The sequence below is a fragment of the Sus scrofa genome, chromosome 4, assembly GCF_054392235.1.
Source record: "Sus scrofa isolate SSC_HxYL_T2T_F1_AM1 chromosome 4, Sscrofa_HxYL_maternal_Yorkshire_Landrace_v2.0, whole genome shotgun sequence".
NCBI classification, from domain to species: domain Eukaryota; kingdom Metazoa; phylum Chordata; class Mammalia; order Artiodactyla; family Suidae; genus Sus; species Sus scrofa.
Window position 1 is genome coordinate 81,928,949 of NC_139386.1, and position 576,716 is coordinate 82,505,664.

At 44.6% G+C, this 576,716-nt stretch overlaps 4 protein-coding genes and 3 long non-coding RNA genes across 61 annotated transcripts; 6 read left to right on the top strand and 1 right to left on the bottom strand.

Annotated features, from left to right (window-relative positions):
• The first annotated feature begins 7,440 nt into the window (after positions 1 to 7,440).
• RB1CC1 (RB1 inducible coiled-coil 1) lies at positions 7,441 to 62,611 on the top strand. 9 transcript variants are annotated; one of them, XR_014843827.1, is made up of 24 exons: positions 7,441 to 7,765; positions 24,389 to 24,503; positions 25,665 to 25,784; positions 27,198 to 27,324; positions 27,496 to 27,666; positions 29,232 to 29,434; positions 31,393 to 31,819; positions 34,619 to 34,789; positions 37,283 to 37,467; positions 37,628 to 37,814; positions 37,899 to 37,980; positions 38,083 to 38,144; positions 39,817 to 39,920; positions 40,354 to 40,480; positions 40,567 to 42,473; positions 48,613 to 48,778; positions 51,071 to 51,179; positions 51,259 to 51,502; positions 52,283 to 52,337; positions 53,299 to 53,346; positions 54,474 to 55,382; positions 57,572 to 57,708; positions 60,425 to 60,495; positions 61,225 to 62,611. XR_014843827.1 is itself a non-coding variant. In XM_021089370.2 (24 exons), exons 3-24 carry the CDS (start codon positions 25,714 to 25,716, stop codon positions 61,300 to 61,302), a joined length of 4,791 nt encoding a protein of 1,596 aa, XP_020945029.2. In that variant the 5' UTR covers positions 7,441 to 7,765; positions 24,389 to 24,503; positions 25,665 to 25,713; the 3' UTR covers positions 61,303 to 62,611. The 9 variants fall into 9 exon arrangements, 7 of the variants coding, with proteins under 7 accessions (XP_020945029.2, XP_020945031.2, XP_020945030.2 ...); XR_014843828.1 differs by having other exon boundaries at positions 57,572 to 57,699; positions 61,225 to 62,182; XM_021089370.2 differs by having other exon boundaries at positions 55,324 to 55,382.
• Positions 62,612 to 86,259: 23,648 nt separating this feature from the next.
• ALKAL1 (ALK and LTK ligand 1) lies at positions 86,260 to 95,759 on the top strand. Its single transcript, XM_021089376.2, has 5 exons — positions 86,260 to 86,731; positions 88,966 to 89,019; positions 90,667 to 90,747; positions 91,890 to 91,967; positions 94,970 to 95,759. Exons 1-4 carry the CDS (start codon positions 86,566 to 86,568, stop codon positions 91,952 to 91,954), a joined length of 366 nt encoding a protein of 121 aa, XP_020945035.1. The 5' UTR covers positions 86,260 to 86,565; the 3' UTR covers positions 91,955 to 91,967; positions 94,970 to 95,759.
• A 17,758-nt stretch (positions 95,760 to 113,517) lies between these two features.
• Positions 113,518 to 414,476, top strand: ST18 (ST18 C2H2C-type zinc finger transcription factor). Of its 39 annotated transcripts, XM_085022388.1 has the most exons (29): positions 161,911 to 162,001; positions 162,203 to 162,327; positions 190,983 to 191,098; positions 288,813 to 288,893; positions 289,494 to 289,579; positions 302,991 to 303,036; positions 309,175 to 309,263; positions 311,161 to 311,275; positions 312,053 to 312,153; positions 318,856 to 318,910; positions 321,557 to 321,587; positions 344,507 to 344,706; positions 351,469 to 352,272; positions 355,562 to 355,696; positions 357,518 to 357,608; positions 358,575 to 358,679; positions 360,974 to 361,167; positions 363,206 to 363,417; positions 371,706 to 371,951; positions 379,874 to 379,989; positions 386,190 to 386,252; positions 387,108 to 387,176; positions 390,348 to 390,410; positions 390,511 to 390,591; positions 391,558 to 391,779; positions 400,226 to 400,314; positions 407,717 to 407,820; positions 409,769 to 409,912; positions 412,019 to 414,476. In XM_085022388.1, the coding sequence occupies exons 10-29, from the start codon at positions 318,856 to 318,858 to the stop codon at positions 412,157 to 412,159; spliced, it is 3,165 nt and encodes a 1,054-aa protein (XP_084878514.1). In that variant the 5' UTR covers positions 161,911 to 162,001; positions 162,203 to 162,327; positions 190,983 to 191,098; positions 288,813 to 288,893; positions 289,494 to 289,579; positions 302,991 to 303,036; positions 309,175 to 309,263; positions 311,161 to 311,275; positions 312,053 to 312,153; the 3' UTR covers positions 412,160 to 414,476. The 39 variants fall into 39 exon arrangements, 37 of the variants coding, with proteins under 37 accessions (XP_084878517.1, XP_084878519.1, XP_084878518.1 ...); XM_085022393.1 differs by lacking the exons at positions 161,911 to 162,001; positions 289,494 to 289,579 and adding an exon at positions 120,282 to 120,358 and having other exon boundaries at positions 302,994 to 303,036; XM_021089379.2 differs by lacking the exon at positions 289,494 to 289,579 and having other exon boundaries at positions 302,994 to 303,036.
• An 80,338-nt stretch (positions 414,477 to 494,814) lies between these two features.
• On the bottom strand, positions 494,815 to 495,534 carry LOC146403891 (uncharacterized). The gene is made up of 2 exons (XR_014843838.1): positions 495,405 to 495,534; positions 494,815 to 494,989 (listed from the first exon to the last, which is right to left on the bottom strand). It is a non-coding gene; the product is annotated as an uncharacterized LOC146403891 (long non-coding RNA).
• Positions 495,535 to 507,710: 12,176 nt separating this feature from the next.
• LOC146403892 (uncharacterized) lies at positions 507,711 to 509,375 on the top strand. The gene is made up of 2 exons (XR_014843839.1): positions 507,711 to 507,780; positions 508,309 to 509,375. It is a non-coding gene; the product is annotated as an uncharacterized LOC146403892 (long non-coding RNA).
• A 2,030-nt stretch (positions 509,376 to 511,405) lies between these two features.
• On the top strand, positions 511,406 to 575,171 carry PCMTD1 (protein-L-isoaspartate (D-aspartate) O-methyltransferase domain containing 1). 9 transcript variants are annotated; one of them, XM_085022410.1, is made up of 9 exons: positions 511,442 to 511,648; positions 513,330 to 513,464; positions 532,921 to 533,070; positions 535,581 to 535,812; positions 537,017 to 537,447; positions 551,579 to 551,681; positions 566,799 to 566,970; positions 568,347 to 568,470; positions 572,090 to 575,171. In XM_085022410.1, exons 5-9 carry the CDS (start codon positions 537,141 to 537,143, stop codon positions 572,452 to 572,454), a joined length of 1,071 nt encoding a protein of 356 aa, XP_084878536.1. In that variant the 5' UTR covers positions 511,442 to 511,648; positions 513,330 to 513,464; positions 532,921 to 533,070; positions 535,581 to 535,812; positions 537,017 to 537,140; the 3' UTR covers positions 572,455 to 575,171. The 9 variants fall into 9 exon arrangements, with proteins under 9 accessions (XP_084878539.1, XP_084878536.1, XP_084878537.1 ...); XM_085022411.1 differs by lacking the exon at positions 535,581 to 535,812 and adding an exon at positions 536,068 to 536,171; XM_021089411.2 differs by lacking the exons at positions 532,921 to 533,070; positions 535,581 to 535,812.
• Positions 522,542 to 528,956, top strand: LOC146403893 (uncharacterized). The gene is made up of 2 exons (XR_014843836.1): positions 522,542 to 523,407; positions 526,640 to 528,956. It is a non-coding gene; the product is annotated as an uncharacterized LOC146403893 (long non-coding RNA).
• Positions 575,172 to 576,716: the final 1,545 nt, after the last annotated feature.

A 576,716-nucleotide genomic window follows, 5' to 3' on the forward strand; every position in this document is an offset into this window, starting at 1 on the left:
TTATCTGTTGATCAGCTGTTGGGCGTTAGGATAGTTTCCACTTTTTAATTGTTACGAATAATGCAGTGTGAATATTTTTCTACAAGTTTTTGGTGGAGATGTGTGTTTTTGTTTCTCTAGGAGTGGAATTGCTGGGCAATGTGATAACTCTTATCTATTACATTCAAGTCTTTGATCCAGTAGCAGTTAATTTTTGCATATGCTGAAATAGGAGTCCCATTTCTCTTCTGCATGGAGATATTCAGTTGTCCCAGCACCATTTAAGAAGGCTTTTCTTCCTGTGTCAAAATGTCTGGGTACTTTTTCGAAAATCAATTAACTTTAACAGTTCATTCCTGGACTCTCAATTCTTTTCCTTTAATCTGTCTAATCTTAGTACTACACTGTCTTGATTACTGTAGCCTTGTAGTAAGTTTTCAAGTTGGGAAATGTAAATGCTCCATACTTGTTCTTTGTCCATTGTTTTGGCTATTCTGGCCCCTTGTGTTTCTCTATGAATTTTTATGATGAGCTTGCCAGTTTCTGCAAAAAACCTACCTGGGAATTTGGTAGGGCCTATATTAACCTGTGGATAAATTTGGAAAGCATTTCCATCTTAAATAGTCTTCTAAAACATGAACGGGGGGGGTGTCTTTCCCTTCTTTCAGTGTTTTGTAATTTTTGGCTTACAAGTCCTGCATTTCTTTGGTTATATTTATTCCCATTATATTCTTTTTAAATGGATGCTAATAAAATGGAGTTGTTCTCTCCATTTCATTTTTTAGACTTGTTGCTACATGAAAGAAAGTAATAAAAATGTTTTTAAGAAAGCAATATCACTGAGGCAGACTGATGAAATAGTCTGTATAATTATTCTGGGACCACACAAATATATATATATATATATATATATATATATATATATATATATATATATATTTTTTTTTTTTTTTTTTTTGTCTTTTCTGGGCCACACATGCGGCATATGGAGGTTCCCAGAGTCTAATTAGAGCTGTAGCCGCCAGCCTACACCAGAGTCACAGCAACGCCAGATCCAAGCTGCATCTGTGACCTACACCACAGCTCACAAGCAACATTGGATCCTTAACCCACTGAGCAAGGTCAGGGATCGAACCTGTAACCTCATGGTTCCTAGCAGGATTTGTTAACCGCTGAGCCATGATGGGAACTCTGAGGAAAAGAATATGTTTCTTTAATCACTTATTTTTGCTTCTTTTGAAGCTGTACCATCTGCTTAATTGAAGACAGGTATTCCATGTTTTCATTAAAAAGGCTGGGTGAGAAGTTGCCATTGTGGCTCGGACGGCTAAGAACTGGACATAGTGAGGATGTGGGTTTGATCCCTGGCCTTGCTCTGTGGGATAAGGATCCAGCATTGGCTCAGCCACCAGCTGTGGCTCAGGTTGCAGATGTGGCTTGGATCTGGCATTGTTGGGGCTGTGGTGTAGGCTGGCAGTGGCAGCTCTCATTGGAACCTTAGCCAGGGAGCTTCCATATGCTATAGGTGTGGCTGTAAAAAAAGAAAGAGAAAAAAGTTAAAAAAAAAAAAAAAAAAAAAAAAGGCTGGATGAACGTCCTTTTAAGGAAACACACAATTCTCAGCTTATTTCTTGGTGAGGCTGAACATTTTTCAAAAAGATAATCTTGAAACAGGAGTAAAATGTGTTCTTGGGAGCCTTCTGTAGAAAGGAAACAACAAGCATTTCATACAAAGATCTCTCTTTGGTCAGTTTCCAGAAGTTTAGGAGTATAACAGAATAAAGGGAAAAGAGGAAGCAGCAAAAAGCCTGTAACATGAATGTAAGTGACAAGAAAGATGCAGGATTTAGGAATTTTTGAGAATTTTTTTTTTTGTTTTAAGTGTAATTAGATGTGTGCACTGAAGTACATACAAATATTTTATCATGTCAAGAACTGATGGCGTTGCATTTTTCAAAACCTATCAAGTGGCCATTGTATAATTACATTAATTACTCCATTCTTCTATATACTATATACTAAGTAACAGTCATGAAATAATAACCTGTTTATTCAATACAATACAATAATTACATTAAAAAAAAAGACAAAGTCTATAAACATTTTCATTGAAAATTCATGTAATCAACATAGTCAAAACAAGTTAAAAAATAAATACTACAAAGAGGAAGACAATTTTTCTGAAGTTTTTATGTCTAAGTTTTAACTGACTTTTTATTCAGAGATCAACATAATATTTCATGCAAATAACTGCCTGGCACCTAATAAATAAATTTTAATAAAACTGGAAGATCAAAAGATTATCTTAGGTAACTACTAAAGCCTACTGCTGATGCAATGCTTTATTTTCATCTTAGATGTAACAATAAGTAATTAAGGATAAACTCCAGTTTTAACAGACATTCTGTAAAACACTTCACATATGAACGAAGTTTGGCGCATACCAAATGACCCCACAGAATAACTGAGATGATGGCACTGAGCCTAGAGCCCAAGGACCCCTTCAACAGAGAGGATGAAAAGTGACGGGAGGGGAGACGAAAGGGTGCAGGGAGGGGAGTTCCCGTCATGGCTGTGGTTAACGAATCCAACTAGGAACCATGAGGTTTCAGGTTTGATTCCTGCCCTTGCTCAGTGGGTTAATGATCCTGCATTGCTGTGAGCTGTGGTGTAGGTCGCAGACGCAGCTTGGATCCTGCGTTGCTGTGGCTCTGGCGTAGGCCAGTGGCTACAGCTCTGACTTGACCCCAAGCCTGGGAACCTCCACATGCCACGGGAACGGCCCAAGAAATGGCGAAAAGACAAAAAAAAAAAAAAAAAAAAAAAAAAAGGTGCAGGGAGGTTTGCAGACTTTGGGCAGGAGGGCCAGGTTCTTCCTCAGATCTTCTATTTCCTGTGAGGCAGGAGGGGAGAGGAATGGAAGGGTTGGGCATTGGGGACTTACGGGCAGTGCACACCCACGGGGTATGCAGTTGACCAGGGAAACAAAGAGGCAGGACTGGACAGCGGGTTTGCAGACATGCAGCTATGTGCTCCTTGCCATCACCCGCATGGGAAAACAGTTCCTACTGGGAAGGCATCTGCAGCACGGGCCGTGGGAAGGGGCAACTAAACAAATGCACATCTGAGGAAGCAGTGGTTGCTGCTTTAACACATCCCAGCTCTCCTTTTGGACGTTTTAAGCTTTTCGTCAAAATAATGAAAGACAAAAACTTAATGTGAAAAATGACTAAATCTTTTGTTCCACGCTACTGATTTAAATCTGCTGGAAAATGAACCGTGCTGTATTTTTTGCATGTAGGTGTCGAAGCATTAGGAACAAGCTTGCTTACTAGCTCATCACCAGCTTTGAAGCAGTCACTCATAAGCCAACCATCGTCATCATTAATAACCTGTGAGTACCAACAGACCAACTGACTGGGGCAGCGCTAAGGTCTATAAACGCTGTGTGTACTGGACACGTTAAGAATCACATGCCAGAAGCCTCGTAAGGGGTCCACTGCCATATTTTATACACCAAAGTAGCTGTGATCTTAAAAACAATATCTGAGATGTTTTAAAGGGGTTAACCTTTAAAAATGGAAAAACTGTGATTCATTCCTTAGATAGTCATTGTGTCAGCTGCGGTTGCTGGTTGTTTGAACACAACTTTAAAAATGAGGCTGACTGACAGGTAGTTGTTTGAGAAGCATCTAACACATACGGGGAGATCCCCAATCAGGATGCGCTAATAAAATTAAGCTGTGTACTGTGATCTTCCCAATATCCTGATGTATTTCAGATGAAAGACTGTCATACACGTGTCACTGCAATGATTTTTGAAGGTTCCCTGACCCAGCTTTTGAGATATTTCAAGGCAGGCATTTCCCACAGTGACCTAGTCAAACTTCAATGTGAATATTGGCAGAATTTATTACATTCAATATTTTAATTGCTACGTGCCAGGCACATCACAAAGTTCTAGAAACTTAAAAATGAGTAATTCGCAGCTCCTTAACTTCAGGGTTTCATAGATTTAGATGGGCAGGTGACTTACAGTTGTGTGATACAGAGCAGAGGTGGCAGAGGGTGAGTGACTACTACATGGTCTAGAAGCTGACTGATGTCCAAGCTGTTTTAAAGGATGGCGTGGAAAGGTGACAGGAGGAACATTCCCAGATGAGGAAACTTAGGCAAGCTGTGTGTAAATGTGCGAAGTGCCAGGAGACACAGCTAGCCAAAGGGCTTAGTATCTAAGAGATCCCTAGGCTAGGAAGTTTAAATGTATCTAACATGTTACAAAACCAAACCAGTGAAGGCTGCAGGTTCAGACTGGTCTTGGAGTAAATACTGAAAAGGAGCTGGGAGAGTTGAGGTATAAATAAAGTGCAGGGCACTGTCACCCAATGTCTGCATGTTCACCGCTGTCCCCCAGGTACCGGGAAAACAGTTCTCCTAAAGGGCTTACCTTCTAGAAGATTAGACAGACACTAAATGATAGACGGATTGAGGGGAACTACAGGTACGTCAGGGAAGGACAAAGTGACACTGAAATTGAGACCTGAAAGAAAAACAGGGCTTTTTTTTTTGGGGGGGGGTAGTGTTTTTAGGGCCACACCTGCAACACATGGAAGTTCCCAGGCTAGGGGTTGAATCGAAGCTGTAGCTGCTGGCCTACACCACAGTTCACGGCCCATGGAGCAAGGCCAGGGATGGAACCCACTTCCCCATGGATACCAGTCAGGTTCATTATCACTGAGCCACAACACAACTCCAAAAAACAGGTTTTCAAAGGGTAGAACTGATTTGAAGTATTTAGAGCATTTAGCAGCAGACCCTACACACTCCTCCTAACAACTACTTTCTTTTGCCTCATGGGAAATCTATAAAGGACCTAAAATGCTTATTAACTTTTTAAAAAATGTGATGACAATATTAAATCTTTTTCTGTTCCCAAAGCACCTCATATCTGCATCACTGATGTCTGTATTATAATAACTTGGCAGTCTGGAAAAGGAACAAATAAAAGGACAGACTTAAGAGCCAAGAAGGAGACATTACAAAGGGAAGGGGAGAGAATACAGACAGCATTCAACATCCTTGGTCTGAAGGACAACATGACTTGTGGAGATGTACTGTGGACATAGACAGTATGAAGAACCTGTGTTCTCTCCAGATACTTGCACATATATAATAAAACTCATCTTGATACATTCTCACTATCAGTAAGCAAAAACATAAGGCACATAAACTCCCAACATTTACACTCCAGAGAAGGTGTAAACCTTTAAGATATTGAAACTGGGTAGGACCCTGTGGGGTTCCTTTGTGTCCCTCAGAGGATAAGCTTCAGGACCCTCCTGGAGTTGCAAAGGGCAGGTTTAAATAGCTGCTAATCAGGGAAGGGAGGGGATGCAGAGATTAGGGAGGCACAAGCAGCAAATAATGGTGCAGCCTTGGGGCAGGGCCTGGGCTGATACACTTCTTTGAGCTGTTCAGCCTAACTCAAACCCCCAACAAATGAAAAGATGCTAACTATCTGGTGAAGAATTCTTCATTCTTTAAAGAGAAGGACCACCAGAACCAGTCCCAGGGCCACCAAAAACCAGCTTTGAGGAATGCAAGTTTGCACCTACCCTGATCCTTATCCTATTTTCTACTCCCAAACTATAAAACCACCTCCTGTTCTCTCCCAAAGAAGAGCATAGTCTTTATTAGTCTACCCTGCCCCCCCTTTGCCTGATAAAGCAATAAAAGCTATTTTTTTTTTTTCTCCTTCACCCAAAACTGTCTCCTTGTTTCTATTTCAGCAACAGTAAGAGCCAATCACTTCTGGTCATTTCTTTCAGCTTATAACTAAGAGAGAAGATTAAGAGTGAATTAATCCCCCCCAAATAAAGAAGTGACACAAACAACATTTAAAATATTTTATTTAGGAGCTCCGGCTGTGGTACAATGGGATTGGCAGTGTCTTGGTTTAATCCCTGGCCCAGCACAGTGGGTTAGGGATCCGGCATTGCTGCAGCTGTGGCTTAGGTTGAGACTGTGGCTCTGATCTGATCCCTGGCTGGGGAGCTCCATATGCCACGGGGTGGCCCAAAATTTTATTTAATAGAGTGTTACTGGCATATACATGATTTTACATTCTGACATATATTGTACTTGCTATGACAAATGTCACTGACAACTAAGAGGTAGGTCAAGGACCCATATATTTTTTAGAGGCCTAATATCGTGCTTTGCTTATGAATTTTCTGGCTGAATCCCATCTCATGACTTACTTTCTTTGAGCTAATTACTATGCTGTGCTTAGTTCAGTCAGCTCCTTTCTTCCTTCTTTCCAGTTCTCACCTTTCCCAAGGTATAAGAACAATTTTGTCTCTTAATTTCCACTTCCCTGCTGTATCTTGTTGGGGTGCTGGAATAAAACTCCACCTTAAAAACAAACAAAGATAAAATGATTTGCCAAAGACAAGTCTTCTCTGGGCTCGGTAAGAGCATAAAATTAAAAACAAAGTGGTAACACCTGCAAGTCCTTCTCAACCACAACTTTCAGATACGGGTCAGTGCAATGGAAACTTACCAGTACTTCAATGTTTTTTTCAGTTCCCACTCTGACAAGTGAAGGATTGCAGGCCTCGCTTCCCGGTAGTGTTTGTTCTGCTTGGGTGCCCTTGAAAAGGGTGATAATACTCATCTTTATGCAAACACAACTCAAAAGCTCTCTAATGACTCAGCGGTAGCACTTCCGAGCTGTTACTCTTCCCAAATATTCCTGGATATAACAGGAATCTTAAAAGTTCAGATATTTCTCTACTTTAACTTCATCAGATTGTGATACTTAAGTCCTGTGGCTTCAAGCCAACCTGTGACTCATCATCTTCAAAGAATCAGGACCCCCTGAAGCTGCTTCCCCGGCCTTATAGGGCGCGTGCTGACGAGGGAACTCCGCAGCCAGCGGGGGGAAAAAAAAAAGGGTGGTCGCGGCGCTTCTGACGTGCTCCCAATCTACCGAGCCGAAGCTCTCCCCTCTCGCCTGCAGATCCGGGGTTGGGGCGGAGGCCAGCCCCGCCGGGACACAGCGCTCCCCGCGCCCCGTCCCCTCAGTCCCTGGCCCGGTGGCAGAAGCCCAGGGGGACAAAAAGAGGCCCCCGACCTTCGGACGCCCCCCGCCCCGGCCCTCCGGGACAGGCCGAAGGGCCGGGCTCAGGCGCGCTCGTCGCAGAAGCGAAGGTCAAGCTCACCTTGGGGTAGTCGCATCCGGACAGCGGCCAACACAGCCACGGGCCGCCCAGCGGAGTCCCCGGGGTCACAGGAGGACGAACAGACGGTACGCCCAGGCAAAGGCGAGAGGCGGAGCGGCGCCCGCCCTTCCCGGCAGCTCGCCGACTTCCGGCGGACGCAGACTTCCGGATCTGCGCAGAGCGGCGGCGGGCGCCCCTCCCCCGCGCGCTTCCCGGCGTGCTCCGCGGAGGAAGGGCCGGAGTCGACAATAACAAACCGCGGCGACCGAGTCCGCGGCCCTGCCGAGCCCGGTGCTGCCTCGGGCGTCCCTGTCGCCTGGCCCCTCGGCTCTGACCGGCCGCGGTCCGCCCTCCCCGGCCCCCGACGCAGAGCCGGGGGGCCCCGCCAGCGTCCTCGCCGCCCGGAGGTGGCGGCCGCGGCAGCCCCGGCACCGGCGGTTGTGTCGGTTGGCGGCGCCGATGGGCGGTTGGTAGCCGCCGCCGAGAACGAGGCGGCGGCGGAAGATGTTGCCGGGGGCCGCGGGCCCTGCTGCTGAGGCCGGCGGAGGAGGAGGTGCTGCCCGGTGAGTCCCGGTGCGGGCGGCGGAGGCGGGCCCTGCGGCCCCCGACGCCCCTCAAACCCTCGGGTGGAGGCTGTCGGGGCCGAGTACGCGCCGGCGCCGGGCCCGGCCTGGGGGTCCTGACGTGGAGCGGGCGGTGCGGGGATTGCCATGGGCTGGAGCTCCGGGCGAAGTTGCTCCCGGGGATGACTCAGCCCCGGCCCGGCCCGCGGTGGGAGCGGGATGGGCGTGTGTGCGGTTTCACAACTTCGCGGTGGGCCCGGGACGGCGCTTTGGGGCACCGCGCCGAGCGCCTTCTGGCGCGGGAGGACGCGCCCCGCTCGTTGTTTATGGCTCCGCGGCGGAGCCTCGCCCGTCGGGACTCTGAAGCGTGGCCGTGGCGCGAGGTGCCGTGGGCCTGGGTGCCGCGGGGACGATCGTGCTCCCGGGTAATGGGGAGTCACGGAGCCGGACAGCAGTGGCCGCCCGCGTCTCCCGCGATGATGGGACAAGGGAGGTGGGCCCGTTTCGCTCTCTTATTGTGTGGTTTCTAGGTTTTCGTGTGGGTGGTGCTTGTGTGATTTATCCCAAGGGTGGGAAGGTTGGCTTTTCAATTTAAGAAGACTGTTGGATGTAGAATCTCGATATTAGGAAGCAGAGGACCATTGCGGAAGATGGCTGGTTTGATTTGGGGGTTGTGCGTTTATAAATAGTCCCTTACAAGGGGCGTGAGGATCTTTTTCCTTTTTGTTTTTAGTGTCACAGAATGCGGCCTCAATGAACGTATTTTCCCAGCAACAGTTTGGTGTTTGTATTGTGTTTAGAACCTCGATAGAGTTTTATAAAGGGAGGCTGTATGTTGGTGAATGTTTACGTTGGTAAATGCCCGTCGGTGGAAATCGGATAGGGACTCAGCCCACTTTTTTAAATAGTAATTTTATTTAGTCTATTGTGAATCTTTTATGTTAGTCACGGTTAGGCGTAGTTATTGGCCTCATTTTTGTATGATGATACTGGATGACAGGGAAAACAGGGAGTGGGAATCTGAGAACTTCGTTCTGGCTTTTGCTCACAAGCACAAGGTCACAATACATGGCAGATTGACTTTAAAAAAATGAACTTCATTGAGTCACAAAGAACTCAATGGGCACAAGACCTTCGTTTTTGAAAAGCCACACTTTTGAACCTAAATTTGTATTATGTAAGCTTGAGAGGAGCTTTTATTTGGCCTCTCATTTCGAGACTATCTTTAAATTCTTATGCATTCAGCAAATGTTTGAACACCTGCTAAGTGCTTTATTTTGCAACTGTGTGTAACTTATGAGTGTTTTTATAAAAAGTAATGGGTAGTGAAATTTTCTCATTTGTGTAATGCCATTCCCTAACCCCTGTTAAGCTTTTTGTATTCAGAGAATACTGGTTCAAGAAACTTGTGCAAACTAGCAGTCCCTTTCCACACACACTGATTCCATCAATTATTTACTTACCAAAGCAGCCCATTGAACCTTCACTGCAAGGAGTGTAAGAATGTGTCCGATACCGGTTTTGCCTTATGAGAGAAAGAAAGTTGAAGTCCTGTGTATAATTGATTACTGCTTAAGCATTATTGAAAGTCAAGGAAAGCCCCAAGAGGAGTGAGGAAGCAAAGCCTGTGCCTACCTGGGGAAAGAGAGCTAGTAAAGGCAGAAGCTGCAGGATTCTCAGCGTGTGCAGGGGAGAGGAGAGGACAGCTGAGGTGTGCGGGCCTGAGGGAGCGGGAGAGTGATGGGGATGTGGTGGTAGTGCTCGCTACACATGTTCAGGTCTTGGAAAGGAAAGTACTCCAATCCCCCACGTGTCAAGGCACAGAGGTTTCCTCAGACCTAGCAAAGCTGGAAGGCAAGTTGGAGCTGGAGTCATTGGTTCATGGAATGTTAGACCCCAGCAAGACCCAGTTTTAGCTCCAGCAACATGAACAAGTGATCAAGAGGAACTTTACATTTTATATGTAAGCTTTGTATACAAGGTTGTGGGAAATGGTGAAACATTGGAGGTTTTAAGATAAATTGCGAACGCAGTCTGCTCTGAGATGCTGGAATACACAGTGCTGGAGAAATGGATTGTGGCGTGCTGGGCTGAAGATTCTGTACTTGCAGTCTCAATGTAACAGTTAAAAGAATGTATGTTTTCCTTATCACATTACTCTGATTCTTTCATTACCCCAGTAACCCTCATTTGTCTGTAACATGGCCCTCTTGGGCAGCGCCCTGGGACAGCCTTTCTTCCATCCCTCAGTTGCTGTGCTAAGTTGCTCTTCGTAAGTACAGAGCCTTGGTGTCTCCCTCCATGCGCCCCTCTTCCATTGGTTAGTCTCTGCTCTCACGGTTGCTCACTGGATGCCCCGAGGATTATGGAATGACAATCCCCCCATGATTTTGCTCTCTGTTGAATGGTCATATTTTTTGGGCCTGTAATTATGCTAAGAGATGAAAATAATTGAGACCCCCTTTTTTGGTTACTGGTTCAGGACTATCCACATCATTTCTTCCTTCCTAAGCCTCACTTCATTGGTTGGTAACTCTCCAGAGTATCTGTTGAAATATTAGTCAAATCAGTACAATACTGTTAATACTTCTATGACTCTTTTAGCCATCATACTGCAAATTCCAGATGTGCACATCCTTTTTTTTTTTTTTTTTTTTTTGATACTGCTGTTATGTTTACACATAATCTTTTTTTTTTTTTTTTTTTTTTTTTTTAAGGGCTGCTCCGGCAGCATATGGAGGTTCCCAGGCTAGGGGTCCAATCTGAGCTCTAGCCACCAGCCTACACCACAGTCACAGCAACACCAGATCCTGAGCCACATCTGTGACCTACACCATAGCTCACAGTAAAGACGGATCCTTAAGCCACTGAGTGAGGCCAGGGATCAAACCTGCCTCATGGATACTAGTCAGGTTTATTTCTGCTGAGCCAGGATGGGAATTCCTACATAGAATTTTGGTTTAATAGAATGTAGTTAATTCAACATTTGCTGTAAAAGATAGTTTGGGTTTCGTTTTTACTTTCAGTGTCTATTATAAAATGAAGCATAGAACTAGAAAATTTTTGCTATGGATAATCTTGAGACTTCAGAGTTTAAAAAAAAAAACAGAATTCACATTTAAAGTCGTAACTTCATATAGCTAGCCCTTGAAAATTACACCACGCACAGCCCTAGTGCATGGTATCTTGACTGATGACAGTTATACGGGAAAAATGGATATGGCTTCTGTGTTAGAGCTGTTTTGTTGTAGACCAGCTTAAATTCATTGTAACGATTATTCTGATTTTCTGTTAAGCAGAAGCTATCAAAAGACATGAAAAAATTTTAAATGCATTAAAGATAAGGTCTAACTATATTCTCTATTAGGACAGATTTTTTTTTTTTTAGACTTTATTTACTAATATTTCCAGTTCTACTTTCTATGAACTTTAGGACCCCACAATGTGTGGTACATTTATATGTACTGACATGGGGCAATTGCCTTGTAATTATATTATTCAGTTCAAACAAATTGCAACACATGTACTTCCTGTGTATATGGGGAACACCTGAAGGACACATTCCAAAGTGCCAAGAGTATTCATCCCCTTCTTGCTCGGCCTGCTGTTCTCACATCAGGTTTCTTGTCTAGTCGGACAAGGCATTCATTTAGAATGCCCTGGACCTTTCTGGAAAGGTCCTCTTTCAGGGCATGTGAGGAAGATGGCTGACCTACTCTTCTTTCCTTCTTTTTCTTTTCTTCTTGAAGGAGAAAGGGTAGGATCATGGGAATAAATCTGCTCTGGGGATATTGAAGCCCAATGTTGAGTCCCCAGGTGACCCAGACACTCCATTTGTGGTTTTCACTGATGCAACACCCAGTGGCTCCTCCATAAGGTCCAGCTGCTGTGAATTACAGTTTGCAGAATTACAAGTCAAACAAATTTTCATAGTCCTCTTTCTCTATGAAGCTTTTGGTCCACCTTGTCCAGAATCATCCACATTTCATGTTGTGTTAGACTTGGAAACACCTTGAGGGTGTTTGTACTCCAGCTTCTGGCTGGTGTTTGGCCTGTGCTGGGGGTTCAGTAACCGTGGGTAAATAATGACCGGCTGTGTCCAGTTTGGGGGTCAGAAGTTACTGTCTGGGGGTTTCCCCTTTGTTCTCTGCACTGAGGAAGCTGATTCTAAATTTTGAATGGATTAGACCAGTTGACAGTAAGCTGGAATGATTGACCTAATCATTGTGGTAATCTCTCAAAAGAGGAAATTGCAAATTAATCTCCAGTGGTAAATGATAAACACTGCTTTTTGTGAATATAGGAGATGCTTTCTTGTTTTTATGGATACCAAAGTACAGTTGTTAACACCTGTATGTGTGGGAGTAAATGCCGTGGAATCAGGATTTTTAAAAACACATCTCTCCTTTTCCTCTTCATTTATAACTGACTACATCCCAGAAGGATCCAGGAGGAACAGATGTCCTTTCATGGTGTGAGATTATTTTTCCACCACATAAGATAATTCACACCTCTCTAGTTAGGAACTCTGTAAGTTGAGAGGTGGGGAGAAAACGACTGTGCCCCCACCCCCAGGATTAGGGAAGGCTTCCCAGGAGGGCGGATGGACCCAGCAGGCTTATGGACCCTGCTTGGATGAGTAGAATTCAGAGAAGCAGAAATGGGGCAGCTGGTTTGTCTGGGAAGACTATGAAATGAGAGTACAGGTTTCATGGAGGCGCAGCTGGAGGTACTTTTAGAAAGATGAACTGGGCTTAATTATGAAGTCCTAGAATGTGGGAGATGTCTTAAAGTTAAACGTGCCACCACTTTTAAAGCTTGTATTCCATTCCTTGTGCCTGGAGGTCATCTGAAATGCGTTATGCTTCCCTCTCACTCTGCAGAAGTTTGTAAACTGATGTGCAGAGGGAGCTGGGTCTCAGTTCAGATACTGGTAACTCTGCTCCCCGCCTGCCCTTTTAATGCACATCTCACTTTAGGACAGCTTGATGGGTTCACACCCATCCACGGGCAGACAGGTGATGAAGGTGAGTGAGACTGAACTGGGTCCTGTGCCGAGGTCACCGGAATGGTGCCTGTGAGGAAGCAGACAGCAGAGCATGGTGGGCTCTTGGTTTCTGACCCCGCCATGGCAACGGTGAGGCTCCAGGAAGCAAGGAAGCCCCACTGCAGTGGGTCCTGGTGGCGGGCAGGCGAGTGAGCAGGGGTTGGAGCCAGGTGGAGGGAGTGTCCAGCTCTGAGAGAAGGGTTATGCCATTGGAAGGAAAGAGGGATATAGGATTTAGACAGGGATAACTGAAGTCTTAGGTAACAAGAGATAGTTTTGTTCACGAAAGAAGCTAGGGAATCCTTTTCAAGGAAACACACTGAATTGAAATTTCTGTGTGGAGGTTGAGCTACAGTGTGGTTTCTGAATGGAGATGGTTAGCAGCGGCCAAGCGCCAGTCCTGAGGTCTGGGGAGTTCCTAACACTGACGGCGATGGTGCACTGGGCTTCTGGATTCTCCTCTGTGTGGAGAGTCTTCTCTTTAAACCCTCACAGCCCTGCGAGCTGGGATGTCCCCTTCCTTGTGTATCCAAGCGCTTTAGGTTAGCTGAGGTCTGTGGTGGGAGCAGGACTTAAACATAGGTCTTCTTTTCCCAAATCTCACGTTCTTGTCACACTTCTCTTCTCCCATTCATGTGCCTACCAAGACCGTACCTGGAGAAGGAAGTCTGAATGATGGAGCGTGTGCAGATGGCAGGTGGGTCTCCACTGGAACCCTGATTGGGGGTGGCCTGGGGCCGCCAGACAGGGAGGCTGTCTTGTCTCTTAGATGGACCAGCTCTTCCAGGGCAGCGATTTTAGGTCCTTTTTTTCTTTGTAATGCTTAGAATGTTGTCTCTTTTCTTTTTCAAAACAGAAACAAGTTTTTAACCCCAGATTAAATTGTGACTTTTAAAGAGGTTAGTGGAGGAAATAGTTATGAAGAGGAAGAGGTCTTTAAGGTAGAGATGATTATTGTTTTGTTCTTTAATTAAAAGAGTTGTAATAAATTGGTTAATAAACTAGCAGGAATAGCTATTGGTTGTGGTCTTTCTTAGTTACTAGTTGAACTCTGCTTTGTCATTTACTTGCTGCTAGAAGTATCTTACAGAGCTCTGCTTGTGAGGGCCATTTCACTCTTGAGTGCTCTGTGTTATGTCACACAGCTATTGCCTGTCCTGAGGCAGTGCTTTGGAGTATTTACTGTTAAGTTGGCATTGTGCTAAATATGCTGTTTTGCATGGGTTATTTTACTTGCTTTTCACAAGCTGAATGAGGCAGGTATTAACTAACTAATATCGCCACTTTACAGATTAGGATCTGGAAATTTAGATGGATGTGCTGGTAAAGTTGTTTTTCTTTTAACTCTGTGTACTTGACAGTAAAGCCATATGGTTCATAGATTGGCTGGAGAAGAGGTAGGTAATTCAGTAAAATTTATAAATTTTATAATTTTGATTTAGATTACGCAGACTTGGAGTTCCCCTGATGGTGCAGTGGGTTAAGGATCTGGCATTGTCACTATAGCGGCTTAGGTCATTGCTCTGGTGGGTCGTTGCTGTGGTGTGGGTTCAGTCTCAGTCCCGGCACTTCTGCATGCATGGGTGGGGCAAAAAAAATAGATTACACAAAATTGGTCTTTATATATGTCTTATGTCATTTCTTTTAAAAGAACTTTAAATATTTTTAAAAAGAAGGAGTTCCTGTTGTGGCTCGGTAGTAACGAACCCAGCTAGTATCCATGAGAACGTGAGTTTGTTGCCTGGCCTCACTCAGCAGGTTAAGGATCCACTGTTGCTGTGGCTGTGGTGTAGGCCGGCAACTGCAGCTCCGATTCAACCCCTAGCCTGGGAACTTTCATATGTTGCAGGTTTGGCCCTAAAGAGAAAAAAAAAAAAAAAAAGAATTTAAAATATTAGCGTGAGGAGTTCCTGTCGTGGCTCAGTGGTTAACAAATCCGACTGGGAACCATGAGGTGGCGGGTTCGATCCCTGGCCTTGCTCAGTGGGTTAAAGATCTGGCTTTGCTGTGAGCCTGGTGTAGGTCACAGAGGCAGCTTGGATCTGGTGTTGCTGTGGCTCTGGCATAGGCTGGCAGCTTCAGCTCCGATTGGACCCCTAGCCTGGGAACCTCCAATATGCCACGGAAGCGGCCCTAGAAAAGGCAAAAAGACCAAAAAAAAAAAAAAAAGTTATCATGAACAAATATATTTTGTTCACTCTATTACCCTTTTAAAGCATTTAACTTTATAACTCATACTTTTCTGTTAAAATCTGATTAGAGCTTTGACTCACAAATTCATATTTTCATTCCCTTATTGTGTCCAATTTGCAAATTATGAAAGAAGTTTAAATATAGAAATAAAATCTTTCCTATATGAAACTTTCTTTGCCATGAAGCTATAACAAGACCACCTAAGAATTAGTAATGGAAAGTCGAAATAATAGTTCAAGATAGAAATAGGGCTTCTTTTTTTTTTTTTTTTTAATTTTAGCGCCATACCTGCAGCATATGGAGGTTCCCAGGCTAGGGGTCGAATCAGAGCTGTAGCTGCTGGCCCATACCACAGCCACAGCAACGCCGGATCCGAGCCATGTCTGTGACCTATACCACAACCCACTGAGCCACAGTAGGGACTCCAGAAATAGATTTTTTAAGGACTCTTATTAGAGGAGCTAAGGTAAAGAAAAAGAAACTTGATCAGGCAGCTTTGTGAGGAAATTTGGATGCTGGAGAAGTGGAAGCCTCTGCCCCCCTTGGTTTGTCCTGGGACAGAGTGTTCCTCTGAGTCTCCTTCACTGCTCACCTTCCTTCTGGCTCTAAGAGGTGTGCTTTACATTCTGCTATCCCCACAAGATCGTTCAGCCCTTCAGGACAGGGACCAACCTTGTCTGTTTCCATAAACACAAAGTTGTACCTTCAAGGGTCCTGAGTGGATGGTGGGCAGGCACTGAGGGCATCATCCGGGTGGCTGCCTCAGAGGCTCAGGGAACTCAACTCAAAAGTCAAAGTTCATGTTTCACGTCTGGGTGTGTTGTTTGAGAATAAGAAAGCCTTGACTGCCCTTTATACCTTGTACTAATGAGGTGCTGGTGCAGAATGGAAGTTTGGTTTGTATGTTTCGGTATATACCTGCTCACTCATAGGGAGTTATGACTTTGATTTTATGTGCAGTTGTTATGGCTCCTTTAATGTAGTAAATAAAGCATAATGTTTATGCCTTGCTGGAGACACCGTGGTCAGAGTCCCTCTCTACAGCTGTTATTTGTATATTTTGCTTATTTTCGTGGATTGACTGCAAATATAATATGCTGAGAGCTGATGTAACATGCTGGGTCCAGACTTGCTTAAGAATGGGATGAAGAGTGTCTTTGAGAAATAATGGAAAGTTTCTTAGCTCTGTCTCACCGCAGCGACAGATTGCTGCAAAAGTGTTTCAGTCACTTGTCTCTGTCACCATGAGAAAGGATGACCAGTAGGCATGAGGAAAATGAAAATTTTCATGCAGCTCAAGTGGGGTGGGGTGGGGTGGGCCCACGATGTCTCAGCTCTAGGTAGCCCTCGTACAGGCGTGTGTGACCGTCGTTTGTTCCAGTAGGTACTTCATGGCCAGTCTTGCTGGAGTTATGTGTGCATCCCCTCACTCTCTCTTCTCTCTCTACTGTCCTTGTAAATTTTTGAAGAACAGACCTGCACTCCCCCCCACCCCCCAGTACCTCTGCAAGGAAAATGGAAATAGATGTTGCCTCTACTTTAGAGATGAGAGATGTGTGTGTTTATTGAAGTTTTACTTACCTGCCCTAGGAACACCAGTTGCTTTTTGGGAAGGTCATAATTATTTATAATAGATTACCACCTATAATATATGACTACTCAATAGAATTACTAAGATAATTGCAATAATTTTCATAATGTTTTGTTATGGAAACTTGGAGACATAAAAAAAAGTAGAGAGAACATTACAGTGAATCCAATCGATCCATCCTGTGTACTTTAATAATTACCAGTGTCGGGAGTTCCAGCTGTAATGCAGGGGGTAAGGACCCAGTGTTGCCACAGCTGTGGTTTAGGTCGCTGCTGCTGGGATTCAATCCCTGGCCAGGGAACTTCGGTATGTGGCCCTTGCAGCCAAAACAAAAGAAAGCAAAACAACGTAGCAGTGTTTTGCTGATCTTATCTATCCCCCTGTCCGGCTAAACTCCACTTCGCTTCCTTCCTTCTTTCGTTTGTCTTTATTGAACTGTTTTAGAACATCTCAAGTATCATTTTACACGACTTTTTTAGAGCTAATTATTTTTTAGAACTATTATAAGTAAAATGCTGTTATCATCCAAAAAGAGGAATGGTAATTCTTAAGTAATAAAATCTAATACCTAATCCATATTTAGATTTCCACATTTATTTCAAATATTTTTTTTTAACAGTAGTTTCTTTGATTCAGGATCCAAACAGGTCCACACATGACATTTGGCTGTTCTATCTCCTTTAATAGAATTCTTAATCCTCCCTTTTTTCTTTGAGAGCATTTGTTAAAGAAACTAGGTTACTGTCCTGTAGAATGCCCATTTCTGAATTTAGCCGGTTGTTTTCTAGCAATATTGTGTATATTTTTTTCTCTGTAACGCCAAATTCCCTATTGCTGGGAGCTGTAGGTGGGAGCATAGGCTTAATTAAATGTTGGCTGGCCTTGGGGAGGGGGCACGAGTGCTGTAAGGCTGGGTAGTGTGGCTCAGGTGAGACCTTGTGTCCCTGTCAGAGGGACAGGTGATCAGTGTGCACATCTCACCCGCCATTTCTCCATCTGTTGGTGTCTAGGTCTGGTATTTCATTGCAAAGTAGTTGTCCTTTATATTCCGTCTCTAGTACCAGCTGGAGTTTTTCTACACAAGAGACTTTCCTTCCTCCAGCCCTGGTTCTCCTGAAGTTCATGGAGGAAAGAGGCAGGGCTTCTTTCCTTTCCCAGTTTTGGTAGGAGGTTGCTGCCCTCGCTCACCCTTTCCTTTCTTTATTTGGTAACATCATGAACATTTAGTATTTGTATTCATTCCTTTGATGCTCAGACTGTCACATTTCTTTGGCCTCTTAGCCTCTGGCCTCGTCTCCTTGGTCATTGACAGGTCCCAGCTTCTGTGGCATGTTCAGGTGTCCAGGGTTATGCAATTGGTGCTTTTTCTGCTCTGGACCTTAGGAATCAGCTGCTTCTCCGGGGTCCCTTTTATCGATCTAGACTTAGAGTGGTCCCCACAAGTCTGCTCTCACTTGGGGAACCAGCCACAAGTCAGATGGTGACCAGGACTACCCTGACTTCAGGCCAGCTGACTACAAATTCAGGGCTCCCCAAATCACCTTCAGGTTGAGAAATTCACTTGGAAAGTTCATGGAGGTCAGGAAAGTGCTGTACTTAGGATTACAGTTTTGTTATAGTGAAAGGGTATAAATTATGATTAAAAGCAGACAAAGGAAGCTTTGCATAGAGAGGAGTTTGGGAGGGTTCCAGATGCAGAGCTCTGGGTGGCCTGTCCTCTCTGTGGAGTCCGAGAGGGACAGCCTTGTCTCCTCTTGGACAGGGTGCTCAACCGTACAGAGTGCTGTTCCCCAGGAGCTTCCCACCCGAGTCTTTGTCCAGAGGTTTTAACTGGGGCCTCATCACCCAACGTCCCTAAGGCTGGCCTTTGGTCTCTGTCTGTTCCTGGAGGTCAGGCTCCTATTTCCTCTGGAGATCAGAACTGATGTCGTTTTCCCCAAGTATGCATGGGAAAACCATCTGAAAGAAGAAAACAGAAGTGCAAGCATATGTTTTGGAATTGTTTTTACTTAAAAAGAATGCTTTTTTCTTTTCCTACCTGAAAGTAGATATCATGGAGTTTGTGTTTATATGGAAAATTTTTCCTTTTGCCCACTAGGATATAAGCTTCACGAGAGAGGACATTTTTGTCTTTTTTTTTTTTTTTTTTTTTTTTTTTTAAATTCCCCAAACTAAAAATGTCTAGGACATACTAGATTCTTTGTTTCTTTTGTCTTTTCAGGGTTGCACCTGCGGCACATAATCAGAGCTGCAGCTGCAGCTGCTGGCCTATACCACAGCCACAGCAACTCGGGATCCGAGCCCCTTCTGTGACCTACACCACAGCTCATGGCAACACTGGATCCTTAACCCACTGAGCGAAGCCAGGGATCGAACCCACGTCCTCATGGCTACCAGCCGGATTCCTTACCTCTGGGCCACAATGGGACCTCCCATAGGGAGTACTAGATTCTTGGGTGATATTTTTGTTGAATGACTGTTATAAATTGACTCTGGGTTCAAGCCCCTGGAACTTTTATTTATTGAGTTTCTGTCTTTGGGCAAGTTGAGTAACCTCTGAATCTTTTTCCTCATCTGCAAAGGGAGGTAGTAGTCTTACAGGTTGTGAAAAATAAGTGAAGTAATGCATATAAAACTACTGAGCATAATGACTTACATTCAAATGAATCACTCCATAAACTCTGGCCACCACTAGTTCATGTATCTCACTGGAACAGGTAGCATGCGGGTCTCAGAGAAAGCCTGAGTCTTCTTGTAGTGCTCTACTCCCCCTTCGCAAGACGGGCTTCCTCTCACCTCTGCGGCCCCATTTAAATGCACCCATATAGAGAGGCCTGCCTCAGTCCCCCAGTCCAAGTTAGGTCCTTCTTTTTCCCCATTCTTCGTTGGATTCATCACAACTTGCATGGCATTGGCGTTGGATTTCTTCCTTTTTTTTTTTTTTTTGATTTCTTCCTAATAACACATCTTGGGGATGTTCCTCCTTGGGTTTATTTGATATGGTATTCGTTGGGTTTCCTGGGTTTGAATAAGTGATTCCTTTCTCATGTTAGAGAGGTAGGGAGGTTTTCCCGCTGTTATCTCTAAATATTTTCTCTGGCCCTTTGTCTTCTACTGGCACCCCTGTAATGCAAATGTTGGTGCATTTAAGGTTGTCTCAGAGTTCTCTTAGATGCTCCCTAATTCTTTTCATTCTTTTTTCTTTATTCTGTTTCACGTCAGTGATTTCCACCAGTCAGTCTTCCACCTTGCTTATTTGTTCTTCTGCCTCCGGTCATCTGCTATTGGTTCCTTCTAGTGAATTTTTTATTTTGTTAATTATATTTTGAATCTCTGCTTGTTTAATCTTTAAATCTTCTGTTTCGTTGTCCAATCTTCTATTTCTTTGTTCAGATTGATAAACTGATTAATTTATCAGTTTTTTCCCAAGATCTTGGATCATCTTTAACATCATAATTCTGAAGTCTTTTTCATCCAGTTCATTTAGCTTTTTCTGAGGTTGCTTTAGTTCCCTTATCTGGCTTATATTCCTCTGCCTTTTCATTTTGTACAGCTTTTTGGGTGGTCTCCTTTTTGCGGACAATAGGGTTGTAGCCTCTTTTGCTTCTGATGTCTGTCCCCCTCCTTGTGGCTGAACTTGGTAGGGGGCTTGCCTGTAGGCTTCCTGGTAGGTGGAGCTGAGTCTTGTCCCTCTGGTGGGTTGGGCTTTGTCTCTGGGTGACTGGAGGCAGCTGTCTGCCTGGGGGTTCTTTAGGCAGCCGGTTTGCTGATGGGTGGGGTATGTTCCCACCTAGTTTGTTGTTTGGCCTGGGGCTTCTCAGCCCTGATGGGTGGGGTCAGGTTTTCCTGGAAATGGCAGCCTCCACGGATGCCCACAATGCTGTGCCACTTGTTCTGCTGCCATAGCCATGGCAGCCACCCTCCTTTTCCCAGGAGATCCTTCAAGCCCTGCAGGCAGGTCTGACCTAGATTCCTATGGAGTCCCTGCTCTGCCCTGGGACCCAGTGCACAGGGAGACCTGAGTGTGCCCTTCAGAGTGGAGTCCCGTTTCCCCCAGTCCCGTGGAGCTCCTGTGCACAGGCCAGGCTGGCCCTCACTGCCAAATGCTCCAGGGGCTCCTTCCCCCAGGGCCAGACCCCCAGGCATGAGAACCCGACCTGGGCTCCGGGACTCTCATTCCTGTGGGAGAGCTCCTGCCATGTAGTTATTTTCCAGTCTGCGTGTTGCCCACCCGGCAGGTGTGGGATTGCTTATATCATGAAAGCGGCCCTCCTGCTGCCTGCCGATGTGGCCTCTTCTTTGTCTTTGGGTGTAGGATATCTTTTTTGGTAGTTTTCTAGTCTATTTTATTGATGGTTGTTCAGCGGTAGTTGTGATTTTGGTGTTTTTCGTGAGAGAAGGTGAGCTTATTAAGCCCTACTTTGCCATCTTCTGAACAGCTCGCATTTGCCTTCTTGTTTAATGCCTTTTTCTCCCTCAGGACTGGACTCCATCAGGGCAAAGGCCGGATCTGTTGTTTTCACAGAGTTCCCAGTCCTGGCACATATCTGGGTGTTGGCTGGACTGGGATGGATAAATGAAGGAATCGTCCCTGCCGCAGTATCCCATCTATTTCAGTCACATTCTTTAGATGGTTCCCTTTTACCTGTAAGATAAATTCTTTGCCTTCATTGACTTTCGTTAACTAATTCACCACTTTCCCTGTCTAGCCTGCATTGACTACAGTCATGTGAATCCCTGCTTATCTCTAGTTTCCTCTATAACAGCCAGGGTCTGTGCTCTTTCTAGGCTCCGCCCCAGCTGCTCTCCTCTTGTCACTCTAAGTGCCTTTCCTGTTTCCCTATCACTCTGCACACTACTTAGTACTGCAGTTAGGGTGACTCCGCCTGCTTTTCCAGCAGCAGATACTGCCTTTTTTTTTTATCCTTGTGATGTCTTCTGGGCTTGTGAATGTCCAGAGCCTGTGTACCTCGAATACCCTTCCTTATTGAGTGCTTGTCTTAGGCATTGTGTTGGTTGTTTCTATATCTGTCGTCTTGCTGACTTGAGCTCGCTGGATAAGGTGGGGTTTCCCTTTTTTCTGGTAGTTGAGCTTCATGTAGTCCTGGGACTGTCCATCCTGTTTCCTGTCACATCCCTTGTCTGCATAGTAACGTAGTGGACGGTAGGCAGCCTGTGGCATGAATAAAGTTCAGACGCACAAATAGTCAAAGACAGGGTTTAAGTAGAGAATAAATAATGTCAGGCACGAAAGTGAAAGCCTTAAAATATTTAACCCAGCAATTTTACTTCTAGAAATCTACTTTATGGAAATAATCCTAAGCATAGGGAAAAAATGTGGGAATTCCCGATGTGGCTCAGTGGTTTAAGAACCTGACATAGTCTCCATGAGGATGTGGGTTCAGTCCCTGGCCTCACTCAGTAGGTTAAGGGTCCGGCGTTGCTGTGAGCTGTGGTGTAGGTTACAGATGCCGTTCAGATCCCACGTTGCTGTGGCTGTGGCGTAGGCTGGCAGCTGCAGCTCCAATTTGACCCCTAGCCTGGGAACTTCCAGATGCTGCAGGTGTGGCCCTAAAAAAAAGTGGGGGGAGGAAGATAAAAGAAAAGTAGAAAGAAAAAATGTGTACCTGCAAGATTAAAAAACAAAAACCTAGAAATAGTAAATAACGAACTGGCGAATTCACAAATTGGAATGGGTTTTGGCCATCAATATTGATGGTTCTGAAGTATTTGTAATAGTGTGGAAAAGTGATTATTAAGTAAAAGACAAGTAATTATGTAAATCAAGATAAACTGGATAAAGCGCTGGTTTGAAATGCTCAAATTTTTGGTGATTTTTAACATGTTTTTCTCTCACACTATAGGTCTGCAGGGGTGGGCAGGGGGCACTTACTGTCACTCACCCTGGGACGGACCCAGCTCTGTTACTTGTAGGCCCTGGTAGTCAGCTCTTTATTTACCACTGAGGTCTGCCGGCTTCCTAGTCAGTCCCCTTGTTCATGACAAGACCCAGTGCCAACGTGCATCTACACGTGAGCCCTGATGGGCTGGGCCGGGCTGCCTGTTCCACCTTCCCAAGGAGATGGGATAATCCTTTACTGGTGTGGAATTATTCATTCATTTTATTTAGAAAATATTTTAGAGCTAGTTCCCAGGAATGCATGATCCTTGCTTTAAAGGTGAGAACCATGAAGAGAAACCCCACGTGGAAACCCACGGAGAGGACGTAGTGGGCACAGCTAGGGATTCAGTGTGGGAGAGGGAAGGGTGATCCCAGCAGGGAGAGAAAGGTGGGCCTGAGCTGGGGAGCAGCCCAAGGAAGGCTGCAGCCTTGAGGCAGCTTGGGTGGTCCTGGGAGCTGTGGTGGGGGGCGGGGGGGAGCAGCTGGGGAGGAGGAAGCCCAGGGCTACTGCCTCAGTGGGCATGGTGGTTCAAGGCGGGAGAGGCTGGGATTGCACTAGGGGTGTTGGAACCCTCCCTCCCTCCCTCCTTGTCCACCTCTCCCAGGGCTAAGCCCTCCCTCCTTAGTCTCCTTATCAAAGGAGGATGGGATTGGAGCTCCCTTTAAAGGATCGGAAGACTTGATCCCACCTGGTCAGTTCTCTGAAGTGGTGCTGCCATGCCAGTCAGCACGATCACGACTGGCTCTGTGAGCAGAACCGCCTGGTGAGGAGGTGAGGGTCTGTGGGGGTCTGTGAGGGCAGAGGGGAGGGGGAGGTGGGGACCTCCAGCTGGGAGGCCAGGGCTTGGCTTAAAGCAGGAGCCCTGGAGGAGTTGTGCGTGGGCACCGAGCAGGCGTGGGTCGGTACTGGTGTCTGAGGAAGAGGAAGGTCTAGGCTGGCACCAGGCGAGGCAGGAACAGGAAGCACGTGGCTGTAGGTGGCAGAGGCATGGAGCTCAGGGCTCCAGAGTGATTTGGGTGGGGCTGGGCGTGCTGCTTGGGAGGGTGAGCTAGGTGAGACCCCACGCCCTGGAACCCATGACTTCTCACTTGGGGTGCCCCTGTGGTGCGGGTACTGTGCTGTCTGATGCCGGGGAAGAGATGACTGCGGTCTGAATCGTGGAAAACAGCGCAGGTACTAGTCTCCATTTGTGGTGTGGCTGGGCTGGGCTTCAGGCCTCCTTGTCTGGGGCTCAGAAGGAGTGATCTGCTTCCAGCCCCCAGGTTGTCAAGAACCAGCTCCTTGCAGGTTGTTGGACTGAGACCCTCAGCGACGTGCTGCCCGTTGGCCAGAGGCCAGAGGCCAGCTTCAGTTTCTTGCCACGGGGTCTCCATGAGGCAGCTTACTCCGTGGCTCTGCAGGGGAGCCGGCTTTCCATCACCTCTGCGGGGTTTCAGGGCTTCAGAGCCCGTCACAGTCTCTGCCCACTCAACTGGGTCAGGGTTCCACTGGAGTGGAGGTGCCTGGAGGCTGCAGGCAGACAGGCTGGCATAGAGGCTCTGTGCCACTGGTGCCGTTTTATTCCTGTTTTACCGAAGGAGAAACTAAAACAGTTAAGCACCTTGCTGCACATCCTATGTAAGTAGTGGGGTTCTTAGATTTTAAGGGCTGAAAAATGGCTCCAGGCTTTGGCAGTGTTGGGGAGTCTTTGGGGACTTCGGGTTGACTTGTAATGGAGTGACACTGGTCACTGTCCAGTGCTTGATGTTCAGCGAAGGTGCAAGGAGGAAGGGGGACTGAGCAGAGGTGACTCTCAGAAGGTGACCATACAAGGCAGAAAACACTAACCATTTTTGTTGTCACGTTGAATTATTTCTCTCCGTGATAATCCAGAAATCTTTCTTTTCCAGTTCACTGAGTTTAACCAGTAATGCCGTTTGGTTGCCAATATCAAGCAAAGCAAACAAAAGCCAGTTTTCATCTGCTTTTTAAGAAAAGTGGTAGTCCTTTTCGCAGTGCCTGACCGTAAGTCACAGTTGCTCCCTTTGTAACAGTCTTTGATCTAGTGATTTAAAATAGTGGTTTGGAAACATTCATTTTAGAACTTTATTTGCCTTTTCCTTCTCTCATAATACCACTCTAAGCTCATATGGAAAGAGGAAAGATAACTACTAGTTTCTGGAGACTTACTTATTGCTAACCTTCATTACTTAAATTAATCTTGGGGATTTTTACTTCCAGTTGTTAAAAATAAAATGCTAGCTCTTGAAATCTGTCCCTTTATTTATAGATGAGGAAGCTTTATTTGATATATGGGATTTTGACTTGGACAGCTAGTTACTGGCAGAGTTGTTTTAAATGTCCTGGATTTCAGGCCTGGGCACTTTCCCCTGGGCCACCAGGTGGTGACCTGTGAGGGCCGTGGGCGACTGTGACTGAGTGAGGAGGTGAAGCTCAGGTTAAGAGGCGTCTGGGGACGCTCTTTTCCTCCTCTTGCCAAGTAGCAGCTCTTGTTTGTGCTAAGTAAGCTTAGCCTGAAGACAAAAAGGAACATGTGGGGAGGAACTTTTGGAGTTAGATGTTTGACCAAATTTTTTATTTTAATTATTCTTAATGTAGGGTGGTACATGAGAACAGTGTGAAATATACACCTAACTGTTCTGACTGCTGGGCTCTTTTTTTCTCAAAACATTTTATTTTTTAAAAGATAGAAGTTATACTTTTCACTAATCTCATTACTGTTTATTATTATTATTATTATTAGTTTTTGCTTCTTAGGGCCGCACCCGTGGCATATGGAAGTTCCTGGGCTAGGGGCTGAATTGGAGCTACAGCTGCTGGCTTACACCACAGCCACAGCAATGCTGGATCCGAGCCACGTCTACGACCAGTAGCACGGCTCATGGCAATGCCAGATCCTTAACCCACTGAGCAGGGCCAGGGATCAAACCTGTGTCCTCATGGAGACTAGTTGGGTTCATTACTGCTGAGCCACAGCTGTAACTCCTTCTTTATTATTATTTTTTAAGCAGCCAGTTTATTGACTTGTCCAGTTAACCATCTTAGACATCCACACTTATTTTGTTTTTTTGTGTTTATTGGTATACCTCTGCTCTGTCTTATGTGAGCATACTTTTATTTGTACTTGGGTTGTAATTGACCACCTCTCTTACCTGTTTCTTTCAGTGACCATATCCGAGTGTGAGGCGCAGGCTCACAGAATCAGGGAATCATCATGAAGTTGTATGTGTTTCTGGTTAACACTGGGACCACCCTGACATTTGACACTGAACTTACAGTGCAAACGTGAGCACATTTCATTGTTCCTCGTCAGTTTTGCATTTTGTACATACAAAAAGTTAGAGAATGATTTGATTTTGAGAAAACTATTCCTTTGTTAAATAGGGATAGCAACATGGCAAGTCTTAAATCTCTTATCCCTAGCATATTATGTATTCAGTTGTCATCTCCTCTGAAATGTTAACTTTAAATTCGTTAAAGTTGTGCTTTGTTCTGTTTGTGTGAATGTATTATTCACTGTAAACAAACTGATTTCAAACCAAGGCAGTTGAATAGAAGTAAGTTTCCATAGTTGATTGCTATTCTAAGTGTCACAGAACACTGCTGAGGGTATTGTTGCTAGCTGTATAAACCAGTATGTACCAGTCCTGTGTCTTTTCATCATTGTTTTTATTTTTTGTATGAATAAAGTCAATATTGTTTGTTTTGTTTGTTAATGATAAAATAAAACTTGGAAATAACCTTATTTTTTTAAATGGAATTATGATATTATTTTTTTTAAAGTTGTAGTTTTTATAGAACGTGATTTGATCTATAAAGGAAATGATCTTTTGAAAGATTAGGAAAAGGAAGCAATTTTCATCTGGTGTAGACTTAATGTGTTTTGTGTCATGTGATGTGGAGAGTTTAACACATCCCATGTTCTGAGGATACTAATTTGAACATACTCCTTTGCTACATTACGTCAAGATCACAGAAATAAAAGTCTCTACTGCCTGCATTTCATAGACTCACTTTCAGCTATTTTTTTTCTCTTTTGGGTGCCCCATGGAAAATGGAGTTCCTAGGCCAGGGACAAGATCCCAGCCGCAGTTGTGACCTATGCTGGATTCTTAACCAACTATGCTGGGCTGGGGATCAAACCGATGATCCCATCATGCTAGCGGGAACTCCTAGACTAACTTTTATTTATTTATTTATTTTTGGTCTTTTTGCTATTTCTTTGGGCCACTCCCGCGGCATATGGATGTTCCCAGGCTAGGGGTTGAATCGGAGCTGTAGCCACCGGCCTACGCCAGAGCCACAGCAACGTGGGATCCGAGCCGCATCTGCAGCCTACACCACAGCCCACGGCAACGCCGGATCGTTAACCCACTGAGCAAGGGCAGGGACTGAACCTGCAACCTCATGGTTCCTAGTCGTATTCGTTAACCACTGCGCCACAACGGGAACTCCTAGACTAACTTTTAGATGGAGGCACATGGGTGATTTACTGACCTTTCAGTCATTTAAGATTGGCTGGTTACTTACGGAATCCAGCTGCAGACATGGGAAGCTTGTATTTTTCCTAGTTTTGGGGGAAGTTTTTAGAGTGAAATCGATTTATCTGTCAGGTATTTTTACATAGTGCCACTTTGCAAATGTTTGTCACTGGGCAGAAGTGACTAGCTGACTTTCTGCCCCCCTCTTTCCTCTAAGTGTGGCGGACCTCAAGCATGCCATCCATAGCAAGTACAAGATTGCGGCCCAGCACCAGGTGCTCGTGGTCAACGGAGGGGAGTGCATGGCTGCCGATCGGAGGGTGTGCACCTACAGCGCTGGGACGGTAGGTGGCGGCTGCTCCCTCCCGCACCTGTCCCAGTGGCACGGCCCCAGGATTGGGAGCTGCGGGTCACGAGGAAGGTGTATGACCTATATATTGAGGGCAAGGGGCATGCTCAGTATTTATAACATTTTACTTCTTTTTTTTTTTTTTTTTGGATTTTTACTTCTATAGGATACAAATCCAATTTTTCTTTTTAACAAAGAAATGATCTTATCTGAACGTCTACCTGCTATTCCTAAAACTACCTTTTCAACAGAAAATGACATGGAAATAAAAGTTGAAGAGTCCCTTATGATGCCTGCAGTTTTTCACACTGTCGCTTCAAGGACACAACTTGCAGTGGTAATTGTAGTATTTATACCTGGTACAGCTGAAAATTTAAAATTGGTATATTTAACAGAATAATGTCTCTCATTCAAATACTTGGTAGTATTTTTGTGGACTTTTAGCTTACTAGGCATCAGTGAATGATCCAAAAAAATGGGTTGCTTTTAAAAGCATTCAAAATAGTCTAAATTATAGAAGAAGCACACCAAAAATATGAAAAATAACAAACTTTTTGAAAAAATACTTTGTGATTACTATGTCTGGTTTTTAAATTTCAGGTGCATTTTTATAAACAATGACAAGACCTTAGAGGGAACAGCTATCTTAACATGATTTGTTTATCCTCTTTCTGAGATGGTGGCGTGCAGACAGTAAGGTGGCTGTGTTAGGGCAGACAGACGAGGAAGAGAGAGCCCAAACTTAAATTGTGATTCTCTCTCTCAGGTCCACATTTAGGTCTGGGAGGAGAACCCAGTTTCTTCCTAATACATAAACCTCTTGTATTACTGCCTTTGTTTGTTGACCTCAGTGAACAGCAGCTGCTATGGGATCTCAGTTCCCAGACCAAGGATTGAACTGGCCCTCATTGGTGAAAGCAGCCAAGTCTTAACCACCGGACCATCAGGGAACTCCCTTTTTAGTTCGTTTTGTTTTTTGTTTGATTTACTGTAATATTGGCTGTAAGCCACCAGTAGTAGGACCCATTGTGCTTTCAGACATGAGAAAATGTTATCTTAGAATCAACTAAATAAAAGTATTCATCTTTCATACAAATACATGAATTAATAAAATAATAAAATGTTGATAAAGTATTAGTATTTGCTCTTTTATGGAAATCTCTTAGCAGTTCGTTTTAATATAGTAATGCGTTTGTGAAACTATCCCATTTTTTGTGTAGGATACAACATAAAAAGAGAATGACTTCATCTTCCTGGGATGTAGTTAATAAACATTAAAGAGTCCAGAAATGTTTTTTAGAAGGCAAAATTATTTTTAAAATGATAAATTCTGTAAACCGAATTTATATAATAGAGTCCTTTTAGATTTATTTTCTGATAATTGGCATACAAATAAACTAATAAAACTAATAAAGATGTCTTACACAGTTGCATGCAATTTAAAAATAATAGTTTTGATTTAATTGAAAAATATAGATATAACATGCTAATTGAAAATGTAATATTAAATATAACAATCACAAGATAACCAGATAGGATATATAATTGTCAAGTGGTTAGAGTAAGAAAAGAATGGCGAGTTCCTATTGTGGCTCAGTGGGTTATAAACCTAACTAGTATCCATGAGGATACAGATTCGATCCTTGGCCCCACTCAGTGGGTTAAGGATGTGGTATTGCCATGAGCTTTGGTGTGTAGGTCGCAGGCATGGCTCCAATCTGGTATTGCTGTGGCTGTGGCGTAGGCCAGTAACTGCAGGTCCTATCTGACCACTAGCCTGGGAACTTCCGTATGGCCCTAAAAAGAAAAAAAAAAAAAAAAAAAAGGAAGAAAGAATAAATAAAACTTAATCAAAAGATTTAAAGATCAAGTGGATGAAATGTTTCTTCTTTCCCAATATAGGAAATGTATGAAGTTGCCAAGAAACTTTGCTCTTTCTGTGAAGGTCTGGTCCATGATGAACATCTTCAACATCAAGGCTGGGCTGCAATCATGGCCAATCTGGAGGATTGCTCAAATTCATACCAAAAGCTGCTTTTCAAATTTGAAAGTATTTATTCAAATTATCTGCAGTCTGTAGAAGACATCAAGTTGAAACTTACTCAGTATGTTTGCCATTAAAATGGATAAGAAGTTTGTTTAAAAATAACCTTTGCAGTTTTTCATTAGTTTTAGTAATGGTAATTTTGTTTCTATTAGGAACTGTATTTATAGTAATTGAGGTTCTTGTTCTTAAGACATTTGTGATGACTTTTATGAACTGTAAAATTTAAAAATCAGGGCCCTTTTTTATCCTCCACATACTTTATGGATCTACCACATTTTTTTTTCTTGTGTTTTCTTTATGTAAAAGGCTCAAAATACTTTTGAAATCATTTCGAAACTCAGGAATCTTTGTCTCTTTCTTGTCTTTCTTTTACAATAAAGTAAAGCAAAGTGCAGAAATAATGATTTCATGGAAAAGTTTTCAAACATGAGGCAGCTAAGGAAAACTTTACTTTTCATTTTAAATATTGCCACATGATGTAGGCTTGTGCTCTAGTTCTCAATGAGATGTTTTTCTGGCTCTTTGCATGTAAGCACATCTGATACCTATTGGTTCTTTTCTAAAAGGGCTATCTATAGTGAATGTAATTCTGCATGAGTATATATGTATGCTTTCAATGTTTTGTGTTCATTTTTTGGGTTCTTTTTAAGTTTATTTAACCTGGATTGCATGTTCTTTTTTTCTTTTTTATTTTTTTTAAAGTTTCTCTATTTTGTGGTATGAATACTGAGAACATTTTGGCCATAGGCTGACAATGGGACACCTCTTTGGAAGGAAGGGAATGCTTTATTAAGACTGGAGAGAGCTTTTGAAAGTTTTTTTTTTTTTTTTTTGTCTTTTTGCTATTTCTTGGGCCGCTCCTGCGGCATATGGAGATTCCCAGGCTAGGGGTATAATCGGAGCTGTAGCCTCCGTCCTATGCCAGAGCCACAGCAACGCTGGATCCGAGCCGCATCTGCAATTTACACCACAGCTCACGGCAACGCCGGATCGTTAACCCACTGAGCAAGCACAGGGACCGAACCCGAAACCTCATGGTTCCTAGTCAGATTCGTTAACCCCTGCGCCACGACGGGAACTCCTGAACCTTTTCGAGTTACTATTTTTGAGGGAGAGTTCTTCCAGATTTATTTATTTATTTTGGGGGGTGGGCTGCACTCAACAGCACATGGAAGTTCCCTGGCCTGGGATTGAACCTTCACCATAGCAGTGGCTCGAGCCACAGCTGTGACAATGCTGGATTCTTAGCCCACTAGGCCACCAGGGAATTCCTCAGATGTTAATTTAAGGTAGGGGCCTGAATCATTTTACATATGTTTTTCACAGACGTGAAGTCAAGATTTCATCTTTTCCCCATGTTTTTTGATAGCGTCTGTCTTATTTTCAGGGTGTGATGAATGCAAGAGTTATCTCTTTAATTTTTAATAAAAACATTAGTTTTGGAGTTCCCACTGTGGTGCAGTGGGATTGATGGTGCCTCTGGAGCGCTGGGACAAAGGTTCGATCCGTGGCCCTGCAGAGTGGGTTAAGGATCTGGTGTTGCCACAGCTGTGGAGTGGGTCATGATTGTGGCTCAGATCTGGTCCCTGTCCCGAGGACTCCCTCTGCTGAGGGGCAGCACAAAAGGGGCAGCGGGGCGGGGAGGGGGAATGTTATTTTTATCCTCTGCTTTCGGCACATCAAAAATACTTGATTAGCTTAAAGATAAATGTTAAACTTTAAGGGACTGCCATGGTAAATCTTTTTTACAAATTCCAATTTTTTATATCATTAGGGTTTATTAAAAACCATGTGCCTACTTGTTTAGGATAAACCTGCTACCTTTACTTTTGAGGGTGCTATGGTGTGTGAACGATATCCTTTTCTCTGTCTCCTAAGTCTTTTTTAAAGAATACCTCGTAGACCTCTTTAGATGCATGTACTATAGCAGAGGCATGAGGTTCATGTTTATGCTAATAAAATCTTTCTTTCAGAATGTCAGTCTCTTTTGTACTGACAGATCTTTTGTATTTTAAGTTTAGGAACTGCAGTTTCAGTGATGGCCAAGATTCCGCTGTTGGAGTGCCTGACCAGACACAGCTATAGGGAGTGTTTGGGAAGATTGGATTCCCTGCCTGAACACGAAGGCTCAGAAGAGGCGGAGACGAAGACTTCCGCTGACCTGGTGCTGTCTCCTGAGATGCCTGCAACACCGATCAAACCCTTGTCAACCTCGTGTCTGAAGGCAGCGGAACATGTAGCCCCAGAAGCCACGGATGCTGAAAGTGGAAAAGAAATTAGGGAGTCTGGTCAAAATACTGCCCAGCTGGACGAAACTTCAGTAGATGCTAAAGACGGCGATCTGCCTTTTTTCAATGTTTCTCTGTTAGACTGGATCAATGTTCAGGACAGGCCTAATGATGTGGAATCCTTGGTCAGGAAATGCTTTGATTCCATGAGCAGGGTAAGGAACAGTAATGGGATTTTTCTTGTCATTTTAACCACTTGAAATTATATTACCTGTACTTGGTATTTTCATAGAGTAAGGGGAGAAAGGACATGTCATAGTAGAAGTAATGAGCCTTGGGGTTCCTGCTGTGGCTCGGCAGGTTAAGAACCCAACTAGTATCCATGAGGACGCAGGTTCTGTTCCATGGCCTCACTCAGTGGGTTAAGGATCTGGCATTACTGCAAGCTGCCATAGACTGCAGATGCAGCTCGGATCTGGTGTGGTTGTGGCTGTGGTGTAGGCTGGCAGTTGCAGCTCTGATTCTCCCCCTGGCCTGGGAACCTCCATATGCTGCAGACACGGCCCTAAAAAGACCAAAAGAAAGAATGAGCCTTGGTGTTAAACTTTATAACCATGTGTGTGACCTTGGACAAATCAAATTATTTAACTTGTAACCTTGTTTATGAAGTGACAGCAAATTTGGGAAGATTATTGGAGGTAATATAGGTAAAATTGCTATCCAGTGCCAAGCCTGAAGTGTCTGCTCCAATGGGGGTGGTTTTGTTGGCAGTGGTACTTTGAATTTTTTCCCCTGACCTTGTGGTATTCCTTGAACTTTTTAATATCTCCTATCCTTTAATTTGTTCCTGTAGTTAGACTCTATCCTCTGTTAGGCAAAACTCAAACAGTCTTGCTGGTTTTCGTTTTTGTGCCTTGGGTACTGAGTATTCTCTAAATTAAAGGAAATAGGTGAAAAGTATTTGACTAACTCTGACCTGCCCTATTACTTACATTAACTTGTTAATGCTTCATATGATCATATTTACAGATGCTATAGAACTTTCAAGCTTTTTGGGAAAAAATATTAATGATACTACTTCGTTTTTTAACAGTTAAATTTTTACACTGAGAAAAGTGTGTATTTGGTGAAATACACAAGTCTTGAGTGGTTAATTCACAGAGTAACCAACTTGCAACGAAAGATACATTGGACTTTCTATCTCCCAGGAAACCCTCATTCGCGTTTTTCTAATGGGCACCCCTCAGAGGGAACTGCTTTCTGGTGTTTAAAAGAAAAATTTTAGATACTGCATCCACCTGAGATTTTTTTTTTCTTTTTTTTTTTTTTTTTGCTTTTTGGGGCTGCACTTGGGGCATATTTAAGTTCCCAGGCTAGGGATGGAATCAGAGCTACAGCTGCCAGATGTACACCACAGCCACAGCAATGCAGGATCCCAGCCGTGTCTGCACCCTACCCACAGCTCATGGCAACACCGGATCCTTAACTCACCAAACAAGGCCAGGGATTGAACCTGCATCCTCATGGATATTGGTCTGGTTCATTACTGCTGAGCCACTATGGGAACTCCCTAAACTATTGACATTTTAGTAGGCTAAAAAGTCCATCTATGATTGTGGGCAATCAGCCACCTGACGGTGTCCTTTTTTATAATTCCCGTGAGTCAGAGAAACAGAGCTTCTAGACCATGAGAACCTCCTTTTGAAAGCTTGCAGTTGGCTTTGTGTTTGCATGGTTCCTAAATGAAATCTAGCAAAGCACTAAGTTTTATTTACTTTATATGACAAGAGAAAGAAAACCATGGTCCTCTTCTGGCTTAATAATGAAAAGTTACGGTAATTTATATCCACAGAATTGAGTGACTCTCACAGTGTTCTGACTTGCTTGTCTGGGTAGCTCTAGTCTACTTTCGGTGGATTAGAACATACAGAAACATTATGATCAGAAGCCATGCTTGGGGTTGGTTTTTTCCTGCCTTAAGTCAGTGCCGTGCTTTATATGTAGTTGTAATTTTGCCCAGGTTGAAAATTTGACTCTATTTTAGTTGTCTTTTTTAGCCTTTCATCACCCTGATAATTTTCAACTAGTAAGTACTTTGGAAATATGTGCCCATTGTACTTACCACAAAAATGAGAAAATGTTCACATATGCACTTGTCTTAGTTATCGTGCGAAGCAAGTACTGCCTGTGTTAAGTAATGTCTGAGTTAACTTTTTTTATGATGTTAGCAATGCAGTTTCTTTTCTTACATATATATATATTTCTTGAGTTCTGTAATTCTTTTTAAAAAATTTTTATTATAGTTGATTTATAATGTTGTACCAATTTCTCCTGTACAGCCAAGTGACCCAGTCATACATGTACATGCATTCTTTTTCTCATATTATCTTCTATCATGTTCTATCCCAAGAGATTGGATATAGTTCCCTGTGCTATAGAGCAGGACCTCATTGCTTATCCATTCTAAATGTAATAGTTTGCATCTACTAATCCCAAATTCTCTGTCCATCCCATTCCCTCCTCTCTCCTCCTTGGCAACCACAAGTCTGTTCTCCATGTCTGTGAGTCTGTTTCTGTTTCATAGATAGGTTCATCTATGCCATATTTTGGATTCCAGATATAAGTGATAATATGGTATTTTTCTCTTTTTGACTTAATTCACGTAGTATGAGAATCTCTAGTTGCATCCATGTTGTTGCAAATGGCCTTTTGTTTTTTTATCGCTGAGTAGTATTCCATTGTGTATATGTACCACCTCTTCTTAATCCGTTCATCCTAAATGGGTGGACATTTAGGTTGTTTCCATGTCTTGGCTATTGTGCCTGGTGCTACAGTGAACATACAGTTGCATTTATCTTTTTCAATGAAAGTTTTGTCCAGATACATGTCCAGGAGTGGGTTTGTTCTATATTTTCAACTATTACTGCTTTTCTTTGAAGCTGTGTATCAAAATACGGTGAAGTATATTTTTAAACTGTTTGCTGGAAATTTTGTTCATATCCGTTTCCTTTCAGCTTGATCCACGGATTATTCGACCCTTTATAGCAGAATGTCGTCAAACTATCGCCAATCTCGATAATCAGAACATGAAAGCCATCAAAGGGCTGGAAGACCGGCTGTACGCCCTGGACCAGATGATCGCCAGCTGTGGGCGACTCGTCAACGAACAGAAAGAGCTCGCTCAGGTGCTTATTGCCAACTCCCTGGGCAGAGGAATTTGCAGTTCTTCTAGACAAGCTTACATGCAGTATCAGCTTTCTGTGCACTTGTGTTTTCACTTCCTTCATGAGTATTCTTAGTGCAGAGCCCCAGATTCCAGGTAACAAAGAAGCAGGCCTGTGGTTCAGGTTCAGGTTTGAGAAAATAAAGGGAGCTGAGGTTGCTGTGGATGACAGCTGGAAGGTGGACTGAGAGCTGTGACAGCAGGGGAGGGCATGTGTAGGCCGACAGCCAGGTTGGGGAGGGCCTGAGTCCCTCCTGTGCCGCCTCGGGGAAGAAAATAAATAGATCTTAAAGAATTTACTAGTACTCGGGTTCTTAGGTCTGATTTAAATGCTGTGCTCCAAGAACTCTGTCATCAAAGTAGATGTCTAACCAGAAGGTTATCAGTGGTGTGGAGAGCTGGTCTCCCCTTGTGGTGACTGCAGTTCAGCCTCCTTCACTGTCTGGTACTCTGAGAACAGCCTGTAAGTCAAAGAGAGGACTTTGACAATCTTGGCACTAACACACGCTTTTCTGGCTTAATTTTCCCTGCCAGTATTTTTTCCTCTATTTGTGTTCTTTCATTAGAACATCTGAATAATCATCTTGGTAGGCACAGATGTCTTAGGTCCCTTGCGTGGCTGAGGAGATGCAGTATGCTGTCGGGAGGGCAGTGTGTGTCACCTCGCCATGTGCTTTCTAAACGTTTAAAATGTGTGTAGCGCTTTTATAGATAACTAATTGAATTCGTCTTGTAATTACCAGATTCTCTTTTTCTCTCTCTTGGTTTTGGAACCAGCCACCTTATGGTGAACTGTATTTCTCTCTCTTGTATTTGTGCTGAATGGAGCCCCAGAGCCGTGAGAGTGGGGGTCCTTGTTTAATTCCTGGTCTGTAGCAAATGGTCAACATTTCATCATTATAATTTTGTAATAGTTTTTTTCTTCTTATTGGTTTAATAGAAACCCATTATCAGATTAAGAAAGTTACATTCTGTTTCTAATCCTGGACCATCCTTATTCTTGGAATAAGTTCAACATGGTCATAATAGAATGTATTAAGTGTATTTCTTTAAAGTAATATGTGTCCTTGGTGTATTGAAGTCTAGTCTACATTAAAATATCCTTTAGTATTTCCTTTTAATGACAAATTCAGTTTTTGTTGCTTAAAAAAATCTCTTTAAGTCACCAGTGTTTCTGAAGGATATTTTCTCTTGATAGCGAATTCTAGGCTGTTAGTGATTTATTTGTAGCACTTTGCCTTCAGTTGGACTGTCTGGCAAAGTGTGGCTTTCTTTGTATTTCTCCTGCATTTGGCTTGAACTACATGAATTGTGGATTGATTCTCTATTTTTCTTGAACTCAGTAAAAAGTATTGAAAACTTATTAAGACTTTATCAAAGGAGATTAAAGCAGTAAGTTTTCTTTTTAAGAGAGTAAATTATAGAAAAAGCATAGCCATGGTTAAGCATGCAGCACATTGGAAGAAAATTAAGATATGAAATTACTTTTTAAATTTCAGATATTGAACCATTTTAGTACATATTTTCGTGACATTTAGAAAACCAGGAAACAGGAAGGGGGGAAGAGAACTACCAGAAAGTGAGAAGACACACGTGCTGTTCTTTGCCAGTCCCGAGGTTGAGTACCCACAGCAATCGTTATCCACAGTAGCAAGTGTGACAGTGAGATGGATGTGCGACCCTGAAACTCGTGTAACATTTAATTGTGTAGTAAGTCGAGGAGGGAGACCTGTAAATACAATATCATACTTAGCAAGATGTCTCATCATGATGTCTTTTTGTGTGATTGCTGTTGGGTTTGGCATGTCTGTCTGAATTAATCTATAGCCTAAACACAATCCCTACCCAACACAAAGATGCACAGTTCACCTATGAAAATAAATAAGGATAGCTAAGAACCAAGTCTTCATTATTTTTCCTATGAAATAATCACATGTACTCTGAGTCATCGTTCTGAGGAGATGAGCACAGACCAGTGGGGCAGAGTACAGTAGCCCAGAAACACTGGCGAGAGGAAGGGCTTTTTGATGAATCGTGCAAGGCCAGGTGATGTATTGAGTACCACTGGTTAGATGAAACCTATTGTTACTGTTCCTGGCCTTGGCCAGGACCCCCTGTGTGTTCAGTCATGCTCTGCCTGACGGGTTTAGGAGCTGAGAGAGGAGAAGCACCTGCTGCTTCTGATTTGCCTGCTGTGTCCTTAGATACATTTGCTTTAACTTGCTGGGTCTCTTTTTTTTCTCCTTCCTCTGAAAGTGAAACGGAATTAGATGAGCATAAGTGTCTTAAAAACTCTCTTTTGCTGTGCACACATCTACTACATTGAGGAAAGTAGGAGATTTTAAAATCTTATTTGAAAGTAGAACAGTTCATGTCTAACATAAAGATTTTCCTCTTAGATGAGCGTGTGTTTTTTCATGAAAGTTAATATCCATTAAAATATTTTCTCTCAAAGGGATTTTTAGCTAACCAGATGAGAGCTGAAAACTTGAAGGATGCATCTGTATTACCTGATTTGTGCCTGAGTCATGCAAATCAGTTGATGATTATGTTGCAAAATCATAGAAAACTGTTGGATATTAAACAGAAGTGTACCACTGCCAAACAAGAACTAGCAAATAACCTTCATGTCAGACTGAAGTAAGTGATTCGTGTGTCCAGTTTGGGGCCTTGAGAGCTGATGTGTTTACTTCTTCCCAAGTGATGGAGTAATGTTATCACTGCTGAAAGATGTCATTGATTGGGTAACATGGGGTTGCATGGTTTGGATGGAGTTTGTGCTCTTGGTTTCGTTCTGTAGGTGGTGTTGCTTTGTGATGCTTCACGCTGATCAGGACGGGGAGAAGTTGCAGGCTTTGCTCCGCCTGGTTATGGAGCTCTTGGAAAGAGTCAGGATTGTTGAGGCTCTGAGTACAGTCCCTCAGATGTACTGCCTCGCTGTTGTGGAGGTGGTCAGGAGGAAAATGTTCATTCAACACTACAGGGAGGTGAGCAGCTTGTGGGCTGTTGGAATTGTGTCTGAGCCTCCTCGGCCTGGTGTGTGATATTAACGTAAGCTCTCCTCTCCTTAGTGGGCTGGTGCTTTAGTCAGAGACGGGAAGCGATTATATGAGGCCGAAAAGTCAAAAAGGGAATCCTTTGGGAAATTATTTAGTAAGTATTCTTTGTTTAAGAAAGATGCTATTTTTATTTCATAGATATGAATGTAGCACGTATGGATTGTAAAATAACTGTATTGTTAATTTCTTTACACAGGGAAGTCTTTTTTGAGAAATCGTCTCTTTAGGGGCTTGGACTCCTGGCCCCCGTCCTTTTGTGTATGTATTTATTTCCTAACCTGACTAAATCCTGTATGTGCTCAAACCTTTATTTTACAAGTAGAGACATTTATCAGAAACAGGTTTTTTTTTTTTTTTGGTCAACATAAAAATGTATTTGGCTATAAAAGCCTTCACTTGATTTTTAATTGGAGTTTTGGCTCAGGAGTCTTTAACTACATGGGGTCGGGAGGTTAGTTCCCACTGTTGAGATGGGTGGGAATCGCCCACCGCCCCCACTAGAGTGTAGACAGGTGAGAGCAGCTGACACCAACCACGGTGGTCTGGGGACCACTGGGTTTTTTGCATAAGAAAAATGATTCTGTGGGCAGAGAAATGCTGGAAATGCTTTGTCTTCTCCTCAGGCACACTGCTAAACTGTTGAATGTGTTTGTGTACTGTATGGTTCCTTAGGGCTTTAAATGTATGTATTTTTGTGTGTCTGCAAATGAGTGTTATAATCAGCAGGAGTCCCCACATTCCTTCATCTCGGAACCCTGCTGAATGATGAGGGTCTCAGCAGCACTAAATCTGCATCAGTTATGATTGAGAAAGTTGGACATATCTGTAGAGGTGCATTTCTTGGCAACATTATAGAGAAACAGAAGATGCTTTTTTTTAAGAAGCTAAAATTGACCATGACCCCCCCCCCCCGCCTTTTTTGGGTCTTTTTAAGGCTGCGCCCGTGGCACATAGAAATTCGCAGGCTAGGGGGCGAATCGGAGCTGTAGCCTCCAGCCTATACCACAGCTACAGCAACGCCAGATCTGAGCCACGTCTGAGACCTATACCACAGCTGATGGCACTGCCGGATCCTTAAGAGAGGCCAGGGATTGAACCTGTGTTCTCATGGATGCTAGTCAGATTCATTTCCACTGAGCCACGATGGGAACTCCTCATGACTAAGACTTTGTATTTTGGAAAATGTAATGAAAAGAAGAAGTGAAGGGCACAGAAGGAAGTTTTGTATAAGAAAAAGTGATTTTTTGGAGTTCCCTTCGTGGCACAGTGGTTAACGAATCCGACTAGGAACCATGAGGTTGCGGGTTCGATCCCTGGCCTTGCTCAGTGGGTTAAGAATCCGGCGTTGCTGTGAGCTGTGGTGTAGGTTGCAGACGGGGCTCTGATCCCGCATTGCTGTGGCTCTGGCATAGGCCGGTGGCTATAGCTCCAATTAGACCCCTAGCCTGGGAACCTTCATATGCCATGGGAGCAGCCCTAGAAAAGGCAAAAAGACAAAAGAAAAAGTGATTTTACTACATGAAAACAACACAGCACTCTAGCAGGTGATGGGGACAGATACAAGACTAGGGTAGTCTTACCACCATATGCTGCCATGAGTGGAAATTTGGAAAAAGCCTGCGTAATAGTGAGACATATGGGTTCCTTCAGCGATGGTGGGAAGGGCAGAATTCCCATCTGAAGATGCTAGGAGCAGAGAAGCAGTTGATCACCAGCAGTATAGACGTCCAGGTTATTTCAGACTGACGGAAGTGGTGTGTGTGTCCTGGGGTCCTCACCAAGTAGCCCTTCATTTTTATTTTATTTTATTCTGTTTCTTAAGTGTGAGTAGATCATTTGAAGCATTTTGTTTGTTATATTAAATTCGGTTATAATTATCCATTTATAAACTTGTTCTGTATATTTTTTGATAAATTTTTTTTTCATATAGACACAGAAGCCTAGAAAGTTTGACTGTGAACTTCCAGATATTTCATTAAAAGATTTACAGTTTCTGCAATCATTTTGTCCTTCTGAAGTTCAGCCGTTTCTCAGGTAGGTGTCAGTGGTATTTTTAACTGGAGTTACTGCCTTGTGATGAGTTCCTTGTTCTGGAGCTGTGGGGAGTCTCACAGTCCTTGTGGGGTAGGAGATGCCACAGTAGGGAAGTGTTTTATGGTAGACTGGCCCTTCTGGGGCTGCTTTTGGAATTTTCTGGGGGGTACAGAAATGATCATAAAATGAAGATAAGGAAATTAATGCCTGACATGAAATTCATTTTTTCTAGTGGTGATCTGACGTTGCATATGCTGTGGGAGACTTCTGGTTTGTCTCTGTAGTGATATAACTTAGTCTTAAGCTATTCCTGCTCTCAGTTGAAGGGAGATGATAATGCCGTAGTTACTTTTGAGATGGATGAAAATATTTGGTGGTAGTTCTCCATTTTTCATTGAGAAGTCAGCAGTCTAATTGGATTGCACTGTTTCAGGGTGCCCTTACTTTGTGACTTTGAACCTCTGCACCAGCACGCACTTGCTCTGCATAACTTGGTGAAGGCAGCACAAAGTTTGGATGAGATGTCGCAGACCATTACAGATCTACTGAGTGAACAAAAGGCAAATCGAGTTCTTAGAGGTGGGTCGCCCTTAGTGTAAACGCCCATGTCCCTGCAGGTTGGTAAGCCTGTCCCTTTCTTTTCCAGGCGTCCGTGAGTCAGACGACCCCCCAGTCGGCCTCCTCGCCCCGGGTAGAAAGTGCGACAGGAATGACAACTACTACCTCACCCAGAACTCCTCCGCCACTCGATGTTCAGGACCCCTTATGTCCTGCAGTCTGTCCCTTAGAAGAGCTGTCCCCAGATAGCATCGATGCACATACATTTGATTTTGAAACCATCCCCCACCCAAACATAGAGCAAACTCTTCACCAAGCTTCATTAGACTTGGATTCCTTAGCAGAGAGTCCCGAATCGGATTTTATGTCTGCTGTGAATGAGTTTGTAATAGAAGAAAATCTATCATCTCCCAATCCTATCAGTGATCCTCAAAGTCCAGAAATGATGGTGGAGTCTCTTTACTCATCAGTCATCAATGCGATAGACAGCAGGCGGATGCAGGATACAAATACGTGTGGTCAGGAGGACGCGGGCGGCCGGGCGTCTCTCAGCGTCCAGCTGGAGAAGTGCCGAGTCACTGCCCACGACTCGCACCTCAGTATACAAACCATCAAGGAGGACCTTTGCCACTTCCGCACATTTGTACAGAAAGAACAGGGTGATTTCTCAAATTCGTTAAAGTGTACAGCAGTTGAAATAAGAAACATTATTGAAAAGGTAAAACATTCTTTGGAAATAACACTAAATGAAAACCATCAAAGAGAGCTACAGTCTTTAAAAAGTGACTATGAAGGCAGACTTGCTGCCCTGGTAAAGGAGAGTGAAGAAAGTGAAAACAGAATCACACAGCTGAAAGGAGACTTAGCATGCCTTGAGGAGGTTTTACAAAATAAAGATAACGAATTCGCTTTGGTTAAACACGAGAAAGAAGTGGTGGTCGGCCTGCAGAATGAGAAGGATCAGAAGCTGCTGGCGATGGAAGGGCTCCTGCGCACGCAGCATGGTGAGATCGAGAGGCTGAAGCAGTCCCGGGAGATGGCGCTGGAGGACTTAGAGAGGCTGCGCGAGGAGCATGAGGCCAGGATGCAGCTGCTGAGGGCGGAGCTCCAGCGCTCGGAGCAGAGCCACCTGAAGGAGCTGGAGGACACGCTGCAGGCCAGGCACACTCAGGAGCTGGAGAGGTCCCTGGCCGACCACAGGGTGTGCCTTGAGAAGCTGGAGAAGGAGAACCAGCAGAGACTGGAGCAGGTGCAAAACTCTCATGCTGCAGTCATCCAGGAGAGAGAACAGCAGCTTCAGGAGTTAAAACTCAAGGTTTCTGATTTGTCGGACATGAGGTGTAAGTTAGAGGTTGAGCTTGCCTTGAAGGAAGCAGAAACTGACGAAATAAAACTATTGCTGGAGGAAAGCAGAGCCCAACAGAAGGAGACCCTGAAATCTCTCCTTGAACAAGAGACAGAATACTTGAGATCAGAGATAAGTAAACTAAACCAGAAGATTCAAGATCATAATGAACATTATCAGGTGGGCTTGGCAGAGCTGAGAACTTTGATGACAATTGAAAAGGATGAGTGCATTTCAGAGTTAATCACTAGGCACGAAGGGGAATCTACTATGCTGAGAGCAGAATTGAGCAAAGTGACGTCATTGCATCACCATGCATTGGAAATAGAAAAAAGCCTGAGAGAAGAGTTATCTGAACTGCAGAGGAAGTTGGACTCAGAACTGAGTGCTCTTGAAAAACAAAAAGATGAGAAAATCATCCAACAAGAGGAGAAGTACGAAGCTATCATCCAGAAGCTTGAGAAAGACAAAGAGGAGTTTGTCATTCGACAGGAACAGGATAGAGAACTGCTAATTCAGAAGCTTAATTGCGAAAAGGCAAAAGCAGCAGACATTGAGGCTGCCCTGAAAGAATTTAACTTGGAAAGAGAAGCTGTTGAGAAAGAGTTATTAGAAAGAGTTAAACATCTTGAGAGTCAAATAGCAGAAAGGTAAGAATTAACTTCAGTTTGTAATCATAAAAGTAAAATCTTGGTGATTCTGATTTTCATTGTGCGCATAATCATAGTACTTTCATTTACTCATTTACCGCAGGTAAATATAACGAGAGTTTATGAAATAAAAACTCTTTAAAATAGAGTTTCTTACAAACATTAAAAAAAAAAATAGGCTGTGTAACTCTATTAGGATGACTTTTTAAAATGGATTAGTATCTTGGATCTCCAAAGAAATAATTTTTGCAAATTTCACATGTTTTCAGGATCTTCTTTCTCCTTTTAGTTTATTTGTAATTTTCCCCCCTAAATTCTTCGTTTGAAAATTACTTATTTTCATCTTTGAAAATCATGTGTGTATGTATAAAAGAACGCTTTCCCCCGAGCAGCAGTTAGTAAAGGCTCAATTCTAGAATGGAGCTAGCTAGCTCCTTCCTGGATGTTGTTTTCTTGATACTACAATTCCAGTTATTTGCTCTGTGATTCAAAAGATAATGTTAAAGTTCCAGGTTTTATGCAGTGCTGAGGTTTTTGCGTTTCTGTTATTGTTACTATCTGATGTTACTGCCTTGATCAGAGAAAACGGTCTTCAGTATTTCTACTCATTAAAATTTATTGAGAGGTTTTGTGGCCTAATAAACAACTTCTAGAACATTATCTATTGGTTCCATCATTAATTCTTACAAGGGACTGTGCTCATAGGGATACGCATTATGAGTTTAACCTAAGCGGGTTCCTGTCCCTTTAACAGTCTCCTGGGACTGTGTGTAGTGCTCATAGACGGAGGCACACTTGAACCTTGCTCTGTTTCCTGGAGGGATTGGAGGCTCTTAGAGGAGTTAAGCCCCAGGCCAGGTTCACGGAACGTGGGGGATCCCTGCTTCGGTCAAGGGAGGCCCTGCTGAAGACCAGGAGAGCACTGAGTGCCGCGGCCACACCCTCCAGAGCTGATGGCTTGGTGGCGCCTGGGAGGCCCGCAGCGCAGCACCGGGGTTCTGGTCTCCACAGGAAGCTGCCTGAGTCGGCCTCTGGGAAACCTGGCTGCTCTCCTGCTTCCCAGACCTCAGGTACATGCTCTCCACTGGCAGAGCCGAAGGTATAAAGGGGCTTCTGGGAACAAGTACCCATGGGAGTCCTGCAGAGGCTGAGCAGGGGCAAGACAGTGGCCCACCGGACACACCCCCTTCCAGAACATCCTGCTCGCGTCCCCCTTACCTGGGAGATGCTCCCCCTCCGTCACTGTTCAGACGCCCCAAGAACTTCCTGATGCCCGGCACCTCCTGCACAGACTCAGCCTCCTGAGGCACTGTCACTTAGATGCTGACAGCGGAGGTTAACTACCTTTATCCAAGCGTGTTACATGCTAGGGCCCTGGGAGAGGGGTGACCACCTTGGTCGCTTTCTGTACCCAGCCTCTTGGCTCTGTCGGTCTTCACAGCTCCCTTCTCTTACCCGCTCCACGTTTTACCTTGGGAAATAGATTAGCTGACTTTTGCTTCTTAACCTGAAGAAACTGCCCTTCTTGGTCCTTCCTCTAGTAGATTTTGTGGCTAGACACATGGTTCCAGGAGATACCTCTGGGAACGTTCCTGTGCCTTCTCTGTGTGGGCACACCTGTCCCCCGAGTCTGACCTCTAGGAACGCTCCTGTGCCCTCTCTGTGTAGGCACACCTGTCCCCCGAGTCCGTATGAGCAGCAGCCCCCCCCCAATGGGGGGGGGGGTCAGTGGCAGGAGGGACCCTAGTAGCACGTGGTAGTTAAGGCCTCCACTTCGGTGTCCAGTCATCATGGCCTCAGTGACGTCCATGCCCTGGGACTGGCTGAGTGGCATGGATGTGCCTCATGACCTGCATTGGCTCCTCCCTCCGCTGTGCTGTCCTGCAGGCACCACTGCAGAGCCTTGGGGTGGAGTAGTCCCAGCACCCACCCCCGGCAGTGCAGAGGGACCCAGTAAATCCTTCAGTGTGCGAGGCTTTAGCTGCTTCTTAATCAGCAGTAACAAATTCTGTCACCTGTTCAGACAGAATGCTCATCATTTTTGAGAAAATGTCTGAGTGAGTCTGATGGTCATTTTCAAGGAGAAATAGTTCATCATGAAAGAAGTAGTTCCTTCTGCTCCCGTGGCCGCAGCCCCTGGGCAGGTGCTTTTCCACGGGGCAGACAGAATCTGTGGTGGCAGAAGTGGCACTTCTTATATTCTCACACAGAGGATTAAAAGATCCTGCTCAGTGGTCAAGGCTCAATAATACTAATGATTTCATTGCATCAGGGATGTTTCAGAATAAGCCTGCCTTCACTTTGAGGGCCTTGAGGTAAAGGATACCATGATCGCTGCTGTCTTTAGTTAAGATGTCAGCAGCTTTATCATCTGTGTGGATGTCAACAAGATGTAAAAGAGGACCCTTTCTGATCCTTCAGGTTTGGGGGTGCGGGGGGACTGCAGGTCACACTGTAGAGGTTGGCTGGCAGAGTTTCTATAAAGGGCCTCGTTGTGAATATCCCAGTCTTTGTGGGTAAATGTCTGTCCAGGCTGTTCAGCTGTACTGTTGAATCAAGAGAGATACGATAGAAATGAACGGGTGTGGCTGTGTTCCAGTGAAACTTCGCAGGTTCCAGGCCACTGTCTACCTGTGATCTAGGGTGTCTGGACACCTAATTTATGTGTAATGTTGGCATTACATCCAGGCTTTAGGCAGTCACCCTAGAAAACTGCTAAGAGCTGGTATTGAACCTAGAATCTCGGGTCCTTACAGCTGCACAGATAATTTTGGCCAGATTGTTCCTGTTGTAACTCTTATTGGATCCATCGCTAAACATATTTCCTGTGATTCTGCCAAAATAAATGAATTACAAATTTTCTTTGGTTAGATTTTTTAGCCCCTCTGGGATCTGGGGATTTGCGAGTAGCACTGGGTTTGGAAGGATGAACTGCTGGGAGAGGTGTTGAAATCATGTTGAGAAGGGAACCTCAGGCACAGTGATGCTCATTTCTTCAAGTCAGGGGTGGGGGCGTCACGCAGCTGACGTGTCCAGGCTCTCACTGCCCTGGCACTGAGGTGGTCACGGCCGCCCGCCAGGTTGGAGAGGATCAGAGAGTCAGATCCAGATTTGTCTTTATGGTATATTCCCCTGTATCTGTCTGGATTGACCTTAGAAAACAACCTCTTTTAATATTCCAAGATGAAGGAGTTTAAACTAGATTTAGAGCTTGACGAAGTTTGGGAGGGCTGCTACTGAAGGTCTGGGATTGGTAGGGTCACAGCCACCTTAGGTACAGAGCTGGTGGCTGTCATGAGACTTTGTGACACTTGTCTACAAGACCCTGATGTAGGAGTTTGCTTGGAAACCCCTGGTGAACCTTATGTTGCGCTCGGGTCTGGCCATGCTGCCTCTGGCAATGAAGGATCTGCAGCGGTCTTTCATGCAGCCAACTTGCGTGGGCAGACTTGCAGCCAGAGCTTATTGGGAAGGGGGTTCTGAATCGTGTAGTTCTGGCTTCAGAGGGAACACTGGAAAGGAGCAAGGAGGAGACCTGAAAGGAAACGATGCTGACATGGCGACAGCTCATCTCCCAGCTGCCCCACATGGCTGCCTGACCACGTGGCAGGAGCAGCATTGAGAGGCCGCCTGGCCGGGATGTGAAGAAGAGTGTGAGTTCTGCCTTTCATGTCACAGCGCCCCCGGAGTAGCCAGGAGAGGCCAGCGGTGCCCAGCAGAACCGGCAGAGGCTGGGAACAGATCACAGAAGAGACAGCAGCCAGTGCCTGAAAAGCCATCAGTCTTTCTGGGGTTAAGAAAATGCAGGATTAAAATTGCATACCTTTCTTTGCCCCATGTCACTGGGAAAATTAGGGTGGTAGTAATATTTTGAGGGTTTAAGAAAGGAGCTTTCTCATACGCATGTTCAAGGGACATGAAAGCCAGGCACCAGTGTGTGGTTTTCACGTGTCTGGAGCTCCACCACCTACACTGTTCACGATCGTGTGTCCAGGAGGAGTTGACGTGGGTCTCTGTCAGGACGGGAGCATTTGGGTTTTGTTGTTTTATTTTTTCTTCTTTGGCCGCCTTGCGGCATATAGAGTTCCCAGGCCAGGAATCAGATCTGAGATGCAGTTGCGACCTAAGCCACGGCTGTGGCAATGTCAGATCCTTGACCCATTCTGCTGGGCCGGCGGCCGAACCTGTGTCCCAACCCTCCAGAGACATTGCCGATTCTGTTGTACCACAGTGGGAACGCCTCAGTTTCATGATTGTAAATCTCTTATTCTGTAAGCTCAGAAGAGTCTTAAAACCCACCATAAACTAATTGTTTACGAGGCCTAAATCTAATGTAGTCATTGATCAGGGAGAGGCTGAGCATCAGGACAGTCTCGTTTGTATTCAGCACTGGTTTCCTAGTTGCTAGGAATGTTGATTATAATAGGTTTTCTAGCACACAATAATTTATTAACACGGGGACCAGAGATGCTTTACTTCAAGGTCTGTGCTATGGTATGATGTCCCCAACTGACAAGTCTCTCTCGCTTCCTTGAGTTTTCATTTCAAGACCTTTTTAAGGTTTTTAATTAATCTCTGCAAAGATAGGGTTTTGTAAGTTTCTTTTTGGGATGAGGGCAGCCTTGATTGATAATTTTCTTAGATTTCCATGCCAGCATTGCTAGATCAAAAACATTTTTAACTAAACTGTGATACTGTAACCTTGTTTTATTCCTTCCACCCATCTCACACACACACACACCCTCCCTACCTCCCTGTTCCCCAGAGAAAGCTGGCCAGTGATGCTGTTTTAAAACAATGCCGGTGTCAATGTTCTTTCCCCTGAATGTGAAATAAAGCCAAACCAAAACACGTGGTTGATGGTTATCTGGAACGTTTTTTAACGGGAGCCTCAGACAGTATGGCATGGTACCACTTTGGATCAGACTAATGATACAGTGCCTTGATAGCACAGGGATAGGTTCCTGAGCCTCCCCCAAGTACCAGAGTCACTTATCTAAGTGCTGTGGTGTTTGCGTATAACCTGCCTTCCATACACTTTAAATCATCTCCAGATCCCTTGTGATGGCTGCCCTGAAACTGCAGGGGTGGGATGGCCCCTGGAGGCCTGTCACCTATGTGCAGCCGGCAGGCATGAGCTGGACAGCACAGAAGAGAAACTCAGTGAAAGCCTCGTGCTGGGCTGCCTTCATCCGCAACATCTTGTTGGCCTGTGAGTCCCTGTCTCCCTGCTGGCTCCTCGGTGACCTGGGACAGCGCATCTGTCCTTTCTGCCCTGCGTGTCCCCTTCTCTGGGCCTGAAGGAGAAACTTTGGGAGATGTTGAGGTGTCATTTTAAAATTGATTAATTGTACATCGAAGGCCATCAGGTGACATAGTTGCTAAACTAGTTTAGGAATATTTGCACTACAGCCTTTTATCTGTGGCTTAGAACATGCATTTTAGATTAACACCTTTGATGAGATTATCTACTTCTTGCACAACAGGCTCTTAGATGTAAAGGATTATTTGGTTGAAATAGGTAAGATTAGAGTTAAAATAATTGTCAAACTGTGCTTGTGCTTTCTCCTTTCCCTCATCTGCTCCTCTGGTCTCTTGTCAGCAGTCCCTGAGAAACTGGCCAGTTCCGAGAGAAGTGAATAGAAATTCAGGAATATGAATATTTAAGTTCCGCTTTAGTTATGTGTTATTTATTCATTAGCTAAAAGTGAAGTCCATTTTAACACTTGTTTTCTGCAGGCCTGTTTATTTACCTTTTAGTCCTGTCCATTGTAGTTAAAGAAAAAGCAGAACTAAAATTTGAAGCTGAGTTCTTGAGAAATATATTGCTTTTTATATTGAAAACATTACCTTTTGCTGGTAGAAGCTGATTATCCTGAATTTATCCTATAGAATCACTCAGCCGTCCTGGTGTCAGGGAGTATATAATCTGTAAGAAGCTTTTCCCCTTTTCTTATTTCTCTCTTGTTGGTAGATAAAAAAGAGAGTTCACATAGAAACATCTTTAAAACTATTAGCTACTATTAGATTTAGGGAAGAAATTTAGCCCATCTGATGTCATCGAATTATGACAGTTGGTATACTTGTGATTACATCTGTAATTTTCAAAAAAAATTTATAATGTATTTAATTTTTAAAGTCATGCCATTGAATCTGCCAGAGAAGATTCTTCAAGCCTAGTTGCTGAACTTCAAGAAAAGCTCCAGGAAGAAAAAGCTAAGTTTCTAGAACAGCTAGAAGAGCAAGAGAAGAGGAAGAATGAAGAAATGCAGAATGTTCGAACATCTTTGATTGCTGAGCAACAGGTACATGGAACCCCTGCCCTTATTTCGTTTGTTTTAGGTAGGAAGAAGATGGACATACATTAGCAAATAACACTTCTTTGTGTAGCTGAGGTTTCTGCTATCGTAAATGTGATTTTTCTACATTGATCCTGATGATTTTCATTAAATGTCTTCATAATAAAAGCTTTTTTTGGTTTGCTTTTTAGGGCCACACCCGAGGCATATGGAGGTTCCCAGGCTCGAGGTCTAATTGGAGGTACAGCCGCCAGCCCACACTAGAGCCACAGCAACACTGGATCCTCAACCCACTGAACAAAGCTAGGGATCAAACCTACAACTTCATGGTTCCTAGTCGGTTTTCGTTTCATCTGTGCCACAATGGGAACTCCAGCATTTTCTTTTTAATAGTCATTCTGCTTCAACATGAAGTCATACTAGATTTAGAAATCAGGAAATGTGAGTTCTGTTTCTGGTCTCCTAGCTACTATGTGATCTCATAAACATCATTTACCTCTTCTCGACTCAGATTAGTTTCTTGCAAATGAAAAAGTGTTTATGCTACTATATAGGTGATACTTGAATTTTTTCTCTAAGCTCTAAAATGTTATCCTAAACTGCATGCTAGTAAATCTCATCCATGTGATGAATGTTATTGAACTTCAGTGCAGAAGCAAAGTGGTTAGCAGGTGCCAGAGCACTGAGGACAGGACCCCGTTAGGGAGCATTACGTCAGCTCAGGTACTTGGTGACAGGGAAGAGGAAATAAAGAGCTCCCCCGGACTGCTGCATAATCAAGGGCATCCACAGGGGAGGAGCATGGGGGCAGCAGGGCCGGGCAGGGTTGACACTGACGTCCTTCTTTATCCTGAGGAATACGTTTCTGAGATTGGTGGACTTCTTACAATTGACCTTGTGTGATTGGATTTTCCCTGCTTTCAAATGTCTTTTTAGCATTAAAATGTCAACCAAAGAACAGTAAGAAAATACAGATGTGTAGTTCAAAACCCTTACTTAGGAGTTTAAATTTTAAGGCCCAAAGAAAGAAAAGCCTGAAAAGGGGGAATGAGAAAGAATAACCAGAAAAAGGAAGAGTATGCCTCCTGGAAACCAGGGAAATTGACTGCTCAGGGGTGAGGAGGAGCCACCGGTTTAAGGCAGGAGGTAGGGGAAGAGGCCGCTCTCAGCGTCTCAGTCTCTGCGGTCTGACTTGGTGGCCATTCTTTCTGTGATTCACTGCACAAGATGGGCTTTCTCGCCCTTCGTGGCCGCCTTTCTCCCTGGGAGCCTCTGAGCCCATGTACAGCTTTCAAAATGAAGTCGGGGGTGAAGTCGCTGACGGAAACCAGACTGTGGAGCTGGCAGCCGACTCATTCAGATTCAGTGCTTTGCATGTGTGTGGATAAGAGGAGAGGTGACTCCTGAGGGACCTTCCAGATTAAGGAGCGTATGGATGTGACAGGCTAGTTACTTGGGTTGATTTGTAACTAACTGGTTTTATAAGGGTGCCTTGGGCCTCATTGGCTCTCACCCCAACTAGCCTTGTTTCTAACGTGTGTTATAAGTTGTGTTAACTTCCCTGAAAATCCACTTCATGTTGCAGAAACAGCACAGATTATGAAAACAAGGTAACTAATACACTACTTTAAATATTTGTTAATTTTCTACACATAGGTACTATAGAGAAATGGCTTGATTGAAGGACATATTATAAATGTTCTGTTTGGGGGATCTTCCTGTCTGCTTTCTGGCTATAATGAACTCACTAATTTTGGTCTAAGAATGCCACATTCTTGTTAAATCTCCCCATTTCCAGCATTATTGGCATTATTCATTGATGGGAGATCTTTGACTCTTGATTTTGGGAACTGGCTCATGGGGTCTCTGCAGGCAGTTGGGTGTATGGGCTTCACAGTGAGAAAGAGTCCCCAAGGATGAGCAGTAGAGGAGTGCCCAGTGGGATAAGCCCGCAGGTGTCCTGATGTGAAGCAGGCCGGGCCAGCCGCGTATAGCGTGTCCTGTGGAAGTCGAGCTGCTCAGGACAGAAGGGAGGCCACAGCACTGGTTAAGCTGTTAGCAATTTGAGTTCTTGCCGCCAAATTTAAAAATCATTTGCTCATGCTTTTCCTCTGACAATATGTGGACAGTAAAGTGAAAATAGCATTTTTATTTAAAAAACAAACAGCACTTGTGAATTACACCTTTTCTTCTGCGCATGCATGTACCCCCTGCAAAAATAGATGCAGTCCATTTTCTGTAGCTCTGGCTGCCCTGTGCATGCAGGTAACTTAAGTAGGTATCATTCTGTTGTTCCAGACCAACTTTAACACTGTTTTAACGAGAGAGAAAATGAGAAAAGAAAACATAATCAATGATCTCAGCGATAAGCTGAAAAGCACGATGCAGCAGCAAGAGCGGGACAAAGGTTAGTGCCTTGCCTTGAGACAGGTTGGGTTCGGCCTCCTGCGGCGTGTTCGTAACGCTCACCCCACTCGCGGCTTCAGATCTGATCGAGTCGCTGTCGGCGGACCGGGCGCGGTTGCTGGAGGAGAAGAAGCGGCTGGAGGAGGAGGTCGGCCGGCTACGGGGCGCTGGCCCGGTGCCCTCCCCGAGCGCGGTAGCCCCGGAGCTTTATGGAGCCTGCGCCGCCGCGGAGCCCCCGGGAGAGGCGGAGAGGCCGCTGCTGCCTGAGGCCCCCGACGAGGGGAGGGCAGACCCAGCCTTGGAGACCAGCACCATGTCCGTGCAGTGAGTACCGCGCGCCGCCCGCCCTCAGGTTCAGGCCAAAGCAGCAGGCGTGACTGCAGGGGTGGCAGCTGGAGGGCGGGTGTGTCCCCCGAGAGGGCGTGAGCCTGGAGGAAATGGCTGTGTTCATCATTTGATGAAGGGGCCCCTTCACGGAGCTTATGGGTATCAGCACCCTGACAGTTTTCTTTGTCATTTAGAGCTCACTTTTTAAAAATGACACCAAAGCCAGCACACTATTTCTTTTTTCCTTTTGAACGTTTTAATGTGATGGGCAAATTCATACATAATGGTGGCCAGCACATTGTAGCCACTTAGCCATACTTCTGTAGTCTTACATTGAGATTTGGTTGATTTTTTTTTTTTTTTAAATGAGCTCTTTTTTTGAGTTTGGTCGTGCACTCAAGGACATGTGGCATTTTGTTTTGTTTTTAATTTTAATGATGAAGCCACTCCAGAGTGACCATTTTGTCTGTAATGTGGATAAGAAGAAGAATGGTTCTTAAGCCCTGGAAGAAAGGTTGAAATTTCAAAGACATTATCCCTAGAAAAATGTGTGCACCAAGTTTTGCTTATAATTTCAAAAGGTTTATCAGTGTAGGTTCAGGATCTTGCACAAAGAAAAAACACCATTAGAACATGTCCTGATTTAAATGAGCTGCTTTGAAAATATAGTACAAACCCTTACATTTGTAAAGTGCTGTGTATTTACAAAATCTTAGGGAAAAACACGAAGTCCAGAATTTTAAGAATTAAACTGAAATCAGCCATATTCTCTCTTAGAGAAAACGTCCATATGCTCTCTGAAGAAAAACAAAGGATAATGCTGCTGGAACGAGTAAGTCATTTTTTCTGTTGAAACGTAGGGTTTAAATGTGTTCACTCTGGGATGCAGTGAAGTAAACCTTAAGCTAAAAGCAGACTTAATTTGTGTTTATAAATCAGATGTTTTTTAATGGTTACTTTTGTTGTTAATGTTTTGAGAAGTCCTGTCATCTTTGATCCAGGTGGTCAGCACTCAGCAGTACAGTGTAAATGTAAGTGTAAGTATTTTCTAGAATAGAGAAGAAATAGAATATGTGAATCATGAAGAAAAGGTATTTTTAAAATAGCAGTTAATTGAAGTGAACAGAAAAAAATTGGCAGTAAGGGGTTTCTTCTTAGTTTGCAGATTTAGTATATCTTTGTTCATAAACTGCTTTTCAAAGATACACTAAGTCTGCAAACTGAGAAGAAACCTCTTACTGCCAATTTTTTTCTGTTCAAAACATGTACTTTTGGGTCCTTCTCAGACAGTTATCGTGCAAAGAGCAAAAGAAACTTCTATGACTTTTAACAGTTTCTTTTGCTCTTTCCACGATAACTGTCTGAGAAGAACCCAAAGTTGGAATTGCAGACGCGTCTGCTCTTGTTGCTGAGGGTCTGTGCGCATTTGCTGAGGTGTGTTTGAGCTGCAGAGCCTCCTCTCAGGCCTGAGCTCCAGGCACAGACTCGGGGGTAGATCACAGATTCCTGTCTCCTGTGTGCAGTTTCCACCAGTGATTCTCACGCACATCCAGCTTTGGGAACCCCGGCCTGAGTGAAATAGAGCTCAGAGTGTTCCAATTCTCTGTTAAAAGAGAATTAGCCAGTAAGCCAGTAAATAAAATGGATGGAGAAGAGCCCTAGAAAAGAACGTCCCCAGAAACCTGTGCTGGACGGCACAGGAGCATGAGGACGGGGACACGTGGGCAATCGTCACGCTTAGATTGGAGCATTTTCGAGCATAAACCGTGGGCCTCTCTTTCCCACCCCTGCAGACACTACAGTTGAAAGAAGAAGAAAACAAGCGGTTGAATCAGAGACTGGTAAGGTTTTCTCGACATTTAAATGTTTGCATTGTATTTCAGTGATGAAGATCAGACGGTTGTGTGGTTTGATTCATTTTCTCCTGGTCATTTTCGTCGAGCTCTGTTGGTCATTGATGAATTTTAAAAGCAGTCAGCAAAATCCAGGTAGTTTTTCTGGTTACTAATAGGCCATAATCCGTTAGGATTCCATAACTACATGTGTTGTGATACCCAGTTAGGACTCAGTAAACAAGTTGAAGCTGCTCTTGAAGGGGCCCCTGAAGGCAGCAAACAGGTCCTGGAGGCTGGAGGACAGCGTCCCCGTGTGTGTGTGTGTGTGTGTGTGTGTGTGTGTGTGTGTGTGTGTGTGTGTGTGTGTGTGTGTGTAGAGTCGACATCTTCTGTCCTTGAACCTGACACCCTGCTTAGGACCCTAGTGGGCCTCTGTGTTACTTTGGCTTTACTCTCGTCTGTGAACTTAACCAAGTTCCCAAGTAGTTTCACAGTCAACCTTATGCTTTAATAAAGAAGTTGCTTCATTTTTCAAATTCTAATGATTATAATTTATGAGGAAATAGGAACAGTTCAAGGCCTGTGTTCAATACTTTTGAAAAGGTTTAAGGTACTTATTAGAATGGAGTTTTTTTAAAATAAAGTTTAAGCGAAGCACACACTTTCAGAGAGGCTCGGAGGAGCCGCCCACCTGCCCAGCCCGCCCCATATGTTTTCTGAGCAGTGCCCCCAAGAGAGCAGGAGCTCTGTCATCCAGGGTGTTGGTCCTGTTCCTGATGCTTCCAGCTCCCGGGTAGTAAGTGACGGTGGAGATGCAGAGTTTTGCCCTTGAGATCCAGGGTGGCTTCTCTGTGTGACTCACTTTCGTGTCAGCTCCGCTCTGCAGCTAGTGCTTCCTCACATCTGAGCCCTTGTTTGTAGCAAATACATGCAACACTGGAGCTTGTGAAAAACCTAAATAAAGTTGAATGTAGTCTGAAAAATGGATTGTTAAACTTGTTTTCACTGGCATCATAGAGACTATGATTTTTGAAAATCAGTTGGTGTACACTTTAGGTCTTTCTGTTCATTTTTTGTTGTCTTCTTTCTCTATTGTTTTTAATTTGATTTAATTTTTTTTTTTTGCTTTTTAGGGCCAAATTCATGGCAGATGTAGGTTCCCAGTCTAGGGGTCGAATTGGAGCTACAGCTGCCGACCTCCACCACAGCCACAGCAACCCAGGATCTGAGCTGTGTGTGCCACCTACACCACAGCTTTTGGCAACACAAGATCCTTAACCCACTGAGTGATGCCAGGGATCAAACCTGCATCCTCATGGATCCTCATTGGATTCCTTTGCACTGTGGCACAACAAGAACTCCCTCTCTTGTTTTTAAATACCCATTGAGACCCTCCTAGTGTTGAGAGGGAAATGAAAAAACTTCTTTGCACCGGAGTTGAACATAACAAAGAGGAATCTTAGCAGAGGAGTTTCTCTGTCCCTGATTTGTGAGATTATAATTGGGCCCACCCTGCTTGGGGGATCAGCATTGTTGCCATCCTTTCTGGCCCCAGGACCATGGGACATGTGCCCTGTGTGTCATGTGATAGTGTGAAAACGGACTGCAGCCTGACTGAGGAGCGGGCACCCGGTTAGCCCATCCGCCCGCCATGGCCATCGGGGACAAGGGGACGCGGCCACCTTCTTATTCTAGTACTATGTGAAAAACCTCAGTCTTTTCCTTATAGTATTTTTTAGGATTAAGTATGTAATTAGAAATAAAATGATTTTATATTCAGCTTTTAATTCAGCCAAATTTGATTAAGAAATAACATAAGTAAAAGCATGGGTTAAATTTGTTGAAGGAAAGGAATTGCATTAATGAACCATGAAAGCTGGGCCACAGGCGTAAATGTTGTCACACTGAGGGGTGTTTGCGGCCTGGGCCTCCAGTGAGCAGGCCGCTGCGCTGTCTCGGCCTCACCAGCCCTTCTCTTCCCAGATGTCCCAGAGCCTGTCCTCCGTCTCCCCGCGGCACTCTGAGAAGATCGCCATCAGAGAGTAAGTGTCTTTGCACTTTGCGCTTTTCTGTGAAGAAAATGTGCCAAACCGAGTAGTATTAAATTGTTAATGAAAATGTGTTTCAATGGCTGTCATCTTCAGCTTCAGATTCAGTCAACTGTGTATTTTGTACTCATTTGTAGTTAACATTGTTTTATTCAAAAGCAGGGTTTTTCTCAATTATTTTGGGAACACGATTGCATTCAAAGTTCTTCCTGTTACAGCTTTATCATTTACACATACATTCCTGAAGCCTTTTGGACTCTACTTCCCTTTTCAGCTGGTGCCCTCTCTTTTATTTTTTTTTTTAAACTTCCTTTTGCTTTTTTTTTTTTTTTTTAAAGCTGCGCCTGGGCATATGGAAGTTCCCAGGCTAGGGGTCACTTTAGAGCTTGAGCTGCCGGCCTACACCACAGCCACAACAATACCAGATCCGAGCTGTGTCTGCGACCTACACCACAGCTCAAGGCAGGACCAGGGATTGAACCAGCATCCTCATGGATACAAGTCGGGTTCATTACTGCTAAACCACAGTGATAACTCCTGGTGCCTCCTCTCTTAAATCCCATTTATCACCTTAGTCTTTTTCAGTTTATATTGGAGAGTCTTGATTTTTGAAGTTGGAATGTTTCTTCATTTTCATTTCTCAGACTTCATTTTACTGATATGCTGCAACTCCATAGTACACTGTTAGTGTTGTCAGTTGCCCGGTTGAATGGACAGTCTTCCTGGACCAGGTGACCGCATAGTAATGTATTGGTCTGTGGAGTGGGCTGTTGGAAAGCAGGGTGTCCGGAGTCATAGAAATAAGACCCTCTATTCTGTCTGTAACAGATCCGTCACCCGATGTTTGGTGATCAGACATGCCCATGATGACCTTTGACTTTTCCTTAGAGCTTTGTTTTCTCTCAGTGATTTGAAAGGGTTGGGTGTGTCTGTCTTTACCTACCAGCTCTATGTCAAGTCTGTTCAGTTTATGATCATTCAAAGATTAGAGAGAGATGAGCTTTAAAAACAAACAAAAAACCCAAAACAACAACAATAACACAAGAAAAAAACTACCACACTGCCTCAGAGAAGCCCCATCTTCTTTTTTACGGTGTTGTCTTCTGGTGCTTATCCAGAACAGTGCCTTCACATCTCCTTTCGTCAGATAGGTAATTAGGATAAGCAGTTAATGAAGGAAAGGCTTTGCAGGTGATTTAAATGATTTACCAGGTATCCTAGATCCAGATGAACTTTGAACTGGAATTCGGAACAACAGTTCTGAAAGACCCTGAAGAGACAGACACCCCCTGAAACTCTGGGTGTTTCGCACCCACTCTTACCTTCCTGCCCCTCCTTTCAGGCTTCACCCCCAGTCAGTAATGGCCCTTTGCACCTAAGTACATGCATCTGGCTGTCTGTGGGACTCTCTGAAAAGGAGGGGCACACATGCCTGGAGACTGGAGCCTTGGCCTGGGTTAGTCCTTTGTGCCCTGTGTCGGTTTGCTCCCCAGTTATGTTTATTGTTGTAAAATGAAAGATTGGGATGAGCATATCTGCCTATAACTAGATAAACTAGAATGGGTATTTGTTTCCCCCTCATCCGGGTAGGTTTGTTTTGTTTTTTTTTTTGTTTTTTTTTGTTTTTTTGGTTTTTTGTGGTTTTTTTTGGGGGGGGGGTGGTTCTTTTAAACAGTAGATTGTATTGAAAATTTTATTTTTAAAAACTTTGGGAGTTCCCTTCCTGGCACAGAGGAAATGAATCCGACTAGTATCCATGAGGATACAGGTTCAATCCTTGGCCTCTCTCAGTGGGTTGGGGATCCGGCATCGCGTGAGTTGTGGTTGTAGGTCGAAGATGAGGCTCGGATCCTGCGTTGCTGTGGCTGTGGTGTAGGCCGGTGGCTACAGCTCCGATTTGACCCCTAGCCTGGGAACGTCGGTATGCCACAGGTGCGGCCCTAAAAGAAAGCAAAACAAAATAAAACTTTGGTCTTTGATGGTTCCTGGCGTTATCCTTTGAACACCTCTGTCTATCCAGTGTTCCCGTTAGGAGCAGAGTAGAGGGAAAAAATGATGTGCATGTGAAGTTCCGTGTTGCATCCATAATTAAATGTGTAGTTGAATGCTGCGGAATCTGTAGGTAGAGTCTTGAGAAGAGGGTGACAGTACCGTCAGGGCGGTGACGTTACTCCTCTGTTTAGTTTTCAGGTGGGCGACCTGGTCCTTATCATCCTGGACGAGCGCCACGACAACTACGTGCTCTTTACCGTGAGCCCCACCTTGTACTTCCTGCATTCGGAGTCTCTGCCTGCCCTGGACCTCAAACCAGGTGAGGGGGGTAAGTGTCCGCTCGCCGAAGACGCCCCAAGCGCAGAGGATGCATGAAAGCCTGTCCTCCCCTCCTTTCTTACTGTGTCAGAATGAGATGTGTAAACGGAACTCTGCTTCATCCGCCTTTTGTTTGTTTTTATAAAATCTGCATCACCAGATTATGTTCCTGGATGCAGTTGACAGGTCAGAATTGGAGGGTAGCTGATGCAGGCGGTTGGAGCAGGACGTGGTTGAAATTCTCATATCTGCTCAAGCTTAACATTAACATGCTCCTTTGTTTGGGGCTTTTCTTGTTTTGGCAAAAATATTTTTAAAAATCATAAAATGTCTTTTCTATCCGAGTTGTCGTCCTGTGTTTCTACCTTGTTTTTCATTAAACTTGTCAATCTTTTTTTTTTTTTAAGAAAAAAGCAGTAAGATTTGTTAAAGTATACTAAATTAAAATTCGTATGTTACTATTATCTATTATATTAATCTTTAAAGAATTAAAAAAAAACAGACTAGATATCCTGTGATACCTCATCTAAATAGAATTATTTAAAAACAAGAATAGTTGTCCATTTAGTGTAATGTTCACATTTGCAGTGACTTGGGAATCATGGTCAGATGGCAGTTCTGGGAACTGGGCTGCCGCCACAGGACACCACCTCCCCCCTACACACACACACTGTTGTTGTGGTGGGTTCTGTAGAGCAGCCATGGATATGTGTCATGTGACCAGAAAAAGTGGGAAGTTGAACTTGGAATTGAGTTTACTAGTTTTCTATCTTAAATAAAACAATGAACTTGGATTTTTAAAAAATTTTTGTGGGTTTTTTTTTGTTGTTTTTCATTTACTTAGACCTATTTGAAAAGGATTTTTTTCCTTGCTTTTTTTTTTTTTTTTTTTATTGCTTTTTAAGGCACACCTGTGGTGTATGGAAGTTCCCAGGCTAGGGGTGGAATCGGAGCTATAACTACTGGTCTGCACCACAGCCACAGCAACAAAAGATCTGAGCTACGTCTTTGACCTACACCACAGCCTAGGGCAATGCTGGATCCTTAAACCACCGATCAAGGCCAGAGATCGAACCTTCATCCTCATGGATACTGGTCAGATTCGTTTGCATTGTGCCACACCAGGAACTCCTGAAAAGGATTTTTAAATTTACCAAAAGGTCAGTGTTCCTGTTGTGGCTCAGCTAGTTAAGAACCTGACATAGTATCTGTGAAGATGTGGGTTCAATGCCTGGCCTTGCTCAGTGGGTTAAGGATCCAGCTTTGCCATGAGCTGTGGTGTAGGTTGCAGGTGCGGCTCAGATCTGGCGTTGCTGTGACTGTGGTGTAGTCTGGCAGCTGTAGCTCCTCTTCAGCCCAGCCCTGGAATGTCCATATGCTGTAGGTGTAGCCCTAAAAATAAAAATAAAATAAATTTACCAAAAGATTGTATAACTAAGTACAGTATAAAAAGGCTCATATCCCTTTGCCCAGGTTCCCTGCCCCAGCATCACCTGCCCCATTGGCATCATCTCTGTGTGCGCGTCTGATGTACACATATGTAGCTGTGTACAACCATGTGCACATTTTTGTTTCCAGAACCATATGAAGCTAAATGATGTCTCGCCCCAATATCCATACCTCACTGCGCATTTCCATTTCCTAAGAACAGGAAGAGGTCCGATGTTCAGTGGACACTCCCTGTAAAGGCTCACAGGTCCCATAGAAAAGAATTTATTTAACCATCTTACCTCACCACAAAACTCTGCTCCCTCTCCTCCCCCCCCCTCTTCTTTGCTGACCCCTGAAGGAGGGTGGAAGTTGGGGCAAAGCTCCTGGCCTCCCCTGCCTCCTGGCCCTGGGGACAAGGGCATTGTCATTCGTGACTTGGGACTCCTTGCTCCTTGGACGTTAGCGTCAGATAGTTCTTTTCAGAAATTGTGAATTCTCTGTGGAGTGCGCTCAGCATCCCCTGCAGTCTGCGGCTTTTATCTTATCTTCACTCCTGGTGGTTCATTCAGGATGTCTGTTATTTCTATCTTGCCAAATTATGTTTATGGAATAAAAATCAGTTTTAGATTTTCTTGGGAACCTCAGAAGCTTTACCCTAAACAGATAATTTATTGGTCGCGTGCTTTTGTACTCTCCTTTTTTATGACAACTTCTCTGGTGAATTTAAAACGAGAATGAGCGTTTACCTCGCAGCTCATCCTCTGGCCTTTTCATCCTGCCTCCTTCCTTCTGCTTTCTTCCTCTCCCTTCACCCTTCATACACGCACTGCCCTGGAGACTTTTGTTCATTCTTAACCCTTATTGTGCTACTTATTGTGCAGGGACTGTGTTTGCATTTCAGTGCTGAAAAAAAAAGGTAGTATTTCACTTTGAACCTAGAAAATAAAAACTCTCTGCTTTCAGCTGCAGCAGTGGGCACCTGTCAGCACTTTCAGTAGGTGGCGCTGCTGAGCTAACTCAGGATTCCTAGGTTATATATATTCATGATTTGTACTCAGATTGTGTGTTTCTTGAACTTTGTTAGTTCTGTGGTTTTACTTAACAGTGTGTACATGAGTCCAAAACTAGTGGTTGAAAAGTGACATGAGTTCAGTTTTGATTTATAAATTATTATTCATTTCTGTGATTTCACTCTTGAAAACGTCATTAGTCTGTTTTGATTCTAGTGGTTATATTTTCATGAGTAGTGATTATAACTGTACTTTCGAAAAGAAATTAACAGTTTGATTCCATAGCTTCAGGTGCGTCTAGAAGACCGTGGGTCCTTGGAAAAGTGATGGAGAAGGAGTACTGTCAGGCCAAAAAGGTAAGGCCACCAGGGGGGCGGGGCCCAGGTGGAGAGCAGGGTTTGCGCGCTGCTGCCTGCAAGCTGTGGACAGTGCCCTTCTTGGTCTTCTTATGCACTCATGTCAGGCCTTGAACTTAATGCCATTTTCTAAATATTTGTGCTGTTTATCTTCTAATAGTAGAGGTAGATTACCAGCAAGCTATCGACCTATCAGGAAACTCCTATAAGTTTCTGTTCCATGAGTATTAAGTTACTAGTATCTTCATGTGCACAAAAAGAACATAGCATAACTGGTGATCAGTCTGTTTGCAAGTAGAGTTGGTATTTTCTTATTTTCATAATACTACCCCCACTGAAGAAAGATGGTGTGACATGTTTGGTGGCCCAGAGCACCTGCCTGCTGTCGGCAGTGTCAGTGCTGTAGAATGTGAGTTCTCCTGAGCACTCTTTCTGGCTCTCTCATTTGTGGCCCCCTGTGTACCAGAACACTAACAGAACTTGAACTGTGTGGTGTTGGGGTTTCTTTGATGCTTAAAATAATGACATATGGCTCAGTTTATCCTACATTCTTTATCAATGATAACCAACTCTGCCATCAGTGTTAGTGGCTTAGTGTACTCGCATCTGGTGCAGGGTGGGTCTGTGTCCTTTGATAAAGTCACCCGCCCCCCAATAATCTAGCATTGAGAGCGTGATTGGATGGTACCTATGCAATGCGGTTTAATCACCCTTTTCTTTCTGTCTTAGGCACAAAACAGATTTAAAGTTCCTTTGGGGACAAAGTTTTACAGAGTGAAAGCTGTGTCGTGGAATAAGAAAGTATAATTTATGGAAGAAATTGAGACAGTCTGTGACATTTTTCTCTGATTTGTCCAACAGTGCTCATTCATCACTCCAAAAACAAGGCCATCTTTTTATATAAAAGTTATCATGACAATAATACTTCATTGGTGTATATCATTTACTTTTTACCTGGCTACATTTTAGGAACAATAAATTCATCAAAACCCTTGGCCGAATTAAAATGGTTTTGTTCTTGTTTTTCTACCCAAGTAACTCTAGAAATGCGGACCAAACTAGTTCATTTTCTCAAAGGGCACACCCTGTGCATCGTGGCTTATGATGAGCCATGTTAATTGCCTGTTACATAGACAGTAGCTTGAACTTAGATATTCAGTGTTAGTTCTTATTACCAGCATTTGTCCTTTTGTGAAATCAATATCGGAAAACTTGCACTCTTTAACACATTCTTTATAAAATGTATAAATTCTTCAAAACTGTCTAAAGAGGAGTGTTATTGCATGCAGATAATCATAATTTTGGGTTTGCCTCTGTAGATTACTAAAGCAAATTGTTTCATTTATTTTTTTAAATGCCCTTTGATGTTTCAAAACAAAAAGGAACTCTAATTTGATTGACTGACTTTAAGATCAGCCATAATCAATCTTCAAAAGCACTTTGAACAGATGGTCCCTGGGCTCTGCAGGGGGGACTGTGCTGGTGAGGGTTTCCAGGGCAGCTCACGAGCCTTCCCAGTGCTTCGTGACTGTTTAGAATGGTTATAGTGATGGGGTCGTAGGTCATGATTCAGTCTCAGAAAAACATATTCACTGTACATTAACCATTAGAGGTCATCTGAATAACAAACTGTTGTATTGTAAAAGACATGTAGAATTTTAAAACAATAAAGATTTGAACCTGTAAATGTGTGTGCCTTTTAAAGAAGACATTTTTAATATATTTGATTGTTGGGAAGTGTGAAAAACTTGTTCTGTATCATATCAGAAGAGAAACATGTTTATTACAAAATGTTCTTTAACTATATACTGTATAACAGGGTAAAACAGTGTTATGTAGACTAGAGTTGTGTAAATGCCATCTTTAGGTAAATTGCTATGGAGCAAAGGTATTTAAATGGGGCAGTTGAGTTGGATGAGACTTGTTTCAGGTTTGTTGCTAGAGAACAATAATAAAATGATTTTTTTTCCAGAAAATATTTAATTTCTTCATAAAAATAAGTTAAATATTTTTTTAAATGTGTATATCTAATAGTACAGAAAATGGAATAAGCACCATAGTGTATAGAAAACTGAATTTGACAACATATTAATGAATAAATGAACAAATGATTTCACATGTTTCTATTCGGTCCTTCCACTCCATCTTCACACAGAGAATATCCATCAGAGTGACAGAGTCCTTTGTCTCCACAGTGGTTTTGTGAAGCAGGTCTGGGGGGTCTGCATGGGTCTGTCGGCTGGGCCCCCGGACTCGATGTGCATTCATTTGTGCTGTGGGTTGTGGGAGGGCCGTGACGTCTCATCACTGTTGTTCCTAATGTTGGATTTTGTTGCTCATAGTTTTTCTTATGTCCTATTTTACGTCCATGTTGTCAGAGGTCACAGGCCTTTATAAAGCAAAGAGAAAGTGCAGCCTTCTCAGTTATGGAGAAGAAAGTGAAGCCTGATTGAGTGCCTACTGTTGGCAGGGTGAGCTTTGGCCTCGGGACGCCTGAGCTCCAGTCCCACATCTGACTTGAATTTGGGATAAGTTGCATAAACTCTCAACCTCCCTTTTCTCAGTGTATAAATGGTGTAATAATAGGACCGACCTCAAAGGGCTGTTTTGAAGATGAAGTGATGGGAAAATTATTTTAAGTGTAAAAGGCTTTGAACAGTTTCACATAAACAGCCTAAGTCCTGAATGAATGTTAACTATTCCAAAGACTTCTCTGTATAATCAGAACCTATGCATTTATTATTCAAACTCTAATAGAAATGTAGCTTTCTTTATTACATAGATGAAAGTTTAAACCCATTTAACTGCAAGTAAGCTTTAAGCATACATGAATTATGTGGATAGTTTTATTTATTTTTGCAAAGGTACCTGGTTATACTAAGAACAGAATGAAAAAATATGTAAAATTTGATTTTTATTTATTGTAAAAAATCATCATGGTATAAAACATGTACATGCTTTCAAAAAATTAATATACCCTTAAGCCCCTGTCCTATTTTTCAGTTTTGTCACATAGAGGTAATTTTATTCGTTTAGCCATTTTTATTTCATGTGCCAAATTATATGACTATACTGGTATTTCTTAGTAAATCAATTTATACTATCAATTTGCTTTCTCACAAGAAAATTTAGTTATTTCACAAGAACTTTTTCTGTCTCTGTCCTTCCTATGTAATAGTATATTACTTTCTGGTTGGTTCATTAGCATTTATATTATCATGACTTTTTAGAGAAATAGCCATCATAAGTGGGGGTTTTATGTGCTTGTGGGGCTTTGTATATCTTTGTTGGAGAAATACTGGTGCAAGCACTTTGTCCATTTTCAGTTGTCTTTGTTGTTGAGTTGTGAGAGTTCTTTATATAGTCTGGATACGAAGTTCATATGACTTAGAAATGTTTTCGCCCATTTTATAGGCACCTTGTTAGTTTCTTGATTATCTTTTTTGATGGACAGAAGTTTATCTTGAGGAAGTCCTATTTATTTTTGGCCTGTGCTTTTGATGTCATATCTAAGAGTTTTGTGGTGTTAACTCTTATGTTTTAGATTGTTGATCCACTTTAAATTGATGTGTGTATTATGGTGTGAGGTGGGGGCTCCAGCTTCGTTCTTTTATATGTGGATATCTGTTAATCCCAGTACCACTTGAAGACGCTTTTTTTCTCCGTTGGAATCATTTGATAGCCTTTATTGGAAATCATTTGGCCATTGATGTGTGAGCCTATTTCTAGACTCTGAATTTTGATCCATTTGTGTGTGTGTGTGTGTGTGGGGGGGGGGTGTCCCTAATTCAGTACCACAGTTTTTATTGAGTTTTATAATAAGCTTTGTAATAACTTTTGAAATCTGGAATTATGAGTCCTCCAATTTTGGTCTTCTTTTAACCCTTTGGCTGTTAGGGTACATTGACTTTCCATATGAATTGTAGAATTGACTTCCATTCTGGAAAAATAGCTTTTGGAATTTCGTTAAGAATTGCATCAATCTGTAAGTCACTTTATTGCAGTATTGCCATTCTTAATATTGTCTTTCAGTTTATAAACACATGACGTCTTTTTGTTTATTTTCTTTATTTTAGAAACGTTTTCTAGTCTTCAGTGTATGGTCTTTCACCTCCTTGGTTAAATTTATTCTTAGGTATTTTATTCTTTTGGGGTTTGTAACTGGAATTGCTTTCTTAATTGTTAGATTATCTATAAATAGAAATTGTTCTACTACTTCCTTTCCATTTTGGAGGCTTTAATTTTTTCTTGCCTGATCTGGCTAGAATTTCAATACAGCGTTGCTTCGAAGCAGTGAAAATGAGCCTCTTTGGGTGCCTGATCTTGCAGAGACAGCTTTCAGTCTTTGCACCACTGGATATGTTACTTCCTGTGTGGTTTTCATGTATAGATAGCTTTTACAGTAAGGAAGTTCTAGTTTGTTAAATGTTTTTAATCACAGAAGTGTGTTGAATTTTGTCAGATGCTTTTCTGTATTGAGATGATCATGTGTATATTTCCTTCATTCTGTTAATGTGATGTATTAATAATGTTGAGCCATTCTTGCACTGTGGAGTAGACACACACATCATTTCACATAATAATCCTTTAAACCTGCTGCTGAATTCAGCTTTCTAGAATTATGTTGAGTATTTTTGCATCACTGCGTTCATGGACACATTATCTGGATACTAATGCACCATTTTTGGTGACATCATTACTGGGTTGATCCTTTGAAGACATGAAAACAGGTTCAGAGTGATTAGTGACTTGGCCAATGACCAGAATTAGGAGCTGAAAGGGAATCACAGGAGTCACTCGCAACTTAGCCTAATGTTCTTCCAGGCAGGGGACCCAAAACCCTGAGTTTGGCTTAATTTACTCCTGCAATTGGAATTGTTTACATGAATTGCATTTCTTTCAGACATGGGCCTAAGAGAACAAAAACAGACTGAAAGACAGTGATTTGCTGGGAGTGAAACCGCCTGTGTCGGTAGTGCCCTAAAGCGGGCTCGTGCGGCACTTGTCTGTCCTCCTGCTTGCTCCAAGTTGGGGGCCGAGAGGTGGGTTTATTTTTAAAATGTCTCTGTGTGTATGTGTTTGGCAAAGTACAACTCCCTTTAAAACACTCTGGGTTTCCTGTAAAACCTTCTAGAGTTCTCTGAATGTCCTTTAAAGGCTAAATGGTAATTGACACGGGCCTCTCTCTAATGGCAGCATACTTTCTGGGAAGACTCTTTTTGCTGAGAATTTTCTACGTGCTGACCTCCCCTGCAGCCTTAAAGGGCTCTAGCAGTCGCAGTCTTGATCTGGTCAGTTTTTCCTCTGGGAATCTTCAGCTTGCTGCAGAGGACCCACCCTTACAAGTCCCAAGTCTCCTCTGTTTTTGCTGAACTCTTCTTGGAAACTGAAGAGTTTCTTCTCTGTGTCTTGTCTCTTCCCATGCCTCATACTCAGCTAAATCAGCCAACACTTTGAACATTTCTTGGAAACTTTTTTAGCCAAAAGTACATGTTACAGTTTCGCTACTAAAAGACCTAAGGCACCACCTTTGCAGCTTCCACTAGCAGTTGACTTTCCCAGCCCTCACGGACAGCTAGTTCCCTGTTCCCAGCTTTCCAAGCAGTGCAAAATATCCTGGGGTTTTGTTAGGTCAGCACCTCATTCTGGGTACCAGTTTCTGTGTCAAGTATGCTGTAACTGCTCATACCAAAAGCAGTGGCTTAGAATAACATTTATTTACTTGGTGCGTCTGCAGTCACCTGTTGACTCTCCTCAGGCTGGATGCTCCCTGACATGGCTCAGGTGGCTGGCGCTGCATCAGGGTCATCAGGGATGCCGCAGCTCCTCCTGTGTCCTGTCTGAGCCCCCTGGGTTTTCACACAGGTAGCAGTATTCCTAGGAGGGGGCAGCAAAGTCAGAAGCCAGGAGGTCAGAGTGGGCTACTTGTGCTGCAGGCTTCTGGTCACTGAGCCAACTCAGATTCAAAGTGTAGGAGCAGCTGCAAGTATACATACATATGTACATACGTACATGTGTGTATCTTTTTTAAACCACCACACCTATTTTTGAGGTTAGGGCTGAAATAGCTATTTGCTGTTTGGCCTTTAATATTAAGGTATAAATGTCCTTAAGGATTAAAAAAAAAGAAGTGTGTGATTTAGTGATGCCTCGAGCCACAAAACAATATTGTTTAAAATCTCATTTTCATAAATTTATCCTTTTACCCACACTTACTAGTAATAACTGGGAAGCGGTTTTAAGTGTTATTAATTTCCATTCATTGATAGCTTTTATATTAGTCATACTCTTAGACTATAAACAAGCCATCTTTGGCCAATTTACAAAAATACTTTGTATCATTTATCATCTTTATGAGTAAGATGAGAAGTCAGACAATTCCTAACATAGTGGTAATGAGACTGTATTGTCAGCTCTAAGCTATTTGCTTTACATTCTTCTTCAGTGTCTCAGACGCCATTTAGGTTGAGCTCCACCTATTTCTTCCTCACCTTAAAACAGATAGATAAGGCTTGGTAGTGACGTCACTTCCAGTGTTAGCGGAAACAAGCCTCAGTGTAAAAACACACAGTTCACCCTTATCCCCTCTACTAGTGAAAGCACCACCACCAGCATGTGTGTGTGTCCTGCCTCATTCCAGTCGGGTCATTAAACCACTTTCCCCTCCGAGCAGGGACCCTCCATCCTCACTAAACTATGGCTAGAGTGTAGTGGCAGTTCAGGGAATTCCAATACCCTCAGTGACTTTGACAAACGTGTGTTGCTTCAGAAGGATCCCTCCAGTTTGCGGACCTAATGGCACAGGTGCTTCTGACAGTCCAGTTCCAAACTGAGGCTGTAATACTTCTCTCAGGCTGATTCAGACGTGCCACCAATGAATTCTTCCACTGGCCACGGTAGTAATATTACTCAGTGAAGAGTTAATGTAGGTGTCACTTGAAATCTCTTTGGAATTCGTTCAGCCAGTGAGGTCTGCTTAACCAGCTCAGGCTTCTAACATGAACTTAGTTTCTTCAAGAATGAGTTCTTAAACTTAACTCCTGCCGGAGTGCAGAGCCTGATTTTACAAGTGTAGATGGTGCTTGAATTCTAGGCAATTTCTGTCATAATCTTGTACTCGAAGCTTAGCTCTTCATCCACCCTGCTTGAGGAGTAGGATTTTTGGAGGTGTCACGGTGTACACAGGTACTACCTTTAAGTGGGGTCTACATGGTAAAATAAAAACATACATACTTTCCCCTCTGTTTCCATGCCACCATATACTTAACTAGATCCTTTTAAAAAGTACCGTATTTTCATGAATATTTCTCAGATTTAGCCTGTAGCATTGAAGAATACAATGGAGCATGAACAAGCAACTTGTTCAGCTGTGACAGTGGCCATTTACCCTCTGGAAATCTTACCAGAGGGCTCTTCTCAGTACCAATTAGCACCAGCAGCAATTGTGCATAATTTTAAATATTTCAAGATGCCTTACAAATAATAGTATCATTACATAATAAGTAAGCATGTTCAGAAATTCCACTCTATGCAAGAATTTCTCATCACTCTGATCTGGGAACTTCCACGGGGGTCTGGAGTGCCAGGCAGAAGCCACTTTCCAGCTTCTGTGCCCGACACTTCACAAAGCATTTCTACATCAGCCAGTGGTAACATGAACAAGTGTTCACTCCTCACACCACAGGAGAAGCTTTTCAAACCATGAAGGTTTGATTTCTTGAAAAACTAACTGGCCATTTACAGATATCAATAACCATGGCATTCTCAGCTGGGATCGTTGAAGCCTCACACCATGAACTAACAGATAGTTCTTAGTTGAAAACATTGAGAGATGGATAGAGGCTGGTGGATATAACTGGAATGTCAAAACATTTCTCCACTTTCAAAGCATAAATGCCATCTTACTACTTGAATTACTTATCACTCTCCTTTTACAAGTTTGCCCGTGCTGCTCTATCTTCTAAACTGTTTCCAGCCTTCTAAATGCACAAACTGTTTACTTTAAAAAAAAAAAAAAAAAAAGTGAGTTCCCATCGTGACTCGGTGGAAACAAGCCTGACTAGCATCCATGAGGATGAGGGTTTGATCCTGGCCCCACTCAGTGGGTTAAGGATCCAGCTTTGCCGTGAGCTCTGGTATAGGTCGCAGAGGCGGCCTGGATCTGGCGTTGCTGTGGCTGTGGCGTAGACCAGCAGCTGTAGTTCTGACTCGACCCCTACCCTGGGAACCTCCATATGCCATGGTTGTGGCCCTAAAAAGCAAAAAAAAAAAAAAAAAAAAAGTCCTCGTGTTAGACGATTCTGCCCAACTATAGGCTAACATTAGGGAGTGTTCTGAGCACTTCAAGGTGGGCCTGAATTCTAGGCCCTTTCCATCATAATCTTGTGCTAAGGCTGTGCTAAGATGTCCAGTAGCTTAGGTGTATTAAATGCCTTTTCAACTTAAATTTTTGTCACCTCAAGAATGGGTTTATCAGGATGTAAACCCAGTGTATGCGGAGGAAGATCTGTACTAATAAGTGAAGTCTTATTAGTCTTGTTGGAAGGCACAGCTGTGGGGGAAACATTGCCTGACGGATGGAAACTGGAGGGAGGTTAGTTGTTGGATGGCCATTCGGGTCTTAAGCTCCCCGGCTGCTCACACTGCCGCCTCCCCCAGCTCCCTTGCCCAGCACCTCCTCATCCCCTGGGTGCTGCCTTCCTCCATTGCTGAGGTGTGTGCTTTGTGAGATGTGTGATTGTGTTCTGGTCACGACTCCTAGAGACTGTAGCCGATTCCCCGTTGCCTTGCTTTGACTACTCATTGTTTCAAATACCAGCCACACATCCACAGCCTCTAGGACTATTTTTCCAGATGACTAAGGAGTGATTTCTTTAAACTTTTCTAATCTTACTCAAATTCTAGGGGTGCCTGATTCCTTCCCTTCACATGTTCTCTGCAGTGTCTATTAGAAGAAATCAATCTAGAATTGGAAATGCATGTATTATTTACAAAAATGTTGACAATTCCAACACTTCTGACATACCAAAATACCCTCTGAATGCTCACTGCCATATTATTTCTTTTTTTTTTTTAAATTACGGACCTTGTCACTAGAAGTTTATGGTTAGAATGAAGTTCAGAAAGTATCCATTAAATAAAGCCTGACAGCAAGATGATTCTGTATATCAAAATTCAAAGTTTAATTTTGGTCCAAAGGACCAAAGCCAAATGCCGTCTGCTGCACCAGCAGTGTTACTTAAGAGGCTGCAGTTATGAAATGAAGGGTGACTAATATTTAGACTATGAATTCATTAAAATTACATTGTTCAACATTTTCTCATATTTTTTTTTAGTGTTTGGGGAGCCAGTATATTCAAGGTCCTATCATAAATAAAGTCGAATGTTACCAAAAGTGATGAGTGGTGGCTGTGACCCTTTCTGGGAGGAAATTCTGTATGTTAACATAAGAGAATATAGATAATTCTCTTCAGATTCTTTTCCATTGCGGGTTATTAAAGATGTTGAGTATAGTTCCCTGTGCTGTACAGCAGGTCCTTGTTGTTTATCTACATTATGTACAATGGTGGTTGTATCTGTTAATCCCAAATCCTAAATATATACAATGTTGTTACTTTCACTAAATTTTTTCTCTAAAATGAAGTATGATTTTTATGAAAAACATGACATATATGAAAAATAGTTGTTTCATCACAGGGATTAGGACAGAGTATTTACACAGTAAAAGGATTCAAGTATAGGAGTTCCCATTGTGGCTCAGCAAGTTAAGAACCGACTAGTGTCCATGAGGATATGGGCTCGATCCCTGGCCCTGCTCGATGGGTTGTGAATCAGGCGTTGCCGTGATTCATTGTAGGTCTCAGACACGGCTCAGATCCAGTGTCGCTGTGGCTGTTGTGTAGGCTGGCAGCTGTAGCTCCCATCCAGCCTCTAGGCCAGGAACCTCCATGTGCTGCAGGTGTAGCCCTAAAAACAATAAAATAAACTACAGCTAAAGTATATACAGATATTTCTTCTTGTGGCTAATGTTGCCATTCACAAGGAAGAGCTAAAAATGCATTTTTCTAATTAAAAGATATTTTAAAGTATGCATTGCAAATATAGTAACAGCATGAATAATCTATAATTATTATAGTAAATGCCAAAATTAAAGATAAACTGATGTAATTTTTTTACTCAAAAAATTGAAAAAGGAAAAGTTAAAATCCCAGCTTATAGCACCAGCTATTATTTCTCTGTTATCTCAGAACATTTTTGTAGACTATTTCTAGTAGATACCCATGTATACAATCAGGAATATAGAAAATGAATTATGGGTAATGCAAAATAAAGGCGCCTTAGGCATTCACGTCATTTCACTTTGCTTTCTAGATGTTGGGTTAAAGGACATATTAAATTTTATACTGTTAATTTTTTCCTATTAGGAAAAGTAGACAATAGAATTTATAATAAAAAAAATGTCTGAGTCACCACTGCCAGGACATGTCCTGGAGCTCACTGCCATCTTTGCCCTTATAAAGAGATGGAAAGTTAAGTCCAGGGAAAGACTCAAAAGAACTCGACCAGAGCAGAAGCACTCATGTCTCCACCTAAAAATAGCATCCTGGGAGATTACTGTCTCTGGCCTCACAATCCAGCCCAGGTTTCTGCTCACAGGGTAAAATGGAAAAGAAACAGAGTCCAGAAATAGACTCACATATATACAGTCACCTGATTTACTACAAAAGCACCCCTGCAATTCAGCGAGGAAAGGATGGTCTTCTGAATAAAGGATACCAGATGGAAAATAAATGAACCTTGGCCCTGACTGCACATTATGCAGAAAATGTATTTGAAACACAAAAGAAGTATTTGAAATCATAAGATTTAATGTAAAAGCTAAAACAGTAAAGCTTTTAGAAAAAAAACAAACAAACATGGAAAAATATCTTTTTTTCCCCTCTGAGGATCAGGACCGCGAAAAGCAATTAAAAGCAAAGATTGAAACACTGGATTTCATCAAAACTAAGAACCACCGTTTATCCAAAGACCCCCTTAATTAGAAAAAGGCAAGTCACAGAGCGGGAGAAGATATTTGCAATACATGCATCCAACAAGACTAGTGTGTAGAATCTATAAAAGACAGATCACAAAAAAGACAAATTGATTAAAAGTAAGCAAAAGACTGGGTTATTCACACAAAAGGATAGCCAAATGGCCAATAAGCTGTTAATCATCAGGAAAATGCAAGTCAAAACCACAGCGAGGTGCCACTACACACCCACTAGACTGGCTTAAATTCAAAAGACTGACAACACCAAATATTGACAAAGAAATGAGACAACTGGAATGCTCATGCACTGCAGGGGGGATGTCATTTGAAAAGGCAACACTATCCACACTCCTGCACTGACAGGGCAAACCCACTCTTTGGTATTTACCCACAAAGGAGTTCATGTGTTTACTGAAAGATGCATACAGAGATGTATATAGGTAAAAACCGGAAACGGAGTTTCCATCGGGGCTCAGTGGAAATGAATCTGACTAGCCTCTGTGAGGACATGGGTTCCATCCCTGGCCTTGCTCAGTGGGTTAAGGATCTGGCGTTGCCGTGAACTGTGGTGTGGGTCACAGACAAGGCTCAGATCTCGAGATGCTGTGGCTCTGGCGTAGGCCGGCACCTGTAGCTCGGATTCGACCCCTAGCATATGCTGCAGGTGTGGCCCTAAAGAGCAAAATAAAGAATGAACTATTGGTACACACAACAACATAAAGGAATATCACAGACATAACAGTGAATTTAAAATGACAGACACAGAGACGGGATTGAGATGGTGGAATAGAAGGACTGGAGCTCAACCTCTCTCATAAAAACAAAATTACAACCAAATGCTGAACAACCTTCAACTAAATGGACTGGAAACTTTCAAAAAGATACCCTACTCCAGAAGACAAAGAGGAGGCCACACCAAGAGCTGGTTTACAGTGTTAAAAAAATAAAATATAATGACAGGTATGGAGGTTAAATACGGAATGATTCATGCTGAACAAAGTTCAAGAATGGGCAAATGAACCATGCTGACACAAGGGAATTTTCTAGAAGGGCCTGAAGGGGACTTCTTGGGTGCTACAAATACATAGTTTCATCTGGGTGGGATTAAGTGGATGGGGCTATTCATAGACTTTACTAAATGTGTTTTCCTCATTAACTTTTTAAAATAACTCCAATCGATTTACATGTTTGTCTCGCTATTTTGCCCCAGGTTTTACGTATTTTTAGACTAGATTGTTGAAGACAGGTGGACCTATCTTCATAATTGTTAATCTCTTGATCTATTTTCTCTTTAACATTTATACAACATTCTTTGTTTTGTACGGTGCTTTTAGCTTTAAAAAATATATTTTGCCTTATGTCTAATTGCTGCCCTTGCTTTCTTTCAGTCCATATTTGCCTGATACCTTTTTTCGATCTCTTCGTTTTTGACATTTCTTGCATTTTGCTTGATATAAGTCTCTCTCAGAGAAAATATATTGATGGACTTTAAAAAAACATTTACTTTAAATACTGGTGGTTTTGTTTAGTATTTAATTCTCTTGCCTGACATTGGCAGTATTTTGCCCTGCTTCCTTTTTATTTCTACTTATATAAAAGTTACACACTTAAAAAAATCTTTCTGGTGGTTCTCTCTCACTTATGAAGACCCACCTATATGCTTCATTTTCCTGTAAGTGCCTATAGCTTTATTTATTTACATTTATATCTACCCTTGCTTTTCCCTAAATAAAACCTTCCCGTGTAAAGTCTTAGCAAGCTCATTAGTCCCTTTTGTTTCTCTTGACATTACACTGTGTTAGTATTGTTTAGTGGTTTTGTTCCCAATTTTTTGACAACCTCTTTCTTTTCTAGAATTTCAATGATTGAGCTGAGTCAGGAAAACCAAGTTCAACATCTTTTCCAACCTCGAAATAACTCTCTCTCTCTCTCTCTCTTTTTTTTTACTTCTGATGCTTACAGAGTTTACTGGAGTAGCTCAGGCTCAGGACCGCGAGTTCTATCCATCACTCACCAACTCAGTTGTCACAGATTAGAGGAAATCCTCTTGTCTCAAATTAACTCCTATTCCTAGCTTCCCCTTTTCTACCAGAGGCAGCCTCACACTTTCTCTAACATCCCCTGGGAGAGCTGTGCTTATTTCATACCCTCACTCATTACTTATTATATGCAACTCACTGTGAGGGGGGAGGGGTGTGTGACGGACAGGAGTGGTCCTAGGGAGGGGAGAGGTGTGCAATGAAGAGAATGTGTCCCAAGTGGCCACCACTTTCCCTTTGGTCCCCAAATCCAAATATGTGAGCATCGTGTTGGACCACTGCTCTGATGAGATATTCGGTACATGTGGAAGATGTCTTAAGACCTTAGCTGCATTGTCTGTCCTTGTCTGTCTTTGTCTTGCATCTGGGGTCCTGTCTTCCCACCTGTCAAGTCTAGGCTGGCAGGTCCAGAGAGTCAAAGGCAAGAACGGTGCCCAGCAGAGGCGCTCCAAGCACGTTTAGTCCCTTTTCCTCAGCTTGGGGAAGTCCTTTATGTGGGGCTAAACCCAGCCTGATGCAGTGGTAGACAACAGAACACTAGTTCCATGTCTGCTCACAGGATAGACGTGGTCGAAGAGCAGTGTTCAAGGAAAGAAAATGAGGGGAGGCTGTGCTTTTCTTACCCCCGGCATTTTAAGGGGTGTGCCGTGCTCATGGCTCACAACAGACCCGGGGCTCAGGACAGATGACCTGACTGCTTTTGAAATTCAAGTTCAGGCAAATTAAATGATGTAGCGTGTCGTCTAGGAGGTGTGAGCGTGAGAAGAGAAGGGCAGTTCCCTCTCTCTGATGATGGAGAGAGGTCCATAAGAGGGGGGTGATTTATCCTGCGTTTTTAAAGCAACCCCCTCCACACTGGGGGGCCTCCCTGGTCAGCGTTGGGTGCCTAGTAGCATCAGGTGGAACCCCACAAAGTGCCCCTCACCGACATCTCACGCCTCCATCCCCTGACAAGACAGCTGGCAGCTCTCTGCCCTTGGCTGATGCCGTCACCAAGCCCACAGCGCACAGCTAGGGAAGAGTTGAATCTTTATAAGCAGCAGGGAAACAGGGCAGAGTGGTGCAGTGACAATGCCAAATCCCTAACCCACTGTGCCCAAGTAGAACTCCAAGAAGCCAGTTTAGCCAGTTTAGCCAAACCAACACGCTTCATAAACGTGGGCAGAGGAGACATCTGCCCTGCAAGAAAAAAAAAAAAATCACCCTAGTGTTTCACCCAGAATAACATCCAAGTGAACTGAAGATTGAAACTGTAGACACGCAGTGATGGAGTTAAAGACTTGTCACCACCCTAGAAGGACAAAGATTTTCTAATCTCACAAGGAAAGGAAAAAAAGCAAACTTGTCCATGCTCATGAAAAATATCTTCTGTGAATGGAATAACCGAACTAAAATAGCCAACAGCTCACAAAGAAGCATTATTTTCCAAGGATAAAAGCTATTTTATACAACAAAAATACAAATTAATAAGAAAGTTACTAAAATCAATATAAGAATGGATCCAATTACTACAAAAGATACTGAGGAATTTTTCTAAACAAATTGGAAGCTGTTTTATTTTTTAACTTTTGAAGAGTTTATCAAAAGGGAAGGTTGAAACTAAAAATGTTGGTTCTCTGAGTTCCCGTCATGGCTCAGGGGTAACGAATCTGACTAGCATCCATGTGGTCACAGGTTCCATCTCTGGCCTTGCTCGGTGGGTTAAGGATCCCGGGTGGCCGTGAGCTATGGTGTAGGCTGGCAGCTGTAGCTCGGATTCAACCCCAGCCTGGGAACCTTCCTGTGCTGCAGGTGCAAAAAGTTGATTCTCCGTGGCCTACATTACAGACTGTTTACTCGACCTGTTGCCTTAACAGGTGATCTCACATACTCCTTGGTGGATTTTAATTTCTCTTCTGGGAGAAATTTAACTTTTCAGAAACATCAACATTGTTTTTTTCAAAATGTTTAGTTTTGTTTCTGTTTATGACTTAAAAACTTTAATAGTCATTATTTGTTATATACAGATTCAAGCCTGCCCGTCACCAACCATTTTCTTTCTTTCTTTCTTTCCTCCTTCTGTTTTTTGGGATTTTTTTTTAGCATTTTGGGTTCTTTTTGATGCCCTATGGCATATGGAGTTCCCAGGCCAGGGATCAGATCTAAACCACAGTTGCAGTCTACACCACAGCTGCGGCAATGCCAGATCTTTACTCCACTGTGCAGGCCATTGTGCAGGGCACTGTCCTGGCGTCACAGAAATGCCACAGATCCTATTGCAGTGGGAACTCCAAGAACAGCCTTTAAATCACTATGTATTTAAGACTGAAATTATTATTAAATTTTTTTTTTTTTTTGTCTTTTCAGGGTCACACCCACAGCAATACCAGATCTGAGCCATATCTGCCACCTATACCACAGCTCACAGCAAGGCCAGATCCTTAACCCACTGTGCAAGGCCAGGGATCGAACCCGTATCCTCATGGATGCTAGTTGGGTTCTCTAACCACTGAGCCACAACTAGAACTCCCCAAGACTTAAATTCTTAAAAATTGCCTTAAATTAGGAAATCATGCCATAAATAAATGTTACCTCATAAGCATCTTCAGAGAAGGGACAAGTATAATGGTGCTGCTTACATAAGGCTTTAGCGGGCCAGTGCCCCGGGGAGGGCTCTGAGCGACTGGTGCAGCTGCCTCATCCACGTGATGGGGGGTGCACACCGCTGCCTGGACGGCCGCTGTCCGTTAACCGTGTTGGCCCTTTTGTGGCTGTTGCGTCCTCACAGATATTTCTGCTCAAGGAGAAATAGGAGTTGTTTATTATCTCAGCAGTTATGGAAAAATGCTTGTCGTCAAGCTAAGGAACTAATTTTGCAAATGTACTGTCTGTAGAAGAGGGAAGTCAAATTAATAGCAAGCTCTCCAGCACCACCCTAAAACAGATCCTAAAACGGATCAGAAAAAAAGCCTCCTAACAGGCTACTTTGGTGATGCCGGTTTTGGCTCGGACGATTCTGTTCAGTGAAAAGATGAATGTGGGAGGGAGAAACAGGTGGTGCCGAGAGCTCGAGGTCTGGGCAGACTATCCAGTTCAAGGCCTGAGCTCTGACCTTGGACCAGGGCCTAGGGGTCAGTCTCTCCATCTTTGTGAAAACGGGGGTGGTAGTCATAGTATGAACAGCTGGAAGACGGTTGTGAGGATTGAAGGTGTTTAGAATGAAGCTGGCACAGTCTACACAGTTGATGTGAGTTATTGTCACTCTGTAGCCTCCATCCTTCTCCACGGGGGCATAGCATGATTTTATCTTCCCTATAATGAGCACGTTACCCCCCAAATTCAAGTATAGAGAGAATATGATACAGTTCAGTAAAATGACTTACTCCTCTTAGGGGTTTATTAGTAATTTTTTCTAGTAAGTGTGGATTATTTCAAGAGTGTGATCCATTAGACACTGCGACTCAGATCCAGTGGAAAATAACCTTTAGCTACTCAGTTTTGTTCCATCAAAATTAATAATGACCACACTTTGTATTAAACATGATCTAAACAATGATATCCTTTGTGATTCTGTAGATCATAAAACTTAAAGGTGATAACGTCCACCAAATTACTTTACCAGTGATAATGACTAAACATCTAGTTTACAGGGGTAAATCACAGTTGAAAGATATTTTCTTTTTTTTTTTTTTTTTTTTAATCTTTTTGCCTTTTCTAGGGCCGCTCCCGCATATGGAGGTTCCCAGGCCAGGGCTCTAATCGGAGCTGCAGCTGCCGGCCACAGCCACAGCCACAGCAATGCCAGATCCAAGCTTTGTCTGCAACCTACACCACAGCTCACGGCAACACCGGATCCTTAACCCACTGAGCAAGGCCAGGGATCGAACCCGAAACCTCATGGTTCCCAGATGGATTCGTTAACCACTGAGCCACGACGGGAACTCTGAAAGATATTTTCATACAAGAATATTATGTGTAGTGCTTCCAAGACTTTTTTTAAAAAATTTAATTTCTTCTAAAAGCCTGAGTGTCACTTTATGAAAAGGCCTTAAATATCCATTGCGAATATGTTAACCTGGAGGTATAACAGAGGCCTCAACATCAATTGCCGTCAGTGTCAGAAAAAAACAACGCACCTGTTAGCAACTGAAACTGGCCTGTGGCTGAGGGATGCTCTCAGGGAGCACGCAACCATCCCACGTGGTCTCAACGCCTCTGATGGTACAAGACGTGGCTACGCGGAAGGACACTTAGACTCTGAGTGCTGCTCCCAGGACATACGTGCTGTTACCGACCATCCGATCCTCTGAAATATGCCTGGGCATGTCTCCCAGAGGCAGGAGGCGAGACGAGGCCAAACCTCACAGGTGTCCAGGATGCTCCCACCGAAAACCACGGCCGTAATCTTGCAGAAGGGAGTGTGGTGTTTCGATGACTGGGGATCAAGATTATGATCGATCCTCTGTTTCCTCTCTTCTATTTGATGTCTTTGAGTGCTGGATGTGAATGGGCCGATGGCTTGAACAATTAGCGCAGTGAAAGCATGTGTGAAATTAACCTCGTGTCTTGAAAATCGGTTGGTATTTTCACGCAGAATGCAGCAAGCCTCTTCGTCATTCATCTCGCTCAGCTCTCTTGGGGCTGGGGAATAATGGATGAAAAAGGTCTAATAGGAACATGTCGTTTTTTCCACTCTCCAGATTTTATTCCTGCAGTAGATATTTAAAGGAGTCCTCCTGCAATTAATGACTTAAAAATCTATTCTCCTACTTAGTGGGCAACTTCGTAGGAATATCAAAGCTGAACAGATGATTTCTTTGAGTGGCATGTAATCATTTCTGTCATGATCTGGATACAAAGCATGAATTGAAACTCTTGCTTTGGCTCCAGTCTTCTAAAGTTGAACCCTATAGTCAATCATCAGTAGGGTTGTGCAAAATCATAACCTCTCAGAGGCCATAAAGGTCATCAGCACTAAAAACCTAAACACTGCTTCTGGTCTGTAGAATATTTGAACTTCCTGGGGACAGCCAACCGATCTTTGGATTGCTCCAGAGATGAAAGAAGCTACCACCACTTAGGACAGTGCATTTCATCTCTGCATCATCTCTGAGTCTCAAATGTTCTGTCTGTCACTCCAGCTTGTTGGGGTGGGGGTGCTGATGGCATCTCCCGTTAGTAGCCCCTGTAGTTTCTCTCCAGTCTGTACACATCTTTGTTCATGGTCCATTTATTAAACTCTCTTGGAGTGACCCTTGCTGGCTGGGGACCGAGCCTCCAGGTGCTCCTGCTGGCCCCATGCTGATTCCCAGGATTTTCACACCAGCCGTGGCTGGCTGCCCCCTGCCCCCCAAGCTGGGCTTGTCAGAGATGAGCTCGCTGGCCCCAGCCCAAAGCTTCTGACACCACATGTCCCCAGGGAGCTGATGAGGTGGGGGTCCATTTCTACCAAGTTCTCCATGAGGCTTGAGAACCACAGCCCTAGCCTCCCCTGCTTCTGGGAAAGGATGGGCCTGGTGCCTTTTTCAAGGAAGGCGTGTGATACAAGGGCCCAGATCTGAGCTGAATGAAAAACAGAAATGACCACCCCCTGAGTTCCCGTGTGGCTCAGGGGGTTAAGAACCCACTACTATCTATGAGGACACAGGGTCCATCCCTGGCCTCGCTCAGTGGGTTAAGGGTCTGGCATTGCTGTGAGCTGTAGTGTAGGCTGGAGGCTGTAGCTCTCATTGGACCCCTGGCCTGGGAACCTCCATATGCTGTGGGTGCAATTATATAAAGCAGAAAGAAAGAGAAAGGAAGAAAGAAAAAGAAAGAAGGAAGGAAGGAAGGAAGGAAGGAAGGAAGGAAAGAAAGAAAGAAAGAAAGAAAGAAAGAAAGAAAGAAAGAAAGAAAGAAAGAAAGAAAGAAAGAAAGAAAGGGAGGAGTTGTCATGGCTCAGTGGTTAATGAATCCAACTAGGAACCATGAGGTTGTGGGTTTAATCCCTGGCCTTGCTCAGTGGGTTAAGGATCCGGTGTTGCCGTGAGCTGTGGTGTAGGTCGCAGACATGGCTCAGATCTGATGTTGCCGTGGCTGTGGTGTAGGCCAGTGGCTGCAGCTCCGATTCAACCCCTAGCCTGGTAACCTCCATATGTTGCAGGTGCAGCTCTAAAAAAAGACAAAAAAAAAAGAGAGGGAGGGAGGGAGGAAGGAAGAAAGAAAAAAAAGAAGGAAAAAAAAAAAAAAAAAGAAAGGAAGGAAGGTGGGGAGGGAAGGAAGAAATAGCCGCCCCGTCAGTTTGGAAAAGGGGAAGGTCAGAGTTGAAGACATGCACATCTTTCCTGCAAAGGTGCCACCTGAGAGGGCAGAGGGATGAACGTCTCAAACCAGAATGCTGGGTCCACAGCACTGAGATGGTGGGCGGCTCTGGGAGGTGCAGCCGCACCTGAGACAGAAAAGGGCAGGGCTACTCGCGGTAACACGGCTAAAGGGACAGAACATTATTGTCATCACTGCCTCCATGTTTGATGTCCTCAGAGAGAATGGGAGGTGAGAGGGGGAGCACAGAAGGTCTCATCAGGTGAGCGGTCTGCATGACCTTGGGATTGAACCGGGCGTGAGGTGAGGCCAAGGAGAAGGGTGCACCTGTCCGGGCAGACGGCTCAGGTCAGGCCACTGGCTGGGAGTGCAGGGCCAGCCCGCAGACACCCCAGAACGACACTGAGCAGCTGGGAAGAAAAAGACTGGCTGTAAAATAGAAAGTAACTAATTCCCTCATAAAACTGTCAAAAATCCCCTTTGGACAGTTGGGTTTAAGTAACCATATTAATCACTCTCAAGAGATTTACAAGGAGATTAGCAGATAAATAAGGTAACTTTTTTCCTTAAAGGGCTCGAATCGGTTTTATATTGAAGACTGTTTAAGAAGATAGAGGATGGAAATTTAAACAGACTTTACAGTAAGCTTAAGGAGCACAGCCACTCTGGAGGGCTGGAAAATTTCCCTCTCGCTGTATTTTCAGCTCAACCATCGACCTCACTCAGAAAACATTCATTAATTTAACTTGTGGCGCTGAGTCCATTCATAAGAAATAAACCATCGTGTGAATGGTTTATTTAAAACAATAAATAATATTTCTATCTCTAGATCTCAAATTATATTTTTCGTTTTTAAATAAATGAACATCCTTTCAGCTCCTCAATAGATAAAATAAAACGAAAAGCAAGTTAATTGATAGTCCTTTGAGGCATAAAAAGCCATTTCCCCTGCTATTCTCATCATTTTAACAATCTAAGTAGAAGGTGATCCTTTCTTCAGAGGATTCAAGTGACAAGAGTGAATTCCTTCATTACTAAGGATGGCAAGCAATTCATTTGTTCCTGGCTCGTAATAACAGTGGATTTATGTGAGTTATTTTAGCAGAAGTGAAAGTTTCTCCCCTGCATCCTGTCTCATGGCACCTTTTCTGTTCTTTGGGAAGCTGGCACTGCAGACAAGAGCGCGACCCTGTCCTGCCGATGAGGAAGCCAGGACTCAGCTTGTGTGTGTGAGATATATATACATACATATTTATCATATATATCAGTATCATATGTGATATATATCAATGTAATGGGCTGTTATTCAGCCACAAGAAAGAAGGAAATTCTGCCGTTTGTGACAACATGGATAGAATTTGAGGGCATTTTGCGAAGTGAAATTAGTGAGACAGACAAATATCGAAAGACGAATACTGTACGATCTCTCTTATTGTGGAATCTAAAAAAGCTGAACGCATAGAAAGAGACTGGTAGCCGGTGGCCTGGACTGCAGAGGAAATGCAGATGTGTTGGGTACAAACATCCAGTTATTAGATGAATAATTTGTAGGATGTCCCATATAGCATATGGTGACTGAAGCTGACAGTACTGTGTTATACATTTGAAGGTCGCTTAGAGAATGGATAGTACATGTTCTCAACACACACAGGCGCATGAGGTGACAGAGGCCGCCCTAAGCCCGCCGTGCTCACCATTCTGCAGTGTGTGTGTCACGTGAACGCACACTACACACCCTGCCTCCCCCACCCCGGGAGTTCACAGTATTTTGACAGCATGTCTCTCATCTGATCCTGAAAACAACCTAGGGGGTAGGAGGGTCGGGAAGGCTGAAAGGAACCACGTGCCCTGGGGACAAGGGACAGAGGATCAGTGCAGCTGAGCCAGCGCAGGGAGTCTGTGGGTGTGGAAGGGTATGGAGGGGACACCCGTGCTTGGAAGAACAATTGAGAAGACTAGTTTAGCCAGATAATAAAATGAGAACAAAAATTACAGGAGTTCCCTGGTGGCCTAGCAGCTAAGGATTGGATGTTGTCACTGCTGGGGCACAGTTTGGATCCCTGGTCTAGGTACTTCCACATATGCTGTGGGCGTGGCCAAAAATAGTAACCATTACAAAAGCTGCAGGCAATGACCCTTTGAGAACCAGGATGGTTTGGGCTCGTCACTGTAAGCCCCAGGGGAACCCCTCTGTGCTTGGGAGAGGGACTGACACGGTCAGACTGGCTTTTATGATTTAGTAGGAATCCCGCAGGGGTTGGAGACTCTGTTCTGACGCAGGAACTTAGGGCAGTGCAGACAGAGGTGAGAGATGTGGGGGCTTTGGGGCTGCTAGGAAACACAATGCAGGGGTGGAAAAGAAAATCAGGCACTTCTGGCAATTCACTGTCATAGTCTCTCCAGAACTGAAGTCACTACTGCCACCTATTGGTGAATAAGAGGCCCATCCTTAGGTTGAGCAGCGCAGAAAGAGTTATGTTTTACCAGATGCTGGCAAGAAGCTTGCTGATTTCTGTCAGCCCACCCCCAAATATTTATTGATCTCTATTCAAAAGTATTGAGAGGAGTGAAAAAAAAAAACACTCTGTCTTCGGCTGAAAAGGTTTAGGATATGGTTTAAGAAATAATATAAGCCAAACAGTTCCCTGCTAATCTAAATGCAATGTGAGGTCCCAGCAGGAGAATTTGATAGGACTCATTAAGTTGCACTGGCTGAAAGGGTGGTGGTAGGCGGTCCATTCAAAGAGGACACACACAGAAGGAGGCTTTAGATGTGGTCAGAAAAGGAGCAGTGGGCCCAGGTCCAGTGGGCCCAGGAGAGCTCTCAACAAACAGCCTGAGATTGACCTGTCCCAAGCTTTCAGCCAGCTGTCCTTTCCGGGGTGTGTGAGATGCTCTGAGGGCACACGAACATCTTCCTCTTTAAAACTGATGCCATCTGCAGGCTAAAGCCTAACCCTAACCCTAACCCTGCTCCAAAAGGAGCAGGTCCAGATCCATCCAAAGAAAGGACAGTATTTTTCACATCACTAGCACAGGACAGAAAATTGCTGATGCTGAACTGGAGAATCAAATGGCAGCTGGTCTCTGTCTGTCCTGGGATTTATACCTTTGTATTTATTTTAAAGGAGACTAAAATTAAGTCTAACCTAAACCTGGCAGTCACTTAAAGTGGGTAGGTGGGTGAGTAGTATTCGTGCTTTGCAGAGGGGAGACCGAGGCTTGGGGGAAAGTTAGAGTCCCCAAGGTCACACGGCGGTGATGTGGGACAGCTGGGATTTGAAGCCAGGTGGAGGATTTCTGACCCCATTTTCTGGAAATGCCACTTTGCACTGTTTCCTGTACTCTGTCTTCACCTGCGTGAACAGCAGCTACTTGAAACGGCGTATTTACATGTAACTTGCTGATACCAAGACCCATGGCTGATTTTTGTTATTTTAAGCGACAGTCCAACCTATACTATCTTGTTTCTCCTTGGAGATCCGAATGGTGTCTCATAATTCCCTTCCCTCCGTAAGACATTGAACATGTAAGAGTTTCTTAAATACTTCCAGATTCCCATCTTTTCCTTGTTTTGAATGATTCCTCATCACTTGGATGGTTTATGTGCACTCAGCTCAGGACATAAATGTTTAAAAAGTTTGGAATGATTCAAACATTTGCCTAAGAACATCACCACTTGTTGCTTTATCTTTGTATCTGAGTATCTCAGCTCAGAACTATGACCAGAACGCACTATGAGGCACTTGCCAGAGAATTCTAAAGAATGTCTCTTTCCTCTCACTCCCTCTAAGTACATCACTTAGCTGATTCAGAATCATAAAAGCCACATAAAGGGGGTTCAGACTAAACATGTAGGAGAGGAAGCCCACCAAGTAAGCTTTTTATAATTCAGACATAATTTACTGATATCTCTAAGACTGCCATGAGCGTGGGGTAGCTACTGTGACAGCTGTCACGGGTGTTTGCACGCGAGGTCCACTTTGTTGCTTCCTTCAGCAGAGGCCATTGCTGTAGGATCAGTAACATGGTTCTCCAAGGAGCAACGAGGTACTGCAATACTGTGGTATATTCTCTTCTGGCCTAGTCTCGCTTAAATGGATGTATGGGCAAGGAGTCCCGTACAGAGAAAAGCAATTTTCCAACCTCCCTAGACTGAAACATCTTCCTTTTATTTAGGTGCTGCCCTACCCTGTAAATTTTCTTCTTCCTGTGATGATAAGAAATATGGAATACCTTGCACTCAGCACACGGAACAAAAGTTCTTCTGTGCACTGTTGGCTCAGTCTAACTCTGTGAGTGAGACCAGCTGTCACTACACAATAGGTTATGGATTCTTTGTGTTATTTTCCTGACATTTAGTATAGAGTTGAGGATTTTGTGTCATCCATTGTTTTATTATAGAGTCTTTCGCTGTCGTAATGTAACTCACTAACTCCAAAGCTTATTAGCGAAATTCTGCAATGGTTTGTGGAAATTGCATGTTATCAGAAAACCGGTTTGTTGTAGGAAATGTTAGTCATCAATATGGCTATTATTTATTCATTTGTTATAAATAACCTTTCGAGTTTTGTCTCTTATTCCCCCCACCTTATTTCCTTGTATAATTGTGTGAATCACAGAGGGCCAGGTAGATTAAAAAAAAAAAAAAAAAAGCCAGGAGATCCCATTGTGGCTCAGTGGTTTAAGAATCCAACCAGTATCTCCAAGGATGCAGGTTCCATCCCTGGCCTTGCTCAGTGGGTTAAGGATCTGGTGTTGCCGTGAGCTGCAGTGTAGGTTGCAAATGCAGCTTGGATCTGGCATGGCCAAGGCTGTGTTGTAGGCCGGCAGCTGCAGCTCCAATTTGACACCTAGCCCGGGAAACTCCATATGCCACAGGTGGAGCCCTAAAAGAAAAAAACCCAAAATTCAACACATATTTGAAAAATAATTTTTTTTTTTTTTGTCTTTTTGCCATTTCTTGGGCCGCTCCTGTGGCATATGGAGGTTCCCAGGCTAGGGGTCTAATCAGAGCTGCAGCCACTGGCCCACGCCAGAGCCACAGCAATGCAGGATCCGAGCCGCATCTGCAACCTACATCACAGCTCACGGCAACGCCGGATCGTCAACCCACTGAGCAAAGGCAGGGACTGAACCCGCAATCTCATGGTTCCTAGTCGGATTCGTTAACCACTGCGCCACGATGGGAACTCCTGAAAAATAATTTTAAGCAAAGTTAGAGTTAGAATGGAAACAACCACATGAAAACTCCTGACCGTTGAAACTTAGGTCTTTGATACCCAGCTAAGGTGGGTAATAGCAAGAAAGAAAGGAATCAGGGAACTCCATATGTGTTGGAGCATCATTGCTGCTGCTGGAAAGCAACAATGCTTGATGCCTATAACAAATGTTCTTGGAGTGTCAGCTTACAGATTTCCAGCTGACCAAGTTGTGCTGTTTGAGAATCAAAATAATGCATACTTTTTGTGAAAATTATCATGAATTCTTAATGTTACTCAGAGGCCTAAAACATGATTCTTCCATCATATTTACAGCAGTAACAGGAGCCAAAGCAGTGATAACACCAGATCCTTAACCCACAAGGCCGCCAGGGAACTCCCTGTGGAGACTCTTTTCACTGTTTTCCTATAACCCTTAACCGTGTGTGTGGTGGGGGAGGGCGGAAGTCATTCTCATATTTTGCTGCGTTTGCGGTGGAAACACCAGATTCTTGTGTTTCTTTAATAGAAAGGTGAGAGGAAGCTGCAGTCTTTGCCTGTTTAACACCTTCCTCAGAAGAGTTTCACTCGAAGACATGATTTCACAGGGCTCCTGTAAAGCGTGCTTTGTTTGCGCAATTTCCTGGACGTGTTGGAAACACCAAAGCCTAGAAAGACTATTTGAACAGCTGGGATTACTTTTTGGGGTTTGTGATGACGAGACCTCTTTGTGGGGTGGTTTAACGCCCAATACAATTATTTCTTCCCTCTTATATTCACCTGTTCAGCTCGTTGCATCTGACAAGATAATTAGCAATCAGTTGATCAGCGAGCAATTTCAACATTTCTTAATGCATTTAATACAAAGCAGTACAGAGGGCTAATAAAATGACTGAAATCCCAATAATTTACAAGTTGAGAGATGCGCACTTTATTTTAACAAGTAGCCTTAATCTCATTTTCTATTTTGGGCATCGACGAAAACGCTGGAAAGCAGTTCTTTAAGGAAGAAACCCCTGTGGACTGCGGTCTTGGTCTCTACTCAGGGCTAGATGGGGGGTGGGGTGGGATGGCGTGGGGAGCTCATGGGAGGCGGGGCTGGGGTCTGGCGGGGCGGGGCGGAGCCACTGGTCCCCCAACCCCAATCCGGGAGGGGGCGGGGTTAGGGGCGGGGCTCGGGCTCTGGGGACCCACACCTTCCCGCTCCCGAGCCGCGTCTCTGCAGCCCGGCGCCGCTCACACTCTACTCGCCTCTGTCGCGACCGGGAAGTTGCGGGTTCTCTCGACCCCCGTGGGCTAGGGGGTGCCCGAACAGCCGCAGAGCCGAGGATCGGCGCCGTCGAGGGTCCTGAGAGCATCCGCGAGCCAGGACTCCTTCACGTCCCCAGGCAGCCCCGCGTCCCCGCCCGTGTCCTGGACCCTCCCCGAGGCGCGCAGGTGTCGCCCGCCCTCCGCCTCGAGCCGCGGACGCTTACCTCCGCCCGGGACCCGCCAGATCTACGGCCGCTCCCGCGCGCCCATGCGACCCGCGAGGTCAGGCGCCCCGCTGCCCGCGCTGCTCGTGCTGGCGCTGGTTCTGTCCCCGCACGGGACCCAGGGTAGGCCCGGGGGCCGCAGGGACGCGCGTGTTGTGGGCGAGGAGCCGAAGCCCTGGCCGTCCCTCCCCGCCGCCTCCAGGAGCGCAGGTAAGCAGCCCCGTGTCCCCGCCCTTTGCCCGCGCCTGGCTCGGGAGGACTCGTGCAGCGCCGACGGGACCTTGCTCGGGGCAGCCTGACTCATGCACCGCGGACGACTGGCGGTCGCTTGACGCACCCCTTCCCGGTGGGGGAGGCCCTGTAAGTGGGCTGGCACAGAGCCACAGGACCTGGGTTTCAGCCCCAGCGGTCGAAGCGCCGCGGACAGGTTGGCACCTGGCGGCACTCTCCGGGTCCCCCGGGGTTTGCGGGATTAAGTCGGATCTCTGGCGTCAAGTGCTGGACGCTCCTTGGTGCGCTTCCCGCCCCCGCCCCAGGAGCTGGAGCAGAGGATGGATGGGATACTGCGGGGGTGCTTAGCCCACGCGCTGCCCTCGGCTTCCTAATCAGTTCTGGGCGCTCAGGTTCCAGGCCACTTAGCTGCGGGAGGAGCGGGGCAGGGGCAGGGGGTGGAAGAGGAACCAGAAAAGGTAGTGGCCACCATGGAGGGCGGGGGGGGGGGGCGTCCTAAGACACATTTACTTTCTTCAGAGAATCTGATCTGTGTTGCTGCTTTTCTTTTTTCCTTCCTTCCTTCCTTTTTTTTTTTTCTTCTTTTTTTTTTTTTTTTAATTTAAAACCTTGCTGGCTTGAGGCTTAAGGTGCAAATGTGAAGGCCATTTGGGGGAGGTTATTACAAACAATTACAGATGAATATTCTTAGTAGCTTAGTAATGCGGCTGTTATAGCCTGAGGTGTATGTATTTGAACTGTTCATTTTCTTTTAAGTGGGAGTTTACCATAACCTATAGGACGTTTCAGTCCCTTTGTTCTGGCTGCAGCCGGGTGAGCAGGTTAAAGGAAGGAGACAGGCGGGATGCTGCTGCCCAGGAACAGTCACACCAGCCTGGTGGCTCAGTCTTGTGTAACGAGACAACACGAGTGTGTGGGTCTCGGGTGGATTTTGAGGTGGAATATCCAAAACTACGTAGTGGGGGGAGAAAGAGGAGGTCAAGCACACCTTGTGGATATTTGGTCGAAGTAAAGAGTGGTGCCAGCTGTTGAGACCGGGGTTGTGGGGGAGGAATGGATCTGGGGTTGGGGGAGTCAAGTGCTCAGTTCTGCCCATGCTCCTTTCAGCTACCTACAGGGTCCTGCAGTGGCAAGAAGGGACCAGGTACCTCTGCTGGCGGTCTGGAGCCCAGGGGCTGGGTCAGAGAGACTAGGGATCAGCAGCATAAACAGCTACCAGGTCATGTGTTCAGTGCTCATCATTAGAGTCGGCTTGTAAGGACATTACAACTTTTAAGAGAACACTGCATAGGTTTCAGGTGTACAGAATAATGATAAGATGTTTGTAGACATTGCAAAAAGGTCACCACAGGAAGTCTGGTTGTCCTCTGTCACCATAGTTTTAGAATCGACTCTCTTGGCAACTTTCAGACATGCTCTACAGTGTTACTAGCTCTAGCCCCAGCTCTCCATCGCATGCCCAGGACTTACTTATTTTATAAGTGGAAGTTGGAGTTCCCGTCGTGGCTCAGTGGTTAACGAATCCGACTAGGAACCATGAGGTTGCGGGTTTGATCCCTGGCCTCACTCAGTGGGTTAAGGATCCAGCATTGCTGTGAGCCTTGGTGTAGGTTGCAGACACGGCTTGGATCCTGTGTTGCCGTGGCTCTGGCACAGGCTGGAGGCTACAGCTCCGATTTGACGCCTAGCCTGGGAACCTCCATATGCCGTGGGAGCGGCCCAAGCAATGGCAAAAAAAAAAAGACCCCCCCAAAAAAAGTGAAAGTTGGTACCTCGTGACCTTCACCATTTCACCTGCTCCCAGCCCCCCACCCCTCTGGCAACCACCATTCTGTTCTCTGTGTCTGTGAGCTTAGTTTTGTTTGGTTTGTCTTATTTTTAGATTCCACATATAAGTGAAATCATATCGTGTTTATCTTTGTCTGATTTATTTAACTTAACAGAATTCCCTCTAGGTCCATCCTTGTCCCAAGTGGCAAGATTTTATTATTTATTTATTTATTTATTTTCATGGCTGAGTCCTATTTCCTTGTGTATACATACCACATCCATTTATCCATCAATGAACAATGAACGCTTAGGTTGTTTTGGAAATAATGCTGTGATGAACATTGGGGTGCAGCTATCCTTTGGAATTAGTGTTTTGTAAGGATGTTTTTAATGAAGGATGTACATTCGAGAAATTCTAAGGTTTTTTTTTTGTTTCTTTTCAGAAATATTCCCCAGAGATTTGAACTTAAAAGACAAATTCATAAAGCATTTCACAGGTAAGCATAAACGTTATCAGTGATTCAATTAAATACAAAGGTTGCTGGAAAGTAATCTATTAGGGATTGGAGATATGAAGCTACATGTCTGCAAGGGGCTCACAGGCCAGGCAGGGGGCTAAACAGATACCGTTACCTTGTATTAACCATGATGTAAGCCAGGTCTTGGTGAGTAATAGCAGCATAGGCAGAGTTTCAGGAATACAAAGGAAGCGGTCAGTTTTGCCAAGAACCACCAGGAGAGGCTGAGGACACAGTGTGTAAGTTGGGTTCCAAGGCTTTCTCAGGTGAGAGAGGCATCCTGGCCAGAAGGAACCCTCTGTGAACATGGTGTGGTCTGCGCAGAGTGGTCAGTGCGGCTGCACCAGCAGGCAGTTCATTTTATTTATTTTATTCCCTTTTTTTTAAAGGCCATACCCGTGGCATATAGAGGTTCTTAGGCTAAGGGTCTAATCAGAGGCACTGCTGCCAGCTTATACCACAGCCGCAGCAACACTGAATCTGAGCCACGTCTGCAACCTACACCCCAGCTCACGGCAACGCCAGATCCTTAACCCACTGAGCAATGCAGGGATTGAACCTGTGTCCCCGTGGATAATAGTCACTTTCATTACCACTGAAACCACAACAGGAACTCCCACCAGTAGGCAGTTTAGGCGAGGGTGTGTGTGGCCCTGGGCAGAGTGGCTGTGTTGAGACGGTCTTCAGCCCCCAGTGTGTGCTAAGGGATTTGGCTGTGCTCCCAGCCAGGAGTATGAGGGAAGGGTCTGGAATGGGGCAGAGCAGACTTCCAGACCCCCTTGTCTGTCCTTGACACTCCAGGTCCTTCAACCTTGTGAGTCACTGCAGTCATCCCACGGCCACCTTCTGGCCAATCAGGCATTATTTTGGGGCGCACAACCACCTCTGTGCCATTCCCAGTACCCCCACCTTTCACTGTTTTCCACCTTAGTGGAAGGAGGAGGATGTGGTTTCCCACGTGCCCAAAGCCCAGGGCCACCTTGAAATGATGGTGGAATGAGAGGGTAAAGCCTGTGTGAAGCGTGAGGAATCTCCCGAAGCTTCCAGAACCCTTTGAGCTCTCCTGCCTCTGCCACTTTGGCGCAGAGCAGACTCCAGGTATAGGGCGAATGCTGAGGGAGACTGGCCTGGGCTCGTGGGAAAGATAATTGACTTCTCGAGGCCCCGTCCCCTTTACAGTGGACGCTGATCAGACACAAACTGCTCCAAGTCGAAACGAAGTGTCTCTGCCTATGAACGTTCATTGCTATGAACTAAAAACCTGAAGACCAAAGTGGAAAACAAGGATATTTATATTTCTCTTGCTCACGTCCACGCGAGTCACCCTCTGTAGATGTCCCCCTCTGTCTGGAGCTTTTCCCTCTTAATTATTCTGAAGCGTTCTCCCCACATGGAAGGTTCCCTTACGTGAGATGTTGAGCGCGTGGTCTGAGTATTGAGGATTTTTCACAGATCACACCTCGCTGCCCGCCCCAGAGTCTCGGGGCAGAGAAGTGCCTGCAGGCAAGGTCCTTTAAGGGCGTGGAAAGGTGTGCCCAGCTGCATGGTCTCCATCCATAAAGCGCCAGCAGATTCGCTTGGAAATACACCTATGTGCATCGTAAGCGCTCTTTTCCTGTCCGACAGGGCCGGTCACGTTTTCAGCTGAATGTCGCAAACATTTCCACAGGCTCTACCACAACACCAGGGACTGCTCCACGCCAGCCTGTAAGTAGCTCGGGTCCTTTCTGCTCTTTTCAAACAATCTTTATCGAGCAGGAAATGCGTGTAATTCTAAATTGCCGCTGTCTGCGAGTGGAAGTAACAGACTAAACACCGTAAGCTGTTTATGATCCTGATGGTACTTTAAGGTGTGTGTGTGTGTGTGTGTGATGTTGGCACCGGAAGGAATGAAACCACCTTCCCGTTGGGACTGTTTCAGACAAATCTGAAAATAGCCAGATTTCCTTAAGGACCAAAATGTTTGTCAGGATTTAAACCTTTTATCGTTTTTCAAATTCCTTGGCATAAATAAGACACTCGCTTATATAAATGAAAAAAAAAAAAAAAAAAGATGACCATGACGTATAAGTCAAAATTTCCTTGTAAATTTTAAAAAATAGTTTCATATCACATCATTGATATGATGAGTGATAGACTTTGCTGGATAATGGTTGGGGGTATTTTAAAGGTTGTCTGATGAATTCTTTTGGATACTTAAGTTACTGAACTGAGTAGCAATTCCACAACATAATATTTAAATGCAGTCCTTTAAACTCTGCCCAAATCATGATTTAGTTTGGTAACTCAGTTGGCTGTTTGAAAATTCCTTTCTAAATCTAAACTTTCTTTTTAAAGAAAATGAACTCAAAACATTTTGTATCTTTTTAGCTAAACAGGTCATCTTGAGGCTTGTTTAATGTGACTCGGGATGTTGAATCAGAGTTGCGAGTTTTTCCAAAGCTACTGGAGTTAGTTGACCAGGGAAAATGGATTCTGTTGGAATCTAGGCAGAATGATTTAGCTCCAGGACAGCATGGAGGCGACACTTGGGGCTTTGGAATGAAACTGCTTACTGGCCAAGAGATTCTTAACATTTCGATGCTATTTTATCTCTAATATGAAGATAACAATAGCATGTATCTACTTGCGTCATCAGGAGAATTAATGAGAAAATCCCGGTTAAGCGTTTGCTTTATTAGATTATTAAATATTAATCTAATGCTTATTAAATTATAGCTATTAAATATTAATCTAGTGCTTATTAAATTATAGCTATCATTATGACGAATGAGTGACAGTGATTAGCGTGATTTCCTCCCCATTTGTAGTAACTATATATATTTTTTCATTTAAATATTTTTTTCTAGATTACAAAAGATGTGCTAGACTGCTAAAAAGATTAGCAGCGAGTCCTCTGTGCTCACAGACCTAGAAAATCTACATGAGTATGTATTTATTAATTGTTCTTATTCTGTTTAAGAGCCTGACTTTCTTACAACGTTTGGAACAAAATTTTTAAAAAGCCAGGAAGCTGATTTTAGCTACACCTTATGAACTTCATCTATGGATTTTCTGCTTTGTGTTAAAGCTTGGTTTAAGTGCCCACACTGGTTTACTGAATTAATAAAAAATGTCCTTGATAGCGACTGCATTAGGATAAACAGCTTTTTGGCAGCCTGGCCAGTCCTGAGTGATTTTTAAAAAATATTTCAACATTTGATATGATTTCATCATTGTGCAGAAGCATACGCAGACACACGTTAGGTGAATAAAACTATTTATTTTATTTTTTTTTGCTTTTTAGGGCCACACCCATGGCATATAGAGGTTCCCAGGCTAGGGGTTGAATCGGAGCTGTAGCTGCTGGCCACAGCCACAGCCATGCCAGATCCAAGCCACATCTGTGACCTACACCACAGCTCACGGCAACGCCGGATCCTTAACCCACTGAGCGAGGCCAAGGACTGAACCCACAACCTCATGGTTCTTAGTCAGATTCGTTTCTGCTGCACCACGATGGGAACTCCTACTGTTTAAAGGTTTACTTTTTAAAAACTGGCCTAAAAGTTATAATAAAAGTACATATAATAAAAATAGGGTTCTAAAATGTTGGTTCATGCAATATCGGTAATGAGAAGAGAGAAAATACTGGAAGAACAGAAGAGAAAGCAAACCATCAAACATATGATGAACATGTAACTGTTGTCTGCCCTAGTATACAATTTGCCAGAGTGAAATGATTGGTGAGAATTTTCATTCTGGTTAAATTACCCTAGGATCAATCCCTAGGGCAATAAGGTCTTTGCATGACCTACAAAAGTAGGGTCTGTGCAAAAGAGTGCAAGGTATTCATTTCTTTGCAACAATCTTTTTTATTATAGTTGATTCATAATGCAACAATTTTTATATTAGTAATTCTTTCCAGCATAGTACGAAGTTAGCATTTTTTTGGGGGGGTTGTGACAGCGTTTCAGTGACAGAAACAAGTCTTTTTAAAGAAACTTAACTTTTGGAGTTCCCACTGTGGCACATGGGTGAAGGGCCTGGCATTGCCACACCTGTGGTGGAGGTTGCAGCTGGCAGCTCAGATTCAATCCCTGGCCCCAGGGAACTTCCATATGCCGTGGGTGCAGCTGCAAAAGAAAAACAGACAAATAAAACCTCAGCTTTTGTGGCGTAGGCCAGCAGCTATAGCTCCAATTGGACCCCTAGCCTGAGAACCTCCATATGCTGCAGGTGTGGCCCTAAAAACCAAAAAAAAAAAAAAAAAATCCCACAAACAAACAAATAACCCCCCCCCCAAAAAAAAAACCCTCCGCTTTTGAGGGTGGAAATCAAAGTCTTAGAGAACCTGGAGTCTGGAAGCATCTATGAATATCTTATTCTGGCCAGTGTAACCTAATCTATCCTATACAACTGCGTGGGAATTTACTAAACCTACCTGACAGGTGTGTTGTCATAGTTACTGAGGCAGTTCTGAGCAATATGTGTTGTTGCTATTCTTATTTAAAAAGCAATTATAAATTAGTAATAATAATTGTCACTCTATAATAATTCTATATATTTAAAGCTGTGAAACTAAAAAATTTCCTCTTTTTTAGATTAAGACCATGAACTAGATCATTTTAATCATCACTGAACTTGATCATTTTTGTGTTCAGGGGCAAGATTCTCAAATCAGTTACTCTCAACCTGTTGAGAACCTTTTGAATAAGGAAAAACATGAATAAATGAAGAAAATTCAGTGGGCTCTTGAAATGACCTAAATCAAGTCATGTTTATCTCATTTATTTTAATTTATTTTATGAGAATGAGTAAACTTACATAAGTTTTAAAAAATAGCATAATAACTGGAAAAGTTCTCATATAATTGGTACTGCATGTAATTTTTATGTATTTATTTATTTATTAATTTCTTGGTACTGCATATAATTTTTATGTATTTATTTATTTATTAATTGCTTTATAAGGCCACACCTGCAACACATGGAGGTTCCCAGGCTAGGGGTCAAATCGGAGCTGTAGCCACCGGCCTACACCACAGCCACAGCCACGCCAGATCCGAGTCACATCTGTGACCTACACCACAGCTCACAGCAATGCCAGATCCTTAACCCACCGAGCGAGGCCAAGGTTGGAACCTGCATCCTCATGGATACTAGTCAGATTTGTTTCTGCTGCACCGTGACGGGAGTTCCCATATGATTTAAAATATTGTATGCAAGTTATATTCTCCTGAGACAAGATTCATGGAGGACAGAGCTGATGAACAGGTCCCTGCAAACCTGCAGAGTCTGGACATTTCTTGAGGTCTTCTGCAGTCTCATCGCTCATAGGATCTCAGTTACTTAACACAGAATTGAATATTACAGATTAATACATATTAGGAATATTTTGAATTATTTAGGTGAAGTCAAATTCATTTTTTGGTTTATGCAGATATCTTCTTCTTCTTCTTTTTTTTTTTTTGTCTTTTTAGGGCCGCACCTGTGGCATATGGAGGTTCCCAGGCTAGGAGTACAATTGGGGCCACAGCTGCCAGCCTATACCACAGCCACAGCAACGTGGAATCCGAGCCGCAACGGCGACCTACACCACAGCTCAGGGCAATGCTAGATCCTTAACCCACTGAAGAAATCCAGGGATTGAACCCATGTCCTCTGGATACTAGTAGCATTCATTACTCCTGAGCTGCAACAGGAACTCCTAAGCAGATACCTTAAAACTGTAATGGGGAAGCCATCATTTAAACTTTAAACCTTTAGTTCTGATGAGCCCCTCTCCCCCTCCACACACATTAATCTACATTCTCAGACTTAGACTAGTAAGACTCCACAGATTCTTGAAACAAAACAAAATAAATTATAACTATACTAAAGCTATGCATATTTTTGAGTATGTTAAAAGCCGCATCATAAATGGCATTTTTTCTTCTCTCCTCCTACAGGCATTTCTTAAGAATGTAAATCTAATTTGAAGGGGAAAAAAGGACCTGGAATCATACCAACTGTAAAAAGAGACGAACCTCCTAATTTTTTTTTTTTTTTTTTGGTCTTTTTGTCTTTTTAGGACTGTACCAGCAGCATATGGAGGTTCCCAGGCTGGGGGTCCAATCAGAGCTGTAGCTGCCCTGCCTACACCAGAGCCACAGCAATGTGGGATCCAAGCCGTGGCTGCAACCTACACGGCAACTCTGGATCCTTAACCCACTGAGTGAGGCCAGGGATTGAACCTGCGTTCTCATGGATGCTAGTCGGGTTTGCTAACTGCTGAGCCACGACGGGAACTCCCTGAAACTTCTAAGTTTATGTTGCATTAAGATGAGTGAAATAAGAGATTTCTCAGAAATGACTGGTGAGCTGTGTCCTAGCAGAAAATGGGATTGTCTTTGGCTTTTCTTATGTAAATTTCTTAAAACAATGTTTAATTCACATATTGCAAATGGAATAGTAAACATTTTTCTATTCTGCTTTACTTTTATTATATATATTATTTTCTTATATGGTAAACACTATATATGTGTGAACTGTATATTTAATTGTATAAATTATGTCTGAGAGTGCTGAAGAGAAATGATATTTTATATACAATTTTTCATAACATGTTTGTTGAATAATCAGGTACGGAGCCCCCTGTTGTAATTCTAATTTAATAATATTTAAGACCTTTTCAGAATTTGTTGCTTTTATTTGCCTTCATTTGAAATGAACATTTTAGTAAAACTGAAATAGGAAAAATCTGTGTTTTTTTTCTTTGAATTAAAGACGTTTGTAGCAGAGGTTATGTTACTGAAAGTGAGGACCTGCCGCTCGCTTCTCTAAAGCCAGTAGAGAGCAAGTTTGGTGGAAAGGAAAGTTTGCTTTATTTCGGCCAGCGAGGTGGGTGGTGCCTCGGTGATTTGGGGGTGAGGGTGTAGGGTGGTGACCTCGGGATGGATGGGGTGAGGGGTCAGCCCAGGTCAGCCAGCTTCGGGAGAGGCTCAGGCACCTGTCAGAGGTGAGGGCAGAAGAGGTCCAGGGAGATCTTTGTACAATATGAGATGTTTGGGGTGTTTATTTGTATTTATTTATTTAATGAGTGTAATATTATTTTATTAACAATTAAATTTCTCAGACAATGCTGGCCGTGCCACATGTTCAGTTTCTTGAAATAAAGGCATCTAAGGATGCCAGGTTAATACAGCATAAAATACTAATGGCATCTAAGTGGTGTTCTAACTCTACCTGTGTGCACAAGCAGAGGGAGAAGCCCTGCGCTTGGAGGAAACACTCGGGACTGAACCAAGGTCCTTGGCCACTGACAGAATCCCCCCTTGACTTCAAACTGGAGACAAACCAGAGAGTCTGTCAGTTTACAAAAACCACTGATTTCAGGACAAATTAATGGATAGATTGGCAGGAGCCAGTTCAGATTGTGGGGCCCAGTCTGACGCGAGCAAGGTTAGCTGGATGGGGCTGTTGCAAGTCCAGGATCCGTCAGTCAGAGCAGCAGTCTCCAGGCAGCGTGGTTAGCGCGTTCTTCAGAAATCGCTGGTTTCATAAGGTGCTTTTCCCAAGCGGAGGATGCTGGTTAAGCATCAGTGAGAGAAGCACAACCGAGTAGCTCCGGCTTCTGAGGAGGTGGGGAGGGATGGATTCTGCAGCAGAAGAGGAAAAATTGAAGCTCATAGGAAGCATTTGAATAAATCGAAAAGTGAACCCATTTGCCATGTGCATTTTTGGGGATAACTTTTGAATACGTGGGTTGTTAGTGGCTGCGTGACCCTGGGAAGTTGCCAGTCTCTGTGCCTGCACCTTCTGGTCTGTGTGGGTGGAGTGGGACCTCTCCTCACAGAGACACAGACTGGCTGGTGGTCAAGTGCCCGGAAGCACCTTCAGCACACGGAGCATCACGTTTTGTTAAGACCCAGACTGGGCAGAGGGCAGATTCCCGCCTGTCCTTTCCCTGCTGTCCCTCAGACATTGCTGTGACCTTCTGCCCTGCTGTGACCTTCTGGGGAGGGGTGGTGGGAAGTGGGTGGTGCGGTGCCAGGCTCGCCTTTCCGGGTCCACTGCTAACACAGCCGTTTCCACCCACTGGGAGGCGCCAGAGAGGTAGGAACAACCCTGGACATAACAGTAGTGGGCTTACTTTTGAGTTCCTGAATTATCTGCCCCCAGACCAACCTCAAACCAGCCTCTCTCCTGACTTCTAACACTGCGGATTAGCTTTGTTCTCTCTGAACTTTATCGATTTTAAATTTTTAAAAAAATTTTAGTTTGATTGAATTCTTTGGCTGCACCCACAGCATGTGGAAGTTCCCAGGCTGGATATCAACCCAGCCCCTCAGCCGTGACAATGCCAGATCTGCGGAGCCGCCAGGGAACTCCTCTTTTTGAACTCCACATTCACAGACTTTTATAGAACATCCTGTGTTGTCTCTGCCTTCATTTGCTCCCCACTAAATTTATGAGGTTTGTCCCTAGTACCGCACGCTGCTGTCATCATCGTTTACAAAGTACTAATTTAGACAGATGCAAAGTTGGCTGGTTTGGATGGAATATTCCCCACTTGCTTGTTGATTGTATTTCATCATCTGTCAGTTTTCTCTCTCCTTTGCTGTTATGGATTTTAGGTGCCAACACAGCAGGTATTTTTCAGGGAAAAGATAAGTACCTAAATATTTGCAAGAAATGATAAGAAAGCCACCCGGAGCAGTAGTTTAGGAAGCCTGGCTCACAAGGAGGTTGGGTCTGTGTTCTGCTTTGGCAGCAGGTAACCCCGAGAAGCCTCTCTAGCCCTCTGGGTTTCCATTCTGTAGGTGGAATAATAAGCCTTGCTTGACTCAGCGTCTCAAAGCCCTCGCTTCGTCCACTGTCAGGCACACAGGAGCACACACAGATGGGGACTCTGATTACACAGCCTCAGACTCTATTTCAATTCATGTCTCTTCTAAAAAATGCAGTGATGAATACTCTGTTTCACCAAAATGGAACTTGCTGTCCATGTACAATGAAGCATAAACTTAGGTGTGATTTGCTTTTCATGGTTGGAGAAAAATTCAGCTGAAAACTCTTCTGCCCCCTAGTGGACTTTCATGCCCAAACAGGAAAAAAACAAAACAAAACCCAGAAAACAATTTCTAATTTTTGCAGCAAAATATTTTGAACCCTTAAATGTTTAGTTTCTTTCATTTTTTCAAATATATTTGTGTATGCATTCAAAATTACCTCATTTCCAAATAACAGAAACAACCGGTCTTGGATTAAGCCCAAAGAGACCCCCTATGGAAAGATACGAGGGTAACTTATGGGTTCAAGCTTTACCTTTCGGATGGATGGGCACCTGGGTTCCCAGGACTGTGACAGTGAGGATCCATGGAACTTCCCTCGGGAACACTGCCATGGCAGAGAGTTAGCTTGTAAAACGCTCAATTTCCATGGTTTTTCTTCCATTTAAAAGTTCCTGTTCTTGCCAGGGAGGAGCTGATGAGCCCAGATGGGATCCTGTGTTGGCATCAAAGAGTGGGCTTTTTGGGGAAAATCAAATTGCTATTCCCAGGCTATTTTGCCTCCTCACGGGTCCACCTTTCCAACAGTCTGGCAAAAGCGTCTCGCTTCTGTGAAATATTGAACATCTCTTTAACCCATTTGCTTAACTTAAAAGCCAAGAAGAGGAGCTACTGCAGGGGCAAGGAGGAAGAAGCCGAGTTCTGTTTATGTTACTAATTCCGCCACCTCGCTGATTTATCGCCGGCTCAGAAGGGCCTTGGTGATTCATGGGGAGCCCTGGCTTTGCTGCAAAGACCTAGCATCTACCTCCATCATCGCTTGGGCTTATGTCATTATTGTTAAAATAGCAGCTTCCCAAACTGGAATTTTAGCTCATCAGCTTCAAAGCATTAGTGGAATGACTTCAAATATGAAAATATCCATAAATTAAGGATGTTCTGACCCGTGTTCTAATGGAAACTATTTCATGTGTATGAGAGTGGAACACAGACAGCAACAATTTATTTTGGAATGTGTGCCGTGTGCAAAAGCTCAGGCCGAGCAGTTTCTCGTGTTATCTTACTTAATTCCTGGGACGTTTAATTATGAGGTAGAGGTGGTTGGCGTTCAGCCTTATTTTCGAGGTGGGGGCCTCGGGCCGAGAGGTTTTTTATGATTGACTTCCCCAAGGGCGTGCAGGGAACACAGAGCAGAGTGAAGACTTGGTCCCAGGTTTTCCGACCCTACATCTGATGGACTCAGAATCATCTGAGTGGTCCTGTTGGGTCACGTGAGCCCACGGGGGTGTCGTCATCCTCGGAAGGGAGCTTGGGTCCTGGTGTCTGCAGGCAGACCTGACAGGGAGGGGACTCTGAACAGCTTGGCCAGAGACGGTGAGTTACATCTAAAGCCAAAGTCATGGCCAGAAAAGGCAAAAGCATGCAGCGAACCTTAGAGGAGCCTGGGCTACAGCAGAGACAGAAGCGTGGTGTCTGGCAGGCGGAGGTTTGTGGAGGCCTCAGTGGAGACATTTAAGAGACAGTCATGCCCAAGGCGTGTGGGGATATGGGGGGTGCAGGACAGCGCTGAGTGGGGTCAGTGGAGCTCAGAGGAGCTCCAGGGAGCTGGCTGCATGTCCTCCTAGTCCCTATAAGCTGCCACACTCTGCAGGACCATGGTTCTCTTTGGTGGGAGCCCACACTTGTGTCTGGAAGCCTCAACGAATGCAATCCCAGATTTCCGCCTCTGGCCTCAGCTGGTTCTGGACACTCTTGTCAGTGGTGTTTGGCCACTAGGATCTCTTATTCCAAGGTTTTGGCTGGTGTTTCTCAATACTGGAGTGGGTGCTGGCATCAGGGACCCACCAAGAAAATGTGGTTCTAAGCGTGTTGACCTAAGTGAGAGGTGGTGAAATGGGCCTGATGTGGAGGAATTGGGAAGGTATAAGCTGTTGGCTGATGGGTGTGCAGTTTCAGACACACTGGGTGTCCCCAAGGATCGATGCGGCTTCCTGAGGACTGAGCCCGGCCATTTCCCACTTAAGTCCATGTTACACGCAGACTCCTTCGTGGACAGGTGGTTCTTCCCACGCGGCCTCTACCATTCCAGAATCTTATTATTCCCACTAGATCGGGTACATTGATTGCATGGTAGCCTCCCCCACCATTACTTCTGCCTTCAGAGCAGGAGAAGAGCTTCACGTCGTTGGTGAATGGCGTTCCTCCATGGCTCTCATAAGGGATGCCTCATAGGTTGGCCCCGACGGAGCCATATGACATTTCCATCTATCAGAATGATCAGGGTTCTCATCAGCCTCCTCCTGATGGCCTGGCATTCTGACCTCTCTAACAGCAGGTCACTGCTAAGTTCAAGCTTCAGTCAACCAATGGAACAGACTTCCCACCACTCCCAGATGTTCCAACCAAGCCAGTGACTCCCACACCCCGTCAGGCTGATCCAAGTCCATGAACTCAGATGGGCTGAGGTTTATTCCATGCTCAGACCTTTAGATCCTCACCCACTGATGCCACACAGTCTCTGAGCCCTTTGGGGGTACCTGCTGTCTCTCTAGAGAGGATCTGACTCTTACTGGTCTGGGATACTTGGGGGTGGGGCTCAGTATGGCCTGAGGCAGTGGGGGTTTGGGGTGTGTCCTAAGAAAAACTGGTGGTCGTTTGGAAAATGATGCTGAGGGTGTGTCACTGAAAGACTGGTCTGCAGAGAATGGGGTGAAGAGAGGGAAGGGAAGGTCACTGACTGTGTTGATGAGAATCTGGAAGATCTTGGTCCATCTCTGGCTTCGTGTCCGCAGGTGCGTTGGTGTAACGACCTGGAGGGTCTGGCATCAGCTTGGGCCTTTGGCTCTGCTCCCTCTGCGCCGGCTCCGGTTTCGTTCCCCCTTGGTTATCTCTGCCCTGTGACTCGGGGCTCAGGGGCCACTCAAAGCCATGTGGAGGGCTTTCTTCTTCTTTGTCAGCCTTCCTAGCTGTGTTCGCATGCTCGCCTTCATGTTTTATTTCCACTTTTTGTTTTCCCTGGTGTGCATCCTACAGCCCTGGGGAGAAGCCACACGGCCCGTGGCTTTATTGTCTCCGTGTCCACACCACCTGCCACAGACACCTGCTGTCCTAGTAGCTTGTCTTCACCACATACCTTGTTACGCTTCCTGCAGCAACATTTGAGATACCCTGGGATGGCCACGCGTGGCTAGGCTGCGGGACCCAGTTATTCAATCCAATATTAATCTGGGAGTTCCTTGGTGGCTCGGGGGTTAAGGATCTGGCAGTTTCACTGCAGTGGCTTTGGTCACTGCTATGGCAGGGGTTCAAGTCCTGCCCAGGGAGCTTTTACATGCTGTGGGAGCGGCCAAAAAAAAAAAAAAATCAGTCCAATGCTCTAAGTTTTGCTGTGAAGTTATTTTATAACCATCTCAAGGATCCTGAGATGGGGAGCTTATTCTGGGTTAAATGTAATTGGAAAGTCCTTATAATAGGGAGGCAGAAGGGTTAGAGGAGGCAGTGGAAGAAGCGACACAGGGGTAAGAGGCTGGACTGATGCAAGGAAGAGGCTGCTTGCCAAGGAAAGCAGTGGCCTCTAGAAGCTAAAAAGTTCACATCTCCCTTTCATAGAGTCAACTCAGTTCCTGCCTTCTGGGCTGCTGATCTCTAACCAGCCAGCTGATTGGTCAATTAGATTAAAAAAAACCCACAAGACTCAAACACCTACTTTTCTTAGAGTCATTGTAGTGTGTTTTTAACTCCTCACCACTAATCATTCTGATATTGTGCAAAAGTTACCAAAATGTTAAACACAAAGTAAAAAATGACAGAAAAAAAAACAGGTGCAGAGAGTTTTATTTACGAGACATCCTCACATTAACTTATAGCAGCAATTGGTTCTAAGAACATGAAGTCTTTCTCTTTATAAGAGGATATGAAACAAAACAAAATACAAACAGCAAACGAAACCTGTAACTAAATACCAGAAGTCCTAGGAGCACACGGGGACAGGGTTTTTGTCAGGGCCCATGGCGGACAGTTCAGAACCAGTGCAGAGCCTGTGTTCGCATCTAGACGTGCATGTGTGTTCTTCCTGCTGCCTAGAACAGGAGGTGCTTTCTGCAGAAATAAAAGTTCTTAGGAATAAAACTGCACATTAAGTAGGGCAGCAAAGATCCAGCAGGGCTGCAGGGCTTACTGCCTGAGGGGAGGACAGAGGTGAGTGGAAGCCTTAGGGAACTCACCGCTGCCGCTGGAATCTAAAAATAACATGGGATGTTTTGTGCACTTTGTGTGTGTTAAAAACAATAGGCCCCCAACGGAGTCACTTAGACAAACGTCATCATAGTCTCTGCTCTCCCAGAAATGGAATCTTTTTTTCCTTTTTTAAATTGACTTCTAGTTGATCTATAAGTTACAGGTGTACAATATACCGATTGACAAATTTTTAAAGGTTATACTCCACCTATAGTTATTATAAAAGATGGGCTATATTCCCTGTGCTGTGCACTATATCTTTGTAACTTGTTTATTTTAAACATAAATAATTTATCCCTCTTAAGTCCCTCTCCCATCCCGCTGCTCCCCCTCCCTGTCCCCACTGATAATCACTAGTTTGTTCTGTGTATCTGTGGCTCTGCTTCTCTTTTGTTATGCCCACTGGTCAGTTGTATGTTTTGGATGCCACTTATAAGTGAGATCATAGAGTATTTGTCATTCTCTGACTCACTTCACTGAGCACAGTGCCCCCCATGTTGCTGCAAATTGTAAAATTTTATTTTATTTTTTAAATCAGAAAAGGGAGTTCCCGTCATGGCGCAGTGGTTAACGAATCCGACTAGGAACCATGAGGTTGCGGGTTCAGTCCCTGGCCTCGCTCCGTGGGTTAAGGATCCAGCGTTGCCGTGAGTTGTGGCGTAGGTTGCAGATGCGGCTCGGATCCCGAGTTGCTGTGGCTGTGGTGTAGGCCGGCAGCTATAGCTCCGATTAGACCACTAGCCTGGGAATCTCAATATGCTGTGGGAGCGGCCCTAGAAAAGGCAAAAAAAAAAAGAAAAGAAATCAGAAAAGAATCTTAAACCTGTCTATCAGGAGTGCCTGGTCAGCACGGATGAGGTCAGCCCGGCCCTTGAAGGAGGTGATCCTCCCATCAGCAGCCCTCTTCTTGCTGGTCCCGCTCCCTCTGCCTGTCAAGTCCCATTCGTGCAGGCTCGGAGCCCTTTCCATGTGCTCTAGAGTGAAGCCAATAGGGCCTCAAAGTGTGCTTGGCTGAATTTTGCTGTTTAACCTATGTTTTCATTTTATTTTCCCGAATTTATTGCCTTTTACAAAAGCATTTTTAGTTGGTGACAGATTGGTGGAAGAATAAAGCAAAAACCCACAGAAAACGGCACACCTCTTCGTGCTACTTTCATGCAGTGCCAAAATTCGTCCACAAGATGTCGCCTTGGTGCCAGAGTTGCTCCTAAAGGCGGGTGGGTTCTGGGCCTGAGCTCTGAGCTGGGCTTACCTGCCACTGTCCCAGGTAAGGGGTCAGAGCAGAAGCCAGGCCATCACGGCTTCTGCTTCTTAATATAATTCTCTATCCTCAGCAGGAAACAAAGGCATAATTCCAATGACAAGTGAATACACTTTCAGAGTGTCCCCAGGTCGCTGCTCTAACAGTGGAGTGGTCACGAGAACTGAGCACTCTGGGCTGCGTGGTGATGGCGGTTGGGGGGTCATCAGCCTCAGAGTGGCCCTGCTCCTTGACCTTCCACCTGCATCAGAGGTACCTGGACAGAATGGGGACCTGCTGTCTAGACAGAGAACTCTACCCAGTATTCGGTGATAACCTCGATGGGAAAGGACCTGAAAGAGAACGGAGGTGTTGTATGTGTGTAGCTGAATCACTTTGCTGCATGGCAGAAATTATCACGACGTTGTAAATCAACTCTACCTCAATGAAACGTTAAAAAATGAAAAAAAAAAAAAAAGGAGAAAGAATCAACTGGAGGGATCTCAAGCTCCACGAGGCTCTGATTCTGCGGGTCTGTCCAACACCTCCCCAGTGATCAGGATGTGGCTGGTCTGGGGACCACAATCCAAGAGCCCCTGTTCGTGACACCGCGCCCCGGCCTTGGAATTAGACCCCAGTTCAAACCCAAGCCTGCCTCTCAGAGGGTCCAGCAACTGGCCAAGTGACCTGGGGCTGTTGCATGTCTCTGCTCCTTTATGTTTAAGTGGAGATGCTGGTGGCAGTTAGGATGGGCGGCAACAGTCCATGTGCAGTTTAGTCAAGAGCCTGGTCTCCAGGGAGAATCTGGATTTCATGGAGCCCGAAACTTAAATGATTTTGAGAAAGAATACACAACTGTACACAGAAGTGACTGCCGACTTCATAAATACATCCCACTAATCCCCAAATAAATGTATTTTATTCAATTTCCACTTACCTGTACCCCTCAAACTGTAGTCATAACAAATTGCAGTTATGCATGATTTTTCGGTGGGGCCCACGTGGCATGTGGAAGTTCCTGGGCCAGGAATCAAACCCACGCCCCAGCAGTGACATTGAGCCACAGCAGTGACCCTTGCTAGATCCTTAACTGCTAGGCTACCAGGGAACTTCTGAATGTCCTCATTTATACAGACTAGAGTTCATATTTAATGATCTTGGAGGTCTTTTCTAGCTCTCATATCCTAACAATGAAGCATTGTAAGGCAGTTATTCTAATACATTTCTTACGATTTCAATAAACTTATTAAAATGCTTTTGCTTTTACTTAAGCAATACTGTTTTTTTTTTTTTTACTTTTTAATTTATTTTTTATTAGGGTATACTTCATGTATAGTGTTGTGCCAATTTCTGTAAGCAACCGTATTAAACATACGGTCAGGCAGGAGAAGTCAGTGCACTGGCCCTGGAGTCAGCCTGACCTTGACCCCTGATTCTACCTTTACCGCTGGAGGTCCTGGGGCAAAGGTTGAGATCATGCCCTTGTTATAGAGTTGCTGTATAAACAACAGCAGCAATAATAATAAAAATGATAGTTGATAGGTTTCCAGCCCTTCCTCTAGGACAGGAAGGAGCCACAGGTGTAGGCTGAAGATGTACACAGTTGGGCCTCTGTACCCACACGTCCTGCCGGCATCCAGGATTGAAAATATTCAGAAAAAGAATTCCAGAAAGTTCTAAAAAGCAAAACATAAATTTGCCTTATTAGCAACTACTTCCACAGCCCTTACATTGTGTTAAGTGATGCAGAGATGATTTGACAAGCCCGGGAGAGTGGACACAGGTTATATTTAAATAAAGGGATTAGCGTGCATGGATTTAGGTATGTGCTGGGGAAGGGGTCCCGGAACCGGTCCGCGGAGGATCTTAAGGTGCGACAGTACTGTATGTCACGTTTGTTGCAGAGAGTAGATCTGCGGGTGTGCCATACGCTTACCCAGTGAGCAGGGACCAGCACGACACCGTGTTGCAGACGGGGTCACCGAGGCACTGAGAGTCTCAGCGACACCCGAGGTTGCACAGCGGGGATAGTCTAGGGGTTTCTAACCCCGGCAGGTTAAACCGAGGCTCTGCGGGGCCAGGAATGTCCCCTGGGGACCTGGGAAGGTGACAGCGGGGCCAGCAGCAGGGGCTGCCCCCGCCCCAGGCCAAGAGCCGGCAGCGAAGGGTCTGGCAGACCATAAAGCAGACAGACATCCAGACCCCAGTGAGGTAAGGAAGGAATAACCGAGTGCAGGCGGGCAGGAAGGAGAGGAAGCTGGGCTGGAGAGGGGTCTTCGGAGGCGCTGGGGAGAGCGGGCAGCGCAGGAGGGCGGGCATGCGATGCCTCGGATGCTTCGGGATGCGCGGCTTCCAGGGGGCGCCGGGGCGCGAGGGCGGTGCAAGCCGGGTTGCTGAGCCCCCGCCTGGCACAAAAGATCTGGATTCTCTCCTGCAGGTGAGGAGGGTTCAGCGCCGCCTGCGCAGCATCTTGTCTGCCTTCTGGGTCCTCCTGCCTTTGGCTGAACCGGACCCTCCGCAGCTCCTGGCCTGGGATCTGAGTGGAAATGAACGCGGGTGTGCAGACAGCGGCCAGGACGCGCGGGCGACCCGGGGCGGGACTGAGCTTCGACGCATCGCCTCCCGCCGCCCGCCCCGCCCCGCTCCGCTCCAATCCCAGCGCCACTCGGTCTCGTTGGCCACCTGCTGAGCCATCTGAACGTCAGGAACTGCTGTCTCCTCAACATCCCCTCACTTCGCACAGGCCACTTGGCCTCGCAGAGTCATTTGCAAAATGTAGATGATGCCTTACAACTCCTGTTCCATCTGCTCCTCACTCTCAGAGCCCTGGCTCCTTCGCAGGACCTGGGAGTCAGGAGCCGCCAGGAGAGGCGAGGGCGCAGCTGCGCGTCCCTCCCCGGCCTGGACCACCTCTCCATCCATCCTTCGCGCAGCCTTTCCTTCCAGGGAGGGCAAGCTGTTAGCTAATCCTCACATACAGAAAAAGAATAACAGGGACCATCTTCCATGAATGTCAGGGGGCCAGCACGACAGTCCTAATAGACACACAGGGACACACACACACACACACACACACACACACACACACACACACACACACTGCAGTTCAAAATAAATCTTCCACAGGTATAGTTTGCCAACAATCTGTATGTGAGAGCTTATTTGTGTACATTTTATTTTTCTTAATAAACGCCAAGTTAAAATTCATGATAAAAATAATTCTCACATAAGAGATGCAGAGAGTCAGTCCATTCACCACATGAGCATCATGGGTGGGCATTTGGGTGAAAAGGACATGGGGCCACAGGCAAGGTTTGGGATTCCATAGAAGCATCATCAGGTATACATTTGATCAGAGCTTAAGAACTATTAGCAAAGAGAAATGGAGTGGTTTTTTGGTTTGTTTGTTTGTTTGTCTTTTTTTAGGGCCTTGCTCATGGCACATGGAAGTTCCCAGGCTAGGAGTCTAATTGGAGCTGGAGTCACCAGACTACGCCACAGCCACAGCGACACAGCAGCCGAGCCACATCTGCAAATGGAGAGTTTTTTGAAATAGAAATATTTAACTGAAGTTTTAAGAAAATCACGGCTTTATATCCTGCTTTTTAAAATATTATACGTTTGATGATTGTTGTCATGTTTAAATGCTGTAGATACATATTTTTTGCCTTGGATGGTAATACAAGTTTTATGAAAGTTATTCCCAGTTACCACCCTTCCCTCTTTTTTAATATATTCTTTTTTTTTTTTTTTTTTTCATCTTTGGCTGCCCCAAGGTATGTGGAGCTTCCAGGCCAGGGATCAGATCCTAGCTGCTGTTGCAACCTAAGCGGCAGCTGCGGCAACACAGGAGCCCCAACCCAGTGTGCCAGGTGGGGATTGAACCCAAGTCCCACTGCTCCCAAGCTGCCATCTAACCTGTTGTGCCACAGTGGGAGCTCCAGATTTAATACATTCTTTTTTTTTTTTGTCTTTTTGCCATTTCTTGGGCCGTTCCCGCAGGATATGAGGTTCCCAGGCTAGGGGTTGAGTCGGAGCTGTAGCCACCGACCTATGCCAGAGTCACAGCAATGCAGGATCCGAGATGTGTCTGCAACCTACATCACAGCTCACGGCAATGCTGGATCCCTAACCCACTGAGCAAGGCCAGGGATTGAACCCGAAATCTTATGGTTCCTAGTCGGATTCGCTAACCACTGAGCCACAACGGGAACTCCTAATATATCCTCTTAAAAAACATTGTCATATTTGCTTCAGATACCTATGGAGTATGTGATGTTTGTTGCCAATCAAAGTAGAAAAATTTAAGGCAAATGTCAAAGGTCTCAACTAGCAAGAGCTGTCTTTTATTTTATAGCTGTAGCAAGAACTCCTCCTAGTGGACTTTCTTAGAATTATTTACTACATTTGCAGAAAAAGACAGGGAAGGAAAGTAATGGCATGAAATCAATAAATTCTAACAGCTAATGTTTTCCACTAGTAGTGTGGAAAGATTTCTTTCTGTCTTTATGGAATAAATTGAAAGAACTTACAAAGGACATAAAGCAAATTTGGTAATCAAAAAACCTAGATTCAATTTCTGGTTATACCTTATACCATGCCATTGAGTTGGGAAACATAATCCTAATTACAGAATTATTCACATGTATAGATGAATATGTTTGCATTTTCTTTTTTTTTTCTGTCTTTTTAGGGCCACACCTGCAGCATATGGAGATTCTCAGTCTAGGGATTGAATCAGAGCTGTAGCTGCTGGCCTACACCGTAGCCACAGCAATGCCAGCTCCTTAACCCAATGAGCAGGGCCAGGGATTGAAACTGCATCCTCATGGATGTTAGTTGGATGCATTAACCACGGAGCTATGATAGGAACTCCTGTTTGCATTTTCTGGGTGTACTCCAGATATTTGTGAATAGCTTGAAAATGTGTTTTTAACAGTGTTAGAACAAGACATATATCAAATGCCTGATTTGGATATACGTGGTGACCTCTAGTTTTCACTTAGTCAAAAATGTGTATTCTGAACTCTTCTTGACTGATAGGCAATTGACAGCAAAAACTCTGAAAAAATAACTCTTGTCAAATTATACAATTTTAACACTTGAGCAATAAACTAAAGTTGATGATTACAAGAGGTGTCGTATATGGGGTCACTTCTAGTATGTTGACTCTGAAAGTAACAGAAGAGTCTAGCAGAAGACAATGGGATGGCAGTCACACAATCATAGACACAAGACCCTTTTAAACTATATTGGTCGGATCTGTTGAGCATCTTCCTAGCATTCTGGTGGGTATGTTCTCCAAAATCCTATTTACTAAATATACTTGTGAGATGAAATCCCAAACAGGCTTGTAGGTCCTTGATGACACGATTTGCTGTGACCATATTTACTCCGGCCCTGCTGCATGAACTTCTTTCTTTTCGTGTCTGCAAAATGAGTCCTGACCAGGGAAACCCTTCGCCTTTCACAATATTACGATGTGAACAACCACAGAGCTTATCAAAGAGTTTATGTTACAAATAATAAAAGGAGACATTAAAAAGAAGCCAGATACCTCCAGATAACTAAAATGAAACAGACCTTTTCCTGGGCTCCCTTGTTATGGCTCTTACACACAGATTAATTATAGTGCCTGACGTGACCCTGAACTTCGTGGTCCAGAAGCTTTAAGCCACATCTCTGACTCGGGGATTTCTTATTGGTAGTTCTTATAGGTGCCAATGGCTTTCTGAAATAAAGTGTTTTATGATTAATACACCTCTATTCTGCAGTTCAATGGATTCATTTTCATATTTATTTTTACTAACGACAACGCCTCTTTAATCAGGGGACACATTCTGTATGGGAAACATATTGGACGCACATATAGTTTATTAAGCATTCCTGCTTTGAAACCTGTTGGCTTATTTCCACTTTCAAGGAACACACTCTTTTTTTCAGTATCTGAACCAATTTATGATTTAATTGGTGCAGATGGAATGCTAAAGGTAAACAAAACAGACACAGTAAAATATAACGCCGTCTTATGGTGGTCTTCCTCTTTTTTTTGGAAGTTCCTGGGAATGGAATCTGAGCCACAGCTATGGCAATGCCAGGTCCTTACCCACCGTGCCACAGCGGGAACTCATGCTGGTCTTTATAGACCGACATGGACTGAGATAGCCATGTTTCAAGGAAGAAATCACTAGGGGGGTGCTGTTCCATCCAGCCTGGCTTTTCACTGAGCAGGAGATGTGAGGACAGGGGTGGCCGGTGGTCAGAGGGGAATAGGGCCATGCGAGTGTGAGGAGCCGGCCTGGCAGAGATGTGTGGGTTTGGTTTGTTGGTGACACATCTTACTTTTTGTCCTTTAGCCTCTGACCCCAGGGACATCATGTGGTCTGCTTCCCGGGTCAGGTGTCCTGAGTGCCCCTGGCCCCTGGCTGCTCTCCCTTTTGAGGTGGGGGCCCTTGTCAAAGCCGGGGGTGCTGGGCCCACCCCAGAGGTCCGGGTGAGGCCTAGGAAGATGCATTTCTAGCAAATTCCCAGGAAATACAGTTCTGCAGGATGGCGCTCGGAGGGCCGCAAATCCCCAGCAGCTGAAAACACCACAGGAGCAACGGGGCAAAAGACATGTGTCTCCAAGCCCTCGGTGGTGACTCTAAGGCCAGTGTATTCCTGCTTCAGGCCACTTGTTCTGTCCCAAAGGAAAGCGTGGACCTTTAATGAGCGGTGTGCCTCAATCTGGTCAGTGTTAGAACCACAGTCAGGCCCCTGGGCTTGCTGATCCTCTGCCATGACAGTTGTAGATTTTTCATGTGTAGGGTGATCAAGAGAACATTGTTTTCTTTTTTCTTTTTTGTCTTTTTAGGGATGCCCCTGAGGCATATGGGGGTTCCCAGGCTTGGGGTCGAAATCAGAGCTGCAGCCCCTGGCCTACACCACAGCCACAGCAACGCTGGATCTGAGCTGCATCTGCAATCTACACCACAGCTCATGGCAACTCCAGTTCCTTAACCCACTGAGCGAGGCCAGGGATGGAACCTGCATCCTTGTGGTTCCTAGTCAGATTCGTTTCCACGGAGCCACGACGGGAACTCCAAGAGAACATTGTTTAACACGTATTTACTGCACGTGCCAGGCGGTGTTTCAGGCTCTGTGGCTACAGCAGTTTCATGGGACACCCGTGTTCAGGTAACTTCCCGTGAGCAGAACTTTCATCTGCAGGACCGTTTGCGTGATGCTTTGTGAATGGCTAGAAATCCTCAAAGAGTTTTGTATAGTTTAAACCCTTATCTACAACCAGTTTGAACACAAAAGTTAAATTAGGGTCTCATACTATTTTAATATTATTTACTGGATAACTAGGAACCATTAGAGGGCTTAATCCTATTTATTGCGGGCTCACCTGTGCGGAGCAAATCCCAGCTCCTTTATTTCGGGATGGCAGGTCTGGGAGGGGCGGGGGGCTGCAGGGAGTGCAGTGTGGGGTGGCAGGAGCGTGGGGGACAGGTTGGCCTGAGGGCAGGTGGCTCCACACTGAGCATTAGCCTCCTCCGGAGCTGCCTGTCCTTTGACCTGCAGACACAATAGCAGGATGTAGTTGACCTTTATCCTGCCTTAGGAAGTGCTTCTTGACTTTCCACGCCATTTATTTACGTAGCATCTTCATCTTGCACATTTTCTTTGACTGTTTGACACATCAAACTTGGCTCCATGAAGAGGGGCTGTCTGGGGGCTCAGTATGAGCCACTGTGTAGGTCTAAGATGTACAACATAATTTGACAGATGTGTATAGTTTGAAATGATCACCACAATAAGTTTGGCTAACATCTATCACCTTATGGAATTAATTTTTTTTTTCTGGTGACAACTTTTAAGGTCTTAAAAACTTTCAAATACACAGTAAAGTATTGATGGAGTTCCCTGGTGGCACAGTAGATTAAGGATATGGCACTGTCACTGCTGTGGCTCGGGTCACTGCTATGGTGCTGGTTGGATCCCCAGCCTGGGAACTTCAGCATGCCGTGGATGTGGCCGAAAGAAGTATTTTTAACCATAGTCACACTCTAGGTCCCATCCCAGTTATTTGTCTTATAACTGGAAGTTTGTACCTTTTGATCCCCTCCTCCCATCTGCCATTCCCCTCTCCCCCCTCCAGCTGCCAGCCCTGACTCTGGTGACCACTGGTCTGTTCGTTGTGTCTACAAATTCAGGTTTTTAGATTCTTCACAGAAGCGACAGCACACAACACTATTTGTCTTCCTCTGCTGACTTAGGAGGATAATGCCTCTGAGATCCATCCATCTTGTCACACGTGGTGGGATCTCCTTTTTTATGGCTGAGTAATACTCCACTGTACATATACACACCACGTCTTTACCTTTTTTATCCCAGAGGAGGGAGCAGTGCCAAGAGGAATGCTGTCTGGCGCCCTCCCTGTCCAGGGGCAGCCAGGTGGCCACAGCAGACCAGGCCAGGTTCCCAGTTCAGGTCACTGAGGTGGGGTGACAATCACTGATCACAGCATTGCCAGCTGGGAGCTTTCTGCAGGCATGGTTCTCCTGTCATACGTATTAGAGCATTAAAAGCACTGAGAAGTCCTGAAGTAAATACATTTGCTTAACTTCACTTAAGCCAGTGTTTGGGAAACATATTTGACCATCAGTCCCCACAGATTTGAGGAACACGTCTCTACCGATGATGTCGAGGTCCCCCATCTTTCTGGTGTCCCACAGCTTCATCAGGTACCAACTCTCTGGAGTTGCCCCTCTATTGAAACTGTGGATTCCTCCTCCATCTGTCGGCCAGTTATTGCCAAGGGCAGATCCAGCCCAAGCGCTGTTCTAGGTGCTCAAATGCCCTCGGAGCTTCCGCGGCATTGATGAGGCAGAGAGTGAGTGCGCAGATGTCTGGCTGCAGGTGGAGAGAGACCCGGAGTCACGCACCAGGTGTGGGTGAGGACACTCTGGGACAAGTGACAGGTGAGGAGAGGAGGAGGGAGCCTTGAGGCTCTGGGGAAGAGCCTTCTAGGTAGACGGGAAGCGACCGCAGTGCCCGCCTCACCTGCCCCAGGTTGGGAGAGGTCAGTGGCCTGACCGCAGGAAGGAGCGCAGTGGTCAGAGAAGCCTGGGGCCAGGCAACCAGACCCCCAGGCCACTGGGACGGACCCCAGGGGTTGTGGATCCACGGGAGGGCCCTGAGCGTCTTTGAAGGGATCCCAGGGCAGGTGCGTGTGGGGTGAGGGGCAGAGCATGGGGAGAACGCAGAGACAGGGGCGCGCAGTGCGGGGGCGTGCAGGGCGTGACTCGGAGGCTTCTGCTCTCATCCTGGCAAGAGGCCGGTCAGGATCCCGGCTGGTGGCAGAGGCCACAGTGAGGAGGGCATGAAAGCTGTCGTCGCTTTTCAGGTTGAGCTGAGGGTTGATGATGCATTAGGTGTGGAGTCCTACTAGGATCCGGTGTGACTGCCCAGGGGAGGTGGATGTGCAAACAGGTGGCACACACTAGCTGCTTTCCCAGGACTCCTCTGGGTCCCGCGAGCTCTTCCAAGCAGCTGTGCGGCTGCAGCTGCTCCTCCAATAGCTGCTCCCTCAGGGTGAGACCAGACAAGGCCAGTCCAGTGCCTGTGACACAGGGCTCAGCTCCCATGGTTTTCATCACCTATAGCAGACATATTTAGAAGTGGAAAGGCTGCTCCTTAAATTATTAACCACAATTAAAAACATGTATCTTGAGTTCCCTGGTGGCCTAGTGGATAGGATCTGTCATTGCACTGCTCAGGCATTGCTGTGGCTCAGGTCACTGCTGTGACATGGGCTCCATCCTAGGCCTGGGAACTTCCCAAGTTCCATGGGTGCGACCAAAAAAGTGTATTAACTAAACACCTATATTTAAAGAAATGGCCCCTGGGGAAGGGAAAAAGTTTGATTTCTCAATAGAACGTTATTCTCGACCATGAACCTGGGCATCAGGGAGCTCGGGGACAGCATCCGGGGAACTTGAGTTTCTGAGCAAACGGTGGCACCAGGTGTGCATAATTAAGCTTTGTTCCAGAGCCTGAATGCACAGGAGTCAGCTCTTTAGAAATCGTCTTCCCACGTCCGGTGAAGCCGAGTGGCCAGGTGCCCTTGGTCTGAAGTAATTAAACACCCCTCATTCCGGCAGCAGAAACCCCTCCTTGAAAAACAATGCCAAGCTCTTAGCAAAGAAGTGCTTGGCGAGGAGGAGATAAAAGAAAGGACCTCTGAGAGGTAGGTTTTCTTGAATAAGGGGGGATGCGCCTGGTTCTGTGACCTCTTCCTGGGGTTAGATGCTTGTGGTCAGTTCTCCCCGTGAGGGGCCCGAGAGCAGGTGTGTTTGGGCGCCTTGGGGGACCCCCCCTGCCCCGGGGTGACCCTTCTTGCTGCAGACTTTGCAGCCCTCCATGCTGGCAATCTTCTGTGGACAATGCGTGGTTACGAGCCTGGCACGCTCTTCAGATGTGGACTTTACCTAAGTAAACACAGCCATCTGTCTGGTCCAAAGTTTTCTTTTGTTTTGTATTGAAGTGGCTTCTTAGGAAAATGGCTAAGTATTCAGCTGTTCAGGAGAAACAAGAAATCCTGCTTTCCCCCCTTTTTATCTTTAAGGAAAATAACCCTTTTAAAACGAAAGAGTGAAGAAAACTCTGCAGAATTCAAGTTAGCAGAGTGTACCTTTAAAGAAAATCTTAGGGTAGTTTGGGGATCTTTTAAAAAAAATGGGTCAAGTTTTTAAAGTGGTACAGCCTTAGGTAACTAAAGAAAACTATGTTTAATCACATATTTAAAGAAAGCCATGTTATATGTAATTTATTTATCTATAACTTTACAAAGCAATGTAACTACAGTTAAACACAAAATGTTAATTTGCTGTCCTTGACATATTGCAAGTTAAAATCTCTCTCTCTCTGGGGATTTCCCTGGTGGCTCAGCACGTTAAGGATCCCTCACTGTCATTGCAGTGGCTGGGGTCGCTGTTGTAGCGTGGGTTTGACCCTTGGCCCAGGAACTTCCACATGCCATGGGCACAGCCAAAAAAGAACCCCAAACCAAAAAAAAAAAAAAACAAAAGCAATCAAAGCCAAAACAAAAATTTCTCTTTCGGGAAGAATGCATTTTAAAATCCCTCAAGGCATGTTACGAAGTGGCTGGGAGATTGTTCTCACACTTCTTTTAGAATCACTGTCACCCTCACTGAGGGTACGAGTCATCACTGATCTAGTGGGACAGCAAATCAAATAAGGAAGCTGTGCTAAGCTGCTCATATGAAAAGCGAGACAGTTTTTCAAATTGCAATTAGCTTACACGAATTTTGATTCAAAATCAAAAGGGACAATTTTTGTTTTAACTCAAGAAAATTCCAGCTTCAAAGTTGTGACTAAAACTGAATTCCTTTTGGAAATTAGCTTATCCTGATAATAGAAAGCTCAAAATAAAATGGCAAAAAAATATTAACGAAAGTACTTTGGAACAAATCCAAACTCACTTGGATTAAGATTTTAGTTATCTAACTTCTTTGTCAGATAGAAGTGACAGACAATGCAGTAACTCACCTAAAATTATTTAAATTTGGTCAGCTTCCAAAGAGAGAGAATATTTAATTAAAAAGGAAAAAACTATTGTGTGAAGTATTTTCTGGTGAGGTCTTTCACATCCACCTAGAAATCTTCATTCTGCAGTTTGTTCATAATTTTATGTGCTGGATTTGACACGTAGCTGTTCATTCAGAATGCTGTCTGGTTTATTGATGTATGTGATTTATGAGCTTTTATAAGTTATGCTGTGCATATCTCTTGAGTCCATTGCTCTATGGAGTGATGGGAAAGCTGAAAGAAGAAAATATCACAATGAGATGGATAAATTGGCTTCATGTCTGAGGACACTCACATCACCTTGACTGGCATATGGTCACCAAAGGGCAAGAACAACTGGTAGGAGGTGTTACAGCATCATGGCTTTGAGTGACATCTGCAAGGGGAACCACAGTTGCAAACAGAAAAGTGAAGCCTTACAAGGATGTTCTGGAATCCATCTATTGTAATTTTTTAAGGTAAATCATTCTCATTTGTTGCCACTCTTAGTAACATTATTTGATGCTACTTGGATTTGTATATTACAATGGATTGCGATGGATTGTGTGTCTGGATTTCATGAGTGAGAACCACTGTCTTAGACAAGCCACCCAATCTTTTCTTGCCTCAGCTTTCCTCTCTGTGTGGTGAATCTCTCTGGAGGTTTTTCAAGTGTGAAGCAGTTGATTTCACTACTGAACATTGGACAACTCACTATTTATTGTTTTAGGTGTGTCTGTCTGTATGTATGTATTCATTTATTTTTGCCTTTTTTTTTTTTTTTTTTTTTTTTACAGCCGCACCCACTGCATATGGAGGTTCCCAGGCTAGGGGTCGAATCTGAGCTGTAGCTGCAGGCCTACACCACAGCCACAGCAATGCAGGATCTGAGCCACATCTGTGAACTTCAACACAGCTCATGACAAAGGTGGTTCCTTAATCCACTGAGTGAGGCCGGGGATCGAACCCACATCCTCATGGATACTTGGTCAGATTCGTTTCCACTGAGCCACAATGGGAACTTGCTATTTTTAAAATTTATTTTATTGAGGTATAGTTGATTTACAATGTTATGTTAATTTTTATTGTACAACAGTGATACACATATATACATCTCTACATACATATATTCTTTTTCATATTCTTTTCCCTTGTTGTTTAACACAGGATATAGTTCCCTGTGTGGTAAGATAGGACCTTGCTGTTTATCCGTTCTACATACAATAGTTTGTATTCACTAACCCCAAACTTCCAGCCCATTTCTCTCCCACCTCCCCCACCCTTGGCAACCACAGGTCTGTTCTCCATCAGAGGACTCGCTATTGAATGTTGATTAATGTACATTCTTCCTTTTGACCATCTGAATTTTGGATGCAAGTTAAACCCAATTTTTCCTTGCTGTTTGCTCTGAAAACGTCCGTATAGGAGAGAGAAAGAGTGGACTTTATGGGCCAAAATAACTGAACGATTCTCAGAGATCATCTGTCTGATCTATTCCTCTCTCTCCGATCTATGATCTGTAAACTATTCAGAAACGGCCTGCGTTGTGTTTAGTGCTTTAGTCACTTCGTTTGCTTCAATACTCCAAAGCAGAAACCAATGTCTTGTACAGGTATTCAGCAAACGTCTCTCTTTGGCAAGGCCTTTCCACGTTTGAGTATATTTTGTGCCCTCAAAGAGCACCCAGGCTGGCCGGTGGAAAGTTCTGGGTCAGCTTATAGATAGCAGTGCCTCGTGCTCTCAGCCAGCAGGTGACACGAGCAAAGATGAGTCTAGGAGGATGAGCTGGGTTGGGTTGTGGAATGGACCTAGCACAACTTTTAAAGAGGCGGAGCTTGTTCTCCAGGTGGGTGACACGTCCAACAGGTTATGAACTCGTCATGGGAAGGGTGAAAGGTGAAGAGGTCCCAGGTCAATCAGCAGGTTCTTGCAAAGTCTGGCAAGAGATTATGAGGCCTTCTCATGAAGGCTGCTGAGATGAGCAGGATGGGAGGAAATGACTTTGAGAGAAATTAATTTCTTTGATAAAATTTGTGAGATTGTACAGCAAATTCCATGTCGAGTCAAAAGGAAAAAGAAAGTTGGCAGCCTCTGGGAAGTTTGTCATGCACACGTGATGCTGTCATCAAGGCCAGTGGGAGTTCGTGTGGGGTAACTTGGGAGGCTGGAGTGCAGGTGGCATATTGGTGTGAAAGCTACCAAAAGAGTGGCTGTACAGTCGTCCCGCAGGTGGGAGTTGTACGCAGAACACACCTGGAGCCGCGGGCTGGCCAGCCCCGGCCAACTTGCCCTCGGCACCGACACCCCTGCTTTCTCCTCAGCATGTCACGTCTTCATCTCATTGAGAAATTCGAGCATCTTGGAAATGTGACTACCTCCTGGACAGAGAGTAGTCAGGTCCTGCAAGAGTAATTAACCTGAGCAGAAGCTGTTCCTGACAAAATGCACAAGATGGAGTAGACTGTGTTACAACTGCCTTTCAGTATTTATGCCACTTGAATCATGCTAAGCTTATCTTTCTGGAAGCTGTGTCTGGGTTTAATAGACAGGAGGCCTCGGGTAAGGAAATCACATAGTCTGTGTTGCCTTGTGACAGAATCACTCATTTCACAAGCTCATTTCAAGCATCTCCTGCAGTGGGAGGGAGTTTGCTCTGCCTCCAAGATGGGGCAATAATTATTATGTCCAACATTTCAACAATTGGAGGAGAGCATAGTGTAGTTACATAGGTTATTGTTTGCTCTCTATTCAAGTTAGTGGCAATTTTAGCAAATGTTAAAACATCTTCTGGAGTATGCTAAAAGATCAGATACTTCATTTCACATATAGTTTGTTTACACGTATTTAGGTATCATTATATTACTTTCCACACTTCCTTAAAGGTTGATCATTTTAAAATGTCTCTATTAAAGTAGCCATTGTCTAGCATTCTCTTGAGCTGAAGAAAAAAAATGAAGGCTCGTTTTGACTATTGGATGTAATATTTGTTTTCCTGCTTATGATGGAATTCTTGTTCCTACCCATGCAGCTGAAAGGATAACTTTGTGCATGTGCACCAATGCAAAGTTGCTCATGCAAATTCTTTTGAAATTGCTAGAGTATTACTCTGGCTGATTTGACTGCTGTGTTGGATTTTTTTTCCCTGTTCTGTTTTATTGATGCACTTGGGTTCCAAGTACATTTCCAAAAGTCAAATGCATTTAAGGTTTAACACATCTCAAAGTAGTCTTCTTTGATTCTAAAATAACATATTATGCACTAAAATTTCAATTCTGATCGATGTTTCAAAGGTATTTCAAGCAGCATTCAGAATTTTAAGTCATATTTCAGAATTTATGAAGTCTGTGAGCTGATTTGAATCTTTGCCAATAAGTGCTATAAAAGTTGACCTTTAAAAGTTTTATAAACGTTTAGTTACTTTTCTGCTCTTTCTGATTGTTGCTTAAAGCAGAAGTAGGGCATTTTCAAGTAAGAGTCTAACTATGTTTTAAAAGAGAGCCCTATCTTTTATTCCTGCTTATGTTATTTCTATAGCAACTAGTGTGCCCAGGTATTTGCTTTTCAAATATATTTGGTTACAGGTCTTAATACTCCCGAGAGCTGGTACCAAACTGTTTAATCCCAAAGCTAACCGTGAACACCTGTCCTAGACTTTAATGATAATAAGGTCACATTGCTATTTTCCAGACTTCATAAGCAGGACAATAAGAAATTGTGACTGAATAGAGGAAAAAATGAGTTGCTGTATTTTTGGTAAACAAATCTCGCTTCTGATGAAAGTTGCATCACCACCGGGCTGAGACTGGTAGTGGATAATTTTTTATTGCCACTTTCCCAAAAGTACGGATGTTCAGGTTTGTTCAATATCGATGGCTATTTTTTAATACCGTGGAACCTAATTAGAGACCCCAGACTGAATTCTTTGGTTCGGCTTTTAAGGATCTTCCAGTTTATTTGTTTGTTATTGCCGTATTTAAATCAGAGTCTCTAAAAACCGTTTTTGAAAAGTAAATTTAAAACAGTTTCATAATCTCTCTGCAAAAGTGGTTTTAGATTAAAAAAAAAAGTCAGTATGTTTCTTAAAGACGTCAGTTAATAAATATTTGACACTTGACTCCCTCATGTACACTCACAACAGGCTGGATTTTTAAAAAATATGCTTTAAAAAGGGACAGCTAAGGGAAGTATCATGGCTAACTCCCCCCCAACCAAGGAACTCCTTGCATATTTTGATCAACCTGAATTGTGACTTATCATCGTTTTTAAAAAGTCAAATTGATCTGCTGACACCGCCTGAATCTCTTACACAGCAAACGGAATCTTTTAAGATTTTAATTTTCACTCTTGATTATACATTTAACTCTGCTATCACTGTACTGATCTTTTTTTGAAGATGAGAAAGGGATCTCTATATTGATCCCAGTAGGACGTGGTTAAAGCTAGTTTGAAAAATATTGAGCCCAGTGATGATAATAATTGGGCATGCACTTCATATGTTTGTTGTTGCTTTGTTTTTGGCTTTTCTGAATACTAATTTCTAAATGAAACATCCTCCCTAGCTCATATGGGTCCCAGGTATTAAAAGCCTGTAATATATGTATGAAATTGCTTCTTTAATAGTAAATAACTAATGGTAATGCAAAAACTAATGCTCTGTCAGGTGCTTCACCGAATAGTGCTTTATAAATAAGCCTTTCCATATTCCATATGTTTTTTTTCCTAATGGGCTCTGCTGCCTGCCCCCCCACCACACACACACCAGACTTTACTCTGAAGCTGGGGAGAGGGGTGCCAGGGGTTCTCACTGACCCTCCCCTCTGGGGATTTCATTTACTGTTTGTACTATTGACCAATAATACCCTTTGATGAATTAGGGGACACTAATGGCAAAGAAATATAAAGAGCAATTAAAATAGTCCCCTGTTCTATAAAATGACAGTAGATTAGATTCTGTACCGTAATTAAGAGTCACAGAAAAGACGTTCAGCTTTTCATCAAACCATATGACAATTTCTGATTGTCTTCCATGGAGAAGAATGCGATGCAAACCACCTGCCTGTGATAAATAAATCTGTGTACATTAGCACGAAAGTTTTGAATATGAACAAACCAGGGAAAAGGAGAAGTGGCAGCAGGACTGAAGTTGGAGTCACGTGGTTTCAAAGTTTGTGGAAAGTTTTTTTTCCCCTTTTTCATGTTCTGCGTGTGTGTCAAGGTTTCAGAGGTGAGTCCTTCAAGGCTGGCAGCTCGGTGTCTCTGCAGCTGGTTTGGAGCTGAATTTCCAACTGCCCTCGAAAGTAAGATTTTTCAACATTTTTAAAGAAATGATATTCCGGCTTTTTTATTCACAATTTAGATGCAAGCGCTGCTGTGGTTTCCTTGCTAAGAATTCTCCTTTTCCTGCCTTGCGTTTTCTTTCTGACCCAGGTTTATTGGGACATTTTAAAATTTCACTGCCTGTGTAAAAAGGGTCTTTCTCTTTACTGTCAGATTAATGATGTTTGGGTTGGGATGCTTTTTGTTTTGTTCTGTGTTACTGTTGACTAGGTTGTGCTGACTTAAAAGGGACTTAACAGTCACTGCCTCGTATTGTTTATACTCGGTAAGTGAAGCTTGAAAGGAATCTCTAGATGTGTCCGCATGCGTTCGTGCTGAAGTGCTGAATGAATCCCTCCAGGCTGGGGACATGTAACGGGGGGGCGTATTCAAAGTTCAGCTGCTTATTAACTTATGAAATAGAGATTTTTTTCCAAATCCCGGTGAGTCATTCCCCTCTCATGGGACCGTGCTGTGTCACTCACCAGCACATCGGCCACAAGGCTTCCGAAATCCCAGGACACGTCCAGAGGTCTCGCCAGGCTGGTCCCTGGTGCCCGACTGCGCCTGGAACTTATGCTAGAAGCTTAGAGCCCATCACGACCTCATGGCTGTGTCTCTCCTCATGTGTCCTTGGGCACTTCACGGATCTGTGTGTGGGCCACGTTCACCTAAACTGAAGAAACTCCCAGAACAAGTGTTGTCTCTGTCTTCTTTCAAAGTGTTTTTCCATCCTAGCTATCCTGAGACGCTGCCGTGTGGCCGGAACAGCAGACATTCAAAGTGTTATTGACAAAGGGATGAAACTAAATGTCTTTCTATTTGTAGACAATAGAAATGTCAATTTTTTTGATATCCTACAATTCTCTTATGTTATGAGTTCTGTTTATTATTTCTTTGACGCCGATGGTGAAATGTCTGTCCCATAATCCATGCAGAGTTTGTGACAGAAACATCTTCTGTCTTCTGCAGAAGAAAAATTGGGAGGGGACCACCTTTTCCTTAAAACAACAACTCACAAGCTAGTTGGTAACGATGCTGCGATGTGTGTCATCACTTGCCCCCGTTACCAGGAAGCCTCCACCCCACTCTTTTCTTCTCCTCTTGTTCTCTGGTCTGGTTCTTCTTTCTGGAGATGTTAGGTTAACAGGTCGCTCAGGGCAGGTGATGAAATCAGTTTAGAGCTGTGGGATTTCAGGGAGTCACCAGAGAGTGGCGTGCTAGGAGCAGCTCACGTCTTTCCTGATTGGCGGGGGTTCTAGAATGTCTTCTGCTGAAGTATTTCCTTACTTTTTCAAAATGAGCCTCTACCTAATTATTTTTAGTGCTTCCAAGAGGTGCTTGAGGAGTTCCTGTTGTAGCTCAGTGGGTTAAGGACCCAGTGCTGTCTCCGTGAGGATGTGGGTTCGATCCCCGGCCTTGCTCAGTGGGTCGGGGGTCTGGCATTGCCGTGAGCTGTGGTGCGGGTTGCAGATGAGGCTCGGATCCCGTGTTGCTGTGGCTGTGGTGTAGGCCGGCAGCTACAGCTCCGATTAGACCCCTAGTCTGGGAACTTCCATATGCCACAGGTATGGCCCTAAAAAGAAACAAAAGTGGCGCCTGAAATTATTTTTATGGCTATAAAACATAAAATATAATATAAAAGATAGAAAACTAATTAAACAGAGAGATACCAGTGATAAATTAGATCATGATCTAATGTGCGAAAGACAAAAACTATTGCAGGAGCAAATCTGAGTTAAGAAAACAACTATCTTGTTAAAAAAAGAGCTATGATCATGACAATGAGACACATACTCGGATATGAAAACGTGGGGAAAGATACCGAGGCAGGAAAGACATCTATGGTTCCGGGGTGCTTATCTGAGTACTAATGATGGGGTCACTTCTTGGGTGTATGACAAACTTGGCTCTGAGCTTCCTGTTGGCAAATAGAATAGTCCCACTGTCCATACAGAATAAACCGGGCACTCAAGACTAAGTCATGCTTTTCCTGAAAATGAAAGGAGAGAGATGGCCATGTGGGGTTCTCAGAGTGGGACACAGAATGACACTAGACTGTGGTATCCCTGACATCCTTAGAATGTCTACACTAAGGACTCTCCTACACGGTCCTTGTAACACCCTCCTGCACAAGTTCCAGCACAAGGCCAGCTCTAGGGAGAGACCTCAGGGTCTTTTGTCTGCTGTTTTGACAGAAATGACTTTAGGGTATGAGAGTCTGGTTTGATCCAAGGATATATGCATTTTTCAGTGAATGGATGTTTTTCCCCTCTGGCAGCAGCAGGGAAAAAGCCCCACTTCCGTTCTGAGGTGGCATCGAAATGCCCACAGCTCATCTGCTGCTGTGAAGTGACCTCTCTGCAGGAGGTCATGTGAGCCGGGCCAGAAATTTCTTTAGAAAACTATTCTGGCGCAATACGAGGCTCTGAGGCTTTTGTGACCTACGATGTGGCCACACTCATGTCATCTCACTTCTGCCACTGAGCCCTTCAAACTGTTGGCCACACGTACATGCGTGTATCCGTGTGTATAGACACGGGTCTCCACACATGGGCGTGTGCTTCATAAAAACACCTCATGTTTTCATTTTGGAAAATGGCAAGCATGTCACAAAGTCGAGTGAACTTTATAGCAAAAGTCTACTTACCCACAACCGAGGTTCAACATTCACTCTGTATTATGCTTGTTTTATTGTGTCTGTCCCTCTGTCCATCACAGTAAATGACAGACATCAGTATGCTTCTCTCTAAATACTTGAGGCCATTAAACTTCAATACTTATAAACAAATATTATATTTTATGTAATATCATTATATATCAAATATATATTAGATAATGTAGGATGTCTAACATATATTACAACATACATTATGTATTATTATACAATAATGATTTTTGTTGAATGTGAAATTTACATAATAATAAATTATACAAATCTTAAGTGTGCATTGACTTTTAAACTTGTATATATCTGTGAGCTCCCAAAAGCACCGTCTTTACCCTAGAAACTTCCTCAAACACCTTCCCAGTGAGTCCCCACCCCAACATCCAGAGGCAAACACTGCTGTGATGTTTCCTGCCACAGACTGTTTGCCTGTTCTAGAAATTCATATAAATGGAATTATGCAAATTGCATTCTTTTGTTCCAGCTTTTTCCACTCAGCACTATGTCCTGGGCTTAGCCAAATTGCATGTATCTTCTTTTTAAAAATGCTGAGTATTGGCGTTCCCATTGTGCCTCCGCAGGTTAAGAACCCAATATAGTGTCTGTGAGGATGCAGGTTCGATCCCTGGCCTTGCTCAGTGGGTTAAGGATCCGGTGTTGCTGTGAGCTGTGGTGTAGGTTGCAGACATAGCTCGGATCCCGTGTTGCTGTGCCTGTGGTGTAGGCCAGCAGCTGCAGTTCCGATTCAGCTCCTAGCCTGGGAACTTCCATATGCCATGGGTGTGGCTGTAAACAAAATGCTGAATATTGCTCCGTCATGTGAATATACTGCTGTTCCTGGTCATCTAGGCTGTTTCCGGATTTGGGCTATTATGAGCAGAAGTGCTTTTAACATGCTGGCTTGCATTTCTTTTGGGTGAATACCTGAGCCTGTGATTGTTGGGTCAGAGAGCAGGTATAAGTTTAGTTTTATCAGTAACTGACAGTCTGTGTTGCAAAGCATTTAATACTCCCTCCAATAATGTTTAAGTTCCACTTGTTCCTTACCTTCACCAGCATTTGTGTGACTGATCTTTTTAATTTTAGGCGTTCTGGTTTTAATTTGTGTTTCCCTGATGATGAGTGATGTGGGTGCTTTTTCACATAGGATCAGTCACTTTTACATCTTTTCTGAAGTATCTGTTCAAACTTGTCCATTTAAAACACTGAGTTGTCTCATTCTTGGGTAGGAGAGAGTCTTTATGGCTCCTGGATGCTAGATTTTGTGTTTTTGTTTTTTTGGCTTTTGATTTTTTCTTCCAGTGCGAGACTATCATTCACTTTTTTAATGGTGTCTTTTCATGAACATAAAGTTTTCATATTGATGAAGTCTAATTTATTAATTTTTCCTTTCATGATTATTACTTTCTATAAACGGAGGACCCTTTGCCTACCCTCAAATATGGAGCTGTTCTGTGTTTTCCTCTAAAGTCTTTATGGTCTTAGGTTTTGCATTTGGAACTGTGGTCTATTTAGAATTAATTCTTATATATGGTGTGAGGTATGGATTGAGTTTCTTTTTTTTCTATAAATATATTCAATTCTAATTCCACTCATTCAAAAGGCTGTATTCTTTCTTCAATGGATTACTCTGGCAACATTTAAAAACATCGCTTATTGTTTAATTTGGTGTGTTTGTGTGTGTGCATCCATTGCCAGGCTCTCTATTCTTTTCCATTGGTCTAATTGTGGATCCTTCTTTAAATGCTATGCTGTCCTGATTATTGGAATGTTATGGTAATTCTTGGAGTTAGACAGTTGTTAAGTCCTCCAACTTGGTTATTCTTTTACAAGATTGCTTTAGACATTTTAGGCCCTCCGTCATTTCTATAAGAACTTTATAATCAGTTTATCAAAATTTACACACACACACACACACACACACACACACACACAGGCCTCTGGGATTATAACATGAGTCTTTTGACTCAATAGATCAATTTGGAGGCGAACTGACATTATAGCCATATTGAGTTCTATAATCCTCGAACATGACATATCTCTTCATTTCTTTAATTTTTCTTAAAAATATTCTGAAGTTTTCAATTTAGAGGTCTTGTCAATTTTTTCTTCAATTTATCCCTAATTATTTCATATTTTTGGTGGCATTATAATTGTATTTAAATTTTAAAACTTTTCACTGTTTTCTCTTAGTATATAAAATGTACTTTTTTTTTTTTTTTTTTTTTTTAGGGCCGCACCTGTGGCACATGGAAGTTCCCAGGCTAGGAGCTGCAGCTGCTGGCCTACACCACAGTCACAGCAATGTGGGATCTGAGCCATGTCAGTGACCTACACCACAGCTCATGGCAACACGGGATCCCCCACCCACTGAGGGAGGCCAGGTGTCAAACACACATCCTCATGGATACTAGTTGTATTCGTTTCTGTTGCGCCACAAGGGAACTCCAAAATGCATTTGATTTTTACATGTTGACCTTGTCTTCTGCAGCCTTGTTCATATCACTTAATTAGTTCAGTGACTGCTGGTTTTGTTTTTTTTTTTCTTTTTTTTTTCTTTTTAGGGCTGCAACCACAGCATATGGAGGTTCCAAGGCTAGGGGTCCAATCAGAACTATAGCTGCTGGCCTATACCACAGCCACAGCAACATCAGATCCGAGTTTCATCTGCAACCTACACCACAACTCATGGCAATGCAGGATTCCTAACCCACTGATTGAGGCCAGGGATCGAACCCACAACCTCATGGTTCCTAGTCACATTTATTTCTGCTGAGCCAGGGCAGAGATTCCTGGGTTTTCTGTGTAAACATTGTGTTCTGTGCAAATAAAGACCATTTTCTTTTCTTTTTGATCTTTATGCCTTTTATTTCTTTTTCTTGCCTCTGCAATGGTTAGCGCCTCTGAAAGAGGGGGCATTCTTGCTTTGTTCCTCATTTAGGAAGGAAGTGCTAAGTGTCTCACCGCTAAATACGATTTTGGCTGTCGGCTCCTTTCAGATGCCCTTTGTTAGACTGAGGAAGTTCCTTTTATCCTGATTTGCTGGATATTTTTTAAAAATAAAAAATGGATTTTTTTTTGGTCCAGTGCTTTTTCTATGTCTGTTAAAATGACCATATGGTTTTCAATTTTATTCTATTTATGTAATGGATTACATTGATTCTCATGTGTTCAATCGATCTTGCATTCCTGGGATTAACTCTACTGGGTGACTAATGCTGGGTTCAGTTTGCTAATTTTCTATAGTATTTTTGCATCAGTTTTCATGAACGATATTAGTCTGCAATTTCTTTTTTCTTTTGTAGTATCTCTGTCAGATCTGAAGGCAAGGGTTACACACCGATCATATATGATGAATTGCAAAATATCTCCTCTTCACTGCTTTTTTAAAGAGTTTATATCAGATTGTATTGGAATTTACCAGTGAAATGATCAGATTTTCTGTTTCATTTTTGTGTCAATTTTTGTAGAATATATTTTTCAAAGAAATTTTCTATTTCATCTGTTTTCATATTTAGTGGCATAAAGTTGTACATTATCTTTTAATGTTTGTAGGATCTGTATCAATAGTCTCTTTTTCATTGCTGATTTGATAATTTCTGTTCTTCCTCTCTTTTTTTTTTCTTGTTCAATCTACAATATCAACTTGGTTGGTCTTTCGAAAGAACCATCTTTTTTGACTTTGTCCATTTTCTCTATTTTTTCTGTCTTTAGAAAAAATCTGTTGATTTCTGTTCTTCATTGATTCCTTCTTCCTACTTACCCTGGGCTTACTTTTACTTTTTAAATTAATACAGTAGAAACTTAGTCATTGATGGTAAAACTTTTTTCTTTTCATATGGGCATTTAAAAATTACTTTCAAAACCCTTTAGCTGCATCTCACCAATTTTTCTGTTGTATATTTTATTCTGATTTAATAAGAAATGCATTCTAATTTCCCCTGTGATTTCTTCCTTGATCAGTGGATCATTTGGAAATGTGCTGTTTAATTTTTAAATATATCAGTATTTCCTAATGATCTTACTGATTTCCAATTATATTCCATTGTGGTCATACAACATTTCCTTGGGGACTTTCAACCTTTTATATCTGTTAGACTTGTTTTATTGCCTTGCATATGGCCTATTTTTTCGTGTACTGTGTGCCTGTGAAAAGATGTACACCCTGTAATTGTGCTCTAAATGTCAATTGTGGGCATAGGTTTGATAATTTTCAGATCATCCACATGTACTTACATTTTGTCTAACTGTTTTTATGAATTTTCAAGAGAAGGGGGTTAAAAGTTTTGAGTATAGTTATAGAATCGTCTATTTCTCCTTTCACTTTTGTCTATTTTTGATTCATGCACTTTGACACTTTGTACTAGGCACACATGCATTTCAGATTGTGATATCTTCCTGATGAATGGACTCTCCCATCATTATGAAATGTCCCTCTTTGTCTCTATTAATATTTTCATCTTGAAGTCTGTTAACCTGATGGTGTTGCAAATGGTACAATTTCATCCTTTTTTGTTGCTGAGTAATATTCCATTGTGCATATGTACCACATATTCTTTATCCATTTCTCAGTTGATGGATGTTGGAGTACTTTTTCTTTATCACACATTAAGGGAGCCTACAGGGGTATGATCTGGGGGAGAAAAGCAGTTGTGATGTGCCTTCTGTTAGTTCTCTGTTCAGCAGCCTTTGAGTTGGGTTGTGTGTGAGTACTCGTGTGTGTGTGTGTGTGTGTGTGTGTGTGTGTTTGCTTTCAGTTTGCTTTCAGCAACCTAAATTTTAAAGTGGAAAAGTAGGTCTTCTAAGTTTCTGGCACTGGGTTCTGGAAATAGCCTAAATTTTTGTATTCTTTTTTTAAAAAAAATAGTTGTTTTATGGGAAGTTGAAAGAAACTGTGACAGGCACATCTTGAACAGATGCTGTTGAAGTTAAGTCTTTTTTTTCTGAGGTTAGTCCATGTTCTGAGTCAAATAGTGAACCTGCACTTACAGGGTTGAGAAGGGCCCAGCAGGCCAGCGAGAAGCAGAGCCCAGTGCTCAGTGTCCAGACCTGGAACAGTAGTGGCAGCAGGCAATTTTCATGGGTGCTTTGTTTGGCGCTGCACCAGGGCATCTTCCTGGGACCTTTTAATTGTCATTGCATTTAGGTTTAATTGTTGTTGCATTTAGGTTTAAATGTCATTGCATTTAGATTTTAAAATCATCCCCCCCGCCCCGTTGGAGTTCCCATTGTGGCGCAGCAGAAACAAATCCAACTAGGAACCATGAGGTTTTGGGTTCGATCCCTGGCCTCACTCAGTGGGTTAAGAAACCAGCATTGCGGTGAGCTGTGGTGTAGGTCACAGATTCAGTTCAGATCTCATGTTGCTGTGGCTGTGGTGTAGGCCAGCAGCTGCATCTCCAAATCGACCCCTATCCTGGGAACCTCCATATGCCGTGGGTGCAGCCCTAAAAAGCAAGCAAGCAAGCAAACAAACAAACAAAATCCCCCCAAATAAGCCTCCGTGATGGAAGGTGAGTTTCTGGATTCTTAGCCACCAAAAAGCCTATCATTAACCATAGTTTGAAAACAATACATTCATTAAAAGGGTGTTCAGGGACAAGGAACCGAGTCATTGTGTTATGCTCTCTGTCCCAGGCATGGCAGACACTCCTCTGGGAAGAAGCCCAGGAGGGCTTCTGGGCAATGACCTAAGTATGTTTCGATGTTCTCCCTTATTATGTTAATGTATGTCAAATGCAACTGCTATGAAAAGAAAGTGTGTCTTGATCTTTCCCACCGTTTTCCATATCTGATGTTATAGCATCTATGTTTTGCATCACTAGAACTTGAGTCCCTTGGGAAAAATCATCTTTATCTATGTCTGTGTTCAGGGCTTGGTCTGTGGCCTGCTCATTCCATCCTAATAAATATTTGCTAATGACTCACAACCTGCCAGTCCCTCCTGTAGACTCTGGGGTAGAAGGGTACCAAGGCCATCAGAGGGCAGTTACATTCAGCCCCTGTCTACTAGGAACAGACTGGGAAGACTTCTTGGAGGAAGCGGCATGGTGGTGAAATCTGACGTTTGTGGGTGCGAGTCAGTCAAGGGGTGGGGGCTCATCTGAAGGGAAGGCAGGGGAGGGGGTGGGCAGGGCCGGAGAAATGGGGGTGGTCCAGCGTGCTGGGAAGAGGGGAAGGTGGTGCGGGCGCAGGGGTGGCAGCAGAGTCCTCGGCAGCGGCAGGAGGCCTTATGTAGGAGCAAGACCCTCAAAGGCTGTAATGGGATCCATCTATCGTTTTAGGGAAGAGCACCCTGGCTGAGGGTGGACAGTGGGGTGGTGGAGCTGGAGAGCAGGCGTGGGCTATCCACTTGCTGCCATGGTGGCCAAACTCCAGTCACAGCCAGAGACAAGGAGAAAAGCAGATGGACCCGTAGATATTTAGAGACTTTCTGGTTGGAAATAGCAAAGATATTCATGGCCTTCACATTCATAAAAGCAAGAAAAAGGTTGTAAACACAGAGGAAAATCTCATTTTTCATAACCGTAAGTCAGAAGTAATGAAAAGTTCTGCCAACGTGTGGGCGGAATGAAAGGAGACACAGTGAAAGCAGATTTCTGAAAGTTCACATTAGGTCACGTTTCCAGCTCGAAGGTGGCCCAGATCGGACGGGCGGACCCCTGATCTTTGGTGGCCGGCGTGGTCTGCGGCCGCTGGTGTCTGCGGGGATCCTGACCTCGGTGCACTGCCCAGAGTGGAGGGTGCGGGGCCGGCAGACCCCAGACCCGTCCTCACAGTGAGCAGGCTCCGTTGGGTGTCACAGCGCGGGCAGGTGTACCGCAGTCGGAGCATCCCGGCCCCCACCCCCTTCCCTTGCAAGTGGGGGTTAGGGGGGCGCTGCCATCACATCCTTCCTTTCCTCTCAAAAGCTTGGCTCAGAGTAATGGACCCATAAACTATGACCAAAAAACTGGACAAAAACCTAATAACCTGGCTACCAAAAGAAAAAAAAAAAGAAATTTATAAAACAAAAAAACATTTTGAGAACCCATGTGAAAGAAAACTGCTCAAGGGTAAATACTTGCTATTTCTCCAGAACATGGAAAAACTAGACTGCGTGTCCTTATTTAACAAGATGAGATGACAAAACTGGGAGAAAATGTGAAATGAGCTGGCAGAGTTCTGAAGAGAATTGGAACTTGCAAATGTTAGACATGAGAGTCATGCATATACATCAGGAGAATGCCATACTTTTTGACCATATGCAGTTGTGGTCACGGAGGACAGGTAAACCAAATGGCATGACAAGCACTAATTTAAAAAAAATTGGACACAAATGGAATGATGGAAAGCAGAAGAGAATTCTGAAGATATTCCTGAAGATAAGATTAGTTTTTAATCAACATTCAAATACGCAAGACCACCCTCAATAAAAAAAACTCCAAGGCATCGTAAATCCACGATACTTCAAAACGACTTTAAAAAATGAAAGGAAAAAAAAAAAAAAAGTCCAGGGCTCCTCCATATTGAAGCAAAATAATGTCTCCTATGCCCAGAAAGGGGACCTACTACCCACAGAGCTGGGGCAAGTTCCTGGTTTCTCTGCCTCTCATTTTCTTCTCCCTTAAAATGGGAGTAACCGTAGAACCCGCCATGCAAGGTTCAGAGGGACAAACTTGTTAATTTCAGTAAAGTGCTGAGATGAGTGTCTGGCAAAGAGCCTGAACTCTTCTTTCTCCTTCTCCTTCTCTGCTTCCTCTTCCTTTTTTTCTTTCCCAGCCTCCTTCTCTCTATTACTGTTACTGTTTAACAAGTTCCCAGAAGTTTGGGCCAAGAAAAGAAATAAGCTATAAAAAGATTGGAAGGAAGTGAAAAAACTGTCATTATTTGCTATTCACTGGATCTACTTAGAAAAATTGAGAAAATCAGCCAGCTTTCTGGACATAAGTGAACACGCAGAAATCAGTCATGATCATATATACCACTCTCAATTATCTAGAAAAGTAATGGATATGTTTGCCGCTAAAATAACAATAAGACTACAGAATTTATAGAAAATGGCCAGGCAAAGAATGATTCATATCTTGGGGGGAAATTTAAAACTACTTAAAAACATTTTGGGAAGAACTAAAAAAGGTTTAGGAGTTCCCGTCGTGGCGCAGTGGTTAACGAATCCGACTAGGAACCATGAGGTTGCGGGTTCGGTCCCTGCCCTTGCTCAGTGGGTTAAGGATCCGGCGTTGCCGTGAGCTGTGGTGAAGGTTGCAGACGCGGCTCGGATCCCATGTTGCTGTGGCTCTGGCGTAGGCCGGTGGCTACAGCTCCGATTCGACCCCTAGCCTGGGAACCTCCATATGCCGCGGGAGCGGCCCAAGAAATAGCAACAACAACAACAACAACAAAAAAGACAAAAAGACCAAAAAAAATAAATAAATAAATAAATAAAAAAGGTTTATAGTATACCCATGAGGAGGATAATTAATCATGATAAAAATGTTAATTTTTCCAAATTAGTTTATAAATTCAATTCAGTTTCAAGTGAAATCCTAGCAGATATTTGAAGACACTTGGAAAACGGATTCTAGAGGGTTGTTTCTCTTTTTACGGCCGCACCCTCGGCATATGGAGGTTCCCAGGCTAGGGGTCGAATCACAGCTACAGCTGCCGTCCTACACCGCAGCCACAGCAATGCAGGATCCAAGTCCCATCTGCAACATACACCAGAGCTCACGGGCCACACCAGATCCTTAACCCACTGAACGAGGCCAGGGATCAAACCTGTGTCCTCATGGATACTAGTCAGGTTCCTTACCGCTGAGTCATGAGGGGAACTCCAGAAAACTGATTTTAAATATATGTGAACCAATAAGGGCCACAAGAACGGTGAGCCAGGGTCAGTCTTTAAAGCTCTGCTTTAAAGGTAAACAGCAGAGTTAAGCATACAACTATTTAAAAGAAATAAGAACATAAAATAATGGTTTATTTAATCAAAATTAGGAAGAGTAGAAGAACTGTAATATGCAAATGTAATGATCTTTCACATTAGATGGGGACAACCAAAGGCTGAAAAGGGCCTGGATTTCTGCAATTTCCCTAGTGACCACTGGAGGCACTAGGCTCAGGCTGTGGGAACCAGGCCTCCCCAGCAGGTGTGCAAGAGGTGACAGCGGGTGTGCTGCCCACTCTGGGGCCTGTACCTGGAGATGACAGGAATTTGACCCTGCTCCTAATCCCTGAGGGAGTGGAGGTTGTCTCCTGAGGTGAAACATAACACCTCTCAACTTGGGGCTTCTTGGTGCCCAGCAGAAAGGACAGCTACCAGGCCCTGACCTGCCTCTAAAGCCTTGAAGCCTAATAACATCAGGAGGATGTGTTTGAGGAGCAGTGATGTTTTCATCTGGGACAACAGGAGCAAGTAGCTTGAAGGTCTGTAAGAGATGACGGGACAAATAAAAAGCTCCTCTGGTGCCTTAGATTGGAGTACATATTCTAATTCCTTTGAGTCCTTCTTAGGTGGCTTTTCAGGTAGCTAGGAATGCAGACTGGGGCCTTTGTGACAGTACATTCAGGGGATTAAACCCGATGTGAGCTTCTGGTTCAGTTCCTGGGGGACCAAGTGTACCAGGTTAAATGCAGGATGTCTGGTTCAATATGAATTTGAGATAAGCAAAACATCTTTTTTTTTTTTTTTTTTTTTTTTTTTTTAGTTTAAGTATGTTCCAAGAGGTATTTGAGAGGTACTGATAATTATGTATTGATGAGCTGAATTCTAAGTTAACTGATGTCCTGTATTATTATTTGCTGAGTATGGCAACTTTATTTGGGATACATGAGAAGCTGCCAAAGGAGACAAAAAAAAAGAAAGGAATTCTCTGTAAGAAAGATGGGCATTATTTTCTGAAGCTGATTCAAATTATCAGGTGCTTTGGGACTATACTTTCCTGGAAACATGGGGTTTGGGCTATGTGGCCACAGCGTGGTTCTGCTGGGTCTTGGGCATCTTCTGGTACCTCCTGCCTCCTCTCTGGATGAAGGTACTTACACGGTGATGGGGTGGCTGTCTTTCACAATCGCCAAGTTGACTCTTTTCTCCGCAGCATGAGTCCAGCGGCACTTTCAAGAGTCTGCTCTCGGGCCCATCGACTGTCTTCTTTAATCAACAGAACGAGTGGATCTGGCCCTATTCTCTTTTTTCTCCACATTTTCTTACGTCCGTCGGGCCCACATCAGTAAGGGGAGGGGCTGCTGCATTGATGAGGAGACATGGATCCGGATGCTAGACCAGGCTTCAGTGGAAGCCCAGGGTTTTGTGGAGGGAGGAAGTGCCCGGGATATAGCTCAGCAGTTCTCCTTCGTCTCCTTGGGGCTTTGCCCTGGCGCCTGGCCCAGCTGTGGTTCTTGAGATTCATGAAGTACAATTTGTCTTGCTATCTTTCAGAGAATTAACATCTTTGGGGAAATCTATTCAGTGGAAAATTGCTGCCCCTTCTTCCCGTTGTCACTGAAAATATAAGAATGGCTCAACTGTCTTCTTGACAATGTTATTTTGAGAACGATGGGAAATAATATCTCTTAAATTGCTTTGTGAGCAGACAGATGTAAGCTGAAGGCTCTTCTGTGAGCTGAGTAAGGACGTTATTAGGTTTTGTTAAAGTTTCAGTGACGACAAATTATTTCAATCGTGAAACATAACACTTCTACGCATAGCGTGTTGTCACATTTTTATAGCCCTAAAATAAATAATGAGTAAGTGCTTTAATACTTTTGAATGATCAGCAATTCTTAAGACCACCATGAGTCTCAGTGAAACGGTACTATCTTGCTTGGTGCAGAGGGCCAGCGGTCTGGGGTTAAATATTCAGGTTTTTATTTTGATTTCAAGGCCAAAATTTATCCTTTGCTTGCTTTTTTATGAAACAGAGGCAACATTTCCTGAAGTCGGTCTAAATTATCAGATGTTTGGGGGAATATATTTTTCGGGGGACAAGTTAAGTTTTGATCTACATGGACATGAAGTCATCCTGTTTGAGCTTGGACACCTTCTGACACTCAAGCACTTTCTCTCTAGAGGAAAAGGAAGGAAGACAAGTTTCTATAGGTGGATTCCGCCCTCTATCCATACACATCTATCCCTGAATAGCTCGATGTAAATCGATTCTGGGAGTAAAACTGGGCGTTTATTTGGAAGTGCTCTTCATCCTGACGGATGCCGCTCACTAGGAGTAGAGTTGACACCCAGCCAGTGGGGATGTGAGGGCCGGAGGGGCCTCAGAGCTGATAAAAGAAGCACCTCTGGACTCAGGGGTTTATCAGCCCCTTTGTTGTTCTGGTGGCTTCCTGGTGTTTGGCAGGGAGGCTGACAAAGAAGGAACTTGTGGGGGAGGAAGGGACTCGTGAAGTGCCTCCCTCCGATTTCATCTGAATGGATTTACGTCAGGTAAGAACTTCCAAGGGTTGGCCTGTGAGCATTTGCCATCCAGAGGCCAGATTCCAACTTTCCTTCTATGCTGTCATCAGGACTTTGTTCCAAAATGCCGTCGAAGTCCCACTGCTCCAACCCCCCCCTCCCCCCGACAGCACACCCTTAGGTAGGACATGAGCGTGTCCAGGCACAGACCCTGCCATCCTTGGACTGGTGCTCCGGGCGGACCTGAACTAGCCCTGATGCTCACGCTGGTTTTGTTTCCCGGCAGCTACACGGAAACTCATAAATGACCCCCTGCTGAGCAGTTGGGGTGGTCAATCCTCAGTCCTTCATCTTTCCATCAGATAAACAGTTTTGTGGTCGCTCTCTCTTTCATTGACCATAAATCTTTTGGGGATCTTATCTCACGTTAAAACACCACCTGTCTATCCTTGGCTCCTAAATTTATGTTTACAACCTGGATCCTTCCCCTAGACTCTAGGTTCATTTCTCCAACATCCCATGAGACATTTCTATTTGGGTGACAGCGACGAGACCCTCTTAGAGTAACACGTCCAGAACTGAGCTTCTGACGTCTACCCTTCCCTCCAAAACTTGGTCCTTGTTTGGTCTTCCCGCACCAGCAAGTGGTCCTTTCACCCTCCTGTGTCTCCGGGTCAGCGTCTGGATGTCAGTCTTCACACCCTCTTCTCTCTTGTCCCTGTATCTGGCTCATCCTCACAGCCTTTGAGTCAGTGTGGCCCTCAAAGGCCCCAGGATTCATCGCTTCTCCCAGCCCCACTGGCACCACGTGGTCTGACACCTGTCACTGTGCCCTGGGTAGCTCACTGGCCTCCAGCTGCCCTCCTCCCCTTTGACCCCAGAGCTGGGCAGTGGGGGGAGGGTGTGCATCAAGGGTGGGAATGGGATGATTTTTTTTTTTTTGGTCTTTTTGCCTTTTCTAGGGTCGCCTCCTGTGACATATGGAGGTTCCCAGGCTAGGGGTCGAATCGGAGCTGTAGCTACTGGCCTATGCCAGAGCCACAGCAACACCAGATCTGAGCTGACTCTGCAGCCTACACCACAGCTCACGGCAACGCCGGGTCCCCAACCCACTGAGCAAGGCCAGGGACCGAACCCACAACCTCATGGTTCCTAGTTGGATTCATTAACCGCTGCACCACGACGGGAACTCCGGGAATGGGATGATAAAGTTAAAGATGCCTACAATATTCAAGTAGAGATAGTCAGGAAGTAAAGGCAGACATGCTTTAAAACGTGATCTGAAATGCCTTTCACTGTCTGATATTTCTGTGCAGTTAACCGCAGCGTTTGTACCTTGTATTCATTGCCTGGGAAATTGTCTTCGCAATGACTCACAGTCTGTGTGTATCCGGTGAGTCTTTATGAGCCCCACGGCCGCAGAGCAGCCCAAGGCCGGGCTGTTCTCAGGGAGCTGATGGGGCGAGAGGACTCTGGCCCCCATGCACTGGGCACCAGCAGGAACCCACACAGGGCTTTTATCCCAAAGAGATGAGGTGGGCTTAGGAGGCTCCCCAGAAGGAGGTGGACAGCTCAGGGAAGTGGGGTCGTCTACAAGGTTTGAGTCCTGTCATTTTGGGGGGGCAGGGCTTGGTTTCAGTTTTGATTTAAGCTTCCTCATTCTATGAATAGTTCCTCGGTTTTATGCATCACACATGGAGGAAGAGAACCTCAGGGTCAGAGCCTGTAATTTCTACTCTTGGATCCGTTATGCGGGAGGTGGCGACAAGGGGAGACAGGCTGGAAGTAATGGGAACACGCACATCTTTTTTAAGTGGGGTCCTGTGACACCAACTCACACCTGCCCTCTTTCTCTGAATCAGAAGGGACATCAGCTTCTCTTTGCTGGACACCTGAAACTAACACCACCTTGTAAGTCCATAAAGTTTAAACATCCCCCCAAAAGGAAGAGAACAGTACAAAAACAGTAAAATACTTTTATATTGATCACACGTCGAAATGTTAATATTCTGGATGTATTGAGTTAAACAAAATATATGACAATTTCCAAGAAAAAGAGAGAGAGTCAGGATCTGAGAGCTTCTCAGGGTCCAGTGAACAAGAGTAACCAGGATTAGGGGACGGTTGCCGACCCCCTGACACCCCCACCCCCCTCCTCTGAAAGATCCTGAAACAAGTTTTGGCATAAACCAGAGCATAATCTTTATTTTCAAGAAAAATTTAAAAAAAATTACCTTCTGCACAGATTTATTTTCCCCTCAACTACTTCTTTTCTCTTTTAGGAAGATGAATGGTCAAGATGACTGATTAAGCTATTAATAAAGTGATAAATAAAATACATTTTCAATGGACTTTCAACTAATAACTTGAATCACGAGATTTACTGAGTCAGTGGCTGGGGATGGATTCAGTAGCTCAAGGGCTGTGTCTACTTTGTTTAAGCGTGAGGACGAGAAGCAGGGCTAGGGCTGGGCTCTGCCAACCCTGGCTCTTGTTGGCTTTCCCCTCGAAGCCAAAGTGACACAATATTTTTTGCACCTGGGATTCATTTTTATTTGAGACCTAGTTCTGAAATAAACAAGAGGGGCCGTTTGCTTCCACTTTGGAAAATTTGGTGAAGGTTAAGTTATCAGTGATTCAAACCAAACCATGTTAGACATGGTTATTCAATTGGTAGAAATGGTCTCCATTAATTTTTTTCCGTGGGCTGCTAATTGCTGTTTTTCAGCCTACAATTTCTTGCAGATGCTTTGTTTGAAACCATGATTGTGGCTTCTGCTAAATCCTTTGAAATTCAGGCCTTTAATCCTATGCTTTACAAATTGTTTTAAAAGTACTGATCTAATTAAGCAAATTGATGCAAATATCACTTGCCAAGACCAAATTTTTCTTGTCTAATGGACTCTATTTGTTCACATCGTAACTTTAATTAAACTCGGGATCCTGACATGCATAGTCAAGTGCGTCTCAATATGCCGTAGCATCAGTGTCTGTGAAACTGGGGGGTACTAGGGGTCCTGGCGCAGTGGTGGCTGGGACAGTCCAGCCTGAAAGTATCATTGACAGTGTGCTTTTTTTGATCTGTGGAGTCACCGGAGAGCTTGTGTTCAGGAACACAGGGGGTCCACTGACTTATACTCAATGGTCAGAACGATACACTGAGGAGTCATCACTGGGATGCTCCCTGTATCCACCCGGCTAGTTTCATTTCAGATGTGCTCTTTTCTTCTTCAGAAGGTCCATGTGGGTCTTGTCTGTGTCTTCCTTTTCTCACTACATTATGTTCACGTTTCCCCTCTAGATTCTTGGATATGAGAGCTTGTAGTTGTTATTTCAGTGGTCTCTCTGCTGATCCCGTCATCTCTGGCATTTCTGAATCCATTCTTCTTAATTAAGGCCTCCCTTAGTAAGTGACAATCTTTCCCTGTTCCTTTCCTGCCTGGTAAATTTTCTCCTAGCCTTATTGAAGAAGTGTGATTGTGTATGTTTATCGTGCACAACGTGACGTTGGGACATACGTCCACATCGTGGAGTGATCACCACCATCAAGCTATGTAACGTAGTCACCAGGTCACCTCTCACCTCGTCACCTTCTTCTCTCCCTTTGTTTTCACCAGGCTGTACACCAGGTCTCCAGAATATCTATTTAGATCCTTTGCCTGCTTTAAAATCAGGTTTTTTATTTATTTTTGCTATCGAGTTCCTTACACATCTTGGATATTCACCTCTTATCACGTAAATGATTTGTAAATATTTCCTCCCATTTTGTTGATTGTCTCTTCACTCTGTGGGTGATTTTCTTTGCTGTGCAGAAAGTTTTTAATTCTGTGTAGTCCCAATTGTTTATTTTTGCTTTTGCTGCCTGTACTTTTGGTGTTAAATTCCGCCCCCCCCCCCAATCACTGACAAGACAAATTTCAAGGAGATTCACCCTGTGATTTTTTTTCTAGGGGTTTTGCAGTTTCAGGTCTTAAGTTTAAATCATTGATTTTGAGATGATTTTCATGTATGGTGTAAGATAAGGGTCCAGTTTCTTTCTTTTGCATGTGAATAGCCAATTTTCCCAATGTCCTTTATTAGAGACTATCCTTTCTTCATTGTGTGTTCCTGACACCTTTGTCAAAGATTAGTTGGTTATATATGTCAACTAATAAAATATGTAATATATACATGAGATGTCTATTCTTTTTTTTTTTTTTTGCCTGTATCCACAGCATGTGAAATTTCCCAGGCCAGGGATTAAAACTGCAACACAATAGCAACCTGAGCCACAACAGTGACAAAGTCAAATCCTTAACTTACTGTGGGCTCACTATTCTGTTCCACTGTTTTATATGTCCTTTTTAATCTAAATACCATACTGTTTTGATTACCATAGCCTTGGAATATATTTTTAAATCAGGAAGTTTGATACCTGTAAATTTGTTCTTCCCGCTTGAGATTGCTTTAGGTATTTAGCATCTTATGGGGTTCCATACCAACTTTAGGATTCTTTTCTATTTCTGTGGAAAATGCCAATTTGAATTTGATAGGGATTGCATTGAATTTGTACTTCATTTTGGGAAGTATGGCCATCTTAATAATATTAATTCTTCCAGTCTATAAGCATGAATATCTTTCTATTTATGCATGTTTTCTTCAATTTCTTTCACCAGTGCTTTATCATTTTTAGTATATAAATCTTTCACTTCCTTGGTTGAATTTATTACTAAGTATTTTATTCCTTTTGATACTTTTATAAATTGGATTGTTTTCTTAATTTCTCTTCTGGACAGTTCCTTCCTTGTTTTTAGAAATGGGACTGGTTTTTATATGTTGAATTTGTATCCTGCAGTTTTATTTAATTTATTAGTTCTAACAGGTTTGTGGTGTGTGTGTGAGTGTGTGTGTGTAATCTTTAGGATTTTCTATATACAAAACCATGTCATCAGCAAAAAAGAGACAATTTTACTTCTTTCTTTCTTATTTGGATGCCTTCTATTTCTTTTTCTTGCCTAATTGCTCTGGCTAGGACTTCCAGTACCATGTTGGATAGGAATGGTGAGAGTGGGCATCCTTGTCTTATTCCTGATCTTTGAGGAAAAGCTTTCAGCTTTTCACTGTTGTGTATGCATTAGCTGTGGGTTTGCCTTGTAAATTGTGATTGGATGTTGGCCATTATTGATTACTATGAATGAGGTTGGCTGCCAGATTTTGTTGTATTGTGTTGGAATTTCTTCCGGAATGCCATTACTTGTAACAAGTTGGATGCTTTCAAGGCTTGCTTTTATGCTTTGGTAGGCAGAGTCTAGAACAGCCATTTGTCTAGCGCTCGTTCAGTCCCATTTCTAAGGCAATATTCTGAGTTTTCCTCTCAGGCACGCACAGGCCAGGACTCAGTGAGGAGTTGAGTGCAGTTTATTAGGTCTGCAGATGCAAGGAGCTCTCTTTTCTGCGGTGCTGCCTTGTGAATTCCCCCTGCCTTGTGCTCCGGGACCCAGATCTTCTCTGCTAAGCAAAGCCATCATGTCATGCTGTAGCTGGGAAAGTGCCTCCTGTTTGCGCCTCCTTTGGCATTCAATCCTGAGTCCCCGGGGGTCCTCTGATGTTGTGATAGCAAGTGTTTGTGCAATTTTCTAGCCGTTTAAGGTAGAAGAGCAAATCTGATCCCTGCTACTCATTCATGGCCAGAGAGGAAGTTACATGCTTTGTGTCTGGTCATCTGCTTCACCTGTTGAGGTGATGCACTAGGAAATAATTAAACAAATGTGGTGTGAGTACAGGCTGAGTGCAGGTGTCCAGGGTGAGCACCCTGAGCATTTACAGAAAAAGCAAAACTACACTTGCTCCTCTAACAAACCACTCAAACTGGAGGCAGAATGTGAGGAACGTCATAAAAGTTACGAGCAGGGATTTAAAGGATGAGGACGCAGGCTGGCACGGAAAAGGAGAGCACACACAGGGCTGTATAAAGGATGAGGAGGATGGGCACAGACTGTGGCCCATGTTGGGGGGCGGTGGTGGCAGGGAGGTTGGGAGGTGCCAAGGCAGGTGAGGACAGGCGGGGAGGGGAGAGCCTTGACGGGGCTGTCCTTGGCACCTGTCTCTTTTGTATTGTAACACTTCACAGTCAAGGAGAAGCACCCAGTTTACTTTTAGCGCCTTCTATCCACAGTCCCAGTGAGAACATACATGCTCTAAAAAAGTTCTGTTTTGGACTTTGCGGTGGACTGAAGGATGCCTTCCCAACATGCCTGCACCCCGGTCTCCAGGGCTGGGAATTTGGTGCACGTGGCAAAAGGGACAGTGCAGGTGCGATTAAATGATGGCTTTTGCGATGGGAGATTATCCTGGACCAGCCGGGTGGGTTTGAGGTAATCACTGAAGTCCTCATAGGAGAGGGGCCAAGGGTCAGGCTCACGAAGGACATGTGCTGATGGAAGCAGGGATGGAGGAAGGGGCCACACGCCGATGCCACAGGCAGCCCCTAGAAGCCGGACAAAGGCCCGAGAAGGGAGCTGCCTGGCCAACACATTGGCTTTAGTCCAGCGACACCGAATTTGCAGTTCTGACCTCTGGAACAGTAATCGAATAAGCGTGTGTTGTTTTAAGCCACTAATTTTATAGTTCTTTGTTGCAACAGAAACTGGAAACTAACATGGAATGACATATTCAAACTAACAAATTCACATGTCTGTTGGATAATTTTTTTCTTACTATCTAAATGGAAACAGACCAAATGAAGGGGAGAGCACATATTAAGTGGGTTTTTATCTATTCTGAGGCCCTATATGAAGTCTATTTTGAAGTTTCTGCACAGGATTATCACTCAGCACAAAGCAAGGTAAAGGATTGCTGATCAGTGTCGCCCCCTTTTCTCTCTGTCGACTAGAACACCATTTAAATCAAGACCATTTGCTGGTCCCTTAAGATCGATGAGGCCTATTCGCCGTGAAACACCCAGACAGGCAGGGTGATAGTGATACAGGGGAGCCTGGTCTGCTCTGGGTGCTGGGCAGGATGGTTTCCTTTAGTCATCACAGCACAGTAGGATCACAGATGGGTCCCACTGTTTCCCTCACTTTGTAAACGAAGAGTTAAATCTCTCAGCCAAGGTCACAGGAAGGACAACATCAGCTGCTGTTTGCCTCTGGGTCCCCTGCCTGGACAGCCCCAACAAGGTGTCAATGGGAAAGCCACCTACTGGATCCAGTTTGTCTATAGTCTCTAAGGCCAGCTTTCTGTAGAGATAAACATTCCTGGGTAACCCTGGTGAGCCAGAGGGAGTTTTGTCATGGAAATAGGCAAATCTTTCTTTTATGAATGAGCAGGGGCACTTTCTAAACTTGGACTGTGCAGTACGCCGTTCAGCTCTTTGGACCAAGTTGGTCTATTACCTGGATGGCAAATGTGATGGCAGCTCATCTCATCAGACACACCGTGTAGACACAGGTGGAACGAGGACCCAGCCACACCTGACTCTACCTGTCTTCTTAGACAGTCACATGCTGGGTGCTCTACGTCTGTGGTCCGACAGTCATACAGATGAGCATTATCCGATACCCATGTTCAATACCCACAGATATAAGCTACACATGTAACTGAAGATTTCCTGGTGGCCACATTAAAAAAAGACAAAGGTAAACATTTTAAAGGACTTTAACTCAATACATCTAAAATATTCACACTCCAATATCTAACCCATATAATGTTTACTAGTGAGTTATTTTACCTTCCTTACTCATATCACACCTCTGAAATCCCACATGTGTTTTCTGTTCAGGCACGTGTGACTTTGAGCCAATATCTCAAGCCCTCAGTGGCTGAGTGTGCTGGGCCCACACTGAACTGGGCAGACGTAGCAGTCCCTTGACACTGGTGTCCCTTGACACCACAGAATTACTGGGAGCTGGGAGCTCGCTTGCATTTGCAGATTCCCAAGAGGGGGTCCATGGGAAGTGACACCGAGGCCCCAGCGTGTCCTCAGCAAGATCCAGGGTCCCCCCAGGCGTTACCTTGGCCGTGGGTGGGAAGGGCCCGCTGTGCCTGTCACCCTGGTGACAGTGGCGAGGGCCACCCTCCTGTGGCCTGTGCAGAAGCTGCTTCTCTTGCTGCTCAGATTACAACAATGCGTCGTCACCCAGCTCAGCCTCCAAGAGAAGCGGAGTGGTGTGTTTTGCTGGATTTCAAGTTTATCTTTCTGTGGAGAATGCTGTCGTCGTTGAACCTGGCTCCTCCCACAGCGGAGTGGCAGGGTGTGCTGTGTGCGTGTGTGACCCGAGCGTACCACAGTCTGTGTTTCCAGTGGGGGCCCCTGAGACCCGTGGGAAGCAGCTGGGGATCCAGCAGTTCTCCAGCCTGATGGGGAAGCGACCCGCACTCCCCACTGCTGGCTTTGCCCGGCTGGTGGCTTCCTGTCATTCCTGTCCTAGTTGACTTTCATCCCAGGCAGCCTGTTTATCCCACGTCACGTGGAGAGAACTACGTTCTCCTGTTTGGGAAACAATGTGTCTTTTAATCTGAGGCGTCTGAGAAGAGCTGTTCAGTCTTCTTTTCGGCAGGTCAGCCCTGAGCACCCTTGTGGAGCCACGCGGATGCAGGAAAGAACAATATGCAGGGTTGGCCTTTAGGTTACTCTCTAGAGGTGAGAAAGGAAGGGTCCCAGAGGCAGCCCTTGCTGTAGCTGAAACAGACGAGACCCTGAGTGGTTCCCAGTTAATCCTGATGTAAAGACATCGCCTTGGAGTTCCCGTTGTGGCGCAGTGGTTAACGAATCCGACTAGGAACCATGAGGTTGCGGGTTCGATCCCTGGCCTTGCTCAGTGGGTTAACGATCCGGCGTTGCCGTGAGCTGTGGTGTAGGTTGCAGAGTCGGCTCAGATCTGGTGTTGCTGTGGCTCTGGCATAGGCCGGTGGCTACATCTCTGATTAGACTCCTAGCCTGGGAACCTCCACATGCCACTAGAGCGGCCCAAGAAATGGCAAAAAGACCAAAAAAAAAAAAAAAAAAAAAAAAAGAACATCACCTTTTTTCTTTTTTTTTTTTTTTAAAGTATATTTTATTTAGAAAAGCAGTAAAGAGGAGTGGCCTCCAGTGGTTACTGACTCCAAGCATATACCATTTCTTTAGGTGTTTTTAATTGAGCTATAGTTGATTTACGATGTTATGTTTCAGGTGTACAGCAAGGTGGTTCAGTTATCTATTTCAGTTATGTGTGTGTATATACATGTGTATGTGCATATGGATTCTTTTTCAGATTCCTTTCCATTTTAGGTTATTGCAAGATACTGAGTAGAGTTCCCTGTGCTATGCAGGAGGTCCTGGTTGTTTATCTATTTTAGGTAAAGTGATGCGTATATATTAACCCCAAACTCCTAATTTATCTCTCCCTCTCCCTTAGGTAACCATAAATTTGTTTTCTATGTCTGTGAGGGTTTCTGTTTTGTAAATAAGTTAATTTGTATTATTTTTTAGATTCCACATGTAAGCAATCTCATATACTATTTGTCTCTCTCTGTCTGACTTCCTTCACTTAGTGTGATAATCTCTAGGTCCTTCCGTGTTGCTGCAAATGGCATTATTTAAAAACCATTTCTTTTCTTCTTCTTCTTTTTTTTTTTTTTTTTTTGTTTGTCTTTTTGCCTTTTCTAGGGCTGCAGCCGAGGCATATGGAGGTTCCCAGGTTAGGGGTCAAATCAGAGTTGCAGCCGCCAGCCTAGGATCTGAGCTGCATCTGTGACCTCCACCACAGCTCATGGCAATGCCGGATCCTTAACCCAATGAGACAGGCCAGGAATCGAACCCGAAATCTCATGGTTCCTAGTTGGATTCGTTAACCACTGAGCCACAAAGGGAACTCCCCCATTTTTTTTTAATAGTTATTTCCCCAATACAATTTTTTTTCTACCATACAGCATGGTGACCCAGTTACACATACATGTACACATACTATTTTCGCACATTGTCATGCTCCATCATAAGTGACTAGACAGAGTTCCCAGTGCTACACAGCAGGATCTCATTGCTAATCCATTCCAAAGGTCATAGTTTGCATCCATTAACCCCAAGCTCCCAGTCTATCCCACTCCCTTCCCCTCCCCCTTGGCAGCCAGAAGTCTATTCTCCAAGTCCATGATTTTCTTTTCTGTGGAAAGGTTCATTTGTGCCGTATATTAGATTCCAGATAAAGGTGATATCATATGGTATTTGTAAAGACCATTTCTGACTAAAGCTCCCAAAGACAGACCCTAGGTAAGGGCAAGGTCACAGGGTTACAGGGGAGACCTAGAGTGGCTGAAACCTCGTATAGCTCCTGCACAGGAGATAAACCATTCCCGAGTGAAAGGGAAGCCCCAGGGATAGACGTGGGTTCAAAGAGAGAATCGAGAAGGTGTTAGCTAACAAGGGCATTTGAAAGCCCTGGGGGAGAGAGAGCATTTGTTCCATGACTGTCTAGGTACTTGGAGAAAAAGAAATCTTGATATTTGTCTTGCTTCTTATGTCAAAACAAATCCTTGCTGGACGTGCAGTTTCCATACGACAGGCCAGGAAACAGACAGGGGAGGGTTCTGGTGCCTTCAGAGAATAATACACACGTCAGTTAGGCTGTGCCCTGAGGTCAAGACCAGGAGTCCTGACAACAAGTCCGCCCAGCCGGTTGGAAGGGTCTGTCTGTGGGCTGTCTCGCAGGAGGTGGGGGGGTTGGCCATGGGAGGATGGGGGGCAGTCCTGGTGGACGAGGATGGGGAAGACAAAAGTCTTGCATGGGGTGGGGCCTCCTGGGCATGCTGTGACCTCAGAGTCCCTCGCTTGCTACTCCAGAGGCTTCGTCTCCGTGGTTTGGACACCCACCCATCCCTCCTCCACAGCTCCGGGCTGCTAGCAGTGCTCCCAGAATTGTCTTCAATGGTTCTAATTTAATGCATCTGAAGTCCAGCTCCAGCACTGGTGGCCTTCAAGCTCCCCGTGGCTGCCCCCCTCATGCCTGTCTTGGCCCCAGAAGGAGGTCTTCCTGGTCAGCCCAATCAGGGTTACCTGGGAGCTCCGAAGACCACAGCTTGCTGGGTCCACGGCCAGAGCTTCAACCTCAGTGGGCCTGTGGCTTGAGGAGCTCGCCTTCCTAAGAGGTTTAGAGATGCTGAAGCTGCTGCCCTGGGGCTACATGGAGGGCTTTATAATAAGAAATGCATGTTTGGTCCTTGTCCAGGCCTGGGCACAGAGCACCCCAAAGCCTTGGAATTTCCTGAGCAATAGGAGCGTGGGAGCATCTTTTGTTACAGTGTTTGGTCTCTTGTCCTCAGTTCCTGGAGATGCTCCACAGCCGAGGATGGAAAGCATGTCTCCTTGTTCTCAGGGAGCCTCTTTCCACCCCCCACTGAGTGGATGTTGATGCGGTGACCTTGGAAACCCCTAAGGCCAGGGCTGGTTTTTGGGAGCACCAGCTGAGGGTCACAGCGTGGGAATTCTCAGTGCCACCCCCTCCCTGACCCCGGGGGAGGGAAGTGGCTGCAGGTTGAATCAACCAGCAGCCAGTGGTTTAGTCTCTCAGCCTTGGTACTGAAGCCTCCACAAAACCCCAAAAGGGTGAGTTCAGAGTTTCTGGGCTGGTGACCACATGGAGGTGCTAGGAGAGTGGTCCATGGAAGCTTCATGCTGCCCTCCCCCCCACTCCCTTGGCATCTCTTTGATGGCTGCCCCCCTCTCATTGCCTTTCCTATTAAGCTGGTGACCCTCTGCATTTTGCGCATGCTCTAGCAAACTGATCAGACCTAAGGGGGTGGTGGGAACTGCTGATCTGTGGCCGGTCGGTCAGGTGACAGCCTTGTGACCTTGGTGACTTGTGGTGACAACCTGACACCTTGGGGACAACCTGGCCTGGCATCTGGAGTTGGGGTGGGGGCAGTCTCACAGATGAGGCCCTTGGCCCTTGGGGCTCATATGCTTTCCCAGCCACGTCAGAGCTGAGTTGAGTTGTCAGACACCCGGCCAGTGGGGAAAGTCCTGTCCATACCTGGGCACTGGTGACAAGAACTGTCCACTGGCCTGGGCAGCCATCACCCACCTTGTCCCCCTCCCACCTTTATCTTCCTGTAGTCTGTTCTCCACGAGGCTGCTGTGAACTTGTGAAAAAGTAAACTGGCTCCTGTGATGCCCAGTAGTCCTCACCCGCCCTCATCAAACTCCCCCACGACCCCCATGTGACCGAATACAACCCAGAGCCCCCGCCCGGCTGCAGAAGTCCTCTGTGGCCTGGCCCTGCTCCCCGAGGGCTCCCCTGTCACCTGTCCTTCACTGCTGCTTCCGGGTGTGCTGGGCTTCCTGCTGGTCCAAGATTGAATGTGCCGGCCGCCTCGCTGTCTGCAGAGGTCCTGGTCCTGTGTGCTGGTGCGGTAACCTCCGCCGTCCTCATTAGCAAATCAACTACAATTTAAAAAAATAAGAAATCATTCCTTTCCAAGTTTGTCCTGGGGCTTTGTTAGACAAATAATGTGTGGTACTCAGTGAAAGGCTGGCCAAGCTGTTAGGAGCCAGCTTTCTAGCCACGATCCTAAGAAGAATACAGGCTGCATGTTCCTCTGGCCCAGAAGTAGTGCCAGAGTCCTTAAACTTACTAACGCCTTTGAAGCAGTGCTGTGCTCTGTCTCAGAGGGTGACCATGAGCGCAGGAGGGACGGCTCCAACCCGAGTCCAGCCTCTGCCAGTCAGATCCCGGAGTTTTGTTATGTCAACTATAACTTGAGTAAGCAACCAGGGTCTTTCCTTCCAGAAATCCCGAATTTAAAATATTCTCTATGCTTTAGTGCAATCATCCAGGGTCGAATGCTCCATGTCAGTGTCAAGGAGCAACTCCTGCTTTGGATGATTTTGCCCTTTTTGAAAGACCGTCCTATTTTGAACACACACCCAGGATGCTCAGGTGTGATTACAGAGCCCCCTGCATTTTGCGTGAACGATCCGTCCTAGGTTTCATCTCCACCTCGGCTTGTGGCCTCATTTTTAAAAAAAATTTGTACAAAGCATGAGTTAAGGGAAGTGCTATAAAACAAAAAATAAAAAACATGCTCGATAAACCAAGGCACTTAAAAAACTAATTTGCTCCATTTCAGAGAGGTCCAGCTTATCAAATACGAGGGTGGCAATTAATGCCTATTGTCCGAATGGCCCCCAAATGATTATAGGCTCCCAGGAGGGAGAAATTTGAAGTGGCCACATTTGGTACCAGGTGTTTGAGTGAAGGGTGTTATTTGTCTTGAGATGTAATTGGTGTCAGCTACGCAGTAAAGAGGTTTAAACTTTATGCCTCGGTTATTATGAAGGGGCCACCCAGCCCCTTTCATCAGACTCTGGCTCCATCACTGTCACTAACAGTCCTTTCTTACTGGGGGTTATCAATAAGATGATAGCCATTGTCAGAATCCAAAATTACGGACTCAGCAATGGAAGTTGAACAGCTGCAGGCTTCCTCGTTCAGCAAAGACCCTGTGTGTGTGTGTGTGTGTGTGTGTGAATTGCAGTAATACGTGAATGTATGCCTGTCAAATCATGCACATACACACAAAGATGGTTTTTTATGGGTTTTTAAGCGAATTGTTCAGCTGTATCTGGAGCGAGAAGTCACTTTATCAATGGAAACTATGTGAATTAGCTGCTATCTTCTGTTGAAAAATACCATGTAAAGAAAAGAACTAGGTAGTTTAAAACCTAGAAGTCATAAATAACAGTACACTAAATTTGTGCATTATTTTTCTCTTGAGGAACATCAAACATGTACACATGGTGTAAAAATGGTTAATAACGAGATGTCAAACTTTGAACCATTGTAAAATCTGAGTAAAATTTTGAGGAAAAGAAGCTGTAATTGTATCAGTATTTCCTTAGCTTCTCCCTGGTGACCGTTCACCATTTTCTGGCAGAAGATGGAAATCTTGAATGTATTTGTCATGTGTCTGTGAATGATAATGGGGTTGTAATGATGCAGAGTCCCTTACTCTACGGGTCATTTGAAAACTTTGCTTAAACTCTCATGGTTCACAAACCTCTCTTCTGGAAAACCCTCTTTCCAGCTAAGATTATTTTAATGGCTCTCACTTTAAACTAAGCCGTCACCATCTGCTCTTCCTTTATTCGAGATGCTAAAAGAAATTAATTCAAATGCATCATAAAAGAGCTATTTTATGTTTTTAAATCCCTGCCTGCAGCTTAACTCCCCGTCTAAATGGACACTGGCGATCTCCAAAAACATCTGGAGGAAAACAGCTGTCTTCTGACATCTCCTTTGGAGTGTTTCCCAGGCAAGAAGGGACGTTGTGCTCAGTGGATGGATTATTCCTCTCTTGCCCGGTCTGAAGCACGTGCCTCTATCAAGCTAGTAAAAGAGGGCAGTCGTTAATATAGGGCTATCAGAGTCTGAGAAATAAAATCACTTTTTAAGACACAGGGAAAGTTTTTACTCTCAGCATTTTCTAAAATTAACGCTGAACATTTTGATGGATCGGTCGATTGTATCTTTTTTTTTTTTTAGCCAAACCTTATGAAATGCCACTCCGGAGTGTCAGGAGATCGGTTTTACGGTCCCAGCAGAACGTGTCGATGTTTGACAAAGAACCTGGAAAGGGACTCCGCCCTCACAGTGGAGAACCTGACGGCTTAGGAAGCAGGCAGCATTAGCTCATTGGCAAAGGGTTTCTTTCCAAGGGGGTGAGGACTGGAGCTCAGCCTGGGCTGTAATTGGTGCCTCTTGCCCTTTCTGGTGCCATTTTTTTGTCTCTGCTGTGTCATCACAAACTAAGATGGGCCCTAGACGACATTACATGTAACAGCACTATTCTTGCACAAGTGACAACGTGGCAAATTTGACTTTCTAGGGACAGCTTCTGGGAGGATGCATGTCTGTCTGAGGCTGTGTCTGTTGGTGTTGGCAAGAGGGTAGGGACGGTTCTCTGGGGTGGGAGAGCCCACTGCTCCTTCCTGTACCAGGAGTTCCCCTACCCCGGCGGCCTGGCTATGGGCACCAGTGGCCTCTGCTCTCAGACCCCGGCTTCATTTCCATGGTCGACACTCCCATGATGGCCTTTCCTTGGGGCTGTGGCTTCTGGGCTTTGCACCCCCAGTTGTTTCCTGTAGAATCCCGGGTACCCAGTGACACTCACTCCAGGCAATGGCTGTGAGCAGCGGTGTCACCACCTCTACCCAGACCCTTGTATTTCTCATTGGGATTTCTCGGGAGATACAGTGTCTGGAAAGCAGTGGTTGCAACACCAGGAACAGGAACGTTCCGTGTCAGGCACAAGGGCAGGAGTTCGGAAGAAGAGGCAGGGAGGTGGGGTTGTTTTTATTGAAGATCATTACATTATCAAGGAAAAAAAATCAATTGATGTGACATGCATAAAAGGAAATAAAGCTACCTTTTAAATGTGGCATATTAAATGCCTGACCAATATTACTTCAAAATGAACAGCAATGACATTGTACTCACTGCATCGAACAAATACGAAGATAAATATACTATCTTTCATTAAATACAGAGGGGGGCGGTGAAAAGAGAAAGGTTTGGGAAAAGAGGAAAATTGGTCTAGGGAAAGTAGAAAAATACATAAAAAGCGTGAGAAAGGACGAGAGCGTCCCAGAGGAAGAGAGAGGAAGAGAGCCCCCCCCCCCCCCAGTGAGGGTGACGTCATCTATCGTGAGTTTAAACCAGATGTTCACCTGGGCAGGGGCTTCAGGCTGCTGTCACGTCTTAACTACAGTGCTTTGCCCTTTGTTAAGTTACATTTGTTCATAGACCCTGAATGACTCCCAGCCCTAAAGCTTTTAGAACAGCCATTAGACAGTCAATGTCTTCTGAGCCGGACAGGAGATGTGAATGAATTAAATGCCTCCAAGTAAAAGCCAAAACGAAACAAAATACATCCACCTGCCAGAAACAAAATCCCATTTTCTTTATTTTTACTAAACCGTGATTTAAACATAAACCCGTACATACATGTGCGTGCACACACGCAAACACACACGATGTTTGTTGCTCACTTGGTAAAGAGCTGGAAATCTGACGTGTTCCATCTATAGCTCAGCTCAGGGTTGAGCCTTGTGTTACACATGATCATGTGAGTACGGAATTTGGCCCTGACTTTTTGGGGAGAGAGATTTAGATTAAGTCACATTTGCAGTGAAAAGCAGCTGTTCACAGGGGCAGATACGCAGAGTCTTTGAATATTGATTTTTACTGTTAGGGCGACTGGTCCTGAGAGAATTGAAACATTCTGGCATTTCAATGTCACCGTATTTGCATTTTACTATTTTACTAAAGTTTGGCAGTTTCCACTTCCTACCTTTTTTTTCCTCATAGTTCCAATATTATTTGAGAAAGGAAAAAATTAATCTCTTGGTTCAACAATCTTAGGAATGAATGTGTTAAAGTCACAAAAAGATATGCATTTGTGACAATAGGTAGTAGCTTTACTTTTCTTTTTTTTGTTTTTTGTTTGTTTGTTTGTTTTTTCCCTTAAGAAACAGAAAGTTGGCAGGTCAGCCTAACAGCCTTTTTGGTAAACTGTCTCCCTCTAGTGATACAAATCACTATTCTTTTAAAAATAACAGTAAAAATTGGATCCTCTGAAAGAAGTAGGTTCTGCAATCAGAGAAAAGCATATCGTTGAAAAATGAGGTTAACACAGATACCTGAAATTTACTTGAGTGCTGTAGCAAGAGGTTTGAAGACTTTTTCCTGACGGTTTTGAGGTAGATATTCCTTCATATGATTATGGTCACTTTAGAAAAGTTGTTGTAAAGCACCGTTTCCCTAATGTGTGTGCTTTTATTCAATAAAAGGACTCTGGCCAATGACCTATTAATTGCCACAGTGGACAGAGGGACACCCAGGAGCTCACCAGACCCCAAAGGATGGAAAACCCCACAGCTGACTCACGGCTCATCAGGGTGTGTAATACTTACCCAGGCAAATCCTGTTTCTTCTTCCTCCCTCCCTAGACCCCCACCCCACCCCACCCCACCCCCCAGGCAGCAAGGCACCGCAAGCTGGGGCTGAAGACACTTTGATGAGTAAGTCACACAATGGCCTTCGGCCATCTGGAAGTGCCCAGGCCAGAAATCAAACCCATGCCACAGCAGGCTGCAAAACCCACCCCCACAACCAGACAAACCAGGAGGGAGGTGCAGGCTCTAGATGCTTCTAAAACCCATCAGGTTCAGATAAACCAGGTCTGAAGTGGGAAGATGGTTTCCAGAGGAAAAGGAATGATTTTCTGTGTCTGTGACCTCTGGCCTTGGGGCTGGGAGGCCTAGGGCTGGAGTGATAGCAGTAGGGGGGTGCCCAGGCCTCCAGATCCAACTTGAGGAAGTTGGATGCACCTGCTGGATGTGACCTCCGATGACTTGGGGGAGGGGGAGGGAAAGGTCCTGCTCCTGGAGCCCTGGCCTCCCCTGGTCTCCCAGGTGATGAAGGCAGCATCTGCTGTGAGTGATGCTTCCTGCAGCGTAAGCAACTGGAGTTGGGTGGACGCGGCCCCAGGAAGAGACCACCGTACCTCCCGGACCCTTGGCTCCCCACGCGCCGTGGCCACCCCCAAGTCTGGAGAGGGGTCTGGAGTGTGGGGACTCCTAGAAAGCATTAGAAGTGCAAGAAAGTAACATTTGATTATCTTCATGGGCTGTGGTAGGGTCTCCAGAGAAACAGAGCCAAGAGGAGAGAGAGCTTGATTCTCAAGAGTTGGCTCAAGGGACTGGGGGCTGTCAGGAAGGAGGGCAGGGGGCAGGGGGCCAAGGGGCAGGGGAGCAGGGGGGTGCAGGGGGCAGGAGGGCAGGGGGTGCAGGGGGGTGGGGGGTTGCCGGAGAGCAGGGTGGAGCCCGGGGGAGCAGGTGAAAGGCAGGTGCATGGCTTCTGGCCCCAGTTCATGTCTCTCTTCAAATCTTCCTTTTTTGTAAGGACACCAGTCAGGTTGGATTAGGGCCCACCCCAGGGACCTCATGTAACTTAATCATCCCTTTAAAGACCCTGTTTCCACATACAGTCACCCCTTCTGAGGTGCTGACATTTATGACTCTGACATGGATTTTAGGGGAGAAATTCAGCCCATAAGAGCCATGTGACATATTTTGTTCAGAAGAAAAATGACACATAGAAGTTCCCTGGTGGCTCAGTGGGGTAGGGACCTGGCATCACTGCTGTGGCCTGGGTTTGATTCCTGGCCTGAGAACATCCAGATGCCAAGGGTTGCAGCCAAAAAAGAGGAAAAATGCAAAGACAGATTACAGTGACCTCCTTGTACTGGTTACAGGACAGTGTAATACCTATGCTTGTACTGGGGGAAGGATTTTGCAGTGACTAATACAAGAGTCTATTATCTGTCAGGTACTAAGATTAAGCCCATTTGCAGAAACGCAAATGGAGGCACATGGGGTGGGGGTGGGGGGAACTTTCCCCTGGCTGCCCTGGGGGCTGAGCCCAGGCCATCCCAGCCCAGGCAAGAATTCAGCCAACCAATGGCACCAGGAATCGGTCAGCACCCACCACAGGGATGCTCTCAATTTATGCACCAAAATCCCCTGGGCCTTTGTGGAAATGCACATTCCTGGGCTCAGAACCGGGCTGCTCAGGACCAGGCTCCTGAACCAAAACCTACTGGGAAGTGGGGCTTGGCGAGGAATTTACATTTTTAACAAGAAACTTCCAGGGACTTTTATGGCCAGGAAAAGTGGAGGATTACTAGAATTATTCTGTAAAATTTACCTCAGCTCCCTTCAGCCTCTGATTCCAGTGTTTAATGGGCTTCACAATCTTGTGGGTGGGGCTTTTTGTGGGTAATTAGTTCATTTTTTTAACCAGTCTCCACCAAGGAACGTTGCTAGGTTCTGTGGGTTTATGTGGATAAGTCAGATATGAAACGTCTCCTCAAAGACCCTGCAATATTGTATTGATATGATGAGGTTTTTAAATATTCTTTCAAATGCGAGCTATCTGTACCTTGTCCTAGTATTAAAGGCTCTGTTTTCCATAAGAGGGAATGCTTCTCTTATTTCCTATTCAGGAATGGCTTTATAAATCATGTATTTTGGTTAACTCTCCTAATTTTCTGGAGGGAAGGTGAATAACACGTATTATTATCTGTAAATAATGGAGACTATGTTTTTGAGAGAGAATAGTAAAAAAAAAAATGTATGCCAGCTGCCGCTATTATGCACGGCTTCGTGTGGCTCTCGGGTCTGTGCAAACGCTTTGGAGTGAGCAGGTGCATACGTTCACGATCCAGTAAAAATGCTCAACCTATCATTACAACAGTTCTTTAAAAAGCACACTGTTCTTTCCGTGATGAGTACAAATAATTTCACTAGTTCCTACCATCCTTCCTCCAAAAAGATGTCCGGAGGGCCGTGCCTTCTGCACCTCACAACAGACTCCTTCCTGTTGGGGGCAGAACTGGGATGCAGGGGCACGGGGGGCTGCAGACCCCTCAGACTGGTTGTCTATCCTTTCCCACACATCCTGCGGTTCCAGGTCTGTTCCAGGATCCGGTGGCTCCGTGAAGACCCCTCTTCCTGACTCCCCTCCCTCACCCTCCCTGTGCAGCCCTGGTGAGATAATACCCATTAGCCCCTATCAACATGGCCTGGGGTGGTGTGTGTGTGTGTGGGGGGGGTAAGTGAGGCTTAGGGCCCCATGGCTCTTCGTGTACAAGCTCTCCTTCTTCAGAGTCCGAGGCCTTGGGAGGGGGAGGTTGTAGATGTGAATCTTTCCCTCTTTGCCTGACCCCAGAAGGATGGTGATGAGTGGGGCCGTCCTGCTCCAGCACAGAGTGTGGGTGGCAGACAGTGATGGACACGTGGCCTGGAGCGGTAAGCACTCTCCTGCTGGGTCAAGGCCACTTGTTGGGGCTCATGCATTTGGGGGTCTGTGTTTTAGATTTTCTGCTTCCATCGGGAGTGGGTCTGTTAGTTGCACACATCACTCACTTTGGTTACCTGGCTGGCTGGTGGCACAGGGGCCAGGACCGACCCTCTGAGCCACGGTCAGGCTTTCTCATCACTCCCAAGGCAGGGACAGGCTTTCAGCTGAGCCCTGGGCTAACCTGCCGCATAGGGAACTCTATCCCATCGCCTGGGATAGACCACGAAAGAAAAGAGTCTAAGAAAGAATGGAGCCGTGACATGTTGCTGGGTGGCAGAAACTGGCACAGCCCTGAAATAAGGATATCTTAACAAACATTTTTTAATTAAAAAAACTGTTTTTGTGGAGTTCCTCTCGTGGCTCAGAGGTTAACGAACCTGACTAGCATCCATGAGGAATGGGGTTCGATCCCTGGCCTCGCTCAGTGGGTTGAGGATCTGGTGTTGCCATGAGCTGTGGTGTAGGTTATAGATGCTGTTCAGATCCCATGTGGCTGTGGCTGTGGTGTAGGCCAGCAGCTGTAGCTCCGATTAGACTCCTAGCCTGGGAACCTCCATCTGTTGTGGGTGTGGCCCTAAAAAGACAAAAAAAAAAAAAAAAAAAAAAAACCCAAAACCCAAAAAAACTTATGTTCACAAAGGCAAAGTAAATGATCTGAGCTCTGACAAGTAAGTAAAATAAAGGAAAAACCACAGAATCAAGTCTTTTCAAGCAATGCTCACTCTATGGATGAACTATCATTCAAAACATTAAATGTTTACTTTATGGGTGTTTGTCCTATTTTCAAGATCTTGAATGAAAATCTTCAACACCAGGATGACTGAATTAGTCTTTAAAAAAACTTCATTAACAAGAGATGTGATAAATAAAAAAAATTCCCGCAATTTTGGAAAATTGTAACACTTAAAAAAAAATAAAATAAAAACAGTGTGGTAGACTGAGGACCTTCCCTGGGGGCAAAAGCCAGAGATTCCTGAAATGCAGAAAGGGGAGGAGGGAGCCCCACCCAGGTCTGAACACAGGTTGGAGTTTGTGATCTGTGTTTCTCGTGCAGCACGTCTTCATCATCCCTGGAGCACCCCCTGAGGTCTATTCTACACGTAGGGGAGTATTCACAAGAGCTTGGAACAGACATACCAACGAGGCAAACAGCCTCTGAGGTAGGGGGCCCCTCGTTGCTGGGAGCCCAGCTCAGCTCCTTATCCGGCTGCCGTCTCTGCAGCCGCCCCCGCTGGCCCGGCCATCTGCCTCCTTCCGAGCCCCTCCTGTCAGGACACAGCCCTGACTACTTCAGCAGCTCAGACCACATGCCGGTTCCTCAGGGAAGCTGTCCCACTGCCCTGGGATGTGGCCCCTTTTTGTGCTATCCACTGCACTGGCTGCTTCTCTTTTCCAAATTTGCCTCCTTGTCCTGCTTGCCCCACACCTGCCGAAGCCACTGGACCTGCTGAAACCACTGGACCCACCAAGGTCACTGGGCACCAAAGCCAATGGACGTGCCAAGGTCACTAGACCCGCCAAAGCCACTGGACCCGCTGAAGTCACTGGACCTGCCAAGGTCACTGGACCTGCTGAAGCCACTGGACCCGCCGAAGCCACTAGGGCCGCAAGCTCCCTGAGTGGCAGAATTTGTCCCCCTCACCAGCGAGTAACCAGGCCCCTCCGCATTGCCTGGGCCTGGGATGCGCCGTATGAATGCAGGTTGGTGGGTTGATTGATGGCCCACAAAACCCAGCCCCGAGCAGCCAGGTGGCCACTGACTCAGAGGTCAGCCCAGTGGGTCTGAGAGCTCAGCTTGGGCTAAACCTGAGATTGGTATTTGGCTCTAGGTTGCCCTAGAAGGATCCAGAATTTGCATAGTCTTTGGTTCACAGAACAGAGGTTTTCAAGCTGTGTTTTAGAACCTGAGGGCTCTTGGCGGGGGGAGGGGGGGTGTAAAGCACTTAGGATACCAGGTGGCAGGGGGGAGAGATTGCGCACAGTGGGTCTGAGTCCTCATACCCTGTAACTTCCATGTTCACAGTCTAACACGTGTGTGGGGACTCACTTACTGTGCGAAAGGCAGTTTACCCAAATGAACTCATTTCCCATGACAACGCTAAGTGGAAAGTAGGGTCTTACCACCTGGGGACACTGAGGCTGCTCCAGAGCACACAGAGCAAATGCAGTCTGGTCGAAGGCTCCAGATCACACTCTCATGAGGGGCGCCGAGAGCCCGCACATAGTGGCAGCCTGGCTCTGGCAGGTTCTGGGGGCACAATTCAGCATTTAAGGAAAAATGCTGCCAGAAAGACTTAAAATCTGCTAGTGACAGTGTGCCCGGACGCCAGTCTTCTCAAGCAGTCTCCTTGCAGTGGGTTTTTATTTTCCTGGTCCTGGTTTGCCTGCAGTGTCCGCGTGGTCTGTGCAGGGGAGTTGAGCTGCCCAGGTGGAAGCAGGTCTGGCCTGAAGCAGAAGGAAGCCCGTGGGCCGGACACTGAGAAGTCTAGTTTGGGACACTCCGCAGTCCTCCTGCCCCTTCTCGAAGGTGACCTGTCTTCCCCATCTCCCCACAAGGCAAGTGAGCCGGGTGTAGGGGTCTGGACACCATGAGAGCCAGCGTCCCCTCTGATCTGGCCCCTCTATGGGTCTCCTCCCAAACAGCAAGGGGCAGAAGCAGCCCAGTGGGCACTTCTCTCGGGTGCAGACTGACCTTGAAGAGGATGAGCGTGTGGACAGGGGTAGCCTCTGGAAAGCTGTGACGACACCAGCTCCAAGCCGGCCAGTCCTGCACCCACAGTCCTTCTTCAGACGTGCATGCCGAGCCACTAGCCTGGGTGCCCTAACTTGTCCAAGGTCCATGGCATTTGCTGGGGATCTGCCAGGAAGCAGGAGCATTTTCTGGACACTGAGGCGAGCTCTCTTCCCCACGTAGACCTCGGGGTTCACGTGGAGGCGGGACATTAGGAGGCTTTTTGACAATGTAAGGCATCCAATTGCACAATATAAGATGATGATGAAAAACTAATGCTTTCATAACATTGTAGAGCAGCTCTAATTGTTTTTGGTTTTTGTTTTAAACCTGTTGCATTTAAAAAATATTTGCTGGGAGCATAGCACACCCTGCAAGCCACACGCTGAACGTGATGTGAGGCTGATGGTCAATAGCCAGGCCCGGTGCTTGGTGCTGGCATTGGCACTTCCCTGTCCGCCAGGGGGGACGCGCCTGCAGGGGACGCGCCCGGAGAGGCATGCAGCCCTGAGCTCTGCTCAACTATCTTCTTCCCTCTGCAGCTTCCTACTTCCCATCTGTGCCACCCACTGGCTTCTCAAAGGATAAGAAAGAAAATTGGCACACAGTTCAAGGAAAAAGAATCAGAAGATGTAGGCTTCCCAGTCCCGGTCCGTGGTGTTGGAGCCACACGGCCACGGCCAGGCCACCCTCACCTCCTCGAAGCTATGACCTGGCCTGACCCACCTGGGCTGTGCCGTTTTGCCACCCGTGGATACCCGAGTGCTGGTCGTACTTTGCACCTTGCCAGGAAAGCATTTTCTTTTTCCTTTCATCTTTGCCAGTGCTGCCTGCGGGCTCCAAAAGGCATCTTCAGAAAGCGGATCATTAGAGTGATGGAGTCTGGGCAGGAGTAATCACTCTCTATTTTGCTTGGGTGCAGCCCTTCAGAGAAAATGACGCCCTTGCCAATAATTATTAGGTTATCACCTTGTCATATTACTCCTCCTGGAGCCTCAATTTGAGGGCAAACGTTAGGCCAACCTTTGCTGTTTAGTTCTCTGAGTCAAATAAATGTAGTATTCCAGGAAAAAAAAAAAAAAACCACACACACAACACATCAAAACCAGAAACCCTAAGCAACAGTTATTTCTGAATAGAACACAACTATGTGATGGTTTTAAGGATGGCTTAACAAAATGAACACTTAGGACTTCCCTGTGGCCCAGCAGGTTAAGGACTCAGCATTGTCATGACTGGCGCGGGTTTGATCCCTGGCCCCTGAACGATCTACCTGCCGCTGGCGAGGCCAGACAAAAGGATGCTTAGTGCAATGGCAGTTGTATCCATTAACAAACACTTGGAAGCAGCCAGGAGTCAGCCTTCTCAGATCACGTTTGTGGAAGGCCGTCCAGATGCTGCCATCTCACAGGAAGGCCCCCTGAGAGTTGTCTGGAGATGACCTACTGCGTGTTCATCTTCCCTGAAGTGCACAGCCCTAAACTACAAGTACGGGTGACCTACTGCTTTGTCCACGTGCTTTGAATGTGGGGAGAGAATGGATGGACTTTGACGGGATTTGCCCCTGGACCAAGAGACTTGTCTCTTTATTTTGGCCTTGGCCTTGTGATGAGAGAGCCAGGCCAGGGCTTGGGACATGCAGGCTCACGGGGCTGCCTTCAGGGAGAAGGCCCCCATGGGTGCTCTTCCCAAGGACTGTCCCTGGGCGTGACCCAGCCCGCTCTCCTCAGCTTCCTCAGTGACGTCTCCCTGGTCCTGGGCCCTGGAGGCTCCCGAGTGCAAAGAGCTAGGAAGGCGGATGCTGTGAAAGGGGGTTCCTTGGGGTTGGATGGAAGGTGCCCGGGACCAGCAAAAGGAAGGGTTAGGGCTCCTTGGCCCCAAAGGAGGAGCGTGTCTTTGACACCCCTCGCTTCCTAGGCACGCATGCTCAGTCTCCACGTGAGGACGGGTCTTTGCCTCAGCTCTTCCCAGAACTTCATGAGCAGCAGCTGTTTGAGGTCTCAACCCATATTTCATAAGGTCAGATCCCATCTTCCCGAACATGTGCCTAGATTACTCATCTTCACTTAGCAAGGGAAAAAAACGAGTTCAGAATCATATGTAGGGAGAAGCTTCCCATCTGAGATTTTGCAGCAGTGGAAGTTGGACTTTGCGAGTTTGTTTTGGGTAAAAGCATATTTCCCGGGGCTGGTTCAGCAACAACATTCTGAGATGCTGGGTCCCATCTTCTAGTGAGGGATCAGCGGCATATTGTGGATTCCAAAACTGAGTCTGCATCTGCTGTACCCAGACCTGCTCCGTTTGGGAAGCTCGCAAGTAGGCTGGCCTTTTTTTTTTTTTTTTTTTTTTCCTTCCCCCGAGTTTCTCTTTTGGCCAAAGAGAAATTGCTTCTGTGCCACTCAAAATACTTGAACTGATCTGCAAGCCAGAGGAGACAGCAGCAGTGAAGGCCCTGCTCAGGAATTCACTGATGTGGGGGTGACACGAAGGTAGACAGACAGGGTAGTCCCAGAGAGTTCTGGTGTGTCCCCCACTCCCGGAAACGAGAACTGGTATTTGGGTCTATAAGAAGGAGCTCACAAGAGAACATGCTGGTAGGTTTTCTGATGTGCTTTGGGCTCTCAGATGAGCTGGTCTTTCATCGGTTGTTTGATTACGCACAGTCAAACCTTTTGCATAAAACTCAGCTTGCACCTTCTGTACGTGGATTCGTGTTGTAGGCATTAAGGTTGTTTGAAAGCCACGAGGCAGACAGAGGTGGCATCTGGGGAAAGTACAGAAAGAAATAAAATAACTTGTTAGTAAGACTGTCTTGGGGTGAGCAAAAGGTTTGTGAGAAAACATATTCATCTAGATTTCTCTAGAAAGACCATGATGAACAGGAAAGCTTAAAGTAAAACAACAAAGGAGTTTCTGTTGTGGCTCAGCGGGTTAAGAACTGAACTAGTATCCATGAGGATGCAAGTTGGATCCCTGGCCTTGCTCAGTGGGTTAAGGGTCCCGCGTTGCTGTGAACTATAAGTGGAGACTGCGGACGCAGCTCAGATCTGGTGGTGTTGTTACCATGTAGGTGGGCTGTGCTGTGGTGTAGGCAGGCAACTGCAGCTCTAATTTGACCCCTAGCCTGGAAATTTCTATATGTCATGGGTGCGGCCCTGAAAACACAAAAAAATAAAAAATTAAAAGAGCCTGCCGAGGACAGGTGGGACAGCTACGGGCCAGGCCCTGCATGAGCTTCAGGGGAAACTTCAAGGAACATAAAATACAGGGTCCCCGATTCCTGGAGTTTCTGGCAGAGGAGTTTATCATGCATGGCCTAAATAATTGATAGTGTTGAAAAAAAATGCTATCCTTGATAGGCCCAAAATACGTGGTACATTTTCCCCATTGTTGTCAACTTTGGTTTTGTGGACCAACATCCTTGACCCCTGGGTAAAAACTGGCAGGTGCCCCCGCCCCCTTCTGCTTGTTCTCAGATGAGACAAAAGTTCCTCTGGACAAGTTACGTCACAGAAACAACCTCATTGCAGCCCTCGAAGTGTCTGGTCCCAGGCATGGGTCACACACCGGCCTTGACTCAGCTTTGCCATGTCCCCTGGGGCCTGTCTACCTGCGGCTGGGCTGTAGAGGTTGTGTGTGTGTGTGGGGGGGCAGGTGGCAGAGGTAAGAGCCCCAGCCCTTTCTTACCTGGCTGGCAGGTATCCTATTCTCTGCCCTGGCACCTCTTGGGAGGATGGACTTTCCAGAGGTTCAGGCAGCAAGGCTCCTTGTCCTTGGCATCTCCTCCATCCGGGTGGATGCCTCTCACCTCCCTCGGTCACTGGATGAGCCTTCCTCAGCACTGGTTACCCCCATGGTCACCCCCATCCTCTTACTGTCCCCTTTGCCCTCTTCCTGTCCCCTCTATCCTCATCTTGTCCCCTCCATCTTCTGCCTGTCCCCTCCATCCTCTTCGTGTCCTCTCCAGCCTCTAGGGAGCCCCTTTGGACAGATTTCCCTGCAGCCCCAGGGACACACTTCTGGGCCTGGGTACCTCATGGGTCCTCCACCCACACCCAGGCAGGTGCAAGCCCACGCCAGCATTCCTGTGCCCTGAGGGGCTCGGCCCCCAAAGCTGTCTGTGGGCTCCTCTGTCATCCCAGACGATCCTGGATGGGCCAGTGCCCAGTGGACTTTCCCAGGCAGCCTCCCACTGACCCCCTTTCCGGTGTGGCCATGCCCCAGCCCCTCCACCCTGACCTGTGATGGGAGGGCAGCAGCCCCAGCCCTGCCACACAGAGCACCACCTCCTCCTCTCTCTAATCTTTTTTTGTATTCTTGGTTGGGGAGGGGTCTCCCAGGGCCCCTTCCTCTTGCACCACGCAGGTGGTGGCGTGGGGATGTGGGGGTCTTGTAAGTGCTGGGGTGTTAGGCTCTGGATTATTTCACCTCGAATCTAACAGAAAGGGTGCAATCACTATGAGCAGAAAACAGAAGAAACTCAGCTCCCCGAGTTTTAAAGACCCTGCCCTGAGGCCGCAGCTCAGCATCAAGGTCGGGCCTCAAACCCAGGCCGGGGCACCAGCTCCTGCCTTTGCAGCCGCGGAGTCAGGAAGAACTGGAGGGGGTGGGGGTGGGGGTCGCTCCTTATAGATTTGGGGCAAACAAGCAAGAAAGTTGGGGTGAGCAGCGCGCCTGCGCCCCGCTCACAACAGGTCCTTGTAGGAGGCGGCGGCCGTGCCACGCGGCGCCGGGGACTGGGCTGCGCTCGGACGGGAGCCCGCTTGTTCGCTGGGCCTCAGTGAAAAGAGTTTTGAAATGAGTTCTGAATAGACAGCATTTTCTTTGTGCGGGTGGTAAATAACCCAGCGCAAAGTTAGCAAGTTGCAGCTCCGGCATCCTGACTCCATGGAACTTTTTTGTGGGGAGAAGGGCAGGATGTTTTTAACAGAATGTGAGCGCCCCGGAGCCCTGGAGGTAAGGGGATGGCCGTGGTGGGTCCCGCCTTGGCAAACAGAGCTTTTCAGGAAGCTGCAAAGAGGAGAGAAGGTTCCTACCCACCACCCACGCCCTGCAGAGCTTCCCGAGGGCCATTCACAGGGCATTTATTTAGATCTGATCAAAAGTCGGTGATTTTGTTATGATTGTTTTCACGCGCACCTTTCTTTCTTACTGTAGAAAGCAATCCCATCTCTGAATGGGGCCGTGTGGAGAAACCCGAAGCGAAACAGCATAAGAGCCTTTTGGAATATATCCCGGAAAAGATAATTTTCTACACATCTGCAGCGTTTCTCCGGGTAAAGGTAAGAAAAAGAAAGTTGTGAAAAGTAGATTCAAACTATTTCACGACATCATAGTGGGTTGGGCTTTGGGATGATACCCAGAGCACTGATGCAGGACGGATGTGGGGGAGCCGGGAGGGGCCCGCTCCCGCCCCTCCCCCTCTCCCCTTGGCCAGGTAGCTCTGAGGCCACCCGGGGCTGTTTCCCACCACAGCGGCAGAGAGCCTTGGGAGCACACGTGCCCCGGGTCAGGGACCCTGGAGGGACTGCAGCATTCCACAGCCAGAGCTCCTACCAGAATGTCAGTGTGTTTCTCACTGCAAATGTTACTTGTACATTATGGAATTCCTTTTAGGTTTATATTTGCACTGGGACTGACTCATTTTCTATTTAGGATTCTTAAAAAATCACTTTTATAGTGCTCAGATGAGAAGTACATCTGTTGCTTACATATAATAAGCATCAAACATGAAGGCATGTTGTGTGCTGGAGCCATTTGTTTGTCACTGTAGGGGACCTGCGCCACCCCCGCCCTGCATGTTTCCTATCTGGAGACGAGGAATCAAACTTTATGGTTCTTCCCTTGAGCAGTAAGATCTTTTTTTTAAATCCCCAGCTCATTGGGTCACTGGAAATGAACATCATTTAGAATTCTGGAGTGTGTACTTTGAATGAAGTTCAGAGGGACAAGATTGCACTGGTGCATGGTCATTAGTGTTTGGGCTTCTGGATAGGTTTCTGAAGCAGTACTTTGGAAACTATGTTACTTGTTGGAAGGTTATATACACATGTCATTAGCACCTTAGCAGGATGATCTTTCCAGCAGGCTTAGAGGTCAAGCCATTGGCTCTTGGGACTGTGTCAGTTTTCTGTCTTGTGATTGTGGGTGAAGCAAACAGTTATAAGTCAAGTAGAAGCCGATATGTTTCAGGGTTCTGATATTCATGCATTTGGTTGGATGTGTTTGCACAGCCTGGAGCCTTGAACTTTCTACTGCACATAAATGGCTCTCGAATTAACTGGAAGGGCCGCTTTAGGTCAACTTAGAACGAGAAAGGCAAAGGCAGGAAGTCTCCTGTAAACCATGGCCTTGTTGAGATAAAAATTATGACATTCCTCAAAAAAAAAATTGTTGTTGATTAAATAAGTTCAAATAACATGTTGTTTCCCATGCGAACATTATAACCAGTTTTTAAAGACAAAATTGTGTCTTTAGTTTGTTATTAGTGGGTTACTTGTGATTGTGTAAGTTTTTTGGGAAAAGTTTTACCTCCAACCTGCAATAAAAATTAAATTTAGAGATCCTGAATTTAAAAAATATTTTACCTTAATTATTTATTTAAACATTTTAAATTAAAATAGGGCTTTGTACGTCAGAAATAGGAGCCCTTATGGAGTTCCCGTGTGGTGCAGTGGAAGCGAATCTGACTAGCATCCATAAGGACACAGGTTTGATCCCTGGCCCCGCTCAATGGGTTAAAGATCCAGCGTTGCCGTGCGCTGTGGTGTAGGTCGCAGATGGGGCTCAGATCCTGCATTGCTTCAGCTGTGGCGTAGGCCTGCGGCTATAGCTCTGATTGGGCCCGTATCCTGGGAAGCTCCGTATTCCACCGGTGCGGGCTGAAAAGAAAAGAAAAGAAATAGGACCCCTTAATGTATTTAGGAACTCAGGTGAGGATGTGGGCAGGAAGAAGCCAGGGCAGTACCTGTGTCCTGAAACCATTTACTGGAGTTCGCCAGCAGAGGGAAGCACAGAGCAACGAACTCAGAAGCCTCTCCGTCTAGATGTCTAAAAATCTAAAAGTGAAAAAGTATGAAAGTGGTACTTTTTGGACAGCACCTCCACTGAACTCACACACCTCTAAAATAAATTGATAAAATGCCCAAACATGTTAATCCCTAAATAATTCCCTCACCATGAAAGTTTGAGGTGCGAGGACAAAATTTGATTTCCTCAATCAGAGGTGTTTGCCCTGTGATTTTACCTTTGATTGATTCTCTTACAAAAGACTCTGTGAATGCAAATACCAGTAATATGCACACATTTTCATAATGAAGCTTTTCAGGATGGTTTTTCTGTTGAAAAATACTGAGAAAAATCATAATTCAGACTCACGGAACACCCTCTATCAAACTCAGCATTTGATGCAAAATGCAGCTTCATAAAGGCTTCTAATTAAATCCACATTTGCTTGATGAGTGCAATAGCACAGTATTCTATTTGTTAAATTTTTTCTCCTCAAAATAACTACGGCAAAGATTTTCTGTTCTCAAAAAAAGAAAGACAAACAAAAAACCAAAAAACAAAAAAACCCCACATGGACTACTCAATATTTGACATACACTTTACACTGGAAATCCAGAAAGATTAAGACAGAATAAATTGAGGAGTTCCCGTCATCGTTGGCTCAGTCGTTAACGAATCCGACTAGGAACTATGAGGTTGCGGGTTCGATCTCTGGCCTTGCTCGGTGGGTTAAGGATCCGGCATTGCCGTGGGCTGTGGTGTAGGTCACAGTCACAGCTCGGATCCCAAATTGCTGTGGCCCTGGTGTAGACCGGCGGCGACAGCTCTGATTTGGACCCCTAGCCTGGGAACCTCCATATGCAGTGAGAGTGGCCCTAGGAAAGGCAAAAGGACAAAAAAAAAAAAAAAAAAAAAAGACAGAGTAAATTGAAACAGAATCCCAAAGAATTCAGAGGGACAATTTTGTGAAAACACATTCTATTTAACTTTGAGGTTATTATAAAAACTGGAGTTTATGGTTCGGGCATTAATGTTGGGGGAATCTCAGTGTTTTTCTACTGAATTTTCTCCTGTAATCTGGAAGTCACCATTTAAGATGATCATCTTATCCGTTAATTAGGGTTGCAAAAGACTTTTCTCTTTTCAAAAGTTCATGAACACACAACAAATTGGAGCTACTTGTATAAGCCCACTGAGCTTTCTGGGATCTACCTCTGACTGACGTTGGCTCTGTTGATCTCAGAGTGTTGACATTTCAGGTATTGTTGTTTTCAGAGGTTTCCCAGGCAACCACATCAATTCATCTGGTCCCAGGCAAAGTGCCCTTGAACTCCCAGTCGCTTCACTTCCCGGCGTGAGTCACGTGTGTAGCAGGAGAGACACAGACTCTGTGTAGGGGGCTAACGTGAGGGGTGGGGTGAAGAGAGGGACCATCTCACACAAAACGTCCACTTGGCTGTTGAGACTCCAGCCCGCTGCTGGCAGGGCAAGCTCTCATTGTAACTCCAGGGGTGGGGCCGTGGGGGGTCCACGGCCAGTGCCCTGTCCTCATCCTCAAGGCTTCTGGGCAGAGTGGAGCCCCAAACACCCCTGCATCACCCCAACAATGCCTTCAGGGGCAGATCGCTGGCCCCCAGGAAGCCAAGGCCACTAGCCTGAGTGACACCTCGGGGTCCCAGATGATGTCTCTCTCACACACACACACACACACACACACACACACACACACACACACACACACACACACATGACCTGTGAGACCCTCTGCCCCAGCTCTGCTTCCTTCTGTTCGTGTGCATCTCCAAATCCTTCCTGAGGAGCAGGGCAGGGAGCAATCGGGGTCACTGGCCCGGGGTTGGAGGTTTGTGAGGGACCCTGTGTTGCCAGTGGGTTACGATCTGTGCATTGTTTAAAGTAAAACTTCACCTCATTTAGGCTGGTAGTGCAGTTAGAATATCCTTTTCCCCTTGTTTTCTTTACCCTGGCTCTTGTCCTCCCCATTGATGACTGGTGACGGGCTTGACTGGTGAATGTGGCCACAGAATATACAATCTGCAAGTCCCACTCAGGAGGCTTCTAACCATCCTAGGGCTGCGCTCCATGGCCCACGGGGCTCCCGGAGTCTAGAGCTCTGAACGGTTCATCCTCCTCATGCAGATCCAACCACAGAAGCAGAGCCCCACCCTCCCCACCCTCCCCACCCCTCCCCCTCCTTTCCCACTTGGCCCCACCCCCGCCCCCACTCCGCCCCCACCATCCGTTCTCCCACCTGCTATATTCTGTTCTGTCTGATCCACTCACTGGGACATGAATATCCTGTTGAAATGTGTCTAAGTAAGCACATTAAAAAAAAAAAAAAAACTAACCTTCCTGGGTCTATAAATAATTTAAATAAGGATGTGCATCTAATAACATATATAATATGGAATATATATATTTAGCTCTCTGAGTAGTTGCTTTAGCTACCAGCCCTTCTACCAGCTGCAATTACCTCTGTGATTATCACTTTGAATAATCCGCGGCTTGTTAAAATTAATGGAGAGAAATGTAATTTTATAGTAGGAAATGTAGTTGTCAGGGTGTGAAATAATAGTAATCAGTTTGAATAAATATTTGCTATTTGTTTTCATAAAAGTTTAAATCCTCAAAAGAGAACTCTGACCAAAATAGGACTAGAGCAGGATCACGGAAACAGGTGGTATGAGTCATACTCTTGGCTTTTAATTAAAGGATGCTCTGGCTGTTGGCATGGACTGCACAGAGGCAGTTTTAGGATTTCTTAAGCTGGACTCCAGCTGGAGAATTCTTAATCAGGGCGGACTTACTCTGATTGTTTATCGTCTATTTGTGCGCTGATGAGAAGTGGTGATACGGTGCTGATACCTCAATCACGGTTTAAAAAATTCAAAGAGCATATGAATCCTCGGACCTGGACAGTTCTTCCTGAGCCAGAGGGGTTTTGTGCAAAGCTACTATGTAGACCAGAGAATCGGTCTTTTGCTGTTTAGTTTTGTCACCCTATGTCAATAGCTGAATGGATATTCTGAATTAATAAGCATAACGTTTGTATAAGCTAAAGACTAGTCTAAGCTCTGCATTCGTTGATGGGAACCTTAATCAAGTGTTTCTTTTCATCAGCTTGTTCAAGAGGCTTAAACATAATTATGGTTCTGAGGCCATGACATACCAACTGGGTAAAATTGTAGCTAGCACTGGGACAGGTGACTTAAAGTTTGGGCTTGCGAGTTGCTTCTAGGACTTGGAAGGTCCTGAAGAACTAGGTTTTGGGGGAATATGTGTATATTTATACTTTGTATCTTACTGAGAAGAATCTAGGTATTAAAATATATCCATAGGATTGCATTTGGTTTTATTTACTTTTGCCTTTTTTTTTTTTTTAAGGCCACACCTGTGGCATACGGAGGTTCCCAGACTAGGGGTCCAACTGGAGCTGTAGCCACTGGCCTACACCACAGCCACAGCAATGCAGGGTCGGAGCTGTGTCTGAAATCTACACCACAGCTCACGGCAACACCAGACCCTTAACCCACTGAGAGAGGCCAGGGATTGAACCCACGTCATCATGGATGCTAGATGGGTCGTTAACCGCTGAGCCACGATGGGAACTCCTGGTTCTATTTCTTCTTTTTTTTCTGCTTAATATTTTTAAAAGTTATTTTATTGAAGTATAGTTGATTCGCAATGTTGTGTTAATTTCTGCTGCACAGCAAAGTGATTTAGTTATACGTACATGTATATATATTATATTCTTTTTCATAGTCTTTGCCATTATGGCTTACCTCAGGATATTGACTGTAGTTCCCTGTACCACACAGTAGGATCTTGTCGTTGAGATTGTTTTGTTTTTAACTAATGTTTTGGTTAAAAAATGATGGGAGTTCCTGTCGTGGCGCAGTGGTTAATGAATCTGACTAGGAGCCATGAGGTTGCGGGTTCGGTCCCTGTCCTTGCTCAGTGGGTTAACGATCTGGCGTTGCTGTGAGCTGTGGTGTAGGTTGCAGAAGCGGCTCGGATCCCGTGTTGCTGTGGCTCTGGCATAGGCTGGTGGCTACAGCTCCGATTCGACCCTAGCCTGGGAACTTCCATATGCCGTGGGAGCGGCCCAAGAAATAGCAAAAAGACAAAAAGACAAAAAAAAAAAAAAAAGAAATATAGGTTGACATTCTTATCTTGATAGCAAATACAGAAAAGTGACGGAAATACAAAGCATGAGCTAGCGTTCAAGTTCTCAACATGCCGAGGGGACAGCCATGGGGCAGTGGGCTTTGGTTGCCGGCTTTTCCCACGGCTCTGCTTGGTACCTGGTGCTCAGTTAGCTCAGGAAAGCGGGATGATGAGCATCAGGACTCACGCCCGGTTTAGCTTCCTTTCCTCCTTCCTCGGCATCCCTCACGTCACCTGCTCTGCATCTGTCAAATGTTAGGGTGCCATGAAACCCGAGAAGCAGTGAGCGGAGTACCTGCTCCAGGAGCTGGAAATGCCTCAGCCCATCCGTTCCTGCAGCGGCTGCTCTTCACTCTCTCAACAAACACCCGAGCCCTCTCTTGTGTCAGGCGTGGGTCTCATGTCGGTGCGTGATCAAGAGCCCTTGAAGGTCGTTGTGATCATCTCCCTTGTACAGAGGACAGAACTGAGACTTGTAGAGAGGTCGGGAGAGATGTGAAGGCCATGAGACTAGTGAGGGCTGAAGTTGAGATTTCAGTCCCATCACAGAACTCTGCTCACTCCCGCCTCCTACACAGACCTGCTCTGAGGAGGCCATGCCTCCGGCAGACATCTCAAAACTATTTGGAAACAATTTCAAACTCAGAAAAAGTCCTAAGTATGCAGAATTCCTGAATACCCTTCACCAAGTTTTCCCAGCTGTGAACCTTTTACCCGATGTGCGCTCTCTGTTTGTATTTAGGCACGTGCACCCCCTGCACACACGCTGACATATTTTTTTTTCATAAAACATTTGTGATAAGATCTAGACATGATCCCCTCCTTTCCCGCCAATTCCCATAATATGTTTCAAAAAACGCATGGATGTTCTCTGACCTTCCCCAATGCAAGGTCAAAATCATGCCTTTAGCAGGGGTCCAATCCGCAGACTTTATCCAGAATTTACCAGTTATTCCAATATAGTCCATTATGGCAGGTTTTTTTTTTTTTTAAATTGTGCAGGGTCCAGCCCAGGAGTATGTGTGGTCATAAACTGTCCTGTATCTTTTGTGTCTTTTTTTTTTGTAGGTGTTTTTTTAAAAACATTTTTAATAAGGTATAGTTGATTTACAATGTCCCTTCAATTTCTGCTGTATGGCAAAGTGACCCAGTCACACACATGTATACATTCTTTTTCTCATGTTATCTTCTGTCGCATTCTGTCACAAGTGATTGACTATAGTTCCCTGTGCTGTACAGTAGGACCTCATTGCTTATCCATTCCAAATGCCATAGTTTGCATCTCCTAACCCCAAACTCACAGTTCATCCCACCCCTTCCCCCTTCCCCTGGCAAACACAGATCTGTTCTCCATGTCCGTGATCTCTTTCTATTTTGTAGATAGGATCATCCGTGCCATATTTTAGATTCCACATTATAAGAGATATCATATGATATTTGTCTTTCTCTTTCTGACTTACCTCACTTAATATGGGAATCTCTGGTTGCACCCATGTTGCTGCAAATGACATGATTTTGTTCTTTTTTATGGCTGAGTAGTATTCCACTCTGTGTGTGTGTGTGTGTGTGTGTGTGTGTGTGTGTATCTATATATATATCACAGCTTTATCAAAACTACAGTGAGGTACTACCTCACACCAGTCAGAATGGCCATCATTAACAAATCAACAAATAACAAATGCTGGAGAGGGCGTGGAGAAAAGGGGACCCCCTTCCACTGTTGGTGGGAATGTCAATTGGTACAACCACTATGGAAAACAGTATGGAGGTTCCTCAGAAAACTAAATCTAGAACTGCCATATGATCCAGCAATCCCACTCCTGGGCATATATCTGGACAAAACTTTTATTCATAAAGATCCATGCACCCCTCTGTTCACTGCAGCACTGTTCACAGCAGCCGAGACATGGAAACAGCCCAGTGTCTTCTGTGTCTTTTAATCAGGAACCACCCTGCAGGCTTCATGTCTCGTGACCCTGACCTATTTGAAGAATAGAGGCCAGTTACCATGGAAACGTACCTCACTTTGGGCTCGTCTGATGTTTCCTCCTGATTTGATTCAGGGTGCGTGCTTTGGGCAGGAACCTGTGAAAGGCACGCTGTGTTCTCTTTGGGGTGTTGTGCCGGGAAGCATGGCTACTGATTCACCTCGTTACTGGCTTGCTCAGTTGGGTAACAGAGGTCTTCATAGCAAGGTTCCCATTTTTCCCTTTTTAAGTATTACTACCTCCTGGGGAGACGTTTTGAGACTATGTAAAGATTCTGTTTCCTCTTTCATTTTTACTGCACTGGTTTTAACATCTATGGATGATTCTTGCCTGTATCTGTTATTACTATGATGGTTGCCAAATGGTAGCACTTAACTTTTTAAGCTCCTTTATTCAGTACGTTGCTATTAGTCTGTAAAGATAGAGTATCGCTAGTCCTCATCTCGAGTCTGGGATCACACGCATGCCTTGGGGTTCTTATCTCCTTAGGGCCTCACATCTCCCACAGTAGATGCATTGCATCCACGTTTAATAGATGAGGGAACTGTGTAGCCGAAAACCAGTTGGCAGCATTTGCAGGAAGAAAATATTAAAAATTGATCTTTAAAATATCATCAGGGATACTCACAGTAAGATAATAGAGTGAAGCATACAAATTACCAAAAAAAGAGTTAGAAAGGAGAGAAACTAGAATCATATATAACATTGTGCTGTATGTTTAAAATTTGTGTGTGGAGGCCACAGAAAGAGATCAGCCCTCCTGACCTGCACATTGAGCAAGGTGTGCAGAGGATGGGACCTGAGATGTCTTATTACCATCACAGACACCAAAGGAGAGACATGGACAATGCCTGAGAACTGAACTTCAGCGTTGTTCTTTTCTCAGTTCAACAGAAAGATGGAAAGGGAAGGCAGAATAATGAGAGGCATCCAAAGCTCACCTTGACCTCAGCACACGGTGGAGATTTAGCAGGGTGGGGACAAAAGAGGAAAGGAGACTTGGCTCTCCAGGTGGCAGGAGCCGGGATGGAGGACAGGAGTCCCTGTGGGAGGCACTCTCTCTCACTGTGGATATAACTTGGCATCTCATGCTGCATCTTCCCATCTTGTTTTCCCACTGAGAACAGTCCTGGGAGGCTGCCTGGAGGGGGCTGAGGTGGTGCCTGGAGTGGATCCTGTATCTTGTGGCTCCACTGAGCTGGGGACCCATCCAGTGCCTCTTAAGATGTAGATTAATCCTTAATATAAGTTCAGGATTTTTAGATACTGAATCCCAGCCCACCAGCCACACACACCCCAAACTAAGGGGACAGCTCTTCTCACCCTCCTCGATGCTGCTGCTAGCAAACCTCAGCTCTCAGGAGATAACCAGCTAGCAAACCACAGCTCTCAGGAGCAGGTGGACAGGTATCAGAGCCGGCAAACCATCTTAGAAAGACAAAAGGTCTTGACAAAACTATAATTCAGAAAGATGCATGCACCCCTACATTCATGACAGCACAGTTCACAATAGCCAAGACATGGAAGCAACATAAGTGCCCATCGAAATAATGTCATTTGCAGCAACGTGGATGCAACCAGAGGTTATCATATTAAGTCAGAAAGAGAATCATATGATATCACTTGTATGTGGAATCTAATATGTGGCACAAATGCATCTCTCTACAGGACAGAACAGACTTACGTAGAGTACAGACTTGTGGTTGCCAAGGGGGAGGGGCAGCGTGGGATGCACCGGAGTTTGGAGTCAGTAGATGCAAACTATTATTAATATTTCCTAAGAGATACACTCATGAAACAAGACATTTGGAGAACAAAAGAACTCTTGGAAATAAAAAAAAAAATCATGATAGCAACATTAAAACACTCACATAAGGGGGATTGAGAGAGAAGTTGGCGTGAATGAGACTGTGGCCTTAATCTGTGATGATTAAACTATCACATTTTGTGAAATGTCACAAAATCGCATTAGCGTGTCTATCAGCAGGACTTGCCCAGGGTGGGAAAGGAGACTTGCTAAGGGAGGAGGCTTGAAGTACAAACTCCATCATCTGTAAACCCACCTCTGATGGTAATTCACCATCATGGACAACATGCTTGTGCACCGTGCCTGCTATGCCCTTCACCTCTATGATCCTGTTTGACCTGCTTGCCTAGACGCGGGAGGCCCCATCACCCACTTTTTTCCTGCTAGGAAAGGGGAGCAAGTGGGGTGGTTGATGTTTAATACAGAGCCTGTGCTCTTAGCGGCTATGCTGGTTTGCTTCTCCAGGAAAACACAAGGTTGGTAAATAGAGAAACCATCCTAGTTGCTGCCTTTCTCAACCGAATGGCCAGCCTCATCAGTGGTCCTAGTCCGACCGTTCGTATGGGGAAAATGATGGTGAAGTTATCTTGGAGGAGGGGTGAGAGGAAGAAGGGGGCTGCATCTTAAATCCCAAGTAGTCAATAGATGAAACCAAAATCGAGTCAAGCAGATTATTTAAAAATATGGAGAGTTCTCTGGTGGATCAGTGGGTTAAGAATCCAACATTGTCACTGGATTGTCATAGTGCAGGTTCAACCCCTGGCTCAGGAACTTCTGCATGCCAAGGGTGCGGCTAAAAAAAAAAGTATGGAGTTGGAAGCAAGAATTAACTAGAAGAAGGCAAAGTGGTAGCATCTGAGGAAGGGCAAGAGAAGATACGAGGATTTAAAAAAAAATGAAACTTCCAGACATTTTAGACTGTGTATATGTGCAATTTTGATGCAAATAAGATAATTTAGATTTTTTGAACAAAATGAGACTTAGGCTGTTATTAGATGAAATGAGATATTAATCAAGTTGATTAACAAATATGCATAATTAATTTGATGGAAATAGAGAGTGGTAAGAAAACAAACAAGATCTAAAAATGCTGTGGCAGACTCAGAAATGCATGAGCATAACCATGAAGCAGAATGGCAGTTTCTTTGAAAATTGAACGGGTGACTGAGCAGATATCTGGAACGATTCCTCCATTGAATGCAGAGGAAATGGGAAATGGAAGCGATTAGCCAAATAAGATGAAAACGGAGGGCAGGCGATGCTGATGCAAAATAGGAACAATGCTACGAAATGTAATAGAGGAAAACTTTCCACAGCCGAGGGAGGACTCAGGACAGAGAGATGGAATCGTGCTGGTCTCAGGCTTCCCAGCACGGTTCGAGGAAAAGGCAGTGAAGGAAATTTTAAAGGGAAGTGCAGGTCAGGAATTTAACACCCAGCCAAGAGGCTGTTCATGTGATTCTCCTATGAATAAACTGTCTTAAAAGTCCATGAACTAAGGATGTTCGTTGTTGGAGAAAGCCTTTGAGGACAGAGGTCAGCCACTGAGACTGGGGCGAAGGGACCTGGGATGGACTGCCCATCCCTCTAAAGGCAGAGCCGAGGCGAGCCTGCTGTAAAGACCGCAGTAAAACAGAGGTGTTTTCAGCTCAGATCCATGCACGGCTATTATTCATAAGGATGGAGAGCTTGGAGGAGGGGAGGAGAGAAGAAGGGAGATAAGGGAGGGATGTCTGCATTGTTCATTCAAGGAGATTGTCGGTCCTGATCAAAACTGATACCTCGATGCGATGGAGCCAATAGCCACAGATGATCACACTTGTGTGCCATTTAAAGATCCTTGGTCACCCCCAAAGAATCAAATCGGAGGCTCTTTTCAGCAGTCACTGAGTGTGGTTTCTGCCAGGAGGGCAGCCTGTTCCCTCCACCCCAGCGCCTCTGTCCTTGGGGATTTACAGTTTGTAATTTATGGGGCATAATTGTTTCCTGTTTGGGTTGTGGATGTGTAGGTGCCTTAAAACCATGTTAAGAGTTAGATTTTGTTCACCGTTTTCTTTCTGTTTGTGCCCATTTTGTGTTATGTGCACCACTGTGGGCCTGCGTGTTCTGTACACTCACACGCTTTTCAGTTTCCATAAACAATGCACCATTTTTGGTACTTTGGTAAAAGTTTGCATAGGTTTAGATAAAGCCTGTCTTGGCCCAGTGGCGGGAGCCCCCGTGAGACACATAGTGGGAGAACACTTCCCGTTTTGCGGAGAGCACTGCCTCTCTCACCACTCCAGCCACACGCACCCAGCCAGGCAGTGTCTGAAGTTGCCACTGCTCTTGGCCCAGTTTCTGTGTCTGGATCCCAGCAGCACCTGTTGGATGGGCTGGTCTCACAGACCCACGGTCAGGGTCAGGCTCTGTCTCCCTTGGAACCTCTGAGCTCATCAAGCATAGTCCTCGTGTGCCCGCGTCGTCTCTTCCTGAGAGATGGTTCCATTGGCTCCACTGGCTGTTCTGTGAACCTCCCAGGTCTCTCGCAAGTCCTTCTTCCAGGTCACCTGCATGCGGGGCTCATCGTCCTCGCTTATCTGATCTGCGTGTACATCTTCGTTCACTGCTCCGGCTCCGGGGAGCTGGCAGGGCAGTCTCACGTGGCACCCACTGTGAGAGGCTTTCGGATGAGACTTCCTGGGGACTCACTTGGTCGGGTCTGACTCTCGGACACGTGTCCCGGGACGTCCCCCTCTGCGATCCCATCCTCTCCCGCTCAGGAACCGTCTCCTCTGCTGGGTTGCTGTAGCCTCTCTTCCCTTGAGTTGATCAGCATGTACATTTTCAAAAGCCAGCAGTTTGCACTGAGCACCGAGGCCCCTGCTTGGGGGAAGGTACAGCTTCCATGCATTGAACGGTGGTAGGTTGAAGAGGGAGCCAAGTGTGTGGGGGGGTGCAGCATGTGGGGCAGAGTCCAGACAGAGGGGCAGGTGCCGGTGCCCCAGTCCTTGTGTAAAACATTCACTCCTGCTCAGTTTCCTGTCCCCCCCTCCCTGCCACATGGAGAAGGTGGGCCTTCGAGAAACCTCCTCGTGTCTTTCCGACATAGGAATTCCTGTGTCTGGATGGACATGAGAATTCAATGTAAAAAAAATTCTGAGAAGTTAAAAAAAAGAGGAGGTTGAAGAGGGGCTTGTACTTTGGTTTGTTTTTTATACATTTTATCGGGGTAGGGTTGAGTTACACTGTCGGATCAGCCTCAGGTGCACAGCGGAGTGAATCAGCTCTAATCCCATGTCCCTTTCCCCGCACAGGTTATTCCAGAGCAGAGCGTGGCCTTCCCTCTGCTGGACACCAGGTCCTTGTTAGTCGTTTGCTTGTGCAGAGTGCTGTGTATGTGCTAATCCCATCTTCCCAGTTTATTGCCCCCCCTGAGTCCCCCCTTTGGTTTTGAAATCTGTGAGGCTGTTTCTGTCTTATAGATAAGAGCCCGCTGGGCTGAGTGTGCAGAGAAGGGGAGGGGAGGCCGGACTCGAGACATGAGATCTGGGGCGGCAGCGGGGGAGGGGGGGGAGGTTATGGCTAAAGAAGCTTTTGATGACATTTTTCTGTATGTTTTGCAGCCACCTCCCTCCCCCTCGACCCCTGGCTTCCCCATCTGCTTTGTGAAGTTTTTCTAAAAGCATTTTTTTTTTTAATGTTAAGAAGATTGGAGTAGGGAAGGCTAATATGGCAAGACCCAAACTCAGATGCCTATGCAGGGAGATCTGGGTAGGTGGAAGCAACGGGAATTGCTGGCGGGATGGCTGTTGGGGGGAGAGAGGACCCCAGGGATGCCGTCCATGTTCTGGCTGGACAGTGATGCTCTCCCATGAGATTGGAGGAGGGCTGGTGGCTTAGGGACACTATGAGGGGACCCCACCAGCCTTGATGGTGAGCAGGAAAACCGTGTGATTGCTGAGGGTTCATTCAGGTTTTTTGGCAGGAGCCTGTGACCTCTGTTCTGAAGTGGGGAGAGGTAGGGACCCAGGGATGCGTGTGTGAGTGTGTGTTAGACAAGGAGTGTTACTAACAGTTCCTGAAAAAGTTTTAATTTCCTTTAAATGTGTAAAATGAGTATCCTGTTGGGTGTGATTTTTTTGCATGTTGAAATAACAGGTTTTTTTCTAGAAGAACACATAGAGATGTTTCACATGGTAAGTCAATGGGCAATAGAATTTACAAACTGAAATGCCTTTTTTTTATTACTCAATGAATTTATTACATTTATAGTTGTACAATGATCATCACAGTCCAATTTTATAGGATTTCCATCCCACACCCCCAGTGCATCCCCCCCACCCCCCCCCAAACTGTCTCCTTTGGGGACCATAAGTCTCGAAATGCCTTTTTTTTTTTTTTTTTTTGACCACAGCATGCAGCAGCTTGGTGTGCGATCTCAGTTCCCAGACCAGGGACTGAACCTGGGCTGCGGAAGTGAAAGTGCCCCATCCTCTAACCACCAGCCCCCCCGGGAACTCCCTGAAGTGCATTTTGTAGGGGGCTGTCAGGCTGCCCTGAGGGACTCCCTGCCCGGGTCGCAGGTCTTGAAAGGCCTCTGTCCCAGCTCTGGGCAGCATTGGCGTGTTTTCCAAAAAGAGCAGAGAAGGGGACATTATCCTTAACAATATCAACATATGTCTGCACAGAAAGCTGGCCCTGAGAGGGGACAGAAAGTGGGGCTTCGGGGCCCACGGGAGGGCCAGCGGCTGCTCAGAACTCTGCCACCCAAAGTCAGTTCCATGTCAGAATATATCTGTCCTACTAAGACCATTAATTCCCCATTAGAATTGTTTCCTCCAATCACAGCAAGATCCTGTCTGTTTTTGTCTTTTTAGGGCCACACCCGTAGCATATGGAGGTTCCCAGGCTAGGAGTTGAATCTGAGCTGCAGCTGCCAGCCTATACCACAGCCACAGCAACACCGATCCTTAACCCACTGAGCGAGGCCAGGGATCGAACCCACATCCTTGTGGACACTGTGTCGGTTTCTTAACCCCCTGAGCCACAGCAGGAACTCCTGTCCATTTTTAAACTCCAAGAAGGCGTCTCACTTGCTAATTACCAGCCACATCTTTCCTTTCCAGGCAGAGTGACCTCTCATCCTTGAAGAACCTTCCCTCACCTGTGCCCCCACCTCCACCTGCACCCCCACCTCCACCCCATCACCACCTGTACCTCCACCTCCATCTGCACCCCCACCACCTGTGCCCTCACCTCCACCCCATTACCACCTGTACCCCCACCTCCATCGGCACCCCCACCACCTGCGCCCCCACCTCCCCCCACCACCACCTGCACCTCCACCTACACCCCACCACCACCTGCGTTTTCTCACACTTTGTCATCTTCTCACACTAAAAATGCCCTTGGCTCACTGTGTCTGTTTGCCTCCCTTGCCTGCGATGGGGCAGTTGGTGGCTAGGTTTTGCAGTTCTTCCAAACTCTCACCTCTTGTTTAGCAGGGTGATTTGCACTCTTGGAGTTAAAGAAACATTTGTGAGTTCAGGGCTGGGAGAGGAGGTGCCGAACAGGGTCCCGGCTAGGGGGAGGGACCCTGGCACCTCCTGGGAGGGAGCCGGCCGCTGGCTGGCTGGGGAAGGCACCAAAGGTGGACCAGCCATGTTCACAGTAGGCGAAAGGCCGGTCTGGGTGCATGCATGTCTTCTATAAATAAAAGGGCCTCATTCACAGGGCAGCAGAGAGAGGCAGAAGCAACAGGTGCTGAAGATGAATAGAGCGCTGGAGCCCGGCCTAGATCCTGCTTCTTCCTGTTCTAGCAACGGCCTCTGCCTGCGTGCAATTTTTACTCTTCAGTACCATCTGCACCTGTGGCCTTTGGACCTGGTGGTTGTGACAGATGGGCCGGGCCAGCCTCATGCCCTTAGCGGGCAGCTCTCCTTCTGTGTCTCTGCTCATGGTGCCTGGGGCCCCGTGGGCATGCGTGTCTGTGGCCACTGCTCAGCGGCTGCCCATGGGGCCAGGGCTCCCGAGTTGAGCCCACTGTGGCCACCAGTTCTCTTTCCCACCAGGTCACGGCCTCTCAGAATCTAGTGCTCACAGCAGGCAAAAGGATGGGGTGGGGGCCTTCCCCTCAAATGTCAGAGCTGGACACCTTTCTACCATTTTTTCAGGCTTTTTCTTGCAGTTGTGATTTTAAGAGATTTCCTGGTTATTTTGTTTTCCTTTTAACGAAGGTCTAAATGCACTGGGTAAGCGGACATGGTGGGGGGGGTGCCTTGGTTTTCTTCAAAGATGGAGCAACATGTGTAGAGGGTGTGTTTGGGACTTTCATAGGGAGTTTCCCCTGCTGGCATCTTTGCTTTGCCTCCTAACACGCTGGGAAGTCGGGTTTTAGCTCGGCACAAAGCAGGTGTTTGCCTGGGGGACGAGGGGACAGTCATGAAGGGAGGGCTCCCACCTTGACGCTGAGGTGCCTAGAAAAAAGGCCAATGTCAGGGTTTAAACGTCACCCGTCCCCATCCTGACATCCTGCACAGCACCAGGCCTGCCCGTTTTAGACCATCATTTGTCTCCTCTACGACGCACACGTTCAGCACCTGTCTGTCGCCCAGAGAGAGCACTCTGTCTGGAAAGACAGGCCAGGGAGGTATGTCTGGTTCTGTGTCACTGCGCCACAGGCAGGCGGGGGACATTTCCATTGTCTTGGCCAGTTCTGCCGAGACCTCCTCGCCCCAGGTGCACACCCAGACAGGAGGCGTTTGTAGGGTGTGAAGTTCGCCTGCACCCTTGATTTCTCCCATCCCAGCCTAGTTGTATCCCGCCACTCACAAGACCTCATCACCACCTGTCCAAGGAAAGATCTGTGCCTGCACACCTGCCGTGCTGGGTCCTCCCCGCACCTGCTGTGCAGGGTTCTCCTCGCACCTGCTGTGCTGGGTCCTCCTGGCCCTGATCCCATTCTCTGTCCTTTGGCTGCACTGTCCACATGGCCCAGAGTGCTCCAAGCGGGAGGGAGTGGCCTTGCTATTCGGTCGCTTGGCCCTGTTGTTGTTGGACATTTCCATTGCCTGCAGATTTTCTGTGATAAAGATGGTGAGTGTTTTTGCATATCTTCATCTACATTTTGGGTTCTTCCTGCACCATCGCATCCCAGGCGTGCATTTCTGGGGCAGAGGGTGTGATGACCCAGGATGCTCTCGAGCCTCAGGGGAGGGGCTGAGCTCTGAGGCCCCTTTCCTAGGATGTAGCTGACAGTGACAGGCTTTCCTATTTGGGTAGGAAAGCTCTCTGCAGCACCCTGGACAGGGCCTTCAGCAGGCATGGGAGCACCTGCAGCTATAGGACTGGGCTTCCTTCAGTGAACCAAGTGCAAATCATGTTTGCAGGTTTGCTTCCTTGCATTAGTTTTGGGGGGAGGGAGATTGTGCTTTAACACACAAGCTGGGAAACGTCCCGATTCCTGCATCGTTTATAGGTGAGCCTCGTGAGAGGGCCAGGGAGCAGGAGAAGCCTGGCAGAGTGGGAGGCCCTGGGGTTCTGGCCTGGAACTTATCTTCATAGCTGTGCTAGCCATGCACAGAGCCGCAGTGGCCAGCTGTGCATTTCTCCGGCATGATGGGGTTTTATGAGAAAACCAGTTCATCTCTGCCAGCTTCTACCTACAGGTTTATTCTGTCTTTCCAGTTTAATCTGGCCAACGAGCAGCCTAGATGTGAATTATTTATAGTTAACCTCACTTTTTAAAATTGAAGTATAATTGATTTTTATAGATTATACTCCATTTAAAGTTATTGCAAACATTGGCTCTGTTCCCTGTGCTGTATGATGTATGTTGTAGCTTATTTATTTTTTTATTTTATATTAGGAGTTTATATCTCTGAATCCCTTAACCATATTTGCCCCTCCTTCTCCCCTCTCCCCACTGACAACCACTAGTTTGTTCTCTGTTTTGTTATATTCATTCATTTTATTTTTTAGATGTAAGTGATAACAGTATTTGTCTTTATCTGACTTATTTCTTTAAGTATAAGATGGACCTGTAGGTCCATCCATGTCATCGCAAATGGCAAAATTCCATTCTTTTTTATGGCTGAATAGTATTCCATTGTATATATGTACCACATCTTCTTCATCCGTTCCTGTGTGAATGGACACTTAGATTGCTTTCACATCTGGGCTATTGTGACTAGTGCTGCTATGAACATTGGGGTGCATGTATCTTTTCAAATTAGTGTTTTTGTTTTTTCCAGATATATGCCTAGGAGTGGGATTGCTGGATCATATGGTTGTTCTATTTTCAGGTTTTTTTAGGAAATTGTATACTGTTTTCCACAGTGGCTACATTAATCCTTTTTTTCCACGTCTTCACCAACACTTGTTATTTGTAGACTTTGATGATGGCCCTTCTGACAGGCGTGAGGTGATTCCTCATCATGGCTTTGATTTGCATTTCTCTGATGATTATTGATGTTGAGTAGCTTTTCATGTGCCTGTTGGCCATCTGTACATATTCTTTGGAAAATGTCTTTTCAGGTCTTCTGCCCTTTTTAAACTGTTTCATTTATTTTTTTCTTTTCAGGGCAGAGCCCATGGCATATGGAGGTTCCCAGGCTAGGGGTCTGATTGGAGCTGCAGCTTCCGGCCTACACCACAGCCACAGAAACACCGGATCTGAGCCACACCTGCAAATACACCACAGCTCACGGCAATGCTGGATCCTTAGCCCACTGAGTGAGGCCAGGGATTGACCCTGCATTGTCATGAATACTAGTCGGGTTCGTTACCACTGAGCCACAACAGGAACTCCGGGTTGTTTGCTTTTTTGAAAGGAATTGTATGACCTATTTATGTGTTTTGTATATTAACCCCTTATCAGTCATATCACTTGCAAATATTTTTTTCCCACTGGATACAGTTAACCTCTCTGAGTCTCACTTTTCTATCGTTAAATGGGTGAAGGGTTATGGGGAAGATTTAATGTAATAACTTATCCAGTGTAAGGTGTAAGCACTAATAACAGGGAGTTTCTCTTCAAATGAACTAGCTGAGTGTAAGTGCAGTTTCTCTCATATTCTCCCGCAGTTCCAAGTGTGTTTCCTGACACGCTGCTCACAGTCCCTTCACAATGCAAAGGGGCTGGTGGCATGATCTGTATTGGTAAGGGCTCTGGTGGTGGAGATATAGACACACACACACACACACACACACACACACACACACACGCACACGTAAAACCAGGGCACATAGGAGAGATGAGAGGTTTTGCAGGAGGAGTGTGAACATGCAAAAGTTTTTTTTAAAAAAAAACCATTAAAATTACATTTGGGGATGGAGTTCCCGTCGACGTGGCACAGTGGTTAACGAATCCGACTAGGAACCATGAGGTTATGGGTTCGGTCCCTGCCCTTGCTCAGTGGGTTAACGATCTGGTGTTGCCTTGAGCTGTGGTGTAGGTCGCACGCAGCGCGGCTCGGATCCCGCGTTGCTGTGGCTCTGGCGTAGGCCGGGGGCTACAGCTCCGATTCGACCCCTAGCCTGGGAACCTCCATATGCCACGGGAGCAGGCCAAAGAAATAGCAAAAAGACAAAAAAAAATTACATTTGGGGAAAGGCAGGTTGGAGAGGCCCCCACTTAGTCACTGAAGAAGCTTAGGCTCTGGACAGATGGTCAGAAGGACAGAGGAGCCGGAGCCTTGCAGACATGGAGATGACGTGGGTTAAGGTGTGTAGGTATGAAAGGGAATGCCTGCCTGGCCAGGGAATATTAAGGGGGCAGGTATGCCATTGTGTGTGTGTGTGTGTGTGTGTGTGTGCGTGCGTGCGTGCACGCACACACACACACACACACACACACACACACATACTGGGCAGATGGGTGCAGTGGGAAGTTGGGGGGCGATGAGGTGGGAAGGGGAATTGCAGCCAGAGATCATGGAGCTCCCTGACTGCCTTGCTCCTGAACATGATCTAGAAATTGTCGGATAAGATACTAGGAATATAACATCCAGGAGGCATGTAGAGTTACTGCTCCTAAAATCAAGACTTTGATTCCTGCAAGAGAGAACGGGGTTGGAACATCAGTTTCCAGGAAATAGAAATGAGTAGTAACGAGTCCCTTGCATGCAGCTTTCAACCTTATGATCCCACTTAATGTTTCTAAAAATTCAGTCCTGATTTGTAAACTTGATGTATCTGAAGGGGAGGTGTGCCCAGCACGTCAAGCATGGGATAAAGGCTCATTTCTGTTGTTGACAGTGGTTAAAGGTTACACATCATCCCGGTGAGAGCAGCCATCGATGTCTTTTTAGATCTTTTTATGTGTTGACATATTTAGCAGAGCATGGGGAGAACTTTTAAAATGTTTCCTTCTGTGTGTTCTTCCTGGAGAAGGAGCCAGGAAAATGCTGGGAGTCACAGGGTCGTTCCTCTGGGTGGCTCACGGCCGCGCATCCTGAGCCGCCCTCTCCTGAGGCCCTGTGACATGGCCACGAGGAGGTGAAGCCCCAGCCTGACCTGCAAGTCTCCCTTTAAGCCACTCCTCCCTTCGAGCTTGAACAAGGGTGAACGTTAAGTGGCCACCTCTGGGTCACTGGTCCGGAAGAGAACACGGACTTTGCAATGGGGGGCTTTGCTGGAACTCGGGTCCTTAGTGTTACCCACGAGCGTGATGATCACTTTGCTCAGGGGCCTCTTGTGGGGGGCTGTGTCCCCAGGGGGGGTCCCTAGGTGTGTCCCCAGGGGTGTCCCCTGCACTCCCCTCTCCCGGTGGCTCTGTGCCAGACCTCGGGATCTGAGCATTTACCAGCTTTTCTTTCCTGCAAACTCTCCTGTTCTCTATCCCTACCAAAATAATGATGATGATGATGACGATAATAATAATAATAATACAGGGTAAGAAGGTTTCCCTGGAGGAGAGTGTCTCCCTCCTGCCCCCCCCCCCCCCCCCCCCCCGAGCAGACAAGACTCACGATTGTTTCCCTGCTGGGGAACCTTCCCCTCTGCCTTTCTCCCTTTCCTTCCCTCCTCTCTCTCTCGCCTCAGTGTCTTGGGACAAGACGTTTTGTGTCTCAGTGATTCCAAGCAAATGAGCTGCTCTGCCACACAAAAAATAAAAATAAAGAGTGAAATGCCTCGACACACTACAAAGGACATTCCTTGCCTTCAAGATTAAGCCGCAAGGTTTCCTTGAGCTCCGTGCTTCATGTCTGACCGTCCCACCACTTAACTCGATGATAACAGGGTGTTTCTATTTTCTGCTTTTTTTGCCAGTAAACCCTATCTGTACTAAACCAGGGCCGCGTTTCCGTGAGGATGAAGCAGGAGGCTGCCCTCTGCCATCCAAACGCGCCTCTAGCCCTATTTATGTCTGAGCCGCTTTGTACTGGGCGCAGACAGCCGGCGTGTTGTGCAGCTTTGTGGCTACATCACACGGTCCTGGTAATCTGATAGAGGCTTAAATGGATGGGCGCCTCTGCCAGTTTTGAGAGCCGGAGGTTCGGGGCTTTGAAAGGAAGAAACGGCAAACAATCCCCAAATCAGAATCTCTAAATGCTATTTAATCGCAACGCCCTAGGAAACATCAAAGTTTCAGCAGAGATGACTGGGGTGAATCCATAACTTTTTTGGTATCTTTAAAAAAATGCAAAGTATAGCTCTCAGAATTTACTTAGTATGTTCATAAGATTGTATTACTTTGAATTTCATGAATTTTTTTTCAGGGAGAAGGCAGGGCTAATGAGCTCTTTAGACCTGACCAATGTGCTTTGCGTGTAACGGGCTTGGAACATAGTATCACCAGCTGGGAAGGCAGTTCAAGAAAGATTTAAGAAAATGCTTACAGGTTGGCCTCAGATGGGAGAATGCTCGTCCTGATTAGCAAGAACACATACTAATAACACCCAGTGCTCAATATTAATTGATTACATTCCAGGATCTGGTACAATCTGCCCAGCAGAGTATGATAATTATTAACGGAATGAGTTATTATGTTGCAGTTATGAGCGGAATCCAAGAATCTTTGCTTTGGGGGGATGGCACAAGACAACACGGCCAGTTTAGAGTATGTGTGGTGTGTACCTATAATAGGCTGCACGAGAGGCTGTTTGATAGACACCAATCCATTTGTACATCTTTTCAGTAGTTGTGAAGTATTTGCTAAGTCCTGGGAGGCAGGTGGTGAAAGTGAAGACCCCTCCTTTCCAGGGGTGTCTGTCTAGTTTGAGAGGCAGAGCTACACAGAACACAGCAGAGAGACACACGAGAGGCAGGCAAACAAGCCCTGTGTTCTGCACCGCATGTGCACCATGCCTGCTGGCGGGAAGAGTCTGGAGCCATCTGATAAGGAGGGGAGGACTCCGTTAGCTGGGACAGGTTCCAGAAGTACGTGAGGTGTGCTCATTTCCTAACCCACAGGTGCATTCGGCTGCCTCCCTCTGTTCTGCCCCATTTACACTCCCCCCCGCCCCCAAACTGCTGGGCAAAGACGATGAGACAGAGGAGACCACATCACTAACGATTAGAGAAATGCAAATCCAAACTACAATGAGGTACCCCCTCACGCCTGTCAGAATAGCCATCATCAAATAGTCTGCAAATGACAAATGCTGGATGGAGAGGGTGTGGAGACAAGGGAGCCCTCCTTCCCTGTTGGTGGGAATGTGAATTGGTGCAAACACTGTGGAGGTTCCCCAGAAAACTAAATAGAGAACTACCATGTGATCCAGCAGTCCCACTCCTGGGCATGCATCCGGACAAAACCACAATTCAAAAAGACACATGCACCTCTATGTTCATTGCAGCACTATTTACTGTAGCCAGGATGTGGAACCACCTAAATGTGCATTGACAGATGAATAGATAAAGAAGATGTGGCACCTATAAAGGATGGAATATTATTCAGCCTTAAAAAATGAAATAAAGCCATTTGAAGCAACATGGATGCAACTAGAGATTATCATACTAAGTGAAGTCAGTCAGAAAGAGAAAGATAGATGCCATTTGAGATCACGTATATGTGGAATCTAAAATATGGCACCAGTGAACTTATTTATATAGTACAGAAACAGACTCACAGATTTTGGAAACAAACTTGTGGTTACCAAAGGGGAAAGGGGTGGGGAGGGATAAATGAGTTTGGGATGAACCTATACACACAGCTCCATATGGAAGAGAGAATCCACAGGGACAGCTGGCAGCACAGGGACTGCGTGCGCTGTTCTGTAATCACCTGTGACGGAGGAGTGGGCTGGGCTTCCCAGGGAGCCTGCAGGTTGTCTGTGCTCCCCAGAGGGCAGGCAAGGTCCGAGGAGACAGATGCTGTGGCTGTGTGGTCAGTCTGTGAGCTGCCCAGGGCCGCTGTGTGAAGTACCGCACCGGGGCTTACGGTGATGGAATTTAATTCTCTCACAGCCCAGGGCTAAGAGGTCTGGGGTCAGGTCTCAGCGGGTTCTTTCCATCGGGGACTCTGAGGGGGAGTCTGTGCCCTGCCTGTCCTGGTTTCAGTGCTTGGTGCTGACCCTCAGCATCTGCTAGCTTGTAGGTACTCTCCCTGCCTCCATTGTCACATGGCCTTCTCTCCATGCCTGCGTCTGTCCCCTTCTAAGGACACCAGTCCTCCTGGACTTATGCGGGACCCTTATTGCAACATGGCCTCATCTGAACAGAGGTTGTACTTCCAGACAAGGCCATGTTCACAGGTTCTGGGTCCATGTGAGGTTGGGGGAGACACTCCCCGACCCAGTACATGGCCTCTGAGGGTCCCTTTGAATGCTGGCATTTTCTCAGTGAGGTAGGAGTGAGGCCACCAGCTGGGACTGAGGCAGGTGAGGGGGTATTTGGAGATGGTGAGGAGAGGTGGGCGCGACGACTGGTTGTTGAATTCAGCGGGAGCCCAGTGAGCAGGGCTGTGTCTAACCGCCCTCAGCCACATGGAGGCAGTGGCAGGAGGTTCAGGATGGGTTTGGATCAGGGGCAGGAAGGTTCAGGGTGGGTCTAGATCAGGGGCCTGAAGGTTTAGGGTGGATGGAATTGGGTGGTTTTGCCAAACAAATCCAACAAAATGAGGGAAAAGCAAGAGAGTGGGCCGTATATCTAAGGGCTTTGTTGGACTAATTGACCCTGGAACTTGATGTAGGGAAGGAGGAGCCTGAAGACATCGGGATGCTGGGGTTCCTGGAGCGGGGAGACGCGGAAGGTGGGTGGGGTGCTGGGGAGGGGACGGCAGCTAGTCAGGCACCGACGAACGTGGCTGTGGGTGCGGGGGAGTCACTGCTCCTGACTTTGCCGGGCTGGGGGTGGTGGCTGCCAGCAAAGGTGGGTGACAGGGTCATGGGAGCAGAGGACTCAAGGAGGAAGCAGGGGTACGTGTGCTGACATCAACAAAAATCAGGCAGGTGTGATGGTCTTAGTGACTGGAAGCCAAGAGCTAAACCTTCTGGAAATGAAGGGAAGTGATTTGGAGCTGGTAGGTATAAGAGTGGAACCAAAGGTGGCCGTGATGCGATTGGATATCATGAACTGGAAGGGGTGGCTTTGGGGAGGGGCAGACTCATGCTGGGAAGCGACAGAGGGGGCCCCCAGTGGGGGGGGGGGCTGCTGTGTGCTGCTCCCCTCCTCCCCACGCGGAGCAGTGCTGCTGCAGGTGGGCAGGGAGAACCCACCTGGCCCGCTCGCTGTGTCCCTGTCCCCAGCCTCTCCAGGGCCCACGACCCCAGGCCCGGCTCTCCCCAGGGAGGAACCAGCCCCACCACCCTTTCCCTGGAGTTCCCTTTTATTCTCTTAATGACTCGTTTTGAAACAATTCCAGTGAACATTGTGCCACAAACACTTATGTGCCTGCCCCCCAGCTGGAGAATTTTAAAGCATATCATGCCACAGCCTTCAGCATGCGTCTCAAGAAAAGGACATTTTCTTGCAGAATTACAGTGGCAGGATCACACCTCAGATCAACACAATGCCTTGACAGCATCTATTGCTTGCTATCTTTCCTCCACATGCATGATTTGTCACACCTGGAGGCTGGATGGCTTCAGTGAATGTTCAGCAATAACCTGATGCCCATGACGGTCAGGGGGATGGGTTTCCCTCAAATAGTATATTTTTATTTGACACTTTGTGGTCATTTTCTATATGCCAGGAGTTATCCTCAGAACTTTTATAGGAATCAGCTTTTTATTTTTATTTTCTTTTCACGGCCGCACTGGCAGCATATGGAAGTTCCCAGGCTAGGGGTCGAATGGGAGCTGCAACTGCTGGCCTACACCACAGCCACAGCAATGTGGGATCCGAGCCACATCTGTGACCTACACCCCAGCTATGGCAACGCCAGATCCTTAACCCACTGAATGAGGCCAGGGATTGAACCTGTGTCCTCATGGACACTATGTCAGGTCCTTAACCTGCTGAGCCACCAAGGGGACTCCTGGATTAGCTTTTTAAATGCTCTCAGTATTATTGTGGGGTTGATGCTATTTTCACCCTCCTTTGGCCTGGGAAGCTGGGAGTTCAGAACCCCATGGCTCGTGGGCAGAGGTGGAGGTGACATGGGTGTGGGTGGGATGTGTGGCCCCTGAGAGTGGAGAGCGTAGGCTTGAGTCCCATCTGAACAGCAAGGTGACGATGGAGCCTGCGATTTCTTTGTGAATGTGCTGAGGTAATACACATATAAAGCGAGGGGGCACAGACGTGTTGGCTCTTTTGCATTAGGATTTTAATCCACTTTTGTGGACTCCAGAGGCTGTGCGTGACCCTAGTATAAAAATATACTGTATTTGGTAAATTAAGACATAGAGATAAGTTCTTTTTTTTTTTTTAGATGTGACTGGATCAATTTACTTAGCTTATCACAGAGGGAAAAAATTCAAGAGGTGATTTATATGGATAGAAAAGTAGGCTGCGTGGCCACGGACAGCCTCTGAGTCCCCCAGGGGAAGGGGTGGGGCTGCTGGTAAGAAGCCCCTGGGACACTCAGCCTGGACCCAGGAGCTTGCTGCTAGGATTGTGATCCTTCAGTAATACCAGAGTTCAGCTTCATCACCTGCAAACTCCTAGCAAAGTTTGTCTAAGAAGTTCTGGAAAAGCTTAAATTTGCACAGATGTCTATGTCACAAGACGAGGAGAGGCCATACCTCTGGGTAAGTCATGGGACGTGGTCGACTGTGGTTGCCCCTCTAAGGGCTCATGTAAGAAAGCAGGTATGGGGCACACACACACTCATGAGTACACACACACACTCACACCCATGCACTCGCTCATCGATACACTCATGTACACACAGTCATGCATGCACACACTCTCATGCACACAACTGAGCACACAGCGCATGCACTCATGCAACACATATGTGCACACACTCATGCACACTTATATGCACACACACACAACCATGCACACACACACACGAGCACACATTCACTCATACACACACACACACACACACATACACCTAGTAAGCATCCTAACCAAAGGCCTTGTGCCTCACCCCCTTGTCCGTTTCTGGGCTCAGGCCACGTGGGCTCCTCATGTGCCCTCCTCCTGGTCAGAGCCAGGCACCCTCCGCTGGCTGCAGGCACCTCCCATCCCTGCCCTGAGCAGCAGCAGCGCTAACCATCTCTCACGGCCCCAATTCCCATCTGAGCCATGCTGCTCCCGTGGCTGCGGCTTCGCTTCCGCTGTGGTTCACATCGAGGGCCGGTCTACCAGCTGACCCGCAGGAGGGGGCCTGTGCTGAGTGGGGTCTGAGGTCTGCACTGGCCTGCGAGGCCGGTGTCATCCTGGCTGGCATGGCCACATTCTACCCCGGAGGCACAGAGGGAGCCTCCAGGACATGTGTAGGTGACTGTGAAAATAGACCAAGGAGCATTTTTCATGAACTTCATGAGAATGAATTTAGCCCTTGCTCAGGATGATGGTTATTTTTAAAAATTATTATCTCACCTTCGATAGCCACACGCTTAATGAATTAATATCCAGTTCAATTCGTGTTGGGTGATTGGAATCAATACATTTCTATTTTCTATCTTTGGCCGAGTTCCTTTTTTTCATTCCCTTTTTACGGCATTTTAAATGTTGAACGGGGGATGAGCAGAATTCCATATTGTTTGCCATATGTATTAGTTATAGGTTTGGCATCTGTAATGGAGATTTACAAAAAACAGTGATTTAAACAAGATAGAAGTGTGCTTCTCTCTCATTTAACGGTCGGCATGAGGGGGCTCGTCTGTCCTCAGAATCCTCTTGCTCCTGGTGCAGTGCTGTGCCCTCATCGGCCTGGCCCCAGAGGCTTTCAGTGTGCCTGGCTTCTGCCGCCCGCCTTAGAGGAAGGGGAGTAGGTGGGAAGGAGGAGAGAGTCTCTGGGAACATCCTGACTTGGAAATGACCCACCGCTGCTCCTGCGTCTGGCCACAACTTAGTAACCAGCTCACAGCTCACTGGGAGGGAGGCTGGAACATGGTTCCCTGGAACCCCTGTGGTTAAAATTCAGGGGTTCTAGGGTGATAATGATAGGGGAGTATTGATTTGGGGGGCGACTGGCAATTTCTGCCCCAGCGGAGAAGCAGAGCTCCTTCTATCTAGTCTCTGATGGGTATTTATTTATTTTATGGTTTTTTTTTTTTTTTTTTGGCTTTGTGTATTTTCTAGGGCTGCACCTGCGGCATATGGAGGTTCCCAGGCTAGGGGTCTAATTGGAGCTACAGCTGCCGGCCTACGCCACAGCCACAGCAACTCAGGATCTGAGCTGTGTCTGAGACCTACACCACAGCTCACGGCAACGCCAGATCCTCCACCCACTGATCGAGGCCAGGGATCGAACCCGAAACCTCATGGTTCCTAGTCAGATTCGTTCATCACTGAGCCATGACGGGAACTCCCGAGGGGTATTTACATTCAGTTATGCATCTCTCTCCCTGGTGTTGGATCATGAGAATGTCTTCCTCTTCTTGGTAACTGGTGGTCACGGAGTCCTGATCGTTCGGCCAAGGACAGCCCTCACTTGTCCTCTTTGCTCTGGGCTGTGGTCTGGGGACCGTTTCTTGGCAGAGGAATAGATGCGAGTGGAAGGGGTGGGTCCGCCAAGGCTGAGGATGCGGAGTGGGCCTGTGCGCCCTGATTCTCGACCCCTCTGGTCATCTGAGCACAGGTGAGGTGAGTGAGGGGCTGCCCCCGGGGGAGCCTGACCCTCGAGTCACCACTGGGTGGTGGGCTGCCCCCTAGCTGAGAACCCCGGCTCGGATTTTTCAGGAGTGGAGCGTAGATGCCCACTAGGTCTCGGCAGGATGTGTTTGGGGTCCCTTAGTGACTGTCGCTCCAGCCCACCCCCTCCCTCTCAAGGTCTCCATTTGCTGCTGTAATCATTGTGCTGTGCAAAGAAGGGATCCACAGGAAACACCAGAATTTTGAATTCTAAGCAGCTGGTGAACATTTTTGGGTTGTAACATTTCTCCAAATTTTGTTGTTATTCACAAATTCTCCATTTGTTTGTGAATTTTGTTCTCTGTCAAAACATTTAAGACTATTTTCCATCTTTTAGAAACTGAACAGCAGTTTTTCTGACACTGGTTTTTCTGACGATAAATAGTTTTTTCCTTCTAATTTGCGTGTTGGGATGAGACACTTAAGGAAAGAATCAACGTGCCCACTGACAGGCAGGGGTTCTCTGTGCCCACTTGCCTCGGCATTTTCCGCAGGAGACGGGCGTCTAACGCATTCTTAGACAGCAAATCTCATGGGGCCAGACCACATTTACCTGCAGGGCAGAATATGTGATCTCAGGCCTTAGAAAATAGAGAGAGAGCCAAGACCTTATCTTAGCATTTAAACTCCCAAGTGCAAGTGATACTGTGATTCTGCAGAAACACTAGCTCAGGTATCTTCTCAATAAGCTTCTCTAGGCTACTAATTTATGCAAGTTCATCAAAGGGTTTCCAAAGTCAAGAAAACATTGCAGTCTTTTGTTTTCCTCCTCCAGAGCTGGGTTCCAGTGGGGTTTAGAATCACAAACCGGGAAACAGGAGGCGCCAGTGGCTGATGGCTCAAGCACCATATCTTAATGGTCATTCCCTTGCTCCAAAGGCTACTAGTTTGGTAAGATTTTTAAAACTTACTCCTTAACTTCAACTACTAGTTGCACTGAAAAAAAACAAAAAAGCTTAGGAGAGGCGGCCAAATACTAATTGGTCTATAGGTCACACAATCATTGCCCCTCCTTTTCCTTGGTTGGATCCTATAATGTTTTTGACGATTCAAATGTGGAATAATGTTCATCACACAAGTTTGGGGGGAAGAAAATTTCAATATATATCAATGACTTTCATGCCCTTTGATCTGGTAGTGATTACAGTTTCTAAATATCTATCCTAAAGATATTGGAAAAAATCAGTTCATTTAATCCACATTTCTTGAGTCTCACATTTTCCTGGTACTTTTTTGGGTCTTAGGGATAGAGGCTAGTGAGTGACACAAAGGTGCTGCTCCCATGGTTCCTTTCCAATAATAAAGTGATGGACAAATCAGGAAATAAAGACAAACAATAAGGAAATATCAGGTAACAACCCTCAATGTCAAAGACAAGAGCGGAGTCAGGAAACCGCCAGTAAAGTGGGGGTCTGGTGCACTGCCTGCATTTACTGAGGGACACTGACGAGGCTTCTTTCAGGAGGGGCTGTAGTCCAGGCGGTTGGAACAGAAATGAGGTTGGGGAGAGAGAAGGGAACCGGATCTCGTCGGCGGGCTTGGCCCAGGTGAGGATGGCAGGTGCCCTCTGAGTGTGATGAGAAGCTGGGGGCCTCTGAGGAGGGGGAGAAGCATGTGTTAGAGAGCCGGCACAGCGTGTCCGCTGTGGAGGGGCACTTGTGCATGGACAGTGCTGGCACTGGGCGGTGAGGACAGCGTGCAGCGGTGAGGCGGAGGAGGGCTGGCCTGGGCAGGTGGGGGAGGTGCTGAGGGACTGGGCTGAGGGACAGATGTGCTCTGGCTATGGTCCTGCGGTGGAGCCCCCGAGTTCAAGTCTTGCCCAGACCTCCTAGAGACAGAAGGATTCTGGACAAGTCCCCCCGCCCCCTGAGTCCCATTTATTTCATCTGGAAAGTGCAAACAGTGATGATTTGTTCAAGGGCATTGCCGCTGACGAGATAATTCATGAAACTCACGTAAAACTGTGCTTGGCACTTAATAAGTATTAAATATTTGCAAACTATTATCTTTATTGCTCTATTACAGTATAGTCATGAAAATAATCTAGGGGTTTTTTAAAAAAGTTTCTGTTTCTGAAAGAATCAAAGAAACTATAAGGAAATTTACTATTGCATACTATGCTTAGAACACTTTTTAGTCTTATAATTTCAGGAGGGACTCTTTTTGCCAGGAACGTCACCATTTTTTTAAACTTTTGTATAGAGTAGGTTCCCAGCTCTTAACTCAATTCCTGGTTTTTACTCTAAGGTGGTACAATCATACCCTCCAGTTTGGGGCTGGTTTGTAGTAACCGAGTGGGAAGAATGAGTCTGTGGAGTCCTGGTTCTGCCTCCACCCTAAGTAAGTTGCTTAGCTTTGCTGAGATTCAAACTAAATTTCTTAACTTTTTTATTTTTATTGAAATGTAGTTGATTTACAATGTTGTGTTAGGTTTAGGTGTACAGCAAAGTGATTCATATGTAAATATATATGAATATTATATATGTGTGTGTATATATATATACAGATATACATACATATTCTTTTTTTACATTCTCTTTCATTGTAGGTTATTCCAAGATACTGAGTATAGTTTCCTGCATTATATAGTAGGTTCTGGTGGGCTATCTATTTTATATAAAGTAGTGTATGTATTTTAAACCCAAACTCCTTGAAATTCAGACTTTACATCTGTAAGATATATAACAATTGGCAGAAGTTGTTGCGGGTGCTCATTATACAGAGAATTTTGTAAATGTTGGGTTTTCTGAGTTTGTGTTCATTCTTCCATCATCACATTTTTCTGCGCATGTGTGAAAAAAATGCCTGAAGGCAGGTTCTACGGGAGTAAATGACACTTGAAGAAATGTAAAGCCGTAGATGCTATAGGTGGAGGATGACAACACTTTGGGACAATTGCATCACCACCACTGCCACAGCCTTGAGAAGAAAAGATCATTAACTCACTTAACAAGCCGTCAAGTGTCTGATGATATCTCTCAACTGAGTGAAAAGTGCCTGTTGGGAGATTTGGTCAGAACGACAACAGAACATTGGAAATGCCTTCCTTTCCTCTTCATGAGTCCATCTGTTACTTCTTTCCGTGTCTGAAGGGCTTCAGCACAAATTGGTGTTTCCAGGTTCTCTTCTGGCACATGAATCAACCATGCACACATGTTTGAACTCAGCAGTCCCGGGAGGGGGGATTTTGAAGGACCTTGGACCCTGGTCCTCAGACTTGGTCGAGCTCACCCAGGAGCAGGGTCCTTCTCCTTTTTTGGTCTTGAGAAATCTTTGATTTCCTCATCCCAGTGTCTTTTTGATCTGGGCCAGGCTACGAGAGCATATGAAGAGAGAGAGGCAAAGGCTAGCAGTTAAAGAAGAAATGGCTGTGTGGAGGGACCATGCAATGACAAGGGTGTATCACCTAATTGTCAATGCGTCTTTGCTTCAGTCCTTGTTTGACAAGCTTAGTGAAGAGTGGAGATTGTCTGCAACTACAGTCGAAAGACCAGGTTCATGTGTTGAATAATAATGTCCACATCGCTGTACAGGTGTGATGAAAGGTGAAGGCTCGACAGAAAGGATGTGATCTCTGAGGCCAACAGCCTGCAGCTTATCAGGATCTTGAAGAAACATGGCAGCCTCTCTCATGTTGTGGCCTTGGCCAATGATCCCTTTAATGCCCCATTTTGCAGAGCAATCTTTGCACGCACATGCTTAAAGCACAGATCAAGACTAGCTCTGCTTTGATTAAACTGGGTCATGGTTGCCATAAAAGTTCTGAAATTACAGAAAAACTACATACACGCACACGAATAATATCCACCATGGTAACTTGTAGAATGAATATTGATATAACCCTAAGGGGAAAAAAGCGCTTGAATTCTTCTGCTTTTCTGGGTTTTAACCAAGCTGAGGGCTGGGAGGGGCCCTTTTTTTGTCTTTCTCATGTAGCTGAGGCTCATCATGTGCTTAGTAAGTGTTGAATGTATGAATGAAAAAGCAATGCTCGCTGAAATGTTAACAAGCAAATTCTGATCTCACCGTAAGAGCAGAGTACCTTGCCAATTTAACCGCAGCACAGTTAAAAATACGGGGCCTGGAGCTGTCCATGGTGGGAGCAATTCAAACCAACCTGATATAATTGTTATTAATGACCAGGCTGAGCATGACACAGAGATAAAAGGAAATAGCTTGGAAGAGAGCCCTAAATAATCCGAAAATGAGCTAATCCACCAGGAAAATGTGGAATCGCTGTCTACACTCTTTAACACACAGCCTCAAAATATACAAAACAAAAGACAGAACATGAACGCAAAGGAGATAGGTCTCACTGTGGGAAAGGAACAGGTGTCTCAGGAACAGACAGGGTCTGGGGTTTCGGGGGAAGAGAAGCTTGGGCTGAGGTGGCGGGTGAGGGTCTTGGTGCCAAAGACAACAAGTGCAAAGATGAGTCTTCATGGTGGTCTGTGTGCTGCTGGCTCCAAGTGCTGGAAGGAACAGCCTGTGCCACCTACCAAATACTTTCAGTCTGAATAACTCAAGTTTAAAGCCGTGCATCAAGGATTGCTTGCATTCCTAGCAAAGCACACAGAAGGGCACTGAAAATTATATTTGCAGAATTCGCAGGGGTGGGGGAATGGGCCACATAGTAACACCCAACAGGAACTGAACTCTTCCTGTGTGTGTGCCAGGCATTGTCCTAAGTATTAACTCACTTAATTCCACAACAATCCTATGTTTATAAGCCAAGATTTCACCAAGGTTGTGGAACTTTATAGATGAGGAAGTGAAGGCAAACAGAAGGTAAGTTTGCCTAATGACACAAACTGATAGGGATGGCATTTGCATGAAGCACCCTGGCCGCAGCAGCTTGGTGTCAGTCAGGTATTTCGTGGTTGACTTGACTTCAGGCAAACCTGCTCGATAACCACGATTTTACCCACTTTTAAGAATATGGTAGCCTGCATTATTTATATTTATGCAATATACCTCCCATACCGACATGGAGATTTAATTCTCAATTGTCTGAGAAATGGCATCACATTATATGGAAAGGACCATTAATGCATCTGCTGATTGGTTTGAACTGACTGGGAAAACATTCCAAATTCATACTCACAACTCAATTGAATAGGCATGAAATAAAATCTGACTTTTATAGTCTTCTTCCTCTTTTGATAAATTAAAAGCTAGGTCTTATTTTCAAAATGCAGAACCAGAATATTGATTCAAAGTGCAAAGAATATAAATAGAATTAACCTAAGACTGAAGCAAAACCTATAGAAAAACCATCTTCAGACCTTTTGGATTTCATCCTAAAAGAAAAGGAAAAAAAAAAAGTGTGAAAGCAACAAATGCTTGGAGTTGCAGAGATGGAAGTAGAGAACTGATCCTTAATCAGTTAAAATGATCACTAATAAGGGAAATCCAGAAATAATATCCCACCTCCCAGCAGGATCCCAAATACCAGCTTTTTTCCATCATGAAAGAATTTATTCTTGAAGATGTTAACTCCTTCATCCTCTTCATCCTCCTAATCCTTTTCTGCGTCGTTTCACTTCTATGCCCAATATTCAGGTTTGAAATTGGGTGAAAAAAGTTTTTAAAAGGCATGGAAATATGCAAAAGAAGTCATCCTGCTTGATGAATTATGGAGAAGTCTCAAAAACATGAACAAAAGGAATTACTTAAATGTCATCCCATTTAAACGGTGGGCTCTCCAGCCTGTGTTTTTCAGTGTGTTGGCAGTGAGTGAACCAAGCGACACGGCCCTGTTTTCCATGTCCTTTCCCTCTCCTCTCCCACTCTCAGCCGCCTTCCAGGACGCCCATATGCCTGGATCAATCTGTTGATTTCGCTAATACTTTCCCATCCCCCTTCAAGACTAGTGAATCATCTTAGACGCTTTGGTATGATCAGACATCAGGACGCTTATTGATTCGATATTGTCTTTTTGTATAACTGCTTCCCCCATCCACTTCTTGCTTCTTCTTTGAAAAGTGAAGGTCAATTAATTTCAGGAGCATACTGGCCAGGAACCATCGATTCTCTATCCAAATAAAGGGAACTGCCTAAGCTTAAAGATATCATGAGAGAGCCTTTTGGGGAAAATATACTGAATGAAATATACCGGGACCAGGACTTGATAAAACACATCACTATCTTATATGCAGTATGTGGTTTTCCATTCAGGAGTATTCAGTGGTTAAAAGAAAACTCGTCATGGAAGGCTTTACAATTTTTCTTTAGAATTCCTCATGCACTTTAAGAAGATTGGAGAAAACACATTTCAGCAGGCTTGGCAGTCACTCAATTTTGTGTGCTCTAAGTTTAGAACCAAACTCAATCTGCCCCCTGTTCAAGTTCTGTTCTGTGCTGGCAAAACACCACTTGCTTTTTTCAGAGGGAGGAGGAAGGCTTTGTAAAAATCGAAAAACTTACCGGACCTTAAACACCTCCTCGACAATTATATTATGCTCAGCTTAGGGAACATTGAATGAAACACATATGGGTGATATTTTCCTTATAACACATGGGTGTAAAATAAATAGAAAAATACATAGCAACACTTATTTGGGGTTTAGCAAAAACTTAATAATGCCTAGAATTTGCCTACCTTTGCTTGCTTTTTCCAAGATGCTCTAGGATTTCCTAGCTCTTATTTCCTTCTTGTCATCACCATCTCCTTTTATATTTTGAGAAAATGTTTGTTTAAATATAGTAATTTTCATGCAGCCTTTGAAATCCAAATATTGCAATATCGTGTTAAGATGCAAAAGCTGAATGTGAAAAGATGTACCATACTCTATATTTAATTACGTAGACCAAATTAAGCAGACACATAAATATTTGAAGCATGCGTGTGCATACACGTGGGCGTGCGCGCGCACGCGCACACCCACACACACACACACTTATAAAAAGTTCAACCTGAAGGAGTTCCCTTGTGGTGCAATGGGTTAAGGATCTGAGATTGTCACTTAAGTGGCACAGGTTCGATCCCTGGCCTGGGAATTTCCACATGCCATGGGCACAACCAAAAAAAATTCAACCTAAGTATTTATATAAATTTCAACTTTAAATTATTTGCATACCAACTCTGAAATCTGTTAAGTAAATTAGGTAGCTATGGGCAAAATAAACTGAAAAGACTGGCAGTTTGAGACAGAGGACTGAGGTATGAACTCTGGCATGAAGTGTCAAGTCACTTAGTTTCTTTGAAACCTTTTCCTTAAGTAAAGAAAGATGGAGTTGGACCTGATAAATTTATTTCTTACATTAATTTTATGTGAGTCAGCAATTCCCACAAGAAGTTGAAAATTACTTGATTTTATGGTTAATAATGCATTTGATTGTCTGTTTGGTGCTCTGTTTTTACCTCAAAGTAGATACAAAGCAAGCTGAATATTCCATGTTAAACAGTTTCAGATGATTTGCTGTGTACTTTTGTCTCTATTAACGCCCATAAGCCATATTTAATGACTGCAATCAAAACGTATGTCAGTGGGATACTTAGAAGTTGCAGCAGTGCTGTCTCCACACCCACACCCTGCTTTATTCTCATAGCGCTGTGTGGTGTCAGAGTTAGGAACATAATCTCTGAAGATTTACTGGTTTAAAATCCTGGCTCTGCCACTTTATAACTACTTGACTTTGGGTAAGTTGTTGTATCTCTCTGGGCCTCTCTCTTTCTATATATTTTTTAATTTGTAAAAAGAAGATAACTTTGTATCATTGGATAGTTCTGAGGATTTCCTGATTTTGTATGAAATCAAAGTGCTCAGAGGAGTGTTTGGTACACAGCAAATGTTCTGCAAATATTCGTCATTTCTTTGCTTTGGTACCCGCCATTGTAGAACGGAGGCCCCGTGAGAGCTGGAGACCAGTCGTCCCTGTGGTCCTGACTGCTTCACCTCCTCCCTTTTGTAAGCTGAAGTGGAGGTCACATGACAAATGTAACATAACAAGTGGTTGATTAGCCTTTTGAAAATGTACGATTCGGTTACATTTAGTTCCTTCACCGTGTTGTGTAACTACCAGCTCTGTCTAGTTGCTTAAATGTCCTTTCTCATGTGGAGGAAGTTTCCTTCTATTCCTAGTTTGTGGTGTGTTTTTATCATCAGAGGATGCTGGATTTTTCCAAATGCTTTTTGTACTTAAGTTGAGATGATCATGGGTGTTGCTTTTCTATTTATTAATGTAATGCATTACATTGATTGATTAACGTATGTTGACTCTTGCATTCTTGGGATAAATCCCACTTTGTCATGGAGTATAATCCTCTTAAAATGCTGCTAGATTTGGTTTTCTAGTGTTTTGTGGATGAATTTTGCATGTATATTCATAAAGGACATTGATGATGAGTCTTCTCCTGATGCCTTTATGTGACTTTGATATGAAAGTAATGCTGGCCTCAAAGAATGAGTTAGAAAGTGTTCCCTCCGCTTCTCTTTCCTGCAGTTTGAGAAGGGTTGATATTCATCCTTCAAGTGTTTGTTGGAATTCTGTAGTCATCCATTGCTGTGTTGTGGGAACTTGCTGTCACATGGGAATGCGTTCATGTTGTATGCCAGTGACACCCCAACTCATAAAAAAAGAGTTGAGAGCTGGGATCTTCTCAGGCCTTCCCTGAACATGCGTCCAGCCCTGAGCCTGTGTGTGGCTTCACGTCCCTACACGAGAAACTTTCAAAGGCCCTATTCCCCTCGTAACCCCTTTCCCAGGCCCTTAGGTCCACCTGATGCCTGTCACTCTCGTTCCTTGCCCTCTGCTGCCTGCTGTGGCCAATACCTGCGCTCTCAGATGCTTTCAGCAGAAGCCACCTGGTCCATCGCCTCAGCCCTGGCACTGCTCTAAGTCAGGTGGAACAAAGACAAGCCCTGTGCCAGACCTTCAGACATTACCGGCCGCTGGCGGTCCATGCAGACAACCACAGTTCCTTGAGGATAAGTCCCCCGGCCCCCAGGGGCCTGCCCCAGGGGCCTAGCTGCAGTCCCCCAGCCTCCACTGACCTGGGGTTGGGGATGGGGGACAGTTTATTTTATTATTATTTTTTTTGTCTCTGCTATTTCTTGGGCCGCTCCCGCGGCATATGGAGGTTCCCAGGCTAGGGGTCGAATCAGAGCTGTAGCCACTGGCCTACGCCAGAGCCACAGCAATGCGGGATCCGAGCCGCGTCTGCAACCTACACCACAGCTCACAGCAACGCCAGATCCTTAACCCACTGAGCAAGGGCAGGGACCGAACCCTCAACCTCGTGGTTCCTAGTTGGATTCGTTAACCACTGCGCCACGACGGGAACTCCAGGGGGGACAGTTTAAATGTCATTTGTTCTCTTTCTGCAAAACAGCAGCTTAAACATTTTTTTTTAATTAAACATGGTTGATTTACCTAGTTCTTCAATTTCTGGGTCACAGCAAAGTGACCCAGTCATACATACACATACATTCTTTTTTTCATACTTTGTTCCATCATGTTCTATCCCAAGAAACTGGCTAGAGCTCCCTGAGCTGCACAGCAGGACCTCATTGCTTATCCTTTCTAAATGCCATCGTTTGCTGCATCTACCAACCCCAGAGTCCCCGTCCATCCCACTCCTTCCCCAGGCCTTCCTCTGATTCTTTTACATTTTTGCCTGGTGTTAAGACTTCTTTAGAAGTGGACTCTGGTGGTTTGCTGAGCTCGTTAGCTGTGTTTGTGGAGCACGGGAGTTCTGGAGTTCCCTGCATGCTGCTTTAAGTTGAGCTTTAGTCTCCTTCTTTTTAAGGTGATGGGTACTGTCGTTGTCACACATGTGGGTGTCTGAGCATCAGTGTCCTGCAAACAGCTCCTTTACCCCCACCCCCCCCCCAGAAAGTGCAGGCCCTCAGGCCTGGAGGTGGGTTTAGGGCCATTAGCTGGGCAATTTCCACAGTACAGAGCCTGGTCTAAAGAGGATGGTCCAGGCTCTGAGTGGGGACATTATTTTGGCCCCGTGGACCCCTTGCTGAGGCGGAGGCAAAGAGCCAAGCACACGAGAAGGTCCTTGCTAAGTGTAAGGGGGGCCAGGATGTCCACGCTGGTGCACACAAAATCCCCCCATGAGGGAGGAGAAGGGGTCATTAACCCTGGGCTGAACATTTCCCCCCCCCCCCCACCATGGAGCCCGGAGGAATCTGCAAAGTCATGATTTGAACATGGCTTTCTGGGCTCTCGTGAAGGTACAGTTCTGGATGTGCGGGGATGGAACCTATTTTAATAAATAGTCTCTGAACTTCATTACAGCTTTCACGTATTTAGACACGTGGGGGACCTGTGTTTGTGCTCTGGCTCCAGGCACCCAGGGCTAGAGGGGGTTGCAGGGCGTCAGACATCAGGGCACCTCATGCTGGGCCCCTCCTCCCTCACTGGACATGTCTCCCTGTCCTGGGTTCATCCCCCGTCCCCCAAACAAGGAACCTGGGGGCTCCGGGCCCAAGCCTTGGTCCCTGTGTCTTTTCTACCTACATCTGCATTGTTGGTTCCCAGCCAGGCTTGTGCTGCCAACTCAGACCCAGTAGAATACCCACTGCCTGCTCGCGAGGGTCCACTGTGTGTCCCCAGACACCTCAACTCCTCCAGGAGACACCTGTTCTGTCTCAGTAAAAGTGGTCCATCCCTCCAGGTCCTCAGGCTTCAAAGATTGTCCCCGACCCCACCCCCCATCGCCCCTGTGTCACTTCCAGTCATTCAGGAAGGTATCAGGGCCCTGCCTCCAAAATGCTGCGTCCTGAGTCTGACCCTTGTCCCAGCCCAAGTGAAGGTCCCCCTGGCCCAGCTGACTGCTGTGCAGCCTCCGACTGGACTTCTGGCCTTGCCCACTGTGGATGAGGCCGCTTCTGAAACTCCCTGGGGGCGTGGGGAGGCCTGGGAGCATGTCAGAGGCCTCAAGCAGCCCATGTGTGGAGGGAAAGCAGAAGCTCTCCTGGTGGTTGATGGGTGAGCATAATGCTGGTTCTGGGGTGAATGGGGACATAAAGCCAGTTCTGGTCAGCGAGCATGGAGCCTGGGACAGTCCTTCAGGCCTGAGGAAGACAGCCCCCTTTGGTGCTGGGCTGGTTCTGGAGAGGTGGCCCGGCCCTGCAGGAAGGCATCCGCCAGGCACAGTGGGCCTGCCCGAGAGGGATGCCAGGCCCGGAGCTGAGAAACAGAGAGGTGTCTTCTGACTGCAGCTTCGTCCTGGCCGGGAAGTGACCTATTGGGCTCCAAGCAGATGACTGGAGCTGTTTCGCTCCCCTGTGATCAGGAGTCCTCACTAAAGTGGGTGAAGGGAAGAGGCAAAAACTGCCATCGCGCTCACACGGCCTTTGGCGGACACGGTGCCGGGGGAGCTCCACTAATTATCTTCTCATAGTCAGTCCTTTCTTCTCATATTTGTTTACAGTTTTAGTCCGTTTCCCCTGCCTATAATTATCTTTCCATTCTTCCCTGGAAAATGCTTTAAAACACCTGATCGGAACTCTTATTTCCATCAGAATACCTTCAATTTGCCTCCCATTAATATTTATGTGAATAGTTTCTCCGTGTTAATTCCTCGCTGCTCCTGCTTGTGTTGTGTGTCTGCTCGTGTTGTGTGTCTGCGAGAGTGTGGTTCTATTTGGACCAGAAACTTCCTGGCAGCAAAGGCTATTTTTTCAATTTCTTCTTCATCTCTTCTCAGCATCTACGACCATTGTTTATTTATCCCAGTGGACTCTTTGTGGTTTAAAAATATTATTTGCCACAGGGCACTGTGTTGTTTATGGTTACTTCAGAATGATTTACTTGCAGTGAGGCACTCAAGAAAGATTATGCCTATTTTATAGGTTTAGAAGCTTAGTTAAAAACATGTGAAGGAGTTCCCGTTGTGGCTCAGTGGTTCATGAAGCCGACTAGCATCCATGAGGAGGTGGGTTCGATCCCTGGCCTTGCGCAGTGGGTTAAGGATCTGGCGTTGCCATGAGCTGGGGTGTAGGTCGAAGATGTGACTCGGGTCCAGCGTTACTGTGGCTGTGGTGTAGGCCAGCAGCTATAGCTCTGATTGGACCCCTAGCCTGGGAACTTCCAACTGCCGAGGGTGCGGCCCTAAAAAGACAAAAAAATATATATATATGTAAAGTGTTTAGAGCAGTACTAGGTGTGTTATTGATGCTCAGTAAATGGTGCTTGGTTATTATTCTTCTCTAGGAACTCCCCCACGTTAGAATGTCCAGTCTACTGGTTGGCTCGTTGTTCTATTTTGTGATAGGGGGCACATCTTGGTCTCTTAAACACCCGACTACCCCTTGGCAGGGCCATTTGTCCTGTGTGTGTTTGTGGGTGACCCTGTGGAAAGAGCAGGTGTCCACAATCGGACTGGACCGCGGTCCGCCACCCCATGACGAGCTGCAGTCGGCCACTGGGAAAACGGTGTGCCCTTCTCCTGGTTCTCAGCGCAGGGCTGGTGCGGGGCCATAAGGTCCCTTAAGTGGGCACAGTGCTGTGACACATGTTTCTCAGCTGCTGGCTCCTCCTCCTCCCAGCCCCCAGCCGTGTCTCCCCAACCAGTGCTTTCACCTCCAGGAGGGCTCCACCCAATGCAGGCTGGAGAGATGTCAGGTTTATTTATTCAGCTCCTGGGGCGTGGGGACTGGGTCTTCTTTACATGCCTGGCAGACGGGGAGATGCTTCCCGAATTCTTGCTGATCCAACCCTTTCTCACATTTATTTCCTCTTTACCTAGAAGATGGTCCTGGGCTTGTCTGGAGGGTTTCTTTCTTTTCTTTCTTTCTCTCTTTCTTCCCCTTCCTCTCTCTCTCTCTTTCTTTCTTTCTTTCTTTCTTTCTTTCTTTCTTTCTTTCTCTTTCTTTCTTTCTTTCTTCCTTCCTTCCTTCCTTCCTTCCTTCCTTCCTTCCTTTCTTTCTTTCTTTCTTTCTTTCTTTCTTTCTTTCTTTCTTTCTTTCTTTCTTTCTTTCCCTCTCTCTTTCTTTCTTTCTTTCTCTCTCTCTTTCTCTCTTCCTTTCTTCCTTTCTTGCCTTCCTACCTTCCTTCCTTCTTTCTTTATTTCAGGCTAGGGATTGAATCAGAACTGCAGCTGCCAGCCTACACCACAGCCATAGCAGCACCGGATCCTTAACCCACTGAGCGGGGCCAGGATTTGAAGCCTCATCCTTATGTATACTAGTCAGGTTCTTAACCTGCTGAGCCACAATGGGAATTCCCAGCTGCTGTTACTGTCACTTAATGTCTTAAAAATATAGAAAGGTGATACCCTGGAGTTCCTGTTGTGGCTCAGTGGTTAATGAATCCGACTAGGAACCATGAGGTTGCAGGTTCAATCCCTGGCCTTGCTCAGTGGGTTTAGGATCTGGCGTTGCCGTGAGCTGTGGTGTAGGTCGTAGATGCGGCTCGGATCCCCGAGTTGCTGTGGCTCTGGCATAGGCTGGTGGCTACAGCTCTGATTAGACCCCTAGCCTGGGAACCTCCATATGCCGTGGGTGTGGCCCTGGAAGTGGCAAAAAGACAAGAAAGGAAGAAAGAAAGAAGGAAGGAAGGAAGAAAGGAAAGAAAGAGAGAAAGAAAGAAAGAAAGAAAGAAAGAAAGAAAGAAAGAAAGAAAGAAAGAAAGAAAGAAAGAAAGAAAGAGAAAGAAAGAAAGAAAGAAAGAAAGAAAGAAAGAAAGAAAGAAAGAAAGAAAGAAAGAAAGAAAGAAAGGAAGAAAGAAAGAAGGAAGGAAAAGAAAGGTGATACCCAGAGAGATTTTTGGAATAATGAACTTTGTGGATAAGACCCTGAATGCTCTCTAGGTTTCATGGCCATGATTATGCTTGTTTAATTTTAAAAAAAATGCGCCCTCGAAGATGTTGATTTACCTTGTGTCCCCTCTTCTGCTCCCGACCAGTGACGCCACCGCCTCCTGCAACATGCAGGTGAGCCTGGAGGAGCGGCCCCCTGGCCTCGCTGAGCCAGGCCATCCAGGCTGACTCTGTCTGCATTGTCTCTCCGTCACTCTCAGGAGTCACACTCCTCGTGGATGTGACGGTCTGTGCCAAGGTGTATGGGTGTATGAAGAGGTGGGGTAGGTGCTCTGTCTGGCATCTGAACCTGCCAAGCCGACTGCACTTTGCATTTCTGGTGCTTCCATCCATCCTGTTTCCAACCCTGTGAGCTGCAGGTTTGGGTTTTCATCAAAGGCTCAGGTACATTGTTTTCTGAACTTTCATTGCAGTGCCTTGCACACATTTTTTGGATCCCTGTAAAATTGATTCCGCTGTGTCACATCTTTAGACCAGTGATTGAATTCCTCTTCTCAGACTCCGTGACTCTATAACATGAAAATTATTTGTCTTCCTACATACCCTTCAGATTCTAGGTTTTGAATGGATTGTTCTTTGTTGTGAACCACACCGAAAGCTGTGCCGTTTTTCCTTGAAATATATCAAATATATCAAATGGAGTTCTGATGGAAGGTTCAAGAAATTGGTCCCAAATCTCCACCCATTTCCTTACCTGTAAATAATATGATAAATATTTGAAGAGCATGTTTGACTTTTTTTTTTTTTTTTGTCTTTTTGTTGTTGTTGTTGTTGCTATTTCTTGGGCCGCTCCTGCGGCATATGGAGGTTCCCAGGCTAGGGGTCGAATCAGAGCTGTGGCCACCGGCCTACGCCAGAGCCACAGCAATGCGGGATCCGAGCCGCATCTGCAACCTACACCACAGCTCACGGCAACGCCGGATCGTTAACCCACTGAGCAAGGGCAGGGACCGAACCCGCGACCTCATGGTTCCTAGTCGGATTCGTTAACCACTGCGCCACGACGGGAACTCCATGTTTGACTTTTTTAATGCCTTTTCCCCTCCTGCTTGAGGTGGCCTAAATAACGTTAGTCCCATTTGACAGGGCAATTCAGTCCATGTTCGCCTCCAGGATTTCAAAGATATGTGAAAAGATGTCAAAGATGGCAGTTAGAACGATGCCCTATACACCAGAATCCTAGAGTATCAGTGCTACTAACTGCTAGGTATTTATGGTGCTTTCATGTTGTGCAAAGCACATGCAATCAGTCTGCTGTCTTCAAGAAATCTCTTAATAATTACGTGGTGCGAGGAATAAGTGGTAGAAAGAAAAAATTACTAAAAGATCTGAAAGGCAAGTCAATGTACTCTATTCAGCAGAGATAGTGCTTTTAACTAATTATGGAAGGCTTCCTGGAGGAAGCGTCACTGGACATGAGAGTTTAGTTTTCTCATCTCATCAGTGTTGACGTACTTGAGCATGATACTGAGTTGCTCTGAAATGATCCACTTTGTACCAAGTTAGTCTTACATCAAATGGTGTCTCAGAAAATGAATACATTTTGATACTCACTTACTTAACAAACATTTATTAAGCACCTACTAGGAAATACCAAGACAGACGTATTTCCTGTTATCGTTATTAAGATGCTAACATTTCTTGGGGGCTGCAGTCAAGAGACAGAGATGGGGTAACGACAGAGGGAGTATTGTGATGGAATTTAAATGGAGGGACTTGGTGGAAGGGTCCCTCATCGCCTCCCCACCCCCGGCTCACTAGCATTGATTGTCTGTGTCAAACGTCTGAAATGAAATTTTTAAGTCATTTAGAAAATGACTATACTGGGTTCATTATTGTCATATTTTCCAAATTGAGGACGATTTCACGTTAAAATGGTGATGGGAACACATGCCCTCTGGTGCTGGGGCCCCAGAAGTGTGTAGGTCTCCACTCGGCATCGATGCTGCGGTTTATATCCAGGATGTCCCCAGACTTGTTCATCTCACGGTCAAACAGAATGAACACAGATGTTCATCCCCCCGGGTTTTCAGAAAACACTCTTTGCGAGTGACCCACGGTATTCCTTTGTCCCTAATGGACAAGGATGGTTGGATGGTTGGGACATCCAATAAAGGCTTTGAGTGGAATAGCTCATTTTTCATAGGTTTACTGATTCATTACGTTAGACACTCGATAGGTACTTTAAACAACAAATGTCTGGCTGCCGCTTCTCACCAGGGAACTGAGTGGAGATGGTCTGTTTGTCCTTTCCCCGGACATCCAGGGGCTCAGTGGCTGCAATGGGGAAGGGGTGAGGTTGGCGTGTGGGACCCCGAGTGTCGGGGACCCCAGTGCCCTGGAAGCTGCTATGGGGTTAGAGCTCTGGGCAGGGGCCCCCGGAACCATCCTCTTCCCCCAGCCTGGGGGCCCTGACTTGCTCACCCCCGTTGAGTCCCCCATCTGCTCTCGCCTCCGAGGACAGTCCCTGGGTAAACCCCTCGAAGCTCCTGGTCTGAGAGTGCATCTCTGTGCCCTCGGGACCTGACAGATGCGCGGGAAAACCAGATTCAGGGGCTGAACTGCTTAATGTGCTGGAGATCAGGACTTTGTTTTACTTTGGTTTTTGCAAGTCAGTTTCTGCTTAATGGTCTTCCTTTCTATTTGCCCCAAGAGAGATAAATGAGAATTTCATTTCAGCTAAAAAAGCATTATCCTACATTACGAGGTCATGACCAATTTTTAGAGGGTTTCTTGGAAGGGGCTCAAACTCTTATACCGCTGAGTAAGTTCCATTAAGAACCGTCGGAGGAAAACATTCACACTTTCGGGAGGTTATAGCAGTGGAGTCAGAGCCATTTAAGTTCAGATTCTCTAACTGCCACATTTTAACATTTTGGGCTTCTCATTTGTAAATGGGAAAAAAAAATAATAAAAACAAATACAGGGAGTTCCCATTGTGGCGCAGCAGAAACGAATCTGACTAGGAACCATGAGGTTGAGGGTTTGATCCCTGGCCTCGCTCAGTGGGTTAAGGATACCGCATTGCCGTGAGCTGTGGCGTAGTTTGCAGATGTGGCTTGGATCTGGTGTTGCTGTGGCTGTGGTGTAGGCTGGTGGCTACAGCTCTGATTAGACCCCTAGCCTGGGAACCTCCATATGCCACAGGAGCGGCCCTAGAAAGGGCAAAAAAAGACACACACACACACAAAAAACAAATACAAACATACCTAAAAAACAAATGACAGAATAAATGTAAAATACTAAACAAGGTTCTTGGCACATGGAAAGCATAAATATTTGCTTTATTATTATTCATTAAATCCTTGTAGTATATATATTTAACTATATATACACTACATGAATATATATTTAATACATGTACATATATTTACATATATACTCTATTCTATAGTATATACTATATATATACTCTACATGAATATATATTTAACTTTAAATACATATACACATATATACTACAAGATATTAATGCTTTCAAGTGCTGTTCTGATGTGGGTTTTTGTTGTTGTTGTTGTTTTTCTTTTTATGGCCACACCTGCAGCATATAGAAATTTCCAGGCTAGGGAAAGAATCAGAGCTGCAGCTGTTGGCCTACACCACAGCCACAGAAACACCGGAGCCTTAACCCATTGAGCAAGGCCAGGGATAGAACCTACATCCTCATGGACACTGTGTTGGGTCTTTAACCTGCTGAACCACAAGGAGAATTCCTGTTCTGATGTATTATTGATTAAAATTCTCTTTCATCAGAAGTGGCAGTTATTATATGGGATTTCAATCAGATTTAAGATATTTCACCAGGAGTTCCCATTGTGGCTCAGTGGAAACTAACCTGACTAGTATCCGTGAGGATGTGGGTTCGATTCCTGGGCTTGCTCAGTGGGTTAAGGATCCAGTGTTGCTGTGAGCTGTGGTGTAGGATGGAGACCAGGCTTGGATCCTGCATTGCTGTGGCTGTGGTGTAGGATGGAGACCAGGCTTGGATCCTGCATTGCTGTGGCTGTGGTGTAGGATGGAGACCAGGCTTGGATCCTGCATTGCTGTGGCTGTGGTGTAGGATGGAGACCAGGCTTGGATCCTGCATTGCTGTGGCTGTGGTGTAGGCTGGCAGCTGTAGTTCCTATTCGACCCCTATCCTGGGAATTTCCATATGCTGAGGGTGGCCTTAAAAAAAAAGAGAAGAAAAAAAAAGATATTTCACCAGAGATGTAAGTCACTCTCCAAGGGGCTTGTTTAAAATTAAATTATTTTAACATTTCTCTACATTAAAAAATGTTAAGCCTCTAATACTTTGTTGAACAAGCTGATTAGCTTTGGGGGGAAAATAAGGTTTCTTTTATGATATCTAACTCTTTAATAATTGGCTCAACTATTTAGAATGCTTTGGGGGCAAATAAAATTGTACATTAAAGGAGTCTTAATAACTTTTTGATAATAACAAAAGTTCAGACTAAATTTAAATTGATTTTGTGCCTCAGTATTAATCGCTGTACAGCTATTACATAGCTATTAATGGTGATACAGCTATTATAATTACAGCTATTGTAATAAATGAAGGAATTATTTTACTGGTTAAACATTACATTATCATCTGCATAAAATGGTAATTTTTTTGCTCCCTGAAAATGCTTTATTAGCATATCCATACCGTGTGTTTACATGAGCTCAGGAGAGATCACCTTCTCAGTAGGATAGATTTCCTTCCACCCTTTCAAGTGAAGAGATAACTGGCTTCTTAAAATACACTTAAAAGTATTTTAGGGACGGTGAAGTCAGGGTTGTAAGAGAAATGTTTGCGAATCTGTAGTCACATATGTAATCTCACTGAACTTGTCAGTTGAGGAGCAGTATCTGACTCCCAGAAATGTTGATTCACAGCCATCCTTTAATCCTTTGCGATGCCTTTAATTCACTTACAAATGACCCTGGGTGAAAGGTCACAGAGCCCTGCCCGCTGCGGTCACCGGTAACCGATGGGGGCCCGCCGTGTGTTGGGATTTGGGTTTCAGCCCAGGCGACTCTGCTCCCGGGACCAGGGGACTTGATAAAGCTGGCTGGGTCTTTCCCCAGGCTCTTGGGGGAGATTTTTATATTCCAGCTTTAATGACAGAAACGTCTAGGTTGGTACATTCAAGGACATCTTTCCCACAGCTCTGTGAGTAAAAGATACGATCACCTCGCATAAAGAGGGAGGGAGCAGGAGGGGAGCCTGAACTGGGCACCTGGGAGCCGTTCTAGGCGCCGCTCTCGGTGAGAGGTGGCAGTAAAGCGGAGCTGGAGCTTTATCGTCAGCCGATGGGGACGCGTTGTGTTCTGCAGGCGGGGCGTCGCTTTCTCCGGCCCCGGCAGCCAGAGCGCCCCATCCCCGGGCGGGGTTTCAGGCCTCCCATCCCGCTGGCGAGTGAAGCACCTGCTGGCTTGGTCGGTGCGGAGCGCGAGTCCTTCTGCTTTGACGAACTAGGGAACGGCTGCCAGGCCGCCGCCCCTCCATATGCCTTTCCCGCCCACAGAAATGAAGATACCTTGTTCTCGAGTTTGACCTCTTTTGATGACCCTGGCCAAGGTCAGCACGGAAACACAGCATTGCCATGTGTAGGGTGGGTGCACGGGCGTGACCGGGAAGGCATGCCATCTCGGGGATTTTGGAAACCGTCTCAGGAGAACAGTCGTGAGAGGAGGTGAATACACCAGGCGGTGAGCTGGACCGAGCGCTTTACTCTGCGAAAATGCGGTCCCTGGGCATCAGCTCCTTACCCCAGAGCCCAGAGGAGTCCAGGACCGCACCCCAGCAGCGTTGGCCTTGCAGCCGCGCCCGCTGCAGCTTTGGGTGCACTGCCAGGGCGGGCTGACTCGTGGAAAGTGGTTCTGGAAATGTCACTTACGAAGAACGATTTTACAGCATCATGTAGTGAAACACATGTTCTCCTCCTCGCCGGGGTCTGGAACACCGGAGGCACTCCATAAACATTTGTTGAATGAATAAACAAAAGGCCTACCTTGCTCTTTGACAAGAGCTGTTGGTCTCCTGGACTGTTTTGTCCTCTCTGGCAAGAGATGAGAGTTATATGGAATCCCACACAAGATCCTCCATCTCTCTCTCAGCTTCATCTTTGTTCTGGATCCTCCCATGAATCCCATGCTCATTGGGCTCTGAGTACACCATATTTCTGAGTGCATGCTCTCTGGGAAGCTGTTTGCTCCAGTAGAAGGAGGATGGACCCTCTTTGCAGCCCCATAGGGGACCATGCCTCACAAAGGTCCCCCTTGGGGCCAGGCAGGGGCGGAGCTGGGGCCAGGGGCTGACCCAGAGCCTGGGCCTGGGTGGACCTGCTGCGATGGGTGGGAGGGGCCAGAATCTCCGGCATCCATGGCCTGAGTCTCAGGGATCACACAGCAGGCCTGTGTTCCTACGTGCAGCTGTATTCTGACCACAGGTTTCAGGGGACGGCCAAAAGATCTGAGCAAACGTCTTGACCCTCCTCTTCCATGTCTAGGGACCCTGTGATATATGAGGCCCGCATGGATGGTCCAGGCTCTACTCCCTGTCTCCCGGTCAGCGGATGAGCAGCCTTAATTCCACCAGCATCCTAACCCTTACTCCGTGTGGGAGGCCACATGTTCACAGGCCTCAGGGACCAGGACATGCATGATGCATGTCCATCCTTGGGTGACCCCTGCTCTGCTCACTGCAGGTAGATGCAGCGAGATCTCAATGTCTTAGCACATTTTAGATATTTTTAGATTATACCCTCTGGTGTCCTAAAACGTCAAACCTTATTGTTTGTATCCTTTTCAAGTCACAAACAGTTCATCCTGGGTATTTGACAGATGAAGAAAAGGCTTTGACTCCTCTCTTTCTGTGTGTTTGGCTTGAGGGGTCTACAAAGTAAAAACAAAAACTTACACTTTGCGGGGAGTAGACTGCAGTTCCTATGTGTGTGAGTCTGAGATGTTCATGTAAGCCATGCCTTGCCCCAAGTGCTGTGAGGTGGAGTGGGGTTGGGGGTCGGGGAGCAGATTTTTTGTTTTATTCAGTGTGAATAAAGGCACCTGCCGGTCTAATGCAGGCTTACGGTTTTACATTTTTGTCCCAGGATGTCAGGGAATCTTAGGCTTTCAGTTGCGCCTGTTTTAAATTCAGGAAAGTGGTCTAGAAAGGCTCTGTCTTTGACTTTTTGTGGCGTGTTTCTCAGAACTTCCTCTTCTGATTGTCTTCTAGATTGCCTCTAGGACACTCTGTGCTTTCTTTTCTCATAGCACAGTTCAGGCGGGTCCAGGTTGTGCCTTGGAACACAAAGGGAGCAGACAGCACCCTCCTCCATGCCATAGAGCTCCTGAGCACATCTTGAGAGAAGCAGGTCACATTTTGCAGCAATTGTGTGGGTCGGGGGGTGTTCCTAATGACAGGAGGCAGAGCTGAGCTGGACCAGTGGTGTTGAGAAACAGCATCAAAGTCCATTTCCTCCGCTGCTGGGGTGGAGATGGCTCCTGTCCAGCTGTCTCCAAAGATCGAAGACGTGATGACAGGCGCGAGTAGACTTTCTGAAATGCGTAGACCTGTCCCCTTCCGAGAGCTGCAGCTGTCTCTGCCCTTCTGGTGAGGGAACCGTGCCCCCAGGTGCCGAGTACCAGCAGGAGGAGTGAGGGTCTCTGTTTACACAGGAGTCAGAAACAGATCCAAGCTTCGGAACATCTCAAAGGACACCAGTAAAATGTGCCAGAATTTGAAGACTTCTTGTTCCAGTGCTGATGCTAAGAGTTCTGGGCTTCATCTTCGTGGGCAGTTTGAGAGAATCTCAACATTGGAAAAATGTTCTAACTCCTTCCTAGAGTTGGTGCTTAGAGTCCAGGGGGGTAGGCACACCCTGGCGATGTGCCAGAGGATGGCATTATTTTTAAAATCAATTTTGAGTTTCAGAGCACATTTGCAGTATTAAATTGCCTCTTCTTAGAGTGAATAGCCATAGGAAGAAATAAGACTTGGGATCTAAGGAGGCCTCCAATCTTACGTGTGAAATAACCTCGCTCCATGCAGTTTGACACTTTACAGCAAAATTCATACAGGGTTAAAGGCAAAGCAGTGCAACTTACAGAAAACAGCAGTGGGAAAACATTATTTGGCAAATTATTTAAAGTGTTCCTAATGCCAATATCAAAGGGTGAGAAAACTTAATAAGTGTGGGAAGAGAAGAGCAATTAAAGGTGTCAGAAGATCCACACAAATGAGTAACATCCAAGCAACCAAAATAGAACCAGGGAAGAGGTGGCAGAGGAGGGAGATGCCAGCCGGGAGCGCAGCCTCACATGGCCTGAGCGAGTTGCTGGTGCCTCGGGGATGGAGGGGGACCTGGTCAGGAGCCTCGGGGATGGAGGGGGAGCCAGGCTGCCCACCTGCTCCCCGGCTTCAGCCCATTCCCCTCCACTGTGATGCACTGGAGCCCAGACAGCTGGTGGGGAGGCAGCAGGTGACTCTGTGGACTTGGGAGTTCCCTGGTAGACCTCAATGCTTCTGGTGAAGACAGGTTCTGAAACTGCCTCTCTGCATGGACCGCATCCCCAGGCCTGCGACCAGGGTGGAGGGCACTCCTGCGACCAGGAGGGTCGATGGCACAGGGGACCCTAAGAAGGGAGTGACCTGTGGATGAATAGGGTCCTACTGCACAGCACAGGGAACTGTATTCAATCTTCTGTGATGGACCAGAATGGAAAAGAGCATTTCTTAAAAAGAATGTCTACGTGTGCATAACTGAATCACTTCGCTGTGCAGCAGAAAAGAATACAGCCTCAGCCTTGCAAATCAACTGTACTTCAATTTAGATGAAAAACCAGAAAGCAGTGACCCTCCATGGGCCGGAGCTGAGAAGGGCCTGCAGGAGCTGACAGCCAGCAAGCGACCAGAAACCACATCCTGCCTCTAGGGGGAAGCCCGGACGAGACCCCAGCCCAGACGCCCCGGGTCCGGCCAGTGCCTGTGTGGAGACCCAGTCACTCTGCCCGAGCTTGTGGCCTGAAGAGCCTTGAGCCCGTCACATGCATGGTCTGGAGCCACTGAGGTCGTTGTAAGCTGGTGATCTCATCTGTGGTCAAGGAGAACGAGTACCCACTCCAGGCTCATGGTATAAAGAAATGTTTCAGGAACAGGCTCCTTTCTTTGCCTGAGTGCTGCTGTGCTACGATTAATTCATAAAATAGTTTTAAGTGCAAGCTGTATATTTTAATTGTGTGTTGGGAATCACCAGAAGATCCACTGTTCAAAAAGAAAATTCCTTGATATTGATGTAGCCGTAATCTCCACATTTTAAAAATGTTCACTTTTGACAAACTATTATGTATAAAATAAGCTACAAGGTTATATGGTACAACACAGGGAAGACAGACAATATTTTTATGATGACTACAAATGGAGTATAACCTTTAGAAATTGTGAATTTCTATTGTACACCTCTAACTTACATAATATTGTACATCAATTAGGGCGTTCCCATCATGGTGCAGTGGTTAATGAATCCGACTAGGAACCATGAGGTTGCGGGTTCGGTCCCTGCCCATGCTCAGTGGGTTAACGATCCAGCGTTGCTGTGAGCTGTGGTGTAGGCTGCAGACGTGGCTCGGATCCCGCGTTGCTGTGGCTCTGGCGTAGGCCGGTGGCTGCAGCTCTGATTCAACCCCTAGCCTGGGAACCTCCATATGCCGCGGGATCGGCCCAAGAAATAGCAAAAAGACAAAAAAAAAAAACCCCGAAAAACAAAAACATAATATTGTACATCGATTATACGTCAATAAAAAAAAAAAAGAGAAAAAAAAGGAATTCCCATTGTGGCTCATTGGGTTAAGAACCTGACTACTATCCCTGAGGAGGCAGGTTCAATCCCCAGCCTTGCTCAGTGGGTTTAAGGATTCGGTGTTGTCACCAGCTGCAGCATAGGTCACAGATGCAGCTCGGATCTGGCATTGCTGTGGCTGTGATGTAGGCCAGCAACTGCAGTTACAGTTCAGCCCCTAGCCTGGGAACCTCCATATGCCATGGGTGCAGCCGTTAAAAGCAAAAAAAAAAAAAAAAAAAAAAAAGTTGGGGGGAGGGCAGGGAGAAGTTCACTTTGAGAATAGTATTTTCCTTTGGGAGAGGCTGTCCAATTCATCCTGACCTTCTTAGATACAGTCAGGGGACAGAGTTTAGTTGCAGGCCCACTTGGCCTTAAAGCTCCAGCAGCAGAAGGAAACTCGAGAGGGGTAGCTGGTTACCATTAATCACATGGCACCTGCTCAAGACCCTAACTCTGGGGGCAGCAGGGTTTGTAACCTACTGTTCCTGAGGCTCGGGGTCCTGTGGTGAGGTGACTGAGGGCCTCCCTGCCAACACAGAAGCTTTGGCATCTCTGAAATGCCTGCCCCACCAGCAATAGAGCAGATGGCTCACCCCAAACAGACTGGTCCCAGGAAGCCCAGGAGTCTCTCTGGTCCAGCCCCGGCCCTCACATTGTTCATGGGGGGCTTTGCTTCCCCGGGCGGTTGACTCAGTTGTGGGGACAACTGGGGAGTGAATGGGGCGAAATGGATCAATAGCCCTTTGGGTCTTCGGAGTCAATCCGAGATCGTTTTCTTCCAAACCCGCATTCAAAGCAGATCTGGCCCATTTCTTCTCTCCATTTGCCCGTGGTGGAGAAACAGAAAGAGTACTTGCAGTTTCCACTAGTAGACAGGCATAATAATAATCAAAGAACATGAAACCGAAGCCAAAACCTTTGCCAGACTAAAGGAAACAAATTGCACCGAGAAATCAGCCCAGACTTCCTGGCTGTTGCAGTGGCAGCTCTTGTTATTGTATTTCTCAGCCCCATCTTTCTGTTTTTCTTATGGCAAATGTCACATTGTTGACTTTCCATCGCGTAATGTCAGAAAGAATGATCATTAAGCCACCTTTTGAAAAACAAACATCTTTTCTTGGTTTTGAAAGGTCTGGAATAAAGGAATTTCTGACAATGACTTCCCCATATTTCAGTGGGTGAGCCCCTGAAAATATCTTATTCTGAAAGCCCTGGTTGACCTGTTCTAAGCTCATCAGACAGCCTTTGTGTCAAACTCCCCTAAAAGGAAAGTATTTTAAAAGCAGGAGCAACATCTTGTGCACGACTGCAGGCTGGGTCAGAGATTCCATAGGGGCAGATTCTTACAGTGAGGCGAGGTGAGTCCCTACAAGAATTCCTGTGAACTCAGAAAGAAGAAACCAAACCCACACCCTCAGCTGTCAGAAAACATCCACTGCTTAAGTGTGTTTTTCCCTGGGAGCTCTCCATGCATCGTATCCTAGAGGATTAAGGAAAAGCTATCAAAGGGTTTTCTTGGCTCTTTTCTTCTCCCATTAGCTCATTTCATCTCACCTTTATGTTCATCTTTCCTCCCGACGACGGAAGGCAGAAAATTCAGACCTGGCTCCACAGAGGGCTCTGCTGTGTCGTCATATTTTCACCTAAATAATTGTGAAAGAGTGTTGTTTGGAAAGCCTGGATAGCAGGGCTGGAGAGAAAGGGAGCACGGCGGAAACAGGGCAAGAGAGACAGCAGGGGCTAAGCAGGCATCACCTGGCCGCCACTGAAGGATTCTTGTTCTATTCAAAGAAGATTGGGGGCTCCTGAAGGATTTTGGTCTGGGGGTGAAAGGATCAGATTTGTGCTGGGATATGCCCTTGCTGGCTGCAGCATGGAGGATGGATTAAAGGAAAGACCTGGGAGCTCGGAATAATCAAGGGAAAGAGATGGAACAGACGTGGCAAGATTGTAGCGCTGTTTAGGAATTCGTTTCAAGACTGATGGCCAACCAACTGAGGCTGCTGGCCAGAAGGGACGCGTCATGGAAGATTCCTGGGTTTGGAAATGGTGATGCTGTTGCCTAGAGGCTAGAACCTTGGGAAAGAACTATTTTTTTCAAACAATTTATGTTTTGTTTTGGATAGAGAGTGCACATTCCATCTAGACATAGTTAGTTTAGGGTTCATTTTAGGCAACCAGGGAGTGTCCGGGAGGCATCATATGGCCGATGTTTATACCCCCAGTGTGGGGGGGAATTAAGGAAATGAGGTAGAATTCTAGAAATAAAGTGTCAGAGTGTTAAGTCAGAAAAAAAATCAGAAATTTGAGATCTCCAGTTCAATTTACAAGTGATTCCTTCCAAATACTGTAATTTCGCTCTTTATCCAATACATTGTGGCAACATTTGAACTTCTCTGCCCTCTGAGAAAAGAAACTGATGGTGGTGTGGGGGGTGGGAGGAAGCCCAGGGGAAGCCCTGCTGGTTGGGATGTGAAGCCGTGTTGGAGGATGGAGGGCTTCTTGGGGTTTTTAGAGGTTGTCCCTGGGAGCAAGGTACAGAGGGCACATGAGCTGGTTTGATCCAGACCCAGGAACTGTAACAACCAACACGGGGACATACAGAGCAAGAGGTGACTTTGAGGAAGCACATTTTTTCATGGATATCTTTGGAAAAGTCCTAGAGTCCCTCATAAGCCTCAATACTTGGGGACATAGTTTAACTGATTTTTGAAATGAGGCAAGATGATTTCCTAGAATAATGTCATATAGACTAGGAAAAAAGAAACCAAATCCAGTATTTGCCTACATATCATTGATGAAATAAATTTATTTATTTAGATTTTTATTTTTTATATTTATTTATTTATTTACTTTTTCCACTGTATAGCATGGGGACCAAGTTACACATACATGTATACATATTTTTTCCTCCCATTGTTGTGTTGCGATGTATCTAGACATAGTTCTCAATGCTACACAGTAGGATCTCATTGTAAATCCATTCCAAGAGCAATAGTTTGCATCTGTTAACCCCAAGCTCCTGATCCCTCCCACTCCCTCCCCCTCCTCCCCCCCTCCCAGGCAGTCACAAGTCCATTCTCCAAGTCAATGATTTTCTTTTCTGTGGAAATGTTCATTTGTGCCCTGTATTAGATTCCAGTTATAAGTGATATCATATGGTATTTGTCTTTCTCATCATGACTTATTTCACTCAGTATGAGAGTCTCTAGTTCCATCCATGTTGCTGCAAATGGCATTATGTCATTCTTTTTTATGGCTGAGTAGTATCCCATTGTGTGTACATACCACATCTTCCTAATCCAATCATCTGTCAATGGACATTTGGGTTGTTTCCATGTCTTGGCTATTGTGAATAGTGCTACTATGAGCATGCAGGCGCATGTGTCTTTTTTAAGGAAAGTTTTGTCTGGATATATGCCCAAGAGTAGGATTGCTGGGTCATATGGTAGTTCTATGTATAGATTTCTAAGGTACCTCCATACTGTTCTCCACAGTGGCTGTGCCAGCTTACATTCCCACCAACAGTGCAGGAGGGTTCCCTTTTCTCCACACCCCTTCCAGCACATGTTATTTGTGGACTTGTTAATGATGGCCATTCTTACTGGTGTGAGGTGGTATCTCATGGTAGTTTTGATTTGCATTTCTCTAATAATCAGTGATGTTGAGCATTTTTCCATGTGCTTGTTGGCCATCTGTATATCTTTCTTGGAGAATGGTCGCTTCAGGTCTTTTGCCCATTTTTCCATTGGGTGGTTGGCTTTTTTGCTGTTGAGTTGTATAAGTTGCTTGTATATCCTAGAGATTAAACACTTGTCCGTTGTATCGTTTGAAACTATTTTCTCCCATGAGTTGCACCCATGGATATAGAAGTTCTCAGGCTAGGGGTTGAATCAGAGCTACAGCTGCCTGCCTACACTACAACCACAGCAACGTGGGATCTGGGCCACATCTTTGACCTACACTATAGCTCAACTCTGGATCCTTAACACATTGAGAGAGGCCAGGGACTGAACCCGCATCCTCATGGATACTAGTCAGGTTTGTTACCATTGAGCCATGATGGGAACTCCCTCAGTGACTAAATTTAAATTCTCTAGTAGTTTAATCACCTGATCCACATTTTTAGGAGGGAGAATGATTTTTCTATGAATATTCTAAGAAATGAGTTATACATTTGGATGTTTTCCTGTTCAGTCAAAGATGCACTTTTAAGAACTTGTAAATCAGGTGACATAATATTTTTCCTTCACACTTTAAATCATATAATCAATTGAAACACAGACAAATTAGAAGATGTTGTCAAATGTGATTGTTTTAGCGAAAATTTGTGTTTATGTATTTATTAAGTCAGAGAAGGAAGGAAGCAGGTAGAGATAAGCTGGTCACTAAAGTGTGGAAGAAGGGTTCAAATTATTTTTACTAAGGCAGGTATTCCATGACATCAAATATTTTGCAGAGACTATAAAATAAAATTTTAAAGGTACAAGAGATGTTTGTCTTCAGGCCACGTACGTTCAGTTTTATTGCCCTCCATGGTGATATCTGAGAGGTTGACAAGGGCTTCTCCTGGGATGAGGTCACCCACACCCCAAAAATAACTCCCTTTTATAGATACGTGGCCCTCGGCTTCTTCTAAGGCCTTGCAGAAACTTGCCTATTTGCTGTGATGAAAATTATAAGGAATGCAATTGTTAATAATCTGTAGATTGTCCTATAGAATAGCTTAGAAGCAAGATATTCTGTTTGGTGTAGCCAAGTTTTAGCAGCCGGGGAGTCTTCCTTTCCTGGGGCCGAAGGATTTACCTTTTGTGCACAACAGTTCTCCGTGAAAGTGACCACAGTTTCAAAGTTTATAAAAAATGTGAAGAAAGAACTAAAAGAGTGTGTCCCTCTGTCTTTCCCGGAAACTGTCTATTCTCCCTCACCCCCTGGACTTTCTCTCTCTGACTTCGATTTGACATTGCCTTTTTCTGTCCTTTGCTCTTTTCAAGAACCCTATTGTTCTCAGCATTCTCTTCTTTCAAATCATCTTCTCCTTGTCTCTTTTCAACCATAACTACAACCTGTTCATACAGCCCAGTGGCACCTAGCTGAGAAGAGTCTGACTAATTGTCTAATACAGATGCCCCCCACTGAGCAGGTCACTTTCTTTAAAGAGTTCTCAGTGGGGTCCTCTCAGCCACTGTCTCTTCTATTTAACTTTTTTTTTTCCTTTTTCTTAATAGAAAATGCGAAGAGAGTCTTGTTCTGGTAGAATGATTAGTCACACAAGAAAATGCAGCAAACTTTCCCTTAAGAGACATTTTAGATACCTTAGGGGGAAGAATTTCCTCTTTAATCCTTCCAAATACGTGCCTCACATTTCTCTTTGCAGCGGTTGAGTGTGGTTGGCTCAGAGCAGAGCTGAGTCTCTCTTCTGGCTAAGCAGGTGGAGGAGGGTCGTGGATGACAATTTGGGCTCTAGCATCCAATTCCCCTCTGTGGTTCACATGGTCTGTGACTGGGGGCAACGTTTGGTCAGAGTCGTCACTGTGCCAGTGTGTTATCATCCATCCACTCACTAAATGTACTACTGTGAAGCTGTGACTCGTACGTGTAGACATACATGTCCCCAAACTTATGCTTCCTCCCTCTTCATGTCTCTCTCCAGAGATAGGCTACCCGTGTACCTGAGTACCTGTGTGTGTACCTGTGTGTGTGCACGTATGCGAAGTGGTCAGGAGGTGACCTCTTAATAAATCCACGCCTATTTACCTGGGCCCTAGAGTGATTTAGGAGATGTGTATTATGTAACATAAATATTACACACAAATATAAGTAAACATAGAAGCATACTGTAGAACCATAACTGAAGACATAAGTTTATGTATAAATATATAGGCTATAAATACGCATAGTTATTTATCTCTATCCTGGAACCTCCAGGGCACCAGGGTGTTATGTGACATGTGAGGGCACTTCCCTCCTCCAGCCACTGTGGGCTCCCCGACGGCTCGGCAAATAGGAGGTTAACGGAGAGGGAGGAACAGAGGAAGAAAATCAAGTCGGCTCATCGTGGGAGCAGTTGCACGGCAACAGCAGCCAGGGAAACAGTTCTCAAGCAGCAGCCAGTGGAGGGGTTGAGTTATACCAGAAGCTCCCACTCCCCCCGCCCCCCAGTTCTGGTTCTTTCTGTGTGTTGTCCCCTCCCCCTCCCCCACTCTCTTCTTCTCTCACTGCCTCTAGGTTGTTCTGTCTTGGTCTCGGCTGAGACATAGCACATGCCAGGGTTGCTAGAAGTATCAGAGGACCCTTGGCCATTCAGTGCCCCCCGCCCCCGGCCAAGTCCTTTGCCCATCACCTGACTCTTGAACCATGAGGTAAAGTCGGGCTGCTCTCTTCCTGCTCAGGTGTCACATGTCAGGTGAGCACAGGGCCTGCCCCAATGTGACATCATGATCCTGGAAGCTGTGTTGAATCCACACAGACTCCAACACAGCCACCAATGTGATTTGTTATAGGAGAGATTGAGATGTACACCATATATACTGTACCTGAAAGTAACTGTACCCATATAGTGAATTCTGTATTAGCTACTCTTTGCAAAAGGGCCATTGATATCAGAGTCCGATTAGGCTTTTAATTTTTGCAGAAGAGGTGTGTTGGCCTACAGCCTAGAAGACTCCTACTATTATTATTATTTTCTTTTGTCTCTCAAAGCTGGACTGGCAGGGGATTTCCCAGTATTAAGTAATTAACTCCAGGCTCTTTTGGCAAAATGCCTTCAAAGAGATGGCTGTCCTGAGTGACCCTCATGTATACTTTCTGCCAGGGATCATTAAAACCACAAAATCATCTCACCTGGTGCCTTAGGACATTAAATGAAGATAACAAGAATAATAAACTTGCACATTAACATAAAGGAAATGTTAATCTACGAGACACATAAAGAAAATGATGTAAAATTCCTTCTGGCTCCTCGGGCAAATGCATACTTTAAGATCGCTTTTAATGTTTGCCATTCATGTTTCAGAACAGGGCTCTGTTACATTCAGGCATTTATAAGACACGCACACACACATGACAACGAGCAGACAGTTGCACCTCAGAGCCCCATACACACACCCACCAGTGGAACTAAGTGCTCTTCCTGGCAGGCAGGGTGTTCACCCTCCAGCTGAGGGGAAGCAGGGGGTTGGGGATGAACCCCATTAAGCCTCTGGGGGAAGCTGTTGTAGGATCAGGGTTCCCATAGAGAGTCAGGAGTTCACAACCAAGCATGTTCCTGGAGAGGGCCCTGCCTGGTCCTTAACGCCGGTGGGAGGTGCCCAGGAGGCCTGCACCTGCACACAACAGGGACAGGTATCACCTTCAGCTCTGAAAGGCCGGTCAGTTGTTACTATTCACCCCACCCCACCCCCACCCCCACCCCCACAGCATCCCTCTAAAGATCCTCTCATTTTTTTCAGTCATTGGGCTGTGTTCTGTGGGAGGAAGAAAGCTAAATTAGTACCAAAGGGGAAACATAGAACTGAAATAAATGACTATTAGGGCATGGAAGGCGGCATTACAGAAGCAGTGAAGTGGGGAAAGTTCTGTCCTATGAAGCAGTCCCCTTGTAACAAGGTGGGCGTGATGCACCCTCCATCCAGCAGGCCTGAAACTCCCGTTTATCCGCCGCAGTCTGCACCCTGCATCCACATGTACCCCACTTGCAGGGCTGTCATTCTTCAGGGTGTGTGAAGTCACATGTGTGCAGCCACTGTGTGGTGCACGTGTGCTGGAGGCCTTAGTGCTGCCCAGAGTGAGCCTCAGGGCCGGCTTCGCCCGACCTGGGTGGCAGAGCTGGGTTGTGGTTCAAACATCCTCTGGCTTTTGCAAATTCTGGGGGCTGAAGACCACGTAGCAACCACGGATATGAGCTGCCACACATGTCAGGTCTCAAAGCAGTCACCACCCACCAGTTATGGATGCTTCCGCCATTGTGATGGGTGCATGGAGTGGCCCTGGACGAGCACCTGCTCCGCCCAAACCTCATGACCAGGTGATGTGACACTTGTCCCATTAATGCCGTTTTGCACAGAGCAGGTCAGGGAGCTGGCAGAGGCCGCCTGCTGCTAAGTTCTCACTCTGTTGCTGTTACTCTGCATTGCGGCGACTGCTTAGCTTGGGAGATGGAGTGAGGCCTCGTGAGTGTAGGGTTTGTGTCTGCACTTTCCCTGTGAGATATGCACGTGTGATCAAAAACCAAGAGTCAGGTGACTCCTCACAAGCCCTTCTGCCCACGGCTGCTCTCTTACTTTCCAAAAAAAATTTATTGATGTATATTTGATTTACAAAGTTGTGTTAGCAAAATAAATCAGTTATACATGTACCCATTCCTTTTCACATTCTTTCCCCACATAGGTTATCGCAGAGGATTAAGTTCCCTGGGCTGTGCAGCAGGTTCTTGTTGCTTATCTATCTCACACACAGTAGTGCCTATCCGCTCTGCCCGACCGCAGCACACCGTCAGAAGGGCCATCATCACAGAAGCTCCCTCTTTGCTGAGACAAGAGGATGCTTGCCTTTTTGCTTCAGCTTTGCTTCTTGAGTTAAGATTATCCTCACCTTCCTGAGAGTAAACCTTGCTGTTTCCATTTTCCAGACGGGATGTGGGTTTACACACCCCTTCAGTAAGAAGCCAGTCACAAAAGCAAGCTCCCCGAACAGGAATTCATGATTCCAGCCGAACCTCCCCTGGAGTTTTCCTCCAGAGGCATTTCGGGGCCTGAGTCGCAGCTGAAATGGAGCCTTTGTGTCTGTGCGGGGACAGGGGGAAGCGGGTGGAAGCGTGTTGGCTCACCTTCCTAACGAGGAACCTGGATGCGGAGGGGGCTGCGCTTTGATTGGATTCTGGAACTTCCCGCTCGCAGCTGGGTGTCGTCCAGAGACTGGGTGGCACTGGCAGGGGGAGGCCTGCTTCTGCGACAATTACTGGTCAATTGCGAGTGATTGTAATGGCACTGTGTCTAAAACAATATGCAGAACAACGCTGCTGGGAAACCCGCATCGCGGAGCTGCACCGCCGAACCAGCGAGATGCCAAGCGGACCCAGTAACCAGAGATTTGGGACCTCTGAGTTGCCACTCACGGAGATTTCGCTTTAAAAACATCGTTGTGGTGTCTTTTCTTCTCCTCAGGCAGGTGGAATCAGGCCCAGTGGTTCTATACACAGTGTCTCTCTCGGTGCGAGGAGATGGCTGGACAGGATTCAGGCCTGGTCAGTCTCGCCAGAGGCATCGGTCCAAGAGGTAGGCGGGAGCCGCAGCTCGTGCCCGCGCCGACCTGCCCTCCCGGGAGGGGCCCCGCGGGGCGGGAAGAAGGCAGACGGAAGAGCCGCTGCTCCGCCCACGGCCCCCAGCGAGGTGGCTGCGGGGGTGCCGGCCAGTGGGGACTGAGCAGCTGCACCGCCCGGGCCCAGGCGGAGACCTTGGGCTCCTTCCGAGAGCATCCTCGTTGCGTGCTGGGCCCGGGGACTCTCCCTGGGCTGTTGGTTGACTGCTACCGGCCCTGGGACGGTTCCCTCAGTCCCGTGAGAGACGAGAGACGGGGACATGTTCATTCTTGGCAGTCACCACCTCAGGCGTTAAATCACGGTCCTCACATTTCCCGAGTTCTGACACGCATAATGGGCTTGGTGGGAGGTTTGCAATCACTTTTTCAGTATTTATGAAATCGTGCAGCTCCCTCTGGCTTCCAGGCCTTCATGCTGCCTTTCAGATGTCCCTCCCGTAAATTTCCCATGATTATCACTTTCCAGCTAGAAAATATACATCTTCATGCTTTGCTATTGGGAAAAGAAGTGCCATTGATTTTGCCTTGTGTTACTGAATTTGTAATATGCCTATAGCCTTACCTGACTAGTGGAGAGCTTGCTAGTGGCCCTTTTAATGAGAATGGGCTTTGTAACTATGCATCTTTCATCCCTGCAAATGTGAACCCTGCAGCTCTGCCCCATCATGTAAACGTCCTACGCTAAACCAAAGGTCATGCCGATGAATGTTTTCTACATGGCGGCACCTAGAGTTGCCAGAAAAGCCTTGCTCTGAGCATTCTGTGCCCCTGTCTGTAGTAAATTCTCCTGTCTCCAGCTCTTACCACCCTTTGGTCTTCTCCCCCTGCTGCTACATGTGGAATCCAGTCCCCACCACCGTGGACCTGGAACTGGTGTAGGGCAGGAACTTGGCAACCAAATTTTAGTCTCTTTTTTGGAATTTATACTGCATGGTCAGAAGAGTAAACTGTTGGAAATGTCTGCTGAATTTGGAGAGGTATAGGGGGTCTCTAAAATTTTGTCTGTGCCATATATACATGTATGTATATGCATGTATGTACACACACACACACACACACACACACACACACACAGGTAAATAAGTATGAGAATCTGAAATAAGGTTAGGATTTTTTTTTTTTTTTTTGCCTTTTCTAGAGCCGCTCCCACGGCATATAGGGGTTCCCAGGCTAGGGGTCTAATTGGAGCTATAGCCGCCGGCCTACGCCACAGCCACGCAACTCGGGATCCGAGCTGCGTCTGCGGCCCACACCATAGCTCATGGCAATGCCGGATCCTTAACCCACTGAGCAAGACCAGGGATCGAACCCACAACCTCATGGTTCCTAGTCGGATTCGTTAACCACTGAGCCATGACGGGAACTCCTGAAATCAGGTTAGGATTTAACCTAAGGTTTGACAAAATGACCAGGTGTTCTTTAAGGCTCTCTCAGTTTAGTGCTGCTATTTGGATATGTTGAAAAGGAATATTTGAGGGAAACACAAGGTTTGTTGAGGATGCCAACAAGCAAGTGTTAAGTTGGCCAGCTGTGAGTTGTGTGTATATGAATTTATTTGGGAAGTTGAGTGGCCCTCGTGGATCTTTCTTTTCAAAACTTCAGTTTCTTTTGAGATCTTTAGTTCTTCCTAAATGAGGGGGAAAGAGCAGAAAAGGAAACCAGAGAGCAGAGTCCTGCCTGGAACGCATCTGGGTAGAGAGTCCTGGCTCGTGGGTCTGGGAGCAGGGAAGTTAAAGAACCAGAGAATTTTGCGATCAAGGTACTGAAGACCAGTCAGGTTTCCCTGAGCTTAAAATACAAGGGCATTATTCTCTGTCCTCTTTTGGCTGTCTCTTTTTGAAAATTACATGATGTTAATTTACTAGTGTGCTGTAATGTCAACTAAAATGACAGAGGACATGTTTGTATTTAAGACTCAGGATGTGGACTTGTGGTACTTACAGGTCTGCATCATTCTTTATATATATATATATATATTTTAAATTTTTTCCATTATAGCTGGTTTACAGTGTTCTGTCAATTTTCTCCTGTATAGCAAGGTGACCCAGGCACACATACATGTATACATTCCTTTTTCTCACATTATCAGGCTCCATCATAAGTGACAAGATATAGTTCCCAGTGCTACACAGCAGGATCTCATTGCTTATCCATTCCAAAGGCAATGGTTTGCATCTATCAACCCCAAACTCCCAGTCCATCCCACTCCCTCCCTCTCCCCCTTGGCAGCCACAAGTCTGTTCTCCAAGTCCATGATTTTCTTTTCTGTGGAAAAGTTCATTTGTGCCATATATTAGATTCCAGATATAAGTGATATCATATGGTATTTGTCTTTCTCTTTCTAGGTCTGCATCATTCTTAGCCATAGTAATACCAGGAATTAGCCACTCTCAGGTCCAGTCCATGCACACATATTCTTCCAGCTCCATCCTAAGCAGTACGAGTCAGGCACTTACAGACTCTCTAGGCTGGGATGCAGGGCTAATTCTTCATCACGTGACCCCGTCAGGATTGCCTGTTTCTCTTAGTGGTGCCATCATTCTCCCAGCCACTTGGGGCTGGAAATAGTTCACCAGGTGTTACAGTGATTTCTTTCCACTGGTCTTTGTCGTGTTTTCCTTTTCTCTTTCTATGCTGTCCCCACCCTGGACCTCTGCTGCAGTCCTCATGTCCGACTCACTTCTCTCTCTCTGCTTCTTGGCCTCACCATTGTTCTGTACTTTGCAGGCTGGTTCATCTTCCTAAAGTTACATGGATCATGCTTTCCACTTTCTGTTGGTTCCCTGTTGCATAAAAATTAAGTCCCCTGTCCTGGCATTCAAAACCTAAAAAAATTATGCTCACCTTTATTTTCCAAACCTTTTTCCTGGTGCCTTCACCAGAGAGGTCTACATTCCTCTTTTGGATCATTGGGGCTTTAAATCTAGTTTTGCTACAGTCAGCTTTATTGCTTAGAACAGGGCATGGCGTCATCTCTGCAGCTGGTGCCATAGAAAAAGATATGGCATAGGTTTTTCTAAGTAATAAAGCAGGTATGTGACAAAGTGGGACTTAGGCACAGATCACATGGTGCATCTGTGGTTGAGGGAAGGGGGGCAGTCGAGACCCCTTGCTTCATAGCCTCTCCTGGCTTCATACGAATATTTTAAAAAATCATTGTTCTAGATGCATTGCTTTGGTGTATAGAACCCAGCTCCTTCCCTCCCATCCGCAGAGTTTCTGCACCACTCTTTTTGTGGAGTAGGATTCTCGGCTAGAGGTTCCTTCAAGGAGTTGCACCTCGGGACCTCTGCCCGGCATCACTGCTCCATACCCCTCCCGCCCAGTGCCTGGCTGGTGGTCAAGACACAGCTGTCAGTCAATTGGCTGGAGATAACTCCCGATTCCTTGGGTGGTACAGAGGAGACAGAGTTTTTTTGAGATATTCAGTAACGCAACAAAGCTATGGCTATGCTTATCAGCACTGTTGTAAAAGAATTCTTGTGAGTGTTTCCTTTGCTGGAGGATATGACTTAATTTGCTGACCGGATGGCTTTTAACTAAAATGAATTAGAGTCAAAGGTGATTCTGTGTTCTTTGATATTAAAACAAAGCGCTTTATTTGATTTACTCAACTGGGAAGAAATGCCTTTAGGTGAAGGAGCAAAGACACAGTCTGAAACACCCTAAACTCTGAATCAGCAGAACAAGTAGCTCATCCTTAGGTAGATACTGGGTTGGATAACATTTTATGGAAGGGTGTCGAGAAGTAATGCCATATATCCTTATCTTAACTTATTCTTTATTGTATACTTAAAGTAATTATTGGATTAAAATTGTTTCTATTTCATTTAAAAACTCTTCATATTTTTATTTTATTAATTTTTTTTGCGTGGAATCTAAAATATGGCACTAATGAACCTATCTACAGAACAGAAACAGCCTCACAGATGTGGAGAGCAGATTTGTGGTTGCCAAGGGGGAGGAGGAGGGAGTGGGATGGTTGGGGAGTTTGGGGTTAGTAGGTGCAAACTACTACATTTAGGATGGATAAGCAATGAGATCCTGTGATACAGCACAGGGGATTATATCTAGTTTCTTGGGATAGACCATGATGGAAGATAATATAAGAAAGAGAATGCAGGAGTCCTGTTGTGGCTCGGTGGGTTACCAAGCCAGCTAGTATCTATGAGGATGTGGGTTTGATCCTTGGTCTCATTCAGTGGGTTAAGGATCTGGGGTTGCTGTGAGCTGTGGTGTGGGTCTCAGACACCTCTCGGATCCTGTGTCGCTGTGGCTATGGTGTAGGCCTGCAGCTGCAGCTTTGATTTGACCCCTAGCCTGGGAACTTCCATATGCCATGGCTGCAGAAAAAAAAATTTTTTTATTGCAATATAGTTAATTTACAGTGTTGTATTAATTTCAGGTATACAGCAAAGTGAATCAGCTGTATGTATACATATATCCATTCTTTTTCAGATTCTTTTCCCATACAGGTTATGATAGACTATTGAGTAAAGTTCCCTGTGCTAGACACCAGGTTCTTGTCGGTGATGGATTTTATATTTAGTGGTGTATGTATGTTAACTTCATACTCCTCCTTTATCCCTGCCTTGCTCACCTTCCATAAGTTTGTTTTCAAAATCTGTTTTGTACATAAGTTCATTTATATCATTTTTGTTAGATTCTACATGTAAGTGGTATCATATGATATTTATCTTTCTCTGTCTGACTTTATAAAGTTGTTTTAATGTGAAGAAACCTGGTCCGATATTCATTTTTATAATTTTACTTTTGTTTATTGCACCTGCAATAAATGAAACCCAGTAAGAATAGTCACTAAGGCAGTTCTTTACAAGTTACATACCCTGTCCCAAGACACACAAATGGCTGGAAAGGGGAGAGGGAATCACTGGGAGAGCATGTGACTGTCTTAGGAGCCAGCAGAGCCATGACGAGGACAGGGCTGCTGCAGAGACCGGCGGTCAGAACTCACCAAGGCTGCCAGGACCTCCCCGCACCCCCATGCTCGCTTCAAGATTCTCTCTCATTACAGAAAATCTTTTCTCAAAAATTTCAGAGAAGAATCTTAATTGGCCCAGCTTTGTTTGTTACCCGCTTCTGATCCCATCGACGGTGCCCGGAGAGCAGCATCACAGTGAACCCAGTGGCATCGAGGGGAAGGCAGGATGTGGGGACGAAGCCCTGGGTCTAGTTTAATAACTTTAAAAAATATGGCTTGACCCTAATTATCTAGGAGCTGATGAAGAAGCTCTGTGAGTTGGGTGAAGCTCCAGCAACAGAGACCCTCTTTGTTCAGTAGAATCGGTAATTCTGACGCTGTATGGGGGCGTCACAGTATCATTGCGGAGATGTACTTTCACTGTACAAAGAATTAAAAAAAAAATACTTCATCGTTTAAAAAGAATTTAAAATTTGCTGACTTAGTTAATTAACTTATTATTATTTGCTACTGTTTCCGAGAGGCGTTGTGAAAGTCACAAGAGATACAGTCGGTGGCTTGTACTGACATCTCTCTGGGATGCTAGAGACACACAAAAGCAGCTCCTGCTCCCCAGGGCACAAGGGGACTGTTCTCCTTTTACAACTGTGTGCAGCCAGTTCTCACCCACCTTGGCCCAAAGCAGCACAACAAACACATTGTCAACAACCTGAGTCAATTGTCCAGATGATTTAAATAGCGATACATTTATAAAATGTTTTTCTAGTTTTCATCGTCAACCTAGTTCATTGCCAGAAAAGTGTTGCTGAAACTGGGGCTGACATTTTATGCCCTCTGCCCAGACAGAAGAAACACGAGCAATTTGCCAAATACTTTGAGATCACAGTTTCTCAAAGAAGTTCGATGGTCCTGCACAGTCCCAGCCTGATCCCGACTCTTTGTCTTCCTCCCTCTGAAGAAATCCTCACCTGGAAGGAGGAGTGTGTCTTTCCCGGCCAGGGTTTTTGTATTTCCCCACACGTGTACACATGTATTAACACATTCACACGATGTGGGGCTGTTTTTGTGTGACTTTGGAAATTTGCTCCATTGGTGGCAAGCTGAAGGAATCCTTCTGCAGCTTGAACATTTTCCGCTCCATGTTACCTGGACTACTCTTAAAGGTGTTGAAAGGTGGTGTCACAGGTGAGTTGGCCCATCACCTTACAGCGATGCTGAATCCCATGATGCCTTGCCGTGGAAGAGCACGGGCTTGTTTCCACGCACACAGGCCTACAGCCCCGTGCCCTGGGGGAGGCCGGCTTGGGTGTGGTCTAGAGTTTCTCCAGGTTTTATCTCAGCTGCTGAATCGATGGGCTGTGGGGTGTGCATCTCTCCTACCTGACCAGCGTTACCAGACTGTTTCAGAGCTGTATGAGCTTCTGTATCCTGAGTCCTCACCAGTACTTGGTGTTGTGATACTTTCTAATGTTTCAATCCGATCGTCTTTCACTGTGGTGTCAGTGCCTCCCTGATCTCTAGTGAAAATGAACATCTTACCTGACCCCCTTGCTGTACAGTGGGAAAATATAAAAAAAAAAAAAAAAAAAAAACAAGAATTCAGGGAAAAAAAAAAAAAAAGAAAATGAACATCCTATTTTTCAGGTATTTGTGTGTCTTCCTGTGTGAATTGACTTAATGTTCTTGGCTTAATCTTTTCAAAACGTGTGTGTGGGTGTGTGTGTATTAATTTGTATGAATTATGCATAAATTCTGAAAAAGAGTTCTTTGTGACCTACATGTTTTGCATATATCTTCTCCCAGCATATAGCTTAAGTTTTTATCTTTAATTCTTTAATTTTTTTTTGTCTGTGTCATGGAATGTGGAAGCTCCTGAGTCAGGGACTGAACTCACACCACAGAAGTGATCCAAGCCACTGCAGTGACAACACTGGGTCCTTAACCTGCTAGGCCACCAGGGAAATCCTAGTTTTTATTTTTTAATTAAATTTCATTTATGTGTTTTAAAAATTTGAGGGTGGAGGTCCCACAGCAGCACAAGGGGTTAAGATTCTGGAGTTGTAACAGCTGTGGTGCAGGTTGCAGCTGCAGCTCAGATTCGATCCCTGGCCTGGGAACTTCCATGTGCCTTGGGTGTGGCCATAAAACAAAATAAAATTAAATTAAATTAAATTAAATAATAAAAATTCCAGGGTACAAAAATCGCACAGCCTCCTTCCCTATAGGAATTTGAGTGACATGTTTCACCAGTGTATACATATATGCACAAAAATGCTTTGAATCAAAGAAAAGGAAATATGAATTTATTTCAGACACATGACACACTGACAAAAATAATTGACAAAAAATTGTCTTGCGTAACTAAAATTTCCCACAAATAAAAAAATTAATTACAGGCCATTTTCACTGACAATTAACATGAATTTAGAAATCTACAATAAAAAAATATGGTCAAAATTTACATATACCTGGGAGCTCCCATTGTGGGTCAGTGGTAATGAATCTGACTAGGATCCATGAGGATGTTGGTTCAATCCCTGGCCTTGCTCAGTGGGTTAAGGATCCAGCGTTGCTGTGGCTGGGGCATAGGTGGGCACCTGTAGCTCTGATTAGACCCTAGCCTGGGAACTTCTGTATGCTGTGGATGCATCCCTAAAAAAGACAAAAAAAAATTTGCATAGACGTACGATTTCTAAATAACTCTCCCCCTGAAGAAAGTCAAATGGAGATGACACACGACCTGGAATTAGAAAACAATTAAAACTGCGTGTTCAACCCTGTTGCCCAACTAGAGCCCAGGACAGGAAATTTCTAGGCTTAAATGAACTTATTAGATAAACAAGTAAGATCAAAAAATAAGTGACTATTTTGGGAACTTTTATTTTAGAAATTAAATAGATAATTCCAAGGAAAGTGGGAGAAAATGACCAAGGAAGGAAGAGTGGATTGAGCGCTGTGTTGGTTTCTAAAGGCTGAGGTTACAAATCACCAAACCGAGGGGCTCAGAACAACAGAAATGTGTCTTTTCACAGCGCCCAAGGCCAGAAGCCCATCCCTTCCCGAGCCTCCGCAGGGCCCCTGTCCTCCCAGGTCTGCTGGCTCCCTGACCTACAGCAGTGTTGTTCCAGTCTTTTCCTTTCTCTTCCAGCACCTTCTTTTCTCCTTATAAGGACACCTATCATTGGTTTTAGGGCCGCCAGATAAGCCAGGTGACCTCACGAGAAGGTCCTTATACTAATATCCTCAGAGACCCCCTTCTCCATGTGGGCTCCCATTCACAGCCTCTGGGGCTGCCGTGTGAGCCTTGCCCTTGGGGGCCACCCCTCCACCCACCAGCCATAAAAGCAAAAGATGGGTTTCTCAAATACTAACAAAATTCACTGAATTAAGAGACTAATTGCAAAATGTAACACTTAGTCATGATAAACATTCTTTGGGAGCTGGGAAGAGAAAAAAAGTCTTTCTTAACTTGGTAAAGGGCCTCTTCCCAAATTCCTGATCAGGTGATACTTTAGGAAAATCCCCATTCAAGTCAAGAAGACTCCTTTTCACCACTGCTTTCCCGATAGCCTCAGACATGCTGGCAAAGACAAAATGAGAAGAGCTTCTTAAACAGGACATGGGCGGTACTGCATACAAGATGCCACCGCTGAAGAGACAGGTGGAGCCAGGTGACAAACTCTGAAAAGAAGACATTAGCCAGGGAGAAATGATTAGCTTTTCTATAGATGGGTGATAGCAACTTAGGAAATGTACTTGGGAAAAAGAGATTCTGTTCAAAATCCTGACCATAAGTAGAACGTGTCTACAATCATACCAAACCAAAATAACCATAGTCTTTATAGAGAAAACTGTAAAAATTAAGAAATCCATAAAATAAAGCTTAAATGAATGTAGAGCTCTGTTATGTTTATGGGCAGCCTCAGAGTTGTAAAACTATCCATTTGACTCAAATTATAACAGGTTTTGTCAACACCATGAAGTTTGTGAAGGTCAAGGGAAGCTGAGGATCTGGGGCAGACCTGCTGTAGGTTGCCGAGGGGAGTCTAAGCCAGCACAGACACCTGGATGGCGTTTTGGCCGTCACTGTGCAAATGTAAAATATATGCATGTCCCATCACCTGCAAATTCTACTACCTGGTATTTACACATGGGAAATATTTGCACATGCATTTATACTTTAAACAGCAAACAAGCTCATAGAAAAAGAGATCAGCGTGTGGTTACCAGAGGCAGCAGGTAGGGGGCAAATTGGATGAAAGTGGTCAAAGGGTACAAACTTCCAGTTTTAAGATAAATCAGTCCTAAGGATGGGATGCAAAACATGACATATAATTAACACTGCTATACTGTACATATGAAAGTTGGAGAGTTTCCATCGGGGCACAGTGGAAACAAATCCGACTAGGAACCATGAGGTTGTGGGTTCGATCCCTGGCCTCACTCAGTGGGTTAAGGATCCGGCGTGGCCATGAGCTGTGGTGTAGGTTGCAGATGAGGCTCAGATCCTGTGTTGCTATGGCTGTGGCGTAGGCCGTCAGCTGCAGCTGATTAGACCCCTAGCCTGGGAATCTCCATATGCCCCAGGTGTGGCCCTAAAAGGACAAAAGACAAAAAAAAAAAAAAAAGAAAAAAAGAAAGAAAGTTGGTAAGAGTAAGCCCTAAAAGCTTTCATTACAAGGAAATTGGCTTTTTCTTTTTCTTTTATTTTCTATCAATAGGAGATGATGGATGCTCAGTCACATCCATGGTCATTTCATGATGTGTGAGTCAGATCATGATGCTACATACCTTAAATTTATGCAGTGCTGGGTTTCAGTATGTCTCAATCAAACTGCGAGAAAATAAATAAAGGAAAAAAGGTGTAGCTTTAAAAAAACACTCACACATTAACAAAGGGAGGCATAGTGAGTGATGCCCAGACAACCTAAACACCCATCATCATGGAAATGACTGAAAACCAAATGTGGGATTGTTCACGTGTTGAGATTCTAATTAGCAATTTAAGGTTTACCTGCTTGATCATCAAGGTATACGCTGCGAGACACTTACCATTGTGCAATATGTGCAGCTTGATGCCTTTCACTAAAAAACACAAAACACCAAGATCATTCTTCTTTTTTTTTTTTTTTTTTTTTTTTTTTTTGTCTTTTTGCTATTTCTTTGGGCCGCTCCCACGGCACATGGAGGTTCCCAGGCTAGGGGTCGAATCGGAGCTGTAGCTGCTGGCCTACACCACAGCCACAGCAACGCAGGATCTGAGCCGCGTCTGCAAACTACACCATAGCTCATGGCAACGCGGGATCGTTAACCCACTGAGCAATGGCAGGGACCGAACCTGCAACCTCATGGTTCCTAGTCAGATTCGTTAACCACTGCACCGACGGGAACTCCACCAAGATCATTCTTAATGGGTCCATCTATGGGTACACAAGTATGCAGAGCAGATTCTGGAGGAGGACACCAGCTTCAGAGGGACATCAAATGTTAGAATTAGCTGTGACCGTTTTTAAAAAGAGGATTTCTTCTTGTGTGACTTGAGTGCTTAAAAAATAATAAAAGAAAGAGTAACTACGGGGGAAGCAGATATGCAAAAGAACATGGGATATTTTTAAGCAAAAAGAGTCAAATTTAAATTTCCTTGACAGGAATAGCTAATTTGCAGTTATTCATACAATGCACTTCCTTCAACAAACATCTCTTAGCCCTACTGTGCTCTGGGCACTGTCAACGGGTGCAGTTGTCATTGGAACGCCCAGGGCGGCCTCCTGGGAGGGGTGGCATTTGAGCCGATATTTGCAGGTGATAGAGCAGTCATGTGACTTCTGAAGGGTTAGTGATATGGCTCATTTCCTGAGCGTGGTGGGTGGATGAGAGGTTGTTATGTGTTTAAAATGAGCTGTCTTTACCGTGAAGCCTCCTAATAAATTACATCTTCTATTTATTTTAAGCAAACATTTATTTTTTTAATTTTTAGGATTTTCATTGAAGTATAGTTGACTTACAGTGTTTGTTCATTTTAGGTGTACAACAAAGTGATTCAATTATACAAACATATATATCTACTTTCTTCAAATTCTTTTTCCTTATTGGATATATCAAAATATTGAGTAGAGTTGCCTGTGCTATATAGCAGGTCCTTGTTGGTTATCTGTTTTATATATAGTCGTCTGTATCTGTTGATCCCAAACATCCTTTCCCCTTTCGTAAACATAAGATTGTTTTCCACGTCTGTGGATCTGTTTCTGTTTTGTATATAAGTTCATTTGTATCATTTTTTAGATTCCACAGGTAAGTGATATCATGCGACATTTGCCTTTCTCTGTCTGGCTTACTTCAAACCATAATTTGAAATGATAGCAGCACTATTTACTTCTTTGCAAGAGAAGGTTCGGAAATGTTGGCCACAGTTACACTTTCAGAAAGGGGGAAGTGACTCTTGTACATCAGTGAAATTCCAGAAGAAGTTCCGGGGATATACTCCTTACTCTTTAGAAGTTCCTAGAAATCCAGCATTTTCCCTCTGGGAAATAGCGAAGTTTATTCTTGTCGTCACCGGCCAGGTCACTCACCAACAATATACTGGGAAATATACTGGATGTGTGGTACCTCTTTCTTGTCTCCCATATTAAACCAGTCATTAAATTAGGTAAATCTGGCTCTTCCATAGCTGTTCTATTTCAGGCCTTCACTTCTTTCTTGGGACACTATACTCCAACAGGTGTCCTGACTCTTTTTTTTCCCCCAAAGTACTTTATTCTTTAAGTCGTTACCATATTAATCCACTTAGAGTACAACTCAGTCCCGTCATACTTTAAAAAGCATCTTAGCATCTTGCGTGGACTTCCCCCCTCTCCCCGCCCCGGTACCCAGGGCTCTCACCTTAGCTTTCATGGATCCGTTCTTTGAACAAGCTCATTGAACATCTCCTTGGTGCCAGCCGCGTCTACACATTGGTCAGCACAGTGAACAAAAAACCCTGCCCTTAAGGAATTTGCGCTCCAGCTGAATGTCAGGGCCACAAGCCTAGAGAGTAAGTGAATTTCTAAGACTAGGATGTGGAGGTTGTAAGGAGGTCCGGTTAGGATGGCCAGAGTGGGCTTCTTGGAAAAGCAGAAAAAGCAGAGACGTGAGGATGTGGGGAAGGGCCTCGTGGGTGCAGGGGGGTCAGCGGTACTGCCCGGGGGCGCGGGGGCATGTGCCCGGCTGGTGGGTGGGCATCAGGCCAGTCGCTCGGAGCCATCGGTGTGGAGGCGGGCGTTCCCACAGAGGGCCTTGGAGGGCTTGAGAAGAGATTTATCTGAGAAACACTTTAGAGGGAACCCTCTGGCTGTGACGTGGAGAAGACACAGCCACGAGGCCATGGTGGAAGTGAGGTCTGGCCAGGAGACCAGCCACGTGTTTTTTGGCGTTTGCTCCAGGTGGTGAGTGGGCGTCATGGCAGGATGACAGATGATAGGACATGGATGGCAGGTCTTGAAGAAAGACATGAAAGATTTCCCGACAGGTTGGATAGAGAAGGGTGGAGGGTGCTTCTAGGACTGTGACCTGAGCAGCTGCATGAATGAGCTGGGGAGACCGAGGCTTGGGCAGGAACGGGGAAAGGGGCACCAACTAGGGACCCCTTACCTCTGAGAAGCACCTCCCCCCCGCCACGCCTTGCAGGAAAGGCACCAAGCCATTCAGCACTCAGGTCTGGAGGGGCAGGGGGAGATTCAAGCTGGAGCCACAACTTTGAGAGCCACTGGCAGAGGGAGATCACACTTACAGCATGGGATCCCGTGGCATCAGTGCAGGAATGAGCGTGAAGAATGGGAGTCCAAGTACGCAGGTTTGATCTCTGGCCTCACTCAGTGGGTTAGGGATCCAGCGTTGCTGTGAGCTGCAGTGTAGGTCTCAGATACCGCTCAGATCTGGCTTTGCTGTGGCTGTGGGGTAGGCCCACAGCTGCAGCTCAGTTATGACCCCTAGCCTGGGAACTTCCATATGCTACTGGTGCAGCCCTAAAAATGATAAAAATCATCCTAAATCTAACAATATGGTTATAACTGTTCATTTAGCTTGTTTATAAGTTTTGACATAAATATCAACTCACACACACACATATAGACACGTATGTCTTTTTGAGTAAAATAATTTCCTTCAGATGAATTTTTAGACTTAGCATTTCTGGATCCAAAAGATTTGAAAAATTCAATTTAACTGCTTAAATTAATATAATTTATAATACATTTTCATTCTCAGATGTTCCACTCTTTTATTTCACATGTATAGGTATGTGTGTATACATGTGTTTGTATATATGTACTCACACACTGATTTTTTTCTCAGATTTACTTGGTATGAAAAAAAAACTGGTTGGCATTTTAATTGGAATTGCTTGAAATTTATAGAATAATTTCCTTTTTAATATACACATTTTCACATCTAGGAACACAGGGTTTCTTTTTTTAAATTTAACTTTATTGGAGAATAGTTGACTTACGATGTGGTATTAGTTTCAGGTGTACAGCGAAATGAATCAGTCATACATATAAATATATCCATTCTTTTTTCCCATACGGGTTATTACAAACTATGGAGTAGATTTTCCTGTGCTCTACAGTAGGTTCTTGTTAATCATCTATTTTATAAGTAGTGTGTATATGTTTTTCCCACCATCCCAATTCTTACCTTCCCTCGGCAGTTTCACCTGTCCTACCCATAAGATTGGTTTGGAAATTTGTGAGTTTGTTTCTTTCTTAAAAAAATTCAGTATGTTTCTTCATTTAACTGAATTTAATATATATTCCTCCGCTATTTCTTTGTCTTTATGTCTTTTTTACATGAAAGTGGATTGTTATTTTTAAATAATTTCAGACATACAGAAAAGCTGCTTGAATAATACAAACAAAAGTTTTGTCCAGAACTCTTTTAGTTACATATGTGATGCCTCATCACCTCAAATACTCCAGCAAGTCCTACAAGTAAGGACATAATCGCAACACAGTGAATGTCCCTCCAAATCAGGGTGTTAATTGGTTAGATTCTACATGCAGTCATAGGCCGTTCAGCTACGCCACTTGTCCCAGTGGTGACTTTGACCAGAAAATGGTCAAATCCAGGATGAAGCACTGTACTTAGTGTCAGGCCTTTCTAGAAAAGATTCAGGTTTTTCCCCATTTCCACGACCTTGACCCCTTCGAGCCCCACAGACGGTTTACAGAGCATCTGTCAGTGTGCGTCCCAGTTTGAGTCACAGTGTGCGTCACACTGAGGTGATGGACCTTTGGCAGGAACGTCACAAGACTGATGCCACGTCCTTCCCACTGTCCCATCACTGAAGCCTGTATTGGTCTCCTGAAAAGGTGCACAGTGAGGCAGCTCGTACCCCTAGGAAGCTCCCCTGAAGTCTTAAGCCCTGGTTCCTCTGCGTGTGACCTCGTTTAGCAATGAGGTCTTAGCAGAGGTCAGCAAGTTGCAATGAGGTCATGCTGGATTAGTGAGGGCCCTCAATACAGGGACCAGTGCCCTTATAAGAGGAGAGAGATTTGAAGACACAGGCTCGGGAGTGAAGCCACGGGATGATGGATGAGGTTGGAGTGATGTGTGCACAAGACAGGGGACATGGAGGATGGCCAGCAACCCCCAGAAGCTGGTAGTGCTGGGAAGGACTCTCTCTCAGAGCCTGCAGAGGGAGCTGGCTCTGCAAGCACCTGGATGTTGGGCTTCTAGGCTCCAGGGTTGGCAGAGGACGTTTGTGTCCTTCTAGGCAGAGGACATTTGTGTCCTTCTAAGTCACCCCGTTTGCTGGTGATCTGTTAACTGCAGCCCCAGAAAACTAATATAAGGTAGTATCTGCCAGAATCCTTTATACAATCACTTTTCCCCTTTATGTATAACAAATAAGCTTTTTTTTTTTTCCCTCGAGGGGAGTCTTTTGAGATTAAGGAAGCAAGTCATTATAAAACTTCTACTCACCAGTGTTTAGGATCCACTGATGCTTCCTGACTTAGTTAATTATTGCTATTAGTGATTGCCAAATAGTGACCTTCTAATGGCATCATTCCTTCTGTGCATGTTTGTTGGACTTCTACCTGGTGGATGAAGGAACAGGAAAGGCATTCATGCTGCAGCTCATCATCTTTCAATTGATTCACTTAGATTTTCCAACTAGATCATGATAACATTGGCAAATAATGATGGCATTTCTACTAACTTTCTAATATTTCGTTGAATCGCATTTCCTGGAAAATGTTGAATAACATGAGGCTAGTATATTTTTTTTTCTCAGTTAATTAGAAATTTTCTAGTGTTTCAACTTCGTGCGAATATTGGCATTCGTTTGAGACAGACTTTCTTACATTAGGAATAAATATCATTTCCTGTCTTAGTTTTTGTCAGGAATGAATATTGAGGAGTTCCCGTTGTGGCTCATTGGTGATGAACCCGACTAGAATCCATGAGGATGCAGGTTCGATCCCTGGCCTCACTCAGTGGGTTAAAGATCCAGTGTTGCTATGAGCTGTGGCGGTGTAGGTCACAGACGCAGCTCAGATCTGATGTGGCTATGGCTGTGGCATAGGCCGGCACTTTTGGCTCCGATTCGACCCTTAGCCTGGGAAATTGCATATGCTGCAGGTGTAGCCCTAAAAAGAAAAATAAATAAAGTGTGGAGATACTTTAATATTAGAATATTTATTAATATGTTTGCTTATATTACAACAGTAATGATACGACAGTATCAAGGTTATACTAATTTTGGAAAACCTCAAAAAAATTTTCCTTTCTAATGTGTGCTTCAGAAGAGTTAGGTGAGATAGAAAGTATTTGATTCGAGGGAGCCGGCTTGTAAAGCACTAGCGCATGTGGCCACTTGGAAGGGACAGAGGTTTGTCTTTAGGACAAGTTTAAACATCCCTCCATTGTCAGCCAGCGACTCAGACATTCTGCCTCATCTGATCGATGTTTTCAAAAAGTGTATTTTTCTGGAAGATAATCTGTTGGACATTTTCACCGGGAACTGTGATCTGCAAAATCTCTTCTGTATTTCTCTTTATGTTCCTTTTTAATGTGTGTGTTGTGTTTGTCCTACTTTCTCTTTCTCTCTCTCTTTGGCAGTTGCACCAGCAGTTTGTTTATTTCAGGGTATAGCACATCTCTCTGTAGAGGGCCAGGGAGTAACTAGATGGGCTGGAGGAGCCACACAGCCTCAATCACAACTGCTCAACTCTGCTCTTGTATGTGAGAGTGGCCAGAGATGTAAATAAATGAGTGTGACTGGGTTCCAATAGAACTTTATTATGGACACTGAAATTTGAATTTCATTTAATTTGCATGTGTCACAAAATATTATTCTTCATTTCCCCCCAACTATTTAAAAAACCGTTTGAACTCGAGTGTCATGCAGAAACAGGTGGCAGGCAGGATTTGGCCTGCAGGCCATAGTTTTCCAACCCCTAGTCTCTTTTACAGATTTGGGCAAAAAAAAATGAAACAAACCAAAAAAACCACTTAAATGTGTTTACCATACCTATATCTAATTCTTTGTTCTTCACCATATTTTAAGAATTTAGTCATTCCTTCCATCTATATTTTTAAAAATATGGCCAATAATTATTTAGCTAAGTATTTTTAAATTTTATTTTATTTTATTAGCATTGACTTACAGTGTTGTGTCAGTTTCTGCTGTACAGCACAGTAACCCAATCATTCACATATATCTAGAGAGTCTGCTGTACAGCACAGTAACCCAATCATTCACATATATCTAGAGAGACAGTCAGAGACATATATGTGTATATATATATATATATATATATATATATATATATATCCTTTTTCTCATGTTTATAATATTTTTTCTATCTTCTTGAGTTTAGTGCTTAGGTTTTCTTTTACCACGTTTCATGAATGTTAAGGATACACCAATCTGTATAATAATGTAACAGCCACCGTATTGCCATTACTGGGCTTAGTGAGTAAGACGCGACAAATAGACAAAAGCACTTGGTGTTTGGCAGCCTGGTGGACCAATGAACCTTCTTCGGACCCTCTCAATGGAAATCATTGTAAAAACAAAAAAAAACTTTGTCTAGATACTCATGTTGCAACAGAACAAAGGGTGGGGGAAAAATGTAATTGTAATGTATACATGTAAGGATAACTTGATCCCCTTGCTGTACAGTGGGGAAAAAAAAAAAAAAAAAAGCTGGGTTGTGTTTTGAAGTGTATCTCCCTCTGGGCCACGTAAACAGAAGGAATCAGCAAAATGTTGAAAGCAGTTTAACATCGGGGCCCCCAGGGCTGATAAGGAGCCTCGGGGCAGCTCTGGCCCTAGTGGGGCCCCTGCCACCTCTATGGGATCCAGAGCTTCTGCTGTGATTCCCCACAGGCCACTGAGGGAAGGCATCGAGCCGTGGTCTCCTGAGCAAGAGCAGGCCTGGGACCTCACCTCGGGAAGGGGTGAATCTGAACCCAAACCATGTGACTGGAGCTGGCTCTGTGGGAGAAAAAGGGACTCCCGCCAGCGTTGGTAACCGAACGTGGCCCTCGCTCCCACCGGTCGCCCGAAGCCATCCCGCAGGTATGAGAAGCTGGAATGGAGACGTTAAACAAAGTGGTCTCCGGTAGGTAAAGCCTGCAGGCGATTGGCAGGAAAGCAAATAAAAAATCTACTCTGGAGCGATGCTACTTCAGGTCGATCTGAAAAAACGTCTATGAGATGCGTGGACTCACATTTTAAAATCTCCAAAGGAAATGACAGAAGTAACAGAGCAAAGCTCAGCCTGGACATGACCGAGAGTGTAACTGTCAGATTGAGAATTTGTTTTAATATAGAAAAGAGGCTTGGAAGTATGAGAATGAAGCACGGTGTTTAAAAATGACATTGAAGATTTGAAAAGAACAAAATGGAACAACTGGAAATGAAAAATATGATCAAAAATGTTCAACATACATAATTGAAGAGCAAATTAGAGAAAACGAAAGAGAGAACTGAATCCTGGAATAGAAGATAGACTCAAACGTCACCCAAAATGTGGCCCAGAGAAAAACGAAGAAATACAGAGGGGTGGTTAGGAGAGAAAATAAGAAGTTATTCAATATATTATATATATTACCTATCTAGTATATGTATGTATAACATATATATACACACACACATTTATATATACATGTATATAAATGTGTGTGTGTGTACGGAGAGTCTCAGAGGGAGAAAATTGTGTGAACGTAAGGCAGTATTCCAAAACACGATGACTAGGAATGTCACTGAATAGTTGAAAGATTCCGAATGCCAAATTCAGGAACCCCAATTCCAAAGCCAGATAAAAGATCTACGCACAGCAATAAAACCTCAGAACACCAAAAAGAATGACCCATCAGAAAAGAGAGATCACTTACAAAGAGACATTAGCCTGATGGTGGAATTTCTGGCAGTGACCATGGAGGCTGCAAGAGAGGACAATGCCTTCAGCACACGGAGAGAAAACCTGGCCAAACAGTATCTCAAGACTGGGTGGAAATCAGACCATCAAGAATGATCCATTTCAGGCAGAACCAATGCCCCACGGGGGAAGTTTGAGATGCAAAAAGGCACATGGATGAAGGTAGCATATATGTGTAGACACAAATTCTGTCTTGTCCTGTGCCTAAAGGCAGGCATCTGGGTCCAGAGGGCATAAGAATGAGGTTATGGAAGAAAACACAATCATCACTAGGGAAAAATAGCTGAAAAAAAATGTTTATTACTATTGTCAGTGACTCTCAGAAGAGAAACCCCAGCCTTCAAGGACCTCTGCATGCAGCTCTCATTAGCTCAGAGAGAGAGCGCTCACTCAGGGCTGTAGTGGTTGTGCCTTTCCTGGCACACATAGCCAGGCGTTTTAGAAGAAGCATCCAGTTAGCTTTCTCCATATGCGACTTTCTATTTCTCATCCTTTGCTGTTTTCCTATTGCCTTTAGAATGTATTTTTTTAAATGTATGTGCTATTTATATATTACAAGTATGTTATAAATATTTCCCACTTTGCCAGTAGCCTTTCTGATTTATCATGCTTTTGATGACCTCTCTTTAACTTTATAAAACGTTGTTGTTGTTTTTTGTAATTCTCTCCACTGATTTCGTCCTTAGATTCTTAGCCTTCTTAGAACGAGCGCTTTTTTAGACAGGTTTAAATGTTTTACTTTGTCTGAAATTCATTTTATGTTTACAGGTGGGAAATAACACTTAACATCAATGTTTTAAAAATAAAAGTAATAAAACAAAAATATAATGGTGCCGTGTATCTGTGCTTTTTGAACAAGTGCTCCCTGCTTCAAGTGCACAGCTTGATTGAATTCTTGCAACAAGACATTGAGAAAACCGTTGTTAGCATCCTGGTTGAGAGATGAAGAATGGGCATTGAGGAGCCTTAAGTGTCTAGCTTATGATGGCAGAGCAGAGAAGTGGGGGAGCTGCCCAGGCCAGTGGACGCCACATCCCCAACCCCACAGCCTGGGGACCTGCGAATGCACTGGCTGGCACTGTTTTCAAGCAGGTGAAATGAGGCAAGGGCAAGTTCTCCATTGTGCACGGATTCTTACAGGGTGTGAGGTCTCTTCCTGGACAGCAGGTCTCTCCTATTATCTCTGACTCATGCAGTGTTATCTCATTATTGCATTTTAGTAGTTCTCATGCACACTCTTTTTTATAAAATAGATAAACTGCAAGGTCCTACTGTACAGCACAGGGAACTGTGCTCAATAGCTTGTAATAACCTGTAATAGAAAAGAGTCTGAAAAAGAATAGCTATATGTACATGTATAACTGAATCACTTTGCTGGCCACCTGAAACTAACACATTAAAAATCAAATGTAATTCAATAAAAAATTTTTTAGTAATTCTCAAAGAAGTCATAGTGAATGTCACTCTACATTTAGCTTTTAACCTTTCCTTAACTTTGTTATTCTTTGAATTTCAATCATGCCTTACTGATATTTTCTTTTGGAATTCATTCTCTGAAAATGTTTCGTAGTCATCTGTTTTACTTATTACTTGTTTGCGCACTTGTCTTAGATCCTGTCCTGGACAGCAGTCTTTTAAGATGTGGGTTACTTCTCTGTAGCACTCACAACTGTGATTTTTGTGCTTATTCAATACACATTGGATTTTATTCTTTATGGGTCATGTGGGTTGAATTTGGTTTATGTAACACAGACTGTAGCAGCACCTACTACATGCTAGGCTTTATGCTAGAGCACAGGACCACTCAGTCAGGCAGGAAGCATCACAGCTGCATTCTGGAGGAGGGGAAGCTGAGGCACGGAGAGGCCACACAGCCTGGCAGGGTCAGAATCCTAGCCGGCTAAGAGCTGGCTGGCCCTGTCCGCCTGTTTGGTTTTGGGGGGTTGTATTTTTTATTAAAGTACAGTTGATAGACAGGTGTCCCGGGGAAGGAGAGGAATGGTCTTGCCTGCCTGTGTGGCTGTCTGTGCTACTCGCCCCAGGACTGGAGTGTTGGTGTTGAAAGTTCCCTTAGAGGCCCCAGGGCTCCACTGGGAGGGATGGTAGAAGGTGGGCAGAGAGGAGCAGTAAAGACGCTGCCTGCATGATGAGCAGTAAAGACACAGAGGGAGCCCATTGGTGGGAGCCGACCAGACTTTAGTGGCAGATTCTGTTGAGAAATCAAATAGCTTTTTGGGGTGGGGATGTTACAAAGAGGTTATTGTTATTTTTCACATAATTGGGGTTTTTTTTGTTGTTGTTTTTTTCTTTTTAGGGCCACACCCACAGCTTATGGAGCTTCCCAGGGTAGCGGTTGAATTAGAGCGGCACCTGCTGGCCTGCAGTACATGGAGGTTCCAGGCGAGGGGTTGAATTGAAGCTACAGCTGCCGGCCTACACCACAGCCATAGCAACTTGGGATCCAAGCTGCGTTTGCAACCTACATCACAGCTCACGGCAATGCCGAATCCTTAACCCACTGAGTGAGGCCAGGGATCGAACCTGCATCCTCGTGGATACTAGTCAGGCTCGTTACCACTGAGCCACAACGGGAACTTCCTCAAATTATTGTTGCAACGGGAACTTACTCAAATAACTGTTGATCCCTAATTTTTATCAAATCAAAGTAATTCAAAATTCTGCTTTCTTGAGCGTGGCACTAATATTTTTCTATACACAGGCAGTAGTTAATACAAACCACGACAAAAGCAGAGGAATTCACACACTAAGGCTGGCTTGCGTTTTCAGGCAGAGATGGTGTCAAGTTGGGGAAATTGCTCTGCCCCTGATTTTTCCCAACGAGACATCAGAGTAGATTATCTGGCTGTCACACTCATCGCTGTGCAGCTGCTCCCCTGTTCTGTTTGTCCTAAGCTCCCTCAAACTCCCGGAAGTCAGATGGCTGTAGGACAGCCTGGGAGGCAGGAGGGCTGGACAATCCTGGGGGGCAGGCTGACATCCGGGGATGAGGCAGGAAGGATGAGGTGCGTGTCCAGCTTCTCCAAACTGTTTCCTCTGTGCTCTGTTAACACATGGTTGGCCTTGTCTCCCTTAATTTGAAAGAGGGAAAAAAAAGCTTTTGCGTCTAAACCTCAAAACGAGCCCCTAGACCACTCTACTTTTCAGCGTTTGACCTTCTTACTAAAAAGGTACCCCAACCATTCCACTTGAAAAAGGGGGGCTCAGAGAGATGTCAGAAGGAGAGAAAATGAAATTTTGCATCCGGGGGAAATTTCCTCACAGATACTTCAGAAGGATTCATACTTCTGTGGCTGTGTACAAGTGATCCATTTTGTTAATCTGAATTTCTAGGGTCATTAAAAATTTTTTTTTCTCCGCCTTGGGGTAGTTTATTACTTTGAGAGAGAGGGGAAAAAAAGCCAGTTTAAAACCAGGTAAGGGAAGAAAGCTGACAAAAACATAAATTAGAGGAAGAACTTAATTTAAAAAGTGTCAAAAAGGATAGATAGTCTTAGTTCAATAATAAAGCCTGGTTCGAGAGCCTTCTATCTTTAAATAAAGCTCTCAAGCACTCTATTACCTGTGTACAACCCATCTTAGATTTCCAATCTAAGTCTATTTTTGCTTCTCGTGATTAGCATACAAATGTGAAAAAAAGAAAAAAGTGGTTACATGCGTGACGATTAGGACATGCCTTTGACTTTAATGTCCGTGGTTTGTCAGCCTGGAGGTGAGGGAATGAATTGCTGTTTGCGGGCTCCTTAGAGGTAAATCTTGTCCGAAAATGACTCCTATCCATCTCCTCTTATTTGCATTCAAAGTCCATCATAGAAAGCGCAAGCCTATAAGCATATATTTGTTTTAAAGGAAATAAAGCACGCGGCAACTTGCTAATTTTTGCGAGAGGGCGGGGAGCTGAGGGTGTAACCGGATGCTCCCCTCTCTCCACGCAGCAGCTCTGCCTCCAGAGGTTGAGTCCAGATGTGGGCTCTGCTCTGTCAGAATCACCTGCAGGACACAGGTGACGAGACAAGGCTCACGTTGGCCGCTGACCCCATGCACAGGAGGAAGCTTCTAGTTTTCCCTCTGAGGATGGCGCTGAAAGGCACCATCTGTCCTTGGCTTCTGTGGGGATGGCTCCCGGTTTAGTCTTGCATGAGCAGGGGGTGAGCCTCTGTAGCTGAGGCCTCACATCCCCTGGTAATACTGCTCAGAAGGGGCCCAGGCCCCACCAGCCTCCTCAAGCCCCTACATCTGCTCTGGGGAGAGGGTCCTTGGTCGGGGCCCTGCTTGCCTGCCGGCGCCTGGATGGGCTTGGGTCCCCGCGGGCGGGCAGCGTGGAGAGGGCGGCTGACTGATGGCCCCATTTACATCAAAGGCAGTTATTATGCATGAAACCGCTCAAGTGTCATTTGTTTCAGGACGTTCAAACAGCCCATTTTTCAGTTCCTTTCTGGTTCAGGGTCAGAAGCAAATGAAGGTTCTGGAGTTGGCCTCGTCGGGGGCCAGTGGTACTTCCACCCTTATTTACAGTGAGTTTGTTTAAAGAGCATCACGGCAAGAACCCGGGAAAAGGGCCTTTTCTTGTACCTGCGTGAGTCCCCGGGAAGCTGTCATGGGGCCAGAGCCCCTGTGGACATGGCACGCAGGTTCACCTGAACAGGTAATCCAGCCACGTGACATCACACACCTGCGGGCCTCGAGGAAGCTGCTCTGTGCAAATGTGCAGGGAAAACAGAGCCCTGGACCCTGTCTAACCCCAAGCCAGCTTTCCGTGTCACTTGGAACTTAAAGGAAACGGTCCTTCTTTACTTTGAGATAAAGCTTCAGAGTCCACTCCAGGGCAGGAAAGGCTTGATGTGGTTTTGGAGTTCTACTCAAAAGGTCACGAACACTTGTGTAGTGACTTACAGTTTAAAAACAAGCCATTATTTGTAAATAATGAGGAAGGTGTTATCCTCACTTATCAGGGCGGGAACTGAGTCTCTTAAGTGGTTGAATCAAATGTCATAGACTAAAGGAAGCAACTACGCAAAGGATAGAAAAAAACCCAATTTTTTTTTTCAGTGGAAAGAAGTCAGCAAAAGCCATATTCTGGATGTAAGGAATGAGAGCCAAAGTGCTATGATGAATGGAGTCTCGGGTCCTGACCCAATGTATGGAAACTTGGGACCAAATACGCTGTCTTTGTCTTTGACTTTGAAGGAGGAGTGAAGGAAGGTATCACCAAGCAGCTATGACAGTGTGCGCGTCCTCCAAGTTATGTCACAACCACCAGTGTCGCGGACATGTAGCCCGCTGCCCTGGCTTTGATCCTTTCCTTCGAGATGATCTACACGGCCAGCCCTGGTTTAAGCAGCTGGGTCGGGGAGCTTCTGTGTCCTACACAGCAGGACCTGCAGAACAGAGTTAAGCCTCCCTTCCGAATCTACCCTTTGTCTCTTCCACTGTCCCGTGTTACCGTTTCAGTATTACCTCTATACATTTTTTAAAAATTATACTTGATTTATAATGTGCCAATTTCTGCTGTACAGTAAAGTGACCCAGATAAAGTGACTCATTCTTTTTTCCCATATATATAAACACACATTCCCATACATCATTCTTTTTCTCATGCTATCTTCCATCATGTTCTGTCACAAGAGACTGGCTAGAGTTCCCTGTGCTATACATCAGGACCTCATTGCTTATCCATTGCAAATGCAACAGTTTGCATCTACGAACCCCAAACTCCCCATCCATCCCACTCCCTCCTCCCGCCTCCTTGGCAACCACAAATCTGTTCTCTACGTCTGTGAGTCTGTTTCTGTTCTGTAGATAGATTCATTGGTGCCATATTTTAGGTTCCACATGTAATTGATATCATACTGTATTTGTCTCTTTCTGACTTACTGCACTTAGTATGAGAATCTCTAGTTGCAACAAAGAAAGGTGAAAGTTAACAGGAGGAACTGAAATGCTCCACGTGCAAAATACTGCAAAACTGAGGCTTCTGATACTTGGACAGGGAGCAGAGCCACATTTTGGGGGGATGTCCACACAGAGAATTCAAAGTCCAGAGGGAACGCACATAATTCTTATAATCTTCCACCTTCTACAGATATTGTTGAGGCCATGACAGGACGATATTTAATTTGACGAGTTCTGTGTGCCTATTTGTTCATAGGAAGGAGGCCAGAACGACTTCATTATACACAGATCCCATATCTGAGATTTTCCTCCTTTATTGGGAGGGAGGAGACAGAGTTGATTGACAACCTAATTTCTAAGCATTAGCGTCTCGGAATTACAAAACCAAGGCTTTGTGTTTATTTGCTGGTGGAATGAGGTTTTGTGGATGAACCCCATCATTTAAAAACACTCAATTGTAAATCTGAATAAAAGTAAAAACAATTAAACTCAATGGACACACACTGGAGTTAAATGCCTTCCTCAGTATTCCCAGTGACGGCTGCGCAGGACGCCGAGCCAAGACTGTCCCCACAGGATGCTCTGTCGCAGTTTATTCATTTTCTGTTAATAACGTGTTGGAGCCGAGAGTGAGGAGATTCTCTTCGATACACACACCTGAGGCTGTTTGAGCCTTGAGGTGGGTATCTTCTGGGACTTCACAGCTCCAAGCAGATATTTCACACACAAGGAAGAGATCTGATCAAATGTATCCGCCATTGAAACACACACGCGCTCCCAGTGTCACTGTTCTGTCTGCCTTCGTGCTCTCATATGATGTCATCTGGCTTCCAAACCCCGCATCCCTCACCGAGGTGCCTTTCTCCCTGTAGGTGAGGTGACATATAATAGGTCGTTCTTAAGCACCGGGCGAAAATAAATGTTTTTTTTTTCAGCATTCATGCATGGAGTACCATCAGCATGTTTCTAAATTTTGCAAGTAAAATGTTTTTCTGAGCGAAGTTAATAGCGTCCATTTTAGTGATTTTCAGTAAATAACAGTCAAATTTCTGTACAAATGGAGCCACTGTATGAATATTATGCAAAATTACGGAGCATATACCTATTAACGAAACTGAAACGTGAGCTATGAAAAGGAGATGCCGTATAACTAGGCTTATTTGTAGACCAAACCATGGAAACATACGAATACGAAAAGGAGCCGTTGTGGACCTTTAACGTGGATGAATTCAGCTGGGGGTATAAGGAATGTTATCGTTTCATCAATCGTATTACATGGTTCCGTGCAAGAGAAGCAACCAGGATCACTTTAGGTTTAGAAACAGAGTCACAAACTTAGAAGACGCTCATGGTCACAAAGGGGAGAGGTGGGAAGTGGGGGAGGGGATAAATTAGGAGTTGGGGATTGACAAATCCTCACTACTGTACACGAAGATAAACAGCAAGGACCTGCTTATAGCACAGGGATCTAGACTCAATATTTTGTAATAACTTATATGGGGAAAGATTCTGAGAACGAATATCTATGTATAACTGAATCACTTTGCTGTACACCTGAAACTGACACAGCATTGTTAAGTCAACTATACTTCAAAAAAATATATCACTTTAGTTTCCAACTTAACAATTTCCAACAGTCTCAGACTTTTTTTTGATAAACAGTTTAGCTACAGGTGGTAGTAGACTAATTCTGCTTTTCCCAAACAAACAAAACCACAACCATTGACAATTCTTTGGGATCTCTCGACAAACGTGCTGAGCTTATAAGAGGGAGCTGGTCTTGCCAGGCACCACGGGCACAGAGCAATGAGATGGCACATGTGACCTGCCTACTGGGGGGAAAGGCATCTTATGGAAACTGGCACTTATTAAGCAGGTGTTTGGTGTCACCTACTGGGCGCTCAACACTGTGGATGGGGCCATGGGCAAGGCTGACGGCATCTCTGGCCTTCTGGAGCTTACGTTGTGGAAGGAAAGGCATCTGGGTAGCAGTGAGTGTCAGACTGTGAATGATGCTATGATGAAAAGTAGTGGGGAGCAGTGATGGGGAGAAGATGGGGCGACCATGGAGACCTTGAAGGCTTCACTGCCCAGATGCTGTCCATGCTGGGGTGGGGCAGGTACCAGCGTCTGTCCGTTATTTCAGTCTTGTGAGCACCCACCCTGAAGGCTTACTAGTCCTTGAGAAAGAAGAAAATACCATTTGACTTAGGTGACCAGAGTGGCAGGTCTGTGGTGACATCCTAGTGAAGTTTGAGCATCGTGGAAAAAAAAGTTTCTGTTCCTGAAGTCTATTTCAGTCATATAATCATTTCTTTTTCTTTCTTTTTTTTTTTTTTTTGTCAATGGAGAAGTTTTATTTTTTATTTTTTATTTTTTTTTAATTTTATATTCCCACTGTACAGCGAGGGGGTCAGGTTCATATAATCATTTCTAAGGCAACAGAAAGACCCAGGCTTAAAGGTGAGCCTTTTTTTTTTTTTTTTTTTTTTTTTTTTAACAGAATTAACCTTGTTTTTGTCATCTGGAGGGATGCAGCTTCCGAGATGCTTCCTGACCAGCAAGGGCTGGGCTTCTCTGGTTCTCAGGGGGACCGTCTCCCTCTCTCCCTACCTTTTCTGGAAAATTCTATTGAGAGTTTGTTGGAGGTATTTATCTGGGTCTACAAATACCTTACAGGACTATGTTTTTTGTTTTTTTGGGTTTTTTTTTGCCGCACCTACGGCCAGCAGAAGTTCCAGGGCCAGGGATCGAATATGAGCCACAGCAGTGATAGTGCCAGATCCTTAACCTGCTGAGACACAAGAGAACTCCCAGGACTAAGCTTTTAAATTGTATTTTTAATTAAAAAAAAAAGTTAAAAAGACTCATAAGCTGCTCTCTTCTCATCCTCCTACCAGTCATCTCTAAGACAAAAAGCATGTATCAAATATAATGAAAATACAAGGAGAAAAAGAAACTACTTAATATTGCAAAGCATTATCCAGATAATTTTACCATAATCTTAGCATGTGAAATAGTCATCAAAAAATGTTCAGCCATCATTGTAAAATGTTTGGTATCTTGATAGAGTGTATGTACAGTGTATGTACATAGAAATTTGGGGCTGACCAACATTTTGAATTTTTTCTAATTTATCAGGACCTTGATATATTTCAATGTTAGACTTTTAAAAAGCCTACTAGAGTGTTAGGTTTTTATTTTGGAGCAATTTTCTTATAAAAAGCAATAACATGTTTCTTTCTGCCTTGGACATTATAAAGTATTTTTCCCACCTTTTCTTTAGACCAATGGTTCTAGACTTTGAGCTCCTCAAGACTTATTAAACCTCAGAGTCCCAGGCCTCACCCTGGCATCGCTGACTCAGTAGTTCTGCAAAGGGGCTCAAGACTTTGCATTTCTGACAAGTTCCCTGATGATGCTGGTCCCCAGGCCAGACTTGGAGAACCACTGAGTGGTGATTAGCTGATGATCAGGTCATGTTGCTCTGCAGCCGTGTGGTTTAGTGGAATGAGCATAAATTTTGGAGTTAGATGTGCCTGGGTTCAAATGTGAGAAAAATCTTGAAAGTCTGGCCCTGCACATTTAGTACTCACGGGCTTACCTGGCTACTGGCCAGCTATCAGGAGTTTTGTAAACTTCCTAGCCTGTTAAATGAAGAGAAATAGCAATGAGGAAGAAATTAGAATAACCACAATACAAAGAATTACTTTTGTGGAGTTTATGGCTTAAAAAATACCATGCCCAGAACGGCAGCACAGCCCAGGAAAATTATGGAATTGACGTCCAACACCCAGATTTGCTGCCTGCTGTTTTTTGCACAAAAATATGTGACGTCGGACAAGACATTTCATCTCTTGAACACTATTATTTCTCAAGAGTAAAATGAAAAAAAAAAATCTTGCCAGCCTCACACCCTGCCCGATATTAAATGCTAAGTGATTTCCTCTTAAAGCTCACCTTTTTCTGTTTTTAAGTGTGTGCATTTGGAAATTGACTTAAACTAAGCTTCACGTGAAGGGGTATTCAGTTAAATATTCTCTACATTGCTTGGGGGGAGGCGGTTAACACAAAACCTCAGGAGCGACATTTTAATTTGTCCATGAACACGTAAAAGGGAAGGCATGCGTCTTGAGGGAAAGAGCCTGTGATGATGGACAGAAAAATGTGACTGAGTTTGGACATTTCCCAAAGACCCGAAGGCAGTGGCAGATTTGCTTGCATCAGCACGTAGCCTGCCATTTGAGTTACTGCCTGCATCATGCAGCAACCCCCCCCCCCCCCTGCCGTGCATCTTCAGAACTAGTCTTGATCTCCTGGCTATCAGGGTGAAGCCTCGGGGTATTTCTTGTCACAGGCAGCCGAGTCCATTGAAAGCTCAGAAACATGTTTTCTTGGCTGTTCAGCCCTAACACCCACCAGCCTGGGTCAGAGCCTGGCATCGGACCCTTTTCTTTTGGATGAGAGACTGGATACAGGTGAGAAATGGCACAGAAGAGACAGGGTGATCCTGTCATGGAAATGTAGACAGCAGCGGGAAGTTCACCAGCTCTCCCATGGACAACCGGGAATTTCTATCCTTGTTGCATTTACAGGGTCCTGTCTCTAGCCTTTATTTCTACCAGTAAAAGGTTGTAAAGGGTGGGAGTTCCCGTCGTGGCTCAGTCGTTAATGAATCTGACTAGGAACAATGAGGTTGCGGGTTCGATCCATGGCCTTGCTCAGTGGGTTAAGGATCCCGTGTTGCTGTGGCTCTGGCGTAGGCTGGTGGCTACAGCTCCGATTTGACCCCTAGCCTAGGAATCTCCATATGCTGCGGGAACAGCCCAAGGAAATGGCAAAAAGACCAAAAAAAAAAAAAAAAAAAAAAAGATTGCAAAGGGTGAAATGAGCAAGGTTGTAGCTTTTGGCTTGGACCTGAATCCAGCGGTACAGTACAGACCAACATGAGGATAAATGCTTGTCTTTCTCGTAGAAACCAAGCCCTGGGCACCTTGGAATTGAAAGGGACCTGAGTTGCTGTCCCATCCAGCTTGCCTCCTGGTGGGAAGTCATCTCAGACACATCTATGTGGACAGCCGCCCAGCCTCCCCACACATTCCCGTGACAGATAGCAAGTGCCATGTGAAATGTGTCTTGTCATTAGGAATGCCCTTCCTAGGACTGGCCAATCTTTTCTTCTTTTTTGCCTGTGTCTGTTGTCTCAATTGTGCCTCCTGATGTGAACATAGGAAGAAAATACCCCACAGGTGCAAGAAGCAAGTTTCCTAAAGACATTTTCAAATGAGAATGGACCAATTTATAATTAAAGCAACATTTGACTTTCTTTTTTTTTTTTTTTTTGTCTTTTCAGGGCTGCACCTGTGGCATATGGAGCTTCCCAGGCTAGAGTCAAATCAGAGATGAAGCCAATGGCCTATGTCACAGCCATAGCAATGCCAAATCTGAGACGAATCTGTGACCTACACCACAGCTCACAGCAACGCCAGATCCCTATTCTACTGAGCAAGGCCAGGGATCGAACCTGTGGCCTCATGGATGCTAGTCAGATGTATTTCTGCTAAGCCACAATGGGAGCTCCACATTTGACTTTTAAGGGGTGACGGGGAGAAGAGTCTGATTTCTCCTTCACTCTAAGTCCCACAAAGCTTTTCTTTTTCTTTTTTTTTTTTTTTTAGGGCCGCACTTGTGGCATATGGAGTTTCCCAGGCTAGGGGTCGAATTGGAGCTGTAGCTGCTGGCCTACACCACAGCCACAGCAACGCAGGATCCCAGTCACGTCTACAACCTATGCCACAGCTCACGGCAATGCTGGATCCTTAACCCACTGAGCAAGGCCAGGGATTGAACCTGCATCCTCATGGATGCTAGTCATATTCACTAGTTATCCCACTGAGCCATGACGGGAACTTCTCACGAGGGTTTTCAAATTCCCTATTCTGTCTCCATCTTCCATCCTACCTCTCAAGGCCTGTGACCAGGTCCTCCAGGACTCGTGGTCCAGCATCAGCAACACGCTCTCTGCCCTGAACTTTAACCTCCTGTTCTATCCCAAGCCTGCAGCTCCTGCAGCTCTAGGGAAGTTGTGGCTCTTCCCCTTGACATCCATCGGATAGTGATAGTGTGCTTGGGGGACAGTTGTCCTCCTTACCCCCTCCCATTGCTGCTTCCAGAACTTTCTCCCCTCCCCCTTGGTCACGCTACCTCCTGTCTTGAAGACATGTACTGAGATCTCTTGCCTGCACTAGCGACTCCTAACTGGTCTCCCTGCCTCCGCTCTTGTTTGTTTGTTTTTGGCTGCATCCACAGCATATGGAAATTCCCTGGGCCAGGGATGGAACCCGAGCCTTAGCAGTGACCTGGTATGCTGCAGTGACAATGCCAGATCTTTAACCCACTGCACCACAAGGGAACTCCCACTCTTGTTTTCTATAAACTCTTCACAGCACAGTAGTCAGAGCACTCATTAAAACATCAAATGCTGGGAGTTCCCATTATGGCTCAGTGGGAAAACCCAACTAGTAACTATGAGGATGCAGGTTTGATCCCTGGCCTTTCTCAGTGGGTCTGGGATCCAGTGTCGACCTGAGCTGTGATGTAGGTCACAGATGCAGCTTGGAACCCGCTTTGCTGCGGCTCTGGCTGTGGCCGGCGGCTACAGTTCCGATTAGACCCCTAGCCTGGGAATCTCCATATGCCGTGGGTGCAGCCCTAAAACGACAAAAAAAAAAAAAAAAAAAAAAAAATCAAATGCTCTGTCACTCTTCTGCTCAACCCTCCACCCCCAGGTCCTTGGGAGCAATGGCCAATTCCTTACACTCCAAGGTCTTGGACAATCCACCCCACACACACCAGGGACACAGCTGTCTCAGGGCCCCAGTGTGCTGCTCACCGGCCCCCATCACAGGTGCAGCGAGAGCCCGAACTTTACTCCCCCAGCCTCCCGAGGGCACCTCTGCCTTTGAGGGTGGTTCTGGTCCAGGCAGAGGGATCTGAGCCTCAAGCCCTGAGTTTCTGTGTCCAAAGGCTGTCCCAGGGCCAGGGGACTGCGCTCAGCCTCCGCAAGCCAGGCCAGAAGTGCGGTTCGAAGCTCCCTCCTGCTGGGTGGGGATTCTCAGGTGTGATCGTCAGCATCCCCTGGGGATTGAAGCTCACACGCCTCCATTAGCGGTAACTCAGTCATCAGCACACACTTTGGTCCCCTATTTTCAGCTCTTATATGATTACAATGTTTAATAGGAATCAACTTTGTATTCCTGAAATTAATTAACCCAATTTGGTCCTGACAGATTATCTTTTGAGTATATGTTTTGATGAGTTTACTAATATTTTGCTTTGGATTTTGTGTGTACGTTCACAAGGAAGATTATCCTGGAATTGTCTTCCTCCCCCTGTCTTTTCTGCCCCCCCTTGATATCATTATTCTACTTAACCTCATAAAACTAATTGGAAAGGATCCCCTCTTTGTCTGTTCTCTGCATGACTTTGCATAGGATTGGAATCATCTGTTTGTTAGTGCTCTGGTAAAATTCATTTGTTAAACCTTCTGGAACTGTTTGTTTGTTTTTCAGGGGAGAATTTTATGTACCATCTCAATTTAGTTAATGCTATGAGACCATTAGAAGTCTAGATAATTCTGGGTTGGGCTAAACATTTATGTTTTCAGAGGCATTTGTTGGTTTAACCAGTCTTCAAATGTATTGGGACAAAACTGCTCATATTATTTACATTCCTATTGCTTCTGTATTTCTCTTTTCTTGTTTCTAATATGTTTATTCGCACTATTTTTCTTGTCCTGATCTTTCTCATCCGAGTTTTCCATTTTTAGGGAAGTCTTTTAAGACAGCTTTGACTCTGTTGAGCTCCTTGATTTTATCCTTATTTTCACTGCATGAGTACCTGCTACTTACTATTTCCTTTCTTATCTTTTCTTTGTGGTTATTCTTTTATTTATTTTTCTAACATCTTATGTCTCAATCTGACTACTTATTCATTACTTTTCAGATTGTCTTCTTTTTATGTAAAGGATACATACATTTAAGGCCTTAGCACATAACACTTTCCATATGCCATACATAGGTTTTAATACCTCATATTTTTGTTACCTTTCTGTAAGAATGTTGTCTAATTGCCCGGTGCCCAATGAATTATTTAAAAGCATCATAAATTTTAATTTTCTAATGTTTGTTTTTAAATTATCTTTGTTTTTGTTTTCTACCTTAATTACCTTATGCATAAAAAACATGATCTCATAGTGTTAATTCTTTGAAATTTATTTTTTAGTATATTGTCATTTTGATATTATTCTATGATTTCTAAAAAAATGGGTTCTACATATGTCTGTTATCTCAGGTTTGTGTACTGTTTAATCATCTACAGACTTACTGATCTATGCCTGTGTTATCAGTCAGTTACTGAGGGAATTAAAATCTGCATCGGGATCAGAGATTTGTTGATTTCTATTTGAGTTCTCTAAATTTTTGCTTTATGTATTTTGAGGCTATGTTATTAGATGCTTATAAGACTAGCATTGTTGTATGTTCCTGATATACTGACATTTTTAGGAGTTCCTGTCGTGGCTCAGTGGTTAACGAATCTGACTAGGAACCATGAGGTTGCAGGTTTGATCCCTGCCCTTGCTCAGTGGGTTAACTATCCGGCGTTGCCGTGAGCTGTGGTGTAGGTCGCAGACGCGGCTCGGATCCTGCGTTGCTGTGGCTCTGGCGTAGGCTGGCAGCTATGGCTCTGATTAGACCCCTAGCCTGGAAATCTCCACATGCCACAGGATCGGCCCAAGAAATGGCAAAAAGACAAAAAAAAAAAAACCGACATTTTTATTATGTAATGGCACATTGTATGCTTTTTCTTTGTTTCTTTAATCCTTTCTTATCTTATTTTGGACTGATAAAATTTCTTCTTCCATCAATACTTCATTCTTTTATCAGTTATCCTAGAAACTTTCATATATGTTTTACCTAATAAGTTTAAAAATTAATCACTACCCTCACCATCCTCTCAAACAGTATGGGCTTCTTTTAATCAAATCCTGCCTCTTCTGACGTCAAAGCATGGCTTAATAATTCTTCCCCAAGTTAGATGTTACTATTGTTGCTTTATGGAGTCAGTGTTTGTTTAGTTTGCTCAATATTTGTTTTGATTTGTTTTTAGGGCCACACACATGGCATATGGAGGTTCCCAGGCTAGGGACCAAATTGGAACCATAGTTGCCGACCTACACCACAGCTCACGGCAACACCAGATCCTTAACCCACTGAGCGAGGCCAGGGATTGAACCTGCATCCTCATGGATACTAATTGGGTTCGTTTCTGCTGAGCCACGACAGGAACTCCTAGTTTGTTTAAAGCTAATTCTTTACAACGCTTTTGCATGTCAGACTTTCGTTTCTTCCTGAGCACATCCTTTAGAAGAGCCCTTATGGATGGGCTGATTTGGAGTAAAGTCTTTGTTCTTGGGGTTGTCTTAAGATGGTTTTCCTTCCCCTTAATTTTGAAAGCAGACTGGACCACTCTGCCTGGCCATGCCTGGCAATGATTCCCTCTTGGTCCCTCAGCCTTTGTAGATCTTAGTCTACAGACCCTGGCTCCCTCTTGTTGGAGAGAAGGCTCTGAGCAGTTTACTGCATTTCATGTTGATTTGCCTTCAATTGTTTTCAAATCTTGTTTCTTAAGAACTCTCTACTTTCACTATCCCGTATGCAGGGATAGGTTTTGTTTTATTTGTTCTGACTTGGAAATGTGAGGACATTTTCATCCAGTGTCTCCTTGAATGTTGCGGTTCCCTGATCCTTTCTAATATTTCCAAGATTGCTGTTAGTTGTATGCTAGGCCTTCTCATTCTCACCACCGTATCCTCTAATCGATTTAGTTTCTTTTTCTCTTAGTGCTATAGTCTGAGTACTTTCTTCAGATCTGTCTCCCAGTTCTACAAATGTATCAAATCTGTTGTTTACCTAAGTTCTTATGTCATTTGTTATATATTTTTTGACACTGAAAAGAGGAATATCACTTTTATTGACTCATATTTTTCACTCTTCTGTGTATTATATGTCCTTTATCAAATCTGCTTGGGCCATTTTTGATAATGTCTTGTTCATTAATGATAGATCAGGTATGTGCATTTATTACTTCTACTTTGCTAAATTTGTTTTATATTCTATCTCCATTATTTCCACAATTTGCAATTGTCTGGCACTGTTGGTCTTGTCTTCTGCTTACTGTCTCTCAACCATTTGTTTTATTACTTTTAAAATTAGGTTCTCATTGGTTTTCTTGCTCTCTTTTGAAAAATGGTGCGTTCATATGCACTGGAGTCTTTCCTGTGGGGGTCTCTGAGGACTGACTGAAGGTCCGCTCCTTTGGGAAACTGCGTGTGTGGTTCCACCACCAGCAGCCCAGACCGCCTTCCAGTCTTTACTTGGATCTGGGGGGACTCAGGTGCCAGACCTTCAGGGCGACCAACTCTTCCTGCAAGTCATCACTGTTATAGTTGGGGGTGGAGGTTCACTGTTATAGTTGGAGGTGGAGGTGCCCCCAGGGGGGTCAGGTGAGTGGTTATTCCCCACCCTCACCCAGATCCAACCCCAATGGTGGGCACATTTCCTCTGCTTACCCTTGACGAGGCACGTTTTTCCTAGTTAGTATTTTCATGTGGGCACTTCTCTCCATGGGGCCAGGCTGTCCTAGAGGGGTAGGGGGTGATATCGTCAAGCCCCCTTCCCAGGTCGTGCAGCCAGAAGCTCTGGGTCCTTCCTCTGTAGACCTAACTGAAATCAAAGCTCCCGTGCCAGGGAATCAGCTGTCTCCCTCACACGCATATATGTTTTTTCTTCCTTTAATAAGTTTGCTTATGTTTGGAAGTAGTCTGTATTTTTATTTATTTTTCACCAGAAGGGTTTTTTTTTTTTATACACCATTGAGTCTAAATATGCCAACAAATGGAAACTCCGTAAAGCCTCTCCACTAAGGAAAACAAACCCTCCTTTCCAGGGCTTATGATGCCAGGGGACAGTCATTGTGCTCACTCCTGCCTGGAGATCTGTTAGGAGGACACTGTCAACATTTAGACCAAATCTGTAGCATCCAGTTCTAGATCCAGAATGCGTGGCTGTCACCATCACTAGCAGATGCAAGAGGTTGTCATCAGCTTGGAAGTTCTGTCTGCACCGGGCATCTTCACAAAATAATATGAGTGTTTTATGAATTCGGTTAATAGTGTGCACAGCACGACACTGCGTCATGTTCACTTCAGCCATGGGATTGCTCTCACGTCTCTGCGGTTGTCCTGGAAACAGAGAGAGTTAAGGGTTACAAGAGAAAAATGGTCTCAAAAGATCACTTTTTCCTCACATGGAAATATATTCATCTCAGCAACCGATCCTACAAAACTTAATAGGAACTTTAAAAGGAATCCTGGGGTTCAAGATTGCCTAAAATGCTTTTGTTCTTTAACATTTTTAAAGCGTTGCTAGTGCTGGGTGAATAACCTGCTAGTTCTGATTCTACTCTGAAAGTTTCAATTTTCTCATATTAACCCTGATGCCGAGTACACTAGTCACCTGCTTGGCATGCTTTAAAGAGCATATTCATTAGTACTTTGAAGTCTTTGGGGGACGAGGCACAGCACAGCATGTGGAATCTAGACTAGGAACATAGACTGAGCCATGTGGAATATCTCTCTTCCGAGGTCTAAGGACACCATGAGATGGGACCTCCTTCCCTTGCTTTGAAATCTCCATGTTGCCGTGGAGGAAAGTACGCTGTTCTGCTGTTCTGGGTAATTTTATTTTAGGGGTAAACAAAGAGGTTGTGATTTCAGGGTCTTGAATCAGAAGAGCGCTTGAGCTGACTCATGACGTCACCCAAAATTAAGGCTCAGGACAGACGGGGACAGAATTTAATGAGGGTCTCAGCCTGTCTCCTTGCAACATTAAGCATCTCTCAGCAGCATTGCTCAGCATCCTCATCGGGCCTCCGACAACCCAAACGCTCTCGAATACAGCTGGAACACAAGGTGTTGATAGATTTGAATGTAATGTGTGCCGTGTTTTTCTACTCCCCAGGATGGGTTCTTTCCCTCCCTGCAGAGGGAGACAGTGTGGAGATGGTCCTGTGAACTGAGACTGAGCTCTTGGCTGGGGTGTGGGGCGGTCATGGGTGCCGATTCTGGGATGGAGCCTGGAGGAGGCGCCCAGGGAAGGAAGCATTCTGATTCCGCACCTGACCAAGGTGCTGGCTTCCTGTCTGGAAATACTGGGTCCGGGAGTGTCAATCAGTTTACCCAAAAGAACTGGGAAGATGACTTTCCTCTGGGCTTCTTGGAGGACATCCTATTCAGATAGGGGTGTGTGTGTGTGTGTGTGTGTGTGTGTGTGTGTATCCCGGAATCATGGCTCCCTGGAGGACTGCATCTCATGTTTGTTTCTTGCTATGTGATGGGCTGACCTTACAGATGTTAGAGACTTCCAGCTTTTTTCTCTCATCTTGGTTCTGTGGACTGGGCTTGAGAAGCACTGTGCTCCAATACTCTGAAAAATCTCGTGTGTATAACTGCATTCGATTTGCTCAGGAACAGGGTCCATAGCTTTTATCACCTTCACAAAATGGTTTGTGATACCCTCTCCCTAAAAACGTATTAAATGATTTATTATAACAGCCTATCTTAGAGATAAGACTTAGTTTCTAGAAATCATGGTACATTTTCTATAATTCTTCCAACTTTTTAGTTAGAAGGATGATAATTTACCAGAGATAAGCATCGACTTGCACTGTACTTGCATTTCAGTAATGAAGAAATTATTATTGTTTGGCCCTTCAGCTGTGATGGATTGGATTTGGCAAAGCTTGATGATATGACACACCAAATGCACTGAGACGAAATTGCTTCCAAGTTGATAAACTGAAACAAATGAATTTAAACTTGAAGTGAACTTTAACAAAAGTCATCCGTCTCAGTTTAGTTATAATTTACTTTTAAAAGGACATAATAGACAACATTATAATCTAGATAGTAGACAGTGTGCAATTTCTATTCACAAGGTGGAAAAGCTTTTATTCACATGTGTAGTTTCCCTGTTTCCAAGTTCAATAGAAAATATTATCCTAAAAGACTTTACCTGTTATAAGAAAGACATAGAAAAAAAGACATGCCGATTTAAATTATTTTTTAGTGTCTAATTTAAATCTTATATCAGTTAATATCTAGGATTTTGAGAGCTCCCGTCCTGGCTTAGCAGTTAACAAACACAACTAGTATCCATGAGGATGTGGGTTTGATCCCTGGCCTCGCTCAGTGGGTTAAGGATCCAGCGTTGCCATGAGCTGTGGTGTAGGCCAGCAGCTGTAGCTTCGATTGGACCCCTGGCCTGGGAACTTCCATATGCTGCAGGTGCAGCCCTCAAAAAAAAAAAAAAATCTAGGATTTTGATTAGCTTTATAGAAATATGAAACCTGCCAATACTGTTAGGTTTATGATCTGGAAGAATAAGTAATATTTTTAGTCAAAAGACAACAGAATTAAAAGGTTTTAAAACTCTGCATATGACTTGGCTTAAGATAAAAAGTTTTCTGTGTATTTTACATATTTAGACAAGTACATATGTAAAATTGAAACAGTTTTATTCTTTCATAAGTAAGTAGATAGCTTTCCTTGATTTCAAAAAGTTGGGAGAAGAGAAAATAACACATGAATTATTAAACTCTGAAATTAACTGGACTGCTTTTTTATAGACCTCCAAATATGACTGTGGATCTGGACACGTTTTAAAAATTGAGTTTTTATTTGTTAATTGGATGTCTTTTTGAAAATTGATTCATTGCACATCAAAACTGTGCAACTGGAGTTCATGACGTGGCTCAGTGGTTAACGAATCTGACTAAGAACCATGAGGTTGCTGGTTTGATCCCTGGCCTTGCTCAATGGGTTGGGGATCCAGCGTTGCCGTGAGCTGTGGTGTAGGTCACAGACGCAGCTCGGATCTAGCATTGCTGTGGCTGTGGTGTAGGCCGGCGGCTACAGCTCCGATTAGACCCCTAGCCTGGGAGCCTCTATATGCTGTGGGAATGGCCCTAGAAAAGATAAAAAAAAAAAAAAAAAGAAAAATAACCTGTGCAATTAGAGTGTAATACAGTGTTGCTGGGGTCACTCTTTCCAGTTAAGTGTTTCAGGAAGTGGCATAAGCAGGGCACACCCTTTGCATCCTCCCCTACTTATTATATAGTATCCTAAATGATGTTTTCTTGGCAGAAAAATAGGTTGGGTCACTGAAATACCATACAGCTCTTCCTTCCTTCTGTTTCTGTTACATTCGTGAGTGGAATTTTGCTTGAGAAATGCTGGTTTCTGAAAACTAAGTTTGGAGGTAAAGAACATCTATATTCCACATCCATATGTTTTGTATACTTAGTGTATACATGTATGTAGCACATTTGTATACACACGTGTATACTGCTATGTATGTTTTACCTACATACGTGTTTTATTTTAACCTTTTTTTGATGTGTTTTTCTCTAAGGAAATCTGTACCACACATAAACATCGATCCTTATATTTTCAGAGTGAATCGTAGATGTGGACTACTGCTTAGGGATTATTGCATTTAATATATTTCCATCTTTCAATTTTAATTTTTTTCTGTTTTTTCTTTTTTTTGCTTTTTAGGGCTGCACTCACGGCATATGGACTTTCCCAGGTGAGGGGTCGAATCGGAGCTGCAGCTGCTGGCCTAGGCCACAGCCACAGCAATGCAGGATCCAAGCCGTGTTTGCAACCTACACCACAGCTCACGGCAACGCTGGATCCTTAACCCACTGAGCGAGGCCAGGGATCGAACCCACAACCTCATGTTTCCTAGTCAGATTTGCTTCCACTGTGCCACGACAGGAACTCCAATTTTAATTATTTTCAGTGTTTCTATTAGGGGTTGATTTATTCTTCTTTAGCTGCTCTAAGAGGAGATGTCAGGTTATCTGGTTTAAGATGAGAAGTATCATTTCTGCAGAGGCTGTCTGTGTAGACAGGATACCCAGATGTGTCATGATTTAAAAGAAATTCACTTAAGAGAGTAGTGTCAATGGGTTATAGAATTGCTGAACTCATCTGAACATAGTGGAATAAAATGTATGAGAAATATAGTATTCATCATTAAGATTTTTAATGAATTGCCTTGTTAATCCATACACCGTATGCATGTTGCACCGTTTCTCGGCTTAATTAGTGTACTTGATGATTGTGTTTATTTTGTGATGTACACACTGATTAAGCATTGTCCACACACTGGCGCTTGAAACAAGATCCGTCTGTAAAGAAGTACCTGGTCGCCTAACTGGGGACTCTGAATGCAAATAGATCAACTTATGTAAAATTAAATTAGTTCTAATAGACCCTGTTTTGCCTGAGCAGCTGGTGTCACATTATAAACAGCGTTCGTTCCCTTGTTGTAAGAAGTAAAGGGCTTCTGTTGACAGGTCCTTATATCATTTGACGCTTGAAAAAACTCAATGCCGAGGGTGTTAGAGTTGAACCGAAACTTAGAGGCCAGGAGTCCGGGAGCCTTTTCGCTTAACACACGTGCTGCTGTGCCCTAGACATGCAGCTCATTGCACCCCTGTGAGCTGCAGGGAGCCAGTGCCAGTTACAATCGCTTTTCACGATGACCTTCTGTTCTTAGCTGCTTACAGCTCGCGTGAATTTTTCTCTCATGTTGAGATTCTCCAGTTAGTCTTAGGTCATATATATTCGAAATAGTCCTGTATTCAAAGATTTATCAGAGCTTCCTCTGCCTTCATGTGCAAATACTTTAGGCACATTCTCTTTTCTCCCTTCCCTTTGATGGCTAAATGTATAAAGTTAAATTTAGCACTGAAGACGTTAAAGACCAGAGTTTGTTTTACAGCGACTTGCAGGAGTTCCTGCCATGGTGCAGCGGGGTCAGAATCTGACTGCTGTCGCTCAGGTCACTGTGGAGGTTTGGGTTTGATCCTTGGCCTGGCGCAGTGGGTTAAAGGATCTGGCATTGCAGCAGCTGTGGGGTAGGTCACAGCTGCCACCTGGATTTGATCCCTGGCCCAGGAACTTCCATATCTATGTGCCATGTGTGGCCATAAAAAAATAATAATAATAAAAAAAAAAACTTGCAACACCGCTGAGAAGGGAATTGTCTTTTTCACTCACATATTCCACAAGCATTTGCTGAGTAGCTCCTGCTGGGTATCATACTCTGTACTGCGTGTTGGATTTGTCTGAGGGACAGTCCCTGTTCTCAGCAGAGGGTGACTTCATGGGGAGGATTTTAGGAAAGAAAAGGAGAGACAGGGTAGGGGCTGACTGGCGTGGGGAGGAGTTAGAAGGACACGAGAGGTGGAGAGCCCAAGAGGAAGAAGCCGCGTTAGGAACGATGGAGAAGGTCACTCTCATGACTTCTGTAAGATTTGCTTCCTGCAAAAACTTCCCGTGTCACCTTCACAACTTTGTAGAACAAAGCGTCGAGATTCTGTGGCCTCCCTTAAAAATGCATTATCTGCTGTTCGGTTTTCAACACGTGATATTCGCTGTAAAAGTTTTAAAAGTTGCTGTCATGTCGACATGTTTCTGTGTGCTATTTCTAGCCATCTTAATTTATTTCATAGATTTGAGACCACACTAGGATTTCAAGGCCATTTTTTTCTCGTCTCTTTGATGCGATCGTTCTCCCTATACTACTTACTGCTTTTATGCACAGTGAGTTCTTTTCACCTGTTCATCTAATATAGCACAGTTTAAAATAATAAAAGAGGAGTTCCTGTTGTGGTGCAGTGGAAACGAATCCAACTGGCATCTATGAGGATGCTGGTTTGATCCCTGGCCTTGCTCAGTGGGTCGGGGATCCAGTGTGGCTGTGGCTGTGGCTGTGGTATAGGCTGGCAGCTATAGCTCCAGTTTGACCGCTAGCCTGGGAACCTCTATATGCCACGGATGCAGCCCTAAAAAGCAAAACATAAAAAAGTAAAAGAAAGCTCCAGTGTTGCTAATCTACAAGCACTGGGGAAAGACATGGAGTGGGATGTGGAGTGTCCATTGAGAAGCTCCTAGTACTGAGCAGCATAGGGACAGCGCCTCAGCTGGAAGGACCCAGGTACCACTGGTTGGAGGAATGACAAGGACCTCTGGCATTAGTGGTGCAGTGTTTGCTGGTGTCACCGTGGTGGAATGCAATCTAGAGGAAGATATCAAATGCTTTAAACACATCAGACACGTTAATGCAGTATTTCTATTTTTGAGAATCTTTTCTGAATAAAAATCCTAAATAGAAAAAAAAGTACACCCTGGGAGTTCCTGTTGTGGCTCAGCAGGTTAAGAACCTGACTAGTATTCATGAGAATGTGGATTCTATCCCTGGCCTCGATCAGTGGGTTAAGATTTGAGTTTTGCCACAAGTTGCAGTGTAATTCTCAGATATGGCTTGGATCTGGTGTTGCAGTGGCTATGGTATAGACAGCAGCTGCAGCTCTGATTCGTCCCCTAGTCCCAGAAACTTCCATATGCCACAGGTGCAGCTGTTAAAAAAAAGAAAAAAAAGAAAGGAAGAAATGCAGATGCAACAGTGTTGAGTGAACTTAGCAAGAGGAGAAATTCTGTACGTTAGGTTCAAACAGTTGTAAACAGGAAATGCACCTCTTCTTCCCCTGGGAAAAACTGTGGAGGAAAATAAAACCAATTATTATAGTTCTCTAACATTTTCATTTTTTCAAATTTTATTTCCCCATCTGTCAGGGAAGGGAACAAACTTGCTAAAAATATAGGTCAACTATAAGAGGTAAAAATATGGTTTTGCCATGATTATCAGAGTTGGTTTTAAAAGGCTTCGTGGAATCCCTGGGCACCATCTCTTCCCTGAACCTGAGAGCGAGGGTGTTGCAGAGAGGGGCCTGGAGGAGGAACCCCAGATTCCAGGTTAGAAGCCAGCCCATAAGCCTGTAAGTTGGCCCAAACCAGCTTCCGTCAGCTTCTTCATCTGTTAAATGAAGGGCTTGTGCTAAGTGACTTTAAGGACCCATTAGCATCTCCCACTTTGATTCCAAGATCCCACCATCAAATGGACAGTGCAGCGCAAAGGGGCACCCTCTTCCCACATGGAAGATGCTGGCATGAAAGCCCAGAGGGAGCACCACTCAGAGAAGGGCCAAGCCGCCCCACCGCGGTCTCCAGTCGCCCAGAGACCTCTCCCAAACGGCGTTTCCAAATGCATCGAGCCACACCTGTTCACCCTGGACTCCGCCAGCCAAGCGGCCCAGGAGCTTAAGGAGGAGTACCTAAGACTGTGGGTGTAAAAGATGGTGACAGGAGATTATTCGAACACAAGCCACCTCCCCCCATTTCCCTTGTCAGGAACCTTCCTACAAGCTGCATCTTAATTCTTAGAGCATCTTTAGAATCAGATCCCTGGATAGTCTGCCTCAATCCTTACAAACTTCTATTTTCTGATTTTCAAAGCCTGTTCTTGAAATGGCTCAATTTCTTGCACTTGGAGTACAAGCTGTGTACTCATTGGACTCCTGTTCCCAAGGGTATAGCTCAGACCACAGGGCAAGAAGGAGGGTCTTGGGAAGGGCAGGAATGGGCTTCAGGAACAAGGGAAACATGAACGTTATTCCTTTCTTTCTTGTGTCTGCATCTCTTTTTTAAAAATAGACATTCTTCGAGTTCCCGTTGTGGCTCAGTGGTTAGCAAATCCGACTGGGAACCATGAGGTTGCGGGTTCAATCCCTGGCCTTGCTCAGCAGGTTAACAATCCGGTGTTTCCGTGAGCTGTGGTGTAGGTTGCAGAAGCGGCTCGGATCCTGTGTTGCTGTGGCTCTGGCATAGGCTGGTGGCTACAGCTCCGATTAGACCCCTAGCCTGGGAACCTCCATATGCCACGGGAACGGCCCAAGAAATGGCAAAAAGACAAAAAAAAAAACATTCTTTTTTATACTCTTTTCCATCAGTTCTCTGTGCTATGTAGTAGGACCTTGTCGTCTATCCATTTGAAATGTAATAGTTTGCATCTACGAATTGCAAACTCCCCATCTATCCACTCCCTGCTCCTCCCCCTTGGCAACCACAAGTATGGTCTCTATATCTGCGAGTCTGTTTCTGTTTTGTAGAGAGGTTCATTTGTGCCTTATTTATTTATTTATTTTATTTTTATGGCCACACCTGCAGCATATGAAAGTTCCTAGGCTAGAGGTCAAATCGGAGCTGTTGCTGTGGTCTATACCACCACCACAGCAACACCGGATCTGAGCAGCATCTGTTGCCTAAGCCACAGCTTGCAGCAATGCTGTGGATCCTTACCCCACTGAGCGAGGGCTGGGATCAAACCCACATCCTCGCAGAGACAACATCAGTTCCTTAACCTGCTGTGCCACAATGGGAACTCCCATGTACCATATTTTAGATTCCACATATAAGTGATGTCATATGGTATTTGTCCTTCTCTTTCTGACTTACTTCACTTAGTGTGAGAATCTCTATTTGCATCCATGCTGCTGGGAATGGCATTATTTCATTCTTTTTTGTGGCTGAGTAGTATTCCATTGTGTATATATACCACATCTTCTTAATCCATTCATCTGTTGATGGACATTTAGGTAGCTTCTATGTCTTGGCTATTGTGAATAATGCTGCAGTGAACATAGGGACGCATGCATCTTTTGAATTATAGTTTTATCCATATATGCCCAGGGATGGGATTGCTGGATCATATGGTAGTTCTATATTTAGTTTTCTGAGGAACCTCCATATTATTTCCCGTAGTAGTTGTACCAAATTTATATTCCCGCCAGCAGTACAGGAGGGTTCCCTTTTCTCCACACCCTCTCCAGCATTTGTTGTTTGTAGACTTACTAATGATGGCCATTCTGGCTGGTTTGAGGTGGTACCTCATTGTAGTTTTGATTTGCATTTCTCTATAATTAGTGATGATGAGCATTTTTTTCATGTGCCTTCTGTCCATCCATATGTCTTCTTTGGAGAAAAGTCTATTTAGCTACTCTGCCCACTTTGCAACTGGGTTATTTTTTGCTATTGTTGAGTTGTATGAGTTTTTGGTCTATTTTGGAGATTAAGCCCTTGTCGATTGCATTGTTTGCAAAGATTTTCTCCCATTCCATATGTCGTCTTTTCTTATGGTTTCCTTTGCTGTGAAAAAGCTTGCAAGTTTCACTAGGTCCCATTTGTTTATTTTTGTTTTTATTTTTATTGTCTTGGGAGGCTGACCTAAGAAAACATTTGTACAGTTTACATCATGGAGAATTTTTTGCCTATGTTCTCTTCTAGGAGTTTTATGTTGTCTTTAAGCCATTTTGAATTTACTTTTGTGCATGGTGTGAGGGTGTGTTCTGCTTTCATTGATTTACATGCAGCTGTCCATTTTTCCCAGCACCACCTGCTGAAAAGACCGTCTTTTCCCCATTTTATATTCTTGCCTCCTTTGTTGAAGATGGACCATATGTGTCTGGCTCTCTATTCTATTCTACTAATCTCTGTGTTTGTTTTTTGTACCAATACCACACTGTTTTGATTACTGTAGTTTGTAATATTGTCTGAAGTCTGGGAGTGTTATGCCTCCTGCTTTGTTTTTTCCCCTGTCAGGATTGCTTTGGCAATTGCGGGTCTTTTATGGTTCCGTATATATTTTTGGATTATTTCTTCTAGTTATGTGAAAAACTGTCATGGATAAGTTCCATATATGTGTATATATATTTGGATTATTTGTTTTAGTTCTGTGAAAAATGTCATGGGTAATTTTATAGGGCTTGCATTATATCTGTAGATTGCTTGGGGGTCGTATGGCCTTTTTAACAATTTAATTATTCTAACCCAGAAATATTGGATATCTTTCTATTTCTTTGAATCTTCTTTAATTTCCTTTATTAATTTTTTCTGTTCTCACCTCACCTCCTTGGTCAGGTTTATTCCTAGGGTTTTTTTTTTTTTTTGGTGTGATTTTAAAAGTATCATCTTTTCAGATTCCTTTTCTGATATTTCATTGTTAGTACACATAAATCAACAATTCCTGAATGCTAATCTTGTATCCTGCTACTTTGCTGAATTCATTTATCAGATCAAATAGTTTTGTGTGGTGTCCTTAGGGTTTTATACATATAGTATCATGTCATCTGCATATATTGACAATTTTGCCTCTTCTTTTCTTTTTTCTTTCTTTCTCTCTCTCTCTTTTTTTTTTTTTTTTGTCTGATTTCTGTGGATAGGACTTCCAATACTATATTGAATAAAAGTGGTGTGGGTAGACATCCTTGTCTTTTTTCAGATTTTAGTGGGAAGGCTTTCAGCTTTTCTCCATTGAGTATTATACTGGCTGTAGGTTTGTCATAAATGGCTTTTATTTTGTTGAGGTATGTTCCCTCTATACCCACTTTAGTAAGGAGTTTTGTTTTTGTTTTGTTTTTTTTTTTTTGTCATGAATGGATGTTGGAATTTTTTTTTTTTTTTTTTTTGTCTTTTTGCCTCTTCTAGGGCCTCTTCTAGGGCCACTCCCACGGCATATGGAGGTTCCCAGGCTAGGGGTCAAATCGGAGCTGTAGCCACCGGCCTACGCCAGAGCCACAGCAACATGGGATCCGAACCGTGTCTGCAACCTACACCACAGCTCATGGCAATGCCGGATCCTTAACCCACTGGGCAAGGCCAGGGATCGAACGCGCAACCTCATGGTTCCTGGTCAGATTCACTAATCACTGAGCCACAATGGGAATTCCCTGGATGTTGGATTTTTTCAAATTTTTTTAAGCCTGTGGTTTTTTACTTTTCCTTTGCTGTGTCTCCTTTTTGATGATCTTCATTCTCTCCTACAGCAGACCACCTCCTCCACATCACTGGAGCCTGGAGACGTGGTGTCTGCATCTTATGTTGAAGTGTCAATAGTTCTTAGGTTTATATCTCAGCCACCCGAGAATGACTGAGGCTTGGTTTCTCAGAGCTCAAGTCCAAAAATCTTAGAGAAATGCTCTAATTGGCCAATACGGTTAATTTTCTAAATCCCAAATATGTAAAACATCATGATTGACAACAGCCTCCACCCTTGGTCCAGCGACAAGGAGAAAGTGCCTCTATGATTTAGGAGAAATCCTCCCATGACCATGGTCATCATGGCATCAGGGCTGAGACATCTGCCTGCCTAGTGGGGGTGCTGTTGCTCCAGCACCCCCGTGTGCCTCAGGGGTGAGAATCCTGAGGGCTGTGTGTTGAGGGCACCTCCAGCCACTGACCCCCTAACAGACATGCTTTCAGTAACTCACATCTTACTCTACTATTCTTCTTAAAGTTCCTTTCATTAATACACTTGTGAAAAGAAGGTGAGAAAATTAGGCTGAATCTAGCTTTTTTTGGTCTCAGAGTATAAAAGTTCCTTTAATAATCCTTGAGAACACCTTGTTTGCTTTGTCCCATCAATGTCTTAACACTTTCAATCTGTTTGCTTCTTCCTTCCTCACTTATAGGATCAAAAACTAGGGCACAGGACATGATCTAATTTCCCACATTAATTTACTGCCACTGCTGAGCCTCTAATTCTTTTTGACTCAATATAATGGTTGTGAGATTAATCTATTTGGCCAAATACTTTCTTAGGGAATCTAAGCCTCAGTTTGTCTTTGTTGTGGAGGTTATAGCACATATTTCTCAGTGTTTTTGTGAGAATCAAGTGACCTTACGAAAATAAAATGATTAGCACAGTGCCTGGGTCACTAAATGTTTAATAGATGTTAGCTATTGTTAGTAGTAATATGGTTATTACTACCAGAAAAAGTTCACAATGCTGCCTTCTGATACAATTTATCAGATTATTATATAGTAACAATAGCTCCACACTATTATTTTGATGATAACCTGGTAGAGCATGAAATGAAAAGTAGCAAATTTGACTAGACAAAAATATTCACATATTTAAGTCTCTGTTGGCTTGATAACATGAACATTAATGTAACTTGGATATTTACTGCACAGTTAAAAAATCGAGAATAGCCAGAATGAAGTGAGAGTGTGGAGCAACAGGAACTCTCATTCATTGTTGGTGCAAAATGGTGCAGCCACTTTAAAGACAGTTGGGTAGTTTCTTATAATCTATACATACTTTTATCATGCAATACCAGCAATTGAATTCCTTGGTATTTACCCAGTGGAGTCGAGAGCCCTTATGTCCATACAAAATCTGCACGTGGATGTTCATAGCAGCTTTATTTATAATTGCCAAAGCCTGAGATCAACCAAGATGTACTTCAGAATGTGAATGGATAAACAAGCTGTAGTACATGCAGACAATGGAATTTTACTCAGTGATTGAAAAAAGGAAAATGCGCTATCAAGCCATGGAAGGACATAGAGGAAACTTAAAGGGTGTCACTGAGTGAAAGAAGCCAATCAGGAAAAGCTGCAGACCTCATGATTCCAGCTATGTGACCTTTTAGAAAAGGTACCACTATGGAGACAGTGAAAAGATCAGTGGTAGCCAGGAGACTGTGGGGAGGAAGGGGTGAATAGGCAGAGCACAGAGAATTTTTAGGGTAGGGGGAGTACTCTGTGTGATATCACAGTGGATGCGTCGTCCAGACCACAGAAGGCTCGACACAAAGCATTCTGATGTAAACCATGGACTCTGGGTGATGATGACGTGTCCACGCAGGTGCATCAGTTGTGACAAATGTCCGGCGGGGGATGCTGATATTGAGGGGGCTCTGCACGTTGGTGGGGAGGGGGGATGCTGGCGGAATCTCTATACTTTCCTCTCAATTCTGTGAACCTCAAACTGCTCTAAAAATAAAGTCTAATAAAATTTTTTCTTTTAAACATAATTTCCCATTGGAAGTTCAAGATTATCATTTCATTTGTTTTGGATTGGTGACTTTTGAAATGCTGAACTTTGAACATTAATCTGCTTGGAACACTCACTTGAATGACTATTTCCTTCTCAACTATGAGGTTATTGTGGAGACACTGTTCACAAGCTCCACTTGGTTATCAATTTTCTTAATATCGTATTTCTTAATATTAAAAAAATAAGACATCCCCCCTCCAAAATACCTGGACATAAATGAAATTGGAAAATGTCTTAATTTTAAAGAGTGCTCAGTAACTAAAGGGAATTCTGATAGATTGCACGTAGAGAAATCCATCTGGTATGGCCAGAAATTCGAAGGATTAAATACACAGAAAAATGTTAACACAGGTTTACTGATGATAATCATTAAATACGAGGAGCAAGATTTGGCACTTGGAGCTGTGCAAAGACAGAGTTGACTCCCTCAGTGCCCCTTGAGTTCATCTTTGTTACAGGTGTTTTGTAAAACCCAAGTCTGGGTAAGTTCTTGCCTTAAAGAAGTGCACAATCTTCTAATGTCAGTGGTTTAGAATCTGTCTTAACATTTTGGGATGATTTAGCCTCTTTTCTCTGCAAAGCTGGGCATATTTTTGAGCCATTCTATGTCCATCTGGCGATGGCTTAGATGGGAGAGAGGCAGCAAGGTCACTTGCTCTGCAGATGTCAGAGAAGAACCCAGTCCCCACACCTGTGGCGTGCGTGTCACCTGTCATCTGTGGATTCCCTCATTGGGAAGTGTGAGGATGATGGAAACCAGCATGGAAATCAGCGAACTAGACCGTTAGTTTGTCACCAAAGTGAGGAGTGACAGCGAAGGCAGGGGAAGCCCGTCACAGCAGCACTGAGATCTCGAATTTGCTCCCCGTATTTGACCTCTTGGGGAAGAACCACAGGCAGTTTAACAGCCTGAGGACAGCAGTGAGGAAAATTCTGGCCAGTCTGAGAGAAGGATTCAGGGAGATGGAATCACTTTTAATGCCTGTTTGTTAATATGGTCATATATTTGACATATAATGTATAAATTTCACATACACGGTATGTTAACTTGATACATTTATATACTGGAATATGATTGCCATTGCCTCTATAAATGACGCGTGGAGATTAAGTAAAGTTATCCCAAGGCAAAAATGAGCATGACACCTTCAGTCAGTGGCGAGGAGCTGACTCTACAGCCTGCATGTTAAGGTATCTGAAGAGACAGGTGGGTAAGACTGAGAAACTGCAAGCAGTACCAAGACAGCAGGACTTTGTCCTACAGATAAATGACTTCTAAGCAGAGGATGTATTTCCTAGGCTACCACCAGCAGACTAAGAAGTCCACTCCAATGTGTACAATAACACAAACACATGAGTTTCATTTTGACCTTGTAAAGAGTCTCAGAATTCCCTCTTTTGTAGGGCAAGGGGGACTTTGGTCTCTGTCGTTTAGGACTCAGACTGACTGAGGCTCTCTGCCATCTTCAGTACATGGCTTTCAAGGTCTTCTCTGTACTCTTGGCAAAAATGAAGGACACTTGGAGATAGCTGGGCAGCTCTGTGGTCTGTGCCGGATGTGAAGCATACATGACTGCTTGGCACACGGCTGCACCTAACTTCAAAGGAGGGCAGGAGGCTTAGCCTGGTTGTTGTCCAGGAAGAAAAGGAAAGCCATGGAATGGACATAACTAGATTCGCCTTATAGAAAAATAATGCTGGCGGCAGGGGAAAGGATGTCCCAGAATGAGGCACGTTCCTGGGACTGTGGGAGAGTTTGGGTACCAGGATATGCGGGGAGCTCAGATGATGGATGATGGGAGCTTGGACATGGCCCTGGGAGTAGAGTCGGAGAAGGACAATTAGAGGAGTTTATGAAGAGCTGGGTGGTTCTGGGGATGGTAGAGGCCTTGGATCCTGGGGGTCCTGTGTGAAATGTGGGCGTGGTGTCGTACCGAGCATGGAGACTGGGCAGTAGGGGGCCAGCCAGTGACTCGGTAGGACCAGAATGTTAAAATCTGAACTTCTGGCTCAGACTGACAAAGTCTGTGTGGGGTTTAAACAACTGTTCCGACATGGAACAGAAGGTGAGAACGATGGGTGCCCTGAATGCTGAGGGCCCGTAGCTGTGCTGTCGACCATGGGTGAGCGCTGGACCCCAGGAGGCCCCCCAAATCGAGACAGCCCTGGGTCACATCACGATAGGGTCCAGAATAGTCTCTGGTCATACTGTCCGTTCAGCAAAGTATAAGAAAAATGTTGTGCCATCTCTGGAAACATGTTCAACTTTTTAAGTATCTGAAAATGAATGATTTAGGTGTGTTTTCTTACCTCTTTAAAAGTCACTGGCAGCAATGGGCACCCAGAGCATCATGCCGGCCTCACCTGCGATCCAGGCATCACCTGCCATCCAGGCGTCACCATCCAGGACATACATAGAGCATGTTAGCCCCCAGGCTTGTTTGCTTGCTTGGGCCATTCTGAAACCATCCTCCCTCTTCCGCTCTGTCTTGTTGTTGTTGTTTCAAATGCCAACTTTGCAATCATGAAGACACTTATGTGAGTCATGGAAACTGTGGAGAATCCTTTGTTTGAGACTTTTTGGTCACTGCATCAAATCACAGCGACAAGGGGACCAGGGAGTCTGGGACATGCAGGATTTTTCCTAAGTGGAATCAGAATGGACCTGATTTTCCTTTCTGTGAAGAGGGAGTGAGCCAGCCAGTGTGGACTGAATGTTTTCTGTCTTCCTTAAATTAGTATATTGAAACCTCAGTGCCCAGTGTGATGGTATTTGGAGGTGGGGCCTTTGGGAGGTGAGGTCTGTGGATGGGGTCCCCTGGGGGCTTCGTGCCCTCATAAGGAGAAGAGACCAGTGCTCCCTCTCCACCATGGGAGGGCACAGTGAGAAACAGTGACCTGCAAGCCCATAGGAGGGTTTCTACCAGGAACTGAACCACCTTGATCTTGGATGTCTAGCCTCCAGAACTGTGGGAAGTGCATGTCTGCTGTTTAAGCTGTCCAATCTGTGGCATTTGGTTAGAGCAGTCTAAGCTGAGACGCTCATTAAGCCCAAATCCATCTAAATAGAATAACTGCTATGTGGATGCGTGTGAGTGCCTGCATGTGTGTGTGTGTGTGTTTAGGGGGCTGGGTGATGCAGAAATATGAGAGTAAGGACCTGCACACCTGGAAGGATTTGCGTGTGCCCAGGGCATGTACCGAGCTGGACTTCCCACTGCAGGAACAGAGTCCAGAACCAGCCAGAGCACGGAGGGATGGCAGGTCACCACGGCGACTCTGTTCAGATCTCCTAAGTCTATGAGCCAAGGCCACCAGGGCACCACATGTGTTGAGTATGTAAAGAAATCTTCACATGGATTTTACACTGCAAGGCAGAGAGAGTGAGTGAGCTGCCCAGCAAGCACCAAATGCAACTCAGCTCCCTGGTGATGATGCAGAACTGTATCTATCCAACATCAATGCCGTATTGCAAACATAGATGCAGATATGATCACAGAAATGAATACAGACTAGGTGTGGGCTGAGATCTCGGGCTTAGATCTAGGTACATATATAGGTACTGCGATTCTTAGCAGAGATCTCACTCCTCACTCTGTTTTCATGTTCATGCGATTTCTGATGAAAAGCATCACACGACAGAAGAAAGAGCTTTAAAATTTCTTATCGATCCCATCAGTTTTTCATGAAAAAGATACTCATTTTCCTGGACGATAAGAGCTTTGTCAAAGTTCAGAAGATGGGCCATTAGAAAAGCTTTTACGCTGGTATTAATTTCTAATAAAAATGCCAAAAGATGAAAGGAAAAGAAACTCACTGGAGTTTCCCCATCAGATCCGTGGTGGTTTTCTCTGATCTGATATGAAGTGTAGACAAGAGTGAAGCCGGCAGAGCTGCCTGATGGTTGAGAGTGGGAGCCAGGAGGCAGAACACCTGTGCTTGTCCTGAGTCAGCAACTGTACCAGCAGTGCCTACTTAGGAAATTTTGAGGTTGTACTGCTTCAGCTTCCAAATCAGCCCATAAAAACACGTAGAGAAGTGCCTGCCATGAGATGAGCACTAAGTCAAGAGTTAGCTACCATTACTGTTGATCAAACCATCCTCATTATAGGGATCATTTGAGCTAATACATAGGTGCATAGGGGTTATCTTTAAAAAATTGTCTTAAATTTTTAAAATTGAAATGTAGTTGATTTACAATGTGTTAGTTTCAGACGTACAGTAAAGATTTGGTCATATATGTATATATACATATATTTATATATCTGTTCTTTTTCAGATTCTTTTCTATTATAGGTTATTACAAGATATTGAATTTAGTTCCCTGTGCTATACAAGAGGTCCTTGTTGTTTTTCTGTTTTATATATAGTGGTGTGTATCTGTTAATACCAAATTCCCAATTTATCCCTTTGGGGGTATCTTATCTTTCATTTATAATCAAAATGTCATTTAATTTTCCAATATTTGATTCAATTTGCTCCATTTTATTGGCTACAAATATGTTCATTTTTTCAAGAGGTATAGGAAATACTCGGAGTCCATCTGTAGAGATTAAAAATGGAAAATGTGAACTGGATGGCAACATCGTTATGACTGAGACTGTTGGGTTCAATCCCAGGCAGCAGGTGGAATTGAGGTCCCTGCACCTGATGCTGACAGAGCGAGCTCGCAAATGTTGGCATGAAAGGGGAGGACCTGGAAGGACCTATAGTTTGGCCTCTTCAATGTCACTCAACTTGGGGTCCAGCTGACCTTTAGTACCAGACCCTAGGAAACACTTCAAGGGCCACCTTGCATGTGGCTCTGACAGGTTGTGACTGACTTCCTTGGGGAGGCTCAAAGCCACCAGTCAGCAACCGGAGAGTAGAAGCCTCTGGGTCAGACCATTGGAGCCACACCTCCATCTGAGGGGCAGTAGGGCCAGCACCATGACAAATGCCAGACCAGGTACTCCCCAAATTGTAGAGGATTTCCTTTTTGTCTCTCCAGGGGTTACACCAGTGTATGGAATTTTGCTCTGCCAGGTAGAAGTTAGCTTTTACATTTAAAATATATTTTTTTTCTTTTGTCTTTTGAGGGGTCTAATCAGAGCTACGGCTGCCGGCCTACCCCACAGCCACAGCAACGCTAGATCCAAGCTGCATCTATGACCTACACCACAGCTCAGGGCACTGCCAGATCCTTAACCCACCGAGCAAGGCCAGGGATTAAACTCGCAACCTCATGGTTCCTGGTTGGATTCGTTTCCGCTGTGCCACAACGGGAACTCCCATTTAAAAATATTTTTAAACTGAGCTTTAAAAATTCCCAAATTAGCTCACATCATGCTTAAGGGTGAAAGGCTGGATTCTTACCTTCTATGATCAGGAACAAAACAAAGGTATCTGTTCTTTCCACTTTTGTTCTATCCTGAAGGCTCTAGCCAGGACAGGCAAGAAAATGAAATAAAAGCCATTTATGTTGAAAGGAAGTAGTAAAGCTACTTTGTGGATGACATGACGCTGTATATAGAAAATACCAAGGAATCCTCTAAAAAAAAACAACTAGAGCTAATAACAAGTTCCCTAAGGTTTCAAATTATAAAATTCAATTGTATTTCTACACAGTAGCAATAAACAAACAAAATATGAAAGCAAGAAGATAATTTTACCTTCAATAGTATCAAAAAGAATGAAGTATATACTTAGGAATGATTTTCACAAGAGAAGTATAAAACTTTGAACATTATAAAACATTTAAAGAAATTAAAGAAGAACTAAATAAATGAAAAGGCATGTTCACGGATTAGATGTTTCAATATTGCTACGATGGCAATACTAACGAAAGTGATCTACAGACCCAGCACACTCCCTGTCAACATCCCAGCTGGCTTGTTTGCAGAAATTGACAAGTTGATCCTAAATTTCATATGGGAATTCAAGGGGATCTGTAACAGCCAAAATAGTCTTGATGAAGAACAAAGTTGCAGGACTCACACATCCCAATTTCAAAGCTCAATTCAGGAGTTCCCATTGTGGCTCATTGGGTTAAGAACCCAACTTGTATCCATGAGGATGTGGGTTTGATCCCTGGCCTCGCTCAGTGGATAAGGATCCAGAGTTGCTGTGGCTGTGGTGTAGGTTGCAGCTGCAGCTCTGATTCAGCCTCTAGCCTGGGAACTTCCATATGTCACAGGTAAGACTGTAAAAAGAAAGGGGAAAAAACTCACTTTTTCAAAGCTTCTGTGATCAAGATAGTGTGGCACTGGCAAAAAGAAAGCCATATGGATCAATAGAATAGAAAGGAGGATCTAGAAATAAGTGCCCACCTCTTTGGTACATTGATGTCGACCAGGGTACCAAGATGGGTCAATGGGGAAAGAATATTTTTAACAGAGTTGCTTGGACAGCTAGACATTCACAGGCATAAGAAGGCAGCTGGATCCCTACTTCCCACCATGCACAAAAATTAACTCCAAATGAATAAAAGACCTACAGAAGGGCTAAAAGTATAAAACTCTTAAAAGAGAACATAGATGTAACCTTTCTGACCTTGAATTTGACAATAATTTCTTAGATATGACATGAAAGCAAAAGCAATCAAAGAAACATAGATAAATTTGGCTTCATCAAAATTAAAAACCTTTGTGTTTTAAAGGACAAAATTAAGAAAGTAAAAAGGCAACCCATACAATAGGAGAAAAGTTTAGTAAATTATATTTCTGATAAGGGACTGTATCCAGAATTCATATATAAAGAATTCCTACGACTCGATAATAAAAAGATAAGCAACCCAATTTAAAAATGGGCAAAAGATCTGAACAGACAGTTCTCCATAATATATACACAAAGAACCAATAAGCACATGAAAAGATTCTCAATACCATTAGTCATTATGGAAATGCAAATCAAAACCACCAGATAGCACTCAAATGCCCCAGGATAGCCATGATATTAAAAAAAAAAAAAGATAATAACAAGCATTGGTGAAGATGTGGAGACATTAGAACCTTCATGTACTGCTGATGGGAGTCTAAAATGATGTGGCTGCTTTGGAAAACACTTCAGAAGGTCCTCAAACCGTTAAACTAAATGACCTAGCAATTCTGCTAAGAGTCATATACGCCAGAGAAATGAAAACATACCTCCACACAAAAACTTGTATATAAGTGTTTATAGCAGCGCTATTCCTAGGGGGCCCACCAGCTGGTGGAGGAATAAAGAAAGTGCGATAAGATAATCCAACCAAAATATCACCCAGTAATTACCAGAAATGTACTGATGCAACACGATGAACTTTGAAAAGATGCTAAGTGAAGGAAGCCAGTGACAAAGGACGAGGTATTGTACAGTTACTATGAAAGGTCCAAAATAGGAAAAGCTGCAGCTAGGGAACCTAGATTAGTGGTTACCTGGGCCTGAAGGAGGGAGCTGGCCTTCATCGGGGGTGCGGGGTGGGGTGGGGGGAAGCAGGCAAAGGCTGAATGGCTAGTGACTGCTAATAGCTGTGGCATTTCTTTTGGGGGTGATAAAATGCTCTAAGATTGTGGCAACGGTTGCACGACTGTGGATATGCTTAACACCATCAAATTGTATGCTTTAAATGGGTGACTAATCTTGTGTCTCATTTGTATTTAAATAAAGCCGTTCTTTTACAAATTTTCAATAGTAGATGATGGTTTATTTCGGCGGCAGTGACGTCCACTAGTCATCGAAATTGGTCAAGTGCCTGGTCTGTCAGCTAGAAAGCCAGGTGGTTACTACACTGCGCGTGCTACAACACTTGCACCTCGTGTGGGTTCACTGAGCCTCTTAGCTCAGGACAAGGGTTCATTGCAAAGAGCGGGTTCGAATACCGCGCACTGCCAGGCGGGGATTTTTCAGGGTGGACATCACTGCCTCCGCGTGTGTCCTTGCGTTGCAGCGTTACCTTGAAAGAGCACGATACCGTTTTGCCTCGGCAGACAGATTATTTGCAGTAACAAATGTATTGCCAAACATGAGTGAATGGTAGCCCACGTGACAGGAAGGACGGCGGCGAGTCTAAGCCTATATACCGCCCCCCCGACACACACAGGAAACGGAACTTTTTTTTTTTAGGGCCACACTCACAACATATGGAGGTTCCCAGGCTACGGGTCCAGTCAGAGCTGTAGCTGCTGGCCGACGCCAGAGCCACAGCAATGCCAGATCCGAGCCAAGACTGCGACCTACACCACAGCTCACTGCAACGCCGGATCCCCAACCCACTGAGAGGGGCCGGGGATCAATCCCGCATCCTCAGGGATACTAGTCAGGTTTGAAACGGAATTATTTTTAAAGTCAGGTGGTAAAGCATTTACTGTTGTATCAGACCCGTGGGGGTGGTGGGCTTCCTTGTTTGGGCTAATAGGGACCTGGAGGCTGGCAGACCTGTCCTGGGCCTGGGCCGCAGGTCCCTTGGAAGGGAGGCGGGGTCAGGGGAAGGGGTAGGGTTCCAGGCCCTAGGGAAAAGGGTCTCATACAATTCATTTAGGTCCTGATGGAGGAGAGGCCTAAGATCCTTGACTTCGATTCCTCGTCTGTGTAGGGAGCCTAGCACAGTGCCTGTGAGGTTTGTTGAATGTTGAAAGGATGTGAGATTTTAATTCTTTTTAAAACATTTTATAGCTATCCTCTTCTAAGACAATACATTCTCATTAATGTCTTTTCTTTCTTTCTGTCTTATTAGGGACACAGAGTCTAGTTTGCTCATAGAAGATGCTGCTGAAAAATAAATAGACTCAAACTTTTAAAAATGTTGATAGGTGGGTCAGCCCTGCAAACAAACAAATGAAAAGTTAAATCTTCATTGTGTTATCGGTTGGTATGAAAATGCTGCAGGGACTGTTTTAAAAACAGTTTCCAGGCACATATTGGGAGGCAGGATTTTTCCTCTTACTTTGGGTCCTGACATGTGTCCGAAAAGCTCCCACTTGTTTGGGCAGTTGGGTGGTCATCCCTTTCGAACGTAAAAGGGCTCGCCGCCCATGTGGAGGGGTTGATGGCTTTTTCCACGATTTCATTTCTTTACCGCTGTCAGGAGTGAGGAGCGGATCAAGTGTCGCCGGTGTCAGGGAGGAAAGGAGCAAAGCTTCCCAGGCGAGCTGGGCGCTTCCTGCAGGGGGAGCGAAGGCAGGAAGGGGAGAAGCAGGAGGGCTGGACTGTGCTGGAGAGCCCAGGGCAGCTTCCCTGAGCTCCACCCAGAAGTGTGGTCGCCTTTGTCATTTTAATTGCTCTGTGTTTGTGGAGTGGGGCCTCTGTTTACTTATAGCTTGGGGCTTGTGTTTACCAAGCCTGGTGGAGGCCAGTGACAGGCCTCCTGCGAGCTCTCCCGCTGTATCTTGAGGCACTCTCCTTTCAGTGTCTGTGCCCGTCTAATTCGTGAGCTTCTGTGGAGCAAGCACAGGAGGGTCCAAGGCCCACAGGGAAGAATTACACCTAATTACTCAAATAATTGCTAGGCTGTTGCCTTCTTAGTCACTGAAAATCATTTCCAGGTCCCTGGCTTTTATAGATAGTCTTCTGGAGGCAGGGGGACACAGCCCCCTTTTTAACTCAGCCCATTCACTCACAAAATCAGAACACTCGAGCCTGCAAAATTAATAAGCACCACTTCCATTACATATATTTTAGGTTGTTGTTGCCGTGGCGATAAAGTCAGGGACATTGAATCTCCTCTGTTGAGCCATTGTTATCATCCCTGGCCATCTGCTGCCGAGGAGTGATATTCCATCTCATTTGCATGATGACTGATATATGGGAGGTTTGGAAGGACATATGCCACAGCAATCATGTGATGAAAATTAAAGTGAAAGTTTTGGGCCCAGAGCCGAAAAAAAATCTGTGTATGCGCATGAGGCTGTTGATGTGCAAATGTGAATCATATTGAGAAGGTCTGAATAGGGAGGTGTGACGTAGAGAGGGGACACAAACGCAGGTGCTTATCTCTGCGCAGGCAAAGGCGCTGGATGTCACATCATGGGAACTACCTTTCAAAGAAACAGCTTTAGTGTTTCCGTTCAGCACACAAGGGAGGAGAGAAATATAAGTTTGGGAAACAAACAAAAAAGTAAGTTCAAAACTTTGGAACCGCGTACTGCTCGCACGGATGTTTAAGTCACTCAGAATTTTACTGAGTTTTTGTGTCTCAAGTAATCATAGTTGATGCTGTTTCGGGGGCGGGGGGTGGAAATGACACCACTAAAGGTTGAAGTTTCGAAGTCTGTAGATGGTTTTTCTGATGTTTGTTTTGAACTTCTGTTTCTGGTTTCTGCTGTGTTTATACTTGGTTGTTATTTTCAATGCTGTGTCTGTGTCTGTTTTTAAATTTTTGTTAAAAGGGTTACTGTATCTTGGTTGAGAAGGATTCAGAATAAAATGTCTTGGTGCAATTGCATTTATACTGCATCAGTAACGCCTTTGTTCATATACATTTTTGAAATGTGCAAATTTGCAACACAGAAAATGCAATGATACTTTGTATACTTTTTTCTCTGAGACAAAGTAAAGTGGAAATAATTTCTGAGATCACGGAAATTGCCAGTGAGATCCCAAATCTGACATCTCACTAGAATCCAGGAAATCTTTTCTGGAGGGAGTGGGGGTTGTCAATGCAACAATATAGGTTATTTTTAGAAACAAATAACCAACATTGAAAAGATATTTCATATATTCTTTTTGGAAAGTCAAAATTCTGGTCGTGGCTCTAGGTAGGGGAAAGAGTTTGTGGGAAGTCCCAAAGATCTTTGAAATGATAAGTATGGTATTTATAAGCTTGTCTTTAAATATTTAAAGAATTGAATAAGAGCAGTCTCCTTAAAAAATGATATGTTTCATTTTTTGATAAATGTGGATGTCAAGAGACTCTTCAGAAAGTTAAAGAATAATATTAGAAAAGGCTGAAGAAGGAGAAAGACTTAATACTAGCCTTGAACCAAATTTTGCTGAAGGATGAGCTCAATGAAATGTTACTGAAGGATAGAGAAAAATTTCAAATACCTTGATAAACAGTGCTTTGCCTCATATGCCTTTCATCCTAACAAGGCATTTATTAAACATGTTTTGATACATTGTAGAAATAATAGAAGTCTCCTAAAGGGTTGTAGTGAGCTTTTTTCAGTTTCAAAGAACAAAGCAGCTAATAGGCGATGTATGTAAAATAACTTCTCCAATTTTTTTTTTTTAAGAAAGTGAATTATTGTCAGAAAAGTTCTACCGACTCTTATCTTGTGCCAAAAATAGCACTGCAAAATCCCACAAACTCAAGAGGGAAAATTGATGAAGAAATCTTGGATATAATTACATATACTATCTTTATGTTAGGGAAAAAATAAATAAGGCCCAGGGAATGATGAGATTCACAGTCCAAAATAAAACTGAAATTAGACTTTCCCTAACTTTTTTTTCCCCTTGCAAATGTCATCTGCATATTATCTTACTTTTATGCTTGTAACCTAAGATTACCAGTGATCTCTTTTCTCCTTATTCTAAATATTCAGTTACTCAGTGGTGATTATTGTGGCCTTCTTGGCTTACTCCAATATTAGATTAATATAGATTTCTTGTGCCAAATTAGCGGAAATCACTGTAGCACATAAGAGTGATTCACTCTTTTTTAGTTGTATTTATGTTATGGAAGCAGCATCATTTTAGGCTTAAAAGCTTTTATATTTTAAATTTGGATATACTGTACCTTAGAGAGCATAAAAGGTAGTTGTATTTAAAACCTTTCAAAGTACATGGGAACTTTTATGGAGATTCTAATTTAGTTATGATTCGAGGAGCTCTCTCTTTTTTTTTTTTTTTAAGAGTGGCCATTTCTATTCAGCTCTAACATCAATCAGTAAGATTTAAAGTTTCCTGATTCTTCCTGACTTAGACATTATAAGCGCAAATTAACTAGGCTAGCTATGCTAGGAGCTGTCCGTGGTAGCATGTTCTTTAAAAAGTTAGCTGTTATAAAATGCATATCTGCATTCTCTGTGTAATTGGCTTTATTACCATTTTTAAAGGTCAGGATTAAATTCTTATTAGATAAATTAACTTGGTATACACACTAGTTATTTGCAGATAATGTAACAATCTTACTCATAACTCAATTGCAAAACTAAACTTCCATGATGTTAATGAATGTTTCTGGTTGCAGCTTTAAAGTATGTATGAGCAAATAAACAAAAATCACAAGCTATTAAATGTGTGCTTCTTTAAGTTGACATTAATATAAAAGCACAGTGCAAATAGTCTCCATGGTAGTAGGGCAATGCGAACAAACATCAAAAAATGTGACTTGTATGACTTTATTGCTCTTGAAATTAATTCTTGTCCTTATGTGACCTGCCATGTCTGCTATAGAAATCCAAAAGATCATAATTGTTTGATATGAAATGCAAAAAGAATAGTTAAATTGAAAGTTTAACATCATGAAATTCAAAATCCCAAGCGGTATATAAACATTAAAAGAAACTTTGGACTGCTAATCCTAGGAAATGAGTTTTATGGATTGAATTCAACAAGGCTTCAGAAATGGTTCCATCTGCTGCCTAGCAGCTGGTGAAAGGATAAATTTAATTCATTAATTCATTTGGAAAAAAGGATCCAAAGTAGTAAAGACTTCATTGCTCATAATGCATATAGGTGAAAACACAAACTGAAATCTGGCCCAATTGATCATCCTAGATAATGAGCTACATTTTGTCTTCCCTTTTTTGGTAAAGGTCTTAGTGATTGAGTCAATACGGTGTTGATTTTTACGACAATAACCAATCATTTCTAATCACTTCCGTGATTAAAAAAAAAAACAACTCAGGGAAATTCAAAGTAAGTCACAGTTTTTAATCTAGGGAACTGTGGGCATTAGAAATTTTACGTGTTCCCATTTTGCATATGTGTCCATGGCAACCGTGTGTATCTGTAGGCTTACAATGTATACATACCGATACTCTGAATCATATACATTCTGAATCGCTTCAATAACTACTTCTTTTAAGTGGTGCCATCCCATTTGTTGAAATATTCAAACTTTTTTACTACTCAGGATTAATGTCAGCAAAGTGTGCTTGAGATTCCAAGTTCATATTTACTCCAAAGTTGCAAGGTTCAAAATAACTCTTGTTTTGCTTTTTCCTCTTGCGACACTTCAAGCCAGTTATCCCAGCTTGTTCCACTCACGTGTTCTGGAGTACTTCAAAAGATAAAAAGTTGTGCTTGAAGCCGTCTTGATCACTTTGACATAGAACATGGGGAAAAGATTCATTTGGCTGGATGGCCCAGGACTTTTTAATATCTTTGCACAAAAATAGAAGGTTGAAGCCCAGTGTCTGGAATTGTTTAAATGTAACCAACATGATGAGATACCGAGAAAGTTATTGTTGTTGAATTCCCTTTAACTTGGAATCTACTTGTATCGGTGGATTTTTTTATCTGCTGGCATTTTCACGAGAGCGAGTTTTCCCCTGGAAGTGTAGGGCTCACCTTCTGGGCCAGGTAAATGTGTCCTGGTTGCCAGTGAGTGGATCATGATGGACATAAGAACACCCCTGACTGCTTCCACCAGCGTACATTCTAGCCATTCCTTTCGGATGCTGATTTCATGAATGGCTTTGACTTTTCTTTCTCTGTGGCCATAGCTCTGTGGTGGGTTTTTTGGATTTACTCTAAAGGTTCTGTTTGCACCCTGTGGGCTGGGTTAAGAATCAGGGTTTATGCATTTACTTGTACTGTTGCATTGTTTATACAGCTTTGGTTTAGTTTTGATCTTTTCTTTTTTTTCTTTTCTTTTTTTTTTTCTTTTTTTTTTTTTTTTGCCTTTGAGGCTCTTCCACGGTGTCAGCTGCTGACTGATAGTAGGAAAAACGGCCTCGTGGTGTGAATGAAAGGGACCTAGCGGTTGGTAAACAGAGATAAGGAATAAATAGAGCACAGGCAAAAGGAGATAGTTCTGTGGGGGCCCAGATTGCTGCCAGTCTGTTCAGGGGAGATGCAGGGCCTGTCCTTTTCCCAGATTAAATTAGTGTGCGAAATCTCCAGCGACCTCCTCCCCTTCTCCGCATACTCTTGAGCCAAGCTGAACAGCCTCTGCTGTAAAGTATTCATTTTACCCAGGGACAAGCCGGACAATGGACCTCTCCCTGATACTTACGGACAGCTGTCGTCATTCACGGAGCTGTCAGCATTTCATTTTTCATAGGAGTTAAAAGGGTTTTTACCTTGTAACTGAAAGAGGGCATCACTGCAACTTTGCCAGTTCCGAGGCTGCCTGGGCAGGGGGTGGGACTGGGGTGGGGGTGACTTCGGAGGAGAAACTGCTAGAGGAAGCAATTCTTTTTGGGTTTGCTAATATGATTACACTGACACAGAAATTAAATTTCAAATCTGGGTTCCTTGCTGAGAGAAAATATCTTTGATTCTGAAAGTTTAAAAAAAAAAAATTAAGGTCACCAGTGCAAACTAGATGATTTTTCTCCACCTCCCTTACCCTTGTTTTGGCTAAATCTCCATGTGTTTTATTACCTGTGAGTAACCACCCTTAAACGGTAAGCCTGAAAGATACCTCGGTAGTGTCATATTTTTTTTTCCTTTTTTTTTTTTTTTAGTGATTTACTGCAAATATATTCAGCATTTGACTGATTAAATAGACCTTTGGCAACCTTGAGGGTCACTGTGTGGAGTATGTACATAGAAAATGCATCAGCGCATTGTACCCTGGCAGCTAATGAGATTGGTCGTTAAGTAAATGACACAAAGCCTACAAAAAAAGCTTAGCAGCTCACTAGAGTATCCCAGTGTCCCCGCACACCACACAGCGACACAAACCCTGGACTACCCCAGCCTACCCTGCTTTATTCTACATCACTGCTTCCCTGATGTCAGCGTGAGAGGCAGAGAACAAAGGCTAGGAGGCACGGGTAAGTCAGTCTGGCAATTAAGCCCCAGGGAGAAAGTCGAACAAATCTTAGCCTAACCGTGGCGATGCAGGTCGGACGCTCGACAAGTAGGTCAGAACGGAGGGATTTTGCTGTCTCTTCTGGAAATATGGCTTCAGTGATCAAAGCTCTGATGCGGCTGTTATTGTTGTTTGGTGTTACCCTTGCACAAAAGTTTTTAAATTTCCAAATAAAGTGTACTCCAAAATGCCAGTGAACTTGAATTTGAGAGCTAGGCTGTCTGCTGGAGAAAGGGGGCTTTTGCAAGGGACGGCCATGCAGGTGTGTGTGCAGGTTTGAAAAACTTTCAGATGCATGAGGGAACTTTGATTTTAGTTAGTCCTACTGCTTTTAAGAGGGAACGGAAACCAGGGCATGACTGCGTGCAATGAAGTTCATTCTCATCAATACAAAATTGTCCCATCCGCTAGTGTGTATTTACCATCTGTGGGATAACCGTTGCCTTGATCAGTATCTTAAAAATCAATCAATCAAACACCAGCAAACAAGGAAAGGAAAGCTCCTGTTTTTCTGTGCGTTCCTTTTCTCTTGAATCTGCAAATAAAATCTTTGCTGTGAATCTGTAATATTGAATAGGATTAGTGGTTGTTTGCTTGCTGGACTTGGGGGTGGGAATCCAATCTCTCTGACACTGAGCGGCACTGGTCTGGCGTGTTCCCTGAAAAATGCTTTTAGAATTGCAGTATAGCATTGCAGGATCCTTTTAGAGAAATATGGCAACAGGAAGTTGCCAGAAAGTCCTATTTGCCTTGCTGAAATGTCCGTCTGCCTTAGACCTGCATACTCAGAGGACGTTTAGTTCAAGAGAGAATGGTGGTGTTACAAGACATTCAGGTAAATTCAATATTTTATTCTAAGAACTGTCAGCTCAGGGGATTGTCAACAGTTTGGGAAACTCTGACAATCTCGTAGAGAACATTTTAAAAAGTATTGCTACGTGTGGTCTTTTAAAATAGATGGATTCATAATATCCGTGTCAGGATTCAATTTTTGAGGACCCTGTCATTTAATATTAGAATGGCATGTCATCCGCTCGTGAATTAAAACTCTCCATGTTACAGAGAAACCAGTTTGCAAACTTGCGTTCCTGGTCCAGAGACATTTTTATTTATTTAAGAATATGGAAATATTATGATACAGAATAAATTGTTTACTGTTAGTATTCATGAGAGATTCACAACAGAGGTTCATAATATGGTCTGGGTGATCAGAGGTCACATACTTTTTTTTTTCTTATCTTGAAGTACTTTTCTCTTTCCAAATATATTCCCAACATTCATTTTATGTATATGAGTCATTTAAGACTATGCATGTACAGTATGTAACAGGTCTTATGTATTACAAACTCTATTATTTTTACAGTAACCAGAATTTGAAAGGAAATAGATGTTGTGAAGAAAGTGGTATAATTGTGCCTTGTTATTTCAAGTAAATTATATGTAGGGAGGAGAGACTTTGATTTGGCTAAATTCAGATGTTTCTAATATGTAATCTCATCACCAGGCCTTTCACCGCGTAGAAATCATGGAAAAAGCACGCTTTCGGAAAGTGGTTACAATTGCTACCTAACAATTGTAGTTGAAGGCAGAGTTATGCAACTAGTTCACTCTTCGGAGTGTTCTACATACGTGAGGTTCTCCTTCTGTCCTGAGCATTTAAATTTGAGTCTGGTGTAGTATATTGGGGGTGGAGGGTGCTGATGTTTGTCATGTGAATACAGGAGTGAAGTGAGGAGAAAACACAATCCCTTTGGATGCTCTATGTGTTTCGCTCCTGTCCCAGCCGGCTTGGCCCAGGTCTGCTGGGTGCGTCCCTGTGGATAAAACTGAGTGGGAACTTTCACAGAAATAGAACTGTCGCCCTTCAAAACCACATCGAGCTGTGTTGTAATTAAGACAAGAGGGCACAGATCATTACTTTTGCTTTATGGGAGCTCGTTTTCACCACTGTGGGTCTTGAATTTGAAAGATTTTTTTTTTTTTTCGTATTTAACTATGAAAGTACTCAGAAAGTGATAACTTTCTTCTTCAAAGAGATTTGAGGAACTTGATTTCTGTTGACAGAAGTCAACTTTATGCTACTGAACTTTTATTCAGATTTGCTTATTTGAGAAATAAGTATTCTAAGTTCAAAGGCTGGGACTCCCTGCTGGGAGTTAACTGTGGAGGCGTTCCCAGCCCCAAGGACCCACACCGAGCAGCTAGGGAAGGTTTCCGAGGGACCAGGCCATCCTCGTAAGTGCCATGTGAGTGACACACAGGGACAAGAGAATCTGGCACACTTCTTTCTTGAGTTCCTGTGTTTGAAACCTGGCTCTTCTGTTTACCAAATCTGTGGTCCTCGATGGTTCTTTAAGGCTTCTGAGCCTTGGTTTCCTGGCCTGTTCGATGGGGCCTGGCGTGGATCAATCTTGTCCTATGACCACTGTGAAAATGAATTGAGAGCACGTTCCTCTGGCCCCTGGTGGAGCGTGCGTAGTCTAAAAGCGTTTGCTGCTTCAACTTTCCCTGGAGCCTGAATCAGGAAGGGACCTGCCAAGACCATTGCATGTTTGCACCACCCGCACAGAACTCTGTCTCGTGTTTTCACTTTCAGAGCCCTCAGTTTTGTGAGAGTCCTCGAAAGATTGTGAAAAGTCCCTTTTACGTGGCTGTGCGTGCTCATATCAAGGCTAAGGTAACCGGTTAAACATCCCCCATGGGTATGGATGTGTGTGATGACATGGGCTTATTTAGTTTGATTAACAGCAATCAAAAGTGACTGTGAGCATGTCATTACATTGCAACGTAAACTTTCTATAAGCAGAACTACTTAATTTAGTTTAATTTCAAAATGAAATATCCACAATTTAAATATTTAATCAGAGCGAAGCTCTGTAAATACTATTAGGCCTACTCCTCATTTTTAAAAAAAAAAATTAATGTCTTTCTTTTTTTGTCCCTTTGGGATTGATTTCATAAACTTTTGGCTTAGATGATTTCTTTTAGTTGATACTGTGATTTGTTAAACATTTTTTTCCTCTTCAAGGACGTTATGATTGGAAAATGTTTTGTTTTATCAACTATTCAAAGAAACTTGAACCTAATTTACAGCTAAATATTTGAAAATTCTATTCCAGTGAAACTCGTATCTAAGAGATAACCAAATTTCTTTACCAATATTTAAATATTATTTTGTCAAATGTGGCATCAAATTTATAAGCTTTCAGGTATGAATTTATTACTTTTTTTGGTTTAACTCTTCAGATACTTATGGTAGGAATATTTCTTCTGATAGGATTTGACCTGTACATTCAAGTTGCAACTTTGCAAGAATTTTGTTGCTAAGAAGAATTTATGATCTTGTGTATCTTGTATCTACAGGTAAATTGTGTTGACTTTCAAAAATGCGAATGCGTTCAAAGTCTCATTAGTGACTTATTTATACTACTAAGTAGTATTCACTACAACCATATAATAGCTTTTTAGATCAGAACGTTTTCATTTATTTGACTCATACAGTATAAATATGGAGCCAAAGATATATCTGCACAATACATATTCTCCAAATATTCCTCAGTAATATATTTGGTGGTTTACCTGAGTAAAATATATATTAATCAATATGCTATTATAATGAAGTGTTACACTTGGTATTTCCATGAGAAAAATATTTATATGATGATTTCATTAAAAAATAAGTACACAAATGTTGGTGGTAACTTGTCTTCATCTTTTCCAAAATTTAAAAATAACATAGATAGTTGAGTTTAATTTCCTAAATTTTGAGTTTTTCTCATGAAGGAAACATGACTCAAGGCCAGCGTGTAAACCTTGCCTCATCTTTTTTTTCCCACATACATCCAATACCTGTCCCAATTTCTATGGGAGTGAATTCATGCTTGACATGAAACAAAACTTAGTTATCTCGACTTATAATGCTATGCAGAACCAGGCTGAAATGAAATGGTTAATTATTTAAATAGAATAAACAGTATTTTCATTCCTGGCGTGTAGATTAAAGAGAATAAGACAACAAAAAATGAAAAATTTTGTTATTGAAAACCTAATTTGTAAAAGAATGCCATCAGCTAGGAAGATGCGTCCACTGTTTGCTCTTTTGTTTCTATAGTATATTTGGTATGAATCAAAATGAAGGTATTTACCTCTTTTAAATTTTCTTCTTTCAAATAACAAACAATGGTCGGGAATTAGTCTGAACATTTCTATTCTGAAGGGTGAAAAAGGGGTGAGGATGAAATATGCTCATGAAGAAAATGAAATCAAGAAAAGATTGAGGCTTGACAATGTGCCTGCCGCAGGAAGGGGGCAAAAATTAGAGGACCCAACCTATTATGTACAGAGCCCTTGATCCTTTTTTGTGTGAAATATACCAGTGTCTACCAAAAGGGTTAAAGAAAATGCATTCTGTTGCATCTGCTTACTAAATCCCTTACTTTAGTAGAAATTCAAATTTTGTAAAGATTATTCGTTTTATTGATGCATATAATTATAATCACAAGCCATCTGCTGATTTGGCAGGCATGGTTAAAATTCTCTAACTCTCATAACCTTTCAAGTACAGTGCCCTTGGGACTCTATTTCACTTTTATATTTTGGAAAACATGTAGGGACAAACAAGGGCGGTCATCGGCAGAATGTCAGGCCCGAGGAAGGGGAGAATGAAGACCGGGTGCCGTGGCGGCTATTTTTAATGGGAGAGGAAGTTATTTTTCTCCTTTTCTCTTTATTTTTAAATTTTTTTTTATTTTTTTGCTTCTGACTTCATGAAGGATTATCCTAGTTCTATGATGTATTTAGGAAAAATTTTTTTTCCCCCTAGGGATTAAAGCTCTGTCAGTTTACCCCTGCAAGGCAGGTTCTAAGTCTAAACAAAAACAAATAAAAAACCTTTCTGAATATTGCTTACATTGGCTTTCACAGGTAAATCCAATATAGTTCTCCAGGACTTTTCTGAGATCTTAGACTATTCCACTGGTCTTATTTTTCTGAAATACTCACTTTCGACTGAGCGGCCTTCCAGCCACAGAGTTCAGATTGTAGGACAGTTTGTATGTTTGGGTGGACCTTTGGTTTGAAGGGCAGATTTCCGGGTGTTTTTGCATGAAATCCCAGGCTGAGACTTGCCATGGCAGGGCTCTTCTCGTGGCCCTGCTCTGCTCCCATAAACACGTGAAGTTTGGTGACATTCTGTGTCTGCTTCCCTCACTACCTTGGGGTCGTTTCTACAGAATCAAACCTGGTCAGCCCAGCGATGGATGCCAACGAGCAGGTTTGGTGATGAGCGCTGGCACATAGGCCCTATCAGAGCAGACTTCAGGTGGCTGGGGCACCGGCAGAAGCTGTGGGGTCCGAGACCTGGCTTTGTCCAGCAGTGGAAACATATATCTCCTTCCCTCCTTCCGTCTCTTGTGGGCGCATGTGCATACACACGCTTACACGCACACAGACTCATATAGTCCCCCCCCTTACACTCATACACACTCACACACACATCTCATGCACCTGTTAAATCATTGACTCAAGAACTATTTCTTATGTTTGGCAAATAAGGAAAAGAACTTCTGTCCTGCTGGAGAGCCCAGGGAACTATATCCAGTCTCTTGGGATAGACCACGATGGAAGATAATATAAGAAAAGGACTGTAGGAGTTTCCTTTGTGGCTCAGTGGGTTACAAACCCAACTAGTATCCACGAGGATTCTGATTTGATCTGTGGCCTTGCTCAGTGGGTAAAGGATTTGGGGTTGCCGTGAGCTGTGGTGTAGGCCGCAGACGTGGCTCAGATCTGGCGTTGCTGTGGCTGTTCTGTAGGCTGGCAGCTGCAGATCCTATTCAACCCCTAGCCTGGAAACTTCTGTATGCCATGGGTGTGGCCCTAAAATAAAGGAAAAGAATATATATATGTGTATATATATACACACACACATATGTATATGAGACTGGGTCACTTTGCTGTACAGAAGAAATTGGCACAACACTGTAAATCAACTACACTTTAAAAAGTTTTTTTTAATTAAATAATAGAAAAAAAGAAAAAGGACTTCTGGTACAAACGTTGTGCATAGGAATTTTTTCACAATTCTACTCATGGTCAGATGTCGTGAAGTGGTTGAATGACCCCACCTTGACAAGTTGCTTTATTTTCATCACATCTGTCACATTGAGAGTTGGGCCAGTGACCACTGGGGTCCTTTTCATTCCCCCAATTCTATAACTCTACAAGTTTTTTATAATGATAACATCCCCACATTTGAAAAATAGTTCACAGACAGCCGAAGTCTTTGCTATACCAAAGACACACATATTTAGCAGGCCAGTCACCTCGGGAGGGGAGGTAGCCTATTCTTAGAACCGTATGAGTGCCAGCTCTGAGGCTAAACATCACATCGAGGTAAGCATTAGGCCAAATAGCCAGAAAGCTTGGGTCTGTGCGTGTAAGCAGAGACACCTGGAAACACCTGATCATTGAATTCTTCCTCTCAGAATTGAGGTGTCAAGCGGAGGATGTTATTTTTTCCTACTATGATAATAAGACAGCACTGACCCAGTGCCAGCCACTAGTTTGAGTCATTTGCAGCTATGAATTCTCTTCATTCTAACAAGCAGAGCAAGAGCTGATAGGTCAGGTTTTGCAGATGAGAAGACTGTGCCCTGGGCATGCGTGTCAACCTGCTGGGGACCTGGGACTTGGCAGCAGGTCAGAGTGCTTGACACCGCTGGGCGCCATGGCCTCGGGCAGCAGGGGTTACACGTTTGGTCTCGACTTCTATTTCTCTGTGGACCTGTGAAGATTACACTTTGCTTAACAGAATGTTGGGAAACATAGATGATGGGTTACAACTATGTTTAGACTCCTTGTAGTATTTGTTTTTACCTTTTAGATCTGAATTAGGCAGTTACTGTTATGATGCTCACATAGTTTCCTTACATTATTGTAGAAGATTCACTTGAAAACATTGTTTAATCTTTAGCAAATACTGTGTTGAGATCTAACACTGAGTAAAAAGAGTCAAGTTAATGAGACTTGACAAAAATCCTTTAGAAGAGAAAATGTATTTAAAATCATTTTATTTTAGATTATCAGTATTGAGCACAGAAACTTTGAACAGTGTGAGAAATGCAAAAGGGTTTGTTGAAATAAAGGATTTAAGGGAGTTCTCTTGTGGCTCAGTGGGTTAAGGGTTAGGCATTGTCACTGCAGTGGCTCAGGTTGCTCCTGCGGTGTGGGTTCCCTCTCAGGCCTGGGACTTCCACATGACTTGGGTGTGGCCAAAAAAAATTCTAAGAACAAAGAGTTTCAATCACAGTAGAACTCTTCCTCGGTAAATACCACATCAAGTTCACAATAGATGGAGTTTCCGACATGGTGTAGCAGAAACGAATCCAACTAGCAACCATGAGTTTGCGGGTTTGATCCCTGGCCTCGCTCAGTGGGTTGAGGATCAGGTGGTGCTGTGAGCTGTGGTGTGGGTCAAAGATGCAGCTCGGATCCCATGTTGCTATGGCTGTGGTGTAGGCTGGCTGCTGTAGTTCCAGTTCCTTCCCTAGCCTGGGAACCTCCATATGCCATGGGGTGTGGCCCTAAAGCAAAAAAAAAAAAAAAGTTCATAAGAGATGAAAATATCTTCTTCCAGCTGGATCAGATTTAAGATATTGTTTGTGGTTTATGGTTTATGGTTTCCAAGAGTGAGGTAAAAAATGTAAGTGTCAAATGTAATAAATTCACTGAGTAATAAAAAAATAAAAATAAATGTAAGTATCAATGCTGGAAAACTGAAAAAGGTTATTTAGGGTCTCAGGTGACTAAGAAATATTGATGTGTCCAGAAGGTGTCAGAAGTATAGAGAAAGGATTAAGACGTGGCTCCTGGCCTCAGGGACCTTCAGAGTCAGAGCAGAGGCCAGTGGTGTAGACGAAGCCACATGCTGGGTCAATAATCTCATGACGGGGAGGCTTGTGCATGCAGAGGCCAGTGCGGAGATAAAATAGTCTAGAGCCAGGTGCCTTTCCAGTCTGCCATTCAGCCCTACTGTGTGTGGGGCCAGAGCACTTTGCCAGGCATGGTCAGTTCTCTTCGCCTACAAATGGTAAAGTTATGGCCTAAAAAATAGAATGACTCCCTTTGCTTGGCAGTGTCCTCGGGGAGGTTTTCATAGACGAGGCATTTAATCAGTCTTGAATCCATCCATTCCACCAACTTATTGAGCATTTACTGGGGTCCAGCCACTATGTCATGCATTGAGGTTACAGACACAAGTTGTTTGTTTGTTTTTTGTCTTTTTAGGGCCGCACCCGAGGCATATGGAGGTTCCCAGGCTAGGGGTCGAGTCAGAGCTACAGTTGGCAGCCTACACCACAGCCACAGCCACGCCAGATCTGAGCCACATACATGTTCGACCTATACCACAGCTCACAGCAATGCCAGGTCCTTAACCCACTGACCGAGGCCAGGGGTCGAACCTGCATCCTCATGGATACAATTGGGTTCATTAGCCCTGAGCCACAGCGAGAACTCCCAGACACAAGCACTGTAAGATGTCATACCACGCCAGGTCACACAGCAATCCCACATTCACAGCATAATGGTGGCCTGCGTATTTCCAGAGGCATGCCCAGGATGTGGATTTGGAAACTAATCGAGTCATAAATAACAGACATGTGTCCAGGATTTACAGGATGGTTGGTTAACCAGGTTAAGAGGTTCAGAAGGAAGACGTTGTTTAGAGGCTGGTATAGCTTGAATGCAAGACAGCCAGGTGGGGATGCTGAGGGTCCAGCTGATCAGGGAATCTGAGGTTGACGAGCAAGATCTGAGTCAGAGAGGTGGACACTGGGTGTGGTTTCCAAGGAGAAGATATGGAGAAGGATCAAAGTTAGGAGCTCCAGGAATATCGGTGTTGAGTGGGAAGGTGGAAATGGGGGGCCAGTGAAGGAGGGTATAGAGAGAGGGGTGAAGAGAGCCAGAATTCAGAGAGAGCAGGACACAGACAGCCTGCTCGGAAAATAGACTGAAATACACCTGCGATACACTGAATAGGAGGCCACTGGTGATGTTAGCCAGAGTCACTTGATGTGGCCCAGGGGCTGGGAGCCAGGTGAGAGCAAGAAGGCTCTGGGGATTTTGAAAGGTCTGACCCTGAACAGCAGAGATGGCAACGCAAAGAGGTGAAGTGTGTTTATGTGCTCACGAGAAGGAGCCAGAAGACGTAACAAGGCTGGGATGTTTGAGGCTGGGAGCAAGTGGGAAGCAAGCGTAACAGAGCCCGGTGGAGAGCCTGCAGTCAGCAAGCACGAGGGACCTTCCCCTAGAACCAGAGCAAGGGGGAGGGGGCGGATGCAGAAGGAGGTCTGTGCCGGTGAGGCTGATACGCTGGGACCATTCAGAATACAGAGCCCCAAAGTTGTCTGTAAAGTTCAGCAGCAAAGCTCTGTGTCAACTCTGCCATTAACACGGGAGTCTTTATTAATTACTACATTTATATCATGTTAAAAATGAAAGGTTCTACATCACTCCTAAATGTTGTGTACATTGCATTGGCACGGAAACCCAGGAGACTAGTGAGGACCAGAGGAGCTCAGAGCTTGAGCTGTCCTAGAAGATGCATTAGGAAGGGGGTGGGGGCGGGGAGAGCGCTCTGCTGGGACCGGTGAGGAAGAGGAAAGGACTGGCTTCTGTTCACTGAGGACCAGTCACACAGTTGGGAATGAGGTGTTGGGATCATAGCAGATACATATCTGCCCTTGAACTCCTTTCTTTTTCTGCTTTTCCCTGATTGATATGGAATATGAAACTTGGGCTGTTAGCCTTCTCTTTATCTTTAGCACCTGCACCCCAGACCATCCACCTTCTCAGTCTTCCCAGAAGACTGATGTGGCCTGGAAACTGACTTGCCTGCTTTCCCTCCTCTGCTCACGGTGACAAGAGCATCCTTTCATGCTTAAAACAAAATATGCCTCCTCACTATGGTCTGTGTGGCTCCAGGTTTATTGAGATATAATTCACATACCATACAACTCACCCACTTAATGTTACAGTTCAGTTGTCTTTAGTATTTCAGACTTACCTACCCATTTGAGAACCTTTTCCTTCCCCTACAAAAGAAACTCCGAACCCCTCAGCCATCACCTTCTAGTGTCCCCTCCACCTCAAGTTCTAGGTAACCACAAGGCTTTGTTTTCATAGATACACCTATCCTGGAAAGTTTGTATAAATGGAATAGCATCCTATATGGTCTTTTGTGACTTTTCTTTCACTTGGTGTAATATTTTCAAGGCACATCCATGTTGTATTATGTATCAATACTTCCTTCCATTTGATTGCTGAATGATATTCCAATGGATGGATAGATCACATTTATCCATTCATTAGTTAATGAACATTTGGGTTGTATCCACTTTTCCACTGTTACAAACCATGCTGCTATGAACATTCATGCACATTGTGTGTGTGTATGGACATAGGTTTTTATTTCTCTTGAGTATGTACTTAGGGGTTGAATTGCTGGATTATATAATAACTCTATGTTTAACCATTTGAAGAACTGCTGGATTGTTTTCCAACACAGCGGCACCATTTCACATTCCCACCAGCGGTTGATGAAAGTCCGGTTGCTTCACAGCCTTCACCGGCACTGGTTATTGTCTGTCTTTTTATCATAGCCATCCTAGTGGGTGTGATGTGGTATCTCATTGTGGTTTTGATTTGCATTTCCTGAGTGACTAATGATGCTGAGCATCTTTTCATGTGCTCATTGTCCATTCGTACATCATCTTTGGAGAAATGTCAATTCAAGTCCTTGGCCCATTTTTAATTGAGAAATTTATCTTTCTGTTATTGAGTTGTGGTTTTTTTAAATATGTTCTGGATAGGACCTAGGCACATAGTTCCTGTATTCTTTCTTAAATGAACAAAGATTACTTTTACTTCAATTAAAAACCCCCCATCTTTAACCAACAGTATTTTCCCACAACAATTATCACTGCTCTAAATTGTATCATATACTTATGGTTTCCTTAGCTCTTTGGTTTGGCTCCCACACTGGAATATAATTTCTGTCTTGTCCCTTCCTGCTTCTCCACCTCCTCTCTTACGATGATGAGAGACTGTTGTGATTAAACACAGGGACCTTGCAGTGAGAGTCCAGTTGCCAGTGCTGCTCCCCAAGAGCTGGGGGACTCTGGGCACATATGTTACTTCTCTGTGTTTTAATCTCTTTATTTGGAAACTGGGAAAAATTAATAATCCCTGATTGACATAGCTGTTGTACAAATTGAGTTAAAGTATGATATATATATAAAGCATTTACTAAAGTATCTAGCACAAAGAAATAATAGAATTTAAAAGTCAACAAATATTTTTAAATGAATACTTAATGAATTTTTCTACTAACTTGAAGAAAATGGATGGACTGTTAAATTTCCAAAGATTTAATTGGTCTCATCAACACACATCCTCACTGTGACCAGACGGGGCTAAAATTGAGTACCACCTACCTGTGGGCTTTGAATAAAGGCTGAACTCTTTGGGGATTGTGGACTTTTATAGAATTTCTACCGTGTGCCATGCTTTTAATGAGTGACATCTCCTATGTCCTCATGGCTCTAGAGGGAGGTTCTGTTATTGCGCCTTTTTAACAGATGAAGAGGCTGAAGATTAGGAAAGTTAAATACAGTCCTGACTGAGATCATAGAAGTAGCCAGTGTCAGAGTTAGGATTTAAAGTCAGGTTGGTGTGATCTCAGAGACAAAGCGTGTCCTGTCACCCTTATGCCGTTGCTGCCTGGGGCCAGGGCTCAGGGTCTCCCATGATCAACAAGCATTTCCCAAGTCATTTGTCACTGTCTTTCCCCACATACCAGTTTTAGGATTTTTACCATATTTCATTGTCTCCATTATCTTGAGCTCCTTGTGAATCTTGCTGGGGTTTGCTCAAAGAAAGACTTCATCTGCCATTTTAGCCAGTGCTACACAGCGGAAGAAGCCCTGGCACCACACATGGTCTTGAATATTTTCTTAAATTAGGAGTAGTCATGTTGACCTCCTCAGGCTGTTTTGAAGCTTAAATAAGATAATACATCACGAGGTGCCTAGACCTCTGCATGGGTCAGCATCGAGGCACAGTTGTGACAGCTGTTGCTGAAAGCCTCATCTGATTTTATTTTTCTTTTTCCTCCCTCCAATCATTTAAAGCATCATCCACCACCTCCACTATCTAATTCAAGATCAGCTTGTTGCTTAGCACATTCACGATCAGTAATACTATGTTTCTTCTATTACCTTTTAATTTTGCTTCGTGATACCTTAAGAACTGCCCAATTTAGTTTCTTTATGCAATTGTAACATTCCAGTCGCTCTTCCACTTTTAATATATGATGAACAGGTTGTGACAGTCCTTAAGTTTTAATCCCTCCCATTTCCCCTTGAGTTAAAGTCAATAGTTACATGTACGGGTATAGTAAGGTTACATAAGGTTTTTGTCTACTTTAATTTGCAAAGTTATTTTTAATTTGTAAAGTTAATCTTTATTTATAATTTGTAAAGTTAATCTTTAATGCACAAGTAAAACTATTCATAAGATGCTTGTTTTGTACTAGTTTTCAGCTATAACATTGATAATACAATAATCTACTTTAAGCATTGCGTTTATTAGCCTTATTAGCTGATCTATTTTGTATGTTTTCACATGCATAACTTTTTGCTACGTGCAATGGGTACTTTCATGTTTTATCTCCAGATATTTGATTCATTGTTTGCCTAAAATTCATACTCCAGAGGCAGTGCCCTGATCACAGATCCCTATTTCTTAATAATTAGTCAATAGCCCTCAAGTAGCCAACTTTCACTGGGTGTCTGGACTATGGAGGAAGCTGAGAGGAGAGTTTCCTGGCCCAGGGGAGCCTCAAAGAGGGAAGATGAAGAGCATGTGGAGGGTGATGCTCTCTGGGTTGGGGGCTGTGATTGGAGTCAGCATAGCTTTCTACAGGAACAGGGAGCCTGACTTGGGAAGAGGAGTTAAGAGATGAGAGGAAACCCATCCAGGTCACTCAGAGCCCAAGTCTTTTTTTCATGGGCATTCTTATCATTCACTTCAAAAACCCATTGTATAAATTACATCTTTAAAAGTAGGGATTCTGGAGTTCCCGTCATGGAAGAAGGTTCGATCCCTGGCCTCACTCACTGGGTAAAGGATCTAGCATTGCTGTGAGCTGTGGTGTAGGTCACAGAGGTGGATCAGATCCCGAGTTGCTGTGGCTGCGGGTGTAGGCTGGCAGCTACAGCTCTGATTCGACCCCTAGCTTGGGAACCTCCATAAGCCACATGTGTAGCCATTAAAAAAAAAAAAAAAAGCAGGGATTCTGTCATTCTTCCAAGGAATTTCCTTCTTGTACACAATTCTTTGGAAAAATTTAATGTGTCCCCAAAATATGTAGACTGTTTCCTTTAACAGAAAACTCAGGCCAGGTTCCTGGGATCTGGCGAGAAACCAACAAACATAATGGGCTGGAGTTGCATAAGCACAGGACAAAGTGCCCAATATGAACTGTCCTGATCTCTGACGAGCCAGGAGACAACTGTAAAAGTAGCTGTCCAAGGGACCAGAGGCTCTTATTTCGTCTGATTCATCTTAACTCCTAAAACCACCCGAGGAGAGAGATCACTTAAGGTCCTAAAACTCACCACCATCTCTGCCATGACAGCAGTGTGTACAGCCGACCTAAATTCACAGGATTTTGAGTTCTCCTCTACTCAAACTGTACACCCTGAGCTCCGTGCTTCTGCTGGAGAGATCTCTTCAAACCATCAGATTGTTCTCCCAAGTTACCAAGAAAAAACTCGGCACCCTCGTGTCCTCAACGATTTTTATCTTATTGCCTCTTTGCTTTGTACAACAGAAAAAACTGTGCTATTAGAGGGGCACACGCCACACACCCCTCTCCGCTCTCCAGGACTCCACCTGTTTGTATAAACACTCTCCCCTCTTCTCCAGAAGAATAGGTGCTTAATGAAGATTTGAGTGAATAAGTTAATGATTCATTAAATAATACTCTTCTGTACAGAGAAGTTTGGCTGCAATGGCATTAATCAGATTCCTTGTTTATGACATTATCTTCTTGTATGTAGATGAGGTTGATGCTTTTTAAAATAGCTTTGTTAAATAATTATCAGTGGGATTGCAAGACCAAATAAGAGGTGGTGAGGGTTCGGAAGGGGCTTTGATTCCTTTAAAACTGTTCTTATTGGCTTCCTGCTCTTTCTTACATGGAGCCATATTCTCCTAGCTTTCCTGGAATACTATGTAGTAAGTTTGTGTTTCAGAACCTTAAATAGTTTGTCCTGGCCCGAGCAGGTCTCTGCCAAAGCATCTAAATTTTGCTCAGTGACTCACCTTCTATTGGATAATCTTCCTTCACCTCTTTACCAAGACGCGCTCCAGCAATATTTTGTTCTGCAATTGCTTGCACTCTCCTCGTTTGTGTATTCCAGTAAATAAGGTTGCAGAATGCCCTTGTAAGAGCTTTATCAGTGAGTTATTTACTGGGACAGCAATGCAAATATATTTTCAGTATTAGACTAAAAGGTGTTTGCAGCCTTCAAGAAGTTTTCATGGTAATGTGTTCTTCAAAATAGCAGCCATTGAGAGAGAACACTTCACATAGTGTATATGAGAAACTCGCTGTGCCACTTAGCAATAAGTCAATTTACTAGGGCTGGTAAAACCCTGAACGTCTCAAGGAAATGTGCATCATTGCTTGACACTGAAATTTGTTTTCATGAGATAATTTTTAATTAATTCATCCTCTTGTTTTATTTGCTTTGGGCCAGTTTAAATGCTGTGCAGTTTTAGGTTTATAATTTGTGAGCTTACATTTGATAATGGCACCTGTGATGAAGAAGGACATAATTGCTGTTTCTTTCTTGACATGAATGGCTTCATCTGAACGGAAGATCAAGTTCAATAAGCTATAAAGTGGTTCTCAGAATGTACTCCAAAGATGGGCCAGAACACTCACTTTTTAATCTGTTCCTTTCTGCCGTAAAGTAGTAAAGACAGAGCAAATGGGTAGGCTAGAATAGAGTGGAACTGCCTCTGTTCCATGTGGATGCAGACCGTTTAGCCTTTGGATTGGCATTCTTCAAAGCAAGCATCCGTGATTATCTCAGGCAAGGCTTCTCGAAGTGCAGCCCCAGAACCGTCAGCACCTGTGTCACCTGGGCACGTGTCAGAAAGGTACACTCCCAAACCCCACTCCAGACCACACTGCAGGTGATTCTGGCGCTGGCTGAAGTGTCACAACTCTGACACTTGCTGTTCAGGGTGTGGTCCATGGAGCGACCGGAACCCCTGGACCCTCATTAGCAACTCAGGACCTGCATTTTCACAAGACACCAGGTGATCCAGGTGCATTTTAGAATCTGAGAGCCACTGACCTAAGTTAGAGCAGGAAATGTTCAGGGGAAGGTATCCGCCTTTCGGAGGCGCTCGGGAGGCTGTCGAGGGGGGTCAGCGGGTACTTTACTGCTTGTGAGCACCTTCCAGTTCTCTCTGGAGTAAAAAGGGGAAGAGGTGTGTACACTTCTGGGCCACAATGTTCAAAAACATGCCAGGGCACACGTGTCTGCACCGTGGGATAGAGGGCAGAACAGTTATCTGGGTGGCAGAGCTATTAAATGGATAATAAGTCATATGCGTGTATATAGACACACACATATATACACATACACATCATATAAATAAATATATATACACATTCCCATGATGACCTAGATATTTTAGGTGAGAGCATAGTTTTCAAGTCTAATTTTTTTTCAGAAACTCAATTTACTAATTCCCTTTTCATGTACAAATAAATCTAAGATATGTTTTGTGTCCTTCTACCTTAGATTATTTTCTACGCGCGAATTAATTTTCCAAAATGCATCTTTTTACCAGGGAAGGAGGTAGCCCACTTTTGGGTCTTGCCTGATTCCTACAGGGTCATTGTTGCAGTGCCGAGGAATCAGGAAGACAAAGCTTTCGGTGGAGGCCATGAAGTTTGCCTCTTTCAAGGACTTGGCATTTTCCATCTTCTGGTGGTGAAGCCAGTGGCGGGGGGAGAAAAGAAGAGGTGACCAAGTGGAATCTTATTTGTAAGAATATTTTTAGCATAGAAACACATGAAAGTTAAGGGATTTCCAAAAAAAAAAAAAAAAAATGCTTTGGAAATCTTTGCACCACAAACGCCCCCGTATGTAAATAGGACTGTCATCCGCTGTTTGTCCACAGCGAGGGCTCCAGATGAACCAGGGCTGTGTGCGCTGACAGGAACAGCTGACTCATTAGCAGAGAGCAGTGAAAGGTAATTAACCCTGGGAAAAGTACAGCTGCCGTGCGGGCTGTTCCTTTCTGTAGGATCTGATTAGAAATTAGTGTTAAACCACTGATTCTTTAAAAAAAAAAAAAAAAAAAAAAAACCCTGTCATTGATAATTCACTTTCACTCTCAGGTGTGTCCCCAGAAAAGGTTCTCAAATGTACTTGTCTACAAAAGGACTCAGATCTAAAAGGCATTTTCGGATCTCAGTAGACACCTGTTTTTCTTGTTGAGGGGCGTTCTTTCAAATGAATATTGTTTGACTCTGGAAGAGTGGTGGTGCCTTAACCCATTCTCTCATAGTCAGTATGGAAATGACTTGAAAAGATTGTTCTATGTAGTTAATAAGCTGCAGATAATTACCCTTTAATTAAGTTTCTCTTTTTCTTTCCGTTTTTCCTCTGACGACGCTTGTCATCAGTAGCAATGGAAAGTCTCCACTTCGAATCCAGTGGACGTTAGGGAAGGTAAGCGAAGAATATTTAGAAATAAACTTTCCCCCAAAGAGGAGGAGCCCTAACTTTCTGATGGCCTCCAAGACTTGAGGATTTAAGGAACGTGGTTTTAGGGGACAAGCAAAGATGCCTGATTTTGTTCGTGTTGGTGTCATCGTGGTCATTTGCGTTATAATTGTTTATTTTTCTGAGAAGTGTGTACACCTGTCCATCTTGGTTTCTGACCTCACATGTCCCATAAGAGGAGCATCAGTACTTCGGGGTGTACATATGTCCCTAAGGAACAGGATGGGCAGCATAGCCCCCCAGCTGCCTATGTCCTAATACCTGAAACCTGTGAATATGTTACTTCCTGAGCAAAAGGAGTGTGATTAAATTAAGAATCTAAAGATGGGGAGATTATCTGGGTGGACTCACCTCATTGCAGGACCAAGAGAAAGGTGGAATCATGAAGATGCCCCACTGAAAAGAACTCAACTCCATCCACCACTGCTGACATTGAAGGAGGGGGAGGGGGCCAAGGGGCACGGGGTGCCTGCGGCCTCGAGACACTGAGGATGGCCACCGAGGAAACTGGGACCTCAGTTCTGAGACAGGGAGGAACTGGACCCACCAGCAGCCCAGATGGGCCCTCCAGGCAGGAGCATAGTCTGACAATGTGAGCCTGACAAGACCACCCCAGCCTTGGGACCTCCAGAGCAGGGAGACCATCTGTGTGTTCTGGAATTTTGTTACAGCAGCCACAGGAAACTGATACAGACTGTCAGCCACCCCACAGGTGGGACGTGTTTTACAGCTGACAGTATAAATCTGGGGAAGATTTTCCCGTGTTTGATGAAGGAGGAGAACAATTTCTGGGGAGACCAAGACTGGTTCCTAGTTTTTAGGAATTGGCATCTGTAGACTCTAATGATGGTTATATCACCAATTCTGAGATGTCTGTCTGTATTCTGCCTTGCAACACCCCTCCCCCCGAAAGTGATCTCCAAGTAGTATTTTTGCAAACACGGGGCCAGTATTACCGGAGGCATAGACGAGTGCATGCTTTGTTGGAATGGTCAGTACGTCTGTGTTTCCCTGAACTTGGGTGAGAGGAAGGGCATGTCTGTGGCAAAGGGCAGGTCCCTGATGCCGGGGAAATCTTCTCTGACCTTTGCAGGGTGTGCGGCGTTGGGGGTTTAGAACGGGGGGCTGTCACGTCTTGCAGAACCTGGTTCGACTGCTAGGTCCTCATGGGAACGCTGAGTTTGTTCCCTTTCTTCGCTGTGAAATGGGCAGCATCTCCTCACAGGCAAAGTGTGTGGTGGTACCCACAGGCGTGCTTTCCTTTGGTAAGAGGTCAGGAAAAGTGAGCTCCCCTTGTTTAGAAAATACTGTATCATTTTACTATCTTGATAAAAATAGCGGGTTACTTTTGTCTTTCCTCATGGTTTCATTTTTTATCTCCAATACAAAAGTCGTCAGTCAGCAGTATATGGACATGTGTTGTTTAAAATAAAATGTGAATGTATCATGATCAGGACAGGGCCATACGGACAAACCTGGGGTAAGAAACATGCTATGTAGACTCTGGAAACTGGATCTGGTTTGTGAGTTGGAGATCTTCCTAAATTGTTTTCTTGGCAAATTTGGAAAAATGACACGAATGCTCCTGTGTTATCTTTGGCTTTTATTCCTGCAAAAGGCCTGATTTAAATCATGCGTTGTAAGTTTTCATATAAATTAGATAGAAGTAGACATTGGGAAAGGGTCTGACCATGAAATCTCTTACACCATGTGATGGCTCTCCTTTGCGTTTTGGGAGCTGGCTTTTTAACATAAGGGAAGACAACATTGAAAACAAAATTGTAACTTCTCCTTAATTGGCCCGGTGATAAAACAGACAAAATCTGTAGAGTCCCAGATGCTGTGTTGGGATGTTTTTTCTTGAAGGCAATTAGTAAGATAATATCTCAAGCGTTCAAAGAGTATTATTTTTCGCTTTTTAAAATTCAATTCAGTAATAACATATAGAGCATTGTCTCTGCCACCACATTGCAATGAAAGGTCAACAAGACGAAGCCCCTTGCATCCGTGAACTCCACTGGCTCAGCGAAGACAAGACGATGCCAGGCAGGACACAGGAACCAGGGAGAAAGTGCCATCAAAACAGGATTGGGACACAGAATCCTGTGTGACACAGTCGCTTGAACCACAGCATGGATGACAAATTGCATTTCAGCAGACAGATTTTGCAGCTCTGATACCAAAGGGAAAATTCCTTTGCAAGTTTCACATAAAAAAAGGAGTTCCTGCTGTGGTGCACTGGGTTAAGGATTTGACTGCAGCAGCTGTGGTTGCTGTGGAGGCGCAGGTTCGATCATCAGCCTGGAGTGATGAGTTAGGAATCCTGAGTTGCTGCAGCTATGGCATAGGTCGCAGCTCTGGCTCAGATTCAATCCCTGGCCCAGGCACGTCCATATGCCATGAGTGCAGACAAAAAAGAAAAAAGAAAAAAAAGTTTCACATAAAATCAACAAATTCTAAGCATTCAATTTTAGCTATTTAATTTGACCAGCTAGTCTTCCTTGATCCTTGTGTGACTATACAAAAATACAGGCTATAACACATTATTTAATCAAGCCAAGTACAATTTTGACTTTTTTTTTTTTTTTTCATTTGGTCTTTGGGGACATGTATGTATTTTAGCCAAAGGCTCTGACTCTCTTTGGATGGATTCTTCAGGATTCATCCTTTGGGGAAGCTTTATAGGCTGCACCCCGTCACTCTCCTGCACCTCTGTTTTCATACTTTCCATGTGGTATTTCAACCTTCAGTTGGCTGGTTTGTACCGTGAGGACAAGAGCTGTGTGCTTTCTGTATCTTTTAATGCCCCAGGCTAGCATGGAGTTCCATAGATCAGTTCTCCACAAATGTACCTTGAACCAGTAACAGGTAAAGTTCTTAGGAGAAAGGGACTCATATGAACGGAATCCCTATTAAATTAAACACCATAGTGAGAACACAGTCCAAAAACTATTCAGCAAAAATCCAGCATCCGTTGGCCTCCACATTTGAGAATCAGGTCATTTCTTTATAAATTTCGTTAGATTCTCCCATCCCATATTTCCTGGTGAGCAATAAAGATAAATGACTCTATTCTTTTATCTTAATTCAATTTTACAGAATCCAGTAAAGATTTCAATGCAAGACAAACTGTTCCTGTTGGGAAAAATAGGAGACCTCTTGAAAAAAAATACTAAAAAACCTCTTCAAAACCAGGCAAGGAAAATAGAAAATGTCTAAGGATAACAAGCATATTGTGTAACAATCTATATAATAAAATAGCTTAGAGAAAATTCCCTTTACATAATCAAAAAACCCTCATTTTTGAATCAACAAGTACTATTTGAACTTTATTAAGACTGTTTTGACATTATAGGGTTGTTTAGTATAGATTTACTCAAAATAGCACATTTAGTTGCAACATAAGCCTTGAAGTTAAGTGGTTAGTTTAATAAAACAGAGTTTCCATAGTTACCAGAGGAGAACAGAGGATAACTTTTATTTCTTTGGAAGCCAGGAAGGGGCTTTAGAGAAAAGATTAAGCAAACAGACCCAGGCAGGTTCATTATGCAGAACTTTGCACCTGATTGGCTTTTTCAAAGAGGAAACTCTTGTTATTATAGCAAATAGAAGTTTTTCCACTGAAATCTATAGCTGCATGCTAAGAAATCTGCACTTTTCCTTTGCCTGGGCATTTCCAACGAGGTTCTGAGTCAGAGGGAAAGCTGGTTTAATAATGCATCTGTGAGATGGTTTTGTTAAGAAACCATATCATAAACAAGTGGTCAGAAAGCCACGCTGGAGACAGCATGCCTTGCTCTGCTCAGCACACCCTGCCTGCTGGGTCTGACTTGGTTCTCCGCCATCAACATTCTGTGGGACAGGAAACAGGAGTCCACCTGGTGAGCCTCCTCTGGCCAGCTTCGCAGAGATGCACCAAGTGCTAAAGGCGGTCACTGTCACCGTGTCCTTTGCTGCGTCCGGCCCAAGGAGTTCTTCCCAGTGGACCACTGAGAAGCAACACGATGTGTCCCTGCCGTCTCACCTTCAGCCCGAGCGCCTTTAAAGCAGAGGTGATTAACAGGACTTTTACAAAGTTTCTGTGTAGTTACAAGGACAGTTTCAATCTTCTGTCATTTTTTTGCATTAGCTATGATTATGCTTTTACCAGAAAAGTGCATTTGTTTTAAAGGTAACAATACAGACGAGGAGAATGGCTTCTGTTTCATCTATATTTATCAGCACTCACTGTACATTTGTGTCTTCATTACCAGGAAATATTAAGGGACATTGTCCCATCGATTCCTGTTTACAGTTTATTATGCAGAGATAGGAAACACTTAGCATGTAAAATGAATGTAGAAATTATTCCTGGATAGAAACACGGACATTTCCCACTCGTTGGCTCTTTCTCCTCCATCACCGGATCAGAGTGTAATTGTCAGTAATCAGGCCTGCTTGCTGCTGATAAAACCACTCTGAATGCTAGCAGCCTTCTTTGTGTGATGACTCAATTATTCCAGAAGTGCCTCATCAAATCTGCCCCATCAGCTGGGCTAATAAATAAGGAGAAGAAACTGGCCCCCCAAAGCAAATTATAAATCCATTTGCATTAACCATTTCGCTGGTCCATGATCTAGGCAGAAATAAGCATGGCAGATTGCGTTAAGCTTATTTGAATATGTTTATGATGTTTACAGCATGCAACTTTTTTTTCCCACAAGGTGTTGGAATTATCAGTCATGAATGGCATCTGAATGCAGTTATGTTAATTGCAGCAAGGCTTTAAGTATCTTTGAGGGCTATTTTGTTACTTAAATCAGGTGAAAGGTAAATCCTCTTGCAGGGAGAAATATGGGTCTTGCAGAAGTTATTGGCATTGCTTCAGAGTTTGAGGGAAAGAGGCCTGTGTTTTATTTTTACAGGTAATAGGAGGACAGATGCAAAGAGTATAAAGCCTACTGGTACAAGTACAATGACTTCATATCCATCACAGTGGAACCCAGAAGTTATTGTGATGCTCTCTAAGACTGCAGCAATTTGCAAGGCAAAAAAAATTTGCATTTTCTGGAGGAGATCAGAGTCTCCAGAGTGCTCCCCATACTTCAGATTCCTTGAACGACTCTATAGGGCAGAGATTTCAAAAAGCCAGGCAAACCAGCAAAAAATCAGTTAAATCTATCAGTGGAAATTTTGTACAGTGACAAATCTTATTTCTGCTCTTGTTTTAAAGTGACAAACTCTACTCCACAACAAGAAGTTTTGCTTGTATTTGAACTTCAGTGATCACTGGGGAAGGCAAAAAAATGTTCAGAATGGCTCATGAAAAGCAATTTGGTTGCTAATATCAAAGGATTAGTCTGGTCGAAAAGGCCATGATTTAAAATCCAACATATCCAATGGACCAGTGTTCAGGAAGCTCTTCTTTCCACCCCAGCCGTGACCAGGAGCCTAATTCTGGGCTGATGGTCAAAGTAAAGCTTGTGCCAAGAAAGGCATTTGTCTTTGCCTAAACCATTCAAGAGAAACTCACTACTTCTCTTCACTGGCTCCAGCCAATGAGGCATATCCCCTAACATCAACCTGGAAAGCTGAGAAGAAGAAAGTCATCTTTGACAGCATGGGCATTGAGTGGCAGTACGCAAATGTAATTTTTATGCATCAGTTTCTAAATATAAAACCTCTTGCTGTGATGGAAAAACCAAGTCTACAGCTCATTGATTAGAAACTTCAAAATAAGGGGCTTAAATTTTCATTGGAAATTTCATGGGGCCACATGGCAATGGAAAACTGAAGAATTTGATTATCTGGGCAGATTTATACAGAATTTGACTCTCACTTAAATCATCATGCTGATGAATATAAAAATATAAATCTGGAAACTTAGAACACTAGAGGACTTGCCTTCCCATTTAAAAAAAAAGGGGGCAAGAGTGAGCAACCCCTCTTTTCATCATTCCAACACATGAACAATTGGTGGGGATACTGAAGTTGGAGAAGTGGTTAGGAGATTAAAAATATTATAGATTGTGGAGACAGGGCCTTGGGTACAGCAGCGCTGAAGTCAACATGCTGACATTCTCCTGTTTTCTTTTTCCTTGGTAGGAAACCAAGTCTGGAAGTGCTGTTTGGAGCCAGAGTTAACATTCCTAACGTGTGAGAGGAGCCTGTGTGCACCCTGACCCGGTCCATCAGTAAGCACGTTCCAACACTAGCCGTTCTGTCACAGGGCTGTGGGCGCTGTGATGTTTCATAGTAAACTTACTTGCCCTTTCACCAAACTTTGAGTTTAGTTTGGAGGATTTTTAAAAATATAGCTTTTTGGGAAGCCATCAGTATAAATCCATGATTTTCTGTTAAGGACTCAGTTGACAGATGCATCCTGTCACTTCAGGTCACCCCCACCACCATCACGGCCAGCAATAAAACATAATCGGATACATCCTATTTTTAAAAGAACACAGCAGATTCGTCACCTTGTTTCACAGGCTTAAAGAACCACCCTTTCTCAGAAGCAGGAACTCACCCAGAAAGAGGCTTGTAGTCAGTGCTCCACCCTAAAGACTGGTGTCCAGGAGAACAAACTAAAGGAGGACCTGGCCAGGTCCAGCCAGGTCCTGGCGTGAGCACACACCAAAGGCTCCCAGCACCTTGGCTGTCATCCAATTTTACCTCGAAGGGTTGCTGTTTCATGAACACGGGAGCAGCAGGTGTAGGCGGGGGTACAGGGAACTCTGTTGCAGGTGTCGGGAGCCTGGTCAAGACTCCAAGTCGGGAGTTGCTGTCGTGGCTCAGTAGTTAACGAATCCGACTAGGAACCATGAGGTTGCGGGTTCAATCCCTGGCCTTGCTCAGTGCATTAAGGATCCGGCGTTGCCGTGAGCTGTAGTGTAGGTTGTAGACGCAGCTTGGATCCCATGTTGCTGTGGCTCTGGCATAGGCCGGTGGCTACAGCTCCGATTCGACCCCTAGCCTGGGAACCTCCATGTGCTGCGGGAGCGGCCCTAGAAAAGGCAAAAAGACAAAAAAAAAGAAAAAAGACTCCAAGTCGTAGGTTAATTCGTGTCTTCCAAAATGTGTCTTCTCCATGAAGAATTTAGTAAGATCTTAAGGTGTATAACACGGTTTAAGATCGACAAAGCGATTCAAGTATGGCAGTAAATAAAAGGGCATTTTAAAGCTGTCTCCTTGATGCAGTAACAGGATACATGCAGGGAACGGAGGGAACCGATTTCAGTGGAAGATGCCTCTGGGGATCAGCCAGGAGTGTGTTTGAAAAAAGCAAGAGTGGCGGGCGGGGTAGACGATGGAGGAACGGTGAGCATCCACGTCCTGGGCCCTTGGACTTCCCGGTCCTCCTGTGTCACAGCATATTTCTAAACTTGCATTTCGACGGCGCCCCTGTGCAGGGCTCCGCGTGGATCTCAGCTGTGCTGCCTTAACTCTCCTCCCCAGGGAGGGGGAGACAGCAGATGGGGTTAGGGCAGAGGGCTGACGCATCTGACAGCCAACGGCCGGGTTGTGGAGTGGAAGCCGCCAGCGTCAGGAAGCGACTTTTCCCCTGAGAACCAACTAACCACTGAAGAAAGTTGAAAATGAGCCCTTTGAGAAACGCTATTAAAAGTAGTAAAAAATTGCAATTGTGCAGATGATGTGCTGCTGTGTGCGTATTCGGATGCTAATGAGCTTGACATTAGGGAACTCAGAGGGTTTACAGCTACTCCCTTATGTGATTCAGTTCTTTATTGGCAATCTTTGAGAAAATAAATGGAAAATGTATTGCTAATAAACACACAACACGATAGGGTGTAGACAAAAAGCCATTACTTTCAGGATTTAGAAAGAGCTCTGCCCACCAGTGTTTTGCAGGATCTTTTGTTTTAGGTTCGAGAGTGTCGAACAAAGGGGACAGGCAGGTGGGCTGAGGGTGAAAGAGGAGAAGCCAAACGCTTTGGGAGAGAAAGCTTTTTTTTAGTTGCAAAAAGCAAACACAAACTAAGAACTCCTGGGTCCTGTGCTACTTTTCAGTCCTTACATCCTGTATGACAACCCGCTCTGTGTCTTGAGAGAGTTTTGTCCCCCTTTCCCCAGGAACTGCACTTGCGGACTTGAGTTGAAGAAGCATCTGCTTCATGTCTGGTCTAAGCTTTCCAGCAACACAGAAATCCATGGTTAGAAAGCCGGGCACTCCGATCTACTGCAAAAGGTAAAATACGGAAACCAGAAATCTTCTGCAGGAAGGTGGGTGCCTTGTGTCCTAGAACACCAGAACTGTGGGACGAAATCTTGTAAGTGTGTGTGGATACAGGCCGTGTGTGTATAATATACATCCTGGTAGTAGCTGTGTATGGTGTCTGTAGCGAGAGCCCCTCTCTATCAGGCTGAGTGTGGTCACACTGAATGTCAGAGTTTTCTCTCCAGGGCCAAATGGCCTGAAGACAGATTCTATGAAATCTCTGGGACTGCATAAAGGTGGTGCAGGCCTGTGGATTCTGTCCAAAAGCCAGGAAGTCACGTGCAAATTGCGTCCACGAGAAGCAGGTTAAAACGCTGGCAGAAAGCATTAGTAGTATTTGAGGACGGCCTCATTCAAGAGCATCCTAAATAAGGCTGCCTGGGGAATCTGTCTTCTGTGACTTCTTGAGTCTGGCACCTGCCAAACCTCTTTCGACTTTTCCTTCTGGTGGTTCAAAGGGAAAATGACAATAATGATCATTGAGAGCCCCCAATTTCTGATCATCCTAGTACCTTGAAGGCCTAATGTATATAGTGTCATCATCAGAACAAAAATTAATTCAACTTACTTTAAAAATATAAACATCTTTCTCCCATTTTATACTAGTGAAATGTTCTTTCTGTTTATAATAGGCCACCACAATTATAGGTAATTGTTTGTTGTTCACATCAGTGTTTATTATCATGCTTCTGTAGAGTTGTTCTGCCTTATAAGCTTTCTTTCCGTTATTTCTTTTTATTTTAATAGAATGAATTGCAGGCTTTCTCACTAAAGCAAAGATATTTCGTCACTCTGACGGAGAAGGGCCAAACCGAGTTAGCAGACAAGTTTCCTGGAGAAAAAGAGAGGTAAGGCAATATTCTTTGTTAAAAAGTAGAATATATTGAAATAAAATGAATCCAGCCCAGAGCATTTCTATAAAGGCTCTCCTCTATAACAGGGCTTTATCTCTGTGGACTTGCTTTGACAGAAATGTATTGCTAAGGCTCAATTTAGAATTGTGATTTTTGTCAGAAGCATGGTCACTTTAATATTTCAAAATACTGAACAGGTGCAGTGCTCTGAGCCTACATATATATGAGTTCTGCATGTTGATTGTTGTTTGTTCACGCGTTTGCCTTAAAGAAAGATTCAGCATTAAAATTGCTTTAAAAATTGATTTTATTTTTAAAAGTCATTTGCATTAGAAATTATTTTACTTAAGGATTAAGGGTAAGTGAAATGTCTTAAAAGTATGTTTTTAAAAGCACTGTAGATAACTTCTAGAGTTAATTCCTACAAACACTGAAAAGTAAGGCATTGGGTTATTTTTGGGAAATATCTATTTGAAATAATTTATCCCTATATGCAGAAGCATGTTTTCTAACATTTACATATTTTGCAACATAGGCATCTCAAAATAATAGCAAGAAAAAAAATTGAAGGTCCTTTTCAGTGTTACTTACACCGGGTTGATTGTCTGTAAACAGGGCATATGAAAAAAATTTTTACGTCTGCTAAAACATCAAGCTGGCGACTGCCCCCTTAGGTCACAAAGCTGTGACTCAGAGGCCGTGGCATGGCGACTAATAGAAATCCTTGGCACACGTCGTCTACCTAAGGGAATAATAGAACTATTTGCTGGAGTCGTTTGGCAAAAGGACAGAGACATATGGCTTTGGTTCCTGGTCACGTTGCCAGTTGTGCAAAGTTAGAGGGCGAGGCCACAGAAGCAGCGGTAGCTCAGAAAAGGGAAGCGAGAGTCAAAACAGACCAGCCTCCTCCTAAAGCCACCCAGGCTCCGTGGGGCTGAGCGTTCCTTCGCTCCCACTGCTCCTCTCTGGGGTCCCTTTGGAAGTCACCTCCTCGTGGGGATGTACGCATGCTCGGCCCTCAGGAAGGGGGCCTTCCAGATGGAGGAAGGGCCGGATGGGCTTCTCCCGGTGGCAGTAGCATTTGCCAGGTGGGGGCTGGGGAGATGAGCGAGGTCTCCGTGGAAAGGGTACCGTCCTTCAATTCCTCAGCGTTGTGTGCGGAATCAAGGGCAGTGTGGATAGAGATGGGGAGGCCCAGCAGGTTGAAATCAGGGATCCTGTGCCCTAAATAGAGGATTCGGAAAAGGTTCGGAAAGGTATTAATATGTCATCAAGGATGATGTCAAACCCCCATTTTATCTGCTTAGATGTTCCAAAGTTTATTTTCTGAATGACTCTTCCTGGGGAACTAATAAATATATGAAAGGAAAATAACAAGAGGGTAGGAACAGAGAAAACACGTACGTGAACATTCGCTCTTACAGGGCTTCTCAGTAAGTCGCCTTTTCTTTCAGCATCACAGCCCGTTCCCCCCATCTTTTCCTTATATAATAGGGGAACATTTCTGCTGCCATTCTGGGCTGATCCAAAGCTGTGTTTGAAACAAAATGAGGCCAGAGTCATCAAAAAGAAGGGCGCTTGGTGTAGGGTTCTTTGTTTTCCGATCTGGCCAAGTTTCATCCCAAGGCACTGGCATCACCTAGCTGTTCCATTTTCAAGGTTTAGTCCTTTCCCACTTCCTGAATTTCTCTTTGTCATTAAACAAAACAAAACAAAACAAAACAAAAACACTGATTTTTGTAAAAGAAGCATCCACGGAGGCTAGAGCGTTCCACGTGGGGAGGCCTGACCTCCTCTCCACAGGCACAACTTCCCGTCACTGTTGCTGTGAGTTTCCCTGGACAAGGACACTGCACGAGAGTCATGTGACGTAACACACAGAACTGCCTTATCGGTTCAGAGCACCCGGGAGAGGAACACAGTGGAGTCCTGTTCAAAGTGGAAACTACTGCACGTAGAAGGTGTGCGAAGGATTTCTCAAATGAAAAGTAGCTGCTGGCGTGAAATCATCTGCCACTGGACAGTATTAAGATTAATTGTATAAAGATTTTGAGAAAGTGTCCTTAAAACGTGATCACTACAGCTTTTCCTGTTAATATTAAGAAACTCAAGACCATGTTGAAGTTCCTGTCATGGCACAGCGGAAACAAATCCGACTAGGAACCACGAGGTTGCAGGTTCGATCCCTGGCCTCGGTCAGTGTGTTAAGGATCCGGCGTTGCCGTGAGCTGTGGTGTAGGTTGCAGACGCGGCTCGGATCCCACGTTGCTGTGGCTCTGGCGTAGGCCGGTGGCTACAGCTCCAATTTGACCCTTAGCCTGGGAACCTCCATATGCCACAGGTGCGGCCCTAAAAAGCCAAAAACAAAACAAAACCTCAAGACCACGTATAACTATATATTGAGAAAGTCAGTGTCCAAAGATCTGCTGAAAGGAGAAGTTAACATTACCAAGAGGTTTGTTTTCCCCAGTTCTTAAGAAACGATTAAGGTTTTTCTTGGAGGTTGTTGGCGGTGTTTTTGTTTCTTTGTTTAGCTGTTAGGTGAAAATAGGATTTGGGATGAAAAGTAAAATCAAAGGGAACTAAATCTCCTCACATACCAGTCATTTGCATGGATGAATGTCAGCAAGATTGAGTTTATACACTTGCGGTCTTTCTCCTTGAATGTATCATCCTCAAATCAGCAATTCTAGGGGTCCCTCTGCAGCCCCACAGATGCACAGATCTGTGCGTTGGGTGACGAGGAAGTTCTGCTCATGGTTCCTGATGTGGGCGCCTGGAGGAAAAGGGGTTCAGGTCTGTGTAACTAGGGAATTGCTGTTGTATGTATTACGTCAGTGAATATATGAAGATGCTAAATGAAAGCTTTGCAAATTCAATGAGGTAGTGAAATTTTATTTTATGGGGATTTTTTCTTCTTCATTGCCTATCTACATATCCTTCCTCCAAGGTTTGCTTCTTTATCTTCTTTTTTAAATTTTCCTTTTAGCGTCACACCTGTGGTATATGGAAGTTCTCAGACTAGGGGTCCACTCGGAGCTACAGCTGCCAGCTTACACCATAGCCACAGCAACACGGGATCTGAGCCACATCTGCAACCTACACTATAGCTCATGGCAATGTTGGATCCTTAACCGACTGATAGAGGCCAGGAATCGAACCCACATCCTCATGGACACTAGTCAGGTTCATAACCCACTGAGTCACAATAGGCGCTCCCAGCTTCTTATCTTCTTTATAAGTTCCTTTTCCTCTTTGCCATTTCTTTTTGTTATTAACTCCTCTCCCCAGAAAACTGTAGAAGAGAGTCTTTTACAGTTTTTCTTCAAGGCTGGTTATTATGAAATAGATACCAAGCGAGACTACTTTCCTTTCTATATAAATATCATGCATAACATATCATGCATAACAGGTTAAGAGAACTTAATTTCAGGAAAAATAAGAGTGTCAAAACTTGCCTTTAATATTTTATCTCTACTGAGTAGCTTGTCAAAGCTACCCATTATAAGAATGTCAGAAAATATCTTATTTGTTCCCATCCATAAACAATAGGATGTAGCTGATGACCCTAAGAAATTGGGAGAAGGACACCTTTTTAGAAAACCAAAGCTGGAGTTCCTGTTGTGGCACAGCCGAAACGAATCCAACAAGGAACCATGACTTTGTGGGTTCGATCCCTGGCCTTGCTTGGTGGGTTAAGAATCTGGCATTGCCGTGAGCTATGGCATGGGTCGCAGACAGGGCTTGTATCTGGTGTTGCTATGGCTGTGGCCAGCAGCAACAGCTCTGTTTAGACCCCCAGCCTGGGAACCTCCATATGCTACAGGCGCGGCCCTAAAAAGACAAGAGACAAAAAAAAAAAAAAAAAAAAAAAAAAAAAGGACTAGAAAACCAAAGCTCTGTTTTAAGAAAATAAATAGTTCTTTCAGTTTTACAAAATCAGTTGCAGGCTTGTCAATAGCGTGTGGGACTTGGGCAGCAAAGATGATCAAGTCACCTTTTCCAATAGAAAAAAAATATTCCCAACAGGGAGTAGGAATATTTCAAGACTGCAGCCTGTGTTAGATCAGTGTCCTGAATCCCATGGAGCCCTGCACCTCTCCTTTAACGGGAAGAGCTTGAAAGCATGGTCGACCCCCTCCCCAGCTGCCGGTCCCGGGTCTTGGCAGAAGCAGTCAGGTGAACCTGCCTCTCCTTAAAGGGACTATCACTGGAATGTGGTGCCCACTGAATCTGAGGTTCCATTTTACCAAAATCAGGTCTACCCTTTGGCAAGTTCTTAAAGTCCTTGAGAATAATCCACATAAAGAATGCTTAGAGATTTCTGCTCCGGCGTGAAAGTTTTGGAGCAGAAATCTCTAAGCTGCAATCTACCAGAAAATAAGCTTGCTCATGAGCGTGAAAACCTTCTGCCCCAAAAAGGAAAGCCCTTGTACTATGGGTTTCTGATCTTCTTATTCCCAGTGAGCTGCAAGACACACTTGACCCTGAACTTAATAACTGTTACGTTCTTCAGGTGTGAACAGGAGCGAGGAGGTGAAAGAGACAGGTTCTGTGTTGGGACCTCAGACTGTCCTCCTCCTCCCACTTGGCCCACGAGTTAAATTGAACACTGAGCTTTAGGAACGAGTTACCAGTGCCTGCTTGTGTGGGATGGACATGCCCCACCAGCAGGAGGACAGTGGCCCTCCAAGCACCACCTAGCATCAGCCCAGGACTATTCATGCATCTCTCAATGGAGAGGCAGCAGTTCTGGGTGGAGGCAGGCTGGTTGGGTCCTTGGACAGCTGAACTGCAAAGATGAATGAGTCCTGAAGCTGTTATAAAGAAGATTAGGGGAAAACAGGCTTTTGGAACTTTTCTTTGGGCAAAGTGTGTTTCGGTCTTGGGTAAAACACAGAATTCAGCCTTCACTTGTGTTTGGGTGGGGGGTGGGTCTGGAGTGGCTGTGGAGCTGAGGGCACCCGGGGCCAGGATCCTATGTAGACAGGGGGCAGTACCTCCCTCTGAAATAGTTGCTTTTCACCATTTTAACCCTCATGCTCCTGGTCTCGTAATCCAGTTCTCGCTGAGCACGTGGCAGGCAGTTAGCCTGAGCAAAGCCCCTTTCTATGCAGCTGAGACTCCTGGAGGGGACGCAGGGCTTACTGTCCTGTGTAAAGCAAACCACTTTAATCCCAGGCAGTGTCACATCTGTCATAAATCTATGTGGTTTTAAAAGAAGGGAAATCTACAGGAGAAAAAAAATCACCTCCGTGTGACTGTTGTTTTCTCTTATCGTGTAGTTTTAAAATATTCATAGCAAGGCACCGTTTTATTTCGACTAAAGCAACTGCTGCTCGGAAAAGCAGCGGACACTTTTTGTTTGCTAATTTGAAAAACAGTTCAGTGATTGGTGTGGTGTTTATTATGAAACGATGACAAAAGGGTACTGGTGGTTTTAATAGTTTTAGCTTACGAGAGCTGTCGTTAATTTTGCCTGTAGTGTTGCAGGTGAAAAAATGCACAATGGATAAATAGTCTATATTGGTTTAACTGAACATAATATATAGTGTGTTCTGGAGTTGTTTGTCTCAATAGACTATAGTAATCAAAAGTAATGAACCTATTATGTGCAGGACCTTGGAGAGCGTCGAATGGCAGTAAAAGTGTGGCACATAAAAGGTTTATTAAAGGAAATTAAAGTCCATCATTGCCACACCTGCTCCCCTATTATAAGTCTATGGCAGGTCAGCGCCTTCCATCACAACTCAGCCTCAGAGAGCAGAGACGCGGCTCCCATTACCATCGCAGTCATCACATCCCCGACAGTGTCAGGATTCAAGGATGGGAGCCACGGAGCACGCCTTCTGCCTGCCTCTGATTCTCAACGAGCAGAGCGACTTCTTTCTATTTAAGGATGCCTTCTGATCATGTGCGAAAATGACTTAAACTAAAAGATGCTTAGAGGATCCTAGTGACATGGTTGGATGTAGTCAGGTCAGAATCTATCTCCAGGTGGACAAAAACCTCAGGCTTTTTAAGTCTTTGCCTCCTTTTGAGAATTGCCTTGATTATATTTAAAATAATTAGTAACGATGTTTTGGGGAAGTTGAAACAGACAGATACAACACTCAAATTTCACTTTCCTTGTAGATTTGGATGATGATAACCCATGTTTATTCTGGAGTTACGGGAGTAGCTGGATGCCACTGATGATCGGCATTGCCAGTGGCATTCGAAAATGGGACCACTGCAGGGTTTTGCCTGCCAGTGGCTTTTTTATACTGGAGTGATTTCTCCTGACTTAGGGAGAGCAGTGTATCAGGAAGGGTCCAGAAATGCAAAGGAGCCCAGTTTGGTAAATTAGTCTGAAACCTTTTGGTTTGGCATTTGAGGTTAATGCCACACCCACTGTTAATCAGAGGATCCTTCTTTCTATCTCTGTGATGCCAGACTTCTCTGAGTCACTAGGGGACCCTTGTGACATGGGTACCTGCCCTCTTGTCCCTTCCCTCTGGTTCCAGCATCCATGGAAGTGTTCCCAGAACCATGGGCTGTGAGGACCGTCCCCTGTCACTGCAGAGTCAGATGCCATTCAGGAGCATGGAAGCCTGCTCTGTTTCTCATAATGACCTTCAGAACGTCTAACGACGTGTTTTCATATGTTGGTCAATGTCAAAGGAATGACCTCAGGACTTTGTGTTCACGTTACAGATGGATGCAGAGGCTGAAGATAAAACGCTACGCACCCGCACTAAAGGAGCCAAGGGTGAGTTAGCAAGCAGGTTCCCCATCTCTGCACCCACCACACCATGGCATGTGGGCATGCACCCACCACACCATGGCATGCGGGCGTGCCAGTGCTCAGGCCCTAATGTGCAGTCACCATGATTGCAGCTTCCTTGGGGCTCCCATTTTCAGATCAAGCCAGGACATTGGATCATGGCACTAGAGGCAAAAAAATACTATGAATCAGGAGTTAAAGGACTCAGAAAAGTCCAAGTGATATGTGATGCCTTTTTTTTTACAAAAAGCAACCACGAGTGGCTTTGAACATCGTGCAAAGGAGAGCAGGGAAGGAGGCTTCATGGAGACCTCAGACTATTGGCGTGGCCTCTAACGGCCAAGGGAAAAGACCGAATTGCCCGTTTACAGCCAAAGCAGGTTTTGATGTTTATGTTATCCGGTTTAGTGGCTCCCAATCTAAACTTAGTTCAAGTCAAATGACGATGTTTGTTTTCGGTCTGTCCCTGCTGAGAATTTCCGGCAGCTCTGCAAAGTAGTATTTGAAAGGTTTAACTTGCCGGTGATCCCTCTCTTTTTGTAACCAACAGATGGTAATGTAATATTGAAATATAAACAGGCCCTTGATGATCTCAACATCTGGAAAACAGGATTGACTGGCAATAATACCCCTTAAGGAAAATAACTTTTATTATAATTAGCTGTGTTTTTGTGACCCTTCATTCTGAACGCAAGGCGCAGCCTCTGGAAGTGAGCTGAGCTGGGGAGCTGTTCCCACCCACCTGCCTCCTGTGGGCCTGGCTGAGGAAGGGTGGGGCCCAGCAGCATCTATGCAGTCATTAGGAAGCGTTTTGAGATTTGCAGTTCGTGTGTCTAATCCAGTCCAGTGCTTTCGTAAATTGTGTTTGTGTGTGTAGTCAAGGCAAATAATTCCTGTTTCAGTAAACTCCAGAATCCCCAGGTTTTTTAAAAATTCCAGGATGATTTTTTTTTTCCCAGTTAAAATATGACCCTGGTTGGAGCTCCCCAGTGGCTCAGCCAGTTAAGGATCTAGCATTGTCACTGCTGTGGTTTGGCTTTGATCCCTAGCCTGGGAAACGTCTGCATGCCACCAGCAATACATACATAACACACCCATGGTTATTATTAGCCATGATAACTTAAACGCCGAATCTTGATATACCAGGGGTGGGACTTCTCCCTACCCAATCTGAAGCTTTACAGTGTACTGTTTTCTGGGCTTAGTGTAAGTTACTTTAAAAGCAATTACAAAAAAAAAAAAAAGAGAATCTGGAAAAGAATGAATGTGTGTACATGTATAACTGAATCACTGTGCTGTACAGCAGAAATTATCACAACATTGTAAATCAACTCTACTTCAGTAAAACTTTGAAAAATGAAAAAAATACAAGTAATTACATCATATATCCCAACATTTGGAATGCAATATTTATAAATATCAGATTTTTGGGCAGCTGACTTCTTCAAGGAATGTAAGTTTAAAAAAAAACAGATTTATCATTATTTAGGATAAGCTCACATCTGCCATAAATATCAGCATTCTACCAACTGAATTTGGATTATTCAAATCTCTCGTTCTGACTTCTGAGAGCACACAATTCTATCACACTTTTAAAGTGTGAGTATTCGAGTTTGCCATTCTTTTTGGACTTTGAATCCTTGTGGCACATATGTGTACACCCCTGAATCGAGCCAAAATGTTCTTTGAGAAGTGTAGCAGCAGTTTCTCGAGCAGCATGAGTCACCTCCACAACCACCTGTTGCCTCTCTCAATATGCTGCTTCTCCTCTGCAGGCAGGTGTTTGTAAACACGAACTTCGTTTGTGCTCATCATGTCAGAAAAATCAAGCCCTTTTGCTCCTACAAATCTCTTATTTTTAAAAGGATCTTGGAGTTTCCATTGTGGCGCAGTGGAAACAAATCTGACTAGGAACCATGAGGTTGAGGGTTCCTTCCCTGGTTTTGCTCAGTGGGTTAAGGATCCGGCGTTGCCGTGAGCTGTGGTATAGGTCGCAGACGTGGCTTGTATCTGGCGTTGCTGTGGCTCTGGTGTAGGCTGGCAGCTATAGCTCTGATTCAACCCCTAGCCTGGGAATCTCTACATGCCACAAGTGCGGCCCTAAAAAGACCAAAAAAAAAAGTATCTTGAGATTAACAAGGCAGAAGCAGATCCTTCTCTTCCTACAGGAATGAAATTTATGGAACAACTTCTTAGGACTTTTTTTGTTTTTTTTTAGGACATATTTAGTAATAAAATTTTGCCAGTTTTATTTAAATACTTGTTTAATATCAATAAAAAATGTAAATAGGATTCTTTTGAAGATTTCCCCAGAAATAAGAAAATTTGATTTAAAAGACATTTCAGGTAGTTTTCAATGACTCTCTAAAGATGGGTATTTGGAAGTCCAATCCATGACTGGAAGGTCCCAGGGTCACCCAAGGTGCTAACCCAGAGCCATCTGTTCTGGGTCACCTGCTCTCTTGTCTTCAAAGAGCCAGAACCAGAAAAGATGAGTCGGTCCAGACGGCAAGCCAGTGGGGTCTGCAACCACCTGTCAGGTCACTGTGGCTCAGATCCATGTGGGTGAAAGGTTTCTGTCACAGCTTTCAACATCATAAACTGATTTTTCTTCTTTCTTTTTGTCAATAGTGACAATGGATTGTCTCGTCCAGGAGCTCAGGTAAGGTTTGGCCTACACTACTTTTTGTAAGATGGATTGGCTTTAATTATTAGAATATTCTGTACCTTTCAAACGTCAGAATCTTCATTTTACTGTGAGAATAGCCAGTGGTTCTATTTCATATAGCCTCTGTCTCTACGCCAAAGAGAAAGTACTGATTGTTGATCTAAAACAATTCAAGCTATTATTTTGTTGCCTCAACAACAACATTTCCCTGCAATGTGAGCAGCTCACCACTTTCTGTCGGAGGGTGTGCCGCCTCTGTGTACACAGCCCAGATGTGGTTTGTTGTTGTGTTGCCGGAGGTCAGTACCTGAGCGACATCCTTGAACCTGATGAAGGAATAACTGAGTCCTAAATTCTCTGAGTGCCTTTTTAATGAGCAGATAATTCTATCAGATAATCATGGGAATTTCTGAATGTAGAAATTTGACGGGATTTGGGGTGGGTCCCAGCGTTTTCACTTTAGATCCTGTGCTCTGAGCTCCAGGAAATGCGCTGGAAATTCCACTTCACTGGGTTTTGCAGAATAAACTCCAAGTGGGTTTCTTTTCACTAAGTCTTTGCAAAGTATAGTTTTTTGTTTTTTTTTTTTAAAGTGAATATTTAAAAAGAAGTGCGTGCTGCCAGTATATTTTCTGTCCTGGTGCTTTTTTTTTTTTTTTTGGTGAACGTTGTCAGCAAGATGTGCCCCTTGTGTCCTCTCTAGTCCCACAGTCTCGGTCTGCTCCACCTCTCTGAAAACAGCCATGGTCTCTGTGTGTTCCTCAGGGAGAGGTGTGAAAACGAGAGCATGTGTGAGTGTCTGGGTGTGGAACAGTGGCTGGCTCACAATGTGTGCACTTAGGATTTACAGAGTGGTTTTTCCAGGCAACTGTGCTCCTGATTTCCTACAGGAGCGCTATCTTAGCACCTCCAGCCTGCAAGTCTTGGTTCCTGGATGTAGTGGCAAATGGATCCATCAGAATGGGGTACCAGCTTTCATGCAGGTTCTTTTCTCTGTGGAAATGCGTTTGTAGGAAACCCATGGCCTTGGTTTTGTCATGGAGAATTTTACCTTTCAAATAACTTTTATGAGAGAACAGAGAATACATACGCACACCCACACACACACACATCAGGACAGGATTAGACAGCCGCAGTGTCTGGCCTCTCAGATTCTTGCTTCTTAAACCTCCTCTTGGTAACAGCTCCTATTTGGGGGGCCTGGGTGCTCCTTCAGAGAGATAGAGAGAAGGTGAAAATGACCAAGGCCAGGATCTGCACGTCTGCCCTCTGGGGTCAGTCCTCCAGCGGCCCAGCTGAAGGCTTGACTGTGTTTTCGGTTGGAGTCTTTTTAGAGAATCGGGCTCTTCCTGGAGAGGGGGGAGGGTTTTTCAGGGATGTGTCTTGAAGAATAACTTGAAAAACAAGAGAGAATTTTCAAAGAATGAATAACTTGGGTGTTTTGGCCTAAGGAGAAACAGAATTCCCAGAGTAAAAAGGAAGGCATTGGCAGAGAGAAGCAACCGTGAGGAGAAAATATTTAATGTGACCTTTCTGGAGAAATAGAAATTATCCTGTAAGTGGTTTATTGGCATCAATAATGACAGTGAGACGACTGTTTATTAAGAGCCAGACACTCCTGGGCGTTCTGGAGCATTCCGTCCCATCACTCCTACCAAGGACCTTACAAGGTAGAAACTATGGATTTTCAGATGAAGACAGTGTAAACAAAGAGTTGATGGAAATAGCCCAAGATTACACAACTAGTAAGGAATCTAGACTCCTGACTCAGGCCAGCTTCGTACCACCAGGGCTGGGCTTTCTCTGATACTCAGTTAATACTAATTATCTAAAATAGAAATCAAAAAGAAATAGTCTGTTTTTGATGTCCTTAGCAACTGGATTTTTTAAATTCTATAGTTTCACTGTTATGGTCTATTTTTCAAAGCCTAGTTTTCTGAAATTACAAAAAAAAATTTTTTTTTTAAAATAACATTTTCTGGAGAGTTCCCTGGTGGCTCAGCAGGTTAGGGATACGGTATTGTCACTGCTGGGGCAAGGATTCAGTCCCTGGCCTGAGAACTTTTACATGCCGTGGATGTGGTCAAAATTTTTTTTGATGTTTAAAAATAAGATACATAAAATCACATTTCCTATCCTCCTGATTCTCTAGCAATTACGTTTTGTCTGATACTCAGTTTTACCTAGTTTGTCATGAGATCAACTGAGAAAGTGGTGATAATTGCTGCGGAAATTCATAACCAAAATTAACTCACCTATTTTTCTTTACTAAGAACAAGTTTATAAAACTTATTGATTATTGTTCATTTATGATCACACTTAGGTTACATAGGTCTCAAGTGGTGTCTTGGGTGGTTTAAGTTGATCAGATATGGACCCTGTCATCCCGTCTCAATCTTGGAAAAGAGCTCTGATTCATATGGAAGGATATATTTTTAGCATTTTTTAAAAATTTTCTTCTGATCCAGAATCCAGCATTTGTTGTGCTCTTGAATTCTGAATTAACTCAGGAAATGTGGCCTGTTTTCCCCAAGGTAAAAGTTCTGGCTCTTTTGTGGAGAACACTGGCAACTGTATTTAGTTCTTCTTTGTAAAATGCATTGGATGTTTCTGCTTCTATAGCTACTACTTATAAAAATACTGATACAAATGAAGCTAATCTAAATATACTGCATATTGTTTCTGACACTAATAAAAATGGATACTGACATTCTCATCTTCTTCATATACTCTATGTCAGCTGCTAACACCACCATTAAAAAAGCAATTTATAACCCCAGACCCACCTCTAATCATATGCCTTATTAGCATTTCCAGCCTTTGCGCCAACACAATTCAGGTTACAGGTGGTGCTGAGAAGGCTCTCATGCATCCATCTAAATCATGACCATTGTATTTTCTCTGCTCCTTTCTTTTGTTACTAGTATCCTTGGTCTGATCCTCCAGCAACTGATCTGCTAATATTGGTAATTGTCTCCTGCATTGGCAAAGTGCTTTACACCAGCCCAACCCCTTTTCTCTAATTAGGAAAATATATTCTAGCCTCTGAGATGGCTTTCCTATGTGACTGCACAGAGGCGCCGTGAATTCAAGGCTCTTAATTACATTAGAGTCGAAGCCCACTGTCCTTTGATGGTCTTATTGGTCCACCAGTTGGCTTCGGTTTTGTAATAAAATTGTAATTTAGTTGTTTCTTTGCATTTTAGTTTACATCATTTGCTCCTCCATCCAAAACCTTATCATGTGGTGTCTTCTTATAAGTTTTAAAATGTTACCTATTTTATGAGTTCTATAATCAATAAGCTATAGATTTAATAACATGTAATCGACATATGAAAAAAATCTGCACCTTATTTAGATAGCTCTTTTTTTCTTCTACTCATTTCATGCACTGCAGTCTTTATATCAGTTAAATACTTAATATTTAGTAGTTTTCTTTCCAGGTTGTTTTTTTTTTTTCTTGAAACTAAAGTTTCCTTTAGTGGTCATGATTTTTGGGGGAACTGCTCATTGCACAGAGATTTCTGGCGAGGACAACTAAAGGAAATGAAAGGGGCCAAAACTGATTTCTGAAATGAAGTGTTGATAAATCTTTCACCCGGGTTAAAGGGAATAAGTTGTTTTCATCACAAGGTTGGAGAAAAGAAGGAAGAAACCCCTTTCTTTTTCTTTATTGCTGTGATCTCCAAATCCAGGGCTCAGTGCCAATTTGGGACATGTAGTAACATATCTGCCATATTCACCATGGCAGTGTCTTTCCAAATGTAGCCAAACCTATAAATCAGAAGCCAAGGAACTGACACCTTAAAGGAAACCTCTTTTCCTAAAGCCACTTTGAGGGGACACGAACCGATAACCAAAAGAAGTGATAAGGATTTAACCTAGAAGGGAAGACTCAGTGAGTCTCAGTGAGGAGGGGGTGCTGAGGTGCCACTCTCGTCCCCTCCCCCATCCTCAACTGCCTTCAGGTACAGGGTTCGGGGGCTGCTATGGACCCTGTGACTCTGGGTCATGAATCATCCTTCCTGGGGGTTAGTTTATTAACCTGTACTTAGCGGAGTAAGAACGTCTCTTAAAATACCTTAGGGAGGCTTTTTCAACAAGAATAAAAATGTAAGGAGAGTTCTTTGTCTCCCAAGAACACCCCACTACCTGGGTTCCATCAGTATTGACGTACCTGCGGTCAGCGCTGAGCTGGCCAGTGCGCAAGCCATCCATAGGTGCCTATTGAGGGACATGTGGAAATTGTGCCTGGGGTCCAGCTGGATCCCTACAGCCAGCCCAGCCAGGAGTCAGGACAAGGGACACTGTCCACATTCAACTCACCAGCCGGGTTCAGGGAAGTGATGTCTTTGATGAGTAAGGGACTGGACCAAAGAGCTTGAGCCTCTTTGTGGTCCAGGGCACACCCCACACCTCCCTGGACCCCCCTGTATTGTCCTCTGTTACTGCAGGCCCTGGCATCCATTTTTTTTTTTCCCCAATAGACTACTTTTTTAGAGCAGTTTTAGGCTCACAGCAGACCTGAAGTTCTGAAGGTACAGAACTTCCCAGAGACCCCAGCCTCCCCCGCCATCGACATCCCCGCCAGATGGTACTTTGTTACAATTGATGAACCTGCTCTGACACCATCCCATCTTATCATCTGCATTTCGTGGGGGGGGGGGGTAATATTTACTTAAACTTAAACTTTATCAATAAACTGATGAGTTAAGGTGGGATACATCAGACCTACAAACAGACCCCAGAACACTTACTTGATTCACTGCACTGCTGATGATAAAGATGCCTTTCCTCCTGAATTTTTTATTCTGTGAATCAAACGTGTGATTTTAAGTCTATGTTAAAGTACCTGGAGTTAGTACAAATATCTGCCCATCCTGGTTGTTTTTCTTTTCAAAACGCTACCTCCCAAGTGATGGGGTATCCTGGGCTTGTCCTTCAGAGATGCATTTTACAGAGAGTGAGCTGGTGTCATTTTTGGCGTCCACCCAAGGCCAAGGGCAGGCATTTAGAACTGGGCCAACAACAGGCCCCCAGCCCTTCATAGTGCAGTGAGCTTAGAGACTGGATCACTGGGTGTTTTCCAGGTTGCAGGTATAAAATGATGGCTCTGTAGCCTAATTGTACATGTTCTCTTTTACATTGTAATGCCTGCATTTTGGAAAAACACTATGGGGTTGTAAGTAAATATTCAGATGAATTTTCCCTCCTCCCAAAAAAGGAAGAAAATGTGCTTTATTTTCTTTACCTTTTCTTTCCATGTTCCAATGTTATCACAAGGGTATCGGTGGCTGGTGTCAGCCAGCGGTTCTCGGAAGCTAAGGCATGGGACATCTCTAGAAGTCAGACCTTTTCCAAACCTGTGACAAATGTCACCCCTGGGGCCGCACGGAAGATTTACTTCACTGCGGCTTTCCGATTTCCAGAGCTCACCCACAGAGATAATTTTTTCATCCACTGAGCTCTGCTCTTCGTGTGACACAAATCTTTCTACACAGCAGGACGTGCCTCTCCTGGTTGAGGACAGAGTATCTCCTTTGACTTCCATTCATCCAGCACTGCTTCTGCACCTGTGTGGCCCCAGTTATTGCGGTGGGGACAAAACTAGCACATGGATATAATAAACCAAGGAATTATGTGGTAACGTCACTGCCCCAGCACAGTGCCCCAGGCCTGCAGAGGGGGAGCCCCCTCCCCCTCGGGAAGCACAGGTAACCCAGAGCCTGGCTGCTGGGAGCCCTCCCCCTGGGTGCTCATTAGAAATGCAGACTCCCAGGCCCACCTTCTAAAGCCATTCCTGAGCTGTTACCATGCATATGAAGGTTTGAGAGGCTCCCACAGCATAAGCTCTACGCTCCATTGTTCATTTTCGTGGTGAGGGTTGGCAGATAAGCCAGGTATCTGGGTGTCTTTGGCATTTTCTTGGTCTATGGATTCTTGGGTAGATGTTAATGATGGTTTGCGTTTCTGTTTGATGAAGAGGAGCAGATGCTGAAGAAACAACTTTGATAGTCATGTGGCACGAGGCATAAGCCTCTGTCTTCTGTGAGTCTTTGCTTTCACCACTTGGAAGTGTTCGAAACCAACCAAGTCTTCCTCAAATATTTTTTAGATTATTAGAAAGAATTTGTGTAAGGATGCCTCTACAGTCATCTGTTCTCATCGTATTTCACGATTATGTCACAAGCAAAATCCAGAGCCTCTGTCGGCTTCCATACATCCCGTGGCTGCCTTGTCACCTTGATGCATTGCTAACCAACATGCTGCTTCCGTGCCACCTGCCCAGCTGTGACAGCTGATTTGTTCCTGGTGGACTCCATCTTCTAGCCCTAATGTGCCTGGAGGCATTTCTAAGGCAGCACAAAAGTATTTAACTCTGTCTCTTGCTTCTCAACCCTCCGGGAAGGAAGGAACGATTAACTTGAATTGCCAGGCAGAGCTCTTCGCCACTGCTCTTCTCTTCTAAGTAAGCTGGACCCACTTGAAGTCCCGTTTTTATGACTGGGTATGTTTGCAAACATACTATTTCTGACATCTTGGAGCAGTTTTTCCTGCTTCAAGTGTGAATTGGAAGAAATGTGTCCCACAGTGTTGACAGCTAGAGCGTGGTGTGCTCAGCTTTGCGGGTCCCCTCTCCACAGGGGACTTCTCATGCGTCTCCCGCCAGCTTAGACTTGGGTGCCTGTGGTAGAGGGAACATGGGTTCAAAGCAGCCCGGGGTCCTGGGGGTCCCGTCAGACCAGCTGTGGGACCCCAGAGACGCTTTCAGGTGTCAGGTCTTGCTGCCTTCTTGACTAAGGAAACTCTGCCATGTGGCACTTTCAGCCTTGGCCCCTGGAGTTGCCTAACCGTTGCCTCCACCTCGAAGCAGAGCTTCATGTGCCGCTCGCTTAGTCCTATTTTCTGATTCTCTTGGAAGCTCTCTTTTGCTACCTTTTCACTTGTGTTTCCTGCTGTGATCTTTCTCCTTGTTTATTTTATTCTCCTTGAAGGAGAACGTGCTTCTGCCAACTCATTCCACCTCCAAATGTTGTTCTTCCAGTCTCAGTACAAGACTGTTTTTTGTAGTAAATTGAAACTAGTTCTTATATTATTTTATTTTGTTATCTTATAAAACAGTCTTTCCATCCCAGCTCTGTTACTGCCTATTCCCGACAAAACACTCTCCTTCATCTTTTCCCTCCTAGGATCTGAACTCATTCTTTAAGGCCAATGACTAATGTCATTTCTCCATGAGTTGTCCCCTGACCTCCTGGGCTGGCTACTATTTTTTTCCATTGTGTTCCCAAAGCACTTCTTTTCTTGTCTGTTTTAAAGTACTTATTACTTTGAATTATAGCTATTTTATTATTCATTCACCCATCTGTCCACCCATTCGAAAGATAGCAGAGCTTCTGGCTTCAAGTTCAGTGTTTGGTTGAGGAGACATCAAAAAAAAAAAAAAAAAGAACAAAAAACGTTCATTCATCACATGGAATTATTTTTGATACACTGTACACTTTTGAGGAACAAAGACCTCTATCTTATTTAGGGCTGTATCTCTAGTACATGGTGTTACTCCAGAAATCTTCTCTTTTACACTGTCTACCAATGTTGGTTTTCAGAATGAATGATGTAGTTAGTAACTCCTTGCGAAGGAATTTCTATTCAATATGATAATTTTCTTTATCTTTATAGCGTGCCTGTCACTTCTTTCCTGGCAAATTCTTAGATTCTTTCCCTACTTCTGTTCTTTAAACTCAAGACTGTTTACTCAGCAGAGGGGCCACCAGCCCTTCGACTACCAGCCAGGCTTCTCTCACCATAAAAATCATCTCTAATTTATTGCTCGACTGTCAACTCCTGTCTTCCTCTACAAATATATCTCATTAAACATGAAAACGAGGTGCTCTTAACTCGGTTACCATCTCCCTTAATGGCCTCTGGTCATTTGCAGTCAGGAAAGCATCACAGCTGGGCCGGAAGTGCCTGATGCCCGTTTCTGAGTGGCTGGTAGAAGGGATCCACCAGGGAGTCGGGGGGCGGGAGACCCGAGGCCTCGAGTCAGAAGGGAAAGCCACTGCTGCTGGACACAAGGACAGGAAGCGAGGGTTGGAGCATCCGATCCTTAAAGACCCCACGGTGTAGGCTCACCTCCCAGGGGCCCAGTGAGAACTTCGGGAGTTCAGACCCCGTCAACCCGTGATGGGTCCGTGGAAATGGCTCCAGAGCCCCCAGGGCCCCAGGTCCTGTTGGTGGAGGCCACACCTGCCTGACCTCCCCCTGCCTCCCTGACCGTGTCTCAGTTCCCTCAGCATCCCAGCATCTAAGGACGTCGAGTGCATCCCTGGTCCCCTCTGGGCCATCTTCTCTGGGCCTTCAGTCCACACGCATGTCAGGACATCCACACTTCCCAGAAGCTCCATCTTACATCTGTGACTGTGGGTCTGCGTCCCCAACCAGATCCCGTGTGTGGGTGGCGCAGACCCCGCACGTGCAGAACTGAGGCCACAAGCTGCTCTAACCAGACTGGGCCGCCCAGGGCAGGAGGAGCCCCACCCTCTGCTCAGCTGGCGAATCTTAAGGACACCTCCAGGTCCCACCACCCCTCACCACCTCGCTGCTCTCAGCCGGCTCCCGCCTGGTGTGGCAGCCACCTCCTCCCTGCCGGCCTCTGTCCTCTCTCCCCTGTCACTCCACAGAGCAGCCGGAACCATCAGACCACGTTACCTCTCTTCTCAAACCTTCCCTTGGGGTCCCTTTTCTCAAAGGGGTGACTGCTGAGATGTGCAGCCTTTAAAAGCAAGTTATTTCTGATTCAGTAGGAAACTTGGCTGCCAAACGTTCCACAGATTTGTGTGTGTGGATGTAAGTACTTACACATACGCACAGAGATTACACATACATTTATATACATGCCACTTCAACAGCATCTCAGAGAAGGCGATTCCTACTAATTCGGTGCTCACTTGACTATTTTAACATTTGATCCTCCTTTTAAATGTTAATCCACCTCGGCAGCCAGTTGTGTGAAATGATTCCTCCTATGTTCCAGTGGAGTTGAGGGGGATGAATGGAAGCTTTCCAAAGACCAGACATTCTTTTCATACCAGAGACCTTGTGTATCTCCGTAGGTTTCAGTTTTTCAGTTCAGGGAACTAAGGAGCTAGATTTATGGACCAAATATCTGCATTCAGGTAAATGTCAAGACATAAAATTGACACTTACAATAGAGGTCATAAAACAGCCACATGCTTTTCTTTTTTTCTTTTTTTTTTTTTTTGGTAGGGTGCTTTGTGTTTTGTTCTTTGGGTTGCTTTTTTGTTGTTTTTTTTTTTTTTGTACAGTTTTTTGTTCTTTGGGTTTTGTTTGGTTTGTTGTTGTTGTTTGTTTTTTGAGGTTTTTTTTGTCTGTGCACATGGCATGTGGAAATTCCTAGACCAGGAATCAAACCCACACAACAGCAGTAACCAGAGCCACAGCAATGACAATGCCGAGTCCTTACCTGGCTGTACCACTGTTCAAACAGCTACATGCTCTGAAAGAGTTTTTCATCACTTTCAAAGCCAAAGAAATGCCATATTACTTGATGGGGTTATGTCTCTATGTTTGCATGGGTCCTGGTATGTGTTGTTCTCACTCCCTGGGTGAGCCTGTGTCTCCTGGTCTTTCCTTCTTCATGTTATTCTCTGTGTCTGTTTCTGCTGGTCTTTGTGTGCCCAGCACATGTGTGCATGCACACACACACACACACATACACACACACACACAGGTGCACAGGCACTCCCAGTTTGCTGCCCTCCTCCTGCCTCCCTGCCCCCTTGGGGTCTCCATCTCACACTCTCTCCCCTGCCCTCTCACCTTTCCTTCCTCTCACATCACCTGTCCTTCTGCAAACTTCTACTCTAAGTGATCCTACTAGACCCACCTACTAGAAACTGAGAAATCCTTTCTTTTGAACATTGGGAACTACCTCTAGTAGCAACCACGGTTGGAATGGGCAGAAAAAGAGGTCAGTGAAGAATGAAAAAGTCAACATAGATAACCTCTGTTCTAGATGACAAAAAATAACGTGAATGTCTTTCTTCCCGAAAGATAATCACATATAAAGAATATCATACACAAATTTCATCTAAGTAAGTGAATTATACTTTTGAAGAGAAAGAAGCCATGAAGTTCCCTGTTGGCGCAGTGGGTTAAGGATCTGGCGTTGTCACTGCTATGGCACGGGTTTGATCTCTGGCCTAGGAATTTCAGCATGCCATAGACATGGCCAAAAAAGAGAGAGAGAGAGAGAGAGAGAAGCAACTATGTTAGTTTCTGATTATAATTATCTATGTAAAAACATTTCCTCCTTACATCAAATTTTTGAACATATAAGGCTTCACTCTGTCATTCTCAATAAGCATTCAGAGCCTGCTCCTTATAAGGAGTTCATGTCTGCATCTTGGGAAAAAGGAAAATAAATATTCATACTGGAAACCAGAACACCCGTGCTTATTCATTATGGTCCTAAATAGGTGGCACTTTATGCTTCCTGATCTTCGTTTAAAGTCCTACCCAATGTACTTGGTCCTACCAGTGTGATGTTTCTAGGGGTGACGGACCCACTGTAACAGAGAAGCTGCAAAATCCATCCCATCGCATCAGGATTTTTACTTTGCAAATAAGTGAGATCACCTTCATTTACTACGGATGTGTCTGTGCCACCAACATAAATAGGAACTTAGTGTTTGATAGATTGGACCTGGCGCAGAGTAGAGATAGTTTCTTTTACAAGTTTCCCACATATGCTTTTTTCCCCTGAGTTGTCTGGCTAATTCACATGATCTCAAGTGTATTTGTGTGATTGTACATTAAATATTAATTACTTTGTTTTTTTTTTTTTTGACTTTTTGTCCTTTTTAGGGCTGTACCCGTGGCATATGGAGGTTCCCAGGCTAGGGGTTGAATCGGAGCTGTAGCCGCCGGCTTATGCCAGAGCCACAGCAATGCAGGACCCGAGCCACGTCTGCGACCTACACCACAGCTCATGGCAACGCCAGATCCTTAACCCACTGAGCAAGGGCAGGGATAGAATCCCCAACCTCATGTTTCCTAGTCGGATTTGTTAACCACTGAGCCATGATGGGAACTCCTACCTTGGTTATTTTTGATCAAGAGTAATTTTAGGGAAGACTTTTTCTGTTGGACTTTCACAGATACACACTTACCCTGCCTGATGTTGCCAATCAGAGATGAGGGTTGAAATGGACTTTTTGAAAAGAAATTTTGGCCACGCTGGGTCCTGGTCCAGTGTGACAGTGAATAACCTCTATGAAAACATAATGTTCTTATTCTGGTTATTAGATAGCCAGATCGTTCAAATTCACTTTGAATTCCAATTCCTGGGACAAAGTTAACTGTGTCTTCTTTCCTTGAAAGTGCACATAGAAGGCTCCGTTCCACCTCCAGCTGTGGAGACGGTGCCCACATGATCCTAACAAACACCCCATGACCTCTAGGAAGGCCCGGGCCCTGCTCTGCACACATGTGTGCAGTATAAATCCATGTGAACAAGGTAGAAAGTCAGGGAGGGGGACATGCAGGATGTCAGCATCCAGTGTGTCTCCAAACAAAATAAAATAGGATGTCAATTAAATGGCAGGTTGACTAAAGCATCTCATTCATGGGAGTGACTTGAAAATAATATAATGATACTGGCATTTAAGTTTCTCTTTCTTTCAAGTTGGAGGTTTGGCACTTCGAACACTTTCCCCCAGTGACAAGCTGAGCAGCAGGCTGGTTCCTCCTCAGAAAGGGGGACCCTGCAGTCTGTGGACCCAGCCTGGGGAACAGGGCACCTCCAACCCCTGCTGACACAGCACCAAGCCTCTCGCTTATTTTAATCTTAACCATTTTTGCAAGTATATTCTGCTGACAAAATTTCTGCTGGTAGCTCAGCTGCTCAATAAAATTATGTGGAATATTGTGCTAGGGAAATTGGAGGTGGTTTGCTTTAATTTATTCTAAAACTATTTGTTAGGAGTTCCTGTTGTGACTCAGCAGGTTAGAACCTGACTAGTATCCATAAGGATGGAGGTTCAATCCCTGGTCTCACTCAGTGGGTTAAGGATCCCGTGTTGCTGTGGCTGCAGCGTAGGCAGGCAGCTGCAGCACCGATGGGACCTCTAGCCTGGAAACTTCCATATGCCACAGGTGTGGCCCTAAAAAGACAAAAAAATAAAAAATAACATGAAACTAGGTATTTGTGAAGACTCACAAAAAAATTAATGTGTATGGTCTTACCATATACTAACATACAAAGATAAAGCACAGGATTTTTATCCTCATCATCATGAAATTTCACCACCCTAATTATTTTATCATTTTTTTTGGTTAGGAATACAAATTTCAATTTAAAAAACTCAGATTTTTGCCTAATTAGTTGGGTGAAAAGAATAACTTTGAACTCAACTCTACAAATGCATTTAACTTAAGTTCTTAAAGCTATTCTTATACAACCACTATTAATATTTTTAGGAAACACAATCTATAGTAAAATACTTATGGAGAAACTAAGATGATGCAATCATCTTTAAAAATTTTTTAAGTGAGGCAATTTTAAGTATTGGCTCCTCAAATGTAATCACCATTTTGGTAAGGTGGACCTTCATGAATTATGTGAATTTCATTTTTATATTTATTCATGATCAAAATTATTTGTTTAATTTTTCTTAGTACTTTTAGTTTCATACAGCTGTTTGACAAAATTAATATAAAACCACATAAATCTTAATTTTTTATATGCTATAGAGCAAGTATCTTGAAGTATTACTCAATAAATTAAAAAACAAACAAACTGTGGCTTTAATAAAGCCAAATTTATCAGTAAACAACAACAAATCTCCCTTTATATTTAAATTCTTTGTGAATTCTTTTGATATCCTGATTCTGAAATCCACATAATAACCACCTCTTGCTGTCTCTAATTTCCTAATTTTATCTTAATATACTGAGCTTCTCTTCTTTTGGGGAAACCCCTATGACACATCATGTTATGTTTCTGAAGAGGTCAATGAGCTATTTACATATTTCATGGCGAAGCTGGGCTGTACATCAACTGCATGGATCAGTCAAACCACAGGCAATTAAAAGGAGTTTGGCTGCAACACATGATTTCATTGAGATACATTGCTTTTCTTTGGGCATAAACTGGAGAACAAGTTTTTTAAATTTTACTGGAGTATAGTTGATTTAGAGGACATTTATATTTTCTATTAGACCGTTTTCCAAATTTTGGTGCATTAGTGTGTGTTCTAATGGATGGTTAAATATTGTTTCTTTTAAAAATTTGGCTCGTGAGGACTGAACTCTTTAAAACTGACTGATCTGCCATCGTAAGACAGCACTTTGGGAGTGACCAGTTGTCAGTCCTCTTGTGGACCAGTTAGGATTTCCTGACTCACCCACTCATTACCCTGCCCCCAGCCCCTGTCACCTGCCTCCCAAAGCACACCCTCCGGGCTGAGGCGACTAGATCAGTCACTAGATCAATGGGGGGTGGGCGGTGCTTCCATGTGGATGGAGTTCAACTTCAGGGAACATGTGCCATGCAGGACACGGGACCCCGGCCTCATAGATGCACAGGAGACCAAAGTGAACAAGAAACAGTCTCTGTGCCCTCGTACATGTTTCCAGGTTCCTGGGAGAGAGAATGACAATTCAGAGGGTTAAGATTTTTGTGTGTGGGTCCTTTTTTTTTTTTTTTTTTTTTTTTTTTTTTGTCTTTTTGCCTTTTCTAGGGCTGCTCCTGCGGCATATGGAGGTTCCCAGGCTAGGGGTCTAATCGGAGCTGTAGCTGACGGCCTACATCACAGCCACAGCAACAAGGGATCCTAGCCGAGTCTGTGGCCTCCACCACAGCTCACGGCAATGCCGGATCCTTAACCCACTGAGTGAGGCCAGGGTTCGAACCGAGTCCTCATGGAGGCTGGTTGGGTTCGCTAACTGCTGAGCCACAACAGGAACTCCCAAGATTTTTGGTTTTTCAGTTTGTTTGCTGGCCATGCCTGTGGCATACAGAAGTTCTCGGGTCAGGATTCAAACCCATGTCACAGCAGTAACCAGAGCCACAGCAGTAACAATGCCTGATTCTTAACCCTGAGCCACTTGGGAGCTATGAGTGTTAAGTTTAGAATCATGGTAAGTGCAAACCCCATGGTGGCAAAGAATTGATGTATTCTGACACTGTTGCCAGAGTGACATCCTAGAGGAGGGTGTCCAGCCAGCACAGGGGCAGCAGCGAGTTTGAGGGGGTCTTCTTAGCTCCTCACACTGTTATGATCAGAGCAGGTTTTTATCATTGTTGTTGGTGGTGGTAATATTATTATTATTATTATTATTGCAGGGTGGCTCTTAACAGCTTGACTATGAAAAATCTGTTGTGGGTGTTATGCAATTAATTTCTCATTCACAAAACTTAATCCCAATTAGAGGAAGAAAAAGCCTCTATTAGTTCTGGCCTTTTGGGGAAAAAAAATTCTCCCCTCTTATAAACCTGATATTATCAAACAACCTTGCCAATGGAATCAGTGTTGCATGACAGCAAACCAACCATCAATAACTAGCAACAACTTTGACGCTGGATTGATGACACGAGTAATAATAGGAGAAGCTACAATCACAGGCTCGCCACAGGGCACGCTGTAGCCTGACAGCTCTGAAAACATGAGCACGGACACAAGTTCCCCCCGCACAGCTGGGAGAGCTGGGCCTGGGTTCAGGGGCTGTCCTCCCAGAAGGATCAGCATCTCCTGGTCTGGTCCAGGGAAAAGGGAATTTGTCATCACAGTGGCCTGCGACTCTCTCCACATCAGGAGGCCTTTTTGAATGACTTGTCTCCTGATTCCCTAGGAGCTGGTCCAGGGGCCGGGAGAGGGCTGGGCAGAGCAGGAGGCAGATAGTGATGCGGTTGCTATGGAAGCCTCGGCTGCTTCCCCCGGGGGCTCTGATGTTGAGGCTGCTCTTCAGCAGCATTCGCCCTGCTCCTCATCTACTTCCTCTTCACCCCATGCCCTTCCTCCTTGGCATGCTCCTCTGCTCAGCTACGGCGCTTACCTGGTGGCGGGAGTCAGACTTGGTCCCTAGGGAATCCAAGCCCTAGTCAGCACGACCTGCACATCCTCTGGCTGCTGCTCAGGAGTCACTGTCATGTCTGGGCCAGAAGAAACCAGGAGGCACCTCAGTGGGTCGCTTAGCCACGTGTGTTCTTCTTGGTCCCCAAATGTAATCGCAGCCTGGCTACTCCCAGCGATCAGGGTCAGTTACCCTCGCCAGGGCTGTGATTCTGTCCCTGGACTGCTGGTCTCCCAGCCCAAGAAGCCCAGGTGACCGCAAGGCAGTCAGAGCTGACCGCTTGTTAGGACTCTTGCGTGTCCCCTGGTGGAAGCCCTCCCTGAGTGGACTGGGATCTCAGATGCACACAGCCTAGCTTTGAGGTGAGGTATGTACAGATCCTTCAAGCTGGTTTCCGGGAGTTGTGGTAAACCGAGCTGTTCCCAATTACACCTGTTAGTTCTTGGACAGTGGAGGGCTGCGCATTATGTAATGATCGTTGAGACTGTATCTTGCCCCCAGGAAGGTCTGCCCTCTCAGCAGAGTGTCACTTGCAAGCCAGCATCTCAGCTTTGCCTTCCAGGGGTTAGCCTGTCCCTCCAGTAGGCCCGAGCTTCCAGGATGTGTGGTCGGTGATACTAACGGTGTAGCCAGTTTTCTTACTGTGGTCATCTGCCTAACATGGTGTCTTGGTCCATGAGCTGTATGGGAACTCTTGTTGGTAGAACATTTGATAACAGTACCACCCAAGGGTCTGAAGATGGGTCAGGCAAATGGACCCAGAGTATGTGTTAATTCCCGTCAGCACTGAGATGCTGCCCCCTCCAGAGGGAAAAGTCCAGTGGCTGGTTGGCTTTCTCAAGGGGTGGTGTCCTGCTGGGGACCTAGCCTTGACCTCTTCTCCTGGCAGACTGGACACTGGGCTTTGAGGGTAGCCGACTCAGTCTTAGTGGGGGCCCCTGTTTCGTGGGGGCTCCGTGGTCCAAGGCCTTGATGATGTTTTGCCAAAACTTCTGAAACCCTTGCCACCTCTTGCTTTTCTGTTGTCATCAACGCTGTCTAGATAAGTGGTGTTTTGTAGGATGCCCAGATCCTCCCAGTCCCTTCATGCTGTGTCATGGCCGAGGCAGCAGGATTTGCACAGGCCCCAGTGGGCTGTGGATCTACACTCTTTTTCTTATTACTGCAATGCTAACTGCTCCTGGTTCTGCCCTCTGAGATAGGAGAGAATCTATTTGCCATGTCAGTAACTGCAAAGCACAGAGTTGAGTCTATGTTAGTCTGCTAAAGCAAAGATCCCATATTTTGGTCTAGCAGCTGCAGGTAGAAGTAGTATTTGTTTGAGCTTGTGGCAGCCTGCTGTCAACCAGCAGGACCAGTCTTGTTAGAGCCTCTTACTGGTGAATTTAATGAAGAAGTTCTAGGGACCACCTGCCATGCATCCTTTAGGTTTTAAGGGTGGCCCTAGTCATTGTCATTTCTTCTAGAATATAGTGTCTGGGAATCACTATCTTGATGATAGAAAGGAAGAGTTTTAGAGAGGCCATTTCTAATTCCCACTTTTTTTGCCAAGAAGCCAATGATGTTTTTGTGTTTACCTGGAGACAAAAGACCCTGAGCACCCGCCTCATCTTTTGTGCATTAGTTCTTTTGTGATGTGTCCTTGCCCACTTTTCAAATCGATTGTCATTCTTATTTCTTTGGAGGAATTCGTTCTCTTTTTTGGCTATTTATTTATTTATTTATGTCTTTTTAGGGCCGCACCCACGGCATGTGGAGGTTCCCCGGCTAGGGGTCGAATTGGAGCTGCAGCCACTGGCCTACACCACAGCCACAGCAACACAGGATCCAAGCCATGTCTGCGACCTACGCCACAGCTCACGGCAACACCGGACCCTTAACCCACTGAGTGAGGCCAGGGATCGAACCTGCAAACTCATGGTTCCTAGTTGGATTCGTTTTCTGCTGTGCCGCGACGGGAAGGCCTCTTTTTGGCCTTTTAAAAATTGTTTAAAGGGTATAAATATACATATAGAAGCACATACCTATCTCAGTGAATCAAACATGCTTATAGAAACAGATCAAGAAACACAATATTGATAGGATTATACAATAAATATGGGGTGGGGGGACTGGTATCTTCTGATGAACAAATGTTTTTAGGTTTAAGATGTTCTAAGAAATCTTTGGAGTTCCCGTCATGGCTCAGCGGAAACAAATCTGACTAGTATCCGTGAGGATGCGGGTTTGATCCCTGGCTTTGCTCAGTGGGTTAAGGATCCGGTGTTGCCGTGAGCTATGGCATAGTTTGCAAACACTGCTTGGATCCGGCGTTGCTGTGGCTGTGGTGTAGGCTGGCATCTGCAGCTCCAATTGGACCCCTAGCCTGGGAACTTCTGTATGCTGTGGATATGGCCCTAAAGAGACCCCCCCCAAAAAAAAAGAATAAAAAAGAAATTGCTTTTTTCTTTTTTAGATATGCATAGATCTGCCTCCCTGTTAAATCTCATCTAACTGTTTATCATTGTATAAGTAGGCTCTTCCCCTCATCAAAAATAAAAAAAAGAAATCTTTGCCAAATCACAAAGATATTCTCACATTTTTTCCTAGAAGCTTTATTGTTTTATAGTGCATGGTTGAAATCTATAATCATTCAGGAATTGTTTGTTGTATATTCCACAGGGAGGAATCAAGACTTTTTTTTCAGATGAATATCCAGTTGACCCAATTATAGTTACTGAAGAAACAGCCCTTTTCCCAAAGACACTTTTGTCATAAATTGACCATGTGTGTGTGTCTATTTCTGGACCCAATTTCTGTTCCATTTATCTACTTATTCATATTTGCTCCCATAACACCCTATCCTAAGTACCGCAGGCTTATGATAAACTTTGACATCCAAAACTATAAGTCTTTCAACTTCCTTGTTCTTCCTCATGACTTTTTTTTTTTTTTTGGCTGTTGTTGGTTATTTTTACATCCATACAATTTTTAGAGTTAACTTGTTAATTGCTGAAAAAACAAATTCTTCGTGGTGTTTTGTTTGGGGTTGCATATCTAGTAGATGCATTTGTGGAGAATTGAAATTGCACAGCTCTGAGTCTTTTATTCCATGAACATTTTATATTCCTCCATGTATAAGATCTTTAATTTTCTCAAAATGTTATTTGTTTTGTATAAATTTTGCACAACTTTTGGTAGATTTCTTCCTCAGTACTGCATGTTTCAGTGCATCATAAACAGTTTTATCTTAAAGTTTTTCTAGTTTTGTTTTTGTTTTGTTTTTTTTGCTGGTTCATAGAAGTTCAAAGCATTTTTAACAGTGACCTCACTAAATTGACTTCCTTATCTGAATATTTCATCTATAGATTTTTTTGGGTTTTCCTCCAACACAATCATGTCTCTGAAAATAGTAGTATAATTTTGTTTTCCTCTTTCAATCATCATACCTTTGTTTTTTTCCCAGTCTTAATTCAAATTCATCCATCTTGAGCCATTTCCATGAGTCTGTGGTATTCTGCTTCATTCAAAGAAATCAGTAGGAATATCCACTATGAATTTTCCATGGACATGTTGGAGCATGTAAATAGTTTCCTTGGACCCAGAGAGTCATAACTTCCATTTGTTTTTCTGTTTATTCCTTGGGGGGGGAACATACTCCAAATATATCTACTGCCGACCCTACATTTTAAAATGTGTGGCAGAGATCATCTGGTAACTTGCTCTGAGGGTTTATTACTGTGGAATGTAAGCTGGAAAATTGTGCTGGAGCCCATTGCTCATCATACACTTTGGGGGATCCACAGATCCTTCCTCTACTGTGCTCCCTCCTGAAACCTGCAAGGCCAGTGAAATTGACTTCTCTATGTACCTCCAGCAACATGCCTGTCCTTAATGTTATCTAATTGTTGTCTTCCTTAGTCAGTTTTTGAATAAAATTTCAGCCATATGTTGTCATCAAAGGGAGTACTGTTTCCACTTAGAATTTGAGTTTCTAAATGCAAGCATCTTTCAAATATGTCCCCCAAAATTACAAGTAAAAATACAAATCTTTTAAAGATATTTTAATAAAATCAAAACCACAGATGTGAAATACGGCATTGAAAGGTATTTGGGGCATTGATAAAGTTCCCTGAGGGACTCGGCATGTTTAAAGCAACAGTTTGATTGAATAGAACAATAAATGCAGGGCTGAGTGTATTTTTTCTCTTTCTTTCTCATCTACTAGAAAAATATAGATAATAGAGCTCATTTATTTCCTTAACATTTCCGAGCTCCGCAGATGGGAAAACACAACCCAGTGGAAATTATTTCTGGCAACCTTGAGAAGATATGTTAGCATTTTGTGGCATTTCTTTCAGTGACATGTAAAGCCTGGCTTTCCCTCATTGCAGTGTCACAGTGAAGTGTCACAATAAAGCCAAAATAGTGTGCCCTCAGGGAAAACGAGGGAAAGGGACCATTTTCCATGCACACACAAAGGGTAATATTTATTATAAAGCCTTTCATTTTCGCTCCAAATGCTGCCTGGGCCATGGCTCCTTTGCAGTGGAGAAATGCACAGAATGTGAGATTTAAAGCAAATGTTAGGTATAAATCTAATGTAATTTATGTAAACACAAATACTGTGTAAAGAAGTAGGATGCAGTTTTGGACACACAAGCTCACCTCCATCCTCGCAGGCTGCGGGGAGAGTTTGTGGGGTTGCTTGGTACCAGTATCAGCCTGATGGTGGTGGAGCACAAGGAGCACAGTCAGAACGGGGCGTCAGCACAGCCCTGTTGTGACCGATTTTTGTCACTAACAGCACAGGTGTCACCTTCTTTACTCACAACATGTCATGTGGATATGATCATCCCCCTGCGTTGGACAAGGAATTTAGTGTTTCCGAAGATTCAACTATTTGTTGCTGATGACACAGCTACTATTATTTAAGGAGTTTCATACACAGTATCAATATACAGTAATTTATCTCGAGCTACATTTGTACTTTCGATAAAAGCTTCCATATCCTTTTCATCCTTCCCTAAGCTATTATGTGAACTCAAATATTGAATGTGATTTTTATTATCATTCAGTGTCTTCTCACTGACTATGTTGGGGTGTGTGTGTGTGTGTGTGTGTGTGTGTGTGTGTGTGTGTGTGTCTTAACCACGTCTTGCAGCATTTTTTCTTGCCATGACTCATTATCATCTTCTGATCTAGGGAGTGTCCTGAATTGCTGGGAAAAGCCCAGGGATGGGCAGCTTCCTCCCACTCAAGCGGCGGCTGGTTTATTCGGGTCCTAATGCACCCAGCTGTCAAAGGTGGAGGGAATTACCCCATTTCCTTGTTCTGATCTGGCAACACATAGGAGAGACCATGGGCTTTGGGGACCGGCAGGTCAGATTCCAATATGAGCCCCACCAACTACGGGTCGCATGATTTGGGAAATGGAATGTTCCTTTCCTTATAAGTAAATTTGGATGATAATATTAATGACACCATCTGTAAAGATCTCACCGGTGGTGAATGTTCAGCATCATTCATCACCCCAACCATCAGAGGAAGAAACGGCACTCGTGTGACTGGCATTTCTGTGTGAACCGCCCACCACCCGGATCTCTTCCGTCAGTGCTCCCTGGCTCTGACAAAACTTGGGTTAACAAGCCTTCTCAGCCCCTTTCCCAGAATCAATGCCATGCTTAAATTGGTTTTTAGAATCCACTTTTTCTCCTTCCTTTAGCATCTGAATGTCATTTGCCAGGAGCCTTTTCTCATTTTCTAGAAATCGTCTTGCTTTGAGATCATGAGTAAGTGGTTTTGTTTTTATGTTTTATTTTATTTTATTTTATTTTAGTATAGTTGATTTACAATGTTGTGCCAATTTCTGCGGAACAGCGAAGTGACCCAGTCATATATTCTCTTATATATTCTCCCATCAGCTTCCATCCCAAGAGATTGGACATAGTTCCCAGTGCTGTCAGCAGGACCTTGCTGCTTATCCTTGCTTGTGTATTCTCTGAGCATCCTTGATGGAAATTCACTTGACTTAGGAGACTTTGCTGTAGGGACCTTCCTGAATCGCTTCACCTTCCTAGGAACTTTGTCTGCCCTGCCCCTCCCCCTTCAGAGGTCACGCTCCTAGACAGTGGACAGTTCTCCTTGACAGACTGGGCTCCAGCGCCTTGGTCTTTACTTGTCTTTACTGGTCCAGGAGACTGGAGCCAAGTGTTTGCTCTCTGGTCACCTGCTTAGGTTCCACCATCTGTTCATGGTAACTTTAAATTTGGGCTCATCAGAGCAATTGTGCAAAAAAAGCACATTAATTTGTTTACAAAACTCACATTTCTCTTTCTCATCAGGATAATTTTCAGTCCTCAATTTTTAATCTTTTGTGAGAGATTTCTCACCCTCTTGAATTATCTCTCCTTCCAGAATCTCTTTGTTCCCCAGAAGGAATAGCACTTTTTTTTTTCTTCTGAAGCTTTCAAATCCACTAAATTCAGGAATTTAAAATCAAATGATTTTCGGAGTTCCCGTCGTGGCTAAGTGGTTAACGAATCCAACTAGGAACCATGAGATTGCGGGTTCGACCCCTGGCCTTGCTCAGTGGGTTGGGGATCCGGCATTGCTGTGAGCTGTGGTGTAGGTTGCAGACGCGGCTCGGATCCTGTGGTGCTGTGGCTCTGGTGTAGGGTGGTGGCTACAGCTCTGATTAAACCCCTAGCCTGGGAACCTCCATATGCCGCGAGAATGGCCCTAGAAAAGGCAAATAAATAAATAAATAAATAAAACAAAATGGTTTTCATAAATAAGCCCACCATTGGTGTGTTTTTTTTGAATGAGTGTTTCTAAGAAAACAATTTAAGGCTTTGTCTCCATAATGTTACTGAATGTCCAAACATCTTTTAGAGATGGAGTAAATATATCTTGTTCCTCTGATCCAGGCTTCTCTTCTCTGGATCTTTTTATCTAAAGCCCTTGCTTTTTTCTTCAAAGAGCATTTAATAAATATATGCCATAGCCTCACTGGTGGCTAAACCCTCTGGTCTTGCTGGATCTTGCCAAGAGAATGTTTGTCTTAACTTCAGCACCTAGAGTGAGCTGCATGAATTCCAAGTGAGCTGCATGTAGGCAACCTGCTTTGAAAGGGCCACCCTCAGGAACACTTCCAAATGAAACTGTGCGAGAGCAGAAGGAAGGATAAACTGTTGTCCATTTTTGTGAAATCCAATCTTAGTTCTCCTCCTTTTATCGGTTTGTTCTGGGTGCCAAATGGGTGAGAATCAAATGGCAGAGAGCTCTGAGCATCTTCTCACTTTTTTCTCCGACTGGAGATGAGCTGATCAAATGTTCACAGCTTGCCCCCCACACACTCCCGTCTTTCAAGTCAAAGCCCAGGATACGTCATCTCACATTTGATGTGCAACTGTGGCCGAGATAAGCAGTTTCAGCCCAAACAACTATCTGAAAAACCTTGTGACTGATCCATACTGGACACATTTCTTGTATCTGGTGGTATATTTTTCACATTAGCTCTTTCTTAGGATTAGCAAACCAGTACAAATCTTGTTTCTTCCCTCCCTGGGTATTCAGTGTAGCGCCAAGCAAAGCACAGATTAACATATGCTTACTCGGGATTAAGGATGCTTTTTTTTTTTTTTTTTTTTTTTAACTCTTCTGATAGGCAGTAAAATAGAATCTACACAGTTCAATGGATTCCATGGATGGGCTGTTTTTGTTAGTGCTCAGGACTGACCCTAGACCTTGGGTCCCAAGGGTGTCCCGGCCCATCAAGGGCGGCCGGCAGGGAACTGTTTCACCACGTTCTTCATTCGTCTTCTTTACTGCAGTGCTGCCTACGATTGCGCCCCAGCCAAGAAGAGGAGAGCCGGGGAGCAGGCTCTGGGGGTCCCGATCAACAAGAGGAAGTCCCTGCTCATGAAGCCGCGGCACTACAGCCCCCGCGTGGACCGTGAGGAGGGCCGCGCGCACCGCACGGAGGCAGAGGGGCAGGACGGCCCCCTGGAGACGGACCACCACCCCAGCGCAGGTACCGAGGAGGCGTGGCCCCACCTTACCTCATCCCTGGCCCACAGACTCGGTCTTACCTTACCGTACACGTGGTTTGTGTGGCTGGAAAAGGCATTCCAATAGGGGAGCCGCACTGGCCCCTGATTCCCCCCTCCCCCACGTGAGGGCCGGTTTTTCTTCCCTGATGGTGCAGAGGGTAAACATGAGCCACAGAGCATCCTCGTCCCCAGGCCATTGTCAAAGAGCGTGGCTTTGAACTATGCCTCCCGTTGAAGAAAAGGTCCTAAGCCTTACAGTACAAGAGGGTCTTGACTTCCTAACGGGGTGGATGTCTGATTCCTGAAAAGAAACCTGCAAAATAAGCTTTAAGACCCTTATGATATGAGATGCTGTCTCTATTTCAAATTTTTATTTTTTATTGAAGTAGATTTGCAACGTTATATTCGTTTCAGATGTGCAGCAAAGTGATTTAGTATTTTTACAGATTCTACTCCACTGAAAGTTGTCACAAGGTGATGATTATAACTCCCTGTGCTGTATGATATATCCTTGTTGCTTATGTATTTTCTACTTAATAGCGTCTCTGAATCCCCTTGCCCTGATTTTATTTTGAAATTTTAGCATGTGCTTCTCCCCAGTTTACAGTCACCCCCACTGGCCCTGGCGGTCATGGGGCCTGCAGGATCAGTGACCACTTTGTGGGTGACACTGAAACTGAAGGACATGCAAAAAAATCTGGAAGTTTATTTTAAAAATACATGGAAATCTAAAACTTGACTTATTATAAAATGAAATTAGACATATGTATGTTCTTTTACATATATGTATTTTTTCTGAATGTGAATTTTTAAGGAAACAAAGCATACAAATATGTTTTCATTTGAAAAGAAGTAAACATTGTACAAACCAAAGGCAAGAGATTCTTAAATCTAATTGTCCACTGCATATAGAATGGTTGTAACAGCCGCAGGTGTTACTAGAAAAGACACAGCAGCCCGTTCACCGAGGACACAAATATTGGATCAAAATCACCGGGTTTCCAGTGCTCTCGGCTCAAAAGCGGTTTGAGATTCTGGAATTAGAAGAGTTGTGTCCTCACCTGCTAGTGTTTGAGTCAATATTCTGGCTTCTCTGTATCTCACACACAGCTTTAAGCCTCATGGCTCATCTGTAAGTTGTCCTCATCCTTGACTTTCTCATTTTCCTGAGCAGGTCAGTTTCTTGTTGCTATTGTGGTTGACTTGGGAACACTGCAGGTTGAATGGAGTACTTAGGAAAAATCCTTGAATCTGTGTGGTTAGACTCAAGGTATAGTTCATCTCGCTGACATTAACTCACCAAGGATTTACCAAAATGGGTCTCCTTTACCACAATCCAGTTTGCAGGTGCCTGGAGGACCAGGGCCCTATCTGCTCACTGGCTTCCCACCTTCTGTTGTAGTCACATGATTGTTGCGGATGCTCAGTATCGACTGTCAAGGTTCTCAGTTAATGTTCACCTATGAGCACAGATGGGCAGCCACCTGCAGCTTCAAAGATGTTAACTCTTCTTACATTTAGTAATAGAAGTGCTCATACTAATAATGAATGTGCTAAAATTACAACCGCAGTGGCCATTATTTTTTAATTCTTTTTTTTTCTGTCTTTTTGCCATTTCTTGGGCTGCTCCCGAGGCATATGGAGGTTCCCAGGCTAGGGGTCTAGTCAGAGCTATAGCCGCCAGCCACAGCCATAGCCACAGCAACTCAGGATCCAAGCCATGTCTGCCACCTACACCACAGCTCTCGGCAACGCCAGATCTTCAACCCACTGAGCAAGGCCAGGGATCGAACCCACAACCTCGTGGTTCCTAGTCGGATCTGTTAACCACTGAGCCACGACAGGAACTCCTATTTTTGAATTCTTAATATATTCAAAACACATAAATCCTATCACCTAACTCACCCAACAGTGACATGAGATGTGTATAATTATGGCCACAGTTTTACAGCTGAGACCACTGGGAACAAAGGGATTTAATGCTGAAGGAAATGGAGCTGTGAGGTGTGGAAAGGAGAGAATTAAGAAACAATTGAAGGAGGAGTTCCCACCAGGGCTCAGTGGGAATGAATCTGACTAGCATCCATGAGGACTTGGGTTCGATCCCTGGACTCGCTCAGTGGGTTAAGGATTCGGCATTGCCATGAGCTGTGGTGTAGGTCCAGACATGGCTCAGATCTGCTCTTGCTCTGGCTGTGGAGTGGGCCAGCGGCTACAGCTTTAATTCGACCCCTATCCTGGGAACTTCCATATGCTACACATGAGGCCCTAAAAAGACAAAAAAAAGAAAAGAAACAGTTGAAGGACAAGCACAATAATTCTTTCCCAGCTAAGTGGGCTCCATAATCCAGTCCTCTTTATGTTCCAGTGTCCCTTCAGAAAGCAGACTGGGCAAAGCCCCTGTGACATCAAACCATGAGGTCACATTTCCAGAAGTGACAGATCACAGATGCTTCTATTCCTGGTCACAAGAACAAAATTCCAAGTTGCCTTCAGCCCTCTGAGCATGCAACCCCCCAACCTTCCACAAGGACAGAGGGCGTTTGTACCTGAGCCCAACAGAAGGGCTTCACCTGTCACCTCCTTTACTCTGGGCACCCCAGGTCTCCCCCCAACCAGGTGTGTTCCAATGTGTCTTTAGGTGGCAGTTCCCATGGTGAGGGAGAGTCCAGGCTCCTCGAGGCTAAGGCCATGAGCTTGGATCCCTTTACAGCAAAAGGATGCCCCAGACACTCCCCTGTCAAAGTGCTGCAGGTGGCACTAAGAGTGAGAGAAGAGAACGTGGACACAGCCGCAGATATACCTTTCTCACAGGGGCACACAGGACGAGCTGGCCAAGCACTGTGAGGAGGCAGGAAAGGTCAAGCTTTCCCAGCACAGACGAGGGAAGGGGGAAGTGACCAGCATGTGGGGTCCTCTGGGTTCAAGCACGTGCTTGGAGGTCAGGGGACCCTGTCCTGGTCGTGGGAGCTCCTGGGCTGAGATGACACTTTGAATATATCATCTCTCAACAGACAGCAAATAAAGGATGAGCTGCTCCAGTTTTCAACCTTTAAGGGATGAATTCCTTTGCGGGGTGGGGGGGGGGACCTTTTATTCCCAGTAAAATGTACATACTCAGGAGGCCTAAAAAACTAATTTACCTGTAAAAGTAACTTAGAGAGTTATAGGAACAGAACAAAAACCCCAAATCCAGTTATGAAAAGGAATCAAACTTTAAACACATTGTGAGTTTCAGAGAATTTCTCTTGTTGGAGCTGTTTTGATGCAGAAGAGCCAACACACAGGTCTCTTCAGGATGACCACACACCTCAGAGGAGAGGTTTTGCTTTAAACAAATGTCAACTTTTATTATTAGGGACAAAAAAACTGATTTTCTTTGCTCTACGACAAAGTGGTGTCCCCCTCTGGCCCAGGCTGCACCCTAGGAGTTTTCTAACCTGCGCTGTCATGATGTAAAGAAAGCTGAGGTGCCCTATGTGTTGGTTTTTGTTTTGTTGTTGTATTTGTTTTTGCATATTTTTATTTATAATTTAGAGATGTTGTTTTGCATTACAAGTTAGCAGACAAGGGCATTCTAGTATTTTCCTATAAATTCACTCTTTTTAAATTTTATTAAAGTATGGTTGATTGACAACATTAATTCACTCTGGAAAGTCTTCAGACTTGGGAAAATAATAGTCACTGGCCCCGATCTGGCTCTCAGTCCCCCACTGGCTGCTTATGTGAACTTGAGCGAGCCTTTAGCGCTTTAAAGCAGGTTGCCCTTCTGTTGGCGGAGCTTGTCAGTAGAGGACATTGTTGGCTCATCAGTCACTGGGACATTGGATCTTCCTCATCTTAAAGAGGGGCACCCAGGACTCGGGAGACCTCGGCCTGCCCAGGCTCCCATAGGCAGGGGTGCTGGGACCCAGTCTCTGGACCCCAAGCCTAGGGGGTCCTCCTCCTCCAAGCTGAGCCTCCTGGCCCCATGGTGGAGCCTATGGGACGTGGTTGTGAGCTTTCCTTATGCTCCGGACTGCATCACTTCACTGGGGGGCTTATTCTGATTGTATAATGCTCCCCCATTTATGGGGAGGGGCCCACATGTCCTCTGCTGTTGCTCCTTCCACAGCAGCACTTGGGAAGGGACCGGAGGGCCATCATCTCCTGAGCACCTGCAAGTGTCACCTGCTGTCCTGAGAGGGAGAGGGTGCCAGGCTCAGAAACGGTGAGGGACCCATCGGGGCACAGACACATGCCAAGCCCAGCAGCAAACCTCAGTCCCTAAGGCAGGGCTCCGTGGGTTATTTCAGCGGCAAAAGCACGGAGCAGATGAGCAGGCCACCCCGGAAGATAAAAACACACGCGTACAGGAAACATAGGCGAAGCTGGGGGGACGGGAGGGGGCATGTCTCGGGTCTACCCAACCCCCCTCGGAAGCTAACTCAGCCCACTCCTGGTTGTGATCATGGTGCCCACACAGGGCTGGCACCCGGGCAACGGGGCTGCAGGGTCGAAGAGCATATGCCGGAGCTCCAGCAAACGACGCCCGGCGACACCTCTACCGGCAGGCCCCTCTCCTTCTGAAGAATAATTAATAAATATTTTCTTTTAGCATATAACCAACAATTGAACCAAACAATTATGTAAACTGGAAGTGACCCAAAACGCTGGCGTTGGCAGCAGCACAGTGACACGCATTGTTGGGCACACGTGCGCTGCTGTCACCCCGCCTCTCTGGTGATCTGCATTTAATAGGAATATTTTAAACTATGTAACTAAGCAACAGAGGTAATTGTTGCTTTCTAGAGCTTTTGTTAGCGCTCTCACACAGCCCAAATATGCATAATTAGGTATAATGTCTATAAATCATTATTGTACACATGTGGGTAGTTAAGTGGAGTGAGAGAATAGTTCAATGAATTGAGCATATTCACTGAAAATGCTTTTTATTTGTTTTCTGTAGTTCATAATACTTTAAAATTATCATAACCCCTTACACTTTCTCTTAATAGCCAACCGTGATATTGAGAAAAACTTCATTTGCATTTTAGACTATGTTTAATATATTATTTAAACCTGGAGTTGCCCTGATAGGAATTGAGAGGAGAGGCCGTCCTCTCCGATATTATGTGCTTGTTTAGCCACAGCCTCTTTTCTAGGAAGTAAAATGTTAAATTTTTCAGTTTATGTTGAATAGATCCCAACAAAAGGCTGCACCCTATAATCAGCATTATTTAAAGGGGCTAGTGTTGTGACTAAATTCTTCGCTTCATCCAAAAATGCTTTTAGTTACTATGGCAATATTTACTTGATCCTGGCGGTCCAGTGTTGATTTAGGGAGATAATTACCAGAAAGGAAGATGATGGAGATGTATTTTTGAGTGTCCTTGTCGGAGACAATGTTTATGAAAAATTAAATGAGACCCCCCAAAAAAGGCACATTGTCTTCAGCACAGACACCCTCTCCGGCAGCCCTTCTCCAGGATGGCTGTGCTTTTCTTCCCTCGCAAGTTTATTAACGCAGAAGGCACTTCACGTCGTATCTTTAATAGTCTTTCAGGGGGCTTGTTATTTTGTGTTTCCCATCCCCCACCCTGCCTTTAGAGACACGGAAATGGTCCTGCTGCTGCTGCTGCTTCTTTTTTATTTTTATTTTTACTTTTTTGTTTGTCTTAGTGAATGCCAGGGACCACTACATGGTTGTCTGGTGCATTTCACAGCCTGGCATGCGCTGGCCACCGAGCTCCTGCCCCACCCCCTCCTCCGCTGCTCCTCAGTTGGTGGGTTTGTCCCAGGCCTGGCTTGGGGAGGCTGATGGTATAGAAAGACACGCACACAATCTGTCACCCCAATGGGCCACTGCCGAGGGGGTAAGGGCTGACACCGACGGCTGCTCTGGGACTGCAGATGGACAGCCCGCAGACAGAATGGCACTTGGGCACTGTTTCCCGTCACAGATCTCCTGGACCATCGAGACCTAAAGAACAGCTAGTTAACATCCAACATCCTCCAAGCATTCCCACCTCCTGGCTCATTTCCTTTTCCACAAGTGCACACAGGTTCCAGGCCGGAAATTGTGCTGCTGTTCAAAATACTATTTGATCCTGCTGCTTCTCCCATTTACACATGCGGAATTTTTGTGTGACAATTATGAAAGTGATCAGGAAGTCCTGAAAGCCTCAGACTGCTGTTAGTTACCATCACTATGTAGATATGTTTCATATTTTAGCTCATGTTCCATAAATTACAAAAGTATGTTTGAGACACTATGGAGGTAGAGAAAATATACCAAATAAGTTTTGAAAATATACTACCATCTAGCAGAGAAATCCCATGACTACTTCCTTTGTGATGTATAGTATGACATATATTCGATGTTCTTCTGGTTGGCTGAGATCTACAAATGTAAGAGGTACAGTAACACTAATTTCACATTCAGAACTCTGCCATGGTTGAGTATTTATTTCAGTAACTAGGATGCACTTAGCTCTTGCACGCTGAAAATTCAAATATCTCCTTTCTTTAAAAGCAATTCTCAGACTATTAAGGTTTGAATTTTGTTGTGTTAAGAGGACATATATTTTATAGAAAATTTTATTTAAAATTTTATTTATAATTTTATACATAATTTTATTCATAAAATCGATAAAGCCTCTATATTATGCACATGTGATATATATGTGTATGTGTGCAATGTCATTTCCTTAAGTTTTTTGTTGTTCACCTGTTTCAAATATTGGTTTTTTTCCCCCCCATAGATGAAATCCTGATAAAACCCATGGATGACAAGCTTCCTTCACCTGCACAAGAAAATTCCGATGGGAAGGAAGACAGATACGGCTGTTACCAAGAGTTCACGGTCACATCTCTAATGCACTTGGGGAAATTTGAAAAAAATGCATCTATTCAGACAGCAAGTGGAAACTTAAATGATAGCAGCATCCAGTCCCTGAAAGCAGAGGCGGGTGACGTAGGCGAGCTCCTGACGGCACACTCTGACGGCGGAAAGGACCCAACGGAGGACCCCCAGCTGCAGTTCTGCTGCTCTGACGACAATGAGAGTCACCCTGAAAGTGCCGAGAACAGCTGGGACAGTGGCTCCAACTTCTCAGAAGAAACCAAACCTCAGAGGGTCTCCAGGTACGTTGCAGTGGATGATGGGAAAGGCCTGTTGGAAGTTCCCGAAATAAAAACAGAAGGTGACAAGTTCCTCTCTTGTGAAAACGCGTGTGATTCGGAGGCAGAAGGGACCACCGTGCAGACCGCTCATGCGCACGGGGACCAGTCCGATGGCAAAGCCCAGCCCTTGCTCCCCGGGGTTGAGGGGCAGGATCGCGGGTGCCTGGCCTCAGCGACGGGCGCCGAGGAGCCTGCCGAGCTGGAGAAAGCCAAGGGGAACTTGAGTTTGCTGGAGCAGGCGATCGCCCTGCAGGCTGAGCGAGGCTGTGTTTTCCACCACACCTACAAGGAGCTGGACAGGTTTCTGCTGGAGCACCTCTCGGGGGACACGAGGCAAACCAAAGTTACCGACATGAGCGGAAGACAAGCCTTTCACAATAAACGTAAGACTCGCCTCTGCTTTTACCTGATTTAAAATTGCTTTAGAGTTGGAAAAAATAATGAGGATGGTGTGATTGCTTCTTTCAGGTAACTTTTTGACAACACAATTTAAAAACTTAAATTATATTATAAAATATATAGCTTTTCTTCCTGCTCTCTAGATTGTTCTCAGATCAAGCTTGGTCAGTTTTGCAGGGTTTTCACACTCAAAAAAAAAAAAAAAAAAAAAAAAAGATCATTGCCTGTATCTTTTCATATGACTGCTTTTTCAAAATATACAGTCTTTTTAAAAAAGTAGAGTCTATGGCTATGTTAGAAGTACATTAGTATATACTGTATTTTAAACATTTTATGACTGAATCGATTCCAGATATTTAATTTTTCTTTCACACCCTCTTTCTGGGATCATCTGACTGCTTTTGAGCTTCAAAATAATGTCAGGCCAGTTGCAAACCAGGCAGGGTGCTCCGATTCTTCTTAAGACAAAGCTGGATGTTAATGCCTTTATCTCCAACTCAAGAGCCACAAACATCTGGACAAGACTTGAATGAGAGTAAATGTGCTTGAAGGATGCCTTACAGATCGACCCTCAGACTTTGCAGAACTATGTCTGCTGTGCCCATAAACATGCCCCCTCCCGAGTCTGGCACAGGTGGGCCTGCTGTTACGTGGGGTCCCCGGGGTGGTCTTCAAGGGCCTGGAAGCCATGTTAAGATGGGCATTTCCAGGATCCCATCAGGCTCACTGCCTCAGGACTCCGTTTTTGTTTTTTAAACAAATCCCTGGGGTGATTCCTGGACACCCTAAAATCTGAGAACCACAGAATTAGGGGAGGAGTGTCTTAGAGAAACTCAAGGTCGTGAACCTAAAGGGTTTCCAGGAATAACGCATCCATAGGTTTAGATGTTCTGATTGCTGTCATTTATCCATCCAGAGATAAACTGCATATTTTACATTCATTTTAGTACTCATCTGCAGTCATTTCAAATGTTGTCTTGCAGCTCAGAGCTGAGGAGAAAAAAAAAAAGAATAAAAGAACACCATGTAGTGAGGAGCAAGATAATAGTTCTAGGCAAACATACTGCGAGGTTTGGAAAGGGACAGAATATTAATGACACCTATGAGGTCTGGGACAGGACGATGTATTAGGTTTGATGCACCTGATATGAAACGTGGTGAACTTACCTGTCTGTGGGGGTTTCGCAAATGAACTACAAAATCAGAAGAGAAAAAAAAGACGAAATTTATTTCAAATTCCAAAACCCCATCACTTCCAAGATACGATATTTCATTCATTCTAAGACACACAGTTTCCCCATTTTGAATTAGAAGGGTGTGCCATTATCTAATTTTCAATAGTTTTTCCTTTCCTGGCAACACACAAAATAATGTTTCATCTTACAAGTGATACTCTCTTCCAGCCAGTAAAGCGCGGTCTTCGGAAACACTTTAATTGTTGGTGCCATAGCTTAAAACCCTCGATGATACTTTGGTCATTTTTATAAAACTTTGAAAACTGTTTTTGCTGACACAGTATAACAAGGCAATAGAGTGTGTTTGTGAATACAGCTTACAGTGGAGACGTGGGGGCTGGATGACTGACTCCACAGAGCGCCCCGTTGTGTGGTCGAGGTCCTGCCCTGGGCTTTCGGAGCCCACTCGGGGGACTCCAGGCCAAACCAGGATGAAACAGGCAAAATCGTGAAGCTGGCCTAAGGGGCCTCAGACTTCACCCAGAGGATGTCCAGTTAAGTTCACTCTGGCCCCTGCCCAGGTGTAGGGGCCTAAGTGGAGCTTTTCTTCCTTCTGGAGCATGTTCCATGCTCCTAAGTAAGCAGTCGTGCAGAACGACAGCTCCGCAGTCATACTGTCCCATGCGCGTTGGGCCGTGACTTCGCTCCTTGGGGGAGAAGAAGAGGATTTGAAAACATCATTTCACCCAAACCTTGAGAGGAGTCAGCAATTCTAACCTGACAGCGTTTGGCTACACTGTTGGCACCTAGCATTTCGGGGGAATCAGGTGGCAGTATAAGTAGAGTCGCCACATAACTTATTGCAGAGGATGGGCTGCAGGCACGCAGGATGGGCTAGAGCGCCCACACCTGGTCAGGTGCCTCTCTGGCTTCCCGTGGACAAATAGTGAGGCCAGGAGGGGTGGGTTAGGCCTGTAGTCCCACCTGGATGAGCTCTGAGAGAGGAAGGCCAGCCAGGAACACATGGTTTCTTCTGCTTCTCAGTCACCCTCACAGGGTGTCAGCCTCCCAGGCTCGTTTCATCAAACATGGAGGTTTGGGTTTTTTTAATTTTCCTAGTGTCTCGCTGACTCAGGATGTTGTGTTAGTGTCAGGTGCACAGCAAAGTGGGTCAGTTACACATACACATCTATCCATTCCTTTTCAGATTCTTTCCCCCTGTGGGCTGTCACACAGTGTTGAGTAGCATTCCCTGTGCTGTACAGTAGGTTCTTGTTACTCATCTATTTTATATATAGTAGTGTGCATAGAACATGCAGTATTTTGACTGGCATTCTGCAGACATGTGCCCAGACCCATCTGAAATTTGGCAACATAGGACAAAGGAAAAAAGTGTCCCCACAAAATCATACACCACGTCAGCGTATGCCCCTTTGTCTCTTACAGGAAACGTGTGGTCTCCACATCACGGTGTTAAACCTGCCTCTCCAGAGACATCCACACCTGTTCCTCGGGGTTGCCCCTTGTCCTTGCCGGCCCCTCCCTCCACGGTGGCGCACCAGCTTGAAGGACCCTTGGCTCCTCCCCTTTGCTGAGGCCTTGCCCCCTAGTAATTGCATGACACACAACCTGCCGTGCCCACCTGCTGCCAGGACCCACTGGACAGCCTACCCGCCTCCTCAAATATGGCCTAATTTTGCATCTGGCTTTTTCCAGATTCCCTCCATGGGAGGTCATTTGGGCTTAAATAAGTTCTTTCTTTCCCACTTGTTTTTCTTTTCCAGAGTCTGTTCATTCCCTGGTGTAGGGTTGACTTTTCACAACGAGGCTCTGACTACCAGATGTGACCTGACAACTTCAAACCGGGCTCTGTGTCTCAGCACCCCCTTCCCTGGGTCAGCCCTTGCTTAGGAAACCAAGAAAATTGAAAACATTTTCTCTGCTTCCACAGGTCTTAGTTGAGGGTCTCCTTCAAGGCAATGTGAGAAGAATGTTTGTGATGAGAAAGCTGAAGAGAATGAGAAGGTTGCCAGCAAGGCCGATGTGTGAGTGGGAGGGGAGAGGAGTAACCAGACATTTCCTGGTTTAATCTCTGCAGATTCCCCGAGGCCTGAGAAGAGGGAGACCAGGTGCCCCATCCCCGGGTGCGACGGCACGGGCCACGTGACCGGGCTCTACCCCCACCACCGCAGCCTTTCTGGGTGCCCCCACAAAGTGCGGGTCCCCCTGGAGAGTGAGTACCATCTGCCCGGTCCCAGTGAGCCACCCTCCACGTCACCCACTTTCCTGTCCAGGCTGCAGTTAGGAACGGAAGTACAGAGTGGTCCCTGTGTCTGGACCATGTCTGTCCAGCCAGGTGATGAAAATCTAGCACATCCATAGAAACTTCAGGGTGCAGCAAGGCTGCTAGATCAGGAGGTGTCTGACATGGAAAAGACAGTTCCCCAAAGGAGGGGACACTGTAGGCCAGGCATGGCCCTGGGGAAGTACCAGGGCCAGCCAGGAGCAGTGGGCCCCCCTGAGAAAGAACCAGGGCCAGCCAGGGGTGGTGGGGAGAGAACTGTGGCCAGAGCCCTTGCTGTGGTTCTGTGGGAGGAGCAGAGTGAGCCATCCTCAGGCTACTGGTTGGAAACCCTTCAGGGGCCCTGGGGCTTGGGGACTCCCTGAAGTTGTCTGGCCCTGGCCCTGGGGGGTTGGGCAGGGGGAGAGTGTCCGGACCTGTGAGTCTGATGGAGGAGGCAGTCAGGTTGGTTTGCTTTGAAAAGGGTTTGCTGTTCCTAGGGCTTAGCAAGACCTGGCGGGGCGGGGGGCGGGGGGCACTCTCCAGGTCAGTAAGGCCCCCATGTCACAGCATCAGAATCCGGAGAAGGAAAGGCCTGGTAATCCCTCTATGCCCCATGGTTTTTCTCACTGGCAGCCTCGTGCTCCCCTAAACTCGAGGGGGTCGCATCACCACTGCCCTGCCCCCTCTCTGCACGTGGGCCCAGGTGGTGTCTGTGACATTGCCCAGGACGTCCTGCAGCTGCTGAGGGCCCTGAGTGAGGGAACCTTGTTGGTCTGCCACCCATGGCCCCGCCGTCAATGAGGAAACTGGATGAAAAGGAGTGGGCGGGGCTGCTCCTAAATTTTTAAAAATCTACGTGTTCCATCCTCTACTTTTTTTTTTTTTTTTTTTTTGCTTTGCTTTTTAGGGCCACACCCATGGCATATGGAGGTTCCCAGGATAGGGGTCTAATCAGAGATACAGCTGCCAGCCTACACCACAGCCACAGCCACAGCCACGCCAGATCCAAGCCGTGCCTGTGACTTACACCACAGCTCACGGCAACGCCAGATCCTTAACTCACTGAGCGAGGCCAGGGATCGAATCCACAGCCTCATGGTTCCTAGTCGGGTTCATTTCCACTGCGCCATGACGGGAACTCCTTCATCCTCTACTTTTGAGCCTACTTACTGAACGTCCTCTGGGGCCACACAAGCCGCAGTGCCGGGAGTGCCTCAGTGTCAGCCTTCTTAAAGGTGGGTTCTGTGAAGCGCTGAATCTAGCTGGTTCCATGCTGTCCTGCTCACACGGGTGCAGGAAGTGTCTGCTCGGCCGTGCTCTCTCACCACCAGCAGACAGCAGTGGGTGGGGATTGGGGGGTCAAAATAACATCTCTTAGGAAACAAAGGAGGCCAAATTCAGAACTTGACTCAGCACGGGAGAGATGGAAAGAACTATTGGATGAGTCATGCCCTCTGTCCAGGCCCCCAAGGAAAAGCACCTAAATGTAAAGGGAGGATTATGAGCTGTTCCATTTAAGTGACGCATCAGCAGGAAAAGTCTCATTTAAGTCCAGTGTTAACCGCACATGATCTAGAGAAACCAAAGCCCGAACAAGCTGGCTGAGCAAATGACAGACGTTCTCAAGGGCTCATTTACTTCAGCCCGGAGATCCGAGTGGCAGGAGTGTGGTGGGTGAAGTAACGGAATGCGGTTGAGATTTCAGTTTGTTGATGTGCGAGGTCCTGAGGGTAAATCGCTCTTTTCTTTTATGTGATATTTTGTGCTTAGTTCTTGCCATGCATGAAAATGTGCTCAAGTGCCCCACCCCAGGATGCACAGGACGAGGACACGTCAACAGCAACCGCAACACTCACAGGAGGTAACTGCGACGGGGCGCGAGAGGCAGCGTCCTCGAGGAGACGGGGCGCTCACCTCGTGTGATCAGAAGGGCTGGATCACTCTCAGATATGTTAGCACTTGACACGGATAGAAAAGAGTCTCTGTGTGTGCAGAGTAAAAACAAACAAAAAACTCGTCCTTTACTCCCCCAGAAATTTTCATTTAGCAGCCAGTTATGCCACAAAATCTGTCTTATTTGCAGGCGGAGGGTAGATTTTCATGTAGTCAGAGAGCGTGTCCTCTGCTCTGAGCCTCCCCAGAGCTTTTTATGTTGGAAAGAGCTGCCTGGGGCTTATCTTGAATCCCATCCAATAAGTATAAAAATGGTACCCAAAGAGCTTCAGATTTCTGAAGGTAAACATTTCATTTCATTGAGATTCACTTCACTGAGATCGCAACTAACTTAAAACACAGATGTGCATTGATATACAAATGTATTGTGTGTATTTAAATATTTTGGGTGAAAATACTTATTGTTTTATGTGTATTAAGTATAGATTATGTGTTCATGAGATACTATTTGGCTCGTAAGCATAGTGCCAGAAAGTATGTTCTATCCTCTCCATTTAAACTAAGATGTAAAATTAAGAGCCTGACATTTTGCCAAAGATCCTAAGACATCACGGAATTATGGTGCTAACATCACAGTTGGACAATTGCTGTTGGATGAGCCATGCTACTTAAAATAGCATGAAGTTTCAGAATAACTAAGTGATTCCCCCCACCCCAACAATATTTTGACTTTAGAAGTGAGCTTGTTATCCTTTGCTGCTGAGATGAGGTTGGGGGACAAATGTCAACACAATGGTTTACAAACCCTTTGGAATCTTTTAGGAAGTGAACTATTAATGTAACAATATTTGCTGTGCATCAGGGATGCTGGGAGGGAGGTGCCAAAGCAAATCACCTTGTCTTTAACTCAGATCCTCCCACTTTTCTTAAACAGCCTTTCTGGTTGTCCAATTGCTGCCGCTGAAAAACTGGCCATGTCCCAGGACAAGAGTCAGCTTGATTCTCCCAAAGCCGGGCAGTGTCCTGACCAGGGTCACAGGTATGAGGCTCTCCTGGCACGCTGGGTGCTCCATGTGCTCCCAGCTCCTACACAGAGTCCCTCTCCCGCCATATGCCAGCTCACCAGGGACCACCTTTGTCCCCAGGCACAGCCGCGGATGTCCACTTGAGAGGCTGGGCCAGCTGGACATGCTGTCCCTTCAATGAACTGCTAGATCCTCCAGAAGTTTAACCTGAAGTTAGTCTGCATAGAGAAATGACATAATGTGGATCTATCTAAAGTACATAACAGGAGTTCCCATCGTGGTGCAGTGGTTAACGAATCCAACTAGGAACCATGAGGTTGTGGGTTTGATCCCTGGCCTTGCTTAGTGGGTTAAAGGATCCGGCGTTGCCGTGAGCTGTGGTGTAGGTTGCAGACGCGGCTTGGATCCTACGTTGCTGTGGCTCTGGCGTAGGCCGGTGGCTACAGCTCCTATTGGACCTCTAGCCTGGGAACCTCCATATGCCGCGGGAGTGGCCCTAGAAAATGCAAAAAGACAAAAAAAAATAAAAAAATAAAGTATGCAATAACATAGATTAATCAAAATTCTGTGTCACTAAACGCAAGCCATCACACTAGCCAGGTGGTGCCTCTTTAGGATTAACATAACTTTTCTACTGAAAAAACACCACCAGAAGCTCCTCAAACCTGCTCAAAATATGCAAGGCTCTGTATTCACACCTCGGTGATATGCATTTGGTGTCTTTAAAACAAAAATTCACTCCAAATTGATAACTATCAATAAAATAAATCCCCTGTTGGTCCTAGGTCCTTCACAATCTCTAGTAGTTCAGAAGACCTTACACCTAAATAATAAACTGTATCTGGTAACATCCATATTAATGCAAAAACCGTATGTGGAGGAGAAGTGATTTCAGGATCACAGTAGATGACCAGGTCTTCATTGTTGTTACCCAGACACTGAAATGAAAAACAATTATTAGGAACATTTTCAAGATATGATATCCTTGAATATTTGCTTCTGTAGATGTGATAAAAAGAGGCAAATTGGCATTCAGATCACATGAGTAAAGATTATAAGTCAAAACCATGAGGTACTGATTAACTGCCAATGAAAACAAGATTTTTGTGCCCTCTAATTTCTCCCGAAGAGGGTTATTTGCCAAACATAGAAATAGCATTAAGTTTCATTTTGCTCATTGCTTAAAAGAGAAATGTTGTTTTAGACTAGAATAGTGATGCAGCGTTAAGGATATAGACCAAGCTATACATGCAATAAAAAGATAAGACATCACACATTCTACATCTATTTTGATGTAGAAACTAAAAAGTTTTTTTTACCCAATCTAAGAAATATCAAAACTTTGATATTCTGATGACTAAGGTATGTGTTGGTGAAAAACAAAAGGAAAATATGTATTTTTGATGTTGATAAACCCTGAAAGGTGTATTTGTTTATGTTCTGTTAGCATTGAGACTACAGCACAACAGCATTTATGTTTTCCTGTCATTTCCTGAAATTGGAATATATAAATATGATGCCCTTGTTTAATCCAGATAGTAATTCTAAAGGAATATTTATTTCACATTTAGCTTGGATTGAGATAATTCTATTGAGAAATATGATAGCTATTATAATGCAGTAATTTTGATTCATAATGAAACAATGACAATTGAATAAATAAAATGTTGAAATACTATTTAAAGTACTACTTAAAGCAGCAAAGACATTCAGTCTGAAGGTGGGGGAAAAGGTGAAAAGCCTAAGAAGAAATTTATAGTTTAGGAATCAAGTTTCTGGTGCCAAAACGGCCCCTGTTAGGCATCAGGGCCTTACCAGCTCTGCTGAACAGAATATGATGACATTTCCTCACTGGTTACACTGGTGACTTCTCTCTGCTGTACCAATGAACAGCCCTAACTGCAGGACGTGCACACCTTATCAGTGCCCTAAAGATAGGTTGTCAGCACTTTTCTCTAAAGAGCTCAGAGTTTTAGCAGACGTCAAGCACTTGCTCCTTAAGCATCCATGTGAGATGGACGAAGGATGGCACTTCCTGTTTTCCTGATGGGCATCTCAGACACACAACACTCAGCCTCCTGGCCTCCCCCTCCCCCCCCCATCCTGCAGTGACCACACCCCTTCCCACAGCACATCTCTGTAGGCACCACCGGCAGGCATGACACACCCTGCTTTCAGATCTGAAGCTGGTGTGCTCACCAGGAGTTCATTGTATTTCTTTTTTTTTTTTTTATTTTCCCACTGTACAGCAAGGGGGTCAGGTTATCCTTACATGTCATTGTATTTCTTTTCAACCCTTTCTTTTCAGGACAAGCTTGGTGAAGCAGATCGAATTCAATTTCCGATCACAAGCCATCACCTCTTCCAGAGCCACGGTGTCAAAAGAACAAGAGAAGTTTGGCAAAGTACCTTTTGATTATGCCAGTTTCGACGCCCAGGTTTTTGGTAAACGCCCTCTCGTACAGACAGGTCAAGGACGAAAAACACCACCATTTCCTGAATGTAAGCTTCCAATTCTACTATATATTCCCCAAAAAATGCATCTTATGTATGTGTGTATTAGGTGAGAAGAGGGCATGAATTTAAATATGTCATATACTGCTTACTGCGAGGAACAGAGAAAATACAGTGTACAGTGAAATAAAATAAGGACAGCAATCATAATTTAATCAGTGTGACTGATTTTACATGAAGTTACACTGAATATGGTGAAGAGTTAGTGGAGTAATTATTCTACAAATGTGATGCCATTGTTGGATTTAAATACAGTAATTCTAAAGAAATGTTTAATTTTCATTTAGCCAGGATTGGGATTAATACATTGGAAACTGCCATAGCTATGATAATACAATAAGTATGATCCATACCAAAATTATGATATTTAGGAGTTTCCGTTGTGGCTCAGCAGAAATGAATCTGACTAGTATCCAACAGAAGGCAGGTTTGATCCCTGGCCTCACTCAGTGGGTTAAGGATCCGGCTTTGCCATGAGCTGTGGTTTAGGTCATGGACGTAGCTGGGATCTGGCATTGCTGTGGCTGTGGCATAGGCCAGTGGCTACGGCTCCGATTTGAACCCTAGCCTGGGAGTCTCCATATGCCGCGAGTATGACCCTAAGAAAATTTAAAAATTTAAAAAAGACAAAAGAATAGAATAAAATAAAACTGTAAAATGTAATAGGTAAAATGTCAAAATACTACTTAAAATATTACTTACATCAGCAAAAGCGTTCAGACTGAAGCTGGGAGAAAAAGTGAGAAGTCTAAGAAGAAACTCACAATTTGGGAGTCAGGATGTTACTAAGGGCAAAGAAGTGTGGTTGTGGAGATGTTCATCCACAAATTTAAGATTATTATAGAAATGTTGTAAATGTGTCAAGACTGTAACGCTAACACATCTATAAAGACGATCAGAGCGCAAAGGTACTATTACACGTAAAACTTGGTGTTTGTACTAACCATCTCCTCAAACTGTTTAGAGCCCTTGGATATTCTAATGAAAAGATGAGAAAGTAGACTAGGGTTAAGGATCCAGCGTTGCCTTGAGCTGTGGTGTAGGTCAAAGATGCATGCAGCTTAGATCCCGTGTTGCTGTGGCTGTGGTGTAGGCTGGCACCTGTAGCTCCCATTGGACCCCTGGCCCGGGAACTTCCATATGTCACAGGTGTGGCCCTAAAAAGCAAGAAAATAAAACAAAAACGATTTCGAGTAAAAAAGCTAAATGCCTTTATATTACCCCATATTAAACCTTGGGTGTGTCCTCCGGCCCCTGAGTAAGGATTCCAAACACCCAGAGAGAAGAGAAACACATGAATTCTGTCTCCCAGTGGGGCCTCGGCACCTGCAACAGAAACATCAAACAGGACTCAGCCCCGATGACTCGATTCCTTCCGGTTCACCCTGAGAAGGTGAGCTCCGTCCATTCCCTCACTCACTGCCCTGGACCTGGGCCTGAAAATGCCAGCTCACTAAAGCCTCCACCACTTACTCAGTTCCTTCAAGTAGGATGACCAGAATCTTCTACTGGTTTAAGTACAAAACAAACCTGAATATCAAATAGTAGATATGCAATTCCATGTCTAAATATAAATTGTTATCATAAAAACAAATAGCGAAAAGTTCCATTTTTCTCTGCTGGAATCTCTGGTCCTCACACACCCAGTTTGTGGATGTACCAGCCTTAAGCTCTCTAGTCCCTGACGGGTTTGGCTGGCGTGGTTTTTAATCTACAATTTTTGCTACCGACGCTGTCGGTGCACCTGCCCCGTAACGTTAGTTCTGGAGTTTTTGTCATACGAAGTGTAAATACAAAAAATATTAAGAGAATAGGCAGTCTTTCCCAGCAATCACATCGTTTGATCTGTGAACTGCTGTGAAAACCGATCTGAATAATCTTCATCTAACGTACCGAGAGAGAATAATGGGCATGTTTTCATTTATTCTTCACGTATTTTCATGCAAGAAGTTATATCTTTCAAACAAATCGATTTAATGACTAAATCCATGTACATGCAATTGCTAATCAAATCTCTCTTCAACAGCAAAGCATTTTTCCAATCCAGGGAAATTTCCCAATCGGCTGCCCAGCGCCGGCGCCCACACACAGAGCCCTTGCCGTGCCAGCTCTTATAGCTACGGTCAGTGCAGCGAAGACACCCACATAGCGGCAGCTGCTGCCATCCTGAACCTTTCCACTCGCTGCAGGCAGGCTGCAGGCATCCTCTCCAACAAGCCGCAGAGCCTGCATGCCAAGGTAGGCCGGTCCAAGAGCCCGGAGGGTGGGCCAGCGACTGAACCGTGAGCATCCACTGCCTTCGTGATCCTGGCCACAGTCGCCACCCCGCAGCCCGTCCCCCCCTCCCCTTGTCATGGGAAGAGACGCGGAGGAACAGGGCTTGCAGTGATGAGTTGGTGGGGGGGTCAGGAGGAGGGTGACTGGGCCTGCACCAAAGCCAGGGGAGGGGGCGCCTGGGTGGGGAGTTCCAGAGATTCCAAACCTCTTTTTGTGTTGGGGACGTTGGCACATGAGTGAAGAGGGTGGCCTCTAGAATCAGTCTGAACAATGAAAGCGGTTCGCTGCCTGCAAATCAAAGATGGTAAGACGTGTTTGATTAACAGGCCACTTGGGAATCGTGGGGGAAATTCATGCCATTTCATTGTTCACGTGTTACTGTTGGATCACATAATGTGGTCTGAGTCGCTGACTTCTGGAACTCAGGAGCTTCTCGAAGGACACATGGTAAAACCCAGATGCATGACATCAATGAGAGAGGGCAGGGCTCCAATGGGTCTTGAGAACTCAGGGTGCAAATTCAAATCCCAAATCCCATTCTGTGACATTTAGGAAGATCCCACCTTCCTAGAGCTTGTGAAATTAATCCCATTTCTCTAATGACCTCTCCTTTTCGACCAACGCTGAGAAGTAGGCATCCGTGTTTATGATCCTTGATGAAAATAAAAAACAAAGCTCCTCCATGTCTTGCCTTTTGAGGAGGGGGGGGGGGGCCCAGTGCTCCAAAGTGACCGTGACCCTCAGAGGAGGTATGAGAACAGCCCATGCTCCACTGGAACCAGTGACTATGGTCTCCACAACGGGCTGGTGAAAGGAATCCTTTTCCTACCTGGACAGCTGAAGCCAGCTGAAACAGAGCCCCCAGGCTTATTTGGAAAAGAGAATTTGCCCTTGCTTTGGGTGAAGGATTCCCTGGGTTAAACTCTCACCCAAAACGCAGCGAGCTCGGCCCGGCTCCCTCGGCCCTGCGAGCTCCGCCCATCCCTGGCGTGACCAGCTGCTCACCTGTGCCAGGCCTTCAGCAACACAGGGCGCACAGTGGCATCGAGCATTTGACAGAAGAATTAGAATTAGCTTCTGGACAGATCTGAGCCAAGTAAACCCCAGGCAGAATTGGTGGCCAAAAACCACTCAAAAACAATTTTTAAACAAATGAGGTTCTTAAACAAAGGAAAAAAACACATCGCCTCAGAAATATAAAGAAAACGCCGAGCTGTCCAGAATCACAGGAATTCAAGTCAGAAATTATTTACAGAAATGAATGATTTAGGTTCCTTTAAAATGTAGCTTTGGTTATTTCTACACTCTTTTTTTAAGAAAAAAAAACCCTGGATAAATTTCTCCTTTTTGAAGACTGTTCTAATAGGCAACTAGTTGGGGACAGAGTAAACCATCTTCCTTCTTGGTGCTTGATTTGTGGTGGTTTAGGCTGTCCTAGGAGAATGAAAGTGCTGCTCTCCTAAAGGTTAATGCTGCTGAAGTTAGTTGAGTGAATGCTTGTTCACTGAAGGCTTTCCACCTGCACAGGTAGATCCTTTTTTGTTCCTCAGAATTCTGCCTTTCACCTACATAGTCTCCAAGTTCTAGTAATTGCTGAAACCAAACAATGAATGGAACAAAGAGGACTCAAATTTGAAGGTATTTTTCCTCAGCTATATATGTTCTCTTTTTAAAACACATTTCTGGTCTGCAAAGTGACTGTAAATTGGCATATTTCAACGCAAACTCGCTGCATACACTTGACGCTCCTGCGGGGAGCACCCTGTTTGCCGGGGTTGCTCTGGAGTAGGCACGCCCACCCTGAGGAACAGGAACCCCTACATGGCTCAGCCTCCAGACTGCCAGCCAGGTCCTAACTGCAGGAGCCAAGCCATTGATGTGGTGATGAGGGTGAAAGAGACAGAAAGCATACCGATGATCGGCTTTCAGAAGGAGTTTGTGATGCTGGCAGTTTTTTAAAAGCTTTTTCCCGTGAAAAAAGATCTCATTTGCCATAGAGGTTGTTAAAATAGGATCAATATGGCACACTACAAAGTCACCTTGTGCAGAATCCTTCTACCAGGCAGGTGTTTGCACACAACTGCAACAATTTGCAAAATTCTATCCTGGTTGGATCCTATTTTCTAAGTATAAAAGAGGACCTCATAAATTCCTGAAACCACAAAAAGTAATTATTTTAGCCAAAAAAAAAATGAAAAAAGAAAAATGGGCTCTGATCAAATGGTGCCCAGTGACAGCCCCTTCTATTGTCAGTGTTGCCTTCTGCTCTGTGCCCTTTCCTTGGTGTAGGATGAAGTGTAAACAATCATCCTCTCCAAGTTGAATACTGACCTGGCTCTCTATCCACCAGGATTTGGTGTTTCCTCCAGGGTGGACTATTAGCATGTATATTTTGCTAGCCAAAATCTGGAGATCTCTTGAGTTTCTAGTTTAGAAAGAGGGATGTGGAGATGCATGGCTTTTCCCTGCCCTTTGACGTCTGTAGCTGAGCATAGAGCATTTTTGATGCATTAGGGATTCTGGCAGGTGGACTCAGCTGTCCCAACCAAAGCTGTAGGTGCTAGACTGCCCAAGCCACAGGTTGAAGCCCATGAGAGACCCTGCCATTAAGGAGCTTGCAGTTAGAGAAGGATAAAAGAAGTGGTCATTCGAGGCAAAGAGCTGGATCCTCAGGTGACATTCCTAATGTCCAGGGAAGGAGGGTGGCTCTCTAGGGTATTTGATCGGACGTGGACAAGGGACTTATTTTCCTTCTGCCTCCAGTCCTTTTCTTTACCCAGTAAGCTTCCCTGAAGTTCCCTACAGAGCCCAAGAGGAGAACAGATTCCATCATGCTGTCCCACCTGGGCATGACCTTGTGAAGCTGAGCCAAAGAACACTAACCCTGAAATTGCCTCCCTGCTCACTTGTCAGGGCTAAAACAGACTTTTTTTCATGCTAAGTGCAACCTCACAACTGACTCCAAGTTGTGAATTCATGATTTGCACAGCCCCCACTCTTATGAAAAATAAGGGGGCAGAGGTTGACGTCAGAGGCAAGAGAACTTCTTCTAAAAACAAGGATGGATGATATGGACATCCCAAAGTGTTCTCCTTCCATGGGTTCTCAGCCTGAGCGTCCACCTACCCAACACTAAAACACGTCCTTCGAGGCCCCTGCCCAGCACTGTGCTGAGATGCCAGCCTTAACATTGCCCATCACTGCATCACTGCCCCAACTCACATCCACTAAATCCTAAAAGTAGATCATAGAAGGAATTGTTGATTTGTTAATACACAACCCAGCACGTACACAGCACATCTACCCCTCCGAAATCACCCTCAAGCATCTTACGTATCTCTTTGAGGAATCAAGTCGGGAGGAACAGTTAGTCCTAACAACACTTAGTGGAGAGGGTCATGGTTAAGGATACTTTGGTCTGAAGGATGAGCCCCTTCTTAATACTAGCACTGTCCTTGGTCCTGAAATTTGTATGATGCCCTTCATTTCCACGTGGAATTGATATGTTGGTAAAACACACATGGAGCACAGCTTCAAACATTCCCCCTTTAGTCTAATGACCGCTGGTCCTGAAATGAGCTCCTGGCTGAGTAGAAACCGGCAGTGGGGGCTGAGCAGCTGGGGTTTACAGAGATCCCTGAGCCCCGGGCCCCATCTCTTTCCTCCCCATCTTCCTTCCTCCTTGTCCTCGCGTCAGCGGAGGTAGGAACAGGCGCAAGTCTATCTTTATCCCAATTGCTGCTGCTTGCCAAGCGGTCTGTTGTTTGTTTTGGTGTTTTCTCCACCTGTTTAGACAAAGTGGCATATGCACAGTGTGCCTTAAAAGAAAACAAAAAATTGACACTTGCTTGAAATGCTTAAAGTTCAAAGTCTGTTTTGTGCTTGAACAAGGCCTAGAAACAACATGATATCACATCGCCGTTCCTGCTGCCTGCTATCAGAAATAGCCTGGGGGTGGTGAGAATCCAAAAGCAGCCTTTTTCTGTAACTTTAACATGAAGTCAGCTGATGCTCTATATCACCAGGGAAATATTCTGAGGGACTCGAATCAGGATCTCAAGGAACCAGATGAGACATGTGTGGGGAAACTATCACTTTACCTCCGTGTAGAATAGCATGGGGGGGGCGGGGTTCATGCTGTCCACCCAATCCTATCCTTGTCATCATCATTATTATTAGTTGTTGTTTTTTTGAACACCTGCTATGTGCCAGGTCCTGTAAATAAGTACTTTGCCCACATCAATCCTTTTAGAGCTTTGCAAAGCAGATATTACTATCCCATTTTGCAGGTGAAGAAATAGTATTGGGGCAGTATTGAATAATTGCCTCCAAATGGCACAGTGACAGCTGGGGGGGCTAACGTGAATTCATGTCTGTCCGACTTATGGCCTTTTTGCAGAGCTTATCTTTCTGTGCTGTACAGACTGCTGGTCCACCCAAGAGATTTCACTGTGGTTCCAAGTGCCAGACAAAGATTGGGGGAAAATGGTTATACATTTAACTGTCAGCCACTCACTCTCCTCTGAATGCCGTCATTGGATTTGTGTTGAGTGCAATTCACAAGTCTATGTTCTTAATAGTTTTAATATTCAGTTGCTATTCAGTGAGAATAAGATCCCTGAGTTCGTTTATGATTAATACCTTGCCTACTTTGAAAACATATTTCTTTTTTTTTTTGTTTGTTTGTTTTTTTTTTTGAAAACATATTTCAAAGGATTTTTGATATCAAAAAGACACTCTTGGAGTTCCTGTCATGGCTCAGTGGTTAACGAATCTGACTAGGTGCCATGAGGTTGCTGGTTCGATCCCTGGCCTTGCTCAGTGGGTTAAAGATCCGGCATTGCCGTGAGCTGTGGAGTAGGTCACAGACACGCCTTGGATCCCACACGTTGCTGTGGCTGTGGCATTAGACCAGCGGCTACAGCTCCGATTCGACCCCTAGCCTGGGAACCTCCACATGCCATGGGTTCAGCCCTAGAATAAGGTAAAAAGACACTCTCCAAACGGAAGCCCGTGAAACAGGAAGGGACCGGGTAGAAACCAGGCTGAGGAGCCCCTAACCATACTCCTGCTTTTAACCCAGTCACAGGGGCAAGGTAGTGGGACCTCTGGTATTAACAGAAAACTTGCCAAATAAAGAAAACAAGGCTATCTTAGTTTGTCAGTGTCTTGAAAGTTAATATTTTTCATAATCAGGACATTTAAGGTAAAATTAACAATTTGGGTTTTCTGCTTCATCACCATCTTCAACTATAAGATAATGTTTAATTGTTGAAACAATATAATGTTATCATTTGCCTGGAAAATATTGGCAAAAGACAGCCGTAAGCCTGTCTTCTACATACAAATATAAAAATTCCTGTTTTCCCTTTTGTTCTTCAGAAAACAAATATTTGCCCATTTTCCCTAGTTGTGAACATCGTTGCAACAAAATCCTCATAATTATCATTTTACTGGTCACATAATGTGCCATTACATAGATGCAGCATAATTTCATTAATCATTTCTCTGTTGGCAGACATCTGAGTCACAGACAAGGATTATAATGAATAATTATCTCGACTTTCAGTTGAATAATAATTGATAATTGTATACCTTATATATAAATTATGTAATATCATAATTTATAGTCTATTTCACTAAAAGTGTCCTGTATGCACCAAATACATTCCGTGAAGGCAGGGGGACTATATTTTTCAATTTTCTTTCCCCCAAAATATAGTAGCTTGAAAATATTATGTGCTTTCTTGAACATTTCATAAATAAATACATCATCAGTAGCACCTATAACTCAAAAGTGATGGTCTTCGACGTTACTTCTAAGTTGGAAAGTACATGATTGGTAGTAGACCTATGCCCAGCACCCCCAAACTTAACCGCGAAGTGATTGAAAGAAGGTCTAAAACAGCCCTTTGAGAAATGAGGAATCAGGGGTCGGGGGGTGGGGGGGTGCCCCGTCAGGATCATACTGCCCACTACCCCCTCTTCATTGTCCTGCCATTTGGAGTTTCAAGCAGAGAGTGATGTGTATTGATACTGCTCTGCATAAATTCCATGCAGTAAACGTGAGATCCACCCCTCCACGGGCAGAAAGGGGCTCTTCTCTGATGCTGTGTGTAATTGTCGAATGCATCTGTGAGCTCACTTAAAGCCCATCTGTGCCCGCACGGCCGCCTGCTCCCTGAGCCCGGTCAGGTGCTCAGAGCAGCCGGCTGGGGCGCAGGGCACAGAAAAGCACCTCTTTTAAACATTAGGAGTGATTTTTTTTTCATTAGCCCATGATTACTCAAGATGGATCGCTGTTGCAACTCTGAGAACCTCTAATTTTTTAATTTACGCGGAAATTTCTTTCCTGTAAAAACTAAAATGTATATTAGTGTTGTCTTGGAATAGTTGATATTTTTTCAGTGAGCTCAAATCTGCACTATTTATGGGTTTTGCACTATAAAACGCTGCAGCCCAGTCACGTGGCTCCTTTTTCCTAAGCCATCTGTCACAGAGGTCTGGAATTTTATGTGAATGTTGGTTGTGCAGTCTTAACCCAAGTTTTTTATTTTTTTATGAAAAATGTCAGCAACTACAATATTTAGCATTTTACTTTACATTGGCCATTAAACTTGATTGCTATAGCTCTGTTTCATTGCCATAGTTACGTATCAGTTTTGAAGCCAAAAATTGTTTTGATGTTCTCGTGGCAGAATGCATTGTCTCATGGAGTGAGCATGCAGCACCGATATGGTTAATATCTTGGATGTTTGTAACTAAGGTTTATTAATGCTGGTATAAAAACGTATTTGATATTATACAGATGGCATAAGATGTTGTGGTTACTAAGTTATTATCCCGGATAAGCTGTACTGTGAAATTCAGGGCTTAAAACTATCACAGGAGATTAAACTATTTACTAAAAAGGACAGAAAGATACGGCCAAAGCATCTTAGTACAAATATATTAGAAGTGTATTTACCTCCCGCAAATATAGGAAAACACATCTACCTCGTAGGCTGAGAGACAGGAACTTTGCAGGTAAAATAAACCAACAGAAAAGATGCTTTTATGTTTTCGCTCAGGCACCAGCTCAGGGGGATGCTGCTCAGTGGGTGTCTGAGCTGTATCAGCCCCAGAGCCGGGGGGGGGGGGGGGGCGTCCTTTGTGGACTCTGGGTTGTCCCTGGAGGTGGCTGGGACCACTGGGGAAGGAATGAGGGCAGAGTGTTAAGTAAGGAGTTAAAATGAGCCCCCGGAGGTGACTATTAGAGATCTTGGGAACGTGTTCAGAGAAAGCTTCTGCTTTGCCTGTCGGAAGGAAAAGAGGAGAGTCATAGTCCAGAAGTTGATTGTGGATTGATGGGTGACAGCGAAAATACCGGAAAGGCATTCATCTGCCCCAATTAGGAGAGACACAGGCTCATTCGCCCCACATTCTGGGACTTACTGCCTGGCAGCCTTCAGGATTCAGGACCACAGGCACCATCCTCAGGCATGTGACTTGTGGAAGGTCCAGGGCACATGGGGACTCTGTTGGCACTTGAACCTTAAAAACAAAACGAAGCTCAGCCAAAGGTCTCCCAAGGAGAAACGGGAGATGTGAGGCAGAATTAAGGTCTCCTACCAAGGATCTGGCAACTAATCACTTTTATTCTGGAGTTTTCACTGTAGATTTTAATCCCCCCACTCAAAGCCCCAAGGGGGAACTACGGTTAGCACGGCCCGCCCCCTCGCCCCCCACAAGTTAACCAGGCTTTTCCGGTTCAAGGGTAAAATATCACTTTCATCGTAACCTAATATTCCAATAACAGTTCTCCTCCAGCTGGTTATTATTGCATGTTTTTTATGTTGGATTAATATCATGATGGGGAGGCAGTATTACCCATCTTTATAAACCCAAGGGCTAATACGTTAAAGAATGAATTGGACGTGATTATTCTGCAAACTAGAAAGGAAGATTTAAAGCTAAACTTTAAAAAAAATAGCTAAAACAGGTTTAGCCAGTGCATTTAGTATTTGGACCACCTTATTTATATTAGGCTTACTTTGTTTAAATCCAGAAGCGCGACGCTTGGTAATGGGGCTGCTCTGAAAAGTCTGCCTAAGAATTGAACATTAACCAAAGCAAACCAGAAAGCGAGATTTAAAATCAGATACACTTACATAAAAGCTTGCATTTAAAATGATCCTTTAAAAGCCCTACATGGCTCGGCTGCCACTGCAAACTGCTTAAATATTTTTCTGTTTCCTTCTGTCCACCAGGGAGCCGAGATAGAAGTGGATGAAAATGGCACGTTGGACTTAAGCATGAAAAGAAATCGCATCCTGGACAAAGCCACGCCCCTAACTTCCACGAACGCTTCTATTCCCACCGCTTCCTCTTCCTCGCTCAAAACCAGCAGCATTTTGGTCAATGCCGCGTTCTACCAGGCCCTCTGCGACCAGGAGGGCTGGGACACGCCTATCAACTATAGCAAAGCCCAGGGGAAGACAGACGAGGGGAACGAGGTATGGCTTCAAGATCAATCCATACACGGGAGACAGAGAGCCGTCAGAGCGCCTGGTCCCCTGTTTCTTCCTGGCTCCGTTCTCACGTTCCTGTTTACGTAATACGTAATTCTGTCCCTTGTTTGCGATTTTGATAAAAGTGATGACTTTGAACTTCAGGAGAAATGTGTAAATCAATCCACCCTAAAGCTCTGTGTCATCAGCGCGTTGTGTCCCCATGAAGGCTGTAGTGTGCTGTGTGCTGCATGAGAGGTGATGTCTGTCCCCCCCGCCCCCGCATGCAGCCTGTGAGGCCCAGCCTGCCGCTCAACACTGAGATGCCAACCTTGGGTGCTCTCTGCTCAAGGGGCTGGAACACAGGGACAAACCAAAGGCAAGGACCCAGCTCGGCCGCTTTCTCCTTGGTTTCCTGAGAGGCAGGTGCAGAGCTGGGTCTAGGCCTGGCCATGGACACTGGGCGTCTGAGCCGTCTCAGCCCCAGAGTCAGGGAGGTCCTTTGTGGATTCTGGGTTGTCCCTGGTGGTGGTTCCCCCCCACCACCACCACCAAAGGAATTGATGTAGGAATCCATCAGGCTTCATGGCATAGGTAGAGCCCCTGGCTGGTCTCAGTGTCGTTTGGAAGAGCTCATGGCCGGACCCTGCACTATTTAGACTCTTTGTCACTGCAGGTGGGACCCCAGTATTACTGGGAATGATTCTCTTTTGCATCAGGAAAGTGACTGATATGTGTTGGTTGACATGTTTAAAGAATTGCTATGGTCATTTGGAAATATGCCTCATGTCCTTCCAGCTTGTGCAGTTCAGAGACTTCTGGGAGACGAATTTGAGTCTAGTTTATATTTAGCATCTCTGGGAGTGAGTCAGCGTAAACCACAGTGATCACAAGCTTGGGCTACTTCCCGTCCCCCTCCCTCCCTCCCCCCCCCATCCCTTTCTTCTTTTCTCCCCCTCCCTGAACTTTCACTGCACCCCACTTCCAGGCAGTAAGATGGGCCCAGACTGTGGCACCACACAGGACACGCTTCCTCCATACACGTGCCAGGTCCCGTAGGAAGACACCTGTGTCACCCAGGTCACATAGAAGAACCTCTCAGCACACAGGGAGGGACAGGGAGGGTTGGTTGGATGCGGGCTCCCAGAGGTACCCCCCAGGAACCAAGGCAGGCTCTGGGCCACCATTGGCCACACCACGGGGAGGGGAGGGGCTGAACAATGCCAGGCTCAGTCACTCTCTGCTGCATGGCTTCTAAAAATTCACCCCACGTATGGAGGCATGGTCTTGGTTCATCCATCATAACACTGTTTGGGGAGAACCATTTCTTAAACCAATATATGTTTGATTGTAATGAATTATAAAACTGACACCTGCAAAACATCCAAAGCTGGTTCACCTCAGGTGGTGACTGAGCTGGCACCGCTGCCCTGGACCACACCCCCAAGACCACTTCAGGCTCCTGCAAAGTAACAGAAGTTACTCCTAGTTTATGTCATCATAGCACAGAAATCTGCCCGTGGTCCCCAGGGACAGTCCCTCTGCACTGAGGTCTGAGCTCTGCCCATGGTCCTGGGGTAGTCCCTCTGTTCCCAGGTCTGAGATGGAGTAGGAGGCAGGGGGAAGCACAGCCAGGACAAGAGCAAGATACTTGAATCAGCCTACTTCATGCAAGGCAGCTCCTGACATGGGACCCTCCAGTCTGCAGGACTCCTTGGCCGAACCAGTTACGGCCACCCCCCTCCTTGGGGGACCCAGTCCTCCTCACAAGACCTGGAGGTGGGGCCCAGTTAAAGGCATGTGCCATAAAGGATAGTCCCTTGCAGAGTAAGCCTAACTGCATCCCTGTCCTGGGGGGGTCCCAGTGGGGTGAACCCTGTGTCTGGGAACCTCAGTGCCATGTGAAGGGGCTTGGACTTTCTGTCTTCATCCTGGCAAACCTTGCATACATCAGCCACGGTCAGCATTCGGCAGAATCGCCTTTCTGTTCTCACAGTGTCAGATGTCTGGTCTAGGCCTGGGCAGAACCCAGGCAAAGTGGGTCCTTGCTTCCATCAGGGACCTTGTGGGTTTGACATCGGTTGCCATTTGTGTGGCAATGTGTGCAGGGCACCCTCGTATTCTGGGAAACTCCTGTCTCTGGGGGCTAGGAAGCACCTCAGGGGCCTCCTGGGCTATGTGTCTTATCTTCAGCCAGAAGCTGGAGGCTCCTGACAAACACCCCCTCTTTATTCCCAGTCTCATTTGGGGCATAATCCCCCAAGCCGTATGGACTTGCCCGGCAGCTTTATGGATTCAGCTGGACTGCGTTCCTGTGTGATGCTTACGCACCTGGGGCAGTCTGATGTCCCAGCAGGTTCCTGGGGAAGATGGATTTGTTTGGATTCGATTTCTGCTCTTTTCAGAATGGCTTGCTGACCTCGAGTCTGACAGGGCAGACTCACCGTTACCCTTTGCACCCTAAGTATTCTGACACCTGCGACTGAGAAGCTACGTGGGAATTCACTGTCGCTGAGAATGACAAGGGCGACTTCGGAGGTGTTGAGTGAGTTCTTAGAGTCCAAGTGCTTGCCCTGGCTTTGAGCTGACAGAAATGTTTTAAGCTTTGTGTTCATTGTCCTGGTTTTCGGAACGTGGGTGATTCGCTGCTGGTCACACACAAAGATGCTTCTGAATCACGCAACCGCCTGGGACGGTTTCTCACCCTTGTTCTTTGTTCCTTCATCTGTGCCAAGGTAATTTGCAAATAGAGAATATTTTTCACATTCTGTTCTGAATCCTGAGATGAGAAAGGCAATACTTGATAGGTATTATTTTGAACAAGGGGATTGTATTCCTTGTCCTCATCACGAGGGAAGCAGAGGGACGCTGCATTCAGGAAGAATAGAAATTAAGGGTCTTGATACACAGCATCTTGTTATCCTAACCGTTCTGGAGTGTAGGACTATTTTCACAGTTTTTGGAGGAGAAAATAGAGGCTCAACGAGGTTAAAGGTTTCATTCCTTGGTCCTACGGAAATGAAACAATGGGCCTGGACTTCTCTACAATGGAGAGAAAGGAGAAGGGAGAAAAGGACAAGGAAAAACCTACACCCCAAACTGGAGAGAGTTGGGGCTACTGAGAAAAAGCAGAAAGAAGAAAGAGGACAATGAAGCGGTGGCCCTTGGCCAGGTGCGCATGGAGGAGGCCACTGCGCTCTCCGCTTCTCAGGACACAAGGACCAGAGCCCCCTGCCTGGTTACAGGAGGGACCACGCAAGCCAGGGACAGGGATGGTCCCCACTGTCACTCCCACGAGCTCTGCCAAGAAGCTGCCAAGGCCCCAGCAGTGCCCTGTGAAAGTGGCCGGTGCCCGCTCCTACCCCCCACCTCCTGTCCCCAACCCCCACACCCAGCCCACGACCAGAAACTAGGCGATTATTTCTAATTCATTGTTATCTAGTTCATATGCACAACAGTTGCTTAATTTTGGTGGTAATTTTCAGAAAATATTGTCTGTCTCTCTCAGTGAAATAGCCTGTCCAGATGCCCCCTACAAAAAAAATCCTGAATCTGGAAAAAACTCAAAATATCTCGAAAGGAAAGTGCTGAGAAATAACTAGAGCTGTCAGTTTCATTCAACTGTCAGTTCTCCAAAGATTTCAGGGCTTAAAATGTTAAAAGTGCCAGATGCTATTATCCGTTACTCATATTACTGCCATGCTCCGGTCTTTACTGAAATCCATGTAAACTTCCATCTGTACGTTAAAGGAATTTCACTGCACACATATACTCTCTAAACACACACTTATAGGCCGTGTTTTATCCTACAGAGCCGCAGAATAAAATTATTATTCTCAAAATGATACTTTAAATTTTGAAACAATTCTGACAAATGATATGGATGTATTTTTTAATGGCATGCCAGGAGTTTATCCAGAAAAAAATGTTTCTGTAACAAAGTTAAGCTTTCTTTTAGTGATGATCACCTGTATTTTAATAATATGCTCTTTGCAAGTTTCCAGATATAGTATACTGAAGGGGGAAAAAGCAAAAGACAAGTATTTCATAATGCAGTTGCGTACACGAGAGTTTTTAAAAGAAGTTACAAAATATTATCCTATTAAAACATTACCACATACTACTGGGCTAAGTTAAATACCATATATTCTGCAAGCAGTAATTTTGAATGCATTTTAGTCAAATAACTTAAACTTTCATAACCGATCAGCTTTTTCAAAGCCCCTATTCCCTTGTCTTCTATGATGTGCAGATTTGACAAACAGCTGACAGCCTTTATATGTTCATGTGTAAATGTACATGCCTTCTTAGAGAAGCTTTGTTCTTAAGTTTATCACAAAGAAAATAATAAAATGGGTCTTTTTTACTTTATGCCATTTTTATGGAAAAATTCAGCCTCTGAACAGAAAAACGAAGGCTGTTCCACATTGAGGTGAAATCGGAGTTATCATTTCTGAGTTCAAGAGACCAAGACATTTATAAATTATAGTGGAAAATACTCTCCAGGCTGAATTCCAGTTACCTCCAAATGGAATAGATGGTAGATTATCAGAATTAAGGTCTTATAATTAGAAATTATTTCACTTCAGGTGTTTACACTCTAAAACCTGAAAAGGATAAGTATCGTTCACTTATTTTCTATAGATTCTAAGGAAGCCACATTAAAGTATCCCTTCATTTGTTAGCTTAGGGGCCACTATGATAAAGTGCCCATTTCTCTTTATATTTAAATGGTGTATTTAAAAACAAAGTAACTGGAGTTGCAACGTGGCTCGGCGGTAACAAATCTGACTAATACTCATGAGGACGCAGGTTCGATCCCTGGCCTCGCTCAGTGGGTTAAGGATCTGGCGTTGCCATGAGCCGTGATGTAGCTCTGATCCCACATTGCTGTGACTGTGGCATAGGCCGGCGGCTACAGCTCCAATTGGACTGCTAGCCTGGGAACCTCCATATGTGGTGGAAGCGGCCCTATAAAGCAAAAAAAAAAAAAAAAAAAAAAAAAAAAGGAATTACATTTGCCTTTATAACTGAGATCAAGGCTTAGAAGTTTTTTTTGGTTGGGATTTTGTTTTTCCATTGATTTTGAGTGTAGACTTAAGATTATTAAAATTGTATTTGTCTTCACAATTTCATATTCATTTGATTTAAATGAGATTGACCTTGAATAACTCAAAATTGTTTTCTCATCTTAAATAGATCAATACTTTTGAGAGTCAAGAGACAGTTATTTATATTAGTTAATCTGATTTTAATATTAAACCCAGAAAACATTATGTTTAGTGGATATAAGCTTAATGATGAAAGTAAGCTAATTATGTGATTGAGTAAAACCGTCCTTAACTTTCTGTAAGATAATATATCAGATGGTAAATAAATGATTTGTAAGGATCAATTAGACTTCCTTACAAATCAGGATCAGCACAAAGCTTAAAAGAAGGCCGTGAACTCAAAATGGCTTAAAGACTTAAACATAAGACAAGATACCATCAAACTCCTAAAAGAGAACATAGGGAAAATATTCTGACAACAACCAGACAAATGTTTTCTTGAATCAGTCTCCCAAAGTAATAGAAATGAAACCAAAAATAAACCAATGGGACCTAATCAAACTAACAAGCTTTTGCACAGCAGAGCAAACCATTTAAAAAAAAAAAAAAAAAAAAAAAAGGACAACCTACGGAATGGGAGAAAATAATTTCAAACTATGCAACCAACAAGGGCTTAATCTCTGAAATATACAAACAACTCATTCAACTCAACAGCAAAAAAACAAACAACCCAACTGAAAAATGGGCAGAAGACCTGAACAGACATTTATCCAAAGAAGACATACAGATGGCCAACAGGCACATGAAAAAATGCCTAACATCATTAATTATTAGAGGAATGCCAACCAAAACTAGTATGAAGTACCACTCACCACCAGTCAGAATGGCCATATTAATAATTCTAAAAATAACAAATGCTGGAGAGGATGTGGAACAAAGGGAACCCTCCTACACAGTTGGTGGGGATGTAAATTTGTGCAACCACTATGGAAAATAGCATGGGCGTTCCTGTCCTGGTGCAGTGGAAACGAATCCAACTAGGAACCATGAGGATGCAGGTTTGATCCTTGGCCTCACTCAGTGGGTTAAGGAAAGGATCCAGTGTTGCCGTGAACTGTAGTGTAGGTCGCAGACTTGGCTCAGATCTGGTGTTGCTATGGCTGTGGTGTAGGCCGGCAGCTGTAGCTCCGATTAGATCCCTAGCCTGGGAACCCCCATATGCCACAGGTGTGGCCCTAAAAAGATAAAAAGAAAAAAAAAGAAAAAACAATATGGAGTTTCCTCAGAAAACTAAATATAGAACTACCATATGACTCAACAATCCCACTCCTGGGCATATATCTGGACAGAACTTTCATTCAAAAAAATACATGAACCCCTATGTTCGTTGCAGCACTATTCACAATAGCCAAGACATGGAAACAACCTAAATGTCCATCAACAGATGAATGGATTAAGATGTGGTATATATACATAATGAAATACTACTCAGCCATAAAAATGAACAAAAAATGCTATTTGCAGCAACATGGATGGAACTAGAGACTCTCATACCAAGTGAAATAAGTCGGAAAGAGGACAAATACCATATGATATCACTCACATCTGGAATCTAATATATGGCACAAATGAACCTTTCCACAGAAAAGAAATGAATGGACTTGGAGAACAGACTTGTGGTTGCCAAGGGGGAGGGGGAGGGAGTGGGAGACACGGGGAGTTTGGGGTTAATAGATGCAAACTATTGCAATTGGAGTGGATAAGCAATGAGATCCCGCTGTATAGCACAGGGAACCATATCTAGTCACTTGTGATGGAACATGATGGAGGATAATGTAAGAAAAAATATATATGTATATGTATAACTGGGTCACATTGCTGTATAGCAGAAATTGACAGAACACTGTAAATCAACTATAATAAAAAAATTTTTTAAAAAGGACATGAAGGAGAGTTCCCTCGTGGCGCAGCAGAAATGAATCTGACTGGGAAACATAAGGTTTCGGGTTCGATCCCTGGCCTCGCTCAGTGGGTCAGAGATCAGGAGTTGCCATGAGCTGTGGTGTAGGTTGCAGACCTGGCTCAGATCTGGCATTGCTGTGGCTGTGGTGTAGGCTGGCAGCTGTACCTCTGATTCGAGCTAGCCTGGGAACCTCCATATGCCGTGGGTGAGACCTTAAAAAAAAAAAAAAAAGGACATGAAAATGAGTGATAATCCAATAAGAAATTCCATCCAGTGAGTCAAAGCATTACAAAATACCAACTTAGCAAAAGAGGTGGTTAAAACAAACAGGAAGTTATATGAGAACAGAAGCAATTATCCAGAGAAGTCAAATGAAATGCTGTCCAGGTATTGTGGACTCAGTTACTACATATTTAAACAACTTAAATCTTAATCATTTGTGTAACAGAAGGGGCATTCTATTATCCTAAATTTACCTCTTCCCTCTCCATTTAAAACTGTGTAATTCATTTTTGCAGTATTTTCTTGTTTTACCAGTGTGCATAAAACCGATTCCTATGTTCTCTAGGAAGTGTTCATTATACCATAAAACTTGAAACATATTAAAATACTAACTTATTTACATAGCTCAAGAAATACCTCTGTAGTTATATTTGCCGAAATGTGCACTTTTGAAAGGTGTCCCTATGAATTATAATTTCTCATTCTTCACCAAGACTAAAGGTGCCTCACAGTCCAGATACACCCTTATTGTCATTACCTTATTTATTTTGTGTAAAATTCTATAAGGAATTTCAGCTAAGTCTTTAAGCCAAAAGTCAAATTTGACCCTGATGATTTCAAATACCGTTGTCTTCCCCAAGTTCCCTAATGCCTTCTGGGCTTCTGTACTTTTTTTTTTTTTTTTTTTCCAGAAAGACCCCGTGAGCTCTCTAGAAAGCTTAGAGGAAAAGAAGTTTCCTGGAGAGGCCTCCATACCAAGCCCTAAACCCAAGCTCCACACGAGAGACCTCAAAAAAGAGCTGATCACGTAAGTGATGGGACGGGCTCACGCTGCGGCTCCAGGTCAGGCCACACTTCATCCCGCATCTGGGGCCTGGGCTGGCATTGTCTGGGGCCATTTCAGCCTGTCCATAAGGAAAGGGTTGTAGGTTCATAAACCGATGCTCAGAACCAGGAAGACAATGAAAAAAAATGGACATGACATGATCTTTTGCCAAGAGAATTAAGAGTTGAGCTGATTGAAAAACATAAAATGATTAGAAATGTTTAGGTTCTGATCAGAAGGTTTTTGTCTGACATCCACTGACCCCAGAAAGGCCAGGTCAGGCCTGCAGGGAATTACAGATTTACAAACTCAGTGCGCGGTGTAATTTGGAAAGAGAGCTAATGGTTTTTGCCACGTTCTCAAGGGTTCTGTGACTCAGGAGGGTTGAAGGACCAGGGCCCGCAGAGGCAGGAAGCACAAGCAGGCCTTGTGGATTCTGAGACAGGCCAGGTCACTGGGAGCAGGAGGCCCTGAGCTGAGCCCCGGGACTGGGCGCTCTGGCCTGGAACTGAGCAGGGCGAGGGCTGGCCGCAGGTTTCGTGTGAACAAGCCATCAGGGGACAGAGCAGAAACATGAACTAATGCTGGGGCATTTCAGGAAGAGCATGAGCAGAGGTGTCCGAAGCTGGATGTGCGTGGGAACCATCTGGGGTTGAGAAGATGGTCTAGAATCTTGACCTGGAGATGCAGACCAAGATCCCGAGGGTGTGGCCTGGGCGATGGCGCATCCAGGAGGGTGGACAGGAAGAAGGGGACAGAGTGCGCATCCCAGAATTCAAGGACACGTGTCCTGCTGGGACCGGAGTGGAAAGGAGACAAAGAATAAGGAACTGGGGAAAGAAGAGGAGGAGGAAGAGGGAGAAGGAAGAAACAGATCATCACAGGAGCAGAGCCAAGACAGTTCCCAGAGCCTTTGATGGCTTCAAATGCCACAGGACGTTCAGAAGTCAAAGCAGAAAGGGCAGGGCAGATCCTAGGGAAGTGGGTCTTTGGAATAAGGGAGGCCAGCCCACCGTGGAGTAGGGAGGCGTGGAGCGAGGTGCGGGAAGGTACTGCCACCAAAAACCATGGGGGCTTAGACCAAGGTGGTGGCCATAGCCCGGCTCCCTCATCCTTACTGGCATTGAACCTTGAAGGTCTGACTAGAGTTTAGAGCCTGGTGGACGTCAGGGAGGAGGCGGGGGTGGTTGGGGGGACAGGCTTTCAGGCAAAAACAAGGCAGGATCTGCACATGGCTTTTTGGCACTTTTTGGCGGCATTCCCGCAGGGTGGTATTTAACGTGAGTCAGTGAGTGAAATGCAGGGAATAGTTTCCACTTTTTAAATATGAAAGTATATTCATACACAGATATATTTAAAGCTGCCAATTAATGAGAGTCTCTAGCAAAGAGAACCCTCCCACTTAAGCACCAGAGTCTGTACCCTCTCTTCGGAATTCCCCAGCATAAAAGTGTGTTTAGTTCTCTCCTGGCTCAGCGGGTTAAGGATCCAGCATGGTCACTGCAGCCACTCCGGTCGCTGCTGTGGCGCAGGTTCGATCCCCAGCCTGGAACTTCCACAGGCGGTGGGTTTGACCAAAATAATAAGAGCATGTTTACCTTTTTTAAATAAAACAAATGAAGAACGAGCCACCTCTTCCACCTCGACCCTCTCTCCTTCCTTCTGCAGTAAATCCCTCAAAAAGCTTGTCTCTACTGCAGGAGGCAGTTTCCACCCAAATCTTTCAAAGGCAGACGTTTCACCGAAACTGATCTTAAATTTTTCTAGGGACCCCGTGGGGAAATCCATTCCTGATCCTCTTGGTCCTACTGGACGGGCCGCTTGAGCTGGCCACGCCCCCACTCCACACCTGCCTCCAGACCCAGACCTTCCCCCCTTCCCGGGCAGCCCTCCAGAGAGGGGAGCACCTGCCCTCAGGCCTGGAGCCTCTTCTCTCCCAATGCCCACCCCCTTCCTCCTGGCTCCAGGACCCGAGTCACCTCCACTTTCGGGCTCCAGGCTGGCATCACCTCTGGGACCATGGCTCTCCCGCCCCTCAGCCCTGCGTGGCCCTCTGCCAGCCACTTCTTCGCCTGTTTTTTGTTTGTTTGTTTGTTTGTTTGTTTTTTAGGGCCATACTCACAGCATGTGGAAGTTCTCAGGCTGAAGTGCAATTGGAGCTGCAGCTGTCAGCCTATACCTCAGCCACAGAAACTCAGGATCTGAGCCACATCTTCGACCTGCACCACAGCTCATGGCAACTCCAGATCCTTAACCCACTGAGCGAGGCCAGGGACTGAACCTGCATCCTCATGGATATTAGTCAGGTTCTTAACTCACTGAGCCATGATGGGAACTCCAGCTCCAGGCCTTTTAAATAAGTGGAGATGCCACTTCTTTAAGGGTCTTGTGGGCAGATGCTGCTGCACCGAGTGCGTGTCATGTCCTCCTGTGAGGCCAACACATCCTGCCCTGTGGCACCCACACACCAGAGCTGCAGGTCCCCACGCCTCGCCCTCCACGAGGTGACCAGGAGGTGACCCGGAAAGCTGTGCACTTACCCCCCATGGGCCTGCTAGCCAAGTTTCTAAAATCTTTGCTTGGATTTTGTTTCTGAACTTGAATATCTCCACAAATGGCCAGCATTTACCTTTGGAAGGTAGATTTTGGAGGTCTGCAGAGCCCCCACTAAATGTGGTGTAAAATGCTGGTAGCTAACTTGCATCACTGTTTTGGACAGAAGAACACAGTGTCGTTGTTTTGTCCTGGACTTTTCTCCTTGGAGCAAAGAGCCAGGGCTCCAAAGAGACGGCGAACCATTCCTGGAACATAATCTCGAGTCCCTAGGATGCTAACCGTCTATAGAGGCTCTGGATTTTCTGTCCTTTTCATGGACGGTGAGCGCTTGAGCCTGGGCCACGTGCTGCCATAAACGTCTTGCTGCTTTAGGTTCAGCCTGTCCTGATGAGGCTTTATCAAATAAATGTACCTTAATAACTTAACCAAAAATTATTCATCTAGAGTAGGATTTGTTGATGTCATTGATCAAGCTAAATTTGCTTGGAGTTTGAGCGCCACTTACCGAGGGAAGCAGCTAGTTTCCTTTCTCTAAATTGTGATGCGTTCATTTGCAAGCCTTCCCAGAATACCTCACCCAGCTGGGATCCACACATGTTATCATGTAAGATCTTTCACTGGAGCTCTGTAATCTAAGCCAGCTATCAGAATCCGGGACAGAAGCCTTGCCCTTACGCCAACCCTTCAATCTTTTCTTCAGTCCTTGACCTCTTCTACCACCAAGCTTAAACAAAATAATGAGCAGCTATTTAAATATCCACTTTGTCATTGTACTTCCTAAGTCATTTATAACCATCTGGTTTAAAAATCATTGGCATGTCTTTGCCTCTCCTGACAGTTTTAATAGGAATAATTTTAAAAGAGAAATAAAACTTTGGAGCTCCCTGGTGGCTTTTTGGGTGAAGGATCTGGCATTGTCACTGCTGAGGCTCAGGTTCTATCCCTAGCCCCAGAACTTATGCATGCCATGGGCACAGCCCAAACAAATAAATTTAAAGTGAAATAAAATAGATGTGATGCTGTTTTGGAACACCAGGTGGCGATGTATTTCCAAAATGGGAATTCCCAGTGATCCCCTCTCTCACGCTGTGACTATTCAGAAAGGGATTGTTTCTCCGTTTACTGCATGAATGTCATTTGCAAAATAACTCAGCTCGGATGTTAATTATTGTTCTTTTTTCCCCTTATTTGTTTACATATAGCTGTAGCTTCTGCAGTTCCCTTTTTGATGTCCCATCTCGGAAAGGAGGGTGGGGGCGGCTAGCCAATTCAGCTCAGATCAAGCCCTGAAAATCAAGCATCTCTCAGCATCTCAATGTCCTGCCTCTTATGGTTTCTTTAGAGTACCTGAGAATAATTGGAAAGTAGCTCATAGGGGAAAAAAAAAAAAAAAAAAAAAAAACAGAGGGTGAAATTTCAGAAAATCTTGGGTATCTTTAGTCTAACCCCAAAGGCCTTCTTTAAAGGGGTAGACTCCGTATTCTACACACATAGGTTTACACTTTCACTTCAGGCAGGACATCTAAATGTCAGAAAGCCTGAGGAAGAGCAGATTCTTCCTCTTATCACCAGCACCAGCAAGGAGAGTGTCGAGTGGCTGGGGTCGGCGTGCTAGCCTCAGACCAGGAACTTGCAAGCATCAGAGGAAAATAAGTGGCTGAGAAGTCAAGGAATCTATTAACTATGGCAGCAAAACTGCTCAAAATAACTATCCTCTTCTGTTATTTAAAAAAAAAAAAAAGTATTGCCGAAACTTGGCCTCTGTCTGCCAGTGCCGAATAGAAACACAGAGACAGTATCTTGGGTGAAGAAGAAAAAGATAGCTTTTATTGCTTTGCCAAGCAAAGGAGGCCACAGCAGGCTGATGCTTTAAAGACTGTGCCCTCCATCGGGAAGAATTTCAGGGAGTTTTATAGTAAGAGGGAGAAAAACAGGTTTTCAGGTGGGAATTGGGTTTGGGACAAACAGGCATTCCTCTTTCTTTGGGGGAATCTTAGTCATCAAAGCTGGAGTCAGGAAATCTCGGCCTGATCCTGATGGTGGTCTTCTGGGTTATTGCCTAGAATAACGGTAGTTGCAAAAAGGGCATATTGATCAGACATTAGAACCAACTAGGAAAGGTCCTGAAAAACATCATGTGCTAATAATTTTAAACCCACAGGCAATTGTGTTCAGGGTGCCTAATCTTTAGTTTACGGGTAATTGTGTCTAGGGTGCAATTAGGCCAAGGAGAAGGACAAGGAAGGACTCTCAGCTGTTCAATTTTAAAGTATTCATTTCTAAAAGAAGCATAAGAAATATAACTTTTCTCGGAGTTGTCATCACAACGCAGTGGTTAACGAATCTGACTAGGACCATGAGGTTGCAGATTCGATCCCTGGCCTTGCTCAGTGGGTTAAGGATCCGGCGTTGCTGTGAGCTGTGGGTGTAGGTTGCAGACGTGGCTTGGGGTTCGGATCCCATGCTGCTGTGGCTCTGGCATAGGCTGGTGGTTACAGCTCTGATTCGACCCCAAGCCTGGGAACCTCCATATGCTGCGGGAGCGGCCCTAGAAATGGCAAAAAGATGAAAAAAAGAAAAAAAAAGAAATATAACTTTTCTCTTAGGTGTATAAGATGCCCACATCATTATGTGTATCCCTTGAGAGGGAACCAGGATCCTGCGCCAAGGCTGTGCCATTGTCTCTTGATGGCTCCTCCCTGGTCTCTGCATCCCCTCCCTTCCCTGATCAGCAACTGTCTGAACCTGTCCCTTGGAAATCAGGGAATGTCCTGGAGGCTGAATGAGGCCCATTTCCTAAGAACAAGAAATGGGGGACACAGAAAGGCTTCTGTGCCCAGGAGACCCACAGAGCCCTGCTCAGTTACAGATGCACAGGGCATGACCAGAATGGGACAGACTCCGGTCTTAGGTAGACAACCAGGAAAACCTACTGGTTAGGTGGTTAATTAAAAGGCGGTTAAAAGGAGAAAGATTTATATGCTCTGAAGAGAAACCAGAGTATCGGGTGATTAATTAGTGATTGTCTTTGCTGGGTCAAAACTCTGGATGAAATCGATCACATTCATTCACTAAACTTCTTACCTATTTCTATACTGTCCGCAACTTCCCATCTCCTGTTCAGTCATATGTAGTATTTTCAAATACCTTCTCTTTCAGGTAGCTTCTGGCATGTTTAGGAAGTTACTCTGTTGCCTTTCTCTTAAAACACACACACACACAAAAGTTTCTTTCTGAAATCTGTGATATAATTAGTGCCAGTATTTCTGAGAGCGACTATCAGGCTAAAGCACAGGTACGTAGTGGGTTTTTTTTCTAACTCACGTTTTCAAAGAAATAAAACACCATTGACTGCTGACTCACACACATCACCAGGACACATGCATTAGCGTCACCTTCCTGCATCATCTGATTAGAGAACTGAGATGATGCTGGAAAGGACTAGCTCAAGGTCATACTAGCTTCCTCTTATCTTGTCTGCTGATCCTTACATGACCTACATCCCTGGTTCCATCTTTTGTGTGTCCCACTCTGTGTTCACTGGTCTTGAAAAGAGAAGCTGCCCCGCAACCAATCAGAACAAATGAAATGCATTTGACCCTAAGTATATGTTTTTATCCACCCAGCTGCCCAACGCCAGGATGCGACGGGAGCGGCCACGTTACAGGAAACTATGCCTCCCACCGCAGGTACCACTTCCCTCTCAGTTAAGCTGTCATCATCCTATTCTGCTTTAAGTGCTTGTTCTCACCCATCCCAGAAAGGTATTCGCTGGACTGGAAATTGGAAAGTGAGTTAGTTGGGGTTTGGGTTTGTTTTGTTTTGCAGAAATAAAGCTAAGTTCAATCTTCAGTCTTCTTACTCCATTTCTTCTTAAAGAAATGACACCTTGGAGCCCTCCCATGGTGCAAGGGGTTAAGGGATCAGGCATTGTCACTGCTGTGGCGTGGATTCTATCCCTGGCCCGGGAACTTCCACATACTGCAGGCATGGCCAAAAAAATGAAATGATACCTTTTTGCTCAAAAACAGTTTTCTGATCCTTCTGATCCTGACTTGCTCCAAACCAGAAGTCAGAGTTCACGGCAGGCTTTGGTCCCGTCTAGCTTTAGGACTCGGGCACCCCAACCCCTCCCACCATGGGGTGGGGCTCCTCAGCCCCCAGCGGGGGCTGTTGCAGGACTAGAGACAGCAGGACCATCCCTGCTGTCACCTGTGGTTCGCCATCCCTCTGGGCATTGCCTTAGCCTCTGTGCCCCATCCCTGGAGCTGCAGAGGGAGGGGATCTTGTGTCAGGTATGACTGGATGGCGGTCTCCCTGGGCTCAAGCCCTTCACTGGGGAAACAACAAAGCCAAGCCCATGAGAAGTGATCCAGGTGCCCCAAGCCTGGACTGGCTAGACCAGCAAAGCTGGGTTCAGACCTGGTTCTTTTTCCCAATCCCTGTCGGGAACTGAACTAGGTTCACAAGCGCAGGCTGCCCGTGAGCCAGGCCAGTGCGTGTCCGTGTGTGTCTCTGATTCTGCTTTTCTCCTCTCTTGTCAGTGTTTCCGGCTGTCCCCTGGCGGATAAGACTCTGAAATCCCTCATGGCGGCCAACTCGCAGGAGCTGAAGTAAGTGTGGACGCGACACCTCACCTCGCCCGCTGGTGGCTGTGACCAGAGGCAGGTGGCACCAGGCACTCCTGAGTCCAGTGACTAAAACCAAATCACTGTGATTTCATTTAGTTAATTTGCTGGTTTTGTGCTTTACGATATTTTGTTAAAGCAGTGATGTTGAATATACAACATTGTACCTCTGTTAATTTCAGAATTTAGGTACTAAGCAGATCTAGGAGGGTGTGGCAAGCATTTTCATCAACTGACTTTTTTTTTAATTACCTGAAGAATTTATTACCTTTGTAGTTGTACAATGATCATCACAATCCAGTTTCACAGGATTTCCATCTCACAACCCAAGCATATCCCCCCACCCCTGAAACTGTCTCCTCCGGAGACCATAAGTTTTTCAATGTCTGTGAGTCAGCATCTGTTCTGCAAAGACATTCAGTCTGTCCTTTTTTCAGATTCCACATGTCAGTGAAAACATTTGATGTTGGTGTCTCTGACTGACTTCACTGAGCATGATAATTTCTAGGTCCATCCATGTTGCTAAAAATGCTGTTATTTTGTTCTTTTTAATGGCTGAGTAATATTCTAGTGTGTATATGTACCACATCTTCTTGATCCACTCCTCTGTCGATGGACATTTAGGTTGTTTCCATGTCTTTGCTATTGAAAATAGTGCTGCAATGAACATCGGAGTACATGTGTCTTTGTGAGTCATGGTTTTCTCTGGATAGATGCCCAGGAGTGGAATTGCTGGATCAAATGGTCGTTCTATTTTTAGTTTTCTTAGGAATCTCCATACTGTTTTCCACAGTGGTTGGACCAATTTACAATCCCACCAACAGTGTACTAGGGTTCCTTTTTCTCCACACCCTTTCCAGCACTTATTGTTTGTAGACTTTTGGATGATGGCCATTCTGGCTGGTATAAGGTGGTACCTCATAATGGTTTTGATTTGCATTTCTCTAATACTGAGTGATGTTGAACATCTTTTCATGTGTTTTTCAGCCATCTGTATGTCTTTTTTGGAGAACTGTCTGTTTGGATCTTCTGCCCTTTTTTTGCGGGGGTTGTTTTTTCGGTATTGAGCTGCAGAAGGTGTTTATGAATTTTGGAGTTCATCAACTGACTTTTAGAAAACTGTGCAGTACCTTATCTCCTGGGCATTTTGAGTCACATGACTGCCTTTCACTTTGGTGGCTACACACAGTTTTGGCCTGTTTTCCACCTCGCCTATAGGATCTCAGAGTCACACATATATTAACTTGTATTGATTGATTTTATTTTTCCTGCTATTATCGTCTCTTAGCCTAAACTTCTTACTTGTTTACTTGGGTCTTTGTAAAGCATATAGACTAATAAAAAGTTATAATCCACCTTACACCCTTTAAAAATGTATTATGTTACATTATTTACATTGCATGTAATGTAAATATTTATAATGTAAATAATGTAAATTACATTATTTCTAGATGTAATAAACATCTAGAAAAGATAAATAGAAACATTAAACAAAATTGATTAAAGTATCAATGCAGGGTTCTGGGATTAGCTTGAAAGTGTTTGCTAATTTCACATTTCCCCTGAAAAAGCATCCACTCCCTATGTTCTGCCTCAAGATTGCCTATAAAAGCATTTTCGTGAGAGTTCAGTGGGCTGGACTTTAAGAAAAGGAATGTATTTACATTTGGATTATTATTTTTCGCACACTCTCATTTGCATAGAAATCTGAGCCAGGGTGGACACACAGGTGAAAAAATAACAGTGACATTGTCTGCTTAAACCTTCAGGAAAGCAAACATTTTATGACACCTTCTGTGTTTTTATTAATATTTGGCATTTTTTTAAAGGCAATCAAAGAGCCAGGATCTCTGTATGTTGTTTGAATTTGGGTGTATTTGAAAGCCTGTCCTGATTCACTCCACGTAGAATTGTTCTCCTACCTTCTTCACGCTCCTGACCCCACATTTAAGGCTAACTATCAGTGAGAGTCATTGGCAGATTTTCCAAAAGACCTTTTAAGGTGGCCCACGAAGAAGAATGTCCTAGGTTTCCTCCAGCAGCTACATTCATTTGCCAGGTCTCTGGCTTTCCAGAGATTCACCAGTCTGTCGTGGTCATGGAGCAAATTAAAGAAAATAAATTATTTTGGAGTTCCCACTGTGGTGCAACAGGATCAGCAGCATCTCTGGAGCACCCCAGCCTGGCATAGTGGGTTAAGGATCTGGCATTGCCACAACTGCCTCTCAGATCTGATCCCTGGTCCAGGAACTCCATATACTGAGGGGCAGCCAAAAAAGGAAATTGATTAGATTCCACATCTTAGCGATCTCATATGATGTTTGTTTTTCTCTGACTTACTTCACTTAGTATGATAATCTCTAGGCCCATCCATGTTGCTTCCATAACATTTATTAAAAAATAATAAATTTATCTTGATATTGAAAAAAGAGAAAGAAAATAAATTATACACAGAAAGAATTTGGAAACTTTTTTTAAGCAAAGATAATTTTGTGTGATATAGACAGAAGGCTGGCAATTACGTTGTGGGTTGAATTTCAGGTTCCTTCCAAAATAAGGTTTAACAAGGACCTACTCTAGACCACAGGGAATTCTGCTTAGTAGCCTAACCCAACACCATAAGTCAATTACACTTCAAATTTTAAAATAATAAGGTTTAAAGAGAAGGAAAAAATGCAGGGTAACAACTAACACGATGTCTACCAAACATCAGGCAGTAGTGAGGCATCTTAACATTTTCTTTAAAAATGGATTTTTAGGAGTTCCCGTCGTAGCGCACTGGTTAACGAATCCGACTAGGAACCATGGGGTTGTGGGTTCGATCCCTGGCCTTGTTCAGTGGGTTAAGGATCCTGCATTGCCTCGAGTTGCAGACGCGGCTCGGATCCGGCGTTGCTGTGGCTCTGGCGTAGGCCAGTGGCTACAGCTCCAATTAGACCCCTAGCCTGGGAACCTCCATATGCCATGGGAGCGGCCCTAGAAAAAGGCAAAAAGAAAAAAAATAAAAATAAAAATAAAAATGGATTTTTAGCCCAAACCCAGTTCTGTCCAATCCAGGAGAGCCACCCGGGCGTGCTCGTCCTGCGGGAAGACCGGCTCTGGGACGGGCCCTGACCCCCTCCGCACACCCACCAGTGCATCTCTCGCATTTTCCAGGTGTCCCACCCCAGGCTGTGACGGTTCGGGGCACGTGACGGGAAACTACGCCTCCCACAGAAGGTAGGCCTGTCCCCTCCCCCAGGTGAGCATCCGTGCGCCTGGGCAGCCTGCCCCTGAGCTCACAAGCCTCTGCTCTGTTCTCTTCTGGGTCCCATTCAAGCCTGTCAGGCTGTCCGCGTGCCAGGAAAGGTGGCGTCAAGGTGACCCCTACGAAGGAAGAAAAAGAAGACCCTGAGCTCAAGTGAGTGCCAGGCAGAGCTTCAGGGCAAAGTGGACCAACAGGCGGAACTCTGGTTGGGAGGCGGCCGGGTGTCCCTCGGTCACCAGGCCCTGGAAGCAGCGCCAGGCGCTTGGGGGCCGGGAATCCCGCCCCCTCCTGGTCCTGCTCTGATGAGCCTGCGGAGTTCCCGTCTTGGCGCAGTGGTTAACGAATCCGACTAGGAACCATGAGGTTTCAGGTTCGATCCCTGGCCTTGCTCAGTGGGTGAAGGATCCGGCGTTGCTGTGGTGTAGGTCACAGACACGGCTCGGATCCCATGTTGCTGTGGCTGTGGTGTAGGCCCGCAGCTACAGCTCGGATTAGACCCCTAGCCTGGGAACCTCCATATGCCGCAGGAGCGGCCCTAGAAAAATGCAAAAAGAAAAAAAAAAAGGAAGGCAACCTGTGGACAGGCCTGGGGTGACAGGCACCGAGCAGGGTCCCCCGGAACTTCACCTTTGCTTAAGGTGGAATTGTATGTCAACCGAATTCCCTCTGCTGGAGAGATGCTTCCCAGTCTTGGGTGAGGGACGCAGACACAGATGCAGACTGTGAATCACTTGATCTGCCCCAGTTCCCAGAGCGCTCTGTATGTAGGTGTTTGGAACAACCAGCATTCCGGTTCTGTGAGCAACAGTGCTTCCACAGTCGTTCCTAGAGCTGAGAAGTGTGGGCAGAGGCTGGGCCCCATGCTTTGTAACCTGGGTGACAAGCTACCCAACTGGAGGAACCCCATTCTCCCCACCTCTAAAATGGGGGGAGGGCATCTGCCACCAGGTGTGCCCCCTTGCTGTGCTCAGAGCCTGGGAACGCTGGTGACTGCTAATGCCTGCCTTCCCCGGGGTTGAAGGGGCATGGCTTAAACCCTGTCCTTTCTCCCTGGGTCACAGCTCCCCCTGAGTTAGCTGGTCCCTCCCCGCTGCTCACATCTGTACTGTGTCTCTCTAGATGCCCGGTGATCGGATGTGATGGCCAAGGTCACATATCCGGTAAATACACATCCCACCGCACTGCCTCAGGCTGCCCCCTGGCTGCCAAGAGGCAGAAGGAGAACCCGCTGAATGGGGCCCCCCTGTCCTGGAAACTGAACAAACAGGAGCTGCCCCACTGCCCCCTGCCTGGCTGCAACGGGCTAGGCCACGTCAACAACGTGTTCGTCACCCACAGGAGGTAGGCTTTGCTTTCCGCCTTTCTGTCCTGTGTTGTGTGGTCATTGTGGTTGTCACCAGGATGGCCGGGGCCCCATCCCCCCGGGTCGTTCATCACAGCACCTTGGACGTGAGACTGAGTCTTGCCAGAGAGAAGTGAGCGGTTTGAAGAATGGACAGTGTTCTTCTCTGCCTCTGAAAACTCCCTGCAGCCTGTTCAAGTGCTGTAGAAGCAGTGCCCGTATTTTTATCCTAAAATATTGCCCATGCTGTGCTTTTTGAATCCTTTTGAGGTTCACTTCCCTTCTGAGCCGTGACAACCTCTCCCTAGAGTTTATGGCTCTCAGCTTTTTTCGCTCGTGAACTGGCTCCATTTCAGACCAAATTGTAGTGATTTTGCTGCTGAGGAGCCGTGACTCATCCCAGCAGCCAGAAAGGAAAGAACAAGGAGATGCAAAACCACTTCCAGCCTCACAAGGACTCCATTCCTTCATCGCCAAGTGGCACAGGTTTCAGCCGAGCCCTTTGTCAGCAACACTGGCCTTGGTCCAGGTTTTGGTCTGTGTTCCACCGGGAGGAAGGGCCGAGGAGCTTCACCACCCAGCTCTCCGGTCAGCGGGGTCCTTCCGGTCCTGGGCCCGCAGTGCGCCGCGTGGATTTAAGATCAAATGAAGCCGCACTGAGTCCTAACCCGGGCAGGAGGCCAGCAGAGCCAGGCTGGGCATGTAGACACTCAGTTCAGTTTTCCAGGTGCATGTTGGTGGTGTCAGGAAATGACGGTTTCCTGCCTATGGAGAAAACCTGAACTTTTTAGGTGGTTTATTTTATTATTTTATTTCATTTCATATCATTTCATTTTTTGGCCATCCCTGTGGCACACGGATGGAACCTGTGCCATAGCAGTGATGATCCTAAATCCTCAACCCACTGCAGCACCAGGGAGCTCCAAGGTGGTTTATTTTGATGGCTTTCAAGTGCTTTGTGTCCAGAGAGCATGTGGGGTTTCCTTCTGAGTCTGCACCATCATTTCAGATTCAGAAACGACAGTGACACATCATGGAGCCTCCTGGCTGCACAGCAGTCATGCTTTCCTATCACATTGACATGGGTAGTGAAACAGTAACACTGGACCTCGGTGGGCACACCCCTTGGTTCCAACAACAGAATTCTCTTTCACAAGCGCAAAGTAGCTTTAAGAGGTGATGGAGCCACAGGGATGCTTGGCGCTACGGGTAGGGGAGGACCTGTAGGACCGCATCAGGAGGTCAGATGTAATCAGGCAGGTGAGGCGCCCTGCTCTCCAGCTGCAGGCAGCCAGACTCAGCCCCAGAGGCTCCCCTGCACCCTGGATCCTGGAGACTGGACGGGGCATGTCCCAGGAGGTCTGCTCCCCAACCCAGGCTGGGGACTGCCCACCGCCCAGGCCCCTGCAGTGCAGGGAACAGCCATGATTCCAGGTGCAGGATCCAAGATTCGTGTGGACGTGGAGGCACCACTCAGGTGGAGTTGGAGCAAATGCTCAGTGGGAAAAATGCTGAGGAACCCTGCCATGGGATTCTACTTCCACAAAGTGAAAGGCGTGTAGCAAAATCACCTTTTAAAAACCTCTGTAAATATTAAACTGCAATCGGAGTTAATGTTGTCCTTGGAGGCAGGAGACAGCTTTGGCTCAGGGACACAAAGGCTCCAGAGCTGTTGTGTGTGAAGGTAAATTCAAGCCGTACCCCTCAAGGGCATTCTTTAAACTGCAAATGCACATCGCATGTGTCTCTGTACCCGCTCTTTATTTCATAGTAAGCAAAAGGAATGATGAGCTCAAAAATATAGACTGCAGTATTAATGCAGAGATGCCGTTTTCTAGAAGAGAAACAAGAGGTTAGACAAATGAATGTTCAGATGGCACTGTTTTCCATTCTTGTTTCTCAAAGGATTTAAGAGCCCAAATTTAATTGGGGGCATTCTCTTTGAGGTGGAACGCTTTTCTTTACTATGGACAGGACTTAAACAAATAATGTAATAAAATGCCTTGCTTACTGCCTGGCACATAATAGGTGTTCAACAGGGACCATTTCCTTTCCCTGTTGTGCAGTTATATTCACACGTGCGTAGACATGTGCACTAATTCATCAGAGCAGGAATGGCAGGCTGAATCACATGTCCTGCCCCACGACACTTTATCTGTCCTGCACCTCCGCCTGACATCCTGAGGTGGTTAATTTTCCTCCCTGTCACTGATGACAGCTGACCGCTATTCAGGGTGCTCGGTGGCAGCCGAGCGCCTGTTTGAAGTTCCTCAGGTGATTTATTCCTTTAAACCTTCGTAAACCCGTGTCTACAGGGACTGCAATTCCCTCCATTGTCAGAAGAATCAGGAGCACAGGGAAGTTCAGGGATTGGCCTGCCCACCCCCCCGACCCCAGGCATCAAGACCCCAGAACCCCTTCCTGAGCTGGGTACCAGCCCCTGGGTACCACCTCATCCCTGGTGTTCCCAAGACCTCCTGACTGCCAGGCCCTCTGCAGACTTTCCTCAGCTGTCTTCAAAGGCAAGTTCTGTAACTTTTCCCATTTAAGGTTCAGCAAAAGGGAAATAAATACAAAAGCTACTCTAGAGGACAGTTGAAAACAATTACTTGAGCATTATATCAGCATTTTATTTGCATCTAATTACTTTAAAACCTTGCTTTAAGTCGTCTTTTTTTTTTTTTTCTTTTTAGGGTCCTACCAGAGGCAAATGGAAGTTCCCAGGTTAGGGGTTGAATCAGAGCTACAGCTGCCAGCCTACACCACAGCCACAGTAACAGCAACGCAGAATCTGAGCCGTGTCTGTGACCTACAGCACAGCTCATGGCAACCCCAGATCCCCGACCCACTGAGCAAGGCCAGGGATCGAACCCAATCTTCATGGATACTAGTGGGATTCATTTCCCCTGAGCCACGACAGGAACTCTCTGCTTTAAGTCTTTGTGTTACAAACTTCCACTTTGAAAGGAGAGCAACTGCGTAGACAAATGGTATTATATTAAACACATACCCACACCCCATGATGGATGTTTGCAGCTTTAAAACCAGAAGTTCTATGGCTAATAGAACTCATTTAATGCTCTACCATAAGTCTGTAATTTTATTGAGGTTTACTAATATATTATAAACAGTGATGTCCGTCATATAGATTTGTCATCTGCCATTTTACTTGACAGGGTAGCTGAAGACAGAGTTCAAAATCACCTTCCTCTGCCTTAATAGAATTGCAAATTTGGTCCAAGCCACATAGGGCAGGTTTTTCCTGGCTTTGCCACGTGATGCCCAAACCCTAAAGGTGCTGGACACCCAGCCGACCTGCTCCGGTCCCTGAGCAGTGAGGAGCCTTGCCGAGGACATGGCACCCTTCAAAGGAACAGGGACTTTTAAAATATTTTCCTGCCCCAATTTTCTTCAAATTGGGACTTGTTTTCTATCCTGGGAGCTATAACTCCACTGGCAGACACAGACTATCCAGGGGCATTTTCTAAATCCAACATTGCTTCCTGCTTCGGTCAGTTGAGTGAGTTTCCATTCTGAGCCCCAGGTTGTAGGGCTGCTTTACTCTCCATCCACTGCCACAGGGGACACTCGGCACCCTGTGGGCTGAGTAGTGCAGACCCCAGGGCAGAGGAGGAAGTTCTCAGGAGTTAAGAATATCCATCTCCTTGAAGATGGACCTCCCACAGGGCACTTTTAAGACCAGGTCACCAAACGTTAATCCTGCTCGAGACCATTTTCTCAGGACACAATATGTGACATAAAACAAGACAGACTTGTGCAAATTTTCCAGAAGAAGAAAAAAAAGATTATAGCAGAAATTGACAGAACATTGTAAATCAACTATTAAAAAAAAAAAAAAAAGTTGAAGCATTCCCCTCATTGCTCAGTGGTTAAGGAATCCAACTAGGAACCATGAGGTTGTGGGTTCGATCCCTGGCCTTGCTCAGTGGGTTAAGGATCTGGTGTTGCTGTGAGCTGTGGTGTAGGTCCCAGACGCTGCTCGGATCTGGTGTTGCTGTGGCAAGGGCCTAGGCCAGCAGCTACAGCTCCAATTAGCCCCTAGCCTGGGAACCTCCATATGCCACAGGTGCGGCCCTAGAAAATAGACAAAAAGACAAAAAAAAAAAAAAATAGTTGAGAGAGCAATCTCATGTTAAATGTTCACACCACAATTTTTTAAGGACTAATAAAAGTAAAATAAAGGGGAGTTCCCGTTGTGGCGCAGTGGTTAACAAATCCGACTAGAAACCGTGAGGTTGCAGGTTCGATCCCTGCCCTTGCTCAGTGGGTTAAGGATCCCGCATTGCCATGAGCTGTGGTGTAGGTTGCAGATGTGGCTTGGATCCCTCATTGCTGTGGCTCTGGCGTAGGCGGGGGGCTACAGCTCCGATTCGACCCCTAGCCTGGGAACTTCCATATGCTGTGGGAGCGGCCCTAGAAAAGGCAAAAAGACAAAAAATAAAATAAAATATAAAATAAAGGAAGAATAAAAATAGCTTTAGTCAGGGAGGGAAGAACTGAGAGTTTGGGGTTAGCAGATGCGAACTATTATATAAAGGATGGATAAACAACAAGGCCCTACTTACAGCACAGAATACTGTATTCGGTAACCTGTGGGATACCATCATGGAAAAGAACATGAAAAAGAATATATATGTAGAATTGAATCACTTTGCTGTACAGCAAAATTAATACAGCATTGTAAAGCACCTCTACTGCAATAAAATAAATTTTTTTTTTTTTTTTTTTTTTGTCTTTTTGCCTTTTCTAGGGCTGCTCCTGCAGCATATGGAGATTCCCAGGCTAGGGGTCCAATCGGAGCTGTAGCTGCTGGCCTACACCACAGCCACAGCAACACCAGATTCAAGCCACGTCTGCGACCTATATACCACTGCTCACAGCAACACTGGATCCTTAACCCACTGAGCAAGGCCAGGGATTGAACCCACAGCCTCATGGTTCCTAGTCGGATTCGTTAACCACTGTGCCACAACGGGAACTCCTAAAATAAATTTTAAAAATAAATATAGGACATCCTTTATAGGCCACTCTTCATCATGAGCAGCTTCTAGAATAGAAAGATCAGAGTCAGAGTTCAGTTGCTGCTTTTCCATTATTTTCGTTTCCTGTGTAAAATATTTCATAATTTATCAAGTGTTGGCAAACCACATAGCCTCTTTTTGAGATATAATATTATCTATTGTTTTGTTTTGTATCATCTTAATACCACATCATTTAAAATTCTTAAAAACTTACATTCATTCTGCAAACATTTATTAAGAGCTTTGCTTCAGAAATATTTCCTTCCACTTTGCCATGTGTCCTGATCTTTGGATTGAAAATAACTGTTTCATACATGAATGGTAACCAAATGTCTGTGGAAAAAAAGATTTTAAATGGCTGATTATGATAATTTTTAATTTTATTTAAAAACCATATCTCCAAAAATATAACCAGATGGCAAAAGAATTAATGGCTGCTTAGAAAAAGCAAATAATCTTGTCATGTATGACAGGAAACAAATTCTGTTCCATGTTGTCATTATCATTTTGGTGCAATTTAAATAAAACAGATGATATTATAGGAAAGAAGCAGGGCTAAAGGGTGCGTGTCTTCAGGAAAAGCGTATAAACACTGCAGGACAGCACACTCCTTGGGCACTGAGGGCCCCTGAATATACTTACAGCGCTTTCTTTTATTTTCCTTTCCGGTAGCGATTTCTTAATTAAAAAAAAAATTTGTAAAAGTTAAAGACAGGGAATTTGGGGTTGGTAGATGCAAACTATTCCATTTAGAATGGAAACGCAATGAGGTCCTACCATACAGCACGGGGAACTATATCCAGTGTCTTAGGATAGAACATAATGGAAGATAGTATGAGAAAAAGAATGTATATATAGGAGTTCCCACTGTGACTCAGCAGGGTAAGAATCCAACTAGTATCCATGAGGATGCTGGTACGATCCCCAGCCTCACTCAGTGGGTTAGAGGATCCATCATTGCTGTGAGCTGTGGTGTAGGTCACAGTCTTGGCTTGGATCTGGCGTTGCTCTGGCTGTGGCGTAGGCTGGCAGCTATAGCTCTAATTCGACCCCTAAGTCTGGGAACTCCCACATGCCACAGGTGCGGCCATAAAAAGCAAAAAACATATATATATTTGACTGGGTCACTATGCTATACAGCAGAAATTGACACAACACTGTAAATCAACTATAATTGAAAAAATAAATATTTCTCTATTTTATTAAAATAAATGCAAAGAATAAAGTGTCAAAAATGAAAAAAAAAAAAGTTAAAGAGTAAATTACAAACTTTCCCCCACCCGAAGTTCCCATCGTGGCTCAGTGGTTAACGAATCCAACTAGGAACCATGAGGTGGCAGGTTCAATCCCTGGCCTTGCTCAGTGGGTTAAGGATCTGATGTTGCCCTGAGCTGTGGCGTGGTTCACAGATGTGACTCAGATCCCATGTTGCTGTGGCTGTGGTGTAGGTCAGCAGCTACAGCTCCGATTGGACCCCTAGCCTGGGAACCTCCATATGCTGAGGGTGAGAGTCTAGAATAGACAAAAAAACAAAATAAAACTTTTCCCTACCCAAGCTGAATTTGCCATGAGGGGTCGGGGGTACCATTTTGGGTTTTTATTAATTTGAGTCATTCTGTAAAGATCAAATGACAGCGTGTATAAAGATAGCAAGAACCATGGAGTTCCCTAGTGGCTCAGCAAGTTAAGGATCTGGCATTATCACTGTGGTGGCTCAGGTCACTTCTGAGGTTCAAGTTAGACCCCTGGCCCAGGAACTTCTTCATGCCGTGGGCAAGACCCAAAAAATAAAAAATAAAAAAATAAAGACTCCTAGAAAAAACCAGATTCTGCTTTATTATTCATGGAATTTTGAATTTTGACTAATTGGGAACAAATCTTATTCCAATTATGTATGTACAGTTTTACAGAAAACAAAGTAACCACTACTAAAAAAAAAGTGTTTACATGAATGCCAAATAGTAACATTTTAACAAAATGGATTCAATGATAATATCAACAGAAGCTATTTGTATTTTCTTTCTTTTTTTGTCTTTTTTCTTTTTCTTTTTTCTTTTTCTTTTTTGTCTTTTTTAAGGCCAAACCTGCAGCATATGGAGGTTCGCAGGCTAGGGGTCAAATCAGAGCTTCAGCTGCCAGCCTACACCACAGCCACAGCAATGCTGACTCCTTAACCCACCGAGTGAGGCCAGAAGTCAAACCTGCGTCCTCATGTATACTAGTCACATTCATTGCTGCTGTGCCACAATGGGAACTCCAACAGTAACTATTTGTATTTTAATCTAAGAAAAAAACAGAAAATATTTTGTGTTATTTGAGGGTTTTTTTTTTTTTTTTTTTTTGGTCTTTTTAGGGCCACACCCGCAGCATATGGAGGTTCCCAGACTAGAGGTCCAGTCAGACCTGTAGCCACCAGCCTATGCCAGAGCCACAGCAACTTGGGATCCGAGCTACATCTGTGACCTATACCATAGCTCACAGCAACACCGGATCCTTAACCCACTGGAGCAAGGCCAGGGATCGAACTCGTGTCCTCATGGATGCTAGCTGGGTTCATTAACCACTGAGCCACAATGGGAATGCCTGCTTTTGTTGTAATAGATATTATTACTTTCTGCAGAGAGACTTCAAATTATAATGAGTAGGCAGGCAAAGACTTTTTTTTTTTTAAAGTGTAGTTGATTTACAGTGTTGTGCCAAATGCTGCTGTAGAGCATAGTGACCAGGTCATACATAGATATACATCATGTAGATACATTTTTTTTCTTATGTTATCTTCCATCATGTTCTCTCCCAAGTGACTGGATATAGTTCCCTGTGCTGTACAGTAAGACCTCATTTCTTATTCATTCTAAATGGCATAGTTTGCATCTACTAACCCCAAACTCCCTCCTCCCCCTTGACAACCACAAGTCTGTTCTCCATGTCTGTGAGTCTATTTCTGTTCTGTAGACAGGTCCATTTGTGCCGTATTTTTGATCCCACATATAAGTGATATCATATGGTATTTTTCTTTCTCTGACTTCACTTAGTATGATAATCTCTAGTTGCATCCATGTTGCTGCAAATACCACTACTTCATTCTTTTTTATGGCTGAGTAGTATTCCATCTTCTTAATCCATTCATCTGTCAATGGACATTTAGATTGTTTCCATGTCTTGGCTACTGTGCATAGTGCTTCAATAACATAGGGGTGCATGTATCTTTTTGAATTATAGTTTTGTCTGGATATATGCCCAGGAGTGGGATTGCTGGATCATATGGTAGTTCTATTTTTAGGTTTCTGAGGCACCTCCATACCGTGTTCTATAGTGTTAAATAGGAAGCACTAAATATAAAATGTTTAATTTGTATAAGAAATAATAGTTGTTTCGCCCAGCAGTATAATTTCTCTTTTCACAGCTTATCTGGATGTCCCCTCAATGCACAGGCCATCAAGAAGGGCAAGGTCTCCGAAGAACTAATGACCATCAAGCTCAAAGCAACTGGAGGTAAGAGGGTCTGGTGGTGCCACCACCCCCATGGTTGAGACCCTGGGTCCCCAAAGGGTCCCGAGTAACAAATCAGTCCCCACATGGGCAGTGCGACCTAAATAGGCAAGAAGGAAGCTTTCCTCAAATTTGAACTATAACTCTCCCTAAGATCCGGTGTTGTAGTGAGCTGTGGTGTAGGTCGCAGATGTGGCACGGATCTGGAGTTGCTGCGTCTGTGCTGTAGGCCCAAAACTGCAGCTCTAATTCAACCCTTAGCCTGGGAATTCCCATATTCTGTGGGTGCCACCCTAAAAAGACCAAAAAAAAAAAAAAGAATTTATTGCTTTTTTTCCCTTACTCTTTAACAAAGCTCCCCAACAGAGAAAATCAAGCAATGATACTTGATGGATTAGGGCACATTGGCTAAACTTCTGTCCTTCATTCCTGAAAATGACATGTTTTTTGTAAATGTGTGTGTGTGTGTGTGTGTGTGTGTGTGTGTGTGTGTGAGAGTGTGTGCGTGTTCCCAGTGTAAGCCTTCTATTGAGTTTCGAGAAACAGTTTGGGGCATCTATGTCTGAATCCTTACATTTTCTTCCACACGCAGAATGGTATTTTTACAGTGAATCCGGGTGGTTTAATTTAGCATCTATCTCTACGGGGTTTCCCTGCACACCTCTCCAGGGTCAGTCCCTGACCACAGTTCGTGTGCGGTCCTGGGCACGATTTGGACCTCTCGGTTTGGACCTTCTCACGTTCCTCCGGTCCCTGAGCGCTTCTCCTGAGTTCTCATCCGCATTGTCTCAGGCACATGTTTCCATCGGGCATCCTCCCGGAACGTCTGGGAAACAACGGCAAGGCGGTTAGTTTGCTTTGGAGATTTTACTGGATGGCGTCTGAGGCACAGGAGTAGTACTGAACTGGGGACTCTGTCGCTGCTTTATTCCTCTGATGGCATCGCTCCATCTCTTATACCGTGTGTGACTTTAAAAGAAGATACGCCTTATCCTGGGGGAGTCTCCGACTGCTTGGCTCCCAGGGCCTCGTCGGCTTCAGAAGCTCCACCTGGGGTGGCCTGGGCCCCACCCCCTCCGCGGCTGCGCATGCTCGGAGGCAGGTCAGGGCTCTGGACCATTGGCCCACACCTACCGTCTTCATCCTCCCAACATTCAGATGCTCAGAGTGGTTTCTCAGGCCCTCTCCTTGCTCCTTGGAAATACTCCCCACTCTTCAGACACCTCGAGCACGGTTTTTGTTTTGTTTTGTTTGTGGGTTTTTTTTGCGACGTTGGCACAATTTAGTATTTATTCATTACCTTATTTCAAGTAGTATTTAAAGGGTGGGGCATGCAATGCTACATTAAGAGGAAAAGGGCAAGCTACTTAAAAATTAATCCCCAAAATGAGACAAAAGAAAGTGGAAGGTAAGCAAGGTGGTGTCAAGAGGATGATAAAAAGAGTGTGAGGCAAGCCCTCTTGCAGTGGGTAAAAAAGGATCCCAACGTTGCTTTTAGCTTTTTAGAAGCCAAAGCAAAAGGAAGATACAATCATAGAATCACACTGTCAGTAAGTAAATTCAGAAGCAGGAAGTTCTTCAGAGTCTTCGTTTCGAGACATCAACACCGACACAGAAAGGGAAATCCCAGGCGGCTGGACAGGAAGGCAGTTGGCAAAGCAGAGACTAGAGCGAAGCGCTACAGATCGAATACTGTGAAGCGCTGCGGGGTGCAGGGCACTTGCGCCTGGTGCGCCTCGATCAGTCACAGAACTGGGGGCAGCCGGTGGGCACGCCTTGCAACGGGTCCTTTGAAGTGCACCACCCCCCGGCCGCTGAGCCTGCAAAAGATACAGAACCACGGCAAGGCGGGTGGAACCGGTTGACAGATGTGCGGAGTGCGATTATTCTAGGTGAGCCAGAAAACAGGGAATGACGTGTTTTTACCATTTAAGGAGCCAGAGGCTGATGTCCACCCAAAGCTTGAGAACCTACAAGGACTTGTCATACATGAAGAAAAATCTGCCGGAGCTCAGCTGGCATCTGTCGAAGGTCAAAGAGGACCTAAAGTGCTCTCGATGCTGCCAGTGTGCAGCCCCTGGCTTTCTGCTTGGCCCAAGTCACTGTTCCCTGGATGACTTGGCCTCAATCACTGTTCCCTGGATGACTCCCAAAGCTAGGGGAACACAGCACCCTCAGTCGTTAAAATTATCAAGTGGCTGTAACAATTATAAAGTGCAAGCAACTGAAAATTTCTTAGAATACTAGGCTGAGCTAACCTAGGTATACACCTTTCATGCAATTGGTTGAATTAGGCAATACATGAGGAGAATTTTCCCCACAAACCAATTAAAACATGGAAGGCTTATATTACACATGTTGGCATTGATTTTAGAAGGACTGATCCTCAATTCTCCTTCCTTGCCGTAATTAAACTTCCACATTCATTTTTTAAGGCCATGACCAGTCTTGATAATAAAATTAGATCATCTGTACATGAATGAATGCTCGCCTTTCTGTTCTTTGTGGGGACAAGTAAAAGTTACAATGGCTGGCCCCATTCTTCCCATGTGACAAAGGAGCATGTTCTAAATATCAGGACACATAAGTCCTCTCTGGACACTGACTCTCATTAGTCCCTCAGTAACTAAAACCATGGAGTTCCCGTCGTGGCGCAGTGGTTAACGAATCCGACTAGGAACCATGAGGTTGAGGGTTCGGTCCCTGCCCTTGCTCAGTGGGTTAATGATCCGGCATTGCCGTGAGCTGTGGTGTAGGTTGCAGACGTGGCTCGGATCCCAAGTTGCTATGGCTCTGGCATAGGCCGGTGGCTACAGCTCCGATTCGACCCCTAGCCTGGGAATCTCCATGTGCTGCGGGAGCGGCCCTAGAAAAGGCAAAAAGACAAAAAAAAAAAAAAAAACTAAAACCATTAGATTTACATTAACTCATTTTCCTGTAAATAAAAGAAGCAGCCAGATTTTAGGCTGTAAACACAGTATAACAATAAAGGTTCACTCAAGAAATACAGCAGAATTCATCTGAGATATAATAGCTTCATTTGTACAATATGAAGAAAATAATAACTTAAAGCCCCTTATAAGTTGAATACACCTGCCATCCACAGGCATACACATCACTCACAATGTGTACAGAATACAAAGAAAATGTTATTGTAAATCATAGAGTCCCTAATTATGTAAGTTGAACATAGATTTGTACCAACAAAAATTAGAACAATTGAATGTAAAGAAGCCATATTCGCTTGCTTTCAAACAAGGAGACTCTATAAAGAACCAGGGTCATTGAAGAGTTCAGGCCAATATTTAGTGGAAAGTTTCCATGGTTTCCTAGCAGCATGCAGCTAGTCTAACCCAACACTCTGCTTCCTATTGTAGGTAGATATTTATATCTGCAAAGCCACATCTGTGCACACTTTTTACTGATACTTTCCAAATCGATTAAATATGCATGAGGAGAGGTAACATGATACTGGTTGAGAGAAACTTTTCTGGAATCTGAGAGCTTCGGTTTTGAATCCCAGCTCCACCACTAACTACTAAATCTCTTCCTGCCTTGGTTTTCCCGCCCATGATATGAGGTGATAAGAGAATCCAGTGAGTTAGGATGTGTCAGTGCGCTGTGAATTCCAGATGCGCCCCTCCCAGTTCTGCTTGGGGCAGGGAAGGCAGGGGTGCTCCCACGGACTGTCTGAATAGAAATAGACCAGGTGATGTTGTCACGGAAAACAAGCACAAGGAGATGGACTGAATTGGCTCCTGTGGCTCAGGTAGCTCCTCACATCCCAGGAATCAAGTGAAAACATTAGCTTACCACGTATCAATCTCATGAGAATTCAGGGAGCGTCTCCTGTGTATTAGACCCTGTCCTGCTGTGTCTTTTTCTGAGGTCCCATCTCGTGATCCTACCTTCTTTGTAGGCTTCAGGCCACCGTGTTATGATGCATCTTCCAAACAGCTCCACCTGGATGGGTTCCGAGGCTCGAGTGTCTTCGCTAAGGCTGGGTGTCCGGGGAACATAACCCTACCTAGGTCTCAGGACCCAGAACCCAGGCTGTCGCTCAAGTTCCCACCAGCATCCACAGTTCACAGCCAAACTGAATTCAGGTTTTCCTGCTGGAAACTGCAGGGCCCGAGCCCTCCTCTTCCCAGAAACGTGGATGGTTCCCTGGCTGCTGGAGCAGAAACAGGTCCTCAGCCTGGATCCCTGCATCTCCTAAAATCCGCCACAAGCACTGTACGTTCTACCTGCGACTTTTATCTCACCTCTGCTTCTGCCGCACCTGCTGCCACTGCCAAGGGGCCATCAGACCAGCCTGAGCCCAGCAGCCACCTCCTAAAGGTCCTGCCTTCTTCTCTGTCTCCCTCTCCATCCTTCCTCTGCCTAGAAATCTGAATTAGGCTTTTGAGAAGTTGGACAGGTCACATCAATTCCCCTGTTTAGCATTCTTCTGCGACTCACATTGCCTGGGAATGCCCCCCAGCTCCTGGAGGAGCCCCCATGGCCTGCTGCCCTCCCCCAGACCCTCCCCACCCCAGGCCTCCGTGTTTTCTGCCTCCTCCCTAGGGGCTGCCCCTCTCCACCGCTGGCACTTCCTCTCCCACCTCTTCTGTAAGTGAATTAAAGTCTTAGATTAAAGGCGTCTCCTCCAGCGCTCACTTACTGGTGCCCTGCTTATTCCTTAGGCTCTTCGGGGGCTCATGAGCCCCCCTCCCCCCTTGCTTAGGGTCTGTACACCAGCTGTGATTTAGGAAAATACCATTCCCTGAAGTGGAATTTCATTCCAAAGAAACAGAGGGGAAAAGCACTGTGACAGAGAAATGTAGCAGTAGAAGTTTTCACTTAAATGCTGCTATTACTCAGAATACCTGTCTGATTCGTCATCTCTGCTCCCTGACATTGCTGAGAACAAGTCTCTCAACCCCTTTTGGCTGAGAGGAGACTCTGCCAGAGGGATTCCAGCCTGTGTAACATGATGCTCAGATGCAGCCTGGGAGTTCCAGTTGTGGCGCAGGGGTAACAAACCTGACTATTATCCAGGAGGATGGGGGTTCAATCTCTGGCCTCATTCAGTGGGTTAAGGATCTGGCGTTGCCGTGAGCTGTGGTTTAGGTTGCAGATGAGTCTTGGATCCCATGTTGCTGTGGCTGTGGCTGTGGTGTAGGCTGGCAACTGCAGCTCTGATTTGACCCCTAGCCTGGGAACTTCCAGATACCATGGGTGCATCCTTGAAAAAAAAAAAAGAAAGAAAGAAAAAGAAAAAGAATGCAGTGCAGTTCTCCAGACCTGGCCAGTGCAGATTAAGCCCTGGGCCCCGGATCCCCAAGAGCCTGGGGTTTGGTCCTGGGATATTGTCTATTGCTTCCTCTGTAACTATGTCGTAAATTGCTGTGGGCGCTAAAGCACTAGCCTTAGCTGTTGCTTTGCTTTTCTTCTTTATTGAATCTCAGAGCCTGGTTTTAGATAAATCTTAAGACATCCTCTCACTGTACATGCACCAGTGAGATAGTTAGTTACTTACAATCAAGCAAGAAATTCCTACCAAGCAGCCACCTGCTGTAAACATTCAGGGCTGACCTTTTTTTCTTAGCATCGTGTGGTAAGCATTACCCATCTTGGGGCAGAGGCAGGGTGGGGGAGGCAGGTGGCTGTTCCAGGTTGTACTTTCATGCACAGTGTGCCCCAGGAACCTTGCACACCCTCCTGTTGTAGGTGTGTCTCAGGTGCATGCCTGTGAAAGCAGCTGCTGGGCTGTGGAGCACATGAAGCTCACCTTCAATAGGTGATGAATTGTGTCAGAGTCGTGACCACGAAAACCGCAGTGCTTGCTCTTCCTCACACGCTGCCTGTCTCCCCGTCCTGCCCCTGCTCGGTCTCATGAAATCCAAACACAGGAGCTCACAGTTATCCCTTCGATCTGCCAGCTCTTGGCTTGGAGTCACCACTCTGCACTGTTGCAATGACTTTAAACCCTGCTCTGGCGTCTGTAACATGAGGCACTATCCCCAGCTTTCTAAAATCTTTAAAGGGTATTCCTATTTCTTCTGTGAAAGAATGATGGGAAAATAACTCCTATTCATTGAGAATCGGCTCTATGCCCAGCACTTTTTTTTTCTTTTTCTTTTTTTCTCTTTTGGCCACCCCATAGCACATGGAGTTCCCAGGCCAGGGATCGATCCAAGCTGCAGTTACACCAGATCTGCAGCAACACCAGATCTTTAATCCACCGTGTCAGGCCAGGATGGAACCTGTGTCCAGATGCTGCAGAGACACCGCTGATTCCATCTCGCCACCAAGGAAACTCTAGCACTTTACATTTTAATCGCATTCATTCTTACGCCACTTTCCCAAAGCACAAGGAAGTGAAGGAAGTGACTCCCGCTCGAGACCAAGTCAGGCAGCATCCAAACTCCACGCCCACGTCCCCGACGGCAGCTCCTTGGGACCCAGGTCCTTGGGGAAGCCGGGCTGTGGGTCCCAGATGTGGCCCACCTGTCAGCACCCCCTCGGCCTCTAGGGATGGCTCACATGGTCCCACTCGGTGACCAAACGGGTCACTGCTCAGCACAGACCAAGTCCTCCTGCCCTGGCAGTGCTGTGCCCAAGAGAACGCTTAAAAACTCTACCAGTTCTGCCCCTTCCTTTGGGGCAGGCAGGAGATGCAGCCCCATCAGTGGTCAGCGTGGCCTCCTTCAGCCTCTGTGAGGCTCTGGCCTTCTCAGGGGAAAGGGGCTGTGACCCCTGCCCCACGGGGTCCAGACAGGTGTAAGTGAGAGGGTATAGGCAAACCTGCCCAGCGGCAGACCTGGAACAGAGCCGGGCTGCATTAACCACTGGGGCTTTTCTTTCTTTTTTTTTTTTTGTCTTTTTTAGGGCTGCACCTGCAGCATATGGAGGTTCCCAGGCTAGGGGTCTAATAGGAGTTGTAGCCGCCAGCCTACGCCAGAGCCACAGCAATGCAGGATCCGAGCCGCGTCTGCAACCTACACCACAGCTCACGGCAACGCCGGATCGTTAACCCACTGAGCAAGGGCAGGGACCGAACCCGCAACCTCATGGTTCCTAATCGGATTCGTTAACTACTGAGCCACAATGGGAACTCCCCTTTTCTTTCTTAATAGTTGCCCACACCTACGGCATATGGAAGTTTCCAGGCCAGGGATCGAATCTAAGCCTCAGCTACAGCAAAGCCGGGTCCTTTAACCACAGAGGTAACTGGGACTTTTCTTAGTAAGGAAGTAAATCCGGCAGCTCCTTGAACCCAGTTTTTTAGAATCTTGGATATGGATTGGGATAAAATTTCATTTCAAGTTGAAGTCTCATTTTCACTCATTAAATGTAAAATGACTCTGATTCGTCACAGTCTCCTTTTCCGTTTGAACTAAAATTGTCTGGCTTCCTACAGGCATAGAGAGTGATGAAGAAATTAGGCATTTGGATGAAGAAATAAAGGAACTCAACGAGTCCAACCTTAAAATTGAAGCAGATATGATGAAACTCCAGACGCAGGTAAAAAAAAAAAAAGAAAAAGAAAAAAAAAAAAAAGAAAGAGAAGGAAAGCAATGAGTTGTGTGTAGGTAAATTGTAATCTTAAGGGGAGGCTGAACATTAAACTGGTAAACCCTGAGCAAAGCATCCCGATCTCATGTGAACACACCAGGCGCATCTCCGTCAGGAGACCCCTGTGATGCTTGATGAGGTGGCTTGCCCTGGGCCAGGCCTGATTTGATGGCTGTAGGCTGAGCTGCTCACATGTCTGCCTTGGGTGCATCAAAGGCTTTAAAAGCACATAAAGCAGATTATCCGAGTCTGTTGACCTTGTGGTGCTTTAGAAAAACTGTCATGAGAAAATATGAGAGCCCTTGCTTTTATTCAAAAGTCAAGTAACCAGAGAAACTTTTTAAATTTCATTTTTATGGAACACCTCTGAATGAGTCAGTATTTGATAGAAACAGATCTTTTCCAAGATTTTCATGATTCTTTACTAAAAATCCAAGCACTTTTCCAATTCTGCAGTCTCCTGGGTAATTCTGCCCCGTCCCCTGATTAAATTTACCCAAATTAAATGTTCAGTCTAGGATTTTCAAAAGATGCTAATAATAACTCTATTGCAACAGATCAGAAGGAAAAGAATGATCCAGCTAGTCTTAAGTGTCTTTCTCCCTTCTGTCCTTTCCTAAATGTGGGATTTAGGCCACTGTGGTCGCTGACTCTCAGAAGTCCTCGCTCAGCGACTTAAAACAGAAGCCTTAGTCCACCTGAAAAGCAGGTGTCAGTGTGACCAGCATCATAATCTTCCGTTAATAGTGACTGACCGACCTACAGGAGTTCCCGTCGAGGCGCAGTGGTTAATGAATCCGACTAGGAACCATGAGGTTGCGGGTTTGATCCATGGCCTTGCTCAGTGGGTTAAGGATCCGGCATTGCTGTGAACTGTGGTGTAGGTCACAGACGTGGCACGGATCCCACGTTGCTGTGGCTGTGGTGTAGGCTGGAGGCGACAGCTCCAATTAAACCCCTAGCCTGGGAACCTCCATATGCCGTGGGAGCGGCCCAAGAAATGGCAAAAAGACCCAAAAAATAAATAAATAAATAGTGACTGACCTACAAAAAGAGCTCCATGCCCTGGTTTACAGGTCACGGGAACTGGTCTCGAGAACCGTTAGTGGAGGAAGCAGAGGCCTCTGCCCTCCTGAAGCTTCAGGTCTAGAAGGGTCCGCACACAGTGACAAACCAAGTCACAGACGATACATTCCCGCCTCCAAGCAGATTTCAGTACCAAGAGGTAGCCAGGCAGCGCTCAGAAAGAAGGACGCATTTTGGTGAAGACGGGGAGCTTAGGCAAACAAGGTGAGGGTGGAGGTTAAAAACGGCCAGTGCAAACCCCTACCTCTTGAGACATGCAGGGTTTGAGAAACAGCAGAGAAAGTGATCTGGGGGTTATGGGATCTGAGTTCCTGGGAACATAGGGAGCTCCAGGGCCATTTCTGAGACCTTGGTTTTCAGTCTGAATGAAGGCAGAGCTATCATGCGGTCTACAGCCGAGGGCTGACACGATCCCATTTGACCTACAGCCGGAACAGCATTTAGGAGACTGGTGTGTGTAGGTGTGTTGAAGATGGCCAGGAGGAGGTTGGGTGGGCACAGCAGGAGCAGAAGTGCCCCCAGGAAAGAGTCACGGTCAGGGTGGTGGGACGCAGGTTTGGGGAAATAGCAATGCTTTGCCCTTGAATGTGCCGAGCTCGAGGCGTGCACCCCACAGCCTGTGGAGGCGTGGATCTGAATCGTGGGAGAATCTGGGCTGAACTGTGCATAAAGTGATTCCAGCCCTCGGAGTGATGGGCAGGGGGCAGGCGTGTGAGGGGAGGGGGCCGGCTGGGCCACCCTCAGCACCAGACCCTGCTGCCCCTCGTCCCTCCAGACCCTCGCCCACCAGCCCACGCTGTTTCCACTGCAGATCACATCTATGGAGAGCAACTTAAAGACGATAGAGGAGGAGAACAAACTGATAGAACAGAACAACGAGAGCTTGCTGAAGGAGCTGGCGGGGCTGAGCCAAGCCCTCATTTCCAGCCTCGCTGACATCCAGCTCCCACAGATGGTAAGTCCCAGGCACCCCCAGCGCCCCCAGCATCCCCAGCTCTCCCAGTGCCCACAGCACCCCCAGGGCTCCTGGACCCCCAGCTCTCCCAGTGCCCCCCAGCACCCCCAGTGCTCCCAGCACTGGCCAGCGGCCACCCACAGGCAGGGCGGGGACAGAAGTGTCGGCTCTGGGGGCCAGCCGCCCCCGCCGCCCCACCTTCCATCATCGGGATCCTGATACATATGCACATTTACCCTACATCACAGCCAAGGATCTCAATACAGCCGGAGTCACTCAAAGAGGAGGGCTTATTTGAAACTTGTTTCATAATGTAAGGTGGACACTGGAGGCCCCAGTTCTCACTCAAAAAATTTATTTCCACATGGAAAGTTGCTTCTGTGGCTTACAAAACCTTAGACCCGGCCACTGACATCATCTACCCAAATCAAGAACTGTAAAAAAATTATAATTTTGCGCTTCCTTTCTCCGAAGGATGAAGAATATCCTTATGTTCCCCTCATAAAGGGTACAAAGCACAAAAGTGAGCAAAAGCTAAACACATAGTTGAGGCATAGCAAGTATTTAAAATTCATAGAAAATTAGTTTCCTTTACATTTTCATAAATATAATAAACATTTGGGAGAGGGACTACATTGTTGAATGCTTTTAATTTCCTCAGTACATGCATTTTCAAAACAAGTTTTCTAAAGCTGAAAGTTTTATATACAGAAAACTTTGAAAAAAGCAGCAATTTAATAAAGAAATAGGATTGGTTTCCTGAAAGCAAGAAATCTCTCCATTTACCCAGCTTCCCAGTATGGAGCCCTTGTGTTGACCATTTCCAAAGAGGTCTCTTCACAATGAAAAAAATCAATAATGTAATAACACAATGGAAAATGAATTATAACTGGGACTTCCCCTGTGATGCAGTGGGTTAAGAATCCCACTGTAAGCTGTGGTATAGGTTGCAGATGTGGCTCGGATCCAGCACTGCTGTGGCTGTGCCATAGGCCAGCGGCTGCAGCTCCCATTGAACCCCTAGCCCGGGAACCTCCATATGCAGCAGGTGTAGCCCTAATAAAACAAAACAAAATAAAAACAGTGAGGCTCTCTGCGGAGGTGAGGGTTCAATCCCTGGGCTGGTGCAAAGGGTTAAAGATCCAGAAATGCTGTGCGGCTGTGTTGTAGGTCACAGCTGCAGCTCAGATTCAGTCCCTGGCCTGGGGAAATTCCATATGCCAGGAGCACAGCCATTAAAAAAAAAAAAAAAAAAAAAAAAAACTAAAAAATTTTGAAAAAAGAAAATAAATTATTACTTTATGACCCATATTAAGGTAATTATTGAAATATTGTTTCTTAACATTTGTCTAACTCATATTTCAAATTTGTATTCTGTTATATTTTCTTCAAAGATGCCATAAAAATCATGGTTGCCATACGGGGCACCTCGTACTTTACATATTTACATTGGGGCACTCCTGGTGGTGATTTGGGGGCAGGTTGCCCCAAAACAAATGCACAATTTATTCTGATCCCTGGTCTCCCATCCTATTCCAGAAACACCCCCATGCATAGAGGAGAGGAGGTGAACAGACCCCCACTTGGGGGATCTGCTACTCCACCTGCAAGGCTGGGGAGGGAGGCCAAATGCCTGATGGTGACCCCCAGGGGAAAATGGACAAAAGGCATCTGAGGAGGAAAAAGGACACGTCCCCCCAGACAGTTGTGAGCCAGCAGCTTAAACTCCTCAAAGCCCAGCCCACAGCTGTCTAAGGAACCTTCTGGCACAAGCAAAGCCCTCCCCTCCTGCCTGCCCCCACCCCCTGCACACTAGCTCTGGGCTGAGCAGGGGCAGGGAAGGAGGTGGGGCTGTGAGCCCCCCAGCTCAGCAGCCAGATCTCCTCCTGCTGTGGCTCCAAACTGACCTCAGACTAGGAACAGGCAGTGCCACTCACCCCACAACTGTGGGAGGAACTCCTCCACAGCTCAGGCCCCGAATCCCCCACCTGCCATGGGCACCAGAGTCCTTCGGCCCCTCCCGGAGTCCAGAGTCAGATGCCCTGTTCCTCTGGCCTCCGCAGCCCAGACCACGTGACTGGTACAATGTCTTTTCTCGTCCTTCAGGGGCCCATCAGTGAGCAGAATTTTGAGGCATATGTCAACACGCTCACGGACATGTACAGCCACCTGGAGCGGGACTACTCCCCGGAATGCAAGGCTCTGCTGGAGAGCATCAAGCAGGCCGTGAAAGGCATCCACGTATAGGACCCCACGCCGCCCGCGGGCCGCGCCACCTGCAGCTACGCAGCCCCGCAGGCGGATCCAGAGGGGCTCCAGCCGCAGAGGCAGGCAGGTGCTCTACCCGTTACACTTGCAACGTTGCACTAACTTCTCCCCCCAGCTGACGTGAAAAGGAAAGAAAAACTATGATAGACTCTTTGGATTAAAAGCGATGCAGTCAAATATCAGATCTTATTTATTTTCATATGTTTTTCTTTTATTTCGTCATTGCACTCCTTTGGGTTTTTGGGTTTGGTTTTTTTTTTTTGTAAAGTATATGTAAAATAAATGTGACATTTTTATATTTTATTTATTTCTAATCAAAGAGTTTTTTATCTTTTAACTGCATTTTGAAGTCTGCCATATTTTTACAAGTGTGTTGATTAATTTATTTTCCAATAGAATTTAAATAGAAATGCTATTCTCAAATCGCATATCTTGCTGGGTTTAAACAAGAAGACAAAGACGTATGAAGGAAATCCTTGTCTAAGGACTGCATGATGGTCCAGTTTGACTTTTATTGCACACGTTTCCCCTCCCCACCTCCTTCACTGGCTTTGTACTTAGGAGCGGGCTTGGGTCAGGTGTGGGTGGGGACAGCAAGTTAAAAAGGCGCCCTCGAGTGCAGTGTGCGCCCTCACAGAAGCACAGTAGACTGGAAAACAGCCTGTTCGGAATTTGTGAGCAATAATTAAATACAGCAATCAGCAAAGGATTCGACTTGGCTGTTCAGTTTTAGTTAATATGAATTATTTATTTGGAATGTTTTCAGGAAACAAGCTTTTTTAGTGGTGCAGGTTTGTCTCTTTGTTTTTCAAGTCATATCATATAGCTGGCAACTCTTGTCCCAAGATGAGACATGAGACTCAATGTGGCCGGCCAGGCTTTCCTGCCACGCTTGGGCGCAACACACAAGGGACGATATTGATGTAGATTTGTACTTTGCAAATGCGAACGCATCCACATGGAAAACTGTGTAGATACCATATCCCCTGAAATAGCATTTATCTTACTGGGTTGACTGGGAAGAAATGGAAAATGGAGTCACAGGTGCAGAAATGGTACCAGGAACTGAGTCATTGCTTTGAACACTGGCAACATTGTCTCAGCCTCCTTAGGCAACAAGCCAACTTCCAGTTGGACAAAAGTCTTTGTGCAGAAGGACAAGAGCAACAAAGCACACATACTCACACCTGCAGGCACACACCCACACAGACTCACTCAAGGACACGAAATGGAGCCCGCCATCTTGCATTTCTGGACGGAGCAGAGTTTAGTAGTTGCTGTAGTAAAGGCAATGTCTATTTCAGGGATTGTAAAGTAGTTAAGCCTTGTTTCAAAAGTTTTTTTATATTTATTTTTTTTAAGAAAAAGGTATAGACAACCAGCTAAACTGCCTTTTTGCTGTGCACACACACCTGGTGTGCCTCGTGCCTCCGTGTAAATGGGCTTGGTTTCTGTGCTGTAACAAAGTGTTTATTTTTCCTATAGCCTCATGGATGTAGCCTGACCGAGATGTCGCTCCCAGGCTTGGTGTATCCACTGTTATCACTGTTACTGGACAAAGTAAAACACCGTCCACGGTGATTCCACGCCCTGACACTGGTGGTTGTTCTGTATTAAGTGGGGCTTATCTTTGGTTTGGGGTTCATTTGAACCCTTGACTCTTAGTCTAGTGAAAATGAGATGTCTGTTCTTCAGTAGGAACGATGGTTATTTAAAAATCAACTTAAAAAAAAAGAGCTACTACGTGTGCTGTCTATTATAAACGGGACACCAAACAAAATTTTCTATTAAAGTTATGTACTTGCAAACATTTTGCTATACAATACTTGATAGATGCATACAAATGAGTTCACTTATTACAAAGACAAAAGTTTAATTTGCTAAATATTTTAACAAGTTTGTTATATATTTTATTTAATTTAAAAGAAATCTCTTACCAACCTATGTATTTATTACCATAATTTACTATGACTTCAGGGTCATGGATTTGTGTTTGCATAGTTTGAGCAGGATGTTTTGTGAAGTATGTTGGTATTTATTTGCTTCCTTTGTACTTGATGTGTTTTGTAATGTGCACTGAAATTTTTTCCTTTCGACTATGTTAATGATCCATACTGGAAATTGGGTCTTTTGTAAACAACAAAAAGGCAAGGATGTATGCATTTTTTTTTAATTTGACGTAGTTTGTATACCATTTCTTCAAACAATTAATATTTCTTACATCAAAGCAACCGGTTGTGTTCAGTGCTGTACATTTGGTGTATGGTAGGAAATAAAAATTGATAATGAGTTTCAACGTGATCTTTCTCAGGCTGCTGTGTAGAGGACCCTGGCCTTCTCAGAAGGAGCCTGTCCCCAAGGGAAGGGTACACCTGAGCCTTTGAGCCGCTCTGCTGCTTTCAGGCCCATCAACCAATCTGCTTGGCTTATTTTTCCACCCCAAGTGGACAGTGTTTGGGGCCAGTTGGTGAGCCGTCCCACCCCGGGGTTCGGTAAATACACGCACAGGTCAGCAGATGCCTTCCATGTCGGGGAACCTGTGCCCACACCAGCAGGAACTCTTCTGCCCCTAGTGAGCAGTGAGCAGAGAGGCCTCTCCTCCAGATGCCAACGCTCCCTTGCGTGCAGAGTACATGCGTCTATTCAGAAAAGCCAGTTGGACTCAGATTAAAGGAAAATAATTCTTGATGCATCTCTTTTGTTTGCATGTTTTTCCTATCTCATGTCAAACAGCTCGATTTTGTTTTCCAGTTTCAGTTTCTGCCCAGTTGAATATCCAGGTTAAAGGACTGGTTACCACTTATATTCAATGTGGGGGAAAAAAAGTTCCCTGGTGGCCTACTGGTTAAAGGATCCAGCATTGTCCTGGATGTTCAATTCCTGGCCTGGGAAATTATCCATGCCATGAATACGGCAAAAAAAAAAAAAGTTAAAAAAAAAATCCGTGTCATCCTTATAATAAAGCAAACTTGACTGAAGGGAAGTCTGGTTCTCCAAGGAAACCTAGGGTACTTTGGTAGAGCTTTGTGTCACCAGGTGGCACACGCGGTTAAAGTGCTGTATACAGAGCTCACCCTCAGTCACCAAGTTTATGTGTATAAGAGGCACATGTGACCCATCCTGCAAATTCATCAAAGTTGCAGATCTGCTTATCATTCTCTGGCTCATCCCTGGCTGAGAAATGTGCCTGTCCCTGCCTGGGACTTTACATAAGCAAACAGAGTCTGTACCCCTGTCACTTAGGCAGGAGAGGGGGACCAGGCCTCCTGGGGATAAGGAGAGAACGGTGGATTTCCCGTCGTGGCTCAGTAGTTAACAAACCCGACTAGGATCCATGAGGATGGGGGTTCGATCCCTGGCCTTGCTCAGTGGGTTAAGGATCCGGCGTTGCCATGAGCTGGGGTATAGGTCCCAGACATGGCTCAGATCTGGCGTTGCTGTGGCTGTGGTGTAAGCCGGCAGGTGCAGCTCCGATTCAACCCCTTGCCTGGGAACCTCCATATGCTGTGGGTGTGGCCCTAAAAAGACAAAAGACAAAAAAGAAGAAGGGTGCGTAAGTTTCACAGGACAGATGTCTGATCAGATGTGTGTGCCAGGCTGCCCCCATGGGAGCTCAGCCTCAAGGGTCCATGAACAGAGGGATGGGTACACAGGCTCCTGGGGAAACTGACTGGGTCCTGGGAAAAGCACTGGGTACCTGGGAGCTGGCAAGTTGGAGGCAAGGCCAATAGCACCTGTAAAGGCTGGAGGTGAGACAGTCACACAGCTGATGGTCGTTCAAATACCCAAACATTAGTGAGAAGTAAGGCGATAAGAGATGAGAAGTCTAAGTTAGCATGAGAGGGAGTCGCATTAAACATCCAGGCTAAAGAGATGTAATTCTCAGAGTCCCCGTCATACAGCAGAAACAAATCTGACCAGTACCCATGAGGACACGGGTTCAATTCCTGGCCTCGCTCAGTGGTTTAAAGATCCGCTGTTGCCCTGAGCTGTGGTGTAGGTCACAGACACGGCTCAGATCCCGAGTTGCTGTGGGTGCAATGTCATTCACAATGATTTATTCCATTAATTCAAACAACAAATATCTCTGACATGAGGGCAACAAAAGCGCTCAGTGCTGTACTCTGACGCAGGGCAGGAAATTAAGAATTAAGGCTTTCAGGATGCTGTAGGGAAACACTTGTCCTCATCCCATGAAAGGTCCTGGAGGCTTTAGACCCAGAAGGAAAATGCTTTTCCTTGAACCACGGTCTGTGTGAAAAGAGGGTACGTGGTTCTTTGATTTGCCTCCCTAGAAAAAGTTTTAAAAATTACCTTGACATCGTACATAAATATTTTACTATTCCAAAAACTAGTGTTTTCTACATCTCTTTGTACACATTTTGTCCATATTATTGGATCTGGGAGTAGGACTCTGCCATTTCCTCTCGTTACTGAGCAGATAATTATTGCATAAGCAGGTTTAATGACTAATCACTGTCTACACTGTCCGACAGCATCAATGACGCCGTCTACTCCTGAAGTCCTCTAACGCATTTATGGAGTAAATGTCACCAGGCCAATGACACTGATGAGGAAACTGCCACTCAGAATAGTTAGTAACACCCTAGACCATAAAACTAAGGCAGCCAGATTGGACCACTTTCCAGGGCTTTTAAGATCTACCCCTTGAGGCTCTGTCTACACACCTGTCAGTGCCGTCTCACCTGGAAGAAAACATGAATTAGTCAAGATTATTGTATCTGTCGGGCCCAGATCCTTAAATCCTTATTTTTAGGGCTGCAGGTGTGGTACATGGAAGGTCCCAGACTAGGGATCAGAATCAGAGCTGCACCTGCCAGCCTACGCCACAGCCATATCAATGCCAATCCGAGTATTATCTTTGACCTACACCACAGCTCACGGCAACGCTGGATCCTTAACCCACCAAGAGAGGCCAGGGATCGAACCCACATCCTCATGGATGCTAGTTGGTTTCATTACAGCTGAGCCAGGATGGGAACTCCCAGATTCCCTAAACCTTGACATGACACAGTTCTCCCCACCATCCCGAGCCCTGGATCTGCTTTCCTGGCTCCCAACACAACTGAAGTGTTTCCATCAGCATCATGAGACTTGGCGAGTCAACAATTGCCCTGGTGGGAGTTCCTGTCATAGCTTTGCAGGTTAAGGACCAGATATAGTCTCCATGAGGATGCGGGTTTGATCCCTGGATCCACTCATTGGGTTAAGGATCCAGTGTTACCACAAGCTGCAGTGTAGTTTGTAGATGCTGCTCAGATCTGGCATTGCTGTGGCTGTGGTGTAGGCCAGCAGCTGTAGCTCTGATCTGACCCCTAGCCTGGGAACTTCATATGCAGCACCTGAGGCCCTAAAAAGCAGAAAAAAAAAAAAAAAAAAAAAAAGGAATGGCCTTGGTGCCCCAGAGAGAAGTGCAGGAAATACAGGCTCAGGATTCAGCCTGGTTCTGACCCACAAAGGAGCTTCTATCCCTTCTGCAGGCCACTAGCTCTGTACAGCCAATGCTTGACGCGCCAGCAGATATCCCAACCCCAGGGCGGGGGCCCAGTTTCATCACCAGTCTGTGTACAGTTGTTCAGAGAAGTATCCTTTTCTGTTGCAGCCATACTTGTTATGATGTGTTTTTCTTGAACGGGCATATGGTGAAAATGTGACCCCTTTATCATTTATTTGACAAACTGGGATGGAAAACCTTGATGCGGAGTTCCCGTGGTGGTGCAGCAGAAACAAATCCAACTAGGAACCATGAGGTTGTGGGTTCGATCCCTGGCGTTGCCGTGAGCTGTGGTATAGGTCACAGATGCGGCACGGATCTGGCGTGGCTGTGACTGTGGTGTAGGCTGGCAGCTGCAGCTCCAATTGAACCCCTAGCCTGGGAACCTCCACATGCCACGAGTGTGGTCCTAAAAAGACAAAAGACAAAAAAAAAAAAAAAAAGAAAGAAAAGAAAACCTTGATGCGGGTTTGCCATGCCAACCCCCAAATAAGAACAACATAAATGACTCATTTGTTGTTCTTGTTTTTAAGGCAAAACAATATAATTACTGTGTTCGGTCATAAGCTGCTCGGTGTACGCCTGACAGTATGGGTTTGACCTCCGACAAGTAAAAGGACACTTTGTACTGACCTTTACCACCAATTAAATATTTAAAAACAGTAAGAGAATATAAATTTCCCAGTTCATAAGAAAGCGCTGCTGTTTCGGAGTTTTCCACTCAAATACGTTTGAGCGTATATAAATGTAGTCACTTTCCTTCTGAGACCAGTTACCTTATTCAGGTGGAGTGGGATCCAGGGTGGGACCCACAGGTAGGTATTTTAGGTGTTTTGAAGTAAAATCGGCACTGTGGGCGCAGGACACTAACAATGCTTTTAAAGAATCAAACGTCCAGCCCCTGGAAATCACTGTAAACATTTCTGAAAGTCCCCCGAATTTCAAAAATGAGGCTCAAGGGCCAGAGGCTGAGACCCCCGACACCCAGCGCGGGCTGAGCGGTCCTCGCTGATGCGGCTGGGCCATTGGCATCGACCCCACGGGTTTGCCATCCTGGGAAGTCCTCGCCCAGGAAGAGGATGTTTAAATATCTTCAGTGTCTGCTCAGCTACATCTCAACAATACAGGTGTCCAGTGGGGAAGGACTGTAGCTGTCTCAGGGGAAACACCCCTTCTCAGGACAGGGGACGCCCCGAAATGGCCATCCACCTCGGAGATGAGTTCTGCCTCCCCTGTGTATCTGGACCATCCCATCCTGGCCATCGGGAACTTGCCTGGCACCAACCACACTCCCAGTCAGAGTCCCCCTTAAACCATGAGAACAACCCCACCCCTGCCTCAGGTGACCGTCAGGGTTAAATTAACCAAGCTCTGTGTTATGTGGGGGGGCCGCGGCCTCGACAGACCCACAGCCATGAGTTATAACTACGGCCTCTGTCATTCGGAAAGAGGGTACATCCGTAGCTGAACTGGACTCATCAAAAACCTAAAAGCTTAGCTCCAGGAGTTCCCATCATGGTACAGCAGAAACGAATCTGACTAGGAACCATGAGGTTGCTGGTTTGATCCCTGGCCTCGCTCAGTGGATTAAGGATCAGGGCTTGCCATGAGCTGTGGTGTGGGTCACAGACGTGGCTCGGATCCCACGTTGCTGTGGCTGTGGTGTAGGCCAGCAGCTGTAGCTCTGATTCAACCCCTACCGCCATATGCTGGAGGTGTGGCCCGAAAAAGCAAAAGAAATAAAAACAAAATAAAATAAAAATAAAAGCTTAGCTCCAGACATTCCCAACCCCTGTGTGGGGAGTTCTGTGCACATAAGGGACGTCTCTCCTGTCCCACAAGCCCTGTGCCTCCAGATCAGCGGTGAAAAGATAAATAATTCGCAGAAGCAGGGGTGGAAGAGGAAAGGCCTGGAGGGAGAAGCAATAGAGAAGAAGCAAAGGGTAGAGAATTCTCCAGCCCTGGTTCCTGCGGCTCTTTAAAAGTAAATGAAAAGTGAATGCAAAGTATAGGCAAACACGGAAGCTAATTCCTGGGCCTGGACCAGCACAGGATACTTGCAGGTACTGCCAGGTGCCCATGAGGATTTTAAAAGGGGTGTGTGTGCGCCTGTGTGTTCACATGCACGTGTTCCTCTTAACATTGATTCACTGCTCAGTTTGCACCAGGACTTTCCCAAGTGCTTTGCACACGTGGATTTGATTTCCACTACAGTTCTGGGAGCTGTGATGTACTATAACCATTACACGCTTTGAAGAGGAGTCAGAGTGGCTGAGTCACATGTGAGTTGTCCACTGTCACCCCTTCCCAGGCCCCAGAAAACATGCTTGTCCACATCTCTTCTCTCCAACTCCCTTGCCCCCCCCACACCTGCTGCCCCCCCGCCCCCCGCCACCTAACCACAGCTGGTGCCACAAGGAAATGTAATGGAAAAACTGTTGGATATGGTAGGTCCAACAGCATATAATTTTTGTCTTTTGGTGAGTTTTGCTTTTTAAGGCCACACCCCCAGCATACAAAAGTTCCCAGGCTAGGGGTTGAATTGGAGCTGCAGCTGCTGTCCTACACCAGAGCCACAGCAAGGTGTGGGATCCGAGCCGCATCTGTGACCTACACCACAGTTCACGGCAATCCTGGATCCTTAACCCACTGAGCGAGGCCAGGGATGGAACCTGCAACCTCACGGTTACTAGTCAGATTTGTTACCGCTGTGCCACAATGGGAACTTCACATATAGTTTTAAAATTAATTTTCCCTCTCGTTTTCCTTATTTTCAATGTCACTGCTAAAAAGTATAAAGTTCACATGTGGCTCTCACTAAATTTCCATTGAACGGTGGTGTTGTGTGACCCATTGCCTCTAGAACACAGAAGCGGGTCCAGAAAGAAAAACCAAGAGTTTATTTCGGCTTCAGCAGCTTAGACATCCCAATGTTTTTCTCCCTCTCTCTCTCTCTCTCTCTCTCTCTCTCTCTCTCTCTCTCTCTCTCTCTCTCTGTTTTGTTTTGTTTTGGGAGAGAGAAGTTGTCAAGTTATGAAAACATCTGAGAATTTCTAGTTTTTGTATGTCAAGGCCAAAAAACAAAGTGGCTAATCACACCATTAAATCTACAAATGTATCGAATGTGTTCCCACCACCTGAAAATCTATTCATTTTCACTCTTTTTAAAACAATTACTCATCTACAGAACCCAAGTCTATTTTAACAGGTCGCTATAATGGTTGGAATGATAGTACATATCTACATACAGTGCTGAGTTAGAAGTTTAGGGAACCCACCAGAAATTAGAGGATCAAAAAAAAAAAAATCCAGCAGATTTCTTTTTCTTTAAGCAACAGTGATCTTCTGCAGATAAGGAATCTGAGTTTGTTGTCACCACAGCAGGAAACCACCTGCTTCTGGGGGCGGGGGGGTGGTTACTTACAGTTTAGGGCAGATCTTCCCAAGGAAATGCCTAATTGAGTCAAGTTCATGCTGTAGCACATACCAGGGACACTGGTTGAGAGGTGAGGGTTGTGAAGGGAGTCTCGGAGAGATAACAGTGAAGCTGACGGTGTCCGTGTTCAGGTAAGTGGATTGGGAGGAGTTCCTGAAAAAAACCAACACAGTTATTTGCAGCTTTACCTGTCTGGACAGGATGCCTCGGACTAGTAAAGCCATGTGAACAACGGCTCTGCAGTGGTCAGGCCATGTCGATTTATACTGCAGACTGGGTGGGGCTGGTTTCTGCTCTCTAAGGGAAATTCACAGACTTTCTGCTGTGAACATAAGGAATCCTGAGGCCCTAGAGCTGACAGAGATGGCCTCAGGAAAGGTGTGGCACAGGTAGCCAGAGGCATCAGGAGTTCCTGGGCGTGGGGACATAGAGTGTTTTCAGAATGTGGTGGGGGCAAGTGGTCATCTCCCAAGGACAGCGGCATCGGCCTGGACACCATGGAAAGGGCTAATTACAGGCACCTGCCCTCACCCTTGACAGAGGGAAATGCGAGCCTTGAGTCAGTGAAACGGATGACCAAGGCGTCGGGGCAGGACCCGAGGGAAGGGGGTTGAAGGAGAACCAGAGCTGCCAAACGCCGAGCACGTGTGACCTTGGAACAGCTCCCACCACAAGGCGGGTCACTGGACTTTGATTTTACTGAAGATTCCAGAAAGTTAAATAACTTGTCCACCATCACCCAGCTGGCCAACAGGACAGCTAGAATTTACACCAAGTCTCTCTGACTCCAGAAGCCTTAGTTCTCCCACCAATTACGTGGAGCCTGATCCCTGACAGACAGAAACATTGGATCTGAGTTGGGGGTGAAGCTGGAGGTGGGGATGAGCAAGGGGGTTGGGGGCGGGGGAGGGGGGTGCGTGGCAGGCAAAGGCCACCAGGTTGGAAACTGGGAGGAGACCAGTTTAAGGAACCATTTCAAAGAGTAGAATTAGTACAACTTGGATCAGCTCAGACAGCCGACCCCAGGGTTCATCCATGCAGGTACCACCCGTGATCATTTTTACTCCAGATGAAAGACCGCAGAAGCCTAGCTGACCATCAAATGTGGGCCTCACAGAGGCTGGCCACCCCACCATCAGCCAGGGGCAGGGAGGTTTCAGAGGAACAAGGAGGGAAACAAATTTGTCAAAGTTATTTTACAAACTAGAAATACAACCTAAATTATTACGTTCACAGCAATCTCACTTGTTATCATTGCAAATGAGCTATAGGATGAGCTGGGTCAGTTCACAATGGACAAGATGCATCCACATGGATTAAATTTTCATTGTCCTGTTCAGTCGATGCACACACAAAAGAATCAAGGACTCAACACTGACACCTTGGAGTGAAAATGAAGAGGTGGCCATTCCGATAGAAATATTTTCAATCTGGAAAAACATACCCCGTGAAGCACTCACTCTCCCCAGTATGGATGGGGAAACTGAGGTACAAGGCAATTCCTCAAGCTGGGGCTACACAGTAGCTCAGCAGCCGAACTTGGATCTGAATTCTGCCCCTGAGAGTCTGGACCCCACAGCTGTAAGTACTATGAATTGTGTTAACACCCAAACCCTGTGACAGCTTTTCCTGAATTAATGGCAATTATTTTTTGTCTTTTTAGGGTCGTACCTGTGGTATAGGGAAGTTCCCAGGCTGGGGGTCAAATTGGAGCTGCAGCCGCCGGCTTACACCCTGGTCACAGCAACACCAGATCTGAGCCACGGTCTGCAACCTACACCACAGCTCCCAGCAATGCCGGATCTTTAACCTACTGAGTGAGGCCAGGGATCAAACCTGCATCCTCATGAATATTAGGGGGATTCGTTTCCTGCTGTGCCACAATGGGAACTCCCTGTTTTCATACTTCTGATAAGTCTTTGTTTCTCCTGAAAAATGGACGTTTGCAATCATTGGACAGGCCTTAAATGGACTGCATATGCATTTATGGAGATGACTGATCTTAACCCAGACCCCAGTCCTAAAACTCCCACTGGTAGCCACTCCACCTTGAAAAATCCTACTTAATAGGCAAATCTTTTTTTTTTTTTTGACTATGCCCATGGCATTCAGAAGTTCCCCAGGCCAGAGATCGAACCCATGCCACAGCTGTGAAAATCCCAGATCCTTAACTGATAGGCCACCTAACAGGCAAATCATTGAGATTTTTTTTCCCCAAAAAACATGTAAAACTATGATTCATAATAGCAGAAACCGTAGGTGAGATATTTGGTATAGAGCTAAATACGTCTGCATCTGAATGAATACAGTTTTTTTTACTTTGCATCCAAAGGTTTTGGCACTAAGTAGGCAGAGCCTAATATTACAGCCTGACTCATGTTTGATAATGTTATACAGATTTAGAGGAGCAAATTGGCCAAGACACAGTTTTTCCAAACTGCTGCAGTAATCGAATGCTAATTTCTCCACTGCAATTACACTTGGATCGGGCCCTAAACAATGAGCGAATCCACTTTTCAACAGCCTTTTTTAGCCTCTTCCTATGACTGAATTACACTCATTCCCACGGTGCTCCTGATTCCAAACTCATTTCCTATCATTGTGCATATCGTTTTCCGGAACATTCCCTCAGGATTTTGAGGCTGTCTCTGTACTTGGCTCTTGCAACACCTGATCTGTTTGGGGCACACGGTGTAAGGGCAGGTCAGACCACAGAGACACTCTAGCAGGAAGGCTGGTTTGCAGGATCTGTGGGGAGGGACTCAGGAAAGGGCCGGGAGGGTTTCATGGATTTCACAGACCACAACGTCTCAACCACTCATTTTAATTTGTTTTCTTCCATCTCTTCTGCACTCATGATTCTTTCCAGTCAAGCCTACACAATGTTCTATTTGAAAATAAATTGTCCAATTTATCCTCTGATTGAATCTGGTCAAAAGCTCTGGTTGGTCAATTTATAATCAATTTTCCTCTGGCCTCTATTTTGCGGACCCAGAAAATTTTCGCTTAATAATGTCCTTCAATCGTCCTCAAATATTTGAAGACTTTTCCTAAAAATACTGGTAATAAAGTTTACTCATTTTTTTCAGCTTTGGGAAATCCAGAGACGTGACCAGGAAAAAAGCGTGGCATCCAGCTGTCGTGGACAGTGCCATTTCTCCCATGGGTCATCAGCTACCATCTGGCAGATTCCTGGGGGATGTCCCCTCAAGCGGGGGGCCTGCTCCCCTCTGCACTGTTCCCTGGTAACTGTGGACCGCTGACTGGGAAGCGGTCAAGGGGACACAACATCCCCCTGAGAGGTTGCAAAAGGGCAGGAGGCTGGAAAAGACAGGCCCCAGCAGCAGTCTCAGTAGGTGTCTGGTTCTACGACAGGATGCGTTCCAGCCACATGAACTGCCACCTTGGCAGGTCCACCCAGAGCTCCAAACATGGTTTGGGGTTGTAACCCTGGAGGAGGATACCCATATTAAACTAACTCTCGGAGTTCCTGGAGTGGCTCAGTAGAAATGAATCTGACTAGTATCCATGAGGATGCAGGTTCCATCCCAGGCCTCTCTCAGTGGGTTAAGGATCCGGCATTGCCTTGAGCTAAGGTGTAGGTCGCAGATGTGGCTCAGATCCAGTGTCGTTGTGGCTGTGGTGTAGGCCAGTGGCTACAGCTCCATTTGACCCCTAGCCTGGAAACCTCCATATGCCGTGGGTGTGGCCTAAAAAGACACAAAAAAGAAACCGACTCTCCATTCCTCCCCATTCCTCCACCCTAACCCCAGCACCTGCAAGCCGGGATGCTCAACACGTCGTCACACCTGACAGTCAAGCAGCAGCTTCAAAGAAAATACCCAAAGCTGCAGGTAGGGAGCACCCCAAAAGGACCCCAGCTCCAGAGACAAGTGGATGGAGCTGGAGAAAGGAAGGAAAGGACCAGGAAAAGGCTGGATTCTAGATCAGGGGCAAAGTAGGGCTTCAAGCAGGAAGTCTAGCGTTCAGCTCAGCTTGATTTTCTGTCATTTGCAGAGAATTATTGTCTATGATGATTCTGCCGGAATCAAGATTTTCAGAGACTGGAGGTCACAGGTGGGGACGTTGTCCCCACGAGGGAACCACAGGCTGCAGCGTGCTGCTACTGGGAGCTATGCGGTCTTGAAGGACTTCTTAACCTTCCTTGGCGCCATTTCTCCCGCTGAATCAGGCAAGGATTTCATCCCATTCAATGTTTGCTCCCTTTCCCCCTGGGAACAAAAGGCCTGATCTCCCATATACACCCTCCAAACAGCTCCCAGCTGCCCTTTCACCAGCGCCATACCCAGCCTGGACCCCTTCAGATGCTGGGCTTTTGGCGGGCGGGGCTGGGAACCACTCTGCGGTCAACCAGCCCAAGGTCAGTCTCTTCCCTGCCAGGTGCCCCCAACAGCACCCACGGAGAAAGAGGATGTCCCAGGAAGGAGACAGTGAGGTGGAAGTTTGCATGGGGGACACGTGGGAAGTGCCAGCAGTGTCAGGCCCGGTGTGGAGGGGACCTGCCAACAAGGCTTAAGGCCACGCGGTCCCTGCAGAGACTCAGCCGAACCCCAGGGGCGCTTTGGAGCCAGTGGCCCACAGAGCTTTGGAGCTTGGAAGCCCCCGGGCTGGGCCTTTAACCCCATCCTCCATCGAGCTGCAGGTGCGTCCTGAGACCTCAGCAGCCCGTGGAGGGCGAGCCCCAGCCCGGGGGCTCCCTTCGGCAACCGGGGGAGGGGCTGCGGGTGCTTCTGCCCGGGTATCCCTACCCCCAGCCCTGCACCTCCTGGCAGTGGTATCCACGCTGGGGCTTAAAGGGTGGGGAGAATCTAAGAAGGAGGTGGGAGATTCCCCGCCCCCGCCCCCGCAGGAAGGAAACAGCACAAGAAGAGATGAATAGATGAATAGAGCCTGGGGGGTGCAGGATGGGCCTGGGGCTGCGGGGCAGGCAGGGGTGGGGGGGTGGGGAGGCTGAGATCCGGAGCGCCTGGGGTCTGCAGGAAGCTGTGCTAGTGTGCAGATGATGCGGGGCATGAAGTCTGATGAGCTAAGATTGGAATTTAGCCTATAAACTCTGTTCCACTTAATTGTCTCTCATTAGGAAAAAAAATGACACCTTATGCATAAATGACACCTACACACTGATAAGTATTACCAGGGTCCTCAAGTTCTAGCTCCTGAGTTGTTCAGCTGCTAGAGGCAATTGTGATTTAACTCGTCTTTATCCATATGCTATGGGTCTTCCAGTGCCTTCTCCTATAGGTATTAGGCTTCTCAGAGGGACCCGTGTTCTTCTGGAGGCCTCTCACTCTTAAGAATTCCCACTTCCATGGCCCCAGGCATGTGCTGGCCCTGTTCATGAGACTGTCCCGGTGTGCACACCACTGGGCTCTCCACAGAAGTGACAGCCGCAGGATCAAAGCCAGGTCATCCTGCCCACAGGCCTGTCCACCTCCTCTTCATAGTCCAGGGTTGCAGGGTAGAAGGTGGCTGGGGTTGGGGAAAGGAATAAATACTCCTGGTACATGCAGAGATTTAACATATCTTTTAAAATATATTTATGACTAAAATGTTTGACAGGCTCGTTATTATCAAAGAATCTTGAGCAAATCCCTTTGATTCACACTGTATGTCTTTTGAAAAATATGTGAAACTTCATCTAGCTTTATAAGAGTCACTTTAGCAACAATTGGGTAAAGAATATCATATTATAAATGCTTACAGTTTTGTTACTAATTCATAAACTATTCATTTGGTTTAAAAAGTCAGAGTAATAAACAGATAGGATTTCGACTATATAATTTACAGTAATAGACTCAATCTCTTTTGTCTCCGTGGAAAAGCTGGAGAAATGCAGAGCATGTGACTACGTTTAATAGGCATAGGAAATAGCTCGGCTTTATTATATTTCATGAAGGACACAGGGAAAAAAGTCTCTGCCACGTCTGTGTTGTCTGACCTCTAGTGGAAATCACAACGATGATGTGTGTTATTACTTGATATCTGGTTGCATTTTTTCTTGCAAATTATTATTCATTGTCACACAAATACATTAGCAAGTAAACAGAAAAAATTGCACTGAAAATTAGGAGATACGAAGAAATTTTAAAAGGGATGTTATTGAATGTTCATCTTTAAATGGGCACAGTCATCAGCAGCCATTCCCATTGTAGCAAATTCCTTCTGCTCACCTTGCCCCCAAATTTCTCCAGTAATTTCCTAACATATATTAACACATACAGTTTTATTAAAATTTTGTCACTGGAGAGATGAGAGGGAAAATCACATCTGTTAAAGCCTTTCTGATAAACTACTCTGAAGAGGAAAAAACCCTGTAATTTTATCCAGAAAACATTACTAAGTATTTTTGTGCTGCCTGCTGCTCTCAGAAAACATGCCAGTTGGAGGTGAATCTTGTTTGTAATTATAGATGCCGGGCTCATCATTCAGAACGATGGGGCGGTGAGTTAGAGTAAGGGACCCCAGGGTATTTCTATCAACTGCGTTTCCAGAAACTGCGAGAACCAGCAAGGAGCAAAGAAGCTCCCCGAGCAGGGCGAGGGCACCCCAGGGCAGTGACGAAGGTGCAGAGTCCCAGGAACCGTATGCCCTGGGCTCCGCTGTGCCCCAGGAGGGGAGCTGCTTCTTCCCAATTCATCCCTTAAATCTTATTCATGGAAGAACAGATCAAAATATCTTCATTCTAGATTTTCAGCCACTTCTCTAAGATGACCTGAGGGGAGTCGTTCTAGTAATGAATGACAGATTATATTAGAACATCAAATTCACAGTACAAAAAAACAATATGTGTTGAAATTTCCAAAAGATGGGCATTTTCTAATGTTAGAATGGACGAATGTTAACAAATGGTAAATTTCTTCTGATTTATACCAGGAGTAAGAAATCTGGTTCTGTGACTTTTTTTTTTTTTTTGTGGAGAGAAAAGTCATATTTGTATTTTAATTCAACTACCTCTGGTTCGGTTTTTAAAAGTCCTACGGGGAGTTCCCATCGTGGCACAGTGGTTAACGAATCCGACTAGGAACCATGAGGTTGCAGGTTCTGTCCCTGCCCTTGCTCAGTGGGTTAACAATCCGGCATTGCCATGAGCTGTGGTGTAGGTTGCAGACTCGGCTCAGATCCAGCGTTGCTGCGGCGGCTGTGGCGTAGGCTGGCAGCTACAGCTCCGATTCGACCCCTAGCCTGGGAACCTCCATGTGCTGCGGGAGCGGCCCAAGAAGTGGCAAAGACAAAATAAATAAATATGGAGTTCCCGTCGTGGCACAGTGGTTAACGAATCCGACTAGGAACCATGAGGTTGCGGGTTTGGTCCCTGCCCTTGCTCAGTGGGTTAACGATCCGGCGTTGCCGTGAGCTGTGGTGTAGGTTGCAGACGCGGCTCGGATCCTGCGTTGCTGTGGCTCTGGCGTAGGCCAGTGGCTACAGCTCCAATTGGACCCCTAGCCTGGGAACCTCCATGTGCCACGGGAGCGGCCCAAAGAATTAGCAAAAAGACAAAAAAATAAAAATAAATAAAGTCCTACGGTTAGATGGCCTTGGTGTTGGTCAAAATTAATCTTGCTCTTACTCTAACTCATTGGGAGTTTCCACTGCGGCTCAGTGGTTAACAAACCCAACTAGCATCCATGAGGACGTGGGTTCAACCCCTGGCCTCACTCAGTGTGTTAAGAATCCAGCATTGCTGTGAGCTATGGTGTAGGCCAGCAGCTACAGCTCCGAATGGACCCCTAGCCTAGGAACCTTCATATACGGCCCTAAAAAGACAAAAAAAAAAAAAAAAATTTGGTGGCTCACCTCTTTTGGCCGAGCTAAATGTTGATGATCTGAAAACAAACAAGGAGATGGACATTCTGTGACTACAAAAGGCTGAAAGAAGTCCAAGATTTTTTAGTACAATTTACCTTCCACCCAAAATACAATCCAATATTTACATATTATTTACATTCATTTTGGCCTTCTGCTGGATTCACTGAAGCCATCTGCCAGAGAGATTTCTTCTTCTTCTTTTTCAAAAGTCCAAACTAGTTCTGAGCCTCACTTTCTTTTGGAACAGGTCACCATCTGACACCCCCGAGGTACTCCTGCCCCCGGACAGAAATGATGAGCCCTTGTAAACTCATCATCTGAATTTGACTGCTGCTTCACAGGCAAATCCCTCCCTCTGATCTAATAATAACATTTAAAAGGAAATATAAAGAAAATACAAATTTTACTTTTGCAATACACACAAGGAATACTTCAGAGAAAGGGGTTAACAGATCCTGGTGTGATTAGCTTAAGGCCAGTAAGAGAACAGTCCTGGTTCCCACCCCCCGGGACTGCTCCCCTGGGAAGGGAAGAGAATTGTGCCTGCAGAGGGGCCCAATGATACGTGCCTTTCACCAGCTGTCGTTACTGTGGGTCGAAAGGATGAAGCGGTTGGTGGAGGCGTAGCTTTACTCTTGGCCAGGATTTTCTTGCGTTTTCCCACCTGCAAATCTATGAACAGCCATAATAGCCTTTTTGGGGACGTTGCTTTGTTAGGTGGGTTGACATTAAGAAGTTTCCCCCAAAAGAAAGCTGTTTTTCCCTCTGGGATGGAGGCTGACTTATGACTAGTGGGAGGTCCCACCTGTCACCTGGACTAAATTCCATCCGGATGCTCTAGATGCTCGATATGGATGCAGAAGTGGTTCATTTATTCCTTAAAGGAAAACACACCTTTCCTCATCCTCAGTAGTCAGCTCTTTGCTTTCCCATGTCAGCAGAAACCTTTTCTTCTTTTCATTCCTTTCTTTCTTTTTTTTTTTTTTTTTTTTTTTTAGGGCCTCACCCATGGCATATGGAAGTTCCCAGGCTAGGGGTTGAATCGGAGCTGCAGCCACAGCCACGGCAACGCAGGATCCTTAACCCACTGAGTGAAGCCAGGGATCAAATTTGCATCCTCACGAATTCTGTGTAGGGTTCTGCATCTTTTTACCTTCCCACCAGCAATGCACAATAATTCCAATTTCTCCACATCTTAGCCCACACATGTGGCTTTCTGTTTTTATTTTTCTATTGATAACCATCCCAGTGAGTGTGACATGGTGTCTCGTTGTGGTTTTGATTTCCTTTTCCCCATGGTCAGTGATATTGAGTATCTTCTCATGCGCTTATTGGCCATCTGTTTGTGTTCCCTGGAGAAATGTCTATTCAGACCTTTTGTCTTTTTGAAAACTAGATTGATGGTTTTTTGTTGTTGAGTTTTAGTTCTTTATTCTGGATATTAACCCCGTATCAGATATATGATTTAGAAATATTCTGTATGTTGTCTTTTTAGTCTATTGATAATCTCTAGATGCATAGAAGTTAAAAAGAAAAAAATTTTTTTGTCTTTTAGGGCCGTACCCACGGCATAGAGAAGTTCCCAGGCTAGGGGTCAAATTGGAGCTACAACTGCCGGCCTACACCACAGCAAGGCAAGATCCTTAACCTACTGATCGAGGCCAGGGATCGAACCTGCAGCTTCATGGATACTAGTCCAATTCCTTTCCACTGAGCCGCAATGGGAACTCCCTAAAATATTTTAAATTAAAAATGAGTCACACTTAAATTAGTCAGACAGTGAAACACCAACATCATATGCTATGACTTACATGTGGAATCTAAAAAAAGGACCTAAGGACAGCCACTATGGCGAAGAGTCTGGAGATACCTTAGAAATCTATACATAGAACTTGCATATGACCCCGCAATCCCACTCTTGGGAATAAATCCGGACAAAACTCTACTTAAAAGAGACACATCCTCCCCCATGTTCATTGCAGCACTATTCACAATAGCCAAGACATGGAAACAGCCTACATGTCCATTGACAGATGATTGGATTAGGAAGATGTGTTATATGTACACAATGGAATACTACTCAGCCATAAAAAAGAACGACATAATTCCATTTATAGCAACATGGATGGAACAAGAGACTCTCATACTGAGTGAAATAAGTCAGGAAGACAAAGACAAATACTATATGATATCACTTAGAACTGGAATCTAATATACAGCACAAATGAACATCTCCACAGAAAAGAAAATCATGGACTTGGAGAATAGACTTGTGGCCGCCTGGGGGGAAAGGGAGGGAGTGGGAGCTTGGGGTCATTGGATACAACTTGGAATGGATTTACAATGAGATCCTGCTGAGTAGCATTGAGAACTATGTCTAGATACTTACATTGTAACAGAACAAAGGGTGGGGAAAAAATGTATACATGTAAGCGTATCTTGGCCCCCATGCTGTACAGCGGAAAAATTAATTAATTAATAAAAAATAAATTAAAAAAATAAATTTAAAAAGGATATAATGAACTTCTTTGCAGAACCATTACTGACTCACAGACTTTGAAAAACTTATGGTTTCCAAGGAGACAGGTTGCGGGGGTGGAGGGATGCGCTGGGGGTATGGGATGGAAATGCTATAAAACTGGGTTGTGTTAATCATTGTACAACTATAAATGTAATAAAATTCATTTAAAAAATTAACTCAAAAAAAAGTCGCACTTATTCATCAGATTGGTAAAGATTTTAAAAAGAGATAAAACTATGGAAATCAGCCTTCTATTACACCACCATCAGAAGTGTAAATTGTTGCATTTCTGGAGCAAAATTTGGAAAGATGTATCAAAAACTTTACAACTGTTACTATCATTGACCCAGTGATTTTATTTCTAAAATAAAATAAAGATGTGAGCCAAGATGTTAATTGTAGCATTGCTTATCATAAAAATATGGAAATATCTTCGTTGTCAGATAAGAGGATAATTTAGTCACTTATGGCATATCCATACAATAGAACGCTATAACCATAAAAATGTAATTTGAATTATATGCAGTAATCTAGAAAAAATTTCCTGATATATGCTTAAGAAAAAAATTGTAACTTTGAAGCAGTGTAAAAATATAACAAAATATTACCAATAGTTATCTCTGGTTAATGACCTTTCTGTTGAAATATATTTATATTTCTTTTTTTCAATATGGACGTTTAAATTTTACTGTTGTAGACATGTACTTTTTATCTTTCAAGATTAATTTTTGACATGTTTATTTTTTTACAACTTCAGAGGTTTTCTTCCATTTACAGTTATTACTAAATATTGGCTCCTTTCCCCATGTTGAACAGTACATTCCTTTTTTTTTAACAACACAGTCTCTTTATTTTTTCTTGAGATACAAATGTTCAGTTTGGATGATGAGAATGAGCCAGCTCTACCATTTATTCCAGTGAATTCCAATGGACAAAGAGACTATGTAGGATCTACACTCTTTTAATCTATTCATATTCCGTTTATCAAACTTCTGGAGTAGGACTGCCCCAATAAGGCCAGATGTGATAACCGACCACTGAAGATGAAGATGGCAAATACAGACAATTCTGCACGTTTATGCAGTCTCATCCACTGTCTCCACATGCTGTCTAAAATTCCGTATTTGAGGAGTTCCCATCATGGCTCAGTGGTTAATGAATCCGACTAGGAACCATGAGGTTGTGGGTTCGATCCCTGGCCTTGCTCAGGGGGTTAAGGATCTGGCGTTGCCGTGAGCTGTGGTCTAGGTCGCAGATGTGGCTCAGATCCTGAGTTGCAGTGGCTGTGGCATAGGCCGGCGGCTGGCGGCTACAGCTCCAATTTGACCCCTAGCCTGGGAGCCTCCATATGCCATGGGAGCAGCCCTAGAAAAGGCAAAAAGACAAAAAAGTAAAAATATAAATAAATAAATAAATAAAATTCCGTATTTGGTCAGAGCTGGCACTGATATCACAGGGCTGGCCCATCTCTGCTCCACCACTTCTCTGATTGAATAGTATATTCTTGTAACTTGTTTTATACCTAATAGTTTATACCGCCCAATCCCTACCCCTGTGTTGCCCCTCCCCCTCACAAGTTTTTCTCTCTATCTGGGAGTCTGCTCCTTTTATGTTGTATTCATTAATTTGTTGTATTTTAAAGATTCCACATATAAGCAAGGTTATACAGTAGTTGTTTTTCTCTGTTTGATTTATCTTACTTAGCATAATGCCTTTCAAGTGCATCCATATTGCTACAGATGGCAAGATGAATTTTAAAACTCTCAAGTTGATTCCAGTTTTTTGGGGTATTTTTTGTCTTCGTTTTTAGGGCCACACCCATGGCATATGGAAGTTCCCAGACTACAGGTCAAATAGGAGCAACAGCTGCGGGCCTATACCACAGCCACAGCAATGTCAGATCTGAGACCTACACCACAGCTCATGGCAACACCAGATCCTTAACCCACTGAATGAGGTCAGGGATCAAACCCTCATGGATACTAGTTGGATTCATTACCATTGAGCCACAATGGGAACTCCCTTGATTCCTTTCTTTTTTCTTTTCTTTTTTTTTTTTTCTTTCTTTTTATAGCCTCACCTGCAGCATATGGAGGTTCCCAGGCTAGGGGTCAAATGAGAGCTACAGCTGCCAGGCTACACCATAGCCAGGGCAACATCAAATCTGAGCAACATCTTTGACCTACAGCAGCAGTGTGTGGCAACACTGGATCCTTAACCCACTGAGAGAGGCCAGGGATCAAACCCACATTCTCACAGGGAGTTCCTCCCATTGTGGCTCAGAGGTTAACAAATCCAACTAGGAACCATGAGGTTAAGGGTTCGATCCCTGGCCTTGCTCAGTGGGTTAAGGACCCAGCGTTGCCGTGAGCTGTGGTGTAGGTCGCAGATGCAGCTTGGATCCTGAGTTGCTGTGGCTACAGCTCCAATAAGACCCCTAGCCTGGGAACCTCCATAAGCCACGAGTGAGGCCCTAGAAATGGCAAAAAGACAAAAAAACAAAACAAAAAAAAAAAAACCCACATCATCCCAGACACTATATCAGGTTCTTAACCTGCTGAGTCACAAGGGGAACTCCTATTCCATTTTTAAAAGACATCAGGACTGTTTCTGTACCTACTCCGTAATAATATTGAGATAAATATTGAGATAAATTATTGGAAAGGCAGATAAACGTCTTCAGAAGCAAACAAAAAAAGAGGTCAACAAAGACATGAATCATCAAAATCTACAAATAGTATAATTCTTACTTTTATATCTTTCTAAGCAAACATGCAAATAAGAAAATTGGCTATGAAGTTTAGTTTCAACAATTCCTTGTGTCCCCTGACAAAATTGGAGGGTTATAGGGAGTGACCTAGAACCAGAGGACTCCTACATACCCAAAAACACCCCACCAGCTATGCAGCGACTGACCTATTGACTCAGTCAAGGTCAACTATAAGCCCGCAGTAACCAACATTCATATTAATCAAAAGAGATTGACAGGCCCAAGAGTTTTGCTGGGACTCAGTTACTGGCAGGAGTCGTTAAAGAGAGAAGTGTACTTCCAGTCACAGCATTTTCCACACTGCACATCACCTCCACTGATCACCTCCTCATGGATTGTCAACTCTTCAGAGGAAGGACGTACCACTTTGCGGTGGGTGGGCCTCCCCCTGCCCCCACTGGCAGGCCTCTATGTGTTAAATGAATGGGCCAGAGGATCCAGACACCCCGCTGACACTTCCCACCCATCAAACCACATGTCAGACCTCAGTTTCTGCTGCTCTGTTCCCGCCAGCCTGGGGGGAACCCCGCCCGCCCGCACCCATTAGGGAGCAGGTGACAACTGCCTTTCATTTCCCCCCCCTCCCCGCCCCATCCCTCATCTCCAACTTGGCTTCCCCGTCCTCAGCCAGAAACAGCCATTCTGTCTGTGCCAGAGCTGCTAGGGGGCACACGGGCCACCCTCCCAGGCATTCCCTTGGTCTTGGCAAATGTCACCATACCTCTCCCTTCTTTCTGTCAGCTCTGAGACTCAACCAGCCTGCTCCATGAGCTTGTATGTAACAGACAAGAGAAGACAAATTGCTCTTGCAGTGTTTTAATTCAATTCCACACCCTTCTTAGTCTCTGAATGTCTCAGTTGGAAGAAGTGGCCTGAGAGTCTTCCTCCAGCAATTCTCCAAACTGCCGTTTGGTGCCTGGATAATTATTAACACCAATCTAATAATAGGAGAGCAATCAGTAGAAATTTTCCTGGCAGTGGTTGTGATGGTTTTAGTCCACTTTGCATCATTAAAAAAAATTTTCATCCTTTTATGCTATCAAGCTGCTAATTTTTTTCTTTTTTTCTTTTCTTTTCTTTTTCTTTTTTTTTTTGGCTTTCTGCCATTTCTAGGGCCGCTCCCACGGCATATGGAGGTTCCCAGGCTAGGGGTCGAATCGGAAATGTAGCCACTGGCCTACGCCAGAGCCACAACAACATGGGATCTGAGCCGCTTCTGCGACCCACACCACAGCTCATGGCAACGCTGGATCCTTAACCCACTGAGCAAGACCAGGGATCGAACCCACAACCTCATGGTTCCTAGTCGGATTCATTAACCACTGAACCACCAAGGGAACTCCAAGCTGCTAATTTTTTGCAGTTAAAATTTTTTTTCAATTTTAGATGGCAAAGACTTTGGGGTGTTTTCCTTTATTCATTTTCATAAGCGCATCCAATTTTGTCTTTAATAATGAAACATCACATAATTTTCTGTAGAATTTTTCATATGCTATGGTTTCCTTGGATTTTAGGACCTTTTTTCCTCAATACATTTGGAACCATTCTTTTTCATTTAGCAACATCAAAATGAATTTTTGTTCCACTTTGAGCACGGGTGTATGCCTTTTTCCTGTTTCCTGAAATTCCTTTTTATGAAGTGAATAACACTCAAAAATTATACACTAGCAGTCATAAAAGGGTGAAAGAAGCATTTTTAAAATCAGAGATTGTGGTTCATGCTCTTGGTTAAACATAGCATCCTTACACTGTTTTTCCAGCTTTAACCCATAATCCTATCCCGATTACCTCAGCAGAGAGGAGAGTGTGCACGTCACAAAGTGCCTGTTTCTGCCATGGCTAATTGTGGCCACTGCCCTCCTTCTTGTCCCCCCCATCTCGTGCTGCTGTGCATCACACTCGCCCATCACATAATTACAGTTATTGAACACCTGTTATGTTTTATTCAGACTCCAAAGGCATTAAATACCACCTTTGCTGATGACTCCCAAATTTATGCTTCCAGTCCTGATGTAACCTGGAGTGTCAGCACCGGCTTCCGTTGCATACCTGAAACTTGACTCGTTAATAGGCAGTTCAAACTCAACAAACCCCAAGCACACAGCTTACACAGAAGCCCTGGAACCTGTGATCCTCCCAGGATGTGCCACCTCACTGCTGTTGGCACCTTTCATCCAATGACCAACCCTAAAGACCAAGGGACCCCTGAACTCACCCACCTTCCATCCAGAAAAGCCTCGAGTTAACCCATTTGCCTTCCTGGCTGGATTGCTAACAGGCTTCTATTTTTTACCTCTACATTTCCTTCTGCTCTCAGGAGCCAAAACCATCTTTTCAGAACATAAATCAGATCAGCTCAATCCCAACCCTGACTTGAAACTCTTCAAAATCCTCCCGTTGCAGTTGGAGAGAAAATACTGCTCTTAGCGCTTGTTCAAGCTATGACGCAACGGAAAAGGACAGTGGGATAAAGCAGAGGGTGTCACAGGGTCCAAAATTCCCTGGGAAATGGCCCACCTGAGCCCAGGAGGGCCATGGGTCGTGTACTCAGAGTCAGTCACATCTGAGTGTGACCCCAGAGGGGGGACCTAGAATTTGGGTAGCGATCAAGGACCTAACTGCACTCAGGCCACTCACCACAAGGGCGGCGACACACCTGGTGGATGAACGATGGCACAGGAGATAGAAAAGGGCTCGAGGGCAATGGGTGCTGGTCGAGGTGCCCCAGGTGAAGGTGAAGTTGTTGAGCAGCAGCCCCGAGGGGGAAGACTTACTATCCAGAGTAAACAGATTAGAGGGAATTCTCTTCCAGAAAGAGGGCACTAGAGCCACCTGGAGAGACACTGAGGCTTTAATGAGGAGGATGAAACCCACCAGCCATGAGTGGGCTTGTCCCTGACCCTGAGCCCACCGGCTATTTCACACAGACAGGACTGTGGCACCTGTGGGACAGTGGCCCTCAACCTGGCGGCAGAGGCCCACGAGGCACTCCTGAAGGAGATCTCGGGACCTCCCAGCCTGTGCAAATTCTCCAAGGGCGTTGTAATTAACCTCAGTGCGCTTCAGCTCCCTTCACCCCAAGAGTGGGTCAGAATGCGTGGCTCACACCTTCTATAGGACAGTTGGCATGGCAGGGAGAACCTGCGTCCCCTCCTGCAGGAGGGACGTGAGCATGGGAAAACCAGCCTCAGTGCCAGCTCTGAACTATGACAGGATGACAAGCTTTGCCCTCAGCTGACTGGGTCCTCAGAACCAACCACTTTCAGCTGCCGTAATCATGACTGTCCACCCTGATACCCGGGACACGGATGGGGAAGGAGTCTGGGGTGACCATGGTGAATACCTCTGTAATTCTTACTGGTTTGTTCTGCAATGAAATTGACCTGCTCCATGACCCAACTGCGGTAAGGGGTACGCCTGGCTTTCTGTAAATAAGGGATGTGATAACACCGGTGCTGACCATCAAATGTGTTGGGGGACTGGGTTAAAGCCCAGGATGAATGGCCTGTGCAAAATTACCGGCCTGAGGAAGTACTGAATTTAGCAAACCGTCAGCTGATTTGTATTGAATTTAGCAAACTGTCAGCTGATTTCTATGTTAAATTGTTCTGCATGAATTCATCACAAGTTACAAATAATGGTAGATCAAAGAAGAAGCAAGTCATCAAATTAGCACAAAAATATGAAAAGGTACATAAGAGCTGTAAACGATGGATTATTCGTTTCTTGAAATTCTGTTCCTGATCCACACTGGCCTCTCCACACACTGGGCATATTCATGCTGATGCAGTGGCTGCATCTCTTTTATAAATGCTACCCTACAGGAATTTCCACTGTGGCTCAGCAGGTTAAGAACCTGACTAGTATTCATGAGGATGCGGGTTCAATCCTTGGCCTTGCTCAGTGGGTTAAGGATCCGGCGTTGCTGTGAGCTGTGGTGTATGTTGCAGATGTGGCTCGGATCCCAAGTTGCTGTGGCTATGGTGTAGGTCGGCAGCTGTAGCTCTGATTAGACCCCTAGCCTGGGAACCTCCATATGCCAAAGGTGCAGCCTTTAAAAAAAAAAAAAAAAAAGGAATCTACGTCCATGGTTACCCTCTGTCAATTGGAGTCTGGCATTTGCCACCAGCCTCTACATGGATTAAATCATGAGCCACTGCATCAGCTGACCCGAAGCTCCCCCTGACCAGGAGTGAAGCACTCTGTGCTCTGGGAAAACTGGAAGAATAGGTCTTCAGATAGTTAAATACTTTTTTTTTTTTTGTCTTTTGTCTTTTTAGGGCTGAACCCACAGCATCTGGAGCTTCCCAGGCTAGGGGTTGCATCGGAGCTACAGTTGCTGGCCTACACCACAGCCATCGCAACACCAGAGTCTGCTACCCACACCACAGTTCATGGCAATGCCCGATTCTTAACCCACTGAACAAAGTCAGGGATCGAACCCCGCATTCTCATGGATATGAGTCGGGTTCGTTAGCCACTGAGCCACAGAGGGCAACTCCATGGATAGTTAGATACTTTTAAGAGAAGATTTTATGAGTTCAATTCTTGCATCTCCTCATTTCTAGAAAAACACTAAAATCCTTCATGATGACTGATATTTGTGACTCGTAGTGACCTTCACAAGACCAGCACCAAACTTCTGTAAAATGGTGTGCATTTTTTCAAGTCAACACCATTCACCTGAGTGGGCCGGGGTCTCCCAGCCCAGCTTCAAGTTTCAAGTCCTCAGGGATCTGTGCGGACTCTGCTGCCTGGTGATGAAGCCTGGTGATGAAGACCACAGCATCACCTGGTGATGAGGACCAACCATCACCTGGTGATGAGGACCAACCATCAGCTGGTGATGAGGACCCAGGGAAGCGATAACTGTGATGTGGCTTTGAGACAATGCAGCTCATTCTTTTCTTCTACCCTTGATGGAGACTACTAATTTCTAGATGTAGGGGCCTCTGTGCCCCTGTGTCCTTGGAGGGACAGCAGACACAGTGACTTGTGGGTGGGTTCAGTGGGCATCTGTCAGTGACTGGAAGGTGACACTGTTTCAGCCATAGAATGAGAAGGCTCAGCCTCAAAAGACGCCTCTTAGACTCTCCTGGGGGTTAAAGTGACCATCTTGATGACCACTGAGCTTCCACGGCCTTCAGCCCTGACTTCCCATGTGACATGAACATGACTTTTGGAGCTAGAAAAGCATGAAGTAAAATCCTTGTTTTGTTGATTACTCGGTGTGTGATTTCAGATGTTACTTAACTTCTATGCCACGTACTTCTTTTTCTGTTAAAACGATAATAAAAATACCTGTATCACTATTGATACTATATTTTTGTTGGTTAGAGATAATATTGTGATATTTATCAAGATCCTATTCAGTTTTTCTTTAATTCTGTCTGTGACTTCCATGAAAACAAATATTTCTAATAAAAATAATTGTATGTAATTACTGGCAGTAAAAGTTATATTCATCGATTCATTGTAGGGACAATTGTTGAAAATTTACATAATTCTACAAAGAATGCACCTATTTTCTGTTCCATGAATAGAAAGACTTTTTTGTGATGGTGTTTTTTAAATTCATGTTGGAATAAATTCTTATTGCATGAATTAGCCAATAGATGGCAGGACTTCAGAGAGAACGGAAGCTCTGCTGTCCGTATGCAAATACTATCTGCATAATCCAAAGGGTAATTAACAGCGATGCACCAGCTCCAGTTCAAGGCTGTAAATTCAAGCTTTGCTTATTTATATTTTAAATGTCATGCTATCTTCTTTCGATCTAATAATAATTTGCATTTGTATATCCTCTGAACACAAAAACATCCTACTACACAAGAAAGGATGAGGACAGGATGAAGTGATAAGGAAAAGTGATTTAAAACACAAGGGAAGAGACATAATACAGCTCACAGGGATGGCTCTTAGTTTACTGAGGGGAGGTGTTTTTTAGGGGAGAATTAAGGTCCCCGGGACATGATCTGGAAGGAGGTGGAGAACAAAACCAGCTGGTTTTTGCAGTTTAATAAATTGATAAAGAAACCAGCCAGGAGATGTTGAGTAGCACAGGGACCAGGAGCAAGGGCAAGGACATGAGGACGTGGTGAGAAGGGAAATCTCCCTGTCACCCGTTTTCTTAAGCCACTTGTGACCTTGCCTGCAGAGCCTCCGGGTCCTTTCAAGGTTACACCAGATCTCCCCACTGGGCTTGTGGTCTCAAGGGCTTCAATGCCCCTTGGCCTGGGCTTCATTGGGATGCCTCTCTGCAGACTCTTGCAAATATTCAGACCCTTTTGCAGAATCCACCCTCAAGTTTAAATCTACAAGCAGCAGCTTGGGTCGGGTTTTGTAAATTAAAATAATTTTCAGGCACACTGGGACATTCATATCCTACATTATCCTGGCTCTCTTGGCAAGAGCTCAGAGTAATCGTACACCACATTAATATTCAGCAAGCCCTTTTAAAACTTGTCTGAAGGTAGTGATGCAATTCCAGCAGCTCTTTCCTCTCTAGGCATTAATACACATCAAATTGGTTCAGGAAAGAGGCACCATCAGAAGGTGTCACTGTCAACCACTCCTCTTAAAATCATCTTTCAATATACCGCGTGGAAATTCCCCAAACTATGGTGCTGGAACAGATGGCACAATTGTGCTGTTTAGCATCAGGGCCACCCTTGGACTGTTAATTCCAATTATGAAATTGAAGTCATGGAGGAGCAGATTATGTTACTGGGGCTCAGAAGTGTACTCTCCTAGGTCACACGTTTCTCGAGATTCTGCCACATGGTAGGAGAGAGGGATCTGATGACATGGACACCAGGCCATGGCCACAAGTGCAGAAGCCGAGTCTGAGGACAGTCTGGCTCCCCAGGATGGTCCCAGGGAGCCGGCTGGCAGAAACCCACTTTCTCACCATCTTTCTTTCATTTGAGAGGCTCCCCTGAAGCAAGAGGGCAAAACAAAATCATGAAATCATGGCAGAATGAAGCCAGAAGCAACATCTTATTTCCTAAAAACCCAACAAAATAAACAATAGCCGAGCTGAAAAGCTGACCCACGAGGGGAGGGCCATAACTTCACAATGTGATCTTTGAAAAAAGAATGCTAAAAACAAAAGAAGGAAGGAAGGAAGGAAGGAAAGAAAGAAAGAAAGAAAGAAAGAAAGAAGAAGAAAGAAAGAGAGAAAGAGAGAAAGAGAGAAAGAAAGAAAGAGAGAAAGAAAGAAAGAAAGAAAGGAGACAAGGCTTTTTGAGTAGCTCACAGTCCTGCTTCTCAGTTCACAGGGACTGTGTTTGTGATCGGAGGGGATGTAACTAGAAACCCCCCAAAATCATGGATACCGTCCAATTTGCAGAAGGTGAGCCAACGGGAGGTTGTCCTTCAGGAGCCTGACCCAAGAGGACAGAAAACCATTTGAAAGTGGAGACGTGTCTCACCACTTCCTCCTGGGAAAAAAAATAAGCCAGACGGTATCTTATTTTGTTTGGGATTTTTTTTAGTGGTAATAGGAGTGGATAGGATTGTGTTGGCTCAGAATTAGGGGAGAAAAATGTTAGTAAGGAGTTCTCATTGTAGCTCGGCAGGTTAAGAACGCACAGCATAGCATCTGTGAGGAAGCTAGTTCAATCCCTGGCCTCACTCAGTGGGTTAAGGATCCGGCATTACCACAAGCTGCAGTGTAGTTTGCAGATGTGGCTCAGATCTGGCGTCGCTGTGGCTGTGGGGTAGGCCAGAGGCTGTAGCTCCGATTGGACCCCTAGCCTGGGAACTTCCATATGCTGCGGGTGCGACCCTAAAAAGACAAAAAAAAAATGCAAAAAGGTAGTCATTACAGTTATTGTATTAGTCAGCTAGGGCTGCCATGACAACCTACCATAGACCGGGGAGCTTAAACAACAAAAGGGTCTTTTCTCACGGTCCTAGAAGTCCAAGATCAAATGTGGGCAGGCTTGGCTCTCAGTGTCCCCTCCCCTTGGCATGCAGGCAGCTGCCTTCTCACTCCATCCTCACCTGGCCTGTTCTACGTGCAGGTGCATCCTTGTTGTCTCTTCTTATCAGGACACTGGCCACATTGGATTAGGGCCCTAGTTGTATGACTTACTTGGATTGAATTACCTCTCTAAAGGCCCTATATCCAAATACGGTCAAGTGCTGGGTGCTGGGGATTGGCTACAGCTCATATCATATTTGTCTTTTTTTTTTTTTTTTTTTTTTTTTTTTTTTAGGGCTGCACCCATAGCATATGGAGATTCCCAGGCTAGGGGTCAATTCGGAGCCAGCCTACCCCCCAGCCACAGCAACACCAGATCCTTAACACACTGAGCGAGGCCAAGGGTCAAACCTGCGTCCTCATGGGTGCTAGTCAGATTCGTTTCTGCTCTGCCACAATGGGAATGCCTCTCACCATATCTGATGGGAGACTGGGTACTTTCCCCTGAGATAAGGAATAAAACAAAGACATCCGCTCCTACCATTTACATTCACCATCATCCTGGAGGATGTAGCCAGGGCAGGGAAAAGAAAAGGCTTCTAGAGTGGAAAGGAAGATCGGAAACAATCTCTATTGGCAGCTGAGGTATGTATATAATAGAGAGAGAGATGTGGAGGTGTCTGAGGTAATACACTGTAAAACTATTAGAATGAGTTCAGCTAGATTGCAGGATATAAGATCAACATGGGAAAATCAATAGGATTTCTGTACACCAGCAACAAAAAACAAAATTCAAGAAATAATTTTCTTTACAGTAATATCAAAAAAGAAATAAAAGTTCCCGTCGTGGGGCAGTGGTTAACGACTCCGACTAGGAACCATGAGGTTGCCGGTTCAATCGCTGGCCTTGCTCAGTGGTTTAAGGATCCGGTGTTGCGATGAGCTGTGGTGTAGGTCACAGACGCGGCTCGGATCCCACGTTGCTACGGCTCTGGGGTAGGCTGGTGGCTACAGCTCCTATTAGACCTCCATATGCCACAGGTGCGGCCCTAGAAAAGGCAAAAAGACAAAAAAAAAAGAAGAAAAAGAAAAGAAATAAAATACATAGCAATAAATTTAACCAAAGAATACAAAGAATACAAGGAGTTCTCTGATGGCCTCGCCAGTGAGAGCACCTGCATTTTCACTGCTGTGGCCCTGGTCGCTGCTGTGTGGTACAGATTAGATCCCTGGCCTGGGAACTTCCACCTGCTGCCAGTGTGGGGAAAAAAAGAGAGAAAGAACCTGTAACAAACATTGCAACTTTCACTAAAAATAAAAAGTGCAGGAGTTCCCATCGTGGCACAGCAGAAATGAATCCGACTAGGAACCATGAGGTTTTGGGTGCGATCCCCTGGCCTCGCTCAGTGGCTTAAGGATCTGGCATTGCCATGAGCTATGGTGTAAGTCGCAGACTCGGCTCAGATCTGGCTTTGCTGTGGCTGTGGTGTAGGCTGGTGGCTATAGCTCTGATTGGACCCCCTGGCCTGGGAAGCTCCATAGGCCGCAGGTGAGGCCCAAAAAGGACAAAAGACAAAAAATAAAAATTGTTTTTAAAAAGTACAAAATTTATATCTAAAACTTTGACTCATTATTAAAAGAAGTTAAAGACTATCTAAATAAACAGAAAGACATCTGTATTCATGAAAAGTGTTCCTTTGTCTTCTTTTGAGGGTGGATAATTTATAAAGAATTAGTATTATGGAGTTCCCATTGTGGCTCAGTGGGTTAAGAACTCAAAATGGTCTCTCTGAGGATGAGGGTTTGATCCCTGGCCTCACTCAGGGGGTTAAGGATCCAGTGTTGCCGTGAGCTGTGGTGTAGATCACAGAAGAGGCTCAGATCTGGTGTTGCTGTGGCTGTGGTGTAGGCCAGCGGCTGCAGCTCCAATTCAGTCCCTAGCCTGGGGCCTCCATATGCCAGAGGTGCAGCCATAAAAAGCAAAAAAGGAAAAGAAAAAATCACTTTGATTCCTTACCCTGCAAGTGTCCAAGTGCATGTTTACGCAGTGGCACAAACTGAAGAACAGCCGTGGATAACACAGGGCCAGGCTTGCGCTGAGGGATGCAGGCCCTCCAGCCCTTCCACTGGCCCTGAGGACAGGCCCAGGGCTTCCTTCCTGGTGTCCAGCCTCTGGGACCCACCACACACAGGGGGTGGGGCTGGGGGTCATGAGCCACAGAAAGAAATGGTGAGATGCTGAGAAGATAGTGCTTTTCCTTTTTTTTTTTTTTTTTGTTATTATGTGATGTTTAAGGCATATGGAAAAGTTTTAAGGATAATTTTATAAACAACCTTGACTCCAGCTTAACAAATAAGACTCTGCTTGGGAACATTTTGTTTGTAGATATTCTAACATTCACTCCATTTGTTCCCTGGGCTTTATTGTAATTATGTGGCGAGACGTCTGAAAAAACACCTGGGTAAAAATTCAAATCCTAAGTTCAAGTCACACCCTCAGCCGAAATCTCCTTCCTCTTTCTCCTGTGCTTCAAACCAGTTCGTTCTTGTGCCATAATTGCTATCAGATACTATGTGTTTCTAAAGTAATGAACTTCTTTACAGTACAGATACTGACTTACTGACTTTGAAAAACTTATGGTTTCCAAAGGAGAGAAGTTGGGGGGTGGGAGGATGGGATGGAAAATGCTATATCATTGTACAACTATAAATGTAACAAATTCATTGAGTATTGCAAAAAAAAAAAAGAGAGAAAGAAAGAAAGAAAGAATGTTAGAGCTGTCCTTGTAGCTCAGTGGTTAACAAGCCGACTAGTATCCCTGAGGATGAAGTTCTATCCCTGACCTCGATCAGTGGGTTAAGGATCTGGCGTTGCCATGAGCTACAGTGTAGGTCACAGACCCGGCTCGAATCTGGCGTTGCTGTGGCTGTGGTATAGGCCAGCAGTTGCAGCTCCAATTTGACTTCTGGCCTGGGAACCTCCATATGCCACAAATGCAGCCCCCCCACCCCAAAAAAGGGAGGTACCCTGGATGCAGCCACAGCGGGTGGAGAGAGAGCATCATTGAGGATCCAGGCCCCCCCAACATTCCAATAGGAAACGTGAGCTTGAAGAACAGCCGTACTGATTGTAATCTAGTCTGAAGCTGAAATCGTCCTTCGAGTGTCTGTTAAAAACTCTTTTAAAATCATCCTCATCAGAAACAATTGCAGAAGTTTGAGCAAAGCGAATTTACACGCTAATTTATAAATATTGTTTCATCTCATAAAAGAGTGCACTGATTTACTTTCTTTGTTTTGTTTTCTTTGTAGAAGGCTTCCTTGTTTCTGTTTGAAGCTCTGCCACGGAGGCCCTCCCACCCCGAGCTTGGGGCAGGGGTGTCACGCTTTTCAGGGTTCATCACTGGACCTCAGCTAACAGTTGTAAGTACCAACCGCCTCCTCCACAACCCTTCTAACTGCCACAAACCAAAATAAAGAACAAAAAACTAGGCCATATAGGGGTTTCCATCATGGCTTAGTGATAACAAACCCAACTAGTATCCATGAGGATGTGGGTTCAATCCCTGGCCTCAGTGGGTTAAGGATCGAGACGACAGCAACATCAACAAAAACACTAAGCCATACAAATTCCACTTTCCTCGTGAGTGTTTCCCGCCTGCCGGGTCTGCGGTGTCCTCCGCTCCCAGTGAACCCCTGGGGTTCTTAGTGCTTCTCCAGCAATGTTTACCGGGTCCTACACCATGCAGAGTTGCTGGCTTACCCGCTGCTGGGCTCTAGGCCACACGAGGGCAGGAACCTCGTCCTAGTCACTGCACGTCCTCAGGACCGTGACCTGCCAAGGGCACTGGATCCACAGAAGGAGATGCCCCTCCTGGGGCAGGTATGGAAGAAACTCAGCCTCACAGCTCGGCGCTCATCCTGGGGGTTACTCCTCACCACCCAGAAGCTGTGTGCTGTATTTCACATGAAAGCGTGTGATTAAAATATTTCTTGTTGGCAGGAGCCCCTCCTGCCAGGACCGGCCAGTGGTGTCGGGCTGAGAGCGCCAGCCAGGTGTCCCTGCAGCTTTAGGCTTTCAGCAAACATCAAGACTCGGATATCTAAACCACAAGCAAAATCCTTCCAAAGATCTTAAACTGTGTTGAAGTGAGGCTGAACAAACCGCTGATCTGAGAGCTGGCGCAGCACACGGAGCTTCCCGGCCCTTTGATTAGTGCCAGGATGCGGGGGCTCACAGGGGGGGTCCCCATGCAGGTTACCAGTCAAGACCCCGGCTTCTGTGGATGCTGAGATGCGGGGAGGGCCCCTGACGTGACAGAGGACCCACAGCTGGTCAGTGGTGGGGTCAGTCAGAAAATCCATCCTTCAGATGAGGCTGAGGTGCCGTGGGCAGTGAGGCCGAGACAGCCCTGAGTGATCCTCCAGCAGAAGGGGCCATGATCCATGTGCAGGAAGAACAGGATGGGGTCACACTCAGGGCCAGGCAGGGTGGGGCGGAGAAGCAGGGCACAGGGAGGCCTTGGGCCAGGGGGAGGCCTTGGGCCAGGAGAAGGCCCACAGGGAGCAGGTAGCAAAGGAGTGTGTTCCAGGGGACATACTAGGGGGACCAGCTTGAGAGCATTTTACAGCAATAACTTCTTGGGTACCCTGCTTTCTAAATAAAGATCATGAACCCTAATTACACTTTGTTATCCTGCCTCTCCCTTGTCTCCTGCCAGATGTTCCTTCTAGGCGAAACAAAAGAAAATAGTGCAGTGAGAGTTTTCGGCCACACCAAGAAAGACGTGTTCTCTTTGGTCCATCTCCGAGAGGGAGACAAAAAGGCCAGGAACACGATGCAGCTGTGAGGTGCCCATGTGATGCAGCGTCATCCCAAGAAACTGCGTGTGGTTCTGTGACTCACGAGAGGCAGCAGACAGCACGACAGGACAAGCCTGCTCTGTAGAAAACAAGCAGGCAGAGGCCCGTGTGCCAAGTACAAAGATAGCACACCCTGTTAGCCATTCTCACTGGTGCCAAAGGGGACGTGTTTAGGTGATAGATTTTGTTAAAAGATCGATCGAAAAGCGTGGTCACCATACTAGTTGTTTTTGTGTTGCAGACAAAAAGGAAGCCTCTGCTAAATTTTCTTGGCTTATAGAAATAAGCAAAAGCTAGAAATTCCCCTTATGGCTCAGCAGGTTAAGAACCTAATTAGTATCCATGAGGACTGGGGTTCTATCCCTGGCCTTGCTCAGTGGGTTAAGGATCTGGCGTTGCCATGAGCTGTGGTGTAGGTCGCAGATGCAGCTTGGATCTGGTGTTGCTGTGGCTCTGGTGTAGGCCGGCAGCTACAGCTCCGATTCGACCCCGAGCTTGGGAACTTCCATATGATGTAGGCACGACCCTGGAAAGAAAGAAAGAAGGAAGGAAGGAAGGAAGGAAGGAAGGAAGGAAGGAAGGAAGGAAGGAAGGAAGAGAGAGAGGAACAAGGGAGACAAACAGATGGAAAGAAAGAAGCAAAAGCTAGAGAGAGAAAGTTTGGGGAATACGTAGCTTTCAAAAAATTTATTAGAGTGCCATTGATTTACAATGTGCCAACTTCTGCTATACAACAAAGTGACCCAGAGATTTGGCTTTTTAAAGGCTGAGATGAGCAGGTCCAGGAGCCTGCAGCTGGGGGGTGGGGAGCCGGGGGGCTGGAGTACCTGCCCAAGGAGCCTCCAGCTGCTGCCGGGCAAGGCCACCTGCCCAGCCTCCAGCTTCAGAGATGCCTAAGACCTGATACAGTCCTGCAGGGCTGGGGCGTTTCCAAGGTTTGGGTGAGAAGAATCTGATGCCCAATCCACTGTACAATAGTGTCTGTGTTTCTGTTTCTCTTCCTGATTTTCTATAGTAAAGCCCTTCCTTTGCATTACTTTGGCTTCAGCAGATCAAATATGACAGTGTTTCCATTATAGCAGACTTTGCAAACTCAAGGAGCAACTAAAATGACATTAACGTTTCACCTCACCTTCCTTTCCTTTCATTCCTTCTTTCCTTTTAAACTCATCAAAATAATTTGAGGTTGCACTGGTCTGGTCTTTTTTTTTTTTTTTTTTTTTTTTTGAATTACTTGGGCTCCTAAAAAAAGAGGGATCCAGGAATTAAGTAACTGGCTATTTTTAAGATTAATTAAGGATTTCTACAAGGACCCTAATTTTATCACAAACATGTTATCAAGAAATTACAGAAAAATCTTCAACTAACTTGACGCCGTGAGAATGTTGTTGATAGGGGGGCGAACAAATGTTGAATGTGCCCCTTTCAAAAATGAGAAAATAACCTTCAGCTCCTTTAAAATGTAGAGTTTGGCATTTTACGAAATTTCATAGGGAGAAAATGTAATGAGTCAATAAACCCAATTTGGAGGCTGGTTATTGTCACATAAATTAATTTGCCTGCTAAATGATCAGACTCACATCCACCTTTTTCCCCACCATCTGCCTCGCAACAAAGTTGGCACTGCCCTCCTTTGAGGACGGACTGTAAAAATGTCATTACTTAAAGGCTTATTATCCACCCAGTCATGTTAAACTTCAGTCTCCCCGTGCTTGCTGGCTGATCAGGTAAAGAACAGAATGTGTTTTTTTTCTTTTCCAAAATCAGTACCTGCCAGCATGAACCTCGAGGCCCCTCCTTCTGTTGGACATTGTCCAACGGAGTGGCACTGCCGTGTGACCTTGGACTCCTGCTTGGCAGGACACCTCTGTTTAGCGGGAAGATGGCAGGCTGCGTTTCCATGGCTTGGCTTTGACTGGTCCCTCCAAACCCTTGTGATCTGTGAAATCTCTCCTGACTGTCACACTGAGTGATCCTGTCCCTTTGCTGTGCAATCGGGCACCTGGCAGCCTCTGCCAGACAGAACGCTGGTCAGGGAGGGTGTTCGGGCGCCAGGGCTTGGCTGGAGCCAAGTTCTAAATATGACCCTGATGGACTCTGAAGGCCTAGGTGATCCAGACCAGAGTCTTCACTCCACCTTGTGCGATGGGGGGAGAGGAGAGGTGCTGGGTAGAAAAGCACGGTAGCTGCGAAAGACCCTTCTGTACACAGAGGCCTTGAAGCTAGGCTATAACATTCAGTGCTAGGTAGTATTTTGGATTTTTATTTTTGCCTTCTTATCCATGCTTTTCCCCAACAGACAAGACAGCATAGCCTCCAGCCCATTCTGTGCTGTGTGACTCCTAGTGCAGTGCTATGACATGGGTTTCTTGTAAGACAGCTCTATTTTTTTTTTCTTTGTAGGGCTGCACCTGCAACATATGGAAGTTCCCAGGCTAGGGTTCTACAGCTCGGAGCTGCTGCTGCCGGCCTACACCTCAGCCACAGCGACTCGGGATATGAGCCACTTCTGTGACCTACACCACAGCTCATCGCAACACCGGATCCTTAAACCACTGAGCAAGACCAGGGATTGAGCCTGCATCCCCACGGATGCTAGTTGGGTTCTTAACCCCCTGAGCCATGATGGGAACTCCAATGACTCCCTTCAAAAAAAATAAAAGAAAAAGATGTAACATGCCAATAACAGCAGTTACGCCAGTAATGACTGATAATTACATGACTTGAGGAAAGAATAGTGGGAATGAATTCTGACCTCAGGTTTTCACAAACATATTATTAATCCACTAAAATTGGGGGGCTTACTATGTGCTAAATATGAGGAAGCAACTGCAGTGTAAAGAGAAATGGTTTGTTCCCACAAGGCTCCTATCTGGACTCTGGCACGAAACACAGATGCAGAAACAATAATCTACCACAGTATGTGATATAAAAACGTATGCGGTTAGGGTCCCTAGAGAGCAGAGCAGGGCTGTCACAGAGGCCGCCCAGGGGCAGGCGGAGGGTCCAGGGCAGGCGGAGGGTCCAGGGCAGGCGGGGGGTCCAGGGCAGGTGGGGGTCCCAAGCAGGAAGACCCACCAGTGGGCCTCCAGCTCTGATACGGAGCCTTTGCCTGTGGAGAGCCGCCAGGACCTCTAGGCAGGAGGATACAAGACCAGGGCAGGTCCTAGCATCGCAGCACACGCACTGGGGGCTGTGGAGTCTCACCCAGGCAGACTGTGGGTCGGACTGGGCAGAGACAGGGGAGGACACAGGACGGTCAGGGTGATGAGAGGGACAGTCCACGGCAACCAGGAAAGGGCAGAGTGATGGAGAGGGGGCCGTCCCAGAGGACCCGAGTTACCCCTCCCTCGACGGCGTGCCACGCCAGCGTGGACTGGGTGTCCGTCCCCAGCACCAGCTGTAGGGATCTAAACCACACGTGGCACTGAAGGCCCCTTTGCCTGAAGGACAGACTGTTGGGTCTTCGCGGGAGGTAAAGGGGTGGAGCTGTTCCAGCAGCGAGGAGATGGGGGTGGGGTTGCTGCCGAGATGGGATCATCACAGCTATTGGCAGCTCAACCATCTGGAGAAGGCTTAGGGAAAAGAGAACTAAACATGCCAGTGGGTGAGAGGACATGCAGGCTCAAGCTTTCATTCTTAAATTTGGGTTAGAAAGCGTTGAAACCTGCTGTCTGTCTCCTGCCAGTGGCGGTGGCAGGAAATGGACAAGGGCACCAAGGTCAAGGGCGTTGGGAACTGCGGAAGAAGGGGGATGGGAGGGAGCCAGGCCCGCGGTGCCGCACTCACCGCCCCTGGGAAGGTCCCTTGCACGAGGATTCCTGCCTCTGACAGATCTGCCAGGCCCGGAGTTTTCTCTGCAAGATTCTGAAACTTCCAGCTGCTCTGAGTGCAGGGGCAGCTTCAGGGGAGCTGAAAACATGTTAAACATGGAGGGATATCCAAGTCCACTTGCAACTGCTCAGGGTTCCGGGCTGACATGAAATCTGTCAGGTTGACTGCATCTGCGGAAAAGAAATGTCAGACTCCAAATGTTCATACTGAGACCTAAGTTACCGAACATGCTACCTCCATTTCCTCCAGCCTGGACACTTTGCAGACAGTGCTTTGGCTGAGCACTGCATAGACTCAGCTTGAGCATTTCATAGCTGGAAGAAATTGAGGATCCAACCGCGCTTTCACCGTAGCAGCGTTTTAAGTATGTAGTGCATCCTTCCCAAGGTTACAACCACATTCCATGCTGCCACTTAAGGCAAAGACTCCCAACCCACCGAGCAGCCTGGACAGAGGATAGTGCTGTCAGAGAATAGGAATTACATGTACACAGTGTCATTTGTACTCAGAAAATAGAATGTCCATCCCAAAGCAGTTGTACCAATTATTTGCATGATCTGAGCCCACTTTTCCATGTGAAAGATGCCAGTGGACCAACAGCAGCAGCACAGAGCAGTTCACAGGCTTTTTAGCCTGTATCTAGTAAAAACATTTCCGGTGATCTTCGTGTGTGTGTGTGTGTTAGTGATAATGGTAAAAATCCAACTGAGTTAGTTGCCCTCTGAGCTTCATTTTATTCATATACAGTCTCTAAAAAATATTTCACCTGAGACTACCAATTCAACATGATCAAACTTTTCCAAAACCTGGTGCTAAGTCCTATGCTGACTTCATTTAAAATTTGATCCTATTTTAAGTATGTTGAAAATTGGGCATATTTACTTCCTCTAGAAAAAAGCTGTCAATGTCAAAACACCTTTTAATAGTCTTGACTCAAAATTCTGGAACAAGGTTGATTATGACTATCTCAAGATAACAAGGTTGATTATGACTCTCTCAAGATAACACAGAGAAGATATTTTGTTCAGATTTTTTTCTAGAACAAATATTTTGTTTCTCTGTAAGTTGCATTCCTTTTTGGGGGGGCGGGGGTGCTGCACCCAGGGCATATGGAAGTTCCCAGGCTAGGAGTGGAATTAGAGCTTAAGCTGCCAGCCTACACCACAGCCACAGCCACGCCAGATCTGATCCGCATCTGCAACCTACACCACAACTCACAGCAACGGCGGGTCCTTAACCCACTGAGCGAGGCCAGGGATCTAACAAACCCACATTCTCATGGATACTAGTGGGATTCCTTTTTCTGTGTGTGTGTGTGTGTGTGTGTGTGTGTGTGTGTTTCGGGCCGTACCCGTGGCATATGTAGGGTCCCAGGCTAGGAGTCTAATAGGAGCTACAGCTGCCAGCCTACACCACAGCCACAGCAATGCCAGATCCGAGCTGCTTCTGCAAACTACACCACAGCTCACAGCAATGCTGGGTCCTTATCCCACTGAGTGAGGCCAGGGACCAAACCAGCAACCTCATGGTTCCTAGTCAGATTCGTTTCCGCTGCACCAGGATGGGAACTCCACTAGTGGGATTCTTAACCCACTGAACCACAATGGGAACTCCTGTAAGTTGCAGTTCTGATTGCAATTTCTGAATTCCTATAAAATTTACTGATCTCCCCTTTTTTGTATTCTAATTATTATTATTCTACTTCATTTTGACTTATTTATTTTCATTCTCTCCTGTTTTTTCTATAGAGTCAAAAGTTGCATGCCTTATGTGTCTTTCTTTTTTATCCTATTTTTCAATAACAATGAAGTGTTTACTAAAAAGATGTTGGCATAGAATCTATACAGATCTATGAACATTTACATTTCAATTTTCTTCCTGAAAATTATAATAAGTTTAAATTCTAGTCAACCAAGCATAGCTGGCGATTGGAATAGGACTTGGACTCTCTCAACAGAGATGAAAATGTAGAGGCCAGTCAGAAGTCAAGGGTATATTTAATGCTGGAGGAACACACACCTCACATATGTGCACACTCCCATTTACACACAACATCCACGCACACACAACACCCATGCACATACCATATCCACCCACACACTACATCCATGCACACACTACATCCACGCACACACCACATCCATGCACACACTATATCCACGCACACACTACATCCGTGCACACACCACATCCACGCACACACCACATCCGTGCACACACCACATCCATGCACACACAACATCCATGCACACACATCTGTGCACAAGCATACACACTTGGGTGGTCAGTTTCCCAAAAGTTCCCCAAGTTTGAAGCCCATGGTGTTTGTCTTAGAGCCAGAAACACCAGGAGATCTGCACATTCATTATTTGAACCTGCTCTAGCAATTCTGAACTGAGCTATTTAAACTGACTCTGTGAACTCCCTTTGATAATAGGATTAAGGAGCTGAACACTGTTTGTGCACCGCAGAGGCAAGGACAATTGGTCACCCACAGCCATTCTCACCTGAAAAATACAGTGATTTCAGGACCCAATGGCCCTGACCATGTCTCTCTCAAAGACTGTGAAAACAGTTATTCTACCGTCCAAAATAAAAGAGAGGCATTTTAAACATAAATATTATAAAAAGAATATCTAGGAGTTGCCGCAGCGGCTCAATGGTTAATGAACCCAACTAGCACCCATGAGGATATGGGTTCAATCCCTGGCCTTGCTCAGTGGGTTGAGTATCCATCATTGCCATGAGCTGTGGTGTAGGTCACAGACTCAGCTCCAATCTGACGTTGTTGTGGCTGTGGTGTAGGCTGGCATTTGTAGGTCCAATTTGATCCCTAGCCTGGGAACGTCCATATGCTGCGGGTGTGGCCCTAAAAAGCAAAAGAGAAAGAAAGAAAGAGAAAAAGGGGGAGAGAGGGGGAGAGAGAGAAAGAAAGGCAAGAAGGAAGGAAGGAAGGAGGAAGGAAGGAAAGAAGGAAGGAAGGAAGGAAGGAAGGAAGGAAGGAAGGAAGGAAAAGGCTGGGACAGTTAAAGGTGCTATGAGGAGTTCCCGTCGTGGCGCAGCAGAAATGAACCCAATTAGGAACCATAAGGATGCAGGTTTGATCTCTGGCCTTGCTCATGGGTTAAGGATCCAACATTGCTATGATCTCTGGTGTAGGTCTCAGATGTGGCTGAGATCTGGTATTGCTGTGGCTGTGGTATAGGCCGGCGGCTGTAGCTCTGATTGCATCTCCATATGCTGTGGGTTCGGCCCTAAAATGCACACACACAAAAATTTAGTCTCAGGGGAGTTCCCGCTTTGGATTGGCAGCATCTTGGGAGTGCTGGGATGCAGCTTCCATCCCCACCTGGCACAGTAGGCTCCGGTGTTGCTGCAGCTGTGACTTAGGTGGCAACTGCTGCTCGGATCTGATCCCTGGCTCAGAAGCTCCATACACCACAAGGCGGTCAAAAAAAAAAAGTAAAGAAAAGAAATTAGTCTCAGGTATAAGGAGATAATTTTCCTGTGTTTTATAGAACAGTGTGTGTTGTGCTGTTCCTCCAGCACATGGAGGGAAAAGACCCAGAGAGAAAACAGAGCTGAGGCCAAGGTTGCAAATACTTCAACTGGACACAGAGGGGAGATGAGACGCTGAGGGGTTGTCTCGGAGCCAAGCCAGATGCTGTGGTCATGTGAGCGAGCGTCTGATGTATGTCTGATTATGGACAGCACTGCCACTTTTTTGGCTAGGAATGTCCCTGGGCCCTAAGCTGTTAGGTATTTGTATGAAGCTATTAGCAGGACCATGGTGGCTCTCCTGACATGATTCCTATTAACCGGCTTGAGCAACTAAGAGCTCCGTGTCTCTCAAAGACCCTGAAATTCTCCCAAGAAATGATTCCTCTCGAGCTCAAAGTAGCCTAGAGAAAGTCCTGAAGACTGTCATTCTACCGATGAGGCTTGCAGACCCCTCCCAGCCACAGAGGGTCCAGCTGCAGTCAGATGCCCGTCATCAGGTGATGGATGCTCACTGGACATTGATTAAGATGATGCTGAGAGGAAATATTTCTCCTTTTTTTTTCTTTTTATGGTCGCACCTGTGGCACATGAAAGTTCCCGGACTAGGGGTCGAATTGGAGCTCCAGCTGCTGGCCTACAGCACAGCCACAACAACACCAGCTCTTTAACTGACTGAGCGAGGCCAGGGATCAAACCTGCATCCTCACAGACACTATGTCAGGTTCTTAACCGACTGAGCCACACTGGGAACTCCAATATTTTCCCTTTGACACAAATTTTCTTACATGTGTTAGGATTCCTTGGTTCAAAGAAACAGGAGCCCACTCTGTGTAACGGGGAAATAGGCCTTCCTGCCAGGCCCTCAGGTTGTTCCCAGGATGGAAGAGAAGCTCAAGACTGGGTTTGGGCTGATGGGAACATGGGCTGCTCCAGGGACCTGAGCCATGGCTGTAGGGCATCCTGGGCTTACACGTTTACTATAATACAGTGATGATTAGGCAAAATGCACATTTCTGTTCTGTTTCTACAGTATAAAATCAAGTGCCTTATGGAGTTCCCATCGTGGCGCAGCAGAAATGAATCCAACTAGGAACCATGAGTTTTCGGGTTCGATCCCTGGCCTCAGTCTGTGGGTTATGGATCTGGTGTTGCCATGAGTTGTGGTGTAGGTCGAAGAAGCGGCTTGGGTCCTGAGTTGCTGTAACTGTGGTGTAAGCCGGCAACTGTAGCTCAAACTCAACCCCAGCCTGGGAACCTCCATGTGCTGTGGGTGTGGCCCTAAAAAGCAGAAAAAAAAAAAAAAAAGTAGCTTTTTTTCTTTCTTTTTTCTCTTCAAGCTAATCTGATTAAATGCATTGAAGAGGCAGAGACTCAAGTCAGATTATTAAAAGAGGGCATGTTTTATTTTCAAAACTTTGGTTGAATTTTTATGGAAATACACATTAAATAAACCATATGCAAGAATCAGGGTTGCTAGGTTTCCAGCTGTATGTGTTGTATTCATTAGGATATTATGCAAGATGCCTTGACAAACCGACCAGCAGAAAGCAGTATTTGAAGCCCTTGTATGAAGGATTAGTACCCAGCTTTGAGACTTTTGTTAAATATATAAATGGGCTCTATTGTAAAACAGCTTGTCTGTCCAGCACCCCAGGTGGGCTCTTGAAACAGGAGACGTGATGGTGCCCCTGATCCAAGCCCTGGACCTGTCCCCCGGGGTCCCCGAGGGTCCCTAAGCACTCTCTACATTCTCAGAGCACAACCCTGAGAGCAGCCCGCACTTGCACACAGGCTGGGCGTCCCCCTGTCGAACACACACCTCTCAAAGGGCACCAGCCTCAAACCCTTCTGAGGCCACAACCCTTCCAAAAGGCAGGACCTCTCCATCCTGCCTGAACCGTCAAAGAGGTTCAACCACAAATGACCAAACATCCCCCTCTGCTGGCCAGGACGAGGAACTGCGGCTTCCGCGCTGCTCCAGCTTTGGCCTAGAAACAAGGCCAACTTAGTACCAAGAACTGCCCCTGCTTCCAGAGAGCATCCAGCAGTCGCAGAGCCCCCTTGTTTGAACCCTCTTCCCCAGACACATAGCAGAGGCCCAAACCGGGAGAAAGGTTTCTTGTTACTCATATTAACATTATTGCTTCTATGTTTTAATAGATTGGTCAACTAAACAATACGACCCAATATCTGAAATTCACTTATTCATCACAAGCATAAAAATTCTCCAATACACCCCATCATCTGCCTTCCAGCACCTCTACTGCGACGCCAACCGTTCCCAGGGCAGCAACCAACAACAAGCCCGATTCCTTCACTTGCGTGTTCCTGGTGGGTTTGGGTGTTTCCCCAGCAGGATGTGACTTTGGCCTTTTGATGTTGAAAGCAAAAACTCAAAAAACGCCTCCTGGTCACTTTCTCCTATACGTCAATGAATTAGTTTAAGTTTGAATTGAGTATTGTTGAAAATTAAGACCACAGACATTACATTTAAAATCTACACTCTCATCAGTTCAGGGCTGCTTTGCAAGAAGAAAGGGATTATTCCCCAGCGGGAGGCTAGGTGGTCGGATCACTGGCTTTTTAACAAACCCAGAGTAAGGGGGTCCTCACACACTAGACCAGCTCCCAGAACTGCAAGGGCGGAAGGTCCCCAGCCTCTGAGGGAGGAGGGGTGGTCTTATCACCATGGCAGGGAACCTTCAGGAAGGCTGCTCGGTGGTGGTCTAGAAAACCCAGTATTGGAGACCATCATTTATTTTGCTGGGATTCAAGCTTTCTTCTTCTAGCAACACGAAGCACTGCGTGATAGGGGAACTTCTATCTTCATTAAGAAGTCTGTAGAGATGGAGCGATTTGCCTTTAAGATCATGCGGTGTCCCCTCCGCCTGATCCAGATACAAGGGACTCAGAATTCCTGTCCCGAGGTGCCCACACCTGTATCCAGGCATGTGCCTCTCTTTCTTGTCCAGAGGGTGGACCTGGACACCAGTCTGTGGCCTTAAGCCTGGGGGTGACCAAGTGGTGGCATTGCCAGGGCCAAGGACCCCGGGTGACAAAAGGGGACGTGCCCCTGTCCAGGGAAGTTCCTGAGCTCAGGGATTATGGGAGGGGCTGTTTGCTGCCCCGGGTCCAAGGAGAAAGCAGCTCCTGCTGAGAAGAGCAGGAAGGCCTGGACACCAAGGTCACAAGGCCCAGTCAGACCCTCTCAGCTGCTTACAAGTGGCTTGTCATCCATACACAGCTTCACCGTCCAACACAGGGGCCATTAAGCACAGGAGGTCACCGAGCACCTGAAGTGTGTCTGGTCCAAAAAGAAAGCAGCTCTTACAGCAAACACACGGTGGGTTCCACGGACAGCACAGGGAGAAGCCCTCGAATGGCCCAACCATGATGTCCCAGCCATCACCTTTACGACCGTAAAGCTGGGACGCTTCTGGTTACAAACACACCATTGGAGTTCCTGCTGATGCTCAGAGAGTCCAGTGTTGTCTCTGCAGCCACTGGTGTCACTGCTGTGGTGCAGGTTGGATCATTGGTCCCAGAACTTCCACATGCCAAGGATTTGGCCCCCAAAAATTCTATTAAAGTTAATTTCACCAGTTTCTGGTTTTTCTTTTTCTTTTTTTATCGAAATATAGTTGACTTACATTGTGTTTCTGTTTTTATTTATTTAAAATAACCTCTGTGGAGTTCCCATTGTGGTGCAGCAGAGACAAATCAGACTGGTATCCATGAGGATGCAGATTCAATACCTGACTTTGCTCAGTGGGTCAGGGATCCGGGGTTGCCATGAGCTGTGGTGTAGGTTGAAGAAGCAGCTCAGATCCTGAGTTGCTGTGTCTGTGGTGTAGACCAGCAGGTGCAGCTCAGATTCAATCCCTAGCCTGGGAACCTCCATATGCCATGGGTGTGGCCCTAAAAAAGATGGAAGACAAAAAAAAAAAAAATCCTGTTTTACTCTGCCTTGATCCTAATATTTGATCTTTTTTTTCTACTTCATTATAAGTACCATAAATTATACCAATGGAGTTGTTGAAAGTGGATGGAATGAATGAACTGACATGAATTGATACAAATATATTAGGTGTTATTACTCTGTACTGCAGAACACCTGATGAGGAAGATTGTATCACAGATTTGCAGCCTAGCTCTGCTCCTGACAAACTGCATGATATGAGGCAATGTATTAAATATTCCTGGAATCCTGTGTAAATAGTTAGGATGCAGCTTGGTTACATATAAAGGAAACTCCAAATGAAAGTGACTTAAACAAGATAAATATCTATTTCTATCACACACATAAACGCCACCATCATTTGAGATCCTGAAACTTTCTATCTGTCTGCTCTCTCATCCTCAAGTTCTGAGTCCTGTGGCCCTTATCTTTTTTCTTTTTCTTTTTCTTTTTTGGCCATGCCCATAGCATGTGGAAATTCCTGGGCCAGGGTCAAACTCACATTACAGCAGTGGCAACGCTGGATCTGCTGAGCCACAGGAAACTCCCTGTGGTTCTTACCCTTAAGATTACCTCAAGGTACAAAGGGGTGTCCAGGGCTCCAGCCATCACTTTCATAGTCCAAGAGGTAGGAAGAAGTATCCACCTTTTTGGGTTTTCTGTTCTTCAACACTAGTTAACGGGTTTTGTTTTGTTGTTGTTGTTCTTCTTCTTCTTCTTTTTGCTCTTTTTAGGGCCAAACCCACAGCATATGGAAGTTCCCAGGCTAAGGGTCGAATCAGAACTACAGGTGCTGGCCACAGCTATAGCCACAGCAACACTGGATCCTTAACCCAGTGAGCAAGACCAGGGATCGAACCTGCATCTTCACAGATACTAGTCGGGTTGATTACCCCTGAGCCACAACAGAAACTCCATAATGGTTAATAGTTCTTATGTAAATTCTCTCCATTGAAATAACTGGTGTGGTTTGCACTTGTCCCCTGACGGATCCATTGGGCACAATAACTTTGGACTTGAGGGGTTTGGGCACAAAGCCCGGTATAGCACTCCCTGGCTGTGTGACTTTGGGTAAATTCATCAATTCGATTTCAAATTCCTCACCCATAAAAATGAGATGCCTCTGCCTGAAGCTGTAGGATTAAGTGATGCAATTCAGGTAGAACAGGCCTGTTTGTGAAAAATCACATCTCAGAATGTAAAGAAGTGAAACAACATTTTTCTAATGCAGAAAACTCTCCTGGAAAGGGCTTCCCTCACTGTGGGGTTCTAGAAAGAGAATGGGATGGAAGTGGATAGTAAGTAATTATTCTCACTACAAATTCCTCTACATTGTTTGAATTTTTGACCACAGGTGTGTCACCTTCATTGTGTTTTTAAAATGGCTCAGAGGATTTCCTATTGTGGCTCAGTGGTAACAAACCTGACTAGTCTCCATGAAGAGGTGGGTTCGATGCCTGGCCCCTCGCAGTGGTTTAAGGATCTGGCTTAGCTGTGGCTGTGATGGGTGTAGGACGGCAACTGCAGCTCTGATTCAACCCCTAGGCTGGGAACTTCCACATGTTGCAGGTTCAGCCCTAAAAAGACAAAAAAAAAAAGCAAAAGAAAAAATGGCACCGAGATTTTCTGGACAGTGGCTTGTGAGTCATTTTTGCTTTCTCCTCATATTTTCTACTAAAAATAACTGACTGTTTGACTCATATGGGGAGAGGCACGTGACACACCTCCCACAGTGCCTGCCAATCCAGGTAGCCTGGTGAAGTGGCCTGGACCCCGTCCTTCAGCAGCTCATCCAGTTGCTGGTCCTCTGGACCCTGTGGCCGCGGCATTAGGGAGACCAGGGCCCGGGCTTGTGACGAGCAGGGCCATTCCCTGCCTCGGTGACTGTGGCTGTTAGTCACACAAGCAACAGTGCAGGTTTGTGCTAGCTGAGGCATATACCTCCGATCAATTACACATTATTCTGTAAAGCTTTACTCATTATCCCCCATTTGCGTGAAAGCGAATGTCCTCGGTAGGCCAGAAGCAGGATATGGCTGGGGAATTCACCAAAAAGAATTGATTCAAAGCCATGCTTACCAACTATGCCCCTTATTGGAGCCGGGACAGAGAAAGATCTCGTTATGTATTAGCAAAAATCAAATTGTGATTTAAAGGCATTAATTTCGTTAACCAAATGTATGCATGTGATTAAAATGCAATATTGCTGTGATTATAATGCAATCAGCAAATTATTAAACTGCAATCAAAACGTAAACAAGTCCTATGCGTCTGCCAGAAGTCGCCTCATCTCATTATTTTAACTCAATCTGTAAACTAGTTTTCAGTAAATAGAATCTTTCATATTTCTCAGCTGTCACATTTCTTTTTTCCCCATCTAATTTGTTAACTGAAAGAAAACATCAGAGACATTTTTAAAGGAAGTACTGTATCTTTCCAAATGTAATTTTTTAAAGTATGCAAATCAGAGTTTACCAGTATTATCATACAGAATTGGATCTGCTAAAAGGAAAAAGATATGTTATGTATAAACATCTCACTTGTTTACAACGCAAAGATTAAGCAACTTGTTAATGAATGATAAACTTGACACTATTTTCATGATAGACAAAATCGTTTACAAATTAATTTTTAAAAGATTACAGTATATAAAGAGGCTCAACGCCAGCTTGGAAATGATTACATTTTTAAAATATTTTAATGCAGGTGATTATTAGATGTTAAAATTATAAAATCTCCAAAATGCAATCATCAAAACATGCATTTTTTTTTTTTTTTAATCTTACATCTTAGTCACATCCCTAGCTTTGTTTGGCCCACGGTTTTAAAAATACCTTGCTCAGGGAATTCCCACCATGGCTCAGCGATAACGAACCCTACTAGTATCCATGAGCATGTGAGTTGTATTGTTACGGCAGCTGCTCAGCAGCCCTGCACCACAGCGTATCAGCCCTAGCGACAGCCCTGTGGCTATAGTGTACCAGCTCTAGTGATAGCCCTGTGGCTGTAGCTTACCAGCTCCAGCAGCTCTGTGTGGCTGCAGTGGATCAGCTCTTCTACCTGGTGAGAAACCAAGCGAGCACTCGCAGAGCTGGAGAACTCAGATTTATTACGTCGGGGGGCTCAGAAGAAGGAGATGGCTGCCCGGAGTCTGAGCCCCGAAGAGGCTTTCACAGGACTTTTATGGGCTCCCTCTTCCGGGTCCATGCTTGGCTGGTCAGACTGGACCGGAGTGAGGTCAGGCAAGGTAGTAGATGCGGAAACAAGTTTACAGAAGCAGATGTGTGGGGGAGGGGTGCTTGGGGCAGTTGGCTGGACTTTGCTTAGTCATCACGGCCGGGGTCTCTCCTTTCTACTTTTTTATCGGCACATTTTCTCCTACAGCATCCTTGGCCTCGCTCAGTGGGTTAAGGATCAGACGTTGCCATGAGCGGTGGTGTAGGTCGCAGATGGGCCTGGGATTTGGCATTGCTGCGGCTGTGGTGTAGACCGGCAGCTACAGCTCTGATTGGCCCCCCAGCCTGGGAACTTCCATATGCCACGGGTGCAGCCCTAAAAAAAAAGACAGAAAAAAAAAAAAATACCTTGCTGATTGACTGACTGATCCTAAATCATTCAAGAAAGAAAGAAACACTTTCTAAACACATCTTATCCTAGTCCGCGCCCCTAAAAGGAAACTTAAGATATTGTTCCCCAATGACATCCTCAGTTTACGAGAACAGCGTCATGCCTTTTTAATGTGAACTGCCTCCTCCAGGCTCCTTTGGTTTCCTCTGTCGAAGCTTCCAGAAGCTTTGTTCCTCACTGGAAAACTCTTAGCAGAAACTCTGACGGCAGCCCTCATGTTGTAACAAGAGCGGGTGCGGCCACTTTCACAGGTTGAAACACAAAAGAGCTATTTCATTGGAGCCAGACAGAACCTCTCAGCCCTGTTTTCTCAGACTGGGGTGGGACCCTGGGGCAAGGACGGTATTTGAGGCTTTGTTTCTACTTGAGAGCGGGTGCCTGAGGGGCCGGAGGGCAGAGGGGATCTCAAAACTGACCTGGTCATCCAGCAATAGCACTCTTTCCTTCCTGTATCCCCTCCTTTAAAATGATTATCTTCCAAGGTAAAGCCAAAAGGGTCAAAAAGGATCTTTTCTGATTCTAATCTTTGAACACTCAGGAGTTACCCAGAAAATCAATGTCTACGTATCAATAGGTATTCCATTTTTTCTTGTCACTTCCCAGACACAAATGCTCATGTGTAACATTTTGGAGACCTCCCCCGCTCCCACATTTCCGCGAAGCTCCTGTGGGGTGTCTTTCATCCAGTCACACCTTTGCTCACTGCACAGAAATCCACTGGGAGGTAGATCCAGAAGACGAGGCCTCTGCTGGTGGTGGCAGAGCCACACAGAGGATCTCCCGCCTGTCCTGGGGTGAGTGGTCCGTCCAGAGCAGGTTCAAAATCAGCTTGGGTTTTTCCAGGGCCCAGCTATGAAATGGGGGAGTTGATCCCAGGAAGTGTGGCCAGCGGATAGGAGGGGCTTCCACTAACACATCTGAATAATGCCCATAGAAAGGCACACAGCCGGTTAGTGTGTTAAAAGTTCGCTCCATTATCAGTGTAAATAATTTCCCATAGTGCAGTCCCTTTGAGGACCAAAAACCTGCCTTAGAACAGAACACACAGTCACCAGGCCTCCTAGAAGCCAGCAATCCCTCTGAAGCTGCATAAAAGTTTTCATCTAATTCAAATCAGTCAGATTGAGTACTGAAGCCTTAAGCGAGAGAGGCCACTAGGATATTTTTGGATTTTTTTTTTTTTTTTTTTTTTTTTTTTTTACCTAGGAAAAGACTAAATATGAAAGGGGTTTATGACAAGCAATCATCAGCCAACACCCATTTTGTAAAATTCATTTTCTTTTCTTTTTTTTTTTTTTTTTAGGGCCACGCCCAAGGCATATGCAGGTTCCTGGGCTAGGGTTCTAATTGGAGCTGTAGCTGCTGGCCTACACCACAGCTCATGGCAACGCCGGATCCTTAACCCCCTGAACAAGGCCAGGGATTGAACCCGAAACCTCGTGGTTCCTAGTTGGATTCCGTTCTGCTGCACCATGACAGGAACTCCCTGCTTTTTTTTTTTTTTTTTTTTTTCCTAACAGCCATGCGGCATATGGAAGTTCCCAGGCCAGGGGTCGAATTGGAGCTGCAGCTGCCACCTACACCACAGCCACAGCAATGTCAGATCTGAGCCACAGCTGCTACATAAGCTGCAGCTTGTGGCAACGCCAGATCCTTAACCCACTGAGTGAAGGCAGGGATGGAACCCGAATCCTCAGTAATACTAGTCGGGTTCCTAACCCGCTGAGCCACAACAGGAACTCCTAAATGCAGGTGTTAAACTCACCGTAGCAGCCAGGACCAAACCACAGACAAACTCTGGCGGGTCAATGACCCCCATAACCTTCTCCAGCTACCCTGATGGCTGCCATGGGAGGGAAAAGGAAGGACTGAACAGAATGCATGAGGTGAGGAGGTCGGCTTTGCAATGAACCTGGCTGACAATTAAGGCAAGGAAGAGACTTGCCAGCAGTGTCACATTTTACACAAACTCGCTTCAGTTTATCAACCCATCTCTAGTCGCTCCAAGGGCAGCCCTTTGAAAGCCACGCCAAAAATATTATGTACTGGGATTTTTATGAGCGGTACGAGATCCTCTTGATTAAATTTTTTTAGTGTCAGTCATCCCTTTCAACAAGTAAATAATTTTTTCGAGTCCCCGTGATTTCTATCCTGGTATATATCTTTGTTCGATTGTGCCCAATCCCTGAAATTCGCAACGTCGCCACGAGGGGGCAGTGGGTCTCCCGCTTCAAGTCTTTCGATGGCTCCTGAGATGCAAGTTCAACCTAGAATTTTGTACAAATTCTGCGTGTGAATCCAGGGTATAAGTCCATTACAGCAGCTAAACATAATACATGGGAAGGGTACATAAGGGATCTTGAGGACACGCTCCCCACCCCCTGGAAATCTGTGTCCGCCTTTCCCAGCTGTGCCCTGACCCCTAAGAGGGCCTGACACTGTCACTGCCCCCACACATTCCTGTAGTGGACAGAGAGGACACGAGGTGGGTAATTTGGTACTCCTATCTCCTCAATAATGGTAACGTTTTCATTCTCAGCCCCAAACCACTCATTCTTTGCACGGACTTACAGTGAACCTGGAAAGGACCCGCCCTCCGTGCACTTCCCGCCGTTCGGGCATCCCAGAGCCCAGGGCGTCCAAGGATGGGGGCATATTTCCTCCTCCAAGGATGTCACTGCGGGTTGAAGCAAAAAGCACGCTTGTGTTTCTAGCAACCTCCAGGGCACAGGGAGGGCAGCGGGGGAGTGGGGGTGACAGGTGGGGGCGGCTCTGGGGTCACTGTACCATAATCGTCCATTTCAGTGGGCCTGGAAGCCCAAAATCCCCGGCTGTGTCCCCGAGGCCAGGCCCTGCGCCACGTTCAGACTGGGAGTCTCCTTGGTATTCCCTTACCTCTGAAGTGGAGGTGCCTAGTGTGGGGTAGCCGGAATTGGCCAGCCTCAATCAGCACCCTAGACCTGCAGACTCAGCAACAGAGCCCAGGAGGCTGAAAAACCACTCAGGTCACATCTAGTCTGTGACAGATAGACTTGAACCTGGGCCCACAGAGTGGAAGGCCAGCCATCCATGGCCTTGCCACGCTTTCTCTGTTGGTTCGAGAAACCCCTGTGACTTGTTTGCTCACCAGCATCTTACTCTCCCTTTCTGTGATGGCAGTTTCCTCGACCGTGTTCTTCTTTGCAATTTTCTCTCATTGGTTGATTGCTAACTTTTTTGAGGTCACATAATGCTTTGAACATCTAATGGAAATTCTGCACTATTTCCACCCCCAAAACAAATGACAAGACAATCTTGCACAAAACTTTGAGAAGGTTACATGCCGCCATGTCTTCCATGGAAGCTACCTAAAGAAAGTCCATTCTGAAATTCTCATTTACTAAACGCCTAATTTTTTTTTTTTTGTCTTTTTGTCTTTTTGTTTGTTCTAGGGCTGTATCTGCAGCATATGGAGGTTCCCAGGCTAGGGGTCTAGTTGGAGCTGTAGCCGCCAGCCTACACCACAGACACAGCAATGCCGGATCTGAGCCATGTCTGCAACCTACACCACAGCTCATGGCAACACCAGATCCTTAACCCACTAAGCTAGGCCAGGGATCGAACCTGCAACCTCATGGTTCCTAGTCGGATTTGTTAACCACTGTGCCACGACGGGAACTCCATAAACACCTTATTCTTTAAATCACTTTTCAGTAGTTAGTAGTTGCCTGGTCAGCCAAAGGTCTGTCCTCACTCCCCAATTCACATACTGAGGCCCTAACCCCCGGTGTGAGTGTATTTGTAGACAGGGTCTCTGAGGAAGCAATTAAGGCAGCACGGGAGGGAGGGAAGGGCTGATTTGATGGGATTAGCAATTTACTTCTTTTCTATAGATCAAAGATCATGACTATAAAATTTTTAGTATGCCTTCTAAAATAGAATTTTGCTTGTTACATATGTAATTTTATGTATTTTTTCAGATAACACTGTATAAAAATATTTCTCAATTTGGTGGATTAAAACATCTTCATTACATTCCCTTGAACATAAACATTTCCCAATTTTGGTTATTTTCAATTTTTCAACATTAATTTTTTTTTAATATTTGATGTTATTCTTTGAATCACTGTATGAGATCATTGGATGCGATGTTCGGGTTTTTTAAGGTTTTTTTGGCACATTTTGAGAAGTCATTTTTCTTTCTTTTTTTTTTTTTTGTCTTTTTGCTATTTCTTGGGCTGCTCCTGCGGCATATGGAGGTTCCTAGGCCAGGGGTCTAATCGGAGCTGTAGCCGCCGGCCTACGCCAGAGCCACAGCAATGCAGGATCCGAGCCGCGTCTGCAACCTACGCCACAGCTCACGGCAACGCCAGATCGTTAACCCACTGAGCAAGGGCAGGGACCGAACCCGCAACCTCATGGTTTCTAGTCGGATTCGTTAACCACTGCGCCACGACGAAAACTCCCAGAAGTCATTTTTCTAAATAAGAAAATAAGCAATTCATATTTGAGATGTACAGTTTTTGCTTTGCATAGTTCCAATATGCATGGATTTTTAGTTTTCATGATTTAGTTAAATAATACTTGTTTAATTTCATTACAAAGGTTGTGTGATAAAGAACTGACCTTACCCCCAAAAGAGGTCTCCTCTGTCCCCACCTCCTGGGGGGTAACCAGTGGAGTTTCTGGGGTAACAGGGGTGTCTTCTTGGCCCCCTCAAGTGACACTGACAGTTTATGCTAACAAGGTGGCTCCTGGTGGGTCCTTTGGGCCACTTTATATCGGCCCCACCTCTGGGGGTGGGGTGGGGTTGGAGACTGAGTTCAGCCCTGGGGCAGTCCATCAGTCATGTCCTGTAATAAATCCCAATGAAAACCCTGACACTGAACTTCAGGCAAACTTCCTTGCTTGGCAGTACTCCCCGTACCACACACTGATGCCAAGAAGGCACACGCCCTGAGGTCAGTGGAAGCTGTGTTTGGAACTTTCCAGAAATAGTCGATGTATGATAATATATTATAATTAACCAGTCTCCTACAAATGGACATATGCACATATGTGGTTCTCAGAACAGTTTTGAAACCCAACAAAACTATGAGTTTGTAGTGTGATTTTCAGTTTTCTTTTCTTTCTTTTTTTCTTTTCTTTCTTTTTTTTTTTTTTTTTTCACTTTTTAGGGCCACACTCACAGCATATGGATGTTCCCAGGCTAGGGGTCCAATCGGAGCTGTAGCCGCTGGCCTACAGCCACAGCAACACTGGATCTGAGCCCAGTCTGCAACCTACATCACAGCTCATGGCAACACTGGGTCCTTAACCCACTGAGCGAGGCCAGGGATAGAACCTGAGTCCTCATGGATACTAGTCGAGTTCATTAACCACTGAGCCACGTCAGTTAACTCCTGATGTTCAGTTTTCAAAGTGTTTTTATTTCCATTGTTTTATGGATCTCTCAGATGCTCCTGAGGTTTATCTGCTTCTGACAGCCAATCATTGTTCTTTTATAACTGATTGGGAAAATTCTACAGAGGTAGATAATAGAGAGATAGATAGATAGATAAACAGACAGAGAAACAGACAAATGGACAAAGTAGTCACAGAATCATGGAGTCTTGCTGTAAGCGAACTAGTGCCCTGTGGGGCTCCTGGACACAAGTTTTCTGTGACCTCCAGTGCTTGTTTGGACCTCCCTGAGCTCCAAAGGGCAGTTTCTAATCAGAGAAGGGAGGGGATGCAGAGACCAGGGAAGGGCCATGAAAAAACCTTAGTGCAGCCTTGGAGCAGGGCCGTGGTTCCTCCTTAAGGATTATACATAATACTTTTGAGCCTTTCTGCAGAACTAAAACCCCCAACAGAGGGAAGAACTACTGGATGGAGCTTCCTACATTCTGGGAAGAGGGAGGACCAACCAATCCTGGGGGCCGTGAAACACCAGCTTTGGAAGACAATGGCAAGCTTGCCTCTACCCTGATTCTTATCTGCAGCCCTATTTTCCACTCTCCAAACTGTAAAACCACCTCCTAATCCCATCCAAAGGGGGCACCATCTTTAAGGCATTAAGCTGCCATGGCCCCCTTTGCCTGGCAAAGCAATAAAGCTATCTTTTTCTCCTTCACCCAAAACTCTGTCTCCACGTTTCTATTCAGCACCAGCAGACGGAAGCCCAGTTTCGGCAACATTCCTCCTGGAAAGGGTCCTAGAGGCCATGCTGTTGACATAGTTCATCTTAAGCTGTGAATGATTAAGTGAATTCCCCCACATCACATAGTCGGCTGTGTTGGAAAGGTCTCCTAATACTAAAATCTTCCACAACCCCCAGGCTGCTATTCATACACCTGTAGAATGTCCTTTAAAACAAAATGACCCTAAAAGACTATCTCCCTCTTGGTGCCCATTATAAAAATTTCAAAAACCTATTTCCATGGATAATTATCCTTGAAAAAAAAAAAAAAATGGCGGGAAAAGGACCAGAGGGGTCCCTGGGCACTGCGCCCACAGACACTGGCTGACAGCAGGTACTTCCGCCAACAATGGGACTGGGTGAGCAAAATTACAGGTTTGGGGCTTAGCTGGACCCAAGTTTACCCCTTAGTCAATCTGCTTAGCAATAGGTTCCTGAGCTAATTACCTAAGACCTACTTTCCTCCTCTACGTAATCAGGCTTATAAAAGTGTTATTTATCAGAGAGAGTGCTGGAAAGACTAACACTAAATAACCTGCATAAAGGATTTGACAAGTGCTCAGGAAATGTTAGTTACATGTGGTTACAGGGGCTCCCTGGTGGTCCAGTGGTTAGGAATCAGCACATTAACCCCTGCAGCCCAGGTTCAATCTTCGGTTTGGGAACTGAGATCCCACATCAAGCCACTGCAAGCCACAGCCAAAAAAGAAAAATAAAATTATATATATTTACATCAATAGGAAGCATTTTCCTAACTTCAGGATTTCTCTGAAGACTTTCACCTTCATCCATCTCAAATCATAGGATTTCTGCATAATCCATCCTGTGTCCTTGCTCCATCTGGACCTTGGTCCTCTTTCTCTGAATATTCACAAAAAATTGGTGAAATCAATTAGTGCCAGACTCAAAGCTGTGAGGTTCTCAACACTCACTGAGCATAAGGATAAGCTCAGATACCTAAATTATTACTGCAGAGACTCGGGGCCCCATCCACAGAGATCTCAAGTCTATGGTTTCTGAGGTGCAGCCTGGTCAACAGTATCGTTTTATGTGCCTTAAGTCTTTCTAATTTATAGACAGGAGTGAGAACCAATATTCCAACTTATTAAGAACTGTATAATTAAAATATGGGGCTCTCTAGTTAAATCGCCTTTTGCATAAGAAAAAATTCTGTCAATAAAACTATCCCTGAGGGAGCTCTGATGCTGGACTCAGAAAAAGACTTTAAATCAGCTGATGTGGATGTCAGAGAACAAAAGGATGTTGTTTCTTTTCTTTCTTTCTTTCTTTTTTTTTTTTTTTTTTTTTTTTTTTTGGTCTGAGGGCTACCTGCAGCATATGGAAGTTCCCAGGCTAGGGGTCGAATGGGAGCTGCAGGTGGTGACCTACACCACAGCCACAGCAATGCCAGATCTGAGCCCCGTCTTCGACATATACCACAGCTAATGGCAATGCTGGATCCTTAACGCACTGAGGGAGGCCAGGGACGGAACTTGATTCTTCATGGATACCAGTCAGGTTCATTACCACTGAGCCACAAAAGGAATGCCAAGGATATAATTTCTAAAAAAATCACATATGATAATGTGGCCTTTCCAACATGGGAAGATAGCAGTAGAGAGGCATTGTGAAAAAGGACTGAATAGAAATTCTGGAGCTAAAAACTATGAAAACTGATGTGAAAATTTCACTAGAGGCACTTAGTATGTCTGAATGACAGGGGAAAGCTCACAGAACTTGAACATAATCAAAGGAAATGATCCAGGAGTTCCTGTTGTGGCTTAGTGGTTAACCAATCCGACTAGGAACCATGAGGTTTCAGGTTCGATCCCTGGCCTCACTCACTGGGTTAAGGATCCAGCGTTGCCATGAACTGTGGTGTTTGTCGCAGACGCTGCTCAGATGTGGTGTCGCTGTGGCTGTGGCTGTGGCATAGGCCGGCGGCTATGGCTCCAATTCAACCCCTAGCCTGGGAACCTCCATGTGCTGCAGGTATGGCCCTAAAAAGACAAAAAAAAAAAAAAAAAAAAAAAAAAAAAAAGGAGATAGATGATCCAGACTGAGGAGGAGAAAGAAAAAGCATGAAGAGGAGCTCCCGCTGTGGCTCAACAGGTTAAGAACCTGACTAGTATCCATGAGGATGCAGGTTGGATCCCTGGCCTCCCTCAGTGGGTTAAGGATCTTGCATTGCTCTGGCTTTGGCTTAGGGCTGGAAAGGCCACTGTGAGTCTTAGATTTGCCAGAACTTTTTTGATGGGAATGGATCCTGATGGAAACAGAATTAATAGCCTATTTCAATAGCATGGCCCATCTCCAGATGCAGAACACTGCCCTGTGAAAGGCAGCACGTGAATGAATTAGCAGACTTGGGATTTACTTATCTAATGAAAAGCACCCCCTGTGAGGTCTAAGTTTCCTGAAATGGGCTGAAGTGGGGACCTCTGGGAGACGGCCACACACACCTAGGTCTAAGGCACGTGTATGGGAAGCTTCCTTCCTAACTGCGATCTTACTGTCCTCTCTGCTCTTAATACCAGAGCTGTTTAGCTATCACATCACGGCACCTTGGCAAAGGGGTGAACTTATATTTGGAAAAAGCTCATGTGACAATCCTGTGACATGGAAATATCCTCTGTGTTATCCTGAGAGCTCGCTGGTCCTAAAGGCCACTGAACAGTTGCGATGACCGAGGGCACCGTTTTGGACACTATTGTCCATGAAAGCTGACAGTCTGTGGCTTCAATGTTTCTGTTAACTTTGTTGCTAAGACCTAAAAAGTCACTGAAATTTCAAATCATAGAGGAACCAGCTGAAATAATTGTGGAAGTAATTGTTGCGTGTCCACTTGAGGCAGAATATTAACTCAGGTAGTCAGGGTAGGAACAAGGGCTCTGACATAGTCTTTTGATATGGCTATTGATTAACATTTGTGGCTGAAGGGCTCCAGGGAGTAACATCTCCACAGGCCTTGTTTTATTATAAGAAATGCGCATTCCCTACAGACTTTGTTTATTATAGAAAATGAGAATCTCTAGCCCACTCCTCAACTGATAAAAAAGGAATGAGAGGGATGGTGAAAGAAAAGGAAAAAAAAAATCATAGAACTTTCAGGACATTTCCAACTCCAAAAGCCCTATTAGACAAGGACTGATATAGGTAATTGAACAAGGCCAATGGGAGAAAAACCACATCTTTCTGGACCCCACGTTGGTACCCTCCCCACTGTAGGAGGAAACTGTCCCGATAAAAAGGTAGAAAGGAGAGACCCCGGCCGTGATGACTAAGCAAAGTCCAGCCAACTGCCCCAAGCACCCCTCCCCCACACATCTGCTTCTGTAAACTTGTTTCCGCCTCTACTACCTTGCCTGACCTCACTCTGGTCCAGTCTGACCAGCCAAGCATGGACCCGGAAGAGGGAGCCCATAAGAGTCCTGTGAAAGCCTCTTCGGGGCTCAGACTCCGGACAGCCATCTCCTTCTTCTGAGCCCCCCGACGTAATAAATCTGAGTTCTCCAGCTCTGCGTGTGCTCGCTTGGTTTCTCACCAGGTAGAAGAGCTGATCCACTGCAGCCACACAGAGCTGCTGGAGCTGGTACACTATAGCCACAGGGCTGTCACCAGAGCTGATAGGCTGCGGCGCAGGGCTGCTGGGCAGCTGCCATAACACCATCTTTAAGGAATAAAAACCCCTATAGGACAATAGAGAAAGGGGGCTCTTCTCCCCCCTCCCAGCTGTCCTGGGAGCTACCTGCTTGCCTTTAATAAAGACTTTGCTTGCTTGCTGCCTGTGTGTTCGTGGAGCTCATTCTTCCACTGCCGTGAACAAGAACCTGGATTCCAGTACCATTGTGGGAAGTAACATAATGTCTTTTCTTTTCTTTTCTTTTCTTTTTTTTTTTGTCTTTTTGCCTTTTCTAGGGCCACTCCCATGGCACATGGAGATTCCCAGGCTAGGGGTCAAATTAGAGCTGTAGCTGCCAGCCTACGCCAGAGCCACAGCAACACGGGATCCGAGCCCTGTCTGTGACCTAGACCACAGCTCACGACAACGCTGGATCCTTAACCCACTGAGCAAGGCCTGGGATCGAACCCGCAACCTCATGGTTCCTAGTCGGATTCGTTAACCACTGAGCCACGACGGAAATCTTGGTTACTCCATTTCGGGGAAATGCCTTCCTGTGACCCCCACCCCTCCCCTTTCCCTCTTCTCCCAGTAACAATGTGTTTCAAATTAGCAAACGGGGAAGAGTGTGTGCCCTGACCTGACCAATGGGAAGGGGACAGGTAAATCACCTGCTTTAGGGATAAATAGGGGAGGGTCCTTTGTTCAGCGTGCACACTTTTTGGAGTGCCCGCACCCTTCTGCAGAAGTAAAGAGCCTTGTCGAGGTTTCTCCTAGTCCAGGTGTCTCACTTTCTGACACTGACGACCCGAGCCAGAGTTATTGTAATTTCCAACACCATCTTTCTGGTATCACACTCATTATTTGAGTGAGGACTTTTCTTACCTAGTTGTCTTGTTTGTCATAAAGCCATGGTTAACCAAACCAAACTTCATTGTTGGCTATGAGTGTAAAACACCACGACCTCTCCAGGCTCCCCAGTTACAGGGGAACATGAACATCTCTGACCTCCAAGCTTCTCCAGGGAGAGGGTGGGCCAGTCCCCTGCCCTCAGGCAGACACTGCTGACCTGTCCAGAGGGTCCCGGTGGCACCTTCAGCTGTTCTGAAGCATGGTCAGCAGAAAGGCTTGGTGCTAAGACAACACTGGAGGCACATTAGCGTATCCAAGCTCAGAGAGGACCAGGGCAAGGTAAGATGTCGCTGGAAGCAGTTCCCACTTGGTGAGGAGAGTGACAGATTCTAAGCATTTGTGTTATTCTAACCCCTCCTCATGATTGCTTGTCATTTTCTTTCTGGGGGTGAGAGATGCTTGCTAGATTCCCGTCCGCTTTCTCCTGCCTTCCGAGCAGCTGCAGGAGGAAATTACAGCTGATGTTTCACTTTAAATTCATGACGCAGAGCTGAGCCTTGTTGTTCTGCACGAAGTAGCTACTACCCCCGCCCCCAGCACCCAGGCACCCGCACCCAATGTTGTTCCCTTTTCTCATCCACATATTTGTTCCCCTGAGGCTCCAGATACCGTGAACTAGGCAGCCTCCTCCGCCTGCGTCTGCAACCTCCACATCCATGCCTGCCTGGGGCTGCCCGCCTCTCCCCTCTGTGACGGAGGAAAAGATGCTTGTCCTTGTTTGGGGCTGAGTCACGAACACCTCCATGATCGGTGTCTCTGTGGCGCTCTAAGCCCAGCACATCAGAATGGGACTGAATGTCTGTGTCCCCAGGACCATGGCATGTTGACACCTAAGCCCCAGGGGGATAGTGTTTGGAGGTGGGGGATGTAAGCAGTCCTATTGGGGAGGGGACCTCTCAAGTTCTTGAGGCTGGATGAATAATGACCTGGCATGGGACAGATGAACAGGAGAAAAAGAGATTTTAATCGTGCACACGGAGGTCTCATAGAAATGGGACCTGAGAAGTGGCCACAGCAGGCAGCCTTTGTGCTGTTTAGACAAAGCAACGCTGGTGGGGAAAGGGCAGGGCACAGGTGCTTGGGTTCTGGTGCCCAACTAGTGAGGAACCTAAACAGAGTTTGGGGGAGCGGCCAATTAAAGAGTCACCAGGGGGGTTCCTGTTGTGGCACATCAGAAACAAATCCGACTAGGATCCATGAGGTTGCAGGTTCAATCCCTGGCCTCACTCAGTGGGTTAACGATCCAGCGTTGCCGTGAGCTGTGGTGTAGGTCAAAGATGAGGCTCAGATCCCACGTTGCTGTGGCTGTGTTGTAGGCCAGAAGCTGTAACTCTGATTCGACCCCTAGCCTGGGAACCTCCATATGCCATGGGTGCGGCCCTAAAAAGCAAAGGGAAAAAAAAAAGTCAGCAGGTTTGTTTTTTACAGCCTTTTGCCTGAATTCCTGTCTCTGGTGACAGGCACGTCCTGCTCCCTGCAGGTGCAAGAGTTTTATTTCCTGCTTCATGGATACCAGGAGGAGGCTCAGGGTGGCCCTGTTGCACTGGCCACTTCTTAAGAAACTTTAATTCAAGACGAAAAGCAGAGTCCATGGGAAGGAAGTCAGTGCCCTTGAAAAGAAACCCAGGAGAACTGCCTTGCCCCAGACATGGGGGAACAGGCTCTGAGCAGATGCCAGGTCAACCTGAGGGCGCACCTGGGACCCTCCAGCCTCCAGATCTACCAGAATGAAAGTTGCTGTGGCATCCAGTCCATGCAGGCCAGGGATCAAACTTGCATCCTCATGGATACTAGCTGGGAAAGGGCAGGGCACAGGTGCTTGGGTTCTGGTGCCCAACTAGTGAGGAACCTAAACAGAGGTTTAGGTTAACCTTAAACCGCTGAACCATTACAGGAGCTCCCAGAAAGGCACAAGTTTTAATCTCTCCAAGCCAAATTAAATTTTTGGGGAGTGCCTTCCCCTCCCCTGAGGGCCGAGGCTTCCTGAACCTTCCAGAACCCTGGACACTGCTAACGTGTTCACTATCCAAGCCCAGAAGTCTGGGAGCTCAAACAGTTCTGAGCTTTAGCAGAGCCAAGCCCCAGGAACACCATGCAGTGTGTCCCCCAGGACCCCTGCCCTCAAGTCCTAGATGGGGATCCCTCAGACCAGGCTCCTCCAGGCTCCCCTGTCACACTCCACCCCCTTTCTGGTAGATCTAGGTAGAATCTGCTGGGGTCACCTATTTTATTTTATTTTTTTTATTTTTTTTATTTTATTTTATTTATTTTTTGGCCTCACCCACAGCATACCAAAGTTCCCAGGCCAGGGATAAAACCTGAGCCACAGCAGTCATAAAGCCAGATCCTTAATCCACTGCACCACCAGGGAACTCCTGGGGGCCTATTTTTAAAATAAAGATAGGAGTTCCCAGAGTTCCCATGGTGGCACAGCGGAAACAAATCCGACTAGGAACAGTGAGGTTTTGGGTTCGATCCCTGGCCTCGCTCAGCGGGTTAAGGATCCGGTATTGCCATGAGCTGTGGTGTAGGTCACAGACGAGGCTCGGATACTGCATTGCTATAGCTGTGGCGTAGGCTGGCAGCTGTGGCCCCAATTAGACCCCTAGCCTGGTAATCTCCATATGCCGAGAATGTGGCCCTAAAAAGCAAATAAAGTAAAATAAAATAAAATAAAATAATTAGAAAAAAAAAAGATAGGAGTTCCCATTATGGTGCAGTGGAAACAAACCCAACTAGTATCCATGAGGATTAGGGTTCAATCCCTGGCCTCACTTAGTGGGTTAAGGATCCCGAGTTGCTGCAGCTGTGGTGTAGGCCGGCAGCTGTAGCTCCAATTCGACCCCTAGCCTGGGAACTTCCATATGCTTCAGAGCACAGCCCTAAAAGCAAAAATAATAATAATAATAAAAATAAAGATAAGCTCAGGTTTGGCCAGGTCTTTTTTTTTTTTTTTTTTTTAAATAGGATTGAGGGAAGACAAAGTCCTAGGATTGGATAAAAACAGATGGAAAATATCTACATTTCCTTTCTTTTGCTGGATGTTTAGCAAACTTTTCACATCAAGAAATGAGCCCAATTCTTGCATCTCTTCTTATCTAGAAACACACTAAACAAAAAGATGTCAGGTCATCTGTGAGTGCAGCCCCTCCTAAGGGCGAGCCCGTGAACCCTGAGGGAACTCAGGAAGGAAACAAAGAAGCCTGGCCCCATAGCTGGGGTGCACAGAAAAGCCGTGATTCCAGTAAGCCCAGACCTTTGCGTCTACCCATGGAAACGGGCTGAGCTCCTTAACTTGAGATTTCTGGTTTTCTGTAATCTATTGTTCCTACTCCCTGCCCGTTGTTGAAAGAACTTCTATACACTCCAGCTCCCCCCGCACCTCCTGGGAGCGGTTTCTCAGGGCTACCTGAGATGCTGTCTCCTGGGCTTAAGTCCTAATATTGCCCCAAATAAAACTTAACTCTGAACTTTCAGGTTGTGCTTTTTTTTTTTTTTTTTTTTTTAAGTTGACAATAGAAACATGGAGACAGAGTTTTGGTGGAAGAAGAAGAAAAAAAAAAAAATAGCTTTATTGCCTTGCCAGGCGAAGGAGGGTCACAGCAGGCTACTGCCCTAAAGACTGTGCCCCACCTTGGGAGAAAATAGGAGGGGGTTTTATAGTGTGGGAGTAGAAAATAAGGCTGCAGATAAGGCTCAGGTTGGATGCAAAGCTTCACTGTTCTTCAGAGTTGGTGTCTAGTGGCCCCAGGACTGGTTCTGGTGGCCCTCTTCTCTGGTTTCCATTTGTTGGAGGTTTTAGTTGTGCAGGACCTGCCCCCAGGCTGCTCTCTGGTCTCCTGCCGGCTCCTCCCTGGTCTCTGCCTCCCCTCCCTTCCCTGATCAGCACCTGTTGGAACCTGCCCTTTGGAGCTCAGAGAAGGTTGTGGAACTGAAGCTTATTACCAAACAAGAGGACACAGAAAGCCTTGTTCCCCTGGAGCCCCACAGGCCTAACCCAGAAGCAAGGATTGATTGCTAAGTGCATTTTAGGGGTGCCAGCCCAGGACAGTGAGGTGAGCAAGAAGGCAGGGAGGCAAGACCGAGGTGGCAGGAATGGCTGTGAGCATGACACCCCTGCTCACTCACCTGTCCACGCGGGACTCTAGGGCAGCAGCGGGAGGACGGGGCACCCTGGCCAAATGGCTACGTGAGGGTGGCACGGGTCACCTGGCTTCAGTGAGTCTGCAAGTGGGAGGCAACTCAGTATGGGTGAGACCCCCACTGAGGCTGACCAGGAGGAGGAGGGGGCCGAGGCCCCTGGGGTAGAACTCTCGGGATTTGCTCAAGGAGATCATCCAAACCGAGGCTCAGCACATCCGAAGCAGTTACCTTCTTCCATCAGCATGTCTGGACGTGCCTGACTCCTGCCAGCCAGGGAGGCTTGCTGCCGTCTTGGCAGCCCTTCCCATGTCCAGGAGGTTGTCCCATGTCCCCCCTAGGCCTGTGAGGTTGGCATGTGGGTCCCCAGGGCGCAGGGAGGAGGATGTGCTAACTCAGGTCAGCCTGTGGGCCAAGTCTCCCCTCACCACCGCGCTGAGTCCTGCGCAGGACTGTCACTGCCCAGCCACGGGCCGGACGCCTCCCCTGATGCTCAGAGGTCCCCATCCCTGAGCCATGAGCCTGGCCTGCCCTGGTGACACCTCCCTCAGCCAGTAGGGTGCCCGCAAGTCCTGGCCTCACGGTTGCTGGGTCCACCTCTGCCCGCAAGTGCCGAGAGAAGACCACGTCCTCCTCCAGCTCCTATTGTGATTTATCTTTCTCCAAGGAACACACTTGCATATACACACAGACACACAAATAGACACACACTGACACATATGTGTATACACATGCACGATACATACATACACACATACATAATATTATACAACCACATAATTATTATAGACATATGCACATACATACACACAAACACACATGTAGCCATGCATATACACACACATATACATACACATAAAACAGATACATATACATGCACAAATACACACATACACACACAGACACATACATATATACAGATACCAATATGTCTGTATATACACACACATACTCACAACATAAACATAAATGCATACAGGCATGTATGCAATATATATACCCATACAAACACACACACAAATACATAGACATATCTACACATATACAATATGTATACACACAAACACACACATATGTACACACACACGCACGTGCACATGCACACGCACGTGCATACACACACCTGACCCCTTAACCCTCCCCCCACGGCAGAGTCTGGAGCCTGATGTGGGGAATTCACAGCTGCACTTCACAGCTTATTTTTCAGAGTTCAGAAGTGTTTTTATTTTCTGGCAGTTATCAAGTGTTACTACATTAAATTCATTTACAATGTTTCTATTCTGTTTTCAGAAAACTAATTTCTCAAAGATTGTGTGAAAACTAATTGCCAAAACCCCCACAAGAAAATTGTTAGGAAAATTCTTTCTGTTCTGCAGTGTGTGTTTGAAAAGTTCTACATTCTATATGTCATTAATTCTCTAATAGATACGAATTATTAAGTCACTCAAAGTAGAATTTACATTTTATTTTTCCTCCAGTTTTATTGAGATATAATTGATATACAGCACTGTGCAGCTTAAAGTGTAAGCATAATGACTTACATACATCATGAAATGATTATCACAGGAAGTTTAGTGCATCTCATATAATATAAAAGAAAAGAAAAAGAAAAAATATTTTTGTGATGAGACCTCTTAACTTTCTTTTTTTTTTTTTTTTGCAACATCCATTAATTTGAATTTTAACTAATACTGGTACATCAGTTTGGGAGGGAAAGGTAGCACTGTGACATTTCAAAAACAAAGACTACTGGACCTCTTAACTTTCATATGTAAATTAAGGCTCCATTAATGATGTTAATCACGTTTTACACTCTGTCCCTAGTATTTATTTTTCCTATAACTGGAAGTCTGTACCAGGTATGTCGGGTAGCACAGCAAGTAGCACATCAGTCTCATCACAGAAGTCTGTACCTCTGACCCCTTTTTATCCAATTCCCCCTCCCCAACCCCCACCTCGGATAACCACAAATCTGATCATTTTTTCTGAGTTCATCTGTTTGGGTTTTTTTTTTGGGTTTTTTTATTTTTTGTCTTTTTGCCATTTCTTGGGCCACCCCTACGGCACATGGAGGCTCCCAGGCCAGGGAGCCACAGCAACGCGGGATCCAAGCAAGCCGCGTTTGCAATCCACACCACAGCTCACGGCAACGCTGGATCCTCAACCCACCAAGCAAGGCCAGGGATTGAACCCGCAACCCCATGGTTCCCAGTCGGATTCGTTAACCACTGCGCCACGACAGGAACTCCCGTCTGTTTGGTTTTGAAGTATCATTGCCCTACAACACTTTTAGTTCCTGGTGAACAACATAGCGATTCAGTATTTCTAGACATTACAAAAAGTTCACCACGGACTCACCCTTTAGGAGAGAGAAGCACAGGAAATAGTTTTAGCACAATGTTGCACAAACTTGACTCTGAAGCCCAGTTCTGTGACTTCTAGCTGAGTGATCTTAGGAAAATTCTCTAGGTACCTAATCTTGTTGTTGGTCCTTTGAGGATAATGGTTTTTCTCTAATAGGACTTTGAGGAAGATCAACATGAGATAACAATAGTTTCTGATTCAGCTTTAAAGGTCAATAAACAGACTAGTGTTTTTGTTTGTTTTTTTACATAGCTGCACCTGTGGCATAAGGAGGTTGCCAGTTGCCAGACGAGGAGTCAAATCAGAGTTGCAGCTTCAGGCCTACGCCACAGCCACAGCCACAGCCACAGCCACAGCCACAGCCACAGCCACAGCCACAGCCACAGCAACAGCAACCCTGGATCTAAGCCACATCTGTGACCTACACTGCAGCTTGTGGCAATGCCAGACACTTAACCCACTGAGAGGGGCCAGGGACCAAATCCACATCCTCACAGAGACAATGTCGGGTCCTTAACCTGATGAGCCACAACGGGAACTCCTGGACTCAGGATTTTTTTTTTTAATTCTATATATCTATTTATCTATATCTATATCTATATTTTTTGTTTGTTTGTTTAGGGCCACACCCACTGCTTATGGGAGGTCCCGGGCTAGCGGTCAAATCAGAGTTACTATACCACAGCCACAGCAACACCAGATCCTTAACCCACTGAGTGAGGCCAGGGATCGAACCCGTATCCTCATGGATACTAGCTGGGTTCATTAACCACTGAGCCATGACATGAACTCCCTTTATTTAATAAATTTTATTATATTTATAGTTGTAAAACCATCATCACATTTTTGATAATGGATATTCTTACCTTTATAACAGGTAAGTTAGCAAGCTTGGCTGTCCTCCATATTACCGATTAATATCTTTAGCATGAAAAGTTTGCCTTAGCGTCAACCCCCAAACACTCCCTGCCATACTTAGTTGCTTTCCCTAGGTTTGTCTTCAGCAAATTAATGTCAAATAGTTATACGCGGCTCCTTATTCAAAAAGTCCCCAAGGGACTGCCAGTGCCCACATCCATTCCTAGGTTCTCCAGTGAGAGAAGTTCTAAAATGAGTACATCTGGGAAACATGTAATGCGGTAGTCCCTCTTAGAATTTCGCTTGCACGGAGTTCCTGTCGTGGCGCACTGGTTAACGAATCCGACTAGGAACCATGAGGTTGTGGGTGCAATCCCTGGCCTTGCTCAGTGGGTTAAGGATCCAGCATTGCCATGATCTGTGGTGCAGGTTGCAGCTGCGGCTCAGATCCTGAATTGCTGTGTCTCTGGCATAGGCCTGTGGTTGCAGCTCCGATTCGACCCCTAGCCTGGGAACCTCCATATGTCGTGGGAAGCGGCCCTAGAAAAGGCAAAAAAAAAAAAAAAAAAGAATTTCGATTGCACATTAGCACAGTAAAGGCTCAGATTCCTTATTGTGAAACACCTAAGCACCTTTTCTCAAGGAGAAAATAGAAAGCCTCTAGCTTCTTGTACTTAGGAAGCACTAAACATAAAAGAAAGGATCCCAAGTGATTTAACCTTTCATTATCAGGATCAGTTTAGTAAATACTGATTAAATTCCTAGTCTATACCAGGCACTGAACACATGCATGTAAATTCATAACCAGGAGGGAGTGAGGCAAGAACATATCAGTTTCACATAAAGGCCAGTGTGTTTTGGAAAAACTCAAGACTGTTTTTCTCTAGTAAAGATCAGGCGTGTGTCTGGAGCTTAGGAAAACACAGAGGCAGAACCATAGATTTCCAAGTCAGCAAGTTCTACCCCAACTTCCTATTTAGTTTCAGGTAATTACCTAGGGCCAATCTTCCTCTATAAGTTCGAATGAAAGCTAGCAGCTCTGGGATGTCACAGATTGCCGTGGGCTTGCGGCCAGTTGCTTCCACGCAGGGATCCAAGTTCAGTGGTGGACACAAGAAGCTCCACTGGTCTGAGCTGGTGCAGCTCAGGAGTCCTCCCGCCCCTGGGTGACTCCACTGGAGCCGGGCTGGCCCAGCTGCCTGTTTGCCCAGCACCGCGCCCTCTTTTTTATGTTTTTGGCTTGGTTCTGATCTGGTCATCTCAGGAAGTCTCTCACTCTAGGAAGTGGTCAGACAGGGCCAGGCCAGGTCCATCCTGCCTTGTGAAGTCTGCTCGGAAACCCGGGTAGGGGTGGAGGGCCCTCTGCTGCCCCACGGAGAGGCTGAACCTGGTCATTGTCTCTTTTATTACATCAGGAACCCACCATAGGAGGTGGGCTGACCCGAGCCACAGGTGTCCTGATGCGCTGGTGGTAGTGACCCTTTAGCTTTGGTGTTCTTTACAGGGGATTTGACTTTTTTTTTTTTTTTTTTTTTTAATGGCTGCACCCACAGCATATGGAAGTTCCAAGGGATTGAATCCAAGCTGCTGTTGGTTTAACACCAGATCTTTTAACTCACTGAGTCAGGCTGGAGATGGAACCCGAACCTCCACAGTGACCTGAGCCACGGCAGTCAGGTTCTTAATCCACTGGGCCATGGTGGGAACTTTGTATTTAACTTTTTATTTTTATTTATTTTTTGCTTTTTAGGGCCACATCCACAGCATATGGAGGTTCCTAGGCTAGGGGTCCAGTCGGATCTGTAGCTGCCAGTCTACACCACAGCCACAGCAACACCAGATCCGAGCCATGTCTTCGACCTACACCACAGGTCATGGAAACGCCGGATCCTTAACCCACTGAGCGAGGCCAGGGATTGAACGTACAACTTCATGGTTACTAGTCGGATTCATTTCCACTGCACCACAACGGGAACTCCTGTATTTGACTTTTTAAATGAGCTAACTGAAGTGGAAAAGTGGAAAACAGAAGGAATATAATTTACATTACCAATATAATGTGCAAAAATATTGTGACACTATGGAAATACCTAAAAGTCTCACCTCTGATGGATGTATCCTACAGTCACTGCACATAAAGGAAACAAACAAACCAGTAAATAAACGAATAAACTTGAGCACACAACACAGGGAAGCACTGCAAAGTTGTCCCTTAGATAGCCCGCTAGCGTGGAATCTGGAAATGAGACTCGAGGCTGCTACCTGAGTTGTTCTGGCAGCATCCAGTGGCTGGAGTGACCCCCCGGGCCCAGTGGTGTGGAACAGGCTTTTCCCACCATTAAAACATTCGCCCAGGGGCTGATCTTCACTTCAGATCAAGGGGAACTCACAGGTGCTGACAGCTGCACCAACCCTCCGGGATGCTCAGTATCTCAGGAGCCTCTCAGCACTTTAACCAACGGAGTTTCCTGGGCAGAAGCCCTTCTCACCTCCTAAAGAAGCTCTTTAAGAATGGTCAGAGCTTCCCAAGACCCACTGAACTCTAAATAGCAGGAGAAGTTGATGGAAGAGCTGCCAGGGACCTTTAGAGGGAGAAAACTAACAACCCTTGCTTGGCCACTGTGCTGCCAGCAGCAATCCACCAGCAGCAGCCCGCACTGAGACCCATCGCCGTTCCCAGGGCACAGACTCTGCAAGCTCGAATCTGAACACGCGGCAGCCGCAGCTGCCAAGCTTCATGCACTGTCCCACGACAGTGCACTCCTGTCGAGTGCTGTCCGACAGAACTGATGGGCACCGAAAGGCCATTTAAACCCAGGGAAATCACAGGCCAGACACGGGTGTCATAATGTTGGGTATTAAATGCTTATTAATTAAAACTGTCTTTGGAAATGATTGGCAATAAAATGGTAATAACGTGTACAATATTATTATGGAACACAATTACTTTGCTAATAAGGTTAGTAGACTCAGTGACCTGACATGAAAGAATGTAAAAATTTTAGTTTCAAAATATATTTATGGCACCACATAATATTTTAGGATGATAAGAAAAAGTGCGAGGTTGGAGAGAGAAGAAAGTATCGGCTTAAGGAGTCTGAATTTAACTCATCCTAAAAGCAGGTTCCTGGAGCCGCTGAATGTCATGGCAGTAATCCCTGCAGATCAGGCTGGACTTTCTGCCCAAGGGAGTTCCAGAAATAGCTTATTCGATATGGAGAACAAGGACCAGGAGAGCTGGTCAGATACCTATCCACAGAGAAGGCTGAGTTAAAGGAGCATTTAGAGATGGAACGATAAGGCCCCAAGCCTGTGAATGACTTACTCAAGGTCACACAGGGAACCGTGCTAAGCAGGATTTTGAAAACTAGTCTTGGGCCCGGTGCTGGGAGACCTTGAGTGGTGCCGGCCTGTCTGCGGTAAATAAATCCCGCTACCTCCTCTCTGCTGGGACACAACAGCTGGGAGACCTCACTTTCAGGGAGGAGCCAAAGCAAATAAGGCCTCAGAAGCAGAACAAAGGCCGGCTTCTGGGAAACTAGTCACACCGTTTGTGATCTGACTCCCACTAGAGTCCTTTCACTCTTCACTTCTTAAATTTTCATTTCAACCGTGTCTCCTTTGCAGTGCAGCTGGGTGACCAGTGTTTAAAAGTGAACAGGGAGCTTGCGCCTGCTCCCCTCTAAAAGCATCTCAGCTCACAACTGATGCAAAGCTTCCCCAAGGATGGATGAGAGTAGCCTTACTCAGCGTCAGAATACGGAAATAACATGTAGTTTTGGAATTGTAGCTGACACGTAAGTAGGAACTCTAAACCAACAGGGGTGCATGGACCCCAAGGGGGCCGTCCCAGAGGGACGCCTCTCTCCCCTGCTCCCCTCCCCGCACCCCCCCACCCCACGCTCAGCTCTGGTGACCTGTCCACGCAGCCAAATGATGCAGAGTGTGAATTTAGGTGAATGCGTGTTTAGAAATTTTGAAAAATTTGAAAGGAGGTGTTTTCAACTGACATACAAAAACCCAAACAAAAAAAGCTCCACAAATCCCAAATATGACTTCAGATCAAGAGTTGTTAATATTTAAAACTATACTCAAAAAATAAAACTAACAGGAGTTCCCGTTGTGGCTCAGTGGTTGACGAATCCGACTAGGAACCATGAGGTTGCGGGTTCGATCCCTGCCCTTGCTCAGTGGGTTAACGATCTGGCGTTGCCGTGAGCTGTGGTGTAGGTTGCAGACGCGGCTCGGATCCCGCGTTGCTGTGGCTCTGGCGTAGGCCGGTGGCTACAGCTCCGATTCGACCCCTGGCCTGGGAACCTCCATGTGCCGCGGGTGCGGCCCAGGAGATAGCAACAACAACAACAACAAAAAGACAAAAAGCAAAAATAAAAAAAATAAAAATAACAAAAATAAAACTATACTCAAATAATTTCATTATCAGAAATATCCTTCAATTTCCACTTTAAACAGCTGGTGTTTGTTTCCCTCCCATGTCCTCCCCAGCTTGAAAAACTTCTAAAATAATGGGATTTTACTACCCAGGAGCCCAATTCCCCTTGGAAAAGAGCTCTCTTTCCCTCCTAATATCTTCTCTGGCAAAGTTTTGATATTTTCCTAAATGTGCCTTTTCTGCTATGTGCTCCCCCAGAAAACTGGGTGCTATTTCTTGTTAATATGCTTGTAACACACACACACACATGTGCACACACACAAAATAATATTTGGAAGAATCTGATTGCTTTGAATTAAAGTGGACCTTGAAGTAAAGAGCAAGATGAAGGAAGCTATACACAGATAATTAAAGAATTTTTGAAAGTTGTCTGTATTAATTAACAATATATACTATTAATTACACTTAGTTACTATATAGTGATAAATATACTAATACATACTATGGTCTGTGTATACATGCTATGTTGTCTAAACATTGTTCTCTATTTCTATTCACTAAGAAAATAACCATACATTGTTTTATATACTTAGTTATTTCATTAAAGTGGAGACGCTTAGGTCCTGATTCAACCCTTCCATGTACAGTTAGATCAGAGCTTCATCTCTATGGCTGCTATTAAAATATCTGTCATGGTAACACTAGCGTCTTCAGTGGCTCTAGTCACCTACTGGAAACCGCCCAATCCCAGGTGGTCACGTGGTCCTCACCTCAATTGTCACAGTTCTTCCTCAGGTTGTCTAGGGTCGGGATGGGTTAAGTTTGGTCAGAATTGGTGTCTGCAGGGAGACAGACCCCTCGCCGCATCCTAGCACAGACCAATCCCCCCTGAGCGCCGGGTTCCCACAAGTCCCATGAGATTAGCATTAGTTCCTAAATTACACAGGCAGGTGCAGTATTAATCATGAAAAGAGAGAACACCTGGAAAATGGATACTACAAAGTCAGAGACAAGGGAAGCCATCAATAAATATGATTCCCATTAAGGATTTCCTTTGTTTTAGGGACCATTCTGTGGGGAGGGTTGATCACTTTCTTTTTTTACTTCAAAGAGTCTATGTGATTTTCTAAAAGGACATTTTATATTAGGATTTTTCTCTTAGTGACAACAACATAGCAATTATATTTGAAAAAGGCATCAAAGAAAGCCTCAGTGATTGGCTGACTACCTGACAAAATGAACGAGGGGCTATCATGATTGTATTTTTAAAATTAATAGTCAATATTTTATTTTTACTTTTATTTATTTATTTATTTTTGACTTTTTAGGGCCACACCCATGGCATATGGAGGTTCCCAGGCTAGGGGTCAAATTGGAGCTACAGCTGCTGGCCTACACCAGGGCCACAACAACACGGATCCAAGCCAAGTCTGCGAGCTACACCACAGCTCACGGCAATGCTGGATCCTCAACCCCCTGAGCGAGGCCAGGGACCAAACCTGCAACCTCATGGATGCTAGTCGGGTTCGTTAACCACTGAGCCACTGCAGGAACTCCTCAATATTTTATTTTTACCTTTGCACTTTTTTGGAGACTTTTTTTTTTTTTTTTTTGTCTTTTTAGGGCTGCACCTGTGGCATATGGAGGTTCCCAGGCTAGGGGTCTAATTGGAGCTGTAGCCACTGGCCTACACCACAGCCACAGCAATTCGGGATCCGAAGCACGTCGGCAACCTACACCACAGCTCACCGCAACACCAGATCCTTAACCCACTGAGCATGGCCAGGGATTGAACCCATAACCTCATGGTTCCTAGTCGGATTCGTTAACCACTGAGCCACAATGGGAACTTCATTTGGAGACTTTTCTATTGGTAAGTGTAATCCTTCTGTTGATGGTTTACTGTGATGTAAAACCCTCTCTTCCCAATAGATGATGCTCTCTCCTCATTTATAAGTGATGTAAAACTGGAGCTCCCTCTGTGGCTCAGCAGGTAAAGAACCTGACATAGTCTCCATGAGGATGTGGGTTCAATCCCTGGCCTCGCTCAGTGGGTTAAGGATCCAGTGTTGCTGCAAGCTGCAATTTGGCTCGCAGTTGCAGCTTGGATCTGGCAGTGCTGTGGTTGCGGCATAGGCCAGAACCCCAGGAACTTCCATGTGCCACAGGGCAGCTGCAAAAAGAAAAAAAATGCTATAAAGTTATCTCCAAAGTACATTAAAAATACAAACAGGGAGGGAGTTCCCATTGCGGTTAGGTGGTAATGAGCCTGACTAGAAGAGGCTGCGTTGCTGTGGCTGTGGTGTAGACCAGTAGCTGTAGCTCTGATTTGACCCCTAGCCTGGTAACCTCCATATGCCACATGTGTGGCCCTGAAAAGCAAAAAAAAAAAAAAAAAAAATTAACTTTTATGCATCTAGAAACTCTATCAACAGACTGAAAAGACAACATACAGAATATTTCCAAATCATATATCTGACAAGGGGTTAATATCCAGAATAAAGAACTAAAACTCAACAACAACAAAAAACATCAACTTAGTTTTCAAAAAGGCAAAAGGTTTGAATAAACATTTCTCCAGGGAACACATACAGATGGCCAATAAGCACATGAAAAGATGCTCAACATCACTGGCCATGGGGAAAAGGAAATCAAAACCACAATGAGACACCATGTCACACTTATTGGGATAGTTATCACTAGAAAAATAAAAACAGAAAGCCACAAGTGTGGCCTAAGATGTGGAGAAATTGGAACTATTGTGCATTTACTGTTGGGAAGGTAAAAAGATACAGATGCTCATAAAAAATTAAATATAGATTTACCATTACCACGTGGTCCAGCAAGTCCACTTCTGAGAAAATACCCTAAAGAATTCAAAGCAGGGGCTCAAACAGACATTAGTACACCTGTGTTCCTGATAGCATTAGTCACGGGAGCCAAAATGTGCAAATTGTCATTCAGTGGATGAATGGATACACAAAAGGCAATATGGACTTACAGAGGAAAATTATTCAGCTTTTTTTAAAAAGAAAGGAGGGGGAGTTCCTGTTGTGGCTCAGTGGGAAAGAATCGGACTAACATCCATGAGGCCGTGGGATTGATCCCTAGCCTTGCTCAGTGGGTTAAGGATCTGGCGTTGCTGTGACTGTGGTGTAGGTTGAGGATGAGGCTCAGATCCTGGGTTGCTGTGGCTGTGGTGTAGGCCAGCAGCTGTAGCTCCACTTTGACCCCTAGCCTGGGAACTTCCATATGCCATGGGTGCGCTAAAAAGCACATAAATAAATAAATAAATAAATAAAACTAAAAATAAACAGAAAGGAGATTCTGACACATGCTACCGAATGGGTGAACCTTGAGAATATTATTATTATTATTATTATTATTTGTCTTTTTGCCATTTCTTGGGCCGTTCCCGCGGCATATGGAGGTTCCCAGGGTAGGGGTCTAATCGGAGCTGTAGCCACCAGCCTACACCAGAGCCACAGCAACTTGGGATCTGAGCCACATCTGCAACCTATACCACAGCTCACGGCAACGCTGGATCCTTAGCCCACTGAGCAAGGCCAGGGATTGAATCTGCAACCTCATGGTTCCTAGTCAGATTTGTTAACCACTGCGACACAATGGGAACTCCGAGGATATTATTCTAAGTGAAACAGGTTAGTCACAAATACCATGTGACTCCACGTATATGATGTACATAGAATAGTCAGATTTTTAGAAACAGAAAGTAGAATGTGGGGACCAGAGGCTGGATGAGGGAGGATGGGGAGTCAGTGTTTCGTGGGTCCAGAGGTTCAATTTCGGAAGATGAAACAGTTTGGGAGATGGATGGAAGGGGCGGTTACACACAATGTGAATGTTGGTGCTTTGGAGTTGTGCACTTAAACGTGGTTAAAACGGTTAATTTTATGCCATGTATATTGTACCACAATTAAAAAGTCATATGAAGGATTTCCCATTGTGGCTCAGCAGCTTAAGAACCTGACTAGCGGAGCTCTGGCTGTAGCGCAATGGGATTGGTGGTGTTTTGGAAGTGCTGGGACTTGGTTTTGATCCTGGCCCCACACAGCGGGTTAAGGATCTGGTGTTGCTGCAGCTTCAGCTTAGGTTGAGACTGTGGCTTGGATTTGACCCCTGGCCCAGGAGCTACATATGCTGCAGGTCGGCCAAAAAAGAACAGGAAAAAAAAGAAAGAATCTGACTAGTATCCATAAGGATTCGGGTTCAATCTCCAGCCTTCCTTGGGAGGTTAAGGGTCTGGTGTTGCCACAGCTGTGCTACAGGTCATCACTCCAGCTCAGATTCAGTCCTTGGCCTGGGAACTTCCATATACCAAGTGTATGGCCATAAAATAAAAAAAAGAAAAAGAATAGTAGAGTTTTGAATTTTTTTTTTTTTTTTTGCTTTTTAGGACCATACCCGAGGCATATGGATGTTTCCAGGCTAGGGGTCTGATTGGAGCTGTAGCCACCGGCCTACACCAGAGCCACAGCAACACGGGATCCAAGCCAAGTCTGCGATCTACACCACAGCTCATGGCAACACCGGGTCCTTAACCCAATGATCGAGGCCAGGGATCGGACCCGCAACCTCATAGTTCCTAGTTGGATTCATTTCTGCCGCGCTACTATGGGAACTTCTTGACATTTAAAATATACATATTTTTATGTTTTCCTTTTGCAGTACTCAATTGCAAAGTATATCTTTTTTTTTTTTTTTTTTGGTCTTTTTAGGGCCCCCCTCAGCATATGGAAGTCCCCAGACTAGGGGTCAAATTAGAGCTGCAACTGACAGCCTACACCACAGCCACGGTAATGTGGGGGATCCGAGCCAGGTCTGAGACCTACACCACAGCTCACGGCAACGCTGGATCCTTAACCCATTGAGCAAGGCCAGGGGTTGGACCCACATCCTCATGGATGTTAGTCGAGTTTGTTACTGCTGAGCCACAACAGAACTCCCTGTAAAGTATATCTAATAAAAGGAATTAAATACCTTTGCAATTAAAATAAACTAGAATGATGAGTTCCCTGGTGGCCTAGTGGTTAAGGATCCAGCATTGTCCACTTCTGTGGCTTAGGATCAGTCCCTGGCCCTGGGACTTTCACATGCCACAGGTGCGGGTAACTGCCCCACCCCCATAGGCACAAGTCAAAAACTACAGTGATAAATACAGTACTTCTAGGATACAGTTTCCTTCTGGATAAATATTTGCATAAGCCAGAAACTAAAGTAAACATTCAATGCAAAACTGGAGCTCAAGCTTTTTCTGTTCTTATTTATTTCCTCATTCCCCCAACGAGTGACCTGATACAAAAATTTGCAAAAAGGAAAAAAACGTGATGACATCAGTACTCTTTACAGGTAAATGCATACTCTGATTGGTGAATGAAAACATGAGACACTTCATAAATAATGTCTTTCAGCAAGGAGATCTTTCTGTTAATTTGTGAATTACCAGCATCCATTTTTCTAAGTGTAAATCATTCTTTTCACCATCTTTAAAAATTGATAAAAATTGGAGTTCCCTTTGTGGCTCAGTGGAAACGAATCTGACTGGCATCCATGAGGACACAGGTTGAATCCCTGGCCTCGCTCAGTGGGTTAAGGATCCGGCATTGCCTTGAGCTCTGGTGTAGGTTTCAGATGCAGCTCAGGTTTGGTGTTGCTGTGGCTGTGGTGTAGGCCTGAAGCTGTAGCTCTGACTCGATCCCTAGCCTGGGAACTTCCATATCTTGAGGGTGCAGAGCTAAAAAGACCCCCCCCCAAAAAAAAAGCCTGATAAAAATTCATTTAAGAAGGTAGAACTAATTAGGCGAAGTGCAAACACCAAGCACAGGTGGAACAGCCTCGCTGCCTCCTGCCTCTGTATGTGTGCAGGGAGCCTGCATGGTCAAAGTTCACCTAGAAGTGAGATTTGAAAGGAACCTAAGGCACAGCAGGCAGACAGAGGCAAAGACTCACTGGGGACAAGGCCCAGCCACCTCCCAGCCTTGTTACCTTGGGTATCAGCTGTGCTGCCTGGTGCTACATAGTTAAGAAAAGCCAGTTATTCCTTTTTTTTTTTTTTTAATAAATTTTATTGGAGTATAGTTGACTTAGAGAGTTGTGTTAGTTTCAGGTGTGCAGCAAAGTGAGTCAATTATACATACACATCTACCTATACCTTTTCAGATTCTTTCCCATGGGGGTTATCACACAGTATCCAGTGGTTTCCCTGAGCTATACAGTAGGTCCTTGTTACCTACCTATCTATCTACCTATCTATCTACCATCTATTTATCTATTTAGGTATTTATTTATTTTTGTCATTTCTAGGGCTGCACATGTACGGCATATGGAGGTTCCCAGGCTCGGGGTCCAATCGGAGCTGCAGCTGCTGGCCTACGCCACAGCCGAAGCAACACAGGATGGGAGCTGTGTCTGCTATATACCACAGCCCACGGCATCGCCGGATCCTCAACCCACTGAGCAAGGCCAGGGATCGAACCCACAACCTCATGGTTCCTAGTTGGATGCGTTAACCACTTCGCCAGGATGGGAACTCTTACCCATCTATTTATGGTCACCAAAGGGGAAATGTGGGGGAATGGAGGCAGGGATAAATTAGAGGACTGGGACTGACCTTTGCCACAGTTATTCTTATTACACATGGGCTAAAGGGGTGAGAGAAACCACAGAGTTAACTGAGAGTGACTGGATTTTAATCTGCCATTCATTTGGCTCCAGGCAGGGGAAGCAGAATGCCCAGTCAAATCAGCTGTTCCACACCCCCCACCCCAACTCAGCTCGCTGGGATTTCTGTGATCCTGGGCTCACCTCTGCTGAGGACCCCACCATCTGTCCTGCCCCCCCCCCCCCCCCGCCCCCCGACCCAGCCCAGGGCTCCTCCTCCCATTGGCTAAGCCATTTCTCCCTCAGGACATCTGTGCGGCTGTTTCCTTGGCTCAGAAGGTGCCCCCAGATGCTAACCCCACCCTGCTCAGGTCTCTGCTCAAATCCGTGCTCACTCAGGCCGCCCCCTCCAGCACAGGTAGCCCCAGCCCACTCCCTTCACTAGGGCTCTTGCCTGTCCTGCCCGAGGCATCACAGGTTCTGAGTTACTGCGAGTCCCCTTCCAGGGTAAAAGCTCCAGGGAACAGGGACTTGGTTTTGTCCCTGCTATGTCCTCTGGATCATAGAAGATGGTCAGCACACGTCTGTCGGGGGAATAAGGATGTCACTCCTGTGGGGACAGACGTTTCAGAAGAGAGTGACCACGTGGGAGCAGGAGCCCAAGCCCTTGCGAAGAAGGATCCCAGGACCCATGAGGCGTGAGGGGGCGGAGGTGGGAGGCAGGTGCGTGCAGAAAGGAGCCGGTGCTGCGGAAGCGAAGGAAATCACAACGCCTCTTGGTTCACAGAGAGGCGTTTGGTGATGCCTAATGGGACCTGTTTATGCTCCTGTGTCCTCAAGTGGGGACATTCCAGCGCCCAGAGCAGCGGCTCCTGCTTCCCCAGAGGGCAGGCTCCCGCTCAGGCTGGGGACCTGGAGGGGCGTCAGCGGACCGTTCGCGAGGGGGCACCGCGGCTTAAAGACACCAAAATGGTGACTGCCCCTCCCCTCCCCAGGGACACTTAGCAGGTCCTAAGCCTGAACCCGGAGGGTGACCGGGCCGCTGGGGAGAGGCCTGTGTGGACTCAAAGCCCGCCCCTCACCTCTGAGCCTCAACTGGCGAATCTGACCCGAGCCTAAGGTGGGCACCTGTGTCACGAGGTCCCCAGGCTCCTTGGGCCACAGAGCTGGACAGAGAGAAGACTGAGGCTCACTGAGAAGTAGACAGCACAGGGAAACTCCCTTTGGAGGAAATGCTTCCATGAATACCTTGAGATGGACGGTGACACCCAAATTATGCCCAAGTGGCCCCCAATGCCGGTCGTTAAATACTGCCCTGGCTGCCATGGGGGCCGGGAAGGAGCTGGAAGGAGGGCTGGGAGCCAGGCGGGCAGGGTGGGACCTCTATTGCAGTGTCCTTCCCCAGGACCACAGACCTCCAGCACCTCTGCACCTCGGGTTTGTCCGAATGGGTTTTCATGATTACTTGTGGGTCTCACCCCTGTGACACTATGGAGTCACCCAGAGACAGTGCTCCTAGAAACAGGTGTAGAGCAGCACAGGCCCTGAAATTCCCATAAATGTTTCAGGGCTATTTGTTTTCACAGGCCACAAAATGGCCAAAGTTTGCCCAGTTCTACCTGGACCTTTCGGCTCCAAAGACTTGTGAGTTAAAATGATGAAGAAGGGAAGAATCTTTTTTTTTTTCCAAGCAACATGGTTACCATATGGAGGCGTTTGTGGAGGGGCTGTCACAGAGGCCACGTGGCAGCTGGTGGGAAGAGCTTAGGCAAGGAACACAACGCCCTCACCCACAAGGAGGTCGAGGGGGATGCTCGAGAATCTTCTTCAGAATTTGCCTCCTACAGTCAGGCCAGGAGCATCGTCCCTCACAAAACCAGCCACCTGTCTCAGTTCTCAGGCTGTTTCGCTGAACCTGGCCTGACCCATCACTTCCTCTGTACACTTGCTGAGGTTTTTCTGTCTCCCCTCAGATTATTTTATTTTATTAATTAATTTATTTTTTTGTCTTTCTGCCTTTTCTAGGGCCGCACCCGCAGCATATGAAGGTTCCCAGGCTAGGGGTCTAATCAGAGCTGTAGCTGCCGGCCTATGCCACAGCCACAGCAACACTGGATCCTTAACCCACTGAGCAAGGCCAGGGATCGAACCCGCAACCTCACGATTCCTGGTCAGATTTGTTAACCACTGCGCCACGACGGGAACTCCCCCTCAGATTATTTTAAATAAGGGTGGTAATAAGTTCTCTTTTCTCTCCCACGCAGTGTGACACTGTAGTTCCCCCTGAGCCCTCTCCTTCATCCACAAGCCTCACCATCTGTTATTTTCATGAATTAATCATTCTAACCAGGGGGAGTGGTTTCACCTCGCAAGTACAGAAGAAAATTTAAAGGCTTGGTTATGCTACTTTGGAAAACAGATGATTTTTTTTTTTTTTCCTTTTAACTAAAAGCATTTCTTTTCTTTAGGGAAAAAAAATTTCAGGAAAACAAATGTTGATTTTTTTTTTTCGTGAGTATATCCCTTCTTATTTTCAACTAAGACACAGCGAGGGTGCTGGGCTACAGCATGGTAGCTGTGAGCGTTTTGAAAAGGCCAGAGCATTTCACGATACTGTCAACAGAACCCAAAGTCCTTGTGTACAACCTCCTGCTGCCTCCCTGGCTTATCTGCAGAGGCACTACTTAAAAGGAATGTCGCAATTTAAAAGACCATTGTCGTTAGTAGAGACAACAGCTTCCTGCAATTCAACAGTCTTGTTTCCTGTCATTTTCATCTTTGGGAAAATCATGATTCTGTGAGACGTGAAGTGTATTTATGGCACTATTTTTTTAAAGAGACTAATATGAGCCTTTTTTTTTTTTTTTTTGCCTTTTCCAGGGCTGCTCCTGTGGCATGTGGAGGTTCCCAGGCTAGAGGTCGAATTGGAGTTGTAGCTGCCAGCCTACAACAGCCACAGCAACTTGGGATCTGAGCTGGGTCTGGGACATACACCACAGGTCACAGCAATGCTGGAAGCTTAACCCACTGAGTGAGGCCATGGCTCCTAGTCAGATTTGTTAACCACTGAGCCATGGGAACTCCTAATATGAGCCATTTTTTAAATACATGAGGACAAAGTTAGAAGTTGAGCCTCCTGTACATTTACCCACAAACACTTCAGCATTTATCAACTCAAAAACAAAAACAAGGAGTTCCCATTATGGCTCAGTGGGTTAAGAATCCAACTAGTATCCATGAGAACAACGCAAGTTTGATCCCTGGCCTTGATCAGTGGGGTTGGGGATCCAGCATTGCGGTGAACTGTGGTGTAGTTCGCAGATGAGGCTCAGATCTGGCGTTGCTGTGGCTGTGGTGTAGGCCGGCAGCTGTAGCTCCGATTAGACCCCTAGCCTAGGAACCTCCATGTGCCACAGGTGCAGCCCTAAAAGGAAAAAAAAAAAAAGGAAATTTAATAAGGGACTAGACTTCTGTTTCTCAAAAATGTGATCCTGGGTTAAAGGGGAAGGTGGATTTGAGATGGACAAAGTGGACCTGGTCACTCAAACACCCCCTGACCGAGTACACCTGTCTCACGTGTCTTGGTAGAGGAGATTGCTATATGCCATGCTCCTTGGGAGGAGATTTCGTAAAAGTGGTAAATAGTTAAATAGTAAAACAAAACAATGAAGTCTCTCCCTTCTGGGATAGAGCATACATGACATGGGGCTTTGGAGTAAAATCTGGGATGACCTTGAGCAGCCTGCATAACTTTGTTGTTTCTGTGGCTATAAATGAAAAAATGGTTGTTCAGTCATTCATTCAACAAATATTTATTGGAGCTTCTGCTGTGGTGAAATTGGATCAGCGGTGTCTTGGGAGTGCTGGGTCGCTGGTTCCATCCCCAGCCCAGTGCAGTGGTTTGGGGATCCTGCATTGCGCAGCAGCTTGAATCTGATCCCTGGCCCAGGAACTCCATGTGCCCTGGGGTGGCCAAAGAAACAAACAAACAAAATATTTATTAAGCACCAATTTTGTAGGGTAAAAGGAGAAGCTACCGTAAAGAGTCCTGATAATGCACCAACTTCCAAAATAATGTGTTTTGTTTTTTTGTTCTCTTTTCCTTCTATGGCTGCACCCGCAGCGTGTGGAGGTTCCCAGGCTAGGGGTTGAATGGGAGCTGCAGCTGCTGGCCTACACCACAGCCACAGCAACGCCAGGTCCGAGCTTCATCCTACCTACACCACAGCTTTCTGCTGCGATGGATCCTTTAACCCACTGTGCGAGGCCAGGGATGGAACCTGCATCCTCATGGATATCAGTCAGGTTCTTAACCCACTGAGCCACAGGGGAAACTCCTAGAATACAGCATGTTTGCTTCTCTTCACCCAATTCTTACCTGGGAGCTGTGTGGGTGGGGAAGCTCAGCTCCATGTGTCCTTCTTACTCAGGGACAGAGCCTTTTAGCAGAGCTGCACTTTCTCCTGGGCATCCCCGCCGGGCAGCAGCAGGATCCTCCCGGCAGGGAAATAATGCTCACTGTGTGTGCTGTGCACACATGCTGGCTGTGCTGCGACAGAAGGGCCCGTGTCCCCAGGCCCAGAGCACCTGGATCAACAGGAGGGCACCCGCCAAGCTCTGGTGTGGAGGCTGCAGGAAAACATAACTTGTCCTGAGTCAGGTGGTAGGAGAGCCCACTGCACTGAACAGCCAGCAGCCTTCCCTGCACCAGGCCCTGCTGCGTGCACGCGCGCATACACCTGGGACATGGCAGAACAGAGCCGGAAGGAAAAGGGCCTGCCTGCGGGGTGCTCACCTTCCCGCCAGACTCATAAACACATCAACCGCACCATTCCCATGGGGATGAGAGCCGAGAAGGAAATATAGCAAGGGTGAGGAGGAGAAGGGAGTGACAGGGGCAGGGAGCAGGGGGAACACTGCCCTGAGAAACTGACATTTCAGATGAGAAGCAAGAGACAGCAGAGCGGACAGTAAAATGTAGACTGCACAGCATGTGCTATGCTATTTGTCCACAAGAGCTGTGGTTCTGAAGACTGGGGAGAGTGGGTACACTTAACTAGTAAAGAAAGTTTTGTAAGTTCCTTAAAACCCAAAGCAAGTGGTTTGCCCACCTTCCTGTGGAAGCAAGACATTCTTAGAGGTCCAGTGGAACTTATTAATAGCAATTGAAATTCCTCCAAATTTCAGCTGGAGCGGCAGACTGGCAGAACTGCCTGAGTTACCCTTGGAGGCTGGGCCTCATGGGAGCGGAGGGCATTTCATGCAAAATAAAAACCAGGAAGCAGGTCCATCGGACCCACAGAACCAGAGAAGGAAATCCTGCAACAGATCCATCTAGCTGGCTAAAGCCTCCACCAGTTCTAAATGAAGAAATATTCAAAGCTGATTTAGGAGAGCCACTTTAAGCACATTAATGTAATGTTATGCAAAATTTGTTGCATAAAATTACGTGTGCTTGAACTAGAAACTACACAATCCTCATTCTCCAGGCATCCTCCTCATTAAATCTTTTTAGGGTCTATATTTATAAAGTCCCAGGTTGAAGAAGCCTTCTAATTTCATTTTAATTTTATTACAAATAATAAAAATGATAATGACCTTGAGGGGTCACAGAGACTGGAGGCTGGGAAAGGGAGAGGTGAAGAGACAGTGGGAGGGGGTGGCATGGCATACAGCGTGGAGCCGGGAACAGCAAACGGGGGCGCACAGATGGTTCTAAAGAGAGAAGCGATGAATGAATTCAAAGGCGTCATCGTCTGCAAGCAGTGGCAGTGAAGTCAGGGCACCATTTCCATGTCGGTTATTGGAAGACGACGGTAATGCATACATGTGATAAATGAACAGCACTTTACATGTAATTTTATTTTATTTTTTTGATCTTTCTGTCTTTTTAGGGCCGCACGCGCAGCATAAGGAAGTTCCTAGGCTAGGGGTTCGATTGGAGATGTAGCCGACGGCCTACACCACAGCTCATGGCAATGCCCAATCCTTAACCCACTGAGCAAGGCCAGGGATTGAACCCATAACCTCATGGTTCCTAGTCAGATTCGTTAACCACTGTGCCACAATGGGAACTCCTGTTTTTCTTGTTTTTCTTTTTTGGCTGCCCCATGGCACATGGAGTTCCTGGACCAAGGATCAAATCTGAGCCACTTTGTCAACCTATGCCGCAGTCAGATGCTTTAACCCACTGTGCTGGGGCTGGGGAATCAAACCTGTGTCCTGGCACTGCAGAGACATCACTGATTCTATTGCCCCACAGCGAGAACTTCCAAATATTAGTTCTTTGAAAAGATCAACATTATTGACAAATGTTTAGCCACACTGACCATGGGTAAAAAAAAGAGAAAGATGCAAATAGCTGAAATCTGAAATAAAAAATAGAAATAGAAAAAAGATTCTAAGAGATTATGAACAATTATATACCAAGAAATAGATAATCTAGATGAAATGGACCATTCCTAGTAGTGCACAAGTTACCAAAACCGATTCAAGAAGAAAAATCTGAAGAGACCTATAACTAGGAAAGAGATTGAATCTGTAATAAAATATCTCCCAGCACAGAAAAGCACAAGACTAAATGTCTTCACTGCTGAATTCTACCAAATGTTTAAAGAAGAATTAACATGAATTCTCAACCTCTTGCAAAAAATAGAAGAGCAGGGAATTTTTGTAACTCATTTTATTATTATTATATTTTTGTCAAGGTGAAATTAATGACATAATGGAGTTCTCACTGTGGCACAGTGGATAAAAGATGATCCAGCTTATCTCTGTGGCATTGCTGGTTTGATCCCTGGCCCAGGAACTTCTGTATGCCAAGGGTGTGGCTGAAAAAGAAAAAAAAATAAGGACATAAAATTACAGGAGGCTGACTCAGCAGGTTGACATGAAGCGAGACCAAGAGGAGAGGGCTCCCAAGAATTGACACTGCAGATAGATGTGGGCAGCCTTCGAAGCGGCAGCCTCAAAAGGCACTCTGGTTGCAAAAGATTAGAGAAGATTCTTTCCCCCACTTCTCCTGCTAAGTACAATTAAAAATCCATGAACTTACATATAAAATAGACATAAGAAGAATCTGAAAGTTGGAGAGAAGCCGGGCAGATTAGGGACCTTGGGACCTAAGGAAGGTCCCAGTGGTGAGTTCCCCGGGTTTCTTGTTGTCACTACCCAGACTGGGTGCCGGCAAAGTGCCAACCTCAGCCTGCTATTTCTTGTCAAAGACAGGAAAGGGACAGCATGGCATTAAACAACACTTTTAGACAATGACTGCTCCACTACCAAAGTCAGCTAGGCCTCATGAATCTAGAAAAGGCCAGGGGGCAGGGGATTCTCCCAGAAAGCCCCCGGAAACAACGTCCTAATGATGCATTGATTTTAGCTCAATAAACCTCGTTTTCAGACTTCTGACATGCAGAAATGTAAGATAACGAATGTGTTGTTTCAAGCTATTAAGATGGTACTAACTTTTTAATAGCATCAATAGGAAGCTAATTATAGATTTTGGTACCAAGATTGGGGAGCAGCTATAAAAAAATATCTGAAAGTGTGGAAGTGGCTTTCGATTTGGCTAAATCATAGAGGCTGGAAGAGTTCTGAGGAGGAGAGGAGAAAAACCTTAGGTTGTTTGAACAGACAGTTAGTTGAATGTGGTTGTTAGTAACTCTGCTGGCCTGGACTCAGGGCAGTGAGAAGCACAGCAGAGAAACAATATTGTCTTGGAGAATATGTAAATCACCAGGAACAGACTGTTAATAAAAACAAAGACATTGATACTCCCTCATACTGGTCAGATTGGCCATCATCGAAAAGTCTACAGATAACAAATGCTGGAGAGGGTGTGGAAAAAATGGAACCCTCCTACACTGGTGGTGGGAATGAAAGTTGGTACACCCACTGTGGAGAAAAGTATGGAGGTTCCTTAAAAGCCTCAAAAAAGAAATACCACATGGTGCAGCAATCCCACTCATGGGCATAATCTCAGACAAAATAATGATTTAAAAGGATTCACGCACCCCTATGTTCATGGCAGCATTATTCACAGTAGTCAAGACTCGGAAACAACCTAAATGTCCATCAACAGATGAGTGGATAAAGAAGTATGTTACTTATATACTATGGAATATTACTCAGCCATAAAAATGAAATAATTCCATTTGCAGCCATATGGATGCAACCAGACATATTATCATACCAAGTTAAGTAAGTCAGAAAGAGAAAAGACAATTATCGCATAATATCACTTATATGCAGAATCTAAAATATGGCAAAATGAACCTGTCTACAAAAGAGAAACAGAATCACAGACATAGAGAACAGAAATGTGGTTGCCAAGGGGAAAGGGGGAAGGAGTGGGATTAACTGGGAGTTTGGGGTTGGTAGATGCAAACTGATTACATTTAGAATGGATAAGCAGTGAGGTCCTGCTGTGCAGCGCAGGAAGGAATGTCCAGTTTCCTTGGATAGAGCATGATAGAAAGGAATATTAAAAAGAATGTACGATGTGTATAACTAAGTCATTTTCCTGTACAACAGAAATTAGCACATTGTAAATTAACTGTACTTGAAAGGAAGAAAGAAAGAAAAAAGAGATCAAAGGCTCTGCTATGAGGGCCCTGAAAGAAATGAGGAAAACGTTACTGGAAATTGGAGGAAGGGGATACTTGTTACCTTCTGGCAGTTTCGTATTTTTGTGTGGAAAGTAGAACTTGTAAGTGATGAACATGGACATTGTTGTTGTTGGGTTTTTTTTTTTTTTTTGTCTTTTTCGAGCCACATCTGTGGCATATGGAGGTTCCCAGGGTAGGGGTTGAATTGGAGCTGTTGCCACTGGCCTACACCACAGCCACAGCCACACCAGATCCGAGCTGTGTCTGTGACCTACACCACAGCTCACGGCAACACAAGATCCTTAACCCACTGAGTGAGGCCAGGGATCGAAACTGCAACCTTATGGTTCCTAGTCTGATTCATTTCCACTGCGCCATGATAGGAACTCCTGAACGTGGACATTGTTTAAGTCAAGTCTTCATGGCCCTTTTTGAAGATGGTAAGGCTGACTGCATCAAGGGAGCACCACGAGGGTTTGTAGTTGGCAACTGCAGCTCAACTCCAGGCACAAGCACAAGTATGGCCCAGGAGCAGCTAGGGTCAGTGAATGGAAACTTACTAAGAGGAGACGTCAGGGGTAGGGGGATTCTGGCTAAAGTGGCCTGACAGGAATTTTGCTGAAGGCAGGTGCCCAAGGCTGAGGATGAGGAATCTGATCAGGGTGGGGATTTTCACTAAAGGGAGTCAGCAGGATTCTTACTAAAATTGAATTAAATAAGCCAAGGCCAGATCCCAAGAGCAAAACCTAGTGAGAACAACGGCTCAGTGGAACCTGAGTTTGGTCCCAGAGAGTCCTTTTCCTTCGGAAGCTGAGGAGATTTTTAAGGAATGTTGAACGAAGGGGATGTCTGCTTTCTTCTTGCAACTCCTAAGTAAAATGTGAGGGAAGAGTTACACTGAAGGAAGAACTGCTAAGCAGAAAGGAATCAGGGCTTGATGATTTGGGAAACTCTCATCCTACTCAGGTTGCAAATGATGCTAAAATTAGGAGATCCCTGTCAGAACTTTCCCTGAGAGCAAGCCAGGAGAGTGGCTGGACACCACTCATCATGCATCAGGGTCTTCAAGCACACGGAGGGCTTTTTTTTTTTTGCCTTTTCTAGGGCCACTCCCGAGGCATATGGAGGTTCCCAGGCTAGGGGTCTAATCGGAGCTATAGCCGCCGGCCTTCGCCACAGCCACAGCAACACCAGATCCGAGCCGTATCTGTGACCTACACTACAGCTCATGGCAACGCCGGATACTTAACCCACTGAGTGAGGCCAGGGATTGAACCCGCAACCTCATGGGTCCTGGTCAGATTTGTTAACCGCTGGCCCATGATGGGAACTCCCACGGAGGGCTCTTTGACAAGATGGGTACATGTTTGTGGACTTCCTCAGCCTTCTAAGCATAAACAAGGAATAGATGTGGGAGTGGGCAGGAAAGCTTTGTAGAGAAGTCTTTTGTCTAGTGAGTGAATCCCTAAGACACGCATGGGAGACCCACAAGATTCTCGGAGAAACACTGAACTGAACTGGACACGACGAAACCAAAGGAGGATGCCAAGCTGTCAGACCGTCCCTCAAATTCTACAGGCAGGAAGCAGGCTGATAAAGCTACTCAACTATAAACCTGCTACCTTTCAGGAAAAAATGAAAGATGACTTTTAACAGTGGAGCCAGGAACCCAGAGGGCAGATTCAGGAATTCAGAGGGTGAATCTGTGAGCCCAGGTGGTTAGAGTCCCAGGCCCTCAGACCACATGGAGTTTGCCCACTTGGATTTCTAAGCTGCTTGTGACTAGTAACTCCATTCCCTCTTCCATTTTCTCCCTTTTGCAATGGGAATATCAATAATGGGTATCGCATATCTTTCCTGCCATTATATTTTGGGTGCAGATAATGTTTTCTAGCTTCACAAGTCCATCAGTGGATAGAAATTTTACCCCAGAACGGATTATACAAATTTAAAAGAAATTATACAGAATAGGTTCTTTGAGTATAAAGGAATCAAACTGGAAATCAATAACAAGAAAGAGGAAAAACCTCCAAACTTTGAAACTAAAAATATGTAAAAAAAAAGTGCATAAACTAAGAAGGAAATCTCAAGAGCAATAAAAAATACATTAAACTGAATTAAAATAAAAACGAAATTTGTCAAAATTTGTAGGACACAGCTAAAGAAGCACTAGATGAAAATTCATGGCCCTAAAATGCTTATATTAGGAAAGAAGAAAGTTCCAAATAAATAGTCTAAGTCGTCACCTCTAAGTATGAGAAAAAGAGCAAAATAAATCTGAAAGAAGCAGAAAGTGTTTTTTGTTTTTTGACTTTTGTCTTTTTAGGGCCACACCCATGGCATATGGAGGTTCCCACGCTAGGGGTCCAATCGAAGCTGTACCTGCAGGCCTACACCACAGCCACAGCAATGAGGCATCCGAGCCGCACCTACAACCTACATCACAGCTCATGACGGCAATGCTGGGTCCTTAATCCACTGAGCGAGGCCAGGGATCGAACCTGCATCCTCATGGATGCTAGTGGGGTTTGTTGACTGCTGAGCCATGGGACAGGAAGTCCAAGAAGGTATTAATAAAGATAAAAGCATAAACGAATTAAATCAAAGACAAAAAATAGAGAAAAGGAATGAAACAAAAATTGATTTTTTTTTGTAAAAATGAATAAAACTGATGGACCTCTAGGAAGACTGACAAAGAAAAAGAGAGGGAAGACACAAATTGCTAATATCAGGAATGAGACAGGGGACCTTAATACAGATCCCGGGTTCATCAAAATGATAATAAAGGGATATAAAGAAGACTACACACATAAGTTTGACAACTTAAATGAAATCACAACTCACTTAGTATGAAATAGATGAGTAGTGCTCTAATCATTGTAAAAACTAGAAATAAAGTGTGTCCCTCAGTAGATGATGACTAGTTCGATTAACGGTGGCATATCTATGCCAGGGACTGAGGTATGGGGCTGTGATCTCCTGATCACGGCCATCAGACCGCTAGGCCTTTTCCCAAGATCACACTGAGGGGAGAAAAACAATAGGACCCAATGTGAAGAACTGAAAACTTGGTAAAGATGGACAAAATGTGCAAAACAGCAACATCCAGTCCAATTTACAGGTAGGTGACAAAACTATGTAGGTTATAAAGAGGTGAAAAATAGCTCAAAGACAATGAACAGGACTAGAATCTGATAACCCAAAAAGGTGTGTTATGGTTTTCTATTGAAACATAAAATTTCTCTCTACAGTCAAAAGAAATTGTTAATTTTCTCAACAGATAATGCTAATGAAGCATTAATGTATTTGCATGAAATAGTTTTTTTTCCCTCCTGATTATCAGTTAAGTTAGGGGGCTATGCATAAAGACATACACATTTATGAAGTGTGCATTTCTGTTTTACGACTTTTTTTTTATTGTTAATGTTCTCAGACTAAAAGTATCTTAAATCATATCTGCGATTTTTTTCTTGTCTGCTGTTGATTCTCTTACTTGTTTAGTGATAAACAAAACTTTAAACTTTATTATCTTCTTTTTTTTTATGGCCAAACCCACAGCATAGGGAGGTTCCCAGGCTAGTGGTCCAATCGGAGCTGCAGCTGCTGGCCTATACCACAGCCACAGAACTCAGGATTGGAGCCACGTCTGTGACCTACACCACAGCTCAAGGTAATGCCAGATCTTTAACCCACTGAGTGAGGCCAGGGATCGAACTTGTGTCCTCATGGATGCTAGCTGGATTCATTTCCATTGAGCCATGAAGAGAACTCCCCCAGGGCCAGGGACTGAATCCAAGCTGCAGATGCAACCTGTACCACATGTGCAGCAGTGCTGGATCCTTAACCTGTTGCCGCACAGTGGGAACTCCTAAGCGCTCTTATCTAGACTCTAAGAACTGGGACTAAGGTCTTCAGAGAGTCACTGTCACTGGAATCCTGGCTAGGTACCAAGGACGTGACAAGGAATGTATCTGCCCACTGGAGAGTACATTTTTCATCTTTGAAACACAACAACAAATAGCCCCCGGCTTCTCGTTTGAATATCTAGCAGTGAGACTTCTCACGCTCGTATTCTGTTCTTCTCAGAAAATGGGAAAACTATACCCCCGCACCTTGCCAGTAGATTGAGTTCTGACCCATAAGCTGGATCATTTATTTGCTGGCTTAAGATACAAAAGAGCTCTCTTTTCCTGCCATAACAGTGGTGAAAAGCACGTTAGGACGGTGGGGTCTGGAACGCTGGGCCAATCCGTGGCAGACAGCTACCCAGAATTCACCTGATAAGCGTGTGTAGTGGGAAAAGCCACAGCAATTTTGTCTTTTAGGGCAGCATAATCTAGCCTACACAGAGGGACAGGAGTTAACAGAGTTTTATATCAGGGAGCCCTACAGTTTATCATCTAAACCTGAACATGGGACAGTGAAAGGCACTAATTATTAATCATTATGACAGGGAGTTCCTGTGGGGAAACAGGTTTTTGTTTTGTTTTGCTGCTCACCAGACCCAGGGCATCTGCCTGGGGAAGCCTTGGGGTATAACTGTTGTTACAACAGCAACAAAGTCAGCAAGCAAAGTCAGCTTTCTGTCTTGCCAACAACTTCACCTCTTCAACAAGGCAAGGGACCATGTGACTTGGCTACCTGCTTAAACAGATCAAGATGAAAGGGAAAGAGGTAGAATACAAATATAAACTAGCACTGGAGAGGAATTTCATCTTTTGGCTGTTGGCCGTTTAATTAGACACCAAAGGAAGCTAAGACAACCAAAAGCCCTCCTTCTGTAACATTCAGAGGGAGTTTACTATGGAGGCCAAATTCTCAATGATTAGAACATTGTTAGTTAATTCCCTTAAAGAATTCTTGATTTTTAAAAGAGTTGTCTGGAGTTCCCTTTGTGGCTCAGTGATAACCAATCCGACTGGTATCCATAAGGACACGGGTTCAATCCCTAGCCTCGCTCAGTGGGTTAAGGTTCTGGCATTGTCTTGGGCTGTGGTGTGGGTCACAGACCTGGTTCATATCCTGCATTGCTGTGGCTGTGGTGTCAGCTGGCAGCTCCAGCTCCAATCGACCCCTAGCCTAGGAAACTCCATGTGCTATGGGCGTGGCCCTAGAAAGATAAACAAATAAACAAACAAACAAAATAAAGAATTGTTTAAGTAAAAATATTCCTGGAAGGAAACCTAGTTGACTCTGCATGCGAGGCACGGTGGTGTGAATCCTTGGCTCTTTCCAGCAGGTGCAGGTTCTGGGTCACTGGGATACATGGCGGAGAAGCGGAGGAAATTCAAAGTCATCAGAGTGGGTATGTGTGTGTGTGTGTGTATGAAACCACAGAGAGGCGGTGTGTGTGTGTGTGTGTGTGTGTATGAGACTACAGAGAGGCAGGTGTGTGTGTGTGACCACAGAGAGGCCCCTGCACAGCCTCAGGCAGCATGAGGACACCTGACACAGGAGGAGAGCTGAGGTATTGCTCCTGTCACCTGCTGATTTACAGCTGGTCCTGGCTGTAAAGGAGCGACAGGATCCAAACACCTGTGCTTTTACACCGCCTGGATCACTTAACCATGACCTTCAATTGGGCTACACTGAAGACTTCCAGCGTATTTGGTATGGACCAGACTCTGTAAATAGCTCCTTGAAAAAGCAAAGAATTAAATCACATTCTGATGTATCTAGCATTTTTGCAAAAAGGAATGGTGTTGACAATTATTTAGGCCAAGGCTTTGTGTTAGGATTTTTTTCATTTAAATTCTGTTCTGCCCTGAGAATGGATTTGTTGACACAACTCCTAATTTTAGTATTATTTTTAGCAAACTTTCAATTTAGTGGGATTTTTAAAAAAACGCTCTATTTGAAGACCAATTGGATCTAGTCAATTCCTCCTAATTACTGTGTTTTAAATTATCAACCTATTTACAGCAGGAAGAATCTATAAATCTATAAATACTAGTTATCACTTCAGTGCCCGGACTCATTATGTGATTCAGTTATCTCATCAATAAAGACAGGCTTATCGACCAGACAATTTATCATCATTTCAGAATTCAAATGCCACAGCTCAAGCACACACACAAACTGCACTTACACCATGGCTCACTGAGGCAGATGCTCAGATGGTTTGAGCTCACAGCAGTAGTTCTGTTCAGTGTAATTTTTGGTTCTGATATAAGGCAGGAGAGTCTGTAGCACATAAATAAGGCGAATGTGGCTCCTCGTTGCTGTACAGCCGGTTTACCTGCCAGACCCTTTGCACTCTAAATTCTAGATAAGTGAGATTAATCTCTGCTCTTGGAAAACACATCATGAGTGGTCCATTTCAGTGTTACTCTTTACGCTATTCCCTTTCCTAAATGACCATTCTCATCATCTTTGCAATGAAAAATTTGGTCTAAATTTTGGGTCTTGATTCAAGTTTGACTTCTGTCATGGAGCACTTCTATGATGCAACACCAACTTAATTTTACACTTTTTACTGTGTTATTACATTAGCAACTTAAAATATATAAACCTATGACGTATAGTTTTTATTAGGGCAATTTCTTCCCTAAACTGTTATTCTAATGAAAAAGAAAACTACATAATCATATTTGAGTTTTAGAAAGCAGCATGTTTTGCAAAATTTGAAACTAAGCTACAGTGTAAATATCTGTCTTGGGGAAATGATCTGAACTTCTTATACTTTTAATCTATTGAACAGGGAGGTGAAATCTGATGTGTGGAGGGAAGGCAGGTTCCAGGGCAAGAGAAAAAGTAAGCAAAGATAACCATCAAATCATTAAGCAATGATATCAGTTGTTTAAGATGAAGCAATTAGTTATTGATCACTTCAAAAGGGTTATTAATTAAAAGATATATAGCAATACATTATCACATTCATAAACTCCTTAGACTGGTGACATAAAAACATTTAAGTACAGCATATTATACCATCATGTGCCTCAATTTTTTTTTTGTCTTTTGTCCTTTTAGGGCCGCACCCACGGCATATGGAGGTTCCCAGGCTAGGGGTCTATTTGGAGCTGTTGCTGCCTGCCTACACCACAGCCACAGCTACGCCGGATCCGAGCCGCATCTGCAACCTACACCACAGCTCACGGCAACGCTGGATCCTTAACCCACTGAGCAAGGCCAGGGATTGAACCTGAAACCTTATGGTTCCTAGTCAGATTCACTAACCACTGAGCCACGACGGGAACTCCTCAAATTGTTTTATAAAAGAAATTTTCCCTTTAACATGGCTGGCACTTGTCCTTCCTTATTCTTATTTTCACTGAATTTCTATTAGTGTAACTGGAGCCACAGCAGCGACCTGAGCCAGATTCTTAACCTGCTGAACCCACCAGTGAACTCCTATCAATGTGCTAATTATAAAATGGATAAAAAAACCCACCTGGCCAATTTAATATTACATAGTATAAAATTAGAGTATTAAGCAAACCGAACAAAATAAGTAACTTTAAGACTCTGCAATTTAGGTGAGATTGCGGGTTGCTGTGGCTGTGGTGTAGGCCAGCAGCTGCAGCTCCAATTCAACCCCTACTCTGGGAACTTTCATATGCCTCGGGTATGGCCCTCATTAAAAAAAAAAAAAAAAAAGATTTCTAAGCCAATGGAAAAGAGAAAAAGAGTTGATATAGGAATCAGTACTAGTCCATTATCAGATATTTTCCAGTAAATCCTGAGGTGAGAAATGAGGATTAAAGCAGTCATTTATGTGTCTTTGATATTCTTTTGTCAGACAGAATAAAAGGGATCTATATATAAAAACAGTGCAACACAAATATACATATATTATGACTTAATATTTTTTTTTGTTGCTTTTTTTTTTTTGTCTTTTTAGGGCCTCACCCAAGGCATATGTAAGTTCCCAGGCTAGGGGGCAAATCGGAGCTATAGCTGCCGGCCTACACCACAGCCACAGCAACCCGGGATCCAAGATGCATCTGTTACCTACACCACAGCAATGCCAGATCCTTGACCCACAGAGCAAGGCCAGGAATAGAACCTGCATCCTCACAGACACTATGTTGGGTTCTTAACCTGCAGAAGCACAACGGAAACTCTCCAGGTTGTTTTTTTTTTTTTTTTTTTTTTTTTTCCGTCTTTTTGCCTTTTCTAGGGCTGCTCCCTCGGCATATGGAGGTTCCCAGGCTAGGAGACTAATTGGAGCTGCAGCCGCCCACCTACGCCAGAGCCACAGCAATGCAGGATCCGAGCCACGTCTGCGACCTACACCACAGCTCTCGGTAATGCCGGATCCTTAACCCACTGAGCAAGGCCAGGGATCAAACCTGCAGTCTCATGGTTCCTAGTCAGATTCGTTAACCACTGCGCGACGATGGGAACTCCCCCAGGTTGGTTTTTTAAAACTCTTATTATAAAATAACTTTATACAGACTTTATTGTAGTTTTTTTTTTTTTTTAAACATTAAGTAGTTTCAGAAAATAGGGAGTTCCCATTGTGGCACAGCAGAAACGAATCCGACTAGGAACCATGAGGTTGTGAGTTTGATCCCTGGCCTCACTCAGTGGGTTTCGGATCCAGTGTTGCCATGAGCTGTGGTGTAGGTTGCAGACCTGGTTCAGAGCTGGCGTTGCTGTGGCTCTGGTGTAGGCCAGCAGCGGTAGCTCTGATTCAACCTCTAGCCTGGAAACCTCCATATGCTGCAGGTGTGGCCCTAAAAAGCAAAAAAAAAAAAAATGTTTCAGCAAATAGAGAATAGTTTTGAAATGCTGGGAAACTACTAGAGTCTGCAGATCAACTTGGCATTCTGGCTGGGTAGTTCCGAGAGAAAAAAATAAAGGAGAATCACTCAAGGTTCAGGCCCACAGCAGCAGCAGTGGTGCACAGTTCTGGGCAATTTTTGGAGGGTGAAAAGATCGCCCACACAGTCTTCTTCACATCCACAATCACGAATAGCATGGAACAGCATCACCAAAACATCACAGTCACTCAAAGGACTGAGAAAGGCTGGTGAAGGAAAAAAGACGGGGGAGGTCCGTGAACAATGCGGCTCACAGCCTGAGAACACTGATAGACACTGGCAATACCAGGATGGGAGTATTTTCACCACAGCGAGCCTATTTTCCACTCAGTTTCATTCCTATGAATCACATGTACTTTAGAAAAAAAAATAGACTGAAAAAAAAGACTGAAAAAGTGTATTTTCAAACTTTTAACATTGATCAATTGCCCAGAGGACTTGTTAAATTGGGGTGGGGCCCCTTGAATTTGCACTTCTAGTAAGTTCCCTTATTGTTTGATGGCTCTGGTCCCAGACCACGTTTTGAGAACCACAAATTTAAACAAAATCTGGTTCATTAGTTATAGCTAATGTCTGCAAACAAAGTTTGTCCTGAAGTTAAAAGTTGCCCCTTCCTCTCTGTCAGCTCTGAGACAGCTTTATATTTCCTTGATTTGTAAATTATATAAATATCACTTCTCTGGAATGCAGGGTCTGAAGCTTTCTCCACTTGCAAATTCTAGTCCTACTCATAAAACATAAATTTCTATTTCTTGGAGTTCCCGTCGTGGCCCAGTGGTTAATGAATCCGACTAGGAACCATGAGGTTGCAGGTATGATCCCTGGCCTTGCTCAGTGGGTTGAGGATCTGGCATTGCCGTGAGCTGTGGTGTAGGTTGCAGACTCAGCTCCAATCTGATATTGCTGTGGCTGTGGTGTAGGCTGGCGGCTACAGCTCCGATTGGAGCCCTAGCCTGGGAACCTCCATATGCCGCAGGAGCGGCCCTAGAAAAGGCAAAAAGACCAAAAAAACCCCAAAACGAAACAAAACAAAAAAACATAAATTTCTATTTCTTAAAATCTGTAAGGAAATGCCGATGTGTTGTCCTTGTTTTTCAAACATAGAGAAATAAGTATAGTAAAGCTAACTTTCTTTAGAGAGGAACTATTTATTTTTATTGTTTCTTTTGCGGGTAGCAGGTGGTGGACTTTTAACTGTACTGAAAACAGCACAAGGAAAAACAATAGCAGAACAAAGCAGTTCCTTATTTGGTGGATTTTCCCCAGACACTGCAGGTCAAATGAAAGATATGAGGAAATTCTTTCAGGCCTCAGACCAGAATTGGCACTTCTCACATAACCAAGGCCCATAACACAACAGAGTTGACTGCAAATAACTAGATGATTTAAGGTTAATCTGGGCAATAAATGAAGACCTTCAATCATAAGGCTGAAGAAAACATGCAACAACTCTAGCCAAGACTTTGGAAAATGTCAACTCCTAGGATGGTGACAGTAGTTTGTATTCTAAATTTAGCTCGACAAGCATCTGTTGAATGCTTTATGTGTGGAAATTACAACGTTCCTCTCTGCAAAGCATTCTGTAGTCACAAAGTATTCACTCTGGCTATTTTTTGCTTAATATTAAAATCGCAGCAAGTTGGTATGAATAATAAAGTTATCAGAGCAAGTATTACTTTCCTGTTGCCAGGACCAGACTTGCTGCAACAATGCACCAAGAACTCTAGGTATAAACTATCTTGTAGGCATCTAAATTAATCAGTCTAAATAAATCTCTAAGTAATTCCATATGATGGAATAATTTAAAATTATCCATGAAAGGTGCTAAATGGAGGAACAATGAGAAAAGGGCTGAAGGAGGAAAACCCCAGGAAGATGCTGGGTTGCGGCTGCTTTCCTGTTGAACTACTCGCCCACAGCACTTGGTCCTGTTTATTAACCTAGTACTTACTAGCAGTCTTACTAAAAAATGACCTGTGGTCAACTTTCATGCAGTTGTGAGAAAAAAGGTCTCAAACTCTGAAAAATTCCTATAGCAGGATGGAGAGAGTAAAGAAAATACAAGAAATGAAGAGGAAGAAAGAGGATCAAGAGTGCAGCAGTTGTTTAATGATTTTAGCTACTTTTCTACCCTGGCCATTTTTTCTTATTTAGCTTATGGTAAGGTTTTCATGTGCTCAAATCTCTGCCTGGGATGGCAGCAAGCGAACCCTTTATGACTGTTACTTGACTCCACAGGTTAGGGTGCCCTGAGACCACGCTGGGGGGGGGGGGGGGGGCAAGGAACCCAAGGACCAAGGGCGATGGCCCATGGAGAAATTCTGCAGCTCAGAGTTGAACGTCCACCTGATTTGCATTCATATTCCATTTGGTGCAAATAAAATCGCTGACCTGGACCGCAGACAACCTTAGCAGTTTTGCTCTGGTTTGCAAGCTCTTCCCTGGCGATGTCAGCCCTGACCCTGCTTGCAGGTTCTTCGTGAAGAGCATGTGATTTAACCACTTCTGCACACAGTCAGCCTTGGTGGGAAACAGCGCCCCGGGCTTTCTAGCCAACGCGTTCACCGGAGGCAGCTCGCCAGCTAGGCCGCCTCACTTGAGCTCGTCTGCAAACCGCAGCCCAAGAAACCACAGGCCCAACGCTTGGACGTGCACCCGGCGCGGCAACCCCGGGCTCGGCTCCCGGGCCCGCCGCCGGTCGAGGAATGAGTGCCCCGCGCTGACCGACAGACAGGCGCCCACACGCCGGCAGAGCCGCTCAAGGCCGGGGACAGGCCTCGGCTCCGTGGCGAACGCGAACACAACAAACCAGGAAGCCTATTCGATCATCCACAACCGCGGCTGCGGGAGCGGAGAGCCTGCTCTCGCGGAGTCTCTCGCGGCCTCAGGACCCCGGGCCGCGTCAAGACCTCGCGTTGTTTGGGCCTGGGGGCGGGGCGCCCCAAGGGGCGGAGCCGGATGGGGCGGCCCCTGGCCTTGTTGACTTCGGCGTCCTCGCGCGCGACCCACGCACCCGCCGCCGTCCGCGCATGCCCGGTCTCCGACGGCTCCGAGGCCGCGGCGCTCGGGCTTCCTCAGCCCGCGTCCGGGCCCCGCCCCTCCCCCCGGCGGTGGCGGCGGCGGCGGCGGCGGAGGAGGAGGACGTGTTGTTGTGGCGGCGGCGGCGCCGGCTGCGGCGGAGCCCGCCAAGTCCCAGCGCCTCACCTGCGCCCGCCGCGGAGGGCCGGCAGACCGCCTCGCCGCAGGTAACGCCGCCGCCCGCGGGTTGGGACAGGGGCCGGGCCGAGAGGTCGGGGTCCCAGGGGCCGGAGAGGGTCGCGGGGGTCGCGGGGCTGGGGGGCCCAGAGGTCGGGCTGGGCGGCTGAGGGGGCGGGGGTCTGGGGGGTCCAAGGTGTCGGAGGGATCCGGGCCCGGTGTCTGAGGGGGGTTGAGGGGGCCAGAGGTCGAGGGGACTGGGGGCGTCTGGGCCTGGCGGCTGGGGGGGGGTGTCGAGGGGGTCGGGGGGAGTCTGGGAGCCGGGGGCCGGGCTCCAAGGGGTCGAGGGGACGGGGGGTTTGGGCCTGGCGGCTGGGGGGCCGGAGTCGAGGGAGTCTGGGGGCGAGGGCGTCTAAGGGGTCGAGGGGCTGGGGGTCTGGGCCGGCGGTCCAGGGGCGTAGAGGGGGCTGGGAGGTCAGGAGAACCGGGGGTCTGGAGGAAGTCGGGTCCTGGGCTGCTGGGGGTAGAGGGGCGGCGCTGGGGCTCTGGCCTGCCCTCGCCCTGTGACTTTGTTGTTGTTTGCGGCTGGAGGAGGAGCCCGGCCCACGTCGGCCCGGGAGCCTCGGCGCGGCGCCTGGCGGGGTTTCAGGGGCTGGCGCGGCGCTGGCGTTTGCTCACTTTCGGTGTTTCAGTCGGAGCATTTCCTGCTGTTTAAGGGCGGGCGGGTCTTCTTGGGGCTTCAAACTCCGGCGTAGACAGGACCCAGGGGTGATTTTGCTAATATGAGGCTTCCCCGCCTCCGTCCAGTGCTGTGTTTTCGCCTGTCCTCTTTTTAAAATTGAGAGGTCCTGAGTATATTTTTGAAATTACATACTAGAAAAATTGGGGTATAGAGGAGAAAGTACGGTTTTACCAACAGTTTTTTTTTCCTCCCAGTTTATTTTTTATTTTTGCACAAAGTATTACATGGCTCTTTAAGAAAAAACTAAGCAGCAGCCCAGCAATGCAGTTTGCTCCCCCTCTCTCCCCGCCCCATTTCATCCCATCTTACTACCCTGGCTAACCAGTATTAAAGTGTGGTGTTAGGCCATGAAGGATATTTCTGTGCATGTTATAAGTATATTTTAAAAGCAAAATTGGGATCAGGTATAGCATATAGTTTTTATTGGCCAACAATACTCACGGATATTTGTCCGTTTTATTACGTCTCATTCTTTTTAAAAACCGCAGAGCTATATTTTATTGCTGAACATCGTCTTCAATATTTCTATGATCTTTTGACTTTTAAATAGCATTTATTTATTTATTTGTCTTTTTAGAGCCGCACCCATGGCATATGGAAGTTCCAGGCTAGGGGTAGAATCAGAGCCTCAGCTGCCCCAACCTCCACTGCCACATCCACGCTGCTTCTGGGACCTACACCACAGCTCACAGTGACTCCAGATTCTTAACACACTGAACGAAGCCAGGGGTCAAACCCGTGTCCTCATGGATGGTTCCTTACCATGAGCCACAGTGGGAACTCCCTTAAATAGCTTTTAATAGGGTCTACAAACTAACACGGAAACATAACGTTGGTAAAATGTTCAGAATGTCTAAGGCCAGTTGGCGATACTTACATATTAGGAAGTTGAGTAATATGTTTACACAGAGCTTCATGGTAGCTTACATGAGGCTTGGATGACTTTGTAAAGCAGATTGCTAAAATAGTTTATTATTTGTTTTTTTAAGTGCATTTTTCAGAGTAAACTTAAATTCCATATGGTCAGCTGAAAACAAATCAAGTCCCTCAAATGTGAGATGGCCTGTGCATGAAGAAGAGTTAAAGTTGAAAACAGTAGCCTACAGAATTTGTATTTCAGACAGGTAAAAAGTGTTTTGATAGTAAACCATAGGAAATGAGCCATTAAGTGGTAAGATGATGCTAACTGCTTATTATCCAATAGGACAAAGCTAGGAAATCTCTGTTACATTTGATATTTTTGAGTGCAGAAGAGCTGGAGGCCTTGCTGATTTAATCATTGACCTGTATTTATTAAAAATGTGCTGTGTGTTCATGTTGGTGCTAGCTTCCAGGGAAGACAGCTGAGTGAGGTAATCACAAACAATGCAGAACCTGAAATCTCAGGCCCAGTTGTGTGGCATTTTATTATTTGGGGAACTGTGTTGAGAAGAAGTCAAAAACATCCATGGCATTTTAGTTGTCGCCACTGGTAACAATGCTTTTTCTTAGGTGTTCCTCACAACATAGGTGACATGGGTTTTTAAATGGAGATTCATACCTTTTTGCATTTTTGGTGGGGGTTACCTTAGACTCAGGTGTGCTTAATCCAAGAGCCTGCTTTGTGCTCTGCTGTGCTGCCCCTCGTTAATGTAAATTACTCTACAAAATTAGTGATCTTAGAATTCCCTTCTCCTTTTCGGCTTGGAAATGTTCCTACAAAGTAACAGATATGAATATAATTGCATGCACTGAAAAATAAAGGATAGTGTGACACTCTTTTTAGATGAGGTTTCTGAATGTATTATTAAAATACTCAATTCTTTGAGATGATGCCATTAACCAAGAAGATGGGGGATTGTGTTAACTTTAGTCACTGCTTGATACCATGGTCAATTTGGATATTATAGTAAATTATAGCTCTTACAAATGGTTTTCTTCCTTTCTTTCTTTTTCTTTTCTTTTTTTTTTTTTTTTTTTTTTGGCTTTTTAGGGCCGAACCCGAGGCATATGGAGGTTCCCAGGCTAGAGGTCAAGTTGGAGCTATGGCTGTGGTCCTGCACCACAGGCCACAGCAATGACACAGGATCTGAGCCCCGTCTGCCATCTACACCACAGCTCATGGCAATGCTGCATCCTTTACCCACTGAGTGAGGCCAGGGATCAAATCAGCAACATCATGGTTCCTAGTTGGATTTGTTTTTGCTGCGCCACGATGGGAACTCCTGGTTTTATTTCTTACAGACTGTTTCATTTCATTAAATAGTATTTTTATGAACTCGGTTATACTATTGAAAACCAAACTGATGAAAAGAATACAAAGAGGACCCTAAGAAGATTAAAAATTGCATATTTATTTTGGTCTCCTAAAAACGCATCATGACAGATAATTTAATAGAGTATATGTCATAATATTATGGTATATTAATCCATTTTGGTTTTCCAACAGATGTGACAACTGTGTGGTTTAAAGAAATACGGCAGATACTGGAATTAAAGTATGATCAATTGTAGTATGTGTTTGATAGGAATCCATGTATAGAAAAACATTTGAACTTTTATTCTTTTTTTTGGTCTTTTTGCCTTTTCTTGGGCCGTTCCTGCGGCATATGGAGGTTCCCAGGCTAGGGGTCGAATTGGAGCTGTAGCCGCTGGCCTATGCCACAGCCATAGCAACACCAGATCCAAGCTGAGACTTTGACCTACACCACAGCTCACGGCAATGCCAGATCCTTAACCCCACTGATCGAGGCCAGGGATCGAACCCGCAACTTCATGGTTCCTAGTCGGATTTGTTAACCACTGCACCACAATGGGAACTCCCCCTGAACTTTTTTTCTTGGCAGTTGTTAAGGATGGTAATTAGAGTCACTTTTTTTTTTTTTTTTTATTTGCTTTTTAGGGTTGCACTCTCGGCATATGGAGGTTCCCAGGTTAGGGGTCTAATCGCAGCTACAGCTGATGGCCTACACCACAGCCACAGCAACACCAGATCCAAGCTGAGACTTTGACCTACACCACAGCTCACAGCAATGCCGGATCCTTAACCCTCTGAGCAAGGCCAGGGATTGAACCTGCCACCTCATGGTTCCTTGTTGGATTTGTTTCTGCTATGCCACAACAGGAGCTCCCATTAGATTCACATTTAAATGGCAATATTTGTCATCATTTATCTCTTGGACAGGTTAGCCTGGATACGGGTGGGTTTTATAGTTGTGGGACACAAAAAAATTCAGCACTAGAAAGATGTCTTTAGAATGTATTAAAACTTTCAGCTGTTGGAGGACAAGGTATCCAGTGCCTAGTGAGCAAATTCTCAAAAATTAGTAAGAGATATTATGGCTGATGAGAAGGAATACAGAGTTTATTATCCAGTTAAGCCTGAAAATCCTTTTGGAGGGCATCTGTTCATGAGTAGCCAGAAACTGGTAAATATTTAGATCCTTCGAATGATAACAAAAGTATTAAGTATGATCTAGGTTTAAAATCCAGTTGGGATTTAAAAGCTAAGTATAGAACAACTTACACTTGGGCACAACTTGGGCAATTGTGGAATTGCCCAAAGGACCTGTTTCTAGGGAGAAACTAGTTAAGATGAAAGAGAAGCCAAAATAGAGGGACAATACCTGAGAGTTGGCTGTCAAGAGTGGACAGGTGAAGGGGGTCCTCAGAGTCACATGTATGCATAGAGGTCAAGGAAGATGAGAACTTAAAAGATAGGGTTCCTTGAGCTTTGTGATACTGAAAAAAAATCTAATTATTATCCTGTGTTAGCTGTGTCCTGCTGGGGGTTGAATTGGAATAATTAACACTTCAGTAATGTGCAGCCTCTCATAAACCTCTAATAACACATTATCATAAGTCAGTTCAGTTTATAATCTAAAGTACAGTGAGCATCTGAAGAGCTGTGAGGTCTTTGTCTTCTCTGTTACTCCTACAGGCCAGCACCTCAGACTCCTTGCCCTGTGGCCTTTATTTTCTCATCTCACCTCTTAAAGTACAAGTATTTCCCAAGATTGAGTTCTCATCTCCCTTCCTAGAACTGACTTTTCTCCTTCCAGGTCCCCACAGGCCCCTGGTTCCTACTGTTCATTCCCTCTTTGCTGAGGCTCCAGTTCTGCATCACCTTCATTTTCTTTCTACATCTTCAGACTTCCCTTTTGTTGTTTTCCTTGATAGATTTTTTAAGTGGCTGTCATTTTTGTTATCGTCAATCAAATAGATTTAGAATTGAACTGTTTTCTTTGCAAATTTAATTCTTCTTATTTTACTTGTTTATATATTAATGACTCCAACATATTCTTAGTCGTCTAGGCTCAAAATCAAAGAATGCCTTTGATTCTTCACTCTTCCTTTTCTCAGAAATAGTTTGTTGCTTTACTGTGTGAGGTTCCTGATTCCCCTGTGTCTTCATTTTCTCAGCAGTGAAGTACTTTTAATCCCTTTGCTGCAGTTGCCATCAGTGGAGACATCCCTCATCTCTCCATTTTGCCATCCATCATGCATGCTGCTATCAGATTAATTGTCCTAAATGCAGCCCTGATCATGACTTTTCCCTGCCTGCAGAAGCAAACAAAACAGAAAAGCCCCAAACTTAGTCAGCCCCTGTGCTGTGTGCTTTGTCTCATCTAGTCCTTGTAATAGATTTATGTTGTAAACACTACTTTACAGATGAAGAAAGCAAGGCTTCAGGAGCCTGAAGGAGTTGCTAGTTGGTAGAAGAACTGGAGTTTGAATCCCAAGCTTGTTTTCCAGGTCTGTGTTCCTGACCTTTGTAGGTCCACTGAGTGGCTCCTGATCGACTCTGGAATAAATCCCTGGTCCTCAGTGCTACCTATCAACACTGCATTACATGGCACCGGCACCCCTTCTCAGATTTGTTTTTTGTTTATTCAGACATTTGGATTTGTATGCATTTCTGTTTTGAATTTCTCCCTTTCCCACCTCTGCCTTCTGAAGATTTGCATGTGGAACGCCAGCTGATGTGCTGTATTTCCCTAGGGCCCCTCTGGCCTAGCTGGTGGTGAGGCTCCTCTCATTCATACAGGTTTTCACCCTCCTTCTTTCCTGCTTGGAGTTTGTTTCTGATACTCTCAACAGTTGTAATTGGATTATAAAGCGCTTGAAAGCAGAAATCAGGTCTTACCCCTTGTATCTCCCAATAGATGCTTAGGAAATGCTGTGAACAAATATGAAAATAATCTCTGGTGACCTGCCTTCTTAATGACAATTTAAGTAGTAAATGATTTTAGTTGGTAGAAGACATAAAATAGTTTATTGAAGTTTTTAGTTGTGTGTATGTAATAAAACCATATTTTCTTGTTGTAGGCTATCAAATGATTTCAGTTTTCATATTGATTGCTAGGTAATTATAAGTTTATTTTTTAAAATTTGGTTTTTGTCTGTTTCTTTTTTCTTCTTTTTTTTTGCTTTTTTGGCCAGCTGTGGTGTATGGAAGTTCTCAGGCTAGGGGTCGAATCCGAGCTATGGCTGCTGGCCTACACCACAGCCACAGCAGCTCAGGATTCCAGCAACCCACACCACAGCACATGGTAACGCTGGATCCTTAACCCACTGAGTGAGGCCAGGGATCCAACCCACATCCTCATGGATACTAGTGTGATTTGTTTCCGATGAACCAAAACCGGGAACTCCGAGTTCTGTTTTTCTTTATGCATATGTCTGAGTTATTGACAGATATGAACATGTGTGTGTATTCTTAAGATCAACGGTTGGATCCTTTTCCATGCTTTTGACTTAGACATGTTTTCAGATACACTGCAGTATTGTTCTAAGCTCTCTGGCCTCACAGCTTTCTCTGTGCTTCTTGGTTTGGCAAGGATAAAGCTGTACCTATACTGCAGTGTTGCTTTATTCCTTTTGGTGATACCAGGAAGCTCTAACATTTTGGTTGAATGAACTGCCCTCATATAGATTATACATAACTTTTTTTTTTTTTTTTTTTTGTCTTTTTGTCTTTTTAGGGCCACACCCTCGTCATATGGAGGTTCCAGGCTAAGGTTCTAATCGGAGCTGTAGCTGCCAGCCTACACCACAGCTGTAGTAACGCCAGATCCGAGCCCTCTGCAACCTACACCACAGCTCACGGCAACGCCGGATCCTTGAGCGAGGCCAGGGATTGAACCCGAAACTTCATGGTTCCTAGTTGGATTCATTTCTGCTGCACCATGATGGGAACTCCGATGGTACATAACTTTTTGCTTCCTTTTTTAAATTTTATTTTTATTTTTTGTCTTTTTGTCTTTTTAGGGCTGCACCTGTGGCATATGGAGGTTTCCAGGCTAAGGTTTTATAGCTTGGAGCTGCAGCTGCTGGCCTATACCACAGCCACAGCAGCGTGGGATCTGAGCCACATCTGTGACCTATGCCTCAGCTCATGGCAATGCTGGATCCCTAACCCACCAAATGAGGCCAGGGATCGAACCCGAAACCTCATGGTTCCTAGTCAGATTCGTTTCTGTTGCACCACAACGGGAACTTCACTTTTTGCTTCCTAAAGAATTCTTGTGAGATTTCGTACTATTTCACATCTCTCAAGGTTAATGGTTACCACGCAGAGGTAAGATACAGTTTGGCTACTTAGTAGTTAATTTTTGCTTTATTTTAATAAAAATACTTTCTATTAGGAGTGAGAATGGAGGCTATCTTGTGATGGTGATGGGGGAGACATTTGGGGTTTCATTTTTTGGAACAGTAAATGCATGACTCTAAAGGAGTGAGATCGATTCTCACACTAATCAATTTGTCAGTCTACTTGAAGGTATTAAAGTAGTCAGAAATAGTTCTCTGATGATAAAAGCAAGTTTTCATTTATTAAACAAATTTAAAATAATTGATTTTGAAAATAGGTACTATAGTCACATAGTTCAAAGTTTAAGTGGTATAAAAAGTTTTATAGACTGGAAATGACTCCCTGATCCTCCCATTCTCCCCACAGAGGTAGCTAGTCATCTCTGATAGAAAAGAAACAGTTTATTTGTATACAAGTAAATTTGACTCCTTTTCTTTCCTTTTTTTTTTTTTTGCTTTTTAGGGCTGCACCTGTGGCATGTGGAAGTTCCACGGCTAGAGGTTGAGTCAGAGCCACAGCAACAGCGGGGTCTGAGCCATGTCTGTGACCTACAGTACAGCTCAGTGCAACACCATATCCTCGACCCACTGAGTGAGGCCAGGGATTGAACCTGCATCTTCATGGATCCTAGTCAGATTGGTTTCCTCTGAGCCACAACAGGAACTCTGACCACCCTTTTTTTTTTCCAGTTATGTAATGACGAGGTATATTGTAAACAGTTTCACTCAGTTTTCTTTTTTTAGGGCTGCATCTGAGGCATATGGAAGTTCTCAGGCTAGGGGTCGAATAGGAGCTGCCACTGCCGGCATACACTACAGCCACAGCAACATGGGATCCAAGCCACATCTGCGACCTACACCACAGCTTATGGCAACGCTGGATCCTTAACCCATTGAGCAAGGCCAGGGATTGAACCTGCATCCTCATGGATACTAGCCAGATTCGTTTCCACTGCACCACAATGGGAACTCCTCACTTGGAGTTTTCACTCGCTGTATGTGTAATAATTCCATATTAGTAGATAAAGAGTTTCTTCATTCTTTATTTTTTTTTAATTTATTTTTTTGTCTTTTTGGCATTTCTTGGGCTGCTCCCGCAGCATGTAGAGGTTCCCAGGCTAGGGGTCGAATCAGAACTGTAGCCACCAGCCTAGACCAGAGCCACAGCAACATGGGATCCAAGCCGAGTCTGCAACCTACACCACAGCTCACGGCAATGCCCGATCCTTAACCCACTGAGCAAGGCCAGGGATCGAACCCGCAACCTCATGGTTCCTAGTTGGATTTGTTAATTGCTAAGCCACGACGGGAATTTCGCGAGTTTCTTCATTCTTTAAAAAATTTTTTTTGCAGTCTCAAATTATCTGCTATATATTGCTGCATATATAGATTGTATATCATGTATTTAAGCACATCCCCTGCTGATTGATATTTAGATTGTTTCCATTTTTTTTTCTGTTAAAGCCATTGAGATAACTGAAGGGAGGGAAATAGATAAAAGATAAAAAGAATAAAAAGAAATAAGATCCTTCTCTTTAGGGAAAAATAAAGTTTGAAAGCTGAAGAGGGTATTTCCTGGTGGGGAATGCAGTGGCTTCCTTTTTTGGCTCGATGGTAATGGTGAGTGAGGGGAGGGAAGGATGGGATCACGGAAGGTGCTTCCTGGAGTCCGTGGCTGGCAGTCCACTGGCACGCATGGGGATGGTGCTGGTGGCTGGCAGCAGTTCCCGAGACCAGTGTCTGCTCTGGGGGCTCTGTGTGCGTTTGGGAGTTCTGTGCTTAGAAGTCATTCTTGATGTCTGAAAACTTGTCTCTCAGACAGTGGCCTCTAATAGTATGTTTAATGTAGGAATTCTTTTCAGGGAATGAATGAGAAGGAAATGTCATGGCCATCAATACAGTATATTTTATGAGGTTGTTAATGCTTTAAATTGTAGTAGTATTCGGAGTTCCCTTTGTGGCTCAGCGGTAACGAACCCTACTAGGATTCATGAGGACGTGGGTTCGATCCCTGGCCTTGCTCAGTGGGTTGAGGATCCAGTATTGCCATGAGCTGTAGTGCAGGATGGCAGCTGTAGCTCTGATTCTGCCCCTACCCTGGGAACCTCCATATGCCGAGGGTCTGGCCCTAAAAAGACCCCCCCCCCACAAAAAAAAATTGTAGTAGTATTGTATTTTCAGAGATAAGATTTAAACTACTGAAATAAATGAGGTTAAAAATTCCTCCTTCAGGAGTTCCTCTTGTGGCTCAGTGGTAACGAACCCGACTACTATCCATGAGAATTCGGATTCGATCCCTGGCCTCGATCAGTGGGTTAAGTATCCTGAGTTGCTGTGAGCTATGGTGTAGGTCACAGACACGACTTGGATCCCGTGTTGGTGTGGTGTGTTGCTGTGGCATAGGCTGGCAGCTGCACCCCCATTCAACCACTAGCCTGTGAACTTATGGCCCTAAAAACCAAAACAAAAAACAAACAAACAAAATCCTCCTTCAGCAAACCTCCCCCATCCACATCTGTTCCTCGTGGGTTGATTGGGTAATAATAGTGGCTTTTTAACAGTGTGGTATGAATCCTTTCAGATTTTATGTATAAACAGCAATAACATTCATGCATCTTAAAAGTGTGAGTCAGAATCCTATTGAATAGCAAGTAAACAGTAAGAATAATGATAGTCAGAATTGTGTGGAATAGCAAGTGAATAAGACAATGATGGGATACAAGGTAAATGCTCTTTGACTCCTTTAGACCAGTGTGCTATAAATACAGGCTATTATTATGTAAAGTGTAACAAACAGTTGCTAAGGTTCTGTAGCTTGTCTATCTGGTTACTCTAACAAGTCAATTAAGGTTTCCCAAGCAGTGTTTTTGTTTGTTTTTTAATATAAACATAGGTCCACACAGTTTGTGTTTTTGGTTCATTGTGGTTCATTTGCACTGACTCTTTCCGAACACTTCTGATTCTCTTTTGGTCACCTGCACACATTTTGCTGGCCATTATAGAAATAAAAAGTAAAAAGTTTGTTTTTGTTCATCCCAGACCCTGCCACATATAAAAGCAGTAAGAAGTCATTGTAGAAAGACTAGAAAATATGGATTAAAAAGAAGCAGATTATCAGAACTGTAGTCACCCAGGCTTGTGTATCCTCTGTTGAATTCTGAGAGATTTCTGTATTAATGAGAACACCAACAAGGAGAGTCCAGCTTTATAAATCTGGCTGCCATATAAGGCCTATATTTGGTGATAGAAGCCTGGAAAATATGAGAGCTTGTAGTTTCTCAGACCTGGATGCTTTGCCAGGTGACCAGGGCTGTGGCAGGGCCTCGACTTAACATGCATGTTAAGTAGTTTGTGCACATGCATGGCCAGGTGTGTCAGTGATGGATGGGCTAGTTAAGGTAGTTACCTCTACTGCTGCTCCTGAATTAATGGTCAGAACTTCTTTTCTGACTATGTGTCATTGTATTTTTGTATTCCTTCTTGAAAATACTGGATCTTAGCCATCACAAAATGACTTTTACACTGTTTAGAACCGTAGCATGTTTTCTCCCTGTGACTTCTCTACTAAGTCCTACACTCTCAGTCTCATGTTGTCATTGTAGTCTCTTGATGAGTAGATTTTCAAGTTCTTGGTCACCTTGATACTCTCAAATGTTAGATCAAATTTTGGAACACATTAAGGTAGTTACCACAATTTTAGTTTTAAGAAAAAGCCTGGCAGTGGTCTATAGTGATTTAACATGTATTGTAAATTCCATTGTGAAAGAATTACTTCAGATACTTCTAAACCATTTAATGGTTTAATGGACTTTTCCCCCTGCAAATAGTGATTTGAACCATAATTTTTTTATGAATCAGAGAAATTAGAAATGGAAAAAAGATTGTCTTTCTACAGTGATTTATATAAATATCTGTATTGTAACTTTATGAAATTGGTTTGGTAGGGGAGGGAAATCACTGGTCTCACAGTAGTTGAGCAGCCTTATTTATTTATTGCAAGAAGGCTTTCTGTTAGCTTTTTTTTGTTAAGGACTTGTTCAGTTGTCACTGTTTATTTTAATAATTTCTGGTTTTATTGTGCCTAGCTAGTGTGTTTTATACATATATGGGTACACACCTGCATATGCACATACAGTGGATATCTGTGCAGCTCTAGGAGGTCCTGCTCACATAGAATACAGTATGATTGCCATTCCCTATGCTGCCTCAGGAAGACTCACACTGCTTGTGGGAGTGATGCTTTCTGGAAGTGTACAGTATGAGACGCTAAGATCTTGGTGGTTTAACATTTTCACACTTTGGTAAATGTAATTCATCTTTACAGCAGTCTTGTGAAAGAATATCTTGTCTGGTGAGTATCATTCGTCCCACTGTGAGGTGCCTGAACCAAGACTCAGCGTGACTGAATCTGTGCTTCTGTGAGATGATCTGCAGTCTTTCAGGACAGAGGGCTTGGTAGGAGATAGACCCAGAAGTCAAGCCAGTTTTGCCTCCTAAGTAAGTTAGGAATCCTCTTCCTTGGAATTAATACTATTTCACAGAGTTTTGTTAAGATAAAGTGAGTTTGAGTAGAAATGCCAAAGCTTTTTTTTTTTTTGCCCTTTTTTAGGGCTGCACCTGCAGCATTATGAAGGTTCCCAGGCTACGGGTCCAGTCAGAGATACAGCTGCTGACCTACACCACAGCTGCAGCAATGCCAGATCCGAGCCATGTCTGTGACCCATGCCACAGCTCACAGCAACATGGAACCTTTAACTGAGCGAGGCCAGGAATTGAACCCTCAACCTTATGGTTCCTAGTTGGATTTGTTTCTGCTGTGCCACAGTGGGAACTCTGAATGCCAAAGCTTTTTCTATGTGGTAAGTGTTCAACTAAAGACAGTTGCACTAATAATAGTAATATAGGTAGTAATATTTTATGAGTCAGACACTACTTTTGAAAGATGCTGAGATCAGCCATCACTTGGTAGAGGAAGGGACTCAACAGCAGTGTGTCCATTGGAACTAGAGACCAAGAGTTCCCATTATTGCTCAGTGGAAACAAATCTGACTGGTTTCTGTGAGGACTCGGGTTCAATCCCTGGCCTCGCTTAGTGAGTTAAGGATCTGGTGTTGCATGAGCTCTGATATAGGTCACAAAAACAGCTCGCATCTCGCGTTGCTGTGGCTGAGGCATACGCTGGCGGCTGCAGCTCTGATTCAACCCCTAGCCTTGGGAACTTCCATAGGACTTGGATGTGGCCCTAAAAAGCAAAAAAAAAAAAAAAAAAAGGAAGCTGTAGACCAGACTTGGAGCAGTTTAGCCATCAGGACTTTGTGTGTGGAGTCAGGAGTAAAAGGGAAAAAGCTTTGGAGTTGCCAGGTAGCCAGGACAGCAGTCAGATCCCACAGAATTGCATGTAAAACAAAGCATATGTGAGTCACCTCGTCAACAATAAGAAATTAAAAAAAATAAGAAATGAGAAATTAATGCAGTGGAAGGGGAAGACAGAACTCCTAAGTTATGGAGTGTTTGTACTGTACCCCTTGGCCCCTGAGGTGTTCCTGATATACCATTATCACCAGTGTTTTTCATAATGATATGGAACCATCAAGAGATGTTGAATTATACTAAGACTGTGGAACTATCACAACTGTAGGAAGACTTTCGTTAATTTATTTTAATCTTTGAAATTTAGAGATCTTTTAGTTATCTTTTAACATTCTTTGGGAGTTCCCCTGGTGGTGCAGCGGTAACAAACCCGACTAGTATCCATGAGGCTGTGGGTTTGACCCCTGGCCTTGTTCATTGGGTTAAGGATCTGGTGTTGCTGTGAGCTGTGGTGTAGGTTGAAGTTGGCTGTGGCTTTGTTGTAGGCTGACAGCTACAATTTTGACTCGACCCCTGGCCTGGAGACTTCCGTATGTCGTGGGTGTGATCTTAAAAACAAAAAAAATTCTTTTTTTTTTTAATTTTTTTTTATTTTAAACCCTCAGTGGTGCCAGATAAAACCAATTTTTCTAAATTTGACTGTGTACACTATTTTATCTGATTCTTAAAACTGAGGTATAATTGATAGGTAAAGGCTTGGAGTTCAGACCTTCATAAATATCGTTGTTTCTAGGGCCTTTTTTCCCCGCTGTTAGCCTGAAGCTTATTTATAAAAGTCAGTGTCTGCTTGCTTCCTTTTATGTCTGTTAGTGGTTTCTGTTGTGTGGAGCATTATTAAAATCAAGTCCTGCTCCTTATTGTCTTAACATTCTTTTGGTTAATGTGTCTTTCCATTTATTTTTTCTTCCTTTGGCTGCACCTGCAGCATATGGAAGTTTCTGGGCTAGGGATGGAATCTGAGCCACAGCTGCAACCTAGGCCACAGCTGGGATCTGAGCCACAGCTGGAAGGGATCTTGATTCTAGGTCAAAACTGAAATGCAGAAAGTGCTACCTGCTGGCCAGTTTGTATTTGAAAGGATGCTCCCTCTTGAGGCCAACCTGGGATCACATACTAACATTTGGATAATTTGGCAAATATTCCGACAATTACTGGTGACTGAGAAAAGATTCTACCTCTCACGTATACGGTCTTACTCATGCTGAACTGAATCTTTGTGAGCACTCAGGACGAATCCCCTTAGTGGCTTCCCACTGTTCTAAAAGGTCAGGAATTAAGCAGGTTTGAGCCCTAAGTAGTTTTAAGCTTAGGTACAATTTCCCCCAATGGTGTAATGATTAGGAATGCTAAAGGTTTTTTTGTGATACTGTTCAAGGGTTAGGACTGTGCATACTTTTTTTTTTTTTTTTTTTTTTTTTTTTTTTGTCTTTTCAGGGCTGCACCCGCAGCATATGAAAGTTCCCAGCCTAGGAGTCGAATTGGAGCTACAACTGCCAGTCTACACCATAGCCATAGCAACGCAGGATCTGAGCTGCATCTGACTTACACTGCAGCTCATGGCAACGCCGGATCCTTAACCCACCAAGCAGGGCCAAGGATCAAACCCATGTCCCATGGATCCTAGTTGGGTTTGTTACTGCTGAGCTACAATGGGAACTCCCTGGGTATGCATTTTCTTTTATAAGAAAAGAATGATCACATCCCTTAAAAATAACCAAACCAAAACATTCATGGTTTTATTTGTTGCAGTGTTTCCAGATACTACTTCAAATTGAGTTTCAGGGTCTTTAAAGTCTGTGGTATACTTCTTAATGTTTCAGAGGACTTTGGGCTGACTTAATGTGACCATGCATTATACACAAGAGAAGATGAATTCCATCAAATGTTTTCTGGTGGTCTTGTCTTCTTTCAACTTGGAATGTCATTAACAAGAAAAAATAACCTTGGAGTTACCCTCATGGCTCGGTGGTTAACGAATCCAACTAGGAACCATGAGGTTTCGGGGTTTGATCCCTGGCCTCGCTCAGTGGGTTGAGGATCTGGTGTTGCCATGAGCTGTGGTGTAGGTCACAGATGCGGCTTGGATCTGACATTGCTGTGGCTGTGGCATAGGCCGGTGGCAACAGCTCTGATTCGACCCCTAGCCTGGGAACCTCCATATGCCACTAGTGTGGCCCTGAAAAAAACAGGAAAAAAAAAAAAAAAAAAAGAAAAAGTAACCTTTGCTTATCTCTAGCATTTTTGTTTCAAGAATTTGGCCTTACTGTGTCCCTGTTCATTTCTTTGTGGATCTCTATTTTTAGCTGGCCTACATGAACTTTAATGAGCTTTTCATTGGTTTTATTTTGTCCTTTTCCAGGTGTGCTAATAATTATTACAAGCTGAACAGGAGAAAGAAGGGTACCAGAAAGAGGTTTCACTTCGGTTAACAAACTCAAGCTAAGCTGATGCCTAGTAGATGAGGCCACCAGGCATTCTTCTGCCTTGAAAGTTTGACTCAGTGGAAGATCTCCTGAGTAGGAACTTTAAGATGGCAAAATTGACAGCTGTTGTCCTAACAGTTGGTCATCTAACTTTCCTCTGTGATCAAGATGGAAGGCTCTCATAGCACAGAAAAGCTGGTGACATGTGTTTTTGCCAAGAAACTAGGATAAAATGCATTCAAATACTTAGAAGTTTTAAAGAAAGGGGAGTGGGGGATGGTTGCGGTGGTGGGGCAGTGTTGTAGGGTATAGCAGTTTAAGTCAGATCCGTGGGAGTGGATGTTTTGGCTGGCACAGTATCAGCTATTCTCAGTTCATTTTATTGGCTCTAGGTTCTTCACTCCTGGGTTATCTGAATGTAGTCTTCCTGGTTTTCAGGTTTGTATCAAATAGGAAAGATAGGAAAGAAACAAATAAAGAAAGATACAAAGGAAAGTTTGGTCTCACAGGAAAGAGAACCCACACAGTAATTTGAACAGGGAACGTTTAGTGTGAAGACTTATTAGCTCTAACAGGGTGAGCTAGTGAGTAAGGAGAGCTCAAAAGGATATAGAAATGGTGGGAAGAGCAGCCACTACCCCAGGGTTATGATTGAGCTCTCAAGGGAAAGGCCTGCCCCTGGCTGAGATCCAAGCCCTGTGGAGAGGATGGTGGCTCATTGGATGGCAGAGACGTTGCTGTGGTGCTCTCTTGATTGAATTTGCCAGAAAGCTGCTCTGGAGTAGTGGGGATAGATGTTCACAGAGGTGTTTTCACAGAGGAGCCTGGTGCTAGAGAATGGAGAACCCTCTTGCTCTGTGGCAGCCTGCTGGTAGATTCTTGGGCCATCCAAGGTCAGGAGTTTGCAAGAGGAGTGAGGCAGAAAGTTAGGATGAGTTGAGAGGAACTGGAGTCGGTGAGTGAAACCTTCCCACATGGACCTATTTGGAAAGAAAGTGGTACTGGTAGTGTCAGCAAATTAAGGCCCATGGGTTAACCCTGACCTGTGTAGCCTACAGACTAAGAACAATGTTTACATTTTCAAGTGGTTGGGGGGAAAAAAACCTAGAAGAGTAATATTTTATGATGGGAGAATTATGTATAATTCAAGTTTCAGTGGCCATGAATAAAACTTCTGGAACACAGCCACTCTGATTTACACATTGTTCGCGCTGCTCTTGCTTTGCAAGCACAGAGTTCAGAACTTGTGATGGGAACTATGGTCTCCAGATCCTAAACTAACTTGCTCTCTGGCCTTTCACAGAAAAAGTTAGCTGGAGGACTGGGCATGCTGAAGATCAAGCGTAGTAGAAGAGGGATGAGCAAATTAGATGTAAGACTTGCTCGTAGAATAAAACAAGGACCCAGAGGGGCAGTGGGTGGTGATGGTGAGGACTGGCAGCAGAGATGCCAGAGTCCCCACTGGTCATGGGGGAGTGGACGTGTTGTGTCCTGAGTGTGGGTGGGGAGACCATTGTTCATAGACAGGAGAGCAGTGAGAAATAGAAATGCACATCTGCACCTTTTCCAGTAAGAATGAAAACAGTCCTTATCAGTCTTCTCGGCCTTCAGAAACCAGAAGTGTGTATGTATATTGTATATGTGTTTTCCGTAGCTTGTCATTGATAAAAAGTTAATCATTTGAACTTAAGGAGAGCCTCCTAGCACAGAGCCTGAGCATTATTGTGATAATCTTATGGTGATAATTCATTTTAAAGAACTTCTTAAATTGTCCCTGGGTCATAAGTAAGAATAAGGGTAGGATTATTTGTCCCACTAAATGCAGTGAAGCTATAGTAACAGTGTGGTTTGTGTGTGTGTGCGTTTCTCAAGAGTCTCAGACCTAATATTTCTGGTTGTTGTTTTCTGATAATGTATTAGCAGTAGTGCTTGACATAAAATCTATGAATAAGACTGAAATACCTGTAATTATTGGGGAGATCTGAAACAATTTACCCTTTCTCAATTGGTTTTCTTCACTTGTATGGTGCAGGTCATACCACCTGTCTTGTGTAAATACTATAACGTACTTATGACATTTTTATGAGTTGGTATTTATATAATGAAGTATTTTGTCTTATGCAGCTTTAGTATTTGACCATAGATAAAGTGACCATCGTGGACTTGAGAAAGATGTCATTCTATAATGCAAAAAACTTTATAGTTAACTTGTTTATATTCTTTGTTGAGTAAAGAATCTTATTTTAGACTGTTTGAAAGTTTTTAAAGTTGTCAATCACAATAATTGGATTTAGTGACTTCATCTCCCAGTTGAAAAAAAAAAAAAAAAAAACAAAACCAGGAAAGATAACAACTTGCTTAGACTCCTATTGTGTGATAAGGCCAAGCTTTGTGTTACATGGTATGAGAATATATAGAAAGAATATCTTTGGTGTGAACTCATAGACTTCTGGGCTGTTTTTTGGCAGTCTGGAGGGAACAGATACAGATCGTCTGAACTAACCTGTGGTACCCAAGTTGTGTGTGTAATTTTGCTTTGAAATGGTCTTTTATTTTTATACAAATAGTGTTCTGTGTGAATTCATAATTTTTCAAATAAAATAAGCCCCACTTTGAAAGCCCAACCCAAGAGGAGCTGAAAATATATTTGCTTTTCTCTCACGCCTCCCCATTGATCTCACTATACCCCAAGAATGTTGTCGCTTAGCGGACTGAAATCAGACAGCTCAGCTGCCATGTCACTGTCCCAGTTCACTTTCCTGAGTTAGAGGAGGTAAACAACTTGCAGGCTGTGGCTTCTGTGATGATTTTTTTTAAGTGTTGAGGATTGTAGTATAGCATTTCTTGGTATTTCTTGAAAAATTGAAAGATGTTAAGCAAAAATCCTCAAACCTGAGGAGGTTACTCTCTGAGGATTGGTTTTGTTAGGTTAGAGATACATGGAACTTTGCACACGGACTGAGGGTGTTGTAGTGTATAAACAGGGTTGTGCTTGGTGAACCACTGCTTTCACCGCAGTGATAGTTTGAAGAAGTTGTATGTTCAGACCTTTAAGGAGAGGAGAGATGTTTTGGAGCTACATGAAGTTCTGTAACTTTCAAAAGAATAACATGAGATTGAGTTGCTTTTATCTGTCCTTTAAAAAAAATTGTCCTTCTCTATCACTTTCCATCCTATACCTTGAACTCTGGTGTAGCCGCCACCTGCTGTTTTTGTCTTTTTGAGTTCATGTGTTCACATTCCCAGGTGGGGGGATGAGAGGAAGGTGCAGGGAGACATAGGCAGCAGCACTGGGGTAGAGACTATTTTGTGCACATAGGCATCTTAAAGTTTGGCAGCTATCAACCTCTGTGATGTGGACACTTGCAGAAAAAAAACTTTCTTTTGTAGTAGTGAATCCAGAAGGTTACAGGAGGAGACGGTCTTGAATTATATTTTGAGACAGCGGCTTATCAGTTGTTGCTTTTCTTCCTGACACCTTCAACCTCAGGGTTTATATCTTCTGTCTATAACTTTGTCTTCAGGAGGTCACTAGGTGATAACTGCACTAAATTTCAGAGCTGGTGCTTTTTTGTTTTCCCTTTTTGATCTTCCGTGTTTAAAAGTGAAAGTTTCGAATGTGCCCTTTTTGTCCCAGAAGTGAAAGAAAAGCTATTTATTGGATTTGTGTATGTTAGCTTTATATGCAGCAAACTGTACAAACTGATGATGTGGTTATTGCTTTTGCTATTTTATAGATAGAGAAACTGAAGGTCACAGTCTAAGCAGTTTGCCTGAGGCTGTACAGTCATTGGCAGCAGATGCTCATTTCCCTCTAATCCAGCCTTTCTTTGGAACCAAGAGTACAAAAGGGAAGAAAAAGGGGAAATGAGAGGTTGAGAGAGAGGGAAGGCGATCTGAATTGAACATATTTTTGGCGCAGAGAATGCAAGAGTTTACTTCTGAGTTGAGGGGATAGGAGCCCCTGTGCCAGCTATTCCATTTCAGGAGGGTTTCGTGGCTTGACAGACAGATTTGAGTTTGGCTCAGCCCTCGCCAGCTCTGGGTGTCTCTGAGCTTGGTTCTCAGTAAAATAAGGTCAGTGCCCCTTCATAGGGATCGGGGAGGAGCAGACTCCAGGCCTGGCATGTAGGAGGAATGCAGGAAGCTGCAGGCACAGGAGTAGGGAACCTTAGCCTAGCCTTTCATAATTCAGTATTTATATTTCATTGCATCTGTTTGTCATCACTGAGAACGGTTTTCCCCTGTGTGGTTGACTCTCTACTCAAAGCAGCCTTGGTCCATGACCCCATGATAAGGTCCTGGAGGGGTAGAGGGAGAAGGAGCCTTTGTTCATGGCCTCCAGCAAGTGATCTCCTGTGTATGGCCAGTCAGTCTCCTTCTCCCGGGGCTGGGTCAGCTTGCTCCTCACCTCTGTGGAGAAAGGAGCACTGGGCTGCTGGCCCCCAGTTGCCAGGAGGGCAGGGAAGGGGTCTGTATTCAGTGAGTTCTCTCCCACTCGGTGACATCTGCCTGCTTCCCACCTCCTTTGACTGGTCTCTAACCTCCGTAAACCAGCCCTAAGCTGCCTGAAAGACACCTTAATATGCAGTTCTTCCCCTCAACCAAATACTTTAAAGTCACATATCTGATTTCAAAAAAGTAGCAAGCAGCTCTCAGCACATTTGCAGATCATGTCAGGTGAACCTGCTTCTGTGAGCGTGGGCTTTGTTTCTCCACCATAAACATACTGGAGAGAAGGTGCCAAGGAGTGAAGTTGTTATGGAGTGAATGCCATGGCCTCCCTTTTGGACGTAAATGTTTAAGCTGTTCAGGCCTTTGTTCTGACACTTTGTCCTGTTCTGCCTTTACCCTTTCTTTTTTTCGGAGTCCTTAATACACTTTTATTGTTTAATGCAGGAATTGAACACCCCTGCATTTTTCTGTGTTAGAGAAAATAGCGGGAGTGGGGCAGAAAAACTTGTGACTACAGTGACATAAATGCTGAGGCCTGGACAGTCATTCCTAGATAACTAAAACTCAGCCATGTTCCAGTGCAAGTGTGGTGCCAAAGCAGCAGGGAAATCTGAGCTCTGGGGGACTTGGAAATCTGGTGAGGAATTGGTGTTCTGGAGAGTTGCCCCAAGCCATACAACTGAGTTATCAATGGATCAAAGCTAGACTTGTGCTTGGCATCTTTCCTTGGTTGAGATGGAATTATCTCAGAATTAACAAATGTCAAACAACTTTCCATGACCTAATGCTGTAATGTCTTTTTAATACTGTTGCTTTACTCACAAAAAATGAATTGTATTTCGAGTTATGGGATTTTTTTTTTTTTTTTTTTTTTTGGTCTTTTTGTCTTTTGTTGTTGTTGTTGCTATTTCTTGGGCCGCTCCCGTGGCATATGGAGGTTCCCAGGCTAGGGGTTGAATCGGAGCTGTAGCCACCGGCCTACGCCAGAGCCACAGCAACGCGGGATCCGAGCCGCGTCTGCAACCTACACCACAGCTCACGGCAACGCCGGATCGTTAACCCACTGAGCAAGGGCAGGGACCGAACCCGCAACCTCATGGTTCCTAGTCGGATTCGTTAACCACTGCGCCACGACGGGAACTCCGGATTATTGTTGAATTATCAAAATAGTCACTATGGATTTAACTTAAAACTCCTGTGTACATTGATTATAATCAAAGTAAAGTCACATGGTCTGGTCAGGGATGTGTTACGTCTTGGTGCATCTGTCTGGTGGGATAGCACATCTCTGGATTTTGGAAGAATTTTTGACGGCATGAATAAATGCTTAACATGTATTAGACAAAAGTCTGAAATAACATATACAGTATAATAACAATATTGTGTTACAGAATGTAAAGAATAACAGTGGCTCTGGAGGTTAGGATTATCAATAATTTTATATTTATTTTACTTGGTTTTCAGATTTTCTATAAATGCACATAACTACATTTAAATCAAGTCTGAATGTTATGCAATTAATTTATGATAAGTGTACATAGACTTTATATCATTCATTTTTCACTCTGTTTCTTGGAACAGTGTGTGATAAAATGACATCTTGGAAGCTCTAGTTTATATTATCTCTTCCTTGATTTTTCTGCTGTAAACTTAATTTATTAAATGTGTATTTATTCCATAAGAAATTATTCTCCACATATCTTTTTTGTACTTCGTCTGGTCTAAATAAATACATACATCTCCTTTATTTTCCCCTTGTCAGTTTTGTTCATGTAGTGTACATACAGAGTTCAGAAAATTAAATGATACTACCAGCCTTGAAGACAAAGCATAGCAGTTCCCGGCTTCACTTCTTTCCACCCGAGGAGGCTCAGACTCCAGAGGAAACTTAAAGACATTTAGCTGTTACATAGTGAGTCCCCTCCTCATTACAGACTGAGGCTTCTTCTCTTTTGCAACCCACTAGTTTTAGGCAATTTTTCTTTGTATTACAGATGAAGTGTTGACCTCTCCCCTCTCTCTCTCCCAGTGTGGCCAAGTGACAATTCAAATTACATGAGCCATCACAGTTCATCCTACAGTGTGCCTCTCATGTCTAGGGTCCTTCCCTGGCTCCCACTGTCCACAGGAGGAACCGGGCTCCCGGTGCACCTAGCCTGCTAGTTACCTGGATCCTTCCTTCTTGTAGCCTCACCAGCATAGCTTTCTGTCCCTGGGCTCAGTTCTGCAGTGCTGTTTGTAGTGCCTTGAGTAGGCAAATTGCCCTTAACTTTTCTACAGCCCTCAACACCTTTGCTTCCTTCTGCCCTCGGTGCTTCCCAAGCCTTCATCTTCTCTAGGGAACTTTGGATCCTTCCATCCCACCCGTACCCCCACCGTGTCTGGGCTGGGTGTCCCGTAACACCCTTGTGTAACCCCTGTGGCTCTTTTGTGATTGTTTAGGCCAGCTGTTTTCTAGATGTGGTCTGGGGTCCTTGAGGTCTTCTAAGATTTTGTCAAGGGTATTGAAGTCAAGTACTAGGTTTATTTATTTTATTTTTTTACCCTTTGAAAAACACCTAGTATTTTGCAAAACAGCAGGGCTTGTGGGGAAAAATAGTCTTGGGGCATACCACTCAAAACCTATGCAACCAGTTTACTAGAAGAAACACTAAGAATCCTAATAACAGTTTCTAGCACAGCTGAATCTACTGGGATTTGCACCTGGCATTGCAGTCTGTCACTCCTTTGTAGCCTGAACCCCAGGCTGCATCTTCCTCTTGTGAGATTCAGGCCCTGGAGACCGTTTGCTTGTGGTATTGTTTTATTTCCATATGGATATATTTTTCATCAAAATTTAAAAATGTGTACCTGGGTATAGTCTTCCCTGTTAATTCGGGGAAAATTTTGTGGCATCCTTTTTTTTTTTTTTTTTTTTTTTGTCTTTTGTCTTTTGAGGGCCGTACGCGTGGCATATGGAGGTTCCCAGGCTAGGGATCTATTCGGAACTGTTGCTGCCGACCCATGCCACAGCCACACCAGATCTGAGCCTCGTCTTCGACATACACCACAGCTCATGGCAACACGGGATCCTTAACCCACTGAGCGAGGCCAGGAATTGAACCCACAACCTCATGGTTCCTAGTTGGATTCATTTCCGCTGTGCCATGATGGGAACTCCCGTGGCATTCTTTCATCTGCATTCACAGCTCCCAGATTACTTGAAGACACTGTGCCAGCATTGACTTGTCTTACACAAAGGTACTTTCTGCTTTTAGCTTTTTGCTTCAAGTCTTCATAAGCTGCTTTGAACATGTGGAAGCTTGTGCTTCTTATCACTTCACAAAAGGAACATGCACTGTGAGCCACCACACCTTCACTATTATCTCCAGATTGTTACCCTGAATGCTGGATGTGTGAGCTCCTTCGTGTTCAAGAAACATGCATTGCAGCAGCTGTGCCTCCTATTCCAGGAAGCCTTTCTTGACTCCCTCTCTTCTACATAGCTTTCAGCTTTCTTTTCTGATCTGTTGTCTTTCCTACCAGACTGTAGAGAAAGGAATCTGGGAGATCTGGTTTCACAGTTGTGTGCTTCTCCTTGTTGACAAGGTGTTGTTTTTTCCAGCTTTCTGGGTGCCTGGACTCAAGTCTGTTGCAGTAGATCTGAAACAAAGCTATTGTCCTTTCTAAAGTGGAAATATACTTTGCCCTGTTAATACTTGACTGTTGCCTAGAGCAGATGATTCTAAATTAGCGTGGTCTCATGGGTCTCTCAGAACTCAGGAGCCTTATGAAATTGACCAATTTATAATTTGTTCATTTTTTTTTTTTTTTTTTTTTTAATTCACTGGCCTGCAGGATCAGGTCCTACAGGAGTGAAAAAGACCCAGCTGTGTGTAGTTTCTTACAGGTAGCATCTGCTTTCTTTCTTTGGATCCAAGCTGCTTCCTCAATCTGCAATTTCCTTACCCCTTTTGTTGTGTTGCACAGTTCAGGGCCTCGAGAAAGCTTGCCGTGGTCCTGGGAACCAGGTCCTCTTTGGGTGGCTTGGGCTCCTCCAGCAGCTGCCACATCTTGCTCCTATGCCTTTACGGGGGTCTCTCCTTGAAAGCAGACCTATGGATGCCTTCCTTCTAGGCTTATTGTCTTTTGGATGAGGGAACCTAAAGGTAATAGGAAGTGGTAGTAGTTCCTGTTTGCTCAGTTCTTCCTCTTTCCTCTCTCTCCAAGAGTGTGAGCTTCTGTGTAGTACAAGTCTGTGTGTGTTTTTTTTGCTGTGGTCATTTTGAATAGAGTTCAGAAGGATCTGAGAAGGGACAGGTCACTCTTCAGCCCTAGAACAGAGCAGAAATAATTTTTCAAACTAGTAAATGATGCATTTCCAGTAGGGCCTTCTGTTAACTGTCCACACAGTCAGAATTACTCTCATGAAATCCTTTGCAGGTGCCACACTGGAGACAGAGGAGACTGTCTCCCAACCTCTAGTGTCTTGGGAAGATATCCACACTCTTGAGTACCCGGTGCAAAGCCAACCTGTGCTCAGAGGCCATGCCATTACAACCTCTTTACATGCTGGAATTGCACTTACTGCAGGACCTGTCCCAGGAGCAGCACCTCCCCATCCCCCTGGGGGGTTGGGGTTGGGGTTGGGGAAGGCATTGGAGCCAGCATTTGTGTGAGTTTGAGTAGATCACATAGGAATGTGTTGTGGGTTTACAGTATTTCCTCTGCTAAGAAAGTGTGAGGAGACCATAGGAAAAGACAGGAGGGGCACAGCCAGTGGGGCAGGCTCTGGCGTAGCAGCCTCCCCAGCAGTGTGGGAGCAGCTTGGGCAGGGGTCTGTGCTTCGCTCACTGCTGTCCCTCAAGTTGGGAGTGGATGTACGGCCCTGTCATAAGGACTATCACAACTCTTTGTTTTTTCTCTCCAGTTTGGAGTTGAGGTACAGCCCTGCCAGAAGGCTATCACAGCTCTTGTTTTTTTCTCTCCTTCCCTTTCACCTGATTGATTAAGCCAGAAATTAATTGATCTATGGTAAATAATTGAATAAAGCTTAAATTGTATATTCAGTATTATGTATTGAAATTCTTATTGTATCAAGTTACTTATGTTTCCATTCAGAGATTCTGGATTTGACTTGTTAAAGAAGTTCATTATACTTGTATGTTCATTGTAGTTGCTTAAACTATTAAAGTTGTTAACAAAATTGGTGATCTCTTTTATCATTTCAGAATTTATGTTTTTCCATTTTGTATTCAGTGTTTAGGTAATATTCTTTACCTTTTGAATTTATATTGTCCATTTTAGAAGTATTAGTGGATTTTTAAGTTTAGGGATATTAAGTCAAGTAACCCATGCATACTTAACTAGGCTTCCCACACTCTAAAAAAGGCCACGTGGCTTAGTGATTACGAGCATTGTCTCTGGGGTCTGGAAGACTAGGGGTCATATTCCAGCAGGTCCACTTTCTCGAGTGGTACTGTTGGTGTGGCAGCTGCTGGCCACATGGGGCTGTTAAGCACTTGCAGTGTGGCTGGTGTAACTGACTGAATTTCAAATTGTTGATAATTTTAGTTAATTTAGGTCTAGGTAGCTGTGTAATCAGTGGCTGCCATACTGGGCCTCACAGTCTGAGATGACTTAACTTTTCTGTGTCCCAAATTTCCTGTCTGTACAGATGAGATCATACTCAAGTTACCTTTTGTGGTAGTTATGAGAATAAACAAAATAATATATTTAGGGAGTCTAACACTGTGTCTAGAACAGAATATGTCCGTGAAAAATGGTAGTTATAATGACTATTATTTATTTAATAAGCTGGAATTACTTTCCTTTTGAGCATTAATTTAAACCTGTTTATTTTTATTCTTCCCTTTCAGGATTAATTTATTTTTGGAAATCAAGTGCAATATTAAAAGGAAAACAAACCACACTACATTATTGGAAGCCATTTCTGCTAATTATATTACATTTTAAAATTTATGGTTTGATTTGAATGCTATCATGGGAGGAGCTGTGAGTGCTGGGGAAGATAATGATGACTTAATTGATAACTTAAAAGAAGCTCAGTATATCCGCACTGAAAGAGTGGAGCAAGCCTTCAGAGCGATTGATCGCGGAGATTACTATTTGGAAGGCTACCGAGACAATGCTTACAAAGACCTAGCCTGGAAGCATGGCAACATACACTTGTCAGCACCTTGCATTTATTCTGAAGTTATGGAAGCATTGAAACTTCAACCAGGATTGTCTTTTCTTAACCTGGGAAGTGGAACCGGATATTTAAGTACAATGGTGGGCTTAATTTTAGGTAATTTTATTTTTGTAAAATTCTATTTTAAAAAGTAAGCTGAGATTATGTTACTGTTTATGATATATATATATATATATAATAGGGTTTGTAACTTTGTATACAGTATATGTTTGAATGTATACAGTCAAAGTAGTTACCTTCTTTCCTTAAGTGTGGAAACATGAGGTTGTAGTAGTAATCCTTTCCTGGTTTTAGCCCTGACCCTGATAGTTAGCTTCTGCATCTGATCCCAGACTTTAAAAGTTCTTGGAACTGTTTTCAACCCATCAAACAGTTGGCAGGCGGGAAACTCTGGAGTGTCATGCAATCTACTTCAGTTAAATGCTCCGACCGCTTGGGTAGTTGATGGTTATCGGGGTCCCACTGTTTAGGGAATGGTTCTGTTTCTGTGGGGACAAAGGAGGATGTGGGATGTAGAGCAGTTGGCAGTGTTGGGGCAAAGTGGTGGGTTGGGGAAGAAAGAGGAGGTGTCTGTGTCATTAAGTTTTCAGCTTCCTTATTGAATGCCTCTCCTGTCAGGCATCCTCTCCTGACAGGATGATCGAAAGGGTCAAATACCTCTGCCATCACCAAGCTTAGGGGTGCTTGCTGCGAGGGCTAGGCATTGTGTAGAGCACTTGACATACAGCAACTCGTGTCGTGTTCTAATGATCCTGAGAAGTAGGTATTATCACGATTCCCGTGTATGTAGGTGAGTAAATGGAGGCACAGAGGCTGAATTAACTCGCCTGAGGCCACGTGACTAGGAGATGAGCTCCAGGAGACTGAGAATGAGGATGACAAAGCCTGCATGGAGGAGATCTCCTGTCAGGCATGATGTTAGGTGGGGGACGAACAAGCATGAATTTTCCTAAGCCACTTGGAATTCACTGTTTGCTAGGCAGTAGAGCATTAGGCCTTTGTGTTCACAGACTTTGGGGTGGAGGGACATAGAAGATGAGCAGTTATTGTATGTGCTGCAATTGAGGTGTGTGCCCAGGTTAGAGGGATGTGGTTGAAAGCTCCAAGTGAAAGAGTCCTGGAAGGATTTTAGTAGCCATGTGTCCTCTAGTGGGCACCCTATGCCCCAGTGTGCTGGGATAGCCCTAGTTTTTCTTGGCATCCTAGCATCAGTGTTAATGATGTCCTTTCTTTCTCTGAGTGTCTTAGTTTGGACAGTAAGTTATGTAGTCACACTGTATGACTCGAAGCATCGTTTTTAGACCTGTAATTCCCCTTTCTACACACTGGCTGGCTCCACACTTTCTCTTCAAGCTGTGGAACCTGTAGTCAAACAAACAAAAAAAAGTGACGTTATTAATTTTTGCCAAGAGGAGTTCCCGTTGTGGCTCAGCAGTTAATGAACCCAACTAGCATCCATGAGGATGCAGGTTTGATCCCTGGCCTCACTCAGTGGGTTAAGGATCTGGCATTGCTGTGAGCTGTGGTATAAGTCGAAGACATGGCTTGGATCCCACATGGCTGTGGCTGTGGCGTAGGCTGGCAGCTGTAGCTCTGATTGGACCCCTAGCTGGTGAACCTCTGTATTGCTGCGGATGAGGCCCTAAAAAAAAAAATAATAATAATAATTTTTGCCAAGAAAGAAATTTAGTGGCTCACATTTTAATTTGATGCTCTTGCACCTCCTGAGATGGGACTTTCTCAGCAGGTTGGGAATCCCAGAAATCTGTCACTTCTATCAGAGAGCCTCTTTGGAAAGGGAATCTTGGGGATTTGAGACAGTCTCCAAAGCAAAGGACCATAGCGGAGGGAGCAGGGAGCACCTCTTTCCAGGCAGGAGTTGCCTTCCTTGACCCAGTGCTTTTCTCGAGCAGCTGCGTCTCCTTAAGCTTCGAGTCCAGGTCTCACACCTATCTGGTCAGACACAGATCACTTGTCCTGTTTTCACTTCTCCAGCCAGTCACCTGGCTTCTGCTGAGGGAGGTTAGTTTAGCCAGGGCCTAATGAGGGGAGGGGGCGTCGTCATTAGCAGTCTCACTGGCAGTGGGGTCACCCTCTTAAACTCCATTTCTTAGTCTCTGTCCCCATGAAATTAGATTCCTGGGCCAGGTGCGTTTGTAGGCCAGCCGACCACAGACTTGATTGTGTCTTGACTGCTTGCTTCCCCATTCTCAGCGGGAAGCTGGGGAAACAGACTGGTGTGAATGACCTACAGTGATGACACCCTCTGTTACCAGGCTCCAGGGAGTCACGGGTCTTCAGTCACATGTGTGACTGCAGTGACTCACGTCATTTTAGGATTTGCCTGTGTGGTCCTGCAGTTGAGGCCAAGATGTAATTCTTCTCATTTTGTTGGGAAACATTAATTTGATGAGAAGGATCAAATAACATTTTTAAAAAGGAAAGGCAGAAAGAGCAGAGTGTGTAAAAAGCTGTGATTACAGCTAATAAATCTTGAAGCTCTCCAGCTTTTGGGGAAGCTTACTCTTTTCTCTCCTGTTCCCCTTTTTTGGTTTGTGTTTCTTGAGCATTTAATTAAATCAAGAAGGGGAAGACGCATCCGTAAAAGTCACTTACAAGTAGGTCCAAAGAAAGAGGCTGATGTGTTCCTTTTGATTATCTGAGTGTGGTGCGTGGGGCTTTGCTCCAGTGCTTCCCAGTGACTTTTAACAGAAGCTCTTTTCCTTATCAAGGCACTCTAACCCCATGGCCCAGCCCTCCAGTCACAGTCACGGCATGGGGTGACAGGTGCTCCCCAAGGCACTGGCTTTCATCTGAGGACACACTCCATAGAAGCTGTAGGAGTCCAGGCTGAGGCAGAGAGGGTAGGATGTCTCTTGAGGACTGTGAGGAGTCCTCACCACTGCTGAGGAACCCCTGCCAAGGGTGGGCTGCTGCCTTGAGAACAATTGTTCAGTAAGGGAAGCAGGTTCAGCCTCACTTCAGCAAATTTCTTGTGATTAAAGTGCACTTGAAGCTGTTTCTCTCTCTCTTTCTCTCTCTCTCTCTCTTTTTTTTTTTCAGCATATGGAGTTCTCAGGCTAGGGGTCAAATCTGAGCTGCAGCTGCTGGCCTACACCACAACTACAGCAAAGCCAGATCCGAGCTGTGTCTGCGAGCTACACCACAGCTCACAGCAACACTGGATCCTTAACCCACTGAGTGAGGCCAGGGATTGAACTCGAAACCTCATGATTCCTAGTTGGATTCGTTTCCACTGTGCCATGAAGCTGTTACTCTTAGGTGGAATTTATTTTTGCCCCAAATCTAGACAATGGATCGCTCCAGGTTCTAATATGTCTCATTTCAGACAGCTTGTCCAGTTTTCAATTGAAGATATTCTTCTTGTTCCACTTACTTCTGCTTAAGAGTCTTCCTAGAGCTAAGGATATTCACGGAGAATCTAGTCCTTAATTGACCCTTGTTTCAGTGCTGTCTTCTGTCCAGGGAATCTTGCTGAAAAATAGGGAGCAGGAAAAGAAGTCTCTTAGATCCTCATTATAGCAGAACTGTCAGAGTTCCCTTCGTGGTGCAGCAGTTAACGAACCGGACAAGGATCCATGAGGATGCAGGTTCGATCCCTGGCCTTGCTCAGTGGGTTAAGGATTCAGCAGTGAGCTGTGATGTAGGTCTCAGATGTGGCTCTGATCTGTGTTGCTCTGGCTGTGGTGTAGTCCAGCAGTTGTAGCTTCAATTCAACCCCTATGCCGTGGGTGTGGCCCTAAAAAGCAAGTAAATAAATAAATAGCAGAACTGTGAAGCAAGTTATTCTGATAATGTTTCTGATTCATGTGGGGATGGTTCTCCCGCATTCTGATCCCTTTTGCTTAGGGATTCATTCCCATTTCCTTATATAACCCATACTATAAAATTTAGAGGTTTCTTACAAAACCTACAAGGTTCCTCCAGCTTAATGACTTTTAGTCTCTTGCCCTAGATCCTGAGTTAGTGGGCTTGTCTGTGGAGACACTGCTGGAATCATCCAGCACTGTGTAGGCCACTGCCTTAGCGCTACAGCACCTGTTCCTCAGGTCAGACAGTGGAGAGGTTTGTGTGCGTCAAGGAGAACCTGCTGCCAACATCTCTAAATGCCTTTAGCTGCCCTGCGGTCCAGAGGGCTGGTCAGGCTGCGTGTGGCCATCATGTTTGGTCTCTGTTCTTTCGTGTACTTAATTAATTCAGCTCCACTTGTATTGCATTTGACCTCGGACACTCGGGTTTCTCTCTCACTTAGCCCTCTTCCTCCCTTTGATGAGGTATAACATACTACAAAGTCCATCCATTTGAGCTGTGCAAGTCAGTTTTAGTCTGTTTTCAGAGCCGTGCGGATATTACCATGCTCCAATTCAAGAACGCTTCCATCACCCTGGACAGCTCCCCTATGCCCAGCTGACCCACTCCCTATCCCTTCCCCAGCGCCCAGCAGCTGCTTCTGTACTTTCTGTACACTTCGTATACGTGGAGTCCTGTACTCTGTGACCTTTTGTGTATGGCTTCTTTCTCTGAGCATTGTGTTTTCAAGGTTCATTCACGCTGTAGAATATGTCAGTATCCCATCTCTTTTGGTGGTGAGTAGTAGTCCACTGTGTAGGGACTACATTTTGTTTGTCCTTTCAACTTGATGGCTATTTTGAATGATGCTAATATGAGCATCCACATAAAAATCTTGGTGGAGACATCCATTTTCATTTCTCTTGGGTGGATTCCTAGGAGTGAAATTGCTGGGCTGTGTGGTAGGTTTATTTTTAAAAATTTTTTTTGGTCCCCACCTGCAGCATATGGAAGTTCCCAGGCTAGGCTAAAGGTTGAATTGGAGCTGTAGCTGCTGGCTGACACCACAGCCGTAGCAATGCCAGATCTGAGCTGCGTCCTCATGGACACTAGTCAGGTTCGTTAACACTGAGCCATGACAGGAACTCCAGGTTTATATTTAACTTTGTAAGAAATTGAGAGTTCCCTGGTGGCTCAGCAGATATCCAACGTTATTGCTGTGGGTTTGTTTACTGCTGTAGCATGGGTTTAATCCCTTCCCTGGAAACTTCTGCATACCACAGGTGCAGCCAAAAAGAAAGAAATTGACACATTTTCTAGAGTGGCTGTACCATTTTCTGTTTCCACCAATAATGTATGAAGTTCTGGTTTCTTCACATCCTCACTGATGCCCCCCCCCCCTTTTTTTTAATGGCTGTCTTAGTAGGTATGTATCTCCCCCCCACCTCAAATGGCTGCACCCATGGCATTTTGAAGTTCCTGGGCCAGGGATTGAATCTGAGCTGCAGCTGTGGTCTGCGCCATAGCTGATGGCAGCACTGGATCCTTAACCCACTGTGCCACAGTGTCAAGTCCTATGTCTTGTTTTAACGTGCACTTTTGTAGTGACTAGCAACATGGAACATCTGTTCTTGTACTTTTTGGTCATTTTTCCATCTTTGGGGAAATTATTCAGATCTTTTCTCCAGTTTTTAAATTAAGTTGTTGGTGTTCTTATTCTTGAGTTGTAAGTTTTCATTATATGGTTTAGATACAAGTCCTCTATCAGAAATGATTTTCAAGTATCTTTTCATATCCTTTAAAGACATCTCTTTTAGAAAACTCTTGGCTCACTCCAGGCCCGGAAATGAGGGAGGTTCACAGTGGCCTTCTGCCCCTCTCCAGCCTGTCTTTGGTGAGACAACAGATTGTGTAGGTTTCCAGGGCTAAGGTAGATTTTCTTCTCTGCATTAAACCAAACCTCAGTTTTCCCTCTGTCTTTCTACTTTGCCCCTGCTCCCCCCCCTTTAAAAGGAATTAAAAAGGCTGTTCTTGGTATGTGCTTTATTTTGAGCTCTGAGCAAATCTGTTCTGAAAGGAACTCTTTGATTTAGTCTACTAACATTTTGGGAAATTGATAAAGCTCCTTGCTGTTACAGTTTAAACTTCTTAATCCTTGTTAGGCCTTTGTGCATCTTTTCCTCTGCGCATACACCCTGTACTGAGTTGCCACTGGTATTCTCTATCTTAGGGTTTCCCCCTCTTTTTTGGTTGTGGAATGGAAATTGTTACTGATAGCCATGTCCTTCATGGCTGCTACCTTGGAAAGTTAATCCCCAGGTGATTTTGTGTATATGGATATTACTGCTGATAATTACACGGCAACAAATAGGAAATAATAAAAAAAAAAGTCAAATATTAGAAAACAGTACAAGTTTTAGAAAATTTACAAAGTTTTCATAGTAACTTCTGGTTATATTTCCTTATAGTCTTTGGAAGTTGAAAGGGTAGTTCCCTCAGTGCTGTGAAAAGTCAGTTAGTTCTCTTCACATCTTGAGTTTTTACCTTCAGCTTAACTCTCCCCAACCTAGATATCCATGATCCAGAAACAGTTGAACCATTGCAAATGCACCTACTTGCTATAGTTTATTTTATTTTATTTTTTGCCTTTTCTAGGGCCACTCCTGCGGCATATGGAGGTTCCCAGGCTAGGGGTCTAATCGGAGCTGTAGCCGCTGGCCTACGCCACAGCCACAGCAGTGCAGGATCTGAGCCGAGTCTGTGACCTACACCACAGCTCGCTGCTGAATCCTTAACCCACTGAGCAAGGCCAGGAATCGAACCAGCAACCTCATGGTTCCTAGTCAGATTCGTTAACCACTGCGCCATGACGGGAACTCCTACTTGCTATACTTTATTTGTAACCCTCGTATCAGTACTCATCACTGCAGCACATGTGCGACAGGTGAATGGGGTGGGTTCCTCTGTGGCCTAGTCCCAGCTGGGGTGGGATGAGGGGCAGTTCTGCCTCCTGGTTTCAGCATCTTAGGGTGGTGGCCAGGGCATGGAGATGGCAGTGAAGCAGCTCAAGCAGCTTGGGCTCTGGGGCCATTTGTCTCTTAGCACTCAAGCTCATTTTCTCTTGTAAAATAAAGAAAACAGACTTATTATCTATTTGAGGTATGTTTATATGTACATATTTCCCCTAGTAGCAGGGGAAAACTACTTAAAAACTAAGTGTTTTCTGGACTTTATAGAACATAAACCACCACAAATAATAATTATTGACTGTATACTTCAGAAAACCACTAAACCTTTCTGAATTCGTGTCTCTGTGTAAAATTATGTGTGAGTCTCTGGCCCGCGGTGACTCACTGTGGAGCTGACGCCCTCAGACTGGGCTCTCCTCTTCGTCTTTCCTGGGCTGAGCTGGCTGCTGGACCGAGTGCCCAGGTGAGAGGCTCACCTGGTGGGCTGGTGAGCTGGGCTGCTTGGCCTGCTGCTCCTGGAAGCTGCCTCCTCGTTCTCTCTGGGGGTGCTCCTGTGAGTCAGCCTGTCAACTGCCCTACACCTTTGTTCGGCCTGTGAAGGTTCTTTCCCTGGATTTCAGTTCTCTGCCTTGGCTTTATATATACATTATCTCTCCTTTTATGTCAGCTTCTCTGGCTTTAACCTGTGGCGAAGGATGGCTGTTCCTTCTGTCTTGAGGTAACCCCCTTATGCAGAGGATTCACAGGTGTCCAGCAGCCAAGCTCTGCAGAGCTCTGGACACTCTTCATCTTCCAAGCTGGCTGACAAACTAGCTATTTAATTATGTGATGCTTATTGCATATCTCTTGATTCCAAAAGTTCAGCCTGTTTCAGCTCAGGTTATCCTTCCTTACCCCAGCCCACACAAGACAGTGGGGTCAGGTTGGCTTGTTCCTCCTATGTTTCCATTTTAGTAAAAGCTACTCTTTTCTACAAAAACTACCCAAGGCAAAAACCTGAACATCAGTTTCCCTTCTCTTCTCTCTTTCTAGCTGTATTTTGTGCAATAGGTACTATATTCACAGGGTTAAGAAGCCCAAAAGAAAAAGCATACTTTGAAAGATTTTCTTTCCCTCCCTCTCCTGCACTTTGCTTGACTCCCCACTTGAAGAACAATGCATGGAGCGCTGGAGACGCCTCCTCCTGCGTAGTACTCATGTGGTGTTCATCTGGTTGATAGTTGCTTTGAACTCAGAAGAATATTCCTAGGTACATAAAGGAAAATATGTATTGCATTTTAGAAGATTTCTAGCAAACAGCTAAAATTAATAAGTTTATTTTGAATGGAATGTACTTACCTATAAGATTTTACTTCTTAGAATGCTTCATTCTATGATAAAATAGGTTAGACACATGATTTTTTTTGTCAGTATACTTAAGACATGAAAAATAAACATTTTTATGCTTTGTATATATCATTTACCTCAGTCTTCCTTGTGAACCTTTTCAACTTGGAGTCACTGATACATTTCTGCGCTTTATCATTCTTTCAGAAAGTATTTGTTATACCCACCCAGCCTTGTGCCAGCAGCACAGAAGGCACATCCCGTACCCTTGAAACTGTGCACGTCATTTTTGAACTAGCAGTAGACGCATGGGGGCCATTTTATTGGTTGTTCTTCATTTATTTCAGCAAATATTTATTGTTTATGTGAATTGGTCATTACACTGGCCCCCATGTCAGTGAAGCATATGGAGTAGCTTCAGGTGCTTCAAAAGGAAATACACAGCACAATGAAAGAGCTGATGAAATGGCTTCTGCAAGAGACGACTGCTGTTAAAGAGTTTGGTCTAAGTTCTAAAGCTGTTTTTTTCTTTCTTTTTTTAGTGTTGCACTTGTGGCATATGAAAATTCCCAGGCTAGAGGTCGAAATCAGAGTTACAGCTGCCAGCCTACACCACAGCCACAGGAACTTGGGATCCACGCCATGTCTGCAACCTACACTACAGCTCACGACAACGCCAGATCCTTAACCCATTGAGCAAGGCCAGGGATCGAACCTGCATTCTCATGGATACTAGTCGGATTTGTTTCCACTGAACTTCCTAAAGCTGTTTAAAATAACTTTTAAACTATGGTTTCTGTTATGCTGTGGTTGAGCACATTTTTCCACCTTACTGAATTTGCTTTGGTAATTCCTGTGTAGATGTGTGAGATAGAGTTGTAAATTGCTCTGGCCACGTTAGACGTGGATTATCCACCTGCTGGGTGGAAATATAAAGGAACTGATAATGACATCTGTTCTTGATATTTTGATGTTTTAGACATATAATTTACTTAGGGCCTTGGGTCTATTCTCTGTTAATGTTTAAATCAACACTTTCAGATTTCATGTAAACATATTCCTAAAATGCAAGTGTGATAAAACAGCTCTTGTATTCATAAACTGAGAGAAGCCTGAGGGACTGGAACTTTCTGATAAATTCTAAGACTTGCTTCACAAGGCCTTTCCCAAACCTAGAGAGCAGAGAACAAGTCACCGGTCTTAGGTATGTCCAGCTAGCTAAAGAATTTTAAGCAAACATGGCAAGGTTCAGTAAATGTTTAACAGTTTTGCCTTTTGTTAACATTCTTTTTAAAGTGTAATATAATAAGATGGAGAAACCATTAGAAAGTAATTAGAGTATAAAAAGTCTAATGCATTAGATCGATTCTCTTAGTTACTGATTAGTCTTTTTTTTTTTCTTTCTTTTTTAAAGGGCTGCACCCAAGGCATATGGAGGATCTCAGGCTAGGGGTCCAATCAGAACTACAGCTGCCGGCCTACACCATAGCTCACGGCAACGCCGGATCCTCAATCTCCTGAGCGAGGGGAGGAATCAGACGTTCAATCTCATGGTTCCTAGTCAGTTTTGTTTCTGCTGCACCATGACGGGAACTCCAGATAATCTTTTGCTGATTCATTTTTTTCTCCCTATTATCTGCCTTTGTACTATTTTATGTCTTTGCCCTATACCTCAGGGTGCTGAGGGAAAGAAAGAATGAAACCTATTCTTGTCTGCTTTTTACCTGTTACTCTCTCTGAATTCTTATAAAGTTACTTATGAATCTTCCAGAAATGGCTTATCTTACACAACTAAAATTAGTGATAAAATATCATAACTTATTTAAAGGTGCTTTTATGTATACAGTTGGTCCTCTGTATCTGTGGGTTCTGTGTCTGTGGATTCATCCAACCATGCATCATGATTTTGGAAGAAAAAAAATCGAGCAGGTTCCAAAATCCAGCAAAACTTGAATTTGTCAAATGTGGCTGCTATATACGTAGTGTTTACATTGTATCTGCAACTATACACACAGCATTATGTTGTACCTGTGGCTATTTACATAGCATTTACATTGTGTCCACAACTATATATGTAGTATCTATAACTACCCACATAGTACGTGCATTGTGTCTACAACTATACACACAGCATTTACATTGTGTCTACAAGTATACAACAGCATTTATCTTGTATTCGGTATTAGTAGTAGTCAGGATGACCAGGGGAGGAGGTACAGATGTGCAGGATACATGCACATACTACTTCCGTTTATACAAGAGGCTGTGCATCCGTGGGGTTGTATTTGAACCCCCACTCCCACATATTGAAGAATGACTATGTTTTAATTCTCACCGAGAAACTTAAGCAAGTTTCACAGAAACCCACAACTGATTCAACTACTCCCTCTTGTGGTGAATATTTAGTTTTATCCCAGTGCTTTTATTTGTAGTTATTAACTTCTTTTTTTGGTCTTTTTGGGGCTGTACCCACAACATACAGAGGTTCCCAGGCTAGAGGTCTAATCAGAGCTGTGTCTGTGACCTACATTGCAGCTCACAGCAACACCGGATCCTTAACCCACTGAGCAAGGCCAGGTATGGAACCTGCATCCTCATGGTTCTTAGATTTGTTTTCCCTGAGCCACAAAGGGAACTCCCATTGTTAACTCTTGATAGCATTTTACCAAGGAGGACATAGATTGGACTATGTCAGCAAGATTTGAACCTCGATTAGGTTGGGCAGAGCAGTACTTAGGAGGGTGTGGTCAGTGGGCTCAACCCCAGCCTACAGTAGGGTCATCTGTCACCTGGGCTGCACCCTGAGGAGGTCCCTCCCTCTACTTGTGTACAGTTTCCATCAAGTTAAATTTAATCTACTTGTAAACTTGATTTTAAAATTCCCTGGGTACTGTAATATGCAGTGAGGGTAGGGAGCCTCTTAGGGGTTGTGGTTTTGCTTCTGCAATTAACCAGTTCTGTATTCAAGGAGAGGGCACTTTTATAAATTTCTAACGCTCTGTACCCATCTTGTACTTCATGGTGTGTGAAGGACTTTACATAATTTACAAGAATTTCCCACAGACCCGTTTCATACGGTAGGAAAGGGTTCACGGATAAGTGACTGGTCTGATTATATAGCTGTTAGCATGAGCCAGGATTAGAAGCTAAGGCCCTGGCCTTAAATCCACTGTATTTGTCACCACCCTACAGTATTTTGGTCTCAGATGGATCTTGACTTAGTTTGTCCTTAGAGCTCCTCTCCTTCTGTATTTTTTATGAAGTACTTCTTGCTTGTGCTGTGTTCTGTGGTTTAGCTTTCCACACAGTATTGAAGGCACCCAGTGTCCTGGGCTCTGTGCAGCTCTCAGGCTCCCAGTCAGTACAGGCAGCCTTCCTCTGCACACCACTTGTGGTCACTTTCCTGGCGCTTCAGAGAGGGGAGAGGAGTGCTGGGTGTCACATGGGCTCAGCAGAGATGTAGATAAGAAATGTAGGTATTGATTGGCACTTGATAACCTACCTAATGATCGTTGACCTGTATGTATAAGCTCTGATTATTGACTAACTGGAAATGATAGAATCAACTACCTCTAAAGAAAAGCAAATCTCTGGATTTTATTATTATATGGAATTTTATTTTATTTGTCATTGCTCCTAATAAATAGGCTTTTGCCAGCCTTAAAACTCATTTGTGGAGTTCCCGTTGTGTCTCAGTGGTCAACAAACCAGACTAGTTCCATCCCTGGCCCCACCTCAGTGGGTTAATAATCTGGCGTTGCCATGAGCTGTGATGTAGGTTGCAGACATGGCTGTAGTATAGGCCAGCAGCTACAGCTCTGATTCAGCTCCTAGCCTGGGAACTTCCACATGCTGTAGGCGCGGCCCTAAAAAGACCAAAAAAAAAAAAACAAAAAAAACAAAAACAAAAACAAAAAACCCGCAAAAAAACCACCTCATTTCTAATCTTACATAGGATACCTAGATTTTTCTACTAATTGTATTTGTTATAATAAACTTTTGACTTCTATATAATTTTGTTTTCTCGCTAATATTTAGCTGTTAAATATAATGACCAACTGTAATAGCTTGATTTTTAAAAATCTGTATGATGAAAAGCTTTTATTATTTCATAGAATAATCTCTTCAGGCACATACAAAATAATCGGAGTCTATTTAGTAGTCACATTCAGGCTTCGTCTGTTAGATGGTGTTAGGAAGTCTCAGCTCCTTTTGGATGCCGTTTCTGGTTTTTCCAGTGACAGCTTGTGACATTTTGCTAGAATTGTCTTATTATTTATTTTTTAAAAATTCCTTTTGACTAGCTAATTTTTTGGTTAAGAAAGTTACACATGCTTATGTTAAGACACACTTTGGACAGAAAGGTTGTAATGGTGAAAATGTTTTCTTCCCACCCCAGACCTCTTGGTCTCCTTCCTTGGAAGCAGCTGTGTGTACTTTTTAAATTTTCCGTATTTAATTTTTTCTTCTATTTAATGCAGGTGTCAAATGAGTTGTAGTGAAGAGCTCCAAACTCTGTTTTTATCATATGCTTTCTGTGTTCTAGTTGTATATCATTTCCTAAATAAATGAGATGTTGATCAAGTTGCCATTTAAGTTCTATCTTCTATTAATGCATTCTTCTTGATTATTTTCAGTATATTGATTGCTCTTCAGTTTATTAATGATAATTAAGGACATTATCTCCATGTTATTTTTTATATTTTTTTGTCTTTTTAGGGTCGCACCTGTGGCATATGGAGGTTCTCAGGCTAGGGGTCTGATCGGAGCCGTAGCTGCCAAGCCTATGCCAGAGCCACAGCAATGCCAGTTCTGGGCCACGTCTTCGACCTACGCCTCAGCTCACGGCAACACTGGATCCTTAACCCACTGAGCAAGGCCAGGGATCGAATCCACAACCTCTTGGTTCCTAGTTGAATTTGTTAACCACTGAGCCACGTTGGGAATTCCCAACTGCCTTTTTATTTAGTCTTTTTATCTGAATACATTTTTCAAGTACAATCAGTTTATTTTAAAAAATACTAATCACATGCAATAGAAATATAGTAGGTTAAAGCATTATCTTTATCTGCTTTTGGCTTGATCTTCATTTTGGTTTAATTTTTATAGTTAGGTAGTTCCTAGATTATATACAAACCAGTATTTTCATGTGTTCCCTGTACATTCAAGAACGTCGATTGAGGGCCGTGATTTTTTTTGTTAGAAAGTTTTTAGAGGTTGGTAGAACTTGGTATAAGTTGTATTTTTAATAGCATTCATGAAAAGTAGAGGGCACATCCAATTAAGTTGTTCCTAAGATACATACCAGTTATAGAAAATCTCTCTCTCTCACACACACAGACATACACACAGTTTTTCCTGGGAGACCAATCTCACAGTAAGACAAAAATAGAAGGAAAATGTAGAGTGGAAAATCTGACTGACTCAGTTTCAGAAGTTTGAGAGGAATGAGATAACTAGATAAGGTAGTGTGTTACTGTCACGTGGTCTTGGCCGGCACGATACACAGTAGCCATAGGAAACGGGAGTCCTGTTGGGCATGTACTTGGCCAGTACCACGGTGGGAAAAGGAGCCGTCCCAGGATCATCTCCCCTCTTCCTCATTCCTGGAATGTTGCTCATCTTGCCTTGTGCACAGAGAAGTAGAAAGTGTGAAGTTGGCTGGACAGGAGAGTAAAACCAGTTGTGCCTGGTCATCACACTCCGCTGGACAGTTGGAGCTCCAAAAGGCAGAGGAGGGCTCAGCCCTGAGGAGTTTGGCATTTTCTGGGGAGTGGGGTGCTGTGAGAGATTTATATCATAACCTATGTCAGCCTATGGTTTAAGACATTTTACAACTACTAAATAATACATGAAAATATAGTAGTAGATAACTTAAACTTGAGATAGAAGAGTGATTATTTCTTTGGCAGTATTGTGCTGGCAGGTAAGTTACACCCTTGGGAGAACATTTTTTTTAAAAAGCAATGTGAGTAGGTTTCCATGTAGCTTTTAAAATCTGTGGCTAGCAGATATTCATATATTTCAAGCCTTCTTTAAATGCTCCTGTGATAGATAATTAAAAGAGCTCTGTAAAGACATACTTAACATTTTTTTTATAAATGGTACTGCTACAATTGCAGGTCCTTTTGGAATAAATCATGGGATTGAGCTTCATTCAGATGTGGTGGAATATGCCAAGGAGAAACTGGAGAGCTTCATCAAAAATAGTGATAGCTTTGATAAGTAAGTATTCCCACCCGTAGTTTTGCTTTGAAAGCCCTTGATAAGTGCATACATGTGACATGTCTGTTCCTCACTACTGTTTGTTCATTGATGCTGAATCATGCAATTGAATACACAAATCAGTGTGGTGTACAATTAGAGAAAAAATTGAGTAGAAAATTTATTCTCTTGTAATTTTTACTCTGTAAGTATATGGTAAATTAATAAATGAAGTAGCTTCTGTGTTTTAATCATGTGCTGCTGTCACTTTATTAGTGGGGCAGTGTTTGTTCATTAAACATTACTCAGGTACCTTTTCTTAAGATGGTATGTAAAGATTGGCATTAGAATACTTTTGGGGAGCTTTTTGTACCTTTGGGATAATAATTTAATAGTTTGCCCTCTTTATTTGTAGCATAAGGGTGATACCTGTTAGCATGCAGAAGATTTTCTTAAAGACATTCAGTTACTTAGTAATAGATCCAGAGGAAGTTATCATAGAAATATATGGGTATGTCCTGTGAGGGCCATGCTGGAGAAGTTTGTTTATAAAACCATTGTTTGGAACTCATTCTTTCCCTTAGAAGAAATACCTGCACAGGCTTTGGTCCTTGAGCTGGCAGGGACGTCCGTTGGGTACATAATGTCCCTAAAATTCAGCAGTGATAATACCGTGGAGGAGGGGCTTCTGCTAAAGGCTGTGAACTCTTGTCAAACTGTGGAAGGTTTGGAAGGCATGTTCCTTTCTCAACTAGTCTTTTCAGAGAGAGAAAAGTTTAAAAAGGGCAGTAATCAAGCTTAGAACTTAGTCACTTTATCTATTGACATTTCAGTGTTGAACCATCCTGAGTTTTGGCTCAGTTTGTTGGGTGTGGGCCTCCCTCACGCATCTCTGGCCTGGCCTCGGAGTGAGGAACAGGGTTGGGGGGTGGTTGGGAGGGATAAGGGGTGGTGGTGGGGGCATGGATTCCAGCTTTTCTTTTTTTTCTTTTTTTTTTTTTCTTTTTAGGGCTGCACTCGGCATGTGGAAGTCCCCAGCCTTGGGGTTGAATAGGAGCTACAGCCACCATCCTACACCACAGCTACAGCAACGTGGGATCCAAGCTACATCTGTGACCTACACCACAGCTCACAGCAACACCAGATCCTTAACCCACTGAGCCCGAATCCTCATGGATCCTAGTCAGGTTTCGTCACCACTGCACCCCAGCAGGAACTCTGCTGAGGCCTTTTTCTAGAGTCAGTGCCAAGAAGGAAGCAGGAAGGGCCTGGGTTCCTCCCCTCTCTCCCCCTTCTCTGCCCTTTAGCCGCTTCCCTGGCCCCTTTCTTTCCGGCCTCTCTTCGTGGCCAATATGTTTGTGTTCTCAGCAAGTGGACCTGGTGGGTGGGAGAGCAGAACACTGAGCTACAGCCGAGAGAAAGTGAAGTCCCGTGTCTGCCTGCGTGCGTGTGACTGGGTGTTACACACCTCAGCTAGGCCGGGGGAGTTGGATGTTCTCAGCTTTATTTTGTTCTAGAATCAACTCAGTGGATTTGAGCAGCCTGTGTGCTGAACAGCATCCTTGGTCTTATTTGTGCTGTCCTTATAAGTCACTAACATTTATTTTACATTTTTAATGATTTTTCAAATGCTTACTGTGTTGGTTCATATTGTTTTCAAGAATAACATGCTATTTGACAGAAATGAAATAATTTTAGTTAAGAGAAAATTGGGATTCAGTTGTAGTATCCTTTTGTGTCTTCATCATTTGTCTTATGGTGTGTTATGGTAAGTGCTTAAGGTGTGGGTTGAATATTTCTTATGCTGTTTATCAGAATTTTGGAGTTTTGTGGAATTTATTGAATTGCTGTTTTTAAGTATTTTGATATTGAAACAATGTACACATAAGACCTTTTATATACAATTAACTTAGAAAATTTGAAAGTAATATCGGTAAGAGCAAATGTTTAAGGTCTACTTTAAGAACTATTATGTATTAGATAATAATACATATCATATTTTAACGCAAAGATATAGATGATTAGTTTTGAATCATTAATCAGGCAGAACAAGTTCAAGGAAGAACTTTGAATCATTGAGCATCTCTCTCTTTTTTGGGGGGGGGAGACTTCACTTGCTGCCTGTGGAAGTTCCTGAGCCAGGTATCGGACCCCCGCCACAGCAGTGACCTCGGCATTTTTATGTTATTTGGTTTGGGCGATAGAAATGATAAAGTGGTTTTCTTCCTACCTTTCTTGTGTTTCATTGATTTCTTTGCCATTTTTCTAGGTGTTTGTGGATGATATTTCCAGTTTTTTAAATTTTTTAAAAATTTTTTTTGCTTTTTAGGGCCACACCTGCAGCATGTGGAGATTCATTTGCAGGCTAGGAGTCACATCAGTGCTACAGCTGCCAACCTAGGCCACAGCCACAACACCGCCAGATTCCCTACCTACTGGGCTAGGGCAGGGATGGAACCCGTGTCCTCATGGATACTAGTCGGATTCCTTTCAGTTGTGCCACAAAAGGAACTCCTAGTTTGAGTTTTTAAATTTGAAAAACTCGCTATGTAAAGTGATTTTTAAAAAATCCATTCCTAAGCAGTTTTATTATATTTAATTGTGCACAGGTCATCAAAATGTATATTTTAATTAATAAAATACAAAGTAACTCAGGAAAATAAATTTTTGTTATTTGTGTATTCTTTAGCAGACTATCCATGATTATGTGAGGACAGCTGAAACCTAATGCTTTTCCAATATTATTTATCTTTTGGGTTGGATCTGTTTTATCAGTTCCTTTTTCACAACTATTGTCATGTCGCTCGTGACTTAAACTTTATCTTTAAAGTTCTCTTGGAGTTCCCATCATGGCACAGTGGAAACGAATCCGACTAGGAACCATGAGGTTTTGGGTGTGATCCCTGGCCTCACTCCGTGGGTTAAGGATCTGGCGTTGCTGTGAGCTGCGGTGTAGGTCACAGACGTGACTCGGATCTGGTGTGGCTGTGGCTGTGGTATAGGCCTGCAGCTGTAGCTCTGATTCGACCCCTAGCCTGGGAACCTCCATATGCCGAGGGTGCAGCCCAAAAAAGCAAATAAATAAATAAAATTCCCTTAAATATATACATTTATCTATTGGAGGTCATAGTGAACTCCCAGATAGGGTAGATGGGAAAAGATTTTGTAAACCACTCCACATTAGAATATATAATGTAAAGTGACCTTTTAAAAACAAAACAAATGTATGTTTTTTGTGTGTACTTTATAAAGCAGGCTTGGTTCCTGAGTCTTGAAAGTACTGTTTCTCCTTTCAGAAGGAATATCCTTATTATAATGTGTGTGTTTTTAAACTTTGTTTCTATGCCTTAGTTTTATATCCGTGAATGTAAAATTTTGGAGAGGCCTCTTTGACTTTACGGTACTTGGAAATGGGCGGGAGTGGGGAGTTCTTGGGTGGGGCTCGTCCCTTTGCCTGCGGTGTTCCTGGTCACTGACATTCCCTCATAAAACTGACACGGATTCCAAGGGCTCTTAAAACACCTGCATTCTTCTTAGGGAAAGGACCAGAGAGGGAGTGTTTCAGGCCCCTTGGGCTCAGTGGTCCCTGGTGCAGCTGCCCTGCTCTGCCTGTGAGTGCAGATGCAGCCTTGGACAGCCCTGCAGGCGTGGGCATGGGTTCCATTGGCACTTCACTGAAAGAAGCGCATGCAGCTGCATGGGCCCACTGTCCAGTTTGCCGGCCCTGTTCTGCTCTGTGCTTCTCTCAGACCCTGCAGAACATCTTTATCTTAGCCCACTTAGATAGAAGCAAGTCTTTGAGCCTAGGGTTTAAAAAGGCCCCTGGTGTCTGGCTTTCCTGAGGGAAGAAGTGTGGGGATGGTCACGTCACATGAGTCAGTATTTGTGTGTGTATGGTGAGCAGGATCACCTCTCTGGCTGTGTTTCTTTGGAAGAGTAAGTCCGTCAGAGGAGCCTGAATTGTAAAGCTTTACCCTGTAGATACTTGGCAAGTAAGTTGGTAATTGGCATAGCAGTTAATTATGGTTTCATTTATATACCTCTCTCATATGTGCACATGTGCAGGCAGTGGACTTGGCTCCCTAGAGCCCCTGCTTTGGAGCTCGCCATTCCCCTGGGAGACAGTACCTCTGGCTCCTCTCCCCTTCGAGCACTTCCCTGATTTTGGAAATCCTCTGCTGTCAACTAGCCACATGAGTGCAGTGTGATCTGATTCACTGAAGATTTAATTCTGTTTGAAAGTGGCGGTCATTCTGTATAGTTGTGGTATAAATGAGTCATGATGTGAGTACTGAAAACAGTAGTGAAATGATAAAAAATAATAGCAGTTAGTATGTTCTTAAGTACTCTGTACAGTCTGTGTGCCTTATCCCGTCCCCAAGGCATTGTTGGTGCCTGAGTGTCCCACATGGGGAACTGAGGATAGGACAGGTCATGACTTGTCTAGGCCAGTCTTTTTGTTTAGTTTTGGCCTAGCTGTGATGGTGTAGAAACTGACTTATTCTAATATATCTTTCCAGCAGTAAGCTGTACCAGTGAATTACAGGCTAGCAACTTAGCCTCAGATATAAAGGTTGAAGCTGCACTTTTATTTCCATCATTTATTTTTTCACATTAGGATTTAAGGAGTGCTATTAACGTATATTTAATCATGATAGAATTTTTATTACAAAGCACACCTACCCTGTTCATTAATGAGACTCACCTATGGTGTGAAGGGCTGTTGGGGGTGGAGAGGAGTAGGAGAGGCAGTGTGTTCCCCAAATTCAGTTGAGGTATAAGTTCTTTTTTTATTTTTTTTTATTTTTAGGGCTGCACCTGCAGCATATGGAAGATGCCGGGCTACGGGTCCAATTGGAGCTGTAGCCACTGGCCTACACTGCAGCCACTGCAACGTGGGATCTGAGCTGTGTCTTTGACCTATATCACAGCTCATGGCAATGCCGGATCCTTAACCCACTGAGCGAGGCCAGGGATGGAACCCGAGTCATCATGGATACTAGTCAGGTTTGTTAACTACTGAGCCACGCTGGGAACTCCAGTTATAAATTTTATTTTATTTAATTAATTAATTAATTAATTAATTTGTCTTTTTGCCTTTTCTAGGGCCTCTTCCTGTGGCATATGGAGGTTCCCAGGCTAGGGGTCTAATTGGAGCTGTAGCCACTGACCTACACCAGGGGCACAGCAACACAGGATCTGAGCCGCGTCTGCAACCTACACCACAGCTCATGGCAACGCCGGATCCTTAACCCACTGAGCAAGGCCAGGGATCAAATCCTCAACCTCATGGTTCCTAGTGGGATTCGTTAACCACTGTGCCACGATGGGAACTCCAGTTATAAATTTTAAATAGATTCAGAGTTAGTGTAGTTGTTTGTATTTTAGAAGATTTAATTACTTTATGCAATGTCTAGTATTCTAATTTTAATTATAGGCTTATTTTCACATAATTCAGTTTGTGTTGGAGAAAGTTAGATGATATTTTATAAGAAGTTTTTGTTGAAATATATGAAGGCTAACTTTTATATGAGGTACTATCACATTTTCTGTAAACTGTTTAGAGATTGTTTTTGGTTCTATGGAGTTTTCTAAAGCCCTACTCAATGAAAAAAACCCTGTATTTACTCTTAACACTTTCTTTTAAATAATATTTGAATTATTCTAAGATGAGTTTGATGCAGGTGGAAGGGAAAACACTTGAAAAGGTAAAAGTCTTTGTTTTTTTGATTTTTAAAAATTCACCAGCTTAATTTTTGAGTTTTGAGTTTTGAATGGTATAATTTGGAGATGAAGAGATTAACAGTTCCCTGAGTTTTCTTCCCAATGGAAAGTTGCGAAGTTTTGTTTTAATGAAATTGTCATAGCTGTTATAGCTCAAAATGTATGTTTTGACAAAAGTGTTTTAAGAAAAAGGAGTGTGATTCATTTGGCAGGTGGTTTTGGATGGGGTAGGTTCTTTCCTATGTCCTTGAGAACCTCTGCCTGTTGAAATAGCGGTCTGGGATGTCAGTGACATCACCCTGTGGCACGTGAGAAACTAGGGGTGTAGGTTTTGAGCCCCAGCGTCAATGGTGTATTGAAGGGGAATGTTGTTTTTTCTACTCTCAGTCAGCTCCTAGACCTAGACTATCCGTCTAAGAGGGAAGCTGCAGGGCAAGGCTAGGTCACCCTGATCTCCCAGCAGCTTATCAAAAGAATTTTATGGGCAAGTTGGCAAAGGCCCTGCTCTGGACGAAATCATCTGTGCATCTCAAGATGAAGATAATCCAACATGCACATGAAAGAAAACCACTGCCGAGGTAAGCGATTGGAATCCTGGTGTTATTTTGGCCAGGTGTTCCTGTTTGTAAGCCAAGATATCTCTTCTCTCTATTTTTCTCCCAAAGGGTTTCCGGTGTACATTTTAGTACAAGTATGTCAAATAATTTTCCCTCTCTATGTAAGACTCTAAAAGGCTATTCAATTTTCAGGTTAAATCACTAAATGATTATAAGTCTAAAGTAAATGAATTTGTAGTTATTTCAGAGCTGTTTTAATTATTATTTTTGGTATATAGATAATCTACATTGTTAGGAATGGGAAGAGTAGTTTAGTGTGGTTTAGGAGTGTGAAGCATCTCTTTATGGGGAATTTTGTTTTCGAAATTGTTTTCAAAGAATAAAAATGATTGCTGCTTTTCATGTTACTAACAGACATAAGATTTTAATGATTTTAATGACCTTCCCTAAATCAAGTATGAAAATTAGGGAGAGAACACCAGAACCTTATTTTTAGGAGTCAAATTATAACCACATAGGAAATATCGTTTTGGTAGGCCATTTGCTTTTTCTGTTGTTGTTTTGTTTGTTTTTGATTTTTCTTTTTTCTTTTTCCCTTCTCAGGTTTCATTTGTTGATTTTTTTGATGTGAAAAGGTGGAATTTGGATTTTATCTTTCACTATTTTTAAAACCTAGATTTTTATGTGTAAATGTACAAATAATGTAGCACTGTTTTATGATAAACTGAAGACTGGTTAGTTTATTACTGCAGTCTTCTGGATTACACAGAATTGTGTTTGTGGTGTAAAATATGTCTTTTGCTTACGAGAGGTGCAGCTTCCAGAATGTAGTTGAAGCTGAAGGAAGAGAATGTTTTCTTTCCCTCTTTACACTGGAAGAATTAGTAGCAGTTGTAATTTACCCTGATCATGTGGTAGCCACCATCCATGTCTCAAATCATTTAGTTCTTCATACATACTTGAGCACATTCATAAACATTTGCCTGAAAAGTTTTGGTATGAATTTATTTACATGTTATGCTATTATAAAAATAAACTATAATTTCAGTATCAGAATACAAAATATCTAAGTAAGATTCTCAACTTTGCCTAGTCAGAAATACTAAAGCCCATCTCTGCATTCTTTGTTAGGAAAGAAAATCCATAACCCTTTTGTATATTTTTATTTATTTGTTTTTATTTTTGTCTTTTCAGGGCCACATCCACAGCATATGGAGGTTCCCAGGCTAGGGGTCGAATCAGAGTTACAGCTGCCAACCTACACCATAGCCATAGCAATGCAGGATCCGAGCCACGTCTGTGACCTACACCACAGCTCACAGCAATGCTGGATCCTTAACCCACTGAGTGAGGCCAGGGATCAAACTTGCAACCTCATGGTTCCTAGTTGGATTCGTTTCCAGTGCACCATGACAGGAACTCCCAGTTTGTTAATTTTTAAAATAGTGTTATAAGTACAGGCATGTTTTCTTTACTGACATGAAGGATTCGTGTATCATTAGTGGAAATGTGAAGCCATAGTTATCAGGGTAATAAACAGTCCCCAGTGGAACTCATTCTCTGGTGACATATTTTTATAACTAGAAAATCAGTAGTGTTTCAGCTTTTTTAATAATGTGTTTGATATACGAGTTCTCTCCTATGTTCTAGATATTTTAGTAACCATATTTAAAAAATCTTACACTTCTCTCCCCAATACTTATGTCTTTGAAGTACTACCTTTTTATATCCAGAAATAGTCTAGTCCTTTGGAATGTTGTCTCAAGTTCAATTAAACTTTCAAATCTGAGTATTCTGGTAAAGGAAATTAATTTGGTATGTTTAAACAAAAGTATAAGACCCTCATAAGCATTTGCTAGAAATGTATGTTCCAGTGGAGGATTAAAGTGGTGGAATAGAAGGACTGGAGCTCAACTCCTCTCCTAAAAACAACAAAATTCACAACTAAAAGCTGAGCAATACCACCCAAATGGACCGGAAACCTTAAAAAAGATACCCTACTCCAGAACAAAAAGAGAAGCCACATCAAGAGGCAGGAGGGGCGATTTTGCAATACAAACAACCCCATACCTCCCAGGTGGGAAGCTCCACAGACTGAAAACTAACTGGTTCACAGAGACTCACCTACAGGAGTGAGAGTTCTGAGCCCCACATCAAACCCTCACATGCGGGGATCCGGCATTGGGAGAAAGAGCCCCTGGAGCATCTGGCATTGAAGGCCAGTGGGGCTTGTGCGCAGGAGCTCCACGGGACTGTGGGAAATGAAGACCCCATTCTTAAAAGGCGCACACAGACTTTCACGTGCACTGGTCCCAGGGCAGAGCAAGGTCTCCATAGGAATCTGGGTCAAACCTGACTGCAGTTCTTGGAGGACATCCTGGGAAAGCAGGGGTGAATGTGGCTTGTTGTGAGGGAGAGACCTTGAAGGCAAAGCTCTCGGGAATATTCAGCAGCTGCTTTTGGAGGTGGCCAATTTGGGAAAATCTGGCCCCACCTGTCAGCCAGCCGCTGAGAAGCCCCAGGGCAAACAACAATCCAGGTGGGATCACAGCCCCACCCCTCAGTAAATGGTTACCTAAAGACCCCTCAGGCACACAGCTGCCTCTAATCCCATCCAGAGACTAAGCCCCACCCAACAGAGGGAATAGAATTTGCTCCACCTACCAGGGGGCAGGCATCAGACCCTCCCATCAGGAAGCCTACAGCAAGCCCCCATACAGACTCAGCCACAAGGGGGGCAGTCATCAGAAGTAAGAGAGGCTACAACCCTATTATCTGTAAAAAGGTCACCACACCAAAAACCTATGAAAATGAAGAAACAGAGAACTATAACTCAGATGAGGGAGAAAGAAAAAACCCCAGAAAATCAGCTAAGTGAGGAGATTCTCAGCATCCAGGAAAAAGACTTTAGATTGTTGATGCTGAAGATGATGCAAGACATTGGAAATAAACTGGAGGCAAAAATGGATAACTTCCAGGAAACACTGACCAAAGAGATACAAGATATAAAACTTAAACAAGAAGAGATGCAAAATACAATAACTGAAATAAAAAATTCACTAGAAGCAGCTAACAGCAGAATATAGGAGGCAGAAGAACAAATAAGTGAGGTGGAGGACAGACTAGTGGAAATTATGGATGCAGAACAGGAAAGAGAAAGAAGATTGAAAAAATGAAGAGAGTCTCAGAGAACTCTGGGACAATGTTAAACGCACCAACATCCGTATTATAGGGGTGCCAGAAGGAGAAGAGAGAGAGAAGGCAACAGAAAAAATATTCCAAGAGATAATAGCCGAAAATTTCCCTAACATGGGAAAGGAACCACTCACTCAAATCCAGGAAGCACAACGAGTACCCATATAAAATAAACCTAAGGAGGAATACCCCGAGACACATATTAATCAAACTAACCAAAATTAAAGACAAAGAGAAAATCTTGAAAGCAGCTAGGGAAAAGAAACAAGTAACATACAAGGGAACCCCAATAAGGTTATTGGCAGATTTTTCAGCTGAAACTCTGTAGGCCAGAAGGGAGTGGCATGATATACTTAACGTGATGAAAGGAAAAAACCTCCAACCAAGATTACTTTACCCAGCAAGGCTCTCATTCAGAACTGAAGGAGAAAGCAAAACCTTCACAGATAAGCAAAAGTTGAGAGACTTCAGCAACACTAAACCAGCCTTACAACAAATACTAAGGGAACTTCTCTAGGCAGAAAATCAAAGATGGCAACAGGAAACAAAAATTCTACAATGACAAGGCTCACCAGTAAAGGTATATATATATATAGTAAAGATACGAAATCATCCATGCACAATTATACCACCAAAGTCAGAAATCATGAGAAGAGGTGGGTGCAAACACAGGACACTGGAGATGAACTTGTAATTAAGAGAACAACAACTTAAAACAATCTCGTATACATATAGAGTCATATCAAAACTTCAGAATAACTGCAAACCAAAAATCTACAATTGATACACAAACAAGGAGTCTCTGAAGAAGAAATGTATCTCATAGTAAATAAGTGCATAATCCACCATGAAGGGGGTCATTTGATATCATTCTTGGAGTGCTGAAGTCTTTTTAGATCTGATTCTGATTTCTTCTCCATCAAAGAATTTATGATAATTGTAATTAGATAATGCAACTGTAAAATTAAATAATACAGTTCTACAATTGTGTTATTAATAACCATTTCTCTCCATGGTACAATGTAAAGTCTATAATGTCTTGTTTATCACATCACCTAGAATGGTATAATGCCATTATTGAAGAATCACTAAGATGTAACAAATTGTGAGGACATATTTGTATAGTTACACTGTTTTTTAACCAATTTATGCATTTTATATTTTACTTATTTTCAGAGGGTGTATTATTTTGGTTATTCTTACCAGTTAAATTATTCTTTTTATTATGCAATATAAAATATTTAATGGTATATATGGCTTTATAAATTTTAGTTACATAATATACACAATTTTAGTATAATGCTAATTTTTAAAGAAAAATTGAAATGTAATAGATAATACTAAATAGTAATGATGAAAGCCATAGGAGTTCCCATCGTGGTGCAGTGGTTAACGAATCCGACTAGAAACCATGAGGTTGCGGGTTCGATCCCTGCCCTTGCTCAGTGGGTTAACGATCTGGCGTTGCCGTGAGCTGTGGTGTAGGTTGCAGATGAGGCTTGGATCCCACGTTGCTGTGGCTCTGTCGTAGACTGGTGGCTACGGCTCTGATTAGACCCCTAGCCTGGGAATCTTTATATGCCTCGGAAGCGGCCCAAGAAATAGCAAAAAAAAAAAAAAAAAAAAAAAAAAGATGAAAGCCATACAAAATGGGATAAAGTATAGAATAAATTTCCTATTTGTCTCAGCATATTTTCCATTCCACTTCTTCAGAGGGAGTCACTTAATCTGTTTCTTAAGATCCATGATATAATAATCTGTGTGAGTGTAATTGTGTTTAAATATATGTATTTTATTTTGTAAAAAAAAAAAAAAATATGGGGGGGGATTTTTCAATGTAAATACAACTCAATATCAGTTGAAAGCAAAGGTTTCCAGGCTCATTATATCTCAAAGGAGGGAAAAAATGTATTCATCATCTGACAAATTCTAATGCAATTATTTCTTACTCGCTAGTTATATAATGTCGCTTATTTTAAATTCAGTGTGTTCCCATGATTGTCAAATTTTTGATCGATACTTATGTTGATAATTAAAAATTGGCATGCATACAATTATGTATTCCATAATGGAAATTTACTATTTTTGTAGTCAAAATAACAAATATCAATTTACAAGTAAAATGTTCTTGGGAAAAAAAAAGAAATATATGTTCCATTTGCATTAGTAGAAGTTATTTATAAACTTAGAGGTCTGATTTTTCACTGTAATTCTTTGTAGTACTCCCTAAGTGGAAGCAAAATACTCATTCAGATCTGCATTAAGAAACTGTTTGCAGAATAAGGGTGGCTTATTTAAGACCTTGGGAAAAGCCCCCCAAAGTATCTTTCAATTAGAGGACAATTTGAGTTTTGCTTTTTTTCTTTTTTTTTGGCACTGTCAGAAAGAATTATGTATTTTGTAATGTGAACCTGTACATATTTATAATGTTCAATTTAGTGAAACAGGAACCATTATATTGATATAGAGTGCCGTACACACATTTTTTTCTGTAACTTTCTGGACAAGTTTCTCTTCTAGTTCTGCGATTTTTGTGATTAGCATATTTAATTTGTTAAATTTAGATTCACCTTCAAAATTGGTAAGTGGAAAGTGGACTAAACAATTGTTTCTTGTGTTTTCCACTTACTGTTTTTTGAGGATTATAATAGGTGATGGAGATAAAATTAAAATTCACAAGTGTTCAAAGAGATAGGGGGAAAGCCAGGAGAGTGTTCTGAAGAGAAGATGATGTTAAAGGATTTGAAGCTCCTATTTACAGATGATTAAAGTAGAAGCATAGTTGTTTAGTGTTTGAATTTACGTGGCTGTTGAAATACACACACATGTAAAAGAAATACTGAGATATTTTACATTTTTACACTAAATCTTTGAGACCGCATGTGATTTTTGTTCTTCCAGCACATCTCAGTTTGGATCAGCCACATTTTCAGGGTTCATATCCACCTGCAGCTCGTAGCTCCCATCCTGGTTATCATGGCTCTGATTGTCCTGACTCTCACCTTTCAGATCAGCTTATCGTTTCTCTGGAGCCTTTCTCTGGCTCACCAGGCCTATCCGTTTCCTTGGATCCTCAGTCTTACTTATAGAGGTGTTTTCCTTTCCTTCAGAGCATTTATCATAGTTGTAAATTAATCTTTTACTTAGATTGTTGATGTGTGTCTATGCAATTAGATGTAGGCATGTTTCCTGTTGGCTTTGGCTTTACACGCAACCGGTGCTCCATAACTAGTATTTGGAGTGAATTGTGCTCATCACTAGTATAAGGTCACTTGAGCAGTGTCACACATTTGATTTTAGAATTTGTTGCTAAATTCTTTCGAATTCGTTTTGCTGGGGTGAGAGTATATAAAAATATCTCCAATATGAGAAATGGTTTTAATTGTACGTTGTTTGCTTATGAGGTGTTTTCCTAGTAACAGTTCTGTAAGCTATCATGTATTTTTAATGAGTAGGAAGCTTTTAAACTATAGGTATATTTTAAGTTGATTTAACAGACTCGATAAAAGAAGTTCAATAATTCAAATTCTCTTAATTTAAATTCTCTGCACATTTATTCTGAAAATTATAGGACTGGCTTAAATTATTATAAAATTAAATTATTTAAAATGAGTTTTTATAGGAATGAAGATTTTTAGATGGAAAATGGTAGGCTTTTTTTCTTTTTAAAGAGTGCTTACTGTGAATTTGATAGGATGATTAAACCATGTGTTCCAAATATCTAATTATGTTAAAATCTGGGAGTTCCCGTCATGGCTCAGTGGTTAAGGAATCCGACTAGGATAGGGGAACCATGAGGTTTAATCCCTGGCCTGCTCAGTGGGTTAAGGATCAGGCGTTGCTATGAGCTGTGGTGTAGGTCACAGACGGGGCTCAGATCAGGTGTTGCTGTGGCTGTGGCGTAGGCTGGCGGCTACAGCTCTGATTCAACCCCTAGCCTGGGAACCTCTGTATGCTGTATGGGTGCAGCCCTAGAAAAGACAAAAAAAAACAAAAACAAAAACAAGAAGTTATATTTTGGCCACATTTTAGACAGTTTCAGTTGTATAGTCTTGAGTATAGAATTTAAACTTGTCCATCACACAGGTAAGTTTCCATTCTTGTGTGTTATGCAAGTAGGAGAGTGAAATCTTATTGAAGAGTTGTGTAAGCTTTCATCTGTAGCTGATATTTGAAGGGATGCTCAACATTTATCTGAAGGGGGGGGCGGTATTTCAGTTAGAAGAACAGCACGTAACACGGAGTTTATGATAGTTCCTCTAAGCAACTTCTAGTCAGTAATTCAATCTGTAGCCATAACACAGTGTGCATAGTGGGATGGGGTGGGAAGCAGATCAGGAAGCGAGTCTGGAAGGACAGTGCAAAAGCAGAACAAGGTCCCCACATGGCCCTCTGAGGTGGGATCCATCCTGAGCAGCAGGGTGCAGGGCAGTTAGGGGGGAGACCGGGAAAGTGTGAGCCCAGAGGGGCAGTCACAGCAGGAGGGAAGGGCAGGGGTCCCCACTCTTCCTCACCCCCCCCCTCCCCTGGGGGAACAGGAAGTTGACAACAGAGCATCATTCTGCTAAACTCTTCTTTAAATATCAGTGATTGACCACAGTGTGTCTGTATTTTAGTGAACTTTAATGGAAAAGCATTGTGTAATAAGTCTGTTAATTACCAAAGGACAAGATAACATTTTAGAAAATATAATGATTATGACTCACAGTCATTCTTCATTGCATGCTAAAACTTTTCATGTAAGCTATTTCATCCTCAAATGATAGCCTGGTTTTGTTATATGATGTCATATTAACGTCAACAACCTAAGGATATTCCGTGAATTAAGTTAAAAAGATTACTGTACACATTTTTTTAAGTGCATCAGGCTTTTAATTATGTATGGTAGGGACTTTTCAGCTCTGTCAGAATTAAAGGAATAAAGTTCTAAATAGGATAGTTTGTAAAAGCATGAGTCTAGACCATGAACCCACACTGTAACCAGGAGCAGGCTGCCCGGATAAAATGCCTTTGCTCTGAATCCTCTTTCTTCTGTTGCATAGGGAGATCCTAAGGCCCAAGCCCCTTCATTCTGCTCTCTGTTCTAATCCTCTAACATAGCTCTGCCAACATTTATTAGGAAAATCTCCCTAATCTTAGTGGTTGGTTGCAAGAGTAATATGGTCAGGGCACTGGTGTCTTCCTGACAAGCCTTGCTGCTCTGAACTACGGCAGGACGCCAAACAGAGACAGATTGAGCCAGCCCTTGCCATGGCCATGGGCCCTCCGCCTCTTCTGGAAAAGGCCGTGGAGTGTGAGGCCTTTTTGCTTCTGTCTGACCCTTATGATTCTCATCCTTGTCACATGTCTTTTGCAGGGCGTCACAAGATGGGTGTTGTGATGGCTTTTCACTATGTTCACTTTTTAAGCCTTAAGTAACCTTTCAGTGTAGCAAAAAAATAGGTTAATATTTTGACAGACTGTACACTGTATCTTAATGATAAAACTATATTTGATCAATGTTAAACCTCATAAATAAGATATTTAAATCAGATTTCATAATGATCTTTTACCCTTATAATTAATTTTGTCAACTTCACTAGTTCAAAGAACTGGATTATATTAATTTTTTAGATCTAATCTTTTGTTAAAATGAATTAAATTTTTTTGTTTTTCCATACAGATTTGAATTTTGCGAACCTGCATTTGTGGTTGGTAATTGCCTCCAGATAGCGTCAGACAGTCATCAGTATGATCGAATTTATTGTGGAGCTGGAGTTCAGAAAGACCATGAAAACTACATGAAAATATTACTAAAAGTTGGAGGCATTCTGGTCATGCCAATAGAAGATCAGGTAGCTTCCTCTGTCCTCTTACCTAATGGCGTAGGAAATAAAACACGTAGTGCAAGGTGGAAAATGTTCCATCAGTGGAAGACGCACTCTCCACAGGTCTGTCTACACAGAAGGACACTGTAGGACCCTCACTAGGGATCGCAGAGCCTGGTCTCTCTGCCCAGCTTGGCTGCATCGGCCTGGTGCCTGCCAGGCTGCACCCCTCAGTGTCCTCGCCAGAGGGGGCCCCTGAACATGGCTATCTGCCAGCTGCTCTATCCGGCCTGTTTTTGTTTTAACTCTCAGAACATGTAGGAAGAACTGTTTGGGATTTGGTTTGAACTGCTTAACTCCATTGCAGATGTCTAAATCTTCATTTAGTACAATTCAGACTCATTTGAAAGTATTTTTTTAATCTGTTTGCCTGCCTTTGGTTTGTAATGATTAGGTATAACAAATGTATGAAATACTAATTTATTCAGAAAATACATGGCTCTTTTACTTCAAAAATTTATAAATGTACATAAAAAAATCTTTTATATTCATATTAACCTGAATCTGAGATGTTTAAAGCACCTTGAGGTTTGTAAGTAGAAGATAGATTGTTGGAGAGGATGGGGACCTAGTGTGGTGGTTTTGGAGTTGGTTTATCTGAGGGTCTCCTGACTTCACAGTGTGCGATTTGCAGGTCAGAGGATTTCACCATCACCGTGCACTGTGTTTTCCTTTAAAGATACATTTTTAAACATTTAAATGTGGTTTCCCATTTATGTTTTATTGAATATTTATTATATGCTGTATACTATGTAAAATACAATACTGGGTTGGTTTTTATAATATAAATTAAAGACACTAATCCAACTTCATCAAACTATGTGCTGAGTTAATATTTTTTTCTAAGAACTGATGATGGGTGTTTGCTGAGTGACCAAAACTTCTTATCCCTTTGTTATATTTATTTATGAAATATCAAGCTGGGATTAGAATTAGAATCTGTGTTTTATTACCACCATGGAAGATCACAAAGTTGACTCATTGGTGTAGTCATCAAAACATGTTTTTGCTAATATAACACTTTAATCCAACAACTAAACGTGGGTGGGACATGCATTTTGGGAGCCAGTGGTAGGTATGGGTGGAAATAATACCCCTAGAAGCTGTCAGACCCCAAATATAACCTGCAGAGTCATTCCACGTGCATCAAAGTATCTTGAAGAGCAAGAATTTGTGATTGCTTTTGTACTATTCCATGGTAAATATTTAAATAAAAGTAGTTTGGTTGCGTTTAAATACAAATGATTATATGGCAGTCACTGGCAATTATTCTCTTAAAATTGTAACTGTATGGTGATCACACTTCCAGGATTAAGCTATTTTCTTTTTTCCCCTCTAAATAGTTAACACAAATTATGCGAACTGGACAAAACACTTGGGAAAGTAAAAACATCCTTGCTGTTTCATTTGCTCCACTTGTGCAGCCAAGTAAGAATGATAATGGCAAACCCGATTCTGTGGGACTCCGTAAGTAACTGCCTGTACTTTGTTATGGAACCTTGCTTGAGATTTAATGGACTATATGATTATCAAGAGTTAAGCACATTTTCAGTAAGATAATCAATGGATTTATTCATTTTTTTGTTTGATTTTTCTGGTACTCCTACATTGCAACAGACACTGTTAGCTGCCTTTATGGAAACATGAAAAGAAGAGGCAAGTCAAACAAAAAATGGATTTTTACTTTTTTCATTTTTCTTTTTAGGGCCACACCAGCATATGAAAGTTCCCAGGCTAGGGGTGGAATCAGAGCTGCAGCTGCAGGCCTACGCCACAGCTCATGGCAATGCTGGATCCTTAACCCACTGAGTGAGGCCAGGGACTGAACCCGCATCCTCATGAATACTGGTTGGGTCTTTGACCCACTGAGCCACAACGGGAGCTCCAAAAAAGGAATTTATTAATTGTAGTAGTTGTGAATTTATTAATTATAGTAAGTTTGTTGGCGTCATTTTTCACGTAGAGGGATAGCAAACACAAAAAGCTTTTATTTAGGCTGAAAAGAGCTTGGTTGTTCCAAGACCAGAAGCAGACCTCAGTTGCAGGGTAGCTGAGGCTTCTTGGTTAGGCTGCAGAACACAGCTAATGTAAAGTAGGAGAGTATTGGGCAGAAAAGGAGAAGAGGGGAAGAGACTAGATTAAAAAAAAACCCCATCAATCCTGAAATCTTCACAGGTGAGCCAGTCTTTTTACACTGTGCTCAGGATAATGTGGGGCGGAGATGGGAAAGGGAACAGGGCGTTGATGCAGTCAGGCCAGCCTGGGCTGCGTGTTGAAGCCGGGTGTCAGGTGTCTATACCTGATCTTTTGTCTATACCACTGATCCTTGAATAATTGGGGCATTAGGGCACCATCCCTCGGCACAGTGGAAAACCCATTCTTACTGACAGCTGTCTGTTATCCTTTGCTCCTCTGCGGATTGTGTAGTTCTTACTGCCTAGGGTTTATTGTTGAAAAACTGTGTGTAAATGGGCCACATAGTTCAGGGGTCAGCTGTACTTAAATGTTCCCATAATAAAAAGAGTCACCAGCTACCAACAGCAACGTATAAAAGTGAGTCAGCAGGTGTGAGTTTCTAAAAAATAAGAGCTTCGTATAGTAATGTTCATAGAATAACAAAAGTTCTGAAAATTATTATTTGTCAAAATGTAATAGAATGTATGGAGAGTAAGAACAAGTTTGCTCTTCTGTTAAAATAGGTTTCTGTTTAGAGAACATTATTTCATTAATTTTAGGTAAAAATATGAAAGAATATTAGCACAAAAAACCTAAAAAGTATACATGGAGGAGTTTGCTGGCGGTGCAGGAGGTTAAGGATCCAGCATTGTCATTGTTGTGTGGGTTTGATCCCTGGCCTGGGAATTCCCTTATGCTGAGGGTGCAGCCAAAAAAGAAAAAACCAAATCAAAAAAACCCAAAACATGCAAATCCTTTGCCAAATGAATTTTGTAGCTGTGAAATCGCTCATATAAACCGTTATGTAAATGCATCTATAACTTTTCCTCAGGATCATTACAAATTTTTATCAACTTGAGGTCATGTTTCTTTTTCTTTGGTATAAGACATTCTAAAAATAAGAATATGCTCTTAAATTTAAGGGGAAGCTCTTCACTGGGGATAAAGGAAAAACTACACCAACTAAAGAGAAAGTCCACTTCTCTTGTCCACCCTGCATTGAGTCCTTTTGTAATCCAGACGTGTATTTTCCGCACTGAGCAGTTCTCCAGTTCTTGGCGGGCAATTAACCAGGTGTTCTGTGATTTGACTCACACTAACCGGTGTTAGCTCAGACCCTCCAGGTTACAGGGTCATTCCCAAGACTGTTCCCCCGTGCCCCTCCCCCCTCAACCACTGATGGTGTGTGAGGGTTCCCCTGACACCTGCCAGCTTCCCGAAGGGCTTACCAAGTCACCTCCTAGCTTAAACTTGGGTATAGTTGGAAGGAGCTTTTATGGACAATAAAGAGTCCTTTTCACCTTTACGCTCTTATCGCTTAGGAAATTCCATGTGTTTTAGGGGTTCTGTGTCAGGAAGGGAAAGCTAAATGTAATTTTTGATTATAAATCAGTATCACAAAGGACAGTTCAAAAATTTCAGAACTGTACCATGTTGAGCCGTATGAAGTTGCAGTTTTTGTAGGTTAAAAATGGCTTTCAAAAATCATTAGTTAGTGGGTTTGACTCATGGGCCCCTGTAAAATCGACATAGGGACTACCTTTGGGAAACCGTGTGTGTGTGTGTGTGTGTGTTAGAAATCACCTTCATTGTTGTTGTGGACCGAAAGCTTCAGTTCACACTTGGATTTCATAGCAGTCAGGACTAGTATTGTCTGGCCCATTGAACCCTTGACAGAAAATCCTGGGATTTTTGAATAAGTAGGGCTGAGAATCCTCTATGGGTTTTTATATAATTCAGAGGATGTTTAAATGGAGCCCATTTGGATGCTGTTTTAGGACTTGTGGGTGTTAGAAGCTGCTAAAGTCAGGTCGAATCCTTTTCTGCTCTGGGTCCAGTTGGTTCTTTTAGACAGGTCCCCCTTGTGATCGTGCCCTGGGGTGGCAGGCAGCCGGTGGAGGAAGACGGTGGAGGTGTTGGCAGAGAGCACCAGCAGTGTGGGAGGGTTGAGAGCAGAGATGGCTGAAAGACAAGGTTATTTCTTCGCTTCTCCTCCATGGCTCTGTTCTCCACCTGGCCTTCCGCAGAGGCACCTCAATGTCAGGCCGCCCTCCCCGCGGGCTCTCCTGGTCTTTGCAGGTCACGTGGCTGACGAGGTCTACAGCCCTGGCCCTGCCCCGGAGTCCTGGAGCCCTGACATAACTGCCTCCAGGTCCCAACTCAGGTCACTGTGGCCTCTGCAGCACTGAGCAGGTTATGGAAACACTCCACTTTGCTCGGTCCTTGAGGAGCTACTACATATAATAAAATGTCAGCAGGGTGACTGCAGGCAGGGCCTCTGCTTGTTACCCCTGAAGCCTCCACTTCAGATCACCTACAAACAAAACTAATCTTTTCTTCTCCTCACACCATTTCTCTTTGTCGTGTCAGTAGTCGGCATTAGCGTCTGCCTCCCGGGGCCAAAGACTCTCCCACGCCCAGTCCCTGTCCATCCTGTCTTCAGAGCAGAATCCACTTTTGTTCTCCTCTTTCCGCCTGCCCTGCCATCTCCAAATGTGGATGGCTGCATGTCCCATCCCTTTACACCCAGACTTCACAGAGGAGGCGGAGTGCTATAACCCTGAGTTTTTAAAACCTCTGAGAACAGCGTGGCCAAGGCCTGCCAGGCCATGATACAGCCTCTCCCTGCTCTGCACTGGCCTCCTGCAGCTCCTTGAAAGGCCACCTGAGCTCCCCTGCCTCCCCTCTGCCTGGGGCACTCACCCCATCATGTGCATCCTTCCACAGGGATAGCCTGCCACCAGCTGGTCGAGAGCAGCCGCGTCCCTGCATTCCTCTGTGTCTGTGGTGGTTTTTTCCACATCCCCTGTTTCCTTTTCTGTAATTTTTATATGTCTTGTGTCTTCTAATAGTCACCAAGCAATGAACAGTATATAATGTTTTTCATTCTATGGTTTTTGTGTGCTTTTAGCCCCCTGTGCTGTCAGGAATCTGCAGGACTTGGCTCGTATTTACATCCGACGCACACTTAGAAATTTCATAAATGATGAGATGCAGGCCAAGGGGATTCCTCAAAGAGCTCCGCCCAAACGGAAAAGGAAGAGAGTCAAGCAGAGAATTAACACATACGTCTTTGTGAGTAATCAGCTTATTCCTCAGCCTCTAGACAGTGAGGAGGATGAGAAAATGGAAGAAGACAAAGAGGAGGAGGAGAAAGACCACGGTGAAGCCATGAAGCCGGAGGAGCCGCCCCAGAACCTGCTGAGAGAGAAGATCATGAAGCTCCCCCTGCCCGAGTCTCTAAAAGCTTACTTGACATATTTTAGGGAAAAATAGCGTAGAGCAAGAAGAAAGAATGCCTACTGATAATTCCTTTAGTCTTGAACATGTAGCATTTGGTAGGAGTTCAGAGAATTCTTTCACCAGAGTGAATTTATAGTGGAAAAAAGTATAACTCATTTGTCTTAGTAATAAAAATGATGTATCCAGTGATTTAAAAGAATCCCTTTTATAAAATATATTTTTCTTTAAATCTTGGGAGAATTGCTGTTTTAACTCAGAGCAACTTCAGGAGTGGAATGCAGTAGCAGTCAAGACTGGGTACTGCAAATCCTCGTCTGGTTCCTCCAGATTGGTGGTGGTGAGGGTTAGGGTTAATTTTATATGAAATGAAAGAATCATTGAGCATATATGATCGGATCCGAATTGCAGCTGTTTGCATTTCCTCCGAGAGAACTTTCTTACCTAATCAGGACAGGGTGCTTTGTAGACCCAGTGACCCTCCTTTTTGTCCCTGACCTGTCGCTGAGTTGCTGTAGCTCTCCGGGCAGTAATGAGTGCAATAACAATGCAGATGCTGAATAATTTAGCTTTAAAGCCACGTTCCATGGAATTCGACAGCATGGCTGCTCTTGCTTTTGAATCTGTTGCCAAAAGACATGGGGAAAATATCTGCTTCTCTTATGGAGATTTTAAGAGCACATCAGGTGAATATTCAAGTAAAACATATATACTTAATACAGTTCTTAGTTTGTATGGACCCTTTACATTTCCAGTATTTAAAAATGATGAGGTTATCTTACCTTCCTGAAGTTTTAGAAGATAGCATATTTAGGGTTGTTTTTGTTGTAGTCCACTGTATAAAGTATTTGGTTTAAGAGTCTGCTCTGTGGGACTGTTGATGGCTCAGGTGGTGAGTAGGGCCAGAGCAGACTGGTCACAGCTGCACTTTAGCAAAGGGAACTCCCAGTTCATCTGTTATTTATCTTTGACAAATTGGGCTTAAGCTGGCCTGCATTTGCTTAGAAATTCATCCTTGTAGTATAGGAGATATTCACAGATGTTATACATAGATGCCTTTTGCTTTGAAAATTCAGAATCATAGTGTAATTTTTGGGACCTACATTGTGCTCATTTAACCTCTTCCCATTTTTTTTTGTTCTTTTTTGTGGTAAAAATTATAATGATTCTTCATTTTACTTAATATCACATACTTTATTCATTATTTGAATGTCAGTGGTAATGGAGTAAATGCCATTGTTAGTTTATTTCTTTTCTTCCTACTAGAGCCTGAAGAGTCATTCCTTGTTAAGAAAGTGTACAGTGTAACGTATTTACTACATAGTGTTACATGGATATATATTTTTAAAAAGGAAAAAAATTTGAAAGTATCACTTCTTACCACCAGCATCACTGTTAACAATAATTGATCAAATACGCTTGAGGAAACCCAATCAATGTTTAGTGAAGGATTATTATCTCTTTACAAAGATTCAGTGATTAGTAACATATATATGGTTAAAAAAAAATGTCAGCTCTGGTAATTGCACACATCTGACAACAGGTGTTTGAGATAGTCTAAGCATGAATTATCCCAGGTGCATGAGGATATTTTAGTCACAGGTTGAGAGACAAGTTTCATGGAAGCTGTTTATCTTATACCAGGGCCTGGGCTTGGACCTTGGTATCGCCACAGTTTTCTTTGGCTGATGACTAAGCTGGTACTGTTAAGAATGATCCATCTCATTAATATCCAGGAAGAAATAGTTTCATGCAGTTGTCATCTGTTAGAGACATTCATTTTATTTTGAAATAAATGTTAACTGTGGGAGTTAATCTTGAGTTTCTGTTGCCCACAAATCTTTATCTAGAAACCCCCACCACACACACACACACACACACACACACACACTTTGTTGTTTTTGGAGCAAGATTCCAGATATGTTTTCTTAAATGGTGATTTTACTATTCTTGAGGGTGGTTTTTGTTAATGATATATTTAAAGATGGACTCTCATATTAGCTTTCATTCTGTTGACCTTGGCAAAATGTACAGTAGATTTTCATGATCATTGCCCATCTTTTCTCATTGAAATGTATCTTTTGTGTTTTTAAATGCATTTATTTTATAGTTGTGACTTTATTATTGACTTAAAATAAAGAAGTAGAAATAAAAATGAAATTTTAAGTGAAAGCCCTTTTATCTATTAATGGGAATATATTAGAATGACTAAGAATATTTGGGGTGTTTATTTTTTAATGAATCATGTTATATTTGTGTGTGGATAATTATGCTTTATAGGTGGAGAGGTGGCAAAGATGGAGTAAAATGAATTGCAAACGATGAGCAATATATGCATGGGATTTTACAGCAGGAAAACACGGTGGAAGTAACCTAATCTAGTCTTTTTTTTTTTTTTTTTTTTTTGTGGAGAGAAAGTAGGCCTAGGGAGGGAGTGCAGCACGCTTTTCTCTGTAAGAGGGTTGGAGACACTTGAAATAGCACCCAGAGTCTGATGAGCCCTAGATGTTGTCAGCAACAGCAGAACTGCCAGGAAGCTCATTTATACCTGTACTGCTTATGGGTCACTAGAGCTGGTTCTAGACTTAATAAAGACAACTGTCACTAAAGTAGCGTACATAGTAGTTAAAATACAGAAAATGTCAATGTTGGTTTCTAGCTGTCTAAGAGGATAAAATGAAGCAAAACCTGTTAAATTATGGGAAAACTTGGAAAATTATTTTAAATAAACAATTGCATATAATTAAGCATCATTCTCCAGTGGTCTGCTTTTTCTTTTTCCCTTCTTTTTAAATTCAGACACAGCACCCCTGGATGTCTGCTGAATTAGGGTATAGAGTTGTCTGTATTTTGACATGCGTTTCCTTTTGACTTTTGCCACCGCCGAGGGGCATAAAGTTTTTAAAACATTTATTTTTATAAAACAAGTGGCTATGAAGCATATTTATAAGATACACGGAGAGTGTAGTGAATAATTCAGTGCACATGTAAGTACATGTGTGTATGCACCACTGGGCTTGACTGCTGGCCTTATTACCTTACCTGTGTGTCCCCTCCCAGTCTCCTAACCCTGCTTTGAGCTTACAGATCAATTTGTGTGAAAATTAATTTTGATGATAATGGAATCTTCCAATCCATGAATTTGGTACTTTTATTTCTTATTAAATGTATTAATAAAGCTCTACAATTTTGTCTAACATCTTTTGGTATTTGTAGATATTTTTCAATGCTGTTAATATTTATTAAAGTTAATTGTGCTTTTTTATTGATTTTTGTATATTAAGTTAAACATTGGAGTTCCTGTCGTGGCGCAGTGGTTAACGAATCCGACTAGAACCATGAGGTTGTGGGTTCGATCCCTGGCCTTGCTCAGTAGGTTAAGGATCCAGCGTTGCCATGAGCTGTGGTGTAGGTTGCAAATTCGGCTCAGATCTCATGTTGCTGTGGCTTAGGTGTAGGCTGGTGGCTGTAGCTCCAATTAGACCCCTAGCTTGGGAATCTCCATATGCAGCAGGAGCCGCCCTAGAAAAGGCAAAAACCAAAAAAAAAAAAAATTGTCTATGATTCTTCTAAATTCTCTGCATAGATCACCTCTGAATAAGGACAGTTTATGTTTTCCTTTGGAAATGCTGGTTGGGGCCTCCAGTACCACGCTGAATAGAAGTGCTGAACACCTTACTTCTTTTACTGCCTCTGTAGTCTCTGCTTTTTAGAGCCGCACCCTCTTCATATGGATGCTCCCAGGCTAGGGGTCAAATCAGAGCTATAGTTGCCTGCCTGTATAACTACAGCCACAGCAGTGCGGGATTCAAGCCATGTCTGTGACCTACACCACAGCCGACAGTAATATCAGATCCCCAACCCACTAAGCAAGGCCAGGGATTGAGCCTGCATCCTCAGGGATACTAGTCTGATACATTCTGCTGAGCCACGAGGGGAACTCCAGTACAGTCATTTTTAACAGATGGCTAGGTGTGCTTCAAAAGAATATATACTCTGCAGTTCAGTATAGTGTTCTATAAATCTCAGTTGAACCAAGTTTTTAATTCAAATCAAATACAGGATTAAGTAAAAAATTTTTGTGTGTGCTTACACCATCTGTAAGTTTTTGGCAGAGGCTGTCACTTTGATGATGGAATGTCAGTTCTTTATAGATCTTTTCAGTTTTTGCTTTGTCTATTTTGATGTGATTTATTATGTGACACTGTGTCATGATTGGACCTTTAACATTGTGTAGGGACCCTCTTTATATTTTTTGTTTCAAAGTCTGGTCTGATACAGAGCGGTTTTCTTTTGGT

What these genes read in the sequence shown, in the direction of transcription:
- RB1CC1 (XM_021089370.2), top strand. Translation starts at nt 25,714, where the DNA reads ATGAAGTTGTATGTGTTTCTGGTTAACACTGGGACCACCCTGACATTT. An exon ending in GAAGTTCAGCCGTTTCTCAG is followed by an intron (nt 39,921 to 40,353) that starts GTAGGTGTCAGT and finishes GCACTGTTTCAG; the next exon opens with GGTGCCCTTACTTTGTGACT. An exon ending in GAGAGTCAAATAGCAGAAAG is followed by an intron (nt 42,474 to 48,612) that starts GTAAGAATTAAC and finishes TAATTTTTAAAG; the next exon opens with TCATGCCATTGAATCTGCCA.
- ALKAL1 (XM_021089376.2), top strand. Translation starts at nt 86,566, where the DNA reads ATGCGACCCGCGAGGTCAGGCGCCCCGCTGCCCGCGCTGCTCGTGCTG. An exon ending in CGCCGCCTCCAGGAGCGCAG is followed by an intron (nt 86,732 to 88,965) that starts GTAAGCAGCCCC and finishes GTTTCTTTTCAG; the next exon opens with AAATATTCCCCAGAGATTTG. An exon ending in GGACTGCTCCACGCCAGCCT is followed by an intron (nt 90,748 to 91,889) that starts GTAAGTAGCTCG and finishes ATTTTTTTCTAG; the next exon opens with ATTACAAAAGATGTGCTAGA.
- ST18 (XM_085022391.1), top strand. Translation starts at nt 318,856, where the DNA reads ATGGATGCAGAGGCTGAAGATAAAACGCTACGCACCCGCACTAAAGGA. An exon ending in AGTGCGGGTCCCCCTGGAGA is followed by an intron (nt 355,697 to 357,517) that starts GTGAGTACCATC and finishes TTTTGTGCTTAG; the next exon opens with TTCTTGCCATGCATGAAAAT. An exon ending in CAAGCTCAAAGCAACTGGAG is followed by an intron (nt 400,315 to 407,716) that starts GTAAGAGGGTCT and finishes GGCTTCCTACAG; the next exon opens with GCATAGAGAGTGATGAAGAA.
- PCMTD1 (XM_085022410.1), top strand. Translation starts at nt 537,141, where the DNA reads ATGGGAGGAGCTGTGAGTGCTGGGGAAGATAATGATGACTTAATTGAT. An exon ending in AATGGTGGGCTTAATTTTAG is followed by an intron (nt 537,448 to 551,578) that starts GTAATTTTATTT and finishes CTACAATTGCAG; the next exon opens with GTCCTTTTGGAATAAATCAT. An exon ending in TCATGCCAATAGAAGATCAG is followed by an intron (nt 566,971 to 568,346) that starts GTAGCTTCCTCT and finishes CCCTCTAAATAG; the next exon opens with TTAACACAAATTATGCGAAC.